The 560,308-nt window shown below is 42.2% G+C and overlaps 1 protein-coding gene and 4 long non-coding RNA genes across 21 annotated transcripts; 2 read left to right on the top strand and 3 right to left on the bottom strand.

The window, feature by feature from the left end:
* Positions 1 to 22,010: 22,010 nt before the first annotated feature.
* Positions 22,011 to 27,824, bottom strand: LOC136012532 (uncharacterized). Its single transcript, XR_010611793.1, has 3 exons — positions 27,741 to 27,824; positions 22,891 to 23,241; positions 22,011 to 22,092 (listed from the first exon to the last, which is right to left on the bottom strand). It is a non-coding gene; the product is annotated as an uncharacterized LOC136012532 (long non-coding RNA).
* Positions 27,825 to 30,569: 2,745 nt separating this feature from the next.
* LOC136012531 (uncharacterized) lies at positions 30,570 to 33,233 on the top strand. The gene is made up of 3 exons (XR_010611792.1): positions 30,570 to 30,690; positions 31,699 to 31,795; positions 32,894 to 33,233. It is a non-coding gene; the product is annotated as an uncharacterized LOC136012531 (long non-coding RNA).
* A 16,917-nt stretch (positions 33,234 to 50,150) lies between these two features.
* LOC136012530 (uncharacterized) lies at positions 50,151 to 66,504 on the bottom strand. Of its 3 annotated transcripts, none has more exons than XR_010611790.1 (6): positions 66,406 to 66,504; positions 64,664 to 65,604; positions 61,236 to 61,299; positions 55,656 to 55,759; positions 50,651 to 50,716; positions 50,151 to 50,381 (listed from the first exon to the last, which is right to left on the bottom strand). It is a non-coding gene; the product is annotated as an uncharacterized LOC136012530 (long non-coding RNA). The 3 variants fall into 3 exon arrangements; XR_010611791.1 differs by lacking the exon at positions 66,406 to 66,504 and having other exon boundaries at positions 64,664 to 64,840; positions 65,199 to 65,720; XR_010611789.1 differs by lacking the exon at positions 66,406 to 66,504 and having other exon boundaries at positions 64,664 to 65,720.
* Positions 66,505 to 93,477: 26,973 nt separating this feature from the next.
* Positions 93,478 to 425,708, bottom strand: LOC136012886 (uncharacterized). 11 transcript variants are annotated; one of them, XR_010612044.1, is made up of 12 exons: positions 425,238 to 425,637; positions 425,043 to 425,116; positions 358,096 to 358,223; positions 240,257 to 240,322; positions 165,521 to 165,624; positions 126,595 to 126,727; positions 125,056 to 126,368; positions 123,588 to 123,785; positions 120,983 to 121,112; positions 115,328 to 115,436; positions 104,115 to 104,303; positions 93,478 to 95,622 (listed from the first exon to the last, which is right to left on the bottom strand). It is a non-coding gene; the product is annotated as an uncharacterized LOC136012886 (long non-coding RNA). The 11 variants fall into 11 exon arrangements; XR_010612038.1 differs by lacking the exon at positions 358,096 to 358,223 and having other exon boundaries at positions 125,056 to 125,111; positions 126,188 to 126,368; XR_010612039.1 differs by lacking the exons at positions 358,096 to 358,223; positions 425,238 to 425,637 and adding an exon at positions 425,674 to 425,708.
* A 495-nt stretch (positions 425,709 to 426,203) lies between these two features.
* CBLB (Cbl proto-oncogene B) lies at positions 426,204 to 547,691 on the top strand. Of its 5 annotated transcripts, none has more exons than XM_065675937.1 (19): positions 426,204 to 426,377; positions 427,000 to 427,158; positions 436,164 to 436,414; positions 485,237 to 485,383; positions 497,215 to 497,371; positions 500,942 to 501,063; positions 503,250 to 503,387; positions 504,896 to 504,983; positions 507,288 to 507,419; positions 510,890 to 511,093; positions 519,069 to 519,254; positions 521,808 to 522,173; positions 524,632 to 524,726; positions 530,836 to 530,979; positions 535,374 to 535,462; positions 535,562 to 535,693; positions 536,966 to 537,103; positions 539,594 to 539,713; positions 545,003 to 547,691. In XM_065675937.1, the coding sequence occupies exons 2-19, from the start codon at positions 427,012 to 427,014 to the stop codon at positions 545,263 to 545,265; spliced, it is 2,919 nt and encodes a 972-aa protein (XP_065532009.1). In that variant the 5' UTR covers positions 426,204 to 426,377; positions 427,000 to 427,011; the 3' UTR covers positions 545,266 to 547,691. The 5 variants fall into 5 exon arrangements, with proteins under 5 accessions (XP_065532009.1, XP_065532008.1, XP_065532007.1 ...); XM_065675938.1 differs by lacking the exon at positions 426,204 to 426,377 and adding an exon at positions 426,391 to 426,497; XM_065675936.1 differs by lacking the exon at positions 530,836 to 530,979 and having other exon boundaries at positions 426,318 to 426,377.
* The last annotated feature ends 12,617 nt before the right edge of the window (positions 547,692 to 560,308 follow it).

Below are 560,308 nucleotides of genomic sequence, written 5' to 3'. Positions count from 1 at the left end.
AAGAGGCCCAAGCCAGATAATTAAAACTTATATGGCATAGTTTCTGAGTTGTCCGTATTATTGCCTTGTTTCTTGAATTCTTTTACCCACGTTAACAACATCACACCATGGAGCCTCTCTTACCTCTTCATTGCTAAAATTCTGCCAAAGTAGTAGCAATATTGGTGATACACTTGACAGTATACATGAAGTTGATTTTAAAGGATGCTTTGTTTTGTTGTTAACAGGACTCTATTACACTTGACGCCTTTACTGGCCATTTCAGAAAAGAGGTTAAGAAATTACATGCATCAGATTCCATGTAATGTAGTTGTCTCCACCTATATGAAGTGGGTCTACAGTGCCACTAACTAGAACAATAGTGCTTTGTGTCCACTTTGTACCGTTACATACAGCTCAGGAGTTGCAAGGCAGGCCACTTATTGGGCCTGTGAACGCAGAAGTATTTTGTCACCCTTTAAGAGAGATGGACAAGCTAAGCTATGCTGGCATGGTCAGAAAATAAAATGCTTGAGTTTCCACTGCCTTGGATTTATTGTGTCCATGAAAGAGAGGACTGTATTTTTTTGGGCTAGCAATCCAGGACCTTCTGCAAACACTGAGGTCATGACGGGGAGAGGACGGTAAACATTTCTGGGTTTCCGTTTCTCTGTATATGACTTTAGGCAAATTAATCTCTTTGCGTGCCCACTTGGAGGTATTCCTGGCTTTAGTCAGTCACTGTTATCAAGAGTTACAAGGTGCTAACCAGAGTCCACGAGGAATTTTCAAGGGATGGCGAGTGCTGAACTGTTCAAAATTGCTCATTATGGGTAGTTTTAAAACTCTGCCCAAGTCGCATCCTCAGGTTTTTCTACAGAAGCCCATGTCATCAGGTGGCACTTTTCTGTCCCTTCTGCGTAACTGGCATTAGCTTTTAAAACAACCCTACCTTGTGGCCTGTTCACTGCTGCACACCGCCAGCACTCCGCTGTAGCCGGTGCAGTTCAGCACAGACCAAGCAGTTCTCTCGGGTGCACACACAGCAGGATTTGGGGCTTCTAAGTTGCACGTTTGTGGCATTTGTTTGAGTTCATCCGGGTCTGCCTGTTTTGTGGTCAGCTGACGGTGGAGTGTCTCCCTCCCAGCGCCTGTCCCCTCTGAATTAACCCATGGCACAACATAAAAGATGTAAGCAGCCATGTGTCTGTGCTCTGTGAAAAGGGAAAGAAATGTTTCCCTTCACTCTGTTGTTATTTAATAGTAACAACAGGAAAAATAATGGCGTTGATATAAACAATAGGAATCAGGATTTGTGCTGTTCCCTTCCTTTGGGGCCTGCCGTGGAGCTCGCTAATGCTGGAGGTGGGCTGAGTGTGGTCCTTGATTACCATTGACTCTCCTCCTCCTGCCCAGGGCAGGAGCTACCTGCTGCCTGTGGAGCTGAGCTGACCACTGGTAGCTCTTCCCGGCTGAGATAGATGCATGCTTCCATGGCTATTTGAAATGTATTCAGATAATAAAAAGGAAGCTTGGACTAGCCAGCTGCAGCCTGAGCCTGCAGGCCCTGGATCCCTTTGAGCTGCTACCATGGCTGACTACAAGTGACGGTTGTCATGTGAGCAGGGAAGGAAGGCCATAAGGCAACTCCGGGAGCATATGCTTTATCTGCGCTAAGCTTTGCACACAGCCTGGGGAAGAAAGGGTGAGGCAGATGCAGCCTTATGGAGCCTGTCCCACCTCTGTGGCTTTTTTCCTGTGGCTTGTGCCCACCCACAGCCCATGGAATAGCGTGGCATCCTCCAGGTTAAAAAACACTGGAGCAGGACAATGCATTAGTGGGCTTATTTTCCTCCCCAATGCACTTGTATAACGTGGTAACATTAATAGGAATTTATGTGCAAGCGCTGAAGGGAGCAGGCATTTTATCGGAACTAAAGCTGCAGAATATCCACTTTAGAGTAGGAGCAGAGGCACAGGATCAGTGCAGTGCAGCCATTATTCAAGAACCACACTTTTAGGAAGTTATTGTTCCCACCTCAGCCTTTTTTAGGAACACTTTCGGTTTCTTGAGAACTCAACAGAACTTGGTAGAAGTCAAAGAAAGGGCCAACTTGTTCTGTTGGTTTCTCTGTAGGAGCACACAGTTAAACTTTGATTGTACTTCTTTGCCTCTACTTCTTATTCCTATTATTTCAGAGCATTAATCAGGATATGTTCTTTATAATTTTGAGATGCTTCTTCTGAATGTTCTCTTTTCTATACTTGTGCATCTGTCTCCTGTTAACTCTTTTTGCTAGCGGACCATTAAGAACTACATTGCTCTAACAGAACCAGCCACTCAGAGCATTAGATCCTACAAGCAACCTCTTGCCTGAGCTGCTAGCAGTTTCATTTGACAAGTTAGAAGAGAGTAGGAAGGTGAAATGACTTGCCAGGAGTCCCACAGTATGGAAGCAGCAAAGTTAGGAATCATATCTGGGCTTCTAACTTGCAGTGCATTGCCCCACACATTCCTTTCTTTGTTGCTCTGATATTTCTCTTGCATTGCACCTCCCTTTTTCAGAGAAGTGTGACTACACCTTGAGGAGCTATTTACCATTTTTCCCTCTTTCGGAAGAATTGAGTGATAGGTTAGCCAGAGCATCCAGATCCATTTGAGTCTATCAATCACATCTGTAAAAACTCCTCCTGATTCTGAAAGACATTGAAGTATATGTTGAACTAATACATATGTTAACTGCTTAACATAGTAGTGTTTGTGAAATATACATCTTCAATAATGAAGCAATTGCTTGCTAAGCTCTAAACTCAGTAGATTTTCCTTGTCCTTATACAAGTACAGTGCATTACAAAAAGTATGTGGATAAGGTCAGACCCGCTCACCTCAGGTTGTGTAGCCCATTGAGTTAGTCTAATGCAAGTAAATCAGTTTCCATAGCCAGCAACACACAAGAGAGCAGTGTGTCTCTCATTCGCATCCAGTAACTTAGGATTCCTTCAGATTTACTGACAAAGTCCCCATTAAAAGCTGGGCCAAAAGATAGAAGCTTTCCCTCAACCCCACACTTTTAATTTTTACAGATCCTGCTTTAACTCCCGCGTAAACTGCAATAATATTTAACTGCTTTAAGCATAAAATGTAATTGGAACTCATTTGTCAATTTTAGGTTGTTTGCCCCTTATTACATTTTAGTGCCAGCGAGTAGCTCTCTGCCTCCTCCGCCCAAGGGCCTCTTTTTCCTATCTCTGTTCCTGGTATCATTCAAGCATTTATTTGTTTGCTTGCTTGTTTTCCCTTCTCTATAAATGTTCAAGAAGCTACAACTCTGTTCCAGTGTCCTCCTCCAACCTTCAGTATACCACCACAGACTTTACAGATATACCTCACAAACATGTGATTTACTTCTGGCTAGAAGAACTGGGGCGATTGAAGAGCACAAGTTTTTAGCCTACCAAGTCCACTGCTTAACTAAAGAGGATGACACTGAGCCTGTGCTTGACAAGTGGCAGGTCCCAGCAGCGACTCAGGCGAAAGAGCAGCACCGATTAGGTCCGAGCATGAAATCTTAGAGCTTGGTGAGTTTCTCAGGTGTATGTCTCATTGCCCAGCTGTCATGCCTATAGTTATGTCCATTTTGAGACCGCAGCACACTTCTTTGGCTGCACAATGCTGCTACCATTTGTAAAGAAAACAAAGCAAGTGACCATTTGACCCTAAATAACAACATCATGCATTAGTCATTGAACTACTCGAAGACGTGGTATTTGACTCTTAACTTGTTATATCTAGGGAAATAGAGAGCACCACGTATCTAATATTAGTGATCTTGTTCATATCTGCAAGGGAGGGACATCAAAGAGGCAGAGATCGGAATCTGATTCCTTTGGGTAGCGATCAGATGGGGACACAGTGAAGGAGTTTTGGCTCAGCTCCTGACGCAGGGAAGAAGCATCCAATCCAGTGGAACCCAGAGACAGGGGACTACATCCAGCCTTCCTTTCTTGAGGAATTGCTTTTGGAATTAAAAATACCAGCTTTGAAGAATGAGGTAGGGTGGGGAACAGAACTGGATGGCTCTTGAGGCCTTCCAGGAGAAAAAAGAAAGAAAGGAAGGAGGAAGTAATTCATGTCTTGGGCTAGTGCAACCCAGCTATAAATATTCTTGCAGGACCGAGGCTGTGCACTGCTTCAGTGCATCCAGGTGAGAGGCCTCGCGAGAGGAAATTAAATCAGAAGACTGTATTGTTTCTGTCCCACTGGATTAAAATGGACAAGAGGGTGAAACATAAGAAGGGCACTTTCCCCTGCTCCTCCCTGCTCCAACATGGGAACTGGCCCCTTTAAAACCTTACAGTGTGCCTTCCTGCATACCCTCCTCATGTGGCTTTTCCCTGAAGTCAGCAGTTCTCATGGCTTTCCGCAGTGCCAGTGCTGTTGCAAGGAAAGTATTTTACTCTGTAAAGTAGGCAAATTTCACACTGGGGTCTGTCTGCCAACCCTGCTTGGTTTAGCCCTCAAGCACCCATAGTGGGTGTGCGTTTCCCTTGTTCCGACTGTCTGCAGCTCTCACTGAAACGCTTGTGTTGAGATCTCTGCATCACTAAAATTTGCAGCCTTTTGCCAGTTGTAATGCTGCCTCTCCTTATACTTTTGGAAAAGGGAAGTGGTGGGGCTGATCCACGTTCTAACTTTATCAGCAATAAAATCAGTTTGATAATACTGGGCTATTTCTTTCAAAGGATGAGTTTTGTCAATTGACAGCTCGGAGGGTTGTATTTCTGTAAGGGGAGGTGTAAATGTATTTACATACAAAAGTTTAAGCTTTCAAATGCTTTCTAAATTAAACATTTTTGTGCCTCAATTGAAAAAGAAATCCTTAAAAACGCTCAGGCCTGAAACATAGCATTTTTAGTGCACTTTCCTGGCCTGCAGCATCACTTTGCATCAACGTAAGGGTTTGAAAAAGAATCAGTCCGCGTTAACACAAGTGATCTGTTGTCCCATATTTTCTTTTTTTTAACTTCCAGCAATTTGAAAAGTCAGTGCTTTGCATAACCCTCTGCATTTCTTTATTTCGAATGGAAGTTGTGGAAGGCATGCAGAGATCTCTGGTGAGATTTATGGTCTGTGATGAACTGGGTGTTCACAAAGAAACCTTAAATCTGTGACTCTGCTGGAGTCCGACGGAGAAGAACTCAAGTCAGGCATGCTCAGCAGTGCTCAGATTAAGTTAATAGCTATTTCCCCTTCATTCTTATGTTTCCAGGCTCACTTGTTGCTTCCACTGCACTTTTCCTGCACACATAAAAGCCATGTTTTGAAAAGCACTAGAGCACCTTACATCCTAACCTAGGTCCCCATCAAAGGGAGGTTTATATACTCATCTGTTAACTTTAAGGGAACTCTTAATGCATGTAAGTTTAAGCCCATGCATGATCTTGGTTCTGTCAAGAAGACCTGCCTAGAAACAAGTAACTATGGCTCTAAAGGTCTGCTTCTTCTCCATCTTCCTTGTGAAGCTGAAGCTTTGTGTTGAGATGCACTTCTTGCTCCAAAATTTTACAGTCAGGGGGTGAAATCCTGACAGCATCAAAAGCAGTGATGGAGCTCTCTTGACTACAGGAAGATATTCTCCTGCTGTCCTCAGTACTGATCTCTTGTCAGGATCTCTTAGTTTGCAATACAGATGGCAATGGCAAGACTGAAGACCTGGTCTGGTAATTTTCATTTCACCAGTGCTGCATCCCCAACTTTTATTACTGGAAAGAACTGAGGGAATCAGTTCGTATAACCACATTTGCTTATATAGCTTTAAATTTTACGAGTGGGTATGTGAAGTACCAAAAGCCACACAGAAACTGCCCCTCACTGACCCATCAAATCCGGTCTCCACATAGTTCATTAAAAAGAGAATACTCCTGGTATTCATACTTTTTGGGTAAAAAGTAATTTTTATCCGAGGATGAAATGTTGTATATGGTGTTTACTAATGGGGGTGGAGCTAATGCATCGTTAGGGACAAAGCCATCCTGAGTGCTGATGAAAAACTTATTACAAGGTGGGATAATGGCACTGCCCACTGCAGGGTTCACCCAGCAGTGCAGCAGCTCTAGTGCAGGGGAAAGCCACTGCACTCTCTCCCTCAGCTCCTCTTCTCTGCTTGCTGCTGCACCAGAGGCCCGTTGCATTAAATATAAGTTATAAAAGCAGGTGAGGAAGCAGACAAATTAACTTGGGCCCTCACCATCCAAGTGTATGAAGACAGTAGAATGTGGCCCTATGGATTTGGGGAAAAATCTGGCAGATGCTGCGATGGAACAGGGGATAGGTTAAGTGTCCCAAGCAGCTGAAGTGTCAGGTAATGGCAGTATCTCTCCATGCTAATAGTAACAAGAGTGTGCACATGTATGTACTGAACTACAAAAAACAGCTGACACAAAGGGCTTGTAGCAGCCTTGCAGAGGGATTTGGCATTGGCTTTAGTGGGCTGTGAGGGAGCCTAAAGATCTCAAGAAGCCCTTGCAGGCTTGAGTCACTGAAAAGATAGAGAGGAGTGTGTGACTTTACCTAAACTGCCTTCTGATCCAGTAGCAACAAAGGTTCAGGACCAGAGTCCAGTCCTGTACCCATTCTTTTACTTGGGGTGCCAACATGTAGATTACTATACTCTACTAATCTAATGTGGCCAAACAGAACAAACTGAATCTTCTCCGACCTGAAGTTAGAAACATACACCCAGAACTATCCCTATGCCACCCTGTGAACCAGCTCAGGGATCCCCTAAAGCCAGTCGGCATGACTGATTTCTGATGTCCACATGGCTTTCAATTTTCTGACGTACTCCCAGTGTTGTCGTACACCTGAATAAGCTCAAACTGTCATGCTGCCCTATCTGTTCACATCTTGGTTTGGTCCTGCACCAGTGCAACTCCTCAGTCAGCTGAAAGCAGTGGGAAATGATTCTTTTAAGTGTACTTTTAAGGCAGTCTGTGCATGCATTGTGTAATGAAGAAGCATGAAATAAAATGCTGACCAGTCTAAAAAAGTGAAGTCTCTCCCTGGCTGCCCTCACAAGCTGGTACACAAAGCTGGGGATGCTGTGTAAACCCTTCCTAAGAATGGATCCTGTACCGAACCCCATGAGAGTTACTGGAAAGGATCACGTTTGTGTCAGACAGCTCAGGGTGGTTCTCAAAGCTCTGCTGTTCCAATGGCATTGCTATAATTTGGAGCTTGGCACCTCTGCATCCACACATGCAGGTGTAACAGGCATGCGTGGATGAGTGGAGGAGAAGCTGTGACCATGCATCCTCTTCTGCTTCCTTTCCTTACCACACAGAGTGTGAACTGATGTGGGAAGTGTGATTTCCTCAAGGACAAATCCTCCTAGTCTTTCACATCATAGTTGACAGGAACCCCTTTACCTTCCCATTTCAAATGAGTATGTTTCATTAGAATTTTTTCCTATTTCTTGTGCAACATCTACCAAGCAGAACATTTGTCTGCATTGAATTGCTCGCATTTACTATCAAAATAAATAAATAAATAAATAAGTGGAAGTGATGTTTCCCATGGCCATTCTCATCGAACAAACAAACAAGCAAACAAAACCCAAATAAAACCCAACCAGCTTCCTGGCAAGAGGAAAATCATATGGGTAAAAATATCCGCTTGCTCGATTCCACATGCAGCTCCCCTTTTCAGGGAATGGAAATGCTTCATTGTGAAGGCCTCTAACCACATACAGGCAGAACCTGATTATGTGAGGCTAGATTGAGGAGCTGCAATACATCTTGGCAAGCACTTTCTCAGCAGGTACAATGACCTAAGTAAGTGCCCACCAACATGAATAAGGTCTTCACAGTTCCGCCTGCTTGTTAATATACAGTGAATACTGGACTTAGCTTCATTATATACACAAGTTTACAAGCAGAAACAGGTAAATACATGGAAATGGGGTAAGCATGGAAGTCTGATTACAGGTAATTGCCAGGGATGAGTGTGCTACAGAAAAGATACCTTCACCATGTATGTTTGTGAGGTTCATCCCACGTGTGCAAGCTCAACATGCTCAATATACGAGTTTTCCTTAAATTAGTGCATTTCAGCATGACTGTACCCCCAGCATAAGAAGGATGTTGTCCTGTTGGAGTGAGGAGGGTCACAAAGATGATCAGATGCCTGGAGCACCTCTCATACGAAGACAGGCTGAGAGACTTGGGCTTGTTCAGCCTGGAGAAGAGAAGGCTCTGGGGAGGCCTTATAGAAGCCTTCCAGTGCCTAAAGGGAGCGTACAAGGAACCTGGAGAGGGACTTTTTACAAGGGCACGTAGTGACAGGATAAGGGGGAATGGCTTTAAACTGAAAGAGGGGACATTTAGATTAGATATCAGGAAGTTCTTTGCTGTGAGGGTGGTGAAACTGTGGATGCCTCATCCCTGGAAGTGTTTAAGGCCAGGCTTTGAGAAACCTGGTCTAATGGAAGGTGTCCCTGGCAAGGGGATTTGAACTAAGTGATTCATTTTATGAGCTGGACCACGACTTCAGGTATGTCAATGTGTGTGGCGTGGCTGTGGACCCCTAGCTAGTCAGTTTTCACTCTGAACAGGCATGTGTGGTCGTGTGAAATGAAGAGGGGAATAACATCCTAAACAATTCAAAGGTTTCAGTACGGCTATTGCCCCAGTCCACTCTGGGACTAGTGAAGCAGTGTTTTAGCGTAATACTACGATGAAGATCAAATTCAGGTGAACTAACTTTTAGAAGCCCTCATTTTCTCACTATCCATGGATGCAGAGATAATACAACAAGGACGATAGCACAGACTGCTTCAGCGTTTACCCTTTCCCAGCACATGGTGCTTGATAATAGCATCCTGTTGATCTTTGTCCTCTGTATTAAGCTCTGTGAAAGGCTGTTAGGAAACAGCTGTGATGCAGGGGGCTGAGGAAGCCATAGGATGCTGCTGTATCTTCATTTCAACCAGAGATTTTATGAAAGTATTAAGGGGTTGTTTCTTATCTCTGACTAAATCCAAGGTTTCATTCCCCAGCACTACCAAACTAACACTTTTCTTTAGCATAATGCATACATGCCTTTACAAATATTTCAAGAACAATCATCCATCGTGTGTTGTAACAGAAAACTAAGCATTAAGAAACAGACTTCCTTGCTTATTCTCCAAGGGTGGAATTCAATTATGCAGAGGAACAAAACAAGGTTTATGCACCATCCAAGTCCCTCATAGTCCTATTTGTGCTGCCTCTTTATACACTGGTAAACTCTACTACAAAGAAACAACTTCTGGGTGATGTCTGAGTGCCACAATCAATTACATTTTGTCCATAGGACCCTGTCAGTATTGTGTGTGGAAGATGGAAGAGATGCCAAGTGGAGTTTTGTGCCCAGTGGGCCTGGCTCGTGCCCAGCTGAAGTCAGTGGAACTTTCGCTGCTCCTTCCAAAATCAACAGGATGGCTCCTCCACTCACTCCCTATTTCTCTCGCTAAACCACAGTTTTCTGATATTTTCAGGCACTCCTGCTCATCAGCTTGGAATCCACACAAGGTTTCACAACAAAAGGTGCCCCTGATTCTTTCACATTCGAGAGAGCAAGGTGAGTCATTTTTTTTCCCTTGCTAATCTTGATGGGATGCTGCAGGTTTGCCAAAGATTACTGGAGTTTTCCCTGGCTGAGGTGCGAGTGAAGACTGCAGCAATTTGAAGCAAACCGGGCTGTTGTTTTTGTAGGTTTTCTTCTTCATTCACTGGAAAAGACCAAATGCATGTTCAGTACTACCCTGGTGCCACCCCCTCCGCTGTTTGCAGTTTAGCAGTGAGTGTCACCTACTTAAACATACTTTGTATTATCCTCAGTAAATGATCTCTCTTGGTCCAAAGCAATCTGTTGTTCCAGAAAGGTTCCCGTCTCCTCATAGAGAGCTTACAGCACCTTGCAGGCCTGACACAGAGCCTTTGAAGTACATGGAAAGTCTCTTAATGACCTCAGGGGTTTAGATAGTGAGTCCTGTGGGCTGCACAAGGCAGGTAACACCATCAGAAGCACCTAATAACTACTGACGGTCAGAGGGTCTTAGTCTCCAAATCACTTGGATGGCTCTGAAAATATTTATCCCAGGGCTGGCTATGCATTCTCAGCAGTACAGAACACATGAATGGTGCTCAATGAATAACCGAAAAATTCTTCTAAGTACAAAAGTATCTCTGTTCAGGAAAATGTTCATTTGATGCTTTGGTATTTCTTTTGTGCCAAACTCTTCATAAGCATCCCTTTGGCTATGCAGTATTTGTTTAAATTTCAATATGTACCATGTGTCAAAATGAAACATTTATTTCATGCATTTACTCTGTGTCTGTTGAGTTATGAGTGGATTCTGAAGTGCTTCTTTGCTGCACCTGTTGGGGCCATTTACATTCTCTCTTGGCTGGAGACAATGAAAACTCAATGTCTCACTGCTCTGTAAAAAGAAGTGGTTGAAGAGAGCTTGAATTAAAAATTAGCACATTCCCTATTGCTGGCACTCCAGGTCCAAACACAGGACTGCTTAAATCCTCAGCATAGGGATAGTCACCTCTGCCAGAGCCAATGCTGACATACAGGTGGGCTGAAACCGAATAGTAATGCAGATTGATGGGTGAAACTTGTCCAAGGATGCTTGAGGTGAACTGTGGCTTTCCTGATGTCCCTGGAGGGGCAAAGACTGGGGCTTGCTTTCTTTCCTTCTCTCTTTCTTCCAATAAGCCAAGCATGAGAAGTGGGAGCCAGCAGTGGACTGAGTCTCTTGCACCATGGCCTGCATCACCCAGATGCTAAAATGGGGCTTGTAGACCTTGACATTACTGAAGGAATGTACTGCTATGACCTCTGAGAAGAAAAAGGAATGTACCTTGCCCAACCTCCAGGGGTCTGTGTGGTAGCTAAGAAATCAAAGAGATTTCTGGCACTAGCAGGAGTTCAAAACCAAGCTTTGAGTCCAGACACGCGGTCCTTCCTGTCGGAGGAATTCACTCCTAGCCGCAGGAGCAAGCTGGTATTCCGCTGCTGACAACAGCAGATACTCTTACTGAGTTTACCTGATGCAAAGTGATACAGTTGAGGACAGCTCATCAGGAAAGAGGTGGGCACCTTGTCAGAACCTCATTGTCCGTGGAAGCACCACTGAGGTGGAGGTGGGCATGAGAAGCTCTGTGTATGTGTGAGACTTCCCTTTCAGACATCAGGCACTGCCCTGCCCGCTTCTGTGGCTGCTTCACAAGGTGCCCTGCAGCCCTCACTCCATTTCTATCTCCGTAGGCACAGCCTTGAGGCATCTCAAGCCTCTTGCAAGAGGTGAAGGACAAACAAAACCCTTGTTTTTGTCCACTTAAGTGAAAGAAAAAAGCACAACTTTGGGCACCCTTTGTGAATGGGGAGATTAAGTTCTATTGTCTCTGTTAAGTGATTAAGGTCCTCTGAATATGAAAGCAATAGATGATGAGGCCTAGAACAAGTGAAATTAGGTGGGGATTCAGTTTAGGCTACATGTCCTTAAACACCTTAAAACACCTTGTGTGAATGGCGAAAAGACATACAGGATCCTCTTGGACCTATACTCACTCTGGATTTCTTTTGGTGGTTCCTTGGCTGTCCTCACTGCCTATGAACAGAATCCTTTTGGCAGAGGTTCTTAGGTGCCTGAAGTTCGGTGCTGTCACAATTCCATGCAGCTTTCCTGTAGGAAGATTTAGAAGAACAGAGAACCTCAGAAATGCTAACTTCCTATCCACTGAGTTTAAAATAAGAACCCAGGGATCCCTGCATTAAATGATCAAGATTATGCATTTCAAACACATTCTTCAACCCGAACCAAAGACCCGACTATTTTATTTCTTCACCCTATTACAGTGATTGCAAGCATCAATGTGATGCCATCATTTTTAATCCAACACAAGAAACCAATCATTTTTACTAATTAACTCTTTACCTGCAGTGGAATGTTGACTGCTACAGAACGGGAATAAAGGACTATGGAACCAAAGAGGCCGAATGATGACTGGTCCTTCAAATCACAACCCTAATTTCTTAAAAACCAAGGGAATATCAACCCCTTCTATCTTTGTGTCTAGTATCATACAGAAAGAGTTCTTGACACTCCTGGACAGTAACTCAGAAGGTTCTATGAGGCGTGCATGAAGAGTTGCAGCCAAAACATTAAAAGTCTTTAAAACCAATTCGGCAACCATGGCTATCTCCACTGGGATTCAATAACGCAGTCTTTAATTATGCCTCCCCTGAAAAAGCTATGCATATGTAGAATGTTTCCAGAGGCTGGCTATACCTTGAAAGCTGTTCGTGAAGACAACCCTTGGACTTGTTATAAATGGGTTTTAGCTAAATGAGAGGGGTGAGCTTATACAGTTGCCTGTATAATCAGAACCAAAGACCCTGCTTTTGAGATTTACTGTATGTGCTTACTTTGCAGACAGAGACCTATCCTACTGAAATAAACATCTCTGTGAAAAGTTAAGCCTGTCCATAAGCTTTTGCAAGAAGGGTCCAAGATTTGAAAATGAACTAACAAATCTGTGTGCTACCTCCTCAGTTTACTTCAATAAGAAATCATGTTAAAAAGCCTATCCGTATTGCTGTAGAATTACACAGTTAGCTGTATTAAAAATAACATTTTCTTGCAAAAATTTGCTGGTTGTTTTAGCAGATCTGTTCTTTGACAGAAAATGTATTGATCTGATCCTGGAAAAGTGAGCGTAGTGCTCCACAGAACAGTTCCTGCCATATAATTTTGATGCTCATGAGGTTGTGTAATATTTCACATGAAAAGCCTCTGTCAACTTCCACTGACTGTTGAATCTTAAAATGATTCATCCACACAAATGTATTTTTCAGGAAAGCTTCTGAAGCAGGAGGCTGACCTCATTGCAAAATACAATTTAATTGAACATATGCTGATTTTAAAAGTACCTACGTATCTATATGTGCTTCTTTTCTTTTTTTCTGATTTATTTTTGTGACTCATTTGGAAATCCAACGCTTAAAAATATGTGAAAAGGGAAATTTATTAGAAAAATACATTTTGAAGAATAAATTTGCAAAAGCATGTGTTTCTATTTTGAAACTTTCACTATTTACATATAACTAAAGAAGTAATGAACATTAATATAAGAAACAGTTAAAATTGTCAACATTTCTCAGTTCTGAACTAAGCAAACTTTATATTTCCAATTATCTCGGCCCAAGCTCGTATCTTCAGATTTTCATCTCAGTATATCTGAATGTTGTTGCCAGTCTGATTTCCCATGTATTAATGGAAAATCTGACTTCTATTCCTGCTTTTTACAACTCCTCTTACTCTTAATTTCATGGGAACAACCATCATAATAAACTACGAGGGGGGAGACTGATTCCACTGACAGCAAATTAAGCATTTCCAGTTAGTTCCCTGAAGTTTGGGGTTTCAGTGTCAAGGTACAATTACAGGTAAGGATGGATAGGTTGCGGTTGATGGAACACATTTAATTTCATCCTCAAATGTGTTATTTCAGTAATGTTTTGAAAGGTGCATACAAACATACAGACACAGAGATTCCTCTCAGTCTTGTTTAATATGGGAGAAAACATGATAGGCTCGAAGTGAAAGTGCATGAAGGTGTGTTGGTTTGGGTTTTAGATACAGAAATGACTTGCAATGATTTTTGTTGCCTTTTTTGCTCTCACCTAGCCAAAAAAGACTTCTTTTTCATGAAAGAAGAGTTTTATCAGCTTGTCTCTGACGGTGTGGTCAGGACCACTGCATCACCCATGTGTGATGTGATGTCTTCCTAAAGGCTTTTGATGGCAACCAAACGCAGAAGCTATAATTCATTTCCTAGTCCTACAGCAGTCAGTATTTTCCAAACTTAGGACCAAACTTCACAGCAAGTGTTGCAAAAATCACTGTGTTACAAGAAGCCACAGTTCATCAAGCCTGAAAGTTTGCCTATTTAAAAGTCTTCCCAAGCTTTAAGCTAAGCTTACAATTTAATGACCTGTGGCACATTCACATGTTGCAGTATTCAGCTTGAAAGCTGAGCAGACTGGAGGTGAATGAAGCCCAAGCGTGTCAATCCAAGCGAGACCAATTTGGGAATCTGTATCTAAATAAAACATCAAAATCATAGAATCATACAAGAACCCAAGTTGGAAGGGACCTGGAAAATGTGGGAATGCTTTTACACTGGCTCTCAAGGAACAAAAGAAGGCCCAACGCAAGTATTGCACACAGCTTACATCTCTTGATATGATTAAATTGGTTTTAAAGTGGTGTGGAGGCCTTGAAATGGTCTGATTGGGTTCACCTTTGCTGACACTGGAGATTCAGCTAGGATCTCCAAAGTGAAACACCACAAACCTGTGCAAACCAGGAAGACCTGAGAATTTTAACAGACATTTTCCACTGAATGGCTGCGGATGGAGACGAGAGAAACACAAAGCTTTACTAGTATGTAGTTAGTATAACGCTTCCGTAGTAGCTGTATGAAACCAAGCCCACCACATTGTTAAGGATTCCAAGCAATACAGGTGGAGAAGAGAAACGTATCTCAATAATGACTGAGCCCTTCACTGTATAATTTTCATTGCCATTTAGAGCCCTGATAAAGAATTTCAGTTCACAGATGCAAAACCCTTCCAAGAGGTTATAGACCTCAGAAGCACTGACCTAAATAAAAGCTGCTCCTTCCTTAAATGTAACTTGTGAGATTTCTTTCTGATTTAAGGGTTATTTCCCCCACTTCCCATTCTAATTAGTGCCAAGGAAAAGTGCTGAGCTGCTCAAGAGGAAGGCTGTAACTTTCTGCTGAGTTCAGTTCCACTCAAGCAGCAGTCTTTGGACACCTCCTGGTCCTGTTAAGCAGTTGTGTATTGTCTCCATAGAGCTACTGGGTCACTGATGCTGTTCTACTGTTTTCTTTTGTTTTCAATTGCTAAATCATGTAAAAGAAGAAATCGTATGACACTGTCCTAAGATGACTATTCCAAGTGAGCAATTGCTGTAGTTGCCATAGGGACACTGAATGAGTGCAGATGAGGTAGGAGATACCCGGAAGGCTCTAGAAGCATGAGTTTCTCTTCAGCAGACCAATGTGACCAAAAGAATAGAGATTTCTGCACCCTGTAATGCTGGACTGAGCTGCTGCGTGGCCTGTGCTGAAATGGCCATTTGGCTGCCTGCACACCGCTTTGACTGGAGATGTGGGCATCTCACTCACCACTGAAAGTGGAACTTGGGCTCTTAGGTGATGTTGGAAATGTTACCAACAAGTTCCCTAGGAGCAATACTTAGAAACAGCCACTTACTGCAAAGACTGAAATGCCACTAATACTGCATTCACAATAAATCCACCAAGGAAAACTGTGGAAGCTGCCTACAGATGAGACCGAGTGGTGTATTGGGGGACCTATAAAGTCTAATTAAAATCAGCTAATATTTGGAGAGGAATAGCTCCTCCACAGAGGAAGGTGCTATTATATAGAAGGTGTTCAACACTGCAACAGAAGCAATCTTTCCATGGAGGAGGACTGACTGAGCTCTCCAGAATACTTTGGTTCTGGTACTATTTAACTTACTGATGACATGGGGTGAAATTGGTCAACTGCATAAAGAATGATGACTGTGTTTAGTTTACCTGTGTATTTGCAACTGTTCCAAACAGGACTGATTCAAGGTTGTGTTCATTATAGATATAACCTGTAAAATGCAATGATATAATTGCCTTAAAAGTCCTCAGAAAACACTAGTGAGCTTACATGATAACTTGGCAACACACACCAGCACTCATAAGCTCTACCTTTGCAGCACCATTTACGTCCAGCCTACTCATGGAAAGAGGTGGATCTTGTAGTCTAAAAGTCCTCAGATTTGTGCTTTCCACTGGAAGCTACAGAGAAAGATGACATTTATGATAGCGAGAATCTGCAGTGCTTATTTGCAGTTGTGCAGGAGGACTGAGTTTAGCACTGAATTTTTTGGTTAAAAATACACAAATAAGTACAGATTCAGACTACTTTTTTTTTGACACTGACACAGCTTTTAATTGTTAGGGCAGGAACAGAGCCTCATCTATCGTGGATAAATGTATTTCAATAGTCTTAGTGATTTACTTTAGGTCACCTGGAATACTAGCTGGCTGGGAGTAGGCTGCAAACCTACTGCTCTTTTGGGGCAAGGTGGTATGGTATACATTGTGCACTGGATGTATTAACAGTGTAAGATATTCTTGAAAGGATTAACTTGCTCCTACCCAAGTTTGAGCGAGACTAATGAATGTGAAATAGTGAGAGGTATGAATGGGATCTTATGAAGACAGGTGTAAACATTCCCCAACTTAAATGGAATGATTTAGCAGCTAAGGAGGCATTAGAAGACGCACGGTTCCCTGATAAATCAAATGCAAAATGTAACATGCCTTGCTCAAGAATGGACTACATGGCTCAGTCATTTCTCTATTCCCACTCAGAAAATTGCTGTCCTTTATATTGCCTTTCAGCTTAAAGCTCTGCGACTTCTAAAATGTCCTCCCCTCTCCTCATTTTTAGGGTTATTATGGTATTATTAACACTGTGCATTAGTGCCTTTCAAACTTGGCTGATGGAGGTTAATTAATCCCTTTTAAATCACTCAAGACTTAATTGAAATAAACAAACATTATCATATCCATCTTCCAGCTGAAGGAGATCAATCACAGAAAAGTTGTTTCTAAAGCCATAAAACAAGTCAGTAGGCAAATCAAGGGTGGAAGTAAGCAGCGCTGGACTTCTAGACTACTACTGTAATGATTGCATTAGCCTGACTTCCTAGAACCAGTACGTCTGAATGAGATAATTTTATTCAAACGAGTTCTCAATTATGTTCACATTTAGGCTGGATTCCAGTATTACTGTAGCCAGTGGGAAAACAGCAGCAGAAGATTTTGGTGCTAGTGTGTCCTCTTCAGTGAAAGGAAAGACAACTGCAAGTCGGTGTGAGTGAAATCATTTTACTAATGGGATACTCTTTTAATATGAGCCGGTGTCAGTATTATAAACTTAAAGGAAGGCCAGGTGCTGTGTTCTGGTATGATCTCACCTCCCTTTGTAAATGAGCACATAATATGTCTGATTTCTTTGGTCAGGCACACGTCCCTATGCCTACTCTCCTGGACTATTCAGCCTTACCGTATCCACAGATGGTGATGATTATGGGATCCCTAAGGCATAAGAATGGTCACTTGGCCAGCCACTGCTGTTGCTGCGGAGCCTCCCCTGCTTTCCAGTACTTGGTAACAGAGCATACAGAAGGCAGGATGGGGGACAAGCATGGAGAAGGGCTGCTGTCACACGAGTGTGATGTAGCTCATGCCTGGGGACTGTGTTAGGAGGGAAGGTCCCTGAGATCTGGTGGTTGTTGCAAGTGATCCCAACCACCAGGAAGCATGGAATGCTGCGAGTTTTATGGGGACAGTGGCCTCTGCAGGATTTATGCAAGGTACTGAGCCTCAAATTGACTGCTGGGGCTCCGCAGTGTACTGAAATAACAGGGGCAGCAGCTTTCTGAGAGGTGCAGGACATACCCTCCATCACCCTGAGGAGCAAAACCACACTGGGCAGGTCTACCATGCCTTCCTCCTGGTCCCTCCCCGAGGCAATAGGATAACCATCTCTATACCACTCTGATATGTCAGCACTAAACACCCAGCTTGAACACAACACGCTTTATCTACCATTCCGTACACAGCGTATTGACACGACAGTGGTAGCAGCACCTCAGCAATTTTCCTGATTTCTCCTGTTTATTCCTGATTTCCAATAGCACAAAAGAAATGGATCATTGCTAGGCAGCCTTTTACAGAGTAACTGGACCAACAGTGGAAGGAGAAAGAGCTCACATTTGATTTCTACTTGGACAATACCAGTGATGAAAAGGTCTTGTGCTAAACTTCTGTGATGGTAGATTGTCACCTGCTGGGAGTAGTTTAGACCAGACAATATAATAACCCTTAGTATTAAGAGCAGATTTAGAATATCTTAATCAATGCAGTCATACACACAAAAATGTAAATGTAGCTGTAAACCTTATTAGCACATGACACCATGCTCAATTTCACATGCAATTACCTGGATAGACCATGTAATTATGCCGCATAATTACGCATGCATTTTAAGAATGAAGTTGCATGCCTGCAGTTCAAGATGAGGTAGCTTTTTCACGTCAGCCAAAGTCCTATGGCACATTTTCCACCGTATACAGCTTTTCTTTCTTAAAACCAAGGGCCAGAAGTTAAAACAAGTCCACTAAGAAAAAATTAAGCATTGTGTTTGAGACATTGAATTTTGCTTTAGGACATTAGGACCAATTGACAGAATTTATTGGCAGGAGCTTGTTTAGAACCTGTGAACTATTACAAATGTAACTTGTTATTGCTGGTATCTATTCAACCTCTTAATGTGCTCTAGGCTGTCTTTGAGAGCACAAAAGAGACAAACAAATAGGAAATTCCCAGGCAGGAAACAATATTCTCAGCCATATCTAAATCTACTCAGTGCAGCAAATAGCAGAAATTACACTGGTGTCATTCACAACTTCCAGACACTCCGTGATAATCTGTTTCAGCCTCTGCATAGGTTTAGCCATATAGACTTTATCATAGTTTACACTACGGAAAAGCAAGACTACCTCTAGAGGCCAGCTGTGTCAACTCTTCCTGCTGGACTCCTGCCTAAATTGTATAGGCAGGGCACAAACATCACCCTTAAAGACAAAAGGCCTGATATGCCACTGCCTTGGATCTTACCTTGCCCTTTAATTGTATTTGTTCAAGCCGAAGTAGGTATATAAATGCCACAGGTCCGATCGCATTGGCCTGCAGGGAGTGGGAGGAGAGTCTTAAGACTGAACACAGCAGGGTTCATTTGTCATTCAAACAAAAGCAAACAACTCAAAGAGAACTATATTAAAAATACATTTCATATGACCTCACTTTTATTCTGGGTTTGAAAGTTTCTTGTAATCATTTTATTGTTTCTTCAACAAAGAATTCCATTTTTTGTGGGGTTTTTTTGGTGTTTTTTTGTTTGGGGTTTTTTTTTAGGATTCTTTTTTTTTTGTTAAAAAAAGCAGTTTGGAGCAAAGAATGACGGGGCAAGGCGGAATGGCTTTAAGCTGACAGAGGGCAGATTTAGATTAGACATTAGGAAAGAATTCTTTACGATGAAGGTGGTGAGACACTGCAACAGGCTTCCCAAAGAAGTGTGGATGCCGCATCCCTGGAAGGGGGATTGGAACGAGATGATCTTTAAGGTCCCTTCCAGCTCTCACCATTCCATGATTCTGTGACTCTAATTTGGTTGAAATGAAACCTACCAAGAAGAAATGCAGTCCCTCAGTAATGAATGCAGTGAAGCAAAGTCAGACTCGCACCATGTTTTCTTCTTTTCAAAAGCCAGGTGTGTGCCCAAACAGATTTTGGTGATTAATATGCTCACCAGTAGTGCCAGGTCAGCTTTATTTTTAGTAGTTAACTACTCACTGAAAGCCCTACTGTGTGTTCCTACAAAACAAGGTCCATTGCGGTGAGTGCAAGCTCAGCCCTAAGCAGAGGGAGAAAAGATACAGTAAGTGGTAAGGTAAGCCACAGATAGAGCTATAATCCCAACAGCCTTTAGGCACTTTTTGTGGGTTCACCTTCCCTAGGAAGTGCAAGTAACCCATTTGTTCCCCTTGTATCTTTTAACACTGTCAGGTAGGTACATCTTGCTCTCTGAGGTGAGGGTATTTGGGCAAGATTAAGAGAGTAAATATGTGTATGAAATGCCCAGAGATAGAAATTGTAGTACCTTGTCTATATAGTGTGACAGGTAACGCCGGTCTAGAAATGTTAATGTTTGGCTTTGTGTTAGCTATGTGCTCTTGGCAGCCCATTAAAGGAAAATGAGGTAAGGTGAACTACGATAATGAGTTTTCTCTTGGGTGCTAAATCAGAGCAGAGTCAACAGAAAATAAAGCTTCTTTCATTCAGAAGGCATGGGGGGTTCTTACCCCCAGTGCTGGCCACCACATCCTCAAAACTATGTGTTGCAAATTTGGAGCAACCTAAAAATCTAAGAGAAACTATTCCGCCAGTTTTCTGTGAACATCTATTCGCACTTAAATTTCAGAATTCCCGAGCAATTTTTATCTAATTTACGTTACAATGTCATTTTTTTAATTGCTAAGGCTGGTATTTTAAAAAGGCATTTTAAGAGTTTATTTCTTACACACTTTTTAAAAACATACCCCGTGGTCCTGTTGTCTGTGTAGAAACAAGTGTATGCAGTGTTGGACTGGATGAAGTTTACAATGAAATCTCCTGTCACAAAATCTGTGGCAAAATAATAACGTCTATTTCATACAGCAAGTTAAATGTGTAGATCTCAAAGCCTTTGAGGAAAGGGGTTGTGATCATCAACACCGATGATGGCTGCTGATGGGGAACTTCAGGAGATAAAGGGATTTGGGTCATCAGGCATGCCAAGACCAGAGCTGCACCCTGCTCTCCTTGGAGCTAGGCCAGCACTCTATCCCATGGGTCGTGCTGCCACTTTAACACATTGGGGGTTGTTTTGCTTCGGCTGGTTTGGAGCTAAGAGTGAAGCATTCAGCTTGCACATGCGTCCCCCCTATGCTGTCTTTTCCTCTTTTCCTACATTTAATATGTCCAAGCTAATTTTTTTTCACAAGGATTTGCTGGAAGCAGTGATAGATAATGGGAAAGTCAGTCTCAAGGCTGTAATAAACAAAAGCAATCACCCAGGTTTAACTGATGTATTCATCACCTTGCTTTGCATACAAATCCTTGCATCCAGCTCTTCTATCATAGGCAAACATGGCATACCATCTCTTTTATAAATGTATCACCTTACCAGATAGATTTCCTCCTGTCGCCTTCCTCCTGGAAAGTTGCTCCAGAGCCTCTCTGATGCAGGAGGTAGAAACTGTCATCAACTTATTCATAACTGGGTTTGGACCATCTGTTTCCCTGCCAGCATTGTCCTTCAGGTTAAACACACTCCTAAGCTTTACATATCTCTGAGTGTGTACCCCCCACGAGCCTACATTCGCTACACTGAATAAGAGAAGCTACATAATTCATTAATCTATCTAATGAATACAGGGGAAAAAACCAACTTCCTTCTACTTCCCTTATCTTAAGCTAAATACTATTTAGATGGCTTAAGGACAATATAAACTATGTGGTGATTCTTGGCAACATTTAAACGCTTTCAAGTTTGTTTCACAGTTGTAAAAAATTCTCCTGGCAAAACCTGCTTGAATATTTTTTCTAGTAAAACCAGTTATCAGACACACGATTTTTAAATAAAACCCAAACCCAAACCCAAATGCCGGACTTTCACTGAGAGAATATCACATCTTTTAATGCTTGTGGTGAAAATACATTTGGAAGCCACCTTTTGTTTTAAAAAGTACCAAATACAGAGCAATTGTTAGGGAATTTTGAATGAACCCCCCCCTTTCACCCAGTACCATTCCCTTCCTGGGAAACTTTGGTTTTGCAGGAAATGTCAAGTTTCTCTGGGTTCATTCTGGTTTGTCATGAATAGTCCTTGAAATCCTGAGTGCTTTAATGGACAAGAAATGCTGTTCTCTCGCCCTTCCCATTGATCAAGTGCAGATCTATGGATTTGTAGTAGTGAATGAGACTACACTTGTGATTGGACATAGGTTTTAGCCTGCGCTAATCATTACAAATTTGCTAAGAGGTTTTAACCTATGATTAATATTGGCAGTGCTGGCAGTATCCCTGCAACTAGGAATGGTGAGGGGGCAAAAAGCACATGGAGAAGTGACTTCACAACAGAACTTCAAACAAGACTGAGGGCAACGCACAGGAAGTTTGGTAAGAAGAAAAGGTAAGTTACATTTTAGAATGGAAACCCAGTACTCCAGCATGCATTCCTTACACCCAGTGTACAAATTCAAGTGAGCAGCTTGGACTAACCCATCATCAGATCCTTGGTGGAAGATGAAGATTTGCTTTTGCTCTTCCTTTTCAATTCAGTGTTTATCAGCAGCAGCATTGCTGAAGAAGAATGAAAAAAGAAAAAGCACATCTAAGAAGAGACTTTACAGAAAAAACCCACCCCAAAACCAAACATCAAAAGATACAGTCACTTTCCTTTTAACAGTCAAGAATATTTGGAGATGAATACCAAAGAAAGCCAAATTCTACAGCATTAATGCTCCTTCACCAAACAGTAAGTGTTATGTTTCTGGAAAGCTAAGCTGCTGTTATGACAAGGCTATCAATCAAAGGTAAGGATCCATCTAACATTGTATAGATATCAATGATGTAGGCATCCTGACTGCAGGTGTTCACATCTGAATAAGTCATTCCAGGCTTCCTTTGTTGGAAGGCAAAATAGGCATGTCTAGGCCATGATTCATTCCATCTAAAGTAGGTCTAAAAGGGGTCATATGAATGATGTCCTACCAGTGCCCAATGCCTTCCAATGACTAAAGAAAATTAGCCTAAATGTAGGTATCTGGACCTTGTAGGCTTCTGATGATACATGAAATGGATGTCAGTTCAAATTGACACTCTGTTTTTATACAAGGAGTTTCAGAGACAAAATCTGGGGCAAGAAAAACAATCAAATATAGGCAGGAGAGATGTTAGGACAGGTAACTGAAGACATTAACAGGTTGGTCAGAAAAAAATACATAGATTACAAGGCATTAGAGCTTGTACCCTCTGACCGTACAAAATTAATGTGATGGATATACTAAAGAGCAGTGTTAGTAAAAGATGAGAAAGCAGGCATCTTCCTGATTTAACGTGTGTCCATACATTCCTTCATACCCGAAGCCATACTTTTACCTTGTTATTGGTGGTTTTGGCAAGAATTAACTCAAGTCTGAATTTAATCTTTTGGATTAAACTTTTGCAGCTCCACTGAATCCACACAGTGTTTTCAGCTGATCAAATGCCAGTTACACCACCTCAGATCCAGATGGATGTAAAACGGCCTGATGTCAGGGGAGGTACATTTTTTCCCCCCTGCAAGTCCCTCATGATCAGTTTTTGTCAGGTCATTGAGTCTCTTGTCATTTGTTCTCCAGAAATGGTTCTGCTTCTCTGAGGGTAGTGACACCAGAGAGAAAAGGAGACTATAGTGAAGCTGTTGATGTGTGTGTTACATAGAGTCCACCGCTGAATATGGCCCAGATCCTGCAAAAAAGAAATGGGCTATTTATGAGGGTACTGTCCTGCAATTTACTGTCTCATAGAAATAACCTTAGAAGGGTTTTGAAAATATTCATGCAAACTACTGTATCTCTCTTAAAATGCCCTAAGACAATCTGCACAGATGTCATATAACATACGTGTATAAGGGAGCATGAATTTATCTTAAGAAACTTAACCTGGTTTTCCCCAAGAAGTAAATGTACTCACAATAGATTTTCATTCAGAGAGTAATTAGCTCCGTCTTAACCTGTGTTTCTGTTTGGACTGATGGCTGTGTTTACAGTGTGCTCTTTTCTACAAAACCACTTGAGCAATTCCGTATTTCCAGAACAGCTTTTTTTTATTGCGATCCATTTGCTCAGAATACTCTTTTCTTCATGATTTAGCCACTGGTTTAGATCATTTATTTTTATTGACAGTGAGACTAGTCCATTTGGTTGCCTTTCTCAGACATGAACTGCTATAACTTTCATTTAGACTGTCCAGGTTTCTTCACTGACGCAGGAAATCATCCCATTCACCTCTCCAGGAAAATGTATGTCAGACCTGGCATTTCTTGCCCTCAAGGAAAGAAAGAGAAGAAGTGGTAGCACTACCTCACTGGCATTGCTCTTTCTGATTTACAGCTGTCACTGTTGAGGCCAGACTCAGGTAAGATGGGCAAGGGCAACCACCTTCCGTGTTATCTTCCCAAAGGTTCTTACAAAAAATGATGCTGTATCCTTTAATCAAGTCATTTATTTCTTACTGATCCTTTCTCTGATACATAGCTGTATTGTAGCAAACCACTGCCAGATTTGGGGCATCTTCTAGAGCATTCGTGAATCAATGATTTCCAATGGCTAATATGGAAAAGCTAGTTGTACAGGGAACGGGCGATAAGCAGGCAGTGATGACAGCCAAGTGGCTGGCTGTGGTTGCAGAGGATGGGGTTTGGTATCCAGAGTTGTTCTCTAGCTGGAAGCCAAAAACTTGGGTTTGATTGTTTAGGGGAAGACAAAGAATAGCTTTAAGAAGCAGACAAGGTTTATCGGCCGCAGGTAAGTGATTGGTCTTGTATTTTGCAATGCCCTAGTTCGTGAAGCCACCACAAGTTCTTATTAGACACAGACCAATGGGCACAGGACAATTAATTAAGAGTATCAGAAAGTTCACCTCATCTCATTTGATGACCACTGTGATGACCTCACATAGTTTTCTCCAGGGGACAGGCTGAAAACTATGCAGAGTGAATGAAACACTCGAGCTACAGGGTTTACCACTAGGAATTAAGATTGATAGTTTTCAAGGATGCATTTTTCCTTAGTTAAAAGTTCCTGGAAATAATAATTGGTTTTGTGTTGCTCAGAGACTTCTATCAAGAGAATTATTTCTTGCAGATAAGACATCAATTACTCGGTGACTTCTGCCCTTTAGAATCAGTAACTGATAAGCACTATTAGATGTTGAATACGAGGGAGCCTTAAAGGTATGATCTAGATTCTATGCACCAGAACCAAACTGAGCAAATGAAAAATAATCCCAAGAAAAGAATATACACAGGTAGAATTAAGATCAGGATTTTACTCTCTGTTTCCTGTCTTTCTGCAATCTTGACTATGTTTGAAGGACTAGATCTACAGTCTTCATGTATTTTCTATACTTTTTTCCTACTCTCCATTTGAGAAGGCCAGACTGGCAATGCAAAGCTGGAACTACGTTTCATGTAAATTACTATAGCTCCATGGAAATCAACAGAGCTACAGTGCTCTAAAACTAAGGATCTTTTCCTGCATCTTATTTAGGTATTTTTAGAATGGACATAATATGTTAGTTCATATTAAAGTATAGAGTTCATCACAGCAGTAATCTCTAAGACACAGGCCTGCCCATCTTTTATGATAAAGGAATTATATTTCTTTTAGTTGTGGTGATAAAAATTTACTATTCCTGGGAAGATAACTTGCCGGAACATGGATAAATTGAGCATACCCTGTTTTATGCCAGGAGCTGAAGAGAGGCCAAGTGCAAGGTCCTGCACGTGAGTCAGGGTCATCCCAAGCACAGCGACAGGCTGTGTGGAGAATGAATTGAGAGCAGCCCTGAGAAGGATTTGGGGGTACCTGTTGACGAGAAGCTCAACATGAGCCAGCTCCAGTGTGCATTCACGGCTCAAAAAGCCAACTATATCCTGGGCTGCACCAAAAGGAGCGTGACCAGCAGGGCGAAGGAGGTGATCCTGCCCCTCTACTCTGCTCTCATGAGACTCCACCTGCAGTACTGTGTTCAGCTCTGGGGCTCCCAACATAAGAACATGGACCTGTTGGAGTGAGTCCATAGGAGGGCCATGAAGATGATCTCAGGGCTGAAGCACCTCTGCTATGAAGACAGGCTGAGACAGCTGGGCTTGTTCAGCCTGGAGAAGAGAAGGCTCAGGAGAGACCTTAGAGCAGCCTTCCAGCACCTAAAAGGGGCCCACAAGAAATCTGGAGAGGGACTTTTTGCAAGGGCATGTAATGATAGGACAAGGGTGAATGGCTTTAAACTGAAAGAGGGGACATTTAGATTAGGTATTAGGAAGAAATTCTTTACTGCAAGATTGATGAGACACCTGAACCTGAGAAGGTGTGGATGTCCCTTCCCTGGAAGTGTTCAAGGCCAGGTTGGATGGGGCTTTGAGCAACCTGCTCTAGTGGAAGGTGTTCCTTCCAACCCAAACCATTCTGATTTTATGATTCTATGATTGCTGACCTAACCAGTGGAAGAGGTCTGATGTTAGTGCAGCTAAGCCAGCAAGACTGTGTTGGCATCACTCAAGGGTAGCTAGCCTTGTGGTTTTCACGTGCTGATAAAAAAGCCCAAACAATTTTGTTATTGTAGTCATGCAAAATGCACGGATCCAATACAGGGTACCAATAAATTGCCACCATATATATATAGTGAAAAATGTAATCATTTCCAGCACGCAGAGTTCAGCCCTGTCACAAGATTGAATCCAGTCCATTGCTTGCTCCTTGTTTTCCCTGAAGCCTGTCAAACCTAGAGCAGGAGCAAACACTATTCCCAGCTCAGAGGTCTGGTATGTTTTGTCTTGCTTTCTGCTATCGTCTTTCTTAAGGACCTCACTCCTCCTGACAGCGCTAACAAGAGATACATATATTGAGTGACCAAAACAGAGGTGTCCCCTTATTCATGTGGGTCACTATGGAGGTGTGTCAAATGGTTTGATGGGGTTGTATGACAATGCTTCTCCTGTGTTGGGAAAGATAAAAGGCCAACACAAGACAAAAACTGCTCATTTGCTGGAGGAGGCAGGTATAGGGTCTGTTGTGGCCAAAAGGGTGGACAACGTTGGTGCAAAGAAGTGATTCTCAGGCAATGGCTTGCAGGCAGCTTTGTGCCCTAAAACTGGGGCGAAGAGCAAAGTATAAATAGCCTGCAGCACATCACCTACTCAGCAGCTTTGTCTATGGCTCAGGCAAGTCATGGATCTCTGACTTAAACAGAAAATATTCAGTCTCTTTCAAAGAGACTGAACATAATTTGTTCAATTATCAGGTTTCAAATAAATACGTTTTTATTTTTAGGCTTAGGAGTGCCCCGTTTCTTTTTATTGATGTTACTTCACACTACTAAATGCCTGAAATATTTCTAGCTTAATTATGCAGCGAAACAGTTCTTTGTTGTTTCTGTTTGAGTTTTATGGTCTGGATAACATTTAGTCATACTAAATTCCTGCCATTTGTATTCATTATTTAGTGTTCTTATTACAACAGGAGGGTACGAGAACTGGACAGCTAATACATCAGGTGACTTTGCCAAAAGTGTGAGTACAAAGCCTTGCTTGAGGTCTTCTCCAAGTCAATGCCTCTGGGAGCAGTCAGGATCCCTGCATACATGGTGTGTGCTGCCATGGATAGAGCTGCACCATTGAGAAGGGAAGGGAAGACCCAGCATCAGGGTGGCCACCAGCCTGCTGCCATGTGGTGTGATCCAGCAGCACAAGCTCAGCTGTATGATCTCAAGGGAGAGGAAGAGCAGGTCTAAAACAATTTAGGGTTTTCTAGCTAAACCATTCATTGAGAAATCTATGATTCTATGAAGCACAGAGTCAGAAATGTCGCTTTGCCCTGCAGGGGCAGCGATGGAAAAGGGTCCTGGAGAAAGCAGCACTGGTAAAGTCATTTGCCTGGCATGAACCTTCGCTTGCTGTTAACAATCAGAATAAAACTGTAGCTCCCCATGTTCCCAGCTCAGAACTGTGACTGACACTACTCAACGACACTATTTGCTCAGCTCTCCGAACCGGCTCTGCTCACCCCGCCATCCTCCACCCCCCAATGAAGTAACAAGCCACCTACTATCTTTTTCCTGCCCTAGTTTCTTTTAAAAAGCAAGAAATCACAACACCGCCAACCACTTTTGCACAGCAGTCTCGGCCGTCTTTCACTACGCCGGTCCATCCAGCCTGTTATTTCAGTTCCCCCTGAAAAAATACCCACCGCTTTCTTCCGCAGTGCCCACACAAAGTGAGTCAATGTTCTTTTCCATTCATCTCAGAGACACCAGGATTGCGTCCAACGTGTTGCCTTAAAAACAGTAAAAAAGGAAGAAGCATGGGTAAAACCACCAGGGCATTCATACAGATCAGCTCCAATAGCTGCACGACTGCTTCTACAACCCTTAATCTTCCTCATTCACACCCTCTCTACTATCAAACATACCATGTGGGCCTAGCTGGTTAACTATTAACTTACTTTGTGTATAAGAGGATACTGGAAAAAAGACCATAGTAGCGACTTTTTTCACCATGTGATTGTGCTTTTCCCCTTGAGATGGATTACCCGGTTACGGATTTGGAGTAAGAAGTTTCCCCCCCCCCACTCCTATAGAAATCTAAGTCCCAGGTGCTGGCTCCAACTCTGCAAAGTTTTCAGAGTACAGGTAAAATGGACTCAGGGAGCAGCATAAATGCTTAATTTCTTTGATACCAATCTTGCTTCTTTCTGTGCTGTGCTTAGATTCATCCTTGTTATCTTCAAGGCATGTTTCACTTGGCCATGGTGCTCCCAAGCATTTCGCAGGGAACAGTGTGGTCCCCTGCCATAGCCACTGGTCTTTGGTGCCATTAACTGATTTGGAGCAAGGTCTAATGGATGAGGAGTGACAAATTACCAACAAGTTCAAAAGGCAGTATCAGATATGCTTAAGAGCTTTTCTGGATTTTTCCCTAGATTTCATCTGGAATTAGCATGGAGAGCTTTATCTCCTGTTGCTGAGGTCAGTTAGCTTGCCAGGGCAATGAGACTGCCTTGGACTCTGTCTGACAATGCGATGCTCAGTCAGTGTCCTGTCAAGCAGTTACAGACTGCCCAGACATACCAGGCCATCAGTCTCCTTCCAACAGCATCTCATCTTGGGAATGCACTGTGTTGACTTGGGGTACGGTGACCAGCCTTGCTGCATCTTCAGCAGTAGATAAACCAGGGTAGAGCAGAAGGACTTGTGCTGGTGCTGCTGCTGGTGCTGCTGCTGCTGCTGCTGCTGGAAAAGCCGCAATGCTTGCTGAGACAGAAAAGGGTGGGTATTACTCACCTGTGTTTTAATGGGGAGGTTTGATTAACACTGATTAGTATTGACAAAATAGTGAAGTGCCTTCACCTGTGAACAATGAGTCTTCACATGTAAAGGTTCACAGGCTCACCATGCTTTTGTACTGGTACATGTCTGGAATCCAAGTACTACCTTATAACGCAGCTTTTGGTGTGGTTGTACTGGTAAGTGACAAGATGTGACAGTAAAGACAAAGTTTAGTGATGCGGTTCATTCCTTTTCCTCTAATGAACCAGCTTTAAATACCATTAAATTAAGTAAAAGGTCCAAATGGTACAGAAAAGGTTTTCACATGTGTCACCTGCAGACTCTTTTCCTAAACTATAAAATAATAGTAATAAAAAGAGACAGACTTCCCCACCACAGGTGAAGCCTATCACAAAACAAGAGAGACTCACAGGCCTGTATGCAAGCTTCTTCTCTTGTTAGGAGATGCACAGAGGTCAGCAGGGGAGCAAACAGGGTGTTTCTGGATGCTGTGTGACAGTGAGTTTCAGACCTCAGCTGGACTTTAACATCTCTACCGCATCCTCATGGGGTTTCTGTAAGGCAGAACCAGCTCATTATTCCCATTTTACAGCAAAGACACTGGGATGATAAGTGCCTGCATTCTTTGCTCCTGTTCATGCAGGAAACCAGAAGAAAGAGCAAGACTTGCACCCGTCATGGAAGCATGACACAGGAAGACTAAGAGGGAGCTTCTGTGGGCTCCAGGGGTGATGATGTGCGATGGGCAGCAGGATACCAGGAGCTGGGGGGTAAAGGGCACCACTTGGCACACTGCGGCATTCTCACCCCCTCAGCACAAAGCTGCTGGGTGAGCAGCATCTCTGGAGAAGACAAAACCCAAACAACCCAAACCATGAAGACCCCCAGCAAAAGCCCCCATACCCGAAGACCCACCAAGCTTTTGAAGTGCATTTCAGCTACCCAACTTGTTTTATAAAATACATTTAGATAAAAAAAGAACGCAATTTTAAACATGGAGGCATCAAAGCAGGACATTTCCCATCAAGGTTTCTCAAAGACCTCACATTCCGTTAAATTCTGCAGAGCCCAGACGTGAAGCTCTATAGAAAGCCCCCTCAAAGGTAGCGTACCCAGTAGCGCATCCAGTTTCAGAGTAACTATGGTTGGCAATACATTTCTGACTACCCTGAAATCAAATTGAATTGTACAACTGTTTTCAGTGCAATCAGGATTGAATTCGTAGTCAGTAAGGCAGCATCCGTGGTTTTGACAGACTTAAATGTTCCTGGCATTCCAAGAACAGCGTAACTGGTGAGGGTTCTTGCGGGTCAGAATAACATAACACCAATTGCATTCCAAAATCAGAAGGACAGTTTAAAGCTGAAAACAATTTGATATTTTTAAAACAAATGCACTTACCCCTTGCCTCTGTAGGAAGTCACGACTATGAAATAAATGTGACCCATTCTAGGTGTTCTGTCGTCAGCAATTAGACCAGCTGTACCTGAGTATGCTTGAAGTTCTACCAGGGTATGAGACACGCACATGAAAACAGAATCAGGGCCAGCTAATGCAGAAATGTGGTGCTAGCTGTTCATTTATGAAGTAAGAACAGACTGCTGGATTTTCAGATGTGTGTGTGCTAAAGGAATCAATGTGCTGCTGCTCTCTAAAATTCACCTCTGTGTAGAGGGTCCTATGCAATGCTTCTGAAGTGTTTTAAGGATGAAGTTTTGCAGATGTCTTCTACTTATAGGAGAGAGGATTTCATCCCCTCCAAGCAGAGACGGCAGGAGCGATCGTCAATGCAAGGGTGATGAAGCTCTCTCTACATTGTCACTAACCCTCCGTCAAGCCAGGAAAGACAAGGTTTGATTTTAAAAGTAAACAGGTCAGACTTTTAGCTCCTCTGAACCACCGACTGGAGCCTTCTGGCTGCATGTAAGCTTTGCACTAGGTCTGTACATTGGTTTGACACTGCAGTGTGAGTGAATCACAGGGAACTGATAGGCCACCACATAGAAACAGAAGGAAGGAGCCCTGCCAAACTGGAATAGCTGGCTGCAGGCGTGAGCTTCCCCAGTTTCCACAGCCCATTCGTTTCTGCAGAACGGCTCTACAAGAGCATCAACATAAATTTGACATCCTTATGGAAAACCACCTCTAGGTGGAAGTATTGACCCTGCAGACAGAGATGAGATCATAAATATCTATGTGGCAGAAGTGATGGCAAGGTTTCTTCAAAACTGCTTCCTCCAATATTTTGCTCTTGAAACTGTAATTAGAGGAGGTGCCTTGAGATTTATATACCTGAGGGCAGGTTGCAAAGCTCACTGGAGCCAGGAATTTGTTTCTCTCTTGGCCCAGATCCAGAGACCACGGTTCAAAGACGAGCTTCAAAGGTGCTGGACATTTGCTTTTGGTGAATGTAGCAGAGAAGGGTGCATTCTTGGCTTTAAACATGTGCTTACCTGCAGTACCCAGGCTCTATGCTTGCTATCTTGACCGTATTTAATTGACACTGCTGCCTGAACCTGTGGTTCTTGGTTTATTCAGTGTATTAGAAAGCTTTGATTTTAACCAGACAAAACAAGAACATCGCTGCTACTTCCCTTTCCCTCTTTTGGGAAGAGTCCATATTTGAGTAAGTCATTCAAAGGATTAGTCCTGTACTTTGAGTGCTACAGACTGTAAGTGATATGTAAGACTAGGTACTGTCTCTATTACAGCCTTGTAGAGTGAAGGTGTGATTCACAAGGGATCAGAAACCAGCCTGCTCAGACTATTATCTGTGCAGATGCCGCAGTAAGACGGACTCTTAGTTCACTTATCCAGATCATCATGAGACTTCCTTCTTTCTCACTGTCTCTTTGTCAGAAATTATGAGGGATTTTTTTCAGAAGGCACAGAAATGCTGACTTCCACTGAATATCAACAAGAGTCAGATGCTCCACCTGCCCTTTGCACTCTAAAAGTAAGCAATAAATCATTATGCTATCGGAAAGGTTTCATTTTCTTTCTTTCCTTTTTCTTTCTTCTTTTTTCTGTTTCATACTGGAACCGGCTGAAGGTTTCTATTGGATTAGGCCAATATTCTCATACACGGTTACGTGATGCAGAAGTAGAGCTGAGCACTTTCTTTTCTGCAGGCAGGTTTTATTTACTGTCAAAGCCCTTGTTTATTTCAACTGAACATCGTTCGTGGACCACTTGTCATGCAGGGGAGAGGCTGGAAGAGAGGTGGAACAGTTGCTGGTACATCTTAGAGCTCTGTAGCTGCAGCTTGTACGTGCCTACAGGGACAGTGGTTCCACTTCACTTTCCACCTGAGTGAACTTGCTTGTTTTCCCACCAATCTGATGAATGCCACAAACACTGTACTACTGGGTACCTAAAGATACAGCCTTGTTGATAACTTCTGGAAGCTCTGTTCTTTGCTGCCTGCAATATTCCTCTGAATTGGAGAGCAAGGTTATGCTGAAACAATAGTACCGGTAGAGTGACTTTGGATCTGAATTCATGGCTAAGTAGAAAAGTTTATGCTTAATGTTTTGTGTATCTCCCAAGTCTCTAAGAAGGGTTCTGCCCTTTGTGCAGCACCTAGGTGATGTTTTCACCATCATAGTTACTCCTTATTAGTTTCCAGTGAGGAAGTGTTTAGTTTTCTCACCATTGCCATGAGGCCATGCCTTAACCCAAGTTTCCTGGGTGCATTGAATTGTGTCCTGGAAAGGTGTGTGTGCATGTCAGCAGCCAAGTCAATGAAAAGGTTGATTTCCATCCACACTAGAATGCAACATTAATTAATGCAGGTATAAAGCAGTGTAAATCACTTGGTCTTTTGGTGGAAGGTGGCCAAAAGAGGAAGAGGGGGAAGGCTAACCCACCAAGCAGAGGCTGTCAGAGACTGGCCAGCTCTCCAAAGGGAGACAGGAGGATGTATTATAATATATATCTGTAAAGGAGGATATATTATATTTCTATATATTTTATATCTTTATATCTGTATCTATCCTTATATATATTTATACACAGGTAAATTTGTATCTTTTCTATGCATCTCTCTATACAGATTTACAGATGGAGGTTGATTCCAAATGCCAGCTTGTCCTGGGACTGACCACTGATCCTCTTGGAGCCAAACGTGGGCATCTGGTACAAGACTGGAGTTGGGAAATCATTTTTATCACCCCCACCAGATCAAAACCAACACAGTGTTTTCTCGATGCTCTTATTTTTAAGTAAAGAGCTAGATGATGGAGAGAAAAATGAAGTTCTTATTAATAATGGGTTTTGAATGTAACCTTTCCTTCAAGCTGCACTGACACAAGCCTGTGCACTATGTTTTATACAAAACATACTATTTTCTCATAATCTCTTCAAGTATCAAGTACAAGGAAATGGCTTTTTGTTCCCAGGGTAGCTCACTGATTGATTATGTGTTCACACAGGGTCAAAGTCTGGTCTTATTTATACCATTGTAAGCTGCATATTCTTCTGTAAAGAAGAATATGAAGATACCACTTGAACTACAATCTTTGTTACCATAAAAATATTTGGACAAGTCACCACTGATTGCTTGGAGTCAGTCTGGAAATTGGAACCTTGTGTTCTGCCTTTTTTATCTGGTTATCTAAATGACCAAGCAAGAAGCTCAAAGATGCAGTCGCACGCCTGGGTTTGTGCTTTGGATTCTGGCATCTTTTTTGCACCCTTTCTTTATTAGGGAAAAAAATATCTAAATGGCAGAGCATATATCCTCCAAGCATTTCATTCCACCCACACAGCTCTTTTTCTTTAAAACAGTGGCTTATTCCCAACTGGAAAGGCAGCAGTCTAGCTAGAAGACAGGTTATGTTCGAGAGAGAAAGGAAGGAGGTAGCTGAATCATAGCAATTTAGCTCTGGCTGGGTGGATGTAAATCCAGCCACTGGTTGCTGCTATCACAAGCGTAGTGTGATTTTGGATACAGGGAATGGCATATTGTTCTGGGTAATGAAGGCTAGAGGTCAGAGCAGGCTATGCATTTGCCTTTATTGCTTGCACTCCAGCAGGTGCAATATTCATTGCCTCTGCTCTGTGCACAGCCATCTCTAGCATTACTAATGAAATGTCAAATCATATTTTTATTTACTTCCTTTCTTCATCACCTGCAAATAACCACACTGACAACCCCCAAACCGATCATCTGGGGGTCTCTAAGAATGCCGTCAGTAAAAGGCAGTCATCAGTAAAGAGCTTGCTGGAAAATAAACTAAACAGGTTCATTTGAGGCTTTTCATAAAACAAATGTTGCAACAAAATTAATTTGTCCAGCATTAGTCATCACCCTTCCTGCATGTTAATAGTGCTGCTTCTGGGAGAAACTGGATTGTTTGGTTGCTGTTGGAAATGTCCTCTGCTACACTCAGCACTCAAAAAGGGCAGAAAAGGCACACATCTGAGTGTGTCATATTAACATGCTTCACTGTCCTGCATGTCCAAGTCATGCAGGCTGGTTTTGGTCACAGATCAGTTGTCACTGTTTTCCTGTGAGTAGCTACTTATGCCTTTTGCCTTGTCAAATCTTTGCTGCAACAGGCAGGAGGATGGCTCTTTTTGTGTGTTGACTTGCCTCAGAATCAGCTGGCTTCTAAGCAACAGAAACATTTAAGAGGAACAACCTCTTCAGGGATGTGGCAAAGTCCCTATTGCTGGAGGTTTTCAAGATGCGACAATACAGGGTGCGGGATAATCTTATCTAGGCTCCCTTTCCTTTGAAAGGTTGGACCAGATGATCTGTTGAGGTTCCCTCCAACCAGATGATCTGTTGAGGTTCCTTCCAGCCTGGGCTGTTTGGTAACTCTGTGATTCTGTGGTTTGATCAGGTTGTATTTTGCACCAAAAACCATCCCAGAGGCACCGTATTTGCTGAGTTTCACTCCCAGAGTAAGTTTCTCTGGTGATGCGTGCTGCACTGACACAGGTGTGGAAAAGGGTGTATGGAGGAGTCTCCTCTAGGTTTATATTCTCTGCATCCTTCCTTTTGGTCCTTTCTTCTGGAGCTCGTTTTTTGCTTTTTATGTTGAGAGGGTTTTAGGGATGGGAGCTGCAGAGTGTTGCTCAGGAGGAGTTTCCATTGCTGTTGTAGGGCTCTTGGTTACTCCTCGGGAGTGCTAGGTTTGCACTGCCCACAGATGGCAGGGAACTCACCAGGATTCATCTCCAGTAGTTCAGAGGTGGATGTGTTCTCCACATCCCAACAGCCTTATGTCATGCTTGGAATAGAGAAAGGGATGGAAGTTTACTCAGAGCTCTTGAGTGGGATAGATTGCTGCCTTTCCCATTGTTCAGCCCCTGAATGTAAATTTCCCAACAGACTGATTACAAAGGGTGGTGTATGGGGCTCTCCTTTCATCTGCTGATATCGGACATGAGAAAGCCGATGTTTTCTCCAAGGAGATGAGCAATCTGTCTGTACCTACGGGTCTCTCTTTGATTGCAATTAATGAATCACAAGTACGTGTTAGAAATGTGCCAAGCACCCTCTGATCAGAGAAGCTCCCAGTCAAAGGGCAGACATGTAGGGAGAACTTAAAGGAAAGCCAGGAATTATTTTATCCTTTGGGGAGTAACTGCTGCCCGAGCAAATGCACAATACTTTGGCCTTTTGTGGGAGAATATTTTAGGAAGCCTACAGAGAAAGCACACCAGGATTAGAAAAGCACTTCATGGATTATGATGGAGAGGACGTTCAGCCTCCCAGCTTTTTCTTCAAATCCTGTTGCTTTTCCAAGCTATGCTAATCCAGGTTCTGCTCAGAATTAATATGGTAGGTAAGAGAGAAGCAGCAGCTTTCCATCACAGTGTGCTGAGGATAGTTCATCCGAGCTACATTTCAAAGTGACTCAGGCTGTTGAGTCAAGTACCGGTTTCTTAGAGGGCTTCAGACACATCTGTGAGGCTTTTATTCCATGTGAGAACTTGAAGAAATAGGGAAGATTTTGGACACTTACATTCCTCTGGTCTTTCAGTTTCCCTATCCTGGAAACAGCCTTTTGTTAGGTGGACACTTGAGTAAAGGGAAGAAAAGCTTTGATTAGTGGCCCACTGCATTGTGACTAGCTGGAAAGAAATGATTTGAGGCTTGCCTATAGCTCTTGCTCAGAAGCAGTGTGTTCTCTTCTTTGAGAGAAAAGCATTAGCCTGGTATTAGATCATTTTAAACTCAATCCTGTGAGGGCTTTAAAGATTTATATAGATTATCTGTATGTCTTTTTGGGTGCAGAATTTCATAATCATTGACCTAAACTGCCTTTGCAATCACTGCGCTGTTCCTCAGCATTGCAGAGACATTTCATCAGCACTGACTTGTCCTCTGATTGGAATATCACAGGTATACTTAGGATGAGACTTAACTACAGTAGAGACTTAAGTCCTTATACCTAAACGAAGACTTACAACTGCGTGCCATAGGCTCTGAGAACCTGCCCTGGAAAATTATTAGCAGTAGTAGAATTCCTCACAAACTCCATGAGATTCTTGCTTTTGAACATGGAAACTCTTTTTAGAAGAAGGCTGGAAAAGATTGTAGTGTGCTTTTCAGAGAGAAAGAGGTGTCAATAACGTGATACTCAGCAATTTGAAATGCCTAAAGCACCTTCTGTGGTGCTTTAGGACACTCTTCTTCCAATGATTTTACTCTTTGACAGCTAAATAATTCCCAGGTTCTGGATCCTAGCATGTTACTGAATTAGTGCTATTTATTGAGGAACATCCTGTGTACGTGTGCTCAGATTCACCCAAAATGAGGATCCTCTTTGTACAGACCTCTAGGCTATGTTAATTGACCGCAGCTCACCTGTTAGCTCACAGTGACAAGCAGCATCAATGTCTGCTGTGTATTTGCTTCCCTTTGAGAGATGGCTTGCCTAAAGCTTAAAAACTGAAATAGTGACCTAAAATGACTTAATTTCTCCAAATTTGAAGTTTCGTGTCCTGCATGTCCACAGATGGAAAACAAAACAGAATGAGAAAACATCAGTGCAATTGCCTCTCTGTGACAGAAATACTAAGTTTTGAAGTTCTTTTAATTTTTTTTTTTTTCATAATGAGAGGGCCAGGATGAATTTCAAAATCTCAGCTTAAAGGGAACTTCAGTGTTTGAGACCAGACTTAAAACGAAGCTTACCTTCTGGTGACCACAGAAAGATCAAAACTGAAATCTGCTTCTCCTCCGAGTGCTTGTATACAGCTCTGCTCCGAATCCAGGAGCACCACAACAGCCTAGCATCATGGCAATGCGGAAATCAGTGGTGTCAGTCATTCACCCTGATGCATACACCTGTATTATCTCAGGCTGCACTCTCCAGTGACCAGACTCTGGTGGCTAAAAAGATTGCTTGCTCTGTGGGAGACATTATGAAAATCAGTATTACGGTTATAGGTTGATGCATTATTTGATACTAAGGACTCCATTACAGGGGGCCTCTCACCCAGGGAAAAGAGAGAGGGAGGAAAAAGAAGCTTTTCTCTTCTGCTTTCCCTCAGGAGAGTCGGTTTGGTAGGAACAGCCACTAAAACAGTTAATCCACCAACTGACCGGTCATATGAAGACCTGTTATTATTCATATGCAATGTGTTCTTGCTTTCTTTCCCCACGCTCTGGGTTATGCACATCTGACATCAGTACTGCAGCTGTATTATGCTGATTGCTTTTTATTTTGAGGCCTCACTTCTAATTACTGAAGAAGAAAAGAGGTCCCTGCCACGTACACTGGAGAGGGAGAAAGGCTGCAGTCATACACCAGCTCCACTGAGGTTACACCTTTCATTCTGGCTCCCCCGCGCTGATCAACAGCAGACTGCCCACATGTTGCACACTGTATTTTGTTGCCTATCAAATTAGCACAACCCTTTACTCCTAAGACCCAAGGATTTCAAGCCTTTCCACAGACTAGCCATGGCTGGACACATCAACCTTATGGTTGCCTGTCTTGAATAGACGTGAGATGTTCATGTCTTCAGCAGCCTGAAAGACAGAGACCCTATAGCGATGGCCAGGGTAAATTGCTATGGATGCACAGTAGCTGGAGATGGTCATACTTCTTCCTTGAGGGTCATGAAGTACAGTAATGCCGGGTCTGTCAGGATGTGTGTGGCAGGCAAGGTTCTTTGCCTACGAAGAGGGGCAAACAGAGCTTTTCAGAGCACCGAGGGGAGATAGGAGCACCTTCAACTGACAGTGCAGCCTGGCATGAGGACTTTAGTGCTTTTGAATAGGATCACTGGGATATTTCAGAAGCAGGCTTGGTCTATGCTAAGGTATGAATCTGGATAGCACATAAAGGAGGAAGATTGATATTTGCTAGTACCATTTCTATTCTGGTCCTTACAGAGGTCATTAATCCTCTTTCTTGGCATGCATGGCAGAGGAGGTCAGGAATGCATAGCTTGTCCTATAGTACAATATTGACCTCCTGACGGGTTGAATTATGGGAGAATGTCTACCATTTCCTCCGGAGCACACTGCAGGGGCCACTGCAGGCAGCACGCGCCGGGCTCGATGCATCACCAGGCTGTTCTGCACGGGCAGCAGCTGCAGTGTCCCTCTGAGAGGCAGCATGCCCTGCCATTCGATATCCCTTTCTTCTCTCCTCCAGGAACAGCTTTGCAGCCTGTCACAAGGGTGACCAAGGGAAAACCAGATGAATCACTGAAAAGACCTTTGACTTCTTGAAGAAGAAGTGTGTTTTAAAAACACAGAGCCATTAAGCAGCACCCCCGTATGCATTCAAAGCAGAGTTCAGCCATGAACAGTTCAAGACACCCCTGGAAGGCAAAGGCACCACTATTTCCTCTGTACTTGACAAATAAGGAAACTGCAGCATAAGTGACACAGCTGAAGTTTCAAGCCAGGTGAATATCAGAGAAAGAATTAGCATTTATGCTCCTTAACTACCGAAACCTGTGTTTGATCTTCAAGGCAACAATGCCTCCAAGGTCCTATGTTGCAGACTGAACAAAACTAATGCAACTTTAATAATGTGTATGTATATTTTATGCCTCCACCATAAGGACATGAGCTCCTTAGGCTGCATGATTTTGACAGATCGTCGAGAGCGGTGCGGATGTAAAGCAAGGAGATGGTCACACCATAAAATCAGTAACAGAAGAGGTTTTCCCTCACTGTGCGCCTGATTCCTTTCTTAGCACGATGTCTCTGGTTTTGGGGTGGGAACGTGGGTTTTTCCAGTTCACCTGGATCTGAGCTCCTCGAGCTAAAACAAATGTTGGTTTTGCTCACTGCTGAAGAGATTATACCTTTTGCCTGCAATATCCCAGCCCTTCCTGCTCTGTAACTCTAAGCAAGTACGTTTACAATGGCTTGCTTTTTTCCTCTGTCCTGATTGGGGCACAAAGAGGAACTTACATAGTTTTATCTTCACAGATTAATGTAGCTGGAGTAGTTTTGGAGGGGGTAGGTTTTTCCTCTTCAGGGTGGGGAGAGAGTTAGGTACATAAGAGTATGTGAATGTGGATATAAAGGAGGATGCACCCTGCTTTTGTTGTCAGTGTCGGACCTGCTCAACACTGCATAAACGTCTCTGTGCGGCAGCTAGAGGAATATTACCGTGCAGATGAAATATCTGCATGCTGTAAAAACAGGGAAGTCGCCTTTAAATCCAGGATACCAGTTTCCAAATACAGTTTTCTGGAAAAACACCATCAGCATTGGCACTGGTTCTCCGGTGGATAGCTGTATGTGAAACGGAACGGGTAGCAGGGCTCGGGAGCCATCACTCTCTACTTAGATACAGAGGATGTGATTTCCAAAACAGAGCCCTCAGCCATGCCAGGGGTAGGGCAGCAAGGGAGCAGGTTTCCCCTTATGGGGCTGTCAGCCTGCAGAGCCTCCCTGCCGCCGGGGGATCTCTGTAGAGCTGGATTACGTGCGGAGAAGGAATCTTTCTCTCCCTTGCTCATGGGTAGAGACATGGGCCATCTAGTGGGGAGAGAAATTAATAGCTAGGAAAACTGGTCTGGTCTCTGTCCGGCTGCCTCTGCCGCACGGCCTCTGTGTATGCCAACAGAACAAGAGTTACCAGTAAAGAGTTCTTCCCTAATTCAGGAAGGAACAGCGAAAGCCAAGTCAGTGTAGAACACCCACCAGTACCGACCGTATCGGCTTCCAGACTGCGCTGGGACCGGGAGACCTTTGCAGAAATAATGAACTGGGTTTGCTCCTTCGCTTCAAAGTGCCATGCCAATGTGGCAATGAAGCCAGACTCTTACGTGTGCCCTCTCGACATCTCTGTGTCACATTACTTTGGTACACTATTCGATTGCTTTAGGCCATGCCCTATAGCGTCAGCTGAGCTTGTAAGAGCTGTTTCATAAATTCCTATGGTTGGGTTTATGCTGAGTTATCTTTATGGGCTGCAGGGAACTGACACACGTCACATAAAGACTTGCATTTGCTTTTACTGAAGCCTGATTCTTTACCTTTTTTTTAAGCGGGAAGGTGCCTATAAGACTGCTCAATACTACATATCGTGAGTTCATTTTCAGTTCCTAAAATAGCTTGTTCCCCCCCATTTGATGAGTGCTCTTATAATAAACTCATTGAAATGTTGTTCCAAAAGGCAGCGCTTTCACAGGAACAGCACTCAATCTCGTGCAACAAAGATCTATATTAAGATCCATAGATGGAATCTAGATAACATGCAGTCACCGTGACTGCTGACAACAAGAAGATCCCCCCTGCCTTGCTGTGCTGAGACACCCATAGCAGAGGAATCCATAACCCACCTGCATCGTCTTCAGAGCAGCCTTATGGGAGAAAGACCGCTGCTGTGAGGTAGGGAAGGAGGGTGCTCCTGTTTTGGGTACCACCTGGAAACAGAAAATTTTACCCAAATTTACTTGCATGAAAAGTTGTTCTTTCCCCTTCAGTTGCTGTGAGCAGTAAGAGTCTTCATCAGCTTTTATAGCTGGGTCCTGCTGTTGGAGTGAGGGGCTGGCTTTGGCCACAAGCAGAGGGTGTTGTTTTAAAAAGGTGTAGCTGTGGCTTTGCTGCCCATGTCAAACCAGCCCCACTATGTGCATCCCTCCACCTCCATCACCATTCCTCCCCCCTGCTCCTGGGCAGGAGGCTGGGCAGCACCTCTTGACTGGCTCATTCCAGAATAGGGTCCAGAGGCCGAAGATGCTGTGGCCTGGAGCGGGAGAGGACCCATCATTCAGGGAAGGCAAAGCCCTGCAATCTGAATGTTGGGCCTATTTGGGCCAAGGAGGAGCTCTCTTTGGACTGCTGGGAGAATAATGGCACTTACAGAGGTTCTGGGAGACATCAGAGTTGGTGTTGTCACCCCTGGATGGGTAAAATGATTCTTATGGCACTGCTGAGACTCTCGGGCTTCCAGCACAATGGGGCAGCCTCCTGTACGCAGGTCTGACACTCCACTCCGCTATGGATGTAGTCTGTAGCAAAACAAGGACCAAAAACCTTGGCGAAACACAAAGAGCGGGACAGAGGAGGATGTTCACTGACAGCAGAATGCACCAATCCATGGGGTGGTGATCCCATTTCCAAGAAAAAGTCTTCCCCAACTCTTGCTTTCAACAAGCACTGAAGCACATGGGATTTGAATCTGACCCTCGAGCAATACCCCACTGGCATTGTCTCACCACGGCTCTGGGGTGGGAGTAAAATCTACTGCGAGCCATGTGGTGGTCAGTTATGATGAGACTTGATTAACCCTACCTAACCCCTGCAGCAAGCATAACTGCAAATATTATTGATTGCAAAGTTTTCCTCCCGCAGTATTTGATTCTTAGGGCAATGAATTATTGATATTTCGAGTATACACTTGAAAGTACTTTTTCCTTTAAGGAAATGTTTCCTTTTTCATTTTACTGTTTGTGAGGGGCAGAGAATATAGCGAGAATCAGGGAAGCCGTATTTGCTGCTCTATCCTTGTTGCAGTCTTTCACATTTCGGAGACAGTGTCTCGGACCATTCAGACTGCTGAGCTCTGCTGCATAGGAATTCCCCTGCGAACTGGTTCTCCCCAGCCTCTTTCACCTTGGTGGCTACCATGATCCCAAAGAACATAACCCTGGCTAACAAGGTCATATATTCCAAAGTAAGTTCCTGGAAAGCATGTGGTAGGTGTGTGATTCTTGTCTGTACAGTAGATTTGACCTTATTGCTTGGTACTGACTTCACACTATGTACAGAACATCAAATTAGGGAAGTGCTGGAAACGAAAGTAAGCTAGAGTCCCTGGTTTCACCAATTCAAGTACCTGCATAACACAAAATGCATGTGCCACCCCATAGGCTGCAATGCGTTTGCCTAGATTCCAGCTTATTTTTTGTGTGCTTCTGGAAACCAAGCATCCCACCAAGTGATTTTCCCACAGTGATTTTCTGCTTCGGTGGGATCCCTGTAGAGCTGACCACACAGGCTTCCAGTGCATCACTTGCATCCCTGCTGCCGCCACAAGACTCACACCTCTGATGACTGACATCGTTTTTAGAAGCTGAATCCCATGTTAGAGTTACTCATGCTAGAGCTCCTGCGAGTAACTTAACACCTTTTCCCTCCCGACTACACTGACAATGCTTATGACTCGGACAGGCACTTGTCAGTTACTATCCCCTGTGCATCCCTCCTCTGCTGCCACTTCTCAGCGGGTGCGCTGGGTATCCTCACCAGTGGGCAGTGGATTGGCATGGGGCTTCTGTGGGCCCGCTGCACGGTGGGGATGCCCTGCTTGCTCTTGCCCTTGGGGACAACCCACCGGGAGCAGAGCCAGCCATGAGCAGCTTGCAGATGCAGCGTTTACACTGGGAGCATCAGCTGCATGGCCCTCAGCAAGCTTTCGACCAAGTGTCCTCCAAAGCAGCAGGAAGGAGGCAGAAGGCACTCTTTCACCTTCAGCTGTTCGCAAAGCCATGCAATAAAGCTGCAGCCAGTGCAGCGTGGCTTCCAGGATGGAGACAGCGGGACAGTCGTACGGCCGTAGGGATGGCAACAGCTTAGAGACCTGCAGGCAGCCTCTTGCTGCAGGACAGTGCTGCTGAGGGGGTGCTGGTGGGCAGCTCGGCGGATTGCTGGGGTTCAGTGGATGTCCTGCCTCCTGCAAAGGGTCTGAGGCCCCCTGGCCATGGCAGGACCGGTGCTGGCCAAAGGCACCGATCCATCCCCTTGCTGCATCCATCTTCCCCCCTGGCTTTCCGGAAGACCCTGCCACTGTCCGCCTGCTTTAGCAGGGCTCCCCGAAGCTTGGGGCGCCGCTGGACCCTGGGCAGCCCATGCCCCCGACATGCACGCCTAGCCCAGCCCTAATGACTTCATTACCTCATTTGTGTTGCAGGGCTTGAATACTACGATTGTTTCCACTGCACAAAGGCATTCATTTAACAAGGAAGGCCTGGCCTAAGTTTAGTTTTTATAACTCCAGTTCCTACTTCTTTTATGAGCGCTTATTGAAATGCTCAGAGGGGCAGGAAAGCCATCACTGGGCTTTGCGCGAAGCCCACACCTCCCTCCTCAGGGTTTGCTCAAGAAATTCCTTGTTTTAATTCCAGTCTCCCCGCCCGCACGCTTTAGCCAGCACAAAGTGAAATTGCTGTTGTTTTCACCAGGCTGCTGAGATGCCACGTTAAAATACAAGCCCAACGGAGGGGGATCCTAATTATGCTGGCACAAGCATAACTTAATTCAAATTGCTGTAACAACAACCAGTGTCCATGCTCGCCGTAATCACGTTAAGGCCTATACACAAAATAATTAGCATCTTTATATTTGGTAAATAGAGGTCCTCTCCAGGTCAGCCTCAATGAGGACACAGCATTGTTAGAAGCTGATGCCTTTTAAAGCTTGTGCAGAACGGGCATTTGCAAATAAAACTCCACTGAAAAGGACAAAAGGAGGGCTTGATTATCAAGGAAGCACCTCCACTTGCCTCTTACCCACTTTTTGTTCCTCCTTCTGAAGAAAAACAACAATTCATTCATTCAAGCACAAGGAATAAAAGGAAACTGCATATAATAGAAGCGCTATTTGCTCGGTTTCCTCTGTACAGCCAAGCGTGGTCTGACAGACCTCTCAAAAGCCAAGGGTGTATTCGCGCAGTCCCAAATCTGACAAAAAAAGCAGGGGTGTTTGCTTGTTTCCGAGACATTTCTATGGTCATTCGGCCCAGGACAGGCTTAGCAGAATTTTGACTCATTCAGAGAACTTGGAGGACAAGTCCACAAGGCAGCCAGGATCCGGGAGGCCTTTGCTCCCAAGCATCCTAGCCATTTCTGCAAAGGTCATTCCTTACATTTCCATGGATAACACCCCAATGCTTTGAAACTTGCACAGATTCTTAGTTTAGCTGAACAAAAGAGGATATGACAAAGGCAAGTATGCTGCCAAAGGATATGGAGGAAGTGTGCTGGGTCTGTGTGTCTTCTATTTATTCAGAGGCAATTGATGCTTTCCAGTGAAAAATGACCCCGCTTTATAATTGCAGGACTTTTCACAAGAGAAGTCATTATATTTGACTCTTTCAGTATTTTGCAACAGTGCCAGATTGATCCTAAAACTGAGGTAGTGTTTCAGACACTTTCACCTTGCTGTTCTGATAAGCAGAAAATGTTGGTTAATGATTTTAATAAAGGGTTATCAATTAAATTGATTTAAATTCTCTGGGAACTCTCACAGAAACCTACATTTAGGTCCTCTATTGAAATCTCAGCTGTTTCTCATCAGTCTGCCTATCTACTTCAGTGCAACAGGGTTGATCTGCTCCATCCAATTAAGAGACAAGCTCGCTCAGCCAGAGGGACTCATCGCATGTATTAACGTCAGCAACCTGTAGATCAGCCTGGTGTGTGGACACTGTTGAGTCCAGAGCTCAGGATAGTTCAACATCATTTATTATGTGGTTTTCCACATCATGGAAAAGGCTCTTTTCCTTTAGGAAGGACAAGTATACTTGTCCCCTACTACAGAGATTCTCTCCCTTTCCAGTGCCATGCTCCTGAAGCAAAGTTTCTCTTAAGGAAATTTCAAGTGTGTCCTCTTTAACCTTAGGTCTTCATACCCCCCCCCCTTTTTTTTCTTTCTATTTTTACTTGATTTAGTTAATCTCTAGTCTATTATGCTTGGTGATTTCACCCCAAATATAACATTGACTGCAATCAGAGAGGAAGCATGATGGCCAGGCAGAGCTTATGTCCTCTGGGGATACTTTTTCCTACAGAACAACATTAATAAACGGCCATATGAAACTCCGCCTGCCTAACCAACACTGTGCCTTTAAAGCACGCTTCCTGGGCTGCTTTCTGAAAGTAGGCAAAAGTGACTTTTTGAAGGTGCAGGTAACCGAATCATTTAGGGCATTTCCACTCGAAATCAGACAATAGTTACTCAATAAAAATAAGAAAGAACTCCCATTATCCTTCCAAATAATTACCCGTAAAATAAGTGAAAAAGGGCCCCCCAAAGAAGGGAAATTGTGGATCTGTGTGTGCGTTTGTGGTGGTTCAGGCAGCTTTACATTCACTCAACTGCTTCGAAGTGTTTTTGCCTACAGCCACATGCACACACTGATGCTGGTACCGGTGCTCTCCTAGGTCAGGAAACCCTCTGCAACTCCCCCCTGCTGCCAGCAGAGGGCAGACGACCCGCAGTGTACGGCAGCGGGCCGGAGCACCATGGTGGCAGTTTTGGGGGGTGATGCTTCTCAACACACCCAGGCGGAAAAGTCCCTCTGGGAATTATATCAAGCCCCAAGGCGTAAATGCGACCGGGGCTCTCTCAAATCCCGCTCTGCAGCGGGCGTGCTCCGACACACTATGGCGTGGCATTCAGTAAGAGCCTCGCATGGAAAGCACGGGGTGGGACTGAGCAGGTTTTGTGCTGGGGCATTCCAGCGGCCGCAGGCTGTGAAATGTGCGATGTATGAACAGACCTCTACATTCTGTGCCTCTCTGAAGGAGAAAGTCTGAAGGCGCTACAGACAGCGGAATGTATTAAGCAGCAGCAAATCTTCCATGGTTGGTGCCTTTTCCCTCAATGGTGCTTAGAGTTGGAGTGATTCCCTATCATTTACACTGACAAACTAAGGAGGGGATAGGCTTTTCCCTTCATTTCAGGCTTTCTCCTACGACATTTCTGAGCCTATCACTCTTTCTCACCTCCCGCCCTGCAGAGATGTCCCTGCATCCTTGGGGCTGCTGGCGGCAGTGACAAAAGCACTGAGCCAAGACCTTGGGGTCTTCCCAGGTCGCTTTCATGTCTGTAAGATTTTGCAGATCAAACCTCAGAAGAGTTAAGCTAGAATTAAACTCACCCCCACCCAAACCCATTGCTTACTCTGTGCTTCAAAACTCCCGTTCCGTGTATTTGGTGATTTACACGCTTTGTCTGGAGCCAGATCTGAAAATGAGATGTTGTGGAAGAGATGCTATCCCAGGGGAATTACTATAAAGCTGCCGACAGGCATCGCTTTGCAAGCTTTGAGGAATGCAGTCACATCTCCTCGTTAGGCACTCTGTGGTGCGGTCAGGACCAATGCATACACTCATACACTTGCTGTCCTTCCCACTCTCTGCTATACAACAGTCAGCTGTGCTGCTGCTGTGCTTCTTTGTACTGTAGTGTGCCTGAAGGTCACACCTCAGTCCAGAGCTACAGCTAGCTACCACCCCCGTGGCGAAATGCTATTGTGTCACCGTTTGCAGGTGTGTTGAAGCCAAAGTCTTTCGTCAGCGTTGCATGCTGTGGTGTTACCCAGGTTCCAGCAGGAAGGCGTGTACCGTGTGTGGGGCTTCCCAGGCTGGGCTGCCTGGGGCAAGAGGAGGTTGCATTAGAGGTGGCACCCAGCATTTCAGCTGCAAAGCCGCTTGCTCTGAAAACAACCACCCTGAAAAATGTCCGTTTCACAGATAAACACTCGGGAAGCTTGGTTCAGCTCCGCGTGAGCAGGTCTGGAGAGCTGTCATGGCCTTGTTCTGTCCCCACTGCTCTCCGGAGCCTGTTACACCAGGCACAGTGCATAGAAACGGCAAGCCTGCTTTCCCCCCCATGCTAGTGATGTGAAGAGGCACAACAACAGGGTGGGAGAGCAGCACTGTTACTCCCATAGAGCACTGCATGGCTCCTCTCTACCCGGCAGAGAGCACAATTTCTGCTGCCGAACTGCTCCGTGTGTTGCTGTGAAAAACCATTTGCAGGTCCCCTTACACAATAATTGGGAAGGAGCCTGTGGGAGGATCCCCTTTGTCTTCCAACAGAAAAGACGTCTTTCTCCCTTCCTGTAACCCCCTAAACTGCAGGCAGCAGTGGCTCAAGTGGCTCACCCCCTTCTGCAAAAGGCAGGAATGCCAATTACACAGACACGTCTTGTCACAGCCCGCTGTAGACCTCAGAGATTGTGTTTTGTGCCACTCATCGATAATCTGCTTTCAAAGACGTCTCAAATAGTGCTATTACGGTGACTCGTACTGCCCCTCTATTCATGGTATTTTCCCCGGAATGACTAAAATAAGCATTTCAGAAGAAGGTATAAAAAAGTCCATTGTGGAAAATTTTGCCTTTAACTTAAGTTGCCATTTGAAGAAGTTTCCTTACAATTACTGAAAGTTGCAGGCGTGTGCAGGACCTAAGGAGAGATTTGTCTCTTTTTATGTGTGTGTGTGTGTGTGTCCCCCGCTTCTTTTCTTGTATAGCGTTTTCTACAGCACTAAGCGATCCGCTTCAATTCATCCTAAAGCGCTAGTGAAACACTTCAGTTCATCCTATTTCCAGCCCTGATGGTGTTCCACAGGCAACTCAAAGAAAACCAGGACTGAAGACTTTGCCAGGCTCAGATGCCCTCTTGTTTCTCTGGTACAAGAACTAAAGACAAAACTGCTCGCTCTTCCCGTAACCGTTTGCCATTTCCACACTGCCTCCAGCTCAACCCTCCCGTTGCCACCAAGACCCCCGGGCAGGACACCCACCGCGATCCTGTACTCGTTTGCACGGCTTGCTTTGGCCTCCCCCCGTAGGAAGAGGAGGGGATGGTGCAGTCCTTGCAGAGCCCGACCTACCTGTGCCACATGATGCGTCCCCGGCGCTGGCAGCAGCACTGCCGGAGCCCCGGGCCGTGCGGGAGCGCAGCCTCCCGGGGAGCGCTGCCCGGTGGAGCGCACGGCTCCCGGCTGCCCTCGCCCGTGAGCGCGTAGGTGGAGCTTATCCTGCCCTAAGGAGAGGGGGACTGCGCCCGTCCTGCATCGTGCGTGAGGGCACACGGCAACACCACCGCTTCCTCGCCCGTCTTGAGGTGTCTTCTCCTCCTTAATTAGGTTAAGCAGCTCTTGCGGGATGAGCTGAGGAGATAGAGAGCATGGAGGCAGCTGAGGCCGGTTAAGGTTATTAGGCTGCGGCAGCAGTGCTGCAGCAGGAACGCTTCCCTCGCAGTTTTACCCTTTGAGCAAACCCCTGTGGGGGGGCAGCTTGCCTTTAAAGGCAGGAAATCTTGTGTTAGAAGAGAAGGAGCGAGAAAGCTGCTCTGAGCAAGCAGCAGGCTCGTTCTTGAACTCAAAATGAGAGACTGATGTTTCCCTGCAGCTCTCTGTTCAGGCTCTCCTGCATAACACAGCTCCTTGCCTTTAATTTATGTGTTGGCAAACGCGCCTTACTGCTGGTTCAAAACAAAACCTATTTACAATGCCTATGTACGTGCATATGTATGTGCACATACACGCACCTCTCACTAACTCATTTCTTCCTCCTAGTGTGTATAGATGGAATAGTTCCAAAAGACAGGCACTCTTCTCTCCTTTTGAAAAGCTTGGTTTAGATGCTGGTGATCTCAATCTCAAATCGGGGAGATGACGGAGAGCTCTGAGCAGGAGTTGCTGCTAACGTGGCACTCACTGATGTGCCTGGATGTAGATTTGCTCAGCATCAGGATGCTTGTTTGCAGCTGAACAGGGAAACTGAACAACAGTGGTGGGCAGATAGGCTGCAGAAACAAGACCCCTGGTGCCTTCATTCGCTTGCAATGGGATGAACCCTTTACCTCTCTTACAGGCTCTGAGTGAGAAGGTGGTTTCCAGCAGCAGCCAGGGCAGGGTGAGAGAAGGCATTACACAACTGCATGACCAACATAAAACGGCATCCAACAGTTTCAACTCCACCTGCTTCCAAGCAGAGCATTCACACAGAGCTTCGTAGCTGTCTGAAGGGGTGCAGGTTTGCCCAGGTGGAAATGTATTCCCAAGAAGGCAGTGTAGCATAGGAGGCTCCTGCTAGATATTATGCTGGGGTTTTACTCAGGCTTTGGTGACTATAGCCATAGGGTCCTGCAATAAAGCCAGTGAGAAGAGTTCGTCCCAGCATTTGTACTGGGAGCACAGTCTCTGCCAGTCTAGAACGTCAGGAGCTTAGTTCTAGGGGAATCCTGGGGCAGAAAAGGCTGATGTGCCTTAGGGGTACTCCATAAAATACCCTGACACTTGCTACAGCGGAGCAGTGAGCTGCAATAACACCATACCAGGGCCTGAGGGTCCCCATGCTGGCACTTTCACCCTCCCGTTCTGACCACTACATGAGATAAAAGGTTCACTTACAAATTTCAGCGATGAAGCCAACCACCTTGTTTTGAGGAGGTTGCGGTGCATTAGATTAGGAGAGGGGACAAGGCAGTATGAAAAGAGAGGCTTGCAGTTAACAAAGCGAATGAGGAACTTAAAATGGAAGGTTATGGGAGGTTGGTGTTTAGGCAGAAACAAGTGACTGCTGCTGCAGCACCGTACTTAAGGCTTTACTTTCAGGAGAATCAGCCTCAGCTGGCACCTTCTGTGTCCCCACGTCAAGCCTATGTGTTAGTCCAAACCCTGGAACTGGCTGGATAAGGGCATTTTGTAGGAGACATGCAGCGGAGCTGGCAAGGGAAATATGGAGCCCTGTGATGGGGAGGCTTAGGTAGGGGTGGTGTTCCGAAGGTGGCTGTGGGAAGGTGTTTTCTGGCCTGCAGACAGGGAGCGATGCTGTCATGCTGGGTGCAGCTCTGTGCCTGAGTAAATAGATTTATTTCATTGTTTGCTCGTAGGAGAACACGTTTATCAGTAAAGCAGTAGGAGGAGAGAATGGGTACAACAGGCTGCCACATGGGAAGTGAAATACTTGCATTTCATTGAAGGTCACAGACTTGTAAATGCATTGGTTGCTTTAATATTCAAGGCTTTTTAAACCAGCGTCCTTAAGCTTTCTGAACATATGAGAAATCAACACAGCATGAAAAGTCTCTACACACTTGAATTAAAACTCAAAAGGGTGAAAGCCCATGGGCAAGCAGGAGGATGAACAAGGAGAAGCGGGCAAAGAATGTGAAAGAGTGAAGTGATGGAGCAAAGGGCAAGATGCAGGTCAAGTGCTGGAGCTGGTTCCATAACAGGACTCCGGTGTCTGTAATAACGCATTAATACTGAGGTCTTCACCCATGGGGAGCTTCTGTTTCTCTTTGTTTGGAAACATTTGGATAGCTGTGGTGTAGTCATGAAAATGTTTCTAAATCCAAAGCTTCGTAAATCTGCAGGAGATGTAACTCATTTGTCATCTGCTATTTGCTAGTCTCTTATAAAAATGTCAATCATCCAAGCAGGGTTTGGCTGGGGTAGCCAAATTCAAACGGCAAATACTGAATAGGGGCTAAATCAGGAACTGACAGCCAAGACAATCTGCTTTCCTCGAACATGTGCTTTTTCTTAAGAGAGGCCAGGGTGACCTAATGTCTGGGCATTATAGATCTCAATGACACGGGCAAAAGGCCTCCCTTCACTTAAATTGGGTTTACCATACCTTGCAGTCTGTCTGGCGCTGATGCCTTGGCTTGCCGCTGCTTTGGCCCCTTTCCTCGAACTGCACCTGAGCAATGGAGAAATGTTCTTTAGGGATGAAAAGGAAAACCAGCAGTTCCCTAATCTCACGGGTGAAACCAGTTACACAACACGCTCCCCTCTGCAGCCCCCTTCATGTCCCATGTCATGCGTTCTGCAGCAGTTCTCCTTCGGAAACAGAAAACATGCAGGGGTTTTTCCCTCCCTGCTGGTGCGTTTGAAGCCAGTGACAAAGGCAGGATCCCCCTGGAAACTTGTAGCACGTCACGCCTGGACAGACCCATCCTGGCACAGGGTAGGGGCACACGGTGCCAGCCTCTGCCAGGCTATGGGGCTCAGCCACCCCTTGTGCTTGTGCTTGTCACCAGCCTGCGCGCACAGCGGTTGCATACACCAGTGCAGCGTGATGGAGCTGGCCAGAGTGCGCTTGGTCACATCCTGTATCCCTCGCAGTCCTGGGATAGGCTGTGGGGAGGCCCTCAGGATGGGAGGATGAAAATGTTGAGTTGTGAGCTGGAATAGCACTAAAGAGACATTACTTTGTTTTTTGAAAGCTAGAGCTGCGGTGGGCTTTGTTAGTCTGCAAGCATCCCAAAGTGGAAGGAGGTCAGATGGCACTTGCTGGACTCCATTACTTTTTGCTTTATATATGGGATCTTCCTGACAAAAATGCAGGTCCTGCCACTGCTTGGCAGCAGGAATCCCGTTCTTCACTGATTCAGTTACATGCCACGGTTTAACCAGCTTTTACAAGGCTGGGCATGGCCGGAGGATAAGGTAGAATATCTCAGGAGCCCTTTTGCTTTATTGTAGGCAAAGTGTAGGATCTTACTTTCACAGCTTAATATGGATTCCCAGGGCAACATTTGCAACAACACTTGCAAATCCCTGCATCCTCATGCAGTCAAGCTAAATTTACATTACAATATTACACCATGGAAGTGTATTAGCAGTAATTGCTGTTAAATGAGGCAGGAACATTTTAGGATAATGATTTTGTGGGGGAAAAAAACCCAAGGTAAAAAAGCCAACTTTAAGAGGCTTAAGACCTCACACAGTATGGAGAAACGCTCTCAATAATAAGATGACAGACAAGTTCATCTATGACAGAGCTATCCTCAGTTCCCTAGCTGCAAACCCCCATGTGTTTTAGGACTCTGAGGAGCAGCATGAGTTGCCAATGACTGGCTGATGCTCCCTGTGCAAGGATACACCATTAATAGACTTGCATGATGTATTCTGATGAATACAGTAGACCAAAAAAATCACTGACCACTTCCTGTCCTCCTGTCTCCTCCGATGGGTATTTCTGAGCATTGCTGCTGGCAGGAAAGCACCAAACACGGTGATTTTCATTTTGCACTGATTTTCGTTTCCCTGCTTCTTTGGAAATAGGTAACGAGTTATTCTTCCTTCAAGATCAGTATTAGTTGTTTTTAGCACTACACAGTTACGCTCATACATGAGCACCACAGCACATTAGGTCTTGGGTGACCTCACTCTAACAGTGTGGTCCAAGCTACAAAGAGGAACAGACTATGCAGAGAGGCCACACGTGGTAAGAGTAATTTAGAAGCTAACTTGCCTCATCTGTACCAGTTTGGAATGGTACCAGCTTCTGGAATGACCAAACCAACCAACCAACCAACCAAAACCCGATGAGGTTCTAGGTTTAATTTCCTCAGTATCATCCTTGGACTTCTGCCTGAATCCTCCTAGTGTGGTTAATGCCTGCTGGTACTCCAGCAAGCACTCGCCCATGTGGTGTCTGCATTGCTGTTGACAGAGCAGTGGGATAAGATAGGCACCAATATACCTGAGAGTTTACTTTGTTCCGCTGCTATTTGATACTGTGAAAAAGCACCCTTGAATTCTTTTTATATGAGGCATAATGCAATAGACGTGACATTATTTGAAAATCAGTTTTTGAAGGAGTTTCTTCATGTTACATCCATTGTAATGATGGATGTAGCAAATACACACCCATTTCAGTCCCCAGGGTAACATGTTTCTCTTGGGAAAGCAGTGCAATATTAGCAAAGTATGATTTTTATAAGCCTATAATTACATTTTTGCACAGTCCTATTTCCCCAGGGCTGAATTCACATTTATTGGATTACTGAAGTAATCCGGAGCAATGTCACACTGTTACGGGATATATTCCAGGTGGCCAAGGCTACTCCAGCAGAGGGAACTGCCCGATCATCTGCTTTCTCTGAATCCCTGGGGACATTAGAAAGACCCCAGGGTCAAAGAACCAACTCTTCTATTTCCCTCTACTTGAATGGGGCCTCACTGTGATACTGTAAGCAGGCGGTACCGAAGCTTTGCCATTTCATGACAAGAAGTCTCCAAAGTGTCAGAAGTTTGACAGCAAGTTCTTTATGGCTTAGAGACCCTCACAGATTCATCACAAAATTCCAAGAAATACAGGATCATAACATTTTTACCTTCTCCCGCTAAGTCCTATAAGGCTTTGGTGAATTGGTCTCACCTTCTGATATGCTCTACCTTGTTTTTCTTGCTCCAAGTCTCTTTCTTACCTAGGTCTGCGGTTTGATATCAATATAGAGAATTAAACCCAAGGGACACATTCTAAAACCTCGCAAAATGTTAAACCACCACAATATTCCAACATCATATCTGTGAAAGAGCACCTTGATCTTCGAGATGGAAAGCTCCTAAGCACAGCCTGCGATCCTCAGGATGCTGTGAAGAAATGAACCTGCCTCTCTAGAGTGCTTAAACCACAGCTCCATCTTTACTGCCACACATTTCTTTGACATTTAAGTTGCGCTCATCCACAGAATACCACACTGATCCAAATTAATTTCTGTATAGATCGGTGGCAGGATTGCAGCAGGGATGGTCTAAAATCGTAAGCAAGGGCCAGTCCGCGGGCTTACGGAGCAGAAAAGTGTGCTCGCATGCCTGATGCTTGCCAATTTGCACCCCATTTGCATCAGTTAGTCGACAGATTTACATGCAGTCTACATGCAGTCCTTGTCTTGTTGCATGCATCAAGTGTATCTTTTACCCATGTCTGAGAGCCTGATATTCCTTCGTAACACCTTCCTTCATAACGCATAATTCCTGCATAACACCAGCTTGCCTCCCCTGCCTGAGGGCAGAGATTTTTACCACTGTACCTATGTTGACGCCTCACTGCCGCAGGAGTCAATGTGAATTATACCCCCAACCTGCAGCAGAGGGGTCTGCCCTGGCCACGTCCCCACGGATGACCCTCAGCCCTGTGCCCTGCGGGGAGGATGCGGCAGGGCCAAGGGCAGCTGCTGGTGCACCTCACAGGGCTCTGCCCTGCTGCTTGCTGACCCCAGAGGATCAGGGTCTGCACGGGTACACTCAGAGTCGCACAGCAAGTCCACAGCACCACGCCTGGCTGCTCTTACTGCGCCTGTGTGCTCCTGCACTGCTGTGCACGCACCCCCCGACACATTCCTTCACCTCAGCTGAGCTCAGTCCCAAGAGCTCTCAGTGGGAGCTGTGCTGACTTAATGCTAAAGGTCCGGGTGACGGACTGCTCTTTTCAGAGTGGTCACTTCTGCACTTCTACACGGAAGCTCAACACCGCCGTCTGATCTCACAGCTCTCTGGTCAGTGCTTTTAATGTGGACGCATAAACTTGGCATAAAGGAAAAGGCGGTGCACTGATTCTCAGTTGTTTGTGTTAAAGACTAACCCCATGGAGAAATAAATCTGGTCGTCCTATGGATTTTATATACCATTCGAAGTATTGCATACCACCCTTTTCTTTTGGGGCTACACAGGGATAAGTAACTCTATCACACGTAGGCTAAGAAAGAATCGACTCTACAACAAGAGGAGAAACTCTTGGTCTCAAGTTTAATTTCTCTTCCAAGGAGAAGCAGTGCTTTTAGCAGTGACCATCAGCTTTCTCCTCCAGGAGGCCCTTTCAGTGTTGTGCAACCTCTGCTTTCTGAATAGAGAAGCCTAAAGGAGATCTATTTATCTGACAGCCCAGATGAGGCGGCGTGGTGGGATACCAGGAACAGTAATAAATTGAGGGATGGTTTTCCGTCTTCCTTTTCCTCACTGTCTCTGAAACCCAAAGGGAATGGAATTGTGTATCACAGAAGTTTAAGTTTACACGAGTCTAGGAAAAATGAAACGAATGTGATAAACAGGAAGATGGATTTCTCTGTCAGAAAGATACAGAATAGAACAGGTATGGTAATTAAAAGATGTTTTCTCTTTTTTCCTGTGTTCTAAAACCTGCATGTGGCCAAAAAATATCAACATCAACCTGCTTGGTTTTCAAGAAGATAAGTATTGCATTAGCCCATTGGGCTGAACACAAAAATGGCCTTTCTTAGGTGTTTGGTAAGCCACTACTTGAGAACATGCATAAAGCACCTTGGGTGGATCACAACCACAGAGAGCAAAGCCCCAGGCTCTTGTTGCCCTGCCTGGACCTCAGTAAGTGCTGGTTTTGGAGGATCTCTGCCCAATTGCACCTCTGAGGTCTGAGAATGGGCACTTTCAAATGGCAGACTGTGCTCTCTAGTGGTGTTCTGGGGAAGGTGACCATACAGGAACGGTGTACATGGGAGACGCTATCATTCTGGAAAACAACAGCATTTCTGTTCTAGGCTCCCTCCCTGGTTTTGATCGGTTTTCTACAGAGAAGAAGGGAAGAAACATCAGGGATGAGACAGCTGAAAACCACTCTGTTCAAATACCGACGGGCTGCACTGGGCCCCCGAGGTGGAGCAGCTCCTCTGCCCTCCCTGATTGCTGCTGAGTGCGAGAGCACTGAGGAGCTGAGAGGTGAACTTATGCCTGCGCCATGGAACAGTGATGACCAATAGCATTTGGCACTGCCACCCTAATTGTACCTGCCCGAGTGTTCTTCCCTGGAGCCTCCAGGGACGTGGATAAAGTGCCCTGCACTTTACTTCTAAACATAAAATACTTCTGCAGAGTACCTGATGTCCCTGTACATCCTGGCAGTGCTGGCCGGTAGCACAGAGCATTTCTGTCATCAGGGCTTGATGCAGTTCAGCACACAAAATGAGACGCCTCGGAGAGCCTGCAGATCGAAATGAAAAGGAAGCAGCTGAGCAGCCGGAAGGACTGAATGTTTTGGTTTGTTTTTCTTTAATTGATGGTATTAACTTGGTTCGTGAAGGACTCACAGCAAGGCTGAGTTATCGGCAAAGGGAGAGGAACGGCACAGTGGAGAAATGGGTCTTCTCTTTGGCTGTAACAGCATGGGGCAAGCCATGGAGACTGTCAGCTGAGGGGTGAGCGGGCATGGAAGAACAAAGGCTGCAGGGGCAGAGGAAGCGATGTCAGCTGAGGTATCTCGAGGGCGCTGCTTTTCCAGCAGAGCATTGCAGGAGAGACTAAATGATGTGCAGTAATATTCACCGGTTACGGAGCTTTCTGCAGGAAGGAGGTGGAACAGGGTACTGCCATTGGGAAGAATACAGGCTGCAGACAGGTCCTAAGAGGTCTCCCTGCCGCCGCTGAGGCATAGGGTCCTACCAGCTGAGCATGCCTGCAGGCACAGGCAGAGAGCCGGGAGTGCAGCCTGCAGCCGGGATGCTCACAAGTGCTGGGAGGACACAGACACACCACACTGGGCTGTGTGGCTGTCCCCTGGCCCCGGCAGCCCAGAGGTACAAGCAGAGCATGCCCCGAGGCTCAGGAGCTTGTGGGGGTTTAATGCAGCCATCAGCCCATAGTGAAAGGCAGAGAGTGTAAGCAGTGATAACACCAGAAGGCAGCCTGTGCTAACTATGTGCGGCTGCTAGCAGTGATGCAATGTAGCTGAGCACATTCAGCCTTGTAAGTTTCTCCAAGTTTCCGCTCCATGAAAAGGAAAACAAACCCCAACTTATTACATGAAATCTCTTCAGAATATACCAAGCACAGTGATTATGAGCAATACGCACAATTTGACCTTGAAGCTGCCACTACATCCTCTCAGTAGAGCATACTCCTGTCACTTAGCTGCAGTGGGACCAGCATCTTAAAGATGTTGCAGATGCTCACATAACGCACTGACAAGGTGCGCCTCATTATCATTGCAGTACCAACAGTAAATGCATATGTTCCTCGTGCTAAAAGGATGCTTTGCTGCATTCCTTATCACTCATTTGAATGGCAGCAGTTGCATTCTAAGATGCAAACCTGGTGTCAGGTTGTAAAAAGCCAGCTGCCTTTGGGATAAAAGGAGGGTGCCAGTTTGCATTACTGTCATTATTAAAGCAGGGATGCAAGCAGCATGGCAGACTGGAAGGCAAGCTAAGCCCTTTCCCATTGCAGCAGCAAATGGCCTTGAAGATAGCTAAACCAAATCTCATAAAAGGTTCCTGTGAGCCGCTGCGTGTACACAACAGAATGTAGATCCATCCTCACGATGTAACATTGGGTGTCCCAATAAGGGAGTCATCTCAAAATCTCCAGTTCAGCTGCTGCAAAGCTGTGTGTAAAGTGCCCTATAGTGCAAACTATTACTATGTTTTGTGAGATCTTCCCTTCTTAGCAGGGGAAGCCAAAGCTGAATGAATCATGAACAAAACCTGGAAGCTCCCCAAGTATGTGCCTCATCACTAGGCCCAGTCACAAACCATCTGGATACTGCTGATGATTAACTGTCTCTGCTCAGGAAGCACTGTCCTCAAGCCAGCTGCAGGTCTACCTTTGACAAGACCTTCTGTATCTCAAACCCAGACTCTTAGGAAAGATGGGTCAGACACACCATGCGCAGCCACTGCCTCAAAGAAGAATGACGCTATTTGCTTCACATGTATGAAGGGTGATGGAAGGATTTGGATGCTTTAGTAAAGCGGAGGTGGAAAGCACGATTGCTGTCTGTAACACACAGAGGAAGGAAAAAGGAGGAGTCATTTAAGCTGAAGAGCAATGCTGGCATGAGGACAAATACATATCTGTGATCCATAGCTATGCCTGGACCAGGAACTGGAAGACGCCTAGCTTTGCTCCCCACTGCCAGCTACTGTGAAGGTATAATGTGACTCTCTGGGAAGGCATTACAGGGTTTGTTGCCCATAACTGCAAGGGGCTGTGCTGCCCTTTGCTATTAATTCTCTGATGTGTTTCAGGATGTTATAGCATCTACATCTGGAAAAGTGACGGAAAAAATGACACAGACTCCTGAGCTCCTACAAGGAAACTGGGAATTCCCGAGGTATGGCTGGGTCTTGTGACACAGAGAAGCTGGTGAGTGAAGCAGACAAGTGCTAGTCTGAAACACTGCATGCATTTGCCTTATGAGGTTGCTCTCGTTTCGACTGTGAGGTCTTACCAGCAGGTGCCAGGACGGAAGCAAAGTTATCATCTTCTGTTAATGGGAATCTATGTTTAGAAGAACGGGAAAGCGGTAAAAGAAGGTGAAAGGCGACAATAAGAGACAGCACCCCAAACCCCGGCCAGGAGTGCTTTGCATCACATCTCGCGGGATACTTGGACAAACGTACATGCAGTTGCTGGGTCTTGCTCCTATGTGTTTTGAGCAAGGACAACCAGTAGCTGAAAACCACACCTTGCCAGGCAAAGGGCAGCCTGTGAATTTAAGCCTAGGAAACTTGAATAAGGCTGTTTCTGCTCTACAGCTCTGACTGAAAATGAGGGGTTGTTTCAGCTGTTGCTTCTTGGTCTGAAGGTGTCTGTAAGCTATGGGGGATCGCAGGATTATAGCGAGGCTGCAGCAACACTGGCAACAAACTGTGGCCATTTTAGAGGAAGGCATTTTAATGACCGGTTGTATCCAGGGAGCACTTGCTGACCCATGAGCAGCAAGCGAGCAGCAGCAGGCACCGGTGCCACCACCACAACCTGTTCCCCGCTGCCTCCTGCTGACACACCAAGCTATAAATGCCACCCCTGTGCGTTGTCCTTAGCGGCCGGTGCGAGAAGCAGGTCCCGAAGGGACAACATTGCTTTCACCTGTGCAAAATCACACAAGCAAAATGCCAGCTTGCCCGCAAGTGCCACTGCCCACCCTTGCTGTCCCTGCCTAATAACCATGTGCACGCAGCTAGCGAGGGGGACCGGCTGCGTGACACCGCACTGCAGTCACCGGTGGGCTCGGGCGCCTTCAGCATCTGTGTGTTTTCACAGGAAACTCTGTTTTGCTTTCCACAGGCTGTTTGGGCAGAATCAACTTATGGCCTCCATCTTCCCCCCCCACCTAGGAGAAGCAGAGAGGCTTCCTAGAGGGGCTAGCTGTTTGCATGTGCAGCCTCCAAACGTCACAACTCCTAGCATGAAACACGGAGGTTGCTTTCCTCTCTTCCCATATGCCTTTATTAATGTAAAGAGGAGATTCAGCACATCATTAGCTTGGAAAAGAGGAGTTCCTAACCTGGACTGCACTAATGTGTGAGGTTTCTTTTTCAAAGCCTATGCAGCCATAGAGCTTGATTCAAAGAATGCTGTTGACTTCAAAGACCACTGAACAGGGACCATAAGGAAGAATCCAAATGGATGGCAAAGTTGTAGCTGTAAAAATTTAACAGGGAATATATATAAAGGCCTAAAACCACGAAGGCATATCTGCAGGCGTTGGAGTGTGAATTGCCTTCCGGCCTCGCAGTGAGCAATAGTGGCTGAAGGGGAAGAGCCTGGAGTCTGGCTGACAGTGTTAGGAGATGCACATGTCCAGGCTGAAGTGGGCAAAGCATTCAGCTGCAGAAACATCTCCAGTAAGCAGCAGTAACCCAGGAGCTCCCCCTTTCCACTGCAGTGGGACTCCATGCAAGTTACACCACCAGCAGCTGCGATGCTGCAGCATTAATGGTGCAGAAAGCAAACTGCTTTCCAAGGGATGTGGTCCATACATGACACCTCCTATAGTAAAAGTAAAGTAAATATATGCTTAGACTCTGTATGGGGTCAAATTACCTGCGAGATGTACCAAAGTACCAAAAGATGCCCAGCTGTCGGAATTAATCTATATAAAACATATTGCCTCTCCCTACCAACCTTTCCTTCCTGTGTCCTCAGACTTCTAGTACAGCTAAAGCAACACCTCTACCAGCAATACTTGGTTACCTTTAAGCACCATAGGCCTGTAATGGTTTAGGCTCTTTCTGTGAGGTTTGTTCTTTTTCTGTGCTATCAGTAACACAAGTCATTCAGCACAGCTTAATTTCCTCTTTCAGTCAGCCAGTCAGGAAGTAAGAACAATAACAAGTGATGTATATAAATATGAACTTCCACGTCCTTGAAGCAAACAGTGTGTAAATGTCTAATGAAAGGGGAAATAGTCCCTCTCCATCAATACTGAGGTTTGGAAAGGGCCAGGGTAGTGCCCTCCTCCCTCACCTTTATTTCCCTAAGCTTTCCCCAAATTCCCTGCATATTCATTTCCTAAATGAAGATGCATGAGAAAATGGGACACTGTGAAAATTCCAGCTTTCAAACCCCACAGAGCAAGATTCTGCCCCTCTTCAGACAAAAAAGATTTTTGTTCCATTTCCCTTCCCAAATTCCCTCCATTGCAGAGATGTTTCGAAGGTAAAAAATCTTGGAAGGGAATTTCTTGCTGCGAAGTCTTGCTGTAAAGGAATGTTAGAGGCTTTTCAAGCTAAGCCACATACAGGGAGCTAACCAAAGAGAAGGCAACATTCCAGCAATTTACAGAACAGAAATAAAGTCCCAGTAACTGAGAGAAGGGCTATGCTTTCATGGAAGGGGTACTGCAGTAATGCAAAAAAGAGCTGCTTTATAATGGACATAGAACCAGGGAATGGTTTGGGTCAGAGACACTTCTCAAAGCCATCTCGGTTGCCCAGCTGATTATAGCAGCAAACAACTGGAGGATTGATACTTCAGGTAGGGGTTGCTTTTTCCGCTTTAGGAAGGCAACGGGACCATGCACAGTCAAAACGACACATACACAGAAGGGCTTTGTTTTTGTGCGTAGCAAGGATGCACCAGCTCACAGGGATGCACACGGAAACACCTAGAATTACAAACACCTCCAACAGCGACTTCATTTCTCCAAGTGCAGCTCCAGGGAGCTTGAACGACACAACAACAACATCAACAACAGCAGCAACGGAGGGAACAAGGCAGAGAAGCAGCCTGCATAGAAAGGATCGGGTGCAGAACAAGAGGACACCCCCGCCGTCACCCCTCCCACCTCCCTCCCTGCCGCTGTTCCACCCCTCGGCTCCCCGCGCCCCTCACCGCGAGTCGGGGCTGGGCAGGCACCGGGCGGCCGCGGCTGCTCTCCGCCCGCGGAGCATTCGTGGAGCGCTCTTGCCCCCTGCTGTCCGGCTGCATCCCCTCCTGCCAGCCCCAGCCCGCTCAGCGAGACCGTGCGCTCATCGCCTCGCCTGAGAAGCAACCAGCCAAAACATAGCGATAGCAACAGCAATAACCAATGGTCTACCCTTGTACAAAGGGCAACGTGATGCCCGTAGCGCTTGGATGCCTTTACGGCAGAAATCTACCGCATTTAAGAGAAAAACTCTGTTTCCAGATATAACATCTTGTCGAGAATAGGTATTGGGTTCCGTATTATGACTCACTTTTAAGGGGAAGAGGTGCAATTCCGTAAACACCTTGCAAAGGGAATAATTAGGCTCATCTCACCTGCCAAACAAAACGAATAATCAAAGTCAGGGAGGGTAAACCAAAAATCTGCTGACATCTTCATTTTGTTCTTATTATACACAGAAACGTACTTACACTATCAGCTAACAGATGTTCAGAGTCTCATCTGCTGCTTCACCCACCTTTGCTAATGGGACTGGCTCTTATTGCTTGTGTTTGCCCGGTGTCTGCAAGCACCCCTGAGGTGGGGGGGCATGGACCCAACGAGCTCCATGCAGGGACCTGCTCTGCTGCTGTCACAAGGCACAGCAATGCCCAGTTGTCACCAAGAGAGTGAACCCCAAATTGTGCTGACTCCCCTCCAAGCAAGCTGGTCTTGTGTGTCCCTGAAGCAGAGTCCCTAATGCTGGATGCCTCGCGTACCATGTAGCCTGCATACACACCCTATCATTCCTGGGATGCTCCGGGTGTACGGATGACTTTGGGTGTCTGATAGCTTTGAGTGTACCGCAAAATGCCTGAAGAAACTAGTGCAGAGAAGATGAAAGGAAGGGAGGAACCAGCTTTCACAAGGAGCAGGGGAGCAGTTACCCAGTGCAATTGGCTTCACAGGGAGGTGCATGGGAGGACTGGAGAGATGGAAAATTAACATCTCAGGAAAAATCCCATGAGGTTTTTATTAGCACAAGAGAGGAAAATGGCAGCAACAGAAGTGCTGGTGTCAGAAAAGGGAAGTACGTGTACAGTGCCACTTCCACTAATGGTGTCTTCTCATTGACATGATCCCCGAATGCCAGTAAGAGAGGCTGTTCCACTGAAGCATGCAATAAGATCAGAGGAACCTTATTAAAGGGGAGACCTAATGGGAAAAATGCAGCAGCTGTCCTTCGGCACACCATTAAATGTGGCAAACATTGAAGGAAGAAAAGCCACAAATGTAATATTTAAAGAACAAACAAACAACAAAACAAAAACTCAGGCACAGAACATGCTCAAAGCAGAAGTACAACCAAATCAGCGGAGAAGAAGCAGCAAGAATAAGACTTGGTTGCTTTGGAAACCAAGATATACTGGAAACATGGACCCAGGGACCCAAAGGATGCTGACCAAAGTGACCAGAGAGGAATGGATGAGCAAAGGCAGTGTCTCAGATGCATCAGATGCTTCCTTGTCACAAGTATTATCACCAAACCTGGGGCGAGAGAAGAGCCCCCTCGCAGGCTCTGCGGTAAGTGTGCATTGGAAAGCACAGCTGCAGAGAGTGATGGTTTCATGGGACTGGTACCTAATGGGCAGGGTTGAAAAGTGAAATGTAAATCTCTGTGCAGTATAACAAATATCCCTGGATAAATAAAAGCTCCGTGTGGAACAACAGTGCTGCGAGGGGTAGTCATTAGTTGCTCTTGATTTATTCTTCCTGCCTCACTGTAACAAATATTCCTCTGGATTTAAATGACAATCCTTTTCATCTTGCATCCTGTTCCTGATGGTGGGCAACGCCAGCTAGAAGTGAAGCCCGCGAGGATAACGGTGAGAGGACATCAGTTCTAAAGCCAAAAAATGGAACCTGGCTACAAAACTTACAGGCAGCCCATATGAAAAATGGGCCACAACCTCAGAAACTGCCATCAGCAAAGAAGTGCAGAGTCTGCTCTGGATTTTCGGATGCGCAGACAGAGATGGAGTAGGGGGTCTTCCTTCCCTCCTCCCTTAAATTGCTTATTACCACTGAGGAAGCTGAGTCAGCCTGTCTAGGAACATGACAGAGACTGATCACATCAACCAGCTGATAGCAAAGACAGGATAAAATAAGGGAAAACCTCAGTCCAAACCCAAAAAAAGCTTTTTAGGAGATGGATGGGCTGAATGCATGATCCTTCACATAAACAACCAGTTTAGTCTCCAACATCCCTGTCCTGCAAAGAGGCAAACAAGATTAGCCCTACCCCAAATACCAGTTCTTCTTGTGATTACTGAGTGAGGTCGTGGTGAACAGGAGCAAACCAGAAACCATTCGTTCATGTCTGGCAGTGAATACACCATTTAAAAGAAGCCCTTGTGTGTGAACTGCCCAGTACCTTATGAAGAGCAAGAGATGCGGCCATGCTTCCTGGGAGCTGCCATGCCTGTCCTGAAGGAATCCTTGTTCATTTCCTAATGATGTTATTTCTTCAAGGAAAAAAGAAGAAAACGTTTCTTGTTCCAGAGCTAGAACTTGTATTTGTCAGTGTAAGCGCTGTTGGTAGGCTGCAGGCTGTGCTGCTTCTCCCCCGGCAGGCAGCTGTGGTGGGGTTGACCCGAACGCTGCATCCAAAAGATGCATCAGCTTTGGGGGGTCTCACAGGAGTGAATTGAACTGTTGTACCTGGTCCCGAGTGACATGAACGCCTGAAGGAGCTGATAAAGTAGTTCTGGGCTCTGTGGGCATCGGTGCCTGAGCGCCCCTTGTGCTGGCCAAAAGGTCCAGCAGAGATGTGAGGTTGTTCATCCATGGGCAAAACAGGCTTGACTTGGGGAAACTAATTTATTACCAATCAATTCAGAATATGGTAATGGAAAATAAACCAGATCTCAAAACACTCTTCTCCCCACCCTTCCCTTCTTCCTGGGCCCAACTTCATCCCTGAAGCGCAGGGGGATGGGGGATGGCGTGTGCTATCAGTTCATCACATGCATGGGTCAGTTGTTCCATGCACCTCCTTCCTCCTCAGAGACAGGACTCCACACTCTTCCCTTGCTCCAGCGGGGGGTCAGCCCCCAGGAGACAGCCCTCCATGAACTTCTCCAACATGGGTCCTTGCCATGCCCCAGTGTGGGGCCCCGTGGGGTCACCAGTCCTGCAGCAAACCTCCTCCAGCGTGGGTCCTCTCTCCTCGGGGCCACAGGTCCTGCCAGGAGCTGCTCCAGTGCAGGCTTCCTATGGATTCACAGCCTTCTTTGAGCATCTCCTTGCTCCAGCATGGGATCCTCCAGGGGCTGCAGGTGGAGATCTGCTCCTCCATGGACCTCCATGGGCTGCAGGGCACAGCTGCCTCACCATGGGCTGCAGGGGAATCTGTGCTCTGATGCCTGGAGCACATCCTCCCCTCCTTCTTCACTAGCCTTTGTGTCTGCAGAGCTGTTTCTCTCACATATTCTTACTCCTGTGTGCCTGCAATTGCTCCAGTGCAGTAAATTCCCCCTCCATCTTAAATATGTTATCCACTACCACCGATCCTCTGGAATAACACATTTAAGCCTCGGCCAGCAGTGGGTCCACCTGGGAGACCTCTGGCATTGGCTCCACTGGACATGGGGGAAGCTTCCAGCAGCCCCTCACAGAAGCCAGCCCCGTAGTCCTCCCCCTGCTTTGCCATGCAAACCCAGTACGGATTCATACAAGATACCTTATATTATTACTTGCCTTTTAGTGGGAAGCCTTTTCCTCTTTCCCAGCTTGGCACAAAAGCTCCTCAACTGTTCACTTGGAGGTGCGAAGCAGAAAGAAGCCTTTTCATAAGCCTTGCGGCCAAAGAAACAGAAGTCCAGCCTCAGCTTTTCAGTGGATCTTCTATCTTCACCCGGAATATTGGTTTCTAGGCTGCAAATCACTCCTTTTAAACTATGCGGTAGACAGCAGGGAAACAGCCTGCAGGCATGGCCTCTCCAGGGCAGGGAATGTGAGCGAGCAGTATATTCTTTCAGTTGATGCTTGCTTTTCGTTAAGCTGAGCAACACTTTCCCTTTCCTTGGGGTACCTGGCATGTTATGTGTACTGTCATGCAATATTTACATTCCGAGGTGCAAAGCGTCAAGCCGAAACTTGTGTGTCCGTATAGAGAAATCCTTTACTGAGCGCTTTTGGTAAAGGGCGTATTTCCTCACTGGAGGTGGGACCACTAAAGAGCAAGCCCCGCCACTTTCTCCCCCTTCAATAGCTTCCAAGTCTTTTTTCCTACCTTTACTAGCTGAAGCCTTTCCTTTTCTGTGGGATCATTAAACCAGCCGAAGACATTAAGTCAGTTCCGCGCACAGATGACACTTTGTGACAGCATCAAGGTCTGCAGAGGCCCAGTGGGTTATCTTGATACAGCAAAAGCCATTGGAGAGAGCAAGCAGTTTTCTTTATATCCTGCAACAGCTTTCCTGGGCTAGTATGGGAAGTCAGTGTCAGGTGTCTGATATAATTACTGAAGGCTGCTGTGGCCTGCCGAGGGTGTGCTACCCTCCCACCTTGTTTGCAATGACTCTTTTGCCCTCCTTCGCTGCAAAAGGGAGAGCTCTTGTTCAACCAACTGGACTGGATCTCTTGAGGGAAGATACATCTCTCATCTTGTGCTTAGCGTTAAGCAGGCAGGTTGGGTGCTGAAGGGAGGGAAGCACATGCAGGTTCTGCTTCAGTGCCGGGCTTGAAGAGGGGCACCCAGGAGTACAGAAGATAAACCTATAAATAGGGCTTGTGACCACAGGGGGAAAAATAAGATTTGTCATTCTCCTTTACGATGCCCTTGTGTGCGTTCAGAAGGGATGAACCATACATAAACCATATATTTTTTATGACGTGGAAGACCCTCAGATGGTAACATTGCAGTAGAATTAGGCTAGCTCAGTCGGTAGTGGTGTGTAAGGTAAAAGAAGAGAGTTAACTGCTTTATAAGCCCAAAGCACCATCTGCAAGCAGTTTTGCGTGGTGTGCAAGCAGTCGGATGAACTGGAGATTTCAGTCTGACAGAGTGGCCACTGAAACCAAAGGGAGGGAGGAAATCCCTAGACTTGGGAACCCAGAGGTAGTGCTCCCACATGGCCCATTTTCTGGAGCAGCAGAGATGACCGCAAGTGCAGAACAGTGACTGCAATCAGACAGCTTCTTCCCACTCCCCAGATAGTCCTATTTGTCACTATATTGTTTGCTTTTAACCTCAAACCTCTTCTGTGTATAAGGACCCCTTTCCCCACTTCATTACTTCTGTTCTCAAGCTGTATTCCTAAACATTTCTCTAATTCCCTCAAACACACTACTTTAACCACCTGAAAGCATTCAAGGAGAGACCTAAATTCTTTTTAGCGCTACTTTACTATACCTTTAGCTGCATTTTACCCCATTCTAAGAAGCACCCCTGACCATCATCACTCCTTTTGTACTAACGTCCCTTTTATCACTATTACCTGGGGCAATCCAGTTTGGCTTCTGCCTTGACTGGGTGGTGTGGCTGCAGGGTTAACCCATTTCCCAGTCAAGCTTGGTAGACCAGAACCCCCCTTGCAGCTTTTCCTTGATAAATCAGGCTGCTAAAGAAAAATAAGCAAATCTGTTTAAGTGGTCAGCTTGTGAATTGGGGGCTATCAAGACACACACCTGGGACTCAGTCCCTTTCAAGTGAGTCCCTATGAAGATGCTGATGGAACAAGATGCATGGGTCCAGCTGTGTAGGAAGAGTCTCAGCTTTACAGGAGGGAGCCCAAAATGGACTGAGACATTTCACTCCTTTGACAGTTGTGTGACCCAGGCTCCAGAAATGGCTTTTACATTTATTCAGTACTTGTATAAATTATAGAGACTGTTTTGGGAGCAAAACCAAGCAGAGTTCTCTCCCTGCTCAACTGAATATCAGAACTGCTAGGTTGGAAAGTCACATTTCCCTTTGTGCTGCTTTCTTCTGTCTTCACTCAGGATGCTCCAGGGTAGATAGGATCCTATTGGACTTCACAGTGAGGCAACAAGCTATTTCACATCATTTTTGCTTCAGCATAATAATCAGAAAAAGGCTACTGCAAGTTCTAAAGAAGCTTAAAAGCATGATTTTGATTTTAAAGGTATCTCAGCATCTGATGATGCAGATCGTCAGACCTGCACTCCACTTAGATACAGTTTTTCATAGGTTGGTTGGTTCTCCTGGCATACATACTATGCAATATGGGAAAAAAAGAGTTCATGGGAAAAGCCAAGAGTTAGATGCGTGTTGCGTTTGAAAGGCTTTACCACTTTCTGCCCCGCAGTCATATTGTCTGTATGTGCACAGTGATGTGCAGCTTTATAGGGACCACTGTCATGGCTATGTTTGTGGTAGTACTTGCTGATAATGGGTGTGCCCTTGAAGACACATCCTTCAAGGGGTAACGGGTTAAAACTTAAACAGGGGAAGTTTAGATTGGATCTAAGGAGGAAATTCTTTCCTGTTAGGGTGGTGAGGCACTGGAATGGGTTGCCCAGGGAGGTTGTGAGTGCTCCATCCCTGGCGGTGTTCAAGGCCAGATTGGATGAAGCCTTGGGTGGGATGGTTAAGTGTGAGGTGTCCCTGCCCATAGCAGGGGGGTTGGAACTGGATGATCTTGAGGTCCTTTCCAACCCTAACTATTCTATGATTCTATGATTCAAGGCTCCACTGGGGCTATTCCCAGCTGGGTCAGAATTTCAGGCTGAGTGCCTTATGGGCTGGGTGCTCTAGCTTCTATGGATCTATTGGATTTATGCTTGTGAATGATTTTGAATGCATGCACGAGTGAGGGTGCACAGCAAGAAATGAGGCAGAATCGGAGAAAGAGAGACAGGAGTCTGAGGTGGTGTCATGGCTTGCAATTCATTAAAGCAGAATGGCTCAGGGAGCAAAAAATGTCCCCTAAAAGCCTAGTACTTGATGATTTTGCCCCACTACTGAGCCTAACTAGTGTGCTGTTTTCATCTGCAGAGATTTTCTGGCATTTATACCAGTAAGAAGTAGCTGATTTCTTAAATATCTCATCCTCAAAGACTGCCAAATACACGCACAAATTGTCCTGGCAGCTGCAAAAAGCTTCCCAAAAAGCAGCAGAATGTTTTCTTCTCAATATCCTCATTTTAAGGGGTCTATCACAAAGACCGACTTCTGTCACCCTCCAGTGCTATTTCCTAGCTGCTAACCACCAACAAGTCATGGGCTGGGAGGGGAGAGACACGGAGGTACATGCAGCTGCCTCCTCACCAACACAGCTTGCTGCTGTCCTGCTGAAACTGGTTTGGTCTCTTCACATCCTGCCTCACACTACTGTGTGGTGGAAAGCATGGCAATGAGTCTCAGATGGCTATACATTGTGACGGTAGATTGGAACAGAGGGGATGAATTCATCTTCACATACTGCAAAGTTGTTTTATTTTTCCCTTCTCATCCCAGTTTTCCTTCCCATGTCCTGCAACGAGCCTGCAAAGCTTGTTGGCAGCATCTCCTGCCTTCCCCCTGCAGTGAATCACCATCTCTCAAGCACAGCAATGGATGCTGCCTGGTTGTTTGGGGAAGATGCTGTGCTTGGAGACAGAAAGCTCATCTCCACCTGGAGAGATGTGAAAGCCCTTCTGAAGGGATGATGAAGAGCAGTACTTGGGATCTGTAGCTCAGTGCCATAGGGCTCTGTCACAACTAAGTCAAAATTACCTTCAAGGGCATGCTGTAAAACACCCCGCAAATTGAGCATCTGTCCCAGCTGATGAATCAGCCTAGCACTGGGATCATAAACGTGGTTATTTCCATGGGGGTCCGGTCCACTTTCCTTCTCCTGAAATTGCAACCAGTCCTACTGATGCGGTAGGGTAAAATTGTGATTGATGGAAATAAAACTGGTCCTTCCTGCAAGTGTAAGTGCCGGCTTGGGATGGGGTTTTGGGGGCCATGCTGATTACATGGAATCACACTCTCACAATTTTACATGCCTTGTGGATGCCTACATATGCATGTCCTGATCTGATGCAGCACATCAGAAGCTAGTTTATCCAAACAGCTGAACTGTGGGGCAATAGCTCACACCTGAGGTAAACGCAGGATGGGCATGTAAAACATCTGCAGACATTTACCTTTGAGAATCCGTGCGACTGTCTTTGAAAGCATTTACAGGAGCTGACTGTCTCAAAGCATGTTTGTAATTGGGTGCTTTTTGGTAGAGGTTCTTCTTAACCCCAGCGCCCTGAAAACACAGCAGCACAAGTGCTTTCTGGAGCTGTTGTTTTCCCTTGATGGTCCCCAGGGTACATGAAAGAACCTGTGTGTTGTTTTCCCCCAAGCTAGTGGAGAATTGAATTTAACATTCCAATGTGCCAGGCATAAATATACTTTGCATATCTCACAACAAACGTAAATGAAAGGAATTTCTGAGAAGGCAGATAGCCATTTTTCAATTATATGTGACAAATGTGCCATTTCTGATAGCCTTGTCAGTAAAAAGCAAGAGCTGGAAATGCCAAGCTGTTCAGTGAAGCAGGATCAACATTCCTAATACTTCATGGGACCACTAATAGCTTCTGCATCTTCCAAGACAATAAGCCTTGATTGTTCCTCTGGATGCATTCCTCCAAACTTCATCCCACTAATTGCAATATTTCAGAGCTTATACATGTAAATAATAACGGGATCTGTAAGCATAGGGGCTTTGAAAGGAATGTCCCGTTACCTTAATGTTGTCAGATTGTGGCAAAGCTGTTTACAAAGCATACAAGCCACAAATCAAAGGAATCTGATGTACTCCTATATTCTTCAGGCAGCTTGGCATGGAAAAGATGAAACTACAGTTGTGCTCTTTATTATTCAAGGTGAGGAGTTACTGTGGGGGTGATGGTGCATCTGTGAAAGTAAAATACTGAAACATAAAGGTTTTCAATGGCCTAAGAGTCACGCTCCTCCTTCACAAATTTACAGGCAGCTGGACCTGAGATAAAAGCAGAGGTTGTCTATTGCTGACATGTCTTAGATCTTTCTTCCTGTATTTAACTTTCCCTTCAGTGATTTAACACTGCAAATAAAACCAGTTAGAGATCTTTCACAAGCACAGTGTTCTCATATAAAAGAGCCAGCACTATAACAAAGGGATCTCTCCAAAGAATTAAACAGCAAGAATGCTCACTTAAAGTTTCCAAGAGATTCTTCCATTTGCATGTGTTTCATTTAAGACAGCTGGGAAATGCATCAAATTCAGTAGCCAGGACTTGAGACATAAAAAGAGATTAGGCACATTTCAAACTTGTTCTCAAATTATTCTGGATAACTTGTATTTTGTTGGGAAGGGATGGAGTATCTTAAATCACAGTTGTTCTTTACTTAGCAGCACAACAAATAAAATACAGAAATGGTAAGAACAATAAAGCATGCAATTGTATTTCTGCCTCAGTTTCCCCACCACCTTGGGGCAGTCTTAGTGTTGAAGATCAGTTATTCTGGGAGGGTCCAGGATCCTGCTGGGGTGGCCAGGATCTGTTCCTGGGCTCTGGATGCATTCCAGCCTAGCTGTGGCTGGGCTTGACAGTTGGCCAGTAACATCCCTTGCTTTTGCATGGAAAAGTCCAGGAGTACCCTTGCCAGCGTCTTCTTCCTCTCCCTGCCACATGTTTCCTGGTCCTGTGTGTGAAACTACATATCGCCGTCTCAACAGCTTTATTTCTTGCCAGCTTTCTAGTCTGTAGGCAGGAAAGAGATTTGTGCCACAACTGTGCTATTGGAATACAGAATACGGTTACAAAGACGAATGGTGCTGCACGTGGGAGAGATAGAGCACACTTCTGTTAGCATCTACATTAAAAAATCATGGCTATTTCTTAATTTACCACCTGCAATCTGTGCATTGTACTCATACAGACTTGCAAAGACTCCCAGCAGATTCCTCCTGCTGAAAGTTCCTACCCCAAATACGTTTAACATGAACCATCTATACACATTCCGACTAAGGTGTTAGGAGGAATAGTTTCGTGTATACAGTCTATGTTTTGATGGCTTCATTTGAGGAAAAAAAAAAAAGCCCTGCATAATATCTTTAAGGTTTTTAGCAACAAAAACCTTGCCTCTGGGGAGGGCCTTTGCGTACGGATCTCAAGCATCTTACAAACACCAAGTTCCATAACTTTCTGTAGAACTCTTCCTTGCAGAAAGGAAGCAGAGAACTGCAAAAGCCATGTGGCAAGCTAGTGAGCAAAGAATGAGCCTCTGGTCCAGGAGTCCTGGTGAGCAGTTATACGCAGCTGCCACTAGACAATATACTGATTGTACAGAAAATGAATAGTGTAAGAAAGAGCAGCTTTCCCAGTATCATTCATTTTGCCCCTGGAGACACCTCACTGTAGGTTGCACTGATTGAAAGCTGTAGCAAAACTCCTGTTGCAGACAGGTCTTTGCAAAGATTGCAGGGGGAACCATGTCAGCTCCATGCCCGCTTTATTTATGGCAGGCTGCAATTACTTCATGTTCCTTCTTGGTATCTGAACAACAGCGAGAATCACTGGCTCTCCTCAACTTACTCCCACAGAAAATGTCAGCAGGACCTAATTATCCGAATGAAGTGCACTTTCACTGATGCCTGCTTTCTCATCTGCGCAATAGTTGAGCTCGGCACTCTTATTATTGCAGTTATGAGTTTGCACATTTCACTCTTTTCCTGGAAGAGGTGTTCAGATGTACTTAGCCCCTGTATGACTAAGCTGAAGCAAATCAAGCCTTGGGTGAAAAGGCTGAGAACCGGTAGTGCTGGGTGAGTGATTTCTTGCAGTCCCTCAACTGGCTCTAAGGATTTGTTCTTCTGAAACACGATTGGTTCTGGTTCTGCAGCTCTCTGACCAGGCACCCAGCATCCCTGTGTTTGTCTTACGCATTTCTGCAGGGAACAGCTTAGTGTTTTCCATCTGAAAGAAATGTGGTTGTGGAACTGTGCCACAAAGACATGCGGGACACAGAGTACCACAAACCCAAGCAGCACACGGTTCTTCTTCCTACCCTTGGGCAGGGTCAGCTCAATATTGAAAGGTCCAGAAGACAGGCAGTAACTTTTATATGTCCTCTGCTAATGCTAATGCTAATGCTCTGCTGAGCAAAGAGTCTGATCAGTTACTGCAGGAAAGTTTCTGCAGAGTTTAAAGAAGTAACTGAGACAACCAGAGAGCCAAAAAATAGACAGGAAGTAAAACAGCAGAAGAGTGGTAAGGAGGTGTTGGTGGTGGGGGGGTGCCTTTGTGCCTAAAACAATTGCGACAGACACTTATTTCTAGGTAGCAAGATGGTTTGAGCCGATCTCTGCTTGTCCTTCTGCCTGTCCTACTGATGCTTGTGGCATTTTTAGGCCTCTGGCCTGTGCTGTGCTCAGGGATTTTACACTGGGGACAGACACTGTGGCAATTTGCTCCTTATAACACCAACATTGGAGGGGAGCCTCTCCCCTCCAACGTGCTGCTACCAGCGCCCCAGGAGTGGCAATGCTACTGAGCTTGGATGTGACTCTTTAATGCTGACTAGGAACTGGGATGTTGAAGATTCCTTTTCACCATTCATCTGATCCTATTAGACTTCTGCTAGAATGAGAAGTAGCTCTCCTTTTCCAGCCCTCACGTTAGAGAGTATCTATAACTTCCTCCTCAGGGACACAGGATGGAGAACACGATATGAGTCACACTCATGTGTGTTTTAACTCCCTTCAATTCATAGATGCATGTAGCTGCTAAGGATGGAGGTTTGTGATCTACCTGTATCTCAACCCTCGGTGGAAGTGAGGAATACAGAGGCTCATTTAGTGCAAAAAACGCTCTGGTGAAAAAATATAAGCTGAATAGCACTTGGGAAAGAGCAAGGTACAGAAATAGCCTGACAATTCATGTGTCCGTTTCATCTAAATAAATCTGTATCTGCCATGAAAACACAGCTCGTGTTAATTCAACAGATGGATGAAAATACGAATCTCGCAGGGCGTAGATAGACAGTGACACTGAAGATCACTGGGAATTCAAACATTGATACCGAATGCACTGAAGATGCTGATTTTGAATATCATGGCTTTATCCTGCAGGTTCTCCTTGAATGGACTGTCACTAGTGGAGAAAGCATACGAAAGTGCCTGGAGTCTGAAAATCAGGCAGTGGCTATTCTGTGTAATGTAGTTACAGTATTTCATTTGAGTTTATTCTCTAGTGCTTCATTCAGCCAGAGAATTGCTGACTGCTCCTTTCTACCTCAAGTTCTCTTGGATGGAAAAGGATGCTTCAGAAAATCTGACAATTCCTGTGGTACTCCAAATAGCAAAGATCAAGGATTATGTATTATATCGTGTGATTAAATACTGTGGATGGGAGATAAAGTTAAATATTAAATTCTCTCCCCTCCTTGATTGCCTGTGACCTCCCAGAGCTGGTATTACCTTCAAATAGGCTGCAGGTTTTTCTGCAGCACCAGTGCCACTCTTTTACATCCAATATTAAACCACTTAACATCACATACAGCCCTTGAGCTTTGATACCTGTTCTGAGAAGTGCCAATGGATGTGCTAGTGATTTTGATGAGGTGAGACATATTGCAGTCAGTTCCCAAGAAGCATTGTCTGTCAAAGCAATTTTGGTGCTTGGAGGTGTAAGCCAGATAACTGCAATGTAATGACTTGCTGCGCACAGTACTGTACCTATCTGCTTGAAGTAACTTCTTACTTTTTCTTCAAGCTGTAAAAGTGTTGAGGGCTGTTGTGTTGGTCTTTCTCCTCCAAATACTGGGAGAGATTGCAGAACTGTCCCTTGTTTCAGCTAGCAATTACTCTCTGTCACTCTTTAATTCTAATTGGAAACAGAAAATGTGTTACATGCTCACCTCCGTATTTCCCAAGTAAGTGTAGAAGATCCCAAGCAAAAACCCAGCTCCTGCTGTGGACAATACAGGGCACATTACAGCATTTTTAGGCACCAGAACTAAGGCTGCTGTGCCCCTTTGTGTTGGCCCTCATCCAGAGAGAGCACCTGGGCATTTGCTGAGCTTCAAGCACATGCTGAAGCCGGTCTCCCTTTTACTATGTGCTTCCCTAAGCCAGCACCCTGTTCCTGGGGGTGGGCTTGGTGTGCTGCAAGGTGGTTTGGGACTCTCCCTGCCCATGCCACCGGCCATCTCTTAGGCACATCTCTGCACACTGCGCTGGCAGCTTGCAAGGTTTCCATAGGGCTGGGCAGGTGGGCTGTGAGCCCTCACTGTCCCCAGCCACCCGTGACCCCTTGTACAGGTAGCCTGAGACAGACCCAGGGTCTCAGGGATGCACAAAGCAGTGACCAGATTAATTTTGCTGTTTGATTTTAATTAAGGTGGTGTTAGAGTGTTTCCTTTGCTCGTAAGGAATGAGTGTAGCTAGGCAGGGAGATGGAGGCAGACAGCCCCTTTGAGGGTAAGGACCACGCAGGAGCCTGGGGCATGCGGGCTTGGCTCTTTCCCCTATCAGGAATGACCCCAGCAGAGATCATCACTTCGGGCCCCGCAGACTGATGCTCTCCAGTAAGCCTCCAACAGATGCCTCGTGCCCTTCAAAGCCATCTCTCACCCCTAGCATCTGAAAGAGCATCCATCACTACCGCTGAGATCTATGTGCCCAGTACGTGGGGTCACCCACTGCAGGGTGATGGATGGGGACCCATTCTCCTGTCCATGGGCCTAACCCTAACCCTAACCCTAACCCTAACCCTAACCCATGGGCCTGGAGAGGCACCGGTAAGGGTGCTGGCCGGGCACTCTCTGCTAAACCAAAAGCTAAAACCAAAAGCTAAAACCAAAAGCTACTAAACCAAACCAAACCAAAAACCTAAACCAAAAGCTACCGAGATTCGCTCTGTGCTACTGCATTCCTCCCAAGCCCAATAGATGGCAACATTATCCTAGAAATGGGCTCGGCTCTGGCTCCGCGAGCCTGAGAAAGCTTTCGCTCATCAAAATGCGCTGCACTGTCCTACACAGAGTTAAAAGAAAATGTGAAGGAAATTATTCTGGCTTTTGGTACCGAAAAAACTGCCCTGAATCTGATCAGGATTGCTTTGAAGCAGTTTTCTTTTGAATATGTCATTTATTAGTTTATCAGTTCTGGAGGTATTAATCCCCAGTCTGAATGACAGATGTAGTTTTCAACCAGAAAGTCTGGCATTACATAAGGATCACGACTGTTTTAAGCCATGCGTGATTCTCATTCCCACAAATGGCAACCAGAGGAGTAAGCAGGACAAGAAGGTCGTTTTGGGGGAAGCGCTTCCTTAGTCCTTTACCTCCCTACTCCCCTTCATTTTCTCCCCAAAATTTCTGAAACTGCCTTTGCAGTGCCCAGCCATTGAGTCTTTCATTTTGAAGCAAGAGTCTGAGGCAAGTACAAGGGCACTGTGAAAAGCAAGTGTGAACCAGCCACGAAAACAGCATCTGAGGCAGCACAAGGCAAAGCATGCACAAGGGTGAGAAATACCTGAAGAGCCCAAGGTAGCAAGGCTTGCAAGAGCTGAAGACTGTCCCAGTAGGCTCACAGGAGAGGGTCGAGGCTAAAGGGATGAATGTGAGGTGCCAAGATGTGGGAGGTACAGAGAGGCCATGTAAGTTGTGTGCCAGATTGACTCGAAGGCTCTCGAGTACATACCTGGTTTTATCTGAAGCAGTTAACCATAGGGTATGTGACTTGCAAGCATTAGTAGCAGAACTATAGGATCACAGAATCAACCAGGTTGGAAAAGACCTTTACGATCATCAAGTCCAAGGATGTGTGCATGCTTTTAATACAGGGTTTATCTACTACTCACTGAAAGATCTCTCAAAGCTGTTTTCTAGGCAGTGCAAACACAGGACTGCGATGTGCATGTGTCCATGCCTCGTGTGCAAGAAATGGTGCAAAGTGATCCACCCTTTTAGTTCTGGTAGCTCATGTACTCGGTAGCAAGGAGATCATTATTGGTCAGATTGCCATTTTGTGCCTAGAGCAAATGAATTAACAAGTTTGGCTATTTGTACTTGATAAAATTTTAAAGTGCCCGTGTTAAATCCCAGGATTTAATGCTATTAATATAATGTCACACTCTTTTTTTTTTTAATTTTACTTTTTGTAGCTTCTTATCTTTCAGTGTAATTCACTTAATAAAGCTTATAAGTTCAGCAGTAATATCAACTTTGCCTTTAGCTAAATAAGACGGAATCCAGTAGGACTGTGATAAATTTGATGTGATTCATTTTTTAGCTTGCTTTTGCTGTTTCTTGCTGTCTTTGGAAAATAAGGGCCCTGTTGCAGGGTGAGTTTAATTGTGTTTTCCAACACCACCCATCCTGCAGCTTGCGCTGTGACCTTTAAGGGAGGAGCTGGGCCCTCAGTGCCATTTGGCTGGACAAGGTCACTTTAACCTTTGAAGAAAACGAGATGGTTTTTACCCTACCACAACAGGTCTGCAGCTGGCTGTGCTGGTGTCTTGCCCATGGGTTCACTTCTGAGCTCCTCAAGATGCGCTGGCTGAGGTCCCCAGCAGATACACACTGCAAAATCCATTGAGTTTGCATAATGGTGCCACTGAGGAAAATTCAAGACAGGTGACGTAAATACCAGCGAAGGGAACAGTACCATGCTTACATGTCTTGATAATGGTAATTCAAAGTACATTCCAAGTGCTGGTAGCAAAGATGAAAGCAAACTTCATTTAGGTCTGCGAGAGCGCTGGAAGTGTTGGTTGCTGACACAAAGAATGCATTCCTATACAAACGTTTGATCTTGCAGACTTTTATAATGCTGTGAACAAATCTTTCCTGATGAATGATGACTCAGAACAGAGCTTTCCACTTGGCATTTGATAATTCATTTCAATTGCAGCAGGAAATAATTGTTCTATTCAAGCATACTGGGATGTACTTAGTCTGTCCCTAATGAGTACATTAGAACAGGCAACTCATCCCTGTCTGATTTTAGCACAGGCCACAAACTTTATGACTGACTCATTATTCAGTCACCTCTCCGGCCTAAAGAATAAAATTCCAATGAGCTGCGGTGGTTTAATAACAGTGTTTTTCCTTTTTATAAATCACTCGGGTATTCACTGATTTGTTGGAGGAATCTGGGAACCTTTCATTGGTGAACCTTGTGTTGTATTTTCTCTGTTTTGCTTCAAAGGCTTAAAACCAGAGCAATATGATGCATTAGTTGATTGCGGAACAGTCTGACGGAAGGAAAAAGAAGTAGTTTAATTTTGTCTACAGTCAGAATACAGCCTAAATAAATAGTTCAAACACAGGCAGAGTTTTCAAAGAGAAGTGGATGACTCAGAAGAACGTGTCATACCAGCACCTGGCATGCTGGTACCACCTATGAGACTGCAGAGACCCTTTAGCATTGCTATTAAGTACACCTGAGTCACCCACAGGGTCAAAAGACGTGTATTACCTGGCTAAGAAATCGCCCTGCTGCATTGGTGACCCCAGTCTCACTCAGAGAACGTGAGGTGTTTGCTTTCCAAAGTGTCCTTTCTGGTTTTGCTTCCACTAGGAAAGACATGACAAGACCCTTCGGGTCACCCTGTTTGCTGGGGGCACGAAGGCGTAGTGACAGTGCAGATCAGCCCTTGCTAAAACTGTCAGGTTTCAGAAAATGGTTTGGTCTGTTTCCATATCCTACAAAGCAGCAGGGGAAAATCTGGTAGATGCTGATCGATGTGTCATACAGCGTGGAACATTTGTGTGCTTAATTCTCACCGGGGCAGTCTCGCTGTCTTCGGGGAAGGTGAATGAACATAGTGAAGTGTCTCTATAGTAATGAAAGAACACTCGTTGTGCCACTGGAGATTGAAGCTGCATGGCCCCGTGGGTAATAAATTGCTACTATTCAGGCTCATGAGAGCATCAAGGAAAGCTGATGCAGAGTACTCTAATGACCATTATAACTGACTGCAGTGAAAAGACTGTTATTTAAGTACATTTCAAAATGTACGGTAAATTGGGCAAAGGTACAGCTGTGCTTATGTGCTGAGACAGCCTCCGGTTTTATTCAGTCTGACAGACTTTGCTCTCTGAATTTAGGTTTCATCTGTGTGAGCTGAATGCTCTTAGTATTTATGGCCTCTGCTTGCAAGAGAGGCAGGAATGCCAGGCAGAACTGGTTGTGTTAACAGATTATCCAGCTGAACAGCACAAGCTTTGAGTGAAGGTGAGGTAGCGGAAGGTCCAGCCACCATTTGGCATTGCAGTGTTGCCATTCTCCCAAAACACCTACTTGCAGTGTTTCTGAGTCAATCCGAGAAGGATCTTTGAGACAAAGGGACAATACTTTACAGACAATTACATTGCCATGGAGAACCAAGACTTTTGCTTTATATGACCACCTGGACCAGACAGTACAGACTTTCCTCCCCATTGTGCTTAAGAGAGGTTTGTTTGATTCATGTCTACTCCTAACCCACTTTGTAAGTGACTTGGTTTACAGAACCATATTTGCTCATATTTGTTTGAAAATAAGGGAGGGCAAGCACGTATCTTTGCTGTGCCATATGGGCAGGATACGGCATACTGTCAGTCAGATACATCCTTGCTTTGGGATTTCCAGCTTGAGGTAGGTCAAAAGTTCTCATCTTACACTTCTCTTTCTTGGCTGCGTACTTCATGGTTGACTTTACCTTTTGGCTGTTAGGGTGTTTTGGGTGTAGTTGGGCTGTTTTTTGAGGGTAAGATATTGTGGAGTCATGCAATATGCACATTTAAATCCACTTATCACCTATCAGGTACACTGTGATCGAGTATTTGAGACAAGAAACTCGCGGTAAGCAAGCTGCCAGCAACATTTGGGCAGCTAGCAAGGCAACAAATCATCTGTGTGAGCTTCATGTTCAGCACATGGGGTCAGACCTGCGCTTCCCAGGAATCAACTAATCCCCAATTTGTTTGAAGTGTAGTAAATACGGGTGGACATCCTAGCTAAGGAATTACCCATGGAGAAAATAAAGCAGACAAATCACAGTAAACTGTTTATATTTGTGACCTTCCTAGAGAATAAAATGACTGAGTTAGGACTGAAGAATTATTGCATGCGCAGTGATTGGTGGTAATCAGTCCGGTCTTTGTCAGGCAAAACAGAGACTTCTTGAGTGAAGCCAATGAAAGCTTAGTGGAAAGACACGTCTTAAAGAGCAGTTTACTAAGGAGGGGCTCTGTGGTCTGCGTGAAGCGTGAGGCGAGGACATCATCCAAACACTGGTTGTGTCCAGAGCATTACCAAATAGCTGTCAAGGAAAAGGAATGAACTGGAAGTTTTTCTCCTCATTGCTTGAGTTTCCAAAGATTATGGAGAAGCTACAGAGAAGCAGCTCATTAACTCTCAACCTCTTGCTTTTTCTTCTTCTTTATACCTGTGACTAACAAGATCACTTAAGTCACCAGTCAGATGATTAAAGTTGATTGGCATTTATTAATAAGTCAATTTCCTTATTAGTGTTGGAGCTGGTATAAACAATTCTACAAAGCTCTTTCTTTATATGCCTCCAAACACTGTTAGCTCTTTACTTGTGAGTGTATTACCATCTCCGCACCATTCCTGGATCCAAAAAACAAAAACCAAGGAAGCAGCTGACATTACATCGGGCATGCAATGTGTAAAAACGGGGATACGACCAAGCATTTCTCTTTCTGCGTTAGCATTCTACTGCATTTGTTTGATTCTTTGTCTGTTTATGACCCTTTCTGAAACTATGCCAGAGTGTGAGAGCTGAATGTCTTGAAGCAGCTGAGAGCACTTGTGTTTAGACATGAAGTTAAAGATCACAAGTTTTGATGAGTGACAACTGTAGAGTAAGCAGGTGCTAAATGCTGTCAGCCTGCCCAGATTAGGCTCATTCAGGTAGGTAGCTGGAAATAGCAGCACACCCATCTGAAACAGTTGTTTGGTGTTTGCACTGAACAAAAATCTCTGTTGTCCTTAGTCATTCCCAGCTTACAAAAAAAAAAAGAAAGGTCCCTTTATTCCTATTCAGTAAAATCCCTGTCAGTTGGAGGCTTTTCCTTTTGGAAAAACCCTCCATTTGGAGTGTTCAGTCCTTGTGTCACCCAATTTGCCCAATGGTCGCTGATTCTTCTCGAGTCCCTTTTACTGGCTCATACTGTTTGAAATGCCTAGTGCTCCCATTCCATCAGTTTCAGGTGGGCTAAAATCAATCCATATGGTTATTTTGACATTAACTTTGACACCTGACAGCTTGTGAACACGTATCGGGACTATGCTGGTGGGTAGGAGCATGATTAAGCAAAAAAGAAAGTCCCAAGGGAAGGGAAGGAATAAATACCATTAAAAGCATTGCCAATATTCTGTGGCATTAAGATTACAGAGCTGTGAGGAGTTTACGTCAGTGTTTCACAAATTGTATTGGGTTTGTCTCTAAAACGGCGACAATAAAATAAAACACCTTATTTGTGGTTTCAAGTCAGCCAGAGACTTGCAATTGGCTGTCACACTAAAACAGAGAGGTGGTCATTGACTTCAGCACAATCTCCATCAGGCATACAGGCATACAGGCTGTCCACGCACCCCTCCCTGTGAAAGCAGGTTCCTTAGAAGAGTCTTTTTCCTTGTGACTCTCAGACCCATGAAGGACTTAAATTCTAAGTGGACCAAAATTAGCTGTGCTTGTTTTAAGGAAGGAGCTGAACCTTTGAATTGCGCAGGCTTGAATCATTCCACTGAAAACAATGAGACTCTCTGAGGGTTTTACTTTGCTGCCGCCGAAGTAACTGAAATTGGATCTGGGTCTGAAGGATTAGAGATTCAGGCATCACTAGCACTGAGTGAAAGCGAAAAAGCTGTAAGTGTGGAAATCTTGAAGAAACATTTATACCAACTACCAAAGACTGCTTTGGGCATTTCACTTTGATCTTCCCCTTTGGAAGTGCACACCTCCTTCCTGTAGAGAATTGGGCCAACAGCATTGGGTTAAATATCTAATCACATACAGCATTAACAGCGTTACTAAGCCTCCACTTTGTGTGCAAACCTCCAATCTTTGCTATGTTTGTCCTAAGAGAAGAAAGGCATGCAGCTAGAATGACACCTTTCTGAAGAGGGCACATGAACTGACTGGGTCCCCATTTAGGAGAGATGACACAGTGATGCTCCCATCCTCAGCTGCAACCACCTGGTCTGCCTCTGAAACTTCAGCAGAAGCACATTGGCACAAGGCTGACTTCCAGATCAGGGGCTGAGCACAGGAGGCAAATACAGCTACCACTGGTTTCCAATGCTGGTAGACTGAAAGGTCCAGAAGGCTAAGGTGATAGCCACGCAGGGGTCATTCAGTGCAGGCAGGGGCACACGCTGTTGATTCAAAACAAGGATGTTACATACCAAGACTGCCCATGTCATTTTCCCCAAGCACTGTCAGCAGGCAGCAGCGAAGACTGCAAAACCCTGAAAAATAGGATCCTGGTCGGCAGATGCCAGACATGAAAGTGAGCCACAGCTCGGGATGAGGCAGCGTATTCCTGAAACTGTCACCGCTCAGGATTTGACAGCGTTACAAAGGAAACCATTTGCCCAGTTTTGAAATATGCATTCGAACGTCTGTTCCATTAAACACACATCAGTATGTTGCCACCTGTTCTAGTCATGCTTGATGATGAATGGTATGCAGAGATAATACACCTGCCTGGCCTTGTAAATGTTCTGCAGGGAAAAATCAGAATTAGGTAATGTAAGTCAAATTTGGATGGATAGTCCTGTTACAGTCAATGTGAAATCCACTGCCCTTAATTACTTTGTTGCCTGAATTGGAAACCCTTCAAATAATGAGCGGGGGGGCAGGAAATAAAGCTTCTTGACAGCTAAGAGCCAAGGAATATAATTCGGCTGCAAGATCCATCAGCTACCCACAGATGACAGCAAATCCCTATGTAGATCAATCAGAGAGGTAGTAGAAAATGAAAGTAATGGTTGGCACATGCTACTTAAAGATGTTAAAGCTAATGTTGCCATGACTAAAGATAAGGCAAGCGAGGCTGCCATCGACATCTCACTGAAATTAGTCGGAGTCTTCCATTTCCCTTGCAGGACTGTGGAGCAGGCCTTGATGTAGCCATCAAAAAAGAAAAAATCAGGAAAAGCCACCAATTAAGGCCAGGAAAGGGGTTAACTTTAAGCACGTACTAATGCCTTTGCCATATGTGCTTAAGTACTTTGAACACCGGCTTATTTTCTGGCTAAAAGCTGGGATTCTTTTAATAGCTTCCAAAAAGCTTTGTCTGAGGGAATCTCACTCTTGCACCCATGTGAAGCAGACACAGGCTTATGATGTGCTTTAAACCTTGGGGGGAGTGGGGGTGGAATTTCTGCCTAGGAAGTTTTCCTGCCTAAATATTTAAGAAATTGAAGCTGTGGGTGTCTCTGCTAGAATGACTGTGAAGCGCTGTAAATCAGCAAGAGATGGGAGGATAATACGCACATCTCACGCACTGATTTCTGCCTGTTGGGCTCTCACACAGTGTTGACTCTGTGAAGAATCACTGCCAAATGAGTTTGCTCCAAACAGGCTCTTGGACTGTTGTCCCACCATGGCATTTCATTACCCATCACGTTAACAGAGAGATGAATCATTGCAAGGGCTCACTGTGCTTCCAGATTTCCTAGTTTATCAAGCTTGCGTACGGCTTTCTGGGGTAGGAGCGGTGTGAAACTCGGAAACACCTCTTCCTTCTTTCTTTTGAGAAACAAGTATTTACAGCCATGCAGCCTGCAAGTCAGTTGGCCATTTGCTGGTCCCTAATCAACTTGCAGTTACAAACAGCACAAACCACGTGCATGCTATTATAGCAGAGAGCTCAGATGCTTTGTATTTTGTATTTATCATATTTACATAACACGTAACCCGCATGACAAATAGCAAATGCAAGTGAATCAAGGCTGGGAAGAAAGAGTCAGGTTTTACAAGTAGTTAATATTCCTTTTGCAAGCTTCTCCCATGAACAAGCTCTCACTGGGCTGCAAAATACTACAATCATGACTACAGGCATTTCGTCAAGGAGCTGTACTGATGTGACCAGAATCTGGTTGTGAGCCATGCCACCAAAAGCCAAATACTGATGCGACTTCCTCTGAAGTTCAAGGATCATCAGTTCTGGATTCAGTAAATCATTGCCCATCAGTTAGGATGTTAAACATAGCACTGCAGACAAATACCAGGACAGTTACACAGGGTGGTTCTCATACCATATAACTTAGGAGCTAATTTAGGTACCCAAGTCACTTAAAGAGTCTGCAAAGAAACACTGATTCCCTCAAGGGAGAATTCAAAGCTTCAAAATGAAGTATCTAGGAGAGCTTAAAATAGCTGATGTGAACACACCAAATGCCCTACGTGGTTTGCAGCCCCCCTTGTACTTGAACTGCTCCCGATATTTCTCACAACCCCCTTGTTTAAAGCTGTTGAGTGACCTTGCAGAAGTCCGCCAGACTTCTGTTCCACCCCACGCTACAGGAGGCTGCTTTTGCCTGGTCTCCCTAGGTCATACTTTGGTAGTAGGGGAACTCTACTAAAGCATGTAATAGGGTATTTATAAAATAGGATTGCACATTCGATCCCCAATGTTCCCAACTGAAGATACGGTACTGGGTTCACATAAAATGTCTCTGTCAGCAAGCGCTTGAACTGTTGCACATGCCTGACATGTTATTAATACCCTTTACTTATTCCAGGCTCTGGTTTGTGAGGCTACTAAACACAATGTGTGCACTACACGTCACTCACCCGCAGTATTATCCCATGAGTTTAAGCTGAAGCAAGGCCTGACACATATGAAGAAATAAAAATCATTCAGCAACGTTAATCCCTGCATTGTACTCAGTTCTTGAAAGGCCTTATTGGCCCAATCCTTTTCCGACAGATGCCAATGACCGCATTAAGTGCAGTGTTGTGCGACAGGAGGCTTTCTACCACATAAACAGTCTTAATAAATAGATATAAAATGTAGAACCATAGAGAGGACAGCTGGAAAGAACCTTTAGATGCCACCTACAGCAGGCCAGACAGCCCAAAGGACATTTCTCTAACCTCTTCTTTAAGAACCCTACAGATGGACCTTCCCCAAGTGGGCTGTTCCTGATTTTACTGCCCTTAACCAAGCCAATGTACTTCCTGATGTCTTGCCAGAGTGTTTTTTTGCCCACTGTTTTTTGTCTTATCCATTATGGATGCAGAAATAGGAAGGCTCTCTTCTTTGCAGAAGCTTTTTATGTATTTAAAAACTATTACCAGGTCTCTGCTTCATTTTCTCTTCACTAGACTGCACAGAACCAATTAGTTCAATTTTTCGTTGCGGGTCATGTTTTCTAGTTCTCTGATCATTCTCACACTGAATAATAAGAGCTTTGTAAAAGGAAAAAAGAAGGAAAATTATTGTACTGATTATTATTAAAATTAATGATTCAATCACAATCCATTTTATTGGGGTTATTGCTAATCTAACTTTACCTTTAATGCTTAATAATGTGTACACAGATATATCCCTGTGTATTGTATTTCTGTGTTAGGTTGGCTCACAGTCTTTGTAAGTTGTATCTCAGGAAATAAAAAAGCCTACAAGCCGAACAGGCACACTCTCAGGGCTAAGAAATACAGATATTCTCTTTTTCTCACAATATGGTAGCTAATGCTTCACAGAGAAGAACAGCCACTTGTCTGAAACTGTATGTGCTACCAATGCACAAGTCCATGGCAGCAGTGTAAACAGCTTCAGCTACACTATCCTACCTTGCCCTGCTGGATGCAGTTTCTGGGGCTTCTGCAGCATCAGCTGTAAATCCCATATCAACCAGTTACCCCTCCAGTTCTTGCTCATTCCCTCAGCCCCGTGGGTGGCCATGGACTCAGCGACTGCAGCATAACAGATGGGAGAGTTGAATTTAGGTTGCACCACAGTGCCAGGCTTCCCTAACTGATGAAGCTGCCATCTGAACAGCCTTCCTTTGGGCAGAGGTTGGACGATGGAGTTTTCATGTACTGCATATGATACACAAGTAAGTCCATGTTGAACAATACTTCTGACGCGTTTCCGTACGTAGTGTTTCTGATTTGGCATAAGTTTGCTTTGGATGGAGGCTTAAGTGATAGTCTTACAGTTTACCACACCTAAACACAAGGGCAGTCCCAATGGGCTGTTATCAGAAAGAAGCTTCAGTTACTGTCTCTTCTAGTTGAGTAGCATCTAAAACCTGAGCTATTGAGATAATACCAAAAGAACCTTATTATATATGATCCATATGTAAGGACTTCATGCAATAGTTACATATATGTGTTGTTGGGAAAATAGTCTGTCTTCAATGAATGCAAGATGAAACTTTGAAATGTGTCTACCAAAACAGATGGTCCTAAGTAAAGGTGAACAGAATTTGTCACTCCTATTACCCCAAGTGCTATCCAGAGGGATACCTGACAAGGAGTTAATCCAATTGCAAAATGAAGACTTTTCATACATCTGCTCCCTTAAGAGGTGCATTCTTCATTTACACTCAAAATCTGTAAGAAAAAAAGAAAGGGAGGATAAAAGCTGGTAGAAAGCTGTGCAATTTAGGAGAGAAAGGAGAGGAACAAAACCAGTGGGGGGAAAAAGGAGGAACGAAAGAAACACATTCAAAAAAATGAGAGCAAAGAATATCCACTAAAGACGAGAGAAAGGCTGGCATCAAAAGAGGTTTTCAGCCTCTGAAATCATCCAGCAGCCAGGCACTGCAGGTAATATCACCACCAAATCACCTCTGTAGAGAGAGATACTCTTGCAGGATATGCTACTGGTGTAGGGGTTAGGAGAGAAAGCGTGGTTTTACAAGACTGAACTTCAGAGGGATTCTTTGAGCACCAGGATTCAAGCTGTTACCCACTTACCAAATGAAGCTCAGTGGCCTGTTTTGCCTTTTGGGTTTCTCCCTTTTGATTTACCTATTATTTTTGCACTCCTGCTTCAGTGAGCTACAATAATTAAAAACGACTTAGCTTTTAAATTAAGGTACAATGACTTGGGATTTTGCTCGCAGAAAAAAATGTTCCCTATGGAAAGCTGGTATTTTCATGTACGAATATAATGTCCCCACTAGAACACCCTTTTGAGGGAGACACAACCAAAGAAATGGGATATGATCAGGATTTTATGGACTGCTCTGGTTTCTTATTTCCCCTGTAAAATAAATTATGCATTAATATCTTTGAGTTCCCTGGGTCATCGAACTCCTAATATCCCCCCAAGGGTGCTCAGCATCCTAATGCACCCAACGATGATGTCACATCTGTGAATCGCCGTCACCCGAATCAATTATTCATTATCTGTCATGCACGGCGCTTTCTCTTGCTAAGCGGGGGCCTCCTCCCCGCAAAGCCACTGCTTGGAGGACAGATCCATTTCCTCAGGGAAAGTGAGTGCCTTCGCCTTCACACTTGCAGTGGTCTGGGGACCCAGAAGCAGCCCCCACAACTCCCAGCATCCCCAGGAGCAGAGCAGGGCAGCATGCCCTGCATGTCTCCCCAGCGCCCGCAGGGTTTTCACCCCAGCACATCTCCCCTCCGGTGCCGACCTGTCTGCGAGCAAAAACACGGAGCAAGGATGTGGATGAGCCGATTTCATCTTTCTGGAGCCATTCGGAGCCATCCCTGTTCCCAAGCTCAATTCTTCAGGCTGTTTACGAGGCTGTGGTTAGCTTGGTGTGTGATGATGTTAAAAAAGCCGAGGAGCTCTATGAGCCGCAGAGGTAATGAAACTGACTTTCCAGTGGATTTGTTTCTGTTGCTTGAGCAACTTTTTAACTAAGCCAGAGGACGTAGTTCCCCTTCAGCTATTAGCATCTCCTTTAGTTACAACTAACTCCATTAGTTATAGGATGAGCCCCCTTCTCCCTTGCAGCCCTCCCTCCGCAGAGGGTTTGGTGCTGACACGCGTGGGGTGCTGTGCATCATTCAAAAGTTAGAGCTAAGAGCACCGAAAGTGGGTTGGGAAACAGCTTCTCACTTGAGCCTGGTCCCGTATCTCTGCCAGCGGCTATTTAATGAAAAGCAGAGAAACGAATTTATTTAGGAAGCCTCCATTCCTCTCTCAGTTTTGGCTGTTTTAGAGTCATGGAGAGGGAAGGCAAAGCAAACAGACATGCACAGACCGGCTTGTTTTCGTAGAAACCAAGCTAGAAAATGTGCCTAAAGAATCCTCAGGTACTGCACTGACCTTGAGCTCTCGCACTTCATTAATTTTGTGATTTTATCACCGCATTTTCCAATTAAAAGACATTCTCTTCCCCCTTCCTGTGTAAAAATTCACGTCCTTCCCTCTCCCACCCCTCACCGATCTCCCCCTTTCTTTCAACCCTCATAAGCCTTGGTGTGATAATGGGTAAGGAAACGCTTTCAGACAAAGGTCTGGCATTTTAATTTTGATAACCTCCCCGAGCAGAGAGGTTTGTGTGGGATGGAGATTAATGAAAGCAACGCACAATGTGCCCCTGTCACCAGGTACAGTTAAGAAGCAGATAACCCTCGGGGAAGGAAATAGTTCAAAAGGGGAGTAAGTAATAACACATTTTAATTTTTCATGCATCCCTACCCACTCTTTAATGGAAGGAGAACCCAAACAGCAAGGGAAGAGGAGATGAAAAAGGAGCAGCAGCCTTATTCTTTGGATGGGCACATACAGGAGAGGGAGCCTGGGGGGGCCCTGCCAGCAGCAATAATTGGGAATGAACCAGGGCGTGCTGTAGCAAGGGGATGCTTTTCTGCACATTTTTATCACCTATCGTGAGGAGCCCAGTGCACTTCACAGCCCCATAATCCCCAAATCCACGTGGTGCCCACTGTCATGGGTAGCTGAGGCAGAGGGGGAAGGAGAGATGAAGGTGGGGCAGAGCCCTGAGCATCCCTTGCATGGCTGGCAGGGCACCATGAGGCACCAGGGATTATTAATCAGAGCCCAGAAACTGCCCAGCCAGGGCTGCCGGTGCTTGGCCACAGCTTGGCAACTCACCAACCCAGCAGACAGAGATCCCCTGCTCCCTAGGGATGCCTTTGCTTGTGTGTAGCATTCAGCTGGCAGCGATCACCTTGAGCCCCAGAGGTGCTGAGGTACCTGCTAATTTTCCTCTCAGCCCCATGGCTTGTCAGGAGGCACCGAACCCATGGCATAATTGGGTCCTTCAGCTGAAAGCCCCTCTAAAGACTTGCACAGCCAGGGCCTTTCCTGCGGCATGGAGGTATCCGCCTCCTGCTATTCAGTGCTGCATTTCCCAGTAAAACCCATCCCAGGAGTCCATCCACAGCAAAGCACATCCCAGGTGCATTTCCCCAGATAGGGCAGGGCTGGAGAGGCATGGGAAGGACTGCTCCTGCTTGTTGAGGATGGCGGATGAGATGTGTCTCAGCTGTAAACACAGCTACCCCAGCCCTCCATGCCTTCCTGCATCTTGCAGGTGGCCACCACCAAGAGATGGTGTAGACATAGCCAGGGAGGTAAAGATTTAGCTCCTTCCTAGTGTTTTAACCACCAAGCCTGATCTCTCTCTTAATTTAGCTGCCCTTGCCCCTATATTGTGATCACACTTGGATATACCTATAATGTGGTTTCTTACTTGGGTTATTGTTTAACTCTTTGAGTATAGCTGTCAGCCTCCACTGATCTCCAGCATCTCACCCACATTTTATTACAATGAGAAATTACTACAATGACCCAAGGAGTCACGGGTAAGTAGCTCACTCCTTGGCTTTTCACCTTGTGAAATAAGCTTCTAAAAGCTGTTTCTGAAGCGTTTCCTGAGTGATAACAATGCTCTGTCAAATGGTTTGAGAACCTATTCCCAGGGCTTTCTGAATGAGTATGTAGCCCAAGAAAGCTGCTAGAAAGAGGGGGGAAAAAAGGCTGCCTGGAAGCATTGAGAAGGAAGGGTCAATGATTGAAAATATGCATCTGCATTACATATCCTACATAACACAAAAGCAGGACTACAATAAAAAGGGACAGCTTGAAGCCGTTAGCCATCATGATGCCTTCCTGTCGAGCTTTGCACGAGGAAGCTCCAAGAATGTACTTGCAGAAGTGAAAGCAACGTGGCTAAACTGCAGTCCTCTGTTCACTGTGCTGCAGATCTGGGCTCCTGAGAGAGGAGACAGCACTTAGTGTTGGAGACCACCCCTAAGTACAGCACTGGAGATGAGTAAGAGCTATTGAGCAGGTCAGGCAACTTGGGGATCAGTCCCTGTCACACTTGATTATGAGCTCCACAAAGTCCAGACAGCATCCCACTTGTCAGCATTGTCAGCTTCTAAGCTGTTGTCATCTTCTTAACAGCCTAACCCCATATACGTTTGGTGACAGTCACCCTCGCCACTGCCCGCCCTCCTGGCTGGGTGACAAGTCTGCCCTTGAGTCCCCATTCCCTGCCTCCAGTCTCACTCTGGCTGCAGCTTGGGCAAGTCTCAACATCTCACATTGTGCTTTCTTACTTGTAACTGTAGGCACGCGCTGACGCCCCCCTCCTCTACCTGTCCACTTGCCGCTCTGTTGACCTGGTGGGCTTGGTTTGCTAAAGCTGTGGCTGGGGTTGAGCAGTAACCACCTAACCGGAAAGCTCAAACTGCTTGTTTATACCCAGGAACATAAATAATCAGAACAGACAAAAAATGACTCCATTCTTGTCACGTTCTAATAAACAAAAGCAACACCTATGCCACTGACCCGTATTATATCTATGCTGGTTTGCTACAAGCTTTTTTCAGCATCAGAGATTCAGTGGCAGAACAAACACGCTGGTAAGGCTGCATCTCGTTTTGGCAATGCTGCCAGGCTCTGGGCTCCCCTCAGACAGCGTGAAACTTCCCCTTATATCTCAAATATGACGTGCCATTAAAGGACTTGTCTCGCAGCAGCAGATGCTTTCCTGACTACAGGTTTTTGATGGAAGCCCTTTGGTTGTAGCCAGGTTTGGGGATTCACCTGCTCTGTAGCAACACAGGAGTTTGTGAAAGGTCTTGTACCTAAGTACCCAAACAGTGTCTGCTGTCACTACTGGCTACCATGACATGAACTGCATAGACCAATCCACCTCCACCTTAGCTGTACTAAATGCTGTCCCTACTCTTCCTTTCGAAGGCTGGCTTCACTCTTCTCATGAGTGGAAATCTGATTTGCAGCCTGAGTTTACTCATAGGCAGGGTGTTCCTGTTGGTTTTTACTACCTTTGTCCATTGCCTTTCACAGTTTTTCTGCCTCCCTGGTGCTTAAATACTGGATGTATTGACAGAAGGCAATGGATATTGATCCAGCTTTGTTTTGAACCCCTTTCCTGCTCCTCTTTTCCCTCTCCTTTGAGTGTTTGCATGCAACATCTGCAGCGTCTGCATCCAACACCTGCTTCTCCCACTTCCCAACTTTCACCTTTGATCAGTGGAGAAGGGTGCCTGCAGCAGCCACTGAGGGCACAAGAAGACCTGTCTTTCTCCAAACCCTTGCCTGAAGGCAAAATAATAGCATAAAACAGTTGAGGAAAGCCTGTCCTACTGGCTGTGCAGGTAACGGGATCATCAGGTGCTACCGGTTGGTGGCAGGTCCAGAACAGACCTTTCCTGCTTTAAACAGACCAGTCCTGTTTTATGCACCCGCCTGGCAATCTGCTCAAAGCACTTCTCTGCACTGCAGCACAGCGATGGTGCTCAATGTTGACACGGACGCAGAAAGCGATTCCACAGGCTGCGACTGAGGGCTGTTAGAAACAAACCACCCATTTTCCCTACCGAAGTCCTCAGGCGCAAGCTTGCTGGAGCCAGACAGAAACCTCACGGGGCAGGAAGCACCACCGTAGGCTGACCCTGGTCCCCACTGCTCCCAGCCTGTGCGTCCTGGCTGGGCAGCCCCCACTGAGGCTCGGAGAGCGGGGAGGAAGAACCGAGCACAGAAGGAACGAAGGGGGCAACAGCCCTGCGCATCCCTGCTGCCGACCCTCCCGTGCGGAGCCGCCCGGAGGCAGGGATGGCGCCGAGGGCGCTGCCCGCCGGGCCGCCCCGGCCGGTCCCACCGCCGCGGGCTGCAGCGCAGGCCGGCAGCTCGGCCGCGGTTCGGGGCGCTAGGTGTCAGTGTTGGACCCGGCAACAGAAGCGCGGCCATTTCCCCCCCACATCCATCGCACACCGGGAGCGATGGCCCGGGGGGAACGGAGCGGTCTGTGCGAGCTGAGGCCAACCGGGGCCGTTTGTCTCACCGGGGTGTGGGGGGGGGGAGAGACCCGGCTCGGCAGCGGCATCTCCTCGCGCGGGTGATGCGCGGTTGGGTACCGTGTCCGGCGTTCCCGGTCTCGTTAGCAAATCCGTGGGTTTCAAACTCGGGATGTTTGCTCCATTTCGTATTTGCACAGGGAGAAAGGTGACGATCTGGTCCGGATCTGGACACTGTCCCTGAACGGGGCACTCTGCTGCTCTCTGCACCTTCCACCTTCATCTGGCAAAGGAGGACTTCCTCAACTCCTATCTGTGTGATGGCAAAGGAAAGGCTTACACACGATACCAGATCTGAGGTGTGAATTTATGAGGAGATTATACCCCAACCCTCTCTGTACATCAAGGTGCCCCCAAACCTCGGAGAATTACAATCACTGACTGCAAAACCCGTGGTCACAGATCAGTGGTCCAAGGACTACACGCGGGGGCCGGTGGAAGGTAACTAAACCCAGCCAGCTGGTTGCCAAGGGCCTTAATTGAATCCACCCATGCAGATATCCACTGGAGAGTGAGTATATAGGGCTCCCCAAACCAGGAAGAGATTGAAAGGAGCTATCTCTGAGGTTTAACCCATGCTGAAGATTGCGGCTTCTATTTAATTTTCTGTCAACTACGTACATTTGTCTAGAAACAGTTTGTCATATAAATATCCTTTTCTGCCCTCTGGGTGGAATTCAGAGAGTATTTGCTTATATGTGCAACTGCTTCTCTGGAATGGGAAAATCAATTATGAGTACCACTGCCCTATCGCTGCACACGCTAGTCAAAAGCCAGCACTACTCCTATAGGAAAAGACGATGTTAGAAATGGTACCATACAAATAGATCCTTTTTTTTTGAGCTAGGCTGCAGCTTTAAGCCCTGGACGTACAAAATCTTGCTCTGTTAATGTTACACACTGTGAGTTGCCTGATGTAAGTTCAGTGGGGCTGTTTGTACTGCATGAAGCTAAGCAGGCAGGGAAGGCTTTGAGGGACTTGGAGCTCACACAGCAAGAGATGGGCTATAACCACGCTCTCTCAAGGGCAGACAAGGAAACAACTAATAACTTTGCCTCTGAGATAAGGATCTGTCTGTCTAAGGATGTGCCTATGTGGTCGTCAGGGCTGACGGATATTCTCTTCTCAGACTCCAGGAGAGCTGAAGGGCAGCTACCTCTCAGCATCTGCGCACATGCATTAGCATGGCATTTGCTGCAGTGAATATATGCTGCCACGCAGCCATTTTATGCCTTTACTATGCCATGTGGATTTGCTTTGCTGTTGTCCAATAGACGACACAAAGGGGAAGTTTGTAAGGGGAAGGGCCAATATGAAATGACTCACATCTGACAATGAACATCTGACAATGTTCAGGCACTTTCTGGCAAGGAGGTTACATCCAAACTGTCATGTTTAGTAATAACTGAATGTGAATGAACAAGCCTAAGTATTTTTGAACAAATATATACCATTGAGCTCTGCATCCTGTGGCAGGGAGCTGTACAGTTTTTCTTAGTGTCACAAGTTATCCTTTAACCGTAGACTCTTATTCCAGAGAGCTAATAATTCTTTGCTGTTTCTTCCCAGAAGCTCGCTGAGCCAGCTGGCATGAGACCAGAGGCAAGATTTTGCCTGTCTTCTATTCTACAAACCAATTGCCTCTGTGGCTGCTACCTGTCTTGCCTCGCATCTGCTCTGTGACTGACTGCATCAGTGGCCCTCTCGACCCATATGCCTCCATGCGAGTACATAAACATCTTCGTCTTGGTAGATCATGGCATGTGACACCGGGCAAAATCTGAGCCAGGCCTAATAATAGTGCTGCTGTGTGGCATTTCTCTGGGAATAGCAGGAATTGTTCTTTTAATGCTGCCAGATTTTTATGCGTGTGATTGAATACTCCCATTTCCTTCTTCCCTTCCTTAAGTGACAAAGCCTGCTGGCCTTTAGGAGGAATCCACCCATTGTGCATATGCCAGTACCCACGACAACCCTCCAGGCAGAGGGGACTTACAGTTTTCCTTTATGGCTGTCACTGTTCAGATGGGAGTTTCTCTGCAACTCTTGCTGAGCTGATTAGACCAGAGTGGGAGAAATCAACTTCTAGAGCAGCCTGGAAGCACAGAACAGGACCCTCTGCTGTGCCCAGCTATTTAAGGAGACTTGAACGACAGGTCAAATGGCAATCTAACATTTCTTAGGCATTTTCTTACCTTTTTTTTTTGGTCGATTTTGCTGTTGTTCACCTTGATGCAGGTGAACTCTGAAGATGTTAAGCAACCAAGGCTACCACTCTAGGTCAATATGAAGGGTGTTTATTTGTCTTCTTGATGAATGTGCATCACCAGTTCCATTACTGAACAAAAGAGGTAGAGCTGGCACTCATGGGGTACTCACGTTATATATAATTCTCTTATTACTGGTGGCCTTAAAATACTTCAGCATTACAGGCTCACAGCCAGTGTCATCTTTTTTTATTTAAATTTAATTTACACAAAATAATATTCCTCTTGCTCCATTTCTTCCAATTCCTTCCTTCTGCCTCCCCTGCTCATTTTTCTTTATCGTTTCAAAGTTAGTCCCTTCACCAATGTCACCCGCTTCCACAGGCCCATATTTCACCTTTGCAAAACACAGCAAAAAGCCATCCATTCATTCTGCACATCGTTTGTGGCTATTTGTTGCAATTAAAAATAGGACTTTGCAAATTGAGTTGCACTGTCGTTCAGCAGATGCCATTCAATGCTTTTGCAGAGACAAGCAGCAGTTGTTGGCCTTTTCTGTTGTCTGATCTATTTTCATCTACCATCACTTGCCTCCCCTTGTGTTGGACCCTTCCAGCACAAGTGCACATCACAGCATGCTTTTCTTTGTACCATTTTTACCCTTCATAGACACCACTTGCCTTTCTTCAGCTGGCTCACAGTGGCTTCAGAGGCAAGTCTGTAACTCTAATACTGGGGACTGTGGCATGTGGTTTTGCTTCTGTAGGCCTGTGCTCAGAAGCCTGTCCAAATCTGGGTGGGAAGCAGTAAATGAGTGGTGGGATGTGGAGCACTGCATTAAATCACACACACTCCAGTCAGAAGCTGGGACCAGCTGGAGCTGCCCTTCTGTAAATTGCTGCCTGTGTACTGCAGACAAATGGTTTTATTAAAAGAGAAATATTTCTGACTCTTCTTTGTGGCCTTCCTTCCCACTCAGTAACTGCTCCCCTCTGCCCAGGGAGCGATGTCTGCTCCTACATATCCAGCATGTGCCCTCAGGAAAAGATACCACAGTAAAACCTTCAGCAGCCTCTGGCCATTCCAAAAGCAAGGGCTTATTCTCTGACACCCGGAGCACACACAGCTAGAGGCAGAGGCTGTGGTAGTTTTAGGGGTCCTTAAACTCCTCTGGTGAGCGCGCCAAGAGTTCACTCTTTGCCAGCCCATCAATGCACTGCAGTGCTGTTGGGTGCTCTGAAAACCTCATTGTACAAAAATTATAGACTCCACAATAAACCTCATGGCTTTCTGACAGCAACATCATTGGCTCCTGTTGCAAAAACAACACACACCCCAGCAGGTAACAGAAATTCGTACCTTGAAACTCGGGTAATGGGGCAGCCAAGCATGGCTGTTGTTGGGTGTAACAGAAGTTAGCAGAGAAGCTAGGCAGCTAATATATTAATGCATACATATATGGCTGATTATGTATTATTACTACAATTAAGGAATATTGCCAGTGGAATACAATGTTATGACAATGTAATGTTCTCTAAACTACCCTCTTGGCAGATATAAAAATAAATGGAAAATCCAGAGATAAAAAGGCCAGGAACTGCACAGCGAATGAATCTGGCCCACCTTCCTCACTCATGTAAGATGGTTGGCTCTGGGATGTGATGCTGGATCACTCGCTTGCACCACAACATCATCCACCTGTGACAACCATTTAATGCCCACCCGTAGTCCCAGTCACTGTAACTCGGAGCATCACAGTGCAAAAAAGCAAGCCCTGGAATTTGCGTTCTGCTGAGGTTGTTTCGATGTTTCCTTTGTTTTCCTTGGGTTTTTTTTCTGTGCAAGATCTTTTGGCTCACTAAAGCAGGACTTAGAAGCAAAAGAAACACATTAATGTTGGTTTTGCTGCACCCTTACTGAACCATAATGTTTAAAAACGCACCATGAGCATCCATCACCGGCTGAACTGGGGCTCAACTGTTAGGTTTAAATAACTAGGGCTCCAAAAGACATTTAGTATCAGGGTCACATGAAACTTTCATCATGGACCAGAACAGCCCTTCAAAGGTCAAAGCTACTTGGCCAGGATGAGAAGAGGCACTCCTGGGAGCCAGAGCTGAGTCTGTAGCACTGATGAAAACGAGGCACAGCTGGACAAGGTTGCCTTTTTGATGTAGGTCTGCGCCCAGACGCTTGAGTGGATGACAGCTCCGGAGATGCTGCAGGGAAAGGCAAAAGGAAATAAAGAATAATTGCCTTGAGGTTTTCTAATCTCCTGCCCAACACTTCTCACCTGGGCTGAACCACTCATTGCTGGAAAAGCTCCATAGCAAAAAGCAATGCTGATTTACACCAGGCACAAATCTGGCTGTTAAAGTCTTTGTGTCCTAGAAATTGCCTTCTCTTTACTAGCTCAATTTACGCAGACAGGTGAGTGTATCAGGGTAGAGAGCCACTGTAGCAGAGTAGCAATGAGCCCCTGCTGGTTTCTAACAGCAGCATTATGTTAATAGTTATTGAATGAGGTGAAAATAAGCTGAGGGGAAGCATGAAAGGAAAATTCAGGGGCAAGTGGCAGAGCTCAGTGAGCCGCATCAAGATGCTCTCAGAGCTAGAGAACATCTGCAGATCACATACATTTTGCCAGCCTCAGAACTGCAGAGAAGTTTTGCAGTCTCCCTCCTCTCCCCTGCTCAGACAGGCAGACAGAATTCCTTTAAAATAAAACCATTACAAAAGCTTCTAAGAAGCCCAGGACAAAAGACAATCTCTCCCAAGGCCTTGCTTAGCTAGAGCTATACTTTTTAGCAGCTTAACAATGACATAGTCTGGTTGACAATTATATTCTTTGCTTAAGGGAAACTCTTGTGCTGTAAAGAAGCCTTAAAAAAACCCCATAGCAGCAAGATCCCATTTTCAGGATCTCCAAGTGGCAAAAAGAAGTGCACAGATAAGATGCATCTTCCGAAATCTGCTTTCCTCCCTCCTCTTATTTGTTTTATCCTTAGTGTGTAATTTAGAAGTCTCTGATAGATAGCACAGCAAAGCTGCAAGAGAGCACTGCTACAGAAATCAATGATGCATCTGCCGAGTGGACAAAGTCAAGGTGATACTTGAAGTTGAACAGTGGCTATGGCAGCATGCACTTAGACTCCTCAGGGAAAATGGGATGCGTGTGAAGGCACCGAGAAATGAGTCAGACCTGCTGTCAAGAAAGGCAGCATCAGGCATACACTCCACTGCTGGCATGGTTGGCACTGCTTTGCTGACTGGCATAAGCTACGGATTACGGAGGTTTTTGCACCATTGCTCCTCCCACATTAGTCCTGGCTAGACCATAGGCTTCAACAGGTTTCCCAAGCCCAGAGAAGGAAACCCTTCTTTTACTGTCAGGCCAAAAGGTTGGTCCAGAGCCTCCCAACCTATAGATCTTAGAACTACAAAGCAAATGTATTTATAATCTAAATAATGTGCAAAATTCAGTATAAAATAGGAATTTTGCTCCGGTTTGTGATTTAACCAGTTAGTAGAGGGCTCCTCAGTGTACTCAATTGCCTCTCAGCCCACACTTGGGCTGACCAGGTTGGTACAATTAAGTTAAATTATTTCTCCTGTGGCATTTTAGGCCAAGTTCCCTTTAGAAGTTCTCTGGCTCTTTTCTGCCTCCAAACTCCAGTCTCTGAGAAAACCTCGTGTCTTCCTTGCTGGCTCTGCAAATTCCTCTAAGATAATGTTCACCCATTGCTCCATCAGTCTGTGCTTGCAGCAGCTCATCAGGATTTATGGTGGGGTCCTTTTCCACCTTTCCCGTGGTGCTCCCCTAAGTCCAACTGGTACATTAGTACAGGAAAAGATCACCTCTTCTTGTTGGACAGTAACTTCACCTCACTGATCATGTCACAATACTCCTGTTACTATTACACATTGATATTTCCATGTTTAATACACACCAGCACCCCTTCTGTTTCAGCTCAAAATCATTTCAAGAAGATGTGGACTTCCACGACAGCCCTGGATGGCAGGAGGGGAGGCAGGCGTGGGGTGTGCACACAACACATGGCTCAAGGCGTTTTCCTGCTTGGAGTTTCTTGCCTTTAAACACAACCTCATATGGTCTAAGAAGCTGCTTCACTTAACTGGTGGAAGAAGAGAGGCAGCCACTTCATCTTATACCTCTTAAACAGCCCTTTTCGTTCTTCTTCTCTGGATGGCAGACCTGAAAGTATGGCAAAGAAAGCCTCTGTTCTGATTCATAGACTCTCCTGTTGGCTTTGAATAGAAAGTTATATCCATCCCTTCCCCAAAGGGAATGCAGCAGCCCCTCCTGGAGAGTGTCCCTTGTGCTAACAGAGCAAGGAGAGAAGGCTGGCGTTCTGTGAGGAGGAAGACCAGCTCTGGGTACAGCCAGTGGACATTCTGCTGCTCCTAGCAGAGCTATGGTCAGGACATACCCACAGGAGGGTCCGTGCTCTGAAAAGTTGTCTCAACAGTGGTGATGCCCGCTCTGGGGAAAGTTTGCAGCATACTCTGAGAACTGGATCTGCCTTTTCTTGAACAGCCTCCAAAGACACCACTAAACACCAAGACCTTGCTGATATAGTCTGGGTTGGACCCAGTTTGGACAGTCTCTTGGTACAGGAACAAGTTTGCCAAATCAGACACCAGCTGTCGTGCATGATAATCACTGAAGTCTACCTAGACATCAGCACATTTTTCTATTACTGACAACCAGTTTCCCTTCCTCTTTTCTCTCTCTGCAATTAGCTAGGAACAATCAGTCTTCCTGATGGCCCTTTTAAAATGGAAGAGATCAAATATATTCAAACTGCTTGAAAAACTGCATGTCCTTAACAAAAATGAAAGGTTGTGATGCTGCTGCAGAGCTTGCAGTCAACTGGTACGACAGCAGGTTGTTTTAAAGGACTTTAATTGCAGCTGCCTATTAGCAATGCATAAGGAATCCTGGGGAGATGGGACTGGAGGTGGGCCAGAAACAAGAGGAGAAAGATGCTAAGCAAAAGTGTTTTCACTCCTCACCTGTGAGAAACAGGCTGACAGCAATAATGTCAAGATTTCTCAGTCAGGTAGAGTGTTTTTAAACTATTCCCATCTCCAGGGTTATGGTGGTCTGCTTTTAACAGGTAGGGTGCAATGAAAGTGTTTTAAATAGCCCAGGAAAGCATTTAAGTACACACAAAACTACGTGGATCTTTTATGAAGCTACACTGGATTCCACAGGGCACATAGGTACAGTTTAGTGGTACGGAGACTCAAGATTGCTGCCGAAAAGTTGTTAATATATTAGCTATGGAAAAGCTACCTAATTCTGCTTTCTAAACCAGAACCATTACCTCTGCGTGGGATGCCTGTATGCCGTGTAGACAGCCACACACAGCATTTCCTCTGTGGACTTATTCTGTTTGATTACCTCCCCCATGTTTTTTCTAGTGGTCTAGGTTTATGGTCATGCTTCAGGCACATGGCAGCACCGAGACTGCCCATGGTGTCTGACAGGCTTTCTGGAAGGTTTTGGGGAAGCTGCATCAGGATACAATGCACCACAGAGTGTGCTGTTTACCGAGTGAGTGCTAACGAGGGAAGGCTGAAATGCTGAAGAACTGCCTTATGAACTGGTGGTAGGCAATAAGCGTCATTACAAGGACATGATTGCAAACATTCCAAATCTGGCTAGGTGAAACCAGTCATTTAACAAAGCCAGTGTCGGGAAGATAGCCAAGGGAACCAGACATTTTCCTGGATCCCATGTTGTATGTCAATGGCAAGAACAACAAAAGGAGGCTGTTGTAGCCAAGCACCTGCCACAGATTAAAAATATGGATTGGTTTTCAATTATTGTCAGGAAATTAACATTCATAACGAGGTAGTTTGACTACACGCCATTGAAAGCCCAAATGCAATTACGGCCCAAATAAAAAAAGCTGTGGCAATGAAAACAACATGGGAGGAAGAAATCTGTCACGGTGGCATCTGTCAGAACCTCGTGGTGTTTAACGAATGATCTGAACAGCTCTGGAAACAGGAATTAGTTGATTACTTTGATGCCGAGTGCTTTTTTGTATTTTGGATATTCTAAAAAAAAAACCCCATAATCTAAACCCTTAATTCTGCATCATAAATATAAACCAAAGTAATATTGCTAAAGCATGGCAATGCATTTGCAGGGCTGTCACACCATACAGATTAACCACAGGGAGGTGGGAGAGAGAAAGAAGGAAGAGCTATTTCTAGATGACAAAGGAGATTATTCCAGTACTTTCTTTCTTCCCATTGTGCCAGGGAGAAGAAAACGCAGTCAGGCCATGATCGTTCCCTTTTTGGGATGGACAATGATATGCAATCCAGAACTGGCTAGGGAGTATCGGTGCACCACACAGCAGAGTTGAGACGGTTAACTAAGAAATACCTCCACTCTATGACTGAATTGTTTACAGCTGAAGAGCTCATTCTACTTGTATTTTCCTGTGAAGCAGATAATGTTCAATCACTTGCCGAGTTAAGGTCTAAAATACAGTAGGTCTTCATTATCCAGGGTGGTGAACTCAATTCTCTCGTGTAAAGGAGCTGAACACGCATTGATTACAGCGAGCGTAGTTCAGACAATGCTGGAAAATGTTCTTTGTTTTACAAGAATTGAAAAGTGATTAAATTATTGACTATTATAATGCATTCACCTGAGTTAATATCATGCTGCAGTCTCCCACTGCACATACTTATTTTGTAAATTTTCTCAACTGGAATAACAGGAACGGCTCAGATGTGGTGTATCAGGTTAACTTTTCATACGTACTTTCAAAACGCTTTACATCAGCCTACTCATTTTGCTTTAGAAATTATAGGTAGGATATGTGCTTTCTCAATAAACATTTCATAAAGACCTTTACACTCAGGTTTTCAGTGAATATTATTTAGTAGGGAGCAGCGAGATATGAATTCAGCTCACTGCTACAGAAAGAATATGACATTTTTGCTTCACATGGAATCCATCTTTTCCAATGAACCTTCATACCAGCAGTATTGATAAATAATATATGTATTTCAGGAAAAAAATAATATCTAAAAGACTTAGAGCCCTTATTATGCATTGTGGGTCCAATATTAGGCAAGATGATGAATTAAATTTTGTATTTTGAGATATTAGGCTAGCTCCTGGCAGGGTAGGATGTCTAGGTTAAGACTTTGTCCAACTCCGTATTGGTCTAGCTGAAATGCTATACTTTATTTGCTAAGAATAGATTACTGCCCAGTGCTGACAGGTCAGATATCAGATGTAGGTTTCCCCATCAGTATTTTGGATTATTCTTCAGGACTACTCTTTCATTATGAATGAGCAGAAGTTTCAGACACTAAAGTCTATTGGAATGAAAAGTTATTCTGCTTGTATTCTCTGAATCCTGATGCCCAGGGTTCTTTATTTTCCAATGGCAACAGAGGTGCTTCTTGCACCCAGAGCTGCATGCCTCCTACATCGGAGTTCAAGAGCTGAGAGGCTCTCTGTAGCACACAGAGGTACTGCTTGAGCCTCTATCACATTTGCAGATGTTTCTACATTATCTAAGAGTGGGTGCACGAAAAACAAAGCCCAGTGAACACAAATGTAGGGGTGGTTGAACAGCAAAATTAAGAATACACAAGTTACCTTTTGTATTCTTGCACACATATATTTATCTATATATAATATATATATACACTGTATATTATATACTTGTATATGATATACATTATGTGTATGTATATAATAGTCATAATATGTAATAATGTATTTATTGTATTTTAGAAGGTATATATAGTAATTTTACTATATAATATAGACGTATACCATATACCTTGGTATGTCCATACATATACACAGAGGGATATAATATATGTAACAGTCATGGAAGAGCTTGTTACTATTATCCGAATAACTGCCCTGCAGAGATTCTTCCCAAACTGAGAGAATTTTGGGTAAGGAGACTTTAATAGCTGGTCTGGTTGGAAGGGCACAGATAAAATGAGCAGCTGGTCCTGGCGCTTTTATTTGTAAGTTCATGACTAGCATTCTCCAGGAAATGTCAGAAGAAGATGCACAGTTTTCCATCTGTGTTTTGCCTTAGGCCCCATCTATGGAAGTGATCACTGGTGTATATGCAATTCGGTTTTCTTAAAGGTTCAACAGTTTGCAATACCAGGGAAGAATTGAGCCAACCCTGCGTTTTCACTAGGATAGTGGAAAAATGACTGACAGAAAGACAGCTTTTTTCCTGGCAGTGCAGTGCCACAGTCAGTGGTTGTTAACAGTCTCATAGGGAAGTTTCTGTCAACACAGAGTCAAAGCAGTGCCTTCTGGGACAAAACTGCATTATTTATGGGGGCAAACCCCCTCTTTTCTGTTAATATGGAAGAAGCAAGGCCACCCAAATCAGAGCTCTGCAGGGTAGCCTGTTCTGAAAGAGGAAACTTCAGTCTGGAACCACCCAATCATGTATGAAATCACTGATTAAAAGAGGATGAAGTTATTTAACCTTTATGTTAACTTTGATCAGGCAGAACAAGAAGGGGGAGGGTACATACGTGTGCACATACTCTGTGCTTTCATTAAATCCATAAATATCTAGTCTGGCTTGCAGTTGGGGAGAACATTTCTTGGTGATTCAGATATGTCTGAGTCCCATTTACAAGAGCTACTTAGATGCTCAGGCACTTCAATCCCTCTGAACATCAGAGACAGAGTCAGAGGAGCCCTGGGGTAGCTGGTTAAGATGAGACTTTCTAGGTTGCCATCACTGATGTCTGAGCTTTGCCTGAGTTTGACTTGTACATAAACCGCTGCTACTTTGAGCTATTTCTTTCTTTAGTGTTGTGTTCCTGCTGCTGTATGAATAATAAATACTGTTGTTTCACTAATTTTGGCTGGCCACTGTCTACTACTGGTTGCTGATTCTCAAAGGGAAACTGCCAAACTTGCCAACGGGTAAGAGCAGATGGCATACATGGAAAGCTGTAATTGGATTCCCATTTAAGAGGAGGGGAATTATGCAATCAGGCAATTAGGCATGGACAGCACAAATACAAGGCTGCTCCTGAGAGTGCATATGCAGAGACCAGAAAAGGGTCACTAATCCTACAGCTGTGCTATGGAGAGACATTAATTCCTGTAAGGAAAAAGACACACTTCTCGTGACCAAGTCATTCTGCTCACCCTCTCCATGTGATCCTTGACCAAAACAATGATGTCTTCTTCTGACAGTGGCTGTTTAGTAAGCAACTAGCCCTTCTGAAACAAGAATATTTGGTCCACAGCTGCACTGAGCTAACATCAACCTTCACCTCAGGTTTGTGTGCCTGCAGAAGGTCACAGGCTTGCTGTGAAACCAGCAGCCACAGGTGCCTTCTTCACCCTACTCCTCACAGAGTGCCACAGGGAGGGTATGAGCGTGGCTGCAGCTCATCGGCACAGCTTGTACGATGGAGGCAATCAAGGGATCATAGAGAAAGCCACTCTGCCAGCGCTCTGGCTTTTAAAATGTCTGTCTTCTTCAAATAAATAATAAAGTCGCTAGAAAGTTCTGCCTGAAAACTAGGAGTGAGGGAGAAGCGAAAGAGGAGAGCATCAGCGTGACAGGACTTGAAAGGCTTTTTCTGAGTTAAGAGATACTGTTTCCTTCTGGGACCCCCGAAGGTGCAGACAGAGGAGAAGCAGAGGTATTTTTACTTCAGATTAGGCAGGCACTGGGGATAATGGTAATTAGTGCATCTACTGCAGAAACGTAAAGTCTCCTGGCTGGAACTCAGGTATACTGCCTCACACCTTGGAGGAGATTAACTATTGTTTTAATTCAGAACCCTACAGGGAAGACAGGGGGACAGAATGTAATTACTTACTTAAGCCAGGACATCGAAGGTAACTGTCTACCCCTGAAAAAGTATACCATGCTCTCTTTAGTAGCTGTGAGGAAAAAGGGTCTTGTTTTTAAATCTGCAGTTTGGATTTCAAAGAAATCCATAACTTTCTCCTTTCTTTGCTCACATTTGCGAAGGGCAGTTCTTGGAATGAAGATTGTAATTTCAGGGACAGCTCTGGCTGTCACATAAAGAAGTAATTTCTAAACTGTGGAGGGGATCATCCTTTAATATCTCAAGACAGGAGCCCTCAAAATTTGACGCATAAATCTTGGTCTCAGTTTGTTTGAAGGGATCTATACTGGATTGTCATATCCATGCCTCCTGCATCAGAACAAGACCGAATTCTGTTATACCTAAATCATCCCTAGCAAATTTTAGCACAAGGGTCCAGTCTGGTTTTCATGGCTGAAGAGTTTTATTTGTTCTGATTTATTACTGAAACAGCTTTTTCCTGTAGCAGAAAGTATGATAAAGTCAGACTGAAAAAAATGAGCAGGCAAGATCAGCTTATCAGTCACATTGCTGGCCTGTTGGATAGATCACATGTATGTCTCTCATCTTTCACTGGATGTGACAGCAATTCTTCAGGACGGTGATTATAAGGTGTGAAAATGTGCACCCTAGGAGGGCCTAGAAGTAAACATTTTTCCCAGACTTCAAAACCTAACAAGGACATATCCTTAGTGAGCTTTTCCCTGCTTCTCAAACTTCAGTTTCACATCTACTGGGAATGGTGCACACCATTGAAAAGCATTGCCTGGCCAAGAGGCATGAATTTAACTTAAAAATTACAGAGACAACCATGTACCTGGAGGCACCCACAGAAGTGCTTTGGACAGTGGAAAAGGTGGTGACTGATATCCATGAAAGAAACAGAGAAGTGGAGGTAGGCAAGGAGGACCTGACAAGTCAAAGTGCTCCAAAATCACTGAAACAGGATCCCACATATCCACAGGCTGATGAGTGATGGATCTGGTTAACAAGGACTCGGTCACATCTGTGGAAGAGAAGAAAGAGCTCTTTGAAATCCAGTGGGAGGTTTACTATCTTGAGTTCAACATTAAAATTATGTGTGGAAATAGGAAAGGCTTAAGACTGACAGATGCTTTACGTCAGAGTAGATGGAAAAGTGGAACTGTATTTTAAAGGCATCCATTCATTTTTATTTTGCTTATATACACTTGCCACTTTTAAGGAAGACAATATATAATTTTTCAGTAGGTGACAGTAAAGGAATGCATGTGCGGAATAGCTGGAAGGACTCTGAGTGGGTGAGGAAGCTCAGAACATGTGATCTTTTAGCTTCCTTTTTAGAGGAGAAGCTATACGCTCAGCATACTGTGAAACACTTCCAATGTTCACTACTTTATTTTGTAATAAAGGCTTTATTTGCAGTATCAGTGATTGAAAGGAGAGAAAAAAATCACACTGGTACAAATGGCCTGGAGGACAAATGTCCTGTTCTGCCATAAAGGGTACTATAGCGAGACCGTCTCCTACAGACCACGTGGCAAACCCCTGCACCATCTGCACGTGGTGCCGAAATGACCAGAAAAGGCATTTTATTAAAACTTGAATTTTTTCTTGTGAGAAAGTTCCACCTAAAACTTTAAAAGTGGGCAAAACCCTTCCATGTCTATGCTGATCCTTACAGAGGTCCCCATTCCATGTGGCATTTAAGCACATCTTTAACTGTTTAGCTAGATAAGGACTGCAGCTTTCATGTTCTTTGCAAATATCATATTCTATGCATGAGCTTACTTTTTGTGATTCATTTCCTCTGTAAAATAAATTACAAACCTTCAGATGGGATTTAGTCTGGATTTCAGAGATAAACGTGCATACATTTTTATAGATTTGGTTTGTTTATGTCTCTGCATATATATATTTATTTTATTATAAGCCCCTATTATTTGTTGTCCATCAGAAATTGCAGTCAAGCCAAAGAGTTTGGTTTTGTCCAGGAAGCTTCTGATCACAAGTGATACTACATGTGCTTTTACCAACAAAATGCACGACAGAAGAAAACCTTTCAAGCAGCTTTGTGATCTCCCTATTGCTTATTGAAGGATGGGAGGTGAAGTTATTTTCTCCTAAAGCCTTGGAACTGTTTTTCATGAGTTATCTTCTTTTCTTTTCAGATTTCTTCTTCCTCTGACTAGAGAATTATCCTTTGGTTTGGGGAAATAAAAAAGAAAGAAAACATAATGCGTATAAAACATTGTAGTGAATTTCTACCCCTTCGTCTGGAACTATGGCATGAACTAATTTTGCTTCTCTTCCTTGACCGAGGAGGACAGCACCTTTCAATCTTAAGGGAAAACAGGTGTATTGCACTTTAAACTCACCACTGACAAGATGCAGCGATATGGAGTCAAATGTATGTACCCTGTAGGTTACATTACCGTTGTGCAATCTGCTCCATTTAGCTATTCTAGGTCAGGTGGAGTGGCCCAGAGGAACAGCTGCGTATCAGAAAGCCACGTTTCCCCCTTCACTCACTCCCGAAGCTGTCCTCATGTATGTGGGAAAGGAGAGCACTGTTTTCTCTGCAACAGAACCGAATTTTCCCTCTCTGGTGTGGTGTTTAGGGCATGGGGCTTTTGAGCAAAGAGTGAAATGACCCTGCTTGCTTCTCCAGTGCTAATTGCCAGGTTCCAAAGGTCCTTATTTCACCAAGCTCACAGGTGGGAGCTGGACCAGGACCTCACTCCCCATTCACAGGCATACAGAGGGAAGCAGCATGTGGCTGTCACCCCTGACCCCAGCAGGCATGAAAAGAAAGGTGACTAGTGATGCTCTCTAAAAGCAGTATGGGTATGTAGAGCGCATCTGCCAGGCAGCAGGTGGAAGATGAGCTGCAGTTTCAGACCTCTAAAAGCTATGCATTAAGCTAGTTGTAACCATCACAATCAACAGGCAATGCCATGGAGGATAGTTCATCTCAGCATTCTCTGACAGGTGCCTAAACCAGACCTCTCCTACAAGAAATCAACGTGCCTCCCTCCCCACTGCCTGTGCCAGAACTCAGAGTACAACTCTGGCGGGCACTGAAGTTCAATGCGCTCTTGACTACAGCTTGAGATCCCATCAAAGAACACGTCTGGTAGATAAGTAACGTTTTTCACTGCCCTTCAAGGTGCATGCATGTTTTTAAGAGGGAGCTGAAGGACATTAGGTGGCAACGGTGGGTACTGACTGACAATAGGAGAGGAGGCAGGAGATAAAGTGTTAGATTCTGATGCTGGGCACAAACGAGGGAGACACTGAAGGTGCCAGAGCAATGTGGCTCAGGGCAGGTGTGGACTGGCACAATCAAACATGGCAGAAAGAAGATGGGCAGCTTTTTAAGGCTTCTCCTTCATGACGGTGTTTGAAGAGTAGGAACCAAAGTAGGGACAACATCATCACAGGAGCAAGTCCGAGGACAATCTTAACAGTGAACCTCAGGGGGTCTGGGTTGTTGCTGTAGGAGTGAGAGGAGAAGGTGGCTGTGATAATCAAGGTGAAGGGATGGAAAGGTTTGGCAAAGTGGGAAAGGGGGCATGGGGTAGGTACAAAGACCAACAGACAGAACCAGAAAAAATCCAACTCTAGGTGGAATGCCAGATCAAAGGAGAGAGCTGGATTAAAGATGAAATGGAGTGTAAAAGCTTGAATCAATCTCCTTAACATCTGCTAGTGCATGAAACCTAAGGTGTGACATACATAATGAACACTTTAATTGAGAAAGGGGAAAGAATTTGCAACAAAGAAGAGAAGGACATCTCCAAATCTGTGAGAGGGACATTGCTGTAGCTGGACGGAGCTTTCGCAAGTTAGAGGCCAACCCTGATGCTACTATTCTAAGCAAAGCCTTTTGATCCAGCAGAAGGCAAATCTTCCTCCAACTTCAGTGGGAGCAGGTTGAGGCCATGTGTTGAGGGATAAAAGCTTAATGTGTGACTTGACAGTCCCAATCACCTGCAGCAAGAGCAAAACACAAGACTAGTCTCATATGGTAGTGTTTCACACCTAGCTGCTGCAAGTATAGATGCATACTTTCTCTCACCGGGACTCTCTCTGTGGAGACTCCAGTGAGAGACCTCTAATACCAAGTGAAGAAGCTGTGCTATATCAATACCATAACAGAGAAAAAACACAAGAGGTGCGTTTAAAACCCAAATCTAAATCATTAGGTCTAAACAACACCTTCTTAGGATTAACCAGGCTTCTCCCATTCATTAACAGCCAGAAGTTTTGTGCGTCTGCCGCTGCTTTCTCAGTGCAATGGGCCTACAGTCATCAATCAGAAGCAACGTGATACTTCCCCTGGTAAGATCAATCAATAGGAACGAAACAGTGCTGTGAAGTCACAGGAGGAATTCTTATCTAAAAAAGTGTCCTGTGTGGTGAATGTACGCAGGACCCCAGCAAAAGGGGGTGAATCAAACACACTGCATACAAAGCACCAGTTCCATGACCAAGTGTGAAACTATGAGAAATGTCCTGCCTGCTAACAGTAGCTGATGCACTCGGGGACCTTTCACTGTGTTTTAAAACCACAGTGATTACCCTGACTGCTGCAGATTTGGCTGATAAACTCTCCCACCGCAAGCACCGACTGGGGAACAGCAGCCAAACCGGGACATGACTTCACAAAAAAGCAGACATCAGGGTCAGTATTTCCATCTTGTTTCTCATGCTCACAACAGGGTCCATAAACCAATGGTAATCATCTTTAACTGTGAAATACATTTGAACAGCAGTTTGCATCCGGCTTTGGATCAACTTCTACCATTTTGGAATCTATCACTTAGACATAGAATCATAGAATAGTCAGGGTTGGAAAGGACCTTGAGATCATCCAGTTCCAACCTCCCTGCCATGGGCAGGGGCACCTCACACTAAACCATGGCACCCAAGGCTCTGTCCAACCTGGCCTTGAACACTGCCAGGGACAGAGCATTCACAACTTCCCTCTTACACTGCATTCTGACAGGAGAGCAAGTTCCTCTGCTAAAGGGTAGAAAGACTGTAGATACAAACAAGTCTGAACAGCAGCAGAGATAGCTTCATGGCTTGTGGCCTGTGTGTGCATGTGTGGCAGGGGTAGTGGGTCTGTCTGGGGAATTGTATAGCTGTTGTCTGTATGCGTTTGTCTCAACTAAGAAGCAAACTCCACCTCACCAACCATGGCTTTGGGCAGGGTGGCTCCAATTTCTCTATGCACACAGGAGACAGCCAGGCTGATGAGAGCCAGCTCTCTCTCACTGCTGTGTCAGAGGGCTCTGCTTCACAGTGAGGGTCAGGCCATCCCCCCAGACCTTTGGGGAGATGCTGCACAAGGGCATCACAAGATACTTCACAAGGGCATCCCCCTAGACCTTTGGGGAGATGCTGCACAGTGAGGAAACCTGAGTGAATGTACACCTCCTGGAAAACAGCACGCAGGACTGGAGGGGTGCCTTGGGCTTTGCAGGCAGGGAGCAAGGCAGCAGAAATGCCCCATGGCTGCAAAGCAGCATTGGTGGTCTTAGGGTAGCATGTTTTCTTGGTAGAGGAGAGCTGGTGCCTGCGATCAATCACTCGGTAAACAGAGACGAGCCTGGAAATTGATCAGGATTTTCTGCAGATAGGCAGAGATTTAACCAAAGACAAAGAAGAATCCTTGACTCGCTCGGTGTGATTAAATGCAGGTTCGTGTACTATCTGCTGCGAAGAATATCTGTGACTGTGAAAGATCATTGGTAGTGAGGCACACAAAATGTCAGCTGCTGCTTTCAGGGAGCTGAGCAAGATCTATTGCCTAGTGATAATTAACTATCCATCAATAAATGATAAGTGCTCCAGGAAATCAACGTGAGGAAGAAGTTGTTCAAAGGAGAAAAGCAAGTCATTAGAAGGAGCAAACGTACTGGAACACTGACAGGAAACAGCACATCAAACAGCACAGATCTGATACACATGGCGGTGGTGGAGGTGGGTAGGAAGATGTCAGAGTTCCGAGCATGTGGTTAGAGGCTGCAGAATGAAAAACTGATGAAAAAAAACCTCCCAAAATAGGCGAGGTTCATTGCACCGCACTGATGGAACGTGACACGGGATCTGTCCCTGCTGCACCAGGCTGACTGTCAGCAGAAATGTAAAGGTATTTAAATAACATCTGCCAGCACAGAGAAAAAAATCCAACACTTTGGTTTCCCACAGACAGGCCAATGAGCTCCAGTAGTCCTCAAACTGTCCTAAAAACCCCTGCCCCTGCTCATGGGGCTTCTCCAGACGGGCAGGAGCCTTCCTTAGGAGATGCACCTTCCAGTCAAGTTGCTGGACTTCCAAGAGCACTAAGCCTCCATTACTAGCAGGTAAACTCGGTGTTTTAGTGGGCATTCCTCTGTTCTGGTAAGTGCTTGATGCATAAAGCTTACTTCAAGACCTTTTTTCTCTTTGTGAGACTCTACCTGCTTATATCAATCTGAAATAGCCTTCAGCTTCTTCTTGCCTTCTATATGGTTCTTTCCATGTCTTTGCCAAGCATATTTTGGGGCTGAACAATTACAGTGAATTACTTTAGACCACTAGGCAGTGAGAATGGATCTCACTGTTTCACCTAACACAGGGATGGGGGGAGGACAGTGCCCTTGCCTGCACTGCTTGCTGAGTTTGGATTACAGGAACTGAGTTTTAGGCCCTCAATTCAGCAATGGCAAAGCCGCTTGCAGGCGGAGACAGGCTTCCAAACTGTGACAGCAAAGAGATGAGAGGAGAAAGGAGAGAGTGCTTGGAGTGTTACGTCTGACTAATCCTTCTTCTGCTTGAAAAAGGAGAACTCAGATGCAGGATTTCTCAGTTCTGCGGTTATTTCCTGACCCTTTTGATATTGCAGTCATTAGAAGTAGGTGGAAGCAAGTATGAAATCATTAGAAGTACAGGAATCACAGTTCCAATGCTTGTTGAAGATATATTTCTAGCCTCGGTGAGGATGAAGGGACGGCTGAAAACAGACATGGCCTGTCTGGCACAGAAACTGAAATAGAGCTCCCGGTCCAGGTAGCAAAGCATCTACTCTTGGCTGTCCAGCTAGCAAGTGTTTTCAGCCTTTCCCTTGTGCCATGGCGATCAAGTAAGGAACGTGGGAACCCAAATTACTGATGAAATCAAAGAGCTTATAGGGAAATAAGACAAATCTTTAGAGAGCCAGGCTTTATTAATCCCACTGCCTGCAGAGAGACTCATTTCTTATTTAATTATTCAGATATTCTGCTTTTTAAAAGAATCCCTACTTTTTTGAGGTTTTAGAGGCGAGTCTAGGGTATCTAGGAGTAGTAAAAGTGGAAAACAGCTTTCTATGGTATTGTTATAAAGACAAAGCAGGGAAAAGCACAGCAGAGACTGTGAACATGCAGAAAGAAGGAAGAAGTCCTTAGCATAGAATCATAGAATAGTTAGGGTTGGAAAGGACCTCAAGATCATCTAGTTCCAACCCCCTGCAATGGGCATAATCTATGTGATGTTAGTTTATCAACACCGCGACCCATAAGCAGAAACAGATTTCTGATAATAGCGTTTGTGTCATTTCCACACCGGACACACAGATTTTGTTGTTGGAAACCATTGCACTTTTGTCAGTGTTGTAATTTTCAACAAGTATCAAAGGCCAGTGTTTAACAAAAAACCCTTAATACAAGCATTTTAGTGTAAGTGATCGCTAGCCCAGGGCCTTCCCCAGGGCTGAGCTGGGTTAAATCTTCTGACACCTCTCTCTTGGAAGCTCACTTGGTGGTTGAAAACATGGAGTTGCATTTACAAAGCCTCTCTCATGCTGGCTTTGTTGGTGCACCAGGCAACAAAGGTGGCCCTAACCCAGGGTCTACCGCCAGTGCTGGCATGGAGCTTTAGACCCTTCAAGCCTTGCTCCTTGGCACATCATGTTCTTGGAGCAGACCTGACAATGCAAACAATACTGCACAACCTCATTCCTGCCTTTCCTCACCTCCTCTGCCTGTGCAAGGCAGCGTCATCCACAGGTCCTGGCACTTCTGCCCGGCTGCTAAAGCCCTCTGGGAATTTCCAAGGCAAACCCCCGACCCTGTCTGCTGTCAGATGAGGTTTTAGGGTGTATCTGTTATCAGGTTTTAGCCATGTTAGGTGGAGGGCACTGTGCAGTTAATTTCTATTCCCTGTACAAAGAGCCAGCCTAGTTCATCTCCCACATGTCGATGAGAGATCAGCCTGAATCAAGTTTGTTTTAGCTGTTAAATCACATTTTTCAACTGTTTAAATAGTTCAGGCAGAATTTGCACAGTAACATTTTAGCTTTTTATAGCTGTCAAGAAGTAATACAAATAATTACCACCTTCCCGGTGGGTTTTGTCTGATTAAAGTGACATGTCTGCTTATGCAAGATATTTGAATAGAGACATTCAATAAAGTCAGTAACATTCAACTTCCCCTCTCCTCCTCTTCTTTCTTTATTAAGCTGCATTTCATATTTACCTTAAAGCCTTGTTTCCAGGTTTGGGATACTCTTCTTGGAAGACTTTACATAATGAAAGAATTTAGCAGAATATTGTATGTGATTCTAATGAGGTATTTCCTCACAGTACAGCAAGGTACTAATGTGCCTTGTTGGCGCTAAGGAGTACAGCACCTGTCTGCATTAACTGCTGTGGAAACACCACTGGTCAAAGGGGTGAGCTAAGATGGAAAACAGAATTTTCTCCGGATTACAACTGGGAAGTGCTGAAGGAAGAAGGAATTGGTGAGGCACTGGAATAGGCTGCCCAGGGAGGTTGTGAATGCTCCATCCCTGGCGGTGTTCAAGGCCAGGTTGGATGAAGCCTTGGGTGAGATGGTTTAGTGTGAGGTGTCCCTGCCCATGGCAGGGGGGTTGGAACTGGATGATCTTAAGGTCCTTTCCAACCCTAACTATTCTATGATCCTACTATTCTAATCCGGAATTAATCTGTGGTGTCAAAGGCTTGGTGGACTTGCACAGAAGCAGCCTTCAATAGCATGTTTTGCTGGTGCAAAATTCACTGGGATTATATATTCTTGAATACATCTTTCCATCGTTTTATCCATTACCTGGCTTCATGTGTATACAGAGATAGTTCTTGTAAAAGGCTGACTGCTTATGTCAGCTTTCACAGTCGGGCTCGTTGGCACATAGATGGTACCAATGAGCTGTTTAAATTCCAGTCATAGTTTTGACTCTTCACTCATTTAGATGATGAATTCTCAGGTTCTGTGCCATAAGCTTTGCACCAGGCTCCTGCAAAGAAGAGTAATTCAAGCATCTCTCTTAATTAATCTCTCAGCTTGTGTTCTTTAGAAGGTCAGATCCGGTTGCCACAGTAGTTTTGACTACAAAATGTCTTTCAGGTTAGGAACACCAGGAAGGGAAAATGAGCCTTTTCGAGTCCCAAGCAATATGCAACAGCTATGAGACCCATACTTTCTGTTAGCCCTAGCTGGTGTTTATATGCATGGTTTCACAAGCACTCAGTAGTATATCTTGTCTCAGACAAAAAGGCAGATGGCAGACTTGGTGCGTGCTCCAGGGAGCCTTGTGTCTCAAATTCCCTTCCAAAGGAAGCTTTGGCTTTGGAGAAACACATGAGAAACCTGCCTGTGGGTCTGAGAGGATGAGGCCATCCCTCTCCATGCAAAGGGGAGATGCTAGCAGGGTCAGAGCTGGTGGAGCTGGGGGTCCCATAGGAGCTTCCTATCCCATGGCAGGGGGCCACTGTGTCCCTGTCTCTATAAGCTGATGTAAAATACTGCCTAGCTCTCATCTTTCCTATGCTGCTATTAAAATACCCACCAGATCCCCAGCTTCTTTTGTGCTTTATTTCCTCTTTCTTATGGTTTAGGTTTAGATGTGACTTTTCCCTTGGTTTTGTGAGACTGCTGAAGGTATTTTGCTCCATTTTAAAGCTGTCAGTGGCCTGCGTATAGACTTCTGTGCTGATTATGTGAGACAAGTGAGGTTGAGCCGTTTATAGCTCCTTTCCTCCCTAGTGCTGTCCTGTGCTGTGAATCCTGGAAGCCCATTGATATTTTGCCCATAAAAACCATTCTGTGAAATGCAGCTTCTTATATTACCTGATCGTTACTAATGTTCATTGATTTCCACTAAAAATTCTTTACAAATACTAAAACACTGTATGGAAAGACACAAACATCCACAGCCAAACTAAACCCCAGTATTTCTTTTTATTGACACTGTATTTCTTTGTCTCTGATCCTCAGCTACGCTGAGGCCCCCTTAAGCTATTTCAGAGTATTAAAACAAAAGCACTACTCAAAGGGAGTTTTGATATCATTTAATCCTACTTTAAGAACACTTTTCCCTGTCAGCTTAATATGAAGTGGTCTTGGTTTCAATGACAGCCTTCTCCTGCTCTTGCAGAGACTTAGGACACTGAGGGCAGGGCAGACACAGATTTATTTAGCATGGATTTTAACTCTGTACATTAAAATACATAATACTCCTCATTGGCCTACCCTAATAATTCTGCACAACCAGAGAGAGAATGCAGGAGGGCTTCTGTGCAGCACTATAATAAGCAACTGCAGAAACGTTTATCATTCTTGATGGCAAAGATTAAAAAACTCGCCATTTATTTTGCAGAGATAAGTATGACACCCTTGCAATTCTGTCTTTTCCTTACTGCAGACATTTCCATTTCAAGCCCTGACAATATTAAGGAAGAGATTTATTGGAGTTCATCACACAACCTGAATCCTTTGGAGCCAAGATATTTATAATGATGTGAAAGTGACAGTGTCAACAGTGACTTAAATCATTTAGTCACTATGATAAACACTCTGCTGCCCTAAAATTTAAGGCATGCAGTGAGAACATGACACCCGGAATAAAAACGAAGTCAGTGGCAAACGTTTGGGGTTTGCAAAACCTATCGTGATCCAAAATAAAAGACTGAATGAGAGGAGCTAACAATAAAGTTGTAACACCTATGAGATAAATGCTTATGATACCTCATGAGCCCATGAGATAAAGACGGATATCTTGTGTGAATGCAGTACCCACCTTTGTATCTGAAGAAGTCAGTACTGCATTTATCAGCAAAGAGCTAGAGTAGAACAGTATGAGGTACAGAGAAGATGTTTGATGCTTGCCAGGCAGCAACTGCTCTGATCATGATTTTGCTTAATGAAGGTTTGATGTAGAGCAACTCTTGATCAATCTGATAGATGTTGTCTGGGATACATTAGAAAGCAAGATATGGAGCTGGAGAAAAAAAAAATCAGACTTCCATCCTAAACTTCTGTACTTTAGGTAAAAACAGATGCAAGAGAATGAGGGAAGGCACGAGATGTCACTCGAGGTGGCTGAAAGATAACAGATCTGAGAACGATCAGGGAAATTAACAATGAGGCAGCAGAAGTGTTAAGAAGAAGTACTGTGATACCAGGAACGTTGCAGACAGATCAAATCTCAGAAGTCCTCTCTAGAGGCGTAAAGAGAAAAGACACTGGGAAAATAAAGCGCCTACGTCTCCAACTCAGCACACAAGATATGAGCAGGTCCTTCTTTAGGACATGTCAGGAGCTGGGTGAGCAGGGGAAGAGCAGAGAGGTTGAACAAGTGTCCTCAGCAGCTTAAGATGGCCAAGCTATGTGATGCTCAGTCTGTCCAGTATTTCTTCCTATTCCCCAAATATCCTTCCTGGCTTACTAGCCAAGCTTGTCCCTGCCAACACCATCTAAAACAAATCTTGGTGCTCTTCAGGGCACATCTCACCTAATCAAAACACACTGTACAAAAATAACTGTCCTGTATAAAAAGTCCTCACTGATGTAATTTTGCTTTTTATATTGTAACACTGAAATGGTGTTGATGTTCGTGCATTGCTGTTCACTTTCCAAAGAGGATCAAGCTGGAGGAAAGTTTGTGACCAGGACGTTTGTCAGAAAGTTTCTCAGGCTCTTAAAAGGTTCTCCCAAGTTCTTCAAGGCCAAATGGTCTTAAACACTTCCTGCTTTTCAGCAAATTAGGAATTAAGCTCAGCTCACCTGCGAAAGCTGATTTTGCATCGATTTCGTGTGCAGCTGCCTGAAGTGAGATAGGAAATGCCCTTCAGTGAGTTTTCAATTTCAGCCAGTCAGTTGTGGTTCTGAAAAACTGAAAGAAAAGAAGAAATGAAAGGCCATAAGGACGATACAAAAAGCATTTAGAAGTACTTAGAACATGGAGCAGGATAAGGCTCAAAATTAGTAGCTATTTCCACCCAACATTCACAGTCAAAAGGAACACTTAAAAGCAATTGAAAACTGTTGGTTGAATTTGGCATGAAGTCGGTGTGGACAGAAGCGATATAAGCACAACAAATGGCTGTAGGAAAGTTCTCCTGAGTGCATTTTCATTACGCCTAAGTAGATATATGAATGCCTGAGTAAGCCTCCGGTTGATTTTCATTGCCAAAAGCATGTTCCTACACAGTTTGACTGAGTCAGTGGCAGAGGACAGGGCCTGGGAAGCTGTTCAGGTGAGCATGAGTCAGGTCCGGCGGCAAAACATAACAACTTCCTTCATCTGCCGCAAAATAAATCAAACCAAAATTGATTTCCAGGTTGTAGAGAACTGGTATTGTTGATCTGGTTGGAAAATACACTAGGAATGGCTCGGCTCGGAAAACTGCCCTGGGAACACTACAGGGGAGACTTGCTGGTTTTGTATGGCCATAAACAGGAAATACGCCCTCGGCTCACAGGGTGTAGTCCTTAAAAGATTTACTCTGTGGGAACATCTCTAACAGAGAAGAACAATTCTCTTAGAGAGAACTGTCTGCTACAGTGAATAAAGAAGTATAACGTAGGGCTTTTTCCAAACCAAAACCATCGCTTTTGCCAAGTTGTTTTAATTACTAAGGAATTATTTTAGTTATTAAAGAATTACTTGTTGCCTTGAGCGACATTAGGCAAAAGATGAGTTAAGACTTTGTTTTGATTTGTTTTGGTTTTTTAAACAGTGGACTGCTCTATTTCAATACCTCAGATTAAATACTATGACTTTTATCTTTCAAATTATTGGTGCAAACATCTAATGGAAGGTTTGTAAAGCACAAAGGAAGATTCGGCAGTCAGGAAAGGCTCTGGTAGAGACAGCAGTGGTGGAAAAAACTGGGCTTCACTCTTGAGCTTTGCCTGCTGCCCCTGTTTGTGCCTGTCACTGGTACTCAAGAAGAGCAGCCAAGAACCAAGCAAGAAGAACTGTGAAGTGGAGCAAACTCAGTTCCCACTGCTTGTCTCCCCCCGTCAGCAGGCTGTAAGACATGTCAGTGGCAGTCAGGGTCTTGCTTTAGCCTGGAGATCCTCAGCTATTTATGGACCCCACAGAAGGGATGCACTCTGCTGGTATAAGCTGCAGCCTCCCTGGCCTACTCCTGTTAGCACTGTGGCCAAGAAACAACATTTTTGGTGCTCCCTTTCTGTGTCTCTCTCTCCAATCCTGTTACAGCTGTGAGCACAGCCCCACTGATCCTACATCTTCTGGACTCCCACAGATTTCTTTTGGCTCCTGCTTTCAAGCAGCAGAGGTAAAAAAATAATCCTTTCTCTCTGAGATATCGTGCGCCATGAAAACACAACAGTAAAGACTAAAAATGTTAAATGAGACAACTAAATGTTTTCTATTACCCATGAGAAACGACAGATTCCCACTTGCATCCTGCATAACATTGCTATCTGAGCTGCTGTGTGTTTGAAGCAAGAGGGCTGCATCCTGTATCTGCAAACCATATAACGGTTGCTTTACCTTCTCTTTGCTTTTGCATGATTTCCTTAAGGCATCTCCCACTTCTCACTTTTAGCAGCACAATTGTTGATTCCTCAGAGTCTAGAGATCTGACTTTTCGCTTTGGCTGATGGCACCAGTTTGAATCTGCACCAGTGGAAAAGCGCAAGCATGAGTCTCAATGCTTTGCAGCAGTGGCTGCATGGAGCTGGTTAACCAACTGGTGTTAACAGCCGGGGCATGTGTGGACTAGTGAGACAAAACCTACCTGCTTTGGTACCTCCTTCTGGCCAATGTAACTGTGCTTATTTGGGTTAACTTTTGTCTGATAGTTCATTTAAGCAGATTCAAGTGTTTTACCTTATTGGACCATCCTTTCTCTTTCTCCCTTGTGATTTCTGAAGGTATCAGTGGAACCATGGCTGAAGTTCGGCTCTGAAAGAGATGCTCAGGCCACTAAGAGTTGCAGAGGGAATTGGCTGCTCTGGGCTCCCAAATGGACTTCTCTGTGCTTTGCACCTCTCTTTAGGTACTACTTCTGTTTAAAAATCTGACTCATGCAGCTTTATTTGTCAGGGCAGATGGAGAAGGACAGAGAAGAGATTAGTTTTAGAGCTGGCTTATCCTGAGGTGATAGCTCTTCGAAATGTCAGCACTATTGATGTATTGATATAATTAAACACATCTACCGAAATGTCATCGCTGCTGTCCAGCAATCTGATGGGCGGCTCTGGCTGGGGGATGTTCTTAAACAGCATTACCAAATTGTTGGGATGCTGTGGTCTCTGTCAGATGTCCCCTTGGTTCACAAGTGATGAAATGCTACTGAAGGCAAGGAGGGTTAGTCAGTCTTACGCAAAATGATTACCCTCACTGTCTAATCATCCTAAGTGTTGCTAATATGGACTACATTCACATGACCTTTTCTCACAACTTCCAATTTTTAACATGTTCTACTGCCTAAACCTTGTTTTCTTAGCCCTGATTAAGGATCCACATGGATTCCCTTCAGCAAATGACGGATAAAGCAGACTGTCTCTTCATTCTAGTCTGGGTTTTATTTATTTACTGAAGGTACAGAGACCTGTTCACTAACACTCGGCAATCTCTTACTCTTCCAGTACGATGATAGGATTTCCTCCTCAACCTGAGTTATACCTTGCCCTGCTGTTCTGCCATGGGAAGGCTGACATAAACCAGCCCAAGGAGATTTCTAATGGGAAGAACTCTGTAGTGAGCATCAGAAAGAACAGAAAGCTCAATATGCGATTTGGGAAAAGTAGGTCACGAATCTCTCCTTCAGTCATGCTGTACATCTGTCTTAAAAGGAAAAAAAGGGGGGAAGAAAAAAAGAACAAAAAAAAAAAAAAAAGGAAGGAAAAAAAAGGAACAAAAAAGGAAGCTTTAGACTGGCAAGAAATGTTCCAGGAAATGAAAATCTTATAACTGCTGCTGCTTGTCAAAGACCTCATGAAAAAGAAATGGAAGACAGTCACCAAAGGAAACTTGAGATGAGTTGTGGGACCCTCTGCTCATTTTCTTTCTCCTTTGCTCTTTGAGGGAATTGCTTTCACCAAGCAGTGCAAAATATCAGAGCACGTGCAGACAGCATTCTCCTGGAGTTTGTGAGAAACTGCTGCGGAGCAGCGTTAGATTCCGCTCTTATGTGCAAGATCTGGGTTTGGAGACAATTTGTAACACTGCAGGCCTATATTGCTAAAAAAGAATAAGCCATTTCAGCTGTCAGTATCATTAATTATTACAGTTTCTACTATTACTGTTATTTGTTGAGGCCAGTCCATTCCTTCCTAAGCTTTTCTCTTTCAAAGACATAACCCCTTGCCCAGACCCACAAGCCTCAGGATGAAATACACGCAGATCTTTCTTCCCTCAGAAGAAAACATATGATTTGAGTTTTGATCTGCTGTAGTTCTGGGTGAAATATTCCAATTTCCATATAAGAAAAGCCAGAGGTGCAAATGGCATTCCACTGCTGGACACTGATAGCTCTCAAAGGCTTCCCAGCCAAGACAAATGACCTATTGTGTTAGACAATGTTAAACATATAGCAGAAGACTGTGTCTACCACAAAGAGATTATTTTCTAGATGGGGAAGCTGCGTAAAGGGCAGCCAAAGGAAAGTATTGTTAGCTATATTCCTCAAATAAGGAAACAAGACCTAAAACTCATCAGATGCATTGAAACCACTGGGAGCTTAGTGGATCATTGCCTGAATAAAGCAACATAACCTTTGTCACACAGGAAGTCTTTGGCCAAGAACTGAACTGAGATATTGTGCCAGAGATCAAGAGTCTAGCTTTCTTTCTGAGAAAGGAAAGATAAAAGGGTGTGAAACGTTCTGTCCATGGGATATGGTGCTGACGCATACAAGCAAGCAGTTTAGAAGGATAAAAGAATACGGGTATACTGGAAAGTTACTCTGCAAAAAAGATCTGTCTGCCAATATTTGGTGAGGCACTGCACCAAGTAGACATAAAATTAATTCCTTGTTTGTCTGGGAGTTTTTTAGCCTGTCCTGGACCTTACAAGAATCAGTGATGCCACGGAAGAGAGCACCAGTAGGTTTGCTTCCAAGCTGTTCACTTTGTTTCGCTCATTAATCATGAGCGTGGCTTGAAATTGATACAGGAACCACCAGAACTAAAACCATGTATTTCTAAAATTTGAACTTCATAGAACCACAGAATGGTTGAGGTTGGAAGTGACCTCTTCAGGTCATCTGGTCCTCCCTGCCAGCTCCTCAGGACCATGTCCAGACAGCGTTTGACTGTCTCCAAGGAGGGAGATCCCACCACCTCTCTGGGCAACCTGAGCCAGTTCTTGGTCAGCCTCACAGGAAAAATGTTCCCTGATGTTCAGAGGGAACCTCCTGTACTCCAGTTTGTGCCCATTTCTTCTGGATTTGTCACTGGGCATCGCTAAATATATATATATTTTATATATATATATATATATATATATATATATATATAATATAGCCTGACTCTTTCTGTCTTCTTTGCACCCTCCCTCCAGGTATGTATATAACTGAAGGCCAATAGATCAGGTGCTTGAAGACATTCAGTATGTGCATCTCTATGCACGTATAAACCTGTTTGGAACTGGAATAGCCTGAGCTTAACTTTCTATTTTTTTTTCCTTTTTCCTTTTTTTTTCCCATTATTTTGGAGGGATATAATTTATGTCAGTGACAATTACTGGTAGCTCTGGCTCAATCTCACCAAGCACTTTACTGCATTTTTAGGTAACCAAATAGATTCATTTTTAAATGCTTCATGCTCTTAAAAATCTGGCTACAGTCATGTACGAAGCACTCGTGTAAAAACGTATTGCAGACTGAGAGCAGATTAGAATACATAGTTTGCAGTGAAGTGCAAGCCACGGCAGAGTATTTAAGACAAACGTGAACCTTCACAACGCCCATTTCTCAAACCTGGAGGATAACGGACCACTTAAAGGCATTCCATGGGATTATCCTGTGATCCGCCTCTCCTCTTTCAGTTTACTGTGATCCTTTTAATTACCTTTACTAAATTTACACTTGATGAGTATCAGATGCTCTGTTACCATCTTTACCAGCATCTGATTATCTCCTACAACGCTTTTCCAGTCCAGATGTTTTTTTCAATCCACAGTTATAGCAAAATGTCTTGGGAGTCTGGAGCCAAGATGGAGTAAGAAACAGAAAACAACCAGAGTACACACCTCTGAAACTTTGAACTAAAGCTTATATCGGAAAGAGAAAAAGGAAGAGGGGAAATGAGATCTGAAATACTGAGGAAACCCTGCAAGGAAGAAATGAAAAAGGACATTTTCTTGAACAAGGTATAATTACAACTAGACACAGTTTAAACCAAGTACTTTTCCTATGAAGTGTGTGTGAGTACAGAGACAAACCCAAAGAAAGAACATACCTAGCTACTTGCTGCATCGGTATGATTCTGGTTAATGCCCACTGCTGCCTTTTCAGACAATCGTAACCACTGACCATGAAGCAGCGTGTAGATGAAGTCCGAATCCTTCTGTGAATACACCATTCTTCTCCTGTAAGAGGCAATGGGTGAAACAGAAGTTTAGTGCATGTGAGGTTCTGCTTAGATCTTTAAAGGAAGAACACAGAGTGAGTAAATTAAGCTGCGGGACTGTTTATTACAAGCAAGCTGTTTATCCTCATTTTCCCAAAGAACTGCATAACCACAGATCCTGAAAAACACAGAAACACACAGATGCACACACACACACTTTTGAGTAGACTACAGCCAAACAAATTATAGCATAATATAAAGAAAGCAGTTGCTATAAGGCAAAGTATGAATAAACCCTGTTTCACAATAACTAAGGCATTGAGACATGGTTTATAGACAGGCATAAATGGCCTTTTCCTTTTCCCTTTTTTGTGGCTTTTATTACTTTTTCTGCTGCTGTTCTAGGAACATAACTTTGAAGTACTGCTTTGTTACAAAACTCTTCCCTTAGTCCAGGCAAAAGGGGCAGGCACACAGTCATCTGCCTGGGGAAGAGTGCAGAAGATGGAACAGGGAATACAAGGAGATTTATAGAAATAGTAACTACAGATATGGTGAATGAGCAGGAATGGTCCAAAGAATCATCATAAATACATACACAGTTTTTAGTAATGCACTGAAATCTAGGTCACAACCAGGCCCTCTGCTCAGTTTGGTACCTACAGGACCTATAACACCTGCTTGGTATCACCCCAAAAAACTCTACCTGTAGAAGTCATTCTGCAGAGACTGGGTGATTTAGGTCTAAAACCTTCAAAATATAACAAGATGAAGTGAGAAAAGGTGCTGTGCATTACTGAAAGCTGGGTGGCACAAGGACCAGTTTCCCATAGACCACCTGCACGTGCTAACGTAGGCTTCTGATAGGTAAAGAGCAAAGATTTGAAAGGTTGCAAAGTGCTAAGCTGAAAGAATACAACATCTGTGTGCTTTTGTGAGTCCCTGCTGTGTGTAAACACTGAGATAAGAAAGAATGTATTTAGGGGAATTAGTTATTCTTTATGAGGTGAAAGAAAGGGGGAGTTTCAGGCACCCAGTAGGGAAGAGTGACTTATAGGTGACTTAAGGCAAGGAAGTTTGTGACAAGGCAGCTCAAAGCAACTAGTTCCTAGAACAAGGAACTCTAGCCTGCACTTTCTGGGCTTCCAAAGTTGCATTGCTCGTTGCAACACCCAGATTACAGTGAAGGGAGAGCTCATTGTTGGAACTTCAGTTTGAAAACTCAGACACTTTGATCAACTCAGATGTTGAAGCAAACACTGATGTATTGGTTGCCCTTTGACTTCCTCTGAAAAAGAACAGGATCCATCCATCCACTTCACTCAGAAGACAACTCCTTGAGTGATTTGCTGTGACACCAGAGATCAGAAATCACTATTGGATTCCTGTACTTTCAGCATTTTGTTTCTGTGCTTCAGGGAAGTTAAACTAAGCCATTTCTTTATCCATGCCTTTCTTTTACTTGTAGCGGGTGTTTCCTGTTGCCTGAAGTAGAGATCTTACCCATCAATTCACCTCTTTGTTATCATTTGTGAACATTAGAAAGAATAATTGATGGCATTGGCGTATAATCCTACCTTTAACAATTTCCTGAGGGTTAAAGGCTTTTCTCTCTATTGCTATAGAGATTAAAAGAAAATAAATCCCATAGGCTCAGGTCGTAATTGAAAACACACTACTTTCAATATAGATTAAAGCACACACAGGGATGAATCTCTTTAATTCATGTAAACGCAGCCCTGCAGTCCCCCTTTTTCACTGTTACCGTCCGTTAGCCACCAATTTGAAAACAGCAGAGAAATGATTTGATTTCATAACCAAATAGCTGAGCAGAAACCATTTCCTCCAGCACAGCTTTTACATTTATATTTAAATGAACTGCCTGTGGCCAGGAAGTTCTGCCTCATTTAGAGACAGGAGTTTAAAAGGCCTACTGTGAGACACAGGGCAGTTCAGAATTAAGAGATCTGGATGCATTTCAAGCATCTCAGAGCTACAAGAAAACACACCACTTGTTCGCGTGTGCTGAGATTGAGTCCAGAGAAAGGCTGGACCACAGTAAATCTGGTCTCGTGCACAGAACCTGGCCACAGTACTGCTGCCTGCAGCTGGCCCAGGACTGCGGGACCTCCAGGGAGGGTTCTGCTTTGGTGTGACTCCAGGGGATACCAGTTTACACCACCTGCAGCTCACACTGCAAACACAGCCTGTGGGAAACTGGAGACTGGTAGGGAATAACTGAAAGCTCATCCAGTAGGCAAAGGAGTAATGAACTAGTTTTGGATTCAAAGTGGTGGACCGGGGACCTGTCTCTTCTATTTCTTTGATAGACGTACAGTTAGGAGAGAGCTATTAGCTTAAACACCAACTTAGTAACATCAGTGTATAGTTCTTGGCCCTCCCACACATAGTTTCTTCTCTACAAACTGCTTTACAAACAGGAGATAATTAATCCTTGCAACACGCTTCACCAGGGAGAGCATAACAGTCTTACCTCTCCTTAGGTATGGGAGCAATGTGCTCAGTGCCTGCTAGGATACCAACTTGGGAGAAATGAGACGAGCTAGCAGTGATTGGTGATCCTATCCAGCTGTGGATGAAAACAGCCTCCTGCCAGGCAGGACCTGCTGCCTAGCTTCATTCCTCCTCTTCTCCCACAGGGATGCTGGTGCTCTCACTACATGAGAAGTCACTGTAATTTCGAAGGAGAGAGTATGACAATATATAACTAAAGCGTAACGCAGGACAAAAAGGTCAGGAGGGGGCAGAACCCCTCTGAGACAAGTCTTTCAATAACCCATTCTCTTCCTTTGCGTGTGCTTTGCCTCCAGGCATTAAAACAAGGAGGTTGCTGCTCATACCTTGTATTTGCTCCTTGACTCAGGGCTCTGGTTCCCCAGCCAATTTTCCCAGTCAAAGTGTTAGGAAAAGTACCAAGCACTGAGAGCTCCTGCTGCAGACTAAGTGCAGTTAGTCTGCATCTGCAGGCTGATGCTCATGCTGAGCCCTGCAGGGGAATAGGCTGCCTGGGCACTGAGAAGAGCAGCAAAAGAAAATGCCAAGCAAAATTTACTTGAGCGGGGAAAATACTGCCTTCCTGGCTGCTTCTGAAAGCCTTCCTGACATATTTTATCACTGAAGAGACGCTAAATGTATGAGTGTGGAAGTTTGCAGGGAACTGCAACAGGATGTAGGCAACATCAGAGCGGTCACCAAGCTTTCTGCCACAAGCTGGAACAGGAGTGAACCAAAGGAATAGATTCCTCTGAAATAAAATCTCTCTTCCTGCTAATATGTATGCTTTAAAATAGGCAGAAGGGTTACGGCACTGTGCAGCTGGCTGTCTTAGGGAAGTAAGGCCTCATGGCATCCAAGCTGGAGGGAAGGCAGCAAGCGATGGGGTTTGTTGAGGGGGTTGTGTACTGGCCAGCCTCCCAGAGGATCTTCACACTGGTGTTTCATACTTGTAAAACATATGAGACAGTGGGCTTGAGTTACTATTTCTGTACTGCTTTGCTTTCTTTCTGTCCAAGGCCTTCTTTTAAAATCAAAGCCATATATATACATATATGCATTATATATATATTATATATATATATATTATATTATATATAGGTTTTAATTATATACATACAGTTTTAATTATATATTGCTTTTATATATTTTAATTTATATTTTTAGGCATGCATATAAATATACATTCATATATGCGTATATTTAGAATTACATACACATATAAAGGGAAAAGATAAGGAAAAGGCAAAAAACCACAACATAAAAATAAATTTAACAGAAAATACTCCCCATATTCTCTGTGTTACGTAGGACACAATTTAAACTGTATAAATTGCTTATAGTTGCTTCCTCCCCAGCTACTGTCCTCACCTCTTTCTTTATGAATTTCTATTCATTTCTGCCCATCACCAGTGACTACTATTCACACTGTTGCTTGCATTACCTACCTCCAGACAGCTCAGGGCAACTTATATCTCTTTTTAGTCATCCTGTTATGATACAGCTTCAAAAAGAACACAATTACAACAGTTACCAATGACTGAACTACAAAAGATCAGAGATAAGTTTTCATTTTCTTCCATTAAAATGTCATTAAAGCTTGTTATTTCCTGAGTAACACTCACTCGAGGGAGGATCTAAGCAGAGAGCCTGGACTCTTGAAGAGTTTTTACCTTAGCCAGTTGGAATGGGCATTACAAGGGATATTTCTCCTAATGCTGGCTGCCAACTTTATTTTGGTGGAAATTAACAGCAGCAATTGTTAAACAAAATGGAGAAACAGCGAGGCCTTGACTTTTGGAAACATATTTCAAACTTCAAACAAGTCACTAGTCAATGTGTTTGGAGAAAAATCCTTTCATGTCCTAGTGCATCTGTCCCCTTAATAATAGTCTGTAAGCCCTTGGGAGCAAGCTTGAACAGGATTTCACTAGAAAGTATGCACTTCATCACAACTACTCATCTTCAGGAGAGGCTGACTCCATTTGCAACACTGATCACTCTAACGGTACTCCAGGAGAAGAGATTTGCAATGAAAACCTTATGACAGTGTCTAGCAACTGAAAAAGCAAAACAGAGGGTATTCTGAAGACAGTATATTTTGAACAGAGCAGTATACATCCTCAGCTTCACTCCTTCCCTTGCCCATCCTTTGGACCAGAAAAGGTGATAGGTCCAAACTGTGCTGAGTGTGTCCATGGTGCAGACATGGAGGTGTGGAGGCTGCTGACAGTCAGAAGGGGAGGTGCTGAAGGGCACAAGACACCTTGAGCATCTCTAACACTCCTGATATGCTGTGCTCTCACTGACTATTTGCATCCTCTTTTTTTATAGTCAGCTGGTTTTAGCCTCCTAATAAATAAAGGAGTTAGGCTATCCCATGCTCTCCACGGCTCTCTTTCAAGGTCATTTCCCCACAGTAATGCTTAAGGACTTTGTTTAAAATTAACTCTACCGTAAGGTCTCAAAGGTGGTCATTTCGATAAATCTGTGTGAACGAAAGAAAGTGTCCCATACTAAAAGAAGTGCCCCATTCATAAAGACATCAGTGCACACTGAAGGGAAAACTAACACCCTTACCATTTATTAGCCATCAGAGATTCAAGTGTTGGAAGACATACTGGAAATGGGATATCATCTACGGAGCTGCAAGTCAATGCTGGGGATGCACTGTCTCTGGCAGTGGGCATCGGTGTTATTTCTGTGGAAAGTTGATCAAGTATGGGATGTAAAAGCCAGCAACGTGTTTTTCAGATGGCATCTGGTGGCACAGTATAATAGACTATGTTATTTGCTACATCACTGCTCATGAAATATTGTTAGCAGGGTGCAGATCATTCGTCCATTAACACCCCGTGAAGTCACCTTGAATCCCATGTTTCCAGAACGGTGGAAAAGACTTCTATTTCACAGCTGAAAAATAAGCCATTTAGATGCTTTTAAAGTGCCTAGTGCAGAAATTAGACATTTCAGCAACGCTCTCTTACCTATCACAATTTTTCAGCTTCAGGATCTCATCTGGAAGAGATGCAAATATCACTCCAGTTGGTCTGAACAAGCGCTATGCCAGAAGTTAATATGACCCTTTGTCTCTTTGGTGATAATTCTCCAAGAAGATATCTGTAAAGGTAGGTACCATACATATATTACTATAGATATTCTATAAGTCTATTCTCCATTTAATCATGCTGGCATGTGGAAAAAAAGTTTTAATTCTCATGATTAGTTGCGGCTCCAACAAACCAATCTCATGCTTATCGCTATCTATACAAGAGAAATAAATCCTCAAAATTAAACAGTAACTAAAGTAATCCATTTGGGCAATTTTCCTAACCATCCACTTTGGAAACTGATGGCCAGGGAGACTGATACCTTTGAGCTCTGTTATCTGCTGTGAGAGATCATGGACAAAACAATGCTGGTCCATTAGTCCACATTCATCTGGAATTGCAATATTCCTTTCTCCTCCCCCTAGCCAGAGAACATTTACACAGTCTTATCTTGAATTTTGACTTGCTATTGCCAGTGGTGGGCAGGGAGAAATGAGGGTAGTTTATACTCTGAGCCTCTGTGTACATCTGCTTTTCTGTGGGTGCAGCAAGATGGTGCTGCACCGGTTCAGCGACAGGTTCCCTTTGTAATTAAATGCTTCATTTTCAGAGAATGAAAAATTAAAGTTGCCAGACACTGATGGCCTTCTAGAGGTGAGTGCACTACAACTGAGGTGACCGTGATGTCTAATTTCAAGGAGAGAGGGAAGCGACTGCGCAGCCGTTTTACAGCTCCACACTGCTCTGATGTTTCGCTAAGAACTAGACACAAGGTCAAACAAAAAGAGCCAAACGGTGAACAGATGAATGAAAAGGGAAGGGGTTTCTTTGAGCAGAACTACATGAAACCTTGGAAACCTTCCTTTCTTACTGAATAAAACTTAACGCCTTTTGAAGTTCACACAATGCTAAGAACCAAGTCTGAACTTTGATATCAGTTGTGAGGCGCATTAAGAAAAAGGAATGTCCATTACTGCAGATGTTTCTGTAATTTCTGTCTGGCTTTCATCACTTGATCTTGTTTTGTGAATACCCATTGTTCTTGAAGGCAATTACTACGTGAAACCTTCAGGACAGCCAGCATAAGACACACGTGGCTGTTCTTATGCCACTCATACATTTGATAGAGGCACTGAGGGCTAGGACCAGCCTCATATACTTTGCAAAGGATTCAGTAAGGAGTAAGAGATGAGACTGAGAAGTCAAAGCTTCTGCAGTTGGAGAATAGCCACATGAAAGCACTACGGATTATCGGAAGTCTAAAAAACATGATCTAGCAGGGAAAAAAACCACACCAAAAGAAAGGAAGTGGCACAGTTTGAGAGATTCCAACAGTGGGAAGATGTCACAATAAGTTTTCAAACACAGAAAAAACCACTGCCAGTGGGAGCTGGTTGCATCCCCAGCCTTTTTTAGTGCTACCAGAAAAAGGGGATCACAGATACTTGAGGAGAGGCTCAGGTGGTGAACCCGGGGTGCTTAGTTCCATTTTACACCAGGGATCTGTTTCTAGAGCACCTTGTCTGGCCTCCCACTGCCACTCCAGAAAGGCACAGGTCATACCTGACTGCCCTGTATTGGTATCTCAAGGGCACCCTATGCCTCTACCCAAATCCCACACTTGGCTTTTTAATAACAACAAGCTATAGTTAAAGAGCTGTTCCTCTACAGTGACAGCCACTGTCCTGTACATGTTCTGACATTATGGCCTATGTGACAGCCCTGATTGAGCACACTGCACAATCATGCTAAAAATGTGCAGAGCAGGCAGAAGGGAACACCTCAACAGGTCAAAAAGGGAGCAGTCTGCTTGCACCTCTCCATAGGCAAGGTAAACGTGCAAAATAAAACCCTGTAGGAAACCAAATCGAAACATTTTTGCTATTCCTACCCACTCCTTTGGGCAGCACACTCCTTTGCACACATTAGCTGATGATCTGATAAGTAATGAAACCGAGAAGGTTATTATTATTAATTCATGTGGAGTCCTAGTTACCGTGACCACATTAGACACACACGCTTTAGTGAGTGCAGTGCAGAGGCTGTCTCTGCCTTTGCCATAGGTTCTGTCTCAGGAGGATTTTGCGGTGGCAGGGCTGGTGTTTGGGGGCTGACTCGTTTGGTATGAGCCCGCAACGTGGTGCTTCCACTTTCCATGTCTTTATGATGTTATTCTTGCCAACATCCTAAATTACCAATTAATTTGCTTCACCTATTTTTCATTCGAGGCTCTATTTGTCTAAATGTCCCAAATAGAATGAATCACGAGTACCTTAGCTTAAAGCTTCCTATTGTACAGCTGCAAATTTATGTCATTATTTCGTTATACAAGAAAAATAAATAATCCTCACTGCGTGTACTCTGATCCAACGCCATTGAAGCGTTTTTGTCACTGCCTTCAACGGCAGCATGATTAAAATTCTTATAAAGTGTTTCATTAAAGCCTGAAAATACCTGTGGAAGCCTGTGATAATTAGTGCAATTAAAACTGTATTCTGAAAAACCAAGTGCAGTAATGACAGCCTGGCATCCCGTGATTTGGTGCAGTAGTTCCAAACTTTGCTTAATTTGCATTCTAAAAGGAGAGGCTATAGCTCCCCCTTCCTTAGGGATAATTGTCATGAATATAGGCTAATGAGCAATCACTGACACTGGCAGGCTCTATGGCCCCAGTAAACAGACTAAGACAGCTTTATGAGATGGATCTGTGAGTATGGGTGGGTAGAGCTGGGGGAGCTGTGCCCGTACATGCCTTGGTTTTGCCCATCAATCTCCCGGACTCCAAAGGGAATGGCTGAACTGCACACGCAGCAGCTCCTGCATTGCTGCCGTTTGGAGACAGGGGTATCACCAAACCCCAGCACCTGCTGCAGTGCGCTGATGGCCACTGTAGCCCCTGCCTCTCAGGAGAACTGAACCAACTTGCTCAGCTCAAAAAGCAGGACCCGCTTAAAGGCAGAAAGCCTTATTCCATGAGGTTTGCCACGTGTGTCTGGCTCAGTAAACACGGAAGTGGTGTTAGTGAAGGAGCAATCTTTGAAAGGGTGTCTGATTACAGGAGACTTTTAGCGTGAGCTGTGGATGTTGCAGAGCAGAAATTCATCATCGTTGCCATTGCTCTCAAAAAGGAGTGGGCTGAACAGAGCTGGAGCACAGATTTTCAGCTGCCAAAGGCCAGGATTAACAGCAGCTAGGCTTTGCCTTTACAGGATGGCTCTGTGCAACCCAGCCTCCCCAGAAAAGGATTTTCCTAATAATAAAGCAACTGTCAATAGAAGCCGTTATTCTGTCATTTGTTCCAATGGGGGTGGTACATCTGTCTGCTTTTACTGTGCTTTAACTGTATCTTTTGCTTTATTACGACTTCCTTCAGAAAACTCCGGTCTGGTTTTGGTGTAGCTTTTGTGCCCGAAAAAGAATTTTCAAGTTTGATGTGAAACCTGTACAAAACTAAACCATCTTGTCTTCGAATCAGGGAAATTCAGTTGAGTCTGCCAAGTTTTGCTGTGACAAACGGGATTAGTCCATACCTAACGTGCAGTCAAAATTCACAGTTGGGAACACACAGAAGCGTGGCCAAAGCATGCAATAAAAACAGCCGTGCGTCTTCTATATGCTAAAATGAAATGATATTTTGGATCCTCTAGTCTAACATCTGAGCATTTAGTAATTATTGCACATAGCGGTCTGTTGTACCCTCATCCGATCCTTTTGCAAGGCATGAAATTTCAGGGTTTTTCTGTTTTACCTTAGAAGTTAGTTACATGACTTATAAGCATTCTGGGTTTCTAGTTCATATTTCAGTCACTTCCCTTGTGGGTCCTCTGAACTATATAGCATCCTTCTCAAAGATCTCTAAAGTACAGAGTTTTCATTAGATGATGCTCTTAGGGTTTCAGAGGGTTAATAATTCTCTTCCTTCTTAACTAAATTATCTCATTTTCAGTTGGTTGCCAAAGCATAAAGGAAGTTCAAGTTTAGAGATGTGCAATCTCAGAAAGAATGAGTCTTAAAAACTGATTGAAAACATACACCTTCAGTCACTTTCAACTTACAAAAATCAGGATAATTTAACATGCTGCGACCGGAAAGATAAATCTCTTCCAAATGTGACCAAAAATATCTGAGAACAAACAGAGCCAAAGGAACGAGAGTAAAGGTTGTGGGGATGTCAGAGAAGGGACTTCTTTGGCAATGCGCTATCCCATAGATCAGTGTGACACTAAAAGGGGAAAAAGGGAAGCCCAAGAAACCTAAAGGTAGAATACAGGCAAGAAGGCCTTTGTGAAGAACAAGCACCAGATTGTAAGCACAGATCAACTAATAAATCCAAAGGTGGGCAACTTGAAGGGAAATTGTCCTATCACCTTTTGATTTTCTTTCTGATCTCATTCGCTGAAAGTTCTTCAGCGGCGCTAACAGCAATATCAGTCCATTAATAACTCCTACAGCACTGAAATGCTTCTTTGCTGCCACGTCTGTAAATGATGGAGAAACAGTTCAGGATTCCATGTGTGTAAGAGGTTCTGTAATATCCAACCCTTGGGTTGAGGGAAATGAAATTAACTACCTTATCATGTTTGATAACGTAGTTTCGTCTAGTTTCTTTATTTTCCATTTAGTTTCTGTATTCTTCTCCTTCCTGATCTTTTTAGAATGATGATAAATCCTGAGTTCGGCAAGACCAAAGCACAGAGCTCTCTCTTTAAAACGTTCTGCTTCTTTCAACACCACCACCTCAGTGCTTTCAAACTGCAAAATAAAAATCAGAGCTGACACTTCCCACAGTGCCTTATCAGGGACTTACTGCCCTTGTTCCTGCAATTAAGTCTCTGGTACCCTGCTGCTGATTGTTAATTGCAACTAGCTTCTTTCGGTTTCTGGAGGGACCTGCAGGTGTTGTCCCCCTGCTGCTTCCCTACCCACTGCCCCTTTGCTAGCTACTTTCTGAGCATCTGCACAAAAATTCAAAGCACACACACGGCAAAGTCATGGAGCTTTAATCTGGGTCCAAAGTTAGTCCCGGATCCATCGCAACCGACACTTCGGGTAATCTGACATTGAGAAAAGAGTTATCCGAGGCCCCAATTCCCATAGCGCCACTGAAGCTGAGCAGTAAATAATGAAACATACTGTCTAATAGAATTACGTGTTAATGCTCAAGGAGCACTTCTTTGAGAACAAGCATATGAAACTATCAACAAACAGTGACAAACAACCTAGAACTGAGTTTCAAGCTGGACAACATTGATGTTTTAGCTGGACTCCTTAGGAAACACTTGGCCTTCTTGTAGATCTTACTTACCCTAGAAAGTACCTAATTACTTCAGCTTACATCCACTTAATATGCTTAATTACTTCAGCTTAGAGCCACTTAGTATGTTTAATTACATAATCAACTAGACACATCCTGTTTGCTGCTCACTGTGACTTGAAAATAATGAAATAAAAGCATAATTCAATATCTGCTAAACAATCTCTTATAATGCTACTACAAGAGTTCTTTTGTAAGTTACTAATCCCAATTATGCAAATGTTAATTAAGGTTATTACTGCTCAGTTTCTATTGACTGGGGAAAACCTAATTCATAGGTACAACATGCTGGAAAATGTTGCCTAAAAGTTTCAAGTCTCTACATTTACTGACACAAGGTACTCTTGCTGTGCATAATAGTCACCATACAGAAGACATACATTGGCTTTCCACACTATTTCCATACCTTATTTCTCTCATTTGACTTCCTAGTGAAGAGTAGGATCTTTCCAAATAACTTTAATGCAGGAATGTGGTAGGGAGGATGTAAGAGTGGAGGAGATGAGAGCTTCCACCTGAGCTAAGCAGGCGATGTTCAACAGCAGGGTATGCTCAACCCTGCTTTAACAGCTTCTCTGCTTCAGGAGCCAGTAAGGTGCTAATAAACTGAATACCACATGCCCCTTCCATATTTCTGAGGCCGCCTCTCAAGTCCTTCCCTTACATGTTTCTCATTTTTACTAGGTTTGCCACCCCTTTTATAACCCCAGCAAAGTGTAAATGGCCTGTGCATAGTAAGGAGTTATATATCCCAATAAGATCACAAAGAATATGGAGTGAATAGCTCATCACATATCGAGTAACACCCAGGGGTCAGAAAAACAGCAAAAAATGCTGATGCTTTGCAAACACTGGCATAGAAATATTTGTAAGAGTAGTAAAAAAGAAGCAAGAGTAATTCAAGTGGAAGGAAAAAGGCACAAAACTGTAATCTAATTCCTTGCCTCATGACACGCTGCCACCTTGTTGGAGACCTGTGACTCAAGTTGCCCAGTAAGTGGATAAAAAAGGGATAAAATTTCAGCAGCAAGTTGAGGAGGATAAAATGAACTGCCAAGGTCCTCGAAAGTGCACAGCCATGCTCATACACAAGCAGAAGCCATTCATCAGCATTACCGGACGGTGAGCAGAAGCATCAAGGAAAGCCTACAGTTAAGGCCAGAGTAAAACGCTGCAGCACGTGGCCCTCCTAAGAGAGGCTGATTTCAGTGCCAGCAAGTGCGGGCACACGTAGCGTCCTTTGCTGTGTGCTTCTTGGCATCGCTTATCTCTTCCTCCCATTGCTGCAGAGGCTTTCTCCTTTTCTCCTGCTTCATCAGGCTATCCATCAGTCTCAGCACAGGCACTGCCATCACATCTCCTGTACAGAGCAGATGGTACACAGACCGAGCTAAGCACGGGTGGTTTGAACTTGGACTTTCTAATTGAAGTCTTTAGATGCACTGCTGGGACAGTTCCAGCAAAAAGTAGTCTGCTGCTGAGGGAAGTTCAGCAGAGCAACAGCTTGCTGTTAGGGGCTATGCCAGCCTTCAGGAGCCAGGCTGAGCCATGGGGCCAGCTTCAGACAACCAAAAAAAAGGGTCATGTGATGGGGGGATGTTTCCTCCCCTTTAAATACACATACACCAGCTGGGTAAATAGCAAACTTGGTAGTATCTTTCATCACTCAGATGTGCTCTGTGTGCTGGTCACCTCGTATTGACACAGGCAAGACCTTCCTTCCTTCCATCCTTCCTTCCTGCCTGCCTCCCTCCCTTTCTCCCTTCCTTCCTTTTGTCCTTCCTCCCCTCCTCCCTCCTTTTCTTCCCCCCTTTCTCCCTCTCTTCCTTATCTCTGTCTCCTTCCCTCCCTTCCTTCCCTGCTTCCCTCTCTCATGACTTGCCCACTTCTGGTTTAGCCATAAATCCCTCAGTGAAAGGGCAGCCATTTAGCCAGGGTTTTCACAGTGACACTAGATGGAAAATGACCAACTAAGCCTTGTTCCGACTACTGAAAGAGGCAGAAACAGATTCATGGTCTCCGTCTCCTCATATTGATTCAGCACCTTAAGGGCTCTGGCTAGAGCTAAACACTGCCTTAATTTACATTGGGTCTCCAGGCACCATTTCTCCTTTGGATCAGACTGCCCTGCAGAGGCTGAGACAAAACTCAGTCCTTGCCCCTCAGCTCTAGGCACTCTTCTCTCCTGGGTTAGCTTCAGGTAGTATGCTCACATTATTAATAAATATCTTTAATTCAGCCTCAACTCAAGCAAGTCCCTAAGGCACCCTTCTCTGTTAGCTACTGAATGTATTTAAAAAGTATGCAGCAAAACCTATTGATCCTTTAGGGAATTCAATTTGCCTCATTTGTTAAAGCAAAATGCAGGTATCAACACACTGCTTGAGCTAAAGAATATCTAGGAGAGTGCTGCAACCAGACAAGCCCTGGTTTCCACTGAGTAAATGCTGTAATTTCTTTTGAAGAGCCCGGTGATATGAAATAATGAACCAGTAAGCTTTGGATTAAATTGACTATCCATTTTTGTCCCGCTGGTTAATGTTGCATTCTGTGATTATCTAGTCTCATCTTCTTATTTCAGCCAAAGCAGAGTATTTTTAGCACAAACCACAGCATGTCTCTTCATCAAAGGCCACAGAGTTTAATTGCGGCTGGTCAGTAGCAAGCACTTAATTTTGAGGAAGGGAAGACCAGCTCCATGTGTGCTGCATCGGTGTTCTGCTCCAAGAGGTTAGCTGGAGTACTAATTTCACACTCAACCCATTCATAGAGCAAATACACTTCTTAATCCTGTCTCCTGGCCCTTTTAGTCACTCTGCTCCCCTTAGCTCCTCAATTTACACAAACTACCAAGTGAGCAAGTGCAAGTGCTAGTCAAGGCCAACGAAGTCCTTGCAGGAAGCAGAAAGCCATACCCTTCATCTCCATTAGGTGAACGGAACACCTCATTGTTCCGTTTGTTGTTCCATCGTTGTGAGTGATGCTAAGAGTGACAGCTCTGGCACGCGGCTGACAGGGAGCACAACACTTCTGCAAAGCCACACTGACCTAACCTAGCTCTGAATTGCAACGACCATGGTGGGGTAAAAGGACAGATTCTTTCTTGGGCTTACTGAACATTCAGAAGATCAAAAACTCATTTACCACCACTTGCGATTGTGGTTACTTCAGCCCAACAGTGTAAGGCACCTGTGTTGGAAACAAGAACAAGGTTTTTCTTCAACTTCTTAAGACTGGCATGTATGTAGCCCTTTTTTCTTCTGGAAGTAAAAGAATCTGATGCTGTATCTGGACAATGATTTTAGGGACTCGTACGAGTTAAAAACCTGGGTAGAAAAAAAGTATATTTTAGACTAATGGCATGACATGGGTTATCTAGCAACTTCCAAATCCTGTCCTGTACAATTATTGTTAAATTTACACATAATGTTTAATATATGCAATCAATTAATGAATAAAGTTAGAATTCTGCTTTATATTTTGAGGATAAGCTTTAGTAACCTGTTATTTACTAATAATTAATGCGAAAGAGATCATTGTGATGGCATCCAAACAGCTGTAACATGATCAGCCCTCTTAAATGCTAAGTATTTTAATGTATAGACTTTTGATAACTTAGTCTTGCTTGAAGAGCGCCATCCAAAAGATGAGATATATCAAGAAGAGGTTGGAAAAAACAGGACAGCAAATACCAGGATATACAGATCCTTCCACAGCAGTCGGAATGACAAAAAATATGTATCTCCAAGTAACAATTCTCAGTGAAACTGCCTTTACAGAAGCTAAATCTCCACCTTCCCTCCAACAGACAGACAAAGGCTGCCTAGTGCTGCATAAGGAATCAAACTTAAAGGAGAGGTTTAAAAAGTGACACCTATTTTAATCCCCAGAGTAAAACCCAGCAGCTGTTGCAGTCATCACCGTGCTCACAATATGCTGCCTATCACTCCGTGGTTCATGTTGGGGTGTAAGACCCAGCTCCTGAAGCAGGAGCTCAGCCCCTGTTTTCAGCCGGGAGCTGGCAGGCCAGTTGCGATGACACACAGCTGAAATGCATTTTCCAAACTGGAAAGTTACAAAGAAAAAGACACTGCGAGCGAGCAAATTCAGCACATGAGGAAAGGAAGAACTCCATCTTTATAACCACTCTACCCCCGCCCATATTACAAAACCAATGAAAAGGCACTCTCCAAATGTAACTACAGCCCTGGGTCTTTTGTCTTTGATCAAGCCACAGCATGTGCTGGCTGTAAGCCAGGGCTTGGGCTGGGTTCTGTGATGGCTGAAGTTTAAAGTGGTGCTGGAGCAGACTGATGGGTGAGCTGGGGGCAGATCTCTCCCTGTCTCTTGCAGGCAGTGCGCCTATGGTCTGCTCAGCAGTGGCCCCAAAGCATGATAGCTGAAAGGTTGGAGGACTGCCCTCTGTGCTCACTTTCATATACAATCCCCCCACGCACCCCAGACATTCCTCCCTGCAAAGGGAAACCCCTTAGGGAGAAAGAGAAGTTTTTCTCTTCCAATGTGAAGGGAAGAAGACGCCAAGGTGAACTCTGCCATGCGGGCTGAATCCTAGATTAGGCAAACGTGCAGCTGGAGAGTGAATGTGAGTGAGCCGGCGCTCATGGGACTCCTCTGATGGGGTTGTAGGAATTAGAGACCAACCAGAAAGGTGCTGTTCAGCTAACGTTATGCAGGAGGTCAGTGGCTGTGCCAGAAATAAGACTTAAGGCTGCCTTTGTCCTGTCCAAGGTTAATGCTCTTTTCGACTAAATCACTCTGCCAATTCTGCAAATAAACCCTGCCTTTCCCTCTTCCTTGTATGTACTCCTGCCTGTTCCTATTTAAAAAATCACAATCATGATCCAGAGGACCATGAAGAAGAGAAGATAAATTAACGGCCCTCAAAGAACAAGAAGCGTGTGCACAGAGCATTCATATGAGCGAGAGGAGAAAGCAGTGCAAAAATTGTCAAAGACATTTCTATCTTGAACGTTTGTGAGCGATGCCTCTAAGGAAAGAACTTGTTGCTGTTTTCTTCTCTTTTTCTTTTGTTGCCCCCTTTTCACTCTCATCTTCATCAGCCTTTGACTGCTGTCCAATACAATTCTTTGTGTCACTCTTTGATTCAAGTATTAAGGGAAATATATAAATCTCTGTCAGCAAGTTTAGTGCGCTTCCTATTAACTGATTTATTAGTAGAAATCCACAGGTTCATACCCATCTGCATGCTTTTTACCTATGAATCTTCCCCTTGCCCTCCCTTTTAAGGGCTCACATGAGTTTCCAAGCAGTGTTTGTAGCATGAGTTGCGCAGTGATGCCCCACTTCATGGCAGTGTTTCTGAAGCAGAACTGCAATGCCTACAATAGCAGCAGCACTTTCACAGCACGCAGCTCACCTTTACCTAAAACTCCCAATGGGACTGTCAGCTGCCTGTGATCTTCCTGAAAGAAAGAGGAGCTGAGGGAAACCTGATTGACTTTTAATCGGATAGCATATGGTGACGAGAAGAACAAAAAGGCCATATTGACATTTACCAAATTAAATGGTGAAGTAGGCTGGAACGGGCCTGACGGTGATGGCAGACCTACAGCAACAGCCCAGTGGGCACTGCTGTCTGCAAAACGTGTGCTGAAGTCTGGACACTCCTTGCGTCAGTGGTGCGAGGGAAAACGAGAGGGTAGCAGATGGCAGACTGGCAGTTTGAAGGGAGATGCAGCCTGGCTTCTCTGGCTGTTTCGCCATACCTAGCTCAATATTTTATTCCCTTGTTCCCCAGCTGAAAGTGCTCGGGCTTGTTTGGTGTGTCGCAAGAGAAGTTGCTGCACAGATTTCAGCTGTTGCCACGCTAAGTGGCAGTTCTGGGTAGTAGCAGGCACTGCCTTTGTTAGACTTCATTACTTGGGAAAGGAGCTGTCAACAGCTATACCCAACTGCAAACCTTCTGTATCAGCACTTCCGAAAACCTCTGCAATTCCAACAGCAACATCAGCAGCAGGAGAGAAAATCAGGTTCTTTTCTTCACTTTGTAAGACGAGAGAGCACGTCAGCAACTGAGATGACTTTGCTGCTCGATAAGACAAGCTGGGGGTAGCTAGTTGGCAGACGTTTCCTTGAGCTCTTCTATCCCACTCCCTCTTCCCTCATGCTGAGTTGATTTTGAGGAAGTGAAGTCTTCGATCCTGCCATGCTCCAAATTAGCTCAGAGTGCCCCTTTTCAGGGCACTGACCTTGCCTCAGTGTCACACACATGGCTTATATTTTGTCTTTATCTTCCTCTGGCAGCTTCACTGTGCTCACCTTTCACAGACTGCAGACAGCTTGGAGGGCCAATGACCTATCTGAGTATTGGGAGACCATTTCCTGAAATCATCCTTTGGGTTTACTAAGGCTTTGCAGTTTGAAGTGCAGCTGAAGAGTCTGTGCCAAGGGGCAGCAATGCACTCACAGAGGCTGTTGTGAATTCAGACCTTTGCCTTGCATTTCTCTGCCTGGGCCCAATACACTCAAAGTCACAAGTGAAATTCCCCTGAAAATCTACAGCCAGTCGGCAGCAGAAGGCAGAATACATCACGGAACAAACCTGACCTATGTAAATAACAATTTTCTCGGCATAGGAAAATTTCAGGATCAGGATGTGCAAGATGTTTTCCGGCATAACAGCAGTTACTAGAATAACAGCTTGCATACTGCACAGATAAAATGTATTACTATAATAAACATCAAGAAAAACATCTCCATATGAATAATGGCTTTGCTGGGTTTGCTGCTAACCTGAATAATCTTACATCAATTTTTATTCAGGTTGACCTAAATCAGAAATGATGATTGCTTTCTTCAACAACAACAGCAACCACAAACAACCTGGAAATACTCTCTTGGGTTGAATAAAACACTTTCTTTGACTTACTGCATTGTTCGTTTTGGGGGTGTAATGTGTTTCACTGTTGTTGGTATCTTCTCTTTTTGTTTTGAACAAAGAGATCTGTTAGAAAACAAGAGCACTTTTTGTTCGGTTGGTTGCTGTTTGGTTGGTTTGGCTTGTTGTTGATTCTCTCCCCATGTTTCTGGCTAAAATTGTTCTTTACCAGATTCAAATGAATTTGGCCCCTACAAAATTCAATTTCCTGGTAAGTTTTGGATTAAACCCCAGTCAACTTCCTCCAAAATCTGATCAAATGCTTGCTTTTGGTAAAACAACAGTGAGGCAGCAAAAACCTAAGGGTGATAGCAGAGAAACAGTTTTGGATTTCATACGATGTATCTTTAAATCACAGCATGCCCATGGTTTTTTTCCATTCACTCATTTGCTTTCTGTGTTTGAAATAAGTATTACCTTTGTTCATTTTGAGGGGGTGGAGAAGAATTTCTGACTCAGGATTCAAGCCTTTGGAGCATTAGCTGTAAATTAAAACAGATGCTTTGCTGAAGATAACCCAATCAAATCAATATGGAGCCAAAGGAGCCCCGCACATGATGAAAGCTGGCTTTTAAAATACTACAAATCTGTTTTCCTGTTCAGTCCATCAATTTCCTTTTCCTGCTAAGCTCTGATACAGGACAAGCTGAGGCCACTGACCCTCCTGCAGAGTCCAACATGGAAAGTTCCCCATGAGAGCGGTGATGTGGCTGATATTGCCAAAGAAGACAGATGAGCAATGGGTATATGTGCTGTGTAGGAAGAGATTATAGTGGTTTTAGCTGCAGACTATGGTCAGATTCTCATGTGCAGAGCTCAGCACCAACACACCAACACAAACACTGCCGATGGGAGACCAGTGGTAACACACAGGTATCAGCTGCTTGAGAGGTGTCTGCTCTACACTTCTCTGCCCACTGCAAAGCCTTTCTTTTGCCATGTCATGGTCCAGAGTAATCGGGCTGTGTGCTGCGGTCACTCTGCAATCTCCTTGGGCCTCCCTCTGGCTGCAGAATCAGAGGTCCAAAGTCACAAACACCAGCAGGGAGAAAGTTTGGGGCGTAAGTGCCATTAATGCTCTTGAATTCCAAGAGTGCCAGCATCTGGCATTTTACCTAAGTACCTAGCTCTTTGAGTCATGGGATTACAGGGTAAGTGCTAATGCACCTTTCTCCTTAAAGTAAATTTCTGACCTCAAGTTTGGAGAGAAACTTGGCAAGGTATCACTCCTGAAAGCCCAGGGTCAAAGTAACAACTTAAAAAGAATTAATTCTGTACAGTTTTAAAACCCCTCAACTCACAACTTTTAGGACAATTTTATAACTGCAAGGATCAAGACAGTATAGAAATGATCAGAGTGAAAATAGTTTCCTTTGTTTCAGCTTGCCTATCTAGTTTTATCTCTTACTGCTTTGGTTTAATTATTTTTGCTCTCCCTCTAACTACCTAAGAATTGAATTGTTTCCCCTGGGTTTAGCTTGGCATTTACAGGCTGGCTAGGCTGGTATCAGGCTTTGGAGGTTATTTATTCTTGACTTCTTAAGGACATTTTTCAATACCTTTGTGAGTAAGCAAATAAGAAAAAGACAAACACCAAACTGCTGCTGCTGAATGAAATGTCTTATTTACACATCTTGTGCCTTTTAGTGTAATTAAAGTCTTTAGAGCTTGAGAGTTTACACTTGCTAGTAAAGATCCTGACTGCTGACAGAATTCATTGCAAATTTAATCCATTGCTATGATTTCAGGGGAATGGTCAATGCTCTCTTTAAAAATTGGTAACTTTAAAAAATGTACATTTCCATTAAAATTTTAAAAAATACTTATTTTTATTTGGAAAAAAAACCATATAGAACAACTGAGGCTTTGCTAGGGTTTCCTTTTTTTTGCGAACATAAGATTTTAATTTTCAGGAAAATAGTACTATTTAATGCTTCTCACTGTAAATTTATTTTCCTTTCATGCATTACCTCCAAGTCTAAACAGTGAGCAGCTTTTTTCATAACTGCAGAAATTAGTTAAGTCACAACCTCACCTGGCTTTCAGTGTGGTCTATGTCTATTCTGAAAGCATAGTCCAAATGTTATATACATAGCAACCCATATTGACAGCTGTCTCCCCATGTTAGCTCTCCAGCTTGACACCAAGTTACATATCAGTATATTTACAACCTAAGTCACTAGAGAAAACTATTTATGAAAGTCATATTCTACAGTGTAAACGTACGATGGTATGCCCAGAGCTGTCATCTGCCCCGAGTACACATAGCATCGTGCATTCTCTTCAGCTTGGTAAAGTTTTGGAGGACCTATGGTATAAGACAAGACAGGCAGTAAAAATAAAACAAAACAAGGATTCATATTATGGGGAAGGGCTGCCAAATCTGAATGCAACTTATGAGAGAGCTTTTTGGACACACACGTGTGGGACAATCTGTACTTGAGTAAAGCTGGCCTTTAACTCCATCGTTTCTCTACATAATACAAAATAAAGGCAACAAAACCTACAAAAACTTTACAGGGAATCTTGGCTGTTCTTTACTTGGTGGATCTTAGATTTCTGCTTTTCAGGCAAGACTAACTGATAAGTTTTGATATTTCAAACATGAACGTTTCTTTGCTCCTCGCATACTGGAAACCTGAACAGAATTGAAAGGCAACTTTACAAAGCTCTGAAAGCCAAGGATTGGATTGTATGTGTAGCCTGAAGCTAAAGAATCTACTGCCACATCAAAAACAGAAAAAGGGAGATACTCTAAAGATCTTACCAAATAGAGATGTAGACTAAGCTCAAGGATGTACACTGAATGTGGAAGGATATGCAACAAAAGAGACCATGTTCAAGATGGGAATGGGTGGATCTTCACAGAAGTATCAGATGACACAATAATCTTTGTCTTAAAAGTATTATTCGAATTATCTACAAGCTATTCCGATTAATACTTCATACAAGTGATAACCATCTAGGTTAGAGAGGTTTATTCCTCTCTAAGCTATCATGCAACTGCCAGAAAATTTCCTGGTAGAAGTGGGTCTTTGGGAAGAATCAGAGAGGGATATCATCTTGTAGATTTGTTCTAGAAAGACGTTTGCATTTATGTACTGTATTATGGAGACAGTGACAAAATGGTGGATGAAGATAAATATCACATAATCCAGAAAGCAACCTAAACAGGACACAGGAGAATGAAAAGGGTTAGACCTATACAGTACTCTGTCTAAGTTAGCATGCGATACTGCAGTCTGAGGTCACAGTGAAATAGGATCTCTCAGTGAGATCTCTACTTTGATTCATACACATCTTCTTTGTTTTAACATGGGGCACGCACAGGCTATCCTTCAGATGAGAAAAACAAGATCTAGCTTAACCCCCAGTACAAAGAGTTATACAGCCCTCACATCAGTGTGACTCATGAAAATAAACTCCCCTGGTTCCCCATCTGCCATGCATTAGCCAGAAGCAACTTGTCCTTGAAATGAACTAAGTACAGGTTTCCATCTGGCCAGCAACCAATTAGTCAGCTTGCACGGTGACCTTTTGCCTTGTGATTGCTTTTAAATAAAGTCTCCAAAATCTGTATTGTTCTGGGTAGGAAACATCTGAAACCACTTTCCAAAGAGTGCTTGGTACTTCCCCACTATTATAGCATTGAGCGATTTAAAATACATCATCTTACTTATTGTTCAACCTAACCATTTGATCTATCGCCCTGTTTTGTCACTGCAGTAATTCCTCTGGCAACAAAGAGATCTTCCATTCCTTTCAAGACTGAATTAAAACTGCTGTCCCCAGGAGTACTTCTGCTAGGTCCAAATATCCAGCAACCTACAATGTACTGAGACCGCTCCTCACCTCTACTAAGAGACAGGCAGAAGGAACCTTAAAACTAAACTTTCTTGTCTTAGTTTTGGACCAGAGTGGATCAGTAAGGTTGAACTTGGAGCTCAGTCGCAAAGGTCACAGGTAAAGCTTACAGATGGCTTGAAGATCCAAGCTAAAACAAGTTTTGTTGACTACTTTTACTGTTAATGCAGAGTAAAGCACACACAAACTTTTGCAAATGCTACTATTTCTTAGAATTGTGTTCAGTTCTTTCAGCCTTACCCCCTGACAAAACCAGTACTGGGATGAATAGTTGCTATTAATGACTGCTTTTCAAAACATCAAAATGGTTAAAGACTGACATTAAAAACAGCAAACTTTCTGAATGCATTTTGCATTATAGGATTCACTCAGATACAGGGAACTTAACACAACTGCAACGTTTTAAGCAGTTACCTTAGTTTTAGACAAGGTTTTTTATATTGTGAAGCTGCCTTATACTTTTCCCTTTTGTTTAAAATATTGCTCTGTGTAAAATGGTTAACTAATACATCATCCTACACTAGCAAGCACTACCAACCACTCTTCATCAGAAAAATCAAACCTATATCCTTTAAAATTCCAACTACCAAACCAATAATTTCCAACCTCTTCTAGACTAGAAGTGGAAAGAAAACCCCAACCCATTCGACTGATTAAACACAGTTCATCTTTCTTTGTGGCCACAGGATGGATTAGAAACCCTTTGGCTCCTTTCTACACTTTTCTATGATGGTGCAGAAGTATAACTAAGTGTTCTACCTAAAACATTTCAGGCATAGGGGAGTTGAAGGGGGCATCACCCTTTAGTCTATCTATGTGGCCAACATGTGCGGCAGCAGGTTACCCTCCTAATTTGCCTGTTGAGCATGTTTTGCTACAAGGTAGGTAGGTCTGAGTAAAGCTGGAGAGCTCACACTGCTGAGCGTATCTTTTCTAAGGTGCAGTTTACAGGCAGAAACTCACTATACAAGAAGTATGATGAGGGAAAATTGCAGGAGTCACAACTTAGACATGCTGTAGTGCAAGGCATCACACAATGGCAGAGAACACTCTTCAAGTGGGGGAATGTCTCAAGAGACTCTCTCAACAACATATGTTACACTGACTGATCAGACAGCGTATGTCCTTATCTTCTGGACTGGGTTCAGCTCTTCTGCCTTAGCACAGCTTGTACTAGCAGCCTTGTCAGTGAGTCACCTTTAATGCTTGCAAAACCCTGCGCCTGAGGCTCACCTTCACAAAGTACAATGGTCTATGGATTACTCTAACCAGTCCTTTAAATTCCCATGGACGTCTTGGCACCTTCAGTCATATAAAGATGTTTCTCTCCTCTGTATTCAAGAGGAAGGGGGGTGGTACAGCACCTTTCCTGCTATTTTGTGTCAGAAGAATTGCTTCAGCATGCCAGATTCTGTCATCTCTACATGTTTCATGTGATACAACTGTGATGGAGCTGTCTGTGCACCTTTACCAATGAAGAGAGTCTGGCTGAAGCTATAGCTACCTGGAGTCCTATGTTCAACGCCCGATGAAGACATCACAATCATTTATGCACCTTGTGGTTGGCATACACGCAGATGATTACTCCTCCTCTCTTCTGTCTGACAGCTTTTAACTACTCTGTATATACTGTTTATCTGACCGGGCTTCCACCAAGTGTCTGTATTTGGACTGAAGTTCAAACCAGGCACCAAAGGGCTCTGTGGTTTGAGACAGCAGCAGTGTCATGAACAGCATCACTACTGCACATTAGCAGGGCAAAAACTGTGGTGAGGAATTGAGACAGAAGAACAGGAACCATGCAAGAAGAAAGTGGGAGAAACAGCATCAGTGGGGAGAACTGGAGATGGAAGGGGGAAATGTGGTGAGAGCCTATCCTGAGGAAAAACAAGAGATGAAAACATTGATGGGAAGAGCTAGAGAAAAACAGAAGCAGTTGAGGACTTAATGAGGGAACAGAATGGGATGACAGGACCCAATAGGAAAGCCAAGAGCTACTGAAGCTAATGACAATCTGCATGAAACTCACAGGAGGGTTCCCCTCTGCTGAGCAACCGTATCCATCTCAGGCTCCCCTGGTTAGCCCGTGCTGCTTCTGCCTTCCCAAAGGCCTTTGCCCAGTATTTTTATGAGGGTTGCTGCGATTTCTGCCTCCCCACATCTGCTGTTTCTGCCCCAGGGAATTCTGTCAAGCATTTCAAGTCTCCATCTGATGCTGATCGTTTCTGCCAAAACGCTGCTCAGCGAAGGCAATGTTTATGGCTGTGAACACAATATAGGTAAACATGCAAATCAGATTATTAAAGAAGCTGCAGAAAACGTCTGATAAGCTGCTGCCCAAAGCTCAGAGGCCACATCATAAGGAAGGAGCAGCCTGCATCTCTCCCAAGGGCCATGGAGATCACATTGTTCCCAAGCAGCTTTAGAAGGGATGGTTGTTGCCTTGAGTTAAGTCCCACACTGCCCCTTGCACAATGCTGTGAATAAATACAACCCTTTTCTGCTTTCCTGAAAGCTGACACACAACAAGCCCAGATATCCATAGGAGATGTCTTCAGGGGTCGCAAGTGACCAAGGGTCACTGCATTAGCACATTTTAATCACTCTTTCTGAAGGAAGTACTACGTTGTCAGACATCCAGGTTTCAGAGTCTTAGCATCAAAGCAAAAGAACTTGCATTACCAGAATGACAAATAAATATCACTGAAGCATTGCTCAACAATAATGGAAGGTCTGATAGCTAAGAAAGATTGAGCCAAATTCGCTTAGCTTGGAAGGCCTCAAAAAATTGGTGTAATTTGTTAGCTCGTAGCTACATGAGTGGAAAACTAAATGTAATGCTTGATAGCAAGAGCTCCTGCCACACAGAAAACAACAGAAATCAACAAAAGAATTGCTAGAGCCAGGAGATATGAGTGAACACTGGAGTTTTAACTGTATTGAAGAGTATAGTCTCAATGGAAGAATAAGTAAATAAGGATGTAAAAAATGTCCTGATACACCAAACAATTTCTATTGAATTCCAAAAGAAATGGAAGTTGGCACAGTCCATTATCTAGAAATAAAACACATTTTTATTTCAAATGCAGCCATTTTTCACAAGGTCAAAAAGACTCAAATTCTACTAAGAAGGAAATATGAACAAAAAGCAGGCTAGCTAAAATTGCATTCTGAATTTATTCATCATTCATTTGATCACAGATGCCACACAGTTCAGCAAGGATCTGATTATATGATGAATGGTTGGTTACTGATGTAGCAGCAGAAGATACACACACAAAGACAGTGCGCTTTTACCACGTTGTTACTGAAAACTGAGGTTTTATCGATGTTCAAAGGGTAACCAGAGCAGGGCCAGTGTCAGAATAACATCCAAGGAAAGCTTGAAAAGTTGCAGGTCCTGGCAGAATTATGTGATCAGCAATTATTAGTGAGTACTGAACTAATGACTTCATCATACCCTGAGAAAAGATGGGACTGATGGCACACTTCAGATGAAGTGTAAAACTGACCTCATGAGTACTTCTTGTCCTTAATTATCCCATCAACCCTTTCACTTGAATGGAGATTCAGCCCCAAAATCTTGACCCAAATGCCTCCTGGAACACATCAGACAACCCAGTGATAATTTCAGCTTCATGCATGTTACAGTGTGCCCCTTAACAGGCAGCACTCTGCAGTCCCAGTGGAGCTGTGTTTCAGCACAGCGTGAAGTCATTCTTAGAGAGGCAGGTCAAGTTTTACAAGGCACTCAGCAATGAGATATTTGAGGATGAAAGCCATCATACGATTTTGCTGGTAGAGAGGCAGAGGCTCAGAGCTCAGTTCAAAGAGCGACCATCTGACCTGACCACTGTGCTGTGCTGCTGCTTCTTTCAACATATGCTCTGCTCATTGACCCTTATAACTGAGGGTGAGGCAAAACACAAATTGGGTAAGACCAAATCAATACGTTGAATTTCTCCCTGTAACAGGACTTATTATTTACCTGAGAGAAATGAAGAGAGGTAGAACTGGGGAGATCAATTGCTTCTAACCCATCTGAAGAGTTGACCTCGCCTATATCCACAACCTAGCTGGTTTCAGAGATATGCCATCAGGTGTGGACACAGCTTCAGTGTGCCTGCAGGGGGAATGAGGCTAGCAGGACGACAAGCCTCTCATGTGATGCCCTCCTAGTTCCCCCATAAATCTATGTCAGACACACACAGCTGGTACTACAGCTACTTCTGATAGCGAGTTGTTCTGTAGCCTTATCTAATCCTGCATTAAAGCTGTTATTGCTGATACCCTGGGCAACTGTAGCAACACAGAGCTCAGGACCAACCTGAAAACCAGCAGGTATTTAGGCACCCAGGCTTTGTAACAGCCCACATGTCCCTGCTTAATGGACATGAAATCTGAATGAGTCACATTAAAAGCAGCACTACACAGCAGATGCAGCCTATGAAAGCAAGAGTATGAGCACTGAAATTCAGGTGGGAGGAACTCCAGGGCACTCAAACTTATACATGCTGTAATATCTATGCTTCTCATACAGCTTTGCATATCTATGCTTTTTCAAGATGAAGAGTATGATTTCTTTGGTGTGAGTTATTTCCCCAGCCCCAAATTATTTCTAGCTATTTTCACAGGTTATAATAGTTAAAATTCACACCACTGATCTCTTGTGCCTTCTGAACTATGAACACAGAGAGTTACAAGTTAAAAAAAGAAAAAAGATCAATTTTCGTTAAACAAATAGGGTCTATGGAGGCATAATCAGGGAATCACATCAGATCTCTGCACTCTTCCATTCTTGCTATATGACACTGCAGTGTCATGTTATTCCATATAGGACATATTATCAGGTGCTCTTCCAGCTGAAAGAAAGAGCATAAAAGGCTTCCAGAACACAAATATGCAATCAAATCTTTTACATTCCTTCCAGCAGCTCAGTCTCCTTGAATAAAGATGATAGATGTGATCACAGAGAATACAGGACGGATGGGGATAGCAGTGTATCACGTTCTCGCTGCTGCCCACTGCTTTGCTCCTGTGAGTGGGCTGGAAAAGGGGAAGATGAAGAGAGCTATCTTTGATTTTATGCTCTCTCATCAATGCAGGAACCCCAGCTGGGAAGCTACAGGCAGCACAAACCAAAACAGACCAGCTAACCTGGTCCTTATGCAAATATTTAAAACTATGCATGCTGTTACCATATAAAACAGCATCCTGAGGTTGAGAAATGGAGGGAGGTATTTGAAGGCATACTGTGAACACTAAACAAAAGTAGGCTTTCAGCCTGAAAAAAAAAGAGAGTCTGATCTAGGCTCTTGGGTAACCCTTCTAATAAAGAATTGTACTTCTCAGCATCCTGCATTGCAAGCACTATTTAGTGCTGTGGTACTTTCATGCAATAATGGTTCTTATCATAAATCCGTACAGTGAAGAAACTTTATGTGCCTGGTCTGAGGAGCAAACCAAAATACTGCAAAAAAGAAGAAGCCTGAGACCTATTTTTTCTGTAAAGGAGCATTTCTAGTAAATCACATCTCAGTACCAATTCAAGTTCCACCATCTGGAGTTCACCAAAGCGGCATCTGGCATTCCAACAATTTTAGGAAATACGCTGGAACTATAATAATAAAAATGAACATCCTGCTTTTAAACAGGCAGTTTCTCCAGCTGATCTCTTTAAGAGAGATGCTCCAGTTCAAGTGGAAGGCTTGGCACACAAGCGATGATGCTGGGTGAAATTCTGTGGCTTACGCTGCACTGGAGGTCCACTGGGTGAATTCATTCTGGCTTTAAAACTATGGCTTAAAAGCATCACCTAACTGAAGTGCTCCAAGTATATAATCACCTATTGCCCAAGGCCACAGGCACCTCCAGAATGTGACTGAGCCCCATTAAATCATGAATGATCTTTGAGACTGCCTACTTACCATTCTCTACAGAAGAGAGACTGCAGCCTTAAATTATTTACAACCAAGCAGAATGCGTTTGCATATGACTATGCATAGTAAATCAAAGGCTTGATCTTAATTAAGCACTGCTCAATCTATTGCATTAGGACCCTTTCTATACCTCTGCTATTTATGAGCAATAGCATGGACTGCTGACTAATTAGTCTGACATCAAAACAATTCCGGATTCTAAACCTCCAAAAGGATCTAGGTACCTGATGTTCCCAGGTACATGCAATCCTGCCTGGCAGCATTTTAGGGCATCTGAAAGTCACCTTCCACACATCTCCAATACTTTCTCAGTCTTGACAATGCTAACGTACTCAGAAGCTTCTTCCGGCCAGTGTGGCACAACAGGACCCACAAAGCAGATTTTTACCCACCTTAGGAGGTTAGGGACGCTCTGAATGTGACCCATTGTTGTAATGGAAAAGAAACCCATAGCCACCTCTTCTATTTTATAGCACACACAAAAAAAGGGGAGAAATACAAGTTGTTCTGCCCCTTCTTTCTTTTAAACAGCAGATTAGAGGCTAAAGCCACCTTAGAGAAAACATGGGACTGCTCTGGGTGGCTGATTCCATTTTCTGGAACTGGATGCACCCAAGTAGGCTAGATTTAAATGAATAAAGTGCAAATAGTCTATTTGTATTCAGAGGCTTTTGTTATTTATTTCACTACACGAGGAGATGCCTGGTTCTGACATTGCAATAACTGGCAAATAATCATGCATCAAAAATGTGTTTTACCAAGTTACGCTCTTTCCACAGTCCTGTTCTTCAGCAGTCATCCCAAAAATGTGTTTTAAACAATAACTGCCTGTTTTAGAAAACAAATTTCTTTCAGAATTCATTGCTTCTGCATTTCCTAAGCTCCCTTTGCTAACACAATTGTACATCAGCATGTCAGTGATCCATCAATCAAATCGACAGCGATCAGAGCAGTACCAGTTCTACTGGCCAAAATGTATCTTTTCTATTGATGCTGTCAGTTGTGAATATGCAATTAGCTATTTATAAGCAAAGTCCCAGTGTTTCATAAGTAAGCACATCTCCTTCACCATAGTATGAATAAACATGTTCACAAGCCTGGTATATTCACACATACTTTGAGAAAATCTCAGTGGCAGCTGGACTGAACTTCAGGGAGGTCCTGTGCATTCAAATGGTACCTATACAAGGATACATACTGGAACTTCACAACAGCCACCAAGCATTACTTGTATTTGAATAATAGCAAGCAATAAATAGTCTGCTTCTATATTTTAGATGCAGGGTATAACAGTATATTTATAGCCTTAAAATAAAATAGGAAAACTAAATTTTATGTGAGTCTTCAGTCATTTTTTAAGATTTTCTTGTAATAATAATATTACAGACTATTCCAGTACCTGAAGGGCACCTATAAGGATGCTGGGGAGGGACTCTTCATCAGGGACTGCAGTGACAGGACAAGGGGTAATGGGTTAAAACTTAAACAGGGGAAGTTCAGATTGGATATAAGGAGGAAATTCTTCACTGTAAGGACGGTGAGGCACTGGAATGGGTTGCCCAGGGAGGTTGTGAGTGCTCCATCCCTGGCAGTGTTCAAGGCCAGGCTGGACAGAGCCTTGGGTGGGATGGTTTAGTGTGAGGTGTCCCTGCCTATGGCAGGGGGGCTGGAACTGGATGATCTCAAGGTCCTTTGCAACCCTGACTATTCTATGATTCAATTTGTAGTGGCTTGGATGTGACACTGAACGTGAGAAATGAATTTTCCTTCCTTACCATTTTTGTTTCAGTCTCTCTCTCTCTTTTCTATAGCTTTAATCTTTCCTACTTCTCTTTGCTTTCCCTAATATATGCACCCTACTTTATTCACTGTGAAGCAGCACACATTTACGCGACTCTGTTTACCCTGAAGGATGTAAAAGTACTCTGCAAACTTCAACTCATTAGCACACCATAAGCAGGCAGCAACAGCCACACTGACTTTACCACCCTGGGGTTAGAAATTACAATACCGTTCAACAATACACAAACTTCAGGGTCTCTTTTCAAAGTTGAGGTCAGCAGCTTGTGTGCAGGATTCTTCCTGTGCTCTGGATGCTATCTCTAACTGAGTTTATGCAGATGTCATTACCCAATGCAGATGCAATTACCCGAACTGGAGTTTTGCCAGCACAGGAGGATCAAGACGTTTGTGAAATGTGCCATGAAGTCACTTGTGAAAAGCAGTCAGAAACTCATTTTAAAGAAGTCTCACACTAAAGGCAAAAGCAGCAGAACTGCTGGAAATCACAGCACCTCCTTGGAGACCTTCCAGCACCAACCATGACCTGGTCTCACTTGTGACAGGATCTTTCCCTCATGGCCGGGAGAGCAGGTTTGTGCTACAACCCTGGCTTCCTTCTGCGAGCGATTTCCTCACAAGGAGGAAACAGTCTCAAGTCTTCATATTTTTCTAATAAAACGTTTTCCTCTACATCCTATTCCATTGCAAACTCACGGAAATAAAATGCACGTTTAAACTTCTCCAGTTTCATTTTTCTACGTTTTGTGTTTCTTTTCTTCTGATCTTTTTGCTTTCATCTGCAGACTTTATTGTACCAATTTAGCTACCACAGATGTTTCTTCCCCCTTTTCTCTTAACGGATATGGCAGTGAAATGACTGCTTCTGGTCTTCTGCCAACAGCCGCTACTTTGTGGTGTCTCCCCTTCCCCTTACTAGCTCTTCAAGTGACATTATGTAATGAATCCTACAACCACTACGACATGCTGACAGCTCTTTGTCAGCAGACTGAGTTCCCGCTCGGCACTGAAGGTGGTACCCCAGGCCATCTCATCCACCAAGGCAAATAGTCGCATCTTCATCGATTTCCCTGGCATCAGCAGAGCTTCACCAGTTCAATTCAGCTGGATAAACAGACACCAAAGCACACCCAGAGACTAAGGGGTTTCTGATCACTTCAGCAACAGCAGCAAAACAATAAGCTCGTCCCAAATTTTCTTCTCATGGAGTTTCCCATGGAGTTTTCTCCGTACTGGATTCTGGTCAACACCAGCCAGGATCAATTGCTTGTCTTTCAGGCTCTGTGACTTAATGACAGCTACCTTGCCTTGCTGCAGCACACCAGTGGGACTCAGAAGCACCTCTCTCCTGCATTTCCTACATCTTCCCTGTGTGGCAAGGGTGTGGAAGAGATGCCTGTGATAAACCCTTCCAGTGTCTTTCAGCCACTGCAGTCACCAGCTGTGCAGCGTGGCTGGCCCAGGACTAGAGCAAGGGATAACTCAGGACCCTGATGCAGACACCTGCTGGGTCCTGCAACTCAATTTCCCTCATATTTGCAGCATGGTGGTGGACCCCCTTAATAGGGGACAGTTGACAGAAGCAGCTGGTCAGCCTCTGCCCTTGGACCTCAAGAGCTGGGAAGTACAACAGAGAGGGCAAGGGAAGAGCTCTGTGATACTACTCCTGCTCAGCGCTGTAAGGTTTTGGCAGAGACAAGTACCAACACTTCAAAATGTCTTTCCTCTTCTAAAGCCTGAAAGCTGTTGAAGAGGGTGAAAGGCAGAGAGAAGTCTGGCAAATCTTTCCATCATACAATGTTGTAGAATACCTTCTAATTAGTTTGACAGCTATTTCCTAGGAGAGCAGATAGTACTTGGTGCACCCTGCGTAACTTAAACAGCCGGCCAAAATCACAGCTGTAGGACATCTCTATTACTTGCTAATACAAAGGATTTCTTTTTTCTTTAGGTTCCCTCCAGCTTTAAACATAATTGCATGTTCAAACCTAAAGCTTCCTAGCCCTTACAATTTTGAGGGACTAAAATCTGAGCTGATGGTTCTAGTTTAATCTCAGAAGGAACTGGGCCAATGAGTGAAGAACCACACGTTGCCCATAGGTAGAGCCTTTCTGAACAGCATAATCTAGATGTTAAATACAACACCTCTCCCTTGTGGATTTCCAGGTGTTTCTCAGATTTTACAGGTAGGAGCACCAAAACTCCAGATGGTAAATGTTCATGTCAGTGATTACAGGGATGTTTGCTACATGAAACAAAAATCATAGCTAAAAATCATAGTTGAAGCCCTGCTGCTTCTCCTTCCACATTACATTTTGCCTGTAATGTAACATTTAGGTCTTGTTCCTTTTCTACATATGAACCTCAAGTCCTCCCAAAGTAGTATGCTTCTTGGCCAATCCCAAGTAGTTATTGTTAAATATATTGTTATATATTTAATAAGTGTATTACTGCATATTTGGCTGACCACAAGCTACAGTAGATTTAGTTTCATACTGCTTTCATTAACTGCTTTCAGATCTACCAAGTTTTCTTGCCATATGGAAAGATAAAATAGAGATAACAGCTGTAGCTGAGTCCTATTTCTTGATCTGTAAGGCCAGCATCAGAGTGCACTTAAAATCCTTTATAATGCTATTTGCCTGCAGTCCACTCTACTGTCCAACCTTGCTATAGACTTCAGTGTTTTAAACAATGTCTAAAGACGTACCCAAGGAATGACTGGAATCAATAGGTGAACAGGGAAATTACAAGGTTTGTTTGTGACAATATCATAAAGAATAGGCTTGCTTCTAGGAAACTACAGCAGAGACAAAAGGATGTTGGAAAAAAAAAAAGACCAATCCCATAAACCTCCATCAAAACCCTTCTATTTAGAAACTGGCATTCCATATCTTCTTTGTTCACCTGAGGTAGAAAGTCACAAAGAAGAAGGGAGATGAACCATTCTTTGTACCTCAAAATGACAATAACGAGAAAGGGAAAGGTGCTCAAAACAAAGCAAACAAACCAAACCAAAAGAAATTGCTAAGCTCTCAAGCTTTAGAAGAATAAACTAAAACCTATGGTTGAACAGAATGGCATGAGCGGTCTGGGTGTGAAGCCGTCACTCAGGGTATTTATCCAGGTACAACCCCATACAGCAAATCTGACTGCAGGCAACTCCTTGGAAACCACGGCTCAGTCTGGTTATCCTCAGTATTTTACTGGTTATTGCTGGGATTACCATCAGCACTGGGATAAACCACTTCCAATTTGGTTTACTTTACATGAAGCAGCCATAGTTCCTTCCTCATTATGGCTCTTATAAGGCTGAGTGTCCTTATTAATATGCTGTTTCTTGTGAGAAGTGGTAACACAGGAGCAGCAGGGTGCTTATTGCTTTTGTCTCCTGAAAAGCCTGATCTGGAATCAGAAAAGCATATTATGAACCAAACAGACTGTGCTGAAATGAGGATATTGCTTAATCTGTCCCTTCATAAAGAAATACATTGGAGATAATTTTCTCTCTCACCTAAGTAACTTAAGCAAGTTATTAGTGGACTGTTATTTCTGTTTTATTGTCTGTTTTTCACTAATGAGATATCCAACAGCACCTTAATTCACCTTTTTGCTAAGCATCCTCTTGTTTCAGCTTCTTCATTAAAGCCAACTAGTTTTTGTTTGATCTAAAGCTCCCTCAGCACAGACTATGGCATTAATTATTTTTCTCCCAGTCAGATAATGACTGTAACCTAGCATTTATACTTGCCCCTTCCTCATCAAAGATGATAAATGTTCCTTGGTACCAAGTATCGGTGAAAGCTGAAAAGACGTCCATTACATCTTCAATCTATGACAATGATACATGTGATAGAGCAGAAATCTCACAATAAACCAAGGATTTCCTAGCTAGGGGCCTCCAATATTCCAGGATGAACACAGATGGCAACTATACAGTTCCCAGGAGCTCAGGAGGAAAATCACTGTGATACAAGGATAATTACATTATTTTCAAGCTTCTCAAGTGCTTTGGGAATCCCTATATGTCACCAAATGCCTCTCACATACTAGTTTCTACACTCTTTAAAGGAGTTAGTTGCAAAACTTAAAGAGCTATCACATCATCCAATTTAGAACGCTCTTCACATATATCCTTATTAAATAGCAACACAGAGGTTAGTTTGAAAGGGTCCTAGAGAGCTTGGCCCAATTTCGTAAAACGTTATAAAGATTTGGCTGGAGAACCCACGTGTGATTAATGTCCCAGCTGTGTGCCATCGGCCTTCTGTTGATAGTAGTTAGTGAGAATTTATTTCAGGTGGCAACAAACTCCACTTCTAGGGAACAGTGTATTTGCTATTCAGGTCCAAGTGGTACCCTGGAACACTGTGAATCCAGGGATACAACGTGAACTCATTAATTTCTCTGATGCAAATGTTTCCTTACGCTTCCTTTACAGAGAGCATAGACACGTTTTCCCCTTTGGGAGTGCTTCTGTTTCTAATCTCTATACTGTACCCCGAGACCACTACAATGCTACAGCTAATACAAACTACATTTCCATTAGCGCCTAGTGCTTCACTTAATTTCATTCTGAAACAAATTAACAGTTCCTAAGCCAATTTCTCTCCAACCATTTGTAACAGCATGGGCTGCACCAGGTCCTGCTTGTTTGAGCTTTCTAGGGGAACTTACAGCAAGGCAAAATAAAACAGCGAAGGATATACCATAAGGAACAGTTTCATATGAACACAAGCAGGTAGAAATAGGCAAACTCATTAGTCCCTTCCTCTGCACTCTACCTATGTCAACTGCCATCTCCTTGTCATTATACCGGGCTAAACTGGGCTGGGCTAGGCAAAACCGGGCTGGCCTAGGCTAAACTGGGCTGGCCTTGCCTACATTGGACTGAACTGGGCTGGACCTGTCTGAGCCTGGCTGGACATACCTAAAATGAGCTGAACTGGGCTACACGGAGTGGCCTTGAGTGGGCTAAACTGGGCTGGACTGGGCTAATCTGTGCAAAAGTGAGCTGGGCTAGGCTGGACTGAGCTAAACTGGGCTGAACTGTTCTTGGCTGGGCTGAATTGGCCTAACTGGGTTGGACTGGCCTGAATTGGGCCAAACTATGCTTAACTGGGCTAAATGAGTCCGGGCTGGGCTATACTGGGCTAAACGGTACTGAACTGGGCTAAATAGGGTTAGGCTAGGCAGAACTTGGCTAAACCAGGCTAAACTGGGTTGGACTGGTCTGAACAGGGCTAAACTGGGCTGGACAAGGCTAAACTGTGCTGAACTGGGCTAAATCAGGCTAAGCTAGGCTGAACTTGGCTAAACTGGTCTGAACAGGGCTAAACTGAGCTGGGCTTTGCTTGGGTGGGCTAAACTGGGCTGGACTGGGGTAAACGGGGTTAAACTAGTCTAAACAGGGCTGAACTAGGCTAAACGGGTCTGAACTGGGCTAAACTGTGCCAGACCCATGATCCAAACCTCAGGGGGGGGTAGAGGGACTGGAGGGTTGGAGAAGGTATCGGTCGGTGCTTGGCTGGGGGGAGTGAGGCGAGTTATTGGTCAGCTGGTGTTGAGGTGTTGTATTCTTTCCTCTTGTTATTTCCTTTATCATTATTATTATTGGTGGTAGCAGTAGTGATCTATGTTGCATCTCTGCGTTGCCAGTTGCCAGTCTAAGTCCATCTGAGCCACTTCAATTTTAGCAGCTTTATCCACTTGTTGGTTGTTCTGGTGTTCCTCAGTGGCCCGACTCTTGGGTACATGTGCATCTACATGGCGTACCTTCACCACCAGGTTCTGCACCCGGGCAGCGATATCTTGCCACAGTGCAGCAGCCCAGATGGGTTTACCTCTGCGGGATCACGGAGAAGACATGACAAAGTGGGACGGAAAACCTACTTCAGTCTTTGGAGGCGGCTCTTGGCAGCTGTGAAAGAAAGGTTTCCATACAAGGATGATGTTATGAGTCGTTCGGCTAAGTGGACTACTTTAGACAAAGGCATCCAGTCTCTGAGGGAATCAGCCATCGTAGAGATGATCTATCACATCAAGCCAAATAATGGGGATGTACCCATAGACCCAGATAGCTGGATGGCTTTCACCTCGGCAAATTGACTTGATTCGCCCTCTCCCTCCGCAGTTGGCCAGACCAAACATTTGAGCAGCAACTGAAAACATCGGCGTTATCACCACTGTTCCAAGGCCAAAAGATCAAAACACAGCACTGTACTAGCTCCTAAGAAGGAGAAAACTGACTGCTGCTGCTCAAAACCAATCCACACAGGTCGTCCACTCACCCCCCCCCCGACCCTCCCCACTCCCGGAGGGATGGGGAGGAAAATCAGGAGAATGTAACTCCCACGGGTTGAGATAAGAACAGCCCAGTAACTAAGGTATAACACAAACCACTGCTGCTACCACAAATGATAATATTGATAAGAGAAAATAACAAGAGAATACGATACCACCGCCGAACGAGTTCGACCCCCCCGAAGAAGCCAGAGCCTCCCCTCCCGGGTAACTTCCAGTTCCCCCTCCAGGCATGACGTGCTATGGTATGGAATACCTCTTTGGTCAGTTTGGGTCAGGTGTCCTGTCTCTGCTTCCTCCCGGCCTCCCTCGTCCCCAGCAGAGCATGAGACTCACAGAGTCCTTGGCCAGAATAAACATTACCTAGCAACAATTAAAAACAATCGGTATTATCAGCTCTCTGCCCAGGCTGGAAGTCAAAACACAGAGCTTGCACCAGTTACTAAGAAGGAGCAAAACGGCTCCTGGTAAACCCAGGACACTGGTCTAAACAGGGCTGAACTAGGCTAAACGGGTCTGAACTGGGCTAAACTGTGCTGAATTGGCTAAAGTTGGCTGGGCTAAAACAAGCTGGGTTGGTCTGGGAAGGGCTAAACCGGGCTGAACTGGGCCAAACTGGGCTAAACTGATCCGGAATGGCTGAACTGGGCCTAACTGGTCTGGACAGATCTGAACTTGTCTAAATGGGGCTGGACTGGGCTGAATTGGACTAAATTTTGCTGGGCTGGGCTGAACTGGGCTGAATTGGGCTTGAATTGGCTGATCAGGTCCTGGCAGGGCTGGGCTAGGCTAAACCGGGCTGAATTGTGCTAAACTGGGCCTAATTGGGCTCAACTTGTCTGGGGTGAGCTGCAGTGGGCTGGGCTGTAAAGTGGGCTGTAAACTGGGCTGAACTGGTTTAAATTGGGCTGGGATAAGCTGGACTGGGCTAAACTGTGCTGGACTGAGCCGACTTAAACTGTGCTACATTGGGCTGGGAAGGGCTAAAGTGGGCTGAACTGTACTGGGCTGGGCTGTGCTAGACTGGTCTGAATTGGGCTAAACCCTGCTGAACTGTGCTAAATTGGTCTGGACAGGTCTGAATTGGGCTAAACTGGGCTTGGCTGATCTGAATTCAGCTAAACTGGGCAGAACTGGGCTAAACTGGCTGAGTTAAGGTAAACTGTGCTGAATTAGGCTAAACTGGGGTGGGCTAAACTGGAATGGACTGTGCTAATGTTGGCTGCACTGGGCTAAACTGGGCTAAATGGACTGGGATGTGCTTGAATGGGCTGGAAAGGGCTAAAGTAGGCTGGGCTGAACCGGGGTGAAGTGTCTGAACTGAGATAAACTGGGCTGCACAAGGCTAAACTGTGCTGAACTGGGCCAAATCAGGCTAGGCTAGGCTGAACTTGGCTAAACCCAGCTAAACTGGTCTGAACAGGGCTAAACTGGGCTGGGCTTTGCTTGGGTGGGCTAAACTGGGCTGGACTGGGGTAAACGGGGTTAAACTAGTCTAAACAGGGCTGAACTAGGCTAAACGGGTCTGAACTGGGCTAAACTGTGCTGAATTGGCTAAAGTTGGCTGGGCTAAAACAAGCTGGGTTGGTCTGGGAAGGGCTAAACCGGGCTGAACTGGGCCAAACTGGGCTAAACTGATCCGGAATGGCTGAACTGGGCCTAACTGGTCTGGACAGATCTGAACTTGTCTAAATGGGGCTGGACTGGGCTGAATTGGACTAAATTTTGCTGGGCTGGGCTGAACTGGGCTGAATTGGGCTTGAATTGGCTGATCAGGTCCTGGCAGGGCTGGGCTAGGCTAAACCGGGCTGAATTGTGCTAAACTGGGCCTAATTGGGCTCAACTTGTCTGGGGTGAGCTGCAGTGGGCTGGGCTGTAAACTGGGCTAAACTGGGTTAAATTGGGCTGGGATAAACTGGACTGAGCCGACGTAAACTGTGCTACATTGGGCTGGGAAGGGCTAAAGTGGGCTGAACTGTACTGGGCTGGGCTGTGTTGGACTGTTCTGAATTGGACTAAACCCTGATGAGCTGTGCTAAATTGGTCTGGACAGGTCTGAATTGGGCTAAACTGGGCTTGGCTGATCGGAACTGGGCTAAACTGGGCTGAAGAGGGCTAAACTGTGCTCAACAGGGCTAAGCTGTGGTAGACTAGTCTGAATTGGGCTTAACCCTGCTGAACTGTTCTAAATTGGTCTGGACAGGTCTGAACCGGGCTCAACAGGGCTAGGCTGTGCTGGGCTGAACTGGGGTTAAGTGCCTGAACTGAGATAAACTGGGCTGAACAGGACTAAACTGGGCTGAACTAGTCTAACTGGTCCAAACTGTGCTGGACTGGGCTACATTGGTCTGAACTGGGCTAAACTGGACTTAACTGGGCTAAACGGGGCTTAACTTGCCTAAACTTGGCTTAACTGGGCTAAACCAGGGTGAACTGTGCTAAGCCGGGCTGAACTGGGCTAAACAGTGCTGGGTTTGTCTGGGCTAAACTGGGTTTTGTTTCTCTTGCTTTCCAGGCAGATCATTGTTAAAATCAGACGTTTCTGAGCGATCATTCCAAAGGTGGGAATCCGGTTGCGCTGAACGGCTGTGTTTTGGCTCGGCAGGGGGGCGTGTAGGCAGAAGGCTGCCCAGATGGCAGGAGAACATTCTCTGACACTCAGATTTGCCGGAACAGCATTCCCTTGCTCAGCAGTTCCAAACCGAGGAGCCCCCCTCATCCAAAGCGTGGCTTCCATCACATCCAATATCCAGGAACGCTGCTGCCGGGGCTCCGGGACTCGCTCGGACGAGCGCCCGGCGCTGCTGGCGCAGGCTCGCAGCCGCCAGGGCACGGGCTGCTCCTGCCGTTGGGGACCGGGACACCGAGCGGCCGCGGGGACCGGGAGGGACGGGAACGGGGACACGGCCCCCGCTGCACGCCGGGACAGCGGCCCCGCCCCGCCGCCGCTGCCGGGCTGCCCCAGACCCCTCGGTGGTCCCCCGACCCGAGCCGAGCCGTGCCGAGCCGAGCCGTGCCGAGCCGTGCCGTGCCGAGCCGAGCCGTGCCGAGCCGTGCCAAGCCGAGCCGTGCCGAGCCGTGCCGTGCCGTGCCGAGCCGAGCCGAGCCGAGCCGAGCCGTGCCGAGCCGTGCCGTGCCGAGCCGAGCCGTGCCGAGCCGTGCCGAGCCGTGCCGTGCCGTGCCGTGCCGAGCCGTGCCGTGCCGTGCCGAGCCGAGCCGAGCCGAGCCGAGCCGTGCCGAGCCGTGCCAAGCCGAGCCGTGCCGTGCCGTGCCGAGCCGTGCCGGGCCGGGCCAAGTCGTGCCGGGCTGGGCCGAGTCGTGCCGGGCAGAGCCGGGCCGAGCCGAGCCGCTCCCTGCCGAGCCCTGCTGTAAGCCTTTTGTCCCTGCCCATGGCAGGGGGTTGGAACTGGATGATCTTCAGGTCCTTTCCAACCCAAACCATTCTATGATTCTGTGCTATTCAGCGTTTGGTGTTTTGCTTTGCAGACAACCTTTTGCTTTACTTTACATGTATCTGTGCACTCCAAGGGTCACCTGGTATTTCTGGATTTGGATAAGTCTCAGGTTTCAAAGGAAGTCTTGAACAAAGCCACTGTATTCTGCCCATTAACGGTGACCCGGAAAGCCTCATAGTCTGATTACAAGTATTCAGCCACCAAGAAAGTCTGTGTTTACAGACAATTCAGCTCTGCTTCTCTCAGCTTCACCCTACCTGTTCACGTCTTGAACTGGATGTTCCAAATGGGTCCTAAGCCTGCTTTTGAGTGAAGCCTCCAGCCCAGTGAGATTTCAGCTGTCTTGGCTTTGCACAGCTCTAATGACTGTACATACTTACAGAAAGCACTTCTTAAACCTCAGCTATCACCAAACCACCATTTAAAACTGCTTCTTGCAAAAGGACAACCGCTTAATTCCACAGGGAGTGAATTTCACAGTGCCCCTGTACCAGCAGCAGTCCTGGGTAATCGCTCTCATGAATGGCACATAGAAAGCCGGTATTTAAGCCAATGTCCTTTGATTCTTAAGGATAACTACAAGCTCATGATGACACAGCCCACCCGGTTCAATACCTTCAGTTCTTGAAGGGGGGGGGGGGGGGGGGGGTATGAAAAAGTGGTTTGTAACTGAAACAAAGACTCTTGATTTCCTTTCTGAGGAAGTCAGGGCCAGGTCATAAGCACCTAGGGTCTGGAGTGGCTGCTTCCTTATACACTCAGGAGTGAGAAATGGAAGTGATGCTACTGAAACCACCGCTCAGAGTGGGTTTAAGAAAAGATTGGAAAGCCAGTGGTTTTTCAGAGGCTTTTTGTCATCTTGCTTTTTGCTCTCTGCAGAAACAAGAAACACCTTCCAAATGGAGGTTTTAGCATTCCGGGATTCTATCACGGAAGCCAAATGACTAACAATACAAAATCGAAGGGTTTTTTCCTTTTCTAAAGAAAACTCTACCCCTTCAGTGAAGGATTCAGCTCTGCCTCTATTTCATATTGTCTGTATTTTCCAGTGTATAACCCAGGGGCTTATTCTTAGCGTCTCTGGGTTTAATTTTTTTAACCAGTAAGACGTACTATCCTTACAGCAACAGGGGAAAATAAATTCACCAAAGCGAAAGACTAAATGCAGTCTGAGAACCACTAAAAAAAGGTCCATCAAGATGAGCAGCGATAAAAACCCAACATGTACATATGAATATTTTGACAACAGAAAAAGAACAGAGAATGAGATAAGAGGTTTTGAAAAAGAAGTCCTTAAAACCAGAAGTTATCTAATTGCTTATTTTACCTAGAGGTAGAACAATCTATTTCCAGCTATCACATAGTAATGAGAAGTCATTATCTTGAACTCTTCTTTAATTAACATCAATCCTGATTAGTCAGAATATATTAGGCTTTTTGTCTGTTACCATAGTAGTAGAATCTCCACTTAAAGAAGGTATTCAATCAGACATTATCATCTGCACACCACTTCCATGTAATTATTATTTTACCATGTTTCACGGAATTTTTTCCTCCCCATTTGTGAAAGGTGAAATCCATTATCGGTCATCCCTTTCTTCCCCAGAGCAGATCCTGGCACGCCAGGTTTTTGCATGTTGTAGGTGAAATGTTACTGCGTTTTCATGGAAATGGATCTGGAAAGTTCAATGTACAGAATATCTGTAGCTGTTCTGTATTACGTTGAGCATTGAGGTTGCCTGACTTTTTAATACCAAAATCTCACATTACAAGAAGTACATAAAAAGAAAGCTGTCTGTTTCAACAGTGTACGCTATGGACTATGCGGAGAAATGAATTCGGTTTGCTTCCACACCAACTCTTTAACACCACAATACACTTGGAGGCAGGGTGCCCTGGGTTCAGCAGCAGCAGTCATTTTTCTCCTTCTTAGTAGCTGGTGCAGCGCTGGGGTTTGGCTTTCAGCCTGGGAAGAGAGCTGATAACACAAATGTTTGGTCTGACCAAGGACTTTCTGAGCCTCATGCTCTGCAGGGATGGGGGGAGGCCGGGGGAAGCGGAGACGGGATGCCTGACCCAAGCTGGCCAAGGAGGTATTCCATACCACAGCACGTCATGCCCAGGGAGGTAACTGGGAGTTAGCCGGAAGGGTACGGGCTCTCTTCCGGAGGGTTGAACTCATTTGGCGGTGGTATCATATTCTCTTCCCTTGTTATTTCCCTCACCAATATTATCATTGGTGGTAGCAGCAGTGGTTTGTGTTATACCTTAGTTACTGGGCTGTTCTTATCTCAACCTGTGGGAGTTACATTCTCTTGATTCTCCTCCCCATCCCTCAGGGAGCCGGGGGGGGAGGAAGGAAAGAAAGAGGGACAAAGACATATGAACTATTCCTCATTTTGCCTGACTTTTGTCCTGATGGCATAACTACCCATACTCTTATGTTTCTTGATCCTTACCCTTGTGGTTATTAAAAAGAGCCACTGATGCTTCTAGAAAATAGTAACCTCAAAATGAGTTCTTGGGACTATCTGGTGAGATTTAACAGGGAAAGCATTTCTGCAAGAGAACTCTGCAGGCGGATCAAAAATGGTTATAAATAAGAATGTATTTTTTATTATTCTATTAAATTCCATGAGCACTTGGAGAAACGTGTACTGAGCCACATTACATTTCTCCGTAATGCAACTGATTTCATCCAGACTGAAAACAAAGGTCCCCAGACCAAGTGTTATCAAGATACTAGATCATCAACTTATGTGGTGCTCCGTGGGAGCTTTGCTCCTGAGCAGGACGGCAGCTGAGCGATTCTGCGTGCAGCTGAGAGAAATCATAGAACCATAGAATAGTCAGGGTTGGAAAGGACCTTAAGATCATCCAGTTCCAAACCCCCTGCCATGGGCAGGGACACCTCACACTAAACCATCCCACTCAAATTCAGGTGCTCTATTGGAGAGATGTGGTTTGGAGAGAGCCAAACCATACTGAGTAGCCATCTGAGCAGTAAATGCTGTGGGTCTTGCATGTCTTCCAGTTGCAATGGGCTTACATGAAACGCAGCCTGCCCAGTGGCATTGTGGCACTTTTGTTCAGGTTGAAAGTAGTTGTTTTTTCACCTGCTCATGCTTGGGACAAAATAACAGGACACAGCTGATCCTAACATCACATGGCATATTGCGCTCTGTCTAATTAATGGCCATGCAGAAGGGCAGCTTGGCTTTCCTATAAACAGAAGAGTTTTGAACTGCTCTAGTCAGTTAGTATGGGCAGACAATAATTCTGCAAAGATTGATATGCTTATTTTGGCTATGGTTTCTTCTGCAGAGTATTATCACCCGGGAGCACGTGTAGGTAAAATACTGATGCTGGCTTTCTGCCACTCAGGGATTCCCCTTCCTTTAATCACAAGGCAAGTGCCCATTCATGCAGCCCTTTAACAGCTGCACATCCTATAGGTCAGTTTTGTCACCAGTGAGCAGATGTGATAGAGAGTTACACTTGGTAAAAATAACTACCCCCTGCAGAAAACCCTAATGCTTCCCTTCAAGTTCCAGATGTAGATGAAAGGCACTTTAAAAATACGCCCATTAGTTACATACATGCTAGTTTTACAGGAAAAAAAGGCACAAGAATATTCCCGGCTATCATAGGACTGACATTCCAGCTTTACGACATTTCCAAGCAGGGAATAAGGGATTCAGCAAAACAGGAATTACAAAACTAAAACCTCTTGCAGCATGTTGAAAACTGAGATAGACACAAGTCTCTGTGAGCTTAATGAAGTATCAGAGTAAAAAGCGATTTAGCTTCCTAGAAACACTGCTTCTGTTTTCTATTTAAAGGAGGAAATCAAAGGCATGTCTTCAAATATTTCATTTGTGAAGCAGCCAAAAAAGGGCTCACTTTCAAGCCTGAATAGTGAATATGGAGATAAGGTAGCACTTTTGAGAGACTTTCATATGACCTCCTCCTTGGTTGAAGCACTCAAAATAGGGAAGTATCGGGTTGCCACACTTTCAGGGGGGAAAAGAAAAGCTAGGAAATCACTGCTTTGTGATGTGATTCAGGAACCCAGCACTAGACAAACCTTCAGTTTAACTGGAGGCTTAATGAAGGGACATGGTCAGAATGAATATCTGGCTTCCTTCTTTTTCTATATGTAGGCACATGAGCCATCCTGCTTCAGCAGTTAGATACTACCCAGCTGGGCTTTCTGAACTTGGATCGACAGCTCTTAGTAAATACATTACAAATGTTCCAGCCACACAGCTGTAACATAGCCTGAAGTAGGAAAAACTAGAATTGAACTTGTTCTTATTCTGTATTAGAGAGCCCAGCATTTAAACAGTTCCAGTTTCTAGCTCTCTGTTTACCATCACCCAGCTCTCAATTAACACCGCATTAAAATACACACATGCTGAGCCCTTATTTGTTGACCATCACTTTTTAGCACTTCTGCATACTAGCATTATTTCCTATGGTTTCATTGGAACTGCACACGCAGCCGTGGAAAGTCCTGCTTGAGAAACCATCAGAAAATGGAAATATTGACACAAGTGACTTTGCCGTTTGCCTCCTTGTTATTTGTGTCTGGGTTTCCAGTGAGATGCGGATAGTAAACCAGAGGTAGAGCAGAACGACAAAAGGGATCCTAGTCTGTCAGCCTACATGGCGATTTCCAGACAACTCGTTCCACATATTAACACCCACATTAGCTGAGACAGATTTTGTCCTCGGAGGAACAACAATCACACACACAAACCCACCCCAAAACAAGCAATGAAATAAAGTAAGGTCAGACTCTGGGCACACTGAAACTGAAGACTCTGAATGGGCTGCCGGCTCCCTCCAGCACAGCTGAATATATACACCACTGTGGCAATGAATGCTCGATGAAACTTGCAGAGAATGGTGTCAGAGGTGACTGCATTGAACAGATCTAATGACTTCATTTGCAGCAGTCAGTCCTAATCTGACAGCTGTCCTCTGCAGAGCAACAGGTAGCAAATCACCGCTTCCACACAGACCTGCAGCTACCGAAGGCTGGCTTTTCTGACAGCACACGCAGCTGGATTTCTCATCAGTGCTCTACAGTCTGGTCTCTTCACCACCATACAATAGTTTCTCTTTTAACCAGTTGCAATCACATGAAAACCAGGAGTCTTTTGTCTGAAGTCGGATGAGTATCTCTGGTCTAAAACCTGTGTGGTGCTAATCTCTGTGTGTCTTATATGGTTAATTTAATAATTCAGTTCTTAACTAAACCCACCTGCTTAAAGCTGAGTCTTCAGCCTGTTAGGACAGAGCTACCTTCTTGTGAGTCAGTCAGGCTCTGGTGCTTTGACTCCATGCCGAGGGCTCAGCCTTCAGTACCTGTAAAAATGAGCATTGATGCTATCAGTACTCTGCTACAGGTAACAGACTTCAAATGTCAAGAAATGTTAGGGTGCATTTCGATGCTTTGCACCCTGGATTTGGGTGCAATGGAACACCTTTTCACCCACCAGGAGAAGGAGATAATACTGTGATGGATCCAGACCCCAGGAGTATGTATTAATAGGATTTTACTATTTTCATTTTTAATTTCCTTTTAACAACTACTTTCTTTAGTTAACATCTGTACTGTTTTACTGAATTACCCTGACCTTCTGTCCTATCTTTCAAGATCAGCTGTCTCGTAACTACATAAGAAAGGGGGTTTTGTGCTTCTCCGATTAGTTCACTGCTTCTTTCCTCATAAGCCCCCTGGGTTTTGGGGTATCTGCCGTAAATAAATTCAGATATTCTTCACAAAGCTGGTTTTACTTCTTTTCCTGTGCGTTATTTAGTCATTTACATGTTACAGAAAATCACGATGCTTCTGATTTTGCAGAGGTGAAATCCATTTGTTCAACCAAAAGTCTTTCTCATTCCTAGATAGTTCCTTTGTTCTTCTTGTATTTATTCAATGTTACCCATTAAACTGCAGAAAAACGGTCAGTTTCTTGCAGTGCATTTCTGCAGGAAGCATACAAGCCTGCCACAAAGAAAACAGGACGCTTACTTGTCAGAGACCGATACTTAGAAAGTGCAGGCTATCCCTGTAAGCACAATCTGAGCTTTGTACATCGCTTTTCACCATTGCTTGTCACAGCTTTGTGCAGGTGTTAAAACAGTACCTTACTTCACAAGCGGACACGCTGAAAACCGATCAGTGTCACTCCTGAGGGAGCAAGTCCCTGCGCCGCATGAGCTCCACTATTCCTAAGGTTTTTGACTTGGATAACTGATTTCTTTTCCTCAATTAGAAGAAAAATACCTGACAGCCCCTGTGCTTCCAGTCAGAGGATGCAGTTCAAAGCGTTTTAAAACGAAGCATCCTTGGCAATTACACCTACTGAACATAAGTAGTGCTTTACAATGCTATTAATTACTATAATCACTGTGCCCTGAGTGAGCCTTGCACCAGGTGGGGACCATTTCAGCAGTACACATTGTGGTGAAGCACAGCTATGAGACATTCAGTTTGCGTGGTGCGTATTTTCTCCCAGATCCCCGAGCATAAATTTCATCAACATTAATATGAATTCCAAAGCCCATATCCAAGCGCAAAGGATCTCATGATGCTTTTATACTCGCAGGATCTAAACTATAATTTCAACCACTACCAAGCACCATTTAGCATTAGATTTGCTAATGTTATATTTTAGTTCTGGCAATTCTATACAAGATGCATTACAAGCTCAGTGAAGACTAAATTGTGGTACTGAATAAACACTTTAAATAATGAAGCAGAAATAAACAGTGAACATTAATTTAAGCATTTTACTTCAAAATTTCTCTTAAGTAACAAAACCAGGAGTAGTTCGCAAAACTCAAAGCTATCATAGCAGTAAAAATCGAGTATATGGCTCAGAGATACCTGCAGGAACAAACAGTAGCTGCACAATGTCCTCCCCATCATCTAAGCTGTGCCTAGGCTCAGGATTTGACCAATATAGTTCAAACTGTCCGCTCCTCTGTGGGGATCGCATGGACCATTTTGCCAGTAAAGGAACTAGCCCAGTATTAGCGGAATCAACACTGAAGACATATTTCAGAACACTGTTCTCATGGTAAACCCCTGTAAAACAGCAAGCAAATATACCTGGCAAGTCTTTGCATAGGTAAACTTCGGACTTCTATCAACATCTATCTTCCAGCTAGTCCCTCACTCCAAGCAAAAATGACTCTGTTGTGTTACTGCGGGAAGTTTCCACTGTCACCTACACTCACACAGGCCTCTTCAATCCTGGGGTCCCCACCAACAACCAGCTCCAGCCACTGTCTTGTGCAGCCTGATAGCAGCAAAACACTTAGGTGACAGCATCTGCTCCCCCAGCAATATGTATTCTATCAAAACGGTTGAGTCAACAGTTGCTGCAGGATTTATATTAGCTTTGCAAACCCAGTCTGTACTTTGCCATGCAAACAGGTGCATCTGCAAATATTTTTCATTAGAAATGTAATTAATATGCATAAACTTGTTTGCCAAGCAATTTGCAAATCAATCTAGAACCAAATTAAATCCAGAGGCCTCCTCCCTCTCCCCTTCCCTCCTCTTTCCTTGTCTGGGTTAAACAGGATTTAGAGATGTTTTCTGGGTGCATTTTGGAAATCATCTCCTTGACTCAAACTTGTCCTTGTTTCAAACGTCTGTCCATTACCACAGCAATCCTGAGCCGATAGAAAGTTTTATTCCTATAACTGGTTTCGCCTGCAGCTACAGCCTCCTGGTAATGTGGTGGGTAGGCTGTCACATAGAATGAAATCTACTGACAGGCAACAGAGACAAACCAAGGACAGCTCTTCCCAGAGCTTACACAGAGACAAGTCATTGTAAATCAGGTTCCTGTTGCTGACGATGAATTAACGAGAACCCCACCTTCAAAGATATTCTCTATTCACAAATACTTGTTAAATAATTTCGATTCACCAGCATGCCCTTGATCTTTGTTGTGCGTTTGGGCCCCCGAACCACATGGTACAGCTCCTGGTCCTTGGATGGAGGACTGATTCTTTGTAAAAGCAGACTGACAGAGAGCAAGTAAAGAATAACCCGAGCTGGCTCAAGCTTTTGTGATCCTATTGGCAAGACAGGGGTTTGCAACCCTGAGGATGAAGGCCAGAACCATGCTGCTCCATTCACAGGAAGGATACAAAAGGGGGAAGGGACAGAGCTGGGAGAGGAAAAGGGGAAGAACGTCCCTGAAAATACATAGTTCCTGGGATGGCCAAGGAAGAGGGTGAGTGAACAAGGACCAGCAACTACTACTCTGGGGAGAACCTCCTTCCTTAGCAGTAGCTGCCATCTCACAAAGCCTGATCTTGGCTTTCCAGTGCTCTGTGTTAGGTAAAGCAGGCAGTGTGGCTCTGATTCATTGCTGCCCCAAGCAGAAGCTCACGTTGCCCATACCTACTGCCACTTTCTGAAAAGAATGCTGTTCAGAGAGTACTCACACTTGAATAAGGAATAATTTATGCTAACTTCCCCCCTGCTTTTGCAGTTTAGACACTGCCAACAGTTGCCAGCAGTCATGAGTAATGGGAACCCACACCCCAATCCAAACCAAATGTGGTTTGGGGTTTGGTTTTTCTTAAAGACTTTACTAAGTGTTCTTTCCCACTATTATTATACTATCAGAATGACTCATCTCTTTTCCATGATCTGTTCAGACTTTGGCTGTTCTGGATACACATTTGAATAGGGTGCAAACTTATCTCCAGTAGAATTACCTCTGGACTAAGGACAAGACTTCACCGCTAACCAGCCCTTGCACCTTGGTTAACCAGTACAGACATGCTGTGACTCTGGGAGACAAAAGGTTGCACATTCCAGTTGCTGATACCCCACGTCCTTCAGTTTTCCCTGAATACATATATATATATATATATATATACATCCCACTACAAGAAACACAGCTTGGTAATCTTCAGTCTTCCTCCTACTACATCCCAAATGAGAGCAAAGGGAGGTTTAGAGAACACTCTTTTGCTGCTGTATCACAGCACTAATAGTCCCCTGTCCGTCCCGTCCTGTCCCCCTAGTTTAGTTCACTTGGATCATGACTCTCTAACTTTGGTTGTAAATTGGCAGTTTCTCCTCAGCAGAAAATGATGGTAGGTGGTCAATGAAAATGAAGATGGAAAATCCCAGACTGAACCATCATTATTAACCAATATGGGAGATGTTTGCACAAAGCGTCACAGTTCTGTATCCAAATGGATTTTTTTGTAGAGCATGAAATTGCACGAAAGTGGCTTTCAAAATTGTATGAAATTATTTTTTCAGCTGAAATGTCAAATCCATAGATTTTGATGATTTGGAGATAACTGCGTGGATCCTAATTTCTTTGTTTCTGTGAGAATCAGTACATTGTGCTTCTGGCATCCCATTCAAGGGAACTAATTTTAAATGGAGGATTGAAGCATGAATTCAATTGAAAAAAAACGTGCCTCGTGTAGGAGAAACAAACTGATTCCTTTTCTCCCTCTCACCATCAGTGACAATCAAATCGGTCAGCACTTTAAATGACAGCCCACCTCTGAACTCCTCAGGTAGTGAACAAACCGTATTACGTCTATATCAGTTCACCAATAGAGTGAAAAAAAATCATTATTTGATGCTCTGCCTTCTCCATTAATTAGTTAATGTTTGTAAAATGCTTTGAAAATGAATGGAGCTATATAAGCAACGCTATTACCATTTCACACTTCAGGGCAGATAAAGAGTAAGATAATGAAAGTCTGCAGTAAGAAGAAAATAGCTGAAATTGAAATGAGGTGTGTTCTACAGGGATGAGGAGGGTGATCGGGTGGCACAGGGAAGTTCAGATAGGATTAAATCATTACACTGTGATTCCAAGATTTGCTGAATGCCCAACATAGAAACAAATTGGTGATCTTAATCCATATCCTAAAGGACAAAGCTCACCTTCATATCAAATCATCTCCTTCTAATACAGTTTCTCTACAATAGAAAATAAAATAGCACTTCTGCAAAGTGTGCAGGGGATGGTACAGGAGCACTGAAATATCTTCTCCCCCTTCCTGACTCAGTGCTGCAATAGAGGTCTTCTCTTTCCAGGGCCATGTGAGTCGCCCTTTCTAACACCACCAACAATCAAATATCAGAATGCTTATTTCTCTCCCTTTCCAAACAGGTAGTGAATATGTATGCATAAACTGTATAAAGGATGAACATTACGAGACCCCAGGGTACTCTGTGGTGACAGAAAAAATGAGGTTTTCAGCATAGGAACTTCAGCTGTGAGACAGAGGGAAGGTGGGATGAAGCCAAGACCTGAGACAAGCATGGAGCATCGGAGAACCATGGCTTCCCCTCTTTCCTCTGCCTCTGGGAGAAAAAGACTCAACTGCAATACTACAGGACAGTCACAAAGGCTCTCCTAATTGAGGGGTCCTGACCAGCAACCAGCCATGGCTGCTCTCTCTTACTCAGTCTGTAAAAATGAGTAGACAAGCACTAAGAAACCATAAATATCACACCATAGAAGCATCGACAGTCACTTCGGGACATCCAGGACCCTCGTTTGGGCTTAGCTGTTCTGGAAGGGCTAGTTCTCCCTCTTCTTGGTTGTCAGTCACTGCTATCAGCCACATATTAGGCTAGATTTTTAACAGATCAAGACTCAAAACTTGTCAAGATCGCTCAGGTGAAGTTTAAGCTTAAGGATATAAAAGTAGTAATGAAACTTAAGAGAATAATCCAGGTTCTAGATGGCTAGCTATAGCCCCATTAAAATAAGGCATTCTCCAGATTTGCTGGTTTCAGAAGAGGAGAGAGTTCTCAGTACTTTTTTGTAGCTCTTGGTGAGCTTGCTCCAAGACAGAAGAGTTAAAGACAGGGTGTTAATACGGTATTTTAGGAAGCAGACGCGCTGCCAGTAGTTTGTTTATAGTTAGTGGTTTGTGGCTGAATCCAGCTTTACTATTTTCCTTCCAGGCCTCATGAGGCTGAGTTCATCACTTGGAAATTTACTTTTTAAGAGCCTTTAATCGCCATTTAATATCTAAAACTCTATTTATAAAAACTGCTGAGCTGCTGCTAACCACCACCGCTTTTTGATTAACACAATTCAGCCTGTAAGGATGGTAATTATGCATTTACCAAGAAGGAGATTGACAAGGAAATACCAAATCCAGAACTGCAACCCCTTCATTTTATTACCTCTTTTTCAGTTCTGCTTTTATGTCATTTTGCTTCTAGATGTTTGTTTCCTTCTGTAGTTACTTTAGTTCATTAGTGCTCTAACCCCTGTAGGCAGCGTATCTTGAACTCTCCATGTTTTCACATTTTCCTTTCTATAAAATCCACTACTGCTCCCTTCCTAAAACCAAAGTCTCGAGAGGGGAATAAATGCTAATGATGAAATCCCAAGGATAATGCTCTTATTGACTTTAATAGGTCTAACTCTGCCTTTACAGTCTGATCATGCAAAGTCCGGGAAGAGGTTTGGTGATCTCCTTCCTGAGATATTTTGCATTCTCTCTTCTGAGAAACTGCTGGTTCTTCTATTCTCAGCACACAGGCACGCTCTGCTGAGAGACTATTGCCCATTATTCATGAGTTTTGGAGACCTGAGTTTAAAAGCCACTTGAAAACTTCTTTCTTGAAGTTCATCTTTTCAAGGATTTACATCCTTCCGCTACTTTGCTCTGCATCCTGTGTTCCTCAATACATTCATTGGCAAAACAGGCAAGGGATTATAAGCAATAGTAGGCAAAGCTATTTTCCTGGAGTTTCTCAAGGAGACCATGAAATACAGCTCGTGCAAAAAAAATATACCTCAGCCTTTTATTGGGGAAAATGACATCAGCTTAGAGTGTTGAAGTTAATGGTAGAGAACCTGGGAGATCTGAGGGGTGTGCATTCCGTGTTTATACGCTCCCAGGTGCTCAGACGCAGCTCTGCCTCGGTCTGACCTGAAGATGAAAGAAGTATTTTCTAATCTTTCAAAACAAGCTCAGGAAGTGCCTGATCAGCCAAGCTGTGAACAGACTGAATCAATATGACTCTTAAATGATTATATTTAGATATGCAGTTTGTCTATGCTGTATGCACAGTACTTTTAAGAAACATATTACAGCACCAGTAGTCAGGAGATGTAGCAATTAGGCTCTGACCTATCTGCACTGCTAACAGATACACACTGTCCACCCTGTAGTTACCTAAAGCTTGTTTCAGTCTTAAAGCACAGATTCTTGGGCTAACCACCACTTCCACGGCTAGTGAAATGTTGGTGGTTTGATCTCATCTTCTGTCTGATTTCCAGGAGGTTGCTCTGGAAAAGCTTGCCAGTATTCTTGGCACAAAACAGAGGAAAGTTTGTGTTTAGGTACCATTCCCTTTGCACTGTCAAGGGCAGATGTCAGAAGAAACTGCCACCTTAAATGGCAGGAATGGAGGAAACTACATTCTTACAAAGAAACGCAATGATTATTAAGCTCATGGAAGAGACAGGCATGAATGGTAAGAGAAGAGAAAAAACACTTTCCAGAGGTAACCTAATATTTTTAAAAGAAGCCTCAGTCAATTTATTTTGCTCTTTCCCCAAAGATCTAACATACAGATGTCAGTCAAACCGGGACAGGAAACAGCAGGAACAGTTGCATAGGCCCTACATTATGGCAAAAAGAAACAGATTTTAGTGCAAAGATAGATGTGTCAAGAAACAGATTTGTATTCATTAGAAAGAAAGCGGGAGAAGTGCAGAAATGAAACCAAGGTTCCCTTTAAAAGCACTGGATGGTTTTATTTCTCTGCAATTTGTGTTCTGTATATCTGTGTTTCTGCAGGAACTCACTGTGAAATTACATGGCATGACCAACACGAAGTACTAGACAACAACATCGAGGTTGAAAGTCAAATGCTCAGCAGCCGGAAAAAGCCAGAATAAGGGTTACAAGGGCAGCCTCAGTTGGATTCCTTTATATGTATATGCTCATTTTGGAAAGGAGCTGCCATAAAACTTTAAAATGGCACTGAACAAATTTTCTCCCCAGTCTTATTCTTGGAAGTGGATCAATTGTTGTTGAAAATTTCAACTCAGTAACTCCAGCTTATCATGACAAGTGTTAATCCACAGGATTACATTTGAGCAAAGTTATAGGCAATTAGGGAAATAAAAGCTATTATTATAACAAAAGGAAGCACTAAGCAATCTCAGCTACGATCTTAGCTACTAGTCCTGCATATGATACAGGCCATTTCTTTAATGCATACTTTCTCACCGCTGTTGCAAGGATTAAGAGCACTTTATGTGAACCAAAGTGTAACCAGCTGTCACCAGCTCATGTTTTCTTCATTCCCTGCCTTCAGCAATAACTGAAGTTAAAGAGATGCACATTTTAAAGGAAAAAAATCAGAGAGTGGCTGAAAGAAGGCTCAGATGTAATCATTGCCATAGGCTGCTCTTGTTTCTGTTTTTTAAGAAATGGAAGACTATATGACTATTGTCAAATGACAGACTGTAGTACGATATGCTCAACTTACCTAGAGCATGATTACATAGGAACAGATACAAAAGAAAGGTAAGAGAAAGAGAACAGAAGTGACAGTCCTGGTTCACTATCCTGCCCCCCTACTCCTCCTTCCACCTCCCTAATTCACTTTGACTCTTATCTAGAGGGTAGGAGCCCTGCTCAGCCTTCACCCTTGCTTAAGTCTTGGCTTCCTTGAGGCAAAATACCTTTGCTTAACAAAAGCTCTTAACTGTTCACCAAAAAACCCTGATTCTAAGTTATTTATCCCTCTTTATAGCTTTGTCCTGTGGCTTCTCAGTTAAAGTCCAATCTTAGCTGCTGCCAGTGTTTGCCCTGTACCTTATTTTTAATGCTTTCTCCATGTCATACTTTTACACAGGCATTCCTATGCTAGCTTAGAGACATTTTCAAACTGTAAGGGGGGAACAAAGAGAAAGGACCCTGATGCTGTTTTTCACACCCTCAGGAATCATATCCTACCTTGTCACCCCTTTGCCTTATCTTTCTACTCTTCCTTTGTTAATTTTTGTCCTCCTACTCCAGTGTGAATTCCCTGTTGTGCCGGGAACACTAAGAACAGTCTTCAAGCATTTCACCTATGCCATAGCGTAAGCTCATGGATTAGGGAGGGAGACAGACAGAATGTCCTCCCCAAGGCACGTCCCTTCCTCACTGCTATGCAGGCATATATTGAATCATAACTACAGTCTCCTTTCTGCAGTACATAATGAGGCTGTGCATGAGAACATGAGGTGGCTCTTCACGCACCAGCCATCTGCCCTAAAAACTGGATCAAAATCAGCTAGAAACCCCTACAAAAGCACCAAGGATTCACCCAGCAAGTCTCTTCTGAAAATAAAGGCTCCAGAGACTGAACAAGCCTACCATTCCCACCCGTGAAACTCCAGGCTCTCCATAAGCAGGACTGTTCAACATCTGTAGCACCTTAACCAGTCAATGGTGATCACACAGGTATCGCTACAGAGGAATTAGTAAGTCTTCTTGCTGATGATGCACAAGAAAAAACAAGAGCTCCGTTCATTGTTTCTCTCCTCTTCCCTCTTGTTCTGTAGCACTCCTCTGATATTAAATATTTAACCATACGCATGGAAAGAACTGTCAGTGTTACCTAATGCCTCATTTCAGAATTCCTGATTTTTGTGCAATTTAGCTATAATTTTAATATAACTGCAGTATGTGTTAATGAAGGGAAGAACGTTGTGTTGAAATTACAGGTTAGATAGCTGAGCAGTAGTGTGCAATTCACATTGTGGCCTTAGTATCCATTATCTGATTATTTCCTTGCCAGCAAGCATACACACAAGAACAATTGGTATTTGAATAATCATAATAATGCAATCTGTTTAAAATGCAGTAACTTAATAATACCACCCACATAAAGCTTTAGACTGTAAGTGCACTACTTCTGGAAGATTCTGCGGAAGAAATTAAATTGTAATCAAGTAATTGTCTAATGATGTGTTACACAATATATTTTTGCCAGCAGTAAAGTGAGAAACAGAACTAAAACAGATAAAAAACCCCTTTCTCCAAAGCAATAAAACGTTTCAACTCTACAAGATCAGAATTATGACAGTGCCTAATTCATGTTTCAGACTCAAGTGTTTTATCTAAGAGTCATAACATACTTGTCTCCCTATTTGTACTTTTGTACATCAAACTTCATCTGAGCTTGTCTGAATGTGATATGAACATTAAATCAGCCTCAAAATACCTGTCTGAAAATGCCGGTAATACATTGGGCTACATAAGGATAAACTGACACACAAAGAAGTTGCCCAAATTCTTTAATTCCTGAAGAGCATCTATCGTCCAGATGTCATAAAAATCCCAGCACACTCACAGAGAGCCAGAGTTTCAGGAGAACTGAGATCTTTCTCGGTATTTTGAAACGTAGGAAAAGGCTAACATATCTTGCACAAGGTCATTCAGTTCAGACCCCAGTTTTAAGGATTTCTGTGCACCTAATGACACTTTTACTTCCCAGCTTTTACGTGCATTTGCGAATCCTCCCAGCTGTGTATTTGCATCTTTTCATCCCTGTGTGAATACAATTCTGTGTATTTGGCCCTCAGACTCAATTCTTTCAAACACTCATATGCATACCTAACGCAATGCATGAAGGCAATTTCACAGTGCATGTGACTGCGATGGCAGGACTGGAGTCTCGGTGAAAGCAGAGGATATGGGCCACATACCAGAAACCGGGCCACATACTGATACTGGAACCCTGCTCACATGTGCGTGGGTCTGAACAATACACACATGTGCATCCAGCTGTAAGGTAATGAACTTTATTACACATAAATGCATTTTACTGGTACTTTTGTAAAGTCCTGGATGAGACTTCTGACTGCTTCATTTGGCTTTATTTCTAGCGTAATTGCTCTTCTTGAATAGTCTATTCAAAAGCCTTTCTGAAATTCTTTAGATCAGCCACACAGTGCAGACTGTTCAGCTTGGTGGAATCTGTCCTGAGGTGCTGACACCTACTTGCTGGCCCATGCTATTAATGAGAGTCTCTTCCTCAGGCTGCCTACAGATCTGCGGCAAGTCATGTCTACCTGTAAATACCATAGTCAGTAATAGCTGTGTTTAGAAATAGTTACGTACGCTATCCTCAGGTAACTCCTCTACAGAATGTCTCGGCACATCATGTCCAATCTGAACATGGAGAAAATGGAAATAAAGCTGTAAAGTCAGGATAAACCAAAATAGTGAGAGAAAAACTCACCAAGTTTTGTCAGTGGTCTGCAATTAACTACTCTAATTTCTGTAAAGAAATCTAACCCTTGAACAAAACTTTTTGTCAAACCTTTATGAAGAGTATTTCAAGAGAGACCAACAGAGAATAAATCCTAAGTCCGTACAGAGTATTTCACCCATGAAGGGTGAGTATTATGTTTCTCTCATGAGTGTAAAAGCTCCATAAGTCATGACTACACAGGCATGAATGAATTATGAAGGTCTTTTGCTTTAGTAAAAGGAGTAGGAGCAGGATCAGCATTTGTAGGCAAGACATTCTATTCATTCTATCTATTTCTTAATCTGTTTTAATTTAAAATTGTTTAAAACTGCCAGGTTTACTAGCAAAGAAATGATCATAGAGAAAAATAGATCATATTCATTAGAAATACATAACATGGGTTTCTACAGGTGATCATAAATAACACTGATGTCTGCAAATGTTTCTCAATCCCATTTTTTCGAGGAATGGCAGGCATTCAACAGGACTATCTTCTTTCATTCACTGCTGCTTTTCTGCACCAAATGAGCCAAGACACCTCAGAAAATAAATGTGGGACTGTGTCATTTAAGACCATCAGAATTGGAGACTGCAGAAAACCAGAGATCTTGCTTTCAGAAAGTTTATTTCATCCCTAGTTCTTATCCTAAATCGGACAGAAAACACAAACGGCAATGCCTTTGAGAGAATAAAATGTTATGAACTGTGTCAACTGGAAGAAAGAGATTGTAAAGTTCCTTCACCTCTCCACTCTGCTTCCAGAGCCCCCTTGCTGTCCCTTTGCAGTTGAGGTGTGCACCAGCACACCTTGGTTTTTCCTGTATTTCATCGCTCTGCTACCTGGAGCAATGGATTCTGTGGAACTGCTTCTTTCCATTCTTCTAACTGAAAATCCTGAAGTTCATCTTTTCCCATAGAAAACTTTCTAGCAGGGAGGCATATTTTTCATCTCCAAACCCTCTGCCAGACAGAGAATGACTTTAGAGGAAAGATACATCAATGTTATAAGGCAAAGGGGGAAAGAAGAGAAGGGGAAGTGAAGACCATGCAGTTATAAGGCTAATAATGAAGTCCTTTAAAAGTTTTACAAGCAGTTTTGCCACATCTAGGCTTCAATGTTTCTTCAGACGGTATCGGATAAATTTCAGGGAGGCACCAGAGAAAACATTTTTGCTTCCAACATGCTCAAAATTTTCATACCAGCTCCGGCTGACATACCCCTGTCAGAGTAATTTTGAAGTAGTTGGGGTTTATATCAGCTTGAAATGCAGTCATGGCAACCCCTTTTCTACTCTTCCTACTCTCCAGATGACCTGAGCTCAGGCCAATTCACTACTTTTGATGGGTCCATCCTTTTCTTATAATGGGTGTTTCCAGGCACCCATTTAACCTTTCTCTCCCACTGAACAAATGGATGTATCCGTTTGACAGGAGGATGAAGTGTCACCACAGCCCCTGTAGTCAGTGGCAGTCACTATCCACTTCCAGCTAAGCATATGCTGTGTGAGGAGAAAGTATTGTTCTGTCTTTCCAAGCGGTCAGATAACGGACACTCGTTCCTGAAGCAGGATGACAAAAAAAGGTAATCCACTGATCTTTTGCAGAGGAGTTCCACAGGTCATGCTCTAGAAACACTGCGCTGCCAAGATGACACCAGAACATAGACATTAATTACCTTATTATTCGATTTTCTTCTTTCTCAGAGTCTTCCCATCCAACTTGATAGGATCCAACTCTACTTGATAGTTCACAGAGCCCAAAACCAGCATCAGGCTGGTTTATTAATTTTGAATAAGAGTGAATCCCTCTTTATATGACACAAGCCCGAACCAGAACTCACTTGAGGAGCTGCCATAGGTTGGCAGCTACCTCACACTGTTGGTTCTTGTTCATTTGTTTGGGTTTGGGTTTTAGTGGGGGTTTTGGGGTTGATTTTTTTGTCCAATTATCAAAACAACTGGTCTTTTTCTTGCCTGCTATCTCTTTATTCACGCTCAGTCAAAGGGCTCCAAAGCACGGGACGCTTCAGTGGATAATGAAAAAACACCTAAAAAACACCCACAAAAACCAGCTTCGGGAAGAAGTCCAATACAGAAAAGTAATGACAACACACACTTGTGTGAATATAAGCTTTTCAGCTGCCTGCCGATTTTGGGATCAATGAAGTGTTTTAAAGAGAAGAACGCATTTGAAGAGCCGTGTTTGATGCCTGTATCTTTTGTGCGGAATTGACTCTACTCTTTCACCTCCTCATACAGAGGCAGATCACTGAAAACCAATGATTATATAAAAGTCAAATGAGTCTCCTTCCTCCTTCTCAGAAGCAGTTCCAGATCACAGCGCTTTTGATTAAAAGGAGGTAAGGGGTTTTTTTTTGTTAATTGGTTTCTTGTTCTCCCAGAAGTTCAAGGAAGCAAAAAAAGAACCAGAGGAATTGTTTTCTAAAAGCTCAGAACTGTTTTGGTTCCACAAGCGTTATCAGTACCCACACCAGAAAACCCTCCTGAACCTAATCCTCCTGCCTGTCAGCCAGTTTTAAAGCATGCAAACATACTAATCCATGCAAAATATATTACCCAGGCAATCCAGATTGCAGGAGAGTGTTGTGTATACTGTTAGGAGCATAAGAATGGACAGAGTCTTTTAAGCTGCCTTTTAAGCTCAACCACACGCAACTAGCCCCCAGGAAAATGGGTCCAGTCCACAATTCATTTAGCACAAATCCTGAAACACAGGAAAGTATCAGATGACAAGCAAATGATATTATTACACTGGGTCTCAGAGTAAGAAAGGAGTATCCAGGTAGTCAAAGCAAAGATCAGAGACATAGAGGAGAGGCATCAATTAGAAACCGAAACCAGGGAATTAAAAGCTGATCCTGAAACCAAAGGGATATAGGTCGGATAAAAAGAACTCCCCAAGAAGAAAGGTTACTGACATAGATGGGTAGATACTATGCCAAAAACTCTAAGTTGCGAACACATAACTGTGAAACCCCCCTGAGACATTACTGCCATGCTCCATGTTATGGCACAAAGAACTGCTCTAAACAAAGGTACCATCTGCCCTAAGTGTGCTGGTTTATGCTGAAGGCTTACAGTTCAAAGCAGCTCTGATCTAACTAGTGCCATGCTCCTCATAGTGCCTGTTGGCTCTGGGAAGCTGGGGGGCACTGAAGCAGAGTGGATTGGGCAGATGCACCTCCTTTTTCCAAAGACAGCCTCTGTTTAAAGAATGAGAACAGAGCTGGTCTGGCAGCACGGCACCACATGGCTGCGTCCCCTGTGGGTTCCTGATGGCCAACAGGCTTCAGCTATTGATGATAACGTAGTAAATTCACCCCTGGTCAGATGGCATTTTCAGACTCTACAGTCTGTTTCAAGGACACAAACCATATGAGGAACGATGTTAACGGTAAGGAGGGTGGAAGCTTTGGGAAACTTCTGGTCCACTGTGATAATAAAACCTCCAGTCTTTGTTTCACTCTTTGTTTCCCTATATATTACAGCACATACAGATAAAAGGAAGTAAACTTTCCCTGCTCAATTTATCTTTCGATCATCTATCTAGATGTTCCTAAATTCTAAAATGGGCTGTAGGGACACAGTCCTGTGGCTACACCATAGCACCAGTGAGAGCTGCATAGTGATGTCCTACCAAAATATTTAGAGGCTGTACTTGTGTTGCTCTCCGTAACCTGATATGGCTTGCATACCTCTTCCTGGGAATGAAGGGAGTTTAGCACCTTTAAGGGTCCTCATACATACAACTGCAACAGAAATGCTAAATATTTGCAAAGGAAATCATACTCTTATGCTCACTATTAAACAAGAACCACTGTGTTACAAGTCCATCACAGAGACTCTGAAATCCCCAAGGATTATAAAATAATATCCGAGATTCCCAATGCTCCTGCTCTCTGCCAGTTCAGGCTGAAGAGCCAGATACCTGGCTGGAATGGCCATGAGGGCAGGGAGAGCTCCTGCCCTCTGATCCAGTTTGCTGCAGTTGACTGAGGGGTTTGGATTTGCTTGCTGTATTTCGAGAGTTCCCACTATGCTCTTTCCAAGATGCTACCAGACTGGAAAGTTTTACACTGAACACAGCTGCACACGCATTGTTAGCAGAAAATTCATTAATTAATATGATTTATGTAAATTTAGGAGCTGTTTAGAAGGCTTCGTTCTCAATGCAATATTCAATATTTGCTTAATATCTTGTCAGACAATAATTGTATCCCCAGATAGGAAATCGTACTCAACTGTAGCAAAACGATTCTTACCATTAATTCTGTCAGAAACAGGGAAAGATTAACTGTACTAGGTCTGGCATGGATTATTTAGCATTGCACAGGCTATTAGCATGAAAATGCATGCATCTGAAACGTGTGGAGTAAAAAGGATTATAATTTCATTAAGCGTAACAAGATGAAACCGGTTTAAGAAGGGGGGGGGGGGGGAAGGAAAAGGAAACTATGTCTTTAACTAGAGATAAATAAAAATCAAAACCATAAACAGAATGTATGGATTTTTAGAGACAGAATAATCCTTCTTACAAATAACTCTGACCACTACTGAGATGCTGTAGAACAGCTTTGATCTGATCCGTAACCATTCCAGCATCATCCTTCAGCATGTGTAGCCAGCCTTAATCTGGACCAAATCAGATGTATAGTCCATGTCAGGAATAACCCGCAGTTGTATCTGGTTTACTACTCCTCTGAACATTTTGAATTCAGGCTTGTGCCATCCAGAAACTTGTGGAGTCAAAGCTCACTTCAGTTCTACAAATTGATTCATGGTTTCTGTGGGCTTCTCTATGGTGGAAATACTTAAATCCTGCCTGCCTTATAATTCTCATCCAGTTAATATGAACTTTTTCTAATTAGAAGTAGAAATCAGAATAGCATGCACCAAAATCCCAAATTATTTATCTAGTCTCCTCCAGACAGAAAACCAGTCAATGTAAATAATGCTTTTAAAAGCAAATGGATGCTATTTAAGAGACTTTTTGTCAGTTCCAAACACTGGCTTCTTTTGTTCTTTCTTTTGCTCTATAAAAGCCTATCAGAATTATGATGAATGATCAGTATAGGCTTTGTACAGCTGTACAGCTCACACACAATGATATACTTAACTTGGTATTGCCCAAAGAAGTGGTAAACGCTCCATCCCTGGCAGTGTCCAAGGCCAGGTTGGACAGAGCTAGGGTGAGCCATCCCTGCCCATGGCAGGGGGGTTGGAACTGGATGATCTTAAGGTCCTTTCCAACCCTAACTACTCTGTGATTCTAGGAGCATCATCAGATGGAGGCACACATCCATCTGGTGAGGCCTGACCTCAGTTTTGGAGACAACTTTTGGGTATTAGCTCAGGGGTCCCTGCAGCGTGTCCCATTAGCTGTACTTACATATACCTTAATGTACCGATGCCACAAATCAAACTTGTTTCCAACTTGGAACCTTTGACAGTTATTCTGATCCTTATAATAGATGAAGGAGACTTGGTGAATGATTTGTTTTCATCACTTTAGTTTGTAAAGTATATATTCTTTGTCCTGCAAAAATTAGCATCAATATTAAAATGCAAAATGTTTGAAAAAAATTACATAAAAATTATTGTTACACTGTAAAACTACCCTCCTTGAATATCACCTTGATCAGACAGTTGTGCAGGGCTAGAAAGACTAAGAATGAATGAATCATATCTCGTTCTTAGCTCTGCATTAGTAATTTGATGCCTTCATACAGCACTTTGCCTGCATATTAAAGACATAAAGGGGTTTCTGGTTTCTGCAGCCTGCCTCGGGAGAGAGAAGTGGTGCAGAGGTAGCACTTGAAGAAAAGAGGAATCTACCTGCAGAAAAGGAGGAGTTTGGTATCTCTAGGTAGTTCTTGGAGAGGTGTCTTGGTTTCAGCTGGAACAGTTATTTTTCCCCTTCCTAGGAGCTGGTGCAGTGCTGTGTTTTGGCTTTAGTCTGAGAACAACACTGATAACACACCGCTGGTTTAGCTGTTGCTATGTAATGCTTACTCTGATCAAGGGCTTTTCAGTCTCATGCTCTGCCAGTGAGGAGGGGCACAAGAAGGAGGAAGCGGAGACAGGAAACCTGACCCAAACCATCCAAAGGGGTATTCCATACCACAGCACATCATGCCTGCTATATAAACTGGGGTGAGTTACCCAGTAGGGACCGATTGCTGCTCAGGTTGGGCTGGGTATCAGTTGGCAGGTGGTGAGCAATTGTATTGTGCATCACTTGTGTTTTCTGAGCTTTCCTTTTTTCTCTTGTTATTTCCTATTATTATTATTATTATTATCTATAGTCTTTCTGTTATCACTGCATTTTACTTTATTTTAGTTATCGGACTGTTCTTACCTCAACCCGTGGGGTTTACATTCTTTTGATCCTCCTCCCCATCCTGCCCATAGGCAGGGGGAAAGGCAGGGGTGAGTGAGCAGCTGTGTGGTGCTAAGTTACCAGCTGGGTCTAAACAAGACAAGAGGGTAGAATCTAATGTTTCGATTTGTATGTTAAGCTAAAATCAAATGTAAAAGGAGTATTGGTAGTCACTGCTTCAGTTCTTAAAGGTTCTTAATGTACTAATTCCCTTCCAGCTTTTCTTCCAACCTTGCTCTCATTATTTGTTTGGAAGAGAGAGTCCCCCCATTACAAAGTCACCCATTTCCACATGTCTAACATAAGGCGACACCTCAAACAAGCATTCTTGCTGATTTTGATTCAAAACAAGATCCTCCACACAGCAATGCCAGTTCCTTTGTTATCCATTACAAAGGCACATCCCTGACAAGGCTTAGGCTTGTAGAACACATGGAAGAGTATCAGTGTAAAAGCTATTCCTACTGCATGCAATTTCTCTCACAAAATAAATGTATGAAATGTTGCTCTGATGGCAAATCCATCTTTTTGCTGAATTCAGCAAACCTGAGGCATGTGAATAAGAGATTAAACTGGTTCCAGGAGGGAGAGCAGAAGAATGAAGATCAGGGTGTTTGAAGTCAGAATGCAATCTGCTTGAAAAGGTGGCCATATGGATGAGGAGCTCCATAACAGCTCTTCAGTAGGTGGGATGAGATAAAGTGAAACTGCTATCTGAAAATGCAGAATCGATAGATCCAGGAGAAAAGTGATAAAAAGCTCTGAAAGGTGACAATAATAGCCCTTGATTGTGTAAATACTTCTGGTTCTTTCCTGCCACAGTGCCTTTGTGGTGAGGTACTCATGTTTCTTCTGAACACACTGAAAAACTTCACAGAGATTAAAACATGCAGAATGCTTCAAGTGCAAAGTTAAATTTTCATTTTGGCTTTAAAAGACCGTTATAGAAAGCCAGAAGTCACATTTTGTGCTTCCGTTTTAATGAGCTACTGACAATTTTTCCACCCCATTTAGATTTTAGCACTTCTTTTTTACAAGAAGTTTTTCTAGCTGATGGGGAATGAGGAAGGCTCTTGCTCATCCGTATATTCCTGCTGGAACTGCCTCTCTCATGCTTTAGATCTGTGCAGAAATCTTGAGGAGAAACTTTCACAAAAGCAAATTCAGCATCCAACTCCTTCACCATCTACACCCGCAACCTAGAAACTGCAAGTAAAAAGTTGTAATACAAGATACTTTGCAATAACAGCTTACAGCAGACTTGGGGTCCTTGTTTGAGAACGAAATGAGTCTGTAAAACAATGCATGTCTCTGGGCACCAGGTCAGAAACACCACATCTGCCACCCCTAGCACTGCCCAATCACAAAGAATGGAACATGAAGACTGACGCAAGTTTTTAAGAAGTATTTTCCCCTTTTCAGGATTTTTCTGTCAGGTTCCATATGAAAAAAATGAGCTAATATTATCCTGGTGTTTATGTTCTAGTTTACTAAGTTTTAAGGCCAGAATTGTCTCAGACATTCACACGTCTAAGCTACACCATATTTAAAACCACTACTGAACAATCATAGCTTCATTGAACTCACTGGGATTACCCCTTTGAGTGAGGATTCAGCTAGCCGTAGGTGGTTACAAATCCAGTTCATAATTTGTAAGGCTGTAGACTGGAGTACGTCACAATTAATGTACTGTAGCCTGAAGTTTTGGTGATTAACAAGACACACATTTAAGCAGAAATAATCAGAAAAGGAATTCTTAATTAGAACTTTATATGGCTATCAGCAAATTGCTTTCAGATCCTTTGTCAATGAGAACTGCTATATAAATGCAAATTTCTTTTATGGTATTAATATTATTTATCCATTTAATTGAAAAAAAACCCCATTTTTATTGCTTTTTAGTTAGTGAAATACTAAATACAAAGGCAAAACACATCCTTGTTGTAAGTCTTTGAAACTAATAGAGTTACAGTACAAATGAATCTGACCCTAATGTCTAGAGGATATTAGGTTTGTTCAGCGTAGAGAAGAGAAGACTGAGGGGTGACCTCCTTGTTGCCTACATCATCCTCCTAAGGGGGAGCAGAGAGGGAGTTGTTTATCTCTTTTCTGTGGTGCCCAGTGATAGGGCACAAAGGAACGGCTTAAAGCTGTGTCAGGGGAAGTTCAGATGGGATATTAGGAAAAAGTTCTTCACTGAAAGGGGTGGTCAAGCACTGCAACAACGTCCCCTGAGAAGTGGTCAAGGCTCCAAGCCTGTCTGTGTCCAAGAAGTGTTTGGACAACACTCTTAGACATAAGGTTTAACTTTTAGGTTGCCCTGTGTGGAGTCAGGAGGTGGATTTGATCCTCAGGGATCCCTTCCAAGTCAGCACATTCTGTGATCCTGTGACCCCAGATGTCTATTATGTATTACTGAAAACAGAAAGCAATACTATTTTCTCTTAAGAAATATAATTTGCTTGTCTAATTCAAGCTCTGTGCCCGCATCACTTCCATATTCCTTGTCCCTTTGTATTCTGAAATGCAGTTGTGATAATGTAAACTTTTAACAGGCTTTAAAAAAAATGGCCTGTTCACTCACATTAATTGACTCAGTTCCATAAAATACTGTCACTAACATGGGTTTTATATGAAAATGCTTTCTTACAGGACTTTTCCAGGTTGGAAGACTCAGATGTTTTGCTGGAAAAGGTATTTTGAGGGAAATACTTAAGATAAATACTTTAAGGAGGAAAAAACCAAACTAAATCAAACCTAGGAAGAAGGGTTTAAGCTTTTTTTTGTCTTATTTCTAAGAAACAGATGGTTTGAATAAAAATGTTAGATGCAGAGGGAGAAGTGAGTGTTCTTTGAAACCACAGAAAGACATGGAAGCATATCCATACAGTGTGTCCTGTGTGTAGTAATACTCAAAGGGCCAAAAAAGTGATCATTATTAATGCTTTTTTGTGTTTATTATGCGAAATTAATAACTTGTGTTATGGGTCTCCCACCTTCACTACAAGGACTTTCAGACATATGAAGCAAAACCAGCCCAGTAGTGCAGAAAGACAAGTGAATGCTCAAGGGAGGTTAGGAAGCAGCTCGAGCACCCTTCCCACTCAACTTTCTTTGATTACCAGCTCCTGATGTCTTGTACCCAGGAGCCTTTGATGAGTTAAGCAATGTTTGGAGCAAGTGATACAACCGTATCATACTTTCAGAAGCACTCTACAGAGTGATAGCACGGATGATAGAAATCCATCACTTAGCACACATGGAGGGAAAAAAGTAATTGGATCACTAGATGGCTACTAGAGATCACTAAGGGAGGCTACAGAGCTGGAGGGACTTGATGCTGGTTGTACCCTGCAGTACTGCTTACTGTAGCAAGATCCTCTTTCTGGTTGGATGTGAAGAGACTTAAAAGCCTGGTTTTCTGGAACCAGTTATCGCACTGGTGCTTTCAGAAGGAAAGGTATCCCAGTCCAGACACAGGTCAAGGTGTTAGCACTGCTGCAAGACATCACATGCTTACAACACTGGGTAATTCTTTCACACACTGGCACTCCCCACAAAACATGGAATGTCCCATTCTTCACAACCTTTCCCTATTTATGGGTTATTAAAAGCTCTCCAAAATCAAAGCTCCTTGAGATGACATTTGAATAAGCAGAGATCAGTGTTTTAATGCAGAGCACGAAGGAACCGGTTGCATTCAAGTACACATTAAAGAAAGCGTGAGGAGGAGTTCATGAAGTACCTGAAGTAGAACTGAATGGAGGATAGGAGCAATTCTGGAACATATCTCAGGCATTTGCTAGCAGAGGGTACTGAAAAACACTTTTATATCAGATACTACCCTGACGTCCACTTTCACATCCCATGGCTTATGTAACTGCTCTAAACCAGACCACCAGGCTCAATACCAGTCTCCTAAGCAAACAGATACACAATCAGTTCTGGCAACATTGCTAAGACTATACAAAATCAGAAACAGTAAGCTCCATGAAGGAGGCAGCAGCACACACATACATATGTAATATCAATATCCACACACTAGTTTTGAAACCCAAAGAAAGAAAGATATATTCTTTGAATATGTATCACCCATGTAATAAATCACTATTTTAAAAAGGAAAAATCCACAATGGTAGCAAATGCACAAGTAAATGTGTATGAGGCTTTTATGGTTACATTCGTGCATCGGAAGAAAGGTAATAATGAATGTTCTTGTGGAGGATGCTTATTGCTGTTTACATCAAAACTAGCTACCATTGAAATGTTAATAATTGCATTCTCTTCTGGTGAAGATTGTCTTCAAGGATCAGGATGACAATTGCAAGGGACATTCAGAGATGTATATTAGATCTGGACTGACAACAAATTACCACTGATTCTTTTAATGGAATGACCAAAGCACTTAAGGCTGAATCTGCTGAATTCAATAAACAATTTCCAGGTGATTTCATTAGATAATGAGAACTTATTATGTACTAGGTAATCAGAAGGTCCTAGAAAAATGACAAATAGTGACAAGTATTAACAATATACTACACTGTCAGCATGCGTTTCCAATCCTAAAACCAGATACGGGATCCTTACTGCTTAGGAAACACAGCATTGCATTATATTATGTCTGCTCTGGATTTCACAGGCGAGACATAATAGAAAAATGTTTTTCTGATTTCAAGTCCCCTGGATTATTTTATTTACTACACATTTCTAATTCACATTGCAATCATATGTAACCCCTCTAAAATCCCCAATAATGTTTCGAAGTAACATCTTCTACCTGCTTTGTTAAATCACCCGGCTTAAAGCTGAGTCTGAGGTGGCTCCTTCCCAGGGTCCCATTAAAAGCATAAATTCTGCATCAGGGAAACCACAAATCCATTTAAAATCAATCAAATCAAGCCCTTTTAGCTTCCACTTTATATAACATAAACCCAACTGAAACAGGTCAGGCTAAAGATACACCTGGACCAGTACTATTCCTCCAACAGTGTACAACAGTAGATACTTAAGTAAGCAAGTAGATACTTTAGGAATAGCATAAATCTACCATGACATTTCACTGTTTTTTCTTCAGTTTCTGGAAAAATTTTGGCTCAAGAGATTCCTGCTTTAGAGACCACTGACTTTGTGCTTAATACCCCCAACAGATTTTTTCTTCCATGAATGAGTAATTTCCTTTTGAACCAATGTAAGCCTTCAGAGTCCCCAACATCCCATGAGTATGAGATCGATAGCTGACCTACACATAATGAGAAGGACTTTCTCTGTTTGCCTTAGCCTGCCTCAAGCCAGTTCTATTTGCGTAAGCAGTCATTCTCTCCTCTTCCTTCCACAGCCACCCACGATACTATCACCTTTTGCCACAGCTCCCCTCAGTTTTCTGGGGTTTAGGAAGCATTTTCATCTCTGCAATATGTAGAAACCAGTCCATACTTTAATAACATTCATCTTTTTTTTGCAAACATATCTGTAATCGGCAAAGTTTCCATCAAAGTCACTACTTGTGGAATATATACAAATAGGTGCATAACAGAAGCATCCAGAGTATTTTCCATGGCAACAGCATTACACTGGACTTTGCTACACTTCAGTGACTTTTTGGTTGATTTTCTTTCCCCATCTACTTCTGCAATCAACTGAACAGTAAAATCACCTTAGATACATAAGACTGGGGTTTTTTGTCTGTGCTACAAAAGACATATCTCTCTGTATCCCTTAATCAACTGCTATAAACAAAATAGTAAGGAGTAGTTTAACACTGCCGCAGATCTGCCGCTGTGCTAGCATATAGTGACATACCTGGTCTTGCCCACAGAAGGTATTACAGCAGAGAGAAAACCCCTAGGGACTTCTCTCCCTAGGGAATATTTCTGTCCTACACGCGGTCTGAACCTGTCTGCAAAATCTAGGTCTTCAGCAGAGAAGCAGTAACTTAGTGGCTGAATAAACGACAATGAAAGGTTCCTGTACTTCTAGAGCGGAGCAGGAGGTAAAACACACAGAGAATTAGGTTAATAGTATAAAATAGATTAGAAGTAAGTATCTAAACAGAAAATAAGTACAGAAACAGGCAAAATTAGAAAGCTTTAAGTTATCACTTGGTTGTCAATTTCTGGATTTCCTAAGCAATCCTGTTTCTAAGATTAAGGCAATTAAAAGTTTCTAAAAGTTCTTTGGAAAATACATAGTACTGAGCATCTATGTCAGCAAGGTAAGAGAATTCCTGTGCATAAATCTAGAAATAAGGATATATAGGCAGCAACATCTGCCCATTATCTGGAACAGGATAAGACTCAAACCAAAAAAACAGCAAAAGCAGCAGGAGATGCTAGCTATAAAAGCAATACAATCCTGATTTTTTCCTGACTAAGGGAAAGACATCATTTAACTTCATTGGGTCTTGGATCTGGCACTAAGTCCTATTACACAGGCCAGATGTAAGGAATTTATTCCCCTTAGGAGAACGCAGAAGAAGCAGATGGTTGTTTCTAGCAAACACATTGCAAGCCATAGGAAGAATCTGTCTGTATTTCCTGTGAAAACTAAAATTTCACTAGAAATAAGAACGTCTCTAAAACCAATGCATTCCTTTAATGGCTGAGAAAACAATAACTTACTTATTATCCCATCATGCCTAAAGGTATTAAACATCATCTGCTGGATTTGTGCCTTTGCGTCTCAGTTCTTTCTGTACTTCAGATGGTGGATGGTCTCAATTTTTGTACTGCTGTACCCTAATCTATTTTTAATATCGCAGTGCTATAGTGCTCAGCCTGCAGGGCACGTTTGATTTTAAGTGGGTAAGTCCCATTTAATTCAACGGCCAATTGTGTGCTCAAGTAACTTGCTGAATCTAAGTCATTTGCATCCACCGATAAAAAGTAACAAGAAGTTAGCCTTCTCTCATTTGGGACCGGAATGTTAGTGTGTAACTCGGCAAAAGAACTGACAATGGGAAATATGGCGCTTGTGCTACGGCATTACCCTCTGCTAAACAGAAGTTGGAAGTTCCATAACAGAATGATGTATTTTGAATTTTGGCTGCGTTTTTGTTCCCCCTCATCTCACGAATGGTTTGTGAATATTGTTTGCATTAAGCATGTTAAAGCATTCATCAGTATCAAAACTGTACGGGAAACAAACTTTATACTCTTCTGTATTTGCTGAATAAAGATCACTTTAATACCAATCAACAGAAGGTCTGTTGACAGCAGAGTGCAGCTGAGAACGACCACTCGTGATGCTGTTTCCTGGCTCAATTCAGAAGACTGCAATTTCAAGTCCAGTTTGTGACCAGACTGCAAGAAGCATCTGAGGGAAGGAAATACTTTATTCGAAGATGTACTGCTGCTAAAATAATAGCAGAGGCGATACTGGGAATTGCTAGCCACAGAAATTGCGATTTATTATTAAAAAGTCCATGGAATGTATTGCTTTTTGTAATCGTGCTACTATAAAATATCCTCTTGAAGCTTGCTAAAGTGAGATCTAATTTAAAGCATGTCACTGCATCCTTGCATTACATTGTTCTCTGTAGGTGTTACAGCAAGAGTTACAAAAGATCACAAGCTGCCATCATACTTTTCTTATGACTAACAATATAGCTTAAAGAAAGGAAACCTTAACTCGGATATTCTTTTTCTCTGGGGTTTAAAAAACCAAACAACCCTGTAAATGTTATTCTCACTACCTTAAGTTTCATGTCTTTTATACCTACAAAAGGAAAATGTTACATTGTGCAAATAGGATTTCAGCGGCAGCATTAGGAAATTCTCCTGTTCTCAAGTTGTGCTATGGGAGGTTTACATTAGATATTAGGGTAAATTTCTTTACCAAAAGGGCTGTCAATCACTGGAACAGGCTGCCCAGGGAAGAGGTTAAGTCACCATCCCTGAAGGTATTTGAAAGATGTGTAGATGTGGCACTGAAGGATATGGTTCAATGGTGGACTCGGCAATGCTAGGTTAACAGTTGGACTCAATCTTAAAGGTCTTTTCCAACCTCAACAATCCTATGATTCCATACATGGATCAATGGCAGAAGAGACAGCTCAAGATCCATCTGCTGTGCCTGTGTTTACTCAGGTGTAGCTTTGTGTGCCCCTCGTCTCCTGCAGTACCTGATGCAAGGGACAAAATGTGGTTGGTAGCTTTCAGGGTGGCAGTGATTTTAAAATGTCAGACCAGAATTAGCTAATCCTGAAGTGGATAAACACGACTCTTTATCATATCATCGTTAGGTCACAGTGCAAAACTAGTCTGTAAAACCAACCACATCATGGCGAAGGCCATTCACTTAGCATAATTTCAGAACCTAACGTTTCACACAGTGCTATTGAGTTTTCTCAAGTGGTTGTCATCTTGGGTCTGGCTTTGCTTCAACTATGGGACCAAATAGTACTACCTTATCCCTTGTGCTAATGGACTCAGCAAGAAAATTATATGTGCTGGTAATAAAGATGTGCAGAGTCCAGCTCCTGCTCAGCACAACAAAGCTCACGGAATTTAAAGAGCCAGGCTGAAGGGCTGCTCCTAATGAATCAAATGGGAGGCTTGATACTGACATTAAACATGAATGTACCTGAAGCTTCTGAGAAGTTAACAACAGTGCACGGAGAACAACACAAGGCTAAAAGCAACATGTTACGGTTTGCTTCATGCTTCATAAACCCAGCTATAGCTCAAAGAGGACTCAGGAAGACATTAATTTGCATCCTTCTGTAGACAAGATCATTTCAAGGCTTCTTTCTGCTTTTCATTTTCTTTTACCTTTTTGAAAACCAACACTTTTCCCAGATGAATTCTCCATGTTTGCTCTCAGTCCTAGAATGATTATTTTTCTCAGTGAAATAGACCAAAATCTGCTCACCTATTTTGATTTATAGGAAAGTAAAGTAGTTCCCAATTGCTTAAAAAAGTGATTTTTTTTTCCTTGAAGGTTACTCAGATACAACTACAACTGCAAAATAATCCCTTCTATATAACTGCTTCTATATAACTGTGGAGAAATATCAAAGCTAATGAAGGGTGGAGCAGGGAAAGGAAGAGAAAGTTGTATGAGTCTACAGCTGTAACATTGACTTTGTGATCAACAGAAAATGTCCATTATTTTACACTTAAATTTTTAGGACTAAAAAATATTGTAGACATGTAAGAATGGTGTTGCATTGGCATTAGATTTCTGTTATGTATTTGCTTAAACCTCATTGAAAGCAGTGCATTTACTTAGTGTATGAAAAGTTACGTACGTTTTTCCACTTAAAGGTTTATGTAAGGCTGATGGGGAAAATGAAGGACTGACAGTAAGGAGAGCATTTCAGACTATTCGTTTATGTAAAGGAAAGTGTGAGAAGTGAAAAAGAGGAGACTGAAATGAAAGCCCACTGCTGCCTAGACATCAATGCGACCAGTCTAGCTTTCAGAGACTGAAAGACTTGGAGCTGTGGCCTGGATAAATGTCTTTTTGACTCCTCCTATGTTAAGGGCATGCAATCGTGGCCTTTAAAAAGAAACAAGAGACCATCTACCTGAAATAACAGAAACTCAGCTGCAAGACAACAAACTCATTCCCCAGTTTCTTCTTTAGCTGGAATAATGGAGTCCAAGACCAGGAATTCTAGTGTAATAGTTGGCCATAATTTTGACCGTGAAGCTCTGGAAAGACAGTGAAGTCACTGTCTAGAAAGACGGCATCAAAACACATTATCATTCTTATTGCTTGTCCTGATCATAATTTAAATGGGTACAAATGCAGGTAATTAAAATGTAGACATTTCATAGTAGTCATGACTTCACCAATCTATACAAAAGTAGTACTATTCATATCGTTAAATGTCCATTTTAATGACAAATGCTGATCTCAGACAACTGCAGTGAGAGAAGCAGGAACTAAATTGGAGCTTGTCTTTAGTAAGTGAACATCCTAATCTTCCTGGAATAGTTAAGGTTTAGCATATCTACACTTTCAGTGCAGGAAAAGCAAATATCTTTGTGTATAATATTTACCTAGTGACGGATTCAATGGATTCTAACACATTTCACAGAAAGCAAGAGGGGGAGGTTTACTGCCTTATAGCTCTAAAAAGACACATGAATACAACCTTGATTAGGAGTATTGCAAATAACCAATTATTTTTTATTACTTTCACTCACTGTAGTCAAGCTAAATTAATGTTCCGAGGTAAGAGACTTGACTAGACAAAGAGGGAGAGAGTGCTGCGAACGACCTTCAGGGTAAAACAGATTGTGCAGTGAGGAACAGGAAAACATACAGCAGGAAGTGAAATGGTAAGGGGAATTTAAAAGCAAAAGAAAAAGGAGTTGTATGCTCGGAGAGTCAGAGTAGCAAGCAAAAGAGAAGAATGCAGCAGCTGCGTTTTAAATGGACAAGAGGTCAAAGCCCAGTCATTGTAGTAAGAAAACGTAGTCTAACAGGAAGAGAGGATGACCTGAGCTAGGATTTTCTCGTGTATTGTCTTGTAGCAGGGACAGAGAACGGTAGATTACTACCGAAGAAAATAATCTACAGAACAGTTTCCTGAGATACTCATGCAGACAAACCCCACTCTTTATTTCCTGCAAGTTACAGGAAAGGGAATGCACACAAAAATGGTACAGGTGTTTCCCTGTTCCCAATGGGAATCACAGGACTGAGGACTTCCAGTGCCTTAGGGATATCGATGGAGGAATTTTGATTGAGGAAGAATCAATACATTCAATTTCTTTCCAAAGCAGGATCATCCTTTCACTCTAGCAGAATCCAAGAACTTCTACAAAACAAGTCAAAACCTGAGCCATACTGTGCAATAACGTCTCCTGTACTTCCCAAGGGCCACATGCATAAGATTCCTTTCATTCTTCTTACCCAATATCCTTTTGTTATTGTCATGTTATTTTTTAATTTTTAGTTCTTTATTTTAAATCCTGACTTTGAAAAATATTAAAATGGGACTTTTACCTCTCCTTGCCCAAGAGAAGGATAAGCACTTGCTTATGACATCCATTCATTACATTCTGATACATCCAGGAAATACATACTCCTCACCTCTTCTCAAGCAGGGAAGCTCTTCTTCAATGCAAGACCCCTTACTGCTATCTCATATGTATCTATATGCCTCATCATGTTCATCTACACATATGTAGATGTGTATACACATAACATGTTATGTGCATACACGTGAGCACACATATATTTGTAAACATCAGCTGAGTAGCAAAATATCTTGCTACATTATTTACTTTTAATTACCTGTTTTTTTCAGTAAAGCAGCTTTCCTGAATTATTATCAGCCATTATTAGAGTTCACCACACTAAGACATGGGGAGCTTTGCTCAAAAGATGTGGGGTTCCCAGCTTTCAGGGCTTTATCATAGCTCTTGGCGTTATTACTGTATTGAGGCTGGCTCTAACAGCTAAAATCAAGAGAATATTGATTTGATTTTATTTTAAAAGAAAATTTCTACCCTCCATAGTTGATGACAAAAGCTTAAACCTATGAAATGAGTGGATTCTAAAAGTTCTAAAACTAGAAGGCCAAGTAATTCCCTCCTATGTCCCCACTACTTATTCCTCCTATAATGTGATCAGCATCACATTATAGGAGCATGCATGTGTATCCTAGCTAAACACTATTTCTGAGCTTGATTTGTGCTTACGAATCCTTGAGACTGAGAACACTCACGCTGAACCCTGCACCAGAATTTCAGCAGTTCAAATTTCACGTTGAAACGTAGGAAGGACATCTCAAAGAATAAAGCACTACTGTAACGTGGGGTTTAGCTACTAAAATTGTTCTTGTCAGTTTTGCTGTAGAAAATGAAAGGTGGGAACTTTTTGTCTTCTAATCACTGCAAAACTTTTTGAGCAATTTTTCTGTTGTTGGCTTTATAAGGAAACAGAAAATGCATCCACTAAATATAATGCTTCAGGTGTAGATCTGCTGCTATCTTGTCATATCTTGAAGTGATTTTGAACAAGCGTCTTCTTTCAGATGTAGATCAGAGAAACAAGCAAATAGGTGGTTGAGGAGGTAAAAAAAAAGCAAAAGAAGACATCCTTTGAAGCCTGTTGTCTTTGTTAGTGGTGAGGACTCAGCACAGATGAAAGATTTCTACTGTTTAGACCATTCAACTTCCTGGTGTTTAAACTGTTCAAGCTCTGAAGATTCTGTGCTTGCTATGGCAGGGAGTTTTCTTCCCACTGATGCTACCATGCTGAGATTCAAATGTTGATTACATCTTTCTTATGCAGACAAGAACTTATATTGCCTTTAAAAGCTGACTGACTGCATGATCTGCATACGGAGGAAAATTGTTCTAGAACAGTAACCACATTGCAGCACTAAATGCAAACCAAATCTGAACCACAATCTACGGTATGTATTTTTTAATTAAGTTTAATTACATTTTCTATTATTACGCTTTAATGTCACTATACTCCCAATTTCTTAAGAAAACAAAATCATCATAAAGAGAAATTCTCTTATATTTCCTTCTAGAAGGAAATCGCTCCTTCATGAAGGACCTTTTCTCTTTTTGCACTTGAAAGACTACCACACTAATTCTGAAAGCTCCAATAAGCCTCCAAAAAATCTGCAAGGTGAGCTCAGTTTTAGCAGCCTTTGAAGTCTACCCATAGCTAGTAATGAGCTGTTCTCTATACTATTTAAAAAGCAATAGGAGAGAAATTCTCAGGGGAGAATTCAATCAAGCACAGAAAACTAGATTTAACTCCTGATTACCAGGTCCGAAAAGTACCATCAGTTCTAGTTATTCATGTGGTGTCAGACCTCACGTACTGAATCACATATTACTCAATTTTATGTACTTCACTGATGCCTAGATCTTCCTTTTTATTTTGATACCTCTTGACAAGAGTTCTGAACTTAATGTGATTGACATCAAATTAGCTGTTCTTTTGCCCGCTTGGCCAGCTCCAATCTTTCCTTAGCTCTCTGACTGGGAATTCACTGTTCAGGCATGTAAGAGATCTCACAATACCATGGGCTCAATTCAGCGCACTTCTCATGCCCTTCGGTGCCCCCACTGATCTCTAGTTGATGCTACAGAAAGCTATGAGTATCCTGTGTTGGCTTTTGTTTTGTTGTTTTGTGAGCTTTTTAATCAAACCTGTTGGGTGTCTTGGATACCTTACGGTGTCTCAGACAGCACAAGATGCCTATGCTCAGGTAACTGAATTAAGGCCTAAGTATCAGACAACAATGATTTTTCTTCCAAACCTAACAGCCAAAGTGTTCTGTAGCCCTACCCACTGCAACAGCACATAGGGTTGGTCCCGTGGAGCTGACATCTTCCATTATACCAGCTTAATCTGATTCATGACCATCAACCTCTGAAAAAATACACGAGATTTAAGCTTTACTTCTGCCTGGAAAGTAGTGACTATTCCTGGAGAGCTTTCTCAAAAGTACAATTCACGCTTACAACTGCACCAACGCGCTAAAGCAAACAGAGGGAGAAGTTGCTTTCCCTCCATTAACTGTCCTTTACAGCCTCATTGCTCAGCTTTAATAAGAGTAGATCCCATGCAGAGAATGAATACAGATGGAGTAGATAGAGGAGAAACACTTTTATGAGCTGAAACTCCATCAAACGCTTACCTGTAGTGAATTACCCTATACCTCTTAAGAAAATAGAAGTCAGTATCTAAACACTATAGCCTGTCCCTTGCATGTTCTCTCCAAGTTATTTTCACCTATTTTACTTCTGTGCAATGCCGCTGACTTAGTGAAGTCATGTATCAGTATGGGTAAGGGGGGAAGTAGGGCCAGGTTATTTCCTTAAACTTGTATTTTTCACCATAAATTTTATATGATGCATAAAATACACAAGAGATGGCAAATGGTTCCTCATATTTCAACAGCATTCAGCCTCAGCAACTGGGAGAAAAAGCCAAGGGTTTGAAAAGCACAGCAGCATAAATAAGGTTACAGATGCCAGGGACCAGGAGACTGCCGCAGCAGCTCAGGACACACAGTATCCCAAATGTTTTAATATTGTCCATTAGAAAGAGTAAAGCAATTATTCTGCACTGAGAACATCTGTCTGACCGCTGGAGTTATCTTACATAGAAAGCTCTAAAACAGCTACCCCTGACTTTCCATTTAAAACCTGAAGTCATAGAATCATAGAACAGTTAAGGTTGGAAAGGACCTTAAGATCATCATGTTATTTTTATTTTAGAAGGAGGTCTTATTTTGAAGAAGAAAGATATTCCTCTGTGTGCCTTAAAAAAAGAGAAGAATCTAGGCTCAGATGATTTCATTGCTTCCTGCTTTACTACTTGGCCATGGAAAACCCAGCTGCTTCTCATATTGGCAAATCAGCTAATCACTGTGAAACAGCAATTGTTTTGAATGGATAACTAACTACAGGTGCAGTGAATTACACAGCCATTTTTGGAGCCAAAAATATAACACAAAGTTGATCTGGGGGGAGAGGGTTGTTTGGTTTTGGTTGTTTTGTTTTCTTTTCTAAGACAGCAATCTTTCCAAAGCTGCAATTGCTGGAACAACCTTAAGCATTGCCTTAGGAGAGACACATTCTCTTTGCAATGCTACAGGGAGCATCAAAATCAAAGCATCTGTTTCTTTAATGTTATTCTGAAGAAAAAAGAGGGACAGAGTTTTGAGGGGGAAAAGGGAAGATACAAGTACACACTATAAAATTCACAGTGAACCTGTGGTATAGCCATTGACCACTTACTAATAAGATCAATGAAGCATGCAGAAACACATTCTCACTGCATACTGCACTGGACTACTATGTGAATAACTTGTAGCCCTGCCTTGAGGATTCATGCACTATGCTGTAAAGTGACAAAGAAATTAACTAAATCAAATAAATCAAGTGTGAACAACACAACCGCATGCAGAAATGTCCAAATACAAACTAGAGCACTATATGCTAGTTGCTATACAAACACAGATTAAGAGAGAGGAGCTCTGAAGAGCTGAATCACTTGTCACAAGAGGTTTCTAAATTGCTCTGCAAATTATACATTTAAGAATCAACATCCCCCACACTGCAACATATGGTATATTTAGGATGCCACACAGCATCTGTTCAGCTTCACACAGCAACCTCGTGCCACAGTTCAGCAACAGGAGGCACAGCAGTAGCTCCATTCCCAGGAAGAACCAAGTCAGGAAGAATCTCACCTCCATAGCTGGAATCTTTCATTGCCTTTGCCAAAAAATGGAGAATGGAAGTCCTAGCACTGAACACTTCAAAGACCTTGAGGGAAATCTGACTTTGCTCAAAGGAGTCCAGTGGATCTATAACTAGTATATTCCAGCTGTGCTCGCTGCTTAAGGAATTACCAGCAACAGGTTGGACAAGATGCGGTACTTGAGATCAATGACAAGCTCCCCATCAGAGGAAGACCACCGCTTTCCAGCAGTCTCCTGGTCTTTGATTTTAGCTTGGGCATTCCTTCCTCAGAAGCAGTTTGCAGGGCTGAGTCTCACTGACATGTAACAAAAGCACATACACTCAACAACGTCTTTATTTCACAACTGCTTTCACTGTGTCAGCCCCCATGCTCCTGCCCACCCCCTACAAAGTCCTTCATGGAATCTGTTTATCTCTCCCTTCATTTCTTAGGGTCAGCCTGGTGCTGTTTCTCTCCTTCAGACTTCAGAACAAGGAGGGAAAGTTAGGGGTACTGGGGAAATACCCCTCAGTACAACACGTGCTCCCCCGGGCACGAAGTGCAGCAACAGTCAGGGAGCTCCTTCCCTTCCTCATCAGCATTGCAGCCCTGAAGATTTACTCTACTAAACTGAAGTGCAGAACCAGCATACAGTGAAATAAAGTCAGGGACTAATATTGGAGCATCTAACATCATATAAAACCAGGCAGACTGCTTCAGATCAGTATCTTGTCTCCAACAGTGGCCACATAAATAGCTGAAGAAAAGAAAGAAGGGGGAAACCATTTGTAGTAAGTGGTAAGAGGAAAAAGAAAAAAAGAGATGGGAAGATGGTTTTCTGAGCTGAAGACTTTAGTGCAACAGATAAAGAACAGGATAAATCTCTGGACTGTCTGTTGGGTTTAATACACCAGACTAAGAGTGAACTAGAAATTTTCTTTAGAGTCTTCAAAGAAAGGTTATTGCCTGTCTGTGTAAAAGGCATTTACATGCACGTCTCCTATTAACTCTAATGGAAACTAGACACGCAAATCTTCCCAGAAAACTCCCACTGAGTTTCGTGCATAAATCCTGCCAGAAAGGCTAGGTTAATAGGCCCATGGGTATAAAACAATTGCATGCTTATTAGCCTCTGGGATTCTTCTTGAACGTAACTCTAATGACTACTGATTTCTTTTTGTAGAATCAAGGGGAAAGAACTATGTTAAATTACCCCTGGGCTGTTATGGGGAAGGTGGTGCTTAGAATTGGTAAACCACATAGCAGAGGATTTAGTCAAAACTGGTCATCATCTAATTTATATCTGACATTGGCTGGTGAATTTCACTCAACTTGTTCAGCAATTCATTTAGCGTATTGGCACTTTCTTCCTCAAAATCAATGGCTCCCCAAATAGATACGCATCTATTCCTATATATTTGTGAAAAAATATATAACTACTTATCTCTGCCATGCCTAAGCCTTATTCAATACTTGTAAATAGTCATTGAGGCTGGACCTATCAATTAAGTGTGCCCTTTCAAATGGCTCGTCTTGGAAACGTTTGGAAAGTAATGGTCCACGTCCTCCTCTGGTGAGAAGCAGAGGATCACTAGGAATCTGTGCCACCCCTCAACCCCCCCCAGCAGCTACCTATTAGCACCAGAAGATTCTTCGGTGGGTTCCTCCATTAGATTCCCCTCTCGCTGTAGTCCACTGAGTGCATTTCTTAAGCTGCAGATGATTACGTTTTAAGTTACAAGGGTGCTTCACACTCCTGTGCCACCTTCAACTCTACGAATCAAAGGACGACCTGGTAATTGCGTAGTCTCAAACACTTCTGTGAAGTGGGAAATCGCTTTTATGCTCAATTCAGAGAAAATAAATTCTCAGGGATTAACCTGCGCAATGCTGCTCAGGACGTTTGGTCCTGGAGCCTTGGAGACACTGCCCGAGTCCTGAGCTAACCACCCCTGTACCCATGGTCATGGCTTTATTTCTATCTTCTGGTTAACCTTTACTGCTTTTGCTGCTGGCAGGGATTCTGCCTTTCACAAGTGACCAGCTCACCAGAGTCATGCATTTCCTTGGGCAGACTTGGCGCTGCTTGGGTTACTTGGGAAGGTAATACCTCACAGAAACGTCACTTTTCCCATGAATTAAGAAGGCTCAGGAATTAAGTGTCTGCAATCAACTCTGGAAAGGCGCTCTTAAAGCTACAAAGAATCAGGTAAGCTAGATTCTGCCTTGATTTAGATTCCTCTGCATTTTACGAATAGTCTGTATTATCAATACTAAATAAATGGTGACTCTCCCACTGTAATTTCCACAAAGGCAAAAACAGAAGAGAAAGCAATTTAGAGAATTCAGGCCCTCTAGGCTGAATACCACTTCAGTTTCCTAACAGTGAGCTCTGTTAGATCTTCTGCGGAGAGGACTGCTCTCCTATTTAAAACAATTCTGCAGACAGAAAAACGGGAAAGTAAAAGAACAGGGGCATACGGGCTTTCTTTTGTTGGATAGAAATCTGACTGTTCACTGTAGCATCTAGCAGCTTCCTAATCTATGCTGCTTTTGCAGTCACTACGTTGCTGCTGAATTTGATAACAGACTATCACAACTGGTAGTAAATGTAAATCTGTTGACTTTTTTCTCTGAGAGCATAAGTCAGCCAAGATCTCCATACAACAGCAACTGGCTTGGAACAGAAGGTGACAAACCATGCAATATCCCTAGGAAATCAGGTTGCAATCTGCCAGGTGTATGCTGTCGTGGTGCACGTGTACTTCGCTAGCTTTGGGACACGCTCTCCTTGGGGAAGAGCCCTGCTGTCCCTCAGACTGCACGCCTATCGAGAGCTCTGATCAAATCTTAGCAGGAGTCAAGTGCCAATCTGAAAACACTGCTGCCTTTATCTGCCATCAGCTTTAATGCAAAACCCCATAATTTTGATTCATTATTCCTGAAGCTGTTGAAGCTTCTGTGCCATCCAGTACGCTTGCAGTTAACAGCACCACAATTTACAGCTTTTCCTTGAGTACCTCCACGCTCCCATACGCTGTCGGAACATGCTTAATGAAAGTCATTTCTGCAGCAGATAAGAACCACTTTTTCTTTACAGGGGCTTTAAATTGTAATGGTATATTAAACCACAACTATGGATTGGAGAGAAAAAAAACCCAACACAACAACATGATTAGGCATTGAAACACTCAGTAAAACTGTTACTTATAATGAGTAAGAAGATGAAGATGTACAAATAAAAGCACAGCATGTTTTCCTCGAGCATCCTTATTAATGAGAGGGACTGTGGGGCCTCAGTATTAAACAGCCGAGGAACGGCAGCCATTTACATCCAACAAATTGATCCTAGGCAAGATTAGCAGGGCTGAGGGACAGATTTCCAGGCTCTCATTACTTTATATGGAGACAGATCTTAGGCAGGACTACACCTCCTCACCTTCAATAGGGTTATCCCTGAAAAGCATCTTAGAGGCAATTTCTATACAGGCTGGGGTTTTCAAGGAGACCAAGGGACTTAGGCACTCAAAGGAAACAGGCACTTTGCTCCCACTGACCTGCAATGGAGCTGAAGCACTCATCTTGCATCAATGCCCAGGATCTTCTTTCCTTGGAAGGAACTGACGTAAATGCATTTCTTGGTTGCCATGCCTCCAGGAACGGTACCGAGTTTCTATAAAGTGCTGGAAATTCTTGACCAGTCCCTTTAAATTATATTTTGAGGTTTTCTTTTTACAAAATCATTATGCAGCAGAATCAGAGTTTTGCAGAAGCAGGAACAGCTTTTCATGGAAAGCTGCCAACCTCCTGACTTGTATATGGAAAAGATGAGTGAAGCAAAAAATGAAAAGAGGTTTGGCTCCCTTTTCTCTTTTTGAAGGCATAAATATAATGAAAATTGTGGAAATGACAAACCAAAATAAAAGGCAATGGGCAGGTAAGTTTCAAAAACTTGCAGTTCTTACAGTCAACCCACATGCCCCCTTTTGAGCCAAGAAACAGAATATTCATCTACACAGGGGATTCACATAGATGGTTTGTGGGAAGCTGAACGGGCTTTCACTGCAAGAAAATATTCCTCTTTTCTGGTCTGTGTAGGAGGACCCAGTTATTCTTTCCTATTTAATCAGCATATTCACTTAGAATGTGCTGACTGTTCTTGGATTCACAGCTAATAGGCAATATACCAGTTTCATCAAATTCAAAATGAAATGTGTAATTTAGAAAGCTAAACAGAACAATGAAATATGTGATTATTTAACAGAAAACAGTGATTTAAGATCTTCAGTCCTGTTCAGCTATCACTGATTTTTGTTTGTAACATACAGGCTAAAGTAATAATTTTCTAAATACACTGTATGTGTAGCAAACCATTTAATATACGCAGTTTTGCCAATACTGTTTCTGTAACTTTAGTGCATAATAACATATGTTGGGCCAGACCTCAGGAAGTCTGGAACACCTTAGACCCTGGAAGGGCTACTCAGGAACCACTGCACTGCCACTTAGAGAACTGCAAGTCTGTCTCATCTGGCCAGAAGAACAAGAAGAGAGTGGGCAACAGAACCTCATAGGTAAGTTTCCTTTGACCTATACAGAGAGGTTTTCTTACACTACGGTTTACAAGTATAACTGCAACACACAAAAGAAGTCAAAACCGGGCACCCCAGTCTTAGCAGTGAACATTCACAAGGATTTGCATTTTAAAGTCAGATTCCATCCAAAAGTATCAAGATTCCGTTTTCTCCTTTGCTCCTTCCCACATCTACATCAGCCATTTGACCTACTGGTACTGACCACAACCTACACCTCTGCTCCGGATACTAAATTTGACAAACTGAGCTCACATTTTGAGATGTTTCTAGGGTTACCATCTTTTCTGAAGCCCTTTCCGTACAGACTCTGGCTACAGAAGACACAGGACTACTTTTCCATCACTCGCCCTTCTATACGAGCCAGTACATAGACATGTTCTCAGGACATTGTCATCTAGGGCCTATTTCTACAGTGTCTACTGGCATTTTCCTATGTGACAAGTGCCTGACCAGTCAAGACTCTGCATGACAGCCCTGCGAGTGGCAAATACACTAATGCTGAGCCTAACAGTAAGTTCATCTTAGCTCATTACTGTATTAACAAAAATTATGTATTTACTAGGTAATTGTTGTCATTGTATCTCATAAGCACACTATCCTGCTTTCAAATCCCCAGGCCTTGCCAAAGGGGGTCAAATAAAAGTTGCCCGGAGACATGAGGGTTATAGTGTGACCAAAGGAAGTAATCCCCTCTCCTTAAATATTTTGCCAACTGCATACTTCTCTCTCTCTCTCTATGGTCTAGCATGGAAACAGAGATGATGGGATGACTTAGAAACATTTTAATGGTAAGTATCCCATTTAAGAGATTTGTTGCTCTGTTCTCCCAAAGAGAGATTTGGGTATCTTCTTATAAAGAGATGGAGAAATCGGCTCATTAAAAATGAAATTATCAGCATGAGTTCACTAAAAAAGGAGTCCTGTCAGAAAATATGACAGAGTGCATCGATGAGGAGGAGATCAGGACAGGAGCCAGTCTGATGTAATATAACCTAGAATCCAGAAAGTCTTTTGACAGCATTTTTTATGGGAAATTGAGCAGAACAGGCCTGTTTCTGGACTAAAAGTCAAAGCAATAACCTGCATATATAGCTGACTGCTGAACTGAGAACAGAGAGGCATTTGTAAATAGTGGTAAATCTCATTTTTAATGGGGAGATGCAATCTCTAGCAAAATGGAGCAGTAGGCCTGGTTTTACTTGACAGTTCTCATATTTTCATTGCCTGAAAAGAGGAATGGGTTGAATGCAAAGGAACACCATAAATCTTATTTAATTATTTGAATATTAATCCTTTCTTGTGATTGTACTATTAATCACAAAAGCTAGCTGATAAAGGTTAAAAGCATTAGACAAATTGGCAAGATCCTGCTTCTTCCTTTAAGACTACTACAGTCACTTTTACCCTTTCAAAGACAGACGCCTGTTTTTAGCAGTTGGTTATCCAACGCTTTCAGGATTTGTGCTTTGCAACTCCTGAAACTTGTGTCCAACTAGGTCCCTGAGCAATAGGAACCCAGATTAAATCTTCTAAACTGAAAGCAAATCATTAAAGGTTCTTTTGACTTCCAGATCCTTATTCACATAAAAGGGTGTTTGCTGTCTGGTAATTGTTAGAGAGATTGCAGACAGATCTTCCAGATTATAAAGAAGATTAAGGAGACCCAGACAATGCACTGCATTGCAGTACTAGCGCTTCAAAACATGCCATGACACAAAGGTGTCCCTGTCAGTTTGGTCTTTGCTCCCAGAGGTTCTTCTGAATAGTCTCATAGAATCATAGAATAGTCAGGGTTGGAAAGGACCTCAAGATCATCCAGTTCCAACCCCCCTGCCATGGGCAGGGACACCTCACACTAAACCATGCCACCCAAGGCTTCATCCAGGGTAATTTGTTATTCATATGAACCTCTCCCCTCTGTCACTCTCTGTCACTGATATGGACCACTCTTCCCATGAGCTCAAGATGCTGCATCTCGGCAAGCTTGCCAGTTTCCACAGTACTGTGTTTCTAGCTAAGAAGGAAGATCCACGGAGGTGACACAACACGGAACAGGGGAAGAAAGGATAGAAAGTGTCAACACTTCCCTCTTCTCCCCTTTCTGCAGCCATTACTGTATTTACTACATTTGTTCAGCTCTGATGGGAAGCGAAAGGTGTGGCGAGGAGAAGAGGTCAGAGAGGAACCATCTATGAAGGCAGCATAGCCATGACGACAACAAAAGGAAAACAAAACCAAAAATGTGTTACACAGGCAGTTCCAGGATAAATACAGGTTGCTGGCAATTCCAAATGGGTGCGGAGAAATTAAAAGAGTACTTGTTTAAAAGAGTTCACTAGTTCCAAAGGGCATCAAATAGTCAGAATTTCTTTCAGAAGATTCTGCCAAGCTCTGCTGGTGCCTAAGTAAGAACAACAGAATACCAATAACTTTATGAATGCATGTAGTGGACATTTTATTGTACTGCTTTTGGAGCTTGAGGTGCTATACAGTTGACAGCTTAGATGATCTCTGGTCTCCAAAGCTCACTGGAATAGTATGCAAGTGAAGAGGAGCCAAAGCTGAGACGAGTCACTTTGTCAAGGGATGCGATTCTCCCCCTCTACGCTGCTCTCGTAAGACCCCACCTGCAGGACTGCATCCAGCTCTGGGACCACCAACAAAAGAGGGACATGGATCTGCTCAATTGAGTCCAGAGGAGGACCACAAAGATGATCAGAAGCTGGAGCCCCTCTCCTATGAAGACAGGCTGAGAAAGCTGGGCTTGTTCAGCAGTGAAGGCTGCGTGGAGACCCCACTGCAGCCTTTCCAGTGCTAAACGGAGCCTACAAGAAACCTGGAGAGGGACTTTTTATAACGGCAGGTAGTGACAGGACGAGGGGGGAAAGGCTTTAAACTGAAAGAGGGTAGGTTTAGAAGAGATATTAGGAAGTTCTTTACTGTGAGAGCAGTGAGACAGTGGAACAGGTTCCTGAGAGAAGCTCCATCCCCGGCAGTGTTCAAGGCCAGGTTGGATGAAGCTTTGAGCAACCAGGTCTAATGGAAGGTGTCCCTGCCCATGGCAGGGGGATCGGAAGTAGTCAGCCTTTAAGGCTGATCTTCCAAACCAAGCTAGTCTATGATTCTGTGGCATTAACTCAGTGGTCTCAGTCAGATTTCAAGTGAAGAGATACGCATGGCCCAGAAAATCACAGTCTCCAGAGAAATACTGGATGTCACACAAGGGCACCCAAGGTCTCTCTGGAGATGAACATTCCAGTTCTCTCTGATGACAGATGCAACTCATTCAAGTTTGTAAAACACGGCTAATAGAATGTTATGTGAGAATGAAAAATGTAACTGGGGAGAATGATGGAATTATGCAGGATAGTTGTTGTCTAGCTAATCAGGGACATAGTTCTGCCATCAGAGCCACTGGAAATGAAGTGACAACACACTCTTGCGCTAATTTAAAGTCTGATTCCATTGTAGAGCAATTAATTTCTCAGTTCACAAACAAAAGGTTGACACTTGGATCCCAGCAGAGAAGGAAGCATCTTTTAATCTTGCCTTGCAAAATTCTTCTCACCCATTCAACCAAGGGAGTTTATTTCTTGGCAGACATGCAACTAGCATTAGTTTTTAATTAAAAGTATAAATGGTGAACAAGTATAGTTGGCACTTGGGCTAACCCATCTCCCTGACAGGTTTGCAGGGCTGCTTTAATCAGATCTGTTAGTGCATACTGGTGCACAACACTGAGTGCACAGAGTGGATTTCCAAAGCATGGATCTAGAGCATGTAGGATACAAGGATACCTGTGCAATATTGAGCACTTACTGAATGTGGAACAGAAGCCTGCAAATGGAGAGCAGTGGTAAGATTTGACATAAAAACTATCATTCTTGTAAGTATGCAGCTGATGCTGACAGGACAAGGCAAACTGTGGCGAGGAATAAGGCACCCTACTGAGCTGTCTATTCCCAATGTAATGAATGTGGTTAATCAAATGGAAAGAATTTGAAATCTTAGTACATGGATGAAACTGCCAGCACTAAGGAACATGACGGAGCAATCTTTAGCACTGGTATGCTGGTATCAAGCATGACTAGAATGACAGGAAAGGGAAAAAATGGAAGAAAAGGCTGCAAAACATATGAGGAAATAGTATGTGCTTAATCTAAGTTCAGATAGGAGAGAAGAGTCGGAGTTCCATGAAGTTCTGAAGGAGGAAAAAAGGGGGATTTCTCAGCAGCAGCCTATTACAGTTTCTTAGCTAGAAGCAGAGAATGAACACAGCTGTACTTGGGAATGGATAAAAACATACAAAGCACAAAGCTGGTAATAACAGGAAACTGGAAGTAACCACATGCTATTTTCAAGGATGCTATTGAAAGAAGAACAATCCCTAACTTCGTTGGAATGCACGTTTATATACGCATACATGGATCTCCGAGTAGTCATATTTATCCTGCCAACCAAAGGAACGTTTAGTGCCACCCACCTCTGCCAAAGTCAGTTGTAGTTCATCAAAGAAGCTTCTGCATTTGGTGGTGCCCTAGTTCCCAAATTAGTTCCCAAATTAGTTCCCAAATTACCTAACATCAGAGTGCATAGCAGTACATCATACAGAAGAGGAGCAGCAACTCTTGTAGCATTGCCATACACTTACGTGGGTTAGAAGCTTTTCTGAACCCATTTCCCTGTTGCAAGATTACATGCATATACAATTCCCAAAAACAGCGTTCACAAAAAGCGCTTATGCCAAATTAGCTTAACTATAAGGCCAAGCTGGCTTTTGGGATGCACTCAAGCTAAAAGCTAAGATGGAAACAACACATTTTGGGGAAACTAACTATTAGGGGAAAGAATTATTCTTACTCCCCCAACCCCACTGCTTCAAACTAGGGAGAACTGGCTGGAAAGTCTGAACATCATTTGTAAAGTATCACAAAAGAAGACTTTGCTTAGGAAAGGATGGCAAGAAAGCAGGAAAGTAAAGATCAATGGACTTCAACAAAAACAACCTCACTGTCAGGAAGATTTTGTTAGGAATATAATCCAAGGGATAAAGGTGTATTGCTTAGGAGTTGGCACAACTGAGAAAGACTTTATTAAAGACACAATGACAAAGTGTCCCAATGCAGATAAAAGATAAGAAGCACTGAATATTACAACAGTATCAGAAGCTCATTGCAGATCTGAATATCAGAAAGACATTGTGAAAAAAAGCAGTGGAAACAAGACACACAGCTGTAAAGGAATAGCACGAGCATGAAAACATACACTTATCTTGATGTAAAATAAGAATACTGCACAAGATAAAGCTAGGAGAAGACAGAATTAAATAAGCAAAATCCATGAGAAGCACAGGGAGGCAAAGGAGAATATAAACCGATGCCTGTCAGGAAAGGAGAGCAATCAACAGCTGCTGTGAAGAAGGCTGGTTTGAGATTGCCTTTTGTTCCATCCTAAGGCAAAAGGTGAACAACATTTAGATGAATTAGATAGACCGGCATGAGTGATCTATGACGAAACCCACCAATACTTGAAAAACAGTTAAAGCAGTTAGCATCAAAAAAGTGATGATGGGCAGAAAGATCCCAAGGGACTGAAGGAGGAAAAGTAAAGTACTTACTTTATAAAGGAAAAATGGTGAGGGAGAGAAGGGTAGAAAAGACTCGGAAAACTACGGAACAGTCAGAGCGCCTTTGTTCTTTTAGAATTGTGAAACAAAAAGCTAAACACCTATTTCAGACACTAAGTTTTGCTAAGGGCTGGGAAACTTCCCAGTGGAGTGCTCAAAAGAAAGCAGATCTTAGGAAACCCTTTCCCTGGGTTTTGTTTTGGATTTTTCTTTGTATTTTATATTACTTTACCAGGACATTTGGCCGGACAGACAAGGAAAAAACCTGTGATTTAGAAATCTCGATATCAGTAGGATTTTTAACAGTGTCCTCAGTGCCATTACGATGAACAAACCAGGAAAACATGGTCCAAGAGTGAATGGGCGATACTAAGAAAAATAAACAAAAACAGCTCAGCAAATTGTTCTCCAAAAGTAGGGGCAGGCCAGGGGCGACCTTACTGGGGTGATTCTTGCAAATAGGATCTTAAATCTGGCCCTATGAATTACTCTAATTCCAGCTCAAAGAACAGGATTAGTGGAAGGCACCAGGCGAGAGGGATGACAGGACCGGAATGCAAAGGGATCTTTGTGCAGTGAACAAATGCCTGAAATCATCAAGACAAACACCATAAAGACAAGAAGAGCATTGTACTTCGGAAACAGAAACCAGATGCTTGAATAAAAGCAGGGAATAACTGCCCAGGCTGCTAAAAAGGATCTTGGATTTTATGGACCACAAAGTGAATACGTGAGGCTGTTGTAAAGAGAAAAAAAAAAAAACCAAGAAAAGAAAATCAATCAATAAAATTATATATTTCCTATTGACACATTCAAAATATATAAAATCTATAAAACACAGAAAGCCATAGATGCTGCTATGCACTTTAATGGCTGTCAATGTGGGAATGGCTGTCAACGATGGGAAGAATGTGGTTTAGCTTTCAGCAAAGGATAGGTGACATGCAAGGTGAACACTGCAAAGGTGACAGGAGGAACCTACTACCCAAAGAAGATGTGGAACAACTCTTACTGAATGCTTTGAGCAATCAATGAGACAAGCATCTCTTGAGAGAAGGTCACGGCATACCAGGATCTTGTCCCTCTGCGAAGTATGGAGAAGATCATTTCTCAAGGGCCTTTCTAGCCTTCTACATCTGTGATTCTAGACTCATGATAGAAAAGAGTCCTTACCAGAGTTTCCTTAAATGATAAACTGCCTGAAGTTAGGCTCCTTTGAAAGCAAATCAAGTTTTAAAAGTACTTTAATGATGTAGGCCTTGGTAAAACAGTTATGTGGGCAAGAATTTGGGAGTTTTCACTTTCATCAGGTCAGGATTACAGGCAAAGGCGTCAGTGTTGCTCTTGTCTGGTTTGACTTTGGAGTGGGTAAATGGGAGTGGGTGTGCAGAATGGGAGAAGGACTGGGACCACAATATTCTGTTTCTGCTTTTGGAAAAGCAATAACATCTGCTCTGAGCCAGGGGACGGTCCAGGTGAGCACAAGTGAAGCAAAGAAATTCAGATGCTCCTGAGAAAAGGACATTGCAAACTTCAACAATTCTCAGGAAGGACTTAATCAGAAAAGCAGTGTGTTTCTTTTCACTAACACCTACCTCTAGACTGAGTTTTCTGCCTACAAACTTTCTTCATCTAGCCAAGAAAAATTGATTCTGGTTATATTTTTCCCCAGACTGAAACTGGGTCCGCTTTGAAGCGCTGGTCCTCAGCATCTTTCATTTTCATGGACCTCTGTGGTTCCAGCTCTAGATAGAAATGCCAAAGTGTGATGGGAGGATGTACTATCATTTGTATTTCATCTTGCCAAAGGATGTTTTCCATTGCTTTTGTTATTATCAAATAAATCACAACTTCGACTAAAAATGGCAAAGCCATGCAGGACTAATAGTGCCACTAAAACAATTTATTCTAGTACTCTTTAAAAACATTGATTTGAAAGAACAACAAAGTCTGATTTCTTTATGCTGCTTCGAAGTATCATTTGGTTAATTTAAAATATCAGCAACAGGAAGTTAAAACCTCTCAAAAAATGATACAAAGATGCTTTCGCCCAACCTTTGCATCAGGGAAAGCAATAATCACTATCCACTCCCGAGAGATGCACAGAGCACTGATCTATCGATCAGTAAACTTCAGTTTTGCTTTTGTTTAAAAACACTTGGAAAAGCACCTGATTTCACTGCTCAGTTTCTAAGATGACAACAAGAACAAGGCTTTTTCTGAAAAGCGTTATGCTCATTGAAAGCCATAACTTAATCAGGCAGAACACGCAGCTTTAGGGCATCCTGTACCACATAAGAAATGCTATTTGGCCATAACTCTGACCTGGTAAGAAATGAATCTGCCTATTCAGGTTTCTTTAAGAAATCACTTGGATGGGGTAATTTTGCACCAACAAGCTCTGTGACAGATCAAGCGTCGCCTGTTGTCCTCACCTGCTTAACTTTATTCAGATTAGGCATCGCCTGTCCTTCCACAGCCAGCATAAAGCTGGCATAAAGCTTAAAGCTCACATAAGCTCTTGCTAATTTGACAGAAGCATGACAGAAATGCAACACTGGATCTGGATCAAAATATTGTACTGCTGAGCGACACATTCATGCACACACCTGATATTACTGATTGCAGAGACACACAGCTTAAGAGGAAGGCTGGCAGTGTGTGAACCAGGTAAAGTCAAAAGGAAAAGAGATGTAAGAAGTTTCATACTCAAAGGGTGGAGTACTGGGAAATGGGTTGAGATGACAGTTATAGCACCCTGCAGGAGCTGATAGGAAGAGGTCTATGGCCCATGCTCTCTATCAGCAACATCATACAGAGATGTCTCCATGTGTATGTAGAGCACTGCTGCTCTAGGAAGTGCTGCTGCCCAAGAAACCACCTGAGAATCTCCCTCGATGGCTGAACACAGTTTAGCAGGCAATTCCTGCAAACTCATAGCTCTACAAAGGCACCAGTGGAGATCCAAGGTAAAGACCTTTCCTTTCAAACAGAAACAGGCTGCCCTTGGGCAGGACAATCAGAAAGTAATGGACACTCCAAGGCACCTCCTGCATTCAAGGTGCTGAGACACGTGTGATAAGGAGTGCTCATTCTGCAAACCCTGAGAGCTTGACTGACCTGCCCACACTACACAGTGTTGGTTTTGGATTTAATCTGCTTATCAAAGCCCTGATAAAATGAGTACATTAAGGCAGATAAAGACGTAGCCCTCTTTACTGCAAGCTCTGAGCACTGATGTCTACCATTTATTCTTACAGCACTCCCGAGGATATAGCATCTGCGGCACAGGTGGCTAGAAGTTGTACGTTCAAAGGTACTTCAGAAACCACCTAGCTTTTTGGGTGCATAGGTTTTGAAGCTCTAGAGCTTCAATTTTAATGTCACAGTCTCAAAACTTCCCTCTGGCAACTGGAGCTTCAAGTTAGATGACACAGTCTTAGAACTTCTCTCCAGCTACTACCTTAAGACCTGTGATACTTTAAAAGGGGTCCAAGTTTCTCCAAGTTGACTGAAAACCAGGTCTAGTCCAAGAAGTCAGCCTGAACCCAACATTTCCAGGTATTTACTTGAAGACTTCTGAACAGAAGTAAAAGGCTGCAATATGGTGATGCAGGAACTCTCAGCTTAAACACAGACTTAAAAAGATTTGTGCACAAATCAAGCACAGCTGAATTCTGAACACACCTCACTTGAACTCCAAGTAAATGCTGAGCAGCAGGTGAATTGCCCTGCGTTGAGCCTTGTGCTGCAGTGACCAAATAGCTTTCTTTTTTAAAGACAGCTCACTAGACTTTCTGAAGAACCTTATTTCAGGTAACAGCATTAGCATCAGATACACTGGCATGTCTAAAAGATAAAAGCATAGCGCTGCTCCGAAATGCTAGTTCAAGTTCCCAAAGCCACAGAGCCTCGCTAAGATAGCCCTGCATCCAGGATACCAAGCCCTGTTTCACTGCAGGGTAATGCAGTTTCCCACTTGATCTGAGGGCACTAATAATAATTCCTCCTTGTATTCAGCAGCATGCACATGTTTGCAGAGGAAATGTACCACTGTGGGCAGGATAAATTGCACAGGGCAGCCAGTGTCAGAAAAAGGACACAAAGCTTCCTTAGTCCCAAGCTTCACCACCCTCTTTGCAGCACTATTCCCTAGCAGGGGCAGAGGGAAGGGCTGGGCTTGAAACACAGACCTTCACACACCTTCTGGCTGCCATGCGGGGAGCAGGTAGGAATAAGCACTGAGGCACAGCACGGTTGCAAGAGCAAGAGAGAAACTGCATGGGATGGGGTCCTTGCAGTGGCCTCAGTCTTTCCTTGCTGCCATAGCCAGATCCCAGCAGTAGGTAAAGCCAGAGCGCAGCAGTGCGAAAGAAACATGGTTCTACAGAGGAGACACTGAAGTGAAGCAACACCCTGACAGCTCATAAATCCAGGGCTCATGTATTCGACTGAACTTGGATAATTCTTATAGACAGGGTCTGTTATTCCTTGACACTAGTCTGTATGTGAAGCTCTCAACAAGTAAATACTTCTGCTCTTCCTGATTTCATGTGCACAAAAGACCTTCTCTCTAAACGCAACAATAAATATCCTGTTTGTTTATTTTCTCAAATAAAAGGGAAGGAGCAAGCTCAAGGTTGAAAGTTGGTATAAGAGAGTCAAATTTATTCAGAGAACACGCGCAAGGTTATAGGAGGGAAAAATAACAAGTTAGGGTGAGGGCATATAAAACAGAGGCGAGGTTTTTAGTTACCATTTTATATGCAGTCAATTCTCCTGCTACAAGGTAGCTGTCCCCGCAGTCACTTGCTCGGATGCTGCTCACATACACAATCACAGTTAATCCCAACCTTAAACGTTTCCATGAAAACACAGACAGATGCTTAAACATTTGCCAACCTGCTAACCTACCAGCAAAACAAGCACAGGAGCGCGTAATAAAACGCCTTACGGATTATCAGGAGCCCTCACCGTTATTTGTTGAGACTTTAGCAAACAGGACGATACAGAAGCACCACTACCCTGCCCCATTCGGGGTGGTAAAACGAGGTCAGCTTCTGTCTGTCTGCAAGGCCGTAGAGTTGAGGTGGAAACATTCCCTCTCTCCACGACCGAGCGACACTAGGTGGCAATGGTGGTTTTCACACACGTTCTCATCTGCCTTTCTGCTGCCGAAGATGCATCCGCTCACACATTTCGGCCTCCAGCAGGCAAGAACGCGGTGGAAAACAATTCAAGTATTTCTCTCAGTAGTTTATGAGCCAGAGATTAAAAAATAAAACACCTTTTGCCGTATTAGTAGGGCTGACGGAGGAATGCCTGACCCTCCCTTTCTCTCTCAGCACTGACTGGGTCGTTAGCTTGTTAACCTCACTTTCATGGTATTTAATGATTACAAGCCAACTGATAGAAATACTGTGTTGCGCATAATGGTGTCTTTATAACCATTAATTATGCCGTTACATTACATGTGAGAGTTGCCAAAGGGCTGGATTCTGTGATAGTGAGCTATCAGCGCTGATTGATGGCATTAATATCCTTATCTTAAAGTGTAATTAGACATATTTGAAAGTGTTAACACCACACAAGGGTTAGCAGCATCACAAATTATCCTCCCATAAACTGACTTTAGAAACTCCCTAAAGGTTGCTTGTCAGTATGTTTACTTGCTCACAAATTTGCTTGCTCACAAATTCGAGAACAAAGTAGCAATAAAAGGAAAAGGAAATGGCTTTCCTTGGACCTCATGCATTAGAGCAAACTGAGGCACAGTTTAGAAATAGTGCGAAAGTCATTTGGTTGTGGCCAAGAGAATCAAAGCACCAACGAGGATCAGGAACTACCACCAAGTAAGCAAGCTCTGCGATGAAGGTCTCCACTCAACTACCCTGGTTTTAGATTAACTTCTTGCTCTGAGTTCTAGATAAAAACCCCAACAAATCAGCAATTCAGAGACGGAAGAGGCTTTACTTAATCTAAAGAACATAAGAAAATTGAGCCTTTTTCACTATAAACATGCTAAAAGTTTCTCTTTTCAGTCAAAGCACTTGCACAGCAGTACCAGTTTCAACCTGTGAAAGCTTTCTTAGCAATGGCAATTTGAGCACAGGGTTCTTCCCCACATGACAAGCAGCGACCCATCCAGGTGGTGCTTTGTTTTGCTCCTGCCTCTTAGAGACCACACAGCCCCAGCACGGTCCCTGCTCCTGCTGCTGAGAGCCTGATGCTAACCTGATCCTAACCTCGTATTTTAGAGATGAGATGTACAGTTAGAAGATGTGCAGGGCTGAGAAACAACTTCAGGCACTCTGCAAATCCCTACTGGAAGAGTTAATTTCCTTTAATGTGAAAACTGAATGAAAGTGACTGCCCAGTGACACATCTAAAGGTCCATCTCTGCCTCCTGATCTAATCAAGCTGAATGTTTCCCTGAGATGCTGGCTCTCTAAGCACACAGGTGAGCAATTTTACTTGATACCAAACCTTTCCACTGTGTTTTCTTCTTTTGCACATTTCTGCAAAAGCCCAAACCATCCGGTGCTTGGTGAGTTCGCGCAGGCTACCCTTCATTCAGACACGGCATCAGAAAAATCACAACTCTGAGACCCTAAATTCAGCTTCCAAAATCTGTTTTGAACCAAAGGAAACAGCAAATGGACAGAGAACATTGATCCATAGTCTCACAGCACATCAGCAAATCAAGATTCTTCATGCGAAAGGTCACCTTATTTCTAACTCTTTCCAAGCTCTGTCTGCCAGCATTCCCTAACTGAAAATGCAGCTAGCCAGTTTGAAAACTTCACAATGTATGGTTTCTAAGATCATTATCACCTCTTTACGGAGAAAACTACCAGTACCACTCCTCTTTTCAGAGGTGACAGTCAGCACCAGGGGATCTGCCAACAGGGCTGGCCCTGCCCGATCAGAAATGCTATGTACCATACAGGGGGATAAAGCTTCTCTGGTGCACCATGAAGAATTCGCTGGGGAAAACAGTCTGCGTTATTCCTGCTTCAGGTAAAGGCAAACCCATTCATGGGATTGCTCTTGCTGAAGGAATGAGGTGCACTTGGTGGGTAATGTGGGAAGATGGGGAAGTCTGGTGCCTACCTCAAGGGGGTTTGATTTTGGTTAAGAATAGCCAATGAATTAAACTGTATGATGTTAACTGCTATGTAACACTATATAATCTCACTGCACCCATCACCACCAAACTGGATTTGGGGATCTGAACTCAATTTCCTTTTGATCGCCACATTAGCGAAGAATGAACTTCCACGAAACTGGACAAGTGCAGCGGTAATGGAATCAGACCATGTTTTAGCATACAACAATCCAACGTCACAACAATCCAGTCTGTGCTGAAGGCTGGACCAAATGACCTCCAGAGGTCTGTAACAGCCCAAAATTGTCCATGATTCTAAGTTTCTGTGTTACACTTCTTCATATAAACTATGCTGTATATTGCACAAATAACCTTTTAAATTTGTGATGCTTTTGTATCTGTGCATAGCCGCTATTTGTCCACAACATTCCGCTGTTACTTAAATAAGGATTATTTACAGGATTGGTAAAAATTTGGCAGGCTTGTTTTATTCTCTTACTAATTCTTTTGGTAGTGGCTAAAGAAAATTTATGTCCATGCTACCTAAGGGTATACTCAGCTATAGCACCAGAGTCGATCAATACTTGAGCTGAAAACTGCTGGGAAACTGCCACAGGGTTAGATGCAGCAGTTATGTTTTTCTTCAGCAACAAGCCACGCAGTGAAAGATGCCACTTCTCCATACTGAAGAAGGGGGCACCAAAACTATTGCATATGTCTGTCTTGTCACCAGGCAGCACCTCAAAACTTCGAGTGCAAATGATCTAATACTGGTGCCCTGGCCAAAACTGACCATAGGTGTTATTGCACGCCCTTCCCACCCTACCCTTTTGGGTACATCCACTCTGTTGGGTGTCAGATAGCAAGAGCATTCTTCCCTACAGTGGAAAGCCCTTTGATATTTTCCCTAGACCCTGTATGTGAGGGGAAGAAAAGGGAGAAATCCCTTTCCGTGCTTCTTTTATAGCTGGTATTGTGTAAGTCCTATGACTGAGGCAGGGAGGTGAAGGAGCGTGAACTCCTGGCTACACATCTGTTGTGACCCACTCCTACCTTCCTTTCTTCTGCCCCTTGTGTTTTTGGCTGTTAGGGAGGCTCTGCTGCATACCTCTTGTAGCTGGGTATCATGCTTCAAGGTTCGCTCAAGTGAGCTATGCTGGTCCTAAAGCTGCTTTATGGCAACCTACAAGGCCTGAAAAGGCCCGAGAATGATGATGCTACAGACATTTAATAAAAAGCACGTAAACCATTATAAAGACCAAATGTGCTGCAGCACAGCTGAGTAGCTCTGTTCTTCAGAAATGTGCTGTGAAAGATGCTTCTCCCTTCAGCCCTGCTCTCTCAAACACTTTTCTGTCCAGCACCATGATTCATTTTGCTTCATCTTACACAAGGGGATGGAAGTGGAGATGACAGCCCAGCCCTAGAAACTGAAATTAGTTTCCTGAAAAACATGCCTCAACTGACTTATTATTATGATTATAGATCAGGGAAACTCACTGATTACTGCAAATGAGGAAGATACAGTCAGCTTCCAGCAAAGGGATACAGCAGCTATAAACAGGCTGGCACAAGAAAACAAATGCACCCTGAGATTAGCATTTTGAAAGCAACAGAGCAAGGAAGAGAAGAGAGGGGCTAATCATTCACAAAAACCAAACTCTTTTATTTGGTCTGTAATGAGGCGTTTGAGGGTGTTTTAACGTTTCAGATTGTCACTGAGTGAACTATTCTCCTATTAATCCATTGGCGAACTGGTAAACAGCCACAAAAGGAGAAACACATGCCTAGGGCATTAGAGGGGAAATTGCCTACAGATTACAGTAACAACTATTTTCCATAGGCTCAGAGAACACCTGAGAATATTACATCTGCAAAGGAGCAAATGCTCAACAATTACCTGCAGCACCAAGAATGGCCACATTTTCCAAGTGCCTCTATAAAAGCAGCCAGGGACCACGTTTATGAGATACAGAAGAGCCAGGTATGGAATTACCAAAGGAAAAAGCACAGTATTAATTTTGCCGGAGAAATGTTAGCGGAAGGGAAAGAAATGGAAGCGCTCTTCATTTATACAGGAGTTCATTTTCCCCTCTTTCTTATTTTAACCTCAGCCCCCCCATGAACCCTTCTGCATGTCCAGGCACTTGCAGAAGTGTGCCAGGGAGGAGGTGGATTCTCTGCTGCTGTGCAGGCCAGCGTGCTGCACTGCATCAGCCAGACTGGATTATCAACAAGGCGCTTTAATGAGTCTCTGTATGTTGTTCTCCTTTTCTTACACCATGCTGCAGGTGGACTCTGCCAGTGAAAAAGCTGGGGGATGAGGGCAGGATTTCTCAGGAGAAACCCTTTGAAAACACTGTCTCTGTCTTTCCAAAGCCTTCACTAAGCTATGAATGCTATTAAACCCACAAACCAACCCAAAACACTACCGTCACAAGAAACACAAAGGGGTTTGTTACTGGTTTTGTTGTTTTATTTGTTTCTTGGGTTTTTTTTTTTTGGGGGGGGGGGGTTTGCTTGCTTGTTTGAAGGTTTTCCAGTTTTGTTTCATCAGGCTAGGTCTGGGAGCTCAGACAAACGGGCTCAAACTGTGCACTGCTGTGCGTTCAGCCATGAGCAGGGGTCAAAGCACAAGGATGCATGCATGCACGTTTGTGAGGGGGCTGTGCATACATCTTGGTCTGCACATGCAATTGGCAACCCCTCCTTTATTACTAAGATGGTTTTAGTCTCTGTTCAGCCCACTCTGCTGATGGGAGACATTACAGTGGGTGCTAGCACCAGGACAAAAGGCAGCCTGTGTCTGCCAGACATGCTTCAGAGTGACTGCGCCTTACTGGCATCAACCAGTAGAGCACCACTGTCTGATGGTGGAAGAGATATGGGTATTGAGCATCTCCAGCCTACATCCTCCCCACTTTAAGCAGGTTGGTTTATCATTGGGGTCCCCTTTTCCTCCTAACAGGATATTAGAGTGGAAAAGCTACCCTATATGACACATACATGATATATCACTTATTCTTTGGAAGCTTCTTTACAGTTTCTAGAACACACTGACACTAGGTACTTTAAATGAAGGATCTGGGTTTTCTGCTGTGGCTTGCTGTTACAACAGTTCAGACTGTCTACTCCAAGGAAACCCTAGAAGTAAAAGAGTTTAGATAAGCAGAGACCAGGAGCACTGTGCCCTACACACAAAGACTCACACAAGTGTTGCAGGTACACTGCATAGGGCCTGCTAAAGGCCCAACTAGATGGTTGAAAGGGGACACTTTCTGGACACATTACACTGGGGAGAGGGGAAAAAGCAGGTGTTTTTCCCAACAAAAAATAATTGATGCCTGTGGACTTTTAAGACTCTGTTTTCCCAAAATATCCTTTGGCTCACACCTTGTGCTGCAGCATTTCCAAACAAGAGAGAATAAATTTTTGATGACAGCAAAGCCATCAGAGTTCATACAGATTATATCCTAACACTGGAACAAGCAATAGGAGAACACAGAGAGATTGCAAAAACCTGATATGCAGTTTAAAGCTCCCTGGATAGAAACATAAATATAAAAACATAACCCTCTCGGAGGAAAAGTGACTGAAGAAGGAATGCAGACAGATCCCCATGAGTTACAAGTCAGCCTATCTCCATCTCCAGAGGAAGGAAATACATGAAGATTTATGGGAATTGCAAACTGGGCGGGTGGAAAAGTCTATATCTAGACTGGCTGCTGAAACTGCTAATGCAGGAAAAATGAATGGTAATGTGAAGGAGCAGGAAAATATCAAACAATGGAAAAAGGGGTAATCAAAAGTGCTATTCAGAACCTTCAAGAAATGCCTTTAAGTGAGCGATCAGGTCCTACCTTTGAGGTGTATTTCTCGTGGCAGACAAGTCAAATGTACCCAGAACCTTGTCTAGAACTGGTAACTCTAAGTAGAAAGTCTTTCAATCTACATCTGAAGGCATAAAAATTATTGAATACTTGGATACATGAGAGAAGTACAGACAACAGAGATCAAAGTTTTAGTGTCATTTGCAAGAAGAGAACAGTAGACACCTTTCTAATTTATGTGAGGCTTTTTTCAGGTGCCGCTCAATGGTTTAGCGATAGAAAACACACTTGCAAACCAGGATGATACCAAATACTTTGTCTATTGCTTTCAACAGAGCAAAGGTTCAACAAAAACTAACAGTTTGATAATGTGACAGAAAATACCTGGAGACGCACAAAGTTTGTGTGGATTCATTTACTTACTAAGAAAAAAACCCCAAAACAAAGCAAACCACAAACCATTTTTGATTCCGGGGGACAGTGTGTTCTTCTAAGTACAGGGAAAGACAGCTAAAACAACCGAGGAGATGAAGAAGCTGCTTTAGGATAAAAGTATAGAAAGGTGGAAACGCTTCAGTCTGAATAATAATAAAAAAGGAATATGGTTAAGGTTGATTAAATCACGCAGGCCATGGAGAAGCTGAATGCAGAGCTGCTGTTCATGGAATCCTACAATACTAGGAGTAGGGAGCACTCAGGCAAGACCTAGAGACTGGCTTAAAACAGACAAAAAAGGTACTTCTTATGCAGCAGGGAGTGAACTTCTAGGGCCTCCTGTCAAAGCAGGCTGCAGAAGCAGGTTCAGTGGGGGCTTAGACAAAACACAGACCAAAGGTCTATAAACAGATACAAAAAGGCCTAGGCAGGGATGTACCCTCTAACACACAGACCAGTCCCGGAGGCTGGGGCAATACAAGGCAAGAGAATGACTGTAGGGTGTGAGCAGTGCCTTGACCTTCCTCGAAATAACCACTCTATTGACACTGTCAGAGAAAGAACCCCGAGCAGGATGCACCACAGGTCTGGCAGAGGGGAGCATCTCCTAGGATGTCCTGGTGCATTCTAGAATTGGTTGTTCTAATAATAGATAAATGCAATCAGAAAACCAACCAACCCCTTTATGTTTCTAATTCTTTTTCTCCTTCTCTCCATCTCTTGTTCTTTCCTCTACAGTTTGGTAAGGTAACCTAAGTTGTTATATTAAAGACTCATCGTAGTTATAAGTGCTAACACTGACTTACTGTGATTACCAAATCATATTCTTTGGAATTGTGAATACCTCCAAAATCAACCTCTTCTTCTTGTCCCCATCCTCCTCAGCATGCATCCCATCGTTCAAAAACACACTCTCTCACATGAGAAAGGAAGTGGTGCGAAGAGCCTCTAAACCAGGAGGGCATCCCATTGAATCTTCTTCCTCTTTACTCAGAGATCTGCATTAACACACAACTTCTCTCAGCCCTGAAATGCAGCCAGCTCAGAGGCAGACTACTGCAAGTGTTTAATAGTTCCCAGCAGCACTAATCAGTGGGTAAGGACAGGAGGTTAAGAAGGATGCTATGCCAGAATAAAATGAACAAAGACCCTATATTTCTTCAAAGCAGTCAGAGAGTAGACAAAAAGAGAGGAATAGACATAAAATGAAGCATTGGAGAAGGCAGTCGGAAAGGGTACTGAATGTGTGATGGAATCAGAGATATGAAAGATGATGAGATGCTTGGCAACTAAATAGGAAATTTGGGGCTCTGGAGCCCTCTAACCTGGGCCACATGTGTCAACAGTTTGGTTTAAGGAATATTTTCTTCATAATTAATCCTTAATGAAACCCGGGCAAGGCAGATGGCTTTTTAAGCTGTGGTATAGGAAAAGCTGTTCTGCGGTAAGAGCGACAATCCATGAAGCTATTACACATCTCCCAGCCCACCTTCTGTTATTTTTCAGCAAGACTGCTTTTCTGTATAATTCTGACTTTTATCTTCAGATCCTTTCCCTCGGTTTGTTTTTTTCCTCCCCAGCAAGCCAGCTTTTTCAGTAAGACAAAATGAGTCAGGATGAGAGATTCAAACCACTTCAGTTCTCAAGGCAAGGAGCTAGAGAATGTGCGGTCCTGGGAAATTAAAGAAATACATAAATAAATGAATTGTGGAGGCTATGGGTGAAAAAGCAACACAAAACTCGTGTTTAAACAACACGAGTCCTTCTTTTGTTAGTGCAGACATATGCCATAAATCCAGGTCATATGGCCCTGGCCCAAGCCAGATGCACTTCTACAGGAGGTTCCCTATTCCTTATCTTTCTCCTTTAGCTATTATGGCCATGTGCACATCTTCCTTGCCAATGAGAACTGCAGCCAGCACACAGCTTGCTGCTTTGAAGATGTCAGTAAAGACATCCAGGGAGACTTTAATTAAAAAATAATGGAATAAATTAATCATATTTGAATACCGACAGCCATAGATGCAAAGCTTTTTTATATCTTTGGAAGGACTGCTATATACTACTTGTAGCGTTCATTTTTAGGTCTCTGCGAGAAATTCCACATGCCTGGACCTACATAAAAGAAGGTGGCAGGACAGCTAGGCATTGCCTGCAGCTTGTCATGAAGTCCAGTAGCTGTTAACATAGATAATTCTTGTATTTGCCTTCTTTGATTGGGATGTAAAAAGAATTATTAACGCCCAATAGCCGGAACAATTACAGTGGCAGTTCAGGTGCCCACAGGGAAGAGAATCCACTTGGGCTTTATGTTTACTCTTCTCCTCTTACAGGAAATTGCTGGGGAGCTGTTGGGTGTTTCTGGTCTCAGTGCATATGGCAGAACTGCTGCACTTTCATCCTGCGCGCTGTCACTCTGTGCCTCTTTAGGTTCGTCTCCTATGTCAGGAGCAAAGCAAATTCTACATGTCATTTCCTGTGCTTGACAGGATACTGGGTTCCGTGCCTTGCGTGTGCTAATCTTGAATTATACTTTCATCTCAAGGGTCTGCTCTGCAGTAATTGATATTTACTGTATAAATGACTTAGTTATTGGGTTGTTTAACATAAGAGGATGCTGTGTTTACTTAACAGACATTTAAAGCAGAGCAAGGAGGATACACAAAACGGCTACACGTTAATCATCGTATTTCCCCCTAGTCCCGATCTACAGCAGAAGACTTCAAATACACGCTGTAAATAGCAAAGCTTCTCCTGCCATGCAAAGTCCAAACTGTTTTGGAGCTATGAAGATAAACAACCACATGGCAATTTTTCCCTCTCCAGGAAATTTGGATCAGTTTGATTCATGCTGATGCAGGCAAAGCGATCAGGCTAAGGAAACAGGACTCTGAGGAGCAGGAAGTTACTTGCACTTGCTCCTCATTAGCTGGGGCAAGTGACATGAGTGACAGGGGAAGCTGTGGAACACTGTTGTAGTCTTCAACTTCTTATGTCCTAGTTTAGGTCACACTTACATTGGATGATCCACAGCTCTTTGGGATGAGCTGGTGCATACACTTTCAGGGTGAAAGGACCACAACCCTTCTGCTGGTGGGAGACCCTATCCACCTGCAGCAGAGGCTTACTGCCCTCTTGTGTGCAGTATTTTGGGGGAAGCATTAGTTTCCTCATTCTTCGTCTTTCAGTTCTTCTTAAACCCTGGATGATTTTCATAACCACAGTTCATAGCCTAGCCCTACAAACACTTGTGTTAGCAATAACAGAAGGTGGAGTTGGGGATAATGAGAAAGGGAAGAAAATGCTTGTGTAAATGCATCCCTGCCAAAACACATATTTAATGAAAACAAATAACAATGAAAGTATAAACACAGGAGTTAATATTGGGAAACTATTAATCTGTTGTAAATAAGTACCAGTAATCATGTTACCCTATATGAGCTTCCCTAGTCTACTGAAAAACGTTCAAATATAATATGCCTTTTTGTGCATTTTAGAAGAAATAAAAGCATACCATCCCTTGGTCATTGATCAAGGAGAATTTCTAATGAGTGCAGTGGGTATGGTGAGCTGTTCCCGAATTCATACCAAGCAAATTAACTCCTGAAACTGGAAAATGCAGAAGCTCTGTTGAGCTGGGCTAATCCACCTGGCAGGCTGCTGCGCTAACCCAGCTGTGCTGCTCCTCCATCCAACCAGCAATCTCCGCCCCGCTTTGCCCTGCACAAAAGTACCAGCTTGCTCAGAGAGCTCAAGATCCCTTCATCATGCTCCATTACACAGCTGGAAAGATGGCTCTCATCTCTCCCAGGTGATAATGTGCAAGTTATACTGTGCCACAGGGTTTGTCACAAGTTGAGAAGGCAGCCAGCTTCCTCATCCTCCCCAGGTATTTCAGAGCCCTGCTAAGCAGCCCACCTGGAGCTTCAGCAACCTTGGCAGCACAGGGATCAGTATGGATTAGCTCCTAATGAACAGCTATCTCTGAAGGACTGAAGGACTAGGGAGCAGCATGCAAAGATTTGCACCCTGCATCTCTCTAGAGGTTACAAGGAAGTCAAATTACTACATGCAAACACATGCCCCGCTCCTGGAAACGTTCAAGGCCAGGTTGGATGGGGCTTGGACCATTAATGGAAGGTGTCCCTGTCCCTGGCAGGGGTGGGGTTGGAACTGGATGAACTTCAAGGTCCCTTCCAACCTAAACAATTCTGTGTCGCTTGGCTTTCATCTATTATTACAGAGACAGAAGTCAGCGAGTAAGTGGCACAGACTCCAGCACTGACAGCAGCTGGTCACCCCCAGCTTTCCTCTTCAATCCACAAACACATCAGAGCAATGAAACATTACGTGAAGAGCTTCCTCCATTAAGAAATATGTTATACACTGGTTTGCTTCCAAACCGGTACAATGCCTAGGATCCAGCCTAAGGTCAGTCCAGATCCCTTTAAGATCTTTATTTATGCTTTCTCCCTTCTCCCCTCTCCTTTCTGCATTTCATTTTCTGCCTGGCCCTGCTTTGAATGCAGAAGCACAGGCAATGTGTAAGGTGATGCAGCCCAGGGCCACAGCAGGACAGGGACAATCAAAGCTAAGCTTCCTGTCACAGCAAGGTACGAGACCTGCAGATGGACCCTGTCAGACTTTGGAAGGACAGAGCATCAATGTAATCACAGCAGAAATGCTTGTTTCCAAGGAAAACAAAAACAAAAGAAAAAACAAAAGAAAAAAGGAAAAAAGAAGGAAAAAAAGGAAAAAAGGAAAAAAGGAAAAAAAGGAAAAAGTGATTATATGAAAAAAAATGCTTTTAAAAACTCAATTTAAATGCACGGCCAGTGCTGCTTAATGTTTCCCTGGACTTCTAATTCCTGATCTCTAGCTTGATTTGCTGAATCTTCAGATTTGCCATTTAGCTTACAGAAATGCTGAGTCAGCACTGCAACATAAACAGGAGATGCAGGCGTTTCGTAGCATTATTACACAATGCATTTAGAGAAGTCTGGAAGCCTGGCTTTAGGTTTCTCGTATCCTTGTTATTGAACAGAAAGTGGTATTGAGAATGTAATTACTTGAATTCCAGCTTTCCTCCTCTTGCAATTCTAAGCAAGGACCAAACTCCAGAAGCGTGAGATTCCTCACTAAGTTTCCTCAGCAAAATTACTAAAGAATGGCTCTAAGAAGTCGCCATAAATATTAATGGAAATCTGGGGTTAGTATTACTCAGCTGGTGTCTCTGTTTAGCCTCTGCTAAAACGGTCTCCAGGCCTGGTCATCCCACCACTGGGATACAGACATTCCCACAGCTGTTGGGGCTTGGGGGTTGCATTTGCCCCAAAGTTTGGGTCATTTTGCACGGTTTCTGTGAGCGACTGCTGAAATTACTTGTTTGAGTGATTTTTCTGTGGAGTAGCAATTTTATATTCTCTTTAAAAATCTCCTTGCTTCTGATGCTTTTGTATTCATTCGGGCTGGCAGACCGTTAAAGAAGAAGAGTTACTGATCTCAGAAGATATTTCTTCCTGTTAACTGTGCTTTTCATTTTACCTTTGCCTCTCCAGCAGTGAATACACCCCAAACGGGTAGTTTGTCACCTTTACGCAGTTCATGTGTGAATTGTTCTTTGGGGAGGAAGCAAAGCAAGAGGAAATATAAAGAAGAACCAATCTCAGATCAATCGTACTCATTTAGAAAGCATTTGACGTATGAGCCACAAACATCTCTCTATGATAGGCTTCACGCTGATCTGGTTCCCCGTGCCAGAGCAAATGGCAAACCCGCTGCGCTGGCTGCAGCTCACGGTTTCAAGGACAAGCATGGGAGAGCTGTACAGGTTTGCCACAAACACCTTCCTTGGGTCAGTGGGAGGCACGCAAGACTTTTGCAGACAGGGTCTCTGGGTGCGGTGTAAAGAGCAGCACATCAAAGGAAGTAACACTGAAACTCTCTGTTAGACTGTTTTATCCCTCTCATATGGGAAGGAATATTCCCTCTCATACTTATGAAGGGATTATTATTTTCATCCCTGCCTTTCCTTTGCAAACTGTAGGTCTGTACTGACACACCTCCAGTCAAGGACTTGCTTTGTTTCTTGATCAGACTTTTGCTTAGAGACTTCTCCAATTCTTTTCTGTTTAGCTGAGATAGTACAAGCTATTCTAAGAGATCAACTGAAACAAAGTTTAAAAAAGGAAATCTCAGCATCCTAGAATGAGGTCTGTCAGACTATGGAACGGCCTCCTGGGGATGTGGTGGAAATGACTTTGCTTCCAACATACAGAACCGCTGAAACAAAACACTACAAATTACAGAGTAAAGAGCAAATGAGATTCTTTCAGGGACTGAGCTGGGATTTAACAGACACGATGGGTCACTGCAGGCAGCTTTGATTTCTTTCCCATCTCGCCTCTACCTTGGTGTAAACAAGGAAGGAACAGCTTTTATTAACACCACTCCCCCCCCCCACCAAAGAAACCAACCCAAACCCATACAACAAAACTAAATCAAACAACAAAACCACACACACACAAATTCCCAAACCAAAACCCCCACCGAAAATCACTTCTTGTAGGGAATACACTCTTCAATGGTTTCACTGAAACTACAGTTCACTGCGCTTCTGCAATGTGTTCAAAGACACTATACGCTACCTTCGTTATGGTTTAAGCCGTATTTGCGCTAAATAAGCATCCTCTTTGAAGCGGGTATTCTCCAGACTTTAAGTAATGTGTATCAGATGTTTTCTAACATTTACACCTTGTTTCACAGTTCTGTGATTTCCCAAAGTTGTGTGAATGCACAGATTCTTTTTTGGAGCTGGGAAGAGTTACATCCTTGTCTGACTTCGTTACTGCTTCTCACTGTTCCTCCTTACAGAAACGACACTAGTTTTAAGTTTTCACAAGGAAAACCCCATACTGCAATATTGCCATAGCATCTGCCCATCAAATTCAACTGCGAGGATGCTATTTCCTTCCGTCTCTTACTATAAATCCCAGTGAAACAAGAGCTATGAAATATTCCTGTCCCAGATACTTGAAGGAAGTCACTTTTATGCCACCTTAAGTGTGGAAGCTCTGTTAGACACCAGGAAAGGGCAGACTTCAAGTGCTTCTCTCATTTGCCTCAGTAAAAAATATCCATATTTGAAGGTAAAGCCAGAGTAAAATTCTATTTAAGTGCAGGTGGGTGTTTATGGAAGTTATGGTATTCCTCTGGCTCTCATCTGCATTGTTTGACGTGTAAGAGAGAAAAGTCAAAACGTGTCTTGGGAGGACATGGGGCCAAATCCTTCCTTGCCATTTTTGCTACATCACAAGTATGCTGCAGTCCAGCAAGCACTGTGGGACTGACATGATCAGACTGTCTAGCATCCAGCCCTGCAAAACCAGAAGCGCTGGGTGAATAGGGACATACACTCAAGCCTATGCAGAGCTTATGGCTTTAACACAGTGAACTAAACCACAACTTTTCAAGTGCAGATGACAATGGCCTCATAAAAAGATTTATACCTCATTTCATAGCTGGTTTCAGATTGCGCTTGTCTTTAATCTTGGGTAGAAGGGTATCAGAGCCTCCAGAGAAATGGAATAAATAAATAAAGAAAAAGGCAGAACAGATATTTAGGTACTTAGCTCTGGGCATGTAAAGAGGACCAAAATGGAACAGCTGGGATGCCTGGATTTATTCTTTTAAGAGAGGGCCGAAAGGGAGATCTCTCTGCCTTTCCCTGTTGTTCCAATTTCAAGAGCGTATCATTGCATGCATTTATTTCTGGGATAATCAGTGACTGTCATGAATATCTGTAACGAACTTACAGATCCCCTGGATGAATTCAAGCAGCCTTGGATCAGACCCAAAAGTGAATCATATCTTTTAATAAGTGATGCCCTGTACATCTGGAAGTGACAAATCTGAACAAGCAGTAGGTCACAAATTCCCCATCCCCTATCTATGGATAATTCTAAGGATTTAGATCACTCCTTTTAAGCCTGAACTCTATGTTCAGTTTGATTTCAAGCTCCCTACTGTATCTCCTTTTCCTCTGGGCTTTTGTTTTTATTTTCATTCGATTTCAACAGATGTTATTTGCTGCTATTTCCCTCTGCATTGGAGAGGATTTATCATTGAGATACATTTTCATTTTAGTGCACAAATACATTAAATCCAGGCAGGAAGCCTGACCAAAACAGCTGGAAAGTGACACTGAAATTAAGGCTATAGAGCTGCTCCTCTAATCTGCTGAGCAGTTTATATAAATGGGGTTTAAATAAAATGAGTCTGCAAACAGAAAAGCTTAAAGGATATTAAATCCTGGCTCTGTAAGTGACGGCCGAGCTAGCAGGAACCACCTCAGAGTGTGTATCTTTTTCTTTCATGCAACAAGGTTATCTGGCCTCACGAGCTTCTTAGGGTAAACTTAATTAAAGCCAATGAAGAGAAAATGCAAAAGGGGAAAGTTGGTGTTCTGATTTCAGAAATTAAACATTTTAAACCATGTATTTCTGTGGGCTACAGGGACGTCTCCCTAGTCTTAGTGGGAGACTTGGAGGGAGAAAGCTTAACTTCACATTTCATTTTCCTATACTTGTACACGTGCACACACACTCTCATAGGGAGCAGGGACAATGAGTGGACATCTCCCTTGTCCTGGGAGGCAAGAGCTCACGGAATCACAAACGTTTTCCCAAGGAGAGAATATGCTACACACGTTGTCAAAAAATCTTGTCAGCGTTCCCAACATTCCTATACAATTCTATAAATTATGCAATTTAATCTAAACTATACAATACCTATATCAAATTAATGGATTTATTAAAATACCAATAACTGTTTCCGCAGTTCTATAGTGCAGCAAAAATCTTTATCTGATCTAAATTACACACTTCTGCAATGGGCTGGAGACTGCGTGTTGCTTCTTGCCCAGGTGGAAAAGCTCTGTGCCACGGGTCTGGTGTTCCAAACGCCAGACCTCAGATACATCACTGAATGGGAGGGCTGTTGTAAAGAGATGCTTGCCATTTTGTTTGTATTCTGTTTAGCCTGCTAAAACATCCCCCTATCAGTTTCTATCACTGAGCTGCTGCTGAGCTACAGGCCCAAGTCCAATCTCAGACTGATGAAATGCATCCGACATGACATTTGACTCAATCTGCTCATAAATAATAATAATACTACTTTACATTTATATAACCCTTTTCAGCAAGAGCTCTCCCAAAAGGCCTTTTTGACCTCCAATTTATCTATTGTGACTCTCACTGAATTAGAGGCAAGCATAATGTTGTCTACTCTACTACCACACACAATATGGCAATAGCTGTGACACAAATTATCTTTACAATGAGATTCCAGTCATCTTAGCTATGTGATACTCAATATCCATCCCAGCAGAGATCACCTGTAACCTAATTATTATTAGCATCTCAGCGACTCAGACAGCTGTCAACTATGTATAAAGCTACCTGCCCAGTAAGTACTACCCCCTTTCTTCCAAATCTGTCATTTCCAACTGTCATATAATTATACAGACCTTAGCCTGGCAACATTAACTCCAGAAAACCAATACTTTTAAGTGCAGGATTTTAAAATTCACTATTGACTGGAAACAGAAGCTGAAAAAAAAAGAAGACCCTGGACTTAGTCTGGATTTACGATGTTTGCACCTCAACCCTTATCAAGGCAATACTGAAATACTGACATTTACCACTGTGACGTTGTCACACTGAGAAGGTTGTGTGGGTCATATCAAAACAGGGCTTTGTTCTGCTTGTAGTCAGGATTTTATTCTACTTTGGCTTGTGAGGCTAGATTTTCAAAGGCATCGAGGCATCGAACAATGCAGATAGGGATTTTCAGATTCATGTGCTGTGCCTATTGCAGCTATTGAAGCCTAAATCCCATGAATAAAATTGCCTTTGATAAATCGTGAAGACTGGCTTTAACAATCTGCCAACACACAGCACCCATCTACATATCTGTCTAAGAAACTCATTGTAAGCCATTTTTTCCCTGTTCCTGCTGAAAGCAGATGCAGTTTCAGAGGAACAGAATTTAGCCAATGTGGTATTTATACTTCTGTGTAAAACTTCCTAATTTGTTTAATACAGAAATGATAAAGTTTTTTAAGCAACCTTCAATTACTGAGGTTATTTTAAAATATCATTATGGCTAACAGACTATGCCATAGACAGCTGATGACTTTACCAGAATATGCAGAATACACAGTAATAGAAAGAGAATGTATCGACTTCCAGTGCTTATAATTCTTAGCTTGTATATGAGAGATCCAACCATAAATCCCTGTTCTGAACCAGGAAGAACAAGGACATGAACCCTGCAGTGAAAGCTCAGGGATTTTAGCTCTTTTGGTATGGTTTTGTTGCCTTGTTTTTAAAGATCTCTGGTTTTACCGTAAAATTTTAAGGAAGCTTCTTGTTAATCAAGCCTATCTCTGTTCCCAAGATTACGCCCATAAAGCCATTATATAGCACCTTGTTCGTGCAAAGAGGCCAATGTGATCAGCAATTACCAAAAGTAAACAGGGTGTTGATCTTATCGCGCACTACAGACTGAATCAATACTGTAAGAGAATCTGAGAAAAAGCCTAATGAAGCAGTGATTTTCTCTACACGTCCTGGCCTGCTCTGCCCTTTTCTGTTTTCTCACCTGCTGGTACCTTTGTCCCCACATCCAAACCTGCAACACTTCCCATTTTTGTTTGGTATCCACCTATCGCCACCGGCAAAGACAGGTGTGTATTTGCTATACAGAGACAGCAGTTTGCAAATCTGCCTTTAGTCTGAGGTTCCAGATGCAGTCAAAAACCTCACAGTTCTTTCACAGTGTTTCAGCTCTAACAGCAGACATCCCATAAACTCTTACAGTTAAATACGTACTCTACGCCAGCTTTACACTTTGGCATCTGATAGCGAACTGAAAGCAAAAGGTTAAGTCAATGGTTCTGATCTTGTAACCTAAGCCTGAGTAACTTATTCCTACTTTCCTTCAGATGAAGTAATCACATAAAAATAAAGCACTTTAATAAAACCAGTAAGTGTTCAGACCTCCATTCAAGACAGAAGGAATTTTGATAGTTCTGATTTTATGGACTGTAGAGTAGGGTAGCAAAACTATGTTGATTTTCTTATAGGGGATAGAAATAAAGTGAAATGAAAGCAGATGGATCTGCCCTAGCAGTGAACCATTGGATACAATACTTTGCTTCAGTGAGTATCCAAATTATTTTCAGGTAGTTTGGCACACAGGTAATTTATGTGCTTCGTTCTCTGCCTGCTATTTAGAAGCTGTTTCTCAAGTAGGGATTGTTCTCTGAACTATTCACCTTTGCATGCACTATTTCACTCTTAACTCTTCTAATACTCTTCTTAAGGTTAACTTAGTGAAGTGAATTCAATATACTTTCTTTTTGTTGCACTCAGACACTCTGCTTGTGGCTGGGGTCAAACGAAAAACTGAAAGGGTGCTCTTAGGTGACTGCTCGCTTGATGACTGCATGTATCATGCACCAGAGGCAGTCCCAGCCATGATACGTTTGCTTTCAGTGACCAGAAGGAACCATTAGGGCACAGGGTACTTTTACCAAGTACTTTTTTTTACCCAAATAAAACAATTCTTCCTTAGAGGCCTCAAATACAAAAAACTGACTCCAAAATGTAGCATATTTAATATTTTACAGTATAAAACAGGAGGCTGAAGCATGCATTATAGTTTCAGATAAGCTCTATCAGAAGACTCAGTGTTAAAAATGCAACTAGGGTATCCCAAGATTCCTGATCAGCAAACCAAAATGTTAATTTGATTGTGAAATATCACTCAGTTCATATCAAAATGAGCTGAAGATGATGCTTATTAAGGAGCAAGTGGGTCACAATGAGGAGGCAATGGTCTCCTAGAGGTCCCCTTGTCCCCACTGCAGTATGGAGTCGGGCTCAACATGTCACTGCCCCTCTAGTCCTGGCCTCAGCAGCCCCACTCACTTCCTCACACACAGAGCAGTTCAAACACCCCCATCACCCCTGTATCAGTAGAGCACTGCTGTTAACTCCAGCAGAGGAGGGATTCTTGAAGGGCTTGTGAGCTACATGTGCTACAACACGTGGCTATTCAAGCACTGCACATGGAGTCTGAGAATGCTCAGACTCCCAGAGTATAAGCAGCTCCGAATTCTACCAAGTGTCCTGCTTTCGTAGTCCTCACTGATATATCTAAAAATCTGACAATAGGACAATATTTTTATCCTTACTGGTACCAGTACTTCCCTTCACTTGGTGGGGGACTCTAGGTTAGAGAAGTGATACTATTATTGACAGATACAAAAACCTCACAGAAGAATCAGCTGGAAAACCAAAGACTATCCACAATGGACTTTAGTACCTGGAAATCATAACGCTGCACTAAGTACCCAGGCCCCAGACAGTCCCAATGTGTGTAACAGCAGCATTATTATAAGGCATTTCTAAGTAACATCACCACAGCCATCTGAGTTAAGCTACAAATACACCCAAACTTACGCCTTTGGAGATTCCTAAATCTTTCAGAATCACCTGAAAGGCTACAGAGCTGACACGAGTAGATTTACAGAAGAGGATAAATCTTGGCAAAACACTGCGTCGTAGTTCAATTATCCTGCTTCAGGGAAATCTAATTTAATTGTTGGAATGCAATCACTTCCGATAAGGTTTGATACTAACATCATTATCTGTCTGTAAATGTATCTTCACCACATGTTCTTTCTAAGGCAACTGAATAAAATTGATAGGCACCCACTTCCCATAGCAAACAAATTGTTGCTACTATAACTTGTAAAGCATCTAGTTAGAGGCCAGTAATTAATTTTATTAAGAAAAATAGATTGTAGCTTCCTCTGAAAAAAAGAATAATAACCCCCCCCAGTATTTGTTACTGCAGTGTTAGTTTCCTGCACAATTCTCCTGGTACAGTACTTCATTCCTCTGTGGCCCACTTCCTATAGACTACTCTGCTGTGCCGTTTCCTGAAGGGTGAAATGAAGTCCAGCATCTCATCTCACGGGTGCTGGAATAAACTGTTGAAAAATTGGGTATTTAAGGATGTCGGGAAACTGCTTTCCCATGTTTCCTTAACGTTTGAACAGTTTCCATAAATGCAGCTGAACACACTTCTTCATTGTTCTGGTTGTGCAAAGACACCTTGAAGGACAAACAATTTATAGCTCCTTAAGTCCTTTGACACAGGATTGTGACATTAGGTATGACTAAAATTCATGCAGCCACCCACTCATGAGGTCATGAGCATGTCAAAGGAGGCAGGTAGGACACTAGTTAGAGTGGGGTCACAGAGGCATAGCCCTGGCTAACTGCACAAACACTTACCTGGGGATCTGCAGCCACAACACACCCTGCACTGGTAGCAGCTACACTCTCCCTGAAACATTAAAAACCTGGGTCCATGTTAAGAAGCTGCAAGCATGCTTCTAGAAAGTAGGCTTTGTGTAAGAAAGAAGCCCTCTTGACTCTGACCTCCTTCCATATCCTTCTGTTGATAAGAATATCAGCAATACAAACCTATTACTATAGCAGTATTCCTCCAGTTATGACCTGTATCCAAGAAGCTTTTCTTTGTCGTCCCCACCATGCAATTTATCAGCTCCATACTCAGAGCTTGAGGTACCTTACTGTCATGTATAGGCAGAATGCTGATTGAGGTTCCAGGTTTCCCACCCTACAGGATGTCACTATGGCAAGGAGAGTTAACAGTAATTCATTTGGATCACTTCTCATTCCCAAAACGGACATCAGAAACAGCATTTTACATTGTCTTTGCTGAAGGCAAGGTGTTAGGCTAAATGACTATTCAGTTAAGACATACGACAGCCATTCTTATGTTCTTACACGTTTTAATGTTCTGATATTTGAGAGATAAGTACTTAGAGGTTCCGAGTTGCAGCATGGTGACACTTGGAGAGTACGAGAGCAAGGAGCGCAATGCAAACCTGATGCTGATTCTTAAGTTAGCTCTATTGTACAATTCATTGACGAATTCCATCACAAGTAATTTGTATTTATGAAACCTCGTAATAGACCCAAGTGGCTTTTTTAGATGTTAAGCCTATCCAGTGTAATCATGCTGTGGTGAATGTATCTATTGTTAGCATTAGCACTGAGAACTTTAAACTTGAATAGATTTTTGTTACCTAGGGAAATTTACGTATGTAAATTTCAGCAGCAAAAATCCCCCAGCCTACCAGTATTGAAGTTTTCTTGGTTTGCATGGTAAAAGCCTTAAAATAATTAATCTTTTGTAGGGGCACGGTTTAGCAAGATGTGCTATTTTGAAAACAGTCCTTGAAGCTTCGCAAGCCTGAAAAATTTGCAAATAGATGAGAACCAAACCTCAGTAAAAGAGATAAGGTAATAAAGTATGTACTTTTTAACTAATTGGAGATGTAATGCCTAAAGATCTTGTGAAATAACTTCTGTTATGCTGGGTATTAATATAAATTAGCTCAGCTGTGAGCATGGTCTCTCTTTTCTTAAGAGCTGAATAGATTTGCTGTGACATTACTGTACAAACCTCTGGAGATGCTCTGTGGATAATGATGAATATTGAATTAATTTCCATAGCATTAAACTACACAGAAACATTTGACTCCTAGTTGTATTACCTGTTTTGTTCCCACAACCACATCAAACACTTCATACCCAAGTCCCGTATCTTCAGTTTGAATGTCAGAGCACAGACTATAGCCGCCCTTCTCCCAGACAGCCACCGGCTTATCAGAAGTGAAGCAAATGAAAATCTGTGATTTTTTTAATAAACCCAAGTGAATCTTTGCCAATGTGACCCCTGGTCTTTGTCCTGTTACCTCAAAGCAAGAATGGGCTGTTTGGAGTGGAAGGAAGAAAGCCCAGACTGGTGGATTTCCACGTTGCCAGTTACAATGCACACTGATGGCTACTGGAAAGCTACCATCTTCCAACCCTTTCTACAGAGTTATCCACAGTTTAAGGAAAAGCCTGTGCTATCTCGGATACTACTGTGTAGGAGGCACTTGACACTCCTGACTACAATACATTCTTGTAATCACAAGAAAATTCCATTTGTCTCCCAGAGGGCTCCCTGATCAGAGCCACCAGCATCATTTGATCTGACAGCAGACAAGAACTCTGTTCAGAACAACCTATTTTACCTATGGACGGCTGTACCTGAGCAACAAATACATGAGCACTTTTATACGCTCTAGGGAAATAGTTGCATGTGGAGAACTAGGGTTGGCAAGATACTGGTACACAAATACAGAAGGGGATTAAAGGAGGACTCTCGCCTTGTACTTCTGTGGATCACAATAATTTTAGTCTAACTCCTATTCCCCTTTACAGAAAGGGGCTATGGAGCATCCAGATGAAACTAAAGAGGTGTGGGAAAGTGGGGCAGATACAGGGGCAAGACTCCCATTTAAAAGTCCCATGGAGCAAGAGTGGCACTGGAAGCAATAAATCCACCACTCAAAAAGGTGCTGGCTGCTGCTGCCTGTAATGCTTTATGCTGGTGGAGAGATTCGCGGGCTCCAGTGAGACCTGGCCACTCAGGTCTGGCTGCAATTTAACCCAAAGCAGACAGCTTCTAGGCTCAATAACACAGCAACCTGAACTGGAGCTTGGTTTCCAAGTACTTCATTCCAGCTCATGCCATAGAAGTTTTCCCCTTATGTGACATAAACATTTCCAGAACAAGTTTTGCTTTTCTTCATCATTCCTGAATCTGTAGCAGTAGAAATCGGTATGATTGGGGAAGCACTGGAAAAACACTTGTCAGATTGTTTGGGAACTGTTACCTCCAGATTGAAACTGACGGGTGGCTGATGTGAAGGAACAACCACCATCCTTGCGGAAAGCCTCTGACTTTACTCCATGTTAACAGAACAGTTAGATTAGCAGGGAGCACTAATTAATCCCCACTGGCACTATGTACCCTATTCCCTGAAAGGCTGGACATACTTTTTAGATGAGATTTTGCAAGCACAACTAGCGCACAGCACAGCGAAAGAGGCAGGTACAAAAAGGTGTAAGGATTTTGTTTGACAGCAAATTGAGCCTTGTCTCAGCTGCTTTGACTGGATTCTGGTTCATGGGAATAACCTTTCCCTTTAGATCTACACCCAAGGACAGGTACAGTTTTGTGGCTCTTAAAATGGACTTGAGATAACTCTCTGCTCCACAGTTGGCATACTCTTCAAGTCTCATTTCTTTTTACAGTGTTGTTAGCCAAAGCATCTAGGGTTTGGTCCAGACTGCCACAGGAGCCCTTGAGTGAGCTGCAATGAACAAAGATTAGGCAAACTTTCTTTTCTACCCATCTTCTCAAAATAGGTTATCAGGATTGTACCAGACTGCCTAAGGCACTCAGAATCTCTTCAGGCTAGTCATTTATAAGACGATATACAAAATAAGTTACACACATTTCCTGCTCTGTGCTGGATTTAACATGAAATTAAGATTTGTTTAAGATTTCCCATTCCTGATAATAGCTAAAAGTAAAAAGAAAAATAGAGAGGTAAGAGTAGGGTTGCTTTCTGTTGCCTGGTTTTCCTTGTTTTTTAAACACGAAGATGAAACTTCAATTAGTCTTAACAAAAAATACAGTCAAATTTATTTCTAAAAGCTTGCTTAGATTTTAATCTGAGAATGTCTGTTCATATAATGACACACGAAAAGAGCTTTCTTAATGCAGTATCTTTATGGGGTGATTTGGAAGATCACTTCATTTAACATTACTACATGTTGCTTGCTTTATTAATTGCCAAAAAGCAACGCTCTAGGAATGATGGTTTATATAGTTTTTCTATTTACAAGCCTATGAAGAATAATCTTACAACTAGCGTGTTAACCACACTGTCCTCTTCCCTTCTGATTTTCAATCATGCTCTAATGTATCAGACAAGCCTTTTCTAGCACAGATCTGGTTCCACCAAGTGTTGGAGGCCATCTTTGGCAGAGTGAGTTTTCACCTTTAGTCTTGTTAATGCTGAAGAATGAACACAGCCTGGAATCAAGAGCCTGGCCTCTAAACCAGAGCATCTCAGCCTGCAGCGCGCAGACTACCTGCAATTTGGGAAACATCGGAAAGTACTTTAAGTTGCTGGGAGTGGGATATTCCTACCTATTAAATCAAGGAAAGGATTTTAAGGGAGGGGAATTACAAGTGCTGGATGACCATTAAAAATTGAGTCTAAGTTTTACTTGACTGTGAATACAACTCTGTCAAGCCATCCCCAACATGGTCAACAGCGAGAACAGTAAATTGATCTTGTATCAGTGCAAGCACACAAGCACAACCTTGCATTTCTGAGGTTTTCCTGCAGAACCTGCCTATTCAGGCTGCAAAATCTTTATGATAGCTGAAGGCTTTAATATTATCACATTGCTTTGGTAATCAGTGAAGCATAAAAACCAGGTATCCCGTGTGGTTCGTAGGATCACTTTTCAAAACAGAAACCCTCTAATTTGTGTTAGAAAGTTGTGCTTCATTATCTAAGAGTTCACAAAATTCTAAGTACACATGGACAAGAAGAAGCTCAGACTGGTGTTTGCTTTTAGCCTAGTCCGATCAAGCTCAGCTTCTGCTTTTATCTGCCTCTCTCATCCAACTAACTTTTAAGCCAATTTCGGCAACATTGGACAGGGAATAAAGGTCTTTGAAGTAGGTCTCCACCTTCTGGATGTCAAATTTTCTACAAAATGACTGGAAACAGGTAGCTAGGTACAGATGAAAGGCCACACATTGCCCGCACCGAGTATGTTTAGTGTGACCTCAATTCATACTCAGGGAATTTATGGAGGATAGAGAAGTGCCGCGAGCCCCAACATGAGAAAGGCTTCCATCCGTACTCGAATCTTTATTAACAGTGACATGAGGAATCCTACCACAGGACTCCAAGGCCTTAGTACTGCCACTGCCCACCACCCCACTTTCGCAGTTGTGTTCAGGTGTGTTAGCAACCCGCATGAGTAACAAAACCAACCCAGAGAAGAGCCCGTTCTCTGTTACGTAAAACCGCTAGCCTTTGGGCTGGTATCTCAATAAGAGTCCGGTTACAGTCTGTTTGATCTCATCACATCATCACTTATCACAGTGCAAGCTGTGTTTTGTTCCCAACCCACACTCTGGAAGCTAGCAAAGCACGTAGGACGTCACATCTCATACAAGGAGGCTGAAAACCACGTAGATGCTGGTATTCGTGTTCGTGCATTGCACTTTCTAGTGACTGTAAATCATCCTGCTCTGTGCGTAGTATGACTCTATGGAGAATAGCTAAATTGAACTTACTAGCTTTTTCTTTTTTATGTTCTTTTTTCTCTCTTCAGTTTCTTTTATTATAGAGACAGCAAAGGAAGGTTTAAACCCCAGCACACATTAAAGTTATTCAAACTCATGCCCAGCTGCCAGTAGCACCAGCTATTTCAGGAGCTACAATACAGACATATGACACTTTCTTCTAGGAACGCCCTCTACGCCGAGAGAAAGAGGAAGACATGAATAACACATTACCTCTGAGAAACCTAGGTATTTAAAGTCTTTAGGCTATTTCTTGTTCTCACAGAAACAGAAGACAAAAGTGCCCTGATTTTTTCTAACAAGTACCGGTTTTGATACATTTTTTTCCCCTGTCGTTTCTAATCTTCCCGGTTCGTTAACCAAAACGTAGCACAAAATACAGCTTGTAAAAAACACCAGACATATGGTGTTCACAGAGAGGGGAGTGGCTGCAGAGATGCCTGCGGAGGATGTTGGATGCAGCAAGAGGGAAAATAAAAGGATTTCAGTAGAGCATTTTACTGGGTTTTATCCTCAAATTCAGCCCTGCTGGCTCCAACAGGAATTTCTAGCTGTGCTGGGTTGACCCTGGCTGGGTGCCAGGTGCCCACCAAAGCTGCTCTATCACTCCCCTGTTCAGCTGGGCAGGGGAGAGAAAATACAGTGAAAGGCTCATGGGCTGAGATAAGGACAGGGAGAGATCACTCAGCAATTACCATCATGGGGACAACAGGCTCGACTTGGGGAAAATTAGTGTAATTTATTGCCCATTAAATCAGAGCAAGGTAATGAGAAATAAAACTACTTTTAAAAATCCTTCCTCCCAACTCCTCTCTTCTTCCCAGGCTTAACTTTACTCCCACTTTGATCTGTCTCCTCCCACCCAGGGGCACAGGGGAACAGGGAATGGCGGTTGTGGTCAGTTCATCACATTATTCCTGCGGCTCCTTCCTCCGCAGGAGGACTCCCCTCACTCTTCCTTTGCTGCAGCGTGGGCTCCCTCGCATCCACCGCAAACTTCTCCACCATGAGCCGTTCCCACAGGCTGCAGTTCCCCATGAACTGCCCCACTGTGGGTCCCCGTGGGGTCACCACTCTGCAGCAAACCTGCTCCAGTGTGGGCTCCTCTCTCCACAGGGACACAGGTCCTGCCAGCAGCTGCGCCAGTGCAGGCTTCCCATGGGGTCACAGCCTCTTCCAGGCATCTCCCTGCTCCAGCATGGGGTCCTCCATAGGCTGCATGTGGGGATCTGCTCCTCCATGGACCTCCATGGGCTGCAGGAGCACAAGCCTAACTCGCCATGGGCTGCAGCATGGGCTGCAGGGGAGCCTCTGCTCCAGAGCCTGGAGCACATCCTCCCCTCCTTCCTCAACCGACCACGGTGCCTGCAGGGCTGTTTCACACATTCTCACTCCTCTTCCCAGCTGCTCTTGAAAAGGGCTTTTTCCTACACCCTTTTCAAATACCTTATCCCAGAGGTGCTACCACTGTCACTGATGGGCTCAGCCTTGGCCAGGGGCAGGTCCATCTTGGACCCCACTGGCTCTATCAAACACAGGTGAAGCTTATAGCAGCTTCTCAGAGAAGCCACTCTGTAGCCTGCCCTGCTACCAAAACCTTGCCACCCAAACCCGATATACTAGCAGTACTGCTTCATTTAATGCACTCTTACAACTTACAGTCCCCTCCTTATCATAATACTTTCTCCTCACTACAGATTTTTTTCCCCAAGGCTAATACCTTTTGAACACTTATTTCTCACTTCCGCTGTCTGGATGGAGCAAGGGTAACATGCACATCACTCAGTTTCCTAAAGGACTAATAACTTACCCTTCCATTCCTCAAATTCCACATGCTTCCCTTCATACGTATCGATCACACCAACAGGGTGGGGATAAAGTAGGCATTGAGGATAACATTTGGAAACTGGCAATTAACACAGAATTTGTCATGCAGTGCAATGGGTCATAATGGATCACCTACAACTATTGGAGAGTTGCTTATACACTGAAAGAGCAATAATTAAAAGTGTGATTAATATTAATATTATATTCTGCACACTGGGAAAGCAGGATTCAGAATTCTTAATTCTGAAAGATACTACCAAAAAGTTTGGAAGTGAAAACACTAGTTTAGGGTTGAATTTCTACTCTACCAAATGACCAAGACACATACGCAAGCTGATGCAAGGTATACAGAGCAAAGTGAAGGATCTAATCCAGTTTCTCCATAGGACTTACCATGTTTCAGAGGAGGGTGAACAGAAGGTTCTTTGCGAAAGGGTGAGTCGTGAGTACGCATCCGTCCTAAAAAAAGTCAGGAGAACAATACCGTTATTGATTTTGCACATCTTTTTCTACTCATACTAATTAAAGACTCTTGAAGAACCTGCAAGACTGCATTACAGCATTTAAACTTCCCTCTCTTACAGGAAGTTGTATAAGTTTTCTTATTGAACAAATACATAGAAACACCAGAGCAGTCTCAACTGAAGTATAAAACCGGCTGTGACTGTGCTCTACTTTACTGTTTGCCAAGCAAAACTACTGAAGCTGTACCCCTATAAACAGAAGCAGAAATGCCACCATCCCCTTGTTGGATGTGACCCGAACCAGTTTGAGTCTATGGTAGAAACATAAGAGCAATAAAGTTGCCTGACTGCAGAGGTACACATAGACAAAGCTAGAAAGGAGCAACAGGGGTTTAGGCTCATCACTAAATAAAAGGACTGTTACCAGACAGCCAAACTTAAGAAGGCTTTTCTAATTTGGAACTGATGGCTTTAATTTGGTTGTTACGGCTGGGGAATCCATGAGTTCGGGACAGAAAGCTCTCTACATCTGTGCCCTGCTTCTGGATTGGCAAACTGACTAATGGGCTGAAAAGCAGCTAAGGCTATCACAGCTGCAGAATAAAAATAAGGGAAGCTAGTTAGAAGCTTTTATCTTCCAAAAGGCAGGAAAAATAATAAAGCTTTACCATGCACTGGAAGGCCTTTCACACTGAAACGCTGCTGGTTCACTTCTATAGCAGCATGAACGCAAACTGCAGGGTGTGGGACAAGTTGCAGGAAGCCGGTGAAGAAAGAAGGCAATTAGCAGGAGTGGAAAAACTCCAGGCTATTTCCCTTCTTTCCACACATTACTTACAGAAAGAAAGCACCACTGCTCGACACATAACTCCTCCTGCTACCTGTTTTAATGCATATTCAAGGAACATTAAACAGGTAAGGCAGGGTAAGGTTGCTCACCCAGCAGAAACTAAGTAAAGATGAACAAGGAAGATCCATTCATCCTCTCTTCCAAAAATGAACAAGAGGGTGTCAAAGAGAACTAGCAGGCGGCAAATTCAAAACATGTATTATGTTTGTCACGTAATGTCTTAGGAATCCCGTGGTTTCAAACAGCAAACCTTCCTTATCTTGACCCACAAGCCTTTTGCTATATTGTCTCTCTCCTGTACAGCTGAGGAGGGGAAGTGATTTGAGTGGCTTTGGCGGCATCCAGCCATGATCAACCCACCACACGGGGCCACAGTGATATCTGATTTTCTTCTCTCCAGCTGCCTTGCTTCATGTGTTAGCTCTTGAGATTTTTCAGCACTGCAGTGCCAAGCCAATCCTTCTATTATTCAGCCAGCACTACCTGAGTGTGCCCCTGCCCTAGGCACTGCCTAGTTGCCCTTGCCAGCCTCCCTGGCCCTGGGTAGCCCTTCCTCTTCCCCCAGGACATCAGCAGACTTGGTGTGGTGAGGGGGAGCAGGAGGACGGGGGGAGGAATGGGATCCACTTTTGCCACAGCAAAATAGAAGCAAAGCGGCTGCTAGCTCCTAGCTTGAGCCCCCGTTTATTTGCCCATGTAAATCTCTCAGCTTCTGAGAGAACGGGAGTGAATGTTTTGCCTGCCTCTTACAAGAGTCCTTCATCAGGCTTGTCTTCTCCAGGACAGAGACAGTGAGGAGGGACTGCAGTGGGTGGTGCAAGCACATCCATGGCTGGCTGTTTTGGATAGGGTGCAGCCAGTTCAGAACCCAAAACTTTCAGTATGGCACCTACAGAAGATGAAACAAAGACTTCCGCTTTTCAGTGGTACTTGGCTGAACTGCTCTGTGGACCAGCAATATCAGTCACCAAGCCGAAAAGGCCTGTAAAGGTCAGGCAAACTTGCCGTGGAAGCACGGGGATACAACCACAAGTGGTTGTTGACGGCAGGGCTTACTGAAAGCTGTCACTGGTATAGAATTCACTGTATATGCTAAGAATGCAATGTTTTTAAGGTGCCTTTCTTCCAGGTTCCCACAGTCTGAAATTAGAGAGCATCTAAAACTGAGGAGCGAGGCTGCAAAGCCACTGAATTCACCCTGTACTGAAAGCGCACCTATTTTCCAAATCACTTCATTGAGATGACAGCTAACTCTTCTGGATTCCCAAATTCTCATTTCCATCAATTTAGGCTTTAGACTTGTCATGGTTTAAGCCCAGGCTGTAAATCAGAACCACGCAGCCCTCTCGCTCACTCCCCCCTTTCTTCCCCCTGCCCGGCCACCGGAGGGATGGGGAGGAGAATCGAAGGAATGTAACTCCCGTGGGTTGAGATAAGAGCAGCCCAGTAACTAAGGTATAACACAGATCACTGCTGCTACCACCAATGATAATATTGGTAAGGGAAATAACAAGGGGAGAGAATACAACCGCTCACCACCTGTTGATACCCAGCCCTATCGAGCAGTGAGTCAGCCCTTCTGGGTAACTCCCAGTTACATCCTGGGCATGACGTGCTGTGGTATGGAATAGCTCTTTGGCTAGTTTGGGTCAGGTGTCCTGTCTCTGCTTCCTCCCTGGCAGAGCATGAGACTCACAAAGTCCTTGGTCAGACTAAAACATCTGGGCAGTAACTAAAACCACCAGTGTTATCAGCGCTGTTCCCAGGCTGAGAGTCAAAACCACAGCACTGCACCAGCTACTAAGAAGGAGACAAATGACTGCTGCTGCTGAACCCAGGACAAGAATACATCACCTTTTCCATTTTCTTAAATGAGCTTGGGGAAAAGCATATTAAAAATCAGCTTCTTCTCAAGTCACCGCTATTGTCCACACTATGTTTTGTTTAGGAAATTTAATCAGGCTTTGTTCACAACACAGAGGAACAAATTCGCCATCTCTGCAGTGCTGAGATGAGAACGCTTTTGTGTGCAAAATACAAAGAAGGAAGACTTGCGTATCAAATCGCAACGAGATAAGGAACTTCATGTGATGAGAAGAATGAAAGAATTTGGTGGATCGTTGGATTTTAATGTCGCTACTTTTATGGAAAATGGCACAGGGGCTTTCATAACCATGAACATTCAACGCTCATCTGAGCAATCACACCTCTCACAGCATGCTTGTTCCCTGACATTTATGCTGCAAGCGCTCTCTCAGCAGCCCCCTCATTACAAATCTCTAATGCCACTTCTGGTGTCATTTCATTTTCCTGTGAAGGTCTTCTACTCACTGTCTTTCCACACTGTTTTGCTCAGGGTTTCTGATGAAATCACAGCCAAGATAACATCAGACACAGTGTGAACTGGAGGGAGGGAGGCCATTCAGTCCTTGGCAACTTCACTGCAGTTTTCTGTCCCACAGAGGAGGAGGACATTTTGCTAAAGCACATCCTCAGAGGGAAATGCTTTGCCTCGAGTTGAGGCCCTGTACTTGACGAGTAAAACCTTGCAAGTTGTATCTTGGAATACAAAAGGTTGCAATTCACGTTTCAAGATGCAGTGGATGAAAGTATTCTGTATACGAATACCAATACCTGTTAGTACTTGACCCCTGGAAAGGTTGCTAAATGGTAGTCTCAGAATGGAGCCAGGAGGCTCTAAGCAGTTTCTTGGCAGAGTTGACAGAAAGGACAAGGCTCAGCTGTTGGCTACTTGATGTCCCCTTTCCCCAGTTGGTACTGTAACTGCGAGTAAGGGTTTGGAGAATGTCGGACTAATGGAAACAGTGAAAGCAAGAGGCGGATGGAAACGGAGGAAACCAATCTGGCAGCAGAAAACACAACACTCAAAGTGCAAAGGGAAAAAAAATGGATTTCAGGGGAAAAAGAGTTACAACCTATTGTAAGAGTCCTTCTGCTGCCTGATGAGGAAAAGGGTGAATTAGCAGATAAGGGAGGAATTCTGCAAAACCGCTTTGGCTGAAGAATGGAAAAGCTCAACAGAAGCAACAGAGATAAACCGACCACAGCCCCCGTGCAAGGTGAAACAGCCTCGCGGAGAGGCTCTTACTGTAAAGTTGATACCGGCAAACTGCCTGGGCACTGCAGCTTCTCTGCATAAAGATGCAGGTTCTCAGTGATGCAGAGAGTGGAGTTGCTGCTGCAACAAACTCAGCACATTGCTTGCATTGTCTGGCAAAATCCATAAGAAAACTTAACTTCTGACTCCTAAAGAGGTTTCCATCCTCCATCACTCTGCTTCCCTGCATCCCTGACCCCAGCAGGCAATTTTGTCTATCGGTAGGTCAGTTGCGCTGGCAAGGTGACACACCGGACAAACCTGCTCATTAACCTGGTGCGTCCCCTGACCAAAGCGCGTTGGTGATAATCCATGGGTCATGTGCGTGTTTGTGCTGGGGATGGGATCGGTAAATGAGAGTGATGACACGGAATAATTTAATGTGACCTAATGAGTCCCTTTGATAGAATCACAGAACCAGCTAGCCTGGACAAGACTTTAAATGTCATCAGCTCCAACCTTTACCCCAGGACTGCCAAGTCCCACGGGCATCATCTACACAAGTTCTGAACGCTTCCAGGGATGGTGACTGCACCACTGCCCTGGGCAGCCTCTTCCAATACTTGATCACCCTCTCTGTGAAGAAATTCTTCCTAATACCCAGTCTAAACCTCCCCTGGCACAGCTTGAGGCATCACAAATAACTTTCAGCGTGAAAGCCCTACAACATTCAGCTTTACCTGTCCTGCAGGAAAAAAAGAATCTTGAAGAAAAAGGGAAAAAAAAAGAAAAAATAATAATCAATAAAACCTGACATTCCCTTCTTCTCCTCCCGGAATATGTCTCTATTCAACACAGAAATTCACCGTGTCGGCTGCACAGACTTTTCCTGGGCTCCACGACAGCAGTCATTATCCCTGCAGGAAAATCGCCCGGCGCCCCCTCCCCGCCCTCAGCCATCCTCATCCTCATCCCCGCTTTCCTCTCTCCCTTCGCTCCCGCATCCCCGGCCGGTCTGACCAGCGGGGGGAGCTCCGAGCACGCCGCCGCCCCGGAGCCCGGCGGGGGCCGCTCGGGGTTTAGCAGGAATAAGGGAACGTGGGGGGGGGAACAAGGCCAGTGTCATTCCCTCCCTCAACTTACCGCAGCTCTGCTGGTTTTCAGCGGAATTAATGAGCTTCCCGGTGAAACTGGCCGGTCAGACCTAAACCTGGCGCAAGCGCAGGAAGGGAAACCTGCAAATCTACCATCCAAATGTTGCAGGATACCTTTTAAATAGCAAAGTAATGGCTCGATACGATTTCATTAGCAACTGGAGATCAGAGGCATCCTGGATCGCTTCCAAGTCCTACCCAACTGTAGAAATGAAACATTCACCGAATTTATCAGCTTGCTATTAAACCTTCAGCTCTGCAACAAACCCTTCTTCTCTCCACCCCCTCCCCAAAACCCACCAAAGAAATACTTGTGCACGCATCCGAGGCCTCGGGAGCAAGCCCTTCTATTTTCAGTAAGCTTAATTCGTTCGGTTCTATGCGAGAGGTCGAACGCTGCTCGCCAGGTGGTGCAGACAATTTCCTGTTGTGTCTCTATAAAAACCATGCAGATGCAAGCTAAGTGACTGCATCTTTAACCGTTTGACACCTTTTTATTCCCCTTTGCTAAACAGTATTTCCTGTTCCACAGTAATCTGGGTTCTCCCCCCGATCTCATCTCCTCACTCATTTGATACCATAAGAGCGCATCATTTTTCTTCCCTATTTTCTCCCTTGAAGAGGTAGCTGCCTTCCATGCACAGCTTCTCACAACTCACAACGCTGACTCCTGCCTCAGGCTCCTTACTTGCATTTGCCTGCATTTGCATCATTGTCCCCCAGCCTTTCTCCTGCTGCCTGACCTTTCCTGATGGGCACAGCTGGTTGCCCTGAATTATTATTCCTTAGCTGTGCTCACACAGGCATATGGGGTCCCACTACAGAGAGGCTAAACTCCAGCTAGGAAGATGACATTTAGCAGAGGCTCCCTGCCTCAGAGCTTGGTGCGCACAGGCACATCCTTCTGCTACCACCTGGTGTGGCATCCCTGCCTGGGCTCCTGGCTTGGTGATGCTCTTCTTCACACAACCAGGCGCAGCACGCTCGTGTTCCATTCCTCTAGTCAGCAGAAGACACTTGCCTGTTTGAACTAACGGAGACTAGTTTGTGCATGACTGAGGGACTACATACTCTTCTTAATTACTTCACTACCCTTTCTGTTGCTTCCTTAGACACGTACTTGAAGAGGTCCTCTGATTGTAAGGGGATACTTAAAAGCTCCTGAATGTCTGTGTGAATGTCTCATTAAGATGAAGATGTGAGCTCAACCCTGTTCTTGTTGAACAGATGTACACATGATAGCTGTGCTAATGGGCACTTCTGTTAGCAACCATGGAAAAGTGCTGTGGCTAACCTGGCCTCATTGTACTTCAGGGGTGCAGCTGCAGCATTTTCATATGGCAAATGAAGACACTTCTCAGTTATAAAGAAGCATCCATTTAAGGCTCAAGAGACCAGGTTTTGGACTCATTTCTTAGATAATCACTGGATTATCTGTTCAGTATCTTTTCACACCTGAAGAGAGTCCTCGGGAGAACAGAAAAAACCCAAAACCTCCAAAGAAACTAGAAAAGGTTCAAAAGACAAGATCTGCAAAGAAGTATTCGATGAACTGGGTGGCTTTGATCCAAGGAAAACTTCCAACTGAGGACCGCCCTTGACAGGCTACACCTCTCTAAACACATATTCCAGAGTGGTGACTAAGGCCACCACTCATGATTCAGACACAATATTGATCTCATAAAGGACTCCCAGATTCTCTCTACCTTATTCCCAAACTCCTTTCATTACGTACAGACTAATACAGAGACACGGAAGATGTTCAGGAGATAATCCACTATTTTTCTCCTTCTCCATACTGGTACCCTACTATGCTATCTGCTCTCCCACTTAGTTTTAAGCCTGTGTCCATCTTGCTATAAAGAGGAGGAAAATAACCTGTTCTCCATGTCCCTGGTGAAGAAGAACTGACTTAACAGCAATGAAGCAGATGTAGGCTAGACATTCTGAAAAGCTTACTAGTAATTATGGCTAGGAAAACAATAGTTCACTCAGAAAGACTACGGATTCTCCACCCTCTGACTTATTTCAAAGCAGACTACACAAAAATCTGTCAGGATTGAGAGCACCTGCACTCTGCTTTAGGTTCAGAATGATGCCTAGGAAAATTGCAAGGTGCCTATATGCTGTGTCCAGGACGAGGCAAGGCAAGGAAGACAATGTCTTTGGCAAAAAGGGAAGGAAGCTCTGTGTAAATGGTGCTACCGTCACACTAAAGAGGAGAATCCAACTTACAACAGTTATTCTAGTACTTCCCAGGAACACTGAGTTTGCTTAAATATATAATGTCTAGCACAGTAATTCCCTCAATCTATTAATGAACTTGCTGAAATACTACTGCTTTCCCACCTGTGTCTGGAATGGACTTTCACCTTGACAGATATGGCTAGAGCTCCACAGTATCTTCTCTTTCAGGTTGGCTTGATTCTGTTATATTTTTAAATAAAAGGTATATTATAAGCAATAATGAATTAGAGGACAAAAATGTCCTCTAGAAGTTAGAAAATCATGGCTCTCTAGCCATAAGACATGAAAAGCAGTAGGAGTTTTTAATTATAACAAACATCAAAAAATGCAAACATGCAATAAAAATGCATAAAGACCAGTGACAGATGAAATCTCATTTTGCAAATTCATATCCCACTGGTTATAATTTCTATACTGAGATTTGTCCTTTTTCAAGCACAAAATGTAACTCTGGATTAAGATGTGATAGAATAATATTAGGGGCATAAAGGAGAAGCAGCAGTGCATTTCAAATCACATAGTGGTAAACGAGTCTTTATTGAGGAGGAAAGAATTGCTGGCCCTCTGTTTTGCTGCACCATGTGGAATTCAGGCCAACTACATGATCCCATATGAACTTGGAACTAGCTCCTTCTAGATGACTATCTGTGCAAGGATCCGAGCATGCCTCCGAAGTGCTTGAAGATGGAATACAAAGAATGGGAGGTGACTCTAAATTGCTTGGACTGTGAACGAGCCAACTCCTTCCTTCAAAACTTATTTCCTGGAGAGATTCCAGGCTTATTTTCAATTAAAATGAACATAAAACAACTCTTGCTGTACTTGCTCTTCGGAGACTCCTCTTGTGCCTCAAACTGCAGCTCTTGGGCATGTGACTTCATTTAAAAAATGAAACACTTTTAGGCCATCTGTGTATTCCTGCATAGCAAGCAGCCTTATGTAATCCTGTTCTGCTGACCTCTCTCCTGCTGCAAGACTGGCCTGCACAGCCACTGTGTTAGGAGGAAATGGCAAGAGGCCTTTTGGAATACTCTCTCCCCTAGCACGGTCATAAATCAGCCTCCCAACTCCTACACTTCTGGGCGCTGCATCCGTTGTTGTGTCTGACATAAGGCCGTCCCTTGGGTTTTAGAGCATATGTCCTGATCTTGCCTTCTCAGCAGAGCACTTGTGGGAGGGGATGAGAAATTCCGAAATCTGAATTCCGTCGGAAATCAGCGTCATTCAGTGCTGCTGATGTGTCCCCTTGGCTTATCGGATGAACAGCCCATTGCACGTCATCCTGAACTTTACCACAGTTAGTCACGAAGCTAATCCAGAAGAACCGGGAGAAGGGTAGTGGCTGCATTGTTCGAAGGGCAGCTAAATGAGAACATACGTGCTACTGAGGAACAGCTACAGCTATGTCCTTCAGTCCAAACTACATTGTGAAACAAGGCTGACACAGGCTCAAAACTATTAATTTCCTGTCTCATTGATAAACTTCAGTACCCTGCTTAAGAACTGTGAGGCTAGAATGATGCTCCCTACACCTTCTCAACCCTCTTCCCATTTTTCTAAAGGAATCCTTTTTGGAATGATTGAGTTAATATTTAGAATGCATCAAAATAAAGGTGCTACTACATTATCATACTATATTGCAATGTATATTCACCCTTGCTACAGCACTTTCTTGGCTACCTCTTCAACAATGTCTGGGACCTAAGCATGTGCCAACTTAATTTGCAGCAGCAAACACAGAAAAAAAGCAGGGCAAATGTTTCCGTTTCTGTTTACCTACCCCTGAAGCTGGCATACTAAAGGCCATTATTTGTTCTGACATTGAAGATGACCAGGTTTTGGTATCCTATGGGAAAGACATTAGTTCGCGGAGGTAAAAGCCCTACTCTTTACACTGTCAGTTTGAACTACAGTCATGTTTTGGGGGCTATTTCAATGGTACAACTAGCCAAAAAGGCAGAGAGTTCCTTGCTGCTGTCTCTGATGCATGCGTTCACTGACTTCTACTAGTGCACCACTTTTCATCACTCACACTAACACATAAAATGCTCTATAGGAGATGAATATGAACAAAGTACTTCCCTTCACATTGGAAGCATTAGAAGATGAGGAAAAGCAGTGTAAGAGGTCCTGGAGAAAGGAGGATGGGGATAATAAACAACTACCCCAATTACCACACAGAGGTTGTAATTTACTCTTGCTGTACCTGCAGGCTTACCAGAGAGCAGCATTTTGGGAGTTCTGCTTCGTACCAAGGGGAAGATAGAGACCCAAACCCCACAGGCTAATTTCAGTATTTCCATTCTGCTGTTTCGCACTGTCAGTAAACCCAAATAGAAGCACTGTAGCCAACCTCCTGTTTTCAGATCCTTCCCGGCACATATGAATGGGAATAACAACTCTGAAATAAAAGCTGAAGTTCTGACATACCCATGAAATATTAGAGTCATCAGCCTATAAAACACAGGCTTTATACGTTGCCTTTTAGGATGTAACTGCACAACAAAACACAAAATACAGACTGCTGATCCAGCCTGCACACCAGCTTTTCCCTCTCAGCCCATTCCAAATGGGATTTGTTATTTTTACCTAGCAAATTGCAGACATATCTTCAGGTGTCTAACAGAGAAGATATTTAAGCACTGTAATAAGTTACATAGGAATATGGCCATTTCTCCATCACTTGGGGTCTTTAAATCAAATCTGGAAGTCTTTCTCATGATTTGCTGCAACTCCAGTAAAAAAACCATGGACTTTCTAATAGAATTTCTGAAAAAGAGCCTGTATTTTGTAAGAAGTCATGTTAGATAATAATAAAGATCATTTCTGATCATGAAATCGATTGCTCTTCCTCAGTGGAATTAATCTGGATTGACAGCCTTATAATGAAGGGAGAATTTGATTTTGATTTTGCAAGTAAAATACCACGTTATCAACCACACACAAGGAGCTGAATTTTAAAGTTCACTCTAAACCACTGCTATTTCTGATTTTTTGAGTGCCCAACGCCAGGCCTTAACAGACGAAGCACTAATGGCATTAGCAAAACCATCTGGCAAAACACAGAAATTTTGCTAGTGCATATTGTATCAGCCTTTCTCAAAACAGATTTCTGGACTCTATTTCTAGTATCTGCAATCTTTAAGGTAATCATAGGATGGAAGTGCCTGTCTGAGAGATGAGGTAGCTTTCTTTGTATTCTTAGGCAGCTGAAATGAGTAATAGCTTAATCCCCCGGCTACTTCGTTTGTAACTGCTTGGTAATTGTGAAATGGTGCATTACTGCCAGAGGATTAATTTAGTTCCTGCATGAGAATTCTCAGCACATCCCACATCTGCAGCAGCCCTTCTCAAAAGAAGGTGACTCAGTTTCATCTAACACATTAGGAGTCTTCACCTTCTCTGCTTCTGATTCATTTCTGAGAACACGGAGTACAAATAGCATTTCCACAGCCCTTGCTGATTCAAATAGCGTCTCTCCTGAAATTACAGGTAAAGGAATGTTCATTGCCAGGCCACTGCATATAATAGCAGAGATGAGTAAAATCGCAGGTCTGCAAAAAAGGCGAGCGATAAATAAAATTACGGGTTTGCATAAAAAGAGGCAGTCGTTACAGCTTTCCAGCCAAACCTCTCCGTGGAGCCAGGTGAAAAATTGCTGCTTTCCCAAAGTAGCTGCGCCAATACATACTTTTCACCGCATTTTGTCTGACCACCCAAAATCCCTGACAAGAAATATGGAACAACAGAAGACTGTACGAGCTGCTGACCCCTTTCATATTAGTCTGAAGAGAAAGAGATGCAGATAAACATTGGAAGAGCACAGGAGAAGTTACTATTTCTTAAGATGCCTAGGCTGACAATACTGAATTCTGGAAAGATGCAAGGTCATCCCACCGGGCAGAGAACTGAACCAATCAGAATATGGCTCACAAACATGTAATGGAAGAATTGTTCAAATCTGCACTAAAACTGAAATGCGTAGTGGAAAAATCACGTATTGCCATTCACTGTGCAATGTTCCCTGCTTACAGAATCCTCCAGGACTGGCGTATCTGAGCCATGAGTAACGTATTACTCCAGCTCTAGACTGTACAACATAAGGAACTACAGATATAGACAAATTTAGCAGAGATTTCTGCTAAAAATTGAATTATGCAGTAATAATATTTTTGCATCCGTCAGAGCTTACATTCCAGGCTTTACAGGAATTAAATCCAGTAACACTTCTTGCTACAAAGGCAAAACAAGGAATCTCTTTCTCTCTAGCCTCAGCGGAACTCCTGCACTTGTAGACACCTACACTGAGGATAAAACAGGATGGGAAAATACCTTCTGCTATTATTCTGAGCAGGGAATACTCATCATTTCAGAGGCTGAAGGCCAGCAGCACCCATTTCCCTTTTGCTCCCTTCAGTGGAACATAACAATTGGGTAGAAAGCAAAGAAACTAAGGAAAGAGTCACCAAAAAAAAAAAAAAAATGGAATGGGAGATATTTAGCGCATTTGGGGAAAAAAAAATCAGGAAAGAAATGAACAGAGAGGAGGTAAAAGAAAAATACTCTAAAAGCAGGCAGGTGTACTAAAATGGGTTTCTCAAAATCCAGTGTGATCCAAGGTCTTCACGTTGAAAACTGGCAGCCACTTGGGGACCCTTCCTTGTGCCGTGGCAGTACCGTGAAGGCTTGCCTTTGGAAGCACCTGGCAGGGCACAGGAGGAGGGCTTAGTGCAATACTTTTGATAGCCATCCTTTGGCAACTACAAGGCTGCAGTTAAAGAACAGCAGGCTGGATGAGATATTTCACTGCAGTACTTCTCACCTGAGCTTTAGGTTGCAACACTCCAGTTTCTGATTGTGCATCTGTCACTGCGTGACTGGCTCCTTGGAACTCTGAGGCAGCACATATTTATGAATGATAGTATTTTGATGCATTTTGCAACTCAGCACCTCCATCACGGAACGTTCGGTTACAAACGATAGTAGAATCATTGACATTTTTATGATGTCAGCTAATATTGTGACTTGCAAAAATACTTGATTTCCAAACCAAGCTAATATACTCATCCAATGCCTAAAATCAATTTGCTTATCTTAAAAGTGTGATGTGTAGATACTTGAGTTTGCTGTGGAATCATCATATTTTATTTGCCTGTGTCACACCAAAGGTTAATAATATTTTTTCATCTGAGTAGAGGTATTGGAGATCAGCAAAGCCTGCCAATAATTCACATGTAATTGATGTGCCTGCTTGCACATTCCCAGATTTCATATACATCTTGTCTGCTGTTATAATGCGACTCATTCTTCTGCCCATGGTCATTTGTGATTCAATTCTACAAGTTAAACTTAAAGCAGTGATATTGCTTAGTTTCTTTGGCATGATAATTGCGCAGTAGGCTATAAAACACTGAGCTCTACCCCATTCCTTTTCACCCCAGCTCTCAGCAATACAATCTCTATTTATATGATGTTAAAAAATTATTGATATCAACTGCCTTCATCTGTTGTACAACGAGATAGTGAAGTGGCAAACAGACTCATGGGTAATGCAGGGAGTGGATCTGAGGAGACGGGGATTTACATCTCAGCTTTTTCCTATTCTGTCTCTATGAGTTAAACTATCCATGTTTCTGATCACTCCCTGTACAACAATATTAAGTCTGCTTCTCTTAGGTATAAAGGTAAATATAGGGACCATTTATCTTGCTGAACTTACACACTGCCTAACACGGCAGGTATCTGTCTTGTTTGAAAATGAACATGGGCCGGCAGTGTGCGCTCGCAGCCCAGAAACCAACCGTATCCTGGGCTGCATCAAAAGGAGCGTGACCAGGAGGTCGAAGGAGGTGATCCTGCCCCTCTACTCTGCTCTTGTGAGACCTCACCTGGAGCATTGTGTGCAGTTCTGGTGTCCTCAACATAAAAAGGACATGGAACTGCTGGAACAAGTCCAGAGGAGGCCACGAGGATGATCAGGGACTGGAGCACCGCCCGTATGAAGACAGGCTGAGGAAGTTGGGGCTGTTCAGCCTGGAGAAGAGAAGGCTGCGTGGAGACCTTATAGCAGCCTTCCAGTATCTGAAGGGGGCCTGTAGGGATGCTGGGGAGGGACTCTTCGTCAAGGACTGCAGTGACAGGACAAGGGGTAATGGGTTAAAACTGAAACAGGGGAAGTTTAGATTGGATCTAAGGAGGAAATTCTTTCCTGTTAGGGTGGTGAGGCACTGTAATCGGTTGCCCAGGGAGGTTGTGAGTGCTCCATCCCTGGCAGTGTTCAAGACCAGTTTGGATGAAGCCTTGGGTGGGATGGTTTAGTGTGAGGTGTCCCTGCCTGTGACAGAGGGGTTGGAACTGGATGATCTTGAGGTCCTTTCCAACCCTGACTATTCTATGATTCTATGACTGTGATGCCAATAGGGTGAAAGGCAATAGCATATTCTGTACTGACTCACTTATTAAAACCACTCAAATATTTGTAACAAGAAGCCTGTTAACAGGGACTAGGACATTATCCCACACTCTGAAGTTCTCCCATATATTATTTTTGCTATGGTATTTGCATCCTGCTTCCTTTCAGATGACGGTGCTGTCTCAAGAATTTCCTTCCCACAGCCCTATATAAGGTTCTCTTTCAAAGCACAAGACTCTCCCATACACTTGCTGTCCATTGTGTGAAACGACTCTGAAGTCTGAGCTCAGCTCAAGGAGAGGAGCATTAAAGAAATTCTCCCCTTGAGGAGAGTGTTCTTTTGTTTTTACCTGAGCTAATTTCCTTTTTGCTCATGTTAGGGCTTGTTCAGGGTTGGATTCAGTACCTTTGAAACTCACGGTCTAGCCACTGAACTGTGAGGGAGAAATATCCTAAAGGTACTTTGTGGGCTAAGCTTACAGGTGAAGTGGATAAAATCATCACTGAGAACATAAACTTCATGCAAAGCCATAGAGGAATTTTTGAGCACGTTAATGTACCCCAGATGATGAACACGAACTTTACACTTTTCTAGCCATTTCCCCACCTCTGAGTTTTGCAGGGTATGTTTTGCTAGGGGCAGCTACACTTCGTGGGAGGAATACAGTTTCATTTCTCTCAGTCTGCTTTCCATATGGTGACACTGAATGCTGCGTCCTGTCCTTGGCAGCTGCAAAGCTGATGGGTGTTGAAGGAACTTGCCACCTTCAATCCTTGCTCCTCACTATGCCAGCAAAAGCCCCACACCTACTAGCTTTCCAGACAGCAAAGGCGGCGTGAGCCGGACCGATAACAGGTCTGGTCAGAGCCATTCTGCGCGTGAAGACTTCTGGTCAGAAGATGATAAATCATATCTCTAGGGAAAAATGAAACATGTTCCTTGTAGCACTAAAGAAATGCTGAATCCTGAATGTGATGATGCATATCTTCAAATATCTAGCTCAAATATGGAGTCAAAAGTTTCACAGCCTCACTGGGAGACTCTTTGTGTTTCGCACGTGTATCTGAAAGCATTAAAATCCCTCAGCCTGTAATTAATTAGCTCAAGTAGCTTTGATGATGTTTACAGAGAGAGAAGCAGTGGAGATTACCTGCAAGGCTCAACAGTCGTAGGAAAACAGGCCTCTCCTGGTAGGTAGGGATTTTAATAGCACTACTCCCTGCAAAACAGCTCAGCCAGGGTCGTACTTTGATTATTGCTCTGGAAGGTGGAATTTCTCTGAATGGGAGTGTTTGGACATCTGATTAACTACTGTAAATGTGAGGATAAAGCCAGGAAAGATTTGACAAGGAGAATTCGCATCTCCTCAGGGAGGCTGGAGTCAGAGTTACTGCTGCTCACAGGACTGCTTCCAGTTTAGCACATGAATGTTCAAGGTACTGCAGATTACAAACAGCAGCTGCAGAGATGTAAAAGAAAACCTACCAATGGAAGCAGAGTGAAAGCAGATGGAGGCATTGCTTCTGAACAGAAAGAACTGAGAGGGGAAAAAAAAAAGGAAGTGGGGACAGAGAAAAAAATGAGGAATTGTCAGAGCAGTGCATAAAAAATGTAGCACAGAAAACAGATTCTGTGCTTCCCAAGGTTAACAACGTCTGACTCTGCACTTCAGACCAGCTTCACTCACACGAGGCGTGAGGTTTAGTTTGTGCTTTACGTGCATTCAATTACAGGGGTTATCCATTCTCCGTAGGGGTCATCCATAGGGGTTATCCAATTTTGGGGGTTAATTCTTCCCTTAGTCATTTACTGATACAGACCAAATGCCGAATTCTTTAAAGGAAATCGCAAAAGCAGGGTTCAGGCTTTATCTTGCGCATTGTGCACTGTGATTATTCTCATAGTTGCTGCTGTGGATGTTTTCAAATTGGCTTGTGGCCCAGAGATGAGAGAAAGAAAAAATGCTTTCTCTTATATCTTTATCACGTTTATTTTCCTCCCTCACTTACATGGAGATGTCCTTTCTGACCTAAGGTTACAAAGCAGCAGGTGCTTTCCAAGCTCTCCCAAGACTAAAAATGAATTCATGCAACTTTTCAAATGAAAAGTTATTATAAAAGCAAAACATTTCTAGGGTTTACCTAAGAAATCGCTGTATAACTCAGATAACACAACAGGCACGGAATCACAAACAGCCAAGAGCTTAAAAAGAAACACCTTAAAAATCTACGGCAAGGAAATGGGATAATTTGAGAAAACTGATCTGTTTCTCAATATTCTACAAAAAGAAGGAAATGCTAAATTAGTTTATCTAAGAAATAACTTCAGGAAAAATATTCATTTATCTCCTGTTATTGCACCCAATATATATTCAGCTCAAGCCCTGGTCCTAGATAGGTTTATCTTAACGGTAATGTTTATTTACATCTCTAGATGCTCAATGACTGGATGCTTCTCCCAGTGGCTACAACTAAGTCAGATTCCAGACTATTTTCCCTACAACGCTTGCTGCCCCATATCACTTGCTGTTCCTATATAACTGGGAATTTTGCCAATGACTCCAAGTGGTGCAGAAGGACATCTTCCATTAAAATCTGCATAAACGTTCCACCTCTATTCCCAATATTCAATAACTTCACGCAGCTTCCAGCAGAGCTTTCTGCAAACAGTTCCCTAAACTACGGCTTCTGGGGCTTTGGTGAACCAAACTGAAAGAAAACCCATTCAGCCCAGAAGCGGGACAGGCAGAAGGACGCACAAACTATAGCAATGTTTTTTGGCTTTGTTGCGTTATGTACATAAATTTACAGACACACGTACACCAGTTAATCAATCACCTCCAGCCAGAAATGTCAGGGTATCTTAAATGATATTGTACCACGGGACTGTGTTCAGGCAATTCCTTTTTACTCTATTATAACTTTTCATCTTGAGCCAATATTAAATCCCATTTATCACAATAGGTGTCAGTAGCTACACCATTTTCAGTAGCATCTTCTAGATAAAAACACCCCAATGTCTGTCTGCAGCACCATTAGCAGTATCGACTGCTCTATTTTCTTTCAATAGAAAGCCCCTCACAGACACCTTATTGTGGAAAAGGCATCCTCAGCAGCACGAAACATCTTTTGAGCAACATCTGAAGGAGATGAGATTAAATACTTCGCAAGAGTTATGGACAAGGCTCTACGCCATTTTCATTTAGGGACTTTGATCATTAAGAGGACATGCTTTTCCTTGTCGGTGATGTTTCTTTTGTCATTTAAGTGCGCTTCTGCCATACAAAGGGATGGAAAGTTATTAATACTTTGGCTAAAAACCCCTCCAACTATTCTTCACTCAGACTCTCGACAACAGAGCAACTGGCAGAAGCAGTGAGGTGATCAGAAGATGTATGGAGAGGACAGCTGATTTCTTCTTGTCAGTCATTTATCTTGTCCCCTTTTGAGACTGCATGACGGGACACAGAGGGTTCAGTTGGTGTCTAAGGGATTATATCAGCTCATCACTTAGAAGTAATGAAGGATTAGCTATTATTCTCCTCCTGCAACTGTAAGAAACATTAGCAAGTGCCAGGGAGTATAGTTTATCTGTTAGAGCAAAGGACAAGGGGCAGCTGTTCTTCGCTTTATAGCTGCTTGGGTGATTATCTCAGCTGAGTCATATTAAAGGAGGGAGGAGTGGAACGCTGGGCAGGAGTGGAAATCAGAACATCTATTTGTTCTTACTTAAATGGCCTCTTATTCTTCCTATGAGCCTGCCAGTAATGTTAAAGGAAAATAATGACATTTGATACATCATAGGAGAAATTAGCTGAAGATTTTTGCTCTTGGAAGTGGCCACATACTGCTGTTAGTGTGTCGTCTTGGGTAAATTACTCAGCTCCTGTGTAGGGTATGTGACAGGATATGCCTTTCTAGTCCCTTCCACTGTGCTCATATTAGTCATGAAAAGGTTCTACCGCACCGAAATAACATCCGTATTGCTGCAATCAGGGGGAGAAAATGCATATGATATATCCTAACTTCAGTGCCCAGGCAGTTGACAAGCAGACCTCTCTTTCTGACCTTTGGGACTGTATGTCCCTTAATAGAAAGAAAACAAAACTGGTCTCAAATAAACCAGTGACAGAAAGGCAGGAGGCAGTGGGAAACTGAAGAAATGTTTTTAGCTGTTATGAAGTTGTTATTCCTGTCTTGCAATGCCAAAACTGTAGTTTTGGGACCACATCTCTTCAAGGTTTTGATGGATTTGTGGCCAAATAGCTCACTCATGCTATTATGGCATTCTGACACCCAGATGAAAACGAGAAGCTTGAGCAAATAGAATGCTCCATTTAAGTGCTACAGATGCTTTGCTTATTTTCAAAACTAGTAGGGCTGCCTCTTCATAAAAACAGATTCATCCCTCTCTATTTAATCAATAAGAAATATCCTCTCAGGATATCTGCTAATCTAAGTCAAAGGAATGTTTTTTCCATTTCAAACAGGCGTATCACTACAGAAAGTGGGAAATAACACACAAGTCAGAGGGAAGCAACAGAGAGCAGGCCCATCCATACCCATGTCGGAGAGTCCTAGAAAGAAGTGCCCTGGAAGAATAACTGAGTTTTTCTTGTTAATGATACCGAGTACCAAGTTGTTCTATTCAGCAAATCACTAAATGCTGCAAGCAGGTACAACGCAACAAGCATTTGCCTCTTAGCAAATATTATGCCAATTTTCTAGAGATAATAAAGTATGCAGATTTAGATATGAACATTAGATGGGTCCCATTGGCACCTGACATGAAAAGCAGAGCTGTGACAGAGTCTTCGTACCCTTCATAGAATCATAGAATCATAGAATAGTTCGGGTTGGAAAGGACCTCAAGATCATCCAGTTCCAACCCCCCTGCCATCTCACACAAGGCTTCATCCAGCCTGGCCTTGAACACCGCCAGGGATGGAGCACTCACAACCTCCCTGGGCAACCCATTCCAGTGTCACTATCTCTGATTTTTGAGTTACATGTCTCCTGACTTCATGGAAAATTGACTGTATCGGGTACAAAGAAAATTGCAGAAGATTGGCCTAAGAATACACACTGCATTTTCACCCTATCCATATGATGACCTGCGTTCTTTTTGAAGCCTGGTGTTTCCTGACTGCAGCACAGTCGTATCAGGTCTCGCCAGCAGCTGGGTGACACACACGGTTGATAGTTGCTTTACGGACACATTTGCTTTCATCGAGACAGATTTTCAGACCAGGCACAATCGCATCACCGTGCAGACTACAGCCAAGAGAAAGCTTTGCTGCACTTCACAGCTGTCTATTGAAGTGCAACACTGTGCGGTTAGGAACACGTGGTCCCAATGCTTGTGAAACTCCTGCTACACTTAGCTTGAACATCATGCCCACCGTCTCTGCCAAAGTAAGTTTGCAGGTGACATGATCGGAGCGACATACGAGAAGCTTGTTGTCTCAGCATCTAGTTTATGAGCCTTAGCTGAGCCTGAGAATTCCTCCTTAGTTCCAGCTTCACCTTATGCCTCTCAAATAGTAAATAATGAAGGACAAGAGAGAGACACACCATGCGTGCTCCTCCTGTGTTGGTTATGGGTTTCCCCCCAGGCCCTCCCCTTCCTGTCCTCTCTCATCCTCTCCTCATGCCCCCTGAAAATACACGACTGGAAAGGTCAAATGTTACCTACTTCCCCAGCTTGCTGGAAGCTGCTTCATCCCAGCGCTGTGTAAAAATGCAGCCCCTTCCCCTTCCTTATTTTCTTGTGAAACTCAGACAATGCTCAGGAAAGGGAGAAAACACTGCCGGAATTTAAAAGTATGCTGCCAATATTTCTTGCTCCATGGAAAGGCAATCTCCCTCGGCACGCTGGAAAACCTCCAAACTAATACTGTAATTAATAGCTAAAGTAATCACATCCCATGCAGCTGCGGCATGTGACCCCTCATCAGCATGAATATATTTTCCTTCTGGCACCCACCAAGAGAAAGAAATATTACCTCGCTTGCACAGGAAGCACAGAGAGGCTGAGCCACTTGACTACAGCCCTTGAGGACAGCCACGGTAGCCCTGTGGGTCAGCTACTGGCACAGCAGGGAGGGCCAGCCATCCCCTCTTCCTCCTCCAGCCTTTGCATGCACCCAGCCACTGCGGAAGCCCTGCTGTCCTTCACTTGCAGCTTTCTGTGCCGCGTACCTGTCCCCTCTTGCAACAGCGATGCACAGCACCGCAGGGTCCAGCCTCCTCCATAATTCAAAGTAACTGGGACTGTATCCACATGCGCTCCATCCTCCTCAGGGCACCTTGTGCCCCAGGGATGTAAACGATGGGGTAGCCACTGATGTTAGAACCAAGCAGGGAGATTGTGAGCACCCCACAGATAGTGAAGATTGAAAGAAAATTATTTTCCCCTCTAAAATCAGACACCTGCCTGTTTCGTAGCCTGACCAAGCAAAGGGCGTTTTATGCACCAGTGCCACAGCATGAGGGCACTTGTGGAAAACGGCCTCAGACAGGGCCCCTGGAGGACAGGGGAAATTCGGCAACAGAGCGAACTGCTCATTTAGAAACAGTCACAACGTCTGTGAAATTATGCTTCACCCTTCTTACGCATTTCACTTTTCAGGTATCGCTGAGAAACAGTCAGTCTGAGCAAAGCTCCTCCAGGTAGGCACAAGCACATGCCGGGCTCAGTTGTGCAAATATAAGCAAACCAAGTCTGACAGCACTCCCAATTAAGCCAGTGCTTAGTGAGTCCAGGGGTGAGAAGCCAAGCGAACAGAGGAACCAAGGAAACAAGCAGAGAAATAGCTGGTACCCAGCGCTGTGCTCGGCGCTCCCAGTGTGCAAAACAAAACGCAGTTACACGAGATGCAATTAAATGAGACTCTGCTTTGACCTGCTTTTTGTGAACCTGAATGTGTCAGCCCTATACATGAAAAAACGTGGTGTCTTTTATACAGCTTGCTGACCTTTATACATGATCTGTTTATGACATGTGTGCACTTTCTTATTCTGCCCTGACTTTCTTCCCTCTATCACCGGGAAATGTTTTGCTCATTTATTTATTTACTTTCATCTAGCTTGGATCTTTTTAGTTTTCTTTTCTCAGAAATAGGTAACCACCCCCCCCCCCCAAAAAAAAAGCTAATAAAAAGCATAGCTATGAACCTCTAATGTAAAAGACTCCGTTAAGCCTTTACCTCCATCCAGATTTACAGCTTTGGCTGGAAGTCCCTTTCCCATTTACTCATATCAACAAACTACTTAGAAAAACACATGGCCTGATTTCTATTACAAACCCCCAACAAACCAAAGCACATTCTGGAGTAGCACTAATGATTAAATAGAGCGGGGACAGAGCTACACTGTTGATGTAATCTGTTCATCTTCATCATGATAAATCAACCTGTAGGTGTTGGTCTACAGGCTGATATATGTACGTGTGTGGACTGTGGCAAGAGTCTGCACTCGCATAATGAAGTTCATGTTGGATTTACTGCAGGTTTTGCATCTTTCATTCCACAGGGCAGAAAAAAAAGGATTTTTCTGATGTTTTATGTATTTTATTGTAAGAAGAAACTCCTATTTCTGCATGTGGGCTTAAGGTCATCAATAATACACAGAGGCAGCAATGGAGCAAAAAGCAAACACAAAGCCCTTTGCTATTCTTAACCCCAATTCTTCCTACATACAGGAAACATGGGATGAATCGCTCTTATCCTTTACTAATTTTATGACAATACAAATTATCTCTGTGCTGCTTCTGACTATATACTGTGGAAAGATATTGCATATGGAAAGCTACAGATTCAACTTTGTACTATCTTGATAAAGTGTGCATCTGATACAAGGAGCTGGAATTGCTCCTTCATTTTCTAGTCCTGAGTTTTCCCAGCTCTTCTGTACTGTATCCACACCAAATTAAACTGCTGGGGCACTCTTAAGGGAGGAAGTTTCCTCCAAGAAAGACAGCATTTCAGTCTATGATAACTTCAGATCTGTAGTCTATAAACCCCTTTAGTGTACTGGAGTTTCAGCTGTGGAACCTGTTCCTCTGGAGTTGTTTCGTACCCCATCACTTGTGTCAAATGAAAAGGGGTTAATACCATTTACTCCAAACTTGACATAGACTCATTTGAGAGAGCAACCCTGAACAGATATTGTGCCTGCAGTCTCTATCCTGTTTGGAAAACTTCAAATGACTAAAAACATACGAAATGAGAGGTTTTGAGAAAAATCTATATAAGCAGAGAGACATCTCTAATAACCTGTTTTGTCTTCTAAGGTGCCTCAGGAGAGTTGGTTTAGACCAAGACCTTTGGAAATACGAGGAAACAGTTTCCCACAGGACAAATTGGTGTAGAGAAATACAGCTGCTAGTCCCTTCATTAGCTCACAGAAGAAGTTTCAGATACACAGACCTTTTCATATCCCTAAGGAGATAAGAAGTCAAAGATGCAAATATGATTAGATGTGCTTTACTTGTAAAAGCAAAAACTTCCTCTTGGTAACCTTCTGAGCACAGGCTTCTGCAGTCATATGCTGGGGCATATTAACATGCAAAAAGCATCTGAGGAAATATAAGCCTGTTTCCTCTACTGACACATACAAGTGTAAAAGGGTGCCATGCACAGTCTTTGTAAGATACATGCCCCGATTTCTCAAAGCTTAACCAAGAACACATATCAAGCCTGGCCTCAGAATGATAAATGATGCCGAAAGGTGAATGTAATTTTACTCCTTACAAATGAAAACCAGTGATTTACAGTGTTATGGTTTGGATATAGAGCCAAGACATCTCCTATCCGTCATCCAGAATAAAACCATCACTTTGAAGTGGCTGGAGACGGACAGACTTGCTGGAAACTTTGGCAGAACTTTCCAAAGCACAGGTGCATCAGATTAGGCACCTAAGAACAGACCTAGGCCTAGATGGGAAGCTAGAAATTCAGGAGCACTCGAAGCCCCAAGGCCCTGCGGATAAATGACTCGCAATGAAATCACCAAACATTTGGTAGTGAGAAATCAACCTTTTTGCCCTTAAGGAGCTGCACTGATCAGGCCCTCAGTTATTCACAAAGGTTTGCATGAAACAAAAGTGATGTTTATATGAAAACTGCCTGTTGTCTTTTTGTGTTTTGGTCATTCACTTTCCAATACGATGATACACATTTGAAACAGTGTAGGAAGAACACAGTCAGAAATTACTTAATAGACTACCTCCAAGTATATAAACTCATAAATACATTCCAAAATTAGACCAAGTGAACCCAATTCACAACATTTGAGAAGCTTAAGTTTTGATATAGTTTGAAAAACTTGCCGACTTCTCCACTTCCCACTTTGCATCGCTTAATTGGATCCTGTTTATCAGCACTAAATAATGCAAATGACAGGGTAGAGCTGTTAAAAGCTGAGCTTTCTTAAACCGCAAGGCCAATGTTACATACTTGGAGTACATAACAAAGTTACATCAAGAACAGCTAGCCTGATGAGATGCGGAGCTGAGCTTGGGAAGGAAGTTACACTGAGACAGTGCTCTTGCTTAAAGACAAATGTAAGGCAATTCGCCCCTCAACCAAAACAGAGATAAGCAATAACTCTCTTGACAACAGTCCTACAAGCTCTGATTCTTTTAAAGCGGCTCCATTTTAAGACAGCTTTCAGGAGAGTCAAAAAACAGGGCTTAACAGGCATTTGAGTCACCGGCCTGCCAGATACTCACAGCTCCATCAGCTTCTATGCTAGTCTAGGATGAGGCTGAAACTTGCGAGCGCAGATTTAACTACACCTCCCCTTCTGCCCCATAAAACGCAATAGGCTAGCCATAAATAGATACACTTCATCTAAATGTGCTGCACAGCTTTGAAGTGTGTAACTAGATTTCATTTTGGGGGTGGGGGTAAGAGGAGCATCAAATATGTTAGCTCACTATCTGTAAATTAAAACAAATGAAAAGAACCCATCATTACCCCCACGCTCCTTTCCCAGAATTGTGAGGTTTAGTATACCAAGATTTAACATCTCAGTTAGAAAAAGGAGCTCCGAAAGATATGGCAGAACATATGGCACGAAGAAGGTGTTAAACGGCAGAATCTGAAAATGATTTGCAAGATGCTCCATAAATATTCCAACCCCAAACACAAGCTGTTTTTCAGCAGACTCTTGATGGAAGTATACGCACACAATAATACGATACATTTCTTAGCTCACAAATGGCCTGCTCTGGTGTCACTCTGAATGGTGTGATGTAGAATCAACCTGTGCGTAGGAGGAGCTCAGAATCAGGCAGTTGCTAACTTGGCCAGGCCATGTTGGTGTTTCCACTGTACTCAGCAGCAGCGGACAATACTTAGCGATGACAGTGTGACCCTCACAGAGTGCCTTGCATCTATCTGCCCAGAGGATGAGCTGCCAAGAAGTGCAAAATCAATGCACTTCACAACCTATATTGCTCCAGCATACAGGACTTCTTGACATATCTCAGCTGAAGCTTGGATGCATGTTTCCAAATGAAGTCAATAGGAGACACTGATGAAAATCGCCCTGTTAGGGTTTTGCTTTAGGGTAGCAAATTACTTGTGTGTAGTTGTATTTTAGTTGACATCAGCTGACTGGAGTTTCTTAGTAGGCATTTCAATAATATAATCATGGGCACTTAACAACAACAGAAAAAGACAAGAATCCATTTACAATCTAAGACTGTGCAAGCTCTTACTGGTGAATGTCACTGAGGAGATCAGTTAACATACAAAGTATTGCAGAATGCCAATGAGAAAGGAAACTTAAGGTCCTTTGGGGTACACTGTTAATTCTCACGTAAGCTGCCATAAATTTATCTGCTGTCCACACAAATGAGACAAAATCTTAAATTTCCATCTACCAACCAAAACCAAACCTATCTCCTTTCTTTAAGTGAAGTGAAACCAGAAAGATGTGGCTGAAAGCTTCGCAAACTGAAATCTCATCACAAACCCAGATACTTTAAGTTAGTTTAGCCAGGTTTGTGACTCAAAAGAGCATTTCCCCAGAGAGTTCCCTCATTTGGGTGGTACCCAACACACAGCTCATAAAATACAGCACGGTAGGTAACATACCATTTTACTGTGAATGTTTGTTTCACCTTCAAGGCATCTCTTAAAACCTAGTCTTTGAGGGACTCATTTACTTTCATCTGCACAAGCCTCCAGCTGGTAGCCCTGCAGTAAAGCCACAACCTTCCGATTTCATGACTCTTACTTCAAATCCTTTTGTGCATTGGAGAGATGCTGACAGAAAAAGAGAGTTGCACAAAGGTGTCTTGACAAGGACTCAGACAACCAAGGCCATGATGTGCCTCTGAACTGCCTCTCCTCACTGTCTCATTAAGCATGGACGCTTTACCTTTGGGGAAAATAATGCAATAGACTGACATAATCTTTTTAGCTGCTATAACCTAGGTCTGAACCACATAACACAGACTTTTATTTTAAAAGGAAAGGATGCCTTTGGAGACCAACATTCTTTATGCATGACTATTCTGCTTAGAAGCAAAGGGCTGCCTTTACGATTATTCACTTCCAATATAGCAAAATGTTGTTGGAAGCCCTAGAGAAAAGAAACCAGGTGTGGAGACTGCGAGTAAAATGAACCAATATAGATGGCAAAAGGGGCAAAATGAATGAAGAGGGGGAACAGAGGGCAAAACTGTACGAAGATGCAGTCAAAAGGTGACCTTCAAGAAACCTGGATGCTGGTCCATAAATACTCCTGCAGAGCGCTCTCTCTGCCAGCAAAGATGACTCCTACAGGAACTGCTGGGGCTGAAAGACAAACCCAGAGCTCACCAGCTCGTCTTTGCACAATGAGAATCATCCATGTGGGTACAGGGGGTTTAACTGGTAGGTTGCATCAGTGCTACAGACTGAACTGGAGGTACTTTGTCCTGTGTCTTAAAGTCCAGTCCCTCTCTGTACAAGCATCACAACATAAAAACCTTCCACAAAACCAGATGGATACTTTACTTCTGCCACTCCTATCGAAAGACTGTTTAAGGACTCTGATGGTTAGGTAACTCTCCTTCACTTTTAACAATGTAATTACATGTGATTTATACAGGCTGCTTCTCCCCATCTTATGTAGTACTGTATTTACTTAGGGTAATCAATCTCCTCTCATCCTTCATTAGATTAGCCAGGTCAATACTCATAGATTTCCATTCCGTACATTATTGAGGTAGCTCCCGCTCGGTCAAGGTTTATTTAATCTAACCCAGCTCTTGCAGCGCACTGCTCCATACGCAGTATTTTAGATGAGGCCTCAGCCAAGTCTCTCACAGTGAAATTTCTATTTCCCCACTGTTGACAGCATCTCACCTGAAATTGCATCTGCTTTCACCATTTTCCCCCTCCCTCTGGTTGTGCTATATAGTCATCCTGTGATCAAACTGCCTGCTTCTCTCTCTTCCTGTTGCCTTTTCCCCAGCTGATAGCAATCCTGTTTACAGCAGAAGGGTTTGCTCTCAATCTGTGTCTAACCCTACGCACTACCTTGGCCTGAGTCTTAACCCTCATCTTGTTTCTTTTCTTGTCCTTAAGGTCACACAGTTCTCAAAGTCCTACACTGTTATCGATGGCCCCTCTCGGGTTGTGTCATCTCTGCAGTCTATTTGCTCCTTCCTCATTTTGTACCAGCTTTATTTAAGGAAATACTAAACAGGATTGCTTTTGAGACCCATCCTGAAAGCACACTTGTAATAGCATCCTTCCAGCTTGAATGCTTCCCTTAATAATCTGTGTCATCTCCCCACTAGGCCAGACACTTTACCACTGTACAGTTCCTACACAAGACAAAAATCTTCCTCGGCTGAATATTTCATTTCATATTCTGTACCCCATCAAATGCTCTGCTGTGGGTTAAGCAGCTCTTGCGGAATTTCCTTTGCCTAAAAAGCAAGGGTTTTTTTACAAAAAGAAAAAACAACCATAAAAATAACATAAATGTATCTATTATTATGCTATGATCGTCCTTTGATAAACTTACATCGCATTTGAACCTGTTTTCAGTTATCTGGGTATACTCCATTATTCTTCCCTTAGAAATGCGTACAAAGCCATATGCACAAATGCACTCAGTTAAACAGGTCCGCAGCTTTTTGGATTGCTTTTCCCTTGCCACTCAATACCTAAATATTGGCAATAAATTTGCTGTTCTCTGCTCATAAAAGCCCACTATGACTTGATTCCACTGTAGAAAATCCTTGTGCTGGACATCTGGTTTTGTATCTCAGTACCTTCAGGTACTTAAGACAGTGCCCTTGTGAGCTGGATTGAACAGAGATCACGAAGTTTATTTTTCATACCTTATTTGTGGAAATTTCCATTCCCTTCTTCCTGTCAGCAGTCCCCTCTATCCTGTTCTCCTTCCGCCCTCCCCCAGATTCAACTGCAAGTAACAAAAGACAAAAGAAACCAGACTGGGAAGTGAGCCCGTCTTTAATTCTGTCCCCCTCCTCAGTGCACATCGTGTGCACAGCCATTTGTTTTTTCTTGTTCTTTTTATCTGCATGGTTGAAAAATCTTTCACAAGTTGCTTAAATTTCCTTTACAAGATCTGTCTCAGCTTGACTTTTGGCAGTTATCATCTTACCCCTGCACTTCCTGACCTCCCCAAAGCAGCTTTAACACTAGTTCTGACATATGTTCTCACTATGTTCTTACATATGGGTAATTCCTCTCCTCAACTAAAATCCCTCCCTAAAAGACGCTAAAACTGATCGAATTCTAAAACTCCAGAGAAGAAGCCATGAATATTTTAACAAATGAAACCACACATTCAGATCATTACTATTTATGAAATCGTGTTATTTGATACTGAGAAACATATGCTGATCAATAAATAAGAATGCCTCTGATTCTTAAAACATTAAGAAATATCAATATTTGAACTGAAAAAAAAAAAACAGATAAAAAACTTTTTACTCTTGATAATCAAAATCCTTCTCTTTCCAGCAGTGCATTCTGAAGTTCAGTTACCATACCTTGAAGTAAAAAAACCCAAACAAAACCCCACAATTACATCGAATAAGGATTTTCAACCATGCATTGTATGATTAGTATAAAACACAAAGTTTCCAAAGTATAAATCGGGAACTGGAACACATTTGAGCTACTTACAGCATAGTTAATGAACTTGAATCAAGCCCTTACATGATAAAATGGGCCAGGGAAGAGAATAAGTAAAACCAAAGAGTCTGAAATATATTAGTGAACACTCTGAGCAGATTGAGCTAGTGATTATTATGGTAACCTGCGAGATACTCTGTTTTCTTCAGGAAGTGGTAAAGCAGCCAGTGAACAAGACCTACTTCTTCTGATCATCACCATCTATGCTTCAAAAATGATTAGGGGAATGAGCACTGAACTAACCTCAGTCTTTTTTCCTCTCTATGGCGACTGTATCTTGATGCAGCTTTCCAACAAATCAGTGACAGTCATTTCTGTCTTAGGTACCTTGAGCTGTGCAGTTGCTGATAGATTAGAACCAAAGCTACGAACAGCAGAATCTCTGCCTCATAACTGTACCCTGACCACTTACTGAGAAACACAGTTCAGTGGTTAGACGGGAGCTGGAAAATAAGATACTGGCAAGAAGTTGTGCTGGGCATGAAACACGGTAAGAGGAAAGAGTGAGTAGTGCAACAACAGCTTAGGAAATTAATTTGAAACAGAAGCTGCTCCCTTCAGTGAGGAAATGATTTAGCATCAAACAAACAGTTGCCTTAGTAACTAACGTGTTGCCCTTTCCTTCCTTTCACTTTGAACGTACCATCTCTGAACTCAGTTTTTTATCACCTTTTCTGTTTGCTTAACTGGTCGTCTTTAACTGTCAGACAGCCAAATAGCTTGCAGTGAAATGCAAGTCTATCTTCTTTCCATGAACTGCCCAAAAATGCTAAATGGATTCCAGGACCTGCTCCTCAGCTTTTGTCAATGACAACTTACATCAGATGCGTATCCTTCTTTCCAGGCCTTGAGGAGGTAAGGAAGGTATTATAGCTAAGCAGATAAGCATATTTTTGGTAGAAACAGAAGCATCAAGTGTCATGTATTCATCAGGTGTGCATATGGGCAGCAGACTTTCTGAACATCACTTCTTAAGAAATGCACCATCCAGGATGAATAAACTGTGTAGTGTATCTCTTGATGTTTACGTGATCCTGCGTAGGAGGTCAAAAATTACTGTAAATGAGCAACTGAACAACTCGCAAGGAGAAGGAAGAATGAATTCTCTGCACACGTTTAAAGGCCACCTTTTCTCTAACATCTGCAACTGGGCTTGATGCACGCTTGGGGAAAACAAAGGAATTATGTCCCTGGGTCTTAATTATTGACATAAACCTTGGATGGAGCAAGGACAATGATGTTTGCTCAGGGTCAGAAAGCATTCCTGTATATTCAGTTTAGATATAGCCAGAGAGAATAAACCTTCAAATATGAGTTAGTCCAGCCTCTTCTGGTGACAACATTACAGAGCAAAAAGCTATAAAGCTACCACTACTTAAATAATCTATGTACTCAAAAGTTCTAGAAGATAATCAGAATATCCATACTTTTATAATACTACTCCATCATCTGTAGGATTGATAGAATTTAGGTATACTTTATATGTCTTCTCAGATCTTGGAAAAATAGGAAATTCAGGTATCATTGTCCTGAGCAGCCACAAATCCCAACACACATTTTTGTCTTGAATTTCATGAAGAAAACTAAGAAAACCTAAGCATTTGAGCTCCACTACCACATGAAGGGCCCCAGCTATTAATGATCATGGGACTCCAGCTTCAGCATCAGCAGTACTAGAATTCCAGAATGAGCAAAACAGCTCCTGGTATACAGCCTGTGCTCCTCGCTCCTGTACCCCAGGCAAATGGCTTCACGTTTTCCTGTATCAGATTCAAGCCTCAATTTTCCTGATGAATCCCATGAGATACACCTATGCCGTGCTAATTACAAGCTTGCAAACTTATACAGAAAGCAGGCACACTTTCTTTGTGAACTATCAGCTTTTCTGCAGCCTTGGCACATAGCTGTACTAAGTGTAAACCAAACAGATTCGGCGTGAAATCTCAACATGAACAGGGTTATAACTGCTATTACTTTATTCAGTCAACTATGGCCAGTGACATGGAACAAAAAGAGAGAAAGTTAAAAGGAGAAAACTCTTAATTTGAGAAAGGAATCTCTCCCCATGCCTAGGTACAGGGTAGATATGATGCCTTGAGAAGGAGAGTGGAAGGAGGGCCAGGGACACTTGTCTGAGCTGGAAGTGGGACACTGAAGTTACAGTCCAATGATCTTTTCCATAAGGAAAACCCAGTGCTATTAAATTGATGTCCTAGGGACAGCAAACTGATTCACTGAGTTTTTCTGATGTTTCAGTAAGACAATACCCATCAATTTTTAACACTGTTCATAGCCGTAGAGATACACTGTTGAATGTATCATATGCTCTAGCATATGAGGTGCCTGTGTACAAGCTGCAACCTTCAAGAGAAGAACTTGCCATTAGGAAATTGCTCTACCTAAACCTGCCAACACTTGTACTATGGTGGCAGAAGAAGCAGCTCAAGTAACAGTGGCAGATACTGAAGAAGGAACATCAGAGATTTAAAATGTGCCCGCTTCTGATTTTCTTACCTTTCTTTTCCTTCAGGTAGCCTCAATGTTTGATGTATTTTAATGTTAGACCCTTATTTGGGAAAGAAAAGAAAAGGAGCCAGCAAGGCAATAAATTACACCCTCCGCCGCAGTTATAATGGCACTGAACACCACAGACTCATTCTGGAGAGGTTAAGACTCAATTATTTAAGCAGAGAGACTGTAGAAAGACTGCAGTACTGAAAAAATGCCTTTTTGCTCTTATGTGAATTAAGATTAATTAAAATGCCTAGCTGACAGAATATCAGTCAGAAGTAGTTGAAAAAAGATCGCATTCATTTCTTTCGTGTTAAAGCCATTAGCTTAAAAAAGTCTCCAAGTGGTTTTAGTCTGATGGTGAAAGCAGGGCTGCTATTTTTTGCAGTGGGCAGTGTAAATTCAGCAAGAATACTTCCAGCCAGGACCAGACTCTGAGAGAATCAGTCAAGATGAGTTTCTCTGCTAGACAGGTACTCAGCCATTTTGGACAGCTTCATGCATGGAATTCCATTCTTCAAGTATCCAGAATTCATCAGAGTTAAAATCGCTGAACACCAGAAACAAACCTGAAGAGTTGCAGGCAGACAGAAGTTCAGCACTGGAAAAAAAAGATGTCTCAAACACTAGTGAAAGGGCTCAATAGCTTTCAACTACTGTGACTTGCAAAGAAGAATACCCAACAGTTCCACACGCTATGACAATCACTTTTCCTCCATGGCTGGTGGCTAAAGATTCATGTTACAAATCAGTGCTGTTTCACCCATCTGTTTGTACTTCTATCTTGGATTTCATGGGAGCTCACTGAAATTAGAGGACCTGAATCAAGCCTGCAGGATTGGGATTTATTAACATGCAAGAAAATGCTCAAAGAGTAAAACAGTCAGAGTCAATTGACTTCTACATTATTAGGTTGTAGTATGATCCAGAAGCAGAATACAAATTCCAGAGCAATTTCTGGGGAAAATCTAAACAGAGTCCTTATTATGAGAACACTGAACTGTGGTACCCAACTCGGCAAACTCATCCATTTTCATTAGAAATTGCACTTTTTATGTAATTTTATCCCAGCAGGTTTTCCAAGCCAGCCTCTGTTAGTACGCATTCACAGACAACAAATGGAGACCGAGTAGTTTTTGAGTGATGGAATGACAATGATTTTTGACAGATATGCAAGCAGTGGGAGAGATATTTGGAAGTGTTATTAATAAATGGACAACAAATAACTAGAATTAACAGTTGAGCTAACATGAAGGCATATTCACATGGATCTACTAGCGCACATACACAGGCGTGCAAGAGACAGAACAGCAAGTTAGAGACTATATAAACATATTGGATTATAAACGAAGAGACATTGCAGAGCAACCCTCCCCATCGCGAGGAGGAGGTTAAGAACCAACTACTTTTATTCCCTCGCACTCATGATGATTAAAGCCCTTTTCTCTAAAGCAGGCGATGCTGGCTGCCCTCACACAGACTCCTGAAATGAGAGCAGCTGCTATGAATGAGACAGGGTTAACTTTCAGACCCTCAGGGGGGCACGTGCCAGGGAGCAGCAGCAGGAACAGGGCAAATAACACAAATGAAAAAGATCTGGGAGGGTGGAGTTCTGCCAGCAAGCAGGAGCAGGAAAGAGATTCCTGACAGTGGGGTGGGACAGCAACCCAGGCACTCAACAGCAGAACAAGACAGCAAAAGCCAGGAGAATCAGCTGGAGTTTCTCCAGACCTGACGCGGCATGCCTTGCTCTCCTTGCACCTTCTGTAGGTGCTCAGGTAGTAAAGATGCCAGCTGGAAAGGCGACAGGGTTGAGTCACACACATGGATACCGATTTAAAGGAAGTTTTACAGCCATTTCCTTGGATACCTGCTGCCTTTCAACTACCTTCCTGTATCATTCAAGAAACACTGCCAGATTAGAGTCAGTGAGGGGGATATAGCAAGACATGGTTTTCTTTGCGTTGAAAAAAAACTAGCCCTGTCCTCTGCCTGCAGTGTTTTGAAGACCAACAGTTGTACACTTCCCCAGCTCTTTGAAAGGATGAGTCATTCCAGAGTGCTGTTATTAATTCATCAAATACGGATACATGTCCCAGGGACATCCTGTAAGGCTCACATACAAAATAATGCAAAGTGTAATCTATTAATTCAACTCTTACTCATACAATTTTTACTCTGAACGGCCTAAGGTGATAATAAACAAAAGCAAGGTTTTACAGGACTCAGCATTTAACCACTTCCCCATCTCTTCATTTCTTCTTATCTCACATGTTCTGTTTAGACACAACAAAAAGAGAGAAAAAACTGACTGGCCGCTGTCCATTAGGGCAGGAATTCTCCATTACCGGGAGTGATAACCAATCTAAAGTAAGACCTGTAGCTCTGATACGCACTGCAAGGTGGATGCAGATAACTGAAGCAATAAAATGGAAGGAGGGATATAAAAGGCTAAGGAAAACACAACCAGTAGTGCTGTATAATTTTATATGCAGTTACAAGTCAGGATCATGTGAGAAGCAATTATTTTCTCTATAGTCAAAATCCTAGTGTTGGAGACTACTTCAGTACTACAGAGTATTTAAAAGAGAAAGGTTTGAAAGCCCAGAGGGTACAAAAGCATTTGTACAATTTGAAGAGACATGACAAACATGCTCATCAGGATTATGTTCACAAAAAAACCTGATTTCTAAAGCATAAACCATGTGCCAAGTAAAACCCTCTCATATCTTCCCCATTTCTAAGAAAACCTGGCTGATGTTCACGTCGTCTGTGTATGCATTCATCCAATGCTTTAGGACAAGAGACAAAGGGTATTATAGCCATCCTCACAGCTATGAGACTGTGTAGGTCTAATGTACAGTACCGTAAGATCTCAGACCTGTTCAAACATGATAAGCAAACCACTCAAAATACTGAATATAACAAACAATTGTGCCTCTATTGAGGGAAAAGTATAACCGTATAAAGACTGTCTTTATCATTTTGTTAATTAAGCTTCTTAAAACATATAAACCTGAGAAAAAACAGATGTTATTTCCTGCAATCATAGACATCACATCACATGTATACTTTTACCAGTGTTTAAACACAGATCCTTTGATCTTCAAGAGGGGTCTTTCTACAGCTTGAATTAAGCTTCAGCCTGTAACTTACCTAACTCAGCCAGCCATGACAGAGCACTTTGAAAGAAACTACCCAAGACACAGCAGAGCCATGCTGTGGACCAGCAATCACGAATTCTATATCCTGGTATCAAAATCAAGGCCAAAACTAGTTATCAGACAAGACAGGCAGGCTGGGCCACACCAGGAAAAACACAGTGCCATTCAGCGTGACTGCACTTCTCTGTGCCATCGAGAGGCTCATCAGACATGACTTCCTACTGTTTTCTTGAGAACTTGGGCTTGCTCTATTCAGATGACCAGAGAAAGTGCTCCAACCCTTCATAGGTGACTTGCCTGGACAAGGACTACCCGTGGGTTATTCAGCCCTATTCAAGCTGCCACTCTCCTATGCAAGCTCAAAGCCAGTTAGTGATGAGACAGGAACAGTCTTGTGAATTTTGAACTGAAACTCATATAACAACAGGGAGAGCAAAATAGGTCCTTATACTGAGGCAGCCATTCCTAGCATGGTCCAGGTGCAAACCTACTTGTGGCATGACCAGCTTAAGCTGCCTGGAGCAGAAAACTGGATGGATGTACAAACAAAACATGAAGGAGGCAGGTTAACAGGTCTGGAAAATCCTCCATCTGCCTTTTCAAGTGGTTCCAGCTTCTCACTCACATTAAACATAATTCTGAGCTGTGTTTCAACAGTACTGCTAGAACAAATTGCTTTAGGGAGTAGATATCCACTTTCTCAACATCTGCTTGACGCCCTGCAAAGAATAAGTGCAATGCTACTGCCAGTTCAGAAGCAGCAATGCTGTAAAGGAAATAATGTACAATTTTAACCTCCCAAACCCCTGGTTTTCTGCAGGTATTTCTAATTCTAATGCAAATTGCAGAAAATGCACTGTTTGTGCGGCTTGCTTTCCTTTGACCTCATGAGGCCCTTCTCATTACCATCATGGTAAAAGCGCTGTAACTACATTCACATAGATTCAGATGAGTCTATATTAATATGCGGCAGCAAAATGGCAAAGCACAGGATTCTGTTTATCCAAGAGTGCTTGGCTGGAAACAGGAGCTAGCTTTGATAGTGAAGGTGTGAGCCCGGTCCTTCACGGCGTTCACGCTTCTACATGCCAGCCTCAGTGTATGACTAGAACTGTTTGGACTGGAAAAGTCACTCTGTTTGCCCTCTGTACTGCAGACAGTGATGACTAACGATATCATCGAATGAAAATACAGTGCTGATGCAATCACACCTGGAATACTGCACCCTGTGCCAACACTGCCATTACCAACAAGCTATTAGCAGACCAGAAGGTACTCAGAAGAAAGGGAAAAAGATCATTAAAGAGGTGATGCAATTGTCTTAGAAAGACTAGGAGAGCTAAGTGGTGTTCAGCTGGGTTAGCACGGAAGAAGGACAAGTTTACTGAAAGCTCTCATTTGAACTCTCCACTGTATTTAGGAAGGCCTTTGCTGGGAGGCTGTCTCAGGGCAACAGTCTTCAAGGGGTGGCTGGTCTTCAGAGTGTACATGGATCTCATTTCCCAGAGAGAGAGAGAGAGATGCCAGCAGAATTTCCCAGCAGCAATGTAAACCGATTTCTTCAATAGTAATTGGAAACATACCTAAGCAAAACACTGAGGGTCTGAACCTAAAGCACTTCCTTAAATCATCTAGGAGCAATTGCTGGTGAAATCTGCAAGAGCTCAACACCCAAACAACTCAGACATCATTTACCCCTGCGACTGAAACACTTACAGGATGAACCCCACTGGCTTCCATGGGACTGCCCATGCCGAGATGTAAATGGAACTGAGTTAGTTTAAAATTTGAAGAGGCCGCTATCTACAGTTCTGCACAGAAGGGAAGAAAGGCAGAAGTCACACACTGCAAGTGCTGTGGCCACACTGTAGTTCAAATACTAAGAGCACTTAGAAAGAAAAGGGAACGATTTAAAAATAACTAGAGGTTCAGTACAACTACATTATAACTGCTTTATAAGCATAAAGCAGAAGAAACTCACTCCACCTAAGGGAAGGAGGGAGCATAATGACTGACAATAATTAGGACTGAGAACAAATACAGTACACCTGAACTCCAAACAAGAACCAGCCCTACCCACAGTACCTTCAGGTAAAGACTCACACACTGCTGCCAAGCTTAGGCTCACTTCAGTCCAGGGGACCTAGCCTGCCTTTGACCACATTCTGAGTAAAACCACATAGCTCAGCTGCCCTGGACAAGACCTCTGAGCATCACCCTGCTTCTGAGGTGTTGGAAAGCAACAGGGCTGGATGATGCTGGAATTCAATAGCAGCCTTTTTCTTTTAGGATCTAGTGACAAGCATAAATATCTAAAGCAATTCAAACAGAAACTCCATCTTAACAAAGCATTATTTATCCCTTCAATACCATCATTAAAACCCGAGTACATAGCACCTAGCGCACAAAGTTAGCATAAAGAGTCTCTAAAATACGGTAGCTAGAATAAAAAAGACACACAAAAATCAATCTGTGGGAGGAGCTTTACCATGTGTTTTACACAATCCCTCTGTGTCAGGCCACATGATCTAATGCTAGTGGTATGTCTGTTACATAAATCAATATATATGCTGTCCTGGAGAACATACTGTGAGTGCCAGCTGTCCTCATGGGGCATGCAGCCGCAACAGCAGGATGTATAACAGGGTTTGAGGCAGGGCTTCTGTCTTCTGATCTCCTGCCACTGCGCAAGAGGCTGGCTACTGCCTTCAAAATGTGAGAGAAAATGACATTTCAAAGATTTCATGACTCAAGACAGGGCTTGCATCAGCTGCCTCAGCTCATGTGAGATCTCTCTTCGTCTTTACCTTTACTTCCCTCTCCTCCTATCCCTCCCTTTACACATTTACAAGATCCCTCACCTGATATTTTTGCCAGCTGGAGCACATGAGGTCTCCTTGCATTTCTTCTTTATGTGTCACCCAACTCTGACACTCCTTGGGCAGATCCTTCTTGCCCTCCTTCCTCCCAGCATGGCATCCCTCTTTCTCAATGCTGGCTTCCCTTACGCACACTTGTAAGCTTTCACTTCTAATAAGTTGCTAGCAGTCAAAAATTTTATCCCTTAACTTCTTTTTTGACAGTTCTTTCCCATTCTCCAACACGATATCCTCACCTTTAGCGTTAATTCCTGCTTGCTTGTCACTGGAAAGACTCTTACATTCAGCCGGTTAATACTGTGTGGACATCCACAGAGCAGATAATCTTTGGTTTTGAAGTATGTATGTATTATGCATAACTCATTCCCCACAGTTATAATGAGCTCTCTCATTTCTGGAAATGACTGCTTTTCTTATTCGGGCTAGAAGTAACAAGATACATTACAACAGATGCCACAGACTGCAAAACCATCCCTGTATACCATGTACTGACAAACTTACAAGAGAGCCTTTAGGTTACTGGTAAATAAGATGTGCAAACAACAGGAGTTTCCTGCAGCACAGTGCCCACCGCTCTTGCTCTATTAAGAATGAAGGGGTTTGCACTGTTTGGCTTCGATGGCTTTGAAAAATAAATAGCAAAACTAATACCAGCTGACTCTTATCTGTAATTTATGTCCTCCATATGCAGGCTGCCTGCCACTAAAAGGTTCGGAAGTAAGGTGTTGAAGCATCTGCATCTCAAGGGCTTACAGACATGGTAAGAGGCCATGTATGCAAACACCCGGCACAGCAAGAGACATTTGGCCGCTGGCTTGCACGTGCCACACTGACATGCCTCCAGGCCTTCTCATGTCGATGCAACAGCTTGCAGCTCTAAGCCTCTGGCTGTTCACATGTTTGGCTCTCAGGTTTGACACTCTCCTCTAACAGCCTTGCCTCTCTCTTCCAAAGGAAAGTACTGGGATACCTCAATTCCCCAACAAACAATAACGCTACGCCCAGAGGGGACAGTGTCACTAATGTGAAATTGTGACAGCTCCAGTCCCTCTTTCACCGCTAAAATAGTTTTGATGCTGCATGTATCTCAGACTCTTACTGACGGTGCACTTATATCCCAATAACGCTGCCAGACATTCTGCCAATATCAAACAAGCAAGCAGCCTTGCAGCATTAGTAATCACATTCTACAAAAAAAAGGGAATTCTTTCACCTAGTTACAGAGGATTTCACATGGGTCACCCCAGATTTGCACCCAGGTAACCCAGAGATTCATAGAGCCATCTAAAGGCCTTCTATCATCAATCTCTAATCTGATTAAGGACTAAAACTGCTGTAAATCCCCTACCCTAACTCAGTGGTAAGAACCACCCACAGGTTTTGTTCTCTTGCACCCTTGACCTGTGAATATGGCGATATGATCCTACCCTCCAATGCCACCATCATGCCCAAAGTGCTCACGGATTCTCATTCTTTACGCATGCAATCCAGGCATATTTACAAACAAATCAAACGCACAGGCACTTTGTTGTGAAAGCTGTGTTTGTCCTGTGAACTGGATCCTTTCTAAGCAGCTCCATCGTATCGTTCAGCCTCTGTCAGAACGCATGAATCAAGCCTCATCAGTGCCTCAGCCCAAAAAGCAGTGCAACATCACTGCTGTCACAGCCTGACGGGATGCTTTATCAAGCCAAGCAATCCCATGGAGAATTCTGAAACTGTCTTGTTGAAGACAACTCAGCAGAGAACCGTGGTTTAATGAAACAAAGACACCAAATTGCAGTCAAATGCATTTTCAATCTGTATCTGCTCTCCTCGGTAATTCCACCCGTTTATTAGTTGTGACAATTCACACTAACCTCCCCTTAACCTGGAGCTCTGAGAGCAGACACTATTACATGCGATACAGGAAGGAATCCACACGGTGATATAATACCACGTTTCCGGTACATTTTCACTTCAGTGTGATTTGGCCTCTTTTCTCCCCACTGGTTTCCCTCGATCCGACCAACTTAAAACCAAAAGAACTGCAGAACAGAGAACCCCCACGTAGGATACTCCAGAGGAGGCAGGGAAATGTCAAAGGAAAGATCAACACGTTTGCCCAGAATGCCACTTAAGAGAATGAACCACCAATATGTTTGGATAGCAGCTAATACCATATCGCACATAAATGCATCCTTACTATTCCCAGTAAATCAACAGACTTTCTGCAGCACTTGTACTGGTATCATATAAACCATTTTCCCTGTGCTAGAACTAACTGCGAGTTGCAGTCAGGCAATCCTGTGTGCTTGATGCGAAGGAGCTTGGCCTGTGGTCTGCTTAAGTAATTGGCAGAGTATCGTGATACAGAGAGCTGGCACTGCTTTTCTGCACGGTAGCCGAATTTCACTTGGGCAGAAGCCGTCACCTCCCTTTGCAAAACCCTCTTTGAGGGCTTCAGGCAAATATTTCCAGTTTGCACGCCCAAAGGTTGCAATAGTTATGCTCTTAAATACTACAGAAAATCAACTTCTCTGTAAAGAGCAAATCATGGGAAACCATGCTCTTTAGTAGGGTCAAACCCCACCTGGACAGCAAAACATCAAAAGAAGAGAAGAAAGCAAAAGCATAAACATTCATGAGATAACAGCAACAGCAATGCTGAAAGTGCTCTTTTATCCTAGGCTGTAATGTGTTATTTCAGAAGGTACTATCACTTGATGATTATGTTACTTTCATTGTATATAATGATTAATGGTAATTGCTTTTGTACTTCAGTGTTTTTCAGGGAACACTTTGGGTTCCAATGAATACATTAGTGCCTCGTTGCTGTAAGCACACTCCTTACAACTTGGCCTACAACACAGAATTAGATACAAAGCAGTTGAGATGAGTGGGTTTTGCCTTGTTTTGATTTTTCTGGGCGATAAGGTCTTTTTCTCTGAAGTGAAGCAGGAAATTATACTTTAATCTAGCCATGAGTCTAAGTCTTTCTTATGCATCTACAATTCCAATACCCTCTTAGATTTGGTTTAGCATTAGGCCTGTAATCAAAGAATATAATTTCTTTTGCATTCCCAGGCTTTTCCAATAGTGGAGAATGCCAGAGTTTGTGGGATGGAAAAAACCACCACCAACTCCCCCTCTCCCTTTTAGGCTGAGGAAGTTGGGGCTGTTCAGCCTGGAGAAGAGAAGGCTGCGTGGAGACCTCAGAGCAGCCTTCCAGTACCTGAAGGGGGCCTATAGGGATGCTGGGGACGGACTCTTTGTCAGGGACTGTAGTGACAGGACAAGGGGTAATGGGTTAAAAGTTAAACGGGGTAAGTTTAGGTTGGATCTAAGGAGGAAATTCTTTCCTGTTAGGGTGGTGAGGCACTGGAATGGGTTGCCCAGGGAGGTTGTGAGTGCTCCATCCCTGGCAGTGTTCAAGGCCAGGTTGGATGAAGCCTTGGGTGGGATGGTTTAGTGTGAGGTGTCCCTGCCCATGGCAGGGGGGTTGGAACTGGATGATCCTGAGGTCCTTTCCAACCCGAACTATTCTATGATTCTGTGGTCTCTGTTTTTCTCAGGAACCGTTTTATCCCTAGATCCCACACCATCCCACTATCCTCAGATATCCTTTATGTAATGATCCACATAAAAAAATACCCTATTTGTGCAAACCTCCCTCAGAGTGGTTTATGACTGTAACCCTTGCTCTCTCTTGTGGTGCCTCAATTCTCGCATATTTTTAAGTACTCTTCCACCCCTGCTGAAGTCCCACTGCAAGGACAGTGAAGTACTACAGCAGATTGCCTAGGGAGGTGTCGGGGTCTCCATCACCAGAGGCCTTTAAAAAGAGATTAGACAGTATCTGCCAGAAACAGTTTACGTATTCCTTATCCTGCCTTAAGGCAGAACAGACTAGATGATTTTCTGTCATGCTACGACTGTCAATGGGATTTTTGTACCTACATCACCTAAGGTATTTATGAAAAGAGTAATCTCATATTTTTTTGGATCAAAGCATTAGGTTTATGAACTCTAAGATATTGCAGCAGTTCCCTTTACCAAGCTACAGATAACACTAATACCTTGGTTACCATCAGTGAAGCATTGTTTTATAAGAGCTAACTTTGATAACAACAGCTGCATAAGGCTGAAATGATCCTCTGCTCAAAGTGAATGAGCCATCTCAGCCCTATTTAAAGGTCTGCTAAAGGGCTAAAATGGGATTATAAGTGTCCCAAGACTTTCCCCTGATGATGTGATTTCCTTCTGTGTTGGCAGCCCACCAAGCCAGAGGCCTCCTTCAAAAGACTTGCATGGGACTGGTGGCATATAACCTACCTGGAGATCATCTGCAAGGTAAGGATTTTATGTGAAGCATACTGGAGAGTATTATTCTGTAATAGAATGTCGATGCTATATGATGCCACACAATTCACGTAAATGTATACAAATTAAATAATAGCCTTCCCATAGCAACCATATTATATCATAACCAGTTGTTGCTATTACAAAATATTACCACATAGTCAAGCAGTGAAAAGCTGAGATTCCATCTTCAAATTCCCTACTTGCTTCAAGTCAAAATACCAACAGAGGGATGCGATTCACAGAGCTGTTGGCTTGCTGCATATGAAATTACGCATGCAACCATACTGAATTCTTGTCGTATGACAAAAAAGCTAAGAAAACATAGGTACAATGTTATTTATGTCATACACACATACTGTGCAATATGGTTTTGCTTCTTCTTTACCAAGAAAATGCCACACTATCATTTCATGCAAGGAAAATAAAGACCTTGGTTTAGATAGCAAGATTTCTTATCTGAATTTCCACTGCAGGCAGAAATAGACAGAGATATTTGTGCCAAGCACACGTACACTTTTACAGGAGAGATCTCTAGTTTCTTTTTCAACCTCTAACAACTGTGTAAAAGGACAGAGTTGTAGGAAATTTTATGGGTAACTCTGTGCACATCGAAAGATACTCTCTGTACACCAAACAAACAGGACCCCAACAACAATCCTTTCAATCACAGCGCCTGAAGTTACTCAGAGTCTGAGATCTTGAAACGATCAAAGTTCTGTGGGTCTGGTAGTAATGATTTATGCATTTAGTTTCTACTGGTCAGACAATATTCATCTGCTGAAATCTCTGAGTTAGGCACAAAAGATTCTGACCAAGGATGTCTGTAAAAGTCATATCTGGGCCTTCAGTGAAAGAGTTTGGTCAGAGCTTCAGCCCCTCCTTGCAGACTGGATCTTGGGGTCCTTTCCACTGGATAGGGCTTCCCAAGTCAATAAAGGAAAAAAATGAGAACACGCCACAGCAGGGTAATTAATAGAGAAAATGAAGGATCACTTCTTCTGCGGTCCAGTTACATTTAAGCTCAAGTGGAGTACAAAGGTTGAATCCATGGAGTGTGATGGTTAGGGCATTTAGGAGACTAATTCAAGGTAAGACTGAAATCAGTTAGTGAGATCTGTGCTTCCTTCTATAACATGTGCCTAACTGCTAGCCAGTTTATTAACCTATATTTCCCAATTCTCAGATTTCACATATCTCTTCCCCTTTGTCATTACTCTTTATGTGAGTAACTTCAGAGGGTGTCCTTTTAGTTCTACCTCAAGAGACAAAGAGCTACACGTTGACATTTTCTATGAAAGAGAATTCTTGTTTTCATGAACTCAAGGCAATTTTAGATTTGAATTTAGGACCATACTCATGAATATTCACCAGTGCTTGAGTTACAGGGATAACTTTTAAATGCCTCATTAATTTTGCCTTTTCAGATCCAAAGCTAGATAGAATGTACAGAATCCAATGTATCATATTTGAAAGGTTGAAGGGTAGCTGGGATTTATTCCACAACAGCTAATTTGGATCTCTGCTTTTGGACTTCACCTGCATCCTTCTGCCAATGTAATTCTTTATGTCATCCTGGTAAAGCCATTAGAATGTCAGGAGAGATTAATTTGATTCCCGAAGATTAAAGCAGCGAACACATCAATTTAATCCAGAATTTTGCAAGACAGTCTCTCAATCATCAACAAGGAAGAAGGGTTATGCACTAATAAGAATTTTATAATCACTAAGCAAAAGATGGGGCTTTCTAGTTGTTCTCTAGTTCGGCGGGTTTGCAAATAGCTCCTGATGAGAACAAACAAAGTGGTTTTACTGCTCTTCATCAGTGCTCCACTTCAACACATCAGCCTTGCTTTGTCAACAGGAGTAATTCAGCTGAGCCTTGGAAATGTGACTGAATGCATAGAGCTCTACCAGGAAACCCTCTCCCAGTGCTTTATGACAGTAACCATACTGTTCTGGTGCTCCGTCAGGTAAATACATACGATATGAGAGCCTTGAACTTTGAATCAAACAGGTATCTACTGCTGCCTCCCCTGGGTTGATGACACGTTGCATTAGAATGGCAGGTTGGGAAAGGCAGGCTGCCAGGCTCGTGGCTTGCAGGAATTCCTCTGACCCTGTTCCTCATCGCCGTTCTGTAGGAGGGACAGATGGCCTATGATACAGAAGATATTCAGTACCATGGTGTTAACCCATAGTAGTAGGGGAATGACTCTCAACATTTTGACAGTATCAAGCCTAACTTTTCCAGTGTATTCTGTTAAGTTTATTCTTCCCTTCCCTATTCATACTGTTCACAAAAGTCCTTCCCTAGCAAAACCATCTTAGACTTATTCCACTTTTTCACCCCATTGACATATCTACACCAGCAGCGAAAAAGACCACCCTCTGTGTACAACAGCACGGTAATGCCTGATGGCTCCTCTTCCTCCTCTCACCCACAGCACTGCCTTCATAACAGCCTGAGTGGCCTTCGAAGAGGAAAAAAAGTGCAAACAGATTGTCCTTAATTTGTTTTCTGAACCGTCTCTGTACACCAAATTAATATTGACAAACGTTTTCACATCTGGGGATTCTGTATTGGTTGGCCTATTCAATCAAAAACCTCAGTGATTTCTTTTCCCCCCTTGGAGAGACTCTTTGATATAACAAAAGCTGGGGCTTTTAAAATGAGGAGCCAGTCTAGAGCTCATGAAAGTTACAGATCAATAGGGGTGGCGTGAAGCAGCTTGGCACTGTGCAAAAGCACCAGCCTGCTCTGCTGCTGCATCTCAATTATGCTGTGTGACACACCTGCCGTCCTAGTCCTGCTTTTCCCTTGAGGCAAGCCTGCTAATGTGCTAATTTATATGGTGCATAACAGGGGATTTGGAATGGAGGCCTTAGAGACTCATTTTCACCTGGTGCCTTATTAGGGATTTGAGCCCACTTTGCTGGAGATGAAAAGCCAATGAGTGTAAGTCATTTGCGTCATTTAGTTCTCAATAGGTAGCCAGTTAGTGAATAATGGACTTTCAATGACTTTGTGCAGGTCATTTCCTTCAACAGATGTTCTTTTGTGAAGCTGCTATCCTGTAACGGTTTTGATGGTTTTCTTTGTGCATTAAGTATACATTCAGGAACTATTTATTCCTTTGTCATTAAACAAAATCAAATTAATGACATGCTAATAGTAAAAAGACAACAATTACATATTTTGCATTTCTATGGTATTTGACATCTTACTACTTTCAGAGGCAGGCTGGCTGCAGAGGAGAGAGCTCTTACAGGTGTGTTAATGATAAAAAGAGACAAAGAAAGGTCTGGCTGCAGTTCTGCAAGCTCCCAAACCTCTCTGCGACCACAGAATCACCGAACAACTGAAGCCGGCAGGGACATCAGGAGATTGTCTAGTCTGACTCTCCTGTCACGACAAGAGTTAGCTGGAGCAGGCTGACCAAGGCCATGTCTAGTTGAGTTCTGAGTATCTCCAAGAACGGAAACTCCACAAACTCTCTGGAGAATCTGCTCCACGACACCAGAGAAAAAGCTTTTTTCTTATGTTTAAATGGAATTTCTTGTAATTTAGTTCATGACCCACCACTCTTTGTCCTTTCACTGAGAACCACTGACGGAGCCTGGCTTCATCTTCTTTACTCCCTCCCAAGAGGTATTTATGCACATCGGTAAGATACACAGGGTTAAACAACGTCGACTTCTACAGCTTCTCTTCACACAACAGATACCACAGTCCCTTAATCATCTTAGTGGACTCTCCCCAGTATGTCCATGTCTCTCTGTAATGGGGAACCCACAATGGGCACACATTACTCCAGATGGGGTCTCATCAGGGCTGGGTAGAGGGAAAGGATCACATCCTTCATCCTGCTGGTGACACTCTTCCTAAGCAGGCCACAATGCTGTTGGCAGCCCTTGCCACAAGGGCACATTGTACATCACCAGATTCAACTTCAGGTAGGCTTTGACATTCCTTACCTGATCTCTGCATATTTGGACAATGCCTCTGTGTTGGCCTCAAGGTCACCTGTTCCTGCTTCCAGTTCTAGTGTGCTTCCATTTTATATTTTGTATACTCTGAAATGCTGCCTATAATCAGATTTTAAGGAACTGTAGTAAGAATTAAAGGTATTTAGACAACTTCACAGGGTAGATGCCTTAGCCTCTTGGGATGGGATTTACTCCATCCAGTTTTAATGATCAGAAAGACACATATTCAGTCCAAGTTAATCATCCCCTGAAATTAATCTTATAGTGATGAACAATCTCCTGGAGGTGACCGTCTCACCCGACTGAGTGCAGAAGCCCTGACTGTACATATACAGCTTAGCTCACATGTCTGATTTTCAGATGACTAAAACGAATCCCTTGCCTCAAACCCCACTGTCCATTTTGAGCAGGCAGCATGGGCAATAAGTATGTAATACATATATGTGTCTACATGTGTGTCCACTAACTTGCACACACGTACAGGTGCTGAAGAACTAAGCTCCAGAAAGGGAAAGTCCTTATTTCTGTGAACTTTGAAACAGCAAGCCCCCAGCCACAATGTATTGCCTGTACCAGAGATGGAGCCATTTTGTTTCTCCCTAAACAGAAGTTACAACATCTCATAAAGCGACAACCATTCAACACACAGAAGTGCTTTCTGCTTCGTAATGGTGAAAAATACAGACTATTGAAGCCAGGGAAAACGCAAGCGACAGACAGGCTGTCAATGCACTACATGGGCTTTAGGCTGGTATATCTGCACCCTTCAGTTGGCTCAACATCTGAAATTCTTGCACGATAAGAAGTGCTGTAGCTTCCTTTTTGCTTGCCCTTCATTTGCAGCCCACACTCCCAGGTCAAGAAGAGCACCGACAGAAATACAGCTACACAGGTCCACAAGGATTTTGCAGGTAAGGCTGGGTTTACTCAGGAAACATGTAACAGTCTTCAAGGACCACATCACCTGAGTAGGCAGAACTCGCTGACAACTCCATACCTTTAGAAGCTGGCTCAAAATTACTTCGAAAGGTCATGTTCTGAGTCAGATGCAGAGCCTGTACCTTACTACCAGGGGTTCAGTGTCAATCCCTTTGCTTCCCCTCTTGTACGGATAAATACACTGGTTGCTTGTATTTGTTGTATTGTTCTCTGACCAGGACGCCGGACAACCATTCCCCACAGCGCTTTGGAAGCAGCATCTGTATCTTTTGTGATTTAGCTACCTATCAGGCAGCAGAAGGCTGGCAAAAAGCCCCGTCAATGAACAATGCATGGGATAGGGGAAGATTTTGAGTCTATTTTGAGTCCAATCTGCAACTGGTGAAAGTCTGTTTAACTGCTGCCTGAGGGATAAGACATTCTTTATGGTCAAAAGACGTGCTCACATTTCTTTCTTTGATGTAACATTTGAGTAACAAGTAGTTGAAACAAAAACCTCTATCGGTAGCAATTAAGTGATAATGAAACCACAGTGATTAAAACAGAATTCAAATGTGTCTGCCTGGATGCAAGGAGTTAAATGCTTTCAAAATCCCAAGCCTTAGCACGAGTACGGGCAATCTGTATAGAAAATTAAACATTTTCATCAACTTTTGATTTTTCTTCTCCAAGGACCATTAACGCCGTGTATTTGGACAGTAGGGGCTGGTGCCCACAATTCAAACAACTCAAGAGCTTTCTTGAATAATCTCAATTTATCCCATCTGTTCCCCTTTGGTTTGAACCCCAGGGGTAACAACAGCCTTCAGGGCCCTGCTGTTAAGCACTGACACAAAACATTGAAGCCCGAGATTGTCTCTTCCGTATCTTTCAAATGTGTGAGCTTGACAAAGATCTTAATGGAGCAGGGATTTTGCATGTGCCACATTCTCCTGTCTGGAGAGGCAGATAATGCAGAAGTACAGCTTGAGCACCAGGCAGGGGCACAGCCGATTTCAGAGGAAACTGTAATAAATGAGGGCTTTAGCTTATCATTCCCCACAAGCTGTTGCGTTTAGCTGCTGCCATTCAGGTCCTAAGGTCTGTGAAAGCACAACACTGCCTTGATGACAGCCCGTCATTGCGTTCAGCAGCATAACATCACATCGACTGCAGTGATGTATCTCCTGAACCGAACTCAGGAGCACAGACACTGAGCTGCAGCCAAGTGCCGCTTTTAGGCATCTAGTTGCCCAGGGCTGGGCTAAAGAAGTCAGGCAGCCGCCCCAGAGCAGACCTGTGAAGTTGGTTCAGAGGACCTAGCCTTGCCAGGAGGTCTTGCTAGAGTTATGTCAGGCAGTCGGAAACAGAGGTCAGCAATGAATGCCAGGACCCAGCTTAAGTAAAGTGGGCAGCCTCCCTAGGCGGCTCTGCAATGACGTGAGAGAGGCAGGCTCCTAAGGGCTCTTGGGAGCAGGAACCTAACTAAATGCCTAAGAGGAAGCCTTTCTCTCCTCACTGACATTAGAGTGCTAACCCAGACTGGACTATTGACCTGACACCTTGGCCTGGGGAGCAAAGTTCAGCTAACACCCCTTTAAAGACCTTGAGCAGGTCTGCAGAGCAACCCATTTCCCCACTCAAGTTTCAGAAGTGCATTTGGAAACGTCTGGTTTCCTATACAAAAGCAAGACCACAAAGTAGGATTAGGATTGAATTTCAGGGATTGTGTGCAAGGGGGCACAAGACCAAGGCACCGAAAGCGAGTTTTAGATAAAATCCCAAGCATGTATGCAATACTGAAGACTGCTCTTCCCCATCTCACATCATTGATACCCAAATCCACACCTGCACGTTAAAATCACTGTTTCATATAATTACTCTTTTACATAGGAGTGCAGATTGATACCTTACTGGAGCACTTCAGTACCCCCCACATTTCTGTACACTGTGCATCTCCAGATGGCTTTTCAACTAGTGGTAGTTTTGGATCCAGTCTGGTGGCAGTTTTGGATCTGACCTGAGGTTTTCACTTCTCCCAGGGGACATCAGGGGAGGCAGTAGGGCTTGACTCACAGTTCGGCATTCCATGCCCACAGCTTGGCCTCTGAAAATTAAACACTGCAAAGCTGAGCTCCTCCCATCCCCTTTTTTAAACTCTTTCTGAATCCTACCCAGTAAGCTCAGCACTTTGAGAACTAAAACGTGTTAAATACCCTGTAGCAAACAAAGCCTGCTTCAGCAGTGATTGGTTTTGAAATACTGGGCTGTCCAGGCACTTGGAAGTAAATCCAATACATACTGCTGATTAAAATACACTAATCCTAACCTTAGGCAACACCTTTCAGTAATCCCAGGGCATCTACCCATCGCTATGTCTATGCTTATAGTGGTTCTGGGATGCAGCTTAATAGGTCAAACAGATCGTGAGTAGTGCTATATATTCCAGAGAATAAAACAGTCAGAAAAGAGGTGGGTGCAAGTTTACATGCAAACAGGGAGGGACATCAGAGAAGACAGCTGAAAGAAGGTAAAACTGTTACTTGCGTACACGCTATTTTGCATTGTCTTGCTTTTCACTTCTCCCTGATTTTCCATTCCACACTATGAAAATCATGGCTCCTTACACCAGCTTTCTAATGAATTACCGCCAAGATCCAAATTGTCAGCAACACCCAATACACAGCGCTGCTGAAGTTCACCTCCACAGTCCTGGCACTCATTTAATACCAACATTACCCCGAGTGTAACTTAAATCTGCTCTAAATTAAGCTGGCTGACTGAGTCTGGGGAAAAATTAACTCCCTACAGCAGAAAGAACCAAAACATTGCTGCTGGCCAAGCCACCCACATACCCCTTTTTCAATGTAAATGTTTTCACTGATGTCTTCTCTGGAGTGACCAAGCAACTGCTTGTTTAGATTTCTTAACTGTGGTTCCCTTGAGAGCACCATGGCATCCCCCGTTGTACATAGCTGCCTTTTGCGCTAGGACATAATTCAACCCGTGCGTACGTCCCGCTCCCTCCTGAGCATGCTGCAGGCCAGCCGTAGTGCTGGGACACAGCACTGGCAAGTGGCTTGGCACCTTTGAGCACTGCAGGTTGGGGCCACTTCCCTACACACGGTCACAGCGACATTTCCTGCTGTCTTTACACGTCAAAGAAAAGGAAAGTTTTCCATTCTTGATTTTTACTTCAACAAATGTGCGTATCTGCCTTAAAACTGCCTAAAGAAGTGGAGGCCATGTCCTTTATCAGGATTACACCAAACCAAAGTTACAGTCTTCTGCCTGCCTTTATTTTGGGGTTTATTTTTGACAATCCAGGGATGCGAGTATTCATCTTTCTTATGCTTCTGCAGTTCCCCTTAGATTGGCAGCTCTTCTATCTTTGCATTAAAGGCCAGTGTTGAAATCAGTTTTTCTTAGGTATTTCTTCCTACAGAGGTTAATTAAAAAGGACGAAGGGTCAGATACTCTGTTGCTTTCTGTTTTGCACGGTCATTTACAGACCTGGATCTATTAACAACCCAATGTGTTGGATTCACGGCTCTTCCGCCACCCTCCAGTATGGATCATTAGGCTGTATTAATATGGAGTAGGATGGAGAAAACAACTACTGAAGCAGTGCTTAAATATTTCAAGATTGATGTAAAGGTTTTGGCAGGCAGCCTGGTCACTGAAACAGTTCAGAGGAAGAAGGCATCCGAGCTCAGCAGTGGGCTTCAACTTCTGGGATTCGTAGCTGTTCTAAATTCATCTCACTGAGGAAGGGAGCTGTGCCTAGGAACTGTTCCTCCACAGCGACACAACCCACCTCTTATAAATCTGCCATTAAGCTTACTGTGCAGAGCAAGGAAACACTACCTGCTCTGAACCACTCTTCTCATTTTACATCAGTACTAGCACATCATGCTAGTAAGTGTAAATGGCCATAAGGCTGAGTGGCAATAGAGAATCAAAATAAAACCCATTTCGCCCTCTCAAATTAATTTGCTTTTGCCTGTGTGATTCTCTGTCATTCTTCCAGTTCTCCAGTCATCCATAGACTTTGAGGTTAAACAAGACATGAATCTTAAATGCAAGACGCACATAGAGAAAAGACTACTATAAATTCCTTAGATATCGTTTAAAGAAAGAAAATAAACAGGGCACAGGCATGGGCTGGACAGCATTTTTCCCCATACTGCCTTTCCTGGAAAACTGCATTTTCAACTAAATTAAATATTTCCACAGTCAAAAGCCTGAAAACCAAAATATTTTGCTTTGAAAATGCTTCCTGGTATCTCAAGCATATTGTAGTTCAGTTAGCCCGTATCTTCATTTTTCCTATTTAACTGCGATGCACTGTATGTCTCAGCTTCAGTGATGTGAAAATCACCCTGGAAGCTTTAGACTGGCCAGGGAATTTGGTTTAGAGAAGGCAAAGAAGAGGAGGTACCCAGGAATACAGCACCCAAGCATTCTGACACAGTTTTTAAACCGAGATGGAAGAAATACATTAAAAGACAAGAGGTCTAGGACCTGAGTGTTTGCTTTCTCCTGTGGGTGACTGTTTTCTCAACTGCCTTGGAAGCACTATGTGTCCCTCAGTAGTGCTCTTTGGAAAGCATGGAAGGAGGAGCTGCAATCAGTAACGGCACATTTTCCCATCTTCATGAGTGAGCGATGCACAGCAGTTGAAGTACAGACACGGTTCTATTCTCAGCATTGTCCTCACTGACTCATCACTTCATGTCTGTTATAAAGCTCAGGGAATTTCTCAAAGGGGTAATGTGAGGCTTGGTTAATTTTATAAACTGCTTTATGGCCACTATTACCTAGATGTTGCGGAAACTGAACGTAAAAGAGCTCAACCTTGAATGAAAGGTGAGGTACAAGCATAAAATATGAGCGCTACAAGAGGAAAAAGCATTTATAAAAGGAATCTTACAATCACATGTCTGCCACCATACACTTATTCTCCACTTCTCTGGGTCAGATTCTGTATGTCTTACTTCTGCTGAATAGTAAATACAGCTACATTGGGAAGCATGACTTCCCGAGAGAGCTGAAGCCCACTGTGAGGGTGGGACAAACTTGTCTGTCATGATGAGAGAGCACCTTATTTTCTCTGAGAGCAAAAGTTATTCTAGAGTACAGTAGACGCCTCATCCCAAGTGAATATAACCAGATTGCAGCAGAATAAGGTACCGAGAGCACTTTCAAAACCAGGACCAAATAACAAATGAAAAATCAAATGGAATCACTAATACCACCGGTTTTCACGACTTAAAAACTTCTGGCACCTGCAAGAAGAGACAGAACTGGCAATGCTGCCACACTTGGGGTTTTGGGGGTAATACAGAACCATGGTTTCCAGATAGAGTTACTGTTTGTGAAGTCTCATATATTTTAAAGCTCTTTGTAACAATTCAGTGCATAATTCAAATGGCCTCTACACTACCAACATCTAACATATTTATGCTGGCAGGGCTGTCAGCGCATTTTTGTTAGAAGAAGCTTGGAGGTCTGCTACAAATAATCTCCAAAGAGTAACTCTAATTAGCGGCTAAAGTTGGCATATTTCCTGCTATCTGAAATTAGATCAGAGAGTCAGGCTGAGATGAAAAAGCCTTATTAACTCCCTAGGCTTCCAGTTCCTGTTTATGGGTGGAAATTAATGTTTTGAACTTTATCAGCTATTATCTAAAGAAGTCTGGAGTCAGTGGTAACAGAGCGATTTGAGAGAGACTTTGCTGCCAGTGGCTTCTGTTGGAGTACCATAGGCACTCTACGTTAATATCCACAGGGAAACTTTATTTAATGGCTACACGCAGCTGAACAGTAGTCAGGAAAGATGGTCGAGGGGCCAGCATGGCAGCCTGGCAATTACAAGAAGAGGATGGCATTCCTTGCTTCAAGGTACTATTTAATCATTTCTGCGTGACCTACAAAAGGTCACTCTTTGGGGGAGAGTGAAAGTGGGGGAGATTCACAAAAGGTTGGCTCCAGTTAAGCAAATCTTTGTTTTTCCTACAGCTTGTGAAAACTGAGAGGCTCCTCTAGACAAAGGAGCCCAGTTTTTTGGTGTTCAATGACTACAGTTAGCCTTTGTGTAGACCTCTGTTTGTTTTCAAGTTGTCATCTGTGTAACAGAGATAGCACTGCTCCACCTCATGGGAATGTCAGGCAGATGAATACTTTCTTCTGCATGCTGAAGACCTTGACCTACCCTGGACAGGCACATCAGAAGCAAACACCACAGCCCTCTCTCGCATGTCTCTCCAGCTTCCCTGCAGCCTAGGGCTTTTCAGCTCGACTTTCACCCAACTTCAGCAGCATGAGGTTTGCCATGGCTGCACGTTCTTCCCCTTTTTTAGCTCTGCACAACTTGAAAAACGTTAAAATGCATCAGCTCCTTTTAAAACTCAGGGAGGGGAAGGGACAGGTAGACAGGCGGAAGAAAGGAAGGCACAAGAAAAAACCATCCTCTTGGGAAATATATTTAAACTTCAGTTCTTTGAATTCCGAAACAAGGAGGAAATCTGTCAAGTTGTATTTTGCTCAAGTAAACACATAGGAAAGGAGGCAATTTTTACATCCTGGGCCTAAGCACGGAAAACCAATGTAATTCTAGAGTTAGCATGTAGACAAAGGAGGAAACATGTTATTAGGTCAGGCTACTCTTGTTTATACAGAACCAGAGAGGATTTAGGCTTAATTCTAGTTCTGGTAATCAGCCTGAGCAGACAAATCAATGTCTTAAGCTCTTGATAGCTAGAGAGAAAATAGTATAGTCAGGGTTGTGTTTCCAAAGAAAACTGTGGTTTTAAAGCAATCCATTATCCCATCAGACGTGGTGGAAATTTTCTGCAGAATCCATCTACCACAACACAAAGATGTGCAATTTAATCAAATCTGCAATGGAAACTGCATCTTCACCGACAGAATGCCAGTGTATCTTCACCCTCTCCTCCACACCACACACAGACCCTTGTATTTATGATTTGAGATCGCTCTTCCGCACCTTTCATTTCTAGCATGAGTGCTTTTTAACACTTATCTCTCCAGTTTTATTCCTTAAGAGGACAGACAGGCTCTGAATAAAAAGACTTTAAGGGAAACAGGAAGAATTTATCTGTTTGGGCCTGTCATCACAGCAAAGTCAACATAACTGAACTGTTGGCCCAGGAATGGATCCCATCCAAACAAACAGCCTCTTGCACAAAGCCTGACAATGTTCTAAAGCCAAGTTGATGGCAGCAAAGAAGCCAGAGGTCAAAACCCAAGTGCTACCAAGCCAAACACCGTACAGGAAGGAATACAGGCAGCACCCAGTTGTGTATTACCAGACCTGCAGTATCATCCTAAAGGTTTGTGCCCAAGACATTTAAGCAAGTTCTCTCAGTACCTTCCAGCAAGCTATAGCCTAGCATGGCAGGGGAAGCACCAGGTGCATCTCTGAAGTCTCATGATTGAGTACAGACATGTTCAGGGTGAACAAGTCAAAGGGGCTGGGGTTCTAGGGCAGAAGCCTGCCGAAGCAGTCTCATTTCTGTCACCATAACATTAGATGGCAAACGCAAAGCTGCTTTACATCCCCAGCAGAGCGACGGGTGAATCAAATGAGCCTTCAGCAACTAAACTACAGTAAGAATTTCACTTGCAGACCGCAGCAGCTTGCAGAAATGTCTTTGTACAGTCACTGCTGTACTGTACTTTGTACAGTCCCTGTGAATGCTATCTGAACCCTGTATTCTTGGGGAATTATACCATCCATTTGGTACGAAGACCTAGACAGTGACAGGGTTGTCCAGAAACGTGAGCTCAAGCACTCAGGAACCCCTCACCTGCACTGCTGAAGTGAGCAATGGGCCATCAGCCAAGAGAATGTGCCTGGCTTTGGATATGCTCTACAATAATATGCCGAGGGTGAGGGCTGAGACAATACCAGTTAAAACAGGACCAAACAGTGACAAAGACGGTTTAACAAAGGGGAATTCTTCAGCCAAAAGGAGTCCATTTATTGCCAGAGGCCAACATGGAGAGACTGCTTTTCCTGAGTATTTAAACCAACCCAGGGACAAGGCCAGGTCTGATGATTATCATAGATCTGTCATATTTTACATCTTAGCTGTGTGGATGTTTCTTTTGCTAAGCCTGGTCCCTTAGTGTACTATCCTGTTGCCCCCAGGAGGTATGACTAAGTGAAAACCACCAACCAGCAAACTATGGACAGTTTGGGAGGCCAAAGAAGCAACCTGTGAAGCTGAATGAATGCCTACAAGATTCAGTGCTATGGGGATGTGTAATAAGGACACTTAAAAACTACTAAAAAAGATGTATCTTCGTGTAGATCCAGGGAAACCAATGTCTATGGGATAATGTACTTTGAACTAATCCTAACAGTCTGGAGAACATTAAAAGGGAAGGATAAGACCTGGTTTTAACACAGATATCATGCTTTTACTAAAGAACATGTTACTATTCTGAACTAGTTTTCCAGCTGCAGTTTATTAACTGGCTTCAGATCTGTTTGGGAGAATACAAGGCAGTTCTTTATGATTCCTCCACCCTAGAAATGGTTCCACTTTGGTCCAGTCCCCACTGTGTGCGGTAGCCCCAAGGGAATCTTCAGCTTACTGGACATTCTTGTTATCTGACCTCCGAGATTTGGTAGAGCAGCATAGAGGAGATGTGGCACCTTAAAGAAGCTGAGGCCTAGCATTCCCAGAACCAGGTCAAATGAAAGATGCTATCCTGTGCTCTCTGCACTGGGAAGGCTGATGCACAATACTCCAAGACCTTTTCCTTTGTTGACCCTCTCCTGGTGTCCTTGGCAAAAAAGCAGAGGCAGCATGTCTACACCTTGAGCACAGAGAAAGCTCCCAACAGCTTGTGGGCATTGCATGCTCCGTGTCCTGCCCATATGCGCACAGCCTGTGCAAGCATGCCCACAGATGAGCTAATACACACTCAGGCACCTGCTCTCTTGGGTGTGCTCCAGTCGTTCTTGTGCTGAACTGTACCAGAGAAGCCAGTCTTGAGAACTTCGAGCTGCCCTGGAATACAGCACGGACACAGCAACTGTGTCGGCAGTTCCTAACGTCCCAATGACAAACCTTCTGGGGTCTCTAACACAAAATGCATAATACCCACCAAAGACAAAGTGAGTGTCAAAGAGCTCCTTTAGCAAACAGTCACTGCTGCTTCTCTGTTCACACCACACTAGCAAGGAAAGGGTTTCCATTAGTATATTAAGCTAATGAAATATTGATTCAGTGACATAAATGGTCAGCTCATCCTCATCGGCTTTATAAAGTTGTGTGCAGTGTTGTAATGTATATGCCATTATTTGTTAGAGAAGGTAGCATAACGAAGTACACCTTATATACAGAGCAGAAGTGGCCGAGTTTTATGCACGGTGGTTTTAAATGAACCTTCTTCCCTGCTTCTGGCAGCTGCATCAAGTATTCCTGAACCTGACTCATCCATGGAGTTTACTTTAAAAAAGCATGGGTCAGGATGTAAATCTACTGGATTTAGAGTCCAGTAAAGGCACAAATTGAGAAACTTTGCTGAAAATGTAGCAAAATAACAGGACAGATTTCAAGTCCGGTATGTACCTCTGCATGACGCCTTTTTAAGTCACAGTCAGTACTATTTCAGTTGAGTGTGTTGCTTTAAGCACACAGGATGGTACCTACAATTTTCTGATCCTCTTATTGCTGAAGAGGAAGCACAGTGCATGTATCAACGCACTTGGTCATCCTTCACCGATCCCTAGAGTAATTACAGAGCTCTCTTGTAGTGCTGTTCTGACACAGTATTCTGTACAACATTAAAAAAACCCAAGCTAAACCCAAGTTATTATAGACTGTACTAGACAAAACTTTGGAATACTTCAGACAGCTTAAAGGAATGTTAGGACTGCAGAAGAATGTTGAGGCTATTTCCTAAAACACTCAAGAATTAGGATGCAAGAGGAACAAGAAATAGGGGAGCCCCAAAATGTGATTTTATGGAAGGTGTGCATGAGAAAGCACACATTTGGTTATGGTACGCTGTCCATTTTTCTCTGTATAAACATTCAGTGGCCATGTTTTCAAGCACTGAGGAGTCACTAGAGACCAAGATAAATGGTGGCACTATTAACAGAGGGAGAAGGTATCGCCAGCATCAGTGTCGGTGCAGAAAGCTGCATAGTCATGGGTTGATGCAAGTGACACAACTGGATTGTTTTCTAAATTTAACTGTCAAAAATGACAACAGTGCTGTCTCTTCATAGAAGCATCTCCCCCATGTTTCAGCAGAGTGCTACAAATGAATAATCATAAATGAATAAGGTAAATTATCTCCTGCGGATCTCAGTTTCTTGCAAAAGACTCGTGAGAATCACCTCTGCCTGTGACGCAGGTAAAGTTCCGAGTTTGTTTTAAATCATGCATACATCTGAAGAAGGGCATTGCCAAAAGAATTTCCCATTTTCATGCACTACATATGTTGACCATTCTCATGTTTAACAGCGAATCCAAGGTCAAGCTCAACGTACACACATTCCACAGAGCAACACGAGCAGAAACTAATGAAGTGCACCTTGTAACTGCTGGAGGTCAGGTCCGAATGAGGCACTTGCATTTGGCAAGAGGTGCTTTGTCCAGCACCGACTTCAGAAAGGTTTGCTACAGCAGAATTTTGCATGTTATTTTCATGACAGAACACTTGGATCAACCTCATCGTTCAGTACCACTTTATACCACACATCTTTTACGATGGCTCCTTATATCCTGGATGATCCAAAACTTACGCCTCTCTGTAGCCAGTCGCAGTAACTTGTAGTGCTGTGAAACATTTCATGGATTATCTGTATAAAAGTGGCACCACATACCAACGAGGCCCAGCACAAAAAAATGCAGGATGCTGTCTCTGTGGTTCAATACAACTAAGACTACAGCAATAGGTGGACTTACGGCTGTGGACGCTAGTCATTCTCCTGTGCCCATATGCATGTCTTCTAAGAAAGCACAACAACGACCTTTCCAGGGTTAATGTAAAGCTTGTGGAATGCAGTTACCTGACTGGTTTGGCTAGGTGTTGGAACAATTCCATTAGCTTCGTCGCCTACTGATGAAGGCTTAGACAGCAGTTCTGATAAAATAGCATTTTAGTTGTCTGTGTATAACTGTTGATGCTCAGTAAAGAAAATCACAAACATAGGGTAAAAATGACCCAAGTCAACCTGAGGTATCCTCTCCAACTGACTGATCTCCTCCTTGAAAAGTAAAATCTATACATTAATCTTATCCCAAAAGAGCAACATAGGATTCTCAGTTTACTATTGTAATGGCTGTCAGAACAAATCAGACCAGGTCACCCCAGTCAGTGAGGACTAGAAGTGGCTTGTCAGCACGTTTGAGAGAAAATAGTGAACAAAGAGGATGCTGATAAATATCTGTTACCCTTAACGACCCTAACCTCCACTATAACACTATAACACTATAACCAGTAGTCTCCGAGTTCAAGGATCCACTGTTGCAGCTGAAGATCCTTTCTCTCTGGTAGTGCAAATGTTAGAAGAGTAAGTATTAAGAGCTATTAGTGCCTCTGACCAACTGCTTCTATTGGGAAAATTCCTGCTTTCACATGACTGCCTACTTTTGCTTCTGCTCTGTGCGGCAAGTGTCACGTAAGACAAATAGAAAAGGGCCTAAGGACCAGACTGAGTCTTTCAAACTGCCAAAGCATTTAAATGCACTGCAACATCTGCACTGTTCCTGGATCAAACCTCTCCAATATTACAGGATCTGCTGCTGGAATTGGCTGAAAAGCCCAGTCAAAGAAGCCAGACCAGAACTCCAGACCACACTCCCAGATCGGCATGTTGGCTCAGCATTTTGACAGCACTGCAGAAAACCAGTGATTGCTTTTGTCATTAAAAGAAACGCAGATGGTATATAGCTGGAGTACTGCTATCAGGTTCTAGCCTACAGCCCTTCTAAGGCGCCAACCAGGAACCACCATGCCCCCACAGTACTCAATAATAATTTATTCTTTATACTATCCCAAATCACATTCTGTTCCTTAAAAACTTTTGTTCAAGGACTCCACAACCAATTCAGCCAGGCAAATGCTAATTTCATCGTAGCTGGTAAATAGAGGGCTCATTCAGCTCTTAAAACTGGAAGCAGACGAAGATTTTGCCATCAGAAAGATGAAGGGATAGGACAAGCATTGGGCTGGCCTGTAATGGGAAAAGGAGGGTTAGGAACAGGCCTGGTCAGAGAGCCAGGCTGAGCATCTTGGAGAGTGATGTTGTCAGTTTCTTATGTAGGTGAGTACTAAAGTTTTCAACTGTGGTGGATTAACCCTGGCCAGAAGCCAAGCACCCAGGACACCTCTAACTCACCCCCACCCTGCTCTGCTCTTTGGGATGTGGGGCAAAATAGGAAGAGCAAAAGCCAAAAACTCATGGGCTGAGATAAAGACAGTTTAACAGCTGAAGGGAAGAAGGAACAAAGAAGCGATGCGATCACTCACCAGCTCCCAGAAGCAGCCTGATGCCCAGCCAGGCTCTGAGCAAAACGAAAATCCCTCATCTTCTTGTTTTACCCAGCTTTTATTGCTGAGCATGATGTTATATGGTATGGAATACCTCTTTGGTCAATCCAGGTCAGCTGTCCTGCTGTGTCCTCTCCTAACCCCCAGCCTACTCACTGGCAGAGGGGTTAGAATGGGAAAAAGAAAGCTGCGACACTATGCACACACTGCTCAGCAGCAGCCAAAACACTGGTGGGTTATTAACACTGGTTTAGCCACAAGCCCTAAACACAGCACCATACAGGCCCAGACAGACCAAACACATCAACTTAGGCAAAGAAAAGAAAACCAACACCCCAACGCTCCTCTTAACTTGCAGCTTGAATGAAAGGGAAAAAGTGATGTCTTCCTTGGTAAGCCAGTGACTAAAGCTGTGTCCCAAGCAAACAGGCAATTTGGGAATGATATCACCATAGAATTTATCAGATGGCGGGCATATCATATTGAAGTGCTAATCCATCATTTCCTCACTGCATTAAGAAATCATAACTTACTTAAGGTAGGCTTTATGGTTACCAACAAAAGTCTGAACTTGGGATCAGACAGGAGTATGCTGTAAATAACTGATTCAGGAAGTCTGAAGCTGTGCCCTCAAGAAAAAAGTCACTCACTGTAACTGGGACACAATCAAGGGCTGTCAGAGTGTTCCTAACCAATGTAATTTTTATGGATGGCTGTGTAAAATATGACATCTACAATGTAGGAACCCTGGTCTGGCATTCAGACCTCTGGATTATGCCTCTCCCGAGACAAAGCAGCATCACTTGCCAGTAAGTACAGTGACTTCAGATCTGTTCCTATGACAAATTGCACAGCACCGTACCATAGAAGTTGGTCTTCTGTGTTTTATACCAATTGTTGCTTATTAACCAAAGTACTTAAGATGCCAATACAAAAACTGCTGCTATAAAGTACTTATGATTGTGGAATTACAGCTCTTCAGATCAAGAATGGGGACTCCTAAAAGGGAAAGAAGGGTGCCTCATAAAATACTGGTGACTGCAGTCAACCGAAAGGGAGGGGGAAAGTCATTAAATCGTGGAATTCTGTTTCATCAGGCAGGATAATTCAAGTGCAGACAAGGAGCTCCTGTTCTGTAGATTGCTCAGTGGTGCAAGATCACAGCCACAAGTGGTGAGTGAAGAAATATAAAATGTCTTCATATATATAATAAGGTATATAATTCCTGTGTGATACATATCTTAAAGTCATCAGAGGACCGGGAAGATGATACCAGACACCAGAAAACCGAACTCGACAGACAAGTCACTGGTAGATGAGAAACCAAGGACTTTTTGATAGGAAGGATCTGACAGCAAATACAACCTTTCTGTTACAGCACAGCCAGCTCAGGGCAACACAAAAGCATCATTACAGCTGCCCAGAAGGAAGACATTGAGGTCCCTTCTGCATCACCTGGGGAGAACTCAGGTATGCAGTTTTCTAGTCTCAGTTCTGTTGTAGTAACCCTGGCCAAATGATCGCAGAGCAAAATCAAAGTTACAAAGCCCTTCCCAGGTAATTCGGGGGATTTCGCAATCTGCACGGATTTATAACTCACAAAAGCCATCATTAAGTACTTTGTGGCATTCTTCCCCAACAGGAGCGAGCCTCCTCATGGTGGCAGTTCTTGCCCCTCTCCTGAGCAGGAGGTGGAAAGGTAACATCAACATGACTGTTCTTGGCGCAGCATTTGACAATGGAGTCCATTGCTCTGCTTGACACTGGTGTAAGATTCACTGAAGGCCTGTGTTATGTCCAGAATAACTCTGAGAATATTCCAGTCTTTTCTGTGCATGCCATATAACAGGCATCCTCAGGGATATGCCATAAATCCCAGGTAGATACAGTGAACACACTGGGAAAACTGCAGGTGCAGCTGTTTTTCTAGGAGTGATGATGACATTGATAGGAAAGGAGGAACCTAATTCAATGCTCTGCCCGTGGCCTTGCAAGTATGTTCTTCCATCTACTCCCACCCCAGCAACACAGGCTCCAAGGCTGTTTGTAGCAAAGTTTTGCTCCCCATGCGTACAAGATTGCAAACGGAGTAGTTCATAGAAACATAGAACGGTTTGGGTTGGAAAGGACCTTAAAGCTCCTCCAGTTCCAACCGCTGCCATGGCCTTGAGCACTGCCAGGGATGAGGCAGCCACAGCTTCTCTGGGCACCCTGTGCCAGCGCCTCAGCACCCTCACAGGGAAGAGCTTCTTCCTTACATCTCATCTCAATCTCCTCTCTTTCAGTTTAAAGCCATTCCCCCTTATCCTGTCACTAAGTGCCCTTGTAAAAAGTCCCTCTCCAGATTCCTTGCAGGTCCCCTTTAGGTACTGGGAGGCTGATACAAGGTTTTCCTTGGAGCCTTCTCTTCTCCAGGCTGAACAAGCCCAACTCTCTCAGCCTGTCTTCATAGCAGAGGGCCTCCAGTTTCTGATCAGCTTCATGGCACTGCATTGGACATGCTCCAACAAGTTCCACATCCTTCTTATGTTGAGGACAGAGTTGAACACAGTACTCTAGATAGAATCTCATGAGAGTGGACTAGAGGGGGAGAATCACCTCCTTTGACCTTCTGGATTCCTCAGTCTTAAACTTAACAGGAACTATAAAGGCTAAGAAAACCATTTTTAGGCTGGATGAAGTTATCAAAGCATTTTTCTGTGCTTTATTCAAAGACAAAGATGAAGGAAAAACCCTGGAAATGGAAGCAGGGCATCCCACTAGCTCAACTGAATAAAAGATCAAAAGGGGAAAAGCTGTGTGAAACAATTCTCCGCCTAGACTTCAATCTGGATTCAAACTCAATTTATAAATGAATGAATGAACAATGGAGATCAGCTCAAGAGACACGAGTTCCAATCGCCATCATTATTACTACATGAGAAATTACAATCACGGCAGTCAAAATACTCACTAAAAGTGCCGCCTTCGGCCCAATTCTGCCCTTACAGTAATTTTATGTTTATGCCATTTCAATTTGTGAAAGATTCATTGATTTTCCCGACCATCTACAAAGAAAACAATATTTTACTTGAAGGACATGCTTACATTATAAGATCCAGGAAAACCACTGCTGATCCAGCAGAAGAGGGAGCTGATTTGCTCCTGCAAATGTATTCAAACAAAAGGAACTCTTCCTTTGTCTACTTTCTATTCTGTTATTAGATTAAAAAAATGCTATGCTTAGTTTCTAGCAAAAGCATAAACATACACAAGTAATATTTTAATGATAACTAATCTATTTATTATTACAGAGCTAAAAAGTTCCTGGAAATAGGTATGAGACTGTAAACCCAAGGAGCTTAAAGCATAACATAAAACGCAGGTAAATGATGCAAAATATTTAATGTAAGTGAAGCTTTGATAACAATCAAGTCAAGTCTGCCGTAACCGGTAACAAAGACACACCAGAACAGAACCAGTCCCACACATGAGGCAGCATTCCCCAGTGAAAACTGAATACCTGGTCCCTGAAGCCAGAACACGTGACAAGTCAGCTAGTGAAACGATTAGAAGTTCTATCAGCATTAAGTACAGGCCAAACCGATTTTCTTATTCTCTTGTAATTCTAAAGCATGTAGTACCTAGTGCTCAACAAAAATGACACACTTTGTTAGTTATATTGCTGCAGACTTAAACGATACCTGGCTAGGTATTCAAAAAACCTGGTTGCCTTTCCATTTACATGTCAGCAGTGCAACTGATGCAATGAAACGGGATCATTTACAAATGCAGAGATACTGGAAAACTCATTCCTCCAGACTGCACAATGTATTCCCTATTTATCATGAGTATTGCTCAGAAAGCATTCACAACTGGTCCCAGTAATTCACATCATGTGCTCATTGCAGCCACCAAGCCATCTGCTTCCTGACCGAATGACTCCCAGGCCACAAGCAGCCCTCCCCATGTTCTGATTCAAACATATAAATATTCACACCAGCATTCACAGATGGATATATGTTGGCAGGAGTATCTATAACACTTCCCTTCCCGAGAACTAAAGCTTTTTAGGAAATAAATCTGTGGTGGTAAGGGAAAAGAGGTCAGGCATTCTGTAAAGTAAATGTATGTGGATGGATATTTGGAAACCTGTCTTAAATGATACTTGCTCACCTTTAATCACAGCCATTCCACTTAAAAAGAGAAAAAAAATACAGCAAAATCTTCTCCCTATCATATGCCTCTCCATCACCTCTGCCACTCCCAAGGCTTTTCCACCTAATAACTCTCAAACCAAGCCTCAAACAAATCATAAAGCCTAAACAAACAGAACAAGCTAATCTATTTAAATCTAAAAGGCTGTAATACCAGAAGAGGCCTGTGCTGACCTAAGACCATACTGATGTTAAAAGCTGAGGCCACCCAAGGCCCCCAAGCCCAGAGCCTGCTTATTTGTAACAGTGATTGTGTTTCACATCACATTGGATTCTTCCTTCATTTGCGTGTCAAACGCCTTTGACGTAAGAGGTAATTAAACATTTCCAAGGCTATTTACAGTTAGTATTATGGTTTTAATGAAAATTAATAATGCAGTAACAAAACTCAACTGCCTGATTACCCCCCCCCCCACACACACACACACGTGTGCTGTTTTCCCTTTCTTGTTTTTTAGTTCTAAGTGCAAAGCAAAACTGGGAGGGGATCTAGCTTCAGCTTTGCCCTTGAAAACCAGGTAATGTTTTACAGCATGTTTTGAATTCAGTCTGCACTCACAGCACACATGCACGCAGCTGTCACCCCACTTTGATAGTGAAAGCGGACTAAGATTAGAGCAGCAAATTGCCCATGACCTTGAGAATTATCACTACTGATATAACAGCAGCTTATAGGCGTGTAGACACATACAGGAAGCCAAAGCACTCGAGTCAGATCCTCACAGCTATTGTTGCATCTCCTGGAAGACTTGAGAAGGGCTATTTTTAAAACTGCATGGCTTCAGGGTCAAAATGTTCTTGCTTGAATCTCTTTCCAGCTAATGGGTCTTCTCTCTTGCAAGTACTTAGTGACTTTCCTGGTTTTCTGCTACATAGAAAGGACTCAGAAATGACAATGATAGCCATATAAAACCATAAACAGATGTACAATACCGAGCATGGTGTCCACACATACTCTAACCTAAATGGAAGTCTCAATTTTCAGGCAAGTCTGTACTCAGCCACTCTAGCAGCTAGTACAGCAGAGATTCAAGGAAGCCCTTTTGAAAGCTTTATTTCTTCCTTTCAACTCCAATTCTATGTGCTCTGGGCCAAAGAACATGGAAAAAATTAAGTCTGAACAAGTAAAAGTACTCTTGCATTCTAGGAGGAAGACAGTGAAGGGAAAGGAAGACATACATCCATAGGGAGCACAGGGGTATATGTAGCCAAAGTTCATGATAGGTCTTAGTTCTCTCTAAACCTGAGCTTCTCCTGGACTTGTTTATTACCAACCTCATATCTAGCTGTTTAAAGAGAATATCCTTAAAATATGAAGCAAACTACATAACCTTAGCTCTTCTACTTTTCTCACAGCATTGCATATTTAATGTTCCTCCTCAGGCTGCAGATCCTGAGAGAATAGGAGAATGATAACACAAGATTTTCCATTTTCATTAGAAATAGTTTCTTCTTATCGTCCACAGTTGCAGAGAAAATGCATTCACAAATGTAATTCGGAAGTACTCTACAGGCTGAGAAACAGGAGAGGAAGGGAATCAAAAGCGTATTACCATAAATAACCCCAAGGTATGGGGCTGGGAGGGGAGAAATAAGCATTCTTACAGTGTCAGAAGTAACAGAGCTAGCAGTATGACCTGACTTTGAAGACCACCTACAAACAACAACCTAATGCTGCTTCAGATGCTAAAGGTACTTCAGGTGGTGATGCTGCTTACGATGCCACTCCTGGGCAGAAAAAAGAGGGCTGATCACACGAGCAAGGTTTGTATCAGACATCGTTTCTGCCATTCAAACCACCTGTACATCATTCACAGTGGTTCAGACTGCCAAAGGTGGCACAGAAAGCTAATATTTAAAACTACAAACCTTTTAAGCTATACAGCAGGGTTATAGCAAGGTATAATTCCTCCTCTTTGGAGAGGGAACGCAACTTTCGTAAGCCTGGGGAACCAATAAGGCAAAAGTGTCGCAAATAGATGTTACAGAAAAAAGGACAGAGATAGCCTGGGAGAGAGGCAAAGAAGGGACAGATGGTTGTAAAGGGCAAAGCTAGTCTGTCTATATACAGAGGTGTTATTTGCTAGCAATAGCTTTATTAATGGCACTATTAACCTCTCTTTGAACGTAATAGAGTATTTTTGCCACAATTTCCCATTCTCTCTGCCCTAGCTGTATCAGGGACTGTTATGCTCAATTTGGGTGTCACACTGACATGCTTGGCACCGGATGAAATGTCTGTGCTGGGAGCTGCAAGTGGAGCTGCGCTCACATCACCAGCTCCCAGCTGACGGAGCACACTAGAGCTGTGGGCAAGGCATCAAACCAAGCTGAACATGCTCTGCTGGGCTTGCTCACTTAGTCCCAGCAGTAGCACTGGCCAGGGCCAGCAGCAGAGTGGGAGAAAAAGCACTGGCAGCATCATGGGGACACTGGCTTGAAGAGGGCAAACCTGAACAGAGCAGAAGGTTGTGGCAGCCACAACTGTGAGTGTCATTCTGAAAGCTTTGGGAAACATCAGTCTATCCATTTATCCCCTTAGCTGCTATTGCTGGCAGAGCCGAATCAAGGGTAGCAACAGCAAGGGGTTTAGGCAGAAGTTTCCCAGCCTGAACAGCCCATGGTTCTATTATGTGCCTCTATAATGAAGTGTTTCACTGATGCCAAGGCAGTTCAAAGAGCAGATACTCTGAAAATGGTATTCTCAGCTGCATTTTTCAGCACACTGCCTCTTGAGCAAGACTGGCTCACAATTAGTTATGTTGGCAGGCAGCATTGCATTGCACCTAGTGAGACACATACAGTAACTGAATGTGACATGCCACCGTAATGACAGATCAAACTAGGACATTTCAGAAGACAAAGCGCTCCAATACGAGAGGCTTAAAAAGGCACTAAAGAATTTATGGGGAATGAAACGCAACTTCAGGGAGGTTGATGAAATTATCAGCCTCACCGAGAGCAAACACAGAGCTAAATGGCAGGCTCATGTAACCCCGTGCTGCTGACAGCCTGGATGGGACTCCCGGTACATTCATGTTCTCAACTGAAGCTGAGCTGATGCGATCACATCAGTAGCATCAGACACCAAAAAAAAAAAAAATCTTAAAAAAAGATAAAAAAATTAAAAAAAAAAAAAAAAACCAAACCAGAAGAAATTTCAAAACATTTTCAGGCATTTAAACACTGATATTTTACATTAAGAATGAATGTTAAATGCAGTTAGTGAGCTGGTAGAAGATTTTCATCGGCACTTTCTTTTTACTTGTCATTACAGGTATATTTTTAAAAGACGTCTGGTTCCCTTTAAATATCTCCAAATTTTCACAGGGGAAAAAAGAAAAAATAAGGTATTTTAGAGGAAAAAAACAAGCGCTTTCTACAAAGTCATTCTGCTCCCCTCCAAAAACCCCACCAGTGTTTCTAGTAAAAGTTCAGGTACACTTCATGGATTAAACATAACTGTCTTCTCCCTTCCCCATCACCACACACTGCCTTACTTCAAGTTGCCCTCTTACTAAAAGGACTAAGAGTCTGATTCAGTGATGGCTGACTTGACTTTAATGACAGCTGAAAGCACTCAGTTCTCTGTGGAAATGAGTCAATGTCTCACAGTGTAAGTCCTTAAGATGTGGAGTGCAGCAGTGCCTTTATTCCAGCTTGCTACGTGCAGGCAGGAGGATGTATTGCTACCAGCACTGGCTAACTGTTCATTTTCTGCATGAGGAGCAATGGCGTTAGGGAGGATCTGGGCAACGGGGCAGTTTTTGTTATGCAAGACCGATCCGGTAGAGCTCAGCCATCAAGTGAAGCAAACCCCTGCCAGCTTCCTTGGCTCTGTGCTGGCAAATGCAGCCCATGCCTTTGGCATATGTAAATGTTCCCTTGCAACTCAGCAGAAACAGCTTCAGTTCCTCCCCCACAGAAGACTTTCTGCGAGACCCTGAGAAAGTCACATAAGGACAGGGTTTTAAAAATACCCAAGTATTTCCATTTTAATGTTTCTAAACCATACAAACCGGGCTCGTAGTTATCGATGTGTTAGGAATATGATGCTTACACCAGCAATGGAAGTGTGTGACCAAGCTGCATACGAGTTGTGAGGTATCCAAGTAATACACTGCATGGGCCATAACAACCACACAGGTTCCGAAGGGTAATTCACATCCTCCTTAGAGAACAACCATAGCGTTTTCACAAGAAATGATCTTTTCAATACCTAAGCATCCTTACCTACTTCCTACAGGTTTGCACCTTCTGTCTGGGGCTCCTTCTCCAACCCGAGCCTCACATGTGACCCACATTATACCCACCAGGCAAGAAATCCCATATGCTCTGGCTTACCTGCAGATACATGCATCCATATTGGCAGGGCAGAGTGTATGTGCTAATTGATTAACTAGCTTATGCAATTGTCCGGTTTTCATCTCATTTCCCACAGGATGGGCAGCACTTGGATAGATTTTCTCTTCCCCTGATGCCAGTTTAAAAGCATTTATCTTAAAGATAATTTCAAATATGCCTGGAGTGGAGGGCAAATGCACACAAAACAAGACACACAAAACAACTGCATAAACTTTACATATATATATATATATATATATATATGTAGACTACAACACTGCGGCCCTAAATCATTTATCAAGGGATGCTAGATGGCACCCATTAGTATGTTTGATAAGAAAATGCACTGCATTACATTTTGAAAGCCATGCAGGCTAGGAAAGAGGAAAGGAAAGCCATCTGCACTGCCTAATCCACATAAACATAAGGCCATGGAATGTTGGCTTCCAGATGCCAAAATGTCTCAATGAAATCTGCATCTTCAGTATGCACGATGTCACGGCACAGCCAGCATCTCTACAAGAATAAAGCATTGTATTTGCACAGAAACCCAAGACATGACTGCAGATTACTTGAGCCTCCATTTTCAGTCTCAATATCACAGGTGCTTCCAAACACCTTAAACACTAATTTAGGGAAGATACATTGGGACTGTACAGATTCTCCTCACTCACATAACATGGGCTGCATGGCAATAACATGAGAGAAGAGGGAATGGAGAGGTTAGTCCTTCCATGGTCCACTCTGTATCTTCCGAGAAGGTACTGGCAGCCAGAACCCAGCCCTGGCCATAAGAGCAAATAGAAAGCATCAAAAGAGATTACATGCAAAAAGGAGAATTACTGGTTGGACACCAATAGAATGTACTCAGAACATCTTTAAGAACAGAAAACATATGGAGTACAAGACCTTATGTTCTTCCCTCATTAGGAAACTCACAGGCTTGAAAGAAGCCATAAGGAAGACACTATCAATTTTGAGCTGGCATAGGCTCTCTCTCACAAGGAGGACTGCTTCAGCTCTCATAGAAGCACAGAGCTATGCATTAAATTAATGCCTCCATCTCCTCTACTTTTCTTTGGGCCTGTGATGTTCTCTGTTAGAGGCCAAACCAGAGCATCTCCCGTTGAAGCTTCCCCAGTGCTCACCCGGAGCCTGAGCTTGCAGGGACCTCCTGCATACTGACACCCCGTTCAATTCAGGGAAGCTGTAGCACATAGGACTCCCACTGGAGATGAGGCCACTCAGTGTGCCGCAGGAGGCTTCCATGGCCCAGCTTTTATATGAGGCTGACAACAAAATCCAACTGCTCAGGCACAGCTGCGGCAGAAGGGCCCCTTTTACTGAAGTTGCCTGTGATATGCCAAGCCCTGCTGAGGCTGTGGAAATCGGGTTTACAATAGCAGCTGCAGCCATTAGCTCCCTCTTTTGTGACTTCCAGCATTATCATGCTGCTTGCGAACTTTGCTTCAAATGACCAGACTACGGGCTGCGAGAGATGAGACTTAGCTAAAAAAGCACATGTACACACTGACACGCAAAGTGTGACAAACCCCAACGGCAAGGTTGTGCTAACAGCTTGTTATTTAGCAACATAAAATCACTGCTAAGATAATAATACAGGCAGCCTAAAACTCCAGCAGCCCTTTGACTGAGAAAACAGAGAGACTCAGAAAAAGCCCTTTTCACGTCATTCCACATGGCAGTTAAATGCACACGGGATACAAAAACCTCGAAGAAAACAATTACCTTTCTGCCAGAAAAAAAATACACCCATTTTGCTCACGTATGATGCACAGGGGGCAAAGCGCTCTTCGCACAGCAGAAAAAGGCTGAATAATGGTTTGGAAAAGTTCTGCTTTAAATTGAACTTCTAAAAGCGGCTCTTGGAAGCAGCTGGTCTTTATCCCCTTCCCTCTCCCATACAAAATAGCCTTTTACTTCCAGCCTATGTCTTGACCAGGACATCAGAGAGCACAGCAGCAAAGTTAAAACTAAATCCATGTATTTAAAGGCCTGTTGCACATTTGAAAGCTGAACAGACTGTGGTTACACAGTCACACATTAACTGATATGATTGTACTTGCGCAATTATCTATTGCAGACACAGATTTAGTGCTTCAAAGGCATGTAACAGGCCCCCATGCATATGGAAATGGGGACTGTGCAGAGGATGCAGAGAGCACTGAGGCAGTTTATGTCCACCATGGCTTATTGCTTCAGGCGCCAGACTGTGTTTGTGTGGCCCTAAACGCACGCAGGGCTGGTGCAGGTGTGGAGGGTACGGTTATGTTCACGTGGCAATACACCTCTGAACACATGGAGCACAGTGCAGACATGCTACGTTGCTCTGCCTGGAGCCAGCTCTGGGTCGGAGTTGATCCTGAGCTGATTCCACACAGCTGTTCATTCAACACACTCTCCAGAGCCCCTCAGCACACACAGGGCCGCTTTCCACATGTGCTCTGCATAACTATCCTGCTCAAGGATGCAAGCTACCTCCAGGCATTTGTGCCTGTAAACCTTTCCAGATGGGAGCACACTGCGCAATACAAAGACACCAAAGTTGGTTTACATGAACCCCTTTTCATTCAGAAACAAGAATATCAAAGCTTCCCTAATCCAGGATATCCTTGTTGCCCCTTGCCATATACAATGACAACCACGCAGGAGACATGCAGATGCCATTAATCCATGCATATCCATGCTGAACGGCACAGCTGAAGAGGCGCAGGCACTGCTGTCAGAGAAGCCGTGTTAATTTACATCATCTCAGGATCAGTATGCAAGGGAACACGCTAGAGCAGAGGTGGCAAGGATAATTGCAGTCACAACCAATTTGTTCCTACTGAGCTGAAAGTACAGTTTCTGATTTGGCAGGGCTAATAAGCAACTGACCCACTTACACCCCTTGTTTACAAGAGTTTGGCTCTGTAACCTAGGGCGGGAGACAACCCAGCATACAGCACGCTTCACTGTATGGCTGCTAATTGTCTTGGATACCCCTTTATTTAGCTAAATAATTTACTGGGTGTACCCCGCCAAGAAGACACCTGAGCCCTACATAATCTGCCAGTGCTGACTTGAGTGATGCACGTGCAGCACATGGGCACCACCATTCCCATCCTGCTCCCCGAGCACCCCAGTAAGTCTTGCGCCCATCTGCGCAGAAGGACAGCTGAAATGACCCAGGACTAACAACGGCAAGGCCCAGGACGGAGCAACTTCTTAGTCTGAACACAGCTCCTGTGGGATCCGATGGATTTCCTCAGGGAAAGCACGCTGCAGATGAGGCCTCACTACAGAGACCTACTGTCCCTGGCCCCTGCTGCAAGTGGCTGAATTATTTGTAGTAAAACAATCGAGTCAACTCAGACACTTCTGAGCCTTGAAATGTAAGATGAGTAGGATCAAGTCTGTGAATAAGTCTGTCGTTCAGCTGGTTTCGGTGGGCAACAAACCTGTTCTGATTTATGAAGCTGTTGGGGTGTTTTCCTGATGCTTTAGAGTTTAGCCGTTTAAACATAACCTCAATTATACACCTTTTGTAAGGGATGAACCTAAGCCTCGGTAAAACCCTCAGCTTTGAAAGTTTTAATAACTCTCAAATTAGGCTGAAACCTAACCTTGTAAAAGGTGTGCATTTAGACCTGGTGCTTTTTAATCCATGACAAGTAACAGATGTTTTTGACTGATGTGTTTGTGTCTTCTCATAGTACCAGGATAGGCACTGTAAGCTTTGAATACAAATGGAAGAGATTTTATTCCCATCAGGAATATGACAGCTGCTTCATACTCCTTGCCCGACATACAATTTTAAAGGAAAACTGTGACAACTGAAACACTTGGAGTTTGTCAAAACGTAGTTTGACTGCATCTGAAAAGCATATGCTTGTTGCCAGTGTACACTGCAGCAACTCCGTATCACACAGCCCAGTAGTGCAAGAACGTTTCTTTAGATTTCATAACACATTACTGTCTATTAGTGAGATATTTATGCTGGTCTGTTCTTTATTACCTCAGACTCTAAATACTGCAACATTCTCTAAGTGCACACTTCTTCAGCTATGTCTACCAGTACCCTTTCCTCGCCTAGTTTGTCCCATTAAGGCCTGTTGGTTTAATTGTAGGGGTAAAAGTTGGCAAGATGAAGCTAGATACAGTGATGACAACTCGCGCATGGAGAGCTCAGAATATTTACACAATAGTCCAAACTGAACATAATGACAGGCAAATGTTTACCACTGCGAGAACAGCGAAGTGCATGCTATTGCTCATCCTTCTTGTTCTACAGCTAAACAGTTTTAGTCTCCAGGACAGCGAGTGAAGAAATATTTACCAGCATAACATGTATGCACCATACAACAGAGCTGCAAGCACAGCACACAGAAAGACACTAAATGTCAGTATTTCAGCCTCAAGCAAGTGCTTGCATTCAAAACCAAAGGTATTGGTAACCTTTCTGCCAGATGTATTTGTCAGAGCGCTCTGTGTTCAAATGCAGGCTCCTCTATAGCCTCAAGAGCAGCTCCTCTAAATATTAACTAAGATCAGGAATGTAGGGAAATGTAAACAGCTTCCCTAGCCACTACAAGCAGATACTGCTCTCCCTTTTGTAAACACTGAGTGTGGATATTAAAGAAGAAAACCTTCTTAGCATTAAAAGGATGGGAAGGCAGGGAAGAGAGGTACTACCTGATGGTGAAAAAAAAAACAAACCCCAGTATCTTCATTTTAAAGTTTCAATACAAATGAACACCAAATATCCGCTATTCAAGTATTCTTGCAGTATTCCCTAGCTTTAGTTTCCTCGTGCATCTTTGGTTACTTCATAAAGGCAAACACCTTTGTTGTTTGCTACCGTTCTTCCTTCACTGTATCCTGTATTTGCCAGCCACCTCAGTTTGCTGGCACACAGCAGCAACATCCAAGCAAGTCAGGCAGGTCCAAGCCCAGCCGCCCAGAAGAGGTCTTGTCCCGCATTTCTGGAGCATTGTATTGCTCTGTGACATTTGTACCATACAAAGCCAAAAGACATGAGTCTGTTCTCTCTGCAGTAGTCAGCAAGATGTCTCCTCTAAATTCTTCCATCTTGTCCTACCTCACTACTCTCATGAATGTTGCCTTCACGGAGTCCTTCAGTAAACTTTTCTATGCTTCTACACCTCTCATTAACTTCAACAGCAGTAAAGCCAGGTTTCCATGCTCCTGACCACAACTTCCTGTAGCATGATCCAGATTTTTATCAGAAGCCAGTTCTATCATGGTCAACAAGAAGGTTCATGAGCATCCATAATCATGGTAGACAGGTAATACCACAGTCAATCAGTACTACACGTGGCTCACCCTTGATGCTTTAAAACACATAACAGAGATAACCTGATGCACATACTTTCATTCACAATGCTCTCAGTTCAATTATGTGATCTCTGCTATCACACACCAGGATTAATTCGTCACAGTTTATTCACCCAGATGCCTGAAACATATAGGAGGTGCCACTCCAGCTAACAGGTCACACGTAACATTTCTTCCTTCCATTTCAGCAGCAGGTGGTGGAAGACAAACCCTTCTCAGTGAGCCCCAGACCACAGGCTTACCCATGGGCATGACTGGGAAACTCAGTACCAGTTTACCAAAGAGAAGCTCGCAGTAGCAATGCAGCCTTCGCCTTAGAGCGTGTATCAATGAACACTGCTTTAGACTCTCCATACATGACTTCACTGTGTGTGAGCCAGGCATTAATACCCAATTTACAGCAAGAAAGTAGAAGTCGGGCAAACTTCCTAGTGGAGCAAGAAGTTCTTTGCTTCACCATTGTGAGACCTGCTGGTGCTAGCAATACCCGGAGAAAGAAAAAGGGAAATAACTGCTTTGAAAAGCAGATCCTCAGCCTAGAAACAGAGTGAGAGAATGAAGAGTTCAGATTTGGGAGCTTAAAAGATGCTGCACCCAGAGATCCCCCACAACCTGGCACAAACTGGGGCCTTTTCAGCTAATCTGAAGACAGGTTTGCACAGCTGTGTGCGCTGGGTATGTGTTTCTGCCCTGAAATCTCCACACCGTTTTGGATAAGAGTAAGACCTTTCTCGGTATTGATAATTAGATCAACTCATTCTATAAGCTAAAAAGGTCAGCAGGCCCCGAGAGCCCTGAGCAGCTGAACTAATAAACGATATTAAGCATTAATATCCCAAGAACACAAAAAGGTTAAGACATGTGGTTAACTTTTGTTTCCAGTTTTCAACAAAGAACAATATGCCATTTCTCACTCGGCAGTCATGAGTTACAACTCCTTAGTCATAAAGGTAAACCCAGTCCTTTATATTTTCCTGATGATTCAGGCAGACCCCTGCATATTTTTCTTCACATAAACATTTTGACTGGTGATCTGATTCATCTCCATTTACAGCTTCTTCTTACCCTCCCAACAAAGCTCTAAAACCGGCATTAAGGCTAAAAAGCATGACAATTCATGAATCCCACTTCTTACTCTCCGGTAAATGGCTCCTACGTGTCTGCTTTTGCTTTCTCAGAGAGCCGTCATCTTTCACTGTTCTTGCATGCGTAGCTCCTGCAGCAGTACATCTACTGCTGCCCGTGCTACAGTCTCTATTAGTTTGCCATCCCTCCCATGTGTAATAGGCTGGTCTCCACTTTCTCCTCTAAGTGCCCCGTGAGCCAGCATGTGTTTTATTTGTGGATTTAATAAAAACGTTTCCCTCAGAATAAGGGAGATTCAGCAGATGTTGCTGATGAGGTGACTACAGAGCCAAAGTAACAGGAATGCATTTCACCAGGATCTTCAAACAAACGTGACACAAAGCCTGTACTGCAGTGGAGGTGGCATTACTACCCGCCACCGTGGAACGCTGCCTTCTAGAGACTACAGAGCAACGTACCGTAGGACACAGGGGAAGAGAAGAAGGTTGGTGTGCCAAGCCCAGCAGACCAGTGACTACCCAGGGTATCAGGAAACCAGATTATCTCTTTTCAGCCTGCCATTAACTTGCTTTCCAGCCCCAAAGCCACCCTCTGAGCTCCTATGTTTTAGGACCCCTGTTTAATAAAGCAAGTAGAGCTGTACCTTTGTGAAATGCTTTGGGTAGAAAGCACCAGACAGGTCTTCTCTAGAAGCCACACAAGTTATCTGGTGCCCTTCTTTCTGACTTCTTTATCAGACTGTTTTCTGTGGAGCGCAAAACCTAAACCAAAAATGCACACTGAGCTATCAGCCAGCAGTGCCTTACAGGAAAGGGTGATTTTGCTGTGGGTACTCTGCAAATACAGCAGTGACCAGGTCTATACAGACAGCTTGAGAAAAGTTCTGGCCTCAAACTCCTTCCATGACCTTCCATTGCTTCCAGAGGTTCTCACAAGGTTATCCTGACCTCTTAGGTGAAATGCTACATGATCCACAAGAATCTTAGCATCATGCTCTTCGGTGAATTCACAGAGCAAACATACTTTATTTCAAGAACAGAGGATTCTGTCATCTGTCCCATTAACTACTCCCCTTCTGAATTCACCTCATAGCAACAGTTTTCAGCTCCCCACATCCACTTTCTTCATTCTTAGCCATTCCTTCCCTCCCTCAGGCACAACTCTTCATGGGAGCAGTATAAAGGATTCCAGGTTAGTGTGGGAGATGCAGTCTCATTTTCCCCCATGCTGGTACTAATGGACCTCAGAGTGAATAATTTATCTTCTTCTTGATATATTTGGTCATGTCAACTCCAAGAATTATTCTGCCAGTCTGGTTAATGTTAACACTCCAGTATCAACCTTTCAAAGCTTTAACTAGATCAGGTATGATATAGGCTTGTCACGGGGATAGTTTTCATCTATGTGACACAGGGAAAAGTGAAAATCAGGTGTAGAGGGCTTTCTTCCTGCCCCTGTATTTGTCTCTCCACTCAGCCTCTCTCATATACTTTCAGACAACCATGGGTTATGCTGCAACAACTGGCATTGCATCCTTTTAGATCCTCCTTAAATTGTGGGATTTTGTTTCGTCCCAGTATATCCCATGCTATTCTCTCTAAAAGTGAATACGCTTCCCACTTTAAAGTGGAAGGAGTTGCATGACTAAGAGGAAAAAATAGATATGCTAAAAAAGGATAGATCCCTATTTTCCCTGTGCATAAACATCCTTCTGTCCTGTTATCTATGCTCCAAACATCTGGCTTTAGATCATTAGATTCCCAATGCAGTTATAGCTGGGGATGATGTATAGTGGAAAGAAGAAGAACAGCAGAAGCAAAATTCTCATAACACCTTCTGGGCCTGATTTAGAGAAGGCAGCAATCATGGGGAGCATCAGCTAGAATAAGCTGCTGCTTCAGTTAGCTACAGATACAAGGGGCGGTAAGACGAAAAGACAGGATTCATGCTTCAAGACAAAAGCATGTGGAAAATGGCACAGTTCGGTGGGTGCAGGGACAGAGACCATGGAAAAATACCTTTATAAATAAGTATGTTGCCCTTCTACACGTCCCATTCCCGTCTCCCCATAGCAGCTCCTATCTCCCTTCTCCCACAAAGCAAGCTAGGGCTTGCGGACTGCAGGTATTTGATCACCCTTTAGGTAGCAACACTGAATGAAAGACATCTCTCCTCTTCCCTGCTATCTTCTATCGGTTATTACCCTCTGTTGGAAACCACTTCCCCCGAGTTGGGAAGTGAACGTCACACAAACCCACGCTGTTCCGCTGGGTGCGCTGCTCCACAGGAGCTCTCCCTCATACACTTCAGAATAAAACAGCAGGTTAGTTTTAATTTTTAATTGGGTGGTTTGAGCAAACCTGGCTAATGTTCCCTAATGGGTGGTTTAGGGAGTGCTCACACTAATCACTGCCCTAGAGGCAGTAATTCCTCATTTTGTGGGTAATGATGAGAAGCCTGAGGCAAAAACCATCTCCAGCTAGCTGGGCTGGAACTGAAAAGAGGTATATTTTTACTCCTTTCTTAAAGCAGATGTAAGGTTTAACATCTTTGAGATACATTTAGCAGACCACGGTCAGCTACCTAATACATTCTAATGTGAAAACGTCAAACCCCATCTGAGACGAACACAAAATGCTGTTTAAAAAGTCATTGACTAAAATGCATAAGCTAACATACCACCTTCTTTATCTTGTCAAAGGTCAAGACTGCCTTCTCCACCAAATCCCAGGGTCCCACACATCCTCCCCAGCTGAATCTTGCACTAGCATCTTCCATCATTCTTCACACTACTTTGGCTAAGCGCACAACGCACTGATCACATTAAATGAGCAGGTTATCTCAGTCTTATTGTGGTTCTTCTAACCTCACGAGGTTTTCCCCTTTCCAAGAGACACCAGTAGAAACAAGTTCGTGGAAGGGATTTGTTATTGTGACTTAAAAGGAAAACATAGATATCCCCAATTCAGAAAGATGCTAAAGGCCCTTGCAAACCACGTTTGAAACTACTTCTTTCATAGTCACATCTTGTCCCCCATGAAGAAATAAGACATTGATCTTTTTACTGAAAGTAACATTGTAAGTCAAGAAGAGAGGACTAGAAAGATCCTGTCTTGGATCACCCAGACACTGCTTTTACCACCACAAGCTATGAAACATACATAAATATCTGCATTTTTGGAAAAAATTAACAAGAAAGAATAAACTTTAGGAAGTTGGATTTTTAGCCACAGTAACACATCCTGAAACTGTCTCCCCCATCACCTCAGCTGACACAAATTGTCCAAACCTTGGTGTTTGCCTCAATAGAAGGCAGCAGCACATCACCATCTCCTGGGTCACCAGGACCGTGCCTAGCAGTATGTAATACCGTCATCCCATCTATTTTAAGATGAGAACTAGAGCTGCTTTAGTGGTTGGTGAAGGTTGCTGAGAAAAGACTCCTGATTATGCTGCCCTGAAGAACACAGAAGGTTTTGTGGGAAGAAGCGCCCAATTCTATTTCAGTTTCCTACAGAATAAGCCACCACAGCTGCACTGTCATTACACAGGGTAGGGTCCCGGCTTTAAATGAGACTTTCAGTTAAATCCTTATTATTATTTCTTTAATTCCATCTCATCCAGCATAGGAAACGTCAAGAAAACAAAACCTGCTTTAAACCTGAATTTTCTATTTTGGATATTGTGAAGTCAAAGCATTTTTTCAAATGGGCGAAAGACGGATGAAGTCTTCCCCACGCAGAACCTGTGCCCAGTTGTCCCGGTTTAAGCCCAGCCGGTAACTCTGAAGCAGTAGCTCAGAACACAGCACCGCACCAGCCACTAAGAAGGAGCAAAACAACTGCTACTGCTGAAGCAAGGACAGCACTGAAACATGGACTAGCAAAATCATAGCGTCTACAGCACTAAGAACTGGAACAGGATTTCCGGGTTTGAGTTTCAGAAAAGCTCTTGACCAAAATCCAAAATTCTGTAGGAAAAAATGTTTGCAGGTAGACTGAACATAAAACTCAACAGAAAACTAAACCTTTTAGGACAATTGCTCTCTCACTATTTATAAGGTTTTGGCAAGGGGATTTTGTTTTCAACTGGGAAAATATTTTCTCTATGCATTGCATCAAAACGCAGTCAGCACAAAAAGCACAGGACCAAAATCCAGTCTGTGTCCAGGATTTTGGGGACGGTTGGGACTGTGAGTGTTTGCTGTCTGACTGAATCTGCAGCTCAAGCCTTTTTCTCAGTTAGCTATTCCTAGGTAACTCTTTTCATACGTGAGATCTCCCAGTCGTCATGCCAGAGCTGTCGGCTCTGGGCAGAAGATCACTTCTAAAGGACTGAATGGCAAAAGAGGCAGAATCAGCATAGGTTACTGTTTCAAATGACTCTGGGGACACGTGGCTTTGAGACTAATTCCCTATTTGTGTCACATGGACCCTTCATTTTGTATCTTCTAAGCACAGGACAAATCTCTGGTTTGTTCCTGGTATTTAGGGAAATTGCTTTTGCGATTGCAGCGTGGCAAAGACATACATGAGACAGCTTTCAGCTAACCAGCTTATACCAACAGCTGCCAAGCGGAAGGCGCTATCAGTCTATCACTTCTTGGTAGGCGGCTCCCAATACCTCTGCTGTATTTACCTTACCTTAAAGCACAAAGCAAAGTGTAGACATACTTTTAGCATGTCTCAGCAGAAACAACCCTGGGCTACACCCTCAGGTGTGTGTACAGATGGATAGCGATAGAAATGACGAGGCTGTAACACTCCTAGGTCTTTGCAGCGCAGAAACCCGACGGGAGGCTGGGCTGCTGTGGTTGCTGAAAGCCAGCCCACATTAACTCTGCCCTTCACAGGCAAAGCTCCAAAGGGAGGTACTGGAGTTACGTGAGGGATGCCCTCAGCTTACTACTGATAAAAAGGGAGGGCTGCCCAAACCTTTTTGTCTAAAAGCTATTTTCCTGACACTGTGAAGGTAGAAAAGAGAAAGAAACTAAAAAAGTTGTCTTCAAATGGACAGATGGTGAGACCTGAATAACCAGGGATCAGTTTCAAGCAATGTTAGTATGCACTGGTGCTTTCAGTGGGAAAGTCACTGTTAACCACTGTGTCTGGCCTGAACATGTGTGGGCAAAGCTTGGCTATTTTAATAACTTTATTGATTATTTCCTTAAGTCATCATTCTGAAACCTCAGAATGAAACACAATGAATTGGGGAAAAAAATGCAAAGCTCGTTCTTTGCAAACAGAGCTGTATAGGAAATGACTGCCCTGAATATTCCAGCTCTAAAGAGCACAGCGAAGGTGCACATCTGTGTTTCTACCCACACGTGTTTTGGTTAATCTGTGCTCTTCCACAAACCCCTGTTGTATGAAAATATTAAGTACAATGAAGAATTGATATGGTGCAGTTATGAAACTTCTAGAATAACACACATGGAGACTTAATATGCAGCTCAAGTAAAGCAGGCCCTGACCCAGCAAAGCACTCCAACACATGCTTTATGTTAAGTCTGAATATTGTCACTGAAAGCAAATGAGAGCACTTGTGCGCTGAAAGTGTTTTTCTGGATTAAAGCCTAAAGAAAGAGGGGAACTGCACAAAAGACTTTTTATGACAAGCAAGAGAGAATTCCCACCAGCACTGTCAGAAACAAACAAACAGAAAAGACTGGACACCTTCTCCACTGGTTACTAGGACACCTAACTCCCATTTACCCATGCCACATAAACCTCAGATTCCCAGGAGTACAAAGAAAAACCCCCAAACCCTGAAACAAAACAAAAAGTTAAGGCTGAAAATCTACACAGCTAAGAGAAAAAGAGGGAAGCTGTCTTCCTTTTAACTTGTTTTCGATGTACCATTTTAGGTGCCTGGAAAACTATGACCTTACAGGAAAAGCTCTCACCAGCTTCTAAAGCAAACGATCTTACTTGTTACTTCAGTAGCACATAGGCATCTTGGGAGAAACAAAAATGAGTCCATGCAAATGGTACATGCAAAAACCATGAGCCACGGGAAGTTACCACTTAGAGGTATACCAGAACACTGAGCAGCCCTGCTGGGAAGAGCACATCGCAGGGATGGAGCAAACCAGACATGATTTTATTGCACCCCAGGCCAGCAAAACGGTTCTGGTCCCCTGAAATGCAATCTCCCATCTCTCTTCTCCAGAGAGGTGTGCAGATCTGCACTGTCACTCCCACTCTGAGGTAGCTGCCAGCAGCCAAGCAAAACAACGGATCAACATGGCTAACTGAAAAACGGGAAGCCAATAGTGGAAAAAGATCAAATTTCATTTACTTCACCTTCTCTGTTATTCTTGCACCCCAGTCGCCTTGTGTGAACTGCAAGTGTGAGCATGACTGCGTGATCGATTGTACCTAAGGAAATGATACTGCAAACAGTAGCCTTATGTCAATAGCTTTTAGGTTTTCTGTGCTGAATCACAAAACCTTGGTGTGAAAACATGGTGAGGAAAGCAGCGGATATATCTCGACCAATCTGATGACTAAGCCTTGGTGAAAAGTCACACATCCTAAACAGAACCATGCCAAAACACATTCCCCTTGTCCTGTCAAAAAGTATTCATCCATTGGACTGCTAATAGTTTACAGGTTTTGTGTAACTCTGCATAAACGCATGCATATTTTATTTCTCTGCTTGGATTCAGGTAACGAAGTTGTTATCTATCATTTCAGTCCCATGTAAAAGCCCCAGGTTGCTCTCAGAGTACCTCAGAGACTTAAACCTTTGACATGGAGGGAAGCAGTAGCTGGTGCAATGTCAGCTCACCTTAACAGCGTGCTTTCTGGGAACAGAATTCAGCCTCATCGAGAATAAAGAAAACTTGTATTTGAATCTGGAAAAAGAAAAACTGTATTTTCTTAGCCAAAGCTAGTTTAGGAGGCTTTTTTCCCTCCTCACTCCATTTCCACAGCCTATCAGTAAGATTACTTTTAAAGAGGGGTTTTACTTAATTCTGTATCAGAATGTCTTTACTTCAGTCAATCATTTTCAGACTATTAAGGAAGCGTGGCAATGAGTCATTTCCAGCAGCTCGAGATGCGCATTTGGTACACCTCGTACACCTCTGACATTCATCTCACCCAGCTGAGGGCAGTATCTTGCACACGATACGCACCCCTCATGAGAAACCCAACCACAGGCACATCTCGGCTCACGCTTTTGGGATGCTTTAAGCCTCAGATACCAGTCTCAGGGCAATCATACCGAAAATGACAACTTTCTCAGTGTCAAAGATTACTTCCCTTGAGGCTTCTTAGTTCCTTTCTCCTCTGACCATTTTCCTTCCTTCATACTCATATCTTCTTTCTTATCTACCTCTCCCCTGCCTCTTTTTTCAACCCAGTTGTCTCCTTTCTTCTCTTCAGTCTTTATGTCCTTCTTCTGTCCCCTTCTACTTGGCCCTTCAGTAAAAAGGGAACCTATCTCCATTACTTGTGTATATGTCCCCAAACAGACATTTGTTTGGACTTGATTCATGGATGTCTCTCTTAAAATTCATACTGACACATAAAAAGAGCAGTGCCTATAGCAGCAAAGCAGTTACAAGCTTGCGAGGAAAGATCAAATATTCTCTGAAGGTCTTTTTCAGAGAATCACCATCTGCTCACTCTTTTACCAGTGAGTTAGGGCACCAATGAATTGGAAACATCTTAGTCCCTGTTATTATGGGAGAAAACCCAAACACCTTAACATTTCTGAGAGTAAACAGTGATCAAATGGAGGAAGGGTGGATAAACAAGATGCTTTGGGGTTTGTTTTGTACATACGTAAAATGGGTTGTTTTCTCTCAGGACTGTTTTCTTATCATTGTTAATCTCCATGTGTTGTGTGAACTATTCTTCATTTGGGAGCTTTTGCACATCAGTTTGGCTTGAAGGAAGAAATCAGGCATACTTTACTGCTTAGCTATCCTGCCGAGTCCGAACAAATAGTTCCATTAGGTGACATCACCCTTACTAACATCTAAGTAATTCCACCTACACCATGCTCCTTCAGCAGCACTTGCACACAATGCAATGGAACATGAAAAAAAGAGATCAGAAAATGCTGCCAGCTGGGTTGAGTCATCTGCACTTGTGAACATCTCTTGAACTGCTCTGCAGCTCCAAGTTGAATCAAGACACATTAAACCCTGCATATGTGTAGAACTGCACACAAGCACTTAAATCTTTTCATATAGATACATCCTTGCCCTCACAAACCCATCCTACCTGACTGCGGTAATGACTACTTCGTGCAAAAACTGAACAAGTGATGAAATGGCTGTGATCTCCTTATACGTACAGATGATTAGAGAAGGCAGATCATTTCACATCTTTATGAAGGGAATTACCTAGCTACTGCTCTACATACACAACACTGAGAATGAAGATGAATATTCCACACTGGTTTCTCACATCATAGCTGCTGGATGCTGGCATTTCCATCTTTGCTGCCTGGGAGTTATCTGCTGGTTATTGTCAAACTATGTGCTCAAGAAGAGGGGCACACGCTCATCAAAACTGAGGTAGAAAGAGTTTATCCTTCTTTTGTCTTTGCCTTAGTGGGAAGTGTCTTCAGAAGACTCCTAAGAACACTCTTCTACTGCTGCAGTCGCTGTCTTTTTGGCAATCCCTATTTTTACAGCACTTAATAAAATACTATTAGTTAAATGAAGTCTAAATGAGACTTCAGTCTTCTTTCACCTTTGAACAAACATGACTGGATACATTCCAACATAAAAATACGGCCATTTCTGTCCCTGCTCTTATGTTGGCTTCTTACACAAGAAATAAATCAATGCAGTAACTTTCCTTACTTGAAAGAAATTAGAATACAGGTGCTTTTCTTGACTTCTCTGGTGGTCTCTTGTTTGGGTTTTTCTTCCCCCCAAAAAATCATGTATGCTACCTGTGCTGCTCTAGAGCACTACTAAAGAAAAGTAACAGATAAGAAATCAGTAGCTTCTGCATTCAAGAAATGATAGTCTTGAGATAAAAAAAAAGACAACTTTCAAAATGAGGGGAAAAAAGTACTTTCAGAAGATTCTCCCTCATCTTTTGTCTCTTCTGCATTCTGATTTTTACCCCAGCAGATTTTAATACTTTTAGTACAGCTCTCATAACACTGCATTTTGTCACTGGTCACCTGCTAGGACATCATGGTGATGGTCTTGCTACATCACTGGCTTGCTAAGGAGAACACAGTGATGGCAGATATTCATGACTACAATTTCACTACTGGGTTGTGTCAAGTTTCCTCTAATTCTCCAATCTTTGCTCATCTAGTAGCAGTCAGTTTGCAGGACTTTTGTATGTCTCTCAATTATGGAATATCTGAGGAATCTTAATACCCACATTTACAGACAGTTAAACCCCTACAGATGGAGATAGGGTGTTGGGGTTTTGTTTGGTTTCGAGGGTTTTTTTAGAGTGTTCTACTTATCTAAATGAATATATATTTGCACATTTAGGCACTTCAGTCTGTTCCTATCCAGCCCTAAACAGTTTATGGAATAGCAACTTGAACAGATAACCCCTGCTTTTAAATCATTCTTGGTCTGTCTAACCTCAACTGAAACACATCCTTGCATACCACACTCTTCCTGTCAATGACTTTGAATTAAGCCATTATTTGTTAAGTTTGCATCTAAGGTTGGTACATGTCTTTGCAGCTTCTCAAGGCATCCTAAGGGCCTCTAACAGTATGTTTAACTGCAAGTCAAGCCCAAGTCTGAAGTTGTTCTCCAGGTCAAACCTGCTCACTCTCTTTGTTGCTTCTATGCAAACATACACCCAGGTACAGACTGAGGACAAGCAGTCTCAGGAACACCCTGAGGTGGAGCCTGAACACGGACAGCAAGATAATACAGGTTGACCTCTGCTCCTGGTGATGGGCATAAATCTTACACATCCAGGACCAAGCGGGTCTTATTCTATCCTAAGCTCCTCCTAAGCACAGCCTGAACATTTCAAGTCCAAGCCATAGCTAGTCTGTACAGTTGGATTCAGAGCCAGCAATGCGGGATCACACAGGCCACGGAAGTCACCATGATTAACTTGCTCTTAGTTTCCCAACGCATTCAAAACTGAACAACTGAAAGGGAAAAATAAATCAGTGCAAAGGTCCTTCAGCATCCTCAGCGGAGTTTTAGATTTATACAGGACAGGGTTCAGACAAAAGAGCTCATGCTTGGACAGACAAGAGGACTTGCACACAGAAAATTACCTGGCAAAAACTAAATCCATGGTGTATCCTCCTTTTAAGTACACTGGCCTAAGTCCTCCCTGAACACACACCTATCAAAAAGAGAGCAGAACTCACCCCTTCCCCTGTTGTAAAACAGGCCTTTTACATTCCAACTTGTAATTGACCCTTGCACCAGTCTTCTTTGTTAGCTGTTGGGAACAGAGTTAAAATGCAAGAAGGGAGCAGTCAGCGTTCACCAGGAATACCTGTTTCCACTTACCCTACCAGACAGGTGAATGAGCACCAGCAGCTGTACGAGATGTACCAAGCAGCCACAAGGTCAGGGAAGAGCACATATAGAGAGAGAGAAACACCAAGCACGAGTTTATTAACCCACTGTTACTCGTCCTAGCATGAAATCCAATAAACAGAGCTTGAGGCACAGTGCCCTAAGTTCAACATCTTTAAAGGCAAACGGGCAAATCCAAGAACATTTATGGGGAATAAGAAAAATCAGGCATGTGCCCACTCTGGGAGGAAGCCAGATGCCTAAGGGCAGTTACTGCACACTCCTTTATCTAAAGAGACTGCAGGAAAGGAAAAGATTAAAACAATTTTACTTCATCTTCCTTATTTCTAAAACATGTGTAAAGGGCATGGGATGAGGTGCAAAATACTACTAATAAGGTCCCCTCTCAAACTGCTTGTGTTCATAGGATGTTAAAAACCAAACAAACCAATGCAACAAAACAAACTAACACCATCCCCTCCCCATCTTTTCACCTGATCCTTTGATGAATGTCTTTGGCACTATTCTCAAGGCAAGAATCAATACTTATTTCCTACGACATTTATTTAGGGATTTAAGACTTCCAATTGATCCCTGCTGGGGAAGTTGTTCCCCCTACCCCCACCTTACTTTTTTACTTGAAAAAAGGAAAAAAAGAAAAAAAAAAGAAAAAAGGAAGAAGGGAGAAGGGAAAAGAAGGGAGAAGGGAAAAGAAGGGAGAAGGGAAAAGAAGGGAGAAGGGAAAAGAAGGGAGAAGGGAAAAGAAGGGAGAAGGGAAAAGAAGGGAGAAGGGAAAAGAAGGGAGAAGGGAAAAGAAGGGAGAAGGGAAAAGAAGGGAGAAGGGAAAAGAAGGGAGAAGGGAAAAGAAGGGAGAAGGGAAAAGAAGGGAGAAGGGAAAAGAAGGGAGAAGGGAAAAGAAGGGAGAAGGGAAAAGAAGGGAGAAGGGTCTTATTTTGATTGTAGCTTCCACCCACTCTCTCATCTATCACATTTCCTTCAGTATCACAGGTCTCCTCTGACAAATCCTTTCCTTATTGCAGTGCTGCAGTTCAGAGCTGTCTACCACAGCTGGGTTTCGAAGACCATCATCCCAGCAAGGTTCAGCACGTTTTAGGAAGACATTCATTTCAGGCAAGCTGGCTTAATTATGAGGCTGTATGTTTACAGTGCTATTCATTTACTTCGAGAACATCCCATACATACACTTTCCTCCTGGAGGGAGAAAGTCTGGAAAAGAGTATCCAGATAATGCAGCACTGTTCAGAAAGGCTTAAGGCCAAGTACTGCTCTATTACTCCCATATAGCTACTGTTTTCAATAGGAAAAACACACAAGCTAACAGAATTTAACCCTTCGCTTTGCCCTTGGCAGATTATCTCCAGACTTGTGTGACTGATGCTAGCCAGAGCCCTAGAGGTAATGTTCCTGCCGCTAAATTTATTTGTTTAACTTTTCAGTGACCGCATGAACAGAATCCACATAATTCCAGGAAAAGAAACAAGTGCCTTCTGAAACTCATCAGGAATTGCTCATCTGTTAGTCACCGTGAATCATTACTACAGCAGGGTTTCCCAAAAAGCACTCTAGGAGCAGAAAAGAAGGAAAGAAAGCACACCTTTTCTAATTTTACTGGGATTTTAAGGAGTGAAATGTATTAGTTAAGTAAGTAGGACCAGATTTTATACCGTACAAAGGACAAAAACATGTCTAGGTCCCTGTTTCTTGGGCATGTAATCACATTATCACAACTTGACAAGCACAATAAGAATTTTGCATTAGGTTTCTATATATAGCTGTTCAAGTGGGTTTGTAAATTGGCTCTGCCTTTCCACCAGGATGAACTTCAGAAAGGCTGGAAAGAGTAAGTAAGGAAGTTGCTAGACTGGCAATATCTCTCAGTGCTAGACCAAAGGTAAAAGGCATGGTAACTGGCAATAGGACATATTTTTACACAACCACTGTGTTGTACGACCTGTGTACACTGAGAACAGCTACTGAGCTAGACTGAGGAGAGAGTGGGTACCCATGCTGTTCTTTGGATTGATATCATTCTTTCCTCTCTTCCTATGACTTCCCTGCAATATTGATCTGATTACCTTGGAAAAAGGTATTGCCTGTACCTACACAAAAGAAACTGAAAAATCAGAAAGGAAAGCTAGAAAAGTTGCAAACTTTTGTCATAGAAACTGCTCACCAGCGAGAAATCCACGTGGCACAAATTGAGCCCTGCCATTAGAGAATGGTGCAGTCAGTGACCCTGGATTAAGAGGGATAAAACCTGCCAACTTTACTGTCTGATCACTGGAACGAGATGGGAAGTAAATACAACTGGAAATCATTATGCCTTGTGATTTTATTTTTAGCTTCTCTTTGTTTGCTGAGTGCATTTGGCATAAATCTTACAGTTTAGAGATGGAACAACTCTTTATAGGCCCTCCACTACATCCTTCTACAGTTTCCTAATAGACCCCTGTGGAGCATTCACTGGTACACTGGCCTGTCTGTGTTCATGTTTCATGGGGTTTCCAACATTTCCTTTGAAAACCATGCTACATCTAATACATAAATTATTCCACCTGGAAAAGGCTGGGTTGCAACCTGTCTGCCCTTCTTATTTGGTCTGCTCTCTTTTTCCAGCCTATTCCTCCCAGGAGAGGAGTCTGAGACGCTGGGAATTCCCAGTATGAAAAAGGCTGAGACTTGTTGATTACTAAGGACTTTCCCTTTATAACACTGGCTGCTGTTCAGCCTAACTGCTTCCTACCTCTGGGTTTCTCCCATTTCACATGCCCACACTGATTCATTTGTCTTCATCTGGCACATGAACCATTTAGAGGACGATCCTGTGCACCATCGGCTGCCACTTAGCCAAGTTAGGCACATTACACGTTTTCAGTCTTTCCCTATAAGCAATCATGCCAGCCCCTCTAATCATCTCTGCTGCTCTGTGCATAATTTCCTCTGATTTGCCTGTATCCGAGCACCAGGAGCATTCAGAAACAGTATCTGGAACTGCTTCATAATCTTATGCAAGTTTTGAACTGCACTTGGACAAAGTATGGAACAAGGGAAGATGCAATTTAAATTCCAAGTGGCCAATTACCCTAAGAGCTGCATTCAAACTCCTTGCAATTCCATGCCCCAACACGCTTTACCTTTCAGAGAAGCGCTGGGGAAAGAAGTGGACAATGCAACAGACACCATATGCTCAGGGTATTTTTTTACCAGTAAAAACCAGAGCCAAGACCTCCTTGATGTGGTCTTTAATCTGAAAGCTCTGACACATCAACAGATCTCAGCTGTTGCACTACCACCAGCAGTAAGTTGTACGAAAAAGGATGCAATCCATACTGAGTGTTACAGACCAGATAAAAGCCCTTTGAGCTGGGCTTCTAAATAAACTGAAAGCTAATTTAGATATCTGTCTCTTCACCCTGTAAGGGACACAGCACTGCAAACAGGCTACCATTTCTCCTCTGGGCGTTGCTTCCAGTATGTCTTAGGTAGAAGACAGGGCGAAGGAAGTCTCCTACTGCAAAAGCATGCCTCATTCTCTAAAGGTCGCAGCTCAGAAGAAAATGACTGGATCCTCTCCCATCAGCGAACCCTATCTCCAGCTTCCTTTTTAGGTGTCATTTGAAGACAAATAATTACCTTAGTTAACAACAGTGAAACTATGCCACTGAGTTACCGAGAATGAAAGAGCGCCTTAGCTGGTATATGATGGAAGGCATGCACATGCAATGCGAATGCTTCCCCATCTCAGGACTGAAAATTCATTTTAAAAACCTGCTTAAATTGAACACAAAAGGAGAAGAATCTTGCGAGCATTTTCATGCTGTCCTCAGGAAACGCTCAGCTTGAATAATGAAACTGCAGCTCAGAGATGCCAATAAAAAAAGAACTGGCATATAAATCATGTTGCTTTATGGTAATAGCAGCTTTCTTGCCAAAAGGTGGCTCTTAATTTTCTGTTCTATTACACTTGTAAATGTGTTCACTCTTCCCAACAAGAAAGCACTAAACCAAAATGGGTGTCAGTGTTCCCTGTGAGGGACCACACCCCGAATCCTTGCTGATTTCCAACTGGCTTATGCTAGCGTAAATATGGGATAACAGTGCCAAACCAGGTCTCACAGCCAGATCCTCAGTGAATATAAACTAACACTTCAACCAACTGCTGTGTCTGAGAATAGGCCTCTGTCTCTGACAGTAAACAACTTTCTATTATGCCTTACAGGGCTCTGCACAGAGCCTCACTAAGGCCCTGGGTAACATGGGGTTTTATTCTCCCTACCTGTGGAAGAAGCTTATCAGCACGAAGCACTAATTATATGAATGGATGTCAACCACTTAGTGCTTATTATTCGATGGCATGACAAGGAACACCAGGTTTGTACAGCTCTGGCTGGAATTGCTTTACCACCCGAGAACAGATCAAGCGACAAGCTACACTGGAACTACTGTGACGGTACTATCGCCAGTGTCATGTTCTCTTCATTGGCTGCATGATCGTGTGAACTTCACAGTTAACACCAGTTCTGATCTATTCTGAGGTAGTCTTACCCACGAGCTGCTCTGTTCCAGTATATTCTGATGTTACAGCATTGTTTCATGCAACTGTAATGCCATTTATTGCATTTTTCTTGGAAAAGAGAAAAGAGAACTTGATGCAGGGCCTGCTGGACCGTCCTAGTAATTCTGGGACACTGCCCAATGGAAACATCTCCTGTCAGCTCAAAGACGGCCAAGATACAATGAAAAGCTGACCCACCTCACCATTCCTTTCAGAGAAGCACGGTACCTTCAGCATACACCTCCAGATTACAGTCCTCTATGTGCTTTACACTCTACACAGACAAAATGACACTTGCCAGCCTAGGAAGGAAGTGCAGATACTGCAGACACAGCAAGCAGAGAAGGCACCTCTTCCAGCCCCTCTGCTCCCTGGGGGTTCCCCAGGGGAAGATAACTATCAAGGACTATCACACCTTTTCCATGAAAAGCTTTTTGTGCTGGTGGTCCTCCCCTGGGAAAGCCCCCCCTCTGTACTGTAGAGGAGCATCCCTAGGATTTGCAGTTAAGGGTCCAGGGCATGGCTCCGTGAAAGCTTCCTGGGACTCCCAAGGCCTGGGAAGGTGGAAGAGGACCTCCCCCAGGTTATTCCGAGGGTGAGCAGCCACAAACCACATGGGCTCTGCTCCATACAGACACACCGCGTCCAGGGAAACTACAGGCTGCCCCTCACCACCTAGCTCTTTCCCTGTGTCCTGCCTTCTCCTGCCACATCGGATGGCAACAACCTTTGGTCAAGGACTTGGGGCCTGAGATGACACAGTAGTGCTTTCTGATCGCTTCCCATTCTGCTTTGTTTTCCCAGCACTTTTTATCTGCACTCTTTGCAGGACTTACTTTTCCCCCTTTCTTCTCTCTGTTTACAGGACAGCCCGATTACAGCAAAATCCCAGCTTTACAGTGAATTTATGGTTTGGATCACGTGGACAGTGGCAGAATGATTTTAAGAGCAAATTTAAGAGCAGAAAATACATATTGTGTTAGTTTTCCTATGAATTTTCTAGGTTTTCTACTATTCTGAGGAAGGGGGGGTAGAGAATAAGTAATTTTTGACTAGTCTTAAACTTTGCCCTATGTTATTCAGTGGGGCCTGTCTGACTCACAGGGAAGAGACTGAGAAGTGCAAAGACAGCCTGAGGGACTTCAGCATCCTTCTGTGGCCTCTGAGGGTAGGCCAGACCAAGAGACCCGATGCCTGGCGTGGATGCTGCACCTTCAGAGATCAGCCACTTGGGTTCTCTCTTTAGCACTGTCAGACACAGCCTCATTCTTGATTTTTCACAGACACACACGCAGCTTTCCTTCTGTTTTCCTTCACTTCATGCCAGTGCTCAATGATACCCAAGATCCCCTTGTCTTCAGCCAGAGGTGGGCAGCTTTCTCCCGAGGCTTCCTCCTCAGCACAGCTAACAGTCTTCTCAATTCAGCATTGCTGCGAAGCCTCTGCACCCTTCAAAAAAGGGTAAATATTTTTGCTTGCCAAAGGCTCTGTGAGTCATAGGGAACATGACTCCTGTGGTATAAACAAAGTTCAAGACTGAGGTTACACAGTCTATAAGAGGAAAGCTCTCAGGCAATGGAAACAATAGCAGGTCCAGATGCCAGACCTCTCTCAGCAGATGCTGTCCCAAAGCCCCTGCATGCAAAAGAAAGGTCACATTACAGCCCCCTGGTCTGAAGACACCGTGGTTCAATTTCTATGGCTATACAGCTCTTCCCTCAGATGTCAACTAATGAGTTTACTTCTTATTAGCCAAGTAGTTAATCATGGGAGCAATTTTTGGTTTACTGCATATTTTATACATTCAAGGCACATCATGGCTGCATGGATTGCTCTTGGGAGGCAGTGGAAGTCAAGGGGAATATCAATATGAGTATCAAGGGAGGTATTGTCTTTTTGTTACATAAATACATGTGATAAGATCACACCATCTGTTTACTGTCAGGATCACTTCCAGCATGGGGCCCTTACTGCAGCCGTCAGGAGATGTGCTTGCTCCTAAGAGAAATTTCAAGACAAAACCAAAATGCAACAGTGCAGTTTGCCACCAGAAATACCAACACATTTTTGTTTTCTTCCTATTTTCCCAATAGGGTTTCCTCAACATCGTCAGGAAAATACGAGCTCAAGTATTGGGTTGGTTACGATGCACTTTACACGTTTTAGTGAAGATAGTTTTCCGTGGATGTATTTTAATCTTGCAACCAACAGATTATGCTTATTTAGGCACACACCAAAAATAAACAAAAGAGATCAGATTAACTGCGTAACTCTTTCCCAGTAAGCTTTAAACTGGTTTCCTCAACGATACAATTTTAACATCATTTGGGGGTAAATGCGAGATACTTTCAGAGAAAGCTTTAAAGGCAAGTGAGCATAATGTCACTGCTGGATATTCTACATTTAAAACTCTGTATTTCAGGAAAAGGTGTGGAAAAAAAAAAAATCAATGGGAATGTTTCAGAAGGGGGAGACCCCACTCTGTTCTCCCTAACCCAAAAAGGCCCCCAAAAGCCCCATCCCTATTGCAAAACACAGCCTTTCGCACCAGCAACGTGGATGAAGACTACGTGTCTAGAAGTGTCACACTGTGTAGGAACTTTATTCTGAACACTCCCTTGTATGTTGCATGGACATGGCTGAAGCAGGGACATGGCAATTATGGCTACACAAAGCCCATTCTGTTAACTGTAGAAGCTATGATAATTCTGGTCCCCAGGCCTGTCTGTGGGACTGACAGAGCAGATGGGATGTGAAGGGCATCAGTTAAATCATTCTCCAGATTAACATGTGAGTTCTTTATGGCATCTCTTGTGGACACAGCAGATCTGTTTCTCTCTGGCCAGTTTGCTATGGGGCAAAGCTCTGCCATTCACTTTTGCTCTGCTTTTACCAGGAAGCAGGACTGGCAGCTTGGTAGATTGTCTGGGTTTCTGGTGGTGGTGGTCTTTTCCCCTCCTATAACTTAAGGGGAAAGTCAGACAAGATGCGACTTCTCTCTAAATTGGAACCATGGGCTAACCACATTACAAGCTCCATTCTCTCCCCTTCCAACAGGCCTCTTCACTCCTCTCTTCTCCCTGCTCCCTTCAGCATATTTTTGCCCAGTTTAACTGTTTATTAAATAGCACTAATTAGATTCAGATAGTATCTCTCGTGGTAATTTTATGTTGAAAAATTGCTTTGATGTAACAAAGAAATTAGTTTTTTCCCCTTGTTGCCATGCCAAGCAACAAGCAGTTGCTGCAGTCATTTATGAGAATAACAGTACAAGTGCCGAAAGTGAACTTAAAGACAAGTAATCAGTCCCAAATGTAGCTTAACTTCACTTTTCTCTTATGCTTACCTGACCTGTTCTTAAAAGCCTCCAATGACCGAGACTTCCTAACCTTGGCAGATGATTTATTCTGTCAACTCGTTAGAAGTTTTTCTCCACAGCTATCCTTAATTTCTCATACTGCAATTGAAGCCTGTTACATCCTGCTCTACCTGGAGTGAACTACATGACAAAAATCTTCCTTTTCACTTCACAGCAGCATATATGAAAAGTTACTTTGCCCCCATCCTTCTTGACACAGTATTTTTTCTTCTAGACTAAATTACTCCATCCTTTCAAACTCTTTCAAACATAGGTCATTTCTCCAAGCAGAAAAGGTGTTGGAAAGTATCAGTTATTGGACACCTGACAGTTGGAAATGCTTTAGCTAAACACCTGTCTAGCTAGCAAGCATAATTGCTTTCAACAAAATTAGCGAATGACTGGAGCCATCAGCAAGACTCATCCACATGGGAATATAAAGTCCCCCTCAGCAAGTACGTGGTTGAATTAGTTACTCTTCATTTTTGTCTGTAAAGACAGCTTCAGAAAGAGCACTTATCAACAGATTTCTTGCATTTATCAGTAATTCAGTTTCCAAAATAGAAGTAAAACGAAGACACAGTTTTTAGACTTGCTCAGTCTGCTAGATTTGGCATCTTTCTATTCCAGTGACTAAGCATAGCCATGCTATGGCTTGACTTGGTTATGTATCAGACAGCAGTAACTCTACAATATGGAAAAAGCAGGAGTTTTTAGAGCTTCACAGCATGAAAATACCAGTACTACATCAATCTCCAGCTTAGACGTACTCCTGGATTCTTCAGAAAATAGTAAGTTTGATCTTGGCTGCACCCATGAATAACACTTTCTACAGTCTCCAGTTGGCTGGAGACTCAACCCTATCCTGGATAATGCTGATCTGGCTTTGTCACTTATCTCAATTCTAACACAGTGACCTGGCATGAATCCACAGCCCTTGAGAAACTCCAGCTAAGAAGCGATCATCCCATGCCTCCCCAGGAATACTGCTGCCAAGAGCACATCAAACCTCCAACGTTCTGCCCTGGGGAGCCGTGCCAAGTTCAAAGTTTCCATCATTATCTTTGAAGTGGTCAATAGCCTGGCCTCTATACTTGGAAATTTTAGAGCAAAGCAAAAGGTACAGGATAATTGGGCATGCTTGTATGTATGTGTATACATGTACACCATCCTTCAACAGGCTACAGTGACCCTGAGGAACTAAAAAAACCCCAAAACTTCTCCACTTTGTATGTCGGGTATGTTTTAACACTTCAAAAGTAAAGGAGTCACAGTTTCCTACCTATACACATCACCTGAAGCCCCTTCCAATTTTATTTTAACTGAAGAGAGGACAGTAGAATCTCTTCCTGAGTTTCTGAAATATCACAATCCCATTTTTTGAAGCTGAGATAAAAGGTGGCTTCTCAAGAGTTTCCATAAGGCTTCAAATAAACTGAACAAACTTAGATAATATTGCAAAGCAACATTAAGAAAGCCACAAAAAGTTGTTTACCTTTGGCATTAAATCCCGTTTACCTGCTATGGCTGATAAACAAAAGGGTAGCTCTGACGCAGTCAGGAGTAAGCATGCAAAGTGAAGTTCTTCTCCTAAGGAACTTCCACCACTGACTTCACTAGAACCGTAACTTCACCCATCTCATTTACTTCTTCACCGCAGTGATTTTCCTGGCCTATGTCAGGGTAACATTCTGTTCTTCTGTCCTGCACTTCGTTGACTGGACGACAACACAAAGTATACTGGTTACCCTAAAAGCGGCTCTTCAACTAACCAAAGTACATTTCCACTCTTCCCCGCTTGGATTAGTTGGCGACTTACAGATAATTGCTTTCTCTGCATGTGTTTCCATCAGCCGACTAGCAAGTACATTCCCGATCTCTCCAGCTCCAGTAGGTTGCCATCTATAATCTCAGTCCATTAGAGCAGCAGTGGGGGTAACTGTGCACCTTCACCTTCCCATGGCAATCATCATAAATATCTCCTTCCTTCTCTTAGAGCCATACTGGGTGGCTACTGTATGCTTTATCCTTGTGGAAACTAACGTAACCGTAATATTTAGATGCAGAAATTACACAAACAGGTGGGTGCCTAGCCATAAAGTTTTAAAAAGCCTTTTAGTAAGGTACAATTACTGGTTGATTACCTTTTAAGTGATGCCTTAAACTCGTACTTCTGAACTGCTCCTTCTGTTATGGACACAAGACAGAGCAAAGTAAGCGAAAACATTTACTTCACCTATTTGCGTCCTGCAGGAAGCTCCCCCTTTGCTGCTGGAGTCCTCCAGGAGCAAGTGCTTCTGCTAAAACAACCTGCCTAAAGCAGCAATCTGGATGAAGAAAACTGGAAACTAATCTAAAAGATTCAGTTTGGAAACTAAAAGAAAAGAGTCATCCTGGCTCATCTTATTTTTTGGACAAAGACTCCACTAAAACTGCGATCTCACGATGAAGCACATTCCAAAGGGTTCTGCTAAGCTTGGGCATGCCTCAAAGGGACTCTGATGCCTCTTGGAAAATATTCTGGTTTAGAACAATTACAGTTCTATATTTTCCCTGGGTTTCTCTTCTTTTTCTTCTCTGCCACAAAAAATCCCAAGGTTTTACTTGAATGAAACCAGCTGCTCCTGTGGCTTAAAGAATACCTGAAGTTATAATGCTTGGATTATGAAAAAGCTATCACTTAGTTGGTAGTTGCACTTAAAAACACACTTTGGGCTCTCTAATAGTCAGTGAGACCCCAAAATGGAAGATGTTCAGGGCTCATGGCAGCACTTGCTTGACATGCAAAAGCCCAGCAAAAACAAACAGTTAATATACCTAACATCACATCTCCTATAAGTCTATTTGGAACAGGAAAGGCAGTGCTCCCAGTACCTACTATTCTTTCCTAGTAAGCCTTTTGTGGATCACAACGCTACTAGCAAAGTCTGGTAAAGCAACTTAGTATTTCACTCTTTGGGTTCATTATTCCGTTGCAAAGCCAACCACCCTTTGGCTCTGTCTTCTCTCTAGAGGCCTACATAGAAAAGAGCTTATCATCTTCTCCTCTAGAAGGCTGCAAAAGAAAGGAGGTTTTATTTATTTATCCATGTATTAAAAGGTTGGTTTTGTAGTTTGTCTTTTTTATGGAGAGAAGCAGAGTGTGTCAATCAATTATAACTATCCATCAGCATGCAGAGCACTGCACAACAGACCAAAACTCCTATTCTTAGGATTACCAGCATGCCTACAGTAATGTAAAAACGTAGTTGCAGAGGCAAGATTAGCACAAGCAAATATCTACTGCATAGGAACATTTGTAATAATATATTTTGTTAAATCATTTCTATTAATAAGGCTTAGTGAAATGCTTACAAATTATACACTTGGTATGATTAAAAATGTCCCTTCTCTTTTTTGAGCTTGAGAGATTAGTAAGGAGCAAAGCAGGGCACAACAGATGATCATGTTTCTGCCTTCACAGGAACATGCTGTCTTGGAACTGTAAGACCTCAGATCTCCCACTTTCTTGTATCCTAAATGAAATCAGTTGGTAATGAGCCTTCTTTCTCCACATTACAGCTATTAGAGTTTGTAACCAGAGGGACACAAGCTTGCTTGATAAATTCTTGATTACATATCCTCTGGCTAAGCTTTTCACAAGGTGAGCCTGCACTTCAGTGACTGCAGTAACAAGATGTTGCTAACTTTAGAGTAATTAGCTCAGGACCTTAGCATTGTAGCCATGGCAGAGTGAGCCACAGGCTTAAAATCCAAGTTCAATTAACCTATGCAGTGTTCCATGCCACCGCATCAAATATGCGTAGCATGGCAACAGAAAGCTATTTTGAGTACATCTACACTACTCCCAAACTTACTAGCATGGATCAGACATATTGTGGACTAGCCTTAATTGTTCCCAAGCACATGGTCCTTAAATAAGACTAGAGAGCATACAATTTATAATTTAATTACGTATCTAAGGAGGTCACACAGAACCCAAGCACTCCTTTTATGTAGCTGCAAAAGGAAACCTCAGTTAACAATTTAATGGTGGGGTTTTATCAAGCTCTTCCACATATGTAAAGACCTTTCTTGATCCAGTGTAGGAGAATGGAACTACAAGATATGGCATGTATATGTCTCCACATATCTCCTCCAACAGCTTTCCAGCGCTGGCAAGGAGATGTAAGCTCATCTCCTCACTCCCTCAGACGATGTTATGTTGTCACAGCAGGAAGCAGATGGGAGCTCTAGTGGATTTTTTAGGGGTCAGTGCATGAAAATACAGCTCCTGAGCAAACTCCTTAGCATAACAACATGCAGCATTCATGCCTCAGTCTGCTGTTAGCAAGGCTGGGATCTAACTGGAGAGTTAAGCTAGGCTTTGATTGTTTCTGTCCTTTCTTAAGATTACATGCTTTGGCAGCAAACACCCAACCCAACCTGGGAAAGCTCAGAAGGAAAGGGTCCCCCACTTGTTTGCTCTCGTGCTCTCTGGGCAAGCTCTTATAAAATTGTGGTTCTAAATGAAAGCGATTTTCAAGGCTGTGGGACTCGGCAAACTCATTTGAAACAATTCACAATGAAAAACCATCTCAGACAAATGTTAATTGAAATGTTCAGGAACAAGATTAAGGCAGGGGGAACCGATTGGCTGAATCCTGAGTTCTTACAGCTCCTAGGAAATAGTCCAATTCAAAAGACCTTGGAAAAAATATGCTTTAAGCAAAGCCAAAGGCCCATGCCAGCCATGAAGCAAGCGCTCAAAACACAACCATTATCTGCTTAGATCACCATTATTTTCATTGAAAAAAAGAAATCTATAGAGTTAAAACAACCAAATGAAGAACATGTTAAATGTTAGGAAGAGGGATGGGGGCTGAAGTCTGTATTTACATAAACCTGTCCTTGATTTCATTGTACCACATGAAGGTTGAGACAACTACTTGGAGACTTGGAGAAGAACTACGGACTATAACTGTACCTGCAGGGCCAGACCTGAACCCCACACAGTTTCTCCTCTATGCTACTTCTGTGTCTCAGAGCAAGGGTGGAGTTGTCCTGCAACACTGGGATCCTCAAGCAGTACAAAAAGAACAAAGGTCCGACCTAAGAGCAGGTACACTTCTCACAGGCTGTAGTAGGAGATGGACAACAGTTAGAACATGGAACATTTGACAGCAGAGCACAGGGAGCTGCTCCGGCTGATGCAAGCTAAAGCTTACCCTTTGGATTATCTCAAATATGCCAAGAACTGATGCAATCTCAGTGCTGTCCCAGAAGAGACCAGAAAGATAGCCCCTCTCTGTACTACACCAGCTCCAGTGCTATGCTTCATAAGCCATGAGATTTGGCTTCGAGTCTATACAGGAAATTCCATCCAGAAATGCAGGTGTGTCCTGATATATCCGACTGCTGAAACTGGGGAACTATCAACTTATCAGGTAGTGTCATTTAAGGTGGACTTGTGATTTGCAGCCATAGGGTTTAGCAAGGTACGCAACCTCGCACAATGCTCCCTGTGGTGATGCTTTCTACAATAAGGGCCTAAGTCTCAAAAGCTCAACTGATCCTTAAAATAGAAATTAGAATCACTCTCATAAAATGAAGAGCTTTTTCCCCTAACTGAGCCAATTCAAATGAAATGACAGTATCTCGCAGTGTTTCTTCTAGACTTTCAACTTTTTGGATCATACAGCCTAAAAAAATCTCTTCTGTGTGAGGAAATGAGACTTGTGCTTTTGTCTGTGATGCCTTTGACGGCAGCATTCAAAGCCACGTTCTAAAGATCACTAGCAGGGATGATGAAGGAGATCACAGTCCATGTTTGATTTTTTTGTGAGGAAAGGGAAATCCAGACTCAAATGGGTATTTCTGCCATTATTTAACACAGGAACCTTGCTAATGTTGGCTTCTGTGTACCCCACGTGCAGACAGCAATCTTACCTTAAGGCTGAGGACAGAATACAATGCCCCAGAAATAAGCGCTCCACACACACACTATGCACCCCCCAGTTTATTCTCCTCCCATGGCAAGTTCTTCAGTGCTTTTTAATGCACTGATAGAGTGTATTAAAATACAGTGCTTTTTACAAACACTGATGTTGTCTTGCTTCCAGGTTTAGCCTGACCAAAGGCTCTTGTCCAAGGTGAGCAGCGATGCTCTCTGGTACAGGGACAATCACCAAGAGCACCCTTGCCTTCTGTCCACATGCACAGAGAGACAGAAACATAAAACCCTTGGGGAAAAAGGCAAACTCTACACAGGAACCTGCTTGCCCAAAGAACAGAAGGCCAGTCAACCTTCCTTGTAGCTTGTCAGTGTCTCCATAGGTGGAACAGAAGAGATTCTGGGAAAGGGAATTGCTGAGAACAAGGATTTAACCCAAATTTCAATGAGAACTTGGGTAGGTAACGGTGCTGTTTACCCCACATTTGCATCTAGAATTTCACCCTGGGCAGAAGCAAAACATGAATACCCTGGTAAGCTCCTATACAGTGTGACACTTCTAGAAAGACTCAATTTTATACGAGATGAACACACCTGCAATCAGTAAATGGGGAGAGTGCCAGCAACAGCTAATGCAAATGTATGTCTCTGAAGCAAAAGCGTCTATACGCACTAATAGCGGGTTAGATAGCTCCACTGTGCCTTTGTGAATAAGAACAGGCAGATGAAGGACAGCGCAATACAACTTCCCAGACTCCCGAAACCTCAGCTGCCTTTTTTCTACCAGTATGCAGACACCAACAGCTCTTCAAGCTGCACACACGCTCACCGCACGAAGAGTTCACCTGTGAAAATCACCCTCTCATTTGATTAAGAGACCATCCATCTCCACGTCCTTTTTTCTTCCTGTTTTGGTGCATCTGCTTTCCCTGGGTGAGGTGATCTTGGCGGGGCTGCTGTCCCACAGAACCAAGTACCTTCTTTTGCAACGGAGCTCACCGAGAGCCTGCCTTCCCATTTAAAATTCCTTTTATATGTTCATATAGCCATGAAACGATCTACAGGGCCCACCACCACCTGAGACAAAGCTACACAGGAGCCACACAAGAGGGCAGAAAGCAAAAGAGCAGAACCCCAGAGCAGAGGACACACACAAGGAGAAGAGAACAAAGCAGCAGGAAGCCATACAGTATTGCATGATTTACATAAGGAAGTAAGAAAGATGCAGCTCCTGTCCCCATTTCTCAGCCCTCAGCATTACTTCTACTGGTGCTCCCTGCTGCTAGCCTGGTCCAAGCTGTGACTGTTTCTGGTCCTCAGGAAGACAGCCAGCATGCACTCAGGAAACGTGGCCCTGAGAGCATCTAATGGGGAGGAGAAAAACCCCAAAGAGATAAAAACCCCACACTCCCCCCTGCACTTCTGATAAGGGCTGGCTAGAAAACAGACTGAATTATGAGCAAAGCCACTATGAATACTCCTTGTTAGTAAGCAGGATTACATGCAAGGAAATGCCTGACTTCTAGCGTAAGTTCTCCACCTTGCTGTGGATTTTGACAACCTGCCTGGCTCAAAATGGGTTAGATCATTTCTCTTTTTATCACAGGAATTCTGCATGCTTCTTGAACCAAGATCTACATTTTCACAAGTCCAAACTTCCCACAAGATAACCCGCTTCAACTAATTTATATACAATTTCTGCCTCACCAATATGCCACCCTGCACTCTTCCCTCACTCCACAGCATAGTCTTGGTTATACTGATCGTTTTCCAAGAGCAGAAGCTGCTATTTACAGCATGTGAGCTCTTATGCAGACCCATCTGTACCACTCTACCTACCAACTGGATGGCGATAAAAGGTAAACAGTAGAAAGAAATGAGACAGCTGGCAAAGCTGTAAGCAATAGCTTGAGAAAGATCTTTTCCATTTGCATGCATCTGACCTCACTGGTCTTCACAACTGATTAACATCAACTGCCATGGTCAACACTTAATTCACGCAGAAAGCTGCTGCTAGTTTCACTTCATTACTATTGACATGTGAACCCTGCAGTTACAGTGGGTGACTATTAATAATTATTTATGGCCAGCGATTTGCACAGAGCATGCCTGTCTAATGCTGGGAGTTGGGGAATGAATCTCTGATAACACTTCACAAGCTGCCCACCTCCGCAGCCCTGCAATGAGCTGCTTTACCTCATCCCTCTCTTGCACGACCACCACTCAACGCTTGTCCTACCACGGGTGCAACGTGTTCTCACACATAAAACTCAGGCTTCTTTCACACTTGTGGGTAGGGTAGGAAGCTGCAACAGAGCAATGCTGCTTGTTTGATGAGAAATGCCAGGGAAGGTGAGAAAAGCTGGATTAAAAGGGTGAAGGTGCCGGAAGCAAAGGAAAATGCACTGGTGCAATACACTTCATTACTCTAGGCTTCTGGCTCAGAAAGACACCTAGGAGTCCAGCTCACCTCAGATGCCTGAAGAGGAAAATTCCACTTTGCCTCTGCATTTACAAGTGCAGCTATTGAAGTTTTATGTAGTGGACAAAGCCCTTAACCTGCTCCTCTGGCAGTGAGTAGAGCTGTAAATTTAACTTCACACACATGCTGATGCATTAGGCTGGGTTAAGGCCACAGCACTAGGTACCTTTCAGTATCAGCTCAGCACGCGTCATGAAACAGCTCCAATCTACCACCGCACAAGGCTCCTATGAGCAACCGCCTCTGGGTGACTAATGAAGAATAGAATCATGGAATGGTTTGGATTGGAAGGGACTTTCAGAGGTCACCTGGTCCAAGCCCCTGCAATGAGCAGGGACATCTTCAATTAGATCAGGTTGCTCAGAACCACATCCAGCCTGGCCTTGAATGCCTCCAGGAATGGTTCATCCACCACCTCTCTGGGCAACCCGTGCCAGTGCTCTACCTCCCTCGTTGTAAAATCTTTCTTCCCCACATCCAGGCTGAATCTCCCCTCTTTTAGTTGGCTAAAAGGGTAAACCCACTACCCCTTGTCCTATTGCAACAGGCCCTGCTAAAAAGTCTCTCCCCATCTTTCTTATAGGCCCCTTTAAGAACTGAAAGGCACAATAAGGTCTCCCCAGAGTCTTCTCCAGGCTGAAGAACCCCAACCCTCTCAGCCTGTCATCATACAGGAGGTGCTCCATCCCTCTGACCATTTTTGTGGCCTCCTCTGGACCCACTCCAACAGGTCCATGTCTTTCCCATACTGAGGACTCCAGAACTGCACACAATGCTCCAGGTGGGGGTCTCATAAGAGCAGAGTAGAGGGGCAGAATCAACTCCCTCGACCTGCTGGACCTGCTCCTGGGAATGCAACCAAAGATACGATGGCCATTCCTGGCTGCAAGTGGAAGGAATTAGACATGCTTCTTGATAGAGCACTGAACAAGGAAGCCCTGCATGACCATAATTGTTAATTGTGGTAGCAATTAGAAACTAAAATTGTGGTCTACAGGAAATTCCAACTTTCCGAAATTCATTTGTCTGCTGTATCTGAAAGAAAAAACGATTTTCTCATGAAATCTAAACTGAACCCCTCCGGGCTTTTCAAAAAGTCCTTTGCTCAAATTCATAGAACCATAGAATAGTCAGGGTTGGAAAGGACCTCAAGATCATCCAGTTCCAACCCCCCTGCCATGGGCAGGGACTTTTATTATTTTTTCTTATTCTATAATACAATGCAAAATACATGTAAAACAAAGCCAAATGTCTAGGCAAACAATCTTACTGATACTTGATTTTCAACTTCTTTACCTGCATCTGCACTGAAAATGCCATGTTCCAGTGCTAATATCTGTGTTTCAGTGAAATAGCATATCCCAAGAGGAAATGTCTTTTCAGTTAATTTTCCAGAGTCTCAATTCCTTTCATGATACCCATCCTGGATGACAAGGAAAGTAATTTACTGCAAGTTTGAAAAAGGGGAGGCTGAATTCTGTCTTCTTGCCTCTCTGTCTCTGCCTGCTCGCAGGAGGGGAGCTGCTTCAGAATCACAGTGTTTTAGAAGAAGCCAGAATTAACTCTTCCTCCACCACATCACAACAAATGAAATCTGGTTTCCCATCACTCTTCTTCTTGTGGCTGGATTCTCTTGTAACTAAGGAGGTGAAAACTGAAGAGTTTCCTGCTGTTTCCCTGTCTCTATCATGGCAACTCATAGAAATTGGGAAACATTGCAGCATTTCCCTCAGTTGAAATAGTAATTGAGCCTCTTTGCTCTATTTAGTCTTCTATTTCCCTCAAAATTTAAAGACATTTGAGTCCTTTGGACCTTACCATCGTATTTGGATAGGAATGCTTTGACATTACAGGCAGGCATGCATGGCATGGTCACAAAAGCATCATCTCTTAAGGACACAGTATAGAAAGAACATTGCAATAGCTGCCTGTATGTGTGATTCTGGGAAAGATCCTCCTGCTCTTTTGCAGTCATATTAAGGCAAGGAACTGTCTGTTATGAGATAATTAGCAGTGTGATGAGCAATTCGCATATGAAAGTTGTTACATAAATCCCAGCATCATTATAGCTAAGAACAGGGTGATAATTACAGCGAAGATTGCCTGAATAGCTTCACTCCTAGTTCGGGGGATTATTATTTTTTCCCCAAACACTCGTAACTCTACTTAGTCCAATCGAACTCTCTTTGCTCCAGTGAAGTCAACTTCAGTCAGACCACTGATGCAGTGTATTTTGCCCCTGCTGTCTGCCCGGAGCTGGTCTTCTGGAAGACTCAATTAAAGGAATTCAGCTGCTGTTAAGAGCAGTTTGCTGTGGTGGGTGCAGCAGAGAGCTATACGTTTGGATTTAAGAAGAGATTTCACTTTCACTGATAATCACAGAACCAACTAGTTTGGAAAATACCCTTAAGACCATTAAGTCCATAATACCCATAATACCCTTAAGTCCAACCATTAGCCCAGCACTGCCAAGACCACCATTAAACCATATCTCTGAGGGCATCATCTACACTTTTTTAAACACTTGCAGGGACGGTGCTTCCCTGGGCAGCCTGTTCCAATGCCTGAACACCCTTTCAGTGAAGAAATTTCTCCTAACATCCAATGTTTAAAGTATTGCTCCAGCACTTGAGCTGCTTGCATTCCCCCCCACAAAATTCAGGTTACAGGTTCATTGGATCCCTGCCATGTGCACAAGGTACCATACACCAGCAGCTGGTTAGTAACTAACCACATAATGGCTTTTAGCTGTAGTAAGTCAAGGGTCCCCTAACTTCTGCCCAGGCAGGGCCAGAGTGGCCCAACTCTCTTTCACTTACTGATGGCTGTTGAGAATCAGGGCACGTACACAGACTGCTTCCTCCGAGTTCATGATGCATGACAAGGTCTTACCCTGTGCTCAACGTCACATTACTTACTTAACGCCTATGCCAACTGGTGGTCTGGAAGGTGTTCCTGGTGGGAAAACTTCGGAAAAGCTGATATGTTGCTGTTCACCTATATTATGCACACTTTACTCAGAAGCAGCGAGTCTTGGTGGTGAAGTTGTGCAAGCTGCTAGAGAGTTACGTTACCCTCTACATTCACAGTTCACAGTCGGTTCTTTAACCACACTTGTTCCCTATGAACAACTTGGAGCTCATGCTTCTGAGAAAGTGCCTGCATTTTCTGTGACCATCCTTTTTCCAGGAACACTTCCTTAGTATTTATACGTAAGAAAAAACAGAAGTATCACTCAGACACTCCCTTAATGATTTTGTCCATCATTAGGAAGCCAACTCAAAGCTCTGGCATTGCTTAGGCCTGAAAACAAAGTGGTACAAGAAGAAACAACACCATGACATTTAGGATTACTTCAGTGTAATGGGTCTTAAGAGTGGCACTGGCCTTCCCTCAGGCAGACAGTCTGTCAGATCTGTTCTGAGCCCTTGTGAAGTCCCTGCCTGCTTGCTAAGATTCACCAGCAAAATCATTCTGGGCATGAAGACTGGCCAAGAGATGAGTTCTTCATCAGAACAGAAAGAGAACTATACATTGTAAGGTCCCATCTACAAAGCTTAAAGCAAGTTCAGAGGTCAGTGTAATAAATAGAATGCATTTACATTTGCAAATAGACTAAATAGCACACAACACGTAGAGGAAGGGTGGTGGTTTGATACTTGATTTTAAAGCCAGTTTTAGAAACCTCAATGAAACCATGTATTTGATTAACTCATTCTTACAATCTAAACAGAGCTAGCTGGAGAACGACTGACAACTGTATTTCAGTCCTTTTTGCCAATGAAAAGATGAAGCATGCATAGGGCTGCTATCCCACGCCTTCACCTACTGCCATTATGGCAATACACAAAGAAAACAAAAAGCTTTCTCAGCCCTGCTTCTGCAAACATCTGACCAGAAGCAGAATGTGTCAGCTGCCTTCCCCAAAGCAAAACATGCTATTTGTCTAAGTATGGATGCAAAGGCAAAGACAGAATCATAGAATCATAGAACAGTTAGGGTTGGAAAGGACCCTAACTATTCTATGATTCTATCCTTGCCTTTGCATCCATACTTACAGAAGGATCCTTGTGTGCTTTGCAAATCTGTAAAACAGAAACAAAAATACTTGCTCCAGCCAAGTCCTCTCAAAAATAAGGTAGAGAAAACACTTCAGTAACACCACGCGGTGTGTGATGTCTGCATGCGGGTATTTCAGACTCACAACACACCATCTGGCCAAAGGCCCAAGAGGAGGAGTCAGTTATCCCTCTGCCTAAAAAGCCAAACTTTGACTAGCATGGGAAAAGCAGAGGAGGAGATAGATAATTTTCAAGGTTGTAATTATTATCCTGCTGCTCAGTTTTAATTCTTTTGACTAAACCTATTGATTTTTATCTTTTTCATATCAAAACTTTTCAATCCATATTCTAAACTCATGTGTCAAACTGAAGCTTAACCTCCAGCACCAGAGGCAGATAAATTAACACTAGCACTGCTGATTTGAAGTGTCGTAAGAAGTTTACGATGTTTAATATAGAGAAGATTGTGACAACATTAGAGCTAAACACCCAAGGGACGCTGGGGAAGAACCCAGAACTGTGACCTTCGGGATGTCTGACTTTGCAGACAATTGTTTCACTGTTGGGTTTTTCTCTCTTTCACGCCTTCAGTTTTTGGTTGTGGGGTTGGGTTTGGGTGGTTTTGGTTTGGTGGTTTGGGGTTTTTTTGTCTGCTCCTGTCTGAAATTCTAATTAAGACAAGGTTCCCAAATGCTACCGCTTGGAGCTCACAGGAGAGTCCCTCGAGAGCGCTTCACATATCTCACAGTAATAGTTTTATGCGCGAGATGAAAGCAGGCGTATACAACATTCTGCAGTCAACTGCAGCTATTCAAGACTCCTTGATAGATACAATGGCCATCGGTAACCTTGTATTCTACCACTTAGTATCAATGCTCTTCTCAGAGCTGACAGGAAGTACTGCTTAACAGTGCTCGGCAAGTCAGTTTTACTTCTCTGTTTTAACCTTTTATTATGGGTTTTGCTTATGTATCTCAGCTCAGCCCCAGGTCTTGCTGCCCAACTTCACAAGCAGATTTTTACTGCCTCCTTCCACAGTTCACTTGCTGTTAAAAAGCTGTCATGATTTTACCTCCCTAACTAGAAGACACACCTGAAAGCAGCACAGTTAGCCTAGAAGAGCTAAAGAAAACGAAGCAGTGGAATGGTGGATTAAATATTCAAATCAACTGCCTTCTTGCCCTGTTTCTATGCATGACCTTAACTTCCTTTTACTGAACGGAGAATGTTATTTCTGAGTAGCGCTCACACTGAAATGTCCCCAGCCACCTACTACACCAGTCACCCAGCAAGGAAGGCTCCAAGGGTTGCCCTCTCCACCCCACGGTCACCATGCTAACCAGGAACCCTGTCCTACATATTCTCTTACTTAGGCCAAACGCTCGCAAGACAGGTTTGCTGCTACAACACCACTGCCTCCAGGGATGACACTACCAATGGACTGAGCTGAATGTTCTTAGAGAAACAAGAAAGAAACTCCTAGCAAGTTTGGGGCACACAAATAGACAAACGCAGAACATTTGGAGCAGATGCCATAGGTATCACCCCAGAAACCTGAGCTCTTACTAGCAAGCGGAGAAAATTAAAATGCCAATGAGGACATGAGGCAACACAGAACAGAAGCCCCAGCAGCACCTCTCAATACACTTATTTCTTGCTGATAATTTGATGTGGATTGCCATTATGGTGCATTTTATTGAAGAGTGGGTTCCACAGTATGCTAAGCAACTCCGGCTTTTAGATATTATGCCTAACACTTTTCTTTAGCTAAGCTTCACTGAAACCCACTGAGCTTGAACACAGTCTTAAGTGCATTACTGCCCAGGACAAGAATGTTCAGCATTCCTTTCTTTAAGAGATGCAAATTTGTACTTGTCTGCTGTTTATGGATTACCCCCTCAGCTTGCAAATGCCCAACAAGAAAGTGATGAAGTGAGGAAATTTAACTTGTTCTGCATTCAGTGTAAACACTTTGCAAAGCTACAGCTTCACCATTTCCTTTCCTTGGGTAAATAATCTGAAACGGTGTAAGCAGTCATAGTGGGTGACTGGAAACAGAAACCCTCCAAGTCCACGACGACTGAAAGATACCACAAGTGATGACATATTTTCTGTTAAACCCACTCATCTATTTTCAGACGTTTCTGTTTGTGTTCGCTTGCCAACAGCTTACTAAAAAGCAATGAGATATATGCAACATCTGTGCAAGTAATACAACTGCCACACAGGCTAAAATACTAGTACTGTTGTATACGTGTACATAAACCAAAACCAGTAATGTGCATGCTACCCTAATCCAAATCTTTACATAGATGTGCCTCTGATCAGTGGATGCCTGTGAGGTTTTGATTTAAATCACACTTAAAACCTGAAGAAGAACAGAGTGGAAACTTGTGGCACAGTGGGTTACAATGCAACAACAGATGACTTTCTCGGAGTATGGCTCTCCATGGCAATGTTTGGATTCATGAGGCAAAATTTGTGTCCTCACGGTCCCTGACATGGCTGAGGATTTACCCCAAAATGCTGGATATCGAGGAAGGTTGGACCATAGAAAGCTTTGATTTCTGCTCTAGTTCACATTTTGTAAAGTGCTGTATCCCTTTGGCTGAACTCCTGTAGGTGGTAGTGTTGGTATAATACATTACACAAAATTACTGAGGCCTCTTGGGACACTGCCCAACCCTCCGGTAGACTTCATTCTTTAAGGCATGCTGGCTTACCGCCAGGTTATGCTTCCTCTAAGGATGGTACTCCTTATTCTTAGGATCTATAAACAAATCATTAAATTACATTCATATCCCTGTTTGCTCCAGAAACAGCAGCACCTGTGGTGTCAGAACAGCAACCCAGGAGAGCATACACCAGCACCTCCGGCTGAGAGGTGGCTTCACTGCAAGGATCCGAGATCAGCTCGGGGCATCTCTCTGTTTCTCTTGTCATAGCCAATGACGGCAACTCAGCAGTGCTAAACCCCCCAGCAAGGGCAACAGCCCGCTCCACCTCTCTTTCTTTACCTTGATGACATCCATGGTCCTGCTGCTGACCCTCCTTAGCAGCACAAGTAGTAGTGGCTGCTGTATCTTGGCAATGACTTGTTCCACCTCAAAGCTGCGTTTTAATTTAGCAAGAAAACCCATTTTAGTTCCCTCTCCCCCCTTTTCTGGGCAAATTTAAATGAACTGTTAATGTCAAACACGGTAAAGATGAGGCAGATCCACTGAACGACAGAATGAATCAAATGTTTTAGTTGCAAAAGAGTAGGCTGGCAAGTCTCTGTTAAAAAGCCCACGCAATAAATTCAGATCTGCTCTTTTCCCCTACTAATGAAACCGGCTCCTTGACAGCATAATATCTGTGCCAGAATACTCTAAGAAGAAAGATCTGCCCTCGGATACATTTCCATGAGATTTGGAGATTCACAAGACAAAAGTGAAGATACAGCTGAATAACTCCAGGAAGCAGTAAATCTTTATTTTAGGGAGTATTAAGCAACTGCTACATTTCCAGACCTCTGCTTCACACAGAAAAGGACTGCAGGGTCCATCCCTTGCAGCTCACCCATGGCTTTCAAAAATCCCATCCTTGCACTTCATCTGACAGAGCAAAGCACAAAAATGCAAATCTGGAAGGAAAGCGAGCTTAGCTGTTAGAATTATGCACATATCTCTGCCCTCCTGCCCTCTGAATAAGGTTCAACGCTGAGGATCTTTGCAACTTTTGCAGGCATATCAGGAGCAAGCACTCCCCTTGCTTAGAAGTGACACATTCCTGATTTTAAATACACCATACAAAACCTCATCCTCTTTAATCAACCGTTCAGCCCCGGTTGGTGGTAATTCAAAGTAACCTCTTCCTGACAGAGTGTTTTCATAGTGAGCATGAAATAATTCAGTCTGGTGCTCGGAGACCCGACACACGCATCACAAATGGTACGTGTTAGCTGAGCCACCGGGTCTTAACTACTCTCTTGCATTACTGGCAGAGCTCCTCCACCAGAAGCAGAAGAGAACAGGAAGAGAAATGCTATTTTGTGCTTGCCCTGAAGGTTATTGATATAGCAAGTTTCACAAGCCTGAAGTTCAGAAATACAAAATGGAGTCTCCTGAGGTGAATTGCTATTAAGGAAATCCTACAGAGACTGTTGGAAAAGCAAGACTTCGATTGCCATTCCTTGAGATCCACTGTAATGAATTCCTTTCACCCTAGACTGAGGTACTGCCTAGGAAAGATTATGAAGCACATGGCTGTCACTAGTACTACTGAACTGCTATCTCCAAGACTTTCTGGGAAGCTTTAGCCTATCCATTACAAACAAAGCATTCAGCAATCCCTCTTTCGTAACCATAGTCTTCTAAAGGATCAAATTAAATGATAGCTCACATATAAGCCAAACAAACCACTTGAAACCTGAACTAAAGAAGATCATGCTTCTATCACCAAAGCTGTTACGCATTTGCCATTGTCCTTCTCTCTCATTAAGTTTGTTCTGTAACATCAGACTACGTGAAATTCTAAGAATAGCAGAACAACAGGAAAATAATATCCACAGACAGACTCATGCATTCCCAGATGTAATTTATTCTGGCTCCTTTATTCCCCTCTCACTATTTTTCCAGGAACTTGAAGACGAGTGGTTACTACTCATGGAAACACTGAGCTTCTGTTATTTGCAGAAAGACTCACAGACTGTGCGTGGAAAGAAGCTGTGCCTAAGGAAGACAATATGCTATTAAACATATTAAATGTACCTCCAGGTAAGTAAGAGACTCAGTCTGGTGTCTGTTGGGCAACTGAACTTGAGTGCGGGTGATCACGAGGTTTATTGAATAATCAATCCATCCTTACGGATTCACAGGTACAATAAATAGATTGCTTCTTGCAAACGCAGCAGAGTCCAATTAGCAGGATCACTTACTGAGAATTAAACCAGAAGGGGGCTGGGTGTCGAGAGGGAACACCAAAAAAGCCCTGTTTTTTAAGCAGAGATGCCTACGTAGAAAATGTTTCCGGCAGACAATTTTCATAACCAATTGCTCAGTTGCTAAACAAATAGTGTCTACTTCATACATATTCATTCAGCCACGAACACATTGCGTGACAAATCTAGGTAAGTCTAGGAAAGAGAGAATGCAAGAGTTGAAAGAATGAAGGGAACTAGTAAAGGAAAGCAAATCACTTCGGCTCTGGTCTGCTGGTTTTAATCCAATCCATATTAGCACACATGAAGTTGTAACCTTCCGGTGTCTGACTGTGAACTGGCCCATGTGAAACGAGTTGGCAGACTTTATCCTGTCCTGCTAAACATAACATTTGGCAACTTCCTCTTCTCCTCCTCTTTTGCACATACATGCACACCCTTCTCAAAACCAGATAGCATTGGCAATCATAACAAAGATAGAGCAAACCTTACGAGTGCCTGTGCATATTTGACTTCTAAGCACTTAGACAACACGAATGCAAGAAACAGAAGCATGGCAGTGAAGTATAAGCATCCACAACCATCATGTATTTTCCTCAAGGATGTAATCTGTTTTTCACTACAGAATTTTCTTGCACGGCCTGACCATCATTTATCTGTTACTACAGAGTTGCTGTCACGCTTTGAATGCTCATAGCTGGCCAGTTTCTGATTAGAGATCCAAAATAATAATAATCTCTCAATTTCAGACACCTTAAAGCTAAAAAGCTGAACTAGAGAAAGATTTCATGTTCTCCCATGCATAAAAATGAAAATAAGTTAGAATAAGAAAGATCTAGAACTTCTCTAGCAAAAAGAATGTTATAAATTTTTGTACTCACAGATTGAAATAAGCTTTTTTTCCCCCCTCTTCAAGCCAATAAAGTGTTAACTGGCTACAGTTTTCACAAGCTTCATGAACATATTTGTGTGGCTTGGATTCAGTTTTGAAACAGTTATAAATTACTATAATTTGGCACTGATATTTCATAAAGACAGAGGATATGTAGAAATTTTATTTGCTGCAACAGTCAAGATTATCTTACTTAAATAGCACCTACAGTCTAAAACCTACAGGTTTGATATTAAAGTCACCTGCCAAGTACAGTCTGAATTTGCCTTCACAGGTGCTGTGAGCCAGGAAAGCTCTACATGAGGTATGACCTGGTTTTGATGTCCTTCAAGCACTAAAGAGCAGAGAACACTTAGTGCTACCGGCCCTTGTCACTTAGCCTTGACTAAGGCAGAGGCAGTAAACTATGGTTTTGATATAACTCAGTATTTCTTAACACTTTGGAACAAAACATCAAGATCTGCTTTCAAAGAGAAAAGATGGGGATGTAGAATTAGCAGCAACCACTTGCAAAACCAATTTCCCCAGTTTCCTGCTAAAACAAAACAAGAGGAATGACAAACGGCCCTTGCATTCTGCTTAGTCCCACCTGTCTGCAAAGCAGGCTTTCTTGGCACGCCGGGAGGACACACAGAAACAAACCTCACTGCTCCAGTACCAGCTGACCTGAAGCCACTGAGCTGAACACAGTTATTTTTACTTGCTTTGTCTTCTCTCAGCACCACCCTTTCTGTGGAGGAAAAGACACCAAGCAAATCAGTGATGTAACGAAACATGCGTGAACTGTCGGAGAGCAGCCATACAAAATCTCAGTAGTTAAGAGAGCAATTCAGCCCCAAAGCATCTGGATTATGTTCCACCAGAGGTTGTTCAACAGTGAGATTCACCTGGTTGAAGAGGAATGGCTCCTGTAGCAGAGGCACAGGTACTTCAGCGTGTTGGGGGTTCTGTGGTTTTATTTCACTTTGTTTTTCCTCAGGGAAATCATTAGAGTCCACTTTGACGCTCACCCTGCACCTTAACGTGCATAAGCCCCCCACGAGGTTCAGGGCTGCAGGAAAGGTAAGAGCTCTGAGTCCCTTTCACCTCCAAGTCCTGCTGAACACAGGTCCCAACATCAACAGCTTCCTCCCCTTTCTTCCTGGAGAGGGAATGCAGACACAGGCTGCAAACTAAAGAGCTCTTTGCAAAATGATTTAGTCTACAACAATATTTGACAAGCTCATAGAAACCAAGACAGTTCAGGGCCCTCCTGTGGAGCCCTTGTAATCAATTTTTAGTGTCATACAATTGATGGCGGCTGAAGCTAAGATGCCAACAGAACTTACACTGATTAAAGACAGTCCTACAAGTGCTCTCCAGCACCAATAGTCTCTAAACTAATTTAGCCACATCAGTAGCACTTACACATCGGTAGTGGCTGGCCTTGTTTACACATTGTCACTTGTAAAGCAACAGCTGAATTCAACAGCTTGTAAGCCTCCCTCCCACAAAAATCTCACTGTGTAGGTGTGGAGGACTCAGAGGTGCAAAGGCAGGAAGGAGCTGTCAATACCACTGCATGATGGCTGTGGCAGAATGACACACGCAGACTACACACACCAGTCTCTCGCTGCCCCCTTACTTGTATAGCACGCTTCTGCTCACAGAGGTCTGCAAAAGCAGCACATATAGCATTAAGATGTAAATACATTAAAACTATTGCTCCATCACCCAACATCACAGGAAACATTCAGCCTAATTGTGTAGATTCAAGTGCTCCGAAATGTGCCACCAGGGGCTGTGAGGCTAAAAAGAATCCACATGCCAAGCCAACCGAGTTTGTGTCTGGTTGGGGCTTTTTCCTCTCCTTTCATGTTCTTTAACATACATACGTTTAGTTGCTTGAGCCTGTGCCTTGCAGAAAGTGCCTGAAGTGGCATGAAGCCTCAGCAATGGAGACTGAAAGCCCATGTGCGGAAGGGGAAGATGAACTGCAGGGGCATCAAATTTGTGCCTGGAGTTGGAACATGCCAGGCTGAAGATGGCGGGATTGGTGGGGAACACACTGCCATTGAGCGAGGGGATGCTTTCCTATTAGCTGAGGTGTGGGAGAGCTCAAAAGCAGCCTCAGCGTTTTTAACACATGGAACAATGCTGACGTGCTCTGGGTTCAGTGCTGGACTAAAACCGGTTTTAGTTCATCCTGCAAAAAACGCAGCGAGCGCAGCTGGAGGATGGGAAGGCTGCGGGAAGAGCTGCGGAACTTCCTGAGTGCTTCTGTCTAAAGCAAACAAGGGGCTTTCCAGGAAGTTCTGAGCAATCATCTGACCTTGTGCGTAGCTCAACAGCTACAGAGGGAAGGAACTATCCCAAGATGGGGAAACGAGGATTTAAACGACCCAGAACTCCCAAACCTAAACACAATTCAGGAGTTCAAAGACACCTGAAGGGCCTTCCCTCCCCTCCGGAGTTTAAAGCTCTCCCTGTCTTCACATGGGCCTCTTACTGCTTTCTTCAACTAAAGCAGCTTCTGTCTTTGGAGAGGATGGGAGCATCTGTTCTCCGCAAGAGACCACTGTATCTCTAAGCATAACACAGAAGAAGTAAGAGACCTTGCAGCCTACGTGGTTTGGACAGGGCTCCCCAAACACAGACACAGAACTAACTCCCGATACCAGTACTGCTCTGTGAGCAGCTCTTCCACCCAAACCAAATTAATCAGAAGTAAAAATGCTATGACCTTTCTAGCCAGGCAATGCTTTTTATGCTCCAGATTTGGATGCTCCTGCACTAGGAAGCTTCAAAGGGAGTAAAAGAGAAAACTGAAGGAAAAGGAGATGAACAGACCTGAGAAAATGAGCTTTTCCATGCTTACAAATGGACACTGCAGGAATCTTGACACTGAATCGCCCTCTAATTTAATTATGAGTGCAACATTGTGTTTATTTTATGAATATGCACATACATAAATACATGCAAACAAGTCTCTATTCATGTGCTACAGCTGCCCGCCTCAGGTCTTAATACTGATTGTCTTTATGGCTGTGTAAATACCTCTAGGCACCGGAGGAAATGGAATTAAATCCCTGGAAATTCAAAAGGGGGGCAGACAAACACATACACCCACCCCACTGCATCACTGGTCTCTGCTCTTGCTGTCACTACATAAATCACAACAGCTACGCTGTAGGTTAGCAATAGTTCCAGGGTCACAGATATGCATCTAGTGTGTTCTCAAGCCACGTCTACCATTCACCTTTAGCTATGGATATTTCCATGTAGACCTCATGGTAGAAACCTTAACTGATGTCACACATAAACCACAGCTCAATGTGTAGGTTGCCCTGCAAGAGATTTGTCATGCTTTAAGCTAATTCCACCTTGTGTGCAGAAACACCCTCAGCGCACACCCTGCCTCTGAGATAACCTTCTTTAACCTTCCGTATCAGCACAGAAGCCTTTCAGTGGCTTCTCGCATCCAACTCAATCCTCTGAAGGATCAGAACAAGAGACCAAAGAAAAGGTGGATTACAAAGAGGAATTTAAACAGCAGTGTTCTGGCCTGTCAGAAATGAGCATTTTTAGGTTGTGCAGATGTCAAAAAACACATGTTGTTATTTCCAAGTGCCAAGCACCAGCACTGATTCCCCCCCCCCCCCCCAAGTCTGTACAATTTTTGAGGACAAAGCGATTCTGAAGTGTTCACTGCCCTTGCTGCAGTGCCACCAAACACAGCTTTCGGGTGGACTGTAGGGCTTGCTCACCTTCAGACATTTCAGGCTAGGACTGCAAACATGCATGGATGACTACTCAACCCCCTCCTTTCCTGCAGGAGAAAACTAAACAGCCAAGGTTGATGGTTTCTTTAGAGCACGCACCAAAACACTCCAGACAATGGAAGTTTCATTTCAGACTCCTAAACCAGAGCCACACTTGCAATCTGCAAACTTTCAGTCCTGATGTGCTCAGGAGGAGGGAAGGACAGCTGCGTGTCAGCATCCGTCTCCTCTGTGCAAACACGAGCCTAATCCTGCGCACTTTGATCTGACGGTGACAAGCAGCGGAACAACACAAGGCACCACTTGTTTCCACTACAGCTTCAAGGAAAAGTGAAGCAGAAAGTAGTTACAACTTGCATGAACGCTGACACCTCAGCAGACGCAAGCATTTGCTAAATGTAACGCTGGTCTTTCTCTACCTTCCGTTTCTGCAGTTGTATTTGCGTTTGTGTTCAAACACCCTCCTTTCGCACATGTCAGATTCCAGCCACAGGCATTATCCTGCAGGAAACAAACTTCAGATGGAAAAGTAGGCCTGATTTTGATCTTACAAATGCTGGTATTAAGTAAGAGATTAATAAACCCAGTGATGTTGCTCCAGTGCAAAACCAGAGCCTGACTGGACATCTTCCTCTTGACTCTTATGCCCTGTGGCTTATGCCACTAATCTGACAAACTGGCAGCTACCCAGGTACTCAAGACTATGCTTAAAGTTACAAGTAAAGGAATAGGATATTTTTTTAAGGACTCTCAACAGATGTAATACATTTTTATTATTAATACATTTCTGTATAAAACTTCCACTGCTGATACTGCAAATGGGAGAAATCCCATTGAAACAGACAGGAAAACAATGCGAAGATAATTACCTTCCTTGTCTCCACCTCTGGATTTGGGATACCACAACTGGAGCACATTATGGCTCACCCACAGCAAATACCTTCCACAAAGCATGCAGGGAACAGGAGCTCATGGGATTGGCCCAGCGTTTGAGGGACTTCAAGCCACATTCAGTGTCAGGGCAGAGCAAGGCAATGCTGTTCAATGTAACTCTGTGAAGCCCTAACTTGCAGTTCACCTCCACATGACAATGAGGATGAGGCAGGGGCAGTGTCCTGCTCCAAGCCCCACTAACACATAGAGCTTCCTTGAAAAAAGCAGTCCCATGATTATTTGTGGGACTGGAGACTGGGGCAGTCTCTGAAGAACCAATTCAAAGGTTTTGGTTTGGCGGGTTTGGTTTTGTATGGATGGATGTTTGTTTCCTTTGGCAACTCCGACATTCAGGGATCACGAAGCATTCCTGTACACTAACCATACACTGCAGCACCTCTGTAAACTGTAAGGCACGACTATGTCCATTGTACAGGATGAAAACCAGATCCAGAGAAGATACAGGCAACGTTCTCAAGAATGTCTATTAATTTTGGAAACCTTGGGGATTAAGGGCATTCTAACTGCCAATCTCTCCCTAAGTGAAGTACCAGGTGCTTGGGTATCCTTGCTCAAATAACAGTTTTAAAAGTTCACAGCACTTCAAAGGAAAAAAGACCAGATCTTGGTCTCAGATGTTAAGAACTTCAAAACAAATGGTCCTTCTTTGAAGCATTAACCTTATAACTGCACTAAGAGTCTACGCTGAGTCAGTGACAGAGCTGGAAACAGTTTCTGCATCCTCACCGCTTAGGAAACTAAGTAGTTGCGCTTTCCCCTTTCCACTCCTTTGGTAAGCATATGGATTTCATCTGTCATCCAAGCTGACCAAGCCTGTAACCCAGCAGCTGACCTCTATCCAGAAGCCAAACGTGGAGGCCACATTAGAAACTGCGTCCATACTTTCGGCATTCTGACTGTGTGTTCAAATAGAACATGGATCATACTACATTGTTTTTCTTCTTCTCAAATCTGTTTCATGCCTCTCAAACATACATTTATGAAGTCCATGCACAGGTAAGTGCATGTCTGCAACACAGGCCATTTCCAGGGTCTGCCTTGGCCCTGTAAAAGTGAAAACTTTTACTGCCTTAGACATCCTCTTCTATTAGACCTATGAACAAGGCTATGAACTGGGTAGAAATGCACAGGTTAGCAGACAATCCCCCACGGCCCAAGGAAAATTGTACTGTTAGTTAAAATGCTGCTACAGAGTGCACAAGACAAAAGTTTAATGTTAATTCCTGAAAATGAGCTTGCAGGTCTTACATTTAAATGGATGCTTTTACCAGAGCACGAGTGGCAAACACAACCTGCAGCAATAATGAATATGCCCACAGTACATTAGGAAGGAACGGCCAATGTGCATTTTTCCCCCATTTATATCCTGATCCTTTCTAACGACACATAACTAAGTTAGGGATGAATCTATTAGCACAGTGTGAGAATTTTGTACAATGAGTGAGTACCCCATGGACAATTCCTTCATGTAAATGAATCCAACGCTGATGAAAATGAACCCTGATGACTGTGCTCTGTCCTCTGAAGAAAGGGTCTGGGACAAAGCTGTGTTAAGAAAAACAGGACACCTGGTAAAACAAGTTCAGTGACTTGACCCTGACAGAACCTGTGTACATACTGAAAGATGCGGTTGTTGCATACAGGAGCATGCAACCTAAGGGACCTCTCCATCATACACTGGCCATTTATACAAGGGTAGGTCCTCCTGCAAAATGTTTTCTCATTGATATTTACCCTGAAAATCAGAATAGCTCATGGAGTATTTCAGTGGCAAATAGTTCATAAAGAGCCTCCCTGTCTACCCTAATTACTTCAAAAGCAGAAAACACTGCTTTCACCCACACTCCTTTGCCTTTGCTTCATTTACACTTGAGCTTCAGGCCTCAATGCTTCAAAGGCACAGAGCAGTTTCTCGAAGGGCAGTCAGCACCGCACTATTCAAGTGAAGCTTTTAGCTAGGGGTAAGGGGGATTTACCTAATGGGAAATCCCATGTGCAGAACTCCTTCCATCACCTGTGATTCTGCTGGAGGGGAATGATTAACTGGGAAGTATCTGGACTCTGGGCATGAGCAGAATTCCTTTACAGGGGGTGAGAGAAAAGCCAATGCTGAAGTTGGGTGGAAGCTGTCCTGTAGCAGACAGCCCTATCTCTACCACAATGGTGCTGGGGGAAATGGAAAACATACAGTGTGGGTAGGGATCGGGGTCCCTGTAGGATTCCCTGAAGGCTCTTGGGAATACCAGCCACCAAGAGTCCCATATGCTCTCCTCACAGCCAGGCAGGGGCCAGCCTCTTGCAGTCAGAGCCCTGCGAATCACACACAGCTCATCCCCCTCCAGACACCACGACTTGTGTTAAACAGCATTCTGTCACTAGCGTCACCCAGCTGGGTCAGCCCTCAGAGAAAGAACATTTCCTACCAAGGGGCTCGTTACTGTCTCCCCTGGGTGACCTGTCATCCAAAACAGATGAAGTTAAATTCAGTTTAACAGCTGACAAAAATCACAGCCTCCAGCACTAAGGCTGCAAAGGCACTAAGTAACTGAATAGCAGGATAACATGGTACGACTGCATCCTCACATTTCTTGTTTCCTGTGCGGTGAGCACGCTGCAGAACTAATATCTCACCCTACACTTCAAATATGAAACATTGCTCCCCGAATGCCCTGCGTGTTCCCTTATTATTTACATGGAACTGGGGAAAGGCTCACTTGAACGTTAGATTTTCTCATTAACTGTCATTTGGTTGTATTTTGTATCTTCTCTGTGCAAACATCAACAGCTACACAAGGCTGCAGAAAATGGAGATCCTCCTACAGCAGTTATTTAGATCGCAAGCTCTCATATGCAGAGCTAGCAGAGCCTTTGTGCTAAGTGCAGCACCCAGCACAGCAGGGCTCAGATCCAGAGGTAGAGCTCCAGTAAGCATAAATTTATGCATAGTTAGACAAAAACTGTAACGAAGAAAAGGAGGGGAACTATAGGTAGTATTTCATCTTCAAAATACACCGCAAGCGATACCCTAACATAATGCAAGAGCAGCCAGTATAACTGAATACATCCTGCTCCGCTAAGGCAGGCCCTTAAAAAGCCACCCATTTTCAAGGAGTTTTCAAAGCCAATAACCTGTTCAAGACAGCTGGGCTTCCACAGTCCTGAGCTTCATTTCATACATCTCTCCCCCTCCATGATACTGCCTGCTCTGCTACTGGCTTCCAGAATCCACCATCTGCTTCCAAAGCGGTAAACGGAATCTGAAAATGGAAATAAACCAAGATATGCTCAAGTTTGGAGTCTATACCCGTACCTGATCGCTGACCGAGATTTTCCCCCTTCCTACAGCACCATCCACCTTAATGACATGTTTCACATGAATAACAGCATGAGGAAAACTCTGTCAATTTAGCCATAACATACTTGGGGACAGCAGGTGGGGGTCAAGAAAGATTTAATCATCCTTGATCCAGTCATTTTGAATCTCACCCTATGCTCAAGAAGAAACTGAGATACTCTTGTACGTATTTTCCATTCCCAATAGTGTGAATAAACTCATTGAAATTCACTATACACAAAACTCCAAAACCCAATTTTGTTGTCTAAAGTATGCAGTTAAAAATAAGTGTTCAATCAGCTCTAAGAGGAGAGGATTTAAATGTTCTGTCAATATTGAATGGAGTTTCTTACTCTGCATCAGAACAGGGGTACCATTTTACTAAGCCTGCTTTGACTGCCTTTCTCCAGACTAGATGCATAGCGTGTATCAGACACGCCATCTCAGAAAGTCAGAAACATTGAGTTATCATCTACATTTAAATAACAGATCATATCCAGAAATTTAAACAGCAGTTTTAGAGACGTGTGTAGCAATCTTCATTTCACATTACAGGAAATGGAGACACGATGACATTAAGTCACCCAGTGAAGGTCACCCAGCACGTTAGCTGCATCCCCTCCTACTCATCCTTTTGATCCCACTGAAGCACAGCTAACCAACAGTCTAGGTCACAGTGCCTGACCTGTCTGAAAACTCGCCTGCTACAACACACACTTCAACCGAGGCATCTGGGACCTGCACCCTTGGTGGCAAGCACTCTCTCCTGACAGGAAGCACAGGGTGGGGGAGAGTGAAGTGACCTAGGCTCTAGTCCAGACTTCTCAGCCTGTGGCTCATCACATCACTGCACATCCTGTCTCACCGGTGTCCTTGAGAACCCACCATTACCTTCAGTGGGCCAGGCCTGAATCCTTCCTCTGCCACATACATGCACTGGCACTTTTCTACCATCACGTAACACTTTCAAACTGGAGCACAGAATGCAAGTTACTACTACCTTGGCACAAATGCAATTATTTCAGCTAGTCAGAGAAGAAAATCATCTATCCTGATGTGGATGGCAAGTCTATATCCATCATACAAGTCCCATTGAAAACTCTTAGCAAGAACTAAGTCTTCTACATCTGTGTTTTATTCATTGAGAATTTCTCTGACAATAACGTGATAAATCCCCAGCCAGGTGGAGCAATAGAGCGATAACTTGGTGAAATAGTTCTACACTACTAATTAGATATAGTAGTATCATCTTTCATCGCTTCCTTGGTGATGCTTAGATTGGTATCTTTCTAAGCAACAATCCTTTACATATGTACATGGTTCTGCACGCAGACTGGACCACGCTTGACTCTTACCTAGTCAAGTATGGTTGCAAACTGTCAAACACCCTATCAGTTGTCCAAAGGAGCAAAGTGAAAGTAGAAGAGTGCTCAAGTCAGTAATTTCTATCAAGGAATACACACGTGGCTGCATCCAACAAGCTTTGATTTTCTTGTCTGACTTAAGAAACACCATAACAAGGGGCAGATGCTCTGCAAAGGCCACGATTATCTTCACCATCTGAGGATCTGACTCAGGAGAAGAAATTTAATAAAGCAGGGTTGAAGCCAATACATCACAGGCACCTCCACTCCACAGAAACATGACCATGCGGTGACCCTGCTCTTGTCTGTACACTGAGAACTATTACCATGAAAGTCTGCCAGAAAAACATAATAGGAATAATGTACTTATCTGCTGGGTTTTGTCAATGCTCAAAGTATTTTCTGGCTACTTCCTTCCCCTCCTGACACGCAAAAACTTTGAACTATGGATGCTGTGGCTCTCGGATTTGTGTGCACGCTTGTTGAAACTGAAAAACAGAATTCTCAGGGCATTCTGGCTCTAGATCCTTGTAAAGCCAGTATTTCTTTTAGAGATCAAGTGTCAGAGCAATGCTGAAAAAATGCAGATGCTAACATTAAACACTTCTTGCTTCAAAGACTGCTATACATCCTTCCAGTCATAACTGCCCAACTGAATGGGTTTTGCTACAGATGAGGGACACAAACCCCCAAAATGCAACTCAAAAGAGGATACTTCCAGATATTTTTTCACGGCCTTTAATGTAATGAGAATCATGCACAAGCCACTTCCCTCATCATGCTTCTTTTCCAAGGAAAGCCATCCGGAAGTCCTTGCATTCATAGGAATCTCCTAGCAGACCACAGTGTTTGTTTGTTAACCCTCAGGATGTTCCAGGAAGAGATTATCGGTATTTCTGATCTGGTTACAGTTATTCATAATGCAGCAAAGGAATGGAAAACGAGAAAGGGCAGCTGGCTGCCTGCTGCCATTGAGGACCTTTCCCTTTTAGTCAAAAGGTACAAAAAGAGATGAACCGGCAAAGAAGGAAGGGGAAGAATGTTTCTGACAAACTCAGTGACTGGACCTGCAGTTAGGGTAGCACAGCTTCGTCTCTCCCCATTTCTTCACACAAATTCAGTTCTGATGCAAACTCCGACAAGTTCCGTGTTGCTCCCAAGTCATCCAAAGTCTCTTCAGCTCAGCGCTCTCTTTGATTAACAGTCTTCCTATTTGGCCATTGAGGCTTTCTTGATTCAAGAGTCTTCATCAGGACCTGCCGTGTTTACCTCCGTACTCTTTGTTCAATGCTTCTTGCTAAATCCTAATTCCCAAGACACTTTCTTCTCCTTAAACGCCCACAAGACATTTTGGGGATGTTTCCTTTCATTTTGACAGGGGTGAGTCTTTTGGTTTTGTTTCACTTTTTGACTTTTTTTAAAGCCTATTGCTGAAACAAATGAGGGGAGGTGCCTCCAGGGCAGCATCCGCCAGTAACACTTGGTGCCCTGGGATCACAGAGTATCCCCTAAGTGAGACACGAGCCACTGAAGCTAGATGCGTGCTCTGGGCGGTGCTACACTCCAGGTTCCATCAGGCTGAGCTCCAGCCCATGTGTTCAACCCCTCTGGTTTTATCATCCATACCCCCTTGCTGTCATTCACAGTGCCTGAGGGCCCTAGGGTTCAGGAAAGCTGGCAGCACTCCTGTCAATAAGGCAAGGTTTAGTGTCTGACATTTCAGGAGATAGCTTTGAAGGGAAAACCTGTATTAACTATTTGAAGATGAGACCACATTCTTCTGTGTTCCTGTAATTCAGCACTCAGCACAGGAAGCCTGAGAGCAGCACTGCTTTACGAGGGGACACCCTCTTTCTTAGTGATGACCATAACATGGCAATGTGTCTGCAGCAAGTTTGTGTGTGGAAAGTGCACAGGCATGACATAAATCACCTCAGATTTCCTAGCAGTAACATGACCCCAAGGCAACATATTAAGTACATTAAAAATGAATTACATGATGGCCTGATGCAACTTCAGCAGACCCCATGTCAGACCTAGCCTAAGGGAGGAATGTGCCCGCCAGCTTTTCCGTAACAACTGTCTTTTTACAGTGACTTAATTACTTACACATCCTGTGTGTTTAGAAGGCATACAGCAAGACCAGCTGATTTCAAAACAACTTTAAAACAGACATGAAAATGCATCTCTAGAGCCTCATTTACATTGGTGCACAGCATGTAAGTCTAGGTGACATAGCATCATAGAATAGTCTGGGTTGGAAAGGACCTCAAGATCATCCAGTTCCAACTCCCTGCCATGGGCAGGGACACCTCACACTAAACCATCCCACCCAAGGCTTCATCCAACCTGGCCTTGAACACTGCCAGGGATGGAGCATTCACAGCTTCCCTGGGCAACCCATTCCAGCGCCTCACCACCCTCAGTAAAATCACTGCTCACAGCAGATGAGGGGACACAAAGGTTGGTACTGTCAGATCTCTCAGGAGTTTGGGGATGGTCACATTAGAGTTCACATAGGAGGTGATGCTCAGGAACACTCCCAGGCAGACTCACAAGCTGTGTACACCCCATTTGTCTTCTATTACAACAGTATGGTGGGGCTTTCTGAGACTCTGCACTTCCCCAGACACAGCTCCCACCTTCCAAACCACTGCACAGGGTTTTACATTTGCATCTTTAAGCTAAAGAGACGGATAGTGAACTTAATCAACCAGTCATTAAAGATGAGCTTCCTATGAAACTGCTGCTACTCAATTAGCCCATTGGAATGGAGATTAAGAATCCTGACAGATAAATGCTGACTATGACTGTAAATTATGTTTCTACAACGTTCAAGACCAAACCCCCATAACTTTGAATAATTTGGGTCAGAATGTTGGTTTTGATCCTGTGCATTACAAAATAAGTTCCGTTTTTCATAAACGCATATCCAACAACCCAATAAGACCACAAATTCGCTTCGCAGTAAAATCAATGAGTTCAGACTTTTGAGCTTTCAAATGCGGGTGCTCAGTTCATTTCCGTATCTGGTTTCTCAAGCGGGTCAGACCTTCCTCAAAAGTAGACGTCACACGTAATACAGATGTGTGGACTGGGTTGTGGAACTGAGATTTGCATGCAGAGTCTGCCCATAGCACTGTTCCTCTTCTCATGCTTGCAGCTGGGCAGAAAAAATCCACAAATCACCAGCATCCACCTACTCACCTTTCATATGCACATACAAATGGACAGCAGTATTGGGTTTTCACAGAAAACCCAGGATCATAAATTCATATGCTTACATTTTTATCTAAGACAGCAGACAGAGGTCCAAGAGGGTACATCTCTATCTTCTAATGACTGCTGGCTGGTGTGATAGTTTATACAAAGGTGAAAATGGTGGGGAAAAACAAGTAAGGTTCACTGTCCTCAGATGCCAGCTCCAATTCTTGCTTATTTACTAAACGTCCCGTAAAAATTCTTATGAATGACTTCTTCGAATGTGCCGCTGCTCTCCATCTCCAAGCCTTTATAACAGCATCTAAATTTAAAGGGATCACATTCAAAGTACATGCTTTATTTTCTAAAAGTGTCTAACTGATGCACCTAAGGAAGGGTTTTTTCATTATCCCCATGCCAGGTATTACACACCTTCATACACATGGCAAACCAAAACATTCTTACGTTAAAAATGTAGCTCACCTATACTCTGAAAATGCTCTGTTAATTCTTATTATTGTCCCTATACTCAAGCTGCCACCATACACGTCAATTAGTAATTTATATTGTTTCCCTCCCTTTTTTGTTAAGTGTCAATCTTTATTTTCCTCATTAAACCTTACAGAATGGTGGGGATGAAGTCCTCCCTGGGTCATACTCTTCAACCATCCTTTTAGCTGACCTCCATTTAGTGTGAGCTCCATGCCATATGAAATTTCTTTTCAGGAAATGGAGACCAAAAACGCATGTACAAAAGTTCATGTGGGTTCTTCAATACAGCAAGAAGTGGCAAATAATCACCTCTCGGCCCTGGAAGAAATTGCTTTGGATCTGTACCCTATAATACAGTCAGACACCTTTTGAAACATCACTGAACTGAGAACACATTCCGTTTAAGCAGGAACTGTCCCCTTCTTTTTCTTTCAGGCTAGTCCCCAGAGGAGTCTCTGATCTGCTTGTACTTTGTGTTTGTACCCTTCATCACAGTACCTAAGTTTATTCTGTCCTGTGTTCTCTATACACGTGCTCCTCAAGCCTCTCTGGTGCTTCAACAGGGTTCTCTTCATAGGCACACATCTCACACCAAACCCACTAGCCCAAATGTATCAAATATTCTGAGTTTAGCCTATGCCCTTTTGTTGCATTCTCAAGGCACAAGTGAAATCCAGACCCCCCTTCTGGGGCGGGGGTACTATAGGTATTTAACCCCTCAAAGAAATATAACAGGAGAAGAAATTCTGAGAAATAGACCTTGAAATGCAGTGGCATAAGATGCCTACAGGGTCAGCAAGGTGTATGCACAGGCTAGGCTAAGTCATTGGGTTTGACCAAACCTCATGATGTACAAACTGCTACAATTCTTAGGACCCAAGATTTAAATTCCCCATGAAAACAACTGAGAAAAATCAGCAAACTGTTTCAGCTCGGATTTGGAGAACTCCTCTTGCTTCTGACCAGTGCTTAAATGCAATGGTAGGAAGCGTACCCCAAAATAGGCTTTACACAAGCCATGTGCAGAAAGATCACAAATCCCTATCCATAATCCCTATCCATAGGATACACACCCAAAACTTACATTATCAACCAAGCCTATGAGTCCGTTCAATTCAAATGCTCCTGACTGGAGGAACCCTTCAAGCCCACAAGTATACAGCTTTGAAGTAAAGCCTACAAATAAAAGTTACAGCAACAAAATAGCTAACAGCACTGCGGCTCCTCCGATGAGCAGGAACTCATAAAACTTTAAACTCTAGAAAGAGCAGTGTCGTTCTGAGCCTTTGCTATGAGCAAAAAGCAATTTTCCACTACTTGGCCAAAGCAGGAGAAAAATCAAAATGGGAAAATTTGACTTTCTACACGAGTGGGCTCAAATCAATTCTTACCTCCTCTGTCAACAGTTTTTATAGGTGTTTGAAGGAGGATGGGGAATGGGGCCATGAAACCAATAAGAGGGAGGAAATGGTTACCAGAACCTGCAAGCTGTAAGGAGAACTTGCTTCGTGGTTCATTTTCAGGTTGATCAATTCAGCTTCCAGTTAATAAATAAAATAAAACCCAAAAAAGGCTTCCTTTGTTGAAGGAAGGAGCAGTGGGGTTCTGCTGTCTAAGCTCGTTGCAAGTGAATTAGACCAGGCAGGCAACGAACCCATAAGAAGGATACCCTGCCCTGGCCATCCCCTAGCAAATGGGTAGTGAAGCAATAACACCCCGCAGTGATTCCAGCTTTCTCCTGAGCTGCCCAACACTAGGTTTTAGCAGAAGGCAGTTCTGCAGTGAGCATTTTCAAGTGCTTCTCATTTTGATTGATTTTTGTTATTTCCTTTTTAAATCCCTTCCTCATAAGCCATTGCACTCTGTTTTCCTGCCTGGCCACATGCCTCAGCATCTACCTGTCCTTCATTCCTTCTCTCCACCCTTGAAAGAAAGAAAGGGATTCTTTCCTCTGTATTACTATGGCAACGCCTTGGTACTGGCATTAGAATCCCTTGCGTTAAGTGCTGGGCAAACAAGTATTTCCCCAGTCTCTCAGGGGAGCCAGCCCACAAAAGTTATTATAGCGAGAGTTATGCCAGAAACTGGACTTCAGGCCATAACTATGTCTGACTTACTGCTTTATCGGGCCCCTCTCCAACTAAGCAGAAGGATTTAAGTGTCTGCTTGAAAAGCTCTCTCCCTCAAACACCTGGAAACATGGACTGCGGTCAGGCAGAATGAAGCCTAGCAGAGAAAGGGAAGAGTGAAACGTCTGGAGAAGCTGAAAGTTCTCAGCCACACCAAAGTCCCTCTGAAATCCGGGTGCGTGGAGAAGCCATAAGGAGCCAGTCAGTTTGTCTGCTTTCTCTGCAACTTAGTGAACTTAATGGGCTGGGCTAGTTTAGGTCATTAGAGCAAGAGCCCTTATGGAGTCTGCTGCCTCCGGGAAGCTGCCTGCGTGGATGGCTGCTCTGCCTGAAGAGACAGGCAAGAAAGCTTAAAAATGAACTAGAACTCTGCGGGCTGATGTGGCTGCTGGCTGATGTGGCCGCTGGCCGTGACCCCTCCCGCAGACACACACCAACAGGAATTTTCCATCTGTCAGAGCACCAGCTTTCTGTCCAAGTGGAAAAAAGTGTCAGCAGCCTGCATCTGCAGGAGGAGGAAAAGAGAAGGAAAAGGAAGTGGGGAAGGAAGGAAGACAGGGAGTCTGAGACAGCAGGAATCACTATTCTTCTTCCTATGGCTTTGCACTGGCAGAGGAGTTGTGTCTGCACTCTGCCACAGATGAACCAGTCACACCTACAGCCACTCTGATGCTGATGGATTACTGCCTGTTAGGCACTAGCTTCATCAGCTTCTCCCTTGTCCCGATTAAGATCACTACAGTACTAATTTATGCAAAGATGAGCCCATCTCTCCTGCGCTTGTAGCTCTGCACTAACCCCTGTGGGGTCTTGCAGTCTTTACAAATGGGGGCTCTGCAAGGTAGAAATTAACTTTACAGTGCTTTAACTTTACACGGTGCAGCCCTTATCCCTGGCTTTCCTGCACAGACTTACTACCTGAGGCAAAAGAGAGGCTGGTTTCCCTGCTCAACCACAACAGGAGACCTCAGTGATTTCATTTTAACAGCCTGAAGCCTAAAGAAAGCTTTTGCAGGCAACCTTTGTCCCCCTGAACTCAGGCAGGGCTTTCAGAGGACTATCATCCAGAGTCACTCGTATGTCATGACATTAAGGAGGCAGCGGGTATATTCTTTCCATGCCCTTCAAGCAAACTGCCTGTTCTCAGAGCAGTCAGCTCTGGAAATGGCTTCTTTTCAAAGAACTGACATAGTCCCGGGGTGATCTGAGAGTAGGTGTTTTCTCCAGGAAAACCAATGAATAATACACGGCAACAAGTCATGACTTTGACATTCTTACTTTCTTTTTAGGTTTTGAACGCTGGGGAATGCAGGAAACCTTTGTCACCAGCTCCTGCGTGGACTGGAATATCAGTATCTGAAAGAAGATGAAAGAGATTCCTGGATTGTAACAACAGTTTGGAGACCTGAGGCTTCGTGCAAACCACCACAAAAATCTGAAGACCTGAAAATACTTCTGCTTCACACAGCTAAATGGTGCTCCAGCATGCCTATTAACCAGCCTTCAGCAGAAGAAGCACTTGGCCTGGAAAGCAGAAATGGAGGGCATAACTACTTTTAATGTTATTTAGGACCCATGGTTACACCCTGTTGATACTGTGCTGAAAGAAGGCAGCTCCTGGAAGAAAGAATTCCACACACTAAGTAACTCGATTGTTTTTAGATGTCAAATTCTGTGGTACTGATCACATCCCTGACTGCAAGTTAAAGTAACACCTACTGAGCAACTCTTTCAGTCTCAGGTGGCAGATAAAAGGAGAGAGTAAAGGTCTGTTTCTGTCAGCCTTCATGTAGCACGTGTGTGACATTCCACTGGTGCATGTGCGATGTGATGATAAACCAACGTGCAATAGTGGAAAACGAGTCCACGAAACAGCTCAGGACAGCAGTGTCCCAAGATGAAGACAAGGCTCTGGGGAAGCCTTTGCTGTACACTCGCTTGATCCAGCTGCTCTCCTCTGAGATCCTAAATAATCAAGAGAACTCTGGAGTAGCAGCTAAAGGTTAAAGAAAAGTTCTAGGACACGTGAGTGACAGATAATTCCATCCTCTGGGTGAGGAGATAACAGAGCTTGTTTTTCTGTTTGGGTTTTTTTCCCCCAAACTTCCTCCCTCCTCTCTAATAGCTTCTATTTCATCCATTTTCATATATAGTCCCTCAGTATGCCAATGACATTCATGTTAGTCTTTGCTGGGCTTGGGCAGCACTGGCCAGCAGTTGCTATGTTCATCCATACAACTAGAAGGGCTTCCACTTCAACCCTGTTTCTCCCAAAAGTAGCCTGTTGGCTGCCCCAGCACACACACATATTGCTCACGCTGCTTTTTCAGCCACGATTTGCCTGCAGCCTGCTGTATGACATTGGACAGCTTCTCTTTTCAGGAGTGCTCTCTTCCGAGATTTACTAGGCTCAATACCGCATTGCATAACCAATATAGGATGAAGGAGACAGCACTATGCTATGAATCTGGTTTGACTACAGAAACTGCAGACCTGCAGTAAAATTTGCTGCTATTAATCACTTCGCTTTTCTGATAAGATCACAGAATCCTGAAGACGTAAATAATTATTATAATAAAGGATGATCAGAGATATATAAATAATTGGAACTAATTGAAAATAGGTTGTCTGTGTCTCTAATTCAAATTCTAATGTTGAGACTAAAATGATGAAGGCCAGTTCACCTTGAGGAAGCTCTAGAGATTTTCTGTACCTGTTTGCCCTCAGTTTCAACTCACAATTCCCCATATCACTTCTACAGAGTCCTTGAAGTGGCCTGTAAATCCTGCTGCGAATACAAATGTACTACAGTTCCAATCCCCATAAACACTCCCCATGTTCCCAAATCCTAAAACAAGTTACATCCATTACCGCAATCTCTCCCCGTAATTCTGTCCATCTTTAAATTCTTCATGGCAAGAACTCCTTCTCACCTCGGTCATTTATAGGAAAGCAACCACAAATGAAATAGCTATGCATCCTGTTAGCAAAGCCACAGATGAGTTGAACAGTTTTACCACAGTGTGGTGCACTGTAAGGCAAGTACCAGATGGGAAACCGGGACACCTGGGCTCAGTTCTCAGCTCTGCTATTGATTCACTAAGGTCCTCGGGTATGCAATTCCTTATCAGTATATTCCTGTGTTCCCACCTTCCTCACTTCTAAGGCTTCTTTCTCCATTCATATTTACCTTTGGACAGGTCTTTCAAAGACAGAGGTACAAAATAATAATATTCTAGAAATGACAGAAAAAAATACAATCAGGCCCCTCTGTCATTTTAGTGAAAGTCAAAGTCAAAGCTCCCTTGAATCCCAAGAAGAAAGATTGTGTCCTTTTGACTCCAATTTACTTCTGCAGTCTTCATGACAATAAAGGCAAGTATTCAGCGTGTGCCTCAGCTTGTTGGCAGACCAAGGCCTTTGTTTGTAAAGAGTGGCCAGTAAAAATGGATAGATAAATGCATGTATAACATTAGGCTACTCTTTTTTTTTTTGTGCAAGGATATCTTGACCTGTTGAGGATATTTTTCCATACACAGTTGTTTCACTTAATTCCCTCAATTACAGCATAGCCTATTTATTTTAATGCAGAGTTTATTTTTTGTTATGAAAGTGCATGTCGTGTGTAAGAAGGTCTCAGCTCACAGTCTGGGCAACTGAAATAGGAATGGAAGAAAGCTGAAGGAAAGCAATAACTTCCCTTTGGTAATAATTAACTCTCCCCACTGGTCCTCTCCCTAGGCATGATCAGAGAGGAACTTCCTGCTTTGTTCAAGATAGGCTCTTTATTCAAATCCAGGCTCTGCAAGCACTTGACTGAATCCAACGCAGAGAGAACATGACTTGGTTTCCCCCAGCAAAGCAAGTTTTAAATGTTATTTACTGTAACCAGGAAAAACCTTAAAAGAGGACATCACGATTAACCACACAGGCTGTTTACAAACCTTTTGAATTGTTATGCTGTATATCCACTAAGTAAGTCTTAGGATCCAGTCCAGTTACTTTGCAGCTCTCTGAATTACTTACCAATTGCTTCCCAGTCACTGTCTTACTGCTATAGTATGCAAAGTATTGCTTAAACAGGACCAGAACGCACACAGCATTATCAGCATGCTTTCTCCTCGAGGGGAGCATGTGGCATATTGCACAGCCATGCTCATTCAGACCTGCAGCACATAGAGAACAGTTGGCAAAGACGATCTCTCTATATTACTGACAGTTCGGATACAATGCCTATGGTCCCACTTAGAACACATCACAGCAGATGTAGGTCCCACCCATAAACGTCAGTGAGGATGTATCACTGTCTACAAAGCTGCTTGGGCTCAGCTGACAACAGTATCTGTTGGAGGACTAGAAGAAAACCAACGCATATGAACAAAGAAAAAGGATCTCATTTTTAGTTATTGCCTTAGTCCTAGCATCCCTGCTGACAAAGGCATTCATTTCATTTACAAGCAAGATCAGCCCCAGAACTGATGGGCTAGGCTGTAGCCCAGGTTCATAAACTGTTGTGTACTGAAATGCGGTCATGCTTCCATGGCATTTACTTGTATAAAACACAAAACTTGTGGCTGCCATCCACCAAGAACAGTCTGTATATGAGGCAATGGAAAATGCTGAGTGAAAGAGCTCTTCTCCCTCCAGCAGTACTTAATAGCTTCACCATACCACCCTCAAGGCAACAGCAGCAAGCCTTCCTCTCTGTTCCAGCTATTCTATTTCTTGCTTGCCATTCTTTTCTATTGCAAGAGCAGCTTTATCTTTGTGGCAGTGAAATTAAATGTTGCCTATATGGCTGAAAGCTTTAAGCCATCTGTTAATACCTTTGTGAATTATACAGGGCGATGGTATTCTGCTTTGAATGTTGTTAAAAAAGAACATGCCACAGAGGTGGCACAAGGTCACTCAAACTTCATAAGCCAGGGAAAAACTCCAACCGCGTGCAGACCAAAGGACGTAACATTAAAAAAGGAATCAGGCAAAAGGAGAATCTACTGATAGGTCCTCTCTTTCACATCAAAAAGTGCACAAGCCTCCAAACGCTGCAGCACAACACAGACGACATCGCCACTTCACTTGTACAGTGAAAAATCCATGAGAAAGCGGAAGATTTAACTTCCTGAAACCAGCCAAAGCGTTTCTGGGAAATAAGATGAAGAACATTCTATCCACATAAGTTCACTGAACAATGGTGAGAAAAGGTCTTCCCTAAAGTAGGGACCTGAGAGTTGCTACTTTCTGAACCAAAAGACAGAGGGGTAACCCTGATTCAATCACAGATTCATCGATGTGAAGTATAAAGCCTGCAAAAGCCAGCAATAGTTTTCAGCAGCTATAAGGTGAACTGGTCTGTTAATAGTCATCAAGGTACCAGCAGTATACAGACATGTCGCAGGTCTCTATTATCATCTATCACTAAGATGACCTGGTACTTCAATAAATGAAACCAAACGTGCCAGAGGATGACTTATAATAAAATAGGGTGTGCTCTTATCTTCTACTACCTTTGACCTGATACTTGACTTTTCTTCTGGCCATCTGGTCACAATGAAGAAAACGGAGCAGAAACCTGAGCATTAATGACAGAAGAAGAGCTGGCAGTGCTGGATGAAATGTAGCAGATTTGTTTAAGTCAACTGAAAAGCTTCTCTTGCTCTTTATAAGCTATTAAAATGTAGTATTTTTCCACCAGGAGTGAGTCAAAGCAGTAAACTCCTCCACCAGTACTTAGTGCATGCATCATTCATTAGAAGCATTAAAAACAGCAAAACTGCCATTATTTCATGGAAAAGAACAGTGCATTAAGAACCTTCTTAAAAAGCAAGAGTCCATTCTGCGAGTATCTGCCAACCATCACATCTTCAACAGTTCAGTACATACCCTTATCCAAGAGGAAGTCTCCCCTTGGAACACAAGCCATTCCCTTTCCCAAAAAGCACACATAGATATCTATGATGTAAATAAGCCAGTGCAAAGAGCTTTTTCCCTTCACCTCTCAAAATGAATTACTGTGGCTCTGTTGAAAATAAATCTTTGTGTTCATACAGAATAGGACAGTTATTTGTATTTTGCTTTGGAAAAGATAGTTCACTCCAATGTTGGTTTCATTCCCAATTCAAAACCTCTCCTGAAGTGGAACCACCACTCTTCACACATTTCTAACGTGTGACCACTACAGAACAACACTTCCACACTGCAGTTTCATTTTCCCTGTGGCTGCACTAGTGCCTGTAGCCTTTTCCTCCTCTAACTTCTGAAGGATTTAAGCCACGTGTTTAAATGATGTGCTGAAATAAGGCCAGAGAGAGTAAGTAATTACTAGTGTCTTCTTCCCTCCCATTTTGCCACTGTATTATTAACATGTAATTAGCAGTCTAATTTTTAGTTAGGTGCTTAAAAAACCTTGAAGCAGAGAGTTTTAAATTATTAATGAGCCATTTTTTAAAAGGCAAACTGTAATAAGTGTACCCTCTCCTCCACATATTTAATGATCATAAGGGCTTAACACATTATTCTTCAATTACTAAGGACAGGTTTGCAGAGAAAGGCAGTATTTTCTCTAATTGGAGGTACTAAATTTCCCTTATAGCCATGATGGTCTACAGCTATGAAAACTATGTTCACTAAGTGTCAGGCTAAAAATGCATAGGGGAGATGATTTTTCAGGCGCAGGAAGGTATTGCTCTATCTGTACAGGTGCTTTTTCATTGCCAGAGATGTTTCTTGTTGGAAACATCTTGCTATCAAATACTTACTTGTTAAGGCAGCTATTAATCAAGAATGTGATAGAAACACAGGTCTATAACAAAAGACATTCACAGAACAATAAGGGGCTATTGTTTGTTTGGTACCCTGTAACCAGTTTGACAGGTAGCTCCTCTTTAGATTCTAAAGGCACCAGGGAATTTCATCATCAAGAGAGGGCCTATAAAGTCAACTGATGACTGCTCAGCATACCCCTGCCCGCTAAGGACAGTGACCCATGAAGTGCAAAATATTCCAGCCCTTGAGCACAACACAGGGCTGTGAGCTGCAGGACTTCATATGCTCAGAAGGGTCACTATTTGCTTAAAGCACGTGACCCTTCTTTCTCTCAATCCATCCACACCTATGCAAGTGGGTCTTCTTGCAAAGAGCCACCAGCTTGGGTGAGGTAATGAAACCTCACTTCTTCACGAGGACACCACTTGCAGATGCACAGCACAGTATTCATTAACTGCATAGTTAACTGCAAGGGAATTATTCCATATTCACTTCTCTGAGGCCCCTGACAATACATCCCTGAGAGCTTCTCTAAGCACAACAGAAAGAGAATGGAAAACGACATCTATCCGTAACAACTACAGGAACTTACTGAAAAATAGCAATTAACATCAAGACCCTTACTAAGACAAGAGGAAGATCCCTCTGTAAAACAGCTATTCCAAGGTCAGAGCAGATCTATGCTATCGAAGCAGGGTCATGAACGTTTCTATCACGAGCAGCCCCTGGGACCAGATGAGCATAAATCAGCATAGTTTTCTTACCATCTGGAATGCAGCATGTATAATTGCAGATATTAGGGGATTTTCTGATTTTATCGTCACGGTTGCACATAGCAGCACGCGTCTTCAAGTGTTCCCTTCACTTACAGTGCCCTATAAACCAACAGACTTGCTATTAGCCTTAAAGCTGTTTGAGTTCTTAGGAAAAGCAAACCGAAGTAAACTTCTTCACACAAGTAACCTCAAGAACCAATTGCTAAGGTAGTATGTTATGCCACAAAATTCATGAGGAAACCACACATCAGAGTTCCCAATGCAATACAAAAAGTCATTCCAAAAGGTTTATTAGCCAATATATATACGCTTCATTGTGGGAAATGATTTTGAGACCATCTTTTGATTACACGCCACAAGGTTCCACAAAAACCTATCCTAAGTACGGGACTATTTGATGCTTTCCTTAATAAACTGGCTGATGAAAAAGGCAGTAAGATTAATTTTGCAGGTACATCAAGCTGGGAGTGATTGCCAATATGCTGGAGGATACAAAGAGAATTCAAAATGATCCTGACAAAAAGTGAAAGAGATATGGAAAAAAAAAAGGGAAGCAATTCCACCAGTAAAATTCAGTAAAAATTCAACTAGCATGCTGAGGCAAAGGTTCTAGACAAATGCTGAGTGGGAATAAATGGGTAAAAAGGGCACTGATATATAAATTCCTGAGCAAAAGGATCTCAAGCTCCAGATGGGTCAGAACTCCTAAGACACTCTCATATAATGCCATAAGCTGTCAGAAACAAGCTAAACCTCCAAGCAGGCAACACAGGGTAGATCAGTAGTCATCCCTACCTGCTCGATTACACTTTAAAGCATTAGGCTGTCAAGATGATCAGGCATGTGAAATCCCTGAAGTTACAGACCTTGGTTCTGATATATTCAGAGATTAAAATACGATTGCTCCTGATTTCTCCAGGAATACAGTGCAAAAACCTTTGCTAGTGATCAAGGCTTCAAAGAGCAATTCATCTCTAATCCCCACAGATGCCATAATGAAAGAGAAAATTCTAAGATATATAGGAGAAATAAGGAAACAATGGCCAGCGTAGACATCTCTTTTGGATCTGGACCTACTAAGACAGCTAGGCATGTGACAAAAAGATGAGGTGCTATGTAAGGACAGTGTTTCTTCCATTATTTTTTTCTTCCAACTGCGTTTAAAGCCATCAATATTACTAGCAATTTTGCTTATCACTTTCTGTGTTTAAGGAAAGTATCTTAAAGCAACCTGATTTGCATACTGATTTTGCATGTTGACACAATTCCAGCAAAGAACTGGGATTCCTAGCAAACGGGAATTAAGGATGGAGCGATGATCTATTCATCTAATTGTGTGGGAGTTTGAGATCAGTACCAGATGTCATCTTTCCCCTGCTCCCATACTTCAGCACCACGTAGCACACTAAAGATGAACTTGAACATTCCCTCTCTCCCTGCTTGCTCCCGGAAAAACAGCTCATTCCCCAAGCACGTCTTAAACCTGGTTCTTGGAAAGATGAGCTGGTAAAATATTAAGCATTAATCAGCAGACATTTTAATTCTCTCTCTTGCTCTCCTTTTATTTACAGCTACTGTGGGCTTACAAGGAGACTCTAAGGCAAACTGCCTCACCCCAGTGGCAGGGCACGATCTGGTCTATGGAATGAAGAATGCTGCAATGTTTTTCTCTGCCCCACTCAGGTCCAGACCCACCATCCTCCTCCATCATTACAGTAGTGGTAACCAGCTGTCTTTATACCAGTTCAATCTACTGTAAAACATCTTCAGCAACACCATTTTTGCTTCATTTTCCCCTTAAGCAGATGCCAGGAAATAAGAGCCAATATCTTTTCAGAAGTCTGGATTTCAAAAATCACACTTATCACTCCTCACAAAGAATTATTTTTCCTGTAATCGGTGCCAAGCAATTCCTAGGCACATTAGTACAGAAGCTCATTGGGATTCATATGTGAAAGTAATGCAATGTTTAATAATTTACTTAGAGAACACTGTCATCTCTCTAAATGTTTCCTGAAGCCGTCATGATTAACATTTATGTTGGTGCAATTGACGATGAACATTCTTGAGGGTTTTGCCAACATAAATATGACCTGCTTAAGCAAACTGCTCTCCAAAAGCACAGATTTCAGTGGTGGGGTTTTGTCCTGCAGATGTTTTATCTTGGCACTGGTCAACCACTCCCCGCTTCCTGCCAGCTTCAGTGATGCAGAGCGTCTGCTCTCGGTTTTTGGCGCAGGCACAAATGTATAACTGGGAATCACAAAACTGCGTTACCAGCTTTGAAAGGTTAGACAGTGAAGGCCAAATAATCTGTTGTTCTAAAAGCTGAAGGTATTCGCTATTCTGGGATGTTGCTTTGGGCTTACACCACCTCAGATGAACCAGATTGTTATTCCAGGGAACAGTCCCTAGTATGAAGGAAATAAATTCAACAAAATCATGCAATTAAAGGTGAGCAAATGCTTACGTCTTTTCAGGATTGCAGCAGCTACACATGCTTATCCAAGCTCATGTTTCTGGCTATCTAGGGACAAGAAGTATAACCTATACGTGTACACCCGTGGGCAAAAAAGAAGGCGAGGTTTATTATAATGGTTACTAAAGTTCATCTTTCTTCTACAAACTATGACTCATGCTTTAAGCTGAATTTTATTACAGACATTAGTCTAGTCAAATAGTGAAAGCTATAAAGCAAGCCAGCTATTTGACTTTCACTGATTTTAATATTACAGAGTAGGGAGGGAAAAGCCGATTTCCCCAGAACAGTGGTGCTTAACAGCATCATAGACATCTCTAGAAACTGTTTAGGTAGGGGCTCTGCACCCTTCTGCCTTCAAGTCCTAGGACAATATTAAGAGAAGCAGCATCAGGCATAACATTTGGACCCAAATAGATCTGTTGGAAAACGAACATGATCCTTATTCCACTGACTGGCACATGCAAAGAAACAACACAGATGGACCTTCAGCTCTCAAAAAATACCTCTAATCAGATAAATTCTGGGAGTTTACTATAGGCAAAACTGGCATCTGAAGTAAATTCATAGCAATATAACACCAAGTCACTCAAACATGGAGCTGAAGTCATTAAAAGGCCCACACGCTTTCTACGCATGATGCTAACAAGTCAGCAGTCCTTTTATCTTCTAACCACCACCACCACCACCAGCAAAAAAAGCATCTTCGTTTGCAGAAATAACACAAGTACAGCTATAAATATTTACTGGAATACTTAAAGACAAGAAAACATCTTTTTCAAGCGCACAGGCTTAGCATCCAATCCGCTGTCAATTATTAAGGCCAGACTCCGTTCTGAAGAACACCAGGGAGTTGTTAACTACAATGAAACTAAGGATGGATTTAACAGATAAGCTCTAGCAAATCATGCTGTTGCACCTTATAACCTCGTTTTACCCAGCAGCTCACCCATCCTTCCATCCTTAGAGGACCAAGAGGAAGGAATATATCCATGCATTTCAGCGGTTTCATCTTGTGCTTTGGAGTCTTAGGTCCAACTCCTCATTGGTGTTTTTAAGGTGTAAGAGTTGTGCTTAACCTATTGTGGTCGTGACAGCCTCTACAAGAGGAGTAGTGTAAGCACCTGAAGCTAAAGCCTCGCAGTGACCTCTTCCAGAGCCCTACATCGAAGCTGCAAGGCAACTTCAGCTGTGGTAACAGTCCACATTTTTGAGGACTACTCAATAGTCATGTTCACCTTTTTCCTGAAATCCATACAAAACCTTACTGGCTTTGAGGGAAACAAGAGGAAGCCACCAGCCTGTTGACATTATCATCACAGGAGTGGTTCTCAGCCAGAAAGTAAATGTGATTTTGCCTCACTGCTGATCTATCCTCTCCTTGTCTGTGCTGCAGCCACCCTGCATGTTCAGCATGAGTAAGTCATTATAAGAAACTTACACACAAACTTAACTCATTAAATAAGAAACTTGTCACCCCAAACTTCAGCTGTATCTTAGTTATTGCTGCATTCTCCAGTAAAATTATTTGGGTATTACTGATCAGAGATTAATTAGTACCATTACTGCACATCAGATTTCTTCAAAGGGAAGTACTGCTGTAAGATTTCATCTTTCGCAGCTAAACCCAGCAGTTTACCTGCTATAGTCACTGAATTTCCCAAGAAAGCTCTTTCAGATAATGCTTTTCTGAATATTTAAATATGTGCTTTCCCTTGCAGCTCAACATGGCCTATAAAAATTCAGTATTTCAACACTGTTTGGGACTCAGCTTTGTCATTAAACAGTTTGGAATTGTATACCTCATTGTAACACTACTCCAAAAACCATGTCATTTTAAGCCCATCTGTCATTATGCTCATTCAGCAACATGCACTTCCTAGGTGGCTATTGCAGAGCTTGGTGCTTGGATCCAAGAAACTGATACAGTTTAATAATGCAATGTATCCTGCTGCTTATGCGCTCAGCTTGATGTTCAAAATACAAGCAAATGCATAGAGGAAAAATGAGCACAGCTGCTTAGGCAAAACACAGAAATAACTCTGGGGTTTGTGTCTGGCCTTAGACAGCAACCAAACCTTGGAGGTTCAAGTGCATTTTGTCCATCATCTCTGTCTCAGCATCCATGGCTTACTTTCATGCATCTCGGTACCTGCTGTCTCAAGTGGGGGAAGGAAGTGAAACCTCGCAATGAGAGAATCTACACATATGGGATTATGTCCCAGTTGCCACTTTGCCTGCTCTGTTTCTTTCCAGTGGTTCTGCACTCTTTACCCAAGCTGGTATGTTTGTTACCACAGACGCTGCAATGCCTACCTTAACATTCCAAGAGACCACGACTAAGTTTTACTGCAGTGCTTTAAAAAGAAAGCCTAAGCACAGGAGCCTACCTGCACGAAGATTTAGCCATCAGAAGAAGAGTTAACAATACAGTCACTATGTTTGTCTGACATAGGAAGCAAGTTCACATAAAATGAGTGTACACCTCTTCATGACGCACGATACAAATAACATTACACTCACTTCTGAGTCACATTTGTAAGATTCCTTGTGTTAGGAGGAGATTTCATGGCTTGCCAACAACAAACATTCCCAAAAGGTCTCTCCTCCCGAGTACCAGACGCAGCATATGGACACACGCACTCAGAACTGAGCAATTCATCCAGTGATGTTTCTCATTAATTCTATCTTAAAAATGGCTCATGAGAAAAAGTATTGGAGCGGAATGCGAGAGTTACAGCTGTGAGGAACATCCTGAACCTCATGACAAATTCATAGGCTACATTCATAACCTGATGATGGGAACTATAACTACCCTTTTAAGGAAAGGGATGGAAGACAGGACAGTCACATGTAGTCACATTACTGTGTATATATGTGTTTCTAGAAGTGTTTAAAAATAGTAAGTAAGAAACTAACAAAAATGCTTGGGCAGTTGCGTAACATCGTGTACAGAGAGGGTGAATGAACAAGTCAACAAGAGAGAAACTAACGAAGAATTGATGTAAATGTTGGGAGATTCCAGTCAGCAATGGCTTACACTGGCTGAGAATCCTACCTGTGGTCCTTTCAGTTCTGGACTCGAAGAAACTTACTATGGGTACTCTTAAGACCCTCAAGATTTACCACATAGCCACTAGTACTGTAATCAAATGCATGAATCCAATGCCTTGTGCTTGCTCAAACCCTAGTGAAACAGCTAGAGGTGAAACCCACTGCAACTGCTTGCTTTTGTCCCATTAGAAAAATGTAACATTCTTTTATTAACCAGAATGTAAACTTGAAATACTGATAAAAGAAAAATGAAAATTCCTATTTCTGGAAACTCATCAAGATACCCTAACACCACAAAATTCTCTCCTCCAAACCTACAGCGGTAGGTCTGGAAACTGTAGTTTGACACTATTTGCCCACTCCTGTCTGATTCAGAATCAGCAGACAAGGACTACACAGGGCTTTGGTGTATCCATGAAAGTGCAGATGGGAACAAGGCAAAGGTAGGACAAAAATGCATCACATACATAGCAGTTCAGAGAGAAAGCCCGAACTGTGAGGCTAGCAGGACTTTCAAGATAATAAAATCCTTTTCTGTGTACTGCAGACAGCCCTAAAGCTCTCTTAAGCTGGAGACCGGTTTGGTACCAAACGCTGCTTTTCAGTGATGTGAAGCTAAACGTTCAAGCTTCAGCCAGACCAATACATTTCTTTTCAGTTTTCATAGCACCAAATTAGAGAAAATGATTACTAAATATTTTCTCCAGCTGCAAGTTTTCATTATACAACTGTCAGAAATTTCCCAGCCAACTATAAATTGAAGTTACAGTATTTAATCCACAATAACTTAAAAAATGGTAGTGTAAATGAAGTGGAATCCGTAAAAATTGTCCTTCTATTCTAAAAACAACAGTTGTAAGAATATTGAAGTTTAAATTATAATTAATGTTGCAAGAAATACAGACAATTTTATAGCTCATCTAAACTTTATCAGATCTTTTACAGCGAGTTAACGGGCTGTTAGTGAATCTCTTCAACATGAATTTGATCATAAAAATGATGCTTTTCACAAGATCTGAAGCTACTCAAGCTTATTCTAATTAACATAATATCTCATTGAAGTTTCTGCCATGCAAAACCCTTTACAGTTTATCGCAGTTGATGTTGTTTTAAATAGAGTGACTGAAGACCAGAAAAGGGAGAACATGAAATCTCCGGGAATCTTTATCACGGGACTGGGATATTTGCATTCAACCTCACCATCGCTGGCCTTGGGCTAATTACGTCACTGCTTTGGACTGCCAGAACTCTTTTTCATCCCCATCAATGTACTCATCAACGTAAGCTCATACACAGACAGGGACATAACTAGCAGTCAGGATTTGACTGTATGATGTTTAACAGCTCCTGCAAGGTTTTGTGTTCCTTCCATTTGGCTTTACTCCACTGTAATCTCACTTGATCATGCCTCACCTTCACTGTGATATAAATCCTCAGTAAGATGGCATACTAACTGAGATGTCTACTGAAACAGTCAAGAATAACTGTTGGAAGAAGGCTTCATAGCTCTGATTCTCTTTTGAATGGCATGTTGCAAGTCCTCATGTACCATTTGTAGTACAATGGAACCAGTCCGTCACTTAAATGTGAAAGCAATCTGGGTTATTCATATCCATGAATATGGATATGGAATCTTCTCCTTGACAGTTGCCTTGCAAAACAAGGGACATTAAACTTAAGTTAGGGCCTCAAAATACTGCTGTAATGTCATATATAACTAGTGCTCCAAGTTCTTCCTCTACTCCATCTTTCCGACCCATCCACAGTATTTCCTCCAGAAATTACTAACCCTGAGTTGTTCTGCATATGTTTGTAGTGACTAATCACAATTTATTTAGCAACAATTTATAGACACTGTATTAAGATTTAACCATTAAATCAGAAAACAGAAACAGATGACCAAACCCAAGCACTTCAATAAAGAACTGAATTTCCACTATGAATAGCTCAATCAGAAAGTGTTTGTGTGAAGTACTGCTTGTATGCTTCCAAATTACTAGTATTTCAGAAGCTATACCAGAAAATGGACTCTAAACTCCTGTACCCTTTGCAGTTAAAGGCCATAAATAAAAAGCTCAAGTTTTTTGCCCTTTATTCAAGAGTTCCACTGCGGAAAAGAATATGTTGGGGGATACAGATTTCAGTAAAACTGAATTTAAGTCTTCAACAGAAAAACAGTATGGAGAGAAAAAAATAGTACGATTAAATACCGCAATATCAGTTTCAGACAGGATCCAAAGCTGACTAAAAACAGCAGAAAGATCCACCGTATGGGTACCTTCTTTTCCTTTTTATCTCAAACGGAACAAATGTATTTGATTTAATTATGTAGCTGAAAGCTTACGATCTCAAAGTGTTTGGTTTACAGTCCAAATTCCCAAGCCTCTAACAGATTCATGAAGTATTATCAACCTTGGCTACTATTTCTATCCATTCATAAGTTTGTTTGCTGTGGCAACTTGTATGTGGGTACTATGAAAAAGCACTAGATGCTCTGGAAGTGGCATCCGGACAAAAACAAAGGTTAGAAATTACTGGTATATATGAAGACTGTGCATAAAGCATTGCTATGAGAGAAAGTGTGAAGTGATAGAAAAACATTCATACACAACATTCATCAAGGCAGTGCCCTAAAAAAGGACAAAGAAAGTAATTCATCTTGGTAAAAACATGAAGCAAGAAGAATGTAAACTAAATATCCATAAACTAAACTGATCACAAAATCTGGACCTTGGAAAATAACCTGCTTGAGAAATAAAGTACATCAGAGCATGACTGCTGTTAAAATCTAGAATCAAGAATTACAAATCAGTCATATAAATCAGTACATTTTTACTAATAAAATAGATATTTACATCCAAAGTATAAAGTATTGCATTTCAAACCATGTGTATGACAGCAGTGCTACTTATAAATCAGGTACATGAACTATCCATTATTCCTGCACTTATAAATCAGACATATTCACAAAGCAGTTGCCTGACTGGGAAATCATTTTCTTGATTAATAAATCAGGTGCCACCAGAGACATAAATTACTGATATGAATCATAAATCTTTCGACCACCAGGCACATTTCATAAATCAGGAACTCGGTGTATGCCCAATGTTCATAAATGTTCAATTATGAACAATTTAGCAACCCAATATCAATACAGAATCCCCTAATACACACAAAACTGTAAAGCCATAGAGGCAAGATCTGCTTGTTTGGTTTGGTTTTTTTCTTGGTTTTTGGTTGGTTTGCTTGCTTGTTAGTTTCTAAAGCTAAAGCTTCATTGGATCCCCTTTGTAATATATTAAGTACTTGTTTACTCAAAACTAGAGAGCAATTTAATGCTCTGAGGGTTGATGAATGGGGGTAGGCAGAGAAAGGAAATACTTAAACCGGTTCTTGTTCCCGCTTTTCCATACTTCACGTAAAAATTAAAAGTAGAAATCTCTTCATTTTAAAACCTACTTTGCCTTCATTCCCCCCCTTGTCTGTTATATTAAAAGTATTAAATATATTTACAAGTATTTTAATTGCCACTGTAAATTAATTATTTCACTAGAAGTCATCATTTAACAGATGCTGCATTATGAAACATTTCAATAAGTAAAAATAGGGTGAGTAAGCTTCTCTAATGTAAGAGGAGGATGTGGTATGACAAACTGTACTTTTATGAGGTTCTCTCAGCAGAAAGGTGAAAAACAGCTCTGAAATTGAGAGGAGCCTCTGTTACACTGCATCCATTTAGCAGAATGCAGCCTCTATCGGGACCAAGTGATTTCTAAAGAGTTCATAAATATGCCTGTGATGGCAAGCATCTAAACACTTGCAACAAGACAGAATAATAAAGCCGAGTAAGTGCTATATTTGATATATTACAGAAATAAGTAAAACTGTCACCTGAAGTTGTCAATTTGAAGTTTACCGCAGCAATTCACACAATTTAGAAGATAATTCCAACAGAAAAAAAAGACTTCTACACATCTAAATGCTGCGTTCTAAAAACCGAAACGGAATCCCTAATAAAGAAAAAATGGGAAGAAATATATATTACGCAATGGGGGCGGGGGCAGAACCCCACAACCATTGTAAATAGTATGCTTTGGTTGACTTGAAACCGTTTGCTTCCAAACCAATCTGGCCACTAAACTGGGTAACGTATTATTCATACAGGTTTATTATTGTACTGATAGCCTCCAGATGAAAGGCATGGATGTTGTTATAGCTACCGCAATAAGTAAACCAGAGCTGCTCTGTGCTAGAGGCATAGCTAACAATCCTGTTTTGCATCTTTAGCATTTACTGCTGCAAGAATGAATTAATGTGTTGGGGGCCATTAAAAGGAGATGTTCCCGCAGGTGTCACCTCTGCAAAAAGAGTATGAAGCAACTTCTGGTGCCTATGTTATGCCATCTGTAGGTTGCAGAATCCTATGTTATGCCATCTGTAGGTTACAGAACCTAGCGCTAAATTCACAGACAGTGGGAGTACAGGTAGGTAACAGATTAGATAGGAAGCATATCTGAGAAACAGGGTTCATAAAAGAGCTGCCCATTAAGAACAACCAGTGTGCATACCTCCGGTTTCTCAGATTCAAGCAAAACACCTGCATACCATGGAACAGAAAAGCTATTTCACAGCAGGCTGCAGTAAAATGAACTCCAAACTTAACCAGGAACCAGCTGGCAGTAATAATAGTTAGTAATTAACTAATGCATTTCTGTGAAGTGCTCAAGAGTAACAGCTGAGGTTACGCACAGAGATCTAGCTGTTAATATAACGGCCCAGGAAGAAGTATTTTCCATGCTAATAGTCAAGATGAGGACTAGCCCAAGCTAGTGCACACTACACACAGATTGCATTTTACTTCTCAAGTATAAGGGAAACCATGGCCCCACTCTGCACTGGGCTCGGCCAGCCAGGAGGGAGGGGATCACAACCACCAGTCAGGAAACAGTTTCCCTCAGATTTCTTCCCTGACCAACACCACTGAATAATGTCAGTAGGATCATGAAGAGGGTACAGTGTGGAGGCACAGGAAGGACAGAGCCACAACAAATACACAGTATCAGCATCCACCTATGTTGGTATAAAAAAAAAAGACAATTTCAATCTCTTGTCCTGTATCTGAGGGGGTGAGCTTGTCTGAGCTCACTGTCATCAGCTGTACTGTGAAAGGGTGCCTGCCCTGAGGAGCAATCTTTCTGTGACTGCAAAATGGAATCATCTCACCTTCAGAGGTAAGGACAAACCTTTTAACACCCTCATTCTCGAGGGGAAAAAAAAAACCCAATAGAATCCTTCTTCTGGTACCCTTCCTTAAGGCTACGATTTTACTGGAGCCAAGAGTTGGCTGTCATAAGTACCCCTCTACTTCATCTATACGTAAAGGCCCATAATCACTTGAACCAAGCTTTCTGGTTTTTTGTGGTGTTTTTTTATTATCTCTCTCCCATCCCACCCTCAGGCTCTATTATAACCATGACATGACAAAAAACCTCTGACAGTTTTAGGGAAACCCTCATTAGTACGTTAATAGTTTTGAGGCTGACTCAACATTAATGTGAGCGAATGTTACATCACCTATTTCCTGGTAGTCCGACATCAGTAGCAGTCTCTCAACAGTTTTACATTAGTTTCTTTGGGTATTTGTACTTCAAAGTACATATTAAACAATTAACATTTCTGGAAGAATGCAGGACAAAATAAGTGTGGGCTTCTGTGGGTTCAGATTCAGCCACTGGCTCTAGACAGATGTTTAAGACTATAGAATAAGACAACACACTCTAATCCTGAGCCAAACACCTTTGTTTTATAACATCTTCAACTTATTCTAGACAGAATGCAAGTTTCTGGCCAATATATAACTGCAGCTACATTTGCTTACATAGGTGTTGCAGTTCAAATTCATTATTGCAAAGCATTCTGTAATACGTTGAATAAAAAAAGACAATAGATAAGAAGCAATTCTCTCCTAGTGCACACGACAGAAATACTACCTCCGAGCAACTGACCTTTTCTCCCCTAACAGGCAATTTCCATCACTTCTTCTAAGCTAGTCTAGACCTACCCAGGTAGAAATCCCATTTCTTCCTTCCTTCAGCACTTTGAAGTTTTTGTTCATACTCTGCTGATAAGAGGGGAAAGGATTCGGACACCTGAGGGAGAAAGATCTATAAAGATTTTCTGTATAGACATTTGAATAATAATAGGGACCAAAGTACTGGAGATGGTCTATGACCCTCCCAACTTCACCCTGGGAAGCAGGCTGAACTTACTGAATCGTCAGTGTTGCAGATCTAAATACAAAGCAGCTCCCACTGTTGCTCTCCAACAGGCCAGAAACAGCATCCTATCACAGGTCACCTGAGAAGCTGCTCACAAATTCAACAATCACAGCCTAACAGCAAGAGGCTTGACCTAAAGTGCTCAAAAGATCTCAGCTATGAAAAACATGCCAGTCTATTGCCATGGTGTTTCTTCCAAGTGCTTTTCAAAACCAGTCCATGCAAGTCTGTAGGTCAGACTTTATCCTTGCCATATTGAGAGTCTCGCACCTACCACAGATCAGAGTATCATTTACAGCTGGAAGTATAGAAAGATCAAGAGGAACATTCAACATTCAGTTAATAAAGAAACCATCTTCCCCCCTAAAAGCCAGCACACAGCTACTGCGTTTCTTGAACACCATCCTTCCCCCTACCCTAAGTTAATGACACTTAAAGGTTCAACAGGAGACTGCATGGTTTGCCAGCACAGAAATGATTTTCACCTTTGTGAAAACATCTACAAATACTTACAGAGGAAAAGTATTAAATGCTCCATCTCTGGCAGTGTTCAAGGACAGGTTGGACAGAGCCTTGGGTGATACAGTCTAGTGTGTTGTGCCCCTATCCATGGCTGGGGGGGTTGGAACTGGATGATCTTAAGGTCCTCTCCAACCATAACTATTCTGTGATTCTACGATTCTATTGGAAGAAGTGGTAACTAATCACTCTCAGGTGCTTTCAGAGTGGGGCATCTATAAAATTCACTTTTATATTTCTCTTCTAGAAGCCCAGTAAGTTGGAACATACAACACTGACTGAGGAAACTGAGCAACAATGCAAAAATACAACTGATGGGATTCAGAAATAGTAGAGCAACAGCATCATTACTTCCAAAGGGTATTGGGTCAGAAATCTGAATCAGACAGGGAGGCATGAAGAACTGCTGCTAGAAAAGTTCACTCGGCCCTGTATAATCTTCTAAGCCAGCAGAAGATTATACAGGACCAAGTGATAGGATCCTCATGGCTGCTGGTCACAAAGTCTTCAATCAGCTGGATTGTAATAGATGTGGTGGATGGCAACTGCAGTCAGACAAATTTACTGGCCAGATTTTTACTGCTATTGTGCCACCTATTCCTAGGAGAAAGATGACCTAAGGCTTCAGCAATCAGTATGAATTAATATCTTAAAAAAACATGATACTTCCCCAAGTTTAGTTATGCCAATGGATGAAGAGGGAAGAGATGCCAACTTCAACAGGTGTCCTGATTATCATTTCAGCTATATGACAACTCTACTACTATTAAATATTTTAGTATCTGTTCATTCATCCCCAGAAATAGCATGCCTTTCAACTAAAAAAGTTATACAGCATAATCAAAACCTTTAAGTATTTACTAAATTTAGTAAATGACCACATTAGGGTAACATCTGCATGTGGACAAGTATCCAGTCGGTAGCAGGACAACCTTGTGCAAAAAGGAGTCCATTCTGGACTACTACCAGAAAGATCAAAGCAGATGGAGAAAACAAAAAGCCAAAAGTTCTCCAAGATAAGTGATTCCACTGTTCCACATCCTAGAAGCATCTCTCAGTTCTATTCCAAACACCCCACTTTCTCTGTCAGCGCTGTAAAAAGGAGCAAATACCCCATCTGTTCTTCAAGTACATCCTATACATGCTTATTAATTGTTCCCATACCCTTTGAAACAACTGCTCTTTGACCTCTTTGTGGGATCAAATGGTTAAAGCTTGATTTTGCTCCAAAGTAATCATATTTGCTACTGAACTGAGGAGAAGAATTGAGGCTTTAGGAGATTTCCAAAGGTGAACATGACAGCAAGACATACACGCCACCTCTGGCTTTTGGGAGCATCATATATACTTGTTTCTTTTCTTCTCTTCCAGCTGGACTGTTCCCAAATCCCCTTTATCTTCTTTTATCCCACATTCTTTGTTTCCTAAAGCTGTTCAATAACATCGCTACCTTTCACCACTTTTACTTGAGTCCTTAAATTTCCTGCACTGAACATGTATCAGTTAAAGCAAATTAAAGCCATTAAGCTAAAGGAGGTTCAGATCAACGAGGTGCTGTTATAGCTCAGGCCGATGCTTTTGAATTTTAAAATCAATGCAGAATGATCAAGCATATTGAATACTTAACACTAATCTATAGCAGCTGTATAAAATTTTTAAAAGCCTGGATTAATGGCCTGATAAAACTCATTCGTTAATTCAAGTAAGATTGGAGTTGCAGGGTGATTTACTGAACACGTGGGGTTTTAAAGAACATAAACCACTGTGCAGAATGAATCAGCAATTTCTAAGTCATTCATGGCCAGTGTTGGAAACCCTGCCAAACAATTTGTGCTTCCTCTATATGATTTAGAAGTGGTGGATGTTTCTTGGAACTAATAATGGGATATATATTTCCACCTCTTATTCATTAGTTCAAGCCTCTCTTCGTTCATTAATAAGAGGGGGGAAAATAATTGTCTGAACTACCTTTTGATGAGCTAGAGGGCTTTAAAATTATTAGTCAATTAATTCTCACAATAAACCTAAGAGATTTGGTAACCATTATCATCCTTTACCTACTGCAAATGAAGAAAGCAGAAGTGGAAGGACTTATCGAAGGTCACACACTAACTGCGTGAGGCAATGAGAGACTCTTTAACCACTTCTTTGACAGGCCAAAGCTCAAACAGCCATTTCCAGGTATTAATCTATTCTCTCTTGAATTCAGCAGGAATCTTGACATTAAATCCAAACCGAAGTGCACATTCTCAACTGCAGGGCTAGGAAAAGACTCAGGTCCATCTATTCCAACTACCCAAAATCCAGAAACACTTGAGGCCCCATATGATTAATTGATGCAAACTGTCAGCTATGTAGACTTGCAGTGAAGCTACTCTTTGAGTACGAGCCTTCTAAAAGCTCTATGTGTTTTACTTTAAGGAAAAGGCTTTAGACAAGACAAAATGAATGATACTGGACTCCATTAAAAACTGCACTGAGGGCATGGGGGAAGTAGGAGAATGGGTTCATTAGGCAAAGCATACCTAATGTCAATAGAATTTTGGACTGAATAGTTTGGCAAACCAGGACACTTCCACGGTTACTGCAAAAACAGTGTGGGAACTTCAGTAAGCACAACCAGTCAGAAGGATTCTGGCTCACACGTCATGCACAGACAGTTTGTCATCAGCAGGAATGTCTTTAGCGGCCAGAAACAAACAAATCCAGTAAACTGACACAGCTTCCAGAAAAGTGGGATCTTCTCGTTAAGTGAGACAATGGTGGCATTCCATAGAAAAATGGTACTTCCCGTAGGTTCACAAGCATTTATTTAAATGTTTGTGGAAATTTCATCCAGGCTCCAAATGAAGTTCCAGAGGGGTTTTTTTGGTTTAAAATATTCAAATTTCAAATACTCACAGAATTTTGTATCTGCTTTCGATAAGAGAAAAATCAATTCTAAAACAGTCCCCATACTTTTGAAGTTTTACTGTCCTCAGGAAAGATCTTTGGTAAAGCTACTTAAAGATGCCTAGAACTGGTGAGAACTCTCAGCTGAATCTTCCTGAACTTCGTTTGCAAGTTGAATTCATCAAAATAGACCAGAAAAGGGTTTGAAACCTGGAGAACAGGTTTTATTAGAACAATACATTCAAGATATGTTATAAAAATAGATGCAAGATCTCAGTACGGAATTACTGAAACCGAATATGCCCGCCTACTGGTAGGAAGAATCCTTTACTTTTTATTGGTTTTCCATGCTGCAAACTCTGCCAATTCCTCTTGGTGACTGAGAAACACCTTTTTTTAACCTCTGAGGCCCGATTTTTACTCCCCTTGCTGTTCCTCCATCAGCCTCCCTGCTCGTGATGCCACCTCTGAGCTGGGTATGCACGTCTGAGAGACAGGCACACCTTCCCTATCTCTTTTGTTTAGCTTCTCATGCCCTGAAGGTGCAGTTCTTTCCCCAAAAGGCCTGTTAGACCCTAGGGAATGAGATATCTCCCTTCCTTACAGGATATCCCACCCAACCTCAGAGGAACAGCCACAGCAAAGCAAAAGGGCCTCTCACACAACCTCCCTACAGTGTTGCCCAGCAATGCCTTCTTTTATTCAAAAGGAAATGTGGCCTAGCAGCGTATGATCACCGGCAAACAAACCATATCCCATCTGCCACAATGAGAAACAAAGACTTTAATCCTGTAAATCGTTTCTACTGTACGTATCTTTACTTTGCTATAGACTTAGGTCAGGCTTCACGCAGCCATACACGGCGTATATAAGTCCCGTGGCCAGGTTAACCTAAGATACCTAAGATAAGAGTGTTTAGCACTGTGTTGCCTACAGGTTCTTCCAGAACAGATACTTCTAACTAAAGGCATGAGAGCATTTTCTGGCTGCCAGAGAAATACAGAGGAATTCCTCCAGCAACAGGTACCGGAGGAAGTACCGGAGAGCTGAAGCAGTTGCGAGACTGTTTGCATGTGAGGGTGATGAGCAGGTAAAGAGCTACAAAGAGTGAACTCTACCTCCTCTGTACGGATTATTGAAACAGGAGCTAGGCTCTCATACCCCTCTCAGCAGAAGAGGCCTAAGCCTGCACAGTAAAGAGTTGCAATCACACAAGCTGTACCTCCCTCAGGTATGACACAACCCTCAGGACATGTGCATTATTATCTGTTCTAAAGCAGAAGATACAAAGAGGTGCGTGGCTGGAGTCACATTTAGGCCCCCAGAAAATTAGGCCACAATGGAGTGGAAGCAAAGTAGAAATGGTTTTACTATGCCAAAATATAGGTAATGGACATAGGTGGGAGCTGAGCACCATGCTATCAGTTTCTTCAAACTGGTATAACTTGTAGCAATACACTTAAAAGGGTCAGATCTACACAGCTTTAATCATACCCAGTAAGATGTTCCAGAACATTTGCAGGAAAGGCAGGGACAGCATCACAGAAAGCACTCTAAAGGCATTCACACTGCTCCTTAAAGTCCTTTGTAACTGAGTAAGCAGGAAACTTTTTTGTGTGCTCTTAAAAAAATACATCCTCTACTCCCACCACTGTAATTTGAAGCAAAACAGTCCTAGCATTTACGCAGCCGTGTTTTATCCACAGGGTTTTGAGTACATTATGGAAAAGTGGGTATGTATCATTACCAGACTATTGCTACATTATGAATCAAGCTTAAATATAATAGAAGCTTCATTGCCAAACCACATTTGGTTTATCCAGTGTATTTGGATAATGTGGAGTTCAAATGATCAGCAGTCAAAAGAAGGAACTGCAGAGACCATTTATAAATTGAGGTTTTGATAACTGGGGATTTACCGTATGCAACCATGCATTTAGCACACAGTGTTACTAAATACACAGGTCCACTCTGGTACATAGTAGTTCCGTAAAACCAGATGTGGAAAGGATAGGTGTTCCGTCAGACCTGAACACGTTGTGCCCTTCCAGCTGACCAGTTGCCAGAACAACAAACAGCAAGAATTAATCAAATCAGTAGCCAGATGAGTCAATAACAAGGAAAACCAAGTTTGCGTTAACACTTAAATTTGATGTTGGGGGTGAAATTGCTTAGAGCCCACCTGCTGGTGACAGAGGCATAGAGGAAAAGTATAGAACTTTTCCTGCGACTTGAGGCATACACTGCTTATTTTCCCCCTTCTACCTCAGATCTATAGGATGTTTCAAAGTAGGAAGATGTATAGGAAGGGAATATAAGAGATCATATTTTTGAGAGATGGAAGATGTGAAGCTGGAATTCTGCATCAGAAGGAAGCGAATATGAACATCCTAAATTTCTTAGTGCATGCTCTCACGTATCCAAAGCCCATTCTGAAATACAGATATTACCATTTCCAGATGTTTGAAAAAACAAAACAACACAACAAACAAACAAACCAGTGGGCCCTGCTCAAACACTCAAGCACAGAAGAGTCCCACTGTTAAAAGGGTCCAGCAGACAAGAGCAGAGTCTCATTTTGATACTTTGCAGACAATGTTTTCATGGACTCATACAGAAGAGGTTTGCCTCCAATACCACTTCCTTTCCTGCTCCTGACCCCCACCGACACAGAAACGTCTCTGTCTACATGTGGCCAAGAACATAAAACCCAGTAGTATGGGCTCGCTGCCCAAGTAACCATTTCCTACCACCTAAAAGGAAAACTATATGCACCCAGGGACTAGACAAAGACAGGCATTACTAGCTTGATTATGCTGACCAAAATATTAGCATGTCAGTCAATATTAGCTTGCCATGTGCACATCACAAACAGTTCTTAGTCCACAACATGCACAAAATATATCTGTAGTTACAAAAACATCAAGCGCTTAACATCTTAATTTATTTTATTGCCCACTGTGCTATACATTGTTTTAACCACTTTAAATTTTATCTCTTGCTGTCCTCAAAGAACCTATAATGAGAATTTCTGCCTTGTAGCTACCAGCTAGATTTAAAGTCTCTCTGATGTAGGCAGAATGCCTCTGATGAGGTGGGAGGTTTTATCTCTTTTCTTTAAACTGGTTGCAATGCTGGCCACTCTGCAACCTCTATTCAAGGTCCACCCACAGTCAGGCACTGGAACTCAGCTATTGACAAAAAGAACAGGACGCTCATTCATTTGTTAAAGTATGGAAACCCCATCACCAAGTTGTATTTCTAATTTCAGGCTAAAACATTATAATTTAGTATCATTTTCGTGATACTTCCCCCTTGGTCAAAGCAGAGCAATCCAAAGCAAGGCTGCTCAAGATGAAGTCTACCTACACACAGAACATCTCCAAGTATGGACACTTCACAAACTAACTGGAAAGCAAGCAAGTGGTAACAGAATTAACTGTGTTACAGTTCACATCTATTGTCTCTTGGCCTTTCACAGGCTACCATTGAGAAGAGTCTGGTTCCATCACCTTTACCGTTCTTGAACTTGGAGGAGGTGATCCTTAAGAAGAAAACAACCACCAAAACAACCCAAACAGCTCTCTTGGACTGTATCCCACAGCATTCTTCCAAGGAGACTCTTAAACAGGACAAAATCTACTCTTCTGAAGTCCAAGGACCGTGATCCTGCTATTTGCTTTGTTTCTCAAGATCATGAAGTCTGGCGTTCCACAGTCAGTGCAGCCAAGGCTGGCCCTACCTTCATATCCCTGGCAAGTTCTTCCTCATTTGTACGTATCAGGCCAGCAGAGTGCTTCCCTTTGTCAGGCCCTTCACTAGGTCCTGCATTAGGAAGTTATCACCAATGCACTCCAGAAACCTTCTGGATTGCTTGTGCCCTTCTGCACTAACCTTTCAGGTTAAAGCTCCAGTAAGGCCTGAAAACGTGAGGCTTGTTTTAGTTGTCTGAAGAAGGCCTCTTCTATTACTTTTGACAACTTCCAGAACATTTGTCCAGATGAAAAATGCAGGCATTTTCATTGCCAGGCAAGCAATATAGTATTCAGTACTGAAAAGGTCCTTTACGTCTTCAGCACCTTTTATCTGTGGTTCACAGAACACTCTCCATGCCTTACACAAACAGACATTTCCAATTATTAGACTTTGGGCAGAGCACAGGGAGTATCTTCAAGTTATATTGAGTACAAATCACGGCAGGGAGGGAGAGGACTGCATACCTAGTGGGAAGCAGCTATTGAACTAGCCTCGCTGATGATGACCTTTCAGTGAATACAGCGCTCAAAACATGTACATGACTTAAGGTGTGAAAAATTAACTCGGTGGCATCTATGTCAGGTGTCTCTCCCACCTCACCTGCTGCTCCCACTCTCATTTGTAAACAGCACAAGCTGTCCCACCGTGGGTGGAGAAAATAACTTGTACAAAGAAAATCTTATTTCTCATAATGAATCTTTAACTCATGTTAAAGATCTTAACTTACGTTAACCTATATTCATGGCTTTTTGAAAGTTTCTAGTAGTTGGCCTTTATGAGCACCCCAAGACACCCACTGCTTTGGAGCAGCTGAGAGACTGGCTGTCAGTGTCTTCTGCCACATGAACAGACGTAGGAGTGTGCCACTGTCATACATTCCTCCCCTGGCTCTAGCTGCATTTCGCTTTTGAAGCAGTTGGGTAACTGTCATACTGGCTAAAAGGAGGTGACAGGACAAGGGAGCGGGGAGACCATGAGGAATGCGGGTTGACACACTGTCCACAGACACCAGGAAGCTCTCCTTCCTCCACCCACCCTCTTGTTAGCTCCCACTAGCTTTCTAAGGCATTCATCTTAGAAACAAGCGTCTACAGCAGAGGCTGCATCAACACCTCCCCAGACTTTAGTATCAGCCTGTTCCCATCCTTCCTCTCTCTCCTCCCCCCTGCTATAGGCTGCAAAGCATTCACTTTCTGCTGTGTCTTGTTCCCCTTTCGACAGCAGAGCCTGCAGGACAACCACCACCTCTGAATACCTTGAAGCCTTCTTGTTCAGTTTCCCAAGGGCAGGATCCTTCTTCATTCAAGACCTCATCAAATCAAACCATGTGTGATTCTGATGTCAAGCCTTTCACAGGCTAGAAGGTTGAGTAACATCCTTAAATCGTTACTTTAACAGATTCAAATTAGGTTTCGTTCACTTGGGTGCCTTGGAGGAAAAACTTCACAATCCCACTGCCTGCTTATTTCATTTGATCTGAATGTGAAAGTGGTTCTCTAATTCACATATCTCCTACTTGGGTGCTATCCTTACTGCACTCTAAGCTCACCAGTTCTCACTCGCATCCCAGCACTGGACACACTGAACATTTCAGCAGTATTACCTAATTGCACAGGCACCGCCTTGAAAGACTTCAGTGGTGCACGGAGTGAGCAAACCAAGATTATTCTTGCCTAGCACTGCCAGTATCAGGAGTATTACAGCAAAGGGAATAAAGTTTTTCATTTTCCAAAGTTATAACTCTGCAAGAGCAAAGGGAGCAGAGTATTACTGCCAACCGCTCCCCCATCCTTACCAAACTGTTGTAGCAAAACTGAATATTAAGCCCCTGGGCTGTTATATAGTTTATATATTATCTCTTCTTACTGCTGACAGCAGAGATATACTCTAAAAGACAAGTCTGCTTTCCTGGCAGACGTTATAATCACTTGTACGACACCAGGCAAGCACCCATTGCTTTATTCTAGAACTTCCCAGAATTCATTATCTTGTGCTAGCTATTCAGTCATATCCTGTGCCAGATATGTACACACTGACAGCAAGAAATAACAGCATGACTTTTAATGCCCTGATACCTAAAGTTTGGCTATTACATGCATTTAAGGTATCTAATGATGGGGAATAACTACAGGAATACCACTTTTTAAAGTCTCGCCTTGTAATAGTCAGGATTTTGGCTGTTTATGGATAATATATCAAGAGAGGCAGCACAACAAGCATCCGCTGCAAGTTTGGGTTATCTTGATTTCTAGCATCGTCACAAGTACATATTCCTCCATGGAAGAGGGCTAAAAACCCCATTAAATCTGTCGAGATCATAGAGATGTTAATTTCTCAACATGTACAAATGTAGGTGTGGTAGAGAAATCCAGAGCTTGTAGGCTTGGATTTAGACCCATAGATAAGTCCTCTTAATAGACTGCTTCATTTAAGCCAAGAGGTGCTGCCATTATCTTCTGTGTGGTGCATTAGGTCTAAATTAAAACAGAATGACCGACAAAGCAGGCATGGGCCGATGTCAAAACCAATGCTTATTTGGCAGTGGTAACCAGCTGCATTATTCTCATGTGCTTTTCTTAGTTAGGAAGAAATCATAGTGGTAGGGAGCCCAAAGGAGATGCAAGTGTGGCAGGGCAGATGTGCTGTATGCACAATCGCATGACAAAGGCTTGTCATTTCAAAGCGGCTCTCAGTTTTGAGTAACTCAGCTAAGCATGTGTTGAGCACAAGCTCCCTCAGAGGGCAATTTGTCTCAAACACCCTCAAATGGCATATTCGTCTTTCCACTTCCCCCCAGGCTTTCCCCCTCTCTGCCTCTTCTTCTCTGCTGCTGCATAAATTTCATTTTCTTCCCTCCATCACCCTGTCAGGAGCCTTGTTAACAGCTCTGCCAGAGCTCTTAAAACAGTATGCAGATCAGACAGCAAGGTCAGAAACAGTAGTAGCTCCTCATAAAGCTTTGGACATGGCCAGCATTTCTGTCCTCAGAGAGTGAGAAAATTCAAATGCTCTGGTACTGCATTCCTGTATCCATTACGCCAGTGATACCCCAACCAGCCTAGTGCTGCATGAGGAGAACGTGAGTGCTCCCCACCTCCCAGTACCTTTTCCCATTCCGGTTATGGTCAAAACTGCAGATGGCCACAGGTCCTGCCAGAAGCTGCTCCAGTGTGGGCTTTGCATGGGATCATAGCTTCCTTTGGCCATTCCCCTACTTCATGTGGGGTCCTCCATGGGCTGCAGGTGGGGATCTGCTCCTCCATGGACCTCCATGGGCTGCAGGGCACAGCTGCCTCCCCATGGGCTGCAGGGGAGCCTCTGCTCCAGAGCCTGGAGCACATCCTCCCCTCCTTCCTCAACCGACCACGGTGCCTGCAGGGCTGTTTCACACATTCTCACTCCTCTTCCCAGCTGCTCTTGAAAAGGGCTTTTTCCTACACCCTTTTCAAATACCTTATCCCAGAGGTGCTACCACTGTCACTGATGGGCTCAGCCTTGGCCAGGGGCAGGTCCATCCTGAAGCAGGCTGGCATTGGCTCTATCAGACACAGGGAAAACTTTCAACAGCTTCTCACAGAAGCATCCCTGAGTCCCCAGCTACCAAAACCTTGCCAGGCAAACCCAACATGGTTTGGGGTTTGGTTTTGGTTCTTTTGGTGGTATGGTTTTGGTTGTCTTTTTTTTACAAGCCAATTCAGAAGGCTCAGATCCTGAAGCTAATCATGAAAGTGCTTTTTTCTATTGTGCTCCTTTGCGCTGCACAACCCAGGACATTACACGTACTTCCCAAACACTTTAAGAGACGGACATCATCTGGCAGCTCTGATACACAACTTCCGACACTACTGTGCACATACTGAGCAGCACACAATTAGGAAATGAAGAGCTCCACGTGGCATCAACAGCCACACAGGGTATCTGAAATAACTGTATGTGGTTTTGAAGAACACCCACGACTCAACAACTATATTGATGTACACAAGGATTATCACACTTTTCTCTGTCTGATGCCTATATATCTTCTTACTGCTTAAGCTGCTTGTTTTCCTGTTCTTCCTTCAGGCTTTCATGTCACCATCTCTCAAGACTTCTGCTGCTTAAAGCTGAATTACGACAGGTATCCAACAGGAACCCAAACGCAAACCCCTGTAATGACCTAGTTGCAGCTGTTACTAAATACACCATCTCTGTTGTTTCCTGCCACCCTACCCCTCCTCCTTGCCTTAGCAAAACTAATTTCGGATTCTGTAAGGTATTAAGTGCTATACTGCAGTATGTTGAGTTAGGAGAATCAAAGACAGCAATAGCCGGTGGCGCTACGAAGAAATAAAACTGTCAAGTCAAGCAAGGAAATACAGAGTTATCAAAATGATTTCTGAATCTTTTTGAAGAGATTCTTTTTCCATCTTCTAGTCATGCTGCCTTAGGCACCTCACTGGAGTCTAAAGGTGGAATCAAATGCTCAACCCGCTCTGACTGTCAGAAGCAAACACAGTATCATCCTTACCACCCAAAGTCCTTCACCTTGTAAAGTACAGGCAGACAAAAAAAGGCACAAAACAAGACCATGTCTGGGGGTTTGTAAAGTCTTAATTATCTGCTTTATGGCGATACGGAAATCAGGAATAATTTAGTCATCATTTTAATCTACAGCTCAGCATTAAAACTGCTAATAAACAGACAACCTTTAGATTTTATCCATTTAAAGCACTGGTTTCTTTTCCGACATTAAAAGGGCCAAATTTTGCTCTGATACACCAGTGAAAATTCATGACGCATTACCCCATTGACAGATACACTTAATTCCAGCTGCACAGAGAACAGAATTTGACTATGTATCTTTATGAATCTCCTCAATATTAGAAAACCAAAAGAAAATACTAAAATATGGTTTGTCCCATGAAAAAAAACCCACAGCTGATAGTGTTGCTCCTGAAAGGACATTAACAGAAGACACATTTGATGCTATGCTTTCATTTCTGAGCACAGTTTAGAGCACATTTATTATAGAATGTACAGTGCCTTTGTTCCACTCCTACCTGTATAATCTGTTTATTAAATAGCCTCGGGCAAAATGCTGGTAATCTGATGCAATTCATTCTAAAAGCAGTACAGACCCTCCCCACTGGCTTTAGTAGAGATAGCTTGGGTTTTATTGCTCTTTTGGCTTCAGTTTATTGATCAATAAAACAGGTAAATCCATGCCCATGCTGCAAAATAAAGAGCTAGGTAAAATTCCCACTCATCATTATAGCTGCATATAGTGTTTGTACGTGCTCTGAAAACGACAAAGGAGAGAGGCATTTGCACGGCAGAATGTTATTAAGTAACTCACTCTAATTTCAGGTGTATATAGTTTGTGATTGTACATCTGTTCATAAAACCAGAACAGATCCCTGCTGATCCTGCAGATTTACTATAGGTGATGCAATCTCATGGTCTCTTACTTCTTCATTTCAGGTAGAGAGAAAGGGGCATGGAAGATGTATTGTTGCTATGTCCCATCAGTGAAATAACTCAAAAGAGCATAACCTGTTTTGATACCTTATCCTTTAAAAAGACAGTAGGAGGACAGGAGGAAAGCAAACAAAACCCAGAGCCAATGCTTCCAAGTGCTAAGAGCTGGACAATGCTGTTTCAACTACTGGTTTCTGTACTGTGTAGAAACTCCAGGAGAAACCTTAAGATCATACCCGCTAGCTCTTTTGGTTTTACCAGGGCAGTCTAAAACGGGTGAAGTGGGATAGGCTATAGGCAATGAGAGGTGAACAAATGCCTTAAAAGCCCAAGGACACTCAAACAAACAAAACGCAGTTCTTGTCACCTGCAATTGTTCAGAAGCATTTTTCAGGAGCTCGTCAGCCAGTAATGTCTGTTTCTAAGTTTATATGAAGACCAGATATATCCAAGAATATATCAGAAGTAACATAATATTCAGCAAATCTTGACGAACTCACACAGCTAAAATGAACATTTTGGTATACTTACAAATAAAGTAGAAGGAACTCTAGGACCTCTGGAGAAAAACTTGAAATTATAAATGTAATATAGGCAAAAAGACAGTCAAAAGCCATTGTTTATTGACCTGCTTCTTTCTTAACCTACATTTTGTGAACTTGTGAAGTTTATTACTGCAGGGTTTAAAGCAGTGATCTACCCTATATGCTTACTGCAGTGGGGCTTTTGTGTTACTTTCATTCAAACAAGTGAAATTGGGTGAGAATGTACTGTTGGTGAGTTATTGCTGTTTTCACAGTCTGTAACTCAAAAGCCTATAAATTTGTAGAAGTCATAGTTTCAAGAAGATGACTTTAGAAGAAACACGAATAACTAAGGTTAAATATTGACCTAGCCAGGTTCCCCTGAACGTCCAAGATTTTCACCACTGACTTTCCAGGGGCAAGCTTTGAGGAATGGCAAATGATTTCTGCAAATACCTTAAAAGCCCATGGACACTCCTTCAAACAAAGGAATGCAGAGAGAACTCCTCTGCATTCAGAAAACTATACTACTCCTGTTCAGGTGTCAACTGGCCCAAAGCTCAAGGCGATTTGATGCCCATGACTATTCATCCCTATCTTTCATGAGGCTGACCACAGGAGAAGGAAACGATGGCAGAGCTCTGTCAAGGAAATAAAGCAGGGAATATGCTTTGGGAACTATACTGTCATTTCATGAATACTTGTCATGAAACGTTCCCTTTAGGATGCATTTCCCTGCAGCACACATGAGACTGGAGAGAAAAAATCGACACGTTAAACATTCATTAGTAGAAACAGCTGCAATTTTGTCAAAGCCAGTGGAAATCATAGGAATATGAACAATAACACCCCCATCCCGTCTGCAACATGAACACATACAGAGACACATGCAAAAATAATGTCTCTTTCTACTAAACCCACTAAACCTTTTCTATGTCCTTTTCTACTAAATATACTAAACCCACGCATTTGTATCAAGTGCTAGGTACAAGTTCAACGGATGACAGAATTTCCTATGGGAGAATAATCTCTAGACGCACTTCACAAAATCCTCACAAATCAATTACTAGCTCTAAAGAACAGCTCGCCTTCCAGGCTTAAAACTAACGCAAGAATGAGAAATCAAAAGACAATGATTAGAAATGCATCTAATTAGAAGTGTCAGTTCCACCTGGTAGTTCTGGTGAACCCCTCATCAGATATGCATATTCTAAGATCACTGGTTCAACTATAGTTTACAATTGAGACTGGAAATATGTGCTCAGCACCAAAGACAAAGCGCGGTGAACAGGTTTACATCCCTGTGAGGGGAAAAATCCCATGTCAGGATTAAGTATGCAACCGTATTTCCTATATCATTTGTATTCTTAAACTGGAAAGCTGTTCCACTAAACTCTGTATTCATCTGTGGGAGTTTTGCTTGGATGGAGTTTTTTTTTTTTGTTTCATTTTCTTCAAGGAAATAAACAAAAAACCACAGCATCTTACTAGAGATAACCTTGTTCCCTAGTACCAAAGGTACTTTTAAATCAACACTGTAACACTACACACTACTACCGCTACCAGTTTCAAAAGCAAGGTCTCCTATATCTAACTTTTAACAGGTTGGGAACAAGATAATATGGAAAGCACTGTCTACATCAGAGTAGTGGTTTTTGACAGAACAGCAGTGGTGGGAAGCAGAAGCTGCTGGAGGTGTTTTTAAAGCACAGTTGATGTACTTATCACAGTCTTAAGCAGCTGGTTCTATTCAGCTGCCTCAGGCACAGCCCTTGTAAGTGCCCAAGAACAGGTTCCAAATTCTGCTCCTGCCACTAACTGTAATTATATGAATCTATCACCCCATTATGGCTATTCAGTGTTTTGAAATATGTGATACCCTGGGACTAATGCACCTATGTGCTGGAAGCGCAGAATAGTGCATTAAAGAGTGTATTATCAGTCTGCAATTCTGCTTGAATTTACTATTAATAGTTTTTCCAGACCAAAGTGTTTTAAAGGATGCACATCCTGATTTATTCCCTTTGCTTAGGACCTCAGATCTGCTTCTGCTGTAGTAAATCACACCAAAGACAATAAATGAAAATAGGTTGTAGCTGGTGCTCAACACAACAAGCACTGATATTACTGGTTCATTTTCTGCAAAGAAAGAAAAGGTATCCCTTTAAATGGCACCTTTCTACTGAACTCCTTCCTCCCTTTCTGTTTGACAAGACCCCTGGGACTACGCTTACCAGGAAGAGTAAATCTTAGCTAAGGTCACAAACACAGAGACTCACAGAAACTTGTTACTAAATTGCAGCCTCAATAATATAAAATTAAACAAAATACAAGAACAAATTCATTTCTGCTTGCAAGGATTTGCACAGATACAGTAATTCCTAAGAACCCCTTTAGAAATTAACCACAAATTCTTTATGCATGAGCACTCCTTGAGGCTGAGCACTCTCAAAGTAAAGGACTCTAAAAAAGAAGCCCTTCAATGTCTAGAATATGCACTGACACAGACCAAGCTAAACACGGAAGACACTGATTATTAAATTAAAATTATGTTAATTAAGGAACATTAACTCAAGCCAATATGCATTCTCACAGTTTGATATAACAAAACCGCTGTTTTTTTCCCCAAGTGTGTATTCATTCGTACAGAGACAAATCCTTTCTTTGAAACCCCTTGGAAGTCAGTCATTTTCACATCACATCAATCCAGTTATTATCCTTTTGCTTGGGGTTTGGGTTTTTTTTCAGTGGCAAGTTTGGGGTTTTGTTTTTTTTTACAAACACGGCCTGGACCTTCCATCAGAAGAAAAAGTAAGTAGCCAGGGACCAGTTACCTCATGTTCCGGGAGCACTGCTGCTCACAGCTCAAATTGCACTTGGTGAAGTTCTTGCTTGCCTCTATGATATTTAAGGGTGCTGAATGCCCCCTACCCTCAAATCTGTGAGAGCAGCTTACAAGGACAATGAAACCAGTTTGGCTCCTAATGAAGAAAGTGTGGTGGTGTGAGAAATTCACCCTGGTACATATACAGCTGTTACTTACAAACTAAGGATAAATTCCAGTATGCGCTCTCTTCTACATTCTCCTATTAAAAACTTGCCAAGAGCATCACCAGCAGTGACAGTGACCTCTTTCAACACCAATTATTTTTTGCTAGAATTTTGAAATACAGTTTTTTAACATAAAGTCCACATTTGTAACTTAAAACTAGCTCATTCCAGCATTGGCAAGGGACAAGAAAACCAATACAGCAGCATTTAAAGCCCAGATAATTTAAGAATGAAGATGTTTAAAGGTAAGAAAAAAATCTTTAAAAACGACACATCTGTCACTTTTCAAGGTATTACTTCGAATGGCCCCTTTTTTTGGCCATATGTTCTACACTTCCTGTATGATTTCAAAGAGGAGTATTTTCAAATTGCCAAAACCAAAATGGAAAGGTGATAATCCCGCTTGGCATTGCTCCAAATAATGAAGGACTCTGTAAGCCTTAACTAGTGCACACATACAAAGAGAAAGACAGGGAAGACAGATATGTACCAATTCTTTTTCCTTCTCGAGGGAGAGCTTTTCAATGACATGAACATAGCAACCACCGAGTACAGAAAACAAAGAGCATGAGAAAGAAAAAAAAAAAATCAGCATTCTGTAAATTGCTGAATTTGCTCAACATTTTCTCCTACTCACTTGAGCTCCCCTCCTCCAATCCAACATTGCTGTTTTCCTCTTCATTCCCCACAGTGATACAGCTGCACAAGTTGCTAAGCATGTCTCACGTAAATAAGAAGGTACTACTCTAAAAATGCATTCAAGCTCAAGGACAGGTCCAAATATTTGGTTCAGCCACAAAGAAAAACTTGAATTCACATCAAGGTACGCTCTTCACACAAGCTGTTGTGTTAAACCTTACAAACACTTGAGAGTTTTCTCCTGGATCAAGCCTACCCATAGGCACTTAAGTGTTTTTATGAGGTAAAAAGAAATAAAAGGGAGCTCAGAATCAATCTAAATAATTTCACTGAAAATAGAGGTGGTGAAGGAAGTCTGTACTCTTCAGCAACAACTGCAGAACACACGAATACTTACTTGTCAGCTTCCAAACTTCAGTCACTTCCAACAGGTTCTCAGTTCATACACTGAAGTGGCACCAGCAGGGTCTTGCTGTGTTTGGAAGGCACCGATATTCCATGCATAATGTAACTCTAAAGCTATTGCACAGAAGCTGCAGAAAGCTCAAGGAAAGGGCAAACCACCAGAGAGTACTGAGTCCATTTCACGGGAGTAGGAAAGCAACCCACAAGACAAGTAACTTGAGCCTCAAATTCCGTTGGTATTAATCCCCACATTCTCACATTTTCTATATAGCTTCCTACGTGGCAAAGGTCAGATGACCCAGTCCCAGTAGATTTCATTTAACAAGAGCAGAGCCGAGAGACCTTGTGGAATAGGTTCATCAACCTGGTTTCAATGTATCCGAGGCTGATTGATCGTTTTCCGCCACCAACAGCAATAACCCTGAGAAGGTACTTGGTGGTTAGAGTTAGACCTCATTAATTGGCTCCAAAAAGGTACAAGAGTCATTTTTGTTGTTCATTCTAGGAGGAAAATTTGCATTGAGCCTGTACTTTGTGGTGAATAAGTGACCTTAAAGGCAAAATTTTCATAATGGATTTTTCTTTGTCTAGTAATAAGAGATAAAGACAGCAATCGGAATTACTTGTCTTGACACTGGTGGTATTTAGATTTGCTTTCTGGAGATCTCTGCCCTGAGACTTGGAATATTCTTGGCATTTGCAGAACTAGAGATCTACTTGGAAGTAAAATAAAACAACGAGGCACAATTAAGAAGGTTTTAGGAAAAGTGTTTCACTTCAGTCAGCAATGAAACAAGGTCTGAAAGATCAAATAGTTCTTCTGTAGAAATACGATACAAATCTATTTACATAAATTACTAAGCTTGAGCATGGGGTAGGTTCAACCGAGGAATACAGGAGTAAGTGGCAGGTTACTGCCAATGTTATTCATTCTAGGCCAACTGTGCAAAACCATAATGACTCTCACCTCAATATAGCACCCTGCTTAAGTGTTTTGCAGTTCTTCTGACTATGGGAGTAAAGCATTAAGCATATTAAAATCCACTTTGCTGCTGAAATACCTGAACAGACAGATGGTAGTTTGAATATTCTTTCACCAGAATTACCTCGGCAAAAGATGGAGCCAAGGGGTGATCTATACCTCCAAGATGTAAAATTTGGTTACATGCTCTGCGCCAATGAACCTTATTTTGGATTTCATGAACTCGACAAGCATTTATACTGCTTCTGAACTGCTTCAAATATAAAAGACGATGAAAGTATATGGCTAGGAGGAGGGACTTCAAGAACTTCTCCAGTGCAGCTCTCTCTGTAAGCCTTCCTCTCTGCCTCCTGGCCAGAACCTATGGGATAATTTTGTTATTATATTACATTACCTAAAACAGTTTGCACAGTAAGTACTTTGCCTACATACCTTCAAGAACGGCAACCCAAAGCAACAAGTGGAATAAGATTGCATCTGAGTACTCTGTCTTCTGCAGTGGCCCCACATGAAAGTCATCATTGTTGTTGCATGACTTCTAGGCAATTTTCAGTTTTAAACCAGCAAAATTGTAGTGCTTTTAACAAGCTGTCAGAATATATATAGGAATGTGCTGTGATATGGTAGATACTGTTTCTGGTTTGGAAAGGAGAGGCTAGATCTTCAGCTGACACACTGATTATAGAGGCTTCATTCACTGATGTTGAACTATGGATGTTTTCACAAATTATCAAACAAGATGTAGGCTTCGGAAAAATGCAGCATCAACACTATCCAAGAAACCAAAGCAAAAGAGATGGAAAAATGCTATTAAAAAGTCAATCTTTTTTGTTGTTGTTTGGGTTTGTGGTTTTTTCAGAGAAGAATATCAAGGAAATCAGAAAGAGCATAAAGGTCTCGAGCTGATTTGAATTTTTAAAGCTTTTGCATAGTAATTAACAAAGGCATCTGCAGTTTCATTCTCCTTAGTGATTTAATGACTATTTGGAGAATGAATACAATACTTTAAAGTTTCTTGGCTTTTGTCTCTAATGAAGTTAGCCAAAACGTGAACAGCTCTGCAAAGAAAAAGTACATAGCTTTGATTTTGTCAAGAGAGACCAATTCTTTTTTAGTAAGCCTTACATAAATCACACACGTTAGCTTGCTTTTTACTTGGGAGGCTGTATTGCCAATACTGTCTGCACAGACTTCTTAAAATCGTGCCACATGCAGAAAACTTAAAAGTATTCACCTTCTGTACAAAACAACAGGCTTACCTAAGGCTCTTCCATATACTAATCAATAAAAGGATGTTAGTGAGTAGTAACTATTGTTTGAGACAAAACTAACTTTAAGGCTGCCTAACAGAGAAATATATTTTCTTGCCTTCCAGTAATTTGACTCTTAAACACACATTAAAAAGGTGAAAAAATCCATTCTGCTATGGTTTTGGTGAACTTCTCTGCCTTGCGTATTTAGAAAGGAGATATTGAATTGTTATAGTTTTAATGACACAGATTCAATGTTCTACTATCTAACATAACTTTCCATGCTGAATAATCGTTTGGTACATTTATGTACAAAACACTTCATACTGCTTTTAACCTACTGTATGCTCATTGCTTTCTACAAAGTTTCATATTTTTTCTAGCATCCAATCAGACTGCATGGTAAACTAAAACAATTCAAGGGTTGACTATCTCTTCTTTGACTACCCTTTTTGGTACATAAACACACTGAGTTTATGTTCCAGAATCATCATCTGTCTCAGCATTTCATTTTCTATCGGCAGGCAAAATTAATTTGACCTGAAAATGAACAGAGAAGTAGTTCAATGGCTCCTAAAAGCTAAATTTCAGATCCATAGATATGAATGTCATATTCTGATCTCTTAGTGTTCCCCTTGGGAAGTGAACATAGCAGTTCCTATTCCATATCTGCAGTAACAGAATGTACTGGTTTGGTACAATTAATGGTTTTCACTGTGGAATGTTCTACTTTAAATTTCCAAATGTACAAATTCAAATATTTTCACATTCCTTTCTGAAATCTGCTTAAGGTTTTTAGTTACTATTTTGTGCTAAAGACTGCCAGTGCCACTCAACCGTTTGCCTTACATCAGCATTCCCAACCAAATGTCCCTAATATGTGGTAAAGTAAATCTTAGCTCTTTGGTTTCTAAAGGTGAAGGCGAGCATCTGTGTCCAAATTCTCCATGGTATCTGTGCACCACTTTCCAAGGGAGCTAGCTGATTGAACACCTCTGATGAATCATGTCAGGGACCTTCCAAAATCTGACTCTATGACTTCTTACTACACTATATATTTAGGTTGCATATGAAATATACACATATAAAGACAAACTCCTGGGTTCTGATCCACTCCTCACTCAGGTCAAGAACTTGGCTAAAAGTTCTGGCTTTGATTTCGTTATGTGCATGCATTTCTGTTTTGCCAGGTCAGGGGAAGACTGGCTCGCTTGGGGGAGCTTGTGCACACCTGGGTCTTAGACTGCAGCCAAACTGTTTCTTGTCCCTCTACATCAGAAAGCTGAGGTGCTCAGGGTCTCCAAGTTCAGATACAGCTTCATATTACTCTGCCCAAACCAATTTTTCTGTCCTCACACTGGTTGTTCTTTCGCCTTCTCCTCAGATACAAGGCCATGCATCTGTTACACATTTCTTCACTGGTAAGCAAGCCAGGATAAAGCCCTTTTCAAGTCAGTAAGACTCCTGCTTGTGGTTTCAGTGACAAATACAGACCCTATCAACCAGAGGTAAGCAGCATTCCTTCTGCATAGCTTAATTTCATTTCCCTTTTGAAGCTTTACAAGGAAGTAATAAAAAAGCAAAGGCATAAAACACAGTACCTGAGGCACGGGCTACTTCTGAGCCTGCAGCATCCTATAGGTATGAAGGTATAATTTCAAACCAGTGTAATATATATAATGTGAAATGTTCCAGTATGATCTCCATATCCAATTGCCCACAACACCCTGCAATCTGCCAGAGGCCAGAAAAGTGTGACCTTAATTTTGAGACTGTATGGCAAAAAAGGAGGGGGAAAGGAGAAGAAGAAGAAAAACATTAAGAGAAGGAACCTTCCTGCTACCTAAGTTTTACAGATCTGCAATTCCTTCTAGCATCCATAAGGTACTGTAACAAAAGAAGATGCTGCAGAGGTAGACCTGGACTGGTCTTCCAGTCCAGGCTAGAAGACATTCCTAACACTGAAGTACAGCAGTGTCCATAAAGTGCATAGAAAGCAGCCAAGAAAAGAAAATATATATTTACAAGTTCATTTGACATATATACAATTAAATTACACAGCTGCTTACACAAATGGAAGTTTAATTTTGTATGTTTAGAATGAATTATTAAGAGCTGGAAGAGATACAGGGTTATTTACACTGGTATGGATTATAATGAAAGGACTCAAGAGGGAACTGGATTTCTGTAAACTCTTAATTTCTCCTGTCTTCACCCATTGTTCTCTAGGAGCTCTTAAAACCATCAATACTGGTCAAATGTGTTCAATTACATTCTTTTATTATATCAATTAAGTATTCACATAGTACCATCGGTACATATACCACTTTGCTATCTATTTAGGACCAGATTCTGACTAAGATACTGCACTTCAATGGAAGTGAAATAGTACAGCTTAAACTGTATAAAAAATAAGCTAATATCTACACAAATGTTTAAGTATCTCCCAGTCCTCAATAGCTTACAGCCAAAGTGACTGTACCTTTACTGACTGAAGGGGTTAAAGTGCTGATTGATACGTAAATACAGATAGGTAATGAGTGACTTTATGCTGTCTTTTCATTCACAAGGAAGAGACTTGTACAGTGCATATGCATAGGAGGATTAACCTACTTTTGACTTCTTTGTTACAATTCAGAAAACTAAATCTATGAGCCCAGCTCCCCTCCTCACTTGAGAGAAATAGACACCTAATTTAACTGTCAAAATTAAGCATGAAATTACCTCCCTACACTGCCACCACCAATTATATTCTAATAGAATTAGCTTTTAGCTAAGCACATCAATACCAGCATACCAAGCATGCCTACCCACAGGTCAGTAGCTCAAACCTGTATGGGCTTGAAAGAAAAAGCTGCTGTATGTTACAGCGGTGGCCAGTGCTGGGTTTCAAGTGAGTGGTGGTTGCTATGACAATGCTGCCACAACATTTTGCATGAACCTTAGAAAAGAGTCCAGGGATTGAACAAATACTGACACCAAGTTGTCCACTTTCCCAAATAAGTGGTCCCCAAAGGTCGGGGAGAAGTCTTACTTGTGAACAGTCTCAAGAGACAGCAACTGCAGCTGTCTGTTGTATCGGCTCTGTGAATAACCAGAGGCTGAATTTCAGCACCCAAGTCTGTCAGCAGCATTAAAAATTACACTGCAGCAAAACAAAAGGAAGCCCTTTACAAGCAGCTTCATGAAGAGTGCTAAAGACTGAACACAGATCTTAAAATGCCTTGATCTTTGGCTTGCAAGCTTAAGAAGGACATGCATTGATGCTTCAAGTTCCCACCCCCTTTGTGTGAACATGGAGGAAATGCGAGTTCTCTCCTGCTGTCATTTTGATGCCAGCTATAGAATTAAAAAAGAACAAAGGGAGGCGAAGGGGGAAAAGAAGGTTCTGCAGTTAATTCTATCTGTGTATACAAACATGTAGGTCTCTTCCTGCTTAAATTTGCAAGGAAGTCCTTTTATACACAGCATGCTTCCTTAGAGCATTCCCAAAGAAGAGACAAAGAGACAATTTTATTGCAAAGGCATCAGCTATGTTTTTCAGGTCCTATTATGCTTAAGGTGGCACTGGAGCAGTTAATACTCCTTGAAAGAAGCAAGGACTTGGCAACAGAAATGACTATAGAAACGTTGCAGTTGGATTGCAACTGTCCCTGGTGGGACAGGCTGCAAAGTTCCTTCACTCACCTCTCATCATAACAAGACAGACATGCTTTGTTTTACTGGATGACCAAGACAGACTAGCAACACTCACACTGACACATAAATCTTCAACAGAGGCTACCCAGCAAAGAGACAGAACTATATTCATGACACGTTCCCAATTTTCTTGTTTCCTCTACATGTAAATCCTGCAAGCTAATTGATGCTTACATGCATGCAAGTGGTCCAGCCTAGCCTTTTGCACACAGTTGCAGTACACTATATGAAATGGTTTTCTAAGGTTAGCTGGTAACACCCACTCATGACTTACTATAAATAACAAAGAGTCAACGGGGGCTTCTAACTCCTATTTGTGAAGGGAACTTGTGGCCCCAAGAGTTTAATTCACTCTTCAAAGCTAACCACAGACATCTTTCAAAATCTGAGTCAAGATCTTCATGAAGCCACACTGAGCTCCATAAGAGACTAATGAAATTCATTGCATCATGAATGCACAAGGACTGCAATCTTTATTAGGGGTACAGAGCAGTGTGCGTGGTTAAAGAAACTGTAAGATTTCCCCAGCTGTCAGAGATACTAAGTTTTCTTGAGTCTGAAATATACTACTTATATATAATTTATACATATTGCAAAATATGAGCTACCCTTACTTTCAGTATATTGCTACTGTAACTTTCTACCATTCAAGATCACAAATCATTCACATTCAGAGCATTAAGACTTCCAAATGAAGTAAAAGTAATAGTTTCTAAGTATTTGCCTGGTAAGTTCTATCTACACCTATCCTGAAAATGATGCATTCCATGAGGAAATACCTTCTATCAGGCAAGAGTCTGACCCAAATACCTGGTGGCTCAACCCATGGAGAAAACCATGCACAAGTTCATTCCAAAATCATGTAAATAAATGATAGAAATCAAAAAGCAAGCAGAAAACCACGTCTGGGTATTGAAAGTATGGTTTGAACTCACAGTAGAATAAAAGTATGCTCCTATTGAGCTGCTACCATTTCCTGCTTCTGAAAACAATTCCTTTATCCTATGTAATCTATGTAATGCAATAATCTATGTAACACAAGTATCCCAGGATCCGGAGCCTACCTGAGAGTTGACTGGTCAGATGGCAGTCAAAAACAGATACTTGAGGTGTTTGCCAAATGTATGTTACAGTGGTAAGTGTCCCCAAAACGGACCCTGCTTCCAGTTGGTGCAGACCCTTACTCAGTCTAACAGACTGTATGAGGTCAGGTGTAGAGACAGTCTGTTAACAACATAAACAGCAATAACATAGGAAATCAACTATTAAAAATGGCTTTCCAAATGAATATAATCTGTTAATATATTTATGAATACCCAATTAAAAATATATGCCTTCATACAATGCACCTCTTTTCAACTGAACCATGTTCATGGTTTATGCTCTGCTCACCAAAAGGTCTTGCAAACTGGTTAGTCATCTGACAGAAAAAGTTCTTATTTATAGATGATAATTATTTGTTATTAGTCAACTTTTGTCAATTACCCTCCAGATTTCTGCTTACACTTGGAGATTCACTATGTTGGTCTGCAGATTAAATGCATCATAGTTGAAGCGAGAGGGAAAACACCCAAACAAACCACACAAGATAAAAAGACGACTTGGTTTCTCCTCCCGAGTTCAGTTCTGTTTCGCAGTTTTCATGTCTTAGGAGATTATTATGGCTTATGGTAAAAAAGCCAAACCCAGCTCACTTTCAATGGCATGCAAGATTAGGTGCTTGAGAAAAGATTTGCTGCAAATAGTAGCAGCTACTTGGTTGGAAATGCCAACTTCCATTACAGAAGGTAACTGAGGATGGCAGCATCATCCAAAGCAAACTCACTAAAAATGCACACACACAGAGAACCCCCCCTCAGAACAACATCAACTACACAAACCCCACAACAAAACCCCAAAACAAACCAACCCTTGCCCCCCCCCATAACAGAAACCCAAACAAAACAGTACAATAAAAACACCAAAGCCAAACAACAAAATCAGGTCTCGCATTCTCCAAGAGGTATATACACAACTATCTTAAACAAAATAAAGGTCAACTGTCTGTCCCAAGATGGAAAGGCAGAAAACTGTACCTAACAGACACAACTGACCAACACATTTTTCTTGCTGCAGTGCCAAGATATTGCACTGAAAGCCTGTTACCCTCAGCAAGTGCTGATCTTTTGTTAGCAATCAGATTATAAGACTGCTTCTTTGAAAGCTTTCATTAAATGTCATACAGATGTGACACCTATCTACACAACAGAGCTCTACACATGTAGATGTTGTATTGCATTTACAGAGGCTACATTTGCTCTGTGATTTCTAATAGCTCTCTCTTTTGGTCTCTATACCTTAAGAACTTGGTAACTGCCACCTACTTCTTTTGAGCCACTTCAGTGTGGGTCACTGGTAAGCAGGCTCTATTTACTTGCTGCACAATTCCCTGCATGCTGATGCTGATGCCAAGTAAGACTCTAGCAACTGCTTCAGGAAGACAAGCTCTGAAGGTGAGAAGTCCTGAATGAATGCCGAATTCGGGCAGACCATCTCTCCACCTAGCAGAACACCCCGAAGGATTGTTTGCCAAGCAATACCCAACCTTTCAACAAGAAAGAGCTGCCTCTAAGAGTTAAGTGTTTACAAAGAATAACTGCTGCAGGTTTTATTACTAAATGACTGCAAATATATTCAACTACTTTTAAAGGAAAAGAGAAGTTCCCATATCCTGAATCTGCAAATTTAAACAGGATGTTTTCATATGCAAAAAGTTAATGTGCAATGAAACAGCGATAGGGTTTCATATGGAAGCACTGGGATGTGGGGTGAAGGGGAAATAGTGACTGCTTATCAAACAATGAATATGTTGTTCAAAAGGAAAAACCTGCCATGGAGGTATTCTCTTAATCTGTATTTTGAACAACAGCCAAACTCAGGTTTGATGCTGAAACAGGATCAGAGCTGGTTCAGATCTGCCAGGGCCAAGCTCTCACACTGTCATTACTACAGATGGGTTATTTGATAAAATTAATGGGTTTTTTTAATTATTTTTTTATTTTTAAAGCTTTCGGCTCTCTTAACCTGACTCAAAAACCAGATCCATAAGAAACACCTCTTAATTCTGGCTCCATCCCAAATTTAGATGTCTGTGTACCGTTTACAATCCAACCCATGCTGAATTTTAAGGAACCAAAACTTGTATAGGATTCTCCGATTCTGTTCCAGTGTTCTCATAAAGCACTTAGCATTCTAACACCTGTACTACTTGCTCCAGTACTCCCCTGCTAGAAACAGCTTTTGCTTAATAAAAGGAAAGCAAAGTAGAACTCCTGCACAAGGTTTGTTAGACGTTATGTATGCTATGCTTTATTTTAAGTATGTTTAATGAAAGTTTAAATCTCTAAGAAGTCTCAGCAGCTGCACTTTTGAACATTTAAGTCTGTCATTGTTCAAACAAAATCATCTTTGCCATATTTGCTTTCTGTGAGTACAACAGTTGCAAGGCTGGAATGAAAAGTGGCAAAAGAAAATGATTAGCAGCGGATGTTTCTCCTACTGCTGCTTAGGGGCTGTCCCCGTCACGTTTGAATAAGCCTCCTAAAACTTGACAATTGCTTGTTTGTAGCAAAGGAAGTGATCAAGTTAACCACAAGCCATTTGTTTCTCCTGTTGTTAATTCATTTCTTACTCATGTCTTAATATATTGTAGGGTGGGTTGTTGGGGTTTTTTCTTACTTGCTAGAAATTGCTGTCTGCATGTCTAAGGAGGTATCTTACCATTACAGTTATCAATGCAAAGATGCATTTTTTCTTCCTAAATTATCTCTTATTATTTCAGATAACCAACATGAAATGTCTCAGCAGAACAGGTAATTCGGAACTTCTGTCACACCCTTCAGAGGAACCAAGGCAGACAACCAAGAAGTGAAGCACCAAAACAAATGGATCATGTTAATAAAAAAATGAACTGAAAGGGTAGGTAGTTCTAAGAGGAGGTGAAAATCAATAGCGATTTCTGCTCTGGAAAGTAAAAGTTTAACCAACAACATGACTGTCTGTGAAACAAGAGGAAAAAAAACTGGTTTAAATAAACCACACAGCTATCCTCCAGAGAAGCAGCTTGTGTAAGAGTCTGCACTGCACCTGAGAAACATCACGACCTTTGGTTTTCTTCAGCCCAGTTCCTGTTGATGTAGCTTGTGACTTGGTTACTTATCAGTTCAGTGAAAAAGTCCCTTTATAATTCTTTCATTTTTTTTTTACTGTTCACCCAAATTTTGTGCTCAAGCACTGAGGAACAGAAGACTTTTCTGTCTGCCCTCTTTTCAGAGTAGATGGATTGGAAGAGGACAGTAAGAAACAGCTTTATTTCACTTCTATTGCCTGTGCAGATCAAGTGATACTGCGCAGAGACTGAGAACTGCACTAGAGGTTCCAGCTGAAATTACTACTAGTAGGCAGCAGGAAGGAAACAAGAGGAATTCTGAGTCACAGGTGTGTCTGAGTCAGTGCTTCTTGTGACGACAGCTGGGAGAGGTGGTAAAATTATGCATTTCCCTTTGCTGGGGCTATGATTTCAAAACGCAGCCAGTTGTGAACAGACATCAGCATTACCATGTCTCTCCCCCAGCTGCAGCAGGAAGCACCAGGACTGCATTCCAAATACTTTACAAAAGTGTAGGATAGAAGGATAAACAAAGTCCTTCCTCCAAGCCCCGTATTTACCATTTAAAATTCAGTGGAAGGAAAACCTGATGTTAACACTATTTATGAACAACAACCCATGGTCATAGTTTCCAGTTGTGAAGCAGACCCAGCCCATTTTCACTGCTTTTGCATCTCAAATGACTTCCCAATTACTGCTTCACACCCAGCATATCTCTTAGATTCTAAATTTCAGTCACAAGAGCAAGTGTGCTTCTTTCACAGAGGTAATTAAATCCACATGCATTGCAGTGTCAGTTCTCTCTGAAGGGAGCCACCTATAAGTTTGGGAAGCTTGCTGAACTGAGTCATTTCCATTTCTGGTATGCACTACCTATAGCAGAGCCTTATCTTCCGGCTATAGCTGAAAGTGGGGTTTGAAGTATTACTGTGAGGGATTCTTGTTGTCTTTTGCAGAGAACAGGATGTCGAGAACTACACCTTCCTCTCAGAAGCTCTTTGGAGACTAACAAAAGAAGTTTTGCTACAACAGTAAAAGCCAAGTGATTACAATCCTTATACCCCATTTACTACACACACACACACAGTTAAACTGTTCACACTACAGTAGAGATGTTCGACATGTTAATAGATCCTCCTGAGAAATTAAGGAATACTTTCTTGTTACTAATGACCTCCAAGTAGTTCAGATTTGACCCAGTATTATACACTAAAAACCTTTTACAGCATCTTCTAAAGCCTCACAAGGAAAATAAAGTTTGGGGCCAATCATCACAAAGGATTTCCATCAAAGGGGCACAAGTGCATCTTGAATATCAGATTCCTTGTGGTGACTTGGGATTTATCTTTGATTGACAAGTGGCCAAGGACATTCTCAATGCTTTGTGACTGTTAAGCAGAATAACTTTGACCTTCCTCTTTTCCCCTGTATGATACCATAGCAGACAACCAAAGTACTGTCATGTACTGTTAAAGTAGGGAACTGCCTCTTGAAAGTTTCTGGAGCCGTTTCCTTAAGGGAAAGCCACCTTTTCCTTTGGTGATATTTGGGGAGGGAAGGGGGAAATTGGGTTGTTTGGGGGGTTTTTTGTTGTTTTGGGGTTTTTTTCCTAACTATGAATTGTTTCCTGCATGCTCATTGTTTTGGTTTTTTTGAAGGAGCCTCACAAGAGCACACAGGAAATGCATCTGGAGCAAATGAAGAGAAAGGATCTGCTCCTGGAACTGGGCCTGATGCCAAAACAAAACACCAGACCTTGAACCGAGGATCTGAGAACAAAGAAGGAGCAGGGACATCCATAACCCTAGTATTAGGTGCTCATCCTGTAAGAGGCAGCACTTCATTCTTAGAAGAAGATGTTACTTTCATGCTGAAGAATGACAGTTAACCGGAACACTCAAAAGCACTTTTCACCTGCTGTAAGTCACAGTCTGACCAAAAGAAAAGACTTCAGAGCCACATGAACCACCTGACCATATACAGTAAGACATAAAATAAGGATGCCGTAAAAATCATACTGTGGAAAAGAACTCTATGGACAGGAAAACAGCAAATGCTGATGAGCTGCGCTTTAGCAGTAACTATTAGTGACTTATTACAAAACAGCTGCATTTGGACATTTAAGATACCTTTTCCCCCCCTCCTCATTGCTAGCTGCCTGTCACTAGTTGGACAGAGACTCAGTTCTACTTTTCTGCTTGGCATTTAGCACCATTCCCCACCCACACAGCCTACCCAAAATGGCACCAACACTGGAAATTTTATGCTTTTCAACTTGTATTTTCCATCTGTATCAAATTCCACAACATTCCAGCTCCAATTCCAGAAGTCAACTAAGTTAGTTGTCTAAAAGCCGCTGCTGCTGTTCACACTTATTCTCCTTTCTGCTCTCTTGCCTTCCTGTTAAGCAAGTTGGGCAGTTTAAACTCTAGCATACTCCATGCAGGTTAAAAGCTAAGCAGATATTATCCAACATGCCATCTGAAGGAGCAAATCAAGAGAGCAAAAACAACTGAAGAAAGGAATGTGGGCTGGTTCCTGCATTCAGCTTTTACTGAAGTTGAGATTTGATGAGGTACATGTCCCAGAGCATTTAAGAATGTTTACTGCTCTGGAACAAGCACTGCAGAATTCCTCTAATTGAGCAGTGACTTTATCCTTTAGGTGTCATAAAAAAAAAGAACAAGAAGATAACTGAAATCAAAGATGGCTTAATTTGCACAAAAAAGCAGCTCTCTCAGGACCATCCTCTGCTCTATTCCTGCACCAACTGGCAGAGACAATGCTGCTAAAAACCAAAACTGAGCATCTCCCTCCTTCCCTGCTGTCTGCCTGTATTTGGTGCCAACTCCCCATCATGAATAGCATCTCCCACAGATGCCTTCCAGTGGCATCCAGCTGAAAGCGCACCAATGCGGTTATCAATCCAGGGGCTGCCTTTCTGTGCACAGAAGTAAGCCATCCATGCATCCACCTTTGTTACAGAGCAGCAGAGCTGAGGAGAGTTAACTTCAGAAACCACTTGTTAGCCCAGAGGGAAGACAGCAAAAACTCTCTTGGAAGTGATCTTTGTCGCAGCTAAGTGACTAGAAGGCACTAATGCATCTCAAAGATGCACGCACAGAAACACAGCAGAGTAGCAATAGGACAGTGAAGTATCCGGGCTTTCTACATTATTGTTATAAGCTATCGTTTGGTCAAAAATCCATCACCCGTAAAATAAACAGATGAATTCTGAACCGAGCAAAGCAGCTTTGTTCCAGGAAATACTGAACTCATGCTGGAGAAGGATTACAAAGAGTTTTAGAGGAACAGCCCCCCGGAGCATTTCTCTACGGACAAGGCTGTGCTGGCCTTGGAGGGGGACACAATGCAGATACAAACAAATGTGAGAGCCCTTTTCTGCTGCTGTCAACTATTCGTACGGTTACAACCACACTGCCCAGTGACGTCAACAAGAATAATAAAAGACAAACAGCCCAGCTCAGGCAACCTATTTACAAGCTCTTTCAAAGTCATGCAGCCAGGAAATGGAGACAGACCTGTTTGAAAACAGCTCAGAAATAGCACGACTGTACATTTCTATTAATACCTACATGTGTTAATATGGTTACATTAGATGAATTTCAGTAGGCCTTGCCTTCAACATGAAGGCAATTAGTTAATTCATTTTCTGGACTCCACCAGATGTTTTGCTGTAACAGTTTGGATTCGTGTTTATAGCTTCTTTTTCCAATACCTAAGTGCCTAGTAAACAGGCTCAAAGCCAGAGAGTGGTACCTCCAGTCTCACACAGTAACAAGGAACCGCCTCATCACAACCCATAGTGGCCATGCTCTATTATGCCTTCCAGCAGATTCCCATGGTTCCAGATACTTCTGGATGATGAAACACCTCAGCTCTGCACATTCAATTCATTAAAGTATCTTCCACAAAGGTGAAAGAGGACTCCTGGTGCCTCTGAAGCTGAAGCACTTCCACTGGCACTAGGAAATAATGAATAGAAGTATGTGCCACTGAAAAGACCTCTATATTTTAGAAACTGACTGTGCAAAAAGGAAGTTCTGTGAAGTACTGGGCACTGATAAAGTTCCCAGGATGTTAGAGCAAACAGCTTTTGCAGGTTAGATTTCCATCAGAGTTGCCCTGTATAGCCAGTTGTCAAATAGCAAACTGATCTGAAACAGAGATGGCAAGGTTTTGCACAGCAAAGTTCTCACACCATAGCTGAGCATCACTGCTTGTCAGTCCACTACCAGCATGCATTCTAGCAGCTGTAAGCCCACAGCAGTGCAATGCCCAAGAAATGTGCTCCAGATTAATGCTCTGTAGAAAAGTGAGCTCAGTTCTACCATTTATTCTTCTTTCCATTAGACATATTGCTATGGAATCCAAAGTCCTATGAAGATAGGGAGCCGAGCCCACTCACAGAAATTCCCTTAGTCATATTTCAGTCTCTTGCTTCCTCTTTAACCATATGAATACAGTACCTCCTATTCAGCAGTTGTGTGTAATTGCATAATCCACTTCAGTGAACAGAAAGCTCCCCACTCCTGCCTGTGACTGACATGGGCGATGAGAGCGACTAGGCAGGAAGACGACAGGGAGACCGAGTAGAAGCAAAATCTTACCCAGAACATTTCTGCAGAAAACATCAGTAGGAAGCTGGCAGGGACCCTTTCAACTCTCTAACCTGCTATTTGGGATGAATTTCCTTTTTGTCACCCTTGAAACATAGGGAATAACAGAAGCTCAAAAGGGTACATACATTTCTATTTTAATTGTCCTTCCAAGCTTCCCAGTTACCAACATGTATTGTTAAGAGAAGAGAGTTCATGAATCTGTGTGGGCAGGAGGAGCTAAGATTACATCTACTGTACTTGCCTTTTTGTGATACACACAACATCAGTAACATATTGTAAGCAAAGGCCTCTGGGGAGCCAAGAAGAAAAGGGCATAGAAGAAAGAAGTACAAACAGTGACAGAAACAAAGGGCAGACCTTCCTCCTATGCCATTTCCCATACTTCAAAGGGGATTTGGAATTTTATTGAAGATATCTTCTAAACAGTTTAATTTTTTATTGGTGAATCTAACCTGATTCTTATCAAAATAAGGTATGATCCTGTAATCAATGAAGTCATTATGGAGAAGACCAGGCAAATATAGCATCCTTGGGATACAAGTAAGCCTCCTCACCTTAAAAACAAACAGTACAACTTTGCACAGTGATGATTTCCATTCTTACACGGTTTGTGTATTTGTAAAACAGGTTTACTCATCTCTTCGCATTTCAAAAGGTTGCAATGATTTGATGTTTCATCTGATAAGGGTGTGGGGGTTTTTTAATTTCATTTTAATGGTGAATTCATAGACTCAAGTTATCACAGTCATCATGCACGTATCATGTAGAGCAAGGTCAGGATGTAGGGCACTGCCACTATGAGGTTCTTATAAATATATGGCTTTCTTGTCATGGTAATCTTCTCTTTACTGTAAGTTATCACACTACTAGTCATCATTGGCCTAGACTTTTTACCAATTAATTTCTTTCATTTCCCACCCCCATTCACCCTTTTGCAATAACTATGACTGTCATGACTATTTAAAAAGACCATTTTTTTCCATAACATCAGCTGTACATGGAGAAGATAAACTGACTCACTTGTGAGTTAAGTTTTAACTCACAAAGAGAATAAACCCAAAGAAACTGAAGCAGTTTTCTTTTTAGGCAGCCCCTGCTGTCCACTTTAAGGAAAGTCCTTTGGGAATTACAACCAGTCAACAATTAAAGTTGCTCTTAAGCAAGCTGATCTGTGGAAAAACTCGGAAGCCAAACATACCCACTTTCCTCAGGATCAAGTTCTACCTGCATGAGTAAGATTTTAGAAGTTGCCTAGGCTTATTTCTTTAGTCCTCATACACATACAGACACACACACATGCATACAGACAGAGGGAGAGGGAGCCCAAACAATGGAGAATCTCCTGTAGAAGTCATGCGCATTTTGCAAACATCAGTGAGCGTAAGAGTCAAGCTTCTTGCAGAAGTTGAACTGTAAACTGACAGATAAGCTATGCAAGTAACTGGGAATAAATCAAGGCTATTTGCATAAACAGTGAAGAAGAGCACATGTTTCCTTCCTACCATATTTATTTTGGCAAGATTTTTGCTACATTATTTAAAATTGTAAAATACCAGATATTAAAAAAAAAAAACACACCCCAAAATCCAACCAAACAAAAACCCCAAATAAAACCACAACCAAAAAAAAAAGCCCCAACCAGAAGACCAAAACCCAAACAGAATAACAGAAAGGAGAAAATTAGGCACTGGCACAACAGGCTTATAAACCAGTATAGCTGGGTTTACATTCAGTATCAAGTGACTGGTAGCTAAACAAAAGTAATATACTAGGAAACAGACTGGGTGGAGATACAGGGTGGGGGGAAGGCACCATGGACCAAACAACAACAAAACCACATATGAAATAAACCCACATTCTCAGCAATTAAAGCCACTTTTGTGTTGTTTGATACAAGGGTGACAATGTTCTGCTGGATGCTTTCTGACTTCCTAAACAATGGGGGCATCCATGTAGAATTGGATACATTGAAAACTAGACAGGAAAATGACAGAAACTCAGCAGAAAAGGTTAATTCAAGCTTCACTTCATTATTAGCTTTACTTTGACCTCTTTATATTTCATTTGACACAACACGCCTTAATCTAAAATTTAATAGAAACAAGCACTATACTCTTCCATACAATAGAATAAAATAATGAAAAAGCACATTTTGATGTAGTATGCACTGTTACTCGAAATATAACTGCTTAATGTGTTAAAATGAACATTTCAGAAAGGCAAAAATCACTTATTCCTCTCCACAGAAGTCTGATTCATTATTTTTCATTTTCCTCTTATAATGAAGTAGTCTTGTAATGAAGTAGAAAAATACAATCACCAATTGCATTATGTAGAATGAGCGACTGATGCAAAAAATCTTGTAAACTCAGTCTGGGGACAACTGAATGCTCTGAAGCATTCAGTAAATAACTACAAATATCAAATGCATTCAGCTTGTGTTTGCAAACAACCCATGCAAAAGGTCAAAAATTACTCAGTTCTATTAAAGCAGTGACTTGCTTTGATGGGGTTTTGAGCAACCTTTTCTAGTGGAAATTGCCCCTGCCCATGACGGGGGATTGGAACTAGATGATCTTTAGGGTCCTTTCCAACCCAACTCGTTCTGATTCTATAAACATATGGTTTACTTTCAATTAAAAAAAAAAACCAAAAACAACCAAAAGGCCCAATTTATTTTAAATGAAGGTAAGTAAGGTGGGGAAAGAAAAAAAAAAAATCCCATGTTTAATACAAAGACAAAAGGTCCCTGTCTTTGTTCACAAAGAAAATACTAACAGAACTTGGAGCATACAGGAAACACAAGATACACCATCAATTCCTAGTCAAGGAGTCAAGCAGATTATAGCACAAGAAGTTGTCCTCTTTTAGAAGGATGGGCAGAACATGAGAAGCTACAATAGAGTGGCACAGAAGAAATTTAAGCAAATGAATTGTAATGCTTGAGTTACGATTTCCTAGCACTGCATGATTTCTGTTTACCTATAAGACACTACCTTACTAAACTCAAAACACTGCTGCTTGCTGTAAACAAGTCTACACGACAGTGTCTCATTCGAGTAGTTCAGCTAAAGCTTCTAGCAATATAACTCATATCTCCACTAACTGAGGTTATTTCAACTTGCAGAAGCACAGAGGAAGTCTTCTATGCTCAAGTGTGTTCTATAGACACAGGCTTGTTTTCTGTCAAAGTGCAACTGCTACTCCAGACAAAGATGGCAGTGGAAGTCCCTAGGCATGTTTTACAACCACTTACCACAATTTGAAGATCTTAGAAATTCTGGTGAAAGCACAGATATTTGAATGGAAAAGAACAAAAGCTGCTAATTCTCAAGTCAAGCAAGAAATCTCAGTTGTATTTGGGCAGGATATTAAAGAGGATGCTGGAGTTAAAAGTATTGCCGCTATTGTTTTATCAGACTGAGCTTAGGAAGAATTTAGATCATGGCACTTAGCGGGGAAAAAGGAAAAAAGAAAGGAAGATATCAACACTGATTATTTTAACACTGTCACACAGATGGAGCAAATTCAGAAGGTAGGGCTAAAACGACAGGACTTAGTTAAAGCCTTTGCACCTGCTCTGGCAGATGGATGCAATTAAGAACAGAAAAGAACCAGAAGAACTCAAGTAAAATTGCTCCCTGAGGGTTAGGTTGTTTTAAAATTAAGCTGACTCGCTTTTTTCATACTATATATTAGGGAGGAGATGTGTTTTGAAGTGGGCTGTCTAGTTTACAGCAAAAGGGAACTTATTAGCGAGGTGTGTAGACAAACACAGGCCTGGCCCTGTAATTAATTTTCACATTCATTCTGCAAACACACAATGTATTTTCTAATTGCTCATAGTCAAGCAAATGTACTTTTTGAATAAATATAATACTACTGTATTCTGCATGGAAAACAATCTCGTACTCCAGTTGGTTTGCCTAGTGCAAGTGAAAGAGTTGAAAAGATAAGCCTAAGAGCAACAGTCAGTAAAACTCTTGCCACTGCACTTCCAATGTGCCCTTTAAGGAGTTCACTCTTCAAGGAGCCAGCTGAATGCAATTTCATTAAGTGAACTCCAACCAAGATTAACAAAGATGAAAGGCCCCATATTAACAGTGTATGTGTGCACACGTGTATTTGTACGTATGCACACACACACTCAAACTATCTGTATGCAGCTACTGCAGACACAAAGACTAGGTGCATGATAATCTGTGGTGGTAAATTATCAGGATACTCCCTAGTATTTTGGCCCATAGCAGCTTGTGTTTACCCAAACCAATCCCTGGGAGGTTCAGGGTTAGCACAGGTCAGGGATCACCCCACACCTGCAGGTATTTTGGGTGTGGGGATGGTGGTGCTGCTGCAATTTTACTAAGAACAGTGGCAACCAGCCCTATCCTGCCATGCTGCCGTGCCTCAGGGCCTGAGAACAGCGACTAGCCCATTCTATTTACAGATACAGACCCAAATTTAGCTTGTCTTTCCAAATCAAGGATAAAAAGAGGACTTAAATCCTCAGCTGAGAGACCTCATGCAGCAATGCCCTATTACCGTCAGTTGCACTGCAACAGCCTACTGGATTAATGATGGATTGCTACAGTGCACAGAATCTTTGAAAAGCAGCCTTTTTCCCTTTCTTTTTTACTCCATGACCATGACAAACATAATCTAAATAAACAAATGAAGAGCTAGAGGTAACTGAATTAACTAGATCATAATATAACATCAAACCACCACAGTTATCACCAATTTTCACTAAGTAATTACCCACTAAGGCAGAGAGAGCATCTATTACTACAAAAACTTAAATTATCAGTAGTAGAATTCTGAGTGTCTGTGGTGATTGGTTTTGCCTCCTGTCTCCGAGTTTGCTATAATAAAACAGCTAAATATGTTGCAATCTACTTTAAAAGTTAGCCACAAAGGTGGCTTGCAGCTTTGCAACCATAAAAACCATAACTAAATGGCTTTTTTGGTAGATCTGAAGAGCCTAGCATCCTTGAGGGCACTGTAAAATAATAACATGAACGGATTTTCCATTTCCTCCACTTTACTATTCTTAACAGGCATTACAGGTGACTATGTAATAATTGGATCTTGGGGGAAGAAGGGAGATGTGTAAGACATTGTACAGTTCTACAATGGGCTAATTAAAATGTGTTTAAGTTCCAGGACTGTTTGCTGAAAGGTATCTGTTGTTAAAATTGTTATCATTTATCTCTTTTTTGTTTGGCTTGGCATTTTCACAGAACAGATGGATGGAGGGCACCAAAACAGTGGGCTCTAGTGGCCTTTAGAGACCCAGCTTCCCTGCATAGAGAGACCAGCTGCTTTGTGCTGAAACACTGCACACTGTGAAGAGTGTGACCTTGTCAGTGCTCAGCCATTAAACCTCTGCCTGAAAGCGCAGTGCAGAATGCTACACCACTATGAAGAGTTGCCTTTTCATAACATTGCACATATTCGGTCCAAGCACTGAGTGTACATATTCAGTCAAAACACTAAGAGATTACATTTAAAGCTTAAGGATGTTGGGATAACCAGGGTACTGTTGCTTTGCAATTAGCAACAAGGCACTTCACATTCAACTTTCAAAACAGCTGACTTCAGCTTTTACAAGCATTGCTACCTTATCACTTCACTCAGCGTATTGTATACTGTAATAACCTTTACAAATTATACCGTACACGAAGGCAATACCTTATCTTACTTACATAGCTATAAATAAAGCCTGCATCTGACCTCTTCATTGTTCTTGTGCTTCAGCATATTTGGGCAAAAAGTCACTTGTACCACAACAAAAAACCCACACAAATGAAAACAGCTTCCAAACCACATACATTGACTGACTGCAGAAAATCAATAATATTTTAGCCTACAAAGAAAACCAAAACAAAGCATCTCTCTTGCTTCCAACTGCTGTGAATGGCTCTTTGAGAGAATCCATTCAAGAGCAGCAACATAAAGTTTCATTCACAAGGCTGTCTTACAACTTTAACAGATCCAGAGGAAGAGAGCCACCAGCAAAGCAAAAAAAAAAAAAAACCAACCCCAAAACCCAATAAAACAATAGGGAAATACTGCAATGCATAAATCTCTTCGTTTCATTTTACACTCTTATAAATCTGTTTTTTCCCTGTCTACCAAGCAGCTGTGATTTTCAAGAACTCGCATGATTTTGCCTTTCAGTAAAATCCTCAGGTCTGACATCTTTATGTTTCAAAGGGATTCAGGAGTTCAAAACAAGGAGTCTTTCACATTGCCTTGATGTCCTTATCATACCCTGACTCACAGCCACCTTCACTCCACAATTTTTATTACAGGATTCCACCAAATCCTCACAACAGCCATCCAGACATCATTGCATGACTGAGTAGTACTTTAACTAGGTTGAGAACCAGTCTCATGTAGCATGGAATACACATATTTTACATCTTGTATACACCTCATTTCCATTCTGTAGTGTTTTCACACAACGCTCAAAACACTTATAAACAGCAGACCCAAACTCTCACATTCTTTAGTACAACAACAAGGAAAAGAAATATTAAATCAGACAGCTTATGAGTAACAAAGATCTGTGGAGCCATTTTAATTGTATGTACATAACTTGCGAGCCTTAATTAAACATCAAACTTACCTTATACACTTTAAGCAGAGGCCAAACAGAAAGACTAGAAAGACACTCTTTCCCGCAGAGAATCAAAGTATCCGACTTGGGTTTTTGCTTTGAATCACCTTGTGGTCTCTCAATAGACCTTTACACAGCAGACTATCCATAACTTCTTAATTCACATCATGAGCATGAAGTTGGATAGTAGGAATATCCACTCCCATGCCCCTCTAGACTGCCACACTAACACACTGCTGCTAGCCTGTATCAAAATACTCCAGGTGACCAGCATGCTCTGCCTTTTCAAGGACCTTTTAACCTCACACACCTGCAGACCCAGTGGGATGTTCTCCACCCCTAACGACACACAGCTGCTGTTTGCTTCTCCTCTCTCAGCCTTACCTCTCAGCTGTCTTCTATCAGTCCTTTCACTCTGCATGCTTGAAACCACAAAACCAAATCAGTATCTTCTAGTGCTTTCATAGTATAGCACACAAGAGCTTTAACCATCTTTAACACCCCTGATACTAAAGCCAGTAGGGATACCAAAGCCCATCAGGCTTGCTTACAATATACAGTTGTATGACCCTCTGAGGACGGTAATTTCCAGAATATCCGTACTTACTGTACAGGATAGGCAATGCAGTAAGGGTTTGAAAACCACTCGCCTTCCCCATAGAGGTGGCTATTCTCTTAACAACACAACACATACAGAGGGATGCAGGAAACCAAGCTGCTCTCTCCTGCTGGCTCTGCACTCAGATGAACTGCAAGACAACATGACTCAGCCCCAGACAGCTACCAAGTGCAACTCACAGATCATAGCTCTTGGCAGTGTGCAGAATACAAAGAGAATGACATAACAACAATGAAAACAAAACAACTGAGAAAAGGAACCACAGATTTAACAAGTTCAGAAACAATGTCAGATCCTTTGCTTATCCACAGCAAAACAAGGTGTCAGAAGAACAAGCAGTCACTACCAACCTAACCTTATGCAAGCTGGGCTCCAAAGCAACCACAGGGATTGCTGCCACAGGAGAGTTTAAAACCAACATTTAAAACAACACAGGGAAAAGAACAGTTCTCAAGCTATAGAGGAACAATGACCTTCGACGAATGCATTATTGGCGCGATTTTATGTAGTATAGTCATATCTGTGCCCAAAGGAGTAACTTGACACAATTTAAATCAATGGGAAGATACCTGCATCAAAAATACCTATAAATGAAAAGATAAGTAAAAGGAACACTGAAACATTGTACACCTTTTTGTTGTTTGGGGTCTGGTTTTTGGTTTGGTTTCTTTTTTTTTTTTTGTTGTTGTTCTTTTGGGTGTTTTTGTTGTTTGGGGTTTCGGGAGGGGTTTTGGTGGGGGGTCTGTTGTTTTCATTTTTTACTTGTTTTTCTAGGTTCTTATTTTAAACTTACAAAGGAAACTGCTATGGAAAAACACGCTCACTAATAATATTCAGAAAACCAAAGCTTAAAACCAGTCCTCCAATACAACTGTCTCCAGGAACAGCCTCAAAGATTCGTGTTTCCTTGTAAGACACTTAATTATAATATTAACACTTGCAAAACACAATTAGCCCCTGGAACATCTTCAAAAGCCTGTGATGGCAAACGTCTTGTACCTTGCACGGGTGAGCTTCTCTCTTTCCCCTCCAGCATTCGTGGGAAATATACAAATCTGAGAGGAAAACTTGGCCTAAAACGAAAACATAACAGGGTAATGTTTTATTTAGTGCCCCGCACGGAAAGTGCTACTGAAAGAAATTAACAGGAAGGTTTGTTTCTAATTCAGAAGTGTTTATGTATTCGCCCCTCACCTTTTAGAGCAGCAGTACCGCCTTATGCATCTCTCCAACCCCTTTCCAACATGACAAATCTCAGTACTGGCTTAACAACAGATCTCACCCTCCCCCTCAACAAATGAGAAACCAGACGTACAGAAGGAAAACAAGTTCCTGCTCTTCGTGGCCGCACAAAGACCAACAAACTCCCTACGGCGCGGAGGGGAGGAGAAGGCAGGCAAAACACCCAGGAACGGGGCAACAAGAAGTACTGATTTTTAACACAAATGACGCGCGCCAGCAGGGCGGGACACCGCAACTTCACCGGAGAGCGAGGGACACGCTGTCACAGCCCCACGCCGCTCCTTGCCCCCTGCAAACCCTTCAATTGAGGCTGAACGCTTTGGGGGGCTCCTCAAAACTGAACCCCTCCAGCCGCCCCATCACCCAAAGGCCGTGAGCCACCTCTCACCCGCGGGCAGGCGCCCCGAGGTGAGACCGGAAGCTCCGCCCCCCGCCCTCGGAGCGCACCCACTGGCCACGGCTCCTATCACTCTCCGCGCCGCCGGCCCCTCCCGAGCCGCGCCCCGGCCCCGCACCTATTCGCCGGCGCTCACGTCATTTAAACGCAGTTTCCCCTCCTGATTGCCCGCTCCGCGCCGAGGGGGCTCGGGTCCTCCCGCCGCGCTCCCTGCGCGCATGCGCTGTCCTGGCGGAGCGTGCTGCCGGGGGTGGGCATGTTCGGCGGAGGGGAGCGGCCGGCAGAGCGCCGCGGGGAGGGGGCGGGCGTGGGGCGCCGCCGAGCCGCGCTCACTTCCCCGGCGCGCCGCGGGCTGCGGGCGGAGCAGTGCGTGCGCGTCTCCCTCTGCCCTCTCCCTGCATGTGGCCGTAGGGCTCTTGCCGCATACGCGCGCACGTCCGCACCCGCCGGGCTGCGCTCCGGGCAGGGCGATGCGGGCGGCGGGGCAGTAGCTCCCCTCGCTTCCCTGCGGGGCAGCGGCCGCCCGCCACCGCCGCCAGAGCCGAGTGCCGCGGGGCGCCCGGAGCCGGCGCTCGGGACGGGTGGCGGGGCGCGCTCCGCCTGCCTCCCGGGGCGGTGAGCCCCGCCGCGCCCGAGGGCGGAGAGCCTCGCTCGACAGACGCCTCGCCTGCGCGCCGCCCCGGGCTCAGGACGGGGTAAGCGGCCTCCGCGGGGGTCTGAGGAGCCGTCCCCATCCCGCCTCCCGCTCGCCCGCTCCTGGCTTTCCTCGGCGGCTCCTGTGGCTGCCGCACCAAGCCGCGCGGTGCTGCCCATCCGTATGTATGCCTGCGCCGGCAGCGAGCTCCGTGCCTGCCCCTGCGCCCGCTGCCCGGGCGCTCGCCTGCCTTGCGGACCCCTGCGCGCCGCTCTGTCCGCTCCCCCCCTCCCCAAGCCCCCTCCGCTCCGCCGCGGCCGCTGCTCTTTCCCGCTTTTGTTGTGCGGTGCCGGGGCGTGCTCGCTGCCCGCCGGGGCGCTGCGGTCCGCGGAGGGGCGCGGGGCCGGCCGGGCCCTGGGGCAGCCGCGGCCGGGTATGGGCGGGTGGGTTCTCCCCTCCCGTGGGTTGGTGCTGGCAGGTCCGGGAGCGCTTCTGCCCGTGTAAACTTGGGCCCGTTGGGTCGACGCTGGTTGTCGTGGAAAGTTAAACTTGCTCCTCAACATGCCCTGGTCGTGCCCTTTCCTGCCCGAGAAGAAGGAAGTGTTACCTCACTGCGGGCAGTTGGATGGCGAGATGTTTTCGGAGCACCTTGTGAGTGTGTGTTTCTCTGTCGTTGCGGCCAGCCTGGCACCCAGATGGCCAATTCCCTCAACGGCCGGAACCCGCGCAAGGGACGGATCCTGGGCTTCATTGATGCCATTCAGGATGCTGTGGGCCCCCCTAAGCAGGCAGCTGCCGACCGGAGGACTGTGGAAAAGACCTGGAAGCTTATGGACAAAGTGGTGAGTGTCTCCGTACGCACGGTGAAGAATGGGGCTATTTAAATAGCCACACATAGGGAAGCGGTGTCTTCCTGCAACTCAAGCTGCTGTGCTCGGTGTGCCTCGGGAAGTGAGGGGACTTATGTTTTAGGTTATTTGAGCACCATTTGTCTCTCTCTTTTTTTTCCTTCTCCCTATGGCCTCTGGCTACGTGTTTTTTGGGTTTTTTTTAATCTTGGTTTGTGAAGGGAAAACAAATGTGTGTGTTTGCCTCAGGGTATTGTTATTTTCAGAGCCTTTAAAATGACTCAAACTTGAAGAGCTGTCCTAACGAGAAGCTGCCTAACTTAAACTTGTAATCACATATTCTGTGTGTTTCGTGTTGGATCACATTGTTAGTCTGCAAACAAGACCTCTGAAGTATGAAACTGAAGTTCAGCTAATCGTCCTGTGAGACATGCCCATGATGGCAACATAGATATGTTTGTGCTTTTAGGAATGTGCGTGGGGACTGGGGGATGTCACTCTTGTCAGTTTAGTAAACAGATTAGTATGGCACGCCTCTCTTTTAAGCATGTGTTCTGCATTTTAATGATTTTTAAGTACTTCTACTCTTCATTTTGAAACTCGAAATACACTGTACTAACACTCATTTTTCAGGAAGTGGGGGATAGACCATGGTTTTTTGCATCTTATGGTCCTCTGCACCAGCCTGATAGATTTTGTTTAGTATTGTACAAAATGTCAGCTTATATGGTGATAGATAAACTAGGAGAGTTTCTTACCAATGGTAGGAACAGTTTAATTGCAACACGGAAAACTCTTTAGGAGGTTCAGGCCGGCACTCTGCGTAGGCGGTGCTGCTTGAGAGCTGCCTCTTGAAACTGCTGGGGAGGGAGGAATGCTACCTGTTAGCCTTGGGTCTGTACGGCAAGAAAGTTATGACTTCAAGGAAAAAAGTTATAACTTGGTGATTCTCTGTTGCAGCTGTTTGCTTTCCGCGTGGCTCTTGCAAAATGCAGATGTTTAACGTTTCTTAAAGTTCATAGTAGTTATACTGACACTGGAGATTATTTCATGTAATATGCTGTGACAAGTGGTGATCCTCAAGTATTTGATTGAATCCTTGAATGCTTTCCTTTTGATGCTTTAAGAGTGGCATTTGTATTTTTACCAGAATTTCTGATGATGTTTATGGACTTAAAAACCAACCTTGATAGAAATGGGTACTATCACAAAGACTTTGTTGACATTTCCCTGTTAATGATCAGGATGCTGTAAACAGCGAGCATCTTGTAGTAGGAACTGCTATTATAAATACTTGGAAGCAGGCGCTCTTCAGTAGAAGGAAGTTTTCCGCTTGGAAACCAGGAATCCACTTTGTTGTTGTTGAAACCACGTGGGGAATGTACTACTTCATCCCTCCCGCCAACCCCGTGTCAGGCCGTTTATGAATCTGTATGGCAAGGTTATCCACTGATTGGCTTCAGTATTCATGGCTACCCCACTGCTTGGACCTGTGGATTGCTTTTATTCAGCGAATAGAGGGTAACTGTATTACTGTTTGTGTAACTGTCACTGTTACAGCAGAGCATTGGAACAACCAGTAAGGTCTGTTCTGTAGGCCTGATGTTGGGATGAGCTTGCTTTTTCATTTTAGTGGATAAGTGTCCTCAATTTGGATCTTTAATGTATCCTCTTTAAACTGCTCTCAGTTAATCAAATTGTATTTCCAAATGATATTAAAGTATACCAGACAGGATGATGTCATAGTGTGAAGAATGCTGTAGCTTGCTGCTTGAGTTTTTAGCATTTGGTACTTACAGTGGAAGGATGTGTATGAGCAAATTTAATATGTTGGCAAACAAATCTAAGTCTCTTAGCCTTATGTGGCAGTAGGCACAGGAAGGTCATTTTCTCCTCTGCCTAGAACAAAACTAGGGATTAAAATCAGAAATAGAAACCTGCTCGATCAACTCTAATTTCAAATCCCATTTCTAGAGCATGTCCTATGTCTGATTTCTCTGGTGGGTCACTGATTAAATTAATACCTAGCGAAGGCAGTAGGCTCTGCAAAGTCACTGGGGTGCCACCCATGGTAACATTGTGGCTTTGAGGCCTATTTTCCTTGTTGTAATAATAGTCATTATCCTTGTTTATTCTTTAACTATAGTAGCTGTGATAGCCATCTTTTTGTTTGAACTAGGTAGCTTAAGTTTTCCCCTACAGATGTTAGGGAAAGGGGGAATGAAAATAAAGCAAAACTCTTATCCTGACCAAAAGATGAGAAAAGAGTGGCCTTAAAAACTAGGGGCAGAGCTCAAATTTCCTGGTTTACATTTCTTTCTTTCTTAAAGTTATCATTCTTTACTTTTCCTTCATTTCTTTGTGTAACTTCCTTCTTTGGCAAATGAAATTTTCTGCATGAATGATTTGTTTTCAACAAAAAGGGATTAGCCAGTTCTATAAATATGCCTACTCTATAAGAACTATAATATGAAAGTGTTTTTATGGTATATGTAAAAGTTCTGGCTACTTAGATACAATGCCAACTTCTTTCTGTAGAATTGACTGTATGTCATGCTTTGGAGTTGTTCAGATTTCATGGTAATGTTTGTTTTCTATGGGCTGGTGCTTCAGCTGTTAGAATAGGCAGAAGGTTGCAGTTCTGAAGAAGTGTCTTGTCTTTAAGCTTCTGTTACCAGTTTGAAAAAATCAAGGGTTTTGAAAGAGTTCCTTAACAGGACAGAACTGGGGTAGTTGGGGTAGTTCTCCTGGTAAGAGCCCTGTTTGCAAGGACTACTAATAATTAGATATTAAAAAAAAAAGAAAATCTTCTAAATAATCAGTGAATACAGATTGTTATCTGTCTATATGTGCTTTATCTGCGTGTTCCCTTTTATACTTCATCCACTGGGATTTGTACTTTCTGGGGTTTACTGTTGTGTCTTGTTTTATATGAATTCACAATTTCAAATGCATTATTAAAAGAAGGTAAACTATTAGCATCAATGGCCAGTTTCCCTGCTGCTGTTCTTGTGGCTGAACAGTAGCTTTACCATTAAGAACCCAAAATATTTTTGTAAGTTCCTTTGCAGTGCAAAGGATAATATTCCTTTTATGGTTTCAAAGGCAAGCCTGCTTTCTAGTGCTAGCATCATATAAGCAAGTTGACCATGTGTCTCTAAATTTCTAGCAAGCAAATTACTGGGTTTGAAACAGGACGTGTGTTTTGGAAAGTTCGCATCCTATAAATAAGTAAAACCATTGTTAACAAATAACTCCAGGTCTTTCTTTAAACCCTGTGTAAATTACATGGGATGTTTTTATGTTTTCTGCTGAGATTCTAAACTAATGATTTTAAAGCCTAGAAACTAGCTGTGTATTATCATCAGAGAATAATGATTATCTTGAGGAAAAACTTTGGGAGAGAATGCCTATTATGTTAACATGGGAGTAGTTAATTTACTGCTCTGGCTGTGTAGAGTTGGCAATACTATTTGTGCACACTTCACTATTCTGGGTTTCAAGACAATAAAACTGTGATGCATTCTGAACAGGATTTTTTTTTTTTAAACCAGGAATATTTCAGCAGCTTTTAATCACTTTTTAGTACTCTTATGCAGTGGGCCTGAAAATGATTGTATTTGCTTCTGTGAAGTTTAACACTAGTCTAAACTGTTTGTGCACTCTCTCATGACCCACCCAGTTGTTTTGACTCTGACTATATAAATGGGGATGGCAGTTTGACTTGCTATTTAATAATTGTCTAAGAGCGAATTAGAATGTGTCTAATACTGTTGACTTGGAGGTAATACAGCTTTTACTAACTTAGTAATGTGGTTTTCTTTAAATTAACATTTGCAGACATCAAAGTTCTCAACAGCATCTAAGTGAGTACACAGAGCACAGTAGCTCAAAATACGTTGGTTGTTCTGTAATAGTTACACGAATGTGTAAACTTCCACATCAGTTGCATGGCATTGTTCCACAAGGGATCTAGAAAAGACAAAAGACAGCGGTCAGTTCTAACTGTGGTATTTTTTAGTGTATCACCTGGTCAAAAGTGATAGGAAGTTTTACTCTTTTTCCACAGTGCATACAGGACATAAAAATTAAAACAAATAATTCAAAGCTTCTCTCTTTCTTATCAGAAGAAAGTATAAATGACCATACAAAATCAGCAGTCCTTGTGCATATGTTGTATCGGTATTATTAGTGCTTATTCCTCAAGTTTGGGAACATATGGCTCAGTTGCAATGTGGTAGGTGTCGAACAAGCACTTACAGTATTCTCAGTTGAAAAGATCAGTAATCGGTCACCTCTGTGTTTTGATGAGAAGGCTCTTTCAGAAAGAAACCCATCTTTCCATCTTTCTGTGGAAAATAAAACACGTTGCAGATAAGGTAACTTTTGCCAGGAAGAAATATGATGAAGCAGATTTCAGACTTCATCAGATGTTCAGATTTCATCAGTTTTCCTGGTTAGCATCTTCCTGATTAAGCTCTTCAGAATTTATTGTTGGTAGCATTGTGTGTTGTAGCTTTCTGGAGAATTGTTCCAGTTTCTGACTGCAGAGCTATCTTTGTGCTGCCTGTGGTGTGTCAGAGTGTTTACTTTGTCTTTTTTTGGACTGCCTGGCAGAAAATCCTTGGTCAGTAGACAGTTTTGAACTGTGCAAGCGCTGCTGCTCTGATCCAGTCTGCTCACTGTGGCTGAAAACAGTGTTTAGCGGATGTCCTACTCATTACATACTCTGTTTTAGCTGTTCCTTGTATTGTCTTTGACTAGCATTAGGTGCTTAAACAGATTGTGTTAGGGCTTCTATATGTTGCTTGAACAAAAGTTCTTTTGTCAAATGAGACCAGGACTTTCAATGTAATTGTTTGCTTTAAAAAGTGAACAGAAGATACAGGTTTCTGGGGGAAATTCATTGTCTACATACAATAGGCATCCATCACTCTCATTTCTGAAGAGGCCATGGAATTAACGCCATATAATTTATGTTAGATATCTTCAAAGATGTCATGAGTAGCGTATTTATTTATTTGGGGGGGGGGGGGGCTGGACAGGTGTTGGAAAGGGAGATGTGTTTTACATCCATAGACGTTACAGTAAGCTTGTCTGGAAGTTACCAAGTTAACAGTTTCGGAATCTGTTTCTGGTAGGTTAGGATAATGCCTTAGCTCTTCACAGTTAGAATTGCACTCTATTGCTTCTGTGGTTCTGGAGTAAGTACTTGGTTTTACCCTGAGTGAGGTAGTGAAAGGACTGTAGATTTGTTTCTGTTTACCTCAATGAGAGAGAGATTTCTTAGTAACTTGCTGACTGACTGGGTTTCATTTTTTTTAGACTGAATGCCTGCTAAATATATACGTGCTTACTTCCAGTCATAACAATACACAAATCACACAGTGATATGATTCATGTCCGCTCCTAAAGCGTTGCCGAGGGTTGCTTTGGAAAGTGCAATATAGGGGTCTTTATTTTTGGTTGGGTTTTTTTTTCCCCTTTTCCTCTTGAATCCTGTTTCCCTTTGAAGAAAGGTATGTGTGCCACTTCTGGTGTATTGGTAAATCTTTTGCGTCAGCAGATGTCATTTCTTATTGCTTACTTTTAATTGTGAACTGCTGTGGTATGTGTCAGGACATCCTGACTCTGGAAACCATATGGTTTACCAGCCATCTCTTTACAAACTTACTTCCTTTGGACTGAAGCCTTGTGTACTCTGTAAAGTGGAGAAAAGCCTTGTACTGCTTCACTGGATCACTGACTTGAACTAAATATTAACATTTTTTCAGGCAGAATGCATAAGCTTGAGTTCTACTGTAGAAGAGTAGAAGCCTTCTTAGAGGCTTCTTCTAAGGTGAAGGTTCTAGTGCTGTGCTGTATGTATGCCTGTAAACTGAGCAGGTGAAGTCTTGTAAAACACGACAACCACAGGATCCTGTTTTGATGTCTGTGTGATTATGTCGTGATACTGAACTGAGGGAGACTGTAGAACATCTGTAAGAGAAACTAGTTCTTTATTACTGGATGTTCTTTTTTGTGTAGTTGAATGGGCCATCTGTTGAAAATATAGCAACCAGCATAAACAATTTGCTTTTTCCTGTTGCTTTTGTATCTTTAATGGTATTTCTAATATATAAAACAGCTTACAGTCTGCATGTTTCCTTATCTGATTCAAAAGATAGACTCTCAGAAAGAGAATCAGTTCTTTTTTCGTGATATTTAAGTTAAATAAGCAATTCAAATGGCTGCAGCCTTTTTTGCTGTGGTCTGTTCTCATTGCTGACTTTTCCCCCCCCTGAATAAATGTTTCCCTCTCTTCAGATTTCTTTTACTTCCTTTTCCCCTGTGCTTGTTGCTCCAGAAGGTTGCAGTGCCTGATCAGTGGTATGGATTTGTGTCATCCAGAGTTGGCCTTGGGAAGAATGTCCATCTTGTTCCAAGTGTTCACTAAATCAGAAATTACAGAGACCAGAAGTGTAGGTGAAGAGTGTGTGTTTTTCAGAAAGGTTTTCCCTTCTGCCCTTGGGATTCCCGTTCTTGTAATTCTTCTACAAAAAGAAATTCATGGATGCCTCTGCATGGGTGATTTTCCTATCTGCACATGAAAAACCAAAATCTTTCCTCGTATTTCTAAAATCTCTTTGAGTTCTGTCAGCTGAACTTCAGCATAACTAAAAGAAAATGTTTAATCTCCTTAAGTCTCTGTTAGAACCTTTCTTGATCTTCTGGGGTGACACCATCATCCTGCCTTCACTCAGACAACTCCACTTGAACTGCTCTTATAAAAGTTGTGTCTGAATCTTTCCTATCCATCCATTCACCTAAATCTCTCATTGAGGCCTTGCTATTTTTGTGTATCAATAAGTTCAGCTTGTTTTTCTGACCTTGGAAGAATGCCATCATATCCAACCTTCATTCTTTGAGAATGCTGCTTCAGGCATCTCCTAATCCACAACTTGAACCTTGATAAGAGAATCTTTATCACATGAAATATAAACAGGTTATTTTTCAGAGTCTTACTGTCTCACTGGTGCAGTTACAGAGTGAATTCCAGACTTTGTCACCTGATGAAGAGATGAGCAGACATCTTTATGCTTTACTTTTTTTTCTGTTGTTGTTTCCTTCCAGTTTCCTCCTCAACTTGGGCATAATTCTTTTATGAGCCACTGAATTATTTTAGAGTTAGAGCTTGCCTTGAAACTTTGGTGTTTAGGTCTAGAAATGCTTAACTGCTAGTGCCCGGAACCACTCTTTAGCGTGTTGAACTGTGTTACGCTCATATGCGTATTTGCCAGCATCTACCTGCTGTGCTTTCTGTTTCCTACTGAGATTGTAAATTTCTGAGATTGTAAATCTGTGGGAAGGACTGTCTGTTGTACAACACGTCAGAAGGGTGTTCCTGATCCATTACTTGGTCAAGCAGGTGAAAGAATTAATGCAAATGACTGAAGTGACAAGTGATCAGTGAAATGAGGGGAGCTATTGTGAAAGTCATGACTAGACTTCTTGTTTTGTAAAACTTTTTAGGGCTTTTGTCTGCTCTTCTATCTCTATTTTTCCAGTTGTGACCCCCATTAACCTAAACCTGATTGCCTGGTGTGTTTTCATGCTTGTTTCAAAAGGGAAGAATAATGTGTTTGCTTTGCTGATTGTGCTACATGAAGGTCTGTTAGTGGCAACAGTATTAAGACAGTGAACTTCGTAATGGTTTAGATCTAGAAATTGAAGGATGGGTCAGCAATATTGATACAGCTTTGAGTTTAGATGTGAATGTTATAGGATACAAGTCTGTGTCTATCCCTTCCCTCCCTGCACCCCAGAATGCTCAAGACTGCACTCTTCTGAAGTTGATATACTAGTAGGAATAGGAATCTGCTTTCAGCAGTATTAAGATGTTTTTGCAGCCTCCTTAGTTATGTCAAAAGAATGTCAAAGTCACTAATATATAACGTGGCAATTTCCAAATGATACCTGTGAAACTTGAGTACCATAAGGACTTAATTTTGTCAAAAGTATTTGCATATGTACAGCTGCACACACATTTACAACGTGTCCCTCTGCAGTGTTTTAGCGGGGTGCGGACAGCTCAGTAGAATAGCACTCAAAACCTACCTGTTAGTTTTGATCTCTTTTGCTTTCTAGAACAGAACATCAAAGAACAAACTACCGGAGAATCTAGGTAGCCAGGTGATAATTACTCTAACCTTGTGTATGTTCAGGAAACGGAAACAGTACCACCTTCTTTCATAAGCATTATAGTGGAGAGTAGATTCATATAAAGGTGTTCCATTCATCTGAAGCTTTTTCTCTAGTATCTGTTACTAAATTGATTTTTGTGCTGTGTAGAAGCATAATGATTCCGAGTTCATTAAGTTACCTTTTATTATGGCCATGAACTGGAAAACACTGGGTGTATAATGTTTTGTTTCCTGGTTTATAATACTTGCTTGTGAGTGACTTAAGTTCTGTGTGTCATAACTAACATCTCTTGAATCAGTGGCATAGTTCAGACCATTTTCATATGCGTACACCTTTCAAACTTAAAATTCCTGTAGGTTCCAAGAGGTTATATTCTTGGATAAAGAGAGAGCCAGCAGGTGAGAAGGTAATTTATAAGGTCAGCTCTTAATAGACATTTAAACATCCATAGGGAAGTTCACCTGCAGCAAACAGATCCATATGGAAGTACTGTTCTTGGTATTAGCTGCATATTCTATTTTAATAATATGCTCCTTAGCATATAATAGGCAGGCAAATACAATCTTGCTTTAAATGCAGAACCCCCAGCTATGTAAGCTTATTTGCTTTTTGTAGATGTGAAAGAATTAAGTTAAATTTTATGTCCTTTGACATTAGAGACTATGTTGGAGTTTTGTGTAATATAAATGAAGTAGGATTTAATTTGATTGTTTGTGCTTGAAGATTAGAGGAGATGCTTACATCTGTTCATTTTAAGATGTCAGATCAGTTTTTGCCTCAACATATCTTTTACGTTCTCTTGTTTTCACTTATAGGTGAGATTGTGCCAAAACCCAAAGCTTCAACTGAAAAACAGCCCACCTTACATACTTGACATTTTACCTGACACTTACCAACATTTACGACTTATCCTGAGCAAATACGATGACAACCAGAAACTCGCACAGCTCAGTGAGAATGAGTATTTTAAAATCTACATCGACAGCCTCATGAAGAAATCTAAACGGGCTATAAGACTCTTCAAGGAAGGGAAGGAAAGAATGTATGAGGAGCAGTCACAGGACAGGTAGGTGAAATATTTGAATATGGAGTAGATTGTCTGGCTTGTCTGCATTCTTAACGCTGTTTATCTGCAGTCATGGTGTTCTGATGTTTTTAATTATTTAGAGAGCAGAAATGTTTATTATTTGGATTCATTGACCCTGCAGGTCAATCAGTCATTTGCTGGGTTTGTTCCACTGTGTGCTCTTACCTGTCACTTTGTGACCTTTAAAACCAAGTGCATTTCCTTCATAAAACATTCATTTAATTGTAATTACTTATTCACAGCACCTTACAATACGTAGTTTTCCCTCTGGCAGAGAGTGAGTGACTGTTACTTGGATTGAGCTTGATCTCCCTACTCCAGTTCTTAGAACTGTGGGAGCCATGGTGAATATTGACTTACAGCTTCTACAAGCTACGAAATGGAGCAAAACAATGTTCATGTTTCTGAGATGTCATGTGATGTTGGCATAAGGTGATGATAATGTTAGTTTGGTGCAGAGAAGCCTTTTCGGAAACCTAACGGATTCCTGATTTGCAGGGGTTCCGTTTTAATAACGGGGATTAACGTCTGCTTTGTGTACTCTTGCTGGTGAGTGAGGAGAGTTTTAATACTTGATTTTGTTGCCTGACATTTAAAAAATGATATTTCAAGAACCTTCTGCAAATCTGCAGTTTCATTTTAGCAAGGGTGCAGTAGTATTGTGGCAATTAGACTCTGTCATGTGTGGTATAGCTTTAAATCTCTTAAAATACAAGATATGACACTGTTTCCAGAGATCCCCTTTTTAAAGGAGGTGGTGAGGGGTGGGAGATAGAGAGGAAGCGAAGGGAGGATTGAATCCCTGCCATTCTGTCTGCACCTGAGCTCAGAGGCAGGGTTGCAGTATAGTTTTACAGCTGGTGAAAGTGTTGGCAGAAGCAGTGAAATGCCTACCTTCTTGTAAATGTCACTGCTGTTATGTTTGATTTATACATATGTTCCTTACAGATTTTTAGCCATGATTATAGCTATTCAGTATATTCCAGTAGTCTCCTGTGCTTGATGGGGTGTCTGAAGCTTGCCTAATGTCAAAGGATTTTTCTTTAAAGTATGTAAAGACTGTCCAGTTGCAAATATACTTGGAGCAATTTGCCTAGGAGGAGCAAAGTGCACTGTTTGAATTATTTTAGCGATAAGTAAAGACTTCTGCTTGGATTCAGAAGTATATAAAGGAACACTTTTCACTGTAGATGCGTTCTTTCCAGAACCCCTGGAAAAATTGCTCAGCTCTGAGCCTATGGGTTCTTTTTTTATTACCCCATTTCTTGTATGTGCAGAAGTCATTGTGTTGCAGAGGAAATAGGAGCTTTTTATGCTAAGGGAAATTTGACATAAACAGTTGCATTATGTAAACAGGTTTTATTTTGACTTCCCTATGTTGTATGAAACCCAGATTTACTTACGGCTTTGCTTACAGTTAGCAATAAATTAAAGCCAGTTTCAGTGTCAGTTTTTCAAAACAGTCTGCTACATGCTGCGTACAGTCACTCAGACTGTCTGAGAAACTGTATCTAGCTGGTAGAGTTGCTTTTCTCTTTGCAATTACCCACTTCATTTCCTGCATAAAGGCAGCAGTGGTGATACAAGGATGTCTTCTGTGAAGCAAACTGGTTTTGAGGAAGGTGCAGTTAGCGTATTTACTGTCATTTATTTGGGCCGTTCTTGTGAGATGATTGGAGAGGAAGGATTTTAAAACATAGTAATGAAGTGCACTGAATCACAGTAACTGGTTCAGGGTCTCTAAATTGGTATTTCAGAAGGTGACAACTCTTACTTTGCCTGTCAGGTGGATTTCCAAGCTTGAGGAAAGGAGTACAATAGAAATGTTTCTGCTGCGCTAAAACTGCTGCGTTTCCTACAGAATCTGCATTCTGTCTGTCAAAATGCTTAAGCAAGCAAACAAAAAGAGTAAGCATTGTTTCAGCACTTCATGTGTCCTGCCATTGTAAGTTGAAGTCTACATCTTTGAACTTCAGTGCACCATCCTTCATCTACTGGTGATGTTTTATCACCAATGTGTGTATCCTAGTTTGAAGTTCAATGAAAGAGTGCTTGTTTGCTGAGCCCTGTGCCTAGGTGGTTGTTTGCTCAGCAGTGCTTCAACATACATAATCATGTTAATTTTTGGGAAGTTAGTAAAAGAAGCTGTTAAATGTTTTTATCTTCGTTGCTTCCAAATACATCTGCGTTAACCCGAGTACGTTATTTAGGGTTATGATGCAAATTGCTTAAATACATGTTTTTGCAGATGGTTCTAAAATGAATGTCCAAATTGATGTGCAGTCAATTTTCAGAAAAGGCAAACCAAAAACCTTTCATGTTGACACCTGGCCCTTATCTGTGGTTTTCAGTCTTACATTTCTGTTTTGTTTTGTGTTAGTGTCTCTCTGGTTTCTGGATAAAAAGTCATCATGAAAAGGAGAAACCTTTTTTTCAGGCTGCATTTGAAAGCATTCTCTCTCTGTATTTGATTGGTATACTTTTGACCTTATTAGCATTATTGAATAATCTTTAACTTCTATAGTGATGGCACACTTAGGATGTGTGGAACCAGTGCCAAAATAAATGTGATTTTATTTGCCTGATGATGACACAAAAGTTGCTCTATTGTGAAGAATTTATCATGAATTTTAATTCCTGAAGATCCTGTGGATGAAGCAAGCTAAGTTAGATTATGTAGAAATGACATATACAACAAACAAAAGTTTATACTGTGATAGTGTTGCCTCTCTCCTGGGTTCCATGTCAAACACACGTGATGTTTGAGAGTAGTTGGCGCTTTCATTCTGTACTCTGTGGGATGAGTCTTGCTAAGCAGAGAAAATACAGCTTGCAAGCTTGTTTGTTGTTTATTAATTGCATCTACCTTCAGGGTATGATGTCTGGTATCAAATTATGTCCTCCCATAGTCCTCTTGCTTAGTGAAGTAAGAGATGATGTTTAATAAATTTGGTAAACTGTGCTAGATTTAGGCTGCGCTTCAGTTTTTCTGCGTATGAAGTGTTCTAAAGTTGTTTTTTTGGGGTCACACGTTTTACTTTTTAAAGGTTATTAATACAGGCTTATTAAGTTTTCAGATTCAGGTACATCTGCTTTTCTTAAAAGTCTTTCTGTGTCTTTGAGGGTCTGGGATTTTGGTTGAGGTGGTTTTTTTTTTTCCTGTCCCCTTTGTTGTTTATTGGGAAGTGGACTAAAGCTGGAAAACATTATTTCTGTCAAGTCCAGACTTCCTTTTTCTTGCTGCATTCCAAAATTATGTGTCCAGGGAAAAAATCAAAACTGGGTAGACTGGTAGTGTTTTCAAACAAATATGTTAGCCAGGTGTAGAAATCAAGCACTGAAGTTAAAGTAGCAAGACTAGAGAAGGAGTAAAGGAGCAATGGGGAGTGTACATTTTAGATTCATTCAAGATGCTAGACATCGTCTTCAGGGCTAACACAACTACTTCTTAGTAATGGAGACAAATGTGAGTTTTCTTGTGCTTGCCTTTAAATTGTGTCTGTGGAAGAGTATGTCTTCAGATGGAACTTGTTCGCTGTCTGTTTCAGTATTCTCTGCCTTCTGCTATGTGCTCTTTGTGTGCAGAGAAGAGGAAAGTGTAAAACCAGGGTTTATGTTTGTTTTTAATAATCAGTTAAATGCTGCTTGGTTCAGCCAGAATTGGTTGGCTGCATGCATTTAAGTGGCACTGCAGAAGTGGAAGAGGAAGATAATGTGAGAAATGGATATTTCTTCAATAGTGAGCAGAACAGATGAAGATTGCAAGAGCTGAGGTGTTTTGGGGCTTGATGTGTAAAGAGGTGTGTATGTAGGGAAAGTCGGAGTCAAGGAAGCATCTCTAGGGGATCACAAAACCACTCCTGTTCCTATAGAGAAGGTCTCAGTAAATTCTCTTGCCTATCTGTGCATTCGGTGTTTTGCTTGTTTCTAGACTTCACAGCTTAATTTAGTGTATTGATAGCGTGGAATTCTTATGTTCTGTATGTCTTCTAGGGAGGTCTTATAGGTGTGGTTCAAGTGCCGAATCAGGTTCTTCTTTGTTACTGTTCAGGTTGATTAGTGGATTTATAATATATTCCATTTCTCTGCCTTAAGTCTGTTGACAGCTGAGGTCAGTTAATGGTTCTTCAATCAAGTCCTGAACTGGCACATGGAAAGGACACAGCATTTGTAGGTAGAGACCTTTCTACTGTTGAAGTTTCTAGCCTATTCCCTCTTTATTCTCAAAGTACAGGCTTGATAAGAAGTTACAAGGGTAAGTAAGCATCGGGATGGATTTCAGTTAAGTCAGCTGCAGCACAGTAGCAGTACTCCTGTCCTGTGTTAAGTGAGAAGTAGCTTACCCTACTTTGAATTACCTCATCTTATACCACAGCTTGCTGTTTTGTTTCCAGGAAGTTAGGTAGTTTATAACTTAGCTAGCCTTGTAACTTGTTTGTGTCTCCAGACAGAGGAGGTTTTGTTGATCAAGAGAAGGATTGGGAAGTGTAAACTGTTAATTCAGGATGATTTTATTTGGATAGGTTAAGATGGTTCTGGCCTGACTTCATAGAGGAGAGGTGCTCCAGCCCTGTCATTATCTGTGTGACCCTCCTCTGGACTTGCTCCAACAGGGCCACATATTTCTTATGTTGGGAGCCCCTGAGCTGGAAGCAGTGCTCCAGGTGGGGTCTCACATGGGCAGAGTAGAAGGAGAGAATCCCCTCCCTCAACCTGCTGGCCATGCTCCTCTCAATGGAGCCCAGCAATCAGCTGGCTCTTGGGCTGTGAGCACACGCTGCCGGCTCACGTTGAGCTTTTTGTCAGCAAACACCCCCAAGTCCTTCTCATCAGGGCTGCTCTCAATCTGTATTTGGGCTTGGGATTGCCCTGACCCACGTGCAGGACCTTGGAATTAAACAAGGAATGTTATACAAACGCACCTTTAAAACAAAGTCTTGTTGCAAAGGGCATGTGAGAACATGTGGAGGTTACAAATGGTTATGATGGCTTGTTTTCAACATTAATGCAAACAGGCAGTGTGACTGCTGTTGCAAAGTGATCTTTAATTTTGTTAGATGTGTTTGATCATCTTCATTGCTGGGGGACGGTGTTACCAAATGAGAACAAAGGAAGTATTGGTACCAAACTAACTGAAAAGCAAGTGTTTATTCAGATTGCAGAGGAGGACAAGGAGTTTAAAACCACAGAGAAGCCTAAATGAAGGAATAATGGTTTGTAAATTCTTACATTTGATTTAGATCCTGGATTCATATCTAGTTTGGTAGAAGAGGGGTGCACTTCATTTGTCTTCTACATTTAACTCTTACAAAACTGGGCAGCATTTTCTGTGTTAATGCAGGGTCTCTTTCAAACTTTTCCTTGCAAGTAATGTGATGTTGACAGTCACATCTGAGCAGAGTTCAGCTTGTTGTGAAAGGGAATACACGGTCTCATCTTTCCCTTGTTGCACTTTACATGATCATTTATACCTGTAGAAAGTGCATATGATGATGCTGCTGAATTAAGGTGCTGTAACATTCTTATCTATGTAGGTGTGAAAGCTCTGAAAAAGCACAGTTAGGTGAATCAGTCTTGTAGACTTTACATGTGTTTATATATTCATTTCCTTTGTGATAAACCTAATGACAGTTCTGTCTCTAGGGTTATACAGTATAACTGATGCAGTGTCTAGGGTTATACAGTATAACTGATGCAGTGTCTGTGCTGACACATTGGTTTTTTACGTTGTTCTGCTTCACTTTAGAAGGCAATATAGGATGACAGAATTAACAGAGAAGAATAGGAGGCCATTAAAAGTGGTGACAATCTCTGTTAAGAACATCTGCTTGCTGAACATGCCAGCAATAAAGGAGCGGTCTATGTTATCTTTTTTTTTATACTCATATTTCCAAGTATGTGTTTTTAAAATATTGGGGGAAAAACAAACCCACACCCTAGTGCTTTTGTAATGAAATGTTCTAAGGTTCAGCTTTTAAACACTAAAATGTGAAAAGCACATATTCAGTCAGTAGGTCATCTCGATAACACTGAGTGGGTCATCATCAATAGGCTGTATTGGTATTTTTCTTAGAACGGAGTTTGGACACCTATGATTTATTTCTCATTAGGTTACTTTTTGCTGGTTACCTCATCATAAGTCACTCTATGTCTAAGTATTATTACATTTAATTCATAGTACAGCACTTTTAGGTTGTCCTGGAATAAAGAGTAGTATTTAGGGCTACTATTTACAGTTGTATTATGCTTTTTGGCTATATAGCAGCAGGGTAATGGCGGATGACAGGAGCATTGAGAAAACCTTGTGTATGTTCTAAATGCATATGAATTTTTAATCACTTCATAACTGTGTCTTACTGACAGCTCATTCCCAGTGGCCAATGCTTCAGTGTTTTTACAACTTAATGATACATGTTCTGTGCTGCAATTGGGAAAATACAGAAAATGTGGCATATAGAGTCAATTTGTTTTGTCTAGCTGAGGAAGTCATATGTCAGCAGGCTGAAATCCTCTCTCCCTGTATGCTTTTTAAATGAGCTTCTTTAGGATCATAGACTTGGAAGACTATATTGTATTATTTTGTTCAGAACTCTGCATCTCCTTCTTATTCCTTAATTCATAGCTGTAGCAAATAGACAAAGATTCAAAGCAAGTAAAAAGTATGTAACATCCTGTTCATGTGTTTCCTTTTACTGGTAATCCCCATAATTAATGCCCTATGAGGAACGGGCCTCAAATCAGTTACAGAGCGCTGTAATGTAAAAAGACAGAGCTCATCTGGGAGGTGTTCAGTAGTATGGATCACGGGCGACCCAGTTGGTATGCAGCTGCTCTTCAGTCTATGCATATGTGGTTTCATTATCTACACGCCTGTCTGTCTGACAGATGATTGTCTAAAAGGAATCTTCCGTTATGAAATTGTCTTAAGTGTCACTGAGGAAGAGTTGTTTGTTTTGTCTCCTTTTTCTGCTGCCATTGGGATGGAGAGAAGAATGGGGTAGGGAAGCTGTGAAGGTGAGGATCATGGATCCTGACAGTCACTTTGAAATTATCTTTAATGAAGCCATATGCCAGGAAGAGACACGTTTGAGCACCATGCACCGGTTTCTTAGTGGCTTAAAGAAAGGGTCCATACAAAGTGCTCTTCTGAAAGGGCTGAGTGTGTTTGAGAGTTTTCATTTGTTTGTGTTGTATGAATTTAGTGTTACTAATGCTAAATTGTAATGGTCAATTTAAAAAAAAAAATATACTCATACTTTGTTAGAACATTAAAATGAATTTTAAATGGACTTAGAGGGTATCTGGATATTTGTTCTAAAAATCAGTCCTTGGTTAAATCCATGATTCTGGGAATGCAGCTTGTTATTAGAGTGGATGACGGAAAGGCGTTCTGACATAAGTGCTGTTCTTGAATCCTCTAAGCCCAACCCCCCCAGCCACCGGAAAGGTGATGGCTACTGAAGAAATGAGTCTCTAAAACATTAGAGAAATCATTTGGCTTACGTTTACTCAATAAAAACGAAGTAAAAAAAGTCAGCACCCTTCTCCCAGCATCTGTCATAACATGGTAAAAGTTTCTGGTGGTTCAATCCTTCATATATAATGGAACAGAAGAATCCTATCTGCTACAGCAGTTTGTAAACAGCTGTCAGGAAAAAGAAGGGTAAATGTACCATTCCTCTGTTTACTTGTGCTGCTTTTTCAGGTAATCCTCTGCTCTGCAGGAAGTCTTTCCAAGGCAATCTTTTCCTTGGGCAATTACTGGTTCACACTTGCTTGAAGGCTGCTGGGGAGTTCTGACTGCCTTAAGCTTGATGTGCATAAATAAGGTGGGGTGACAATGACAAGTAAGCCTTACAGTGAAATCAGCTGACAGCTGTGAAGACACTAAGTTCTGGATATCCATGGAGGTGATATTTAAGATACCTGTCACATCCTTCTGTACCCTTGTGGAACACGAGTTCCATAAATGCCAGCCATTTGCTGTATGAACAGGAGGCAGAATATTTGGCAGTGGAATCTGGCGTATAGATTAGAATTGCCAAGAGGAATAAGATTCCTCAAAGGACATGTCATGTCACACTTTACCCTGTACATTCATGCCTGGAAGCTCCTACAGCTTTCCTGTGTGGCAGCTTTTTTGTTTGTGCTTGTTTTTAAAAGCTTAGCAAAGACAAGAGTCTGGTGTGAAAGAAAATGGAAAGGTGATGGTGATTCCAGGAGAACTCGCATATACTCTGTTCCTGGATTTGCAATTTGCAGCAGATGGTCCATGTATTGTTTCATTATTCTTTGGGGAGTCTGACCCTTTATTGTGGGTGTATGCTTTAGCAAAAAAAGACAACCAAAATATGCCTTTTTGTAATGGATGCAGCTCAATTTATTAAACTGCGTTGATTACTTCAAATGCTAGCTTTTAAGACTTGTTTTTATTTAAACATTTAATATTATGTTTAATTTCTCAACAAGGTAGGGTTTTTTTTCTGAAGTATCAAGGGTAGTTTTGATTCGAAAGGATTGCTCACTGCCATAAGTGCTGTTTTGTGAACCAGCATAATTTTACCATATGCCTTGGGTTTCATTTGAGGTATTATGAATAAGCAGGATGAGTGCTTTCAAAGAGGCATTCCTGCTGTCCCACATCAACCATGTGGGCTTTCAGTTAAGCTTCCCAGGAAGACAGCAACATATGTGTACACAATGTGTGTATTATATTGGCGCCCACTCATAGTGTTAAAGATGTGTCAGCATTTCCAGAATAATTCCCTGTTTTAAGAGCTTTGGTTTAGCCTGTGTATGAAAGTTGTCTCTGTGTTGGAACTTCACACATGGTATCAACCATCGTAGTTTTCAGCTGTGAGTTTTTGCCAGGTGAACATAAGCTGAATTAAAGTACCATATTGCAAATGGAGTGGAAGATCTCTAGAGGCATGGTGTCGTGATAGACTCTTCTTGCTTTCCCAACTCTGAAGCAGTACCTCATCGTGAAGTGAAATGAAGCTATAGGGGATGCCACTGGTTTTGAAGGATTGTAAGTGATTTTTAGTGCAACGAAGTGGCCTTGTGCTTGGCCTTGCGACTGTTTCTTAGGCTAAAATGTTATATATTTTATAATAATTACACAGAATCATACAGAATGGTTGAGGTTGGAAGACACCACTACGGGTAATCTAGTCTAACTTCCCTGCTCAAGCAAACTATGTGGCACGACATGCAGATTGGTTAGTATGGAAGTGACTACATAGGAGCAAAACTGAGGCTGGATTTTGAAATACCCAGATTTCTAACATGGAGTTTATGTGCTTAAACAGTAACTTGATAGTATAGTTTTAAATGTGCATGCCATAACCAAAATGTTGTCAATTTATAAGCCTGGGGTTTACCTAGGTGTCAATGTCATCTAAAAACCTCTATCTAAATGGTAGGTGATTTTGTAAGTCAGCCCGAACAGCAGTAGACCGACTAGACAAGCCTGTAGTTTGAAGATAAGCAAATTAAGGTTTCTTCCCCATTTTGAAATCTGAGTTGAGAGCTGACACCCTTGGAAAGAGCTCCTCTGTGCATTGCTGATAGGAAAGGTCTGTGAGCAGGACATGCCTGTAAAATAGTTCTGTTGTACAGCTCTACTGGTCATGTTAGGATATACGGATAGGTGGTACCATGTGTCTGCGGTGGTAGATTATCCCCCTAATTACTGTTTTATATGGAATGAATCCTAGTCACGGCTTGCTTGAACCTCTTGAGAGGAATTAAATATGTGATATATCAGTTAATATGCATAGTAACAGCACATATTCAAATTGCTAACTTTTTATGCGTGCCTTAGGAAATACCAAGAAATATTGATACCCGTTGTAAAGAAATACCAAATTGACAATAATGGAGATGTTTCTGTTCTGTTCTGAACCATCTGTTAATGTCCCACCGAAGGACCAAACCCCTGCACCTACAAAATTCGGAGAATCTTCTGGAACCTGAAACTTGGACTGCAGAGAACTGTGAGCCCAGATTTTGGAAGAGCGTAACCTCCTCTGTGAGGTTAAATCCTGAAGCAAGCAGTAGTGTACCCTTTTGGCCCCTTTTTCGGGTTGGTGGAGGTTGCAGGGGGAAGAATGATCTGGGTGATGACCCGGACTCAGATGTAATCAGGTGAGCGGAGCTCAGGGCGCGTTATTTTCTGCGTACACAATCCAACTGCCCTTATGATCAGATGAATCAGCATAGCCTGAGATCCTTTTAATGTTAGTCCAAGAAAATAGCGTGGCTGTCGTGTAGTCTGCAGGGCACTAAGGTGTTCAGTGTTGTGTAAAGCTCTAATTTGGAGTGCAATAAATACGCATAGATTGTTAGTAACTATTGCGTTCTTCAGTAAATACCTTTTCAGGATGATGGTTATAGCTGTCACTGGAAGACTCACATAGTCCAGATTTTATCCATCTGCGAAATGTGATTGTTTACTGAAGTTGTTCAAGTTTGTGTTTGTCTTTTTAGTGTAGGACTGCTCTGATGTCTAAATTCTTATGTCTCGTGCCTGTGCTCATACTTCCGTGTTTCCTTTGAATACTCTGCGTCAAGGATGGAAGCAACCTTAGTAACCTCCTTTAGTGTTTTTCAAGTTACCATTTAATACTATTGGAACAGTGATGGATGCATATGCAAATGTGCGTGCTTGATAAAATTCTGGGTGTTTGTGAGTTATTTACATGCCATATAGATTTGATTCTGCTTAACAAATCGTAGTTGATAATGTACTGATTTTGTGTATCCTTCTGGCATTTTTCATGACCACCATACATTTTCTGGATTTATATTACAAAAATACTTTTTTCTTTATGACAGCATACTCCATTCAAGTGTAACTACCTGCATGGTAAAATACATACTTGTCATGATAACAAAGAAAAGGGTGTTCAGGTAGCTTTGGATTGGTCGTATTTCTTATTTTGCTACTACTTTCGTTTCTATATGAGTCCTAAATGCCCTGGAGCGTCCACGCTCATAGTTCTGCCTCATTTTTGTGATTAGCCTTCCCTCCCTACCACACTGTTGCTAAAATGTCCTCAGGGTTTCTTCTACAAGGCTTGATAGCCTTGTAAATTTAAGATAAATGTACGGCCCCTGGGGAGGAAAAATAATGTAGTCAGCAAATACAGCTGTCTGTGATGGCAATGTTATAGCATAGTTTTACACTGGCAGTTGAGATTTTACATACCTTTTAAGTTATAGTGGAGAGAAATAGTACTAATGCTGTCCTGTCAGGGGCTATTCAAACAATCACATGCATTTAAATAGATGTTCTTTCATCTTTAAATAACTAGAATACACTTCTGTTTTGCTAGTCTAGCAAGTGTTCACCAGACCTTCACAGAAAGCTTTTTGATGTTCTTTTTGATGATGCTAATTTGAGTGGCAGTTTTATTTGTATGGTGCTTTACCTCTTCCAAGTGGTGTTACAAAGGGTAGTTAGATTTTTATGTTCAGAGAGTTTTATTTTTAAACAGTTGCCCTTTAGCTTTTTTAACTTAGACACTTGATAGTGCTGGGAGTTTTGCTTTACTTCTGAGTTCAGTGTTTGCCCTGTCTAGTATAATTTGCTTGGAGAAATCTGCAAATGAACCACTAGAGGATAAATACTTGATGCATCCTAAATTTGTGCTTTCAAGATCAAATAGCAGAAACCTTTTCTCGCTGTTCTGGTCCTGACAAAATAGTAGTAAGATATTTAAGCTTCAGATTGATTTGAAAGCCTATTTGTAAAGTGTGGGACAAAGCAGTGTCATGGAGACGAGTGCTGAAAACAGACTAGCTTAGTTCTACCTCTCTGTAAGTAAGCGGACTGAATTTGGTGAAGACTTGGGATATATTGGATTTTGCTTTGTGCTGCTTTTTTGAGTTCTAGAAGGTGTTAAGTATGGTCAGTGTCAGAGCATAAAAGCTTGCAGGGAAAGAGTGAAGGAGGGGAAAAGTATACGAAATCCTGACTGCCCCACACTTGAATCTGGTAACTTTGTGGCCTTTGACTTTCTGTCAAAAACAGTAAGCATGGAGCAGCGTTATTCTGCTTTCCGTTTTAAGGTTATATATTTAGTATCCCACGATGCGTTCTTTAGTTTGTATAAAAGAAGTAATGCCTTAGACTCCCTTTTCTCTGAATCTCTTTTTATGGGTAGAGGCTCAGTCACTTAGAATACTTTATCGAATCCAGGGTCAGCGTTCACAAGGGGGACACAGAATGCTGTCTGTGTGACTGTACGTGTCTTAATTTCCCCTTGCTGTATGTGACCTCAGTGTTTTGTTACCGAAAAATCAACATTCACATTCAGTATCTCTCTGAGGAGTGTTTCAATATGTGTCATTTAATTTGATTCCATTTGGCTTTATGGTATCTATTTAAGTTGTAATTTGTGGATAAATCGGCGAATGAACTAAGTTTATCCACCTCTGTTAAGTTGAAGCCAGTTGAAAGGTTTGAGTGTTCTACAGTGAAGAACTAAATAAGATGTATTAGGCAGCTGAATGTCTATTCAAATCTAATGTACCCATGACTACAGTTCTAATTTGTCACATGTTCTCTTTTTAGCTTAAATGAAGTGGCATCACTGTATTGCTTCAGTTTCGTTTTCTGCATCCCCCACCGCAAGTTTTAAGGGGAATACTAGACAGTGGTTGTCCAGGTATCTTCTGAGCAGTAAGCTCCTGCCTATCAGAACTGCTGCCTCTGCTGCTTCTGCCACCATTCCATCCAAAGGCTGTTGTTAGGGCATACTTCTGAAAATCAGTGCATTTTGTGGTTTACAGGATAAAATAGGCTTGTTTTCAGGGCAAAGATGACCTCGGTAACATATCTGATGAATATACGCATCACAGTTTGGCAGCACATGCTTTTACAGAGCACTGGAACAGGCTGCCCAGGGAGTTTGTGGAGTCTCCCCCTCTGGAGACATACAAAACCTGCCTGGACGTGTTCTTGTGTAACATGTTCTAGGTGGCCCTGTCTTGGCAGGGGTGTTGGACCAGATGATCTCCAGAGGTCCCTTCCAGCATTAATGGTTCTGTGAAAGATGGCATTATCCCAATGTATTTAAATTAACAGAGTTTTACCCCATCTGTAGTATTGACTGAGAGGTCATATTAAAATGAAAGAAATGGAGCTTTTGCTTTTTTCCTCACTTAACTGGTTTGGATTGGGGGGTTTGGGGAAACCACCTCAGCTAACACAAATATGCATAACAGCTGCATTCTAGGGTTCTTGGTTCGTGTTACTTAGCTTACTGTTGCAGTTGCTCTGAATTTAAAATTTGACTTGGCAAAATAGTTTCCTAGGCTTAAGGAGGGGGTTTTGGTGTTTGGTTGGTTGGGTTCCTTTAAAAAGCCTCAAACTCCCATTTAAACTTGTTTTAATAGGTTTAATGAAGGATTAGTTTATGCATATCAAAGTTATGTGTGTTGTCGCTGTCTAAAACTTGATGATAAATGCACGTGCAGGCTTATTTTATAATAGTATTTTTAATTGTTGCATTATATTTCTGCAAGCTGATACATGACCGTATCTATTAAAGTCCAACACGTAGGCAAGGATTCTGAGGCATTTGATTCCTATCTTCAGCCCCTAGTAGCTGATATATATTTCACAAAGGTCCACCTGTTAGTATTATGTGTGAAATAAGTAGAAGCAGGATTTTGACCATATTTCTACCTTTTATACAGTGTTTAATTCTTAAATTTAAAAGCTTTTTGGTGTTTTCGTCAACTAGAAATTTTAGAAATTGAGATAGAGAGGCGTGAAGATAATTTTCCTAGGATTATATAGCTTGTACATTGCAGCGCAAGGAACAGTGTCTCCAGACCTTCAGACTCCTGCTTTGATTTCTGTGTGACAGTATTATGTTAAAGTTTTTTGCTGCTTCCATATGTTGATAAGGGAAAGATACACAGAAGACACTTGATTTTATTGAGCCCCTTCCTGATCTAGGGATTTGCTGTAAAGATCAGGGCAGTCTTTTCTGGAGGAACTAGCACATTAAACACAGAGTTACTAGGGCAGGCTTCTTTTTCATGGGGGTGGTTGCCAAGATGAATTAAAAACTCTTTTGGAGATTACCTGGTATCACGCATACACATAGTAGATATAATGTATAATAGCAGAACTAAATTCATAACTAAATTTCCACAAAAGGTTAGATTTTTCTATGATTTTTTTTCTTGAACAGAGCAAGTGGATTTAAGCAGTTGTAAGCATTTGGTTTTTAAGTGCTTGAAAACAGAAGAATAAACTTAGTATCTGCTACAGTAATTGGAAATAGAGCGTTTTGGGGTTAATTATATGTAGTAGAGGCAGAAACAATTTTTCGCCAGCATGTGGATAAGGCGCCAAGTTGAGCAGTAGGCGTTAATGACTCATTCAGGATTAAACCTGTCTCTACTACTGCTCGTAGATATAAGTATTCCAGTATCTATGAAGGCGGGGTGAAGGTTGTCAGGCTAAATTGAAGAGGTCTTGGTTTTTTTAAAGCTTTTTTTTTTGCAGTGTAATTTTTGTTTCCAAAGGTCACACGGATGAGTTTTGTCTTCAGCAACACTCAACGAAGAAAAGCTGTTCTCAAAACCGATATTGCCCTAAGAAATGCCTATCCCTGTGGTGGCTGTTGCTGCTGACACAGGGGGGGGCCTCTCCTTATGAGTGTCTTAATTTTTAGTGGAGAAATGCTCCCAGCTGACTATGGAGCCTGAACAGATAGTACTTTGGGGCAAAGCGGGGGATACACAGGAACTAGTTTCGGACTTTGATTCACACAGCTCATGAATTGAATCTCATGGGAATCTTATTAATATTTGACTCCTTTTTGAGTTGATAGTCATGTAGTTACCTTTCTATAATGGAAATTCAGTCTCTTTCTGAAAAAGCAATTGTTGTTAGTATTGGAGAGTCAGTTCTTCAATTTTGCATCTTGTCGTGCTTGCATTTCCAGTGGACATGCTGATCTTAGGGCTGAGATAACTGGGAATCAGAGAATGCTTGAGAAGGGACCTCCAGAGGTCATCTGGTTCAACTGCTCTGCTCAAGCAGGGCCAACTGCACCCAGTTGCTTGGGGACCAGAATGGGGGGGAAGAAAAAAGGAAAGGGAAAAAAAAAACCAACCCAAAATTATTTTCCTCACACGTTAAGGAGAAGGCCCATTGCCTGCCTTGTATTTTGGTTCTTACAGAGAGCAGTCACAGCTATATATAAATAACTGTCCTCCAAATATTATCTATTTCAATGTTGTAGCAGCTGGCATAAGATAGAAGACTGTTTTTTATAGTCTCTGGTTTCAGTTTAACACTTACCGAGTGTATGTATCACATAGACTCATGTGAGTGAAGTTAACAGGATGTTGTCTATTGATAACAGAGATTTCCTGTCCCTTTACACCAGCCTGCCCCCCTCCCTTTTTCCCCCCTGTGGGGAGTTTGGGGGTGGGAGATCTGATGCTGTCTTCGCTGAGCAATGATCCACTGTGTGTGTTTAATAGATATCAGCTGGAGGATAGTAGCACTGAAAACATGGACTGGGTAAAGCTCACCTAACTACACATGAATTTAGGCTTCCCTTTTAAATGACTTGGGAAACCTCCCAGCAACCTTGAGTTTGGGTAATGTGACTTATGGGACATATGAGTGATGTCTGAACAGAGAAAACTGACTGTGGGGAATGAAATGTTCCTTGGTGATGAGCAAGTGGCTCAGGCAGCATGACTCCTATTCAGTCTTAAAGCTGGAAAAGTTACTGAGCTAACAATACCATGGACTACTGGGCCTGCTTAGTCTAAAATCAGCCTGTGGCTTTCAAAATGAAAGAACATCTTTGAGATACAGTAACATAGCTTTCTCGTCACTAGCTTGAATAGAAGTAATCATGAATGCACCCCTTAGATGTGTTTCAAGCGAGAGCATTGTTAATAAAATTTAGACATATGTAAGAATAGGTGGAGTTATAGAAAGCTTGAAGAAATCCTATGACATTTTGTGGAAGGGTATGTCTGAAGATAGTAGAGCTCTGACTGTACTGATATTATCCTTCATTGTAAGTGGCCTGTCCACGTTAAAGATAACTGTGACCCTTATAGAGCTGTACTTCAGAACTCATCAGCCTTGCAGATTTCTAAGCTGCAGGATTTAGTTATGCTTGGAAGAGCAGAATATGAATTTGCCAGACTATAAATATAATGCAGTGAGAGACTGACATTTTAAAGCTTGGGGTGTACTCTAATGTGCAAGACGTGCCTTTACTGAAGTCAAACAAGTCTCTAGTTCATATGTACTTTAACTGATTTGAAATTCCTCAGAATATGTTATTGATCAGTCCTGTGTTGCTGTCTTTGCTCCCAGGCGTTTAGTTTCTCACATTGTGCTCTGAAGGGGAAGTATATAAACCCTCAGCAAGGAAAGATGATCAGTGAGGACTAGCTACCTGAGCTGCTCTATTTATGCCTGGTTGCAGTCTACTAGATTGCAAATAGTGAGATCGTAACCTCAGTGATGCTATTTACATTAGCTAGTTTGTTAACAAGATGTGTGTTTGTCAGTTAGGTACTGAAATGCTGGCTTTAAATTTAGGAAGGCACATATGGATGTGAATTTCTGAGGTACTTCTCTTCCACTGTGTGTTTTATTGTCCTGGTTTCAGCTGTTACTTTTCTTCTTAGTAGCTGGTGCTGTGCTGTGTTTGAGCTTTAGTCTGGAAATAAAGCTGATAACACGCTGATGTTTTGGTTGTTGTTCAGTAGCACTTGCCTTGATCAAGGACTTTTCAGTCTCTGCTCTGCCAGTAAGGAGAGGCACAAGAAGCCATGGAAGAGCAGAGCCAAAGGGGTATTGTATACCACAGCAGATCATGCCCGCTATATAAACTGGGGGGAGTTACTTGGAAGGGACTGATGGCCGCTTGGGTTGAGCTGGGTATCAGTTAATGGGTGGTGAGCAATTGTATTGCATGCCACTTGTGTTTTCTGAGCTTTCATTTCTTTTGTTTCCTGTTATTATCATTATTGTTGCTATTCTTTCTGTTATCATGTACTGTGATTCAGTAAGTAGTTTTTACTGCGCCTGCACCTCCCAGAACACTTTGCTTTTTTATATCAGTAGCTCCTTCACTGAATTTGCTTGCTGCTTGAGCCATGTGAATAATCATGGTTGTTCATAGAGCAGCCTTCTGAAAGGGCTTTCCACAAAGGCTATGGTAAGCAGACCGGTCTCATAAGCAGGCTGTGAGGGAATTCATGCCTTAACATAAGGTAAATTTAAACGGTGAGGAGTGATCTGCATCTGTCAGTGCCATGCACGCTCTTTCTGGAGCAAGAGTCTATGGGAGCAGGAGTGCTGCAACTGAAGGGCTGGTTCATCACCCACCATTGCAGGAAGACTATGTGTGCTTTCTGGAGATGGTTTTGTGTCATTTTAACTTCCTCTGCAGCATCTTCTCCATCAGTATTTACCTTACATTCATGTTTAATGCATTTTTTACTCTTTATTACACATTGACGGCAAACAGTTTGCCATTAATGTTTTGGGCTATGAAAGGCGTGTAGTCAGTTTATAGAACCCATAACAGTTACACCCTTCAGCCTAGAGAGAATGCCAGCTTTCATGAGACTGGAAAGTCAGCTTTATAGACTCCAAAGTTATGCCAAGCAGCAGCACAGAGCAAGTCAGTTCAACAGCTTCTGCTGTCAGAGAGGTCATACGGCTCAAAGAATAACTGTCCCCCTGCTTCTGCTGAAAATAGTAGGCAGGTTTGTACTGCACTGTAACAGCTGTTCGTCTCTATGTATAGTGCCAGCAAAAAGAAATATTTGTCATGGTCTGCTTCCTCCCTGCGAGATGTTTGGATGAATTCTGCTAGCACAGCAGTCTGGACTACATTTCAAGCACTGTTGATTAAATCTCGCCTTGACAGGGGCAGCCCGTTATTGAGCTGTTACTGAGTATGTGCTGAGCAGCAGCCCCTCCACATTTCCAAACTTCCTCTCCCCCAGTAGACCTGCAAGACAAAAGTCAATGGACTGCAGTGTATGGCGAGGTATTCAGGGTGTGTTGCATTACAGAAGTCTTGCACGGGGAGAAATTTCATAGGTTTCTAACTGGTTTTTAAAGAGCTCTTTAAGCTTCAATTAGTGAAACACCTCTGTAAGACTTCCAAGTGTATTTTTACCCTTGCCAACAGTACTATAAAACTTTATAAGCTGTGAAAGTTTAACCTTTCGCTCCTCCTTTTGCTCCCTCTTTCACTTCTAGAGCAGTTCTCCATGTCTGTAAAGCTGATTAGGTTTTGTCTGTGTCTATAAGGAAGCGTTATTGGAATCTATGACTGTATCTTGAGTATTCCCTAGTCAGGATCTTTGTGTCCTTGCCTGACTAGTCTGTTCTAGGCATTAGACATACAACCAGGTGAGTCTTTATAGAAATAGTCACTTCCAAAAGGAATATGTCTGTTTTGCTTTTTAAGTTAAGAATGTGCTTTGCTAATCTAGTGTTCAAAGCAAGTAAGAATTGGTGTAAATTGACATACCCATCATATGACATACACTGACAAAGACTGAGCTGTTAATTGAGAGTACTCAGGCATGGGGTTAAGTTTATAATAGTAAACGTCAATCAAAGTGAACACTGGTGAAAAGTTCCTACACGTGCTTACTTTGCTTTGCATTCTTCTCTACTCCTCTCCTGCTCTTGATTATTTATTATAAATTAATATATATATATATCCATACTTCCACCAATTCTTTCTTAACAGTAACCTAAGGTAGTTACATGGTCACCTAAAATACCAGTAGTTATATGTACCTTATAAAATTAAGGATAAACCTTTTGGTGTTGCATCCGTTTTGTTAGATTACTGTCAGAGGGTGATACTACTAAAGATGCCTTAATTCCTAGAATTAATGAGTTGGATGACTCCTTATGTAATTTATATGTTGAATAAAGTCTTTAAAATAAAGAAGGATCACAGAATTGTAGACTTGCAGAACAGCTGAGGTTGGAAGGGACCTCTGGAGGTCATGTGGTTCAACCCCTCTGGTCAAGTAGGGCAACTTAGAACCAGTTGCCCAGGTCCATGTCCATACAGTGAAAAAAGCCTGGCTCCATCCTCTTTGCACCCTCCCTTCATGTATTTGCACACATTGATGGGATCCCCTGAGCCTTCTGTTCTTCAGACTAAATAATCCTAGCTATCTCAGGTGTGAAATTCTCCAGTCCGTTAATCATTTTCACAGCCCTTTGCTAGACTTTCTGCAGTAGCTCTGTTTCTCTCTTGTACTTGGGGCTGTACATGGGGAGCCGAGGACTGGACCCAGTACTGGGGTATGGAAGTAAGGAAGCATGAGAAACAAAAGGTACTTCAGCCACTGTAAGATGCGTGTGTTTATTACAGCAATCTAAAGCATAAGGGGTTGTACAGTATGCCCTGAAATTCAGTGGTGGTTGTGTTGCCTGAGAACAGGACTGGCTCTTTACCTATGCCAATCGACTGCGGGAGAGCGTAGCATTGATTTTATAATAGCTGTCTTTGCTGTAGTCTGTATGCTAACAGCACTTACAGTATGGTCGCTGACAGTCATCTTTTCTGCTGTTGGTGCTGCTGGCTGCTGAGGAGTGTCTTTATTTCCCTTGCAGTTCAGGCAGTGCTTTCAAAGTCTGTTTTCCAACTGACTTTTCTCCAATGCTGATTTTGTTTTGTTTCTGGAAGGGAAACTTCCAGCTGCCTGAGCAGTTGAACAGTTACATTTTTATGGCTGTTAGATACTACTCTCCGTGTTAGTACAGTCGCAGGCAACTGTTACTGATTATTTCTGCTGGTCTGACTAGGGGCTTTATCGTTGAAGCATGCTGAATTTTTAACATCAGAGGGGAGGATCAATCTGGGAAATTAATATAAAGTACTGTGCCTAAACAGGGAGAAGGGAAGCTTTCTTCTACTATTTCTAACAAACGTGGTGTGTGCAGAGGGAGAATGCTTTCACAGTTCCAGAGAAGTGAAGCTTCTCACATGTATCATGGCTGCTCTTTAGTAGCTTACTGGCTATCTTCTAAGAATTGTATTTAAAGTATGTTTGTGTAGGAGGTTCTATTTTTGTATGAGCTAACTTTTAATTTGCCAAGCAAGGAAATCTTCCGTGTTCCTCTTCTGTGTCTAGTTACTGGTCACAAAATGAATGACTTTATGCTTTTAGAGGCTAAAGTAAGAAATGAATAATTCTTTGAAATAGTTACAGAGGAGAATATTAGATTTATCATTTAGATAAATAGAAAAATAATCTAGTTAACTGCTTTAAATTGAAGAGAAATAGCTTCAAAGAACCCAAAGAATTGAGTGTCTTGAATAAAAACCCAAATAACTTGCTTTTCCCATTTCTATCAGATTAATTATAAAATGGGATATATTGTAGTAATTATGGTAATACTAAACAAAAAGATAAGGCCCATTTGTTAGCCTTTGCTGTCTCCATTCTCTGTCTTGCAGAAATTCTTAACTAGTGTATTATAAGGGTGAAGTTTTGAATTCCTCATCAGTGTTTATTTTTAAAAATCATACTTAAAATCCTTTTATTATTCCCCAAAAATTAATTGTAGCCAAAAGTGAGATGAAGCTGACATCCTTGTATGTCTACAGGTATAATTTGGAGTGAAAACGAAGCCCCATCCCAAGGTATGAAAATGTCAAACATAATATAAGGAGTAGGCAAAAAAGAATCCCAGACTTTGGATGTGTTCTTGGGAAAACATGTTTACTACTGCTGCCATGAATAAAGGACTTGATCATTTTAGGGCAATAAAGTAATTGGAAAGAAGGCATAGAGACATGTTTGCATGCAGCATCTAAATTACTGAATCAACAAAGGGATGGGTGATATTTCTGAGGGGCTCCCAGGAGCAGCTCGGTTGACTAGCATTGTCAGCTTTGAAATGTACCATCAGGAAAGGAGGGGGTAGAGAGAAAAAAGGCAAGTTCTTTGCAGGAAAGAAAAGCACATCTATTAAAGTGGACATGTGAAGCACCCAAGAGATGTCATAATGATCATAGAATCATAGAATAGTTCGGGTTGGAAAGGACCTCGAGATCATCCAGTTCCAACCCCCCTGCCATGGGCGGGGACACCTCACACTAAACCATCCCACACAAGGCTTTGTCCAACCTGGCCTTGAACACCGCCACTCACAACCTCCCTGGGCAACCGATTCCAGTGCCTCACCACCCTTACAGTAAAGAACTTCTTCCTTATATCCAATCTAAACTTCCCCTGTTTAAGTTTTAACCCGTTACCCCTTGTCCTGTCACTGCAGTCCCTAATGAAGAGTCCCTCCCCAGCATCCCTATAGGCCCCCTTCAGGTACTGGAAGGCTGCTATGAGGTCCCCACGCAGCCTTCTCTTCTCCAGGCTGAACAGCCCCAACTTCCTCAGCCTGGCTTCATACGGGAGGTGCTCCAGTCCCCTGATCATCCTCGCAGCCTCCTCTGGACTTGTTCCAGCAGTTCCATGTCCTTTTTATGTTGAGGACACCAGAACTGCACACAATGCTCCAGGTGAGGTCTCACAAGAGCAGAGCAGAGGGGCAGGATCACCTCCTTCGCCCTGCTGGTCACGCTGCTTTTGATGCAGCCCAGGATACGGTTGCTTTCTGGGCTGCGAGCGCACACTGAAGCCGCCTCATGTTCATTTTCTCATCGACCAGCACCCCCAAGTCCTTCTCTGCAGGGCCGCTCTGAATCTCTTCTTTGCCCAATCTGTAGCTGTGCCTGGGATTGCTCCGACCCAGGTGTAGGACCTTGCACTTGTCGTGGTTGAACTTCATAGGGTTGGCATCAGCCCACCTTACAAGCGTGTCAAGGTCCCTCTGGATGGCATCCCTTCCCTCCAGCGTATCAACCGGACCACACAGCTTGGTGTCATCGACACACTTGCTGAGGGTGCACTCGATCCCACTGTCCATGTCAGTGACGAAGATGTTAAACAAGACCGGTCCCAACACCGATCCCTGAGGGACACCACTCGTTACCGGTCTCTAGCCGGGCATCGAGCCATTGACCACACTCTTTGTGTGCGGCCGTCCAGCCAGTTCTTTATCCACCGAGTGGTCCATCCATCAAATTTATATCTCTCCAATTTAAAGAGAAGGATGTCGTGTGGGACAGTGTCAAACGCTTAACATATTGTGAAATAACCTGTTAAAAAAATAGTTTTGGATCTGTGACCAGTAGCCAGTAGTTTTTACTGTCTTGACTTCTTTTAAAGTGGGGTAGAAACACTCAGCACTATGAGGTGGAGAAAATAGAACAGTCGAAGCAATGTATTACAGTAAATGCACAATAAAGTATTTTTAGAGTGTTGATAGTGTTGTGATTAACTTCTTATGATCTTTAATGCCTCAAAGCTGGCAAATACACATCTTTTAAGAATGTGTCAAACAATTGATGGTGATTTGTCTGACACAGACTGTTGCTTCAGGAAGCAATATGGTTGTACAGTTGAAAATCGAAACTTGCATTCAACCCATCTTCCTTTGGTTTCATGCTTGTATTTATCATTTGAATGGGAAAAAAGAACCCTGATCATTTCAAGGAATAACTTGGTATTCTTAGGAGTTCCCTTGTCCTGAAAAGCTTCCTTCTTAATCAAAGTGAAAAGTCGTTCATTTTCTCAGTCAAATTTTGACTCAGTATTTAGAAAAATCTCAAAATAAGGATTTACACATATAAGAAGCTTTCTAATGCTAATAACAAGTTTAGTGCTCTATATAAAAGTTAACTCTGTGCTTATGGCATGGTTTATAAAATGCTTGTGGTGTGGCTGGTTTATAAAACGGTTTACTTGGGAAAAACAAAATACACCAAACCAGATGCAGGCAAGGAGCAAGTTCAGCCATGTCAAGGTATCATTTCTGTAAAGTAGTGATATTAGAAATAGATACTTTTGAATAGGGAGTATAAACCAGCCATGACTATGTCGATTTCTCAGTGTTTTCTCCTTTGCCTCTCCTCCCCACTCTAACTTCCTCCTGTAGTCATAAACGTATGTGAACTATGAGCTGGTGTTATGTTACATCTCAGGAAAAAGAGTAAAGTTCCAGTGTTTAATATTATTTGGCAGGGTATTGCTCCAGCAGCTTTAATCTGTGTTTCAGCAGTAGCAATGGTCCTTTGGTAGCTTTACTTGAGTCATAAAAGTGAGTTAATTAACCTAACTTGGATTAATTACTTCACAGATTTAATGAGATGAGTAGACTGTGGAATTGTATACTCTGCACAGTCTTTCATATTTAGTTTCTCATCTAATTTGGCTTAAACAGGAGCAGGGATCTTCACCTTGAAGTATCTTGCGTAGGAAAAAAAGCACTTAGAAATTTAGAGGTAGTTTTAACCATTTCCATGGAAGAGCAACTTATTAGATTTGTAGAGGCAGTACATAGAAATACTCAGACCTCAAGAAATCCTACCTAAGTATTCATTAGGATGATTACTATCGGTATTTGTAAGTATGTTTTTGTACTTCAGGAATAGTAAACAAAGAAAAATCATGGTCAGAAACTGCTTAGGCACAAATCACTAAAGCTCTGATGTTGTATGTGAGAAGTGTGAGCTCTGGATGTGAAGCAACTGTGGTCCTATTTGGAAGGTGACCTTTGATGCTATGCTTACTATAATACTTAGGCAACACAAAGACAATAGTGTATATTTATGTACCATTTTAATCATATCTAACATAGTGCAACTTTTGTGTAAGTTCACTGTTATAAAACTTATAGGCACTTCTGAACTTGGGATTTGGTTAAATGTTCCCATTGTTTTTTCAAATGAGCTATCATCCTCAGGGCTCTGAAGGGCTGTTTGAAGAAATGGTTACGTTTTGTACATGATTATATTTGCTTACAGAATGTCTAGTGCACTGTTTCTGATTATGTGCTGTTCACTGTTTCACAGTGCGGCTAATTAATCAGTATTTGGAAAGCAAGACTAAGTGGTGTTCATCCATGTGTTGAGAGAAGCTTTGCTACTTGGGTGATTGAAGTTGCGGGCATTTCTGACAGTGTAGTCTGACTTCATGGTCATTGCACTGGAATGAAGAAATAAACTTGGAGTAATGATTTGAGCTGCTAGAAAAGATAATAACCAGCTAAAACAACAGAGGCACAGAGAGGAAGAAAATATTCAGGGAAGCTTTACCCGCTAGACAGTACAGAGTCTGGAAAGCAATAAATAGTAACGAAATAATTGAAATGTTAGGGGGAAAATGATCTAAATATTGGCACAGACATAGAAAATGTCTCCTTACAGAAGTGCTTGAATAAAAAGGATTTAATTAAACTGATGGACTGTTTTATCTCGTGTGTGTAACTTGTCTCAGTGCCCTTCTTGGTGTGTGTTACCTCCTCATCTGTTTGCCCTGCCCATTCTATCAGATTGGGTAATCCTTCCTCATGCCTGTGAACAAGCCTTCGTTCCCAAGGGGTCTAGAAACTAATTCCTTCATTAACTGCTTCTCGGTTGCTAAATACAGTCCTTAAGTTGTCACTTATATATACTTTCCCTGCTTTTCTCTTTCCCCTTACTTGGTGACTGTCAGGCTGCATGGCAGGGTAGCAAAAAATAACTAGGTAACTTATGTGGCTTTTTAATTAACTGGCTTCGATTCTGCTAGTTTGTACTTTAGCAACATGGAAGGGTAATTATACCTTTGAAGAACTGCTCTATGGTGTTTTGATTGACCTTTTGTTTTCATATATGTAAGGTCTGTGGTCATTATCATTGAATAAGAAATAATCTGGCAAAACATTTGCAAGTGTTAGTCCATACCTCCCTTGCTCAAGAGAATCTGTGCATTGATACCATAGACCTATTTTAGTGGTTATTTTTCACTAGCACCACTGCAGAACACAGAAAAGAGCAGCTTGGATATCCTGTGGTCTGTCGTCCTTATCATTCAATTTCATGGTGGTACATGCTGAGGACAGAATGGAGTCTGGGCCTTATTTTTGCAGCATCCGTAGAGGAAATGGGTACCTTGAGCAGAAAAGCTTCAGAGCTGTTTTGGTAGTGGTCCTGACTTGGATAGGTGGGTTTCCTTGCCCTCAGGTTTCATTAATTCTTTCTCTTCGAGCTCAAGCCAAGCCACAAACCCAAGCTTGGGCTCTCTGCCCATTTCAGGCTTTACCTTAATAATGTTGAATTTCAAGAAGATTTTGTAGTTGTGGAACAGATTGCGCTTTGTAAGTAGAATGGAAAAAACGAAAATATATGAAATGGTTTAAATACATGAAATCAGAACTTAAAGATTTGTCTAAAATGACAGGTAAAGCTATCAAGAACAGGCTCAGTTGTTATTGAAGAACTTGAAGCTAGTTAAGCAAATAGGTGGGGAAGGATCTAAGTTATGTGAGCAGTGTGCTGTGTTACAGTCAGACCAAGAGCAGTTACTTCGTTTATGGAAGGGTCTTTGGTAAGTGCATGAGCATTTACTTCTGCCACAGCAAAATAGTTTAAACGAAGGTATGGTTTGGCAGTGGGGGAGAAGCTTATACAGAAAGGATGAGAACTTCAGCTTTTCTTACATTGCTGTGCAAGTACCAGTCTGGTACAAACAGCAGGGCAGTTCTTTTTCTTTCCTAGCTGATGCTTTCCAATGGGTAGAGAAAGGGCCTGGAACCTATGTTCCTGTATGGAAACTCCATATAGTTTCATATCAGTCTCTTAGATTGCTTTGGGTAAACTCAGTTTGATTTCCTGTTGCTCGGTTTAGTTTATAAGATAAGGATCCTGGCAGGGCCACATTTGTGTTTTCTGCAGAGGATACTGACAGAACTAGCTCTCATAGTGTAACTTTTTGTTTCTTGAGTATGAATGTGGTATAGTTAACCATGGAACATATCGTGCATCATCCTAATTGATTTTTATCTAGAGAATACAGTTTCCACTTGCTTCATTTACAGTATGTAATTTACAGATAATGATACGCTTCTTTTTCAAAGCAGCTAAATGAAACACATTGTTTTAGGATTGAGTGGAATTTAGAAGCCCTTTGTGGGCTTGTATGGATCATGTACAGTAGTACTTTGCTGCTTTATTTTCATTATAGGAATGAGGACCTACAAAACACATTTCTAAGTGTTCCATCTCTTACTGCAGCCTGAAAATGCATTGGGAATTGTTAGCTCTGGATATTCTGGAAAGTACTCTGTTTGTTAAAGTAGACCTGAGTAAAGCTGCTTTCTGTAGCAGGTGGTGTAGGATAACCTTGTACCACTTTGGTGAAATAGTTCTGCTCCTGATGATGATGATGGTTTCATTCCTGTTCAGGGATGAAGAAATCAGAGAGTCTTGTAAACTTTAGTGCATGGTAAGTTGAAGGGAGTGGGGTGAGAAGAAATGGAGTGTTGAACCTTTTGGTTTTGCTGGTTTGGTTTTGTTTCCAGACAGGAAGGGAGAACAGTGGGAAGTGATATTTAGACAGGACTGTGTATTTTCAGTACCTCTGTTTCAGTGGTGAGACAAAGCTTCCAATCAGTTTTCCATTTGTTGTGTGTTTGGGGTTTTTTAATTGTTAAACTTTACACCTGGTTGAAAAATTACATCCCATCCAGAGCTTTCTAACCATCACATTTTCAGTTTATTCACTTTGTCTCCACTCTCTGCTTTTATGAAAAGTAAACCCAGTGACTGAAACCTCCATTCTCAACATGTTCCCTGCTTAGTGAAGGTAAGCTCTGCATAGCTACTCAGTCATTTGTCTAAGACAAGTATTAACACCTACCTTACTCTGAGTGTAAATCACCACCTTATGATGCATGAGAATATGTATTAAACAGGGGAAGTTTAGATTGGATATAAGGAGGAAATTCTTTCCTGTTAGGGTGGTGAGGCACTGGAATCGGTTGCCCAGGGGGGTTGTGAGTGCTCCATCCCTGGCGGTGTTCAAGGCCAGGTTGGACAAAGCCTTGGGTGGGATGGTTTAGTGTGAGGTGTCCCTCCCTATGGCAGGGGGGCTGGAACTGGATGATGTCAAGGTCCTTTCCAACCCTGACTATTCTATGATTCTATGTATGTAGTTTTAGAGGAATGCCAGTCTTTATAGAAGTTGAAAAGGCAACTAGGTGTTCTTGGCTTCAATTTTAATTATCCAGAAAGAAAGACAAAATAAAGTTAGTTTTCCACTATACGTGGTTGTTACAGAAGTGAATTATAGGCAAATATTACAGTGTTAGTGCAAGAGTCAAGAATATAAGCAGAAAGATAATTGCTTTATGTGACTTGCTAACTCTCCAAAAGACATTTAAAGCACAATACTGCTTTTGGCATCTAAGATGTAACTATACACGTCTATAAATCAGATGGCTTAGGCTGGCCAAATAGCCCTTACAAACCTGTCTTCTCCATTACTTCAAGTACCTCTTTACATATGTCCGAAGTGGTTTCTGCTTGCTCTTTTCACTTACCACTTTGGTTTGGCCGTGTTTTATGTGCACTGGATGCAAAGCAATTAAATGCTAAACACCTGACTTTTCTTAGCTGTAAGGAAAGGCATTCTATTTTTTTTTCCTCAAAGAAAAGAAATGAAAACCCCAAAACCCCACAATTGCCCACATTTCAACAGCCTCTGAAAGGCAAGGACATTTATCGGTGATTTTAAACAGAGAGAACAAAGGAATTAGGAAAATCTCTCAGGTGTGAAAAAGTGAAAAGCCTTTAAATGGAAAAAACTTGCACAAACCCGCACTGACTGTAGTGGTTCTAAGTAAGCATGTATCAAAATTTCCATTAGATACCTATGTTTTGAGAAGTTTTGCAACTCGGTAGTTAAATTGCAGGGGAAAACAATTTGCTCATATTTTAGCTGAAAAAAAAGTCAAAGGGAAACCTTAATTTGGTGTTCTGCTTCCTATATTGGGAGTGGGAAATAAGCAAACCCTAACACCAAAAACCCAAACCAATCCCCACCCCACAACACAATATCCCCCTCAAACCAGCCACCCCAAATTCCTGGTAAGAACTGTGGTTGGGATATTACCTTATTCCCTAGCCTATCCTGACATTTTTATGTTGGAAGTTTAGGGCAGGAGGAGGAAAAGTCATGATTTGGCTAGAGAAATAAATCCTTGCTCTTTCCCCCCTGCTTTGCTAAATCACCTCTTTGAGGTGTGTGACAGCATGGCTATGAGGGGGACAGCACTGGGGTAGGGGACTCTCAGCATGAGCAAGGGAAGGTATATTGGGAAGTGATCCATTGAGCATCAGCTTGGACTTCAGAGCAGCTGAATTATGAACTTGCACCTTTAAGTATAATCACATTGAATAATTTCCAGCATGGCATATGCCAAAAGAAATTTACAGGTAGATTTTAACATTCTGTTTCGAAGCTTTTAAAATACCACCTGATAGATCATGCCTGGAGGAATCATTATATGGCGTTTTGATGCATTTTTCTGCTGAATTTGTGAAGGTTCTCCATGCAGAAAACTGTTTAGCAATTGTACGCTTACTCTTTGTGAAGAGTATGTTGTGTTCCACCGGCTCAATTTCTGGTACTGTGGAACTGGATAGAAATTGCTGTGGGCTCACTGGGCCATCTAATTTTCAGTATGGAAAGCGCTGTTGATTTTTAAAATAGGGCAGTTTGGGACAGGATGCTCACAAATAAGGAAATTGAACACAGCTCTCACTTTGGGGAAATTCTTCGGTTTTGTCACTTTCAGAGGACAGATTTTCCTTGGAAGTTTAATTTGATCAAAAATCTGTTGCTGGTGATGTGAGAGAGTTCAGCATAGCCAAGGAGATAAAAAAATCCACAGCTTAAAATAGGATCTTCTGGGTTTTTCTACCGAGCGGTCTCAACAAATGTTGGGTACCAGCAGAATAAACAACTAACAAGCCTTCATAAGGTTGCTTTCAAACTACAGGTGATCTTAGAGTATGTAGCATTGTGCCTTAATATTTGGGTTACGTTCTTCTTGTAAGATGTTAGGTTCAACTGTAAATAAAATATGCAACTTTTTAAGTATAGGCAAAGGAGAAATTCTTTCCTTCTCATGTTTTTATATATTTGACTATTTGTAAAAACAATGAGTACTGGAAATTCAAGTGGACTTCTTGAAGTTTAACATTTCTCCCTTTTTAGGCTAGGAATTGGTCTGTCTTGATTTAGAGCAAAATTTAATGCCATATAAATCCAAGAATATCTCAACCTTTATAAAAACCCGATGTTTTCCTTCTGGTTTTGATGTTCTCATGCATAACATCTGATAACTTCAGATTAAAACTACAGATGTAATTGTATTTATAGTTCTGTATATTTGTGTCATAGTTGCTTTCTGAGATAATGCAGGGTTTTCAGCAGACGCTGAAATGGCTTTGTGCTTTTGAGAGTGAATATTCAGGGGTTAACACTGTAAAATTTCTGGGACACTTTTATTAGAAAAGGTGCATGCCAAGTTATTTCTTGCCCTCTATTTAAAACCACAGTCTGTTCTTCCCTGACTCTTTCCCTTGCTTTCAGTTGCTCGCGTTTGCAATTGAAATACTGTCTTCAACAGAAATGATCATTACAGAAGTTTGGGTTGAATCACCACTTTAATAGGTTAGCTCAGAAACCTTTAAGTTTTCTTTTTAATCACTTTTTAAGTCACTTAGGCATTTGTTGAGGTTCACTGTTGTCTCTGAGCCTCACGTATGTCCCTGAATTAGATTCCTGCTTTCCACTTCTCCCTAGATGTCTTTTCCATTCTATAACTGGTAGACATTTTTGTGCTTATGCATAAAATGTGCCAACAGTCGTTGTGTGATCCTTGAGGGTAACAGTGCTTATGACATAGATGTCTAGGAGAACATGCCTTTCTCTCAAGACAGGGAGGCCTGATCCATATGGCCTACTGGGAACAGTCCTTCATTGGAACCATAACCCATATGGTAGCTAGGTGTTGCCTGACAGAAAGCTAATTGGCCTGAGCCAGAGCCATGCCAAGGCAACTTGCAAGCAGGGAAATGGTAGGGTCTGCAGGTACTCATGCCCTAGCCCTGTTTTGTCTTGTAATACCTACAGCCAGGGTGGTCAGGGCTGTTGAACACTCGATAAAAACATATCTTTGTCTTCTTCAATTTTTCCTAAAATTGTGGAAGCAAACATTAGCCTTGCATTCACTATGGGATACAGCAAAACTTGTTCATACTGTTTTAACACCCTGTTTAAAACTGTTTCAGCCATCCTGAAAGCAGAAAAGGGAAGTATGGGGCTCACAGCAGTACTCGGGGAGAATGTTTAGGCTGAAGAGTCTAAAAAACACTAGAGTCTGAAAAAAACAGTTCAGGTTTTTTTCCAGTGTTGAGGAAGTAGCTTACTGTTATCTTCAGCCTCTTCAGCTAACTGCCAATTGCACATACATATATATATATATATATATATATATATGCAGAAGGGGGTGTATGTGTGTATATACATACACACAGTGATATATATATATGTATGTATATATATATAAAATACGTGTGTGTGTATATTTCAATAGTCTCTGATACCAAAAGGTATACAGGAAAGAATAGTTCATTGGTTATATAGATAGCTCATACTTGCTTCACTCCTCCTCATAGCAGAAAAATACATTTTAAGTCACCTGAATGAATGTTTAAATGAATGCAAGTAGCCTAAAGAAAATCCTGAAGGGCAGAGGTGAATGTGGTAGGCTAGGAAGGTCATATAAAGTTAGAACCAGAAGACAATGTTATTTTTTATGTAATGTGCTAATGTGTCATTTACCACCTGGAAACAGCACGCTGGTTTTATGACATGGGTAGCAGGTAAATCCCACCATGTATTGCATATTTAGTTGGTATTATGATTTGTATGGCTTTGGTAATAAAAGAGTCACCTCTTCCTGTGCAATGGAGGATAACCAACTTCACATTGGTTCTCCATTGAAGGGATTTTTTTGCCAAGCTGCCCAGTGTCCAGAGGGCGAGCAATGGTGGAGAATGGGGCAGTAAGTGCCCCTGAGTATCCCAGTGCACACACTCTGGTTCTGATGGAGTTTCAGGAAGCAAACATATGAGCAGCAAAGGATTAGATGGGCAATTCTGAAAGTGATGGAATGAAATACTTTGTGGTCAGAAGGGCTGGCACAGAGACCAATTTGATCGCCAGGCTATTTTCTAGTTGCTGTTGTTGGAGGTAACTACATCTGTGCTGTTGACTTTTGTTGCCTGTTTGGCAATAGTTACACAAGAATAAGCCATCTGTGTGGGGACATCCACCTAGAATCAAAATCTTCTTACGTGTTTTGGCTTTCCTGTATCTTTACAGGGACCTTATTACACTATCAGTTGACTATAATGGTAGTTAATAATTATAAAAGTCAGTAGTAAAGGGTTAGTAATTAGGATAAGGATTTATTACTTGTTGTCATAAGATGGATAATCAGCTGTGAAGTGTTCTCTTTCTTTACTTTTAATCCCTACTGTGTAGGAGATACACTGGGGCAAGATTTCAGTTGATAGCGCCATTCGTGAAAAGAGGATTTTGTTTAAACCTACATATATAGCTTTGCTTTGGAGAAAGGTGGTAGCGACTGCTAATGAAGCCGATGAAAAGATGAGGTGAGATACTTGCTTCACATAAAGCTCTGGTAGAGGCAGGGTAGCTGCGAAGTTCTTTGTTAGACAAAATGAGCGTTATAATCCTTGCCTGAGGTTGACTCAATTAATCTCAGCAAGATAAGAGATCTCTATGCGGATTGGGAATTCATAATACAATAACTAATGCAAATTAACTCATGGATACGAGGCACACTGTTTTAGCATTGAAGATGAAGCCTTTGTCCCTTCACGCTTAATCTGTCAGGCTCACAGCTCTTGTGGCTCCCGTTAAAAACTTCAGTGTCCCTTTGAGTTGTGGATATGGGAATAAGTCCTCAGTCAGATCCTGACTGTGTTTTGACTAATGCTTCAATGATGTATATTGATGTTAGTTGTTGTGTATATATATAGATGTAAGTTGTTATTACAGCAAGTTGTGGTTTATCTTCTGTGCCTTTCCATTATTTCAGGATCTTCCTGAATTAGTAGGCTAAAAGGGTCTTTTGGGTTAATGTGCAGAGAGAGATGGAGTATATGGTGTCAACTATAAGTCACATTCCATAAACTTTCTTTAAAGGGCCCTTTTCGGTGATTTCCTTACAAATATTTGCCCGGAAACTTTTGCAAATCTTCAATTTTTGAGCAAAAATCGTTAATTCTCTTTGTTCTAACAGAGGAGGTTTTGGGTTTTTTAATCCCTAGTGGAAATACTTGCAGTTCTGTAGGTTTACTGTGATACAGTAACTCATCAGAAGTAGTAAAGTGTGTAACTAGACTGCTACTAAAAAATGTGCTCTGAAAGAAAGCATGAATGTCTATGATTTTAAATCAAGAGGATTCTTGTTATGACATCCCTAATACCTGGGGAAAGGCATAATTTTAGATCAGAGGACTTCAGAAGGGATTTTGTGCTGCTTTTTATTTTTAGTCCCGTGTTCTCAGTGAGCCTTGCTGCGTGAGTTTTCAAAAATAAGCATTTTGCTCACTAATAGCAAGCTAGGTAGAATTTAGGCCATCTGAATACAGCACCAGATTTGCAGTGGGGCGAACTTCGTTTTCAGCCAGCACTTGTTTACAGCAGAATCCATTGAGCTGTATGAATTGACTGTGAAATTACTTCAGTGCAGCTTGAAAGCGGGCTTAAGTTCCCCGTGTACAAATGGGATGGATGTTTTTATTGAATGCTTCCAGGATCTCCCTGTTCAGCTCCCCCCACAGAGCCTTGGTGATAAAAATAACTATTGTAAGTATTTAAATACCCATTGTGGAAGGCTGGCTGTGGCCTGCATGAGGAAGAAGTGGTGGTATGTGGTCATGGCATTAAATGTGTTGGCCCTGAGTCACAGGGAGGCTGCACCTGTGCGCTTACTGCAGCTGTACAGGGTTGGAATTGATGTTTCACGCTGGTTGGTGCAAGTGTGGAAAGCTAGAACCTCATGTGCTGTACTCCAGTCCCCAGCCTGAAGCAAGATGCCTGTGTCCCCCCATCACTGGCTCAGAGGTCACTGATGTACTCTAGGGAGAACCTCTGCAGTATTAATGTTCACTGTTAGGACTGAGTAACTTTGGTGTTGAGGACTCAACTTTCTTCTGCAGGAAAAGTTATCCCTCTTGACCACATTCCTATCGCTGCATCTCCATTCAAAACTACTGTTAAGTGAGCTTAGAGTTTAGATTAGCTATGACTTGTAGCGCTGCTTTTTCCTCCACAAGGAGCTATGTTGTCCCAGTGGCATTTTGGTTAAATGTGCTATTAAAAGCGTGTAAGTGAAGCTGGAGTAGGCTGTTCAAAGTTAAATATGTTGAAAGCAGTTTCTGATTTACATGGTTGTGATTATTACATTAAATACAGATTGAAACTGCTGCTTAGCACAGTCTTAACTCAAAATTATTTACATTGTTCCTAACCTATACTAAGGGCTTGCTTTTGGAAGTACGTAGCTTTCATATTCTCCAAGGGGGTTACAGCCAGTGCGAGGTATGGGCGAACTGCTCAGTGTTAGTGCATTGGTGCTGTTATTACTGGAATACTTGCAGCCACACTGTAGAAAGACCAAGAAATGGAAAAATCAAATCAAGAGTTACTCCTCACATACCCATATGCTTTGACTGAAATAAATTCTTCAAGAATAGAGAGGTCTGTCTTAGCTATTGAATTCAAAACTGACTTTGCTTTGTTAGTCATGTATCTTCTGGTACGAGCGAGTGAGTCGGTTGTGAATCATATGTGCAATTCAGGTGACTAAACTCGGAGGAAAATGTGAACTATGAAGTTCTAAAGGAAGAACGAGGAGAGTATATTTTCTACTTTTCTACCTTTTTGTCCTTCTCTTCTTTTTCAGCTTTCAGGGGGTTTTTGTAGTATTCTTCTTTACTCCCTACCTTTTAAAATACTATTTTTAATGTCTCTCTCAATTCCTTTTGCCATTTTTCTTACAATACTTTCTCTAGATCTCTTTACCTTTAAACTAACATCGCTCATGGCGTAAGAAAAGTTTCTTCTGGCTGGTTAATCTTTTAATACCCAGGACTCAAGCAGTGAGTCACTATGACGTACCAGCCGGGCCTTTAATCCTGAGGCTTTTTGGAGAAGTCTTTAGGAATTTTATATCTTCAGGGTATTAACACGAAGTATGGTTCTCTCCTTTCCCAAATGTTTACTGTGATCTGGTGGGATTTAGACTGGAATGAGAGCACCTCAGAGCAGCACACTGGCTGTTTCATGGTTTGCTTCAGTCTTTTCCATGGAAGAGAACGCTCTATGCTGGATAGTATTTTATCTTCCATACTGAAGAGGGGGTTCACCATTGTGGAGCTGAGGAATGCGATTTGGTGGGTGGAAAGCAAGAAGCCCCAGGAAAACTATTCGGCCTTTGCTTACTCAGTTCCCCCTTTCCTGTCTGTCTGCCACCCTCTCTTTTCTCTGGGAGCCAGATGAAAAATTCCCTTTCAGCCATTAGGGAATAGGAGGAGTGGATAAGTACTATGGGACTTCTGATAGAAACTGGTGTACAAGGCCTTGCTTCTTTCCGGGAAGCTGGCCAGGGGCAGGGCAGGCTGGGCAGGGAGCTGGGGCACGAGAACTCCCCAGAAAGCTGCCTTTTTGCTGATAGAGATTGAGATGTTGTTAAAGTTGGCTGCACAAGCTTCTGCAGTATAGAACTGTTGTAGACAGCTGTAATAGTTCTTATTTTGGTAATGATTTCTTTCAGTCGTCTTAGCAGATAAAGGCTTTGTAATTTGTTTGACTATAACATCAAATGATAGCTATTGATCACAAGTATTTGTTATAGTAACTCAGGGTATGACTTACAACAGCAATAGTATCTGTGTCAGCCAGTTCATGTCAGAAGTCATTCATACAAGGTGAAAACTGATAGCATGAGTGGAAGTGGGTTTCCAATGCCAAATATGCCACACCAGGTGGAGCTTTTGGTCGCGGGTATTTTGGAGCATGCCAAACCTCAGCAGGCTGTCTGCCATAGCAGCAGGTGCTACCATGAGGTTTGAGAGGTGGAAGGAAGGAACTCTTATTTATCTTGGTTTTGTTTCCCCTCACTTCAGGTCTAAACAGTCTTCCTATTTCTCATAGTGTAAAAGGGCAATTAAATACATGGTACTCTTTGGGAATGCATGCTCCTTTCCAACCCAAGATGACCATCTGAAAACCATAATTGGGAATAAGTGTTTGGCTGTGAATATTTTAGCCTGCTGATTTTTTTTTGGAATAGAAGCTTTTTTCCAATTTAGCTGCAGCATTCAGGTAATTAGAGAAATTGAAATGTTGGGTCCACAAACTCAAGGTAGTAAATACAATGTTGTATAATCTTAATGGGAGTATTTTCAGGTGGTGAGAACTTGCCAGCATACGTAATGCAGTTATAAGATGATTCATGAAAAAAGTGATTAGAAACTTACAGCTGGATTTCTTAGTATCCAGAGATTTTTGTTTGCTTGCTTGTTTCAACTCAAGATGTTAATTCTGTGTCTGTCATTTTCTCTGTTACTTGCTTTGGTAGCAAGAACTGGAATGCTTCGGTGTTCTAGAGAAGAATAGTACTTATTTTAGTGTCACGTTCCTGTTTCGAAGTATGTTGTTTTCTTTCAGAGGCTGGTCGATCGTTCCAGGAATCCATAATCACTGCAGGTGTTTACTTTTGCAAGCAGCAAAGTAAACTGCATTGCTAGGCAAAACTACGCAAGCGTTTAGTTCCAGGGGAGTAAGAATTTGGTGTGAGTCTTAGAACCTTCATGCCTTAAAAAGTACTTTTACTGGAGGGATTGTAGTCTGTCTCATTTCCAGTTGTGATTGTATTTGTGTGTATTGTTTTAATAGCTTGCATGTGATGAGATTGAGCAGTGAGTAAAATGTACAGATTTTCATGTTGCTTCTCAGAATTTTGATGTTTGCACTCCAGCTGTGGTATAGTAACCTTTCCTCATCCTCTTTGGACTCCTGCCCTCTATGAGCCTCTTGATCTAATTTTAGGAGCACTCTCTGACTTGGCTCTCACTATTAAAGTTAATTATCTTGGGAGACATCTGTGATTCGACTTCACTTTCAGCTCTCTTGCTGACACTGGATGGGTAGTGTTAAGTACCCTTCTAGGTTCTCAGTGCATCTATCATTGTGAAGCGCAGCATAGTGCTCTGCTTTTGCATGACCCTGGTAATTCTCTTGATATTTGCCTAACACAGTGTTGCACCGTAGCCTGCACTTTCTTACTGCCAGGCTTTACCAGGCCACCCTCCTGGTGGAACACACAGCCACGCTCATGGTACAGTCTGTTTGGGCAACTTCCACTTTTCAGTCCCAATTACGGGGTGAAAAAGAATGAGTGTCATGTTGTAGGATGCCTTCATTCACCAAGGCTTCCAAAATAAGTTTTTAAGTTATAAGGTATTAAGTTTTGTTCGGGCAAATTGTATGAAGAGTGAAGTAAGTAAACTTAAGAACATAGGGTGCTGTAAGTTCCTGTGTACTGTGTCTTAAGTTCTTAAGAGAGAGACCCTGAATCTGAATCAGTATGGCTATTCTTGTTTTCCATGGTGTGTGTAAGCAGATACCTAAGAAAGAATAAATGGGGCAAATATGCATAATGTAGTCCGTTCCCCATGTCTTCTGTCTTCAGCCGTTTTTAGCTTGGGGATTTCCTGAGCCTGTTGTGCTTTGTTACTTTAGCAACCTTCAGTGAAGCCGCTCTTCCTGGTGTTTTTCTAGTCTCCCTTCAAAACCTATTTAAATTTGCCTCCATCGTATCCTTAGGCAATAATTTCTGTGGATCAGGGATTTTTTGAGCTCGTGTCCTGTCAGCTTCATTAAATGGTCTAGTTACTGTCAGGCCCTATCCATCTTCCTTATGCCACTCACAAATTGTAGTCCAGACTTCTTCTGTGGGTCATCCAAGGTCGGGAGTCCCAGCATACTTAGTGCTTCCCAGTTTTGACCATTTCTTACCTTCATTAATCTTTGTTGTCTGTTAATGTATCTCATATCTGAATCTTACGTCTCTCTTCTTACATGTCTGGTTTGTTAAGAGGTGACTGTGATTCTGTATAGCACCATAATTATGTTTTCTGCTTTGTTCCTTTGGTAATAATTCGTAGTATTTGGTGTGTGTTTATTGCTGGTGAGCACCGAGCTGATACTGCTGTGGAATTACCTTTCACAATCCAAAATCCTGCTTCCCAGTGGCAATGGTCAGCTCAGAGCCTACCCCTTCAGTACCCCAGGTCAAGATTGTTTTTTTGGATGCATTGTTTTGCCTTCATCTGCCTATTTTTGAACAGGTATATTGAACAGGTATATTGAACTTCATCTGCCATTTTTGTTGTCCATTCACTGCAGCTATTTGCAGTTATCTGTCAGCCTTACCGCCTTTGAAATGCTTTATGTGATCAGCCAACTTTGTCACCTTGCTGTTCTCCCTTGAATGTGCTGAAGAGCAGATCCCTGTATAACTCATCTGGTACTTCTCTCCATTTAGAGCACAAACTCGTAATGCTTACTGTTTGCTTCCAGTTTTTCTAAGACTAATGACTTATTCATGCCAGACCATACTTCTTAAGCCATGACTGTATAGCTTTCTTTAAAATGCTTGATCGCCTCCCATATTGAAGTGTCCACATGTGAAAATAGCATCACTGGTTGAAAGCAGTGGGAGATGACCCCTATCCATAAATGTAGTCAACGAAATAGGATAAGCTTATCAATGTTGAAAGGGGAGGGATCTAGTAAGCAGGCCAGAGTATGCATTTCTTCATTGGTTACTGTACTTTAGACTAAAAAAGAAAAGTAGTTTTCCACAAAGAACTGTTCAATCTTGCTCATTTTGTTCTCTTCCTTTGCTCCCCTTGGGAGGTGAGGAGTGAAGAAAGCAAAATGCTTTATTTTCATTTGTACAGACAGCTTCTGCTCTGAAATTTGACATCAGTGCTTCCTGAAGGTGAAGATTCTGCCTCCGTTTTCATGACAAATACATCTGTCTGTCTAGCTGTATCCCTGCATTTTTAGTGCCGGCTTTTACTCAGTCCAAATCATCAATGAGAATATTTCAGCCAGGTTGTTTTTTCTAGTTAGCATGAAATCACACACCTTGTTATAGAGAGGAAATCTAGAAGACTTTCCCCAGGTCTGGTGCTGTATTCACAGTTGGTGCCAGATTGTTCCCAGTTGTCCTGTTTAGGTATCGGCTGACCTGATCCTCATGGGCTGTAAGCACCTATAGCATCATGAAACTATTTTGAGGAACAATTAGGAACAGAGTATTTGGTTTCTCTTTCCTTGCTATTCTGTATGGTTAAAGTTCCTAACACAACCTGGCAGCAATGTATCTGGTTTTAAACGGTTTGGAGGTGCTTCTGATAATAACAGGAGGCTGACTGCTTCAGGCCATGTATGAAAGTGAATAGAGTAGATATGTATTGTTTTGTGCTTTTGGGTAACTTTCTTCTTTGAGTGCAAGTCACTTTACATTCAGTAGATAAACACAGTGATTATTCTAAGACCCACATATAGTTTCAGTACTTCATATGTCTTACTCGGTATATTTCTGTGCCATATGCATTTGTGTGACACTGCTTAGCTATGCAACACAGGTTTTTAACAGAATATTGCAAACAAGCTGCATCTCAGCACTAAGTAGTGTTTAAATCATTTTCAGGTGGGTTTGATTAAAGTGCATCTGAGGAAGTGGGGATTTTTATTACATGTTTGATAGGAATTCAATAACTTTAGCTCTAGGAATTACTGGAGATGTGGATTGAAGGCTGATTATTCCATTTTGGTGGGTTGTTCAGGTCTCATTTGGACTTTCATTTCAGTAAATGTCGTATTGTAGACCATGTGAAGAACAACCCTTTGAATGCTTTAATGACAGTTCTTAGAAGGCTGTAATGAAAGTAGCTGCATACGTGGTGTCTTGTTTCAGTGCTTAGGATAAAAATTCTTACTTTCACGTATTTGAAGGTCTGTGAAAAAATATATCTGTGGATATACAGAGTTGGAGGGTTCCTCTGCTCGTTTCATGATGACACTTTTAACAGGAAAATACATGGGCTTAAAAGGGCTGGTTTATGTAAAACTGGGAACTCTGCTTTTGATGAGAGGCTCCTACCACTGCCACAGAACAAATGCATAGAAGCAATGATGTACAAGAGGCTCAAAAAGTAAAATCCAAGCCTTGCAGAAAATGCTGAATTCCAGGCCAAAAATTGCAGCTCTCTCTCCCCCCTGCCCCAGTTAACTTGCAATATTTTAAAATTGAAGAGGTAAATCTCAAAAGAATTCCTGGAAATAAGATTTTACTTTTCTTTATTTTTTTTTTTTTTTTTATGACTCTGGTCCCTTTTGTATCTGTGTGTTGTGATAGTCTCTAAATACAGTATGAAATGTTCTTATTCCATGGAACTGGTGCTTGGGTAGATGCTCACTTTGGTAGCGACCATAAAATACATACTTTCGTTCCTGACGTTTAATGCATCTCCTTACAGTTTTGTTTTTGCCTTTGACTTTTCCCATGCTGTTCAGATTCTTTTCTAAAAGTGATGATGTTTTCTCAAGGGGTTTCCTATGCTGCTGGTCATTATTATACCTTTAAATTCAAACTTCATTGAGCTTGATGTTGCCATCTATTTCTTTCTGTCTCCCTTTTCTAGCCTCTGTCTTCTCTGCCCTTGAATCAGGCAGCTTTTCTTCTTTACCTAGTTTGTTGGTTTCATTGAAAGAAATGGAGAAGAATTTTTTTATCCTATCGTCTTTGGTTTTGAAAGCTCACGGCTTAAGAATTAGAGTTGTCCCCACAGCTGCAGGCTGACTCGGGCAGAGTTGTTGTCTGCAGATGTTTCATATGTAGCTTGGTCAACGGTAGGAGCTGAGAATCTTTATCCTTTTCAAGTTTTCAAGTGAGCACTGAGAGGCACACACAATCCAAAGGCCATTTCCTGTTAAATATCAAAACCTGATTTTTGGTGCTCAAGAATGATATATCTGCATTACCAGTTTGTCAGTACTTCTTGATGTCAGTCCTGCTTTCAGGAAACCTAGCAGGTTGCGTTGCAGTTTTTTTTCCACAGGCATTGGACGAGAGCAGTATCCCTGAAAAGATTTAGCTGGACTGTTTAACAATCAGAAAGGTTTGCCTGTACGAGAAACTGTTCTGTTGCAGAATTCAGGAGGTTTTGACTTGAAATGCAAGTACTTTCTGTTGCCTGTCACTAAGGGTGGTCATTTCTGTGGAGTCACTTCTAAAGTTATTTCACTTAGAAACCATCCTGACAGCATGTTTTAAGGTGAGGGGGTAGTCTGAATAAAAAATTCCAAAAGAAAAGCCTGCAGTATATGGTCTGTGCTATTTCTGTGTAAGAAAACAGCACACCGCAACCCAAAATGGTGAAGCGTGATCAATTGTTTGCTATTCAAATAACAGCGAGACCTGGATACCAAGAGCTTTACTCAGGGTGCTACACGGCACACGTGCTTTGTTGGTGTTAACACCTCAGAACCACTGAGTTTCCTGGTGCTGTGTGACAGCAAACTAGATGACGCACAACACTGAACTTTCCTTAGTTCATGCTAGATTACTATCAAGCAGATAAAGCAGTTAGTCACGTCGGTACCTCCTCCTGCCATCCTGCGTCTTTGGGCTGCTGCTGTTGGCCATGGCAGGATTTGTTCCAGACTCAGCCTTGTATCCCTTCTAGAGTCACTCGAGTTGCTCCACATACGCTACTCCACAGTGCCCCTTTTTGCATGCAGCCTTGCTTGGGCTGACATGGATGTGCTATTAACCATGGCATGGATAATCTCCACACCACGTAATCCTCACAAGGATTATGAGGGTGATGATTATATGGGGAAATGCTAACACCTGCTGATGCTATCAGTTATACTTCTAGCACGTGGATAGTATGAATTATAGTAGTGACCTCACTTTGCAGTGAAATGCAAGATGTTTACTGTCCTTATCAGGTACTAAAAAATTACACTGCCCACACCTCTGCCTTTAACAGGCTGCTTATTTTGGCTCAGGGTTCTCCCGAATATTCCTTCTACTTGAAGAAAACTTTGGAAGATGGTGACAGCATGCTCATTGCATCTTCCTAATGGCTTTCTTCAGGTAGTCGGTGACTTAATTCAACTTTTCAAAAGTGGGATTTACCCTTGTTCCTGGGGATTTCTGTGATAACTTCAGTTTCATTTATAGATGCAGGTATTTGGTTTTACACTTAAGTCAGTGTTCAGTTAATAACATTGGATCTTGTCAAAGACATCTACAGGTGGATGGAGGAAGCAGAACAGTGCTTACGTAACATGAGTAGAACCATAGTTCAAAACCACCTGACTGTTTAAAAAGTAGCAAATAAAACTAAACAAGCCACTGCCCAGCTCCTTTTTAAAAGAATTCTCTCTCTCTAGGATTAAGTATGCTGAATCAGCTGTTTTGCAAGCATAATACAGTAGATCAATCAAAAGTTTGGTAGTAAAATCAATAGATCTGTTAGCTTTTAGTTTACTTACAGTGTCATAGTAAGTATTAAGATCGGTTTAATTCAAATTCCTTTCTGTGAGTAGCATTCTGTAGAGGTTGGGCGTTTTTTTGTCACCTCTGTCCTTTTGCATAATTGGACATTATATCTGTGGGGAGAAGTATTCAGTTTTCAGCTTGACAACACACCTGTCCTCATTTTTGACAACTGACATTCTACTTATCCAGACTGTATTTCCTTTGTTACTTCAACTCCTGTTTACACTGTATGTCTTTTCATTTCATGGATACATTAACTCGTATACCTGAGTACGACTGAGAAAAGAGGTTAAATTGCTTTAGGAGTACCTCAAGGCATTCATCTGTGCTGAATTTACTATCCTTGGGACAGAACCAGAAGTAGTGAATTTCTCTGTGTGAGCTGTAAAGCCCAGATGACAAGAGCTAGTCCTAATTGGTGCTGTATGGAGTATTTGCTTATCAAAACCCTAATATAATCTTTGGATAGAACTTAAGAGGTGTTGGTAGGCACAATGACATGCCATTTCATGAATGAAAGATCAGAGAACATAGTGAGTAGACAGATTTGTAGGTTGTGGGGTGTGTTAGGTTTGGAGAAACGTTGGACATCTTCCTTGGTATGTATATTCCTTTTTCTTGTCTAAGCTATAGTGTATTATTTTCATTCTTTGTTTTTTGCATAAGTGGGGCAGCAGACACCTGCTCTAGAAGCAGTTTTGAAAGATGGAATAAAATTCGGAATTCTTCAAGCAGTGCCTTCTTCCATGTTGATACTCTTCTTGTCTTTAAAATATGAGAACAGAAGGAACCAGACTGATCGTGGAAGATGGTATATCGGTGTAAAAGGATTTTAAAGCCAAGGAAAAGATGGAGGAATATTTGAGGTGACATTATGATCAGCTGTCATCCCAAACAGTCCGTGCCCAAATCTTACCCAGAGTCTACCTTTTTTTCATTCTGGTATCCATTGTGAATAGCACAGCTGCAGTTGACTTGCACAATGCTCCTAGCTGTCATAACAAAGCTGATGGAGACACATTCAAGGAAGGGTACTGCTTTCCTGCTCATGATACGAGCTTAGTTCCTCCAGCATTCAAGGACGAGCAGTAGTAGAAATGGCTGGTTTCCTAAAATTTTACACTTGCTTTTCACGTTTAGCATATGATGAATTTAATTATTGGCAGAACCTTGCCATACTTAAGGCAGTCTTTTTTTTCCCTTGGGCTTACAGATAAGGAATACTAAAGCACAGCAAAATTAAGTTACTTGTCTGTGTTCCTTCTGTGAGTCAGCGGCACAAGTAGGAAATAAAGCTCACAGCTATTCTTAGTCCCAGGAATATTTCGTCCAGAGAACAGGCCCGTACGCTTTGGTCCCTGGACAATACACTGTCCTTATATAGCTTTTAAAAATCATTATTGCACAGATCCAGGGTTGAGCTGATGGCCAGATATGATGGTAGACAGGTTTTCTTCCCCTGCAGGCATGTTGACAGGAACCTTTGGTTTCCTTTCCTTCCTCTGAAGTATTAAGTAGAGCTCCATTGTTAAGGCTATGTAACTGTGTTCTGCACCTGTAGTTTTCTAAACCAGCAGCATTGGGGCTTTTTTTTTTATTGTCCTTTTTTCATTCTTTTATTATATTTTGTATATTTACTGTCTGCAAAAGGGGAAGTTCTAGAAGAGGAAGGGGGATAAATGATTCAGGGTTATACTGAATTACCAAGAGTGAACTCAGAGAGCAGAGTGGAAAAGCTCGGACCATGAGTCTCCACTTCCCTCTTTTGTGCCTAAATCACAAGACTTTATTCTGTCCCTTCAAATTAGTAACATGTAGGATCCCTGTATTTTACTGCAACTTGAGCATATGGATCAGAAATCTGTTTTGAATATAACTAATTATGTGAAATGAGCTCTGTACATATGCTTTGGATTTTGAAGCTTTAATATTTTTTGAACTTTAATATTCACCTTATGAAGGCGTTTCAAACTTTCTTTTGTCTTAGTTCATAAGCATTTAAGTTTCGCCAGCTAACAGCTGTCTTTGTACAATTATGCGAAATAAGAGTAATTGGAAGAATTGTCTGCTATGTAGTAATGGTTTTGTTCAGATCTATCTGGAAAAACATTCTTAGTTACCAAATGGGTTTTATTCTAGCTTTAAAGACTTCTGTGCCAGTGGATTGTGTTATATGTAGTGAGCTTGGAAAGTTGAAGTATGCATAGCAGCAGGCTGTTGATCAACAAAGTATATCTATATGGATGCAGAAAGATTAAACACTTACTAGATGCAGTGAAGGAGGAAACCCATCAGTAACCTAATTCTTGGAATGACATAACTGTAAAGATACACAGTCTGACTTCCTTTTTACACAGTTTTGTTTTCTTCTAGAAATACCCATAGTTGTAAAACAAAAAGAATGGTTTTGCATGGGAGATAGTAATATACAAGCATGAAAGTAGACATTATATACGCATATGGAATGGAAGCAGGTTTATGATTTTCTAGTTGCTGCATGGGTTACAAGTACATATTACTAAAATGACTTTGTCTTGGTTACTGTCTGTGAAATCCAGTATTATGAAGGATCAGGGCACAGATGTATGCTTTGCTTTGAATACTTATGTACATGCTGATTCTGCCAAGCGTATTTGTTTGGAGCTGTCCAGGTTTGGAGCTCTCGGAGTTACTCATCTGCATACTCAAGCAGTAAATGCAGGACACAGGTGTTCATCCCGCCTCATCAGTCAGGCCAGTGGCAGAAAGGAAGTGACGTTGCCCGGTTCCCTCTCCACTTCAGTTCGCTGGACCATATTGCCTTCCAAAAAGTAAAATTAGCTTTCATACAGTGATTATGAAGTTGGTACAGCCAAAATTCATGTGTTACTGCATGCTGGTCATGCTTCACTTTCCTGTTGAATAAATCCAGGAGGGTAGGACTACTTCAGACCTTCTACTAGTAGCTGCCGTTGCTGTGGTTATGGCTGAGATGTTTTAATATTTCCATTAATAACACTGGTTTTGAATTGCATGTGACTGGATATTTGAAAGGTCCTTCAGTTATGAGATCTTCGTCGTGTTCGCTAGCCTGACCCCACTCCCTGGAGCTGAAGAGAGAATTGATTCAGAATGTCATCACTTAGTGAAAAGTGAAGTAACGCCATTCTTGTTTTCAGGCTGCGTTTTAGGAAACTTGCTGGTGAGATGTAACTCCAAAACACAGGTTAATTTTAAAATCAAGAAAATGCATCTATCTTCTGATTAACCAAAAGATACTTACTGATCCAAAGAAACTTACACTAAATTGAAATACTGCTGATAGACATTCTTGGCTTGCTTCTTAAACCTTGTGGTTCTTCAACAGATCTGTCATGCGCAAGCATGTCTGGCAACAAATAATAGAGTATGACTGAAAAACTGCTACTTTCAGAAATCGAGTTCTACAAGGGGCTTAAACTGTATAGCGTCAGTTTGAGTTGGCAAAAGAGTTAGCTAAGCATGAATCATAGGGAAAACATTAGGTAATCGGTGTTAAGTATGTTGCAGATAATATGGAGGAGACCTACACTATGCATTACATAAAAAAGCAGTTGATACAGCATCATTTGTTGTTAAAATACTCTTAAATCTTACCACAGGAGCTATTATGTTGTGGAGAATGATCATCCCAGCTCAATTTGGTATAAAGAGGCAGGGTTGGTTGATTTTGATTTCTGAAAGTTAAGGTTTTTCTCATCAGCATGAAACCCCTTCTCTCTATAGGAATAAAAGAAATGTTTGTGCTCTGTATCAGGCATAACACAGCTGAGGAAAGAAATCCCACCTCTAACCTGCTCCTTCTGCTGTTGAAAGCATACTATAGTTTTAAACCCTGAAGGCTGACTGCTGAGGCACTAAAACCATCGTTTCTCTATAATTTGGATAACATCTTTTTGAGGTGTATCTCCAATGTGATCCCATAAGGTATCTCTCCCCTGCTAGATTCCAGTGAGTCTAAGTATCTCTTGTGTTATCTGCCCAGCTCTCAAGTGTCACCAGGCTGACAGTACAGTTGTCCCTTTACCAACCACTACAACAGTCTTCGCCTGTGACCAGGAGAATACAACCCTGTGTTAGCGTCAGAGATGCAGACTGAGTTGGTAAAGATTGTTTACGATCTTGTGGTGGGAATGAGACATAAAATAGGTGGTTCAGATTGACCAGTTCTTTGGCTTCCATTAGGATTATTCCCCCAAATGCCAAAGCCGATGGTTTTAGTTGTTGTTTTTCAAATAAATAGGACTTCAGTACCTGGTCTTACACTTGTGAATGGAAATTAAGATGTAAAATTTTGTGGCACTGCTCCATCTTCACGTGGGTGGGGAAGAATGGAGTTATCCTAACTTAGAAAATGGAGCTGCACAGACTACCAAGTGGATAACGTTGAGTATGTGCTGCTTGAGGTGCCTTGGGAAGGCCCTTTGTAAGACAGCAAAAGTACATGTGCTAAAATGGATATATGTTGTCAGAAGAGTGAAATGCCCAAGTAGGGAGAATCACTGGCCCACCCTGGTGGTATTATCTCTGCGCCTAGCGTGGTTCTCTAAAACCATTTCTGAAATCATTGAGCTTTTTATCTCTGTCTCAAGAAGTTACTGAGGTCTGGTATCGCAGAAGCATACGTAAGTGAAAATGGTGCAGCCTTGCTTTTCAGTTCTAAAGAAAAAATGTGTAAGTGAAAAGTTAATACATGATTATTATGATGATTTGATACCAGAGGAAAACATGACACAATCATCTGGTACAGCAAGTGTCAAAATTCAGGAGGAAACACACCACATAAACGATGAAGAGTTTGCTATTTTCTGCTGTGCATACATGATGTGATATATGTCTGGGCACAGATAAGCTTCTAGTTGTTTTCAGGCTTTGGCTTTGCAGTCAGATATTAGTTTGATATTAAAACTTTTTTTTCTTATTTATACAAATACGAACAAAAGTAACTTGACTTTTGATTTTAACCAACTCATACAGCAACAGTGTATTGATGAACTTAGTTTGATGGTGCTGTTCAAAGAGGGAAGGAACAGGCTTTGTGATTTAGATACAACCACTTGGATTCATGTCTATAACTGCTTTTGCAGACCGGCTCCTGCCAGTTTTTGGCTCTGGTCACGTACTATGCAGAATGCCTAACAGGCAAGGTGTGTACATGGACATGTGCATGCAGACATACATGTGATCCCCTCCAGGCAAAGAAGTGCCCCAGATAGCACGTATACATGATTTCAGGCCTTAGTTCATGACAGGGCTCAAGCCTCATGAATCCACCAAGCTCACTAGGTATATCTGCCCTGAAAAGAACCCCTGCAGCACAATACATTGCTAATGTAGCCAGATACACAGTGTACCAGGCAAGGGAGAACTCGTTCAGACTTGCACTGGATCATCTTCCCATCTGTCCTGAGTACAGAAAGCTTCTTGCTCAACCTTGGGTCTAGGGCAAGCCGAGAAAGCCACGTTGAAATAGCTGTCGCTTGCTGTCTGCATCAGGCTTGAGTTCTGAGGAGTAAAATAATAAAGAACACGTGCGTGTAATTCAAGTACAAAGGAAATAGGAAGGGGGGTAGCAAGGAACAAATCCAGAAAATAAGGAACAGTTGAGCATCATAATTATAGACATCTGATTATGCCGGAGGAATTAAAGGGCTCTGAAAGAAGTAGCCCTCCAACCATTCTGAAACTTGAGGGGAGGGAGTGTCTTCATCAGTGGGTTGGTTGGTTATTTTAAATCATGTTTTCAAAATCACCACCTTTATTGTAGTTTTTTTGGTAGCAAAATCTGCAGCACAGCTTCCACAGGAATCTCATCAGTTACTCACAAACTCCGATGAAGTAATCGCTGCTTCAGTACCAAGTTGAGCTTTCATTTAGAAAGACCCCAGGAAATCTGTTCAGCGGAGTAGTTGCTAGGGGTTTTTCTGGTATTTTGAGCATTCTGAAAACTGTTCAGTAGGCACGTGTCAAAATCTGTCGAAATCTTTCCATGCTGCTGGGGATTTCTGGGTAAGTGTTAAGTTATATGAAACACTGTCTATAAGCAGTTAAAAATGACAGAATTGATAATCATTTTATTATGTTTTACATTAACTTGGTTGAGGTGCTATTAAGTAGTACCTGAGATTGTGAAAGGTGAATGGGCTTTGACACAGGACGCTCCTAACTCATTAAAATACGTAAGAATACAAGTTCTTCCTCAGAAACTGCTCTGTCTACTGGCTGGTCTCTTATTTCACATACCAGGTGGGAAAATATCCTTTACTTTTTAATGCAAGGATCATCTAAGAAATCTCCAGAAGGAAACCTACATAAAGATTGCTTCACCCTTCTTCTCTCCTTTCCTCAGAATCTCCCACAGATTTCCCATACAAAAGGATTATTTGCATTTGAGGATGCTATGTTCTTTGTGCTGTATTAAATGGGATTTCCGTGCCCAAACGAAATAATGTTTAACTGATACAAATCTGGAAAGCTTATGGAAGTTATCTGATAGTGAAGAAGCTTGGTCCTTGGTTCTAACTTGCCACTGAAAACTGAAAGCAACTTTTAACTATAAAGAGAAGGCTTTTAGAAAGAGAATAGGAAGTAGCTGCAGTAAGGGCAAGCCGAAAAGAATAAAAAGAAGAAAACTGACATAGGAAGAAACCAGTAATCTCAGTTGTGTATATACACAGTTGTGCTGTGGGTACATTTCTAGGAACCTGGAATGAAATAGGTTTGATGTCGCATATGAGGTGACATTTTGAGAGTTTTGGTATGGTGGTGTTCGTTTAGGGTTTTTGTTATTTACATATATTAGCTGTCTAATTAGTATAAATGCCTACTTCTGCAATGATTAAATGAAGCAGAAATGCACAAGCTTAATCTTTATAGGGATCAGGAATGTATTGGAATATGCAGTTGAGAAGTCTGTTCTCTTGCTGAACAAATGACGTTTATATTCATGGAGACTTATGATAAATATGTCCTCAGAAGTGTGTGTAAACGTAAATTAGTGATTTGTATTTCGTCGATGTGTTTTCCGTTGAAAGCTCAGTGTTTTTCTAGTGTCAGCGATTATTACACAAATACGCAGGATATACAAGTTACTGAAAGATTGATTTAATTTATTCAGCTTTAAGGAGTTGATGTAACTTACTTTTTTCTTCCTATTCTGTCTGCAGGAGAAACCTCACGAAGCTGTCCCTCATCTTCAGCCACATGCTAGCAGAAATCAAGGCTATCTTTCCAAATGGCCAATTCCAGGGTGATAACTTTCGTATCACCAAAGCTGATGCTGCAGATTTCTGGAGAAAGTTCTTTGGAGATAAGTAAGTACTGACATTTTGCAGAAATGCTACATTCCTTCTAATCATAAACATGAAAAAGAATGATATTTTCAAAGATGTAGGTAATGGTTCTGAGTGTGTGGGTGAGCGTTTTAAAGGCAGTTTCTTGTCCAAGTCTTTAAACAGGCTGAAATTGCTAAAGTCTTTATTAACAATTTTCTCAATTCTTTTTAATATTTTAATTTGCTTAAAGGACAAATAAAAATGTATGGCCAGTTCTGTCAAGAGCCCCTATACTCAAATCATAAATTAGACTCTATTGTATGAAGTTCATTGTTTTCATTCTACGGTGAAGACAGTACTTTGTTTTCACAGTGTCCATTGCAAAAATCATGACCTTTCCCATTTTTTACGTATATATTTTTACAAATGAGAACTCTAAAGTCTGAATTAGGAACTTGATGTTGGTCTCATCGGTTGTGGGTTTCCTTATGCCATCATTAGCCTTCTAACCACTACAGTATTTAGTGGGTTTTAAGTAATTGAAATAATGACTTTATCCCTTATTATCAACACTTCTTGTTTGCTACAACTGTATTACCTATAACATGGTCACAGGGACTGATGTTTTCTTTTGTTCAAGTTCTGTTACCGAAGGAGGTAGAATAACTGGAGATATGTCAGAAGATTTAATCAAAAGCAGCTTTTAGAGAAGCTTATTTTTCAAGAATGGGTCATGAAATGACTGCTAACTGTAGGAACGTGATTAAATCCTCATAGCAAGTGCAATATTGAAAATGTAGAAGTAGGCAGGTCTGGGTGCGGGGGGGTTCGATTCTGAGAAACAATTCTGTTTATGATACGGATACAGGCTAACAGACCATGCATAGCTTCATCAGTTTCTCGTATGGAATGTAACAGTGTCATAAGAGGGAAGGAGGCAAGAGGCTTGTATATTTTACTGTATAATGGAGCAGTCATTGTGGTCATCAAGTCTGATCTCTTGCACAAAGTAGGCCATAGCAAGCCACAGGAAAAATCCTTTAACAATGTTCAAGTTTTCTGAGCAAGAGCAGCTCTTTAAAACACATCCTTCATTCTTTGTTTGAAACACCAGCATAGTAGGTTGGCACTTGTGCAAATTAATTTGGTGCAGTGTGAATTTACAATAGTTTTGCCTCCTTTTTTTGCTTGTCTAAACACATCTACTGCTAGCTTCCAGCTTTCTCATCTCATTACAGTGTTATCTGGTAGCTTCAGTCTTCTGACAAATTTCTTTCCCATGTAGGTAATGTTAGGAGCGTGATCAAGTTGTGGTATCAATGTTTTTTTGTTGGTGGTGGAAAGGAATCTGACCGTGTTTTGTGTTACCCATTTAATGTGAAGATGATCTCCAAAATACCTGAAGAAGTTCAGATTAAGTTATCTGACGGATTCATTTACGTGATGTGCAGGGTCTCTATCAGATGAGGCTTTGAAAAAGCAAGTCAGTCAAAAGAAGGAAAACGGGGCCTTGGAAGGAGCAGCTAATGATCATCCTTGTTCAGTGTCTGTTTTCTCTTCCGCTCTTTCTCCCCTTTGCTTAGCAGATCAGAATTTAAATGTCCTCGTGGTCCTTCCCTTCTCCTGTTGGGCTCTGTCCCTGAATGACCTTTACCAGCTGTCTTGATTGCAGATTGCATTTCTGTCACGGGGATTTACAGATCTCTTCTGCAAGCTGCTGTTTCTGTTGTTTCATCTCAGCCGGTTTCATCAGCTTCCCTAATGACTAGCCTGTTCCTTTTGTCTTTCACTATTTGTATACTCTGTCAAAGATTCCAGTGCTTCCCTTCTAATTTCCTTCCACCTGACTCCTGTCAGTTTCTTTTGGGAGATGGCAGAATAGGATAGGTACTTGGAGTGTCAGTTAGTAGGGTACTGTGGCATAGTACTAAGTTTTTATCAAAACAAGGTTGGTAACAAGAATTTTTCAACTGCATCAGTCCATCTGAACAACAGGGCTCTGCCCTTGTGTTTCTCTTGTTCATACTTGACTCCTGCTTCCTGACTCATCCTCTGGAGTGCTATTTTCTGATCCTTTTCAGGTACCCGGAGCTCTTGCCATGCCATGTGCTTTGATAGGAGTTTTTTTTTGGTGGGTGAGGGGTGGTAGTGCTTTTTGGGGTTGGCTTTTTGTTAAAGCATCCATGCATCAAAAATATCTAGGAACTGAGGAAATGTTGGAACATCCAGATAATTCAATACATAACCTTGGTCTTCTTGCATAGCCTGCAAGTTTTTTGAGTTGTTTTCAGTGATATCCAGTGATAGGACAAGGGGCAATGGGTGTAAACTGGAGCATAGGAAGTTCCACGTTAACATCAGGAAGAACTTCTTTACTGTAAGAGTGACAGAGCACTGGAACAGGTTGCCCAGGGGGGTTGTGGAGTCTCCTACACTGGAGATATTCAAGGCCTGGACAAGTTCCTGTGTGATGTACTGTAGGTTACCCTGCTCTTGCAGGGGGGTTGGACTAGATGATCTTTTTAGGTCCCTTCCAACCCTTGGGATTCTGTGATTCTGTGATTCTGTGCTGTACTTTCAGACTAGGTGAATAACCAGTGATGAGTGTTCCCAGCTATCTTCTGATAAACTGGAGCTGTTTTAGTTACCTGTTTCTAAGCAGTGAGCAGTTGATCTGTGCTTGGCACAGGTTTAGTTCAGGTTTAGTTAATTGTGCTTAAGTAACTGTAAAACGTGTAGCAACATATATGTCAAACAGATGAGAAAAGGGTTTATTTGGCATTATTTTTAATCTCTTTGTTAAACAAAACGCCTGAAGCTTTTTAAACATCAATTATTTTCTAATCCATTTAGAAATACATGGCGGCGTATGCCTGTGAGCCATGTCTTTTACAATGGGCCTGCTATGACAAATTAGTTTGCAAATACGCTGGTATCACTTCCCTGGAAGCAGAGCCTACGTGAAGATTTGGGGCATTGCAAACAACAGATAATCTCTGTTTCTAACCTGATCACCTGAAGATAGGCCCCTGGGACTATCTGAAACCTCCAACTCTGATTAGGTGTGCAGTGCAATGAAAGAGTGCAGGGAGGAGCTATATTGCTGGTTCCCTGTCTGCATCTCTGTTTTACAGGGCAAGCCTGGACTCTCCTCACTTGTTTGCAAAAAGCAGCCCTTCCTTTGAGGTCACTGAGTAATGCTGCTTAAGGTTAGAGCATAAATAAAAAGTAAGTTGTGGTGGATCTTGGCTTCTGATGGGTGAACTGTGCCACAAGACATAAATCTGATGTATTGTTTGAACTGGTTGGAAAGGAGGGAATTTGAGCTGTTAGATGAACTTATGATCTTTTCAGGATAATATTATCAACAAAATCATCTTCCTGTTTCTAAACAGAATTAATTGGATCCTTTTCTCGAAACCGTTTTCTGCTTTGATTTCTTTCTGAATTTTTTTTTCCAACTTGATTAAAAAAATAAACAACCTGAAAAAAAACCAACCTAAAAAAAACCCAAAAAAATGTTTTAAATAGCAAGAAAGAGGTCAATAGCCATTTATGCTTCTATGTTAACTCTTTGGCTTGTCTCACCTACGCTTCCATTTACAGAAAGCTGTAAATTGTAATCCACCGAGGAATAAAATCCCAAAGATACCATTCCCAATAGTTCAGTTTGCTGTTAAAAGAAATAAACCTGTATCTGATTCATTTACTGCTCTTCCCTAATGAATGGGGAACTTCTAATTGTGCTACATTTGTCTGTCTGAACGCTTGCTGCAGAACTGTGCAGCTGTATCAGAGGTATTCATCCTGTTGTTAGTATCATAGTTTGCAGCCATTCTTTTTGTGTTTAAAGGTAGTCAAGTGTGTGTTTGCATGACTCGATCTCCTTAGCGAAGTAAGCAGCTAGGCTAACTATTTCTGATGAGCACCTATCTAGTTGCTCTTTAAATTTCTGTAGAAAACACAGAAGTAGAACTCAGCAAGCAATTTCAATGGCTACATCGGAGCAAGGTGCTGAAATAACTTCACAACATTCGTGGCCTTCAAATACCTCCTCAACTTTTGTGTTTCTGGTACGCCTCTGCAAAACTTCTAGATAATGTCAGTAGCTAGAGAAGCTTGAATGGGAGGGAATGCTTGGGAGAGCAGCAGGTATGTTGATATTGGAAATCATCAGCCCTCACATAGGCAGAAGGTAAAAAAGAGCAAAGTGGCCAGAGCCTTCACAATTGTGAGGCTTTCCAGTATCAAGTTTCAGAGGAGAAGGGGAAACCTTAGAAGTGTTATCATGTTTGCAAAGAATCTAGAGATGCTAATGTGGTGTTTAGGAATGTATAGGTAGGATTGATAAGGTGAGAGGTAATGAGGTTTTGATTATCTGGGTGGAAGGAGAACGTGGACAATAGCAGTTTGAAGGATGAAATAAAGGAATTGATGTCTTCCAAGGAAAGGCAGACTATGTATCCAAATTATGGGATGAGGTGTTCAGTAGGGTCAAATAGAAGGCACAGGATGGTTTTGGTGTATTGACTTTGTCAAGGAAGCTGACAGAGAAAAGCTGTCAGGAAGATGAGAGAATAGAGAGAACCTTGGATTTGCTTTGTGAAAACACAGGAATGTAGGAGAACTTCCCAAAGGCCAAGTGAGCAGAGTACGCTGATACGGAGCTTTTTTTGGCATATTCACAGGCTATGAGGAGGAAGAGGGCGTATTACGTAAAGGAGCTGGCTGAAGAAGATCTGAGAAATGAATTGAGTCGAACTTTACACCATGCTCATGGTCAAGATTTTGTGTTAAGGTCTATACCAAGATAGAGCTTGATAGATTCAAAAGCAGGAAAGCGGAAAATGCAGGTGTGATTTTAGAGCCTGTACTGATTACTGGAATACCACTGCTGGAGCAAGTGGTTTTAGCGGAGTGAATCTTCACCCATGGTTTACCATTCTAGCTGTGCTGAAATGATAGTTAAACACACAGCTAAAGAGTAATGTTAAATGGAACTGTGAAATTATAAAACATGTAATCAGCAGTTAACATTTGTTTACAGATACTTCAGTAACCCCCAGTGGGTTGTCAATATGCATATAAACCATAATCTGAAAGCTTCATTATCCTCATTTTATCACTGTATAGATCTTGATGTTAATTAGCCCTGATTCCTTGCTCATTTTTATGGCATCTTACATCTTTTACTAGTTTTGTTCTGAGCGAAACCATGCAAAATACCACTGGGGGTGATCCTCAAGTGAGGGAGTGGGTGAGATGACCTAATGGGTTTTTTTCCAGCCTCTGAATTTAATAGAATCGTAGAATAGTTAGGGTTGGAAAGGACCTCAAGATCATCCAGTTCCAACCCCCCTGCTATGGGCGGGGACACCTCACACTAAACCATCCCACCCAAGGCTTCATCCAACCTGGCCTTGAACACTGCCAGGGATGGAGCACTCACAACCTCCCTGGGCAACCCATTCCAGTGCCTCACCACCCTCAGGAAAGAATTTCCTCCTTATATCCAATCTAAACTTCCCCTGTTTCAGTTTTAACCCGTTACCCCTTGTCCTGTCACTACAGTCCCTGACAAAGAGTCCCTCCCCAGCATCCCTATAGGCCCCCTTCAGGTACTGGAAGGCTGCTCTGAGGTCCCCACGCAGCCTTTTCTTCTCCAGGCTGAACAGCCCCAACTTCCTCAGCCTGTCTTCATACGGGAGGTGCTCCAGTCCCCTGATCATCCTCGTGGCCTCCTCTGGACTTGTTCCAGCAGTTCCATGTCCTTTTTATGTTGAGGACACCAGAACTGCACACAATGCTCCAGGTGAGGTCTCACAAGAGCAGAGTAGAGGGGCAGGATCACCTCCTTCGACCTGCTGGTCATGCTCCTTTTGATGCAGCCCAGGATACGGTTGGCTTTCTGGGCTGCAAAGCTATGCAGGGCTTTGTATCTGCTGAAATTTGTGATTTGTGGCAGTCTTTGCATTGCAGAATGAATCAGCAGCGAAACGGAAATGTCCTCAGATTTTTCAGTTCTCTGTAATTCTGCCATTTATTTTAAGGTTTTATTCTTCATTGTGAAACCTTAAAAAACTGAAAGCATTTCTGTTACTGTTGTCAGATAAATTGATTTCCCTCTGCCTTTTAGTTTCTGAGGAAATAGAAATCCTTCCGCTGCTAGGGTCAAACACATTACTGTTTTAATGCTGTGATGCTTCCACACACACACACCTCCAGCTAAGGCTTGAAAGGTATTTATTTTTTTATTGGAATTTAGGAAAAAATATGGCTATTGGTTTGTCAGTAGCGGTTGAACAGCGTATTTCAGATTAATGTTCTAAATACGGAGTAGTTGTGGTTCTGCTGTGGTCAGTGCTTTTTGGCTCGGGGTAGAACTGATATAGCCTCTGTGGCTTGGGTTGAGAGGAAAAGCAGTAAAACAGGCAGGCCACAATGCACGGCGTTAGTTGAAAACATTTAGCTGTCAAAGTGAATCATCAGAAAAGCTCGGTTTAAACACCTTGTTGATCCCCTCTATTTATTACTTGATTTCCTGTTCTTTCTACTGATAGTGCCCAACAGGCCTACCATTGCCTGAATCACTGTAAAAATACGGCCTGAAGAGGTGGTCCTGGGCCAGAGAGCTTCAAGTATGAGTTAAGGAAAGCCAAAGATAGAGATAAAAGAAGCAGAGGCAGTGATCTGAGTGCTGTTGCCTTCCTCACCATCCAGATAGGTGTTCTGGCAAACAGAAACATAGGGAATGGGGCTTTTAGAGGATGATTCCTCCCTTGGGTGATGTGGCAATACAGGAAATAGGTTTATTGGTACCCTTGCTTAAAACAATGAGCTAGAGGCAGAAGGTGCCATTTCCTGGGTGCTAGTGAGATATAAATCATGCAAGATCTTTTCTGTACAAATGTGTGATAAGCAAGTTTGAACAAGAAGACAGGTAATGTTGTAGAGAAGAGCTAGTGAAGGGAAGGTTGCAAGATAGGATTAATGAACAGAAAAGGACAATGGTCTTCATGGCTATTCTGGGTGGCTAAGAAGGTAAAATTGCACAAAGGATAGTGAAAAGAAAGATGTGATAGCACACAAGATTGTGAGACAGGAGAACAGATTCTCAATGGTGAGGCAGCCTTCTAAGTATAAAAGGACATGCAAAAGCATGACTGTGGTTTGCTTTTGGGGTTAGAGATCAGAGCTGGAAATATATAGATAAGTGTATCCCTTTGGGGACACGTCAGGAAATGCAGACTTCCTGTGTCCCTTAAGGAAGTACTAACTTGCTGTCTCTCCAGCAATATCCAGTTATGTGGCTTTGGAAGTGGAGATTTTTTGTGGTATACTTTGCCCATTTTATAAGGCTCTTTTCTCTCTTTTACCTTCTGTTTTCTCATGTTAGCTTCATCTATGCTTGTTCTGCTTGATGTCACTATTTAATGATTGTACTGGCATGATATGGCCGAATTCCTTTTTTCCCTTAGGGCTGAACTTCTCAAGCCTTTTGTGTGTCAATTGTTTGCTCTGCAGTTCAGAAGCAGTGAAAACATGTTGCCTTTCACTTGAAACCGAAGCAGCAGTCTTAAGAGAATGCTCTGGTCAGTGATGATAAACCAAAATCCACATTGCTCACTGCAGACTTGCAAAGGATGTTGCTCCTCTCTGGGTCAGTATTGGCTCTGGATACAGTAATGCCCTTTTCATGTTAAGTTTTCTGGCAACATTTGAGAGAGGTCTCAAAGACAGAAATGTTCGCTGTAAGTTCCACAGGTACATGTTTACCTTCCTAGACATACTTGTGGTCTGCTCTGGTTCTAACGGAGCAGCGTGACTTGACATTCCAGAATAGCTTCATCTCGCCAGTTCTACTGAAGTGCGGCACTCTGCACACTCAGAAAATATTTGCTTCCTTTCCAGGTTTTTTAACGTCTTTTGCTTTTTAGTAGTGCAGCAACATCAGGCAGTTTCGTAAGATCCCACGTACACATGATCAGGACAGGAGGGAAGTCAAGACCTAAATTCCTCAGATAAATTGCTTCAAAATTACATGTTGGTCACTAATCCTTCTCCCTTAGGCCTGTAGAATTTGTGTGGGTGATGTTTAAAACACTGTTTGAGATGATAGGGTGACATTCCCCTTTGATGTGTGGCAGTGATAGTAAGTAGATACCACCCTATATAGAAGTATTGTTTTAAGAGCTTATGCTTCGATCAGAACTTTTTTGAACTCACCATTCTTCAATTTTATTGTTGCAGAAGTGGGGAGCAGTGGTGTCATTTTGAGAGGTTTGGGAGAGAAATGGCTCATTTTAGGGTTGTTGACAGGACTCTTAAATAAGAAGACAGCGTTTGAGGGAAGTACAGTCACTGTGCAGTACCATCCTCTCACCTGGGATACTCCCCAGACCATTGTCTCTGTGGGAGTCATATGCACCCTTCTGCAAGGAATAGCTTATGTAACTGCAATTACATACGTGAAATACTGAGGCACTGCGCTTCCTTAACCTGATTCTGTAGAGAACTAATGTTAGCAGGATGTCAAATCGCATCTTTCTGATGAGCTGTAGCAGAGCTGACTAGCTCACCTCCTAAGGAAGTGTCCACAGGTCAGCCTAATAGCATGAGGCATGCGCAGGCTACCTGCCAGCATCTAGTGCAGGGTATCATTAGGGCAGGATGCAACAAATATTACAAGGACTAAGATCGCTGAAAATATTTACAGGAGATACCTTCTGTGGTTCAGGAACTGAATGCTGCAGGCAGTGTTTCACTGCAAAACGGGATCTGATCTTTTCTTTCTAGTACGGTTGTTGGTTTTGGGGGGTTTATTGTTTGGTTGTTTGTGTTTGTTGTGGGTTTTTTTTTGTTTGGTTTTTTTTGTATATATTTAAAGAAATCTGTATTTAAACACGTTCTAAGCACGCTGTTAACTAGGATGATTCTATGATGCAGGTCTCAACCTTGCTTCGCTTAGTCCTGTAAATAAATAACTCTTTGGATGTGACTAATTAAAAGGTGCCTTCAAAAGCTGTATATGCCCTAAAACACAAGAAAGCAGCACCAGTGAAATGTTAACTCAAACAGGAACTCAACCTGCCAGCCACCTCCGAAAGCCTCTTTCACACCCTCGTCACTGTGGGAAGCATTCTGCGTGATCTCCTCCTAGAGCCCTGCCTGAGGAGGGTGTTTCTCAGTGTGCCTGAAAGGTCACCAGATTTCAGTGCTGTAGGAGCAGGAGGAGAGGATGTTTGGGAATCCTTCACCTTGTGAAAACTCGGTAACGCCCTCATACTGAGTGAGTGTGTTCTGCCCGCAATGGGAGACACTGGGGGAGAAATGGCCCCTGGCTGGTGCTGTTTCAAAGTGTTTAGGAATGATAGCTGTATAAAAGTAGTATAGGATAGTACTAGTATAATACTTTTATAGTAGTACAAAAGTAGCTACTGAGAAGTAGGAGTGGACTTGATTCAACCACCAGTTCTCACCTTTGTTTAAGAAAGTGAAAAATAAAAGGCCTGTTCCACAAAGCTGCAGAAAATACCTGCTGAAGTTAGTGAACTTTAAATTGGAGCCACCACCTTTTCAGTCGCTTGTTCTTGGAGAAGTCCCGCAGAATAAATGTCTATGTTATTTCATTAGCTCATTGCTCATTTCCCAACATCTGGCTTTTGTCTTAGCCAAAGTATTAGCCAGCAGGGCTCTAAAAACATATTCTTCTGAAGATACTTGTTTTGGGTCATTTTGGGGGTGCAGGCTATTGCTGAATATCAAAAAATCCTACGTATTAATTGCATGTGATGATCATGTTTTCATTACACTGTCTCAGGCGAGGCATGGAAAACAGGTTCTTAAGGTATAGTATGGCTGTAATCATTTCTGATAAAGTCTCTGCTGGTTTTTATTTAAAGGGTATTGTTTTAACCATTTAAAAAAAGCCCCCAAAAACCAAACCAACCCACCTTACCCCCCAACCCCCCACCCATCCCTTACCCCCCAACCATCCCTTACCCCCCAACCATCCCTTACCTCCAACCCCCCAACCATCCCTTACACCCCCAAAAAGCAAGTCAAACAACAAAAAAAACCCCAACCCACAAAGAAAACCCAGTCGCATTTTCTGACTCGGTTTCAGCATCATCCCAGCGCTGTTACCATTTAGGGTGGTTTGCGAAGGGAATCAGGAACCATTTCAGAGCCACGGTTACAGGAACTAAATGAGCAGTAGGTACTTGCGCTAAAACAACGCTAACGCCGCAGCAGCACTGATGTTTTCCAACTTTGTTCTCTGAACTCAGTGCAGTGTTTCATTCTCTCTTTACCGTAATCAAAATTTGATGTGCATTCTTTCTTAAACGGCATCTGATGTGGGATCTCTCTTCAGCTCTTTGTGGTTTCCTGTTTTTCGTGCACAGATGAAAGTATCTGCTCAGATCTATTAAACTTCATATTTTATCATTTGACTTTCTCATTATAAGCCTCCAAGTAACAAGTAGATTTCTTTGCACTTACAAATGTGGTAGAAATACAGGAGCCTGTCTTTAGTGTGGTACTTCAAATAACTACTTGCTTTAATTCGTGTTAACTGCGTAATATTTATTCTGCAGGAGCAGCTTAATCAACTCAGATACTTCATACAGTCAGTGGGTCTTGTGCCCCCACTCCTCGTGCTGTGCTACCAAGTAATATACATTTCCACATAAGACAATTGTAAGGAAAACTGGAACAAAGTATTTTAGCTCTTCGAAGAGTAAGGCAATGTGAACTAATAAAAATTGCAGAAAACATTGATGAGCTTGTGAGGCCTGTTCCTTTCATCATTTTAGCAGTTACTAGCAAAGCATTACTATGAATGTGTGAGATGTCGTCAAGTCCTGAAAATAGTTGTAGATTGGTTAATAGTTACTTATTGGTTGTATTTTGGTTAATTAAAATGCCTTAAAAATATCATAGAATCTGCTGTCCATGTGAAGCAGAACTTTTTAAAGAGGAGGTGGTGTGACTTTGCAGAAATTGGATTTGACTCTAATGACACGAGAAAAAGAATTGCTATTGAACAGTTTCTCATAGTTTTGAGTAACAAAATGGAGCATCTTCAAGTGATCATTCTCATGTCAGATTCCACATACAAGCACTTGGTTGGCAAAATAACCTGCATTATCTCTATGTAAATAGGAACTGAATTTGACAGAACATGGCTGTGTGTTAGGATAATTTTCATTTCTTTCTGTTCTGGTTTCCCATCTTTTCCCACATTCAGTACTGTCTGAAAATACTCCCCATGTATATGGGAAGGTGAATATCTGAGAAGATGTCTTCTAATATTCATGTAATTGTCATGGGCTGTGGCAGGCCTTGAGTGGTATCTGGTTGGTTGCTGTTGTGTTACTTGACCAGTGTTTGAGCTTTAGATATTAAAAAGTGTTATTGCAGTAGGTACTAAATTGATGCTTATCATTCTGAGAGAAGAGGTTGTGAAGAAAGGAGCTTTTTCGCAAGCGCAGAGCTGATGCTTTACGTGATCTTTAACAGGGTGTGAGATCGGTTCCTACCTGCTTGGTAGGGTATTTCAGTTTCTGCAGTGTTCTTTTTATTGTCCTCCTAAGGAAGCTTCAATATTTATCATTGTAAAATAAATGACACTTTGTTTGACCGTGCTTAAAGGAAGGTAAACTGTTCTTTCATTTACTTAGGCTGCTTTCAGAGACCTTGAGGATTTTGTTGTGTGTTGTTGGGGGTTTAGGGTTTTCTTTTTATGTGTGTCTGTAGGGAAACCAAATCAGTGTTCCATTTCTGAAAAGTTCAGTTCTGATGTCTAAATAAGGTATCCTCTTAAATATGTGGTTTTTCTTAATTTATTATTTCCACCCTTCTCACAGGACTATAGTGCCGTGGAAAGTGTTCAGGCAGTGCCTTCACGAAGTTCATCAGATAAGCTCTGGTTTGGAAGCAATGGCCCTTAAATCAACTATTGATTTGACCTGCAATGACTACATTTCAATTTTTGAATTTGATATCTTCACTAGGTTATTTCAGGTAAGATATGAAAAATGTAACTACCTGTGTCTGGGCAGCTCAGTGCCCTGAGGCAAAAACTGAGGGGTCAAGGAAGCAGATTGTTCTTTTTAAATGAAAATGACTCTAACAGTAGAATTCAGAAATAAATTGTATGGGGTTTTTTTTCCAGTCCTTAAGAGATGCTTGGGGCATCAACACCTATATCTGAAAATGTAAAAACATTTAGCAGCATCCCCTTCATTTCTGCACGCATTTAGCATGATTACAGTATCTTTGTTCTCTGCTTAGTTACTTTTTATTATTCTTAAAAGCATTCCTAGAAATGCTGACCTGAAGGTACTTATCTAAGTTTTAGTTATGTTTTCATTGTGCTTTCTTACCCATATATACTTACAAGAAGTTTATCTACAAACACATAAGAAAGAAGTTGAATGTGACTTTTGGGGGGGGTTTTGGCTAAATATAGGTCTAACCTTTTCTTATGAAAATTTTGTTGCCATTAAGGGGCTATCTTTGGGAATAGCATTAAGTGTGTAATCATTACCAGGTAATGCTTACCTGAAATAACCTTGTATGTATGTTACATACTTCTGTTAACCTTGTGTCCCCTCTGCGGAGCATACATGAATATAGAAGGCTGTGGTGGTTTGCATCTTTGTTAGATGTATTGATTCTGAATTTGTCTCTTTTGGGTATGGAAATCTGTGAGGTATACAGCCATTTATTTGGGCATTTACTGTCTTGACCATGTACAGTGATAAACTGATGGACAGCCTCAAGTTGCACCAGCATAGGTTTAGATTGGATATTAGGGAAACTACCTTCACTGAAAGGGTTGTCAGTCAGTTAGGGGTGTGGTTTAGTGCTAGGTTAACAGTCAGACTTGATCTTAAAGGTCTTCTCCAACCTAAATGATTCTGTGATTCAGTGATTGTTCTTTAGCCTGTTGGAGAGATATACATTCAAAAAACTAATTTAATGCCAAAGCCTGGGCCATATGCTTGTTTCGTTTTCCATGTTATTCTCTGATCACCTCTGTTTAGCTTTCTCGGTGTTGCTATTATGGAAAAAGGTGCCATTATGAAGTTGACATTAAGATTTTGCAGGCGGTGCTTAATGGGTTTAGTTTAGAGTTTTGATTTTGATCATCTCCATTCTGAGTCAAAACCTATCACATGTGAAAATGTTATGGTGCCAGTAATCTCTGTATAATTTAACCACAAACATTAGTCACTTACTAGAGCACACAGGTTATGCTGGTTTGAACAAAACTCTAGGGGTTCTTTTATGCAGTTATAAACTAGAGAATACAGATCATTGTACTTTATGCTGGTTTAGCAAAATCCCTTTATGTGGAGCTTGAATATGATGAAGCATTCCTGTCTGAACATTGCTGCCTTGGGATCAGTTCCTACTCTGTCAAACTTTCTCCCTCTTTGTTTAGTATCTGGCCAACTAGTACAGCGGTCAGGTTAGTAATCAAGCCCAAATCTTTATCTCAGACTTGCCTGCAAAATGTCTGAGGCCCACTGGCTGAAACATACCTCATTCTGAAATGAAGATTTTCTGTAGGATTTATTCCCCCACCCCAAGCATCCTGCTTACAAACAACAGCAGGGTTTGGTTGGTTGGTTTATTTTCTCTTAATCTATACGTCAAATATAAAATTAAATGAGAAGTCAGTGATCTGAGAAATAAGTTTGTTCTGACCCTGTGTGGGGTCCTATAGGTTGAACTAAACATCAAGACAGACGGCACAAATGAGATCTATTTTCCTTGCTATGTAAGCCAGTGAATATCTGCATTAGTTCATTTGTGAGGCTGTTGTGAGTTTAATTCATTATCATGACTTGTGTGCTAGCAAAAGGGTATCAGCAGTACTGATGCATGTAAGGAGAGAAGACTGGTTAGGCTTAACTTCTGATTTAACAAAGAAGCAGAGAGACTCTTTGCTAAACAGATTACCAACTGGTGCAAAGCTGCCTAACTGTTGAAGTGAACTCGCACTGAACTTGGTCTGAGAGCCTCTCCCAGAGGTAACATTTTACTTCTCTAGTTTTCCAGCTTCTGTAACTGTGCGCGCGTACACCCACGGAGAGACGATCCCAGTTGTTTTAAGTAATCAGAATACTGTTTTGCCAACCGTGGGTTGTGTTACAGAAAAGCTACGTTTATAACGATGCTTACTCACAGAAGATGGCAAAGCTACTTTTTACAGAGATCCTGTGAAAGTGAAGTTGCTCCCCCTGCCTCCCCACTGTATGCATGCACAGCTCTTAAGTGCTGAGGTCTAAGATGAGAGAGAAAGTTAGCATGGCATAATATGTAGATGCTTTGAAGGAAAGGAACTTCATTCTGTCACTGTTAACATGTTCAGTTCAGTTGCTTTTTTGTGCAAAACCATTTCCATAGAAGAGTACAGATCTTTTCCCATTTAACAAATCTGCTTTTGTAATACTGTTATTGATTGTGTGCACAATGCAAGCTATGAGTTCTTGCCCTGTGATTTTCATTTGTACTGTCATATCATTTTCTAGGTATGGCAGTAGCGTAATACTCTAGAGAGAGTCCAAGCATTCGAGGAAGATACTGTCTGCTGACAACTTAGAAGCCTGATGATTGTGATTAACCAAGGAATTTGCGTGCTACTTGAATTTATTTTATAACATGTTGTAGCAAGCCTTTGTATTACTGTGATGCAACTATACCAACTGTTTGATCATCCTTTTTGATTTATAAGTGTATACTTAAGGAGAAAGAACATGGAGGTTTTGTGAAGGAAGTGTCAGTGGTGGTGTAATGAAAGGGGAAGAGTTGAGCCCCATTTTAATCTAGTTAGGGTAACCATTCAGAGGCATTTTCTTGTCTTTTCAAATGCTGGCAATGAACACTTGATATGCTAGGAATATCTAGCTATTCCAATGCTAGGAAGTGGTATTAATCTACCACTAAAAAACCACCATTTACAGTAAGGGACTGTTCTGTATTCTTCTAAGTGATAGCGTATCAGGCACATCTCTCTGAGTTTTCTGAAGCATTTGCTATTCAGGTCAGCAAAGACTATTGTGAAGTGCTGTCAATATTTGTTCTGTTTCTGGCTCTAATACCATTATGGTAACTGAAGAAATTGAGAAGCAGAGAATAAGAAAAGGCACAACATCTCGAATTAGTGGCTTTATTAGGTTCATTTGATAGTGTTACTTATAATTAACTCTGGAAGTGCCTCAGGACCTCTCAAGGATAGGCTTCTTTGTGTTTTTATTAAACCATCAGTGGAGCCGTACTCTCTAGGTTTGAACTACACGTGATGTTTAATATTCTGTGTAGCCTCAAAGTGGAGATTCCTGAAATTTCAAGTGTTCAAACTCCTTATCCAAAGATTTACGTTTGATGTTCTTGGAGTAATTCTTCTGAAGGAACCCTTGTAGCAAAGCTTGGATGCAGTACAGTCTTGAGACCTTAACCAAAAGTGTGTATTTTTCAGCTGAAGCTGAGACACTGTAATTCTCTGACAAACTGACTTCAGTTTTATTAGGAATATGTAATTACCTGGCTGCATCTTTTCAACTGTTTGTCTTCCCTTTTTAGCCATGGGGTTCAATCTTAAGGAATTGGAACTTCCTAGCTGTGACGCATCCTGGATACATGGCATTCCTCACATACGATGAAGTGAAGGCAAGGCTGCAGAAATACAGCACTAAGCCTGGGAGGTAAGAGGTTTTGCTGGTTATTGCTTTCCAAATAAACTTGCTGTCTCAGAAGCTACGTAATTATTCTAGGTTCATGCTTCTGTATTGCATGATACTTACACTCCCTGGTTAAGAGAGCGAAATTTTGTAACCATGTGATCATAATTCTTCTACAATGCTAGGAAGCAAAAAAAAAAAAAGATATTAGCACATGGAAGTCTAAGTACAATTAAACAGAAAATATTGAAATTCCGTTGCTTTTCCTTCCTTCTGAATTAGCTACAAGCAGCAGCGCGTTCTTGAAAAGATGTTAGACAATAGAATTTTCATTTCGACATTTATATTGAATTGTTGCTTAGTAGTGAAGTAAAAATATTTCACGTCTTTCATGGTACTCACATTGTTAATTTAATCAGTGCTTATGTGCTCCTTTTGTGTTCCCTTTTTTTTTAATTTACCAGTAATGATTCTATATCACAAACTGCCTCTAGTAAAAAAAGAAGTCATATTAAATATCACGACATGTACTGATTTTGAGTAATTTCTGTGTGGTGCTATGCATGCTGAATTATTGAAACTGAACTGTTACCACTTATGCCACTTCTTTTGTCCAATTTTTTTCTTCACTCAGATCGGAGAAATAAAAATGTGTTAGTGCATTTAACCCTGTAACTTTTATTTTGCTAGTTTTACCCTTTACTTACAAAGCTTTTTTCTCTGGTGCCCAGTAGTCTTAACTTTGCTGCAGGATCATCTGTTCACGTAGTCAAAAGTGCATCATTTGGAAACTTGTTAGAGAAGTCTAGCAACAGTTAAACTTGTATTCTGCACTTGGTTTCTTTTGTTTTTTAGCAAACAATATATTGTCTCTTGTTAAGTTACCTAATGGATCAAGTGTATATTTACAAGTATCCTGTGGTTCCAGCAGAGTAACGCTGATTTTTAGTTTGGTACTCATGAACGCTACTATGGAAATCAGATAACTTCGTGGATTTTGAGAGTGGTTGCTATACTTAGCATTTTCTGTCCTATTGATTCTGATTCTGTCATTATAAGAGAAGTGATAGAGAAATTATATAAAGTTGCCTTTATGTTCCTTGTAAATGGGGAGTTACTTTTAAGATAGCTTTCTATTGAATATCAGAAGATTACTTTCTGAATGGCTCAGGTGAAGTGCTGGAGTGCAAAAGAGGAGATAGGAAGTGAAATTGCTTTTTTAATCTGTCTAAAACATCCTGGAAATTACAAGATTCTGTTCAAATGAATAGTTACTACTTCAGTGTGATGTTTGCCTTATTAGAAGTTGTAAGAGCTGTACCAAACTTCAGGGAGGCTAAGATTTCTCTTTTTAAACAGTTTGCAAGGAAATAAATAGTTGATGCATAATTAAGAAAAGCTGCTCTTTCTAATAATCAAATGGATTTGTGGTATTTCACTGTGGGATTATTTTTTGAGTGAGGTTTTTGCATATGAGGTCGTGTCTGACATGAAAGGGACTACAGTTTTTAGCAAGAACAACTAAACCTGCCCCATACTGTTGCCTGTACTCTTACTTTCCCTCCTGTGTTGTCTACATTATGTGTACTCCCATCTGCCCCCTGTATGTAATACACGGAACTATGCAAGTTCCAAGACCAGTTGGGCTGGTGTTATCTGGTATTTTTTGACATGGAAGTGGCATTTCTTCCATCTTGTTAACCTGCTTTGGTACACACAAAATTAACATCGCTACTAGAGCATATTTTATTATTCACCATTCACATTTCTACTGCACCTAAAAATGTTTTAGGTTTCCCCTTTGTTCGTTGAGGTTATTGGTCTGTGTATGCACAATAGGCATATGTTGTAGCTATAGAGACTTGATAACATAATACACTGTTCTTGGGAAGGTTTATGGCATGCCTAAATGTATGTAATAGGACTGTTCACAGTGAACATGCAGCTGTCACTTTGAGAACCAAAAAGCAAGCAAATTAAAAGCTGGGGGTAGGGTGCTAGTGTTGCCTTACTTCTGCCCATGAGGAGCTCCGTGTAAAAGATGTAGGTTTATTTAAGGTTACACAAAGACAAAGTGGCAGAATTGGGAATCTGACCCAAGTCTTCAGAGACCTAATTCAGCGTCTTCACCACAGGCCACCCTTGCTTTCTTCACTGTTTTGTGGAACTCTGATTAACACTGACTTTTTATTCATCCTGTTTTTATCAAGCTACATTTTCAGACTGAGCTGCACTCGCTTGGGACAGTGGGCCATTGGATATGTGACTGGTGATGGCAACATATTGCAGACCATACCTCACAATAAGCCTCTGTTTCAAGCTTTGATTGATGGCAGCCGGGAAGGATTGTAAGTACAAATTCCTATAGTCACCTTAGATAAGAAATCCTGATATCCTTGTTCTTCTAATGCTCATATGGTTATATATTAAAGATCTTTAAAACGGAGAACCGGGATATGGTGTCTAACATTCCTTTGAAGTTTAAGGGCTGTCCCTTTAACTCATTTGAAAAAACACTTGTTTCCAGGTACCTCCATTAACCAAAGTTAATGAAAGTTAACCAAAGCCGTATCTCATAGCAGATAAATTCCAGGAGAAAATAAAATCAGTCAGCTGTCACACTGATTACTCCCTTCTGCCACCTCCACGTCTCCCACCCTCCTCCCATAAGAGTCCCTAGTGCACTTAAGCTTATTGAACTATTACTACTACCAGTTACTCGTATGTCTAACTCTGGACAATAATTTGAAAGCTATGTAATTGCTTTTTTATATATTGTACAGCCAGAACATTTTCCAGGTACCAGCAGTTTACTAAAGAGATCTATAATTCTAGGGGAGTCTAAGCTTATCTGGAGAAGTAGTACGTTTTTCATAGGTTGGCTGAAGTAACAGACAAATTCTGGTTGTCAGAATCTTTTCACTGGGATACATGTTTTGATATATCCACATCATCATAATGGGGGAAAAGAAGTGGGGAGGGCGAATTGATCAGGTCTCAAGAAAAGATTGAGAAACCCTTCCCAATCTTGCAATTTTCCCCAGTCCTGCACGGTCCAGTGATGTTTTACAGGTATGATGATTTCATACCGGTAATAACAAACACACAGTAGTGTTTTCTACTTGACAGAAACTGAGCAAACGAAAACTGGAGCTGAGAATATTTATTCAGAGTGTAGCTTTTGTACCCTAGGTAAATGTAACTTTCTCACTGTTACTTAACAAAATGACTTTCAAGTTAGAGGTAACAAAGATCTGAATAGAGAGCAACTTAGTGTCTCTGGTTTCTCACAGGATTGAAATGCCCGCATTGGTTCTTAAAGTCCAGTCTGCATCTTGGATCCTCAGTGTAGATTCTTATCATAATATGCAGATGTGCACATATGTAATATATTTACAGATATGTAATTTTGTGTATCATACTACACACAGCTCTATGAAAACGTGTGTTACCTTCTTTTCTGCTCCATTACTTGAAATAGTCCGTAGAGACACCAAGCATCATGCTTGCAGTTGAGAGGCCACTATGAACATGTGCAAGTATAAGCTCCCTTTGAAACGAAGACCTAATACTACTACCTCCAGAAAGCTATCTGCTAATCAAAGCTCAGATGCATTCTGGAGCTATCTGTGTGTTTGATTCCAAAATCTTTCCTGTGCTTTTGTAAATGGACTTGAGCCTGTATCAGAATGTAGCAATTCAGTTGCACTCAGAAGGTAATAAAGATGGCTGAGGAAAGCGAATGTGTTTTAATGTCTACTGTAACTTGTTCTGCCCCTTCAAATTTTCATAGGTAATATTTAGCTAATAAAGGTAAAGCAATGTGCATATTTATAACAATCTTCTTGTGATGCAGCTATCTGTTCCCTGATGGACGAAGTTATAATCCTGATTTGACAGGATTATGTGAACCCACGCCCCATGACCACATAAAAGTCACGCAGGTATGTTGCAGAGTTTTTCGGTTATTTTTTTAATCATCACTTCCCTTAGTATCCCATCTAGCAGTGATAAGATTTTATTAAAATGTGAGAAAAACATTCCTTAGAGTGAAAATATGTTACTGATTCAGGGTAGAACAGGGTAATAGTTCTTTAAACTCTAGAGCTGATGGTGATGCAGATGGCACGTCTTGGAAAGTTTGGTTATTATAAGCTTCTTCTAAGTGAGAAATGTGTTGTCAGAAAAATCTTTAATAACTGTTATTGATGTTGCAGGTTTATGTAGCTTGGTGTTACCTTGCTAATAGCAGATGGGAATACAGAAATAAAATCAAGATCAAAAGATAGTTTTGTAACCTGAATAGCAGTGGTAGTTTGACATCTCCAGGAGGAAAAATATAGTTAATTTATCACGAAGATACTGATTCCAGGGTCTCTCTCCTGTTTTCTCTGGCCATTGTGCAAATTAAAAGAGAGATCAGGGAAAAGCAACAGGAAAAAAAAACTATCTGTGTAAAGGGATTCACTTTGTAGAGAAAATGAGGATATCTAGATGTCTTTGCAGTCTCGTTAAATGATGATCTGATCAACTAATATGCACGTGTTTGATGCTCAAGTAATAGGAAGTAGCCACCCCAAGACTAATGCTTGATTAAAAATAGTGCTGAAATTAACACTAGTAGGCTAAGGTGTACTGTGTAGGACATTTTTCCTGACAAAAGCACCTCGAAGACCCGAGGATATGTTCAGGGAAAGGCATCAGACTACATCGAAGCCATACTGTTTCACATGGTCTTCTGTTTCTTCAAAGCAGACTGGATGACCTGGTGAATCTTGTGTAATTCTGAGTGCTCTACATACACTTCACCTCCAGAAATATTTTAGGAAAGAAGTATTCGTTATCCTCTATGGCATTAGCGCAAATACCATGCTTCCTAAGTAAGAGAATTCTTAAAAAGAATTACCTGAAGGAAGTCGGAATACTTCTATTTCTCTGACTTATTACTTTTCCCTCCAGTCTTAAAACAGTAATGAAAGAGTAATGCAGAGATATCAGATGTTTGTGTTGCATAATTTTCTAGCTCCATATCCTTACTTTTCCTCAAGGAGAGGAAAAGCAGGTTAGGCATTCTCAGTGATTACCTTGTTCTTCCCAAGCCAATCATCTTGTGCTTTGAATTCACGCAATGAATCCAGTTGCCTCTGAACTTGTAGTTGTGAGCACACCATTAGTTAATTCTCATGGTAATTCAACAGTCTGAACTATGTGAATGCTGTCTTAGATAAGATAGAACTGCAGTACTTTAAAGCTGTTGCTAGAGCTGCTTAAATTACGAAAAGATGATATAAAAGTGACTGCAGGGCTAGACTGTTGCAGATGGATTCTTTGTGAGAGCTCTACCATAAGCAGTACATACTGACTACAGCTGCAGATATGAGCTGTCTCTTTTATTTTCTCGTTTTCTTAGCCTCCTATCCTCTCTCTTTACTCAGCAGTAGCTCTATATTTTCCTCTAACCTGGATTCTACTTATTTTAAGCTTTCAGATGTTTTGTTTTCCAAGACTAAAAAAAACTTGGTTTCTACACAAATGCATTTAATTGCCAGTTTCTCAACAATACCTAATTCTGGAAAAATATTCTGGACTCAAGTTTTACCTGTTACTTATTCCTCCTGAAGGTATTCTTATATCTTCCTGTTGATCTTGTAAGGATACTAAGTGCTGAATGATCTGTGCATGGCTGTTGCCATGTTATCCTGAGGGGTATTGCCATGCTTGCTTCACAGAGGTTGTTTACTTCAGTTAACCATACTACTGTACTGCATACTTGATGTAGGTAGAAAGTCCTCTTGCTTGTCAGCTTTCAATTCATTAACTTTTACTAGTCCTAAACTCGTACCTAGAAAAGGAAATCCTAATTTTGTTTCCGATTATCCCTTAATTTCTCACTTACAACCATTTGTTCATTATCTTATTCTTAACTGCAACCAAAGAAAAGCAGGATAACTGCTACACAAGGCATACATGTGAGAGGTTTGTAGAAAACCTAATAAGCACGGATATTTTAAACTTCCTTTTGTAGAATGTGTTGTGGTATAGCACAGGTTTAAAGAAGCAAAATAGTAAGCTGTTTCAGTAACCTTAGTGTGGATTTTAAATAGATCAGTAGCAAGAGTTTCCTTGACTAATGAGTAAAGTGGATTGGAAAACAGGGGGCTCAGAAATGTTTGTCACTGCTGGTGCTTAAGTATGTTCTTTGTGAACAAATGAGAGGAAAAAAGTAATCATAACTTTTTTTGTTACAGGAGCAGTATGAATTGTACTGTGAAATGGGTTCCACTTTCCAGCTGTGTAAAATCTGTGCAGAGAATGACAAGGATGTGAAGATAGAGCCTTGCGGACACCTTATGTGCACTTCTTGTCTTACAGCGTGGCAGGTACTGTCATAGTTCAGTTAGTGGAGAAAAGGGTGGATTCCTGTTACATCCTCTTTACAGTGTGGGTATATGTTTACTTTTCCAGGTACTCAGTGAGAGGCTTCAAGGACATATATATTTAAAATTATAGCTTTTGATTTTGTTGACCAAAATCTGTAAAAAGTGAAGTTCCAGGAGTGGTTAAATTCTGGACTTGTATGCTTGCCAAGGCCATTTGCTGATAGCTGCTAAGTGGGTTTCCTGAGTGCAGTATCTACTCAGACAGTGAAAGCTGGGCATTTGATGCTAATTCAGTGACCAGGTCACTTCATGATATATTCAAAAGGCACTAAGGGTACAGGTAGCAGCTAGGAGTGGTTAACTTTAACTGAGACAGTGTTTTATAAGGAGATCTCTTTGGTGAGAGAAGGATTCAGTGCAGGTAAAGAAATGGCCTGTGGCAAAACAGGCTTAGGATTCTTGCGTTTCATATTAGTAATACACGAAGCACTAAACCACCTAGTTTTAGACAGTTGTTGGGGTAAGAGATTGAATAGAGGGGAAACTCTGATCTCTGGATGTGATTTACAGAATATCCTAAAAAACCACAGACTTCCTGGTGACACAGGTTGGTGTGTTTCGTTCATCTTGTTCATGGACATACTGGTCTGGGAAAAGGGAGGACTGGTACCTTTAGGTCAGTGCAGTTAACAAGCGCTTGGCTTAAAAATGAGAATAAAAAGGAGGAGGCATTCCTCTTTACAACTTCTGACTTGCCCTTAATAGGTGCTTCTAAATTGAATCAGTTCTGCCACCTCCTCCCTGCCCCTTTCTTCTTCCTATCTGTATTTTGTGGGGAGAAGAAAGGATCATTCCATTCTCGGGCAGGATTCTGGTTTTCCATTAGCAGTAAAGCTTGCCAGAAAAGGAGTATTATTAGTTTCTAATTTCATGTTCTTTATGAAACTGGAGTTTGATGTTCCAAACACAAATCTTTTGAGTTTCCCACAGATCTGAAATTCTGAGAAAATTTCATTTTAGACATACCCAAATAAGAATATTTAACATTATTCCAGCTCAGCAGCTGCTGAGCTGGAACAGTATTTCTCATTTCAGGAGTATCCTTTCTCTGTTCTTACCAGTTTCATTCTGAATGTCAGACTGAAATCTTTGTACTTTTGATTGCTGGATGTCTCATTGCATGATAGCAGCATGTGCCAGTGTTGAGACAGTGATGTGCTCTGATTCTGGAGACTTGAGAAGCTAAGGTCCTCAGTACTTTGGCTAATGGCTAAGGATCCAGGAAGAGGACACAAGAAAGCATTTTAGGCTCAGAGAACTAATGTTCAAAAACATCAAGCTTCATCAAAACATTGCAACCAGCTGTGACAGACCAGGTACATTTTGGGCTACATTACAAATTTATATAATTACTGTGAGGCAATGAAGAAATATTACACTGGAACAGCATCAGCTGTTGCAGGCTTCTGGTGGGCTAGTGTTTAATTGGCAGCATAATTGCTCATTAGATATGCCTGAAGAGGTCCTATACAGATGTGTTCACTAAGCAGAAAAAAATTGAGTAAGCAGTATTAGATCTGCCATAGACTCCTATGGCTGATTGAGTTGTTCACCTTTATGGAGATCGGTCTCTCAAGTAAGACTTGGGTTAGCTGTTTGCTTTTTGTATTATGCAATAGGAGTAAAATGTAATTTTCTTCCACAGAAGTCTGCTCTTGTCTAAAAACTGCATGTCTGGACTTCATTCTAAAAGCATATGGGCATGTATGCTGCATTGTAAGGTTTCACAATAGCTACTCTGTCAGTGTCCTAAATAACCTTTCTGTGGGCATGGACAAACGTGTATTCACATAGACATGTCAGAGCTCAGGTTTAATTTCTCAGTTGTATTCATACTGTGGAATTCAAGTCTCTTCTGCTGTGATTGGTTACCCATTGTATTTTGGGGGACTTAGTGTTTTTCAAAAGGAAGGAAGGAGGCTGCTGGTACAGAACCGTTTGACAACACAGATAGAAGACAGCCTTGAAAATTAAAAGCTCTGTGCCTCATCTTAAGGCTGATTTTAGAAGTAAGGAATTCTGTGAGTAAGGGAGGACTTCTGTTACATATAATTTGGAGACGCTCTTTGAAGTAGTAAGGGGGTTTTGACAAGACTATGTAATTAGGATGCAAGGCTGCTAAAAGCAGATTACATGCATCTTTTCATACAAAATGAAAATCCAGAGCTAACCATGCAAATAGACATGACCGTTGTCAGGAGACATTGTTTATAGCTCTGTGGCCTTGGGATACAGTTCTTCCACAAACAGTGAAATCATCTGTCAGTTTAGTAAGACTGGCAAGTATCAAGATAAAAATAATGCTAGAAAAAGGAAATCAAAGCTATCCTTATATCTGAGAAAACAAAAAGCTGTGCTTGCCTGGTGATATTTCAGGATAGGTAGGTTATTTAGAATTAATTCTGGTGTTTGTATCTTTCTAGCTGTCTCTGTGACTGATCAATATGACACAATGTGATATCTGAATTCCGACTGAATTATCTTGATGCCTCAAAACTTCAGGGCTTTTTTTTTTTTTTTTGGCTTTTTTTAAACTCAAATCCGTGTCATGCTTCTTGATGGAAAAAATCTTTCTTGGTGCTTGAAAGACTTCTCTGATATTTTTGTTCATTATAGTCTGAAATCTACTTTAAAGGCTTTTTGATTACTTCTGATGAGGAAACTATATCTCTGAAATGAGTGAAAGGAATGGAAATATAGCTGCTTGAAAATCATTTAGCACATTATATCACTTAGAAGTTAAAATTCAAACGATTCTTTTTCCTGATAAAATGTGAAAATAGTTCCTCGTTTCACATAATTTACTGGAAATGTGGGAAAGTCCTGGTTTGTTACTTAAACACGTCAAAAAATGTCTGTAGTTTTAGATGTTCTGTGTGTATTGCTGAGTGATGGTAATGTTGCAGCTGTGATGCGCTGTGTACATGTTCTTCAGAGAACATGCTGCATGCCTTAAAGCTCATCTGCATTTTCTAACTTAAAATGCAAAGAAATACTTCAATATAAAAGATAATGTACTAAAATGCATTATCTCTGTCTACACACCTCACCTTCTTTCCTCTAAAGGAATAGAGAAACTTGTAATCCTAAAAGGCAAGGTGTTACTTCCTGACATGTAATACTAAGACAATTACCATTTTGGTGCTTTGTACAGGTAATGGTTGCATTTTGATTGGTTACTTTTAAGTCAAGCTTAATCTTTTGATGACAGACTGCTTTAAAAACGCAGTCATTTTGCCATTTACTGTAGTTAAATATCTATGTGTCTGTTTCCTGTTTATTTCCATGCTTCTTTACAAGCTCTTAGAGACCTGTTAAGGGCCTTTTTTTGTAGAAAGATTTAAAGACCTACCTTTAAAATTACTTCTCTTTTTTATTTTTTAACACTTTTTCTGTTTTCTTGCTTGTAGGAATCTGATGGCCAAGGCTGCCCTTTCTGCCGCTGTGAAATCAAAGGAACTGAACCGATCATTGTGGATCCCTTTGATCCAAGGGATGAAAACTCCAGGTGCTGCAGTATTATTGACAGCTTTAGTATGCCCATGCTGGACTTGGACGACGATGATGATAGAGAAGAGTCTTTAATGATGAATCGTTTGGCTTCGGTCCGAAAGGTAAGTTTTTCAAATACTGCACAACAGATAAAGCTGTATGTTTGTAAATGGAGCTGCTTGTAACTTCAAACAATGAGAGGATGCACTTCATGCTCTAGTTTTCACCAAGTCATTGAAGAGTTCTTGGGTTGAAAAAACTTAAGTGCATCAATACTGCAGCAGTAATGCTGGAGTTGAATCGGAGGAAAAAGTAAATTCCAGATTCTTAGCTGATACGAACTGTGTTAACTCTGTTTATAATGGAGGTAGCATGAGTTTGCACCAGCTGAGACTCTTGTCCAAAGTATGCTGTATGGACAAGTGCCTGAACTGTTATTTGTAGGGAACAAAAAATTTCATACACGCAGAGTCTATTGCTAGTTTTCTGCAAATGTCTGTATACACATAACACATAATGTTTTGTGATTAAACTTGCATTTCCAAAGAGATTACAAATATTATTGCTTTGTAAGGGTAACTTGTAACTGAGTTTGTATTGCTTTTGATCATGTTTCATGTGAGTTGTCCGTGATTTTTCACCGCTCCTCCCCCCCCTTTATTTTCAGTGGTAGGTTCTTTTAGTGGAAAAAACTTATCTGAGATTATTCCTAGTGGCTTTGTGTTTTGGGATGGTTTTGTTCTGCAAGAGCTCTGGGTTAAATTCTGGGATCTTCTTTCTTTGGTAACAGGAGATTTTTTTTCTCTGATAAATAAGCATTATCATTAACAGAAGTTTGTTGTTACCTCTTTACTTTGGTCTGGAACACACATTGACATAGGCCATGCAACACTGAATTTTACACTGTATTTTCTGTGTTTTCCCTTTTAATAAGGTCATCTAAATTGAATAGTTGCCTTGGAATTAATTCTGTAACATCTTACTTTTCCATTTCATTATCTTTGTATTTGGGGTTTTTTTAAGGGGGGAGAGGGGAGTGTTTCACCCTCTCATCTGAGAATATCTCTCAGTTAATACAGTTGATATACATGCTTCTGATATCCTTCCTAAACTCTTAAGTCATATGAATCATTTTCGTGTTGTCTGTGTAATACAACATGGCCTACTCTTGGGAGCAGTTTATCCTTCCTTCCTGGACTTAAATTGCAGTCTGCAGCCCGACCTCTGTAAGATAGCCTTGAATTGATGGGCTTTTATAGCACTATCACTTCCATGATAAGGCAAAAATGCATTATGCTTTTATCAAAAGGAGGAAAACCAGGCTTTACTATAAGAAGTCTTGTTTTCAGTATCTACCAAGTGCTTGAGTGCTTTGGTGCTTGCTATTTTTATGTCATTGATTTCATTGTTCAGTGAGAGAAACCTGCTTAATTATCCCTGAAGTTTAGGAACAGCATTCTCCACATTTTGCTAGCCTCTTGAAGTCACTACTTAAACATGCTGATTTATCAGCTTATTTGATGGCTTTTCAAATACTGCATTCTTTATAGAACTGTTACCAGTGGTTGTACAGTGATGTCTTAACTGCACCACCCGTGTGACATGGGACATTATTTATATACACTTTTTGTTAGCAATGCCTTCATCAGCCTTGTCTATTTCTTGTAATCCTTATTTACCTTTCCCACTGAATAGTGTTTCCTCATAGCCTTCTAGAATAAATTCTTCTTTATGACAATATGTAGGGGTTTTGAAATTTTCTTTTTTCTTAATGCTGTTAATATGACCATGGCACTTGCATAATGGCGGTGTTGTATTCATTTTATTTGTTAAGTGATGGACGTTAGTTGACAGTAATTTCGGTCTTGCGGCCAACCTGCTGATGATATTGTTGTTACTTTGTAGTGCCAGTGAACAGATTTTTCAGTTCTCATTCTATTGGAAGGAATGCTACATGCTTTCTCAACATGACGGTGCTAACCCTTGAAAATCATAAAGGCTGATTTTGTCTCACATTACCAGGCTAGACCATATAGGTATTGCTGAGAAAATCTGTTTGTGTCAACATCTGGCTATAGTAGTATGCTGGGATGTTAAACTCGCTAGAAGAGGAAAGTTGCAGGGACATGAAGTCCTGATGAAAGTGACTGTAGGGCTTAGATATGTTGCAGAAATATTCAGATCAACACTTACCGTCCTGAAATCCTTGTGGGATGGGCAATGTTAAAATGTTTTGATGCTGTTGCTACCAATTCTCAATCTTTGGAATTTGTACTTGGAAATGTATTCATATAGGAAAGAATAGTTGCAGTAAGCTCATTTTAGAAGCACACGCAGTCAGGTAGATCACTGATGAAGGGGCCTGGGTGGATTTTTAAGTGAGCTCTTCTTGACAGGATGAAAAACACTTTTTGGAATTGTCATTAAAGTGTAAATAAGATACAGTATTTTATCACCTGCTATACCTGTATGAATTATAAGTTGGATATCAAAAATACCAGTTCTGCAGTTTATCACTCTGTCTCTGAAGCATACTCATAAACTGAGAGGTACCTGAATTAAGTCCCTGAGGGACCTCAGACTAGAAAATGCTTTAAGGAAAAGAATAACCACAGTTCTTTAATGGAATGAGTAAGTGGATACACTTTTGAGAAGAATTAATCATTCTTGCTAGGTGTTGTGAGTCAGCAGCAGCAGCACATCAGCTGTAACAGAGGCTTTAGAGAAATGCACTGCAATTAGTCTGTTTATCTGCCTCATCAAGCAGCTTAGTTTTTTTAATTTCTGAATGGTCTGCGGATATTTCTTTATGAAAGAAAGATGAAAAATGGTGCCGAAATCTCTGCTAATTGTCTCAGCGCTGAGAAGTTTCCAGCCCCGTGGTACCAGATTAGCTAATGCATGTTGCCTGAAGCGTTCCTTTATTTCAGCTCTGTACCGTTTGTGCTAGCTAAGCACAAGGTTAAGAAATGCACATTAAAGAAATGTTCAGATTACAGGCTCAGGTAAATATTAAAAACTAATTTCTTTGATTTTTTGAAGAGGACATTTGAGTCCCTAGTAGGCTGTGTTTATTATCCCGTTGTTTAATACTCCATTGTCCCAGTAAATTTAGTTATGTTACTGTACCTTGCATAAGACGTAATTTAATATATGTATTTGTAAGAGAGGAAATAAGGAAAATGTATAGTGCAGGGGTTCTTGTTATGAACAAATAATTTTTAATTCATAAGTGTTAAGATAATTATTTGATCTAAATAAAACTACATGAAAACATAAAGGAAGGCCCTAGCGGTATAGGAGACTATGAGGTTTTCAATAGCTTAAAGTGATTTAACATTCTTTAAAAAACACTTTATTCTAAAGCTAACTGAGGTTACCCTGTCTGGGGAGTTACTGTCTTCTCTGCAATGAATTTCCTATCTGTCTGAATGCACCAAAACCTGACTTCAATTCACACTGTTGCTTCAAAATAGTTACAGGAAACTGTCAAAGCTGAAAGCCACTGTTTGTAATGATTAAGCTTCTTCCAGCAGATAAGTCAAACTTAACAGAAGACCTTGGTTCCCTAAATACAGAAGGCAACTGTTTTTTACTCCTCCACGTCATTTCCATGTTATTAAATTAACTTTTTCCTGGTAATGTAAAAAGTGTATTACAAAACTTCAGATGTGTATCCAGGTATTCCCTTCAGCTGTACATGCTTAACTCATGCATACATGTCACTTCTTTCTCAACGGTTCACCGATAGTTTGTGGGAATTTGTTAAAATTATGCCATACAACAAGAGTTGTATGTCCCTCACTGTTTAATTATTAGTCTTTGAAAGAGCATAAACACTGAGAGACAGTGTGTCTCCCTTGGTTAAAACGTGTTTTACTGATTCCCTTAGGCAGTGTGGTGCTGACTCTCACAGCCTTAACTGCCTCTCCCTTCTTCATACGCATTTTCTTGGGTCAGCAAAGGACAGATCAAATAAGGAACAAACCTGCCTATGTAAAAAATGATTACATCCACCAGTGTTAAGTGATGAACCTTTATATCCTCATGAAAATGTTTAAATCCAGATTACACGTACCTATGTCACAATTTATCCTAACAAGAAATAACAAATACGTGAGTTACTCTGATTATAAGTAAGCAAACTTCAGGGAACTACTTGGAAATGAAAAGTCCATTTCTGGTATAGGTCTGGTTGGACCTTCTTAGATATCTTATTACAAAATTTATAAATTACTGAGTTTGGTCCAGCAGGACATTATCAATCAGGATAATATTCATCTTTGACTCACTTGTTAGGGTTTGTGTTAAGTATGCTTTTCATGTGTGCCTTTTTGATGAGCGTTTGAAGTTAAAGCTCTAGATTCAATAGCCTCACTGTTAATATCTCCATCAGAAAAACCTTCACTAGACATTGTAATCTGTGTCAGAAACAGGCTTATTCTTGAGCTCACAACACCTATATATATATCAGTATATCCCAGTAATACATCTGATTAAATAACACATGTGATTCACTCTGCAGTACAATTGTGCAGTAAGTCACAGCTGCTTTTCGCTTGGCAGCAGTCATGCCAGCCAGATGAAGTCCATATTGTTACAAAGGAGTCTGTGTTCTTTTCCTTAATTACATCTTTATTGCCCAGGTCTGTGGTGTTGCAGCAGAGCCCCTTTGTGCACTGAAGGTCTGTCTTCTGTCACTGCCAGTTCATTTGTATTAGTTTGTGCTTTAATCACTCGTTTTATCTTTTTGTCACTGAGCTGCTCTTACTGCTCCTTTATTTCCAGTCAATAGAAAATGCACAGAAATCTCCAGTAGGTGACAAAGATTTTAAATCTCTTCCTCCTTAGGGAGTCTGCCAAAAAGAGTAGGTATCATGTACATCTGTTAATGCTCTGGTACCCACATGAAATGCAACTGTCTTGTTGGCGTAGCTGTCAAAAAACATCAAATGATGTAGCTAGACAGGGTGGACAGGAAAAACATGGGGTTTTTTATAATGGGAATACGATGGAAATCTGATATTAAATGCTGAAGAAAACATGTTTGTTGCTGTGAAATATTTAGATCAGTAGATCTAAATAGGGATTCATAATGTTGTGATAGCATTATGGCTGTAAGCAATTGCAGTTCAGGGGTATGAAAGATTATTTTGCTATTTTGAAGCAAGACATTGATACAAGCTTAAATTGAAGTCTTTTTCTAAATAGTAAGTGTGTGAAAATTTCCATTTCATTTTGGCAGTTGTGATATACTATCCACGGAATATGGTGGGTAGAGATAGCTAAATACTAAATATATATGGAACCAGAAGATTCTCACATAAATTAAGTCTCTTGCTTCAATGGGCTTAAAAAACATCTCAGGTTTTAAGAATCATTGAAATTTTCAATGAATTTTCATATTCTGTATTTTGTTGCTGCCTGCTACATATAACGTACATCTTTTAGCCACTTGTTTCCATAAATCTGAAAGTAGCAGCAGACCTCACTGGGTTTTAAATGTGAATATTTTTGTGATTGCTGTCTCTGCTGGAGCTGGACAGTTATGGCAGGAGAAAAGAAGTCTGACCTGGATGGGGGACCAGTGGGCTTACTTTGCTTTGTCTAGAGTAGAACTGTGTAAGGGAAGGTTGCTATATAGAAAGAGTGATGGATAGTCTTAAATGCTATCACTACAGTATTCATTTAGCTGTGAGTTCATATCACTCCATGCAGTGTGACATTGGCGACTGTCAGGTTGCTTTCCGAGGAAGTTGTGTTAATTCATGTGGTGGTACAGCAATTAGTACAGCTGAAGTTCCAAACAAATGTTACCTATCCAATGCTCTATTTTCAGTATTTCCTGTTTCTCTTATTCTTTGTTTCCAGCTCCTGTTACATACAGGGTAATTTCTTAGTTCTCCTTGAGCAACTCCCTGCTGACTGAGACACAGTATATTATGCAGCACCGTAAAATGCAGTCACTTACTACAACGCTTCCGTTTATTTGTAATAATTGTATCTTTTTGGAGGTGTGACCTGCTTGTTTGGTTCTGTTTCAGATAATTTGGGAAATAAATTCACTTTCTGTCTGCTGAAGCTAAAGCATTCAATGTATTATATTGCACACGTGGCTCTTGGCTTTCAGGAGTGCTTGGTGGAGGCATAACTACACTTTGAAAACTAAAGCTATTAAATGATACAATGCTTATTATGCCGTTTAACTGATAGATGCTTTCTGTTAAGGGAAACAAATTGACATTCGGTTTATAGTCATTGCATAATTAGGGTTGCTCAAGCATGCTTGTGAGGTACACATCTAGCTTAGTTACTCAACTTTCCATTATGTTCAGAGAGGCTAAGCACCTCAGTCATTCAAGTGTTTATCCTCATGGTGATCCACTCAAGGTCAGGGGCATCCGCCAGTTAAAGGAAACAAAGAAAAATTCAGGACTGTATTCAAGCCATTTAATAAGAACGTTGTGACCACTTTACTGAAATGAGAATCTGGGAAACTTCTTGTAGTCTTGAAGAGCACGAATATTAAATCGCTCAGTCTCCTGAAGTTGAATGTGTAGTTGTGATACTGACCCTACGTGTGTAGACAAAGGGTAAGACCCTAAGTATCAAATAAAAGTCATTCTGGCAGTGGAATTGCACCTCAGTCTTCTAGCTCTTCCACCTGCCTCGCTCCTCTCCTACTTTTTCTTGCAATGTTGTCCAGTGATACTGTGGTGGCTCCTGTTTTGGAAGGAATTCTGGCAGCAGTCTCAGTTGTATAGAACAGAATACTAAACTAAGATGTGTAGTACACAGAGCATTGAGTAAGAAGTTGGTACTGTATCCGTTTCCTGGATCTGCTTTTAAATTTCTTTGATACAGCCACTATATGTGAAGACAGGTAACGTTGTTTACTTGTTTTCCTTGTTAGAGAACTTCCTAGTCTCATCCCTGTCATCGCTATGGGACGTACAGCATTGAGAAAAAGATTACAAAAAGAGGGGGAAAGTTTTGATCAAAGCGATTTAGCTTAAAGATTGGCACAGTTTTGTGAGCAATTTTTCAGGCTTGACTTTAGAAGATGGCAGATTCTTAGCCTGTATGTGCAAGTGAGAGTACCAGGGTGCCTCAGTGCGCAAGTGGCCGGAGGCTGATGCTTGGCGTGAAGGTCTCCCACCTACTCGTGTCTACTGTCAGGGAAAGCACAGAACAGCATAAACATCCAGGTTTACTTAGAGTACAGTAAAATACAGCGAGTTCACAGAAATAACTTCAACTGATACACCTGTAAACACCTAAACTGTGTTTGTTAAAACTGGGCCAAATGAGATTCAGGAGCTAGTTGCAAAAATGGGTGGAGAGTATATTGAGGACTGAAATCTTTGGTTTGATTGAATTTGAAAGGACAAGTTAAGAAAAAAAAAAAATCACAATTTGCCACTGGACTTGGTGCTTATGTGTGTCATTAGTTCAGTATTTGCTAAAATGGTAAATTGAGTTGTCCTGAAATGATTATTTTTTTAAGTCATCAAATAAATGAGGAATTAAATTCTTAGCCTACTGGTTTGCTGCTGATTTTGATTCTAAGTCTTCAGAAGACACATACATTCTATTTTCGATCAAAGTGTGATCCGAAAATGGGCTGTAGTTAATGGACAATATAATAGATGTCCAGCTTTTTAAAGTAATTTATAGCATTTTAGATTGAGTACTCTCTATTGATAAAAAGGTTATCAAGAGCAGCAGTACTACCATAGAATCACTGTCTCTGTTTGTGATTGTTTCCTTTCGTATGGCAGTGATTGCTTGTTTGTCACATTACTGGAATATACTTTCATTTTCATCACAGGTTAACAGGGATCTTAGTTTTGAGGTAGAATGACTTGTAGACTTCTTTTTCAGTAACCTGTAGGATGAGCACCTATACTGTCTTATTAATTAAAAGAGCAGGAGGTCGTCCGTTATGATAAATGGTTTTCAGTAAATACCTCACGAGTATCAAATGCTTTAGTCATGGAATGGGAGTTGTATATTTACCTGATAAATAGTATAGGTAAATAGTAAATAGTATAAATAAATAGTAAGTAGTAATTTATTTTTTTTCCTGTCTTGAAGTGCAACGAGAGGCAGAATTCCCCAGTGACTTCCCCAGGATCTTCTCCTCTTGCACAAAGAAGAAAGCCACTTCCAGACCCCCTGCAAATCCCACACCTTAGTCTTCCACCTGTACCTCCTCGCCTGGATCTTATTCAGAAGGGAGTAGCACGGTCACCATGTGCCAGCCCAACTGGATCACCAAAGGTAGGTCTTTTTGACCCATTATTTCTTTATATGTGAATATTGCTAGATAGTGTTTGGTTGTTTTCAAGGTGAGCTTGCTTGTTTGCTTTGGAAGACTGGATATTCTGAATTTTCCCATGTGTGTATTTTCTTTTTGGGGAGTTTGCTCTGTCCAAAAGAACTTTTAATTCCTTGTAGCTTAGAAACTTTAGATTAGATCCACATAAAGTCCTTTAGTTGACTTTGGTGAGTGCCTGTCCCTTTGCATAATTCCTTACATAGTCAGATGTTTACAGCTACGTGAGCTGGTCAAACGTGGCCTCTCTTTGTCTGATGATTATGTTGTACTTGGTTGTAGTCAGAATTTTAAAGACGTTGCTGTAATGGATCACTGCTGTAATAAATCCCGATTAATGAAAATAAATAGAAATGAAAGTTTCCTGAAAATAGATTTAAAGGTCATTATCTCATTAAAATTATATGTTGTGCTCTGATGAAGATTGATGCTCAATTTCCTCAGTATCCTTACAAGAAAAAAATGTGCAAATAACACTGCTTTCAAAACCTTAAATGGCATATATTGGGATGAAAGTTTCAAGGAAAATAATAATGACTCTATAGCTAATAAATTGTACGCTGTGTTTTGTGAAACTAATGATAATAAAGATTTAAAGATATTTTTTGAGTGGATAAGCATGAAAGAGAACAAATACTGTGTTCTTTGTTCTCTATTATGAGCTGATCATTTTGTTGTAATTGCTCTATAGAAGGGGGGGAATAGATTTAAAATTTTCTTTTTTAGATGATGAATTCAAATGTAAGTTCAAAACATGGCTTTAATCCTGTGTCCTTATCATAATCCGGTATGAATTACTCTATTGATTTTGTCTGCTTTTTACTTCAAGCATGAAAATTTAGCTCTTTAGATTCTAACAGTCTATAATTTAGACCAAAAAATAGAAGTTTGAATAGTTTATTTCATTTTCTTTCATCGCTTCTTATATTATACAAGGGAATTTACTGTACATTGAGACAATATGCTAAACAAATAGCACATTCATTAAAAATTAATTTTACTGCAGTGTATTTTTACAAAGTTCATGTCTTTTAAAAGCCACAAAATCTGAAATGCCAGTAATATTGCTTTAAATTTTTTGGTAACTTTATTTTGAAAATTCGAGGTTTTCCTAGAAAATTTCCATGGAAAAACAAAGAAATAATTTTGGGGGGGGTGGTGGTGGTGTGTGTGTGCAAAGCAAATAAGATGAGGGCAACACAGAATAATTTCATACTTCAAAAAAATTCATATTAAAAAACAATGACAGTTTAGTCCTGCCATGACTACTACTTCAGTCAAAAAACTCTTCTCTCTTTCTTCAGTGGAATGCTATAATTAGAACTGTAAGTTATAACAAAGAATTTGGAGCCAGCCATTATGTTCTTGCCTTGACAGTGAAAATAACTTTTCCTTAGCTAGCAACTGAGTTAAACACATCTTTAATAGATTATTTCTATGGATAGGCATGTAGGTAGAATAACTTCTGTTGTTTTCTTTGTAACATGTTGAGTTGCTGCTCAGAGAATAATGGTGGGCTAACATGTGAAGTGAAAGCGAATGCTATTCTTACTTTAAAACTTATGTGACCTCCATCTCTTCAAGAGGTAATAGTGTGCAGACTCACCTGAGTCCATGAAAACTGCACTGTACAAGGGAAATAATCTTCCCTGTGTTTCTTATGGTAGCTGGTGGTAAGAGAAAAACATTTCATGAGGACCTGTCCCAAGTGTTATTTTGTAAAATGCTCTTGTGAACATCCTAATGAAAATGTTTGTTTTATCAGCTTTATGCTTTTAGAAGCTATAGACCTACCTATGTAAGGTCTTTTTTTCTGGTATCTTGGTTTTCAGCTTTTTAATACTAGTACACGTAATTACAGAAAGCATTTCACTGTTTCTGATATACTTCAATATTAAAAAAGGAGGTACTCTGGCAAAGCAGATGAGCTAATTGCAAACCTAACTACATATTTCGCATGTTACCTGAAAAATTAAGTGCAGTTCACATAAACTGGGTACTCTTAACAGTGCATGTCATGTAAGCAGTGGAGCCATCCTTATGCGTATGGTTAAAAACCAAGTATTTACTTCTTCCACTTGCTCCCTAGTCATTGCCTTTTTGTACTCATTTGCTGTCACTAAGTCATTATTTTGCTTGGATTTTTTTCCTGCATTAGGAAGTCTGTTTTTTCCACATATTCCTTTCAGCAGCTTAATAAGTGATTCAAGGGCTTGAAGTAAAGGATTCTGGAAAAAAATTATGGGTCGGATAAATCTGCCTCAGTTGTCTTCTCCCTTCCGCTCCCTCCATGTGTTTCTTATGCAACAGCAGAAATGGGGGCATGCTTTCTGTAGAGGCCAGGTTGTCTGCAGAATGCAAAGGCAAGACTACTATTTCACCTACTAATAACTACTGCTGTGATTCAGTTAGAAATGGTAAAACCATACTTAATTGTGAGAAATGTACATGTCTTTAAGTAACTTTTCTTCTTCTTTTTAACTTGCTGTGTTGTTTAGTCTTCTCCTTGTATGGTGAGGAAGCAAGACAAGCCTTTGCCAGCACCACCACCTCCCTTGCGTGATCCTCCACCACCCCCACCGGAGAGGCCCCCTCCCATTCCACCGGACAACAGGATAAGCAGACACCTCCATCATCCAGAAAGTGTGCCTTCCAGAGACCAGCCGATGCCCCTTGAAGGCTGGTGTCCCAGAGATGTGTTTGGGGCAAGTCAGTTGGTAGGATGTCGAATAGGGAATGAGGCTTCTCCCAAACCAGGACTGACTGCAATTTCAAACATAAATGGAAGGCACAACCGCATAAGTTCTGATCCAGGATTTATGAGGAAACATAGACGTCATGAACTGCCAGCGGAAGGTGCCAAGGTAGGAAATGAGCTGAATGTGTTCAATCCTAATTCGATGCCCTACTGCAGCATTGTCTTGCATTGGCTGATGTACTGCTTATATTGATCAGTGTTGATCTCCTGTTTCTGAATATTTCCTGTTGATATTTATTAAGCTGGTCAAAAATGAATGGTTTGTTAAATACTGTAATTTGTAAGGCAACAGTATGTGAGGTTCTAAGTTAAAATTTTAACATGAAGCCTTAAAAAAAAAGTCTTAGAGAAAATTCTAGATTTGTTATATTCCTTCAGTAAATTATCCATACAGTTGATGCATAATAATAATTATTTCACTATATGCTGCAGTATAGTTATATGTCATCTCAGGACTATGGAAGTATCTTATGTCAAAATTGTGTAGTATTTGCTGGTGGCTTAGTAAATGTTCCAGTTACCTCTGTCACAGGTGAGGTGAGGACTTGGCAACCTCTTCAATCTGTAATGTATGCAATATGTACAGATAATGTATCCAAATATACTTACATTGTCAGATATATTGTGTGTATTAACATAAGCTAAATACTCTAAAGGTCAGATGTGTTATTTTCAAAAGAGCATTGTATTAGTCATGGTGTTCAGTATACTCGAATCTAGCCTGCCTTGACCCTAACAAGAGGAAACAAATACATCCAGAGCCAAGGTAAATGTAGAATCATTTAGCTCTATCACTAGATTTATCTCTATCAATATGGGTAGCACCCTTGAAAGTGCTTAGTGGCACAACCCCAGTATTACACTGTTAGATTTCATTATTATCATCAGTACTGTAAATGGTAGCATTGCTACTCCTTTTATCTGTTGTTTACAGTAATTCACATTTTTAGCGTAATTTTTCCTCCTTTGTACTTAAATCAGAGCTTCAGCTGCTGGAGTTGTACATTGTTACTTGTCAGTAGTAGCTTTTGACTACTGTAGGACAAATGTCCAGTGTAATGTCCAGTAATCCATTTCCAGTGCTGAGTGTGTTCAGAGTTGCCACTTGCTACCTTTCCACATTGTCTAGCTTGGTTTGCCTAAGGGGCATTGGCTTGTCACCCACCAGAGAAGTAAGCTTTCTTGTCCTTGTTTGCAGCGAATAGTATGTATGTCTGTAACTATGGTGTTTCTTTTCTAAGAAAAAGAAGAAATGATCATTTCTCTGTGCTATTTGAAGATACCTGGGGAGCAGAGTGCGGAGGGAGTAGTTCTGTTATTAGGCAGCTTCAGACAGCTTGTGAGACTCTGTACAGCTGGGGAGATGTTTGAAAAGATCAAGTGGTGATGGCCAAAGAAAAAGCTCCTAATTCTGCTCTAATCAGTTTTATCAAAGCAGCTCAGCAATTTCTTCATAGAGCGGGTTATTAGCTCTAAGCTGCTCTTTTTTCTTTTTTTTTTTTTTTTTTTTTTGCTTAAAGACTACATTACTGTCGCTAAAAAAGTAGTTCAGAATCATAACATCTTCTCTCTGTTGGCTTTTCACAAGGCCACAAGCTGTTTAACCTTTCTGTCTCCATTTTTTTTTTATATGGATTTTTTGGTTATTTTGAATGTACATTACTGAAATCTATGATATTATATAAAATTAGAACGTCCTTTTATCAGCATTGGGGGAAAATACCACAATTTTACTCACAACTAAGCAAATGCTTAAAATGCTATAGTTTTTCACCTGGTTTTCAAAGGATACTGTGTTTGTGTCTTTAATTGCACCTACATACAGCATTTCAGTTGTGGTTTAGCACTGTATTGAAGCTGATGGAATAAATACTTCTCAAATCAGAATAACCACTCATTGTAGAAGTGCTGGTGGTATAGTCTGGAGAATTTACATATGTAGTTCTTTAACCAAATGGTGTTTGAACTGTCATCTTCAGGTAATGTATCTAAGCCATTCGGTTAAATTGAGCAACTGACAACTCTGAATTACGATTTCAAGCTGTATGCGCATTCACAAGGGAAGCATCTAATGAATTTTCATCTCAGATGCGTATATCAATCGCCATATAATCTTTCTGCTATTGGTAAAAGCCAAGAGTCAGGAAGACAGTCCTGTGGGTAGGACATGGATTTTGGCAGGCACTGTATCACAGAGTACGTTTAGCATGCCGTACCTGTTGTTTTGGCACTGTACTTCATCTCTCTCACTTTGATCGATTTGCAATCCTGAAATCTTAATTTGCCCCCAAGCAGTTCAGCTGTAACTGAGTAGTCCATCTCGTAACTGCTATGTGGAGCTTCCTCTTTTGGCGAAATTTCAAGCTAACGTGTTCTGCAGCTCCCAGATGGATGAGCTGAAACGGGTATGGACAGTCACTTCAGATAACAGCGCTCTAGTGTGAACTTCTACGAAAGACTTTACTTGTGGTCTTCTCAAGGTCTATTTTGTAATACCTAGCTGATGAACATCTGTGGTGATAAACAGGAGGAGGTATGCATTGTAACTCTTGTGTGATTTTTAGGTCTTTTCAAATGGTCATCCGATAAATGAAGAATATGATGTCCCTCCACGGCTTTCACCCCCTCTTCCAGCTGCCTCCATCATCCCTAGTTTAAAGTAAGATAACTTTATCTGTAGAAGTCATGTGCTAATTAACGTTAATAACACTGGTTCGCTGGTGCTAAAAGGAAAATGGAGAAAAATAACATTAACTAATATAAATTGGTGATATCTTATCTGTAAACTTTAATGTGATTTTTACAAAGGAAACAGAAATTACATTGATTCAGTGGGAGCAGTTCTAATGTTAATTGAACATACTACATTTTTATAGGAAGAGAGAATAAATTGTGACAGGTCTTGCTCACAGGCATTTGGCAGTTGGGAGCACATACTGTCTGGGTTTGCTTCTACTTACTACTACAGAAGTGTCGTTAGAGCTATTTGTCATAGGAGATAAGAGAATATAGGGAAACTGTTAAGGGTAAAGAGCATAATTTGTGTGTGTTTTGCTCCTAATCTAGTCATGCTTTCAGCACATGGAGCTTTATCCAGGGTTCACACCAGTATCTTTTTGTTGTTATGGCTAAAAAACAAAAGCATATAATGTAATGTTAAATTGGGTCAGTCTCCCTGACTTCCAGATTATGGTTTGGGGAATTTTGTCATTTTAAGTTTCAGACTACTCTTCGTCTTCCATTAACACGACTGTTTATTTCGTACCAAGATGTTGCCCTGCTTAGCAAGAATCTTTGAGCTCTGAATCACACAGGATTTCCTACAGAACAGGAGATACATGGTTAAAGAAGTTCAAATTATCTCATTTACAGCTACCAAAATGTCGCATGAAATAGCTGTTAAAAATTGCTCATTGTATGTTGTTTCTTGGAACACTAATACGCACTAATACTTTACAAAGTAAAGTACTAATACGTACTAATACCAATGCGTAAAGTACTGATACGTACTAATACACACTAATATGTCTACAGATCTAAATTGATTTCAAATAAAGTTTTTGTTACCACTAGAAAATATGCTAATAATCCATAGTATTGTGTGGCACTGTGTAGGTTCAAAAACTGGCTGAAATCTTCAAAACCAGCAAGTTTAATAATTGTCATATTTCCAGTAACCATAATAATTGCTTTCGGAACAGCAGCTTAAGTAATACTTAATTTGGAGTAAGACTTAATTTGGAATGTCAGAGAGAGAGTATTCTTCCTCCTGATAAATTGACTGCACTGAGCCTTCGTAAATACATTGAACTTTACATGATCCAAAATCTCCTGCTTTCCACAACTGTGCTGCAGTCAGTCTGGTGCAAGTTTCTCATTGTTTTCTTTCTCTCCGATCTCTGCAGAGTTGTGGCTTAAGAGCTAGCTTGTTTCTTACAGCTCCAAGGGATATTATTCTTTCTGGTTATTAGCATTCGTCTGTAATTTCAAAGGTTTGACTGCAGGATACATTGACCATGCATGAAATGTCTTAGTCAAAATCATAAGGAGGCAAAATGACCCTTAGCTGAAACTTCACAATTCTAAAATGCCCCTACTTGTTTGATCATTTTTTTACTGAATATAATATTGCAAATACAACTTGGTTTTTTCTTTACGAAGTTGCATGAATAGAAAAGCACGAATGTATTTTGTCTGGAAACAGTGCTGCTTTATTTTCATTTTACTAAGCTGATGATTATTAACCGTACTTGAATAATGCAATGTTGGACTCTGATTAACCAAGAATCTGATTTTTGTTTTCTGCGCAGCCACTGTGTTGCAGACCCTACATGTGAAAAGAGTTATTCTTTCATCAGACTGCTGTTATTTATGTTAGATTATTTTTAGCAGCTTTTGATCAAATTGCTGGTTTATTCTTGGGGAAGAAAATCCGCAGAAAAGCCCAACAAACTTTTATGTCAAAGATACAGAGCTGTTATTCACCAAAACTTTGAAAATTTCAAGTTAATTAGTTTGTTTTATTCCTGTGAGTAGTCTCCATTCTGCTACATCAGTAGAAAATTAGCCTCTTTTTCTCTGTACTTTATACCACCACAGTGATGTTTTCTGTGTCTAATTTAGAGTACGTAATGCAACATCTAACTCCAAGTACTTCTTGTCATCTACACATTCTTTTAGGAGTATCAAGTTGCTTTGAGGCAGTTGAGGGAAAATTAGCATTGGAAGGCATTTTCTCTTCTTGCTGTCTCTTCTATCTGCTAACAAACTTTGAAGGTGAAATCATACTTCCACTAAAGGCAGCTGTGACTTGGAAATCCTGGCTCCATCATTTGGCATGGCACTTCCCAGTGGCATTAGAAGGAGCGCTGCTGGCACACGGGTTCCAGACGTAAAAGAGATGATGCTTTGGAGGACACTTAGCTCATAGCTTGACAGGCCAGCGAGCTTGGATGTACCAGCTGTTCTGTGTAATTCTCGTTGCACTGTGACAAATGGAAAATTGTGTCCTCCTGTATGAGTGAAGGTGAACTGCTTTATATACGCTTTCGGTTTAAGGTAACTGGAGGGCAGTTGCTATGAGCAGCTAAGTGTTGACTTGATCATGTCTTCCATAGAACTTAACGCTTATTTTGCTGAAACAGTTTCCTTGAGGCCTGGCAAGATTACAACTATTGTAATAGTAAAGTAGTAAAGATTATTACTTTAGAGCACTAGCAAGTAGTACTCTGCATATAAGACAAAACAGTTGATAGTAAGGATCTGAGGTCTGCATCGTATGTGTTGCAGGGTAGCAGTTCAACTGGCTATGTTATCTTGTCCCATGAATTTGAACAGTGTTTAGCAATCGGAACCATAGTAGAGGTACTTGGAAGTGTCCTGTATTTTAGTTTAATCTGAAAGGTGTTCAAGTTCTGCACTCCTCAATATAAATCAAAGCATGGTAAATGAGGAGATTAAAGGGATTCATATCCAAGCACAGCTCTGCTCCAGCCTGAAATACATGGACTGCAAGTTCATAGTGTCCTAACTTCTGTGAATCAGCTTACCAGTAAATGATGGAAGGGGGACCTTTCCCTGAAATACTTCTAAATGAGTGTGAGATGTCGGTTTCCCTGGAGTTCTGTTCACAGCTTAGCTGGACATTAAGTGGCTTGATGAAAATGAATTCTCAAACCTTAGTTTCTGTTTGCCTTTGGCCCTCAGTGCTCAGAAGGATAATAGAGATTGGCATCTAGCCTTGTGTTCAACAAGCTAGAGAAGACAAAGTCATCACTTACTGGAATGTAATTCTGACTTTCCATTTTCAAATATTTCCAGTTAAGGAGTAGGAAAGGGAACTAAAGCGTATCTAAATACAGTGTTCTGATCAGTTTTGTATTTCTTTGTAACAGTAAGGAGTTTTTTTAAAGTGTAATTATAGAAAATTTCACCAGCTTGATAAACAGATGCCTCAGTGTTTCATGTCTTAGTCTATAATTACAATGCTCATCTGTTTAGTTACAAAAAGCAGTAAAATATTTGTCTGTTTATCTTACTAGGTGGTTTTGTGTAGAACAGGAGAGTTAGTCTTAGAACAATAGAGGTTTAATAAAATATTTTTATCTTGAAGGAATTTCAGTAATGATGGAGAAAATGGGATGGGCATCTAGCAGAACAATGCAAAAGAAGTTTGAAATCAAATATTACAGCTGGATGAAGTTGGAAGAGCAATATGTTTTAAAAATATGAATTCTGAAATATTAATACAATTTAAGTATAGGACAATTTTAGGGCCCTAATGGAGAGTATGTTAGCTCTATATTAGTATTCCAGCTCTTCCACTGCTTTACAAATCAAAAGCACCCTTCAGATATTAATCATGTAATATTTACAACCTGGGAAATATTTTCCTTACTTTAAAGGTAGGGAGAGACTTTACAAGTGTGGAAGACTTGTTTAAGGCAACATGTTATTTGGAAGCAGGAGACTTGGAACTTACGTCTTTAATAATAGCTCCAAACTGGTAACCATTTCTCAACAAAGAGGGCTTTTGCTTGTTTTTTTTCCCCAGCAATAGCTTTTGAAGAGGGCTTAAAACAGTACTACCAATCCGGTTTGCTCAGTATCGGACATTTGGTATTGGTCAGTATCAGACATTTCTAGTCTAGATACCTATATTTCAAAGACATTGCTATCTGCAGAAGCCAGAAATTCAATTTCTGATTATTTGTAAAAACCCAGAGGCTTATATATACATACATATATATATAAGGCATCTCAGGAACATGATGGATTGCCATGTAAGAATGATTTAATGTCCACAGAAATTAGAAAATTTATTCTTTGTGGGCTTTTCAACTGTCTGTGTGAGAATATATTGCTTTGTTCTTATTGTCCCATTACCTTTTTACCTTCTGTTCTTTAAATGGCTGTACAGCAGTGATGCAAACCTCTTGTCCATCTAAGGCATCAAGGATGGAAAAGGCAACTTCATACTGCGTTGCTGTTTGAAATTTTGCTCCCTCTGCAGAACGTGGTTGAAAACTTCATTCTAGAGTTTGCAGTTCAGTGCCGTAAATCTTCTTTCCCCTATCTTTGACTAGTATGTCTTTGCAAAAGAAGTTGGATCCCCATTTTTAATGAGCTTGTTTCTGAAGTCAAAACATACACTACTAATTGAAGGAAAGAGTGTTGGAGAAGTTAAAGTAGCTAGAGATATCTAAGCTTTGAATATATTCAGACAAAAGCAGCACATCTGCCCCCTTATTTCTCTGTTCTTTTTCCTCCCCCTTCCTTTCATTTTTGTTTTATAAATATTAATTACATGACTGGCTAGTTAGTTACTTGGTTTTGTTCAGAGAGTACCTCGGTGTTCTGAAGTGATGTAGCTGCACCTTCAATAGAGAAAGACTTGTTTTTCCCTTGTGAAGAAGCATGCTGTGTTAGTCAGGTGCTGTTTGTGTTTTGAAAATGAGGAGATAGGCTTGGTCTTTAGCTCTTGACCTTAAGATAAAATCAAACTAATTAGCCCATAGTAAGACAAAGTATGTACACTCCCTTCTTGTATTTGCTTATAGTCCTTAAGAACTTCCCTAAATGATGTATGAAGTAGATGGATCTTTTAATGTAGCATGTAGCTCAGCGCAGGGACCATTAGCCATACTTTCAAGCCACAAATCAGAATGGCTGCAGATGCATTGCACATCTTTATTCAAGTTCCTCCAGCTGTTGGCTTTATATGTCACAGAAAGGTGCCATTTGCAGCATAATATAATATCCAGATGATTTTTGAAGTTATGCACTTACTGCTTCTCATATTCAAGTAGTTTAAGAGTCGAATTTGTTAGTTGTTTTTATATATGGTCAAGCTGAAGTTAAATTATGTCCTTAATGTGAGCTTATGTATTTCATGTGTTTTGCAAGTTTCTTATTTATCTTAATACATTGGAATGATTGCTATAAATGAAGGAGCTCTATGTATTAGAGAGTAGATGTTGATTTGTTAGGCCTATAACCAAGCTGGCTGTATTTTATGAGACCTAAAAGATGTTGAGCTTGTTAATACCTAACAAAATTACTTTCCCCAGACCGCTCACTACAATGACTTTTTTCCCCATGATTTTGTTCATACTCAGAAAGCCAAATAGCAGAAGTTAGTTTTTCATTTTAAAAGAAATCTGGTAGCCAGTAGGTATTCTTCACAATGGAACTTGTTACCTATAAATGAAGACTGTAAAGTCTACCTACTTTCTGGTCTTCCCCTGCTTTCAGGAAGCGATATAAATCACTGATTGGGAAGACAGTTAAGGACAATTGTTTGAAGTAAAAAAAAGAATGTAAAATACAGGCAAATTCTGGGAGTTTGATAGTGTTATGGTGTCATTGAAAGACTTCATTGAAAGGATGAATGTCTGCTGCCTCACTGAGCCCTGCTAAATACTATTTGCCCTGAATTAACTTTTGTTTAGTACTTTTGATAAGTGCAAACAGGTTAAGCTTTTTAAGTGCCTATTTAGTACTCTAATTCTTTGCAATCTCGTCTATGTTATGCTTGCTTAAAGTAGCTGTTTAACTCTTGGAAGGTCAGCTGCCCTTTTCTCTATGCATTCTCAGTGACATGAAAAGCCAGTAACCATGCAAGTTTTAGTTTGACATGGTGTTTTTTTTACCTTGTATGCAACAGACATGTATCAGGGATGTTTAGGCTACAGAGTATTTTCTGAGTTGTATCAAAGTCAATTATGCAACAATTAAAGGCAAAACTGATCTTTTTCTCATCTCCTTAGGTGCCCTGTTCCTTCAGCAAATTCTCTGTCTGATAAATCAAGGGATCACACAGATGATGACGATGAGTACAAAGTTCCTTCTTCACATCCTGTAATACTGAGCTCACAACCACCTCATGGTCATAATATAAAACCTCTTGCTCGGTAAGGTCATTTAGTAGCGTAGAAGGCAGCTTAATTACAAGAATTCTGCTTTTTCCAAAATTCTACTGTATTCAACCTGTATAATGATGATGAAGCTTGCCTGCCTTCTAAAATGGCTTCGTTTTTCAAGCTCAGATTACTTAATGCTTCTGTTTCATTTGACCAGCACCACAGTCACAAACCTGTAAAGTTCACTTTATTGTATCCGTTGTGTAAGAGCTGGGTAGTTTTTGCTTCTGAATTCCGTTTCTGCAGTTGATTCTTTTTTTCCCTTAGGATGAGGTTTTCAGAACTGACCAGGAGCTTGAACTCCACAGCTCTTGCAAGTTTAATTTGAATGAGAATTGTGTGACTGAAATTCCCAAAGACAGCTTTGAAAATCTTAAACTTTCATATTGCGTATAATTCATTTAAAGAAGCAGTGCAGTACTCAAATATGCGAACTGGCAGCTGCATCTACGTGCTTTTATTTGTTTTCCCCTATGTACACTATGTCTTTTTAGCTTTTTGACCCTGTTTCACAGCATTCTTTCTTTCTGCTTGTTAGGAAGAGAATATATCTTTTTTGCTTTAAACATATTCTAAAATAGTATCTCCCAAATTGCACAATTCTGAATTATTAATGGATTATGGCAAGGAGATTTAGAGCCAAGAGACATGGCAACTGAAGGCAGTGCCATTCTCAGTGAACTTCTTGGACTTTGATTCGTGAAAAACCTGAGTGTCTGGAATTAAGAGAATAAGTCTTGGGAAGAAGAAGGGCCACTTCTTTACTGATCTTGTAGGTCAAAAGTATGATATTAAAATCAAGTATTGATCGAAATAGTTCAGACTCTTCTGCCATTAAAAAAAACCACAGTGGCATATGGCTTTTTTTTCCTCGCTCTGTTAGAATGTGATGTCAAGGACCCACCATCAATAAGGCTTGATCTGTCAGCCTAAAATTAGCCAGTTACAATTTTTAGACCTCTTTAACCAGAATTTAGAACAGGTGGAAGAAAAGCCATACTCTGATCACTCCTTGCATGCAGGTTAAAACTTCTTTATTAGAAATGCTGATCCAACCTTCACTGCATAGATGTGAATATTACACAGTTGTCCGAGCTTTATGATCTTGAGTATTTAAATTTGTATCTACTATATGAGACTTTAAAAAAGGAAAAAAAATGAATGATGAATAAAACTCTTAATGTTATCCAAGGGAAAAAAATGGAAAAATAAAAATACAAGGGCCTAATCCTTCCTACCTATGCCTTTTTTTATCTATGTTGTGCTTCTGCATGCAGAGTCTAATAGAGGCTGTGAGTTGCTTGTGTGACTAGAGTTATATAGGATGTAACCTTTCTTGGACAAGAATTCTGCGATACAAGAGTATGCTGGTTTAGCAGCTTCTGAGGGCTCTGCCTGGGTAAATAAGTAGTGTGGTGCAATAGGAGTGAGTCTGTAGAGGGGATCAACCGACTCCAAAGACCTCACATCCACACTGTTTTGCATACAGACTAGTCCTACCATGATCCTGTGGCTGGAGTACCCTTTAGTAACTACAGCACATTGGATGGGCTCCTGCAGGACATCTTTTGAGTTAATATCATTCAGAAGCAACCGAGTCTGCATGCTCTGAGACCTCTCTGCAGTGTAAAGCAAAGTGCTGTGAGGATGACTTGTGGAGATTTATTTCAGTTCATATACCTGACCTGAACTAAAACGCAACTAGCTAGATGCACTCCAGAAGATTCTTAAGAAAACTAGAAACTTACTTTTTTCTGGTATCTTCCTTTTTGTAGAGGAAAGAATTGAGTGCTTTCAATTGGCTAGTATAGGATTTTAATGGGCCATTAGAATTATTAATAGAGGCGGTAGATGGAAATCTGATTTCAAAGTTTTTCCTAGCGTTTGGTTTATTTTTTAGCTAATGTACTTGGTCTTGCACTTATGTTGGGGTTTTTTGGCATTAATCCAGGGCTTGCTACAGACAAAATTTATCAGACTGAAATTCAGGTTGCTCTATGATAAAACCCACCAACTCTCCCTTTTATTTATTCTGAGAAGAATTTTAACTGTAATCAAACCATTCTCCTAAGCATTAAAAAAGGGAAAATCCTCTTGAATATTTGTGTATAAACATATATGGTGTTCCATATACTGAAAATGTCTCTTTTAGCTAATGTGACTGCTTAGATGTGAAAGCTGAGTTAAAGCTTTCAAAAAGGAGGTTGGTTCTGGTTGATGCTGTGTTATTTTAATGTACTTATTTTAATTTCATGGTGGGGGAGAAGTGTCAAGAAAAGCTAAAAAACTTTTAGTGTTGTTTAGCAAAATTGTTAATAATTTTTCTTTCGTTCTTTTCAATTGTCATGGTTTTTTAGCATTTCTCAATTCTATCCCCAGGGACAGCGTCTCCTATCTCTTTCCTAAGTGTTGCTTCCTCAGTTCTTGGATAGTACTTAGGGCTTTCAGGAAACTAAAGAGCTTACAAAATTTCTTCCAGATGTTTCGTAATTTAGGACCTATGTAATTCTTCCATCCTAATCCCACATTTTTTATTGCCTCTAAGACTTTTTGCTCCTTCACCAGCAGATACGACAATGTTAAAAATATCGCCAGGCTAATACATAACATGATTCACAGTCTCATTTTCTGGCAGGTCAGTTGTCTGGTTTGTTAGAGCTCATCATCTCTTCCCAGGTAGAGGGGAAGTTCAGCAATACGAAATGGAGGGAAAGAATTTCAGCATTCCTAATTAGGCTGCTATTAGAAGAATGATACATTATTACATTTGCTGTCTTTTCCTAATGAAGATTTTCCAAAAGGAGAAGGATACGAGGCTTGCTGTTAGTACTGATTTGTTGCCTGCCTTTCTGGTGTTTCCTGTTGATGTAAACGGGTATTTCAGTGTGATTTGTAAACTGCTCTCTTATGACCTGAACTCTTCTGAAGTGGTGCCATGCTAAGTTATCTTGCTGCCTGTGGCTGACTAGATTATTGAAAATGAAGAATAGATTCAAGTTAGAGAATGTTCTTAGTTATTTAACGTATATGCTGAGGAGTGAAAGGAAGTATTGCATCTACTGCATTTGAGAGATTGACCCAATCTTATTTCCAAGTTAGAAGCAACACTTCCTCTCCTACTTCCCCGGGGAAATCAAGTCATAAAAAAACAAAATAAAAACGCCCTAATGGTAAGAGCTATTTTGTGAAGTCTTGTAATTATTCTTGTATTTATTCCATTACTCCTTGTTATGACTCTTGGGACCACAAGCACAATTTCACTTCCTTTTTCCTGTTTATATATTTTAAATGATTCCAGACCTTTATTCATTCCTTCTTTCCATATGGCCAAAGCTGATAGGTCTGTGAATGTTCAGACTGTTGGTGAAAACCCAACATCTGAAATTTCAGCTGTACGTAGCTCTGGCAGATTTGACAGAATTTAGTAATAATGGTGCATGGTGCCTTGGGAATTTTATTTTGAAGCTGGAATTGCTTAGCACGGTGGCCTTTTTCCAAAGAAACTCTCTGGTTCTTTCTGAATGGGCAGGGCCCACAGTTCCAACGGCAGGAGTCATTTCCCAGTTAGTTCACGTTTATTTTAGTACTATTTAATGTTACAAAAAGGCTTTTGTTCTGCGTTTTTTCCCTGCCATATTTGAACCGAAGCATCTTACAAAAATAATCCTCGGTATTTTACTGACAAGTTTATAGCGACTTTGGACTATTTTGTTTAGATTATTTTCATATTTAATTTATACCATGTAATTTTGTGGAGATAATATGCTTCTATTACAGAAGTAAACTCTGGTAGAAGTGTCAGTGAGACTCAGCTCTTTGAATAGGGACCTGCAAAACTGCTTTGGCTGGTTCAATCTAATTTCTTTTCAGTGTTCTCGTTAGTGATGTGCTCTGTTTGCGTGGGGGTTTGTTGCTTATTGGCTTGGTTTGGTCTGTGTACTGACTTCTCTATGTTACCTCAGTGATAATTACCAAAGTCCACATTTCCCTTGTTCATGTTTCTGCTAGGGAAAGTTCTACAGGTGGGAAGGTGAAATAGGGTTGGGTCTGTGACTTAACTGTGTGAATAAACTAATGACCTGAGCTCTGAAGTGAGGGCTGTGTTTAATATTAGTTCTTCTTCTATCTTGTATTGCAGCCTTGAGTAACTTATTTAAGCCATGTCAGTACCCCACTGACAAAGCACTGTGACCCTTCAGAGCAGTTCCATTGGCAGTTAACCAGTATATGCTCTCAATATGAAACCCAAAACATTTAAAATTGATGCAGCTTGTCATCTTTCATTTGTTTCCATATAACAAACTGCCAGCTCAGGTACTTGGTCATTTTGGGAATTCATACTTGGATGGCTGGTTGACTGTTCCCTACTTAATGTATGTTTTCAGGGTATGCGAGAATGGTCAATGTGCTGGAGTAACAAATGGAACGCACAGTGCTACTTCTGAGATGAAGAAATCAAAACATCCAGAGCTAGGTATGCTTTTATTTTTCACTGTTTAGCAAGAAAATTTACTCTGTGCTGTTCTAGGGGTACAGCAAGAAAACATTCACTTCTTGTGATTGTGTCATTCAGGAGATGTCTGTGATGCACCTACTGTTCCAGTACCTTTGCCACCTGCACGACCTCCTACCAGAGACAACCCAAAACACAGCTCTTTGCTCAACAGGACACCCTCCGATTATGATCTTCTGGTGCCCCCTTTAGGTTGCAGACTTTTTGCTGATTACATTTAAATTTAATGGTTAATGTTGCCTAGATGAACCAAATGACATGTTTACTGAAAAACAACCAATGTTGAGTATGTTAGGAGTACCAGACAAGCTATGGGCTAAATATTACAGCTGTAAAGTCAATATTTATGTCAATGATCTGTGCTTGGTATCTGTCTTGTAAGCCCATGCAAGACAGATGAAAAGGCATGCTAAATCTGTTTTCTAGCTATAAAGAAAACTAAACCTGTTTTCCCTAAAATACATTATAATTTTTTTGTCCCTTAATATGAAGTTTGAGCATTGCAATTGCATGCAAGAGTGGAGGGTTTTTCCTATTGGAGCTTAAATAATTTCATTTTTTTTATCACATACAAAGGATGCTGAAGAGGTGCTGTTTAAGTCAAAGAAAACTAAATAAAACTAATAAGTGTATTTCCGGGTTTCTTCCACTATCAAGGGACAGTGCAAAACTCACTGCTGCGTACAGTCACCAACCCCCGTTTCTGTGCTGCTCTCCTACATATAAGTCAGTGAGCTGGGGCTGTGCTTGGCCGCCACGCACGGCTTCTTTGACAAACTCAGCTGCATTATTGTGTCAGTGTGTATGTGTCATCATTCAGTTTTCTGGTTCCATAAAACCTTTTGAACGTTTTCCATGTTCCTGTGCTGTACTCTCTCTGGTCCCTGAAGTGTTCCTGAGTTGCAAGAGTACATAGCGTTGATGACAGAAGAACACATAAAAATCACACTGCTTGGTAACTGATCCTGTCTGCAACACCTTGTGTAAGGGTGCATTCTTCTGCCAAGCTCTAGAAAATTCAGTTTATATATGGTGTCAGAGCTTTAAAACAGCAGATAAAGATAGTAGACAGTATAAATGTAGCAGATTCAATGTAGTCAGCGTTGGTGTTTGAATATAAATAATTTGCTTAGCCACTGAAATATAGGTATTATTCTGCAGTGATATTCAGTGAAGCTTTCATTATAATACACTCATTGCAATTAAGCCACTAAAAGAAACCTGTCCTCTCATCCCAGAAAAGAAACTGAGCACTGCAGAGGTCATTTGGAGCATGTTTTAGAAGAGGATTGTGCATAGTGAGAGTCAGGTTTTCAGTTTCATTACTGGAGTCGCTGAACTGCCTGATGAACCCTTGGAGTAAAGACCTCAGCAGCCAGAGAAAAATCAAGTTTAAGCTTCACTCTTTATTCTACTGCTCCTTATGAAGCTTTGCTCATCTAATGATTCTTTTCTGAAATGCAGGTGAAGATGCATTTGATAACTCGCCGCCTTCACTACCACCACCGCCACCGCCCGCTCGGCACAGCATGATTGAGCACACAAAACCTGCTGGCTCAGGAAGCCGACCTTCTTCAGGACATGAACTGTTCCTTCATTCAGGTAGGAATACAAAGGGAACAATGGATTTTATTTCATTTTATTTCAGAATCTTATCTGTTCTGTGATAAAGTTGCCATCAGGCTTCAGAAGCCTGTTTTATCTATACTTCATTGTACAAAATATTAAAAAATACAGGGGTTTTTTTAATGGTGGAGATGAAACAACTTCTCATTATCAGAATGTAATGAAATAAGGACAATATTTCTACACCAGGCTAGGCACTTCGGCAAATTGTACTTTCTGCTTGTTATTTGTGAAACACCAAGTTTTCTGTTGTAGTCTGTAATTCTAGTCTGAATCCTGTCAACTCCATTGTTTCCTAAAGTGAAACCTAATTCACAGAGTTCACGTTCAAGCTGGAACTTGAGGAAAAACTAGAAACTAAGGGAAAAGAATGTCCTGCTTTGTTAAAACTGTTGTAAAATTTTGCTGCAAAACTATATTAATTTTAAACACACTTGCAAGCATCTGTTATTTGTAACCTTTTGAGTAAGTCAGGTTTTCACCTCTCTCTCTCTCTCCATAAATTGCAGTGACACTTTTTCAGTCTCGTATTTTGCTTGCAAAAGGCATAAAAGCTATGTTAACAATATACAGGTTTTGTCTTTTGAGTTGAAAAGGATTTGATTGTCAGATTAAGTTGAATACATTTGCTTCCAAAGGATGTTGGTATCTTAAATTTACCTGTCCCAGGAATATTTTCAGTGGTGATCTGCCTTGTGCTGTCGTAGATGTCTTCCTCTCTTTCTTGGAGGCTGTATGGAGAGGGATAAGTTGGAATGTTTTGGCTATAATATCAGGAAGGCCGGAACGCAGATGACAAGCAGTCATGTACAACTCTAATGGCCTGACAGCTTGTCAGGCGTTTGGCTGACCTTTGCGAATGATACTAGCTGTGGGTTGAAAGTGAGCTAGGTTAGGTTGAACTGCAGTGACCTTTTACGGAATGTTTTTATTATGGGGTGTTTTTGCACCCCGTCAATGCCTGACATTGAGGAAGTTGCCAAAACTGTGTGTGTTTGTAATGTATGTTCAGCTCCGTGTGTTACTTTTTCTTTACAATGAATGCATCCAAGTAAAACGACTCAGCGCATTACAGGAGATAAGGGTTGATATTCAGAAATGTGGGGCCAGGAATGAATTTATTTTCTATGCCTCAAAATATAGTACGATCTTCAGCAGACCAGTCTGCATAGGTGCCTCAATTGCATCATCTGATGCAGAAACACACACTGCACCATTCAGTTCTAATGGTAATGGAGAGGGAAAATAGAAACTGTCACACACAGATGCATGCAAGCTCTGTCTGTTTGCAGTTCTCAGAAAGGTGCAGTGTTTTAAATGTTCAAGTGTTATTTCCAAAAAGCGATCTAAAACATCACTGATAATTTTGAAAACATTCAATAGCTTTTAATTACAAATTTGGAAAATGTGTCTATAATCATGTATTGTTCTTCATAGTTGCGTAGTGAGTGCCATCTTACAGCAGCAGTTTTAATTAATCTTAGAAGTGTATGCATCTACTTAGGCACACATAGTTGTGTGCATTGGTCTTTTTACTCATATGGTATTTCTAAAGGCATATTATTCACTTCGCGTCTTGTCAAGTAAACTGCTGTAGATGATTTATGATGAGGTTTTGATGATCGGTTTCCATACAAGTCTCGGGTGTGATTTCCCAGCTATCCATCAAAGTCTGTCAGATTAGAATAATAATTTCATCATCAACAACAGCAAAAAGTTGCACTCACATACCAAACACGCTTCTGAGTGCAGAGCAGAAACCAAGTCCAGGATGCTGTTAACACTTGCTCAGCTTCATCCTCAATAGTCAAAGAAAAAAAAGGAGGGCGCAATATGGCAGGAGTATATATTTCATTTTTTAAATACTGCTCCTGTAACCATCAGAGACAAGTGAAAAGCCTGCTCACAGCCTTTACCAGTCTCTCTAGTATTCACTCTGTGATACTTAACTGAGAGTGCATGGATAGGAAATCTGCCCTGCAGTCTTTGCGAACTGCAAAGCATGGAAGTGCTATGAAGCTGTAACCAGACTGAATAGCTGGTGTCCTTTCCCATGGCAGAGGTGTTGGAACTAGATGACCTTTAAAGTTTCTTCCAACCCAAACCATGTTATGATTTCATACTCTTCATTGTGCTACTGAGGCTTTGCAACCTCTTCCGTGCTTTGCCAGCCACAATCCTAACCGTGTCAGAGTTGGTAATTGAAAGTTACGTCATGGATGTAAACAGAAAAGCCATGGTCGGTGCAGGATAGATCACCTTTGAGCTGTGCTCTTGCTTGTCACTTCAAGACACAGTTGTATGTCTACTATGGAAATGTTGATTTTTGGATGCATATCCGCATATGCACCTGCTATGGTGCACATGCATATCCAAACCTGTGTTTCTAGCTTCTATGCATCAGCCTTCCCCAAATAATAATAATAATAATCATTCTAAGACACCTTTTTTGTTCTGTTATTGCAGATCCCCATTTTGATCCGCTCACTGGTCATGTTCCTTTGCCACCTGCTCGCAGAGTAACTGGAGAAAATGTCAAAACAAATAGGACATCTCAAGACTATGATCAACTTCCTCCCTCTTCAGGTAAGGTAGAAAACTATTCTTGTAGAAAATTGCAACTTCATGAACCAAATAACTTCCATCCATGAAGTCCAGTGAGGCTTTTGTCATTCCAGGCAATAAATGGCCATGGTTAATATTGCTTTACAAAAACACAAAATCATCATAGGATAACGGAGATTAAAATTCTGCAATAAAGGTAGAAGTGGCTACCTGTTGTCTGTAGGTGTAGATATTAATGGCATCAATTTCACTAGCTGCCAAACTAAATGCTTATGCAAGTTCTAGTGTTCCTTAGTTTTTGAGAAAGGCAGAGATTTTCCTGCCACCTGTAAAGCTCACAGATCAGAAATCCTGCTGCAGGGACCACAAGCAACTTACTTCCATTTTTGTTTAAAAACCAAACAAACAAAAAAAAAAAAAAAAAGGAAAAAAAACCCAACTGTTTTGTGATAAAACACCAAGAACCAGAACCAAATAAAATTCAGACTTCTATTTGCCACAGAACAGGTACAGTAGGAGTAATTCCTCTGCCATAGATATTTTGCTCATGATGTTCAGGCCGTACAAATAGTATTTAAAGGAAAGCTACTCCAATTAATTGAAATAATAACAGTATTACCTGTATTTCAGAGTACTTTGACCAATTTTTAGATGAATTTTCCTTTCTTAGAGGTGGGGGGAGGATTGCCCCACCTACCTCATTTGTTGTGTGGAGAGACCGCACACAGAAAAAGCCAAGGGATGCTTTGAATTATTACTCATTCTTTGTTCATGAAAAATCATTTCTAATGCATAAAGAAAGGGTCTTAATTCTCAAATCTTTCTGTTGTAGTGGTGAGCAATGTTTGAATGCAACAATCACAAGTGGAAAAACTGATTTTTTTTTTTTTTTTTTAAGAGAAATTATATCTCTCCTTCTCAGGAATACGTAGCTTCACTCTGCTCGATATAGGAAAGAATGTATTCTTCCAACTTAAAGTAACAGGGGAAATCAAGTAAGCCTGAGGAGTGCTACAGAATTTTTAATGAATAGCACTTTTGAGAATTAGTGTGATGCTTTGGCAAATAATAGCACTTTGGAGAGGATACCTCTACTTATCTAACAGTGTTTCTCTTTTTTTCCCTGCATTGCTAGGAAAAAAAATGTTGTTTTATGTGTGACACATTTGTCTTGCAACATTACCCTGATTTATTTAGGGTATTTTAACTACCTTTGTAGTACAAATTAAGACATTGATATAGCTACCTTTTAAAGCTACAGAGTTTTCCTGCAATTCTTGCACTTCTGTGGTAGAGCAATTTTGAATTTTCCTATGTTGCAGCAAGATGCTTGCTACTCAAGATCTTGGAGCTTTCCGATGTCACATAATAAATACTTTTCCATCTGTATGTTTCCCACAGCCATCTAAAGCACTCACGTGTTGGCCTTTGCCATAAATACTATTCTAAATCAGCATGATGTACAGCAAGATATTGAATTAACTTTCACTTAAATGAAAGCTATGTGATAGATCATGTCAAACTCTTAATTGGAAAGCTGTTTTTTACAATAGCAGTAATTCCATAGAACAGAACTGATGAGCTTCGGGATGAAGAGATTCACCTTCATCTATGTTTTAAAAAGACAATGTAGAGAGTGTAACAGTGTTCAGAACCTTTGTTTTTGCATTTATTCTGAACATTTATCCTGAAAGGAAATTCTTTATTTCAGCCCTTCTGTATGGTGGTTCTTTGAACTAGCTGGAAAAGAAGTGTAGTTCGCTCTCAAATCTAATTAGAATTTAGCCACTGGCTCCCTAGAATAGTGTGGGGAATCCTTTAACTTCTGTGCTTCAGCTTGACTGTTTTAAGATTGCTCTCGTGATGTTAAACTGAATTGTTAGATGGGAAATTTATTCTAATTCAGCAGCATGTTCAGTATTGAACACTTAAGTAATAGTTCTCAGCTATGCACCTAACTATCCTAAAGGCATGTTTTTTCAAACGTCTTAAGTACAGCATTTAAAACCTATTACAATTAAAGCAAAAGGAGATATTGCTAATTGTTAGCGTAGTTTACCTAAGCACAGCTAATGATATTTGGAAAAGGTAGAAGAAAGTTAGTGCTCTTATACAGATGTCTGCTGCCTGTTCACTCACCTGGCCTTATTAAAGCACTTGTATGCAAATTTAAATTCCTTTACATGGCAATTTTAGGGAAGCGTGTTCCCTACTATTTCAGGGTTCATTTCAATTAACCCTAGGGGGAATAATATGCCACAGTAATACAAAATGTGAATATCATGGAATCATAGAATGGTTTGGATTGGAAGCGATCTTAAAGATCATCTAGTTACAATGACCCTACCATGGACAGGGACACCTTCTACTATAGCAGGTTGCTCAAAGCCCATCCAACCTGGCCTTGAACACTGCCAGGGATGAGGCAGCCACAGCTTCTCTGGGCAAACTGTAGCCTAACAGCCTAAGAGATGAATATGTGCAGTTACTCCTTTCTCACTTTCCTCCTGCTCTCTCTGCCCCTTAGTATAGATGTCCCCTTTATGGGGGGATGCTTTGCTCCTTTTACCCCAGTTAGATTAGATGCAGCTGCTTGCTGCTGCCCCAGAGAGGACCTTGGTCAACAAGCCTTCATCATGTGGTTCTCTGATGCTTCACAGTCTGTTGGTGAAAGCCCATGGAACGCACAGGAGAAACAGCCAGGGTAGCATAGAGGAGGGCCATTTCACACCAGAGAGAAATAGATAGTTGGCATTGTTACAAATATCCTCTTCCCAGTCGGCCACAGAGCATTCACCTCACAATTTTTTACAAGCTTCTTAAACACTTATTAAATGAGCCCATGTCTGCCTTTATACTGACCTGTTATCCAAGGGTTAAATGTGGTGCTGAATTACAGAAATGTGAAGCATAGAGGAAACTCCTTGCTATAGAAACTGTTAATTGAATTACACAATTAGAAAATCTATTTAAATTTCTAGTTAGGCATCCACAGTGACTGAAATATCAGAGGATGGGAGGTTGGGAAGGAAGTCTTGCTTAAATACCTCTATCTCAGTGTCCAGATGGACAGGCAGCTTAGGCTTAGTATCTTTAAGCTCAGGATCCAGTGTGATACCCGCTTCAGCAAAAATTTTATATGGATGTGAAGATATTGAAAAAGATGCCAGTGCTTAAAAAAATAATAATGGGAATTGAGTTAAAGCGGTCCGAAGATCTTAAAGCATCTGTGCTATAGAGAGATGTCACTGCAGTGAGAATAAAATGCCCATGCTGCAAATCTGCTGATGGAATTAAAAATGACCTTTCTGAATTATGTGATTGCTTAATAGAGTTTGTTTGGAAACTTGAGCAAAGTGAAGGTTTTACATAAGAAATAAGATTTAAGCGTGTATTAGACTGGGCGTAGCAAAAAAATACCTCGCGTAACACAGAAGGATCAGATATATGCTTAAGGAATTTCTTCTGCACTTCGGGCCCAGGGGAATATGTAAAGCCTGCAGATTAATTTAGTTCCATCCGCCACAGGAAGGCAGTCCATGACAAAATGTCCATATTAAAAGCTTGACGTGTTTGTGAAAGGAGACTGATTGTTTTTAACACGATAGATCATTGTTTAAAGTATGAAGAATATTCTTTTGTGACAGGCTTGAGTTTTCTAAAATGAGTGAAATGAGGAATTTGAACTTGGTTTTGATTTAGTTATAGTGATTGCGTTTCCTGAGCTATGGTTAAGTCTTCAAACCAGTGTGTTTCTTTCACACCTTCATAGGAGGTTTGGGCCTGCTTCAGGTGTGTTTAGTAGAATTTTTAGCATTTCTGTAAGTATTTTTATTTTCAGGGAGAAAAAAAAAAATCATTCCATACACGAAATAGCCCCTAGAGCCTGTAGGCTGTGCATAACTATTTGCAAGGAAAACAGGCAATGAAATTAGAACAAAGTTAATTTTAGCCCCTTACTGTAAATTTTTAATGAAATTTGTCCCATCCATTTGTAATATGAATATCACCATCTTGCTAAAAGTACCGTTTGCCTGTCTTCTCTGAATTAAGAAATAGGATTAAGACGTATAGCAACACTCTCATCTGAACGCGTGGAAACTTGAGAAAAATACACCTTGGTTAGGCTTGCACTAATGTCAACTATTTTCATTCATCCTAAGTGTTTAATGCATTCAGTGGAATTACAGTTCTGTCTATGTCAGTGTTACAATAAGGTACCACGTTGTAACAGCAATACTAGAGCTACAGCATTTCTTCATCACTAAAAAACTGTCTCTGAAGTCCTTAACATTGCAAAATGCCATTGCTGTCAGTGTAAGTAAACAGCGAGTATTGCAGCCAGAAACTCCTCTAATTTATCTATCAAAGTCACTGTTGATGAAACTTTTTAGAATTCTTTTTGAAGGATTAAAGACTTTATTTTTTTTAAGTACTTTGAAAGTGTTTTCTACTCTATCCCTGCTTGTATTTAAGCTTCTTATTGTGGAATCAGTGAGGATAAAGGGGTTTCATTAAAGTGCCAAGTTTACTTGAGCACAAAACTCTTGACTCAGAAGATTAGCAAGTTTGAATATTCCTTTTTTACATTAGCACATCATGATTCTTAGCACCAGCATTAACTGTGAAAGTAACCTTTCCATAGAAGAGAAGGAAAGGGGAGATATTGACTAAGGAGGGCTGGAGAGGAAGGATTGTGTTCGGTTCTGGCCCCTGAAAATAATTGGGCTGGAGGGGTTTTTTTGAGAAACCAGTTATTTCTGTACTTATGCCTAGCTGCTATGCATGAAATGAACTGCGTTTGACTGAAGACAATCTGCAAGACGTACCAAAAAGTGAAGGAATTTTTGCCCTCAGGCAGACTTGGCTGGATTCCTCTTCTGCACAACTTACGGTCTTGAATAAAATTGTGATCCAGTTGGTTTGGTTTGTGGGTTGTAGTTTTGGGGTTTTTTTTAACAGACTGAGAAGAAGTTCTCAAACTGGGGCTTGGCAGTGGAGAGCCTTTAAAGTTTTGACCGGCTGATTTCAGCATAGTTACATACTTTCTTCCAGTTATGGATAATTGAGATTGTAACTTGCGTGTTGCTGCCTTATTATTAAAGTAGTGTTTTGTTGCATTATTTCCAGTTCGGATGTTCTTGAGGAGTTCAGCTTCTGTCCAAATTCTCAAATGAGACGTGTCCGTGAATTAAAATATCTTTTTCACGTTTGTTTAGAATTTTATTTTTTAAGCCTCTTCATGAGGTCAACCTATAACGTAATTTGAAGCCAATTCATGATGATTTTTATCTCCTTTATTTGAAACAGATGGTTCACAAGCACCAGCCAGGCCCCCTAAGCCACTTCCCCGGAGGACTGCACCGGAAATACACCACAGGAAAGCATACAGCTCTGACAGTTCGATGGAGAATGTGGATGCAAAAATCGCAAAACTCATGGGAGAGGGCTATTCCTTTGAAGAAGTCAAGAGGGCACTTGAAATTGCCCAGAATAATGTTGACGTGGCCCGTAGTATTTTGAGAGAGTTTGTCTGTTTTCCTCCACCAGTCTCCCCGCGTCTCAATCTATAGCAGCATCAAGATTTCCTCGGAGCATGTGAATTCTACATGTACCCGTGTGGACTGGGGAATGAGAGAAAGAAGAGAACGGAATATTTTTCTTTCATCCTTAGTAGAAGGGTGTTTGTTTCCAGCCGTTTATCAAAGGCTCATGGCTGCTCTGATCAAGACTTATAAATACGCCGAGGCTTATGTATTTTTGCTAGCCATACTTTTTTAAATCAGGGTTGAACTGACAAAATAATTTAAAGAAGTTTACTTCCCTAGGACTTTTAATCTGTGAAATGCTTTTTCTTGTTTACAAGTTGACAAGTTACAGTTTTTCTAGTTGGTGCCTGTACTATGTTCCTGTTCCTATTTCCTTGTACTTGTGGTCAGTTCTGCTGTAGCATTCCCAACAGTTTCCATGCTGACCACCCCAGCAACTAAATAATCACTTTCCAGCAGTTCTGTGTTTGGGTTTTGTTTGGTTTTTGTTTTGGTTTGTTTTTTTCTTGTCTTACAAGATGCTTTAATTATTTTTTGCATTTCAGCTCATCAAATGCAAAAGTATGTGGCCTTCACTACTGATATATTTGTTTTTCCTTCTGAGATTACTTTGCTTTTGAGAGAGGAAATACCTGAATGTAAAATGCATTATTCTGTTTATGAACTGTCTTTTTAAAGGTGTTTTGACAGTAATGTTGGGCAGCTTTCTGTTTAACATGATCTCCACGACCTGTAGTCCTCTAGGGCTTTTATACAGTTTCCATAAAAAAATCCCAACCAACAAATAAAACACTTCCTGCAGCGGTGATAGAGTTCTAACATGTAAAAGCTTTCAGATTTGAGTATTTGATCGCAAATGTTCAACAAAGCCAAATGCACATGATGATACCGTGTTTTGATTACACACCACTGGCACCAGTTCTCTATGGCCTGTGTAAACTGAGGCATGCCAGACTAGAAGGAATCCTTTTCAATCATATGAATGATATTCAGGTTAATTCCAGTTCTAGCTTCTCTAAAGTAGGATGCGGTTAATTTCTTGTTTGAGTGATTATCCTGTGGTTCATTGTGGCTTGAATCGGTTTGTATTAACATGGAAACTTTAAGTCTGTGATGCACTGTTAATTTCTAATGCTACTGTAGCAATATATTTTTGCAAAGTTCATAACCTTTTCATCTGTACACTTTATCATTTCCAAGTATGTGTCTAATGCCCAAATTCATTCCCTCTCTTTCCAGCTGCTTAGTCGGAAATACATTTTCGTTTTGCTTGGTTAGTGATACTCCAGGCTTTGACATTTTATTTTTTGAGCCCAGATTGATGCAAGCCAAATTAAAAAATCTTCCCAAATTTAGAAGAGAGAGAGAGAGAAAACAACTCTGTTCTTAGGACACTCAAAGTTAAGAGTCCAAATATTTCCAGAATAATCCTTAAGATTGCTGCTTTCTTGGTTTTGTTTGGGTTTTTTTTTGAGGAAACTTTGAAATCTTCTTTACTTTTATTGCTATTGAAAAGATAAAATCAGAGGTAGTTAGAATATTTATCACATTCGAGATGTGATCAGTGTACAAGAATTCTCACAGCGTGCTAAGATGGTTGTGAGGTGGGTATTTATTGTTCCCTATCAGCTGTTGGTGTTCTCCTTCACTCAGAGCAAGCAGTAGAGGTTACATCGCTTGCAGGATCAGATCTCAGCAGCCAATGCATTTGTTTTAAAGATGTTTTTTTGTACCAACAGCAAATGGCTGAATTGCAGGATCCAAAATAACTGGAAATACCCAGTGGAAATTACTGTGATACCCAATGCCATCATTTCATAAAAGAAACCTTATTCTTAAATTATTTTGTAGCATCACAAAGCAGAGTATGGATATAATTTATCTGCTTCAGTGTTAAAAGATGATCAGGAGAAATGGGGGTATAGGGAAGAGCTTCTGTTCCATTTTGATTTAAGAGAATGATCCTGAGTTTGTTTTAGAAAAGGGCATTTGCACCATCCTTTAAATGTTCATTCAGCTTTCATTCAACTTTTCATACAGTGTATGAAGTTTCGATTTAGTTACGGTCTGTGCTTTTAGTTCAGGACATCTTTCCTCTGTTTTGTGGAGAAGTTTTGCATAGCTTGAACCTTGTTGTTCATTCGGTTTGTTTACAACATCACTGTAGCATTTTAGCTAACTGTAAATTCAGAATGATTCATGCTATGAAATACTCTGGTTGTACTGGAATGGCTTAAATGAGGTTCTAGCATAACTGCCAGAATAGCGATGACAACACTTCACAAGGATGAGAAAACAATCTGCAGATTGACTTTTGAAATTCTGACTTGTAATGGGGAGGTAATTTTCTCACTTTTATGGAACAGCTTACTATAAATTACAGGCTTATATTTCAGTTAGTGCCTGCAACTCCTGCCTGATAGAGTAAAGGTTTTCATTTTTCCTCCTTCTTTCTGGTTGTGACCACCAGTGACACTTTTTCATTTAGTATGTGTTAAAAAAAGCTTGATAAGCAATATTCTGAGTGGTAACGTGAAGAGAGTTCCATTAATCTTTAAATGAGCGTGCTAATAATGCTTCTAAATAGTGGAACGTGAAGATTATTTCAACCCCGTTTTGGTTAATAGTTTTAAAGTCAAACGGAGCAAAATTGCTTCGCCAGAGTGTTGATGTTTACTCAGCAGGAATTAATAGGCTTAAAATAAATTAATCTGGCTGCAGTCTAGTTCTCTAAACACACAGTTCTCTAAACATCTTTTAACCTTTGAAAGATGTCAGGGTTTGAGCCTCGCAGTGTGTTATGCACATCTATAACTTTAAGGAAGACTGACTTCAGTGGAAGTGCTTGAATGAATAAAATTGGTTCAACTCAGAAATGTGCCATCATATTTCTTCCAGTTATATGTCATTGCAGGCTTTAAACCATCATTCTGATGTCTGTTGGCCTCACTTTTGATCTCCTTTTTTTGCTGAATTACTGAATTTTAAGCAAATTGATGGAACCAAAAGTTGAGCAGAGTGAGGGGACATCAGCAGCATGTATCTCTTCCAAAGACCAAGTAGAAAAAGGTTGGAATTGTGATAAAATAAATGATTAGCTATGTTAATGTCTTGGCTGGAACCCTGAAATGGCCACTGGTTAAATTTGTTAATGTTCTGTATCTCAAGAGTGCATCTGGCACAGTGTTTTTCATAATGTGAATTTAGGAGGTTTTGTACCAGGATCATGTCTTCTGTTATGTTTCTGTCATTTTCAGCTTGAAGCTTTACTTTGCACTGATGACTCTGACCTTGAAAGCATTTAAATTTGTGTCGTAAAGCTTGACAAATTTTGAAGCAAAAGAACACCGTATTCTAAGCAAATTCAGGTACCACCTGTTGTTGACCTGGAATTTAGTGCTTTTAGGAATGACTTCTTGAAAAAGGACTTCAGTAGTTTTCATTTTGAAGGATTTTCTTTCAAATAACTTTTTTATCTGAAAATGCCTTTTATAAGCTTGTCTAACATGTGGCAAACTTAGTGATGTGTTCAATTAATTTATATTTTATTCAACATTCTTTTTAAATTTTGGTTTTTATGTATGCGCAAGTTCTTTATCTGTTCATGTAAGGTATTTTATAAAATTAATGTTAACAGAACTTTGGGTTGGTCCATGATTTCTCAAGACTCTGACTCTCTTGTTATTGAATATCACCACTTTTCCTGTGCTGCTTTAGAAACTTGGCCTATCATCCGCAGGGATCTGACAAACCATTGTTCTGTAAGCCACAAAAATGAGATGCCTTGCTCTGAAATAAGGTGACTCATTGCATCGAGACATTTGCTTTAGATCCCCATATGTGACTTGGTTTCCAAATTTCAGTGGTAAAAATACATAAATTAGCTGTAATTTAAGAATGTGGATGTAACAGTTGTATGGCAGAAAGGTGATACTCATTAAATATTTGGAATCCAGTGCAGTTAACATAATGCAACTGTATGTTAATTTACAGGAATCTTTTGCTGAAGAAAACTACAATAAGCTCACACAGTTTTATTTCTTCAATATCCTGTGCATTTACATTCTCGAGCGTTGTACTCCTCATGTCAAAAGAAATACTTTGGGAGTGTAAAACATCTTTTTTTACTACTGTATGCCAGCATTCTGAAAAACAGCTTAGAAAATCTACCCCCTCCACTGTGCATGACAATGCAACTGCTACTGTTTAAAGCCCAGCACCATTCCCTGCAGGTCGGATTAGACCTTCAATGATGAGATTTTTTGTAATTCATACTTCAGTCTGTGTTAAATCCTTGTCCATTATATAGGTCACTAGTCATTGGTAAGTAGGGAAGTTAACTGTTTGTTATACTTGTCCATAGTACTATAGCTGCTTGTTTCTTTCACTTTTACTCTTCTGATGTGAAAGTCAGACTTTCACTTTATTGTGTTAAAATCAAACTCTTTCGGTGCTCTAGGAGTTGTTCAGTAATTTTTGTTTGATAGACCCAGTCATGAATTCTGTACAAGATCTCTGCCTTCATTTATCAGTTGCAGTGAGTCTCCATCAGGCAAATGATAAATTTAGATTTTAAAACAGTGTGTTACTTTAGCACCTGAAGATTTCATGTGTCTTAAGATGATTTCATGTCCACAAGGAAAATTCTTACTCAAAATAAATCCTAAATCTCTTAAATCAAAAATTAATCTTAAATTTGTAAAATTTAATCCCATATCCTTCCCACACATCATAAGGAATTGAAAGGCCTCAGAATAATATGAGTCGTGATATGATTCTTGCTTCCTAGACTTGCTAGAAACAGAAGCACAAACCCATTGAATGCTGATCTTTTGACTGTGAAGCATCTGCCTTTGTGATCTGTGAAGGAATCAGCCTGTGTAACTACATGAATGCTTGTTCAAAAAGAAGTCAGCTTTACTTATTGCAGTAACTGCCACGGTAGCCAGCAAGATGGGAGAGGAGCGAAGAACTGCACAGAAGAAGATAATTGTCCTAAAAATCCAGACCAATCCTCTTGGCATACAAGATGGGTGAGGTGTCCCTGCCTATGGCAGGGGGGTCCTTTCCAACCCCAACTATTCTATGATTCTGTGTAGCTGTTTTAAACTGCCTGGGTGTCTAGTGCAAATGAAGGGAGTATTTGTTCAGATTACTCCAGTCTTCAAGTACGGTGTCCTTCTTGGAGAAGTTCTTTCAAAGACGTGCTGTTTTGCAACAGGATCCCAGGGTCTTAGCAGCAGAGGGAAAGGTGAAGTACCACTCTGTTCAGCATGTTCTTTGATGCTAGCAATACAACCAAAAGCATCATAAGGATCTATGTGCAAACATCTCTGTTTTAAAGCTTATCATCTTGGTTTTTGAATGACATTTATACGTACATGCTAGTCTGTGAAGCATGGAGAAGAGAGTATTCCAGCTGATGCCAACCTGTGGAGTCCCGAACTAGACTGTAGTACTTGCACCTGCAAAATACCTTCTCCTTTTGGATAACTGAACTGAATTTGCAGAATCATCATGCTGCTATAGTCATCCATGTTTTAAAAGGCAAGTTTCATTCCCTAGATGGCTGGGAAGGTGCATATATTTACTCCAAAAGAGATGGCTTTCTTCTGTGTGTCTGTGTAATGAACAGGACACTTAAAATAATAAATGATCCCTGGTTATCATCAGACCACAATGCAGTGAGTGCCCTAAGGAGCGTCTTTTATTAATTTGCGAATTGAGTATCACTGTATTTCAGAATCTGTAGAGGGGTGAGTGAGTCTACGTGAACAGCTATTCCAAAACACCTCAAGTTAGTGGCCGGCGTAGTTTTCTGAAGCTGTTACCTTGCTTGAACATGTGACTTCCAGGTGTTTCCTCTTGCAGTTTGCATCTTTATTGCCAATTCAGTACGGTCCCTATGAAATTCTTGGACCAGTATTTCAGAATTTTTATGCTCTGTACTTTTCCCTGTGGCTGTTACCAGCAGTACCTTTATTACACTGAAACTCAAATTATCCTGCGCTCACCCATCGCAGCTTGAGCCGCGTTCAGTGCTGCCTCTGCCCCGCAACAGATGCATTATTTTGCTTGCATCCTCATCCGCCCCTCGCAAAGGTCTCTTCACAGTGACATCAACCACCGGTGCCCTAATGACGGGCGCTTGACAGTTTCCCATCTCAGCTTGCAACCGCATCTGTATTTTCTTCTGTAATTCCACGTATGTATTCTGCTAGTCTTATCTGTCTCAATCGTACAGATTTTTCGTGCCATATCTGAATGGCCCCTGAGAGCACAGTTGTGCAAATTGGGTTCAGAATTCTGTGAGAGAGCCTGTTTTCTGAAGACATATTTTTCCTGTTGCCTTCTCAGCCTGGAAATACACTCTTGTGTCTCATGATTTGTCAGAGGTGGAGATGAAATCCTCTTCTTATTTCAGCAGCCCCCTCTGCTGTTTCTGAGATGTGGAAAGAAACCAATAAAGACATTTTCTCCTAATAACTGCCCTTGTGTTTGAAATGGCTTGTGTCTCAATAGGACAGTTAAGAAGCTTGGCTAACAAATGCGGTTTGTAGCTTGGAAAGTCACAGTTCTGTCTGCTAACTTCTTGTCCTGGGTGAGGTGCTGGTTGAAGGAATAAATTGTGTGTCTCTGAAGTTGGGAGGTCACTTGCAGATGAAGGTAACTGATTACCATGAGTGGCTCAGATGAAAGATTGCCTCTATACTTTAATGTAACAGAAAATTCTCACACACAAAAGGTAAAAACGCGACATCTGAATGATTCCACCGGTGGCTCCCAGAAGACCTTTATTCTTCATTTGTCAGGTAATCTTGCCCAGAGGTTGGTTGTGATGATGATAACTGTGGCTTTTTAGATGAACCACTATTTGTGAGCATGGCTGTAGACAGAGTTCATGGTTTCACATGCTGCGGACTGGGGGTTACGCATTGTAGTTCTCCCAGAATCTAACAGAAACGGATGCCTTACCGTAGGTCTAATACAAATGGAGACTACCCACCCAGAAGAGATCCTCCAGAGACAAGGCAGCTGGATGCTGATGGAAGGGTTGAGAACATACAAGCTGAGAGAGGAAGGATGCCGTGAAGGTAGTGTGTTAGAACCATGATTTATCTTGGGAAGAGCAGGAATAGTGTAATGGGAAGATAAGGGACGGAATGGGGAAGAAGGGGCAATGGAGCAAAGCGTGGAGTGAAGTCAGGTGAGAGAAGATGGGTGGAAGTTTGGCACAAACAGCAGAAGGAAGAAGTCTCACATCTTAGAAATATGTTTAAGTGTTCCGGAGTGTGGGTGGAGGAGGACATTTGAGTTGTAGTGTTCACGGGTGCACTGATGTGGGGGAAATCTTACCGTGTTTGCGGCGCAGCATAGCCACGTGAAAAGGGCCTGCACCGTAGTACCCTCATTTTAGTGGTCACCCTTCCACTATTGCTCTTCACCCCACCTTGCTGTGGTCTCTGGCACAGCTCTGAAATTCTGAGCAGGAAACTGCTTAGTCAGTTCTCATAGCAACATGTTTTTACCGGTGGTTTAACGTGGTGGTTTCCAGGCCCTTAAAGGCTTTCCTGTGTGTTTTGGGGTTTAGTTTTAGCAAGAAGAGTATTAGCAAATAAACAAGGCTGGCTTGAGTTGAACAGATTTGTCTTCAGGCATTGGCATCCTTTCCTTTGATGTGGTGGTGTTGCTGAGTAAACAGTCTCCAGGATTATTAGGAGAGGCAGAGTCTTAATTGTGTCTCTGCTTTGTTTTAATGATGTTAAGGTACTGGCTGAGCAGGGCACTGCTGCAGGCTGTGAACCTGCCGTCCAACTGGCTCTTGGTTCCCTTTTAACCGCATCCCGTAACAATTTGTAAGGGCCTGAGACCAAGTTAAAATTGTCTGTGGTTACATTCAAAAGGGTTGTGGGTATGCTTTTCACTTTGTTGTGGTTGTGTAACCTGCTGCGCTCACGTGTGGTGCCATGAGCATACTGCTGTGAAATTCAGCCGATCCTGAAACCCATGTCTTTTCCATGCTTACTTAGTGGTTGCTGTAATCTGCCTTCTGAAGTACACAGCGTTCTTGTGGTGGGGTGCACAGGACATAGGTTAATTTCTTTCTAGTGACGAGTACAGCAGCGTGGCCCAGCAGCTGATACACAGCGGCTCCTGTTGATGTACAAACTATCTTAGCGATGTGGATTGATTTTTCTTGGTTGGTTGAGCTGAAATTATTTTTCAGTGGTGTGCCCTTATGGGACCTTGTATTATTTGTACTGTATCATCATTGTATTTGAGCTTTCTCCATTACAGTAAGATCCATGCCTGGTCTTCTCCCTTTCAAGACTGTAGCAGAGTCTGTCAAGATAGCTGTATGAGACGTACGGAGGGGACTGGTTGGATGATTTGTTAGTAGCGTGTGTTTGTAGGATAAAAGGGATTTTGGGAAAAGCATTGATTTTGGTTTTTTTCTCCAAGAGAACAGTTCTTACGGTGGAAAAGCTTTTCAGTCTGGGGAAGCTGTTGCACATGCCTTTCAAGAAGGGAAGATGCTGCTGCTCTTCTTCCTTGTTTGTCAAGGTATGTGTTGAACAGCAGCTTTAAGGAGCCACATTTTCTCCAACTCTTTTTTTTGTCCTCCTTGGTTAATGAACAAGTAAGGAAACTTCTGGGTTTTATATAGTTTCTGAAATTATGTCTACCAACTGATGCTTCTTCAGCAGTTACATTGTTTGAACAAGACATTGTTATCCCTCTCTTGGTAGTGAGTCAGTGACCGCAGGGTGAAAAGATGTACAAGAAGAAACAGAGGAAGGATGGATGTGACAGAGGTACCTGCAGAGGAAGAAAGTGAAAAAAAGGTAAAGAAAATAGTCTTCAGAAAGAAAGAAAGAAAATGGCTCATCTGATGGACATTTTTTCACCAGAAGTAAATGAGGACTGTAAATAACATCATTAGTTAAAACACAAATAATGGTAGATAATGACTTAATAATTCTATTTAATACTGCTTTAAATTAACAGCAAGTCTCAGAATGGGCCTTACATTTGTTATTTATAACAAGTATATATTTAGTTAACATCTCCCAAAATCAGACAATATTGATAAAATTAAGTGGGTTTGAAACTGTAATGAGAAAGTTCACCAAACCTTGCAAGTGAATGGCCAAGCAAAGAAAACCTCATTTGTCATTGGGCAGTTTTGTATCAGAGCCCAGTTTGCAGAACCTGTTAAATCTAGAAAACATTGAGACCTTACTGCAGCAGAGGGCTTCCTCTCGAGTCTTGGGAAGGCTCGTAGTGCATGTAAGTAGCAGGGTGTATTTAATTTGGGTTTGGAACTGTGCTACAGAAAAGTCAGTTTAAGCCTTACCCAGCCATATAATTCCCACAATAGGAAGGGTTATATTTTATCTTGTGTGGAGTGCCAGCAGCCTGCAGTTCCACGTTCATTTTTCTCTATGGAGACCTTGCAACAGGTTATTCTTTAAAATGGAAGCGTTTTTTCTCAGCATTAAAATCTGGGGTTTATTTTTCTGTGCAGTGGTGGAAATAATTTTCAGCTAGAGAGCAGTCGTGCTGTGATTGTGCTTTATGCTCATCATTGGCAGTAAATCTTACAACCATCAGGCGCGGGGAAAACTGCTGTTGCACAAATAGGATGATATTATTTTGGGGGCAATTGGGATGCTTCGCTTTCAGGTGTTTTCAGAAGTGGCTTCCTGATCCCCCAGCACATGTTAAGGTTTCTCAGTTAGCACACTGAAATTGTCTGTGCACCCAAAGTCAGTAGCTGCTTTTGGTATCCCGTTTTAAACATATTTACCTAGAGAAACTCTGTTATGTGCTCTTGGTAGGTGCTCCAGTGTTCAAAAGGCAGAGAGGGGAGGGACATGCCCTCTTTCTGGTTCTATGTTGTAAATATTACATCTATAATATTTAACATCTCTAAAGCAGAGGTTTAGAGAGATGTCTCTAAACTGCAGGGGGTTTATTTTCTGTGGGACTGTAAAGCCAGTGTTATGTTGCTTAAATGTTATTTATGTGTATTTCACTCAGTTTAAATACAGAAACACACAGGGAGCCTGCAGAAATGTGTGTGCCAGGCCTGTGCGGTAGTTTTAGGACTGTACAAAGGCGAGCATTCCTTCTGCATTTGTGTGAGAAACTTGGGAACAAGTTGGACAATACTTCATTTGCATGTCCACTGAATAACATGGGGAGAGAGGGAGACTCCTGGGAAAAACAGCCTCCAGTATGCTTAGAAATGCTTGCTTGATCTCTGGGCTGCATGTCAGCTCCTTTGAAGCTGCAAAGATAGTGGGCTTTCTTGGGTTGCAGAGTAAGAAAGAAGGGGAAACTCCTTCAGGCTTTGGCACTTGTTTGCATTCTACGTTTGCAGCAATGACTCGGGCCTCATTCCAACTTAAACTCTGAGTAAAAGCCATGGTTTCTGAGGTGTTTGACTGTTCCCTTCCCCATTGGGAATGGGGTCCTTTATTTATGAAAGCTCTGTCAGATTAGTTTGATGGGGTGCAGGGAGAGGGGGAGCAGTTCCACAAGATTTGATGAATGTGGTTTTCAAAATGCTTTGAAGGCTGTTTTAGGAGCAGTGATACCAGAATTCACGTATATAGAGGAAGGCACCCTTGGGGTGTAAAGCAGTGTCCCCGTGAAGAGCAGTAAGAAGTATATAAAGATGGTTTATGTCTCTAAGAACAGATCTCAGTAATTCTGCTGATGTTTTGTTTATGCTGTAAGAGCATACTGTTTCTTGAGAAGCGCAGTTGTAGCTTAATTGTATGATAATTGGAATTTAAACACACATCTTAAGTGTAGCTCATTTACTTGCACCTCTGAAAGTGGAGGTTGGCATTGTACGTGATGCTGGAGAAGGAAACCTGGAAGCTGCAAAACACCTCTTCCTTGTTCTGTCTGGAGAACAAGAAATTTGTCCTTTCTACAGTTGCATTGTGATCAATGGGAGATGGGCCAGGTTGTAAATGATGAACAAAGCATTGCAGAGTCAGTTTTATTGTTTCTCCAAGATCTCTTATTGGTGATGTTAGGTCATTTTGCGAAGACAAAGATTTGATTAGCTCAGTTTAAAGGAAGAGTCACACATCGTGGGTTCAGCGGGAGATGCCATGGGAAGTTCCAAGGGAAGTGAAAATAATGGGATTTGCCTTCCTGTGCTGGGAATACAAAACTCACATGGGCCCAGGGACAGGTGGTGGGATACAGAGTCTCAGAAACTAGGCTCCTTGTAGAAATTGCATGTTCTCACCCTTGCTGGCTTTTGCAGCCTAAGTACCACAACTGATGCGAGCTTGTGCCCCTCTATTGAACATCCTGACATGTCACACTGTGATCTTCCTTCTCCTCTACAACTTTCACTGCCAAGGAACATTCAGCAGCGGTAATGCTTTGCTGCTTTCTTGCCCCTTCTGTCTTCCACAGTAGCTGTCACGTCATTGGAAGCTCTTCATTACTGGTTCTTTAGCTGTTTGCCATTCTGAGGCACTTAGCTACCTTGAGCTGCCTGGCCAGCTCTGGAAGCATTGTTTTAACTGCGCTTGTTTCATGTCGGGGCAGTGAAATATCAGTGCAATGTTGAGAACCTTAAGCTTTTAAATGTGTCAGTGGTTTATGTCTTATTATTTGACAGTTAAAATCATACTTGTCTGTATGTTTCTATAGTGCTGTCATCTTTACAGTGTTCTCCATGATGCTGAATGGTAGCTCCTAATTTATAGGCAAAATGCTCAACTGCTGGAGTCTCAGGTTGTGAACATGTGGAATCTCTCAAATTAAGTTAAACAGACTCTTAGGGGAGTCTTGGGAAGGAGATATGCTGTGGCTTGCGGTATGATATGAACAGTGATGGATGATATGAACAGTGGCGTAGCTGCTGTGAGGGTGTGCGCAGCACAGCTGCAATGGATCAGGTCATCACTGCTCTGTGTTGGCTCCAGATGAAGGCTGCTGTATAAGGCAACACTAATGTGACTGCTTTTATCAGCTTGAGATGTCCTGTTGCCCTATTAAATGAAGGGAAGCTGCGAAGGTGGGGGGATGTGGAATTGCTGGCTGGGCAAGAAATCCCATACTGGTGATTTTCTCAACAATCTATTATTAATGGCATGCAGTTTCATTTAAAACAGGAGCCCAGCAAACCGGACCTATGACAAACAGCTCAGTTGTGTAAGAGGCTGCAATAGTGCAGAGAAAAGATGTTAAAGAGAAGGGACCGAATCTATAGACTGGCAGAATAATGGTGGTTTTTTCTACATAGGACTTTTTTCCTACTTTCTTTTTTCTTTTACCCAAATAAAGCAAAGTTGAAGATGGAACAGAGGTAGAATTGCAGCAGCAGTGAAGATAAAGGATAAAATTATGACAAATACATAAAGCTGGAGGGAGATATTTATAGCCATTGAGGCGTTTTGAAGGGAATTTAATGACAGGCAAAAAAAGGCTTTTGCTGGAAGACTGATTCTTTTTGCTTCACTTTCCATCAAGAGAGAAGCTACCTGGAGGGAGGCTTTCTGGGGTGGAGATCAGACAGAAGATAAACAGGTAGGAGGCAGAGAGAGGGGGAAAGTAGAAAGAGTCTTCCTTGTGGTTGCTTTGGTTAGTAAAAGTAGAAACAAGAAGGAAAGAATGACCACGAAGTGGTTGATAGGTGGGTGCACAGTTCTCATGAAGACAGTTTAGCACCGAAGTATGAACTGCCTGGTGCACTTCACCTTATCCAAAGGCAAAGGGTCTCAAAGTATAGACGGAAGCTTGATTTCTCGTAAGTGACTGCCCCACATTGCAGTCCGTATTTTGCCAGCCTGAATCAAGGTTGTGTGGATTAAACAGTCCCTCTAATTTTCCGGCTCGCTATTGGAGGGCGTTTGTCAATTACGAACTCTTTTATGGCCTGCAAAATATTGTCATTTATTAAAATGCCTTTGAAATCCTTACCCATTATCACAGCGTTTTGCAGAAGGTACAATTATGTCCCGAAGTATGGCTGAACAAGCTGCATTAAATGGATGACAACTTCCAATTCTCTTCAGTAAGTAATGGTTCAATTTCCATGAGGTTTGGATTTTTTTCCCTTTCCATTTGATATCTCAGGCCAGAGAGCAGTACACATTCCTACCAATCTGCATTTAAATGAAGCAGACAGCGAGCTTTGATTTGCTTCTGTTCCTTCCCATCTACACAAACGGGCTTGCATTAATCATATTAATAAAAATGGCATTAAGATTACCAGGTTTTAAAAAGGCACATGACGGTGATATTCCCCACCAAGTTATAAGTCATTGCGCATGCATATTAATTACAAATTGTCTAAGATTTTAGTAAAAGCTCAAAGGAATGACATTTTTCCTCTATATTGCTTTTAATTTGGAAAGCTCCCTTGTAATGCAAGATGTATCCTGTCCTAACGCAGTTCTCTAATCACAGTGTGCTTTAATTTTGATAGATGACCCCCGAATGCTTTAAATCCACTAAGATTTGCAGTAATTAGAGTGATTCTTTTAATGCTTTCTTCCTGAGCTACCCGTGGTGACATCCATCCATCATCAGATGGATTTGTTTACTCAGTCCCCTTCCAAAAAAATGACAAATCAAGTAATTTGTGTTGAGAGCTTCTCCTTGTTGCTACATAGAGGGAGCATGCGATCATTTATCTCACTCTGGTCCCTGCTCCCTTGCTGCAGGGATTGTGCTCTGAAGAAGTGCATGCTCTTGAGAAACGTTCAACGTTCTTCCCCTTCTTCCCCCAGTCTTCAAGCAGTAACATTGCCCGAACAGGAGTGCAAGAGGAGTCACCTCATCCATCCGAGTGCCTGCCGGTGGGAAGTTGAGGCACGCGGTAGAATTAACTAGGCACGTTCCATGTTTCCTGCTGCATTTTCTTTGTGATGCTTCCTTGCACATACACAGACCTAGTTTGTATTTTCAGTACAGAATATTTAGTAGCAGTGGTTCTACAAAACAAGAAAAAGCGTTGAGGATGTGTATCTCCTATCGCCTCCCCAAAACCAGTCCTTGTCTGTCCTGTCTCTCCTTGCCTGTCCTTGCTAGAGCAGCACATCCTTCCTCAGTAATTTCAGTACCTCGCTGATGATTGCTACTCTTCACCCAGCCACTTCCTCTGTCCTGTGCTGCTTCCTCTTTCACCAGCCTCCCTGTTCTTTCTGGTCTGAATTGGCCTGTTTAGCCTGCTTTCCCCGGCATTTGCCCTCTCCTTTCCTGCTCCTCAGCTGCTCTGCAGGTTTTCGGTATCGCCCTTACTTTCTAGAATACATTTCCCCCTCTGCTATTTGTCACCTGCCCCTCTCTGCTCTCTGATGTGTCTGATGGTGTTGCTCTGTTGCATTTCCTCCCATCTCCTCTTCAGAGCCCCTCTTTCTAAGGTTTCCTCCTTGTCCCTGACCCCCGGCCACCTCATCGCAGCCAGATGAGTACCGAAGGGTAGCGTGCTCTCACGCTGTGGTGCAAAGCAACAGGCTGCTCGCCCTCAAATGCACTGCAGCTTTATCAACGCATTAGTGCAGGGAGAGGCTGGAAAGCAGCAAGGAGCAGCGCTGGCAGTTAAGCAGTAGCTGCCAGCAGCAGCGGAAGCAGCAATAACCTTGCCTCGTGGGGGAGGCTGGCTGGAGAAGCAGGCTGCAATCCAGCAGGCACACGTGAGCGAGATCTGCAGCTCCATCAGACTGATGCAGGAGAGAAGTGTGGCCCCGAGTGCCCGTCTGGGATAGGGGCCTTGCCCTTCTGAAAGCACAACATTTGCTGGGCTTTTGCTCTTTCATGGCTGGTGTTACCCTTTACTCAAGAGGTGACACCCCCCCCATAACAAAGAATACGTGAGGTCTGTACCACCACTTGCCAATGTCTGGAATTAGGCAGTGAGCCCAGGAGGGTCCTGACTTAAATAAATGGGGGGAAAATGTTTCCTTCCTGGGCAGGTTAATAATCAGATCATATTAACGAGTAAAATTTGATTAGGCTTCTGATTAGGAAAGAGAACGCAGGAGTTTGGAGCTTGTTGTGTCAACAGAACAGATTAGCTTCAGTCTGA

The sequence above is a fragment of the Lathamus discolor genome, chromosome 4 (assembly GCF_037157495.1).
Source record: "Lathamus discolor isolate bLatDis1 chromosome 4, bLatDis1.hap1, whole genome shotgun sequence".
NCBI classification, from domain to species: domain Eukaryota; kingdom Metazoa; phylum Chordata; class Aves; order Psittaciformes; family Psittacidae; genus Lathamus; species Lathamus discolor.
The sequence above is the reverse complement of the archived record's forward strand: the minus strand, read 5'-3'. Positions and strand labels throughout refer to the sequence as shown.

Excerpts from the sequence above, each read along its gene's own strand:
- CBLB (XM_065675937.1), top strand. The coding sequence starts at position 427,012 with ATGGCCAATTCCCTCAACGGCCGGAACCCGCGCAAGGGACGGATCCTG. Across the intron at positions 507,420-510,889 it reads CTTGTCTTACAGCGTGGCAG|GAATCTGATGGCCAAGGCTG; the intron begins GTACTGTCATAG and ends TCTTGCTTGTAG. Across the intron at positions 522,174-524,631 it reads TGCCAGCGGAAGGTGCCAAG|GTCTTTTCAAATGGTCATCC; the intron begins GTAGGAAATGAG and ends TGTGATTTTTAG.